General features: G+C 40.0%; 6 protein-coding genes and 1 long non-coding RNA gene across 21 annotated transcripts; 5 read left to right on the top strand and 2 right to left on the bottom strand.

Moving 5' to 3' along the window:
* The first annotated feature begins 53263 nt into the window (after positions 1 to 53263).
* YAE1 (YAE1 maturation factor of ABCE1) lies at positions 53264 to 59034 on the top strand. 6 transcript variants are annotated; one of them, XM_065665736.1, is made up of 4 exons: positions 53264 to 53464; positions 54069 to 54375; positions 55994 to 56115; positions 56466 to 59034. In XM_065665736.1, exons 2-4 carry the CDS (start codon positions 54259 to 54261, stop codon positions 56893 to 56895), a joined length of 669 nt encoding a protein of 222 aa, XP_065521808.1. In that variant the 5' UTR covers positions 53264 to 53464; positions 54069 to 54258; the 3' UTR covers positions 56896 to 59034. The 6 variants fall into 6 exon arrangements, with proteins under 6 accessions (XP_065521808.1, XP_065521807.1, XP_065521806.1 ...); XM_065665735.1 differs by lacking the exon at positions 53264 to 53464 and adding an exon at positions 53523 to 53604; XM_065665734.1 differs by lacking the exon at positions 53264 to 53464 and adding an exon at positions 53523 to 53610.
* LOC136007673 (mediator of RNA polymerase II transcription subunit 1-like) lies at positions 58027 to 78299 on the bottom strand. The gene is made up of 17 exons (XM_065665731.1): positions 78141 to 78299; positions 71597 to 71701; positions 70508 to 70589; positions 70086 to 70140; positions 69486 to 69618; positions 68375 to 68403; positions 67040 to 67111; positions 66874 to 66948; positions 65649 to 65719; positions 64764 to 64829; positions 64201 to 64309; positions 63451 to 63575; positions 62947 to 63059; positions 61076 to 61271; positions 60630 to 60725; positions 60091 to 60199; positions 58027 to 58992 (listed from the first exon to the last, which is right to left on the bottom strand). The coding sequence occupies exons 1-17, from the start codon at positions 78282 to 78284 to the stop codon at positions 58611 to 58613; spliced, it is 1962 nt and encodes a 653-aa protein (XP_065521803.1). The 5' UTR covers positions 78285 to 78299; the 3' UTR covers positions 58027 to 58610.
* LOC136007676 (uncharacterized) lies at positions 61898 to 73775 on the top strand. The gene is made up of 3 exons (XR_010609805.1): positions 61898 to 61934; positions 62544 to 62593; positions 73495 to 73775. It is a non-coding gene; the product is annotated as an uncharacterized LOC136007676 (long non-coding RNA).
* A 4964-nt stretch (positions 78300 to 83263) lies between the features above and the next one.
* RALA (RAS like proto-oncogene A) lies at positions 83264 to 114419 on the top strand. Its single transcript, XM_065665730.1, has 5 exons — positions 83264 to 83370; positions 103468 to 103629; positions 104439 to 104647; positions 108155 to 108329; positions 112457 to 114419. Exons 2-5 carry the CDS (start codon positions 103516 to 103518, stop codon positions 112577 to 112579), a joined length of 621 nt encoding a protein of 206 aa, XP_065521802.1. The 5' UTR covers positions 83264 to 83370; positions 103468 to 103515; the 3' UTR covers positions 112580 to 114419.
* A 28941-nt stretch (positions 114420 to 143360) lies between these two features.
* CDK13 (cyclin dependent kinase 13) lies at positions 143361 to 193598 on the top strand. 6 transcript variants are annotated; one of them, XM_065665727.1, is made up of 14 exons: positions 143361 to 145294; positions 155817 to 156422; positions 160434 to 160601; positions 160862 to 161001; positions 162992 to 163162; positions 172618 to 172807; positions 175134 to 175190; positions 177949 to 178050; positions 178170 to 178247; positions 180178 to 180294; positions 181230 to 181361; positions 183664 to 183815; positions 186967 to 187350; positions 188401 to 193598. In XM_065665727.1, the coding sequence occupies exons 1-14, from the start codon at positions 144072 to 144074 to the stop codon at positions 189255 to 189257; spliced, it is 4377 nt and encodes a 1458-aa protein (XP_065521799.1). In that variant the 5' UTR covers positions 143361 to 144071; the 3' UTR covers positions 189258 to 193598. The 6 variants fall into 6 exon arrangements, with proteins under 6 accessions (XP_065521799.1, XP_065521798.1, XP_065521797.1 ...); XM_065665726.1 differs by having other exon boundaries at positions 183664 to 183869; positions 186970 to 187350; XM_065665725.1 differs by having other exon boundaries at positions 183664 to 183869.
* A 9661-nt stretch (positions 193599 to 203259) lies between these two features.
* Positions 203260 to 213264, bottom strand: MPLKIP (M-phase specific PLK1 interacting protein). Its single transcript, XM_065665729.1, has 3 exons — positions 213232 to 213264; positions 211360 to 212122; positions 203260 to 207246 (listed from the first exon to the last, which is right to left on the bottom strand). The coding sequence occupies exons 2-3, from the start codon at positions 212098 to 212100 to the stop codon at positions 207043 to 207045; spliced, it is 945 nt and encodes a 314-aa protein (XP_065521801.1). The 5' UTR covers positions 212101 to 212122; positions 213232 to 213264; the 3' UTR covers positions 203260 to 207042.
* Positions 213265 to 214873: 1609 nt separating this feature from the next.
* SUGCT (succinyl-CoA:glutarate-CoA transferase) lies at positions 214874 to 525846 on the top strand. 5 transcript variants are annotated; one of them, XM_065665719.1, is made up of 15 exons: positions 214874 to 215127; positions 218950 to 219001; positions 219097 to 219170; positions 222642 to 222727; positions 223492 to 223542; positions 226786 to 226906; positions 254562 to 254653; positions 261076 to 261219; positions 275214 to 275309; positions 330902 to 330973; positions 334937 to 335034; positions 345706 to 345808; positions 401111 to 401198; positions 476428 to 476491; positions 525509 to 525621. In XM_065665719.1, the coding sequence occupies exons 1-15, from the start codon at positions 214989 to 214991 to the stop codon at positions 525528 to 525530; spliced, it is 1302 nt and encodes a 433-aa protein (XP_065521791.1). In that variant the 5' UTR covers positions 214874 to 214988; the 3' UTR covers positions 525531 to 525621. The 5 variants fall into 5 exon arrangements, with proteins under 5 accessions (XP_065521791.1, XP_065521789.1, XP_065521792.1 ...); XM_065665717.1 differs by lacking the exon at positions 401111 to 401198 and having other exon boundaries at positions 214875 to 215127; positions 345706 to 345832; positions 525509 to 525846; XM_065665718.1 differs by lacking the exon at positions 401111 to 401198 and having other exon boundaries at positions 214876 to 215127; positions 525509 to 525846.
* The last annotated feature ends 1497 nt before the right edge of the window (positions 525847 to 527343 follow it).

Raw genomic sequence — 527343 nt, 5'->3', positions numbered from 1 at the left:
AGGCTCAGAGGGAGAAAGAGGTGTTGCAGGTTCTCGATGGGGTATGGGCTGACCTGTGAATGTTACCTGCAGTTTTCCCCTTCTGCTGAGTTTTGCTCCAGCCTTTGGGGTTCAGCCCACTATTAGGGTAGAAGCTGCATCTCAATCAGGACTTTCCAAAAGAGTACTTTGGGGATTTGGTTCACCTCACTATAGAGGTGGCAGAGTAAATTTCTGCTGGTATAATTCCTGATTGCATTCACTAACCACAGGATGGTTGTACTGGATTTTTGCTGGTCTGCCCAGGATGTTGAAGGATGTTCCCAAAGTGCTGGAGTCTTCAAATAACATCTCTCTCATACAGTTTTCAAGAACTCAAGGCTGTATATAAAACTTAAGAAAGGGACTTCCATTGATTTCACTAGGCTTTGAATCCGGCCATGTTACTTTATTAATGGGATTTGCCTTGTAGAATGGGGTCTTTGCTGCGTGGTTGGTGGAGTTTTAAGGTTTCAGAGACCATCATCTGTGCCAGAAACTGCCTCTAAATGTGAGCACTCTCAAAGGTCAGGGTTGGAGAGCACTGAGGATCCAGTACTCTGGGCTGGGCTCATGTCCAGCGAATGCATTTTAGGCTTTAAGCTTCAGTAAGGTATGTTTAAGGATATTTTCAGTATTGCTTTTACGTGGAGGAGAGTGAGAATTTTTATTGACTCTTTTCCGACTGTTGATATATGAATATCTGCCAGGAAAAAAAAAATCTCAGTAACCACAGACAAATTGTGAGAGACAAAAAAGATGCTTTACCCAAGCTGAGCACGTGAAGTAAAGAGTTTCACCACAACATCTGCCTCTTTGGGTTTTCTTTTTTCCCTCTGTATCCATAGATACCTATATCCGCAGATCTGTCTATGTTATCTATACCAGACAGCCCTAAACTTGTGGCCACAACTCACTTTACATAATGATCAGGAAAGCACCCAGAAGCCAGCAGGGAATCAAGGAAGAACAGATCATATCTGGGAGCGGGTGCTCCTGAAGTCCTACCTGTGTCTCCAGCATGCTGCTAACTGTCCAGTCATTAATGCCACATACACCATTACCTGTTCAGCTACCCTTGAGACTGTACATCACCTCCTCTTGTGCACCCCCATCTCCAGCAGCCTGGGAAAAAAACATCAACCAGTCTTTGCCTAAAAACTGAATTTCAAATTCTCCCAGGGACTGCTCTAAATTTTGTGAGGAGAAATCCCCCAAGAACAAAAGTTAGCTAAACAGCATAGAAAAGATACTAAATGTTTAAAACTATGCTGGCAGCAGTTACATAAGCTCCTTTCTGTTCCAAAGTACATATCGGAAGGCTATAAGTAGGGCAGTGAAAATGTAAGATAAATATAAATCGCCGGCTCGGAAGAAAAACCCAGTGTTCATCCCACAGTCTTAAAACCATTCATGTGCAGTGATTTTTTTTACCGTTTTCTAATTTTGTATTATGTTTTGTAAATTATTTCTAAAGTGTTGTAATGCTTCTTATATTAATTTTTTTATAAACAGATTTTTGCTATGAGGCATAAATGGTGCCTGAACAGATTATTAGGAAGATAAATTACGTGTGAGTTGGACATCTCGGGGGTGGGGGGGGGGGGTGGGACATAAATATTGTGTTTTATTTTGCTACTGGCAACATTTCTGATTCCCATTTGTGAACAATTCTCATGTAGCGATTGCATTTGGATACCTTTTAATTTTGCATGTGACTAAAAGATAGAATGCTACCAGCAAATGAAACAAAAGTCTCTTCAGTCATATGTGAAGGTTTGATGGTTTTCCAATTTATTGATCATTGAATTTTTAAATATATATATATGAAATTATTATTTGAAGATTGAACCAAGGTTCACTTACTGTTCTGATTTTGTCTTTTTATGTTTTTCACTAAAGAAGCTATTTTGGACAGTTGAAGAAATCAGATGCATTCAAATGATTCCAATTTCTTTATGTTATTACCAAAAATAATGAAAAAAAGAAAAAAAAAGAGAGAGAGAAAGAAAAAAAAAGAGAGAACAAGAAAGCAAAAAGGAGCTAGGAAGGAACAAGTAGAGGCGTATCAAAGAACTCAAGCTATAACCAAAAAGAAATATGTAAAATGCCTTTGCTCGTCTTCTCAATGCTGGACCAAAGCTCAATGTATGTAGGTATATGCACATTGTATAGATATGGCTAAATGTTGCTGACAATCTCGCAATACTAAACTGTTACTATTTAAAAAAAAAAAAAAAAAAGAAAAAAAAAGAAAAAAGAAAAGAACTACAAAAATGAAACTGTTCATCAGTGTTTTACCTCAGCACTCTACTTGTACCCAGTTATTGACCAACATTCAAATAAGAAGCTAAGAGAGGAAATTGATTTCCATGTCAATGTTTGACTGTAAAATCTGTTTGGAAAACATTTTGTAATGAGCTTTTTGTCATGTGGTTTGCTTGTTTCCAACTTGAGATTATGTGGGGCACATCTGTTTATTTATTGTTAAAAAGTGATATTATTATTATTAATTATTATTATTATTACTATTATTATTATTATTTTTGTCCTATGTGCTATAATCTACAGAATGGTCACCAGGGTCACTTATGAAGCACTGCAAAGAGATCATGTTTTTCCATGCATGGAGCATGCAGCGGGAAAGATGGCAGTACAAAACGGACTGTATTGTGTTGTTAACAAGTACGAATAACTACGAAAAGGAGTTGATGTGGTGGACTTGTGACCAAGAAACCAAACTGGATATTTAAAAGCTCCTTACTACTCTGACTTTGAAACCAAAGCTGATTTATCTGCACAGGTTGCTTAACATGAAAAAACATAAAAAATAAAAAAAACTGACAAAAACTGTACTTAATCTAGAGCAATATCTGTATGGTCAGTAAAGCTGCACTTTGTGTATTTCTTAACAGCTTCAGATCTGTCACTTTTAATTTGTACCATAAAAAATAAAGAATTGTTTGACATGAAAAATAAGCTCCTTTCATGTGTTTGTCTTAAATCTCATGCATTATTCACATGATCAGAGCTCATGTAATTTCACATGAGTTCAATACAAAAACAGTTAAATGCTTGAAAGAAAGGAAGAAAGAAAATCTGTTTGCACTGTGGAGCACCTTATCTGCCAAACCGAACACTGGTTTTGTACCCAGAGTGGGCACGTACAATGTGATGTCTTATTTTCTCTACAGGTATGCAGAGGATCTGCCTCAGGAATATGGTGGGACCACTCAGGTGAGTGTGTATTATCTCCCAGGCCAAGTGAAGGAGAACACAAATGGACATGATGGCCAGAAATGGTGACAAAGCCCCGGTAAGTGGTGGAAGGGGAGCAAGGTAGTGAGGCTGGGTCAGCCTGTCAAGTGAGTTCTGTTGCATTTTTGCAGAACTCATGAGGTTCATTCCTCACTTCTTCCTGTGATTATATTAGATAGCAGAAATGCCTGTTTCTCAGGCCACTTGGTGTTGGGTCATACTGAGTTCTGTCTAAATACGTGATTGTGAAAAATCAACATGTTTGGGGAACTGTATGAGTTCAATCATAAAGTTGTTTTGGGAAAAAATCAGCCTAGGAAAAAGAAAACAAAACCAAAAAGCTTTGACAATATTAGGAATTTGTGTTTGAGTCTCAGGAACTAAACTTGTGCAAAACATTTTTCCTTTGATTTTGCTAAATACGGTTCCACATTTCCAATACCATCTGTTAAATAAAATCAAGCCCAAAATAATTATTTGCATAGAAAATACAGGGAATACCTGGGATACTTATCCTCATTTTTTTTCCAGATTGGAATTTCCTTTTCCATGCATTTTTACTACTTTTGTGGGATACATAATTAGGATAGTGGAAAAAGTCAACTTTCTTGCAGACATGATGATCCAGGCATCACAAGCAGGGCAGAGGTGACAGAGGTATAGTCTTTTGTTAGACCAGCTAGTGCATGTGGAAAAAGTAGATAAGCTTTTAAATGCCCAACTGCCCCTGTTCTCTAAAGCAAAAGAAGTTGGATCCAAAAGTAAAACAAAAGCAGTTGGATTCAAAGGTAGAAAGAAGCTGAGAACAAAAAGAAGGAAGACACTGGGGAACTATGATGATTTGAAGTTGTGTCTTCAAACTACCTACACACAGCCATTTCTTTGTATCATGGGCTAAACCATCATGTGCCTGCTTCATTTCAAAGTATAGACTACAGCTTTCCACATACCAGCTTCACGAGGGAGTTCCAACACCATTATTCCCAATGCCTTGGAACTGAGCAGTCTTTACATCTACCCACTGGTAAACACCTGCTCCAAATACCTTTTACAGGATGCATAAGGACAGCTCAGCGTACTACAAACCTGTGAGGGTATCAAAATTATACCAACTCCTCTAGGCATCATGTCTCCACAGCATGGTCTAACGGCTATACTTCAAACCCACATAATTCATCTACTTGTATGATACAAGGATATGGAGAATCACCCTCGGTGCTATTGCATCAGCTACTAAAATGTGAACACATATCTTTCCATTCAATAACAGTAACAATCATTGGTTAGAGCCTTTTTCCCCCTACCTCACTTCAAAATGCAAAACTTCCTCTTTGGATCATCCTTGTGGAATCTTAGCTGCCTCATAGGCACATGACCCTACCTAGCCATTACTTAAACACCCTGAATTTATACTGTCACAAGAAATGGTGACTTTGCAGATTGAATTATGTTCCCACTGATCACTGAAAGCTTAAAATAGATCCTACCTTCAGGCCCCTGGAAGCTGACTGTTTAGCTTGGCACCCCTTACTGTGCTTAGAAACCAGATTTCTGGAGCTTGGCTGTGACAGTACTTCAGAGCTCCCTAAATGCAACATTAAGGACTAAGAGCTTTAGAAGCACAGTTCTTTCCATGGCATCTCTTTTGTACTTCTCCCAAAAAAGAACGTGTTTTTGCAATAGCCTTGATAGATGGTAAACTCTGTCTGTGCCTTGCTCTTCCCTTAAGAAAGGTGTGGTGGGTGGAAAGCTAGCACTAAGAGAACTACATGGAGATTGTATGAGATGTGCTTTTACATGGCCTATTCCCATGTGCAGCTGCTTTATGACTGTTCAGAGTCTAAACCCATATCTGGGAGAAAAACTTGGAGTACTAGCACAGCTTTGGTAAGCAAAGATTCTCTTCTACTGTCTTGAACTTCAATTAAACACGCACTCCAGAAGCAAAACAGACTTACCAAGAGGGAAGGTTCTCTTGGGGTTTGTTTTTTAATCTGAGAATTCAGACTCAATATGAATCACTCCCATATGAGATCATGATGTTTTTAAAAATAATTGATAATTAAAGAGTTGGAAATTTGTTTTCTTTCTCTCTTCCTCTTCTCCACAGACCTGCAGGTTTGATTTTTCCCTTGTTCAGAGTCCTCTGCTGTTGCATTTTGCCATGCTATGGACAACAGTGGTCAGGACTGAGGAGAGAGTCACCAGGTAGCTCACCATCAGTCGCCATTGTTTTTAATCCAGGCCCAAACTGCACTGATTTCTTCTGAAATGCCAGCAGCTTCTGTGTCTAATCCACCAAAGCAGCTGCTGGGAGGGTGTGTAACACCTCACACAATAATGAGTCTTTCATTTCACTGTGTTCATAGGACACTGAACTTCTTGTATCATTGCATGATCACTGGCCTCATGTCCAAATACTCCCCAGGCCAAGAGCTGTCTGTACATGTGATCACACATGTTCATCGTGGGTAGGTCTTGGTTCAGACCACAAACACACACACAAGCTCACAGAGCATTAAAAAACAGCTTTGGCAGTACTAAAACTGTGCTAGGGTCTACATGCGTGGGCCAGTCCTAAAAGAACACAAGATTCTGGTTTTGGGGAGCACCAGCACAGCATCAACAAGTTTTCCATATCTGGACTCACTTTATTTTCAGACACAATATACTGCTGGTATTCAGTTAATGAGTTTTTAATTAACAAAAAGCCATGCCCCATCCAGTCTACCCATCAGTACCATCAACAGGAATCTCCCACCTTGTATGTTCTCTCTCAGTGATGGTCCAGAACGGTCCCACAAAGGGTCCCAGGATGCTGAAGGTCTTAGAGGAGAGTGGGTAAGATGGTGACACTGCACACATCTGAACGTGTGGTGATTTGCAATTGATCCTGGGGAGACAGGACTGCCCCAGCAGCCATGAACTCCCTGGCTGCCATGTGTAACCCCTACACACCTCCATCATTGAAGAACTTGTGCTGACATTCATTCATTCCTGCTAGTTTTTAATGCTATTAATTTTATACATCCCATGTTCTCATGAACGGTTGAGCAGATGTTTCCGTTTCTTTTTGCAAAGAAAGCACTCTGGTGATTTTTACCATCTTGCTTCTGCGCTTTTTGACATTTGCAGTTCATTTATGTGCTCTTGAACAGAAGAACATGAAAGTATCCCCAGAATTACCCCTCAGTTCATCCAGGTTAAGCTACCTGAAGAGAAGCTGTTATTTCTTGCATAGCAACAGCTATTTTCAGTTACTAGTTGTGGAAATTAAAGGGACTGATCTTGCAAGTACATAATGTAGATAACTTTATTTGCCCAACCACTGTTATTGATATTTTGGTGCTACTTTCATAGATACTTTTAGTGACACGTGTAAGTCTTCACAGGATTGGACCTACCCTGGGTATTATGAATCAACACTCTAGTTCATCTGTAAATCTTGATATGCCCTTTATTATTTGCGAAACACAAACAACTCAGAGGGGACTGTATCTCAACAAGAAAGGTATGAGCATATTCCTTCTAAAGTCAATACAACTGTTGTTTCTGGCTTGGCAGACATCTGCCAGAAACACTTGCTGCTAGAGATAATCCTTGGGGAGGGAGCACTGGGGAGAAACAGGATAAACCCAACAGCATGAGCTGTTGAATATATTTAATATACTCTCTCTTATTCTGCTGTATTAAAGATCCTTCCTTCTGAAGGTGCCCTCATAAATTCACACACTGACCACTAACAAGGAGAGCTTAAAGCAGCACCATTTTGTGCCTGTAGTATAACCAATCCAAAGCATGTGCATCAGCAACTGGCCTGTAAGACTTATCAGCTAGTCTGGGGATCAAAACTCACCAGGTGGTCTCTACATACAGAGTGAGGAACACAGAGTGCAGGCATCAAAAATCCACACTGGCATGTGTACTTTACAGGTCATGATAGTTTCAAAGAAATTACCTAAGAGGCAATACGTAATCAAGACCACATCTGAGAGAGGAAAAGACAAAACTCACAGGAAAAAAGAAGAAAAAAGGCACAAGTGACAGATTATGTCCCTTCCCAAGATGTGTTAGGACAGCCATACACAGTAACAAAAGCCTATCAATCACTGGTATCAGCTGAGCATGCACTCGCTGTTCACCAGGCTTGTGAGGAGGCTGTATTATTTATAACGTAGTTTTCTCTGCTGTGGTTAAAGGTGTGATATCAAAAGCAGGTCCTGTGGCCCCAGACATCCACTGAAGATGCGAATATGACAAGTTCCATTTATGTCTAGCAACGGTTGGAATTTCATGCTCAAAGTGAAACCTGTTCTAAAAAAGTTCATATATTTTAAAAGATAAATATTGAGCCTAAAGCTATTTTACTGGAGTAATAGAAATAATTTTCCTAAAACTAATTTAAATCCCCTATGATATGTAATCATTTGTAGTTTTTAGAGGGCAGGAAGACAATGTCCGTTTTCAAAGAAGCACATGGCATAGTATTTTTTGTTTGATTGTGCACAGCTTGTTCTTTTCTGGTTTACTTGTATGTAATTCTGTAAAATGTAAAAGTGAATGTGCCTGTATGCAAAGCCAGCATCTCCAGCTTAGTCTGATCATGTCTTAGGTAAGCTATCAGTTCTGCGTGTACTTAAATGTTTCCATAGCCATGTTAGCTTGGTATCATAAAGAAACAACCCGTTTTATGCTTGCTGTCTTTATCTTCTTAGATTTCATACAGTTTTAACCACAATGCTTTAAAACATTGGCCAGTTTCAAACTAACCTGACAGAAGGGAAGAGACCTCACACGTTTAATGAAAGCAGCCTAGAGAAGAAAGAGGCAGATTAGAGTCCCAGGTGAGAAAAAGGCTGCAGTAAGCTCAACCCTTACTCAACACCAGAGAATCAACATGGGACAAGGAGAAAGAAAGTCCTTCTAAAATCCCCAGCTGCAGGAAAAAATATCACACTGAGTTTACAAGACACCAGGAGCTGCACATTCTAGGAAATAGATTTCATTAGTCCTGGTGCTCACAGTCGTTTGTATTTTTCATGTGATTTACAAGCCCAGCCGTCAATGCCTTAGAACAGGCATAGCAGCAAGGACCAGAGGGCTGTTGTCACATCCTTCGTTTCACAAAGCCACTGCTGACTTCTTCAGAGAAGTAAATCTTGCAGGGGTGCATTTAAATTACAATAAAAGGACACAACTCCTTTCCCAGCACAACAGGTAGGTAGGCCTTGGCTCCCTTACAGTGGAGAGGTACTGTCTTTGAAAGAAAGCAGTCTGTCACTTCCATTTCCAATACAGCTGTTATATTGTAATTGAGGATGAGAAAAATCTTTAGCTGAAAACAAAAAAACATTCCTATTGCACTCGGAAGGTGATTAAAATGAAGGGGGAGAGGCAAATAGCCTCCCAGTAGAAAGTGTTTATGAGGTATTGTATTAGAAAGTCTGTTTTTCTGGCTCACAGTTTAAATCAGAAAAACAGGCTACTTGTGAACACAGGAGAGAAAGAAACACAACTTTTCATTAATTCAACAAAATCTGCACCAGGTTTGGGGCCAGTTTTGTTTGTGGAAGCAGCCTATTTAAACTAAGGGGAGATGTTCAAGCATATGAGATTATAGGTTCACCTTATGTAGCTTTGTTGCTTAGCTGCTTGGATGTTGGTTCCAGAACTGAACAGGATTTGGACATTTCACTGTTTTCCTCTTTTTCTAATGTTCATCTGCTTTCAAAGAAGCTCTGAAGCTCGCTGCCTTCAGCATGAGTGCAGTAAAATGGGTTACAGGAGGCCAGTGAAGTCTACATCCAGTTCAGTTTATCAGAATAAAGGTTGATCATGCTTGGCAGTGACACTTATTGCTCTCTCTCAAACCCACCCATCCAAAAAGGAAAATACATGTCCTTCCATGGAGCACTGTGCAAGCCAAACATATACTGCAAGGCTGAATGAAGCTCACACCAACCTTACAGGCAGTTCCCTGCACTGGGGTGCATCTTCATGAGCTGTCTGGTAATAAATCCTGTGGCTGGAATAGGAGCCCCTGCAGCACCGGCAACCACAGCATGTGGTGCCTAGCTCTTGAAGCTTAAGGATACTTCAATATGGGAGATATGAATAAAGAAGCAAACTTAGCCACAGACTCTGAGGAGCAGGCAAACACCGCGAAGCTGATCTTCCAGTCTCCAAAATGGAAAATCTGATTAACTACTGGCTTCAGTTAAGGAATCCAGCTCATTAGACTAAAATACAGTCCTGGAGACCTTTTTTAAAATTAGGTAATTTTAAAGTATATTCCAGATAATCAACATGCTTTGATTGGTCAGTCCTAGTGATTTTCCTTCAGGCTTTTCAGTGTTTCACTGCTTTCCTTTGCCTTTGACATTTACAACACAAGCTGAACAGAGTCCAAGACTATGAATACAGCTGGCAGATGCAATTTACAGTCTTCCACAACACCCTGATATTCAGATCAACTAGGCAACAAGTTTTAGCAATGATGATCTGTATTTTTCTCTTGACATAGGCAAATGTGCTCTGCAAACATCTGCAACAGTAGAACTGGCCGTTACACCCCTTTCTCATCCTTATCCCCTAGTGTTGAAGATGACTGCCTCTTCAGATCTGCCAGCAGATACTCTCTTCTCAGTCACTAACTCATTTCAGTTGGAACAACCTCAACAAACACTGTGTTCAAATGTTTTATGCTAACCTGCTTCTCTGTGACTGAAGTATGTTGAAGAGCAATCACACAAGCTGTTCCAATGGTAAAGGTGCTAGAAGAAATGACTGAGGAAATAGCTGAGCACAGAAATGTCATCCATGAGCACAGCTGGATCCAAAACCTCAGTCCCCACAAAAAGCAGATTACTAGCCACAGTCTCAAGAGTTTCAGCATGTCTTTTAGGGAGATTCACAGCCCCTATGATTGTGTTTTGGATTTTCTGCTCTCTTACATCCTCTCAGTAACATTTAATCTTTTTTCCTTTGGCAACATGAAGAATATGCCATATCTGTTCTGAAGGAGGAGAATGATTTGTTTGAGGAAAGACTTGTCAGAAACACCTCTGGTTTTGTTAATGAACCTCAGATACTTAAGTCTAAACAAGGAATTCCATGAGAAAAAAAACCCAACTGAAATGTGCTCTTGTTTTTCACACAAATATTTAAAGCAGTTTGCCCTTTTCTCTTTATTATTTTTTTACCATTATGACATGACCAAATGCCTTCTTTGCCTCTCATTAATTCTAATTTAAGCTGTCATTCTGGTGAATAGGAAAAATTAAAACTCATTGTTTTTATTTCATAAGGTAAAGTGGCCCTAGACTTGAGCATGTCTGAGTGGAAAGCCAGCTGCTGACCATCTAGTACACTCCTTGCAGGCAGGAGGCTTATTGCATATAAGGTGAAGTATCAGACTGTTAGAAAAATCAAGACCTATCTTTCTCATTGATGCAGTATAGCACATGCAGCAAGACAGAAGAAAACATAATCAAGCTTTATTCCTACATAGAGATTCCTGACAGAGTGCAAGCTACTACCAGAGTAACAACAGTTTTCCAGTTAGATATCGCTCTGCTTTGAGCCTGATTTGTCATCAACGATTCACCTCACACTGGACACCAAGTGGTGTCTCTCCTGTGAAAACAACTTGTAAACTAATAAATAAGAGGGAGAGATATTTAATAATTGATAATGAAATAGAGTAAAACCAGTGACCTTGGCAGGAAACATTCTGTGTCTTATTAGCAATTGCCAGAGCCAGTCATCCATCCTCCTTAAATCCATTTCCTGAATGTGCTGCACCTCCTGAATTTATACTGCTCTGGCATCAAACCACAAACATCGCATTTCTGATGTTCACTCTCTTGTAGTCTAAATCCTGCAGACTTTGCTCCTCCTACCAACAGCCTCTTTGTCTGGTTTTCCTACACAGAGATATATATGCTTCTCTAAATTTTCTGCACAAGTCTAGCTGTAGAAATATTTGTGGGTTCAGTAATTTTATTGATCTTGGTAGCCTCAGGTTGCCTAGTGCCTGAGCACAACTGGAGTTTATGGACTACTAGTGTTAGGTATATATTTTAGAGTTCTTCTTAGAAGCTAAAGGACAAATGAGGGCCATATTATTCCTTCTACAGGTTTTATGGTAGAAAAAAGTGCACTGTAGACAATGATTACTCAGTACGTTGTGCAAAAATCATTGCCAGGGACCAAAAAAATCACCTCCTATACAGTGTTGCTGGCAGTACAACAAACATTCTACACCAGCTTTTTTATAAGTAATATGAATCTTTCCTGCTGGAGTTGGCCACTGTTAATGCACTGTCATGGCAAGACTGTATGTTTAAGCCATTCAGAAGTCCTCCCGTTTCAAATAAACTGTTTTTCAAGTCTATTCCAACCAAACCAACTGCAACTACATTTCCTTTCTTCATCTTCCAGAGACTTAACAGGAGCGTTCAGCCTTTTGGAAGAGATGCAAGATTAACCACAGATGCATATGTGAACATAGATCTGAATATGATTGATTCATGGCTTGGTATGTGAATATATATTCACACAAATGCAAATGAACATATGCATGTGAATATATGTATTTTTATTGTTATATATACACACACAAACATGCCATAGATGGAGATATAAATCCATAAAACTTTTCAGTTGTGGCCATTGTAGCCACATTTGAATCCACTGCTGAGTGAATGGTTGACCCAGTTAATCTTTCTCTAAAGAAATACTTTGCTGTGTTATTTTTGGCTTCAGTTGCATTTTAAAGTGCTCACCCCTAAACGAGAAGTGAGGAGGTTCCAGGCTTCAGGAAAAGGCTGGCATTCACCAGTCTCCAGAACAAGAGCAGCCTGTTCCCCAAAATAAACCTTCCTCACAAGTTTACTTCATGTGTTTGTGTATTTTCAGGGTGCAGCAGCAGCAGCAAGGGAACAGGTCAAGTATTTGTGACGATTTCATTCCTTACACCACACAGCTAATTATTTTGGTAGAGTTGTGTTTTTTTCTATTCATCTTTTCATTCTGCACAAATATGGATTGATTTTTTTTTTTTTTTGCTGCCATTGCCTGCAGCAAAGTGAAATGCACACATAAAATAACCATAGAAAAGTGTAACAACTTTTTTCAAAATGTTTTCTTACACATCCTCCCAGAAGAAAATTCACAGAAGTTTGTTGTTGGGGTGTCAGAGATGTTGCAAGAGGAGGGGGGGGTAGGGTATTCATACACCTACCTAAGAAGGTTGGGGCTGTTCAGCCTAGAGAAGAGATGCTGTATGGAGACCTCAGAGCAGTCTTCCAGTATCTGAAAGGGGCCTACAAGGATGCTGGAGAGGGCCTCTTCCTCAGGGACTGTAGTGACAGGACAAGGAGTGATGGGTTTAAACTTAAACAGGGGAAGTTCAGGTTAGATATAAGGAAGAAGTTCTTCCCTGTGAGGGTGGTGAGGCACTGGAACAGATTGCCCAAAGAAGTGGTAAATGCTCCGTCCCTGGCAGTGTTCAAGGCCAGGTTGGACAGAGCCTTTAGCGACATGGTGTAGTGTGAGATGTCCCTGCCCATGGTGGGGGGGTTGGAACTGGATGACCTTAAATCCTTTCCAACCCAACCCATTCTGTGATTCTATGATTCAGAACAATTTTAGAATAATAAAACTTCTTATGAGCAGCTGCAAGAAGGGAGTGAGCAGGAGAGAATTTGAATTCCATGAGATTAGACTATAAGCAGTGTCAGTGGTAGTAAACAGTAATTGAAACTTGAATGAAAACTGGGAAAAATATCTTTTTCCACAAGTGTAATGAAACTCACTGGTGAATTTTGATTAGTGACCTTTCTGTGTTTGCTTTCTGAATATATCTAGGGGTTTGAGTTGCAGTGCCATCTTCCCAGAAGGGCACATTCCCTGTTATCTTTCTGCAAAAGCCTTTACAGTAGCTTCCTTACCACCTTTCCACACAGGCATGTACAGGGTCCACCCAGATCACCAGTGACTGGCAGCCCCCTCAGAGCAGACTGAGGCATTCATAGTTTCCCCCGTCTTCTCAAGGGCAGAAGTCACCACAGGCTTAGGCCAGGCCTCTGCTCTTGACACCATGAAGACAACATTCAGATGAACACAAAAGTGAGCTGGAACAGGTCTTCAGGGGCTGAATGTCTGACAAACTAAAGCATGCATCTACTGATTGTCTCTGTCAGCTCTTAGTAGACAATGTTTTAACATTTACAGGTAACTGAATGCTGCCATTTCCAATACATTTACAGTAAGAATCTCTCATCATTAATTCTACAGGCTTCTATAGATGTTAAAATGCTGTTGACATTTAAAGCATGCCAACTCTAATACTTGCAACCAACACAGATGTCTGCATAGTTGAAGATAAAGTTCCACACTGCTGACAATTATTCTGGTTTCTAGCAATTAGCATTTGTCTCAGTAGGTGACACGTATGTGTGTATTAGCAAACACGTGGAAGAGGCAATTTTAAAGGCACTCTCCTGAAATTTCTGAGTAGCAAATGAGAGTTTTGAAACCAGGTATTCTTCTAATAAACAACTCACCTTTGGTGTGATACAAAGCAAGAAAAGAAAATTGAAAGGATGTGAGCAAAAGAGTGTATACTCTTTTTGATCTTTTACCTGACCGCATACAGTATGGGATATGCCCCATGTTGTATCTTATGCTTTCTGTTTTCTTATGTAGGGGTGATTGATAATAAATTAGTAATACATTTCATCAAAGACAGCATCTGAAGCTCTGAAGCAAAATGTAGATGTCTAACTGTAGCTTCTATCTGAAAGTGGAAAACACTCGCCCTTCCACTATTCATTTCAAATAGAGCTGGTGGGGACTCAACACTTTTAAAAAGAGTTGAAAGTAGGAGTCCTAGATGTGATTCAATTTTTAACAACATCTTGCTCCCCTTATCATAAAGACTGGTGCCAGCTGAACATTCTAGGTGCTGTGTGCTGATTCGGAGAAAACACCTTGAATAAACACACGCCTGCTTTCAGTAATGAAAAATCTGAATATTGACTCTGGGGTGGCAGAATTTTGTCCAAAGTGTCTTTACTCTGCACAGATACATTTCTACTTTTACATTTCAAAAATGTGTAAGAAATCTTCATGTAATACCTACTCCTGTCCACACTGCAAACTGCAGCAGCAGGAGGCCACGGAATTTACAGAGCTGGTGATTCTGTTGAACAAGAAATGTGTTCTTCCTGTTAAGCTTGACTTTAAAAAGTGAGAGGAAAGTTTGCTATGACTTTCTAAGCTATTGATGGTATGGAGGATAAGGAATTATTGTCCATGTACTCCTGAGAATCAGGAGACTTGTATTCTGATATCAGCTCTGCCTGTAGTTGTAGCATCCCTTTCCTGTCAAGGACAGAGCCTTGTACAGTCACTCCCGAGTATACACGAAGGAGATTTTGTCCACATGGAAGCACCATACACACCATTAAGGCTGTACGACAGTCCTAGTGTGGAAGTTATATCAGGGGCTCATGTACAACATGTTTCTCTGTGGAGACTCCAAGCACTATTGCCACCCTTGTCAGGCAGAGAAAGACAATAACTTGTGTATGCTGGTACCACGTGGCCGCAGTCCTGACACAAGCCTCTGGGCAAATGGTAATACAAATAAATACTAGTGGACAGGCAGCTTCTGAAAAAGGAGGCTCACCCTCTGAGGGACAAGAAACCCATAGAAATCAAGAGGTCAAGTCCTGTACAAGTATTTAAAATTCTATTAGTATTTTGATGGTTGGGGATATGATCAATTTTTGCTTTTATTTGTCCCCTTTCCATTAGCTTTTTAATCAAAACGAAATCTAATCCCAGTCGCTTACCAGAGCTCTGCTGACAGATGGTAACATGTTAAGCCATGGTTGTGTGACTGTGTTCATCACTTGCCCATACTCTGTGCCAGAGCCAGTAGCCCTCATCTGGTCTCAAGAGCTTTATTAATGTAACTCAATTTGGCTCAGGAATCACTCTGGCTACTTCTTTACCTCGAAGGTGAGACATTATCTTATTTCAGGTTAATAACTGACCAACTAAATATAAGACACTCCTTAAGCCATGTAAGTTTTGTCTTGAAGGTTAGAAAATAAATTAGTTTAGAAGTAGTTTTGTTACAGTGGCACTAAGTAAATCACTACAGTTTTCTGTGTATATAAAGTTTAAGTACACTTGAGGAAATGTCAAGTTGCAGTGGTTGAAAATCATATTGTCCTTCAATCAAGCCACAGCAACAGGCTGAGTGCAAGCTCCTGTAAAGTAAAACACAACAGCTTCATTCTCCCTTTGCTAGTTAACCTGCTTCATTAAAATGTAAGCCACTATGTGTTACCTTGAAGTCAGACTGACCTGAGACAGTGTCTGTGGTCAGTTGGCACAGCTCAGCTGATGGAGATAATCAGTTAAACCACTCACTGTTTCAAAGTGGTTTCACATGCTAAGTGCATTAACTATTTCCATATTTTAACCACTTGAAGGTTGAAAGGCATTTCAATTTCAGAATTTCTCACAGCTCTAATAAGCTTAATTCCTTTGCAGTCTGCCTAAAAGCAATGGAATTCACCTTTTGGAACAGAAGCACAAATGGATGTCTTTGATGTGTTTAGAGCTACTAAAGTTTGATGTTTTCAATTAAAACAAGTGCTATTTACTTCTATACTTACAGGTAATAGAGCACTTTGACTTTTATAAAGTGCATGTTATTAAAGTACTTTGCTAATGTACAAAGGCACTTTCATAAAACAAGGAAGAAAAGAAGCAGTCCTCCTTCAAACTGTCTCTGGAAAATGAGATGAAAGTAGAAAAAAAAACTCGTGAGAAAAGAGTTCTTTAACAATAAGAGAGCTGTCTTCAGCTGTTCCTGTGTACGATTCCAGTCATCATCTTTATGCCTAGAAGCACTTTTATAAATATTTGTAACAATTTAAACATATTCTATCACTCAAAACTTTTCACACAAGGGCTCTTCACCCTAACCTCTTTGATGAGGCCAGAAAACACTTATCTTGCGGTTTCCAAGGTATTCCTAAAATAGTGAAGTGGAAAAATAATACGGTGGTGTTAGTGTTCCAGAGTAACTACTACTGATTTATTACTTAATGACATTACTGAAGCTGAATGTGGACCTCTTGCTTCTGTGTATCTCAGTTTATTTTTCAGCAAATATTTTCTGTCTTACACTCTGGAATTGCAGTTTTCAGGGATTTAGGTCCTGATTCAGCCAGGCCCAGGATGAATGTAAGTCTTTCCTGAAGCCATTTTCCCCTTCTACGCTTCTTGTCCTCCCTTGAGTTTATAGCACTGACAATGACAAAGTTCCATCACTCAGAAATTTGCAGTCACAACTGTCTGGTATGAGAAAACCGCAACTATTGTGTTAGACTGGTGGGGGCCAAGCTGAAGGAAGGACTGCTGTGTTTTTCCCCAAACCTCTTCCTGTTAGGCCAAGAAAGGCTTTTGTATTTCTTCTATTCCAAGTAAAGCTGAAAGGCTGTTTTATAGAGGGGGAAAAAAATGATTTCCAACAAAATACCTCTCAAATTGTGAGTGTCTCTAAAATGGCTGAGGAAAATAAGTATTATTCTTCAGGTCATATAGCAATGTTTCCAGTAATGTGGCGTTTCTAATGGAGAAATCATCAGCAGAGATGTTGCTATTTTTCTGCAAAGACCTTTGTGCAAGATGCTTAAAAACTCTTCCATTTCAGCTTCAGAATAAGGCAAAAGGATGGGCACCTTACCTACTATCTCCTAAATATATGTATTGCTTCTTGTATCTAAGAAAAGAGTTTAACCTGGGAATGATGATTACACTGCATTATTTTGCTTCTGCAGTGGTACCTTCAAAAACAAAAATACCCCATCTTAGTTTCCCATTAAAAACCAGTTTCTGATGGCTTCTTCTTCACATCTTGTCCCATCAATCTTCCTGTCTCTAAGCGATTTCTAGCTTTTCATTCTGTTGTGCTTTATCGTTTCATAACGATAGATTTTTCATCTCTCCTCATTGGAGTAAGTAGCCAAATAAATAAGAGCAAACAGAACGGACGTTTAGTACAGAGCATGTAGAGAAACAGATACAAAGGAGTTTGTCTTGTAGGAGGATCCAAAAGCAAAGTGTGGCTTTTAGTAGCTGGACTTCTGAAGCCAGAGTCAAAAACCACCTTTTTGGGAAAGGATGCATTTTTATGCTTCTGTGTGTGTAATCATTTCTTTGTTTATTTATTTATTTATTGGAGAGTAAAATGTCATCTCATAAAAGCATCAGCTGCAACCAGAGATGCTATTACAGGTTTTGTATTATTAGCATCCAAGAGTGCTTGGGGGTGAGGGGAAAGTGCAGGAGCAGCAGGGGACTGTTGCCATAAACAGGATTTCACAGAGTCACGGGTCTTTCAGAGACATCTCCAGCTTATATTACTTCTAAAGTTAGCATTATTTCTCCATTCCAAATAATCAGAAATGAAACATCAGACAGCAAACACTCCCCCAGTGACTAACCGTGTTGTTTGGGTCTTTTCTTCCCCCCACTCCTCACCACCCACCGACCCCCCCCCTTTGCAGAAAGAAAAGACACTAAAACTTCCTTCTGTGAGTTGCCAAGGTGCTCCCAGCCCATTGTGCAGAATCATTGTCAGGTTAAATTAGGGAGTACAGAGTCCATGAGTGTAAAAAAATCAATACTTGATGGAAGATTGCTCCCCGGAAAATCTGTTTTGATTCCAGGATTAATTCGCGACCAAAGGCTTCTGCAAAATGACATGCCATTAGTCAGAAAATGAACACATTCTACCCTTGAAATTGGATGGAAATATGTCAGGTGATTGACCTATTCATTGTCTTCGCTCTCTGGGCAGAGAAAGTAGGTGTGGTAGCTGTGAATTAGGCCCAAGAACCAGGTCCATTTTCCAAGCAGTGAAAAAAAAAAAAAAGAGGAAAAAAAAGTCCAATGTGAATTCCAAGTATTCTCTAGACCATTGTTGTAAAGCTATTGCAAATGCATTCCGTCAAGGTAAATGCATTTGTCTGGAAGGCCTGACTCTCTTGTGTTTTTGAAATCTCAGAATAAACCACACTAAAAATCTTAAAATAAAGCAGGGATGTTTTTTTTCTTCCTTCTGCAAAAAAGGCTTGCAATATTAATGACAAAGTAATTTGTTTGCCATATATAAAGTAATATCCCACCCTCAACCCCTGCTTTGTTCCCCAGTTTCTTCCACAGAAACTTCCATAAGACAAAGCCAGTGCTTGAGCTGGTCTCTGTTTAGGCCTCTCTGAACAGTCCCTGTGACAGTCACAGAGCTGTGCAAGTGGCCTCTGGGCTGCACGGTGCAGTGTGTGCTCCCCTGCCTTGCAAGGTGCAGGACAAAAGGGCGTTTTAATCTTTCTTTATATATTCTGAGCCTGAACTATGTCTGCTTATACTGTTGAAACATGCTGAATATGTGGAACAGAAAGGTCATGACATGAGATATTTGTATTTATTTATCTGGTGTGGAATTGCCAAGGTGAATCTCACCTCTTGGTAGATGGACTTTTCCACTAAGGAGAGAAGCTACAGGCAGCACTGTTAGACCTTGCATCTAGAGAGTGGGGAGGCTCTGTGTCACTCGTAGTGACCTGACTGGAGTGCACTGAGGTGGGAGAGGTTGCTCCCAAAGATGATAATGAATGCAAAATTGCTGTGTGGACTTAGCTCTTTCAGAATGAAGTCACCAGCAGAGTTTTCTTTCTGTAACCTCTCTGAAGATCATTGCCAGCGGGTACATCATAGTAGGAGTCAAGCTATCTGGAGCCTTGTTCTAAAAACTCCTGGAAAACCAGGAAATGTGTGCACAAAAAGAATGGGAGCAACAAACAAATCACCAAGAGGTATGTTGGCAGTGACTGAAGACTCAGTAGCAGCCTAATCCATCAAATATCTAGGCACTGACATATCAGTGGACTCATTCTCTAAAAATTGGACCATCCTTTGGATGTAATGCTCCTCCAAAAATGGATCTGAAGTGATTTTGGAAAATTTTGAACTTGAAATTCTTTAGTTATTATCTTCCATTTTAATTGTGATACAGTATCTGATGGCTTTCTCATAAAGACCCCATAATAAATGCTGAATTTACAAAAAGTTGTATTTTTTATGTCCAGTTCTGATGATTCTTTCATTCAGATTTTGGAAGTAATATAGTGTGTAAAGAGTCAGTCAATGAAAGTGATGATCCATGTGTGCTTATCCAGGTTGGAGTGTTAGTGTGTTGGTGGATTAGTTTTATGTGAGGTCTGTCAAAGCTTCTCAATATGGCCATCAATATCTATGGGGGGAAAAAGCTGTTTCTGAGCAGTACATGGAGTGGCTTGTGCTGTTGATACTGGAATGCCCAACTAATCTTTGTTTCTATAATGATTTCATGGATTAAGCATCTTCAAGCATTTAGAATTCTCAGTCTCTCCCCAGATAACCGTAATCCTCACTGGAAACCCACTGCAGCACTGCTATTATAAACGTGCACCAGACTTAATATTGTTACCTTCTGGTCGAGCACAGAGGATCCCATCAGGAATGTTATACAGAATTAATAGTTACTGCTACTTGGTGGGAACCCCAGAGGTGTAAAATCATCAAAACAGTGAAAGAGAGTAATGTCCTATGTTAATATTTTATGGTAGGACCAATTGTTCGCTCCAGAATCAACCACCCTAACAGTCTTACCTTTAATCCAAAAGTCAGTGCACTCACTGCTTCATTTGAAGAAATGATCACTTTGAATAGAATTTGTCTCTTCTGCCCTTTTCTCACCTAAAAGCAGAATGTCAAGTTTCCTTGCCTTGGAGAGACAGTAACCTCTCACAGAGGGAGTCGTCCCACGCTAAGACAGGAAGGGTGAACTGTCCTCCAAAGTTCCCTTCCTCTTCCTATCAACTTCAAGATGGATCTTACAAGATTAACTTAGACTGGATGCCAAAGTGCTAACATTAGATAAAATTAATCCCATTCTTCATGCCCATATCCACACACCTGCAGAAGAAATATAAAGTGACCATCTTTCAGAGGCACCAAGAGGGTTCCCTAATTAAAGCCAGAGTGCTGTTCTCAGTGGCAAAACCCTCACTGACTTCAGTGGAAATAGGAGCAATCCATGAAGTGTTTTGAGCCCAGTGGATGCTAAATGTGATGGAGGTTAAAAGTGCCTTGGAGGCAATTTGGTCACAGGCTTAACTTGCAGGAAAACAGGCTAGATTAGATGTTAAGTGAATAAACCTTCCTTAGGGCAAGGCAGGAGGACAGCTGTGCTTAAGAGCTTACCTAAGTAATCAGGGATGATTTAAACGCACATGATTATTTCCAAACAAACTTACTTTTCATAACTCTGTTGCAGTTTTGATACTCTCTCTCCTTCCTTATTGTTTTGGAGGGGGTATCATCTGGAAATTTTTCACTGCACAAGATGTGCAGATATAGAAGGTGTACAAGAGGTTTCCAAGTTTGAGTAGTACAAGGTGTCAGACAGTATGAAGGCATAGTAACTTTCAGCAGCAAATACACTGTGGGTGCACACTTCAAGACATCTGCTTATCACTGACTTTATACTCGGTTCTTCGTTGCTCTGCTTCTCTCTAAAGCCATTTCTCCTCACTCTTTTCCATCTCTCAGTTCTCTCATCTATATTGCCTGAGCCTCAATACCATTTTATGTTTTGGACCCTTTGGGCATTGCGTCTCAACTCTAAGGACCACTGCTACAGGCTGATAACCAACTAGCCTTCATGAGCTATTATGTGAATAAAAGGCTGCAGGAATGAGGGGCTGTGCCTAAACATTTTCAAATTCTATTGAAATATTTCTCAGTGGAAAAGCCTAATTTGAGACTAACAAGCTAAGATTTTTTATTTTTTTTTTTATGAGAAGGCCACCATTGCTAGGTCATATATGGGAAAAAAGAAAGAAAAAGGAAAAAAGACTGGTACATGCAGTTCTGTGTGTGCATCTCCTGTGGTAATGTGTTAATAGAGCAGCTCCTATTTTCAATAGTTGATAACCAAGCAACCAAAAATATGTTCAAATGATGAGTCTAAAATGGCTTTAATTTATTATTTCACAAATACAGCCAACTATGTAAATAAAGCTTGGCCATGGAGGTCTCCAGACCTGCAACATTGAAGCCGCACTCCAAAGAGCTCCGCATTACCTCATTTTCCCATACACCCTAAATACTTGGTTTTGGCCCATCTTTCAATCATTCCTATACGTGGCCACAGCTATATACTTGTGTGATCATCAACCCAAACTTTGTGATGTACAAATTCAGAGAAGCATTCCACTGCTTCCACTGTAAACACCTTTTCTTCCTGTTCCCATCTGTCTCTCATCTCTACCACAGGAGTAACCTTCCCCTAGAACAATTCCTCTCCATATCAGAGATACAGTAACCACCTACATTCAGTCTGAAATCCAGACTCATCTCTACCAGGCACTGTGAGCAGCCCTTTCTTCTACCTCTGCCCATCACCACAGGCTCTGTGTCCGTCTTGTGCCTGATCACGAACTCTTGAGCTCTCCAGACACCTATATTTGAATACATGACGCAACGATCTGCTGGACACTTGAAATTTAGATTAAAAAAAAATAATTAAGCTTTCCTGATGAATATGCCTTAAAAGAGGAGGTAAAGTTGGAGTGAACCTGAAGTTTAGGTATCATTTTATTAAGATGCTATTAAAGATGCAGACATTTCTTTCAAGAGACTGAAAATAGACCTTGAAGCCAATGATTAGCAGAAGAGCAAAAATCCCGTAAAGCCTGAAAATTGACTATATGGTACAATCAAGTTTCTTTGTGAAGTTTGAAATGCTTTCTTAGAAAAATCCTTATAAATTAGGGACTTGACAAGAAAATCTGAAGGAAGGTGAACTCTTGGCATAGCTTCCCATCACAGTTTGCACATACAGTTCATAACAGTTAATGACATTTTTCTTCTCTTCAATTTCACATAAAAAGATAAAAAGGAAAACAGCGAGAATTTCTCTGTACCGTGATGGCTGTGGTCAATATCTTGCTATTTGCTCTGTCAATGCCATCAAAATATTGTTTAATAATTTAGAAGCAACCATGTAATTTTCTTCCCCAGTAGTAGCAAATTAGGCACTTACTAAATAATGGACAAAACTACTTAATTCTAGGGAAAACCTTGAGGAACATGCTATTAGCTGCCAGTTTTTAAAACTTTTCCTTGCATTAGTAATTATATTTTGAAATGATTTTCATGGCAATTTGTTACCAGCACAGGAAACTGCAGAGCTGCATACTTCAATCTGCTCATTTGCAGTGACTAACCACCTGCTCCCACAAAAATGCAGAGGAAGCATGAAAAAGTAGATACATGGGGGAAAGAAGTCACCTAGGAAGGGGTATACACTTTGAGGCTCCATATTATAATGTACTAAGTTGAAATGTTATTTCTATGTGGATATTGCAAAAATAAGAATTTCAAGGGGAAAAGTCAACAATTTAAAAGAACTACAAATACAGTTTTACAAGCAACTTGAAAAAGATGGTTTTAAATAAATCTGTATAAGAAAAGCATGTCCCAGTTTCACACAGTTGCTTTCTCCAAAGATGCTGAAATACTGATATCAAAATGCATTAAAAACATCCATAATCTGGAAATATAAATTCTATATTTTCACAAAACCAAAGGAGTTCCACTGTGAAGCAATGCCTGATGATGACAGGTCAGTTGTACATGTGGGATTCTTGTTTTAGGAAAGAAAAACATAACATTTCACTGAATTCAGCTGTGTCCCACCCGCACTACTGAGGGATAAGCACCTCCTTTGTTTGAGGATTACTTTGGGTGACTGTGCAGTCCAAGCAAACAGCTAGGGCAATTGTGTGCCATTGTCTGCTTGCATCAAAAGTGTTTCTAGGCATTTCAGTGAGAACACTTGTCTAGATGATCCAGGCAGAGCTGCTCAGCAGTAGAAGGTTCAGCAGTTATATTGGAAGAAGGTCTGATATGTTGCCCTTATCTGTTTTTGCACAAACCTCTAGGAACAGAACTGGAGTAAAACCTTTGAGCACTTTAACCATGATCTCAATAACTGAATCGGTGATTTCCAGTAAGTCTGTATTTTTTTTTTCTAGAGGGGAACAGATGTTGCTAAGTATTTATTATATGGTCTCCAAGACCTGCTGAGGTGAGCGGTTCCAGTGCAGTGGACCCATGTCACAGCACTCTAGCCTGCTGCACAGGGGGCGTTCCTGAACAGAAAACCTCCGGGGCAGCCAAGAGACCCACCAGGAGCCCACAGCTCTCGCGACAGTGGCTGGCGGGACCTGGGCAGGGCCAAGAGCAATGGTGGCCAAGCCCCCACACACATATAAAAGCCCTTAGGGAGGGCCAGGAAGCAGGAGCACCTCGAAAGGGCAGGGCATGGCAGTTTGCATGGAGGGGCATGCAGGAAGGGCACTGAAGCTCTGCCAGCTCAAACAGTGAGTGATGGCATCCACCCAGTGGAAAGCCACGGCTTCTCTAAGCTCTGCACCCACCACCCACCATGACTGACACAGCCTTCTGTGACGAGGCAACCCAGTCAGTGGATGAGCAAAGGGCTGTGGATGTTGTCTACCTGGGCTTTAATAAGTGGTAATGCTAGGTTAACAGTTGGACACAATGATCTCAAGGTTTTTTACAATCTAAATTCTATTATTCTGTAATTGGACTTTTCACTTGGACATTATTCAGTTTCATTCTCACCGCTGCATATCTTGTTTCACTTTGTTTCGTACATGCAGAATCACTTTTGTTTTCCTTATCAGTGAACCTGTTTTACTAAGTAGCTGATCAGTAGGTGACATGTTAATGCTGCAGCTCAAACACCGCAAGATCCTTTAGGCACCTTGCTCCCTAAAATCTGGCACCCAAGTGCCTTTGAGGATCTTGATTGTGTACACTAATTATTTGTCCTAGTGATTATTCCTAAGCAATCTCTGAAAACAGCTGGTTGTCTCCCCTGCGGAGATGCTAATACGGAATTCAGAGGACTAGCACTTGCTCAGAAGGTGGGAGAGAAAGGAACAGAGCAAGAACTCAATTCCTGTTCTGTTTCACCAGATTTTTCTCCAATGTAATGTACTTGACTTTAATTCCACAGGAATGAAATAATTACTTTTTTACCCGTGTCACGGAGCTCAGAGTCCTGCCCTACATACTGTGTACAAGCCCCACGTAACCTATGAAAGTCTGTTGTTGAAAGCTCAGATATTTGTATTCCTTCTGTTGGTGGCTTTGGCTGTTCTGGCCACAGGTCACAAAAGCGAAGGTGTGTGTTAGCTGTTAGTTTGTTTTTTAAAAAGAAAGAAGTTCTCTGTGCTTCTAAACCTTAGTATCTAAGTGGTACAAATTACAAGCGTTGCCATTCACACCTTACTGAGGTAATGAAGTGGAACAGGGCTAAGTTGCCATCTGCTGCTCTTTGGCTGTAGACAGTTTTCTGCAAGACTAAGTTAACTGGTCAGCAACACATCTGTTTTCCTGTGATCTGTGATGCCTGTAATTGCCCACTGCAAAAATATAAAAGCATTATTTTAAGATGGAAATTGAGAATTTGCAGCAGATTGTTGGAGGCAGCAAAAGCCAGCAGGGTGTCTCTGAGACAGCTATTTCCAGAGCTTGCTTATGTTCCACCTCTGGCTGGTGCCTGGAGGAACTGAGTGCCCATGTTTCAATAAGACATTGTGGTCTCTGCCTCTGAGAAAGAAAATGTGTAGTGATCCTGCAGGTTAACAGGAATAGGAAAGAGTCAGTATTTTTCAAGTCTGTGGTTTTCAAATAAGCTAATGAAAGCACTGACATTTGTCACAGCAGAGTTCAGCTTTAATAGATCACTAAGAGCAACTCATTACCAGTAAATATTTTCTGAAAGTCATCAGAAGTATTACTAAGATTCAGAAAGCTAAGCAGAGTCAGAAGTAATTTTTTATCTGCTTTAAGAAAAGGCTCTAGCTTATTGATAAGGCATCTTTTAATGGAATGGCACAAAAGCTATCCTTGCTGGAGATTTGTCCAAAATCCTGTGGGTATATTAGGGAATTGAAATTGATTTGCATTGGGTTTGGGGAAAGTGCTTGGGTTTGGAGAAAGTGTTTGCTTTTGTTTGTTTTGCCAATGTGGGTTCAATGTGGGGAAAAAAGAAACTATAAAAATGGGAGTTTGAAAGTAGTGATTTTGCAGGAGTTTGTGAGATAGTCCTGGAGGGGAGGTATTGCCTTTCACACTTTACGTAAGTTTTGTTACAAAGGTAAAGATAAGAAATCACTTTCTCTTTAAAGACAAAATATACTTCCAGGAATCTCAGGCAATGGCCTGATTTGAGCAGCTAGAGATAAATCCATGAGAAAATTCATCCACATTAACAACGCAACTTTGCCCTTGTCATCTATGTATCTTATGGGTCCATCTTGAACAGCAAAAAAGGTGAGAACGGATGGTTCCACTGACTGTGTTCTCAGAGAAGACATCATATGATAAGTAAAATACTTAGTCACTGCAAAAAGTATTGCATTATATTATACGGCTGCTTGTGACTAACCTATGTCTCACAAAGATATGGGCGACATTTGTCTTATTCACTATAATAACTGAGAATCGAGTAAGTTTAAAACCAGAAATAACTATAACCATTCCCTAAGACATGTTTCTTGTAGGAAAGAAACATCGGTAGCATTTAGATTTGACTTCTATGTGTATGCATGGAAATTGCTAAGGGCAGTTAAACTGAAGAAACTAAACCATAGTAATTTTTATGACTGCTTTACAGTGGTTTTCACAGGATAGGTCCAGCTGAGGTGTAAATTTCATCTCTCATACTTTAACTGGTGGAAATCAAAAGTGAGAGATCATTGTCAGTCTGGGAAGCCTGGATCTGTGAGGAGGCCTTGCTCAGGACAATGGGTTGAATAAGGAGGTAAAGCATGTGCTAACAGTTGTCTCAGTCCAAGAAATCACTTAGAAAACTACTAAACCCCTTTAAAGAGCTTTAAATGAATATGCCAGTGAAAAGATACTTTTTTTTTTTTTTTTTTAAGAAATAGATGTCTTCTGGCTTTTTAGAACAGTAGCATATCTATGGAAGGAGGTCACCTGGTTCAGGCACCCTGCACACCCTCAAAGCAGGGACAGCTTCACAGTTGAAGAACCGAAGTATACACATGGTTGGTGAAATGTTGAAAAGTACATCCATTTGGAGGAATCACTTTTGTCTGTAATTTATTGCTGCACTGTCTCTTTGTCTACATCCACCTGACTTCAATAGTAACAAAAGAATAAAGAGAAAAAGGAAAAATCTAAAGCTGTTCTCATTATGGTAACTGTGAAATGACACTTTGGTGACTCTAGTACATATTTTCTGTATCATGACCATGTTTAGTTTTGTTTGGCTTTCTCTGACTTTCTCTATCCTAGGGTTTCCTCAGCTGGTGGTGGTAGTTTCAGCCATTACAATGTATGGGCTGTGGGTCCAATTATACTGTGTACATTGTCACTCCTTGTTTCCCTCTCCACATCCATCCTCTCACCTCCAACAATGGAAATAAACAAGTTAGAGAAATTAAGTCTTTAACCTCTTGGGAATATAAGCACGCAGCCTCTTAATTGCACTGAAGTTATTTCAGAACAGAAGGCTGGAAACTCGCACAAGTTCTTCTTATGAACAGATCCAGGGAAAGATGAGACCAGTGGCAAAGCCTTGGGGGACATTTTTGACAGATGAGACAGAGATACGGCAGGCAGTGAGGGAGACCTTACAAATATGTTGGAAATAGCTAAAGGAAAATCAGGAGAGGCCAAAAAGGAAACTGATTATAAGAAGGAAGAGACCAGTGGTGCCAAAAGCAGCCAGAACATTAAAGAGTCAAAAATAGACAAGAATTTCTGGGATTTGCCAAGGAGGAAGACTTGGGTGACCTTTAGCAAGAGCAAACTCCTATCAAGTGCTGGGCTCACAATTAAAAAGACATAGATGAGATGAAAAGCAGGAACAGCATCAAGGAGCTAAATGACTGGCTGAAGAGGAAGGGTTGTCTGAGCAAGGCTTGCAAAAGCATTGTACATACTTAGGAAATTACAAAATATGCACTTGTGAGATAGCTGCTAGCCCAGAGTTGCCAGCTGTCTTCTTTTCCAGCTCTAGCTTCTATGGCTCAGTTGAAGTGTAGCTAGCAGGACAGGAAATGAATAGGAGCCACTAATTAAGGAAGATGTTAAATGACAATGGAACAAAAAACTTCTGAGGATCATTTAACACATGTATGTAGAACAGAGACTGTAGCATATATTTTGCAAATGAGATTGCATGAATACCACAGCCGAATTTGTGTTTGGCTATGAAAAGGAGAAATAGCACACCTAATTTCCATGCAGACACCGGTAGATGTAATACACAGGGATGGAAGGGTCTATGCTTGCTACTCTCAATGCCCTCTTATCCATGAAGTTGGACTACTATCACTACATATAAATGGATGTTTCCACCTCTTCTCATGAATGTAAACATATGTTATCTCAGCAGGCTATACTAAAACTCCCCTTTTCAACTCTCACCAAAACAAGACCTCACTGAAATAGAAGGTGAGTAGACTAATGTACCTGACATGATCCTAAATATTAATAAGGAACATTATTAGTACACTTCCTACAAGATGTGGTGAAATATTTGTGAAAAAACAAAAACAGAAAAATAAAACTATATTGCAGATGTACTTTTCAACTAAACCATTATAACTGCTAATATGAGGTAAAATTGTCATATTTATACTCTATGCTGATTTTATACTTCAACTTTATCCTTCAGTACCTGAGTGTATATTCATAGGAAGATCATGACCTAATGCTGATCAATACATATAAACATTGATTCATGTCTAATGTACCTCTAGTGTAGTTGATGGGCTATGTCCATTTGTAGTGTAACTTCAATGACATCAGTACAGATATTTTCAGGATAAATCTCTCCTTGTTTCATGACAGAGTCTGGGAAAACATGAAAGAGTGGTGTTGGAAGAGCTCATCACTCAGGAATGTTTCCTGGCCACACCACAGAAATTAGCCCTTTCACTTTGCAATTTTTTTAGGCAACCAGCAAGTTCAGCTGCCATGTAAATGTTTTAAACCTCCGACCTGGAGAGCAGAGAGGTTTGGTTTAGGGGCAGCATGCAGAGGTTTATATTTTTTGTAGATGTATGTAGAGGCTGTAAACTAATGTACAGCACAGTATGTAAATTCTCATCCTGCCTCACAAGATATACAGCTGTGTCATGCAAATTTTCCTACCAAGTTCTTACCATGAGTAAAGCAGAGCTGGATTTCTGATGGTTATTTGATAGCCATGAAAGGCCTTGGCAGATTCCAGTTCCTTCTAATGCAGTTTTCTGGCAGTACAAAGAAAACTTACAAAGAAAACAAAAGTCAACTGATCCTTGGCCATGCCTGATATTTCTCCATATACATGTAAGACTTTCCAAGTCAATAGCTTTACAGTTTCTACCATGTCAAAAGACATTCCAGAACACTATCTCTACTCTGACAATTTCTCCCTCTCTGATAGCCTATCAAGAGCTACTGAAAGTTCATGAAGTGTTTCTGCATTGAGGTAGGAATGAAGCAGGTATATGGAGGTGTCATGGCTTTCCAAATTCTCTGATATTTCTGTCATGTGACAGGGGATTTGAAAGCATGGCTATTTAAATCCTTTTGAAAAAATATTTGCTATTATTACTGAACTTTTTGAGATTTCCTGCCATTCCCACTACTGAATATTGTAGCTTTTTAAGCAATACTGTCTGTCTTCAGCAGAGATTTAGACCCAAAGACTACCAGAAATTAAAGTAATACCAGTGGTTTTTCCAGGTCAGCCTCCTCCCAGATGATAAAAGGAAATTATTATGTGGTAAACATGGCAGGCAAGTCACCATGCAAGCAGAGACTATTTGGCAGCTAAGGAATGAACTGTATGTTTACGGTTTAAAATCGAGGTTGACAGAAATGATCCCAGAGCTGGTCTCTAGCCATTTCTCTATCCTTTCTCCTCTACTGTTTCTGTTTATAAAGTTACATGTTAGCAATACGCATTTTAAATGTGCTTTAGTCTGCCTCCAACATGACAACTGAGAGCTCTTCTCTGATCAGCAAACTGGGTTGGGAATGCACTCATATGGCTGTTCCATGATGAAAGTCATACTAGTCAGACCTATTTCTAAGCTGCTGCTGACTTCATTTTTCCGACCCCTTATTAGGACTCTATGTGCATCTTGCAGATTAGAGGCAATTGTTGCTCCATAATTCAGCATTGCAAAGAATCTTTGTATCTTCTTATTTATCTCTCAGACCTATGTTAGTGATCCCTTCAGCTTTATTGTGATCTCCATGTATATCTCTTCCAGGTATGTTACTTCCATCATACAGGATTTAAGTTTTCTTTAGTTTACTTCTGGTTCTCTCAATACTTGCTCTGTGCCTCCAGCCATGCTCAGCTAGCATTTTCCCCCAGATCAAAACGTCATTCCATTAAACCTTCATGCCTTCCATCCCATCAAAATATTGATGAATTTCCCCAGAAAACACCCTGGGAGCTGAATACATGCCAGTTCCACTTGCTGTTTTTGCAGGACTGAAACTTTGAGCTCTGCATGACTTTCTGCCTCAGGTGGGTCATAGTGGTTTGGACTTTCTAATGTCTTCAAGTTCAGAGCACTGACCATCCTCCATAGTATTAGTGTGGACTGGTTGATATTCTTTGCCTGGTGAACTCAAAATGTTTCATGAGGGTTTAATTCTGATTTGTTTTTTGTAGTAGCCCCAAAATGTTTTTATTCTGCTCACAGACTCATCTCCTGCTGGGAATATATCTAGCTTATAAAAACTGGTCTTCAGCCTCAGCTCTGTCACAGATTGTTCTCTGGTTTCACCTTCACTTTGTATTTTTCACTGTCTGCGGCTGTGTGGTGCCATAGTCTTCACATTTTCTTATAACATCTATAGCATTACTTTCCTTTTGTCTGAATTATATGAAAATTATTAGGCACATAAAGCACTTTAAAGACAGCTATTCTAGAAGTAGGGCAAACTTCTAACTGATCTCCTCTGTTTCTGGCATCCTAATACAGATGCTTGCAAGCCCAGTGTGGCATGCTATTCAAAATTTCCTATGAGTTTTCCAAATCTCCACAGTTTTGGTTCCAACTGAGCTTTTTGTTGCTTCGTTCTTTCACTCCAGCTCTTTCCTTGTTCCAGTTTACAAAGACCACGAGGTGATCAGCAATCATTCAGAGCATACATTCCCACTGGAGTTCTGCTTTATTCAGTTGCTTTTTGCCAGCTGCTTTGCGTGCAGTCAGAGGGAGCAAAGCAGGGAGGACTCTTGTCATATGCCAAAAGGAACACACAACAGCTGGCATAAAGGAAGAGGTGACAAAAGTCCTTGAGAGCTCTGAAAGGAAGCTGCAAGAGAATGGCAGCTTCCAGTGGGTGATGAAGAGTGGAGGTGATCAGCCCCTGGCTCTGATAACACATGCCCTCAAATCAATAAAGCATACAGCCCTTGGTGTCTGTTGTCTCATGTCTTAGGAGAAGAACCTAGCTTTGCAGCTCATGAGCCTCTCAATCACAAAAGAGCCAGGCATTCAGCTGCTACCATCAGGACCTGACCACCCTCACCTGAAGCCTCCCCATAACCTCTGCCCATTGGGCCAGCAGCCCTATTTTAGCTCAGCCCAGCACACCTATTTTTTAGGTTGAGTTGCAGGAGTACTTGTCTTCACCCTGCTGCCTGGATGGATGTGCAACCCACAGTGCAGACTTGCTCCCAGCCCTATTTCATGACCATGTCAGAGGCTGTTGATAGACCCTGTTTCAAACCTCTAGCTCTGCTTACCCAGCTTTAGCTTTGTGGGATAGTATCCTGTAACTGAGGGGCTGGCCTCCTCTGGGGTCACCCTTGGCCCCTGTCATGACATAGCCCTGTTCATGCTGCTTCCTGCAGAGAAGAGCAACCTCACACCATGGCAGCTCCTGATAAAAGACATAAGTTGTCCAGGTAAGCTCATGCAAGGAATCTGATCTCCTTTATATGACCTTTATTTCCCTTGGATCCATGCAGGGGTCATAAAGTATGAATTTTAATCTTTACTTTTTGAACAAAAATGTTTAGACTTGCCACATTAGATGACCCAGAGTCAGACTGGCTGATCTGTACTTTCCCACCCTTACATCAGATAGGAATGTGGCCTAAATATGTTCAGCCCAAGCACTTCCCAGCTGACATGTGTTGAGCTGAGCTATAACAAGATTAAAACTAGCAGAGGGTATAGCCAAGGGAATCGGGAAGACAGGGGAAGTTCTGTGACAACTTTCTCAAAAGCAAAACTTTGGTCTGAAGTCCCTAGGGAAGGCTGTCAAATCTCATTCCACAAGCATGGAAAGGAAGAAAGCAAAGCTGCTGTCCTTAATGTAACAGCATCTGGAGAAGTCATACTAACAATTGAGAATAGTTGAGAGGAAAAATACATAATATGCAACAGGTTTTTCTAAATGTAGTTGGGAATGATGCTGCAGTGTGCAGACTTCACATATAATAGATCTTAAACAAGGCTCCTGCTGGGATGGATGTCTGCCCTGCAGGGAGAGTTCACAAGCAGTTAAATAACCATTTGAGAAAGGAAGAAAATCATACTTCTAATTTCAAAGATTACATCCGAACATTCAGTGACAGAGCTACCAGAAATCCCAGCACGAACAGTACTGGTGGAATCTTGCATTTGAACACATAATTTTCTGCTAATAGGGGTCTATAAGTAAGTTTCCTCTGACATGCAATTGAAGGCAGTCAGCCAGACAGGCTGCTGTCCCAGTTAAGAAATTTTACATGAGGTTTCCTCTGAAACACTTCAATGAATGCCAAAGGAATTCATAAAGATTTTCCAATTTGTTTCTACTGTAGGAATGTATTTGGTTACTTATAATATTGTTTCATCAAAACAGGATGCAGGATTTTCTAACTGATGATAAAACCTATTCATATTTCTGTAAAGCATTTGTTGATTCAGCCTTTTATCATAAGCAACCTAAGAGGGCAAAGTGATATTGGTATGTTTTATTTGTGAGATTTCCCTGTGTGCCTGTTCTCATGTCGAAAGGTATGTGAAACTCCAGCTTCTGTTTCCTCCGTAAATTCTCATATGCAAGAAATTTTTACTTCTGAGTTCCGAAAAGACATTTAAATTTATGACTGATTTTAAGAACAGAATTATAAGCAGTTCCATCCTTGAGCAAAAGCAGAAAAATGTTACTGTGCTTCTGTGTTGAAAACTAAAAAAACCTAACACACACACACACCGTAAAATACTTTTCCTGAAGTACAGGAATATTAAAGTAACTGTCCTCTATTAACACTGGGTCTGTGTTTTATAGTTCTGCCCCTATAGGGAAATAAATGGAAGCTACAACAATTGTACTAACTCAATTAATGAATATTTTTCAGTTATTAAACACAAGTTTTTATGCCTTTCCTTGTCCCTTCTTATGTCGAGTGTGCTAAAGGATCTATTGGGTACTAGTGAAAAAAACAGGAAAACTAAACTGACTTTATTAGAAATTATTATGAAATAGCATTACCAGATTAGGTGGTTTCTCTCCCCCCTTTCTTGTCTTTGTAAAGATTCCCATCCTAAAACTTTGGATGTAGAAACAACACTTTTGGTGTATAAAGCTATTTTTTATGCATGTCTGCATGGCGTTAGATCTTTGATAGAAGTAATAGAAAACCTGTATTTCTTCCTACTGAGGTTTTTCTGCATTGTCATCCATAGAAACTATCTGTGCAAAAGGCACAAACCTCTTAAGGTATAACACAGTATTCCACCCTGTGTAACGGCTGAGGGTTAGCTTCATTCTGTAGTAACCTGGTGAGAAGCTTGGCACAGGCTCCTCTGAGGAGCTAGTTAAAATCAAGTTAAAACTTGATTCCGAATGTGGTGTCACAAATTAAAAAATCAAACTTCTGTTGTTGTTTTGTGGAACTGAATGAAGTGTAAAACTGTATTTTGTATTACACCGGGGGCCAGGTGCCTGGAGAGAGAGCAAATGAGCACTCTACTGCTGGTTGTGAAACTGGGTTTTATTTTCTGATTGATACTCTCCATCTGCCATGGATATAAAGACAGAACATAACAGCTAGGGCAGGGAGCATGGAAATCAAAATCCCCGTGTATTTTTTCACTGGAGTTCAAGGCAAGAATTCTCTACTTCTTGTCTACTTCTTTAACTTTACATTTCTGATGTAGAATTTGGTGATTGTTGTTGGGTTTTCTTAAGCAAAAATTCACATTGAGACTGCAGTTCCTACCAGCTCTAGTATATCTCCCAGATGATGTTCAAACAGAATCCCAAAAGCAGAGAATAAAGGTGCTGTCTCTGAATTGGGCTGAACCTGTTACCACATTTTTCAAGGATATAAAGTAGCAACTATGTATTACTAGGATAAAACAACTGAGTATTTCCTCCTTTGAGTATAACTGTTTTAGCATAATCTCTATGGACCTCTCTTACACAGGTAAAAGGAAGAGCTCAGAGGTAAAAGTGCAGCATGACAGTCAGAAGAGTGCTTAATCTCAATCTTACAGCACCACCTGGTGCTTACTGCTGTGCTTTGCTTTCATTGTTAACATTTGTACGGGAACTAGCTCAGGCACTAGGACACGTGAAAGGCCTCAGACCCTGTTATGTTCAGTGACAGTCAAGGACCCATGAGATGGGTGAGAAAGATCTGACCTCATGAACACAGTTGTGTGTCACTATAGAGATTCCGTGAGAAATGTTAAATGCAATAGTTCTTATAATGTAATGAATTCATGTGTATACTTCAGTGAAGTTTCTTTTCCCAAAAAAGCAGCGCCGGATAGATTTAGACAAACGAGAAATGGTATTTTTCTGCTTACGAATGCTTTCTTTGCACCATGTTATATGAAGCTCTGTTTCATTAGCTTTCCTTTCTTCATGGCACATCATCAAAGAAAACTTCCATTAGTACTGTTCAGTGTTTTATATACAGAAAGTAAGAGTCTTTGCATTTTCTGCTGCTGTTACGCTACTAACTAGTGGTTAAACTATAAAAGTAAACATTCTTGCTGTATCCTGCAAGGCAGTATCAACAAAACCTTAATGTGTTCAGTTTGTAGGTGCTGCCTGATGTCAGTACTCTAGTCAATGCCCTTGAACACTAAATATTTCATGCAGGATGTGATGTGATCCATTTCCTTACAGTGTCAGCAGTCTCACTATCCACTGCAGTGGAAGCTGCTGGAAGGATCTTAAGTGAGCAGTCTGTGAGGTCACTGTCCAGATACTACTTACTTTCATGCTATGACCATGATAAAGGTCTGGTAAATGGTGGCAGAGCAATATGCTGCATTGCCAATTTGAGGAGGTGGGATCAAGATACAGCTGACCTAAGCAACCGAAAATCAGGCCCCCATGGGGTGTTAGTAGGAAGAAATCAGTGATGGAATTGAGTGTCTCTGTTATCTTGGCAACTTCTGGATTTCTGAAGCAGTGTTCTGCTTCCCTAAATACTGAAGGAATCGAACAAGACTCTTTCTTTAGTCATGGCTTCTTTTAGTAAAGAGGATTCACCTGAAATGCTTCCTCATATGGCTTTTTCTTAGGGCCAGCTCACAAGATCCTATTGTTGTTTGTCTTGTTGTTTGGTTTGGTTTTTTTTACTGATCCCTTATATTCTCACCTAAATGACTGCAGTCACCTGAATGCAGTTTCGCAAGTCATTTTGTGGGTCTCTAAGTCTTGTACAGTACAACTGAATTGTCAAATAGCTTAGCGTTTGTCATTGTCCTAAGTAGTTTCTTGATCATCCTTAGTGCACTTATTAGGTTGTTACAACAGAGTGCTGCCATTATTCCAGGTATTTTGTAGGGGTGGGGGATAAGGGGGAAAAAAAATCTTATAGCCACTCTACTGGGGCTCTGGTCAGACACTACCTATTGTGTCTGTTCTGGTGCAAACAGAGACCAACTGCTTGGCCAATATGGATTCAGGCCACTCTCCTCTGTGTGGCTGATGAGCCAGGGGTAGCCCCCTGAGGCCTGGGCAGAGTAAAGCTGCAGAGTTGGGGGTCCCTCTGGGCTACACAGATGAGCTCCATTTAGATCCTGTAGGGTAGTAGAACTCCTTCCATTGTTGTGACCTGCAATCAGAGGGCAGCCATTCCTCAATATTTAATACAAGTCCAAATACGACTATTATTATTTTGTAAGTCAAAGATGATCTTTGTTTCCTAAATGATAGCAGAAGACTTCTGAGTCTCTCCTTCCATCTGCGCACATAAGACAACAAAAAGAGGCATGATTCTCTTCCTCCACTGAAAATCATTATCTACAGAAAATTACTCTATGGTCATTTCCCCACTCTAAATACAGCACTTGTCTTTACAGTTCAGCACCTGATCCCCAGTAGTACAGGACGTAATTTTGTATTCTGCACAACTCTCCTCTGCTCTGTGAGTATATATGAAGCACGCACATGGCTCACTGATGTTTCACATCAGGAATCTTCTCTTTCAGCAATAATGGGTCCAACCAAATTTCCAGATCCAAATAACACAAGATACTCCTTTTCTCTTCATTTATTTTATCTAGCATATTGTTGCTTTGAACTTGAATAAACCAGCAGGGAAAACCAGAGCCTTACACCACCATACTTCAAACAGGAGTGTCCTTTTGCACCTGAAGCAACAGAACTTTATTAGGAAGCTGTCAGATACAGACAGACAGATTCAAGAGATTACAGCCACGTAGGTCAGCAGGAGAGAGCAACAGTAATAAAGAAGACAGATGATCTGCAGTAGTCCTGATCGTTGCTGCTATACCAACAGAGGTGCAAGTGCTTCTACCACATCTGGAGAGGCTAATACCTTTGTCCTGGAGGCACTGCCTGAATGTGGAGTTACACTGCCCTCAACAATGCACTGTGGGGCACAGACGGGGACAAGCATGCCTCCTAAAGTCTAACACACGGTGCTTCCTCATCCTTTGTGGTGCAGCAGGGACCTTTTAGCTACTATAACCCTACATATAGAAGAAGTGTTACAGCAAACATTATGCAGTCACTTACTGTAAAGACCAACCTCTCCCATGCTCGGCACATTTTTGCTATCCCAAGAGTTCCAAAAGACACACTGTAATCAAAGACTATTGCATGAAACTTTCATAACAATCTTTCTTCCTTTTTTTCTGCTCCCCTAACATGAGAAGTGACATTTTTCCTTAATAAGGATTGGAATGGCTGAACCGAACCAGTCCCCGGCACCATAGCACACTGCCACTGCTGTTTCAGTGGAAGCTTTGTCTCATTGACAGTTGCTGTCACTGCCATCAATAATTTAAAACCACAAATGCTGTGAAGTTGTAAATAATTTAAAAAATATAATTCAAGTCCATTATTATTGCAGCAGCTCAGGATCCAAACTTTTTAAACCTGTAGTTCCACTGCGGAGCACACACAATAGTCATCCTGCCGAGGTGCCTTAAAACAGCTCTTACTGTTTTAATTTAGATAACATTTCAACATCATGGTCTTGAGAGCATACTGTAGCACATTGGAACAGCAAGTTCTGCAATTTGTTTCTGTTAAACAGTTTTGTTTAACTTGTTTCTGTTTCTTGTAGGCTTCCTGCAAGAATGGGAGCATCATTAACTCATAGAAAGTACTTAAATAATAATTTGACGAAAAAAAGCGGAGAGTCTTTGCTGCTTGCCAGGATGTCACAGAAAAACATACTGATTGAGATGTGCTCCACCTACCAATTCTTCGCCCATGAATCATTAAACCAAACAAAAACTACAAATGCACACTTCCCCCCCATTCAAAAGTTACTTGGAAACTAAAAGATCTTTACAGGATTTTTCTTTTCCCCCTTCCTCGTACAACTAGAAATAATGTTGGTCGCAAAAAAGCCTCATAAAGTTTTCTGTAAGGACAACTTTCTGACAAGCACCCCTTCCAGTGACTTCAGGTTTCCTTCCTGATATGAAGCATTCCTAAACCAGATGCTAATTAGTTATCCAAGTTTAAAAGCTATGGTGCTGGGTAAGCCTTCCAAGTAGCAGGTGCCTTTGAACCACAGACACTCCAGTATTATTGAGATGTATTGCAGGCTTGCTCCTTGTTTTCTTAAAGGAAATATCACAAATCAGCACAATTGTTACTCATGAGGATATTCCTGGCACTAATGTGATTTATGTGCATTAATATTTTTTGCCTGTCTGGGTAAGGTTGCTTTTACTGAGAGAGGCTGTTGATCTCGGTTACTGAGAAAGCTAGCTTTTCTGTTGAAGATCATGAGAGTCTTCAGATGTGGGCCTCAGGGTTTGGGGAAAGGTTTTCTTTTTTTTCTGTTGTTTATTGTTTTTCTTTTATAAAAGGGAGAGAAAGGTGTGAATTTATGTAAACACTGATGCTATTGCTTTAACAGGCTATCCTTTGGGGGGAAAAAACTTGTCTGTGGCAGGAAGTCTTTGTTGCATCTCTCTTCAGTTGCAACACTAAGTTTCAGAGCCTGCCAAAGAAAGACAGGCTTGTGACTAGCTATGAAAAGGGTAACCTTAAAATAGTTGCAAGAGCACAAGAAATCCCTAGGTACAGAAAGGAAGAAAAATAAAAATATTCAATGTTTCCAAAGAAGATTCAGTCTCTATTTTCTATAAACTTTTTCCAAATTCTTTTAATTCCACTTGCTCTCTCAGCAGCCTAGCAGAAAGCTTTCCCTTCTCACCAGGAACATCTCAGTCCTAATGAATGGTTACCCCAGACCCTACTAGTGGGATCAGATTCGGTGATGAGGGATGTTTCTATGCATCTTGATATAATTGATTTGGTTTGTTTGTTTTTTTTCAAACATTACACGTTCTTGGTTGCTCTTACAGCAGTTTAATCCACTGCATGTCCTAATCTACCTGGGCTGGTTTAACTCATACAGAATTCAGCTAAACTTGTAGATACGGAAATGTCCAATATGATTCACACCATACAAACTTTCATCATTCAGACTTTGCTGTTGTAACTGGAAACCTTCCTAGTTAATTCATTTTATGGGATCAGGCTTTCTTGTTTGGTTTAGGTGAGCAAATGCAGGTTTACCTCTGAGCTAACAGTCTTGAGCACCTTAAGAGTCAATGGAGGAAGAATGTACACTTCTAGGCAACAATTAGCTGCGTCAAATATCACACCTTTTAAATTGTCTATTTCTACCCAACAGCTAAAAGGGAGCCAAGAACAACTTCTTCAGATGTGTAAATATCAGTACATAAGAAATGTACATTTATGTTATAGAATAGAATCATAGAATAGTTAGGGTTGGAAAGGACCTCAAGATCATTGAGTTCCAACCCCCCTGCCATAGGCAGGGACACCTCACACTAAACCATCCCACCCAAGGCTTTATCCAACCTAGCCTTCAACACTGCCAGGGATGGAGCACTCACAACCTCCCTGGGCAACCCATTCCAGTGCCTCACCACCCTAACAGGAAAAAATTTCCTCCTTATCTCCAATCTAAACTTCCCCTGTTTAAGTTTGAACCCGTTACCCCTTGTCCTGTCACTACAAATCCCTGATGAAGAGTCCCTCCCCAGCATCCCTATAGGCCCCCTTCAGGTACTGGAAGGCTGCTATGAGGTCTCCACGCAGCCTTCTCTTCTCCAGGCTGAACACCCCCAACTTTCTCAGCCTATCTTCATATGGGAGGTGCTCCAGTCCCCTGATCATCCTCGTGGACTTGTTCCAACAGTTCCGTGTCCTTTTTATGTTGAGGACACCAGAACTGCACACAATACTCCAGGTGAGGTCTCACAAGAGCAGAGTAGAGGGACAGGATCACCTCTTTTGACCTGCTGGTCATGCTCCTTTTGATGCAGCCCAGGATAGGGTTGGCTTTCTGGGCTGCGAGCGCACACTGCCGGCTCATGTTCATTTTCTCATCGACCAGCACCCCCAAGTCCTTCTCCACAGGGCTGTACTGAATCTCTTCTCTGCCCAACCTGTAGCTGTGCCTGAGATTCTGGAACTACATGAGTAAATTAATACATAGTCCAACATCAAGGTCTAGTGCTCTCAGTATATATTTGATGGGCCTTTCTTATTCAGAATTACCAAAGCTTGGTTTCATGCTGCAGTGATTAGAAATCCTTAAGTTAGATCTTTCTATGAATGGATGTCTACAGCAGCAAGCATGGAAATCTTGTACTGAGTTAATTAGTAAACCAGAAGAGGGGTTCATGGTTCTATCCAAGGATTCTATTTTTACCACCTTGGGTCCTACATCATAGGTCAGGTATTTTTCAAATTACATCAAAGAGGTTTTTACGGTTTCTCCTCTCCCTTGAGGAGAAAAGAAGGCTCAAGACAGAAAGTTACTAAACCTAACTGATCACATGGCTAAATCTTCTTTAATTTATAATCCTTTCTGTGCTGCGCATTTATGTGAGAGCCTTAAACTGACATTCCCAAAACTGTTCCAAAGCGTTCACTCTTCTACATGTTTTACAAATGTTCAGGGCTCCAACCCTCTGTCCTTTATGAACTAGAATTCCCACTGAAACTTCCACTGGAGGAAATTATGCTCTTTCTACAAATTGTAGTAGCTGAGCACTGGCCAAGCAGAATAACTATTGTACTCTGTTTACAAAGTTGTTTGCATAGCAATGGTAGATTAAATACCATCTCTGTAAGCAGCCTATTAACATGTTATCAGATCCTACTATATCTTATTGTTAATGTGAAACTGGCCTAGTTTAACCACCCGCGATTTTGTAGATTTACCTTGAATGTCATGTTAGGAGTTCGCTGTTAGCTTCCACTGCAGCTGGAGAGAACCTGACATCTTGGATAGACCACCGTTCTACTGGCAGTGCTTGCACACTGCATTGATCATACAGTGTGACAAGTTTTTTATTTTAGGTGCTCAGGAAAGGCTTGAAGATAGTCTAGGTAAATGTAAGCTTTGGTATCCTTGACTACTTGGTAAGAAACAGAATATGAGAATTGGTATTTGACATTACTAGATTCCTTAGGTGTTCCCCTAGTATTCACTGGAGCTTCATCCTGAACTCCCCCACTCTGCTCCCCCAAAGGGTGGAAGAACATGCTGCGCTCTTAATCTCTTCAGTCACTTCTCTGAGTTTTATCTGAGTTAGATATTAAGAAGAAGCAAAAGGGAGAAGGAGCATGGATGAAGAGTGGGATCAAGACAGGGAAGTTCAGATTTGGAGGCCCTGGGATAATACTTTAGGGAAAAATAATTTTTAGGTGAGAAACCTGAGAAACTTCACCTTTGGAGACAGAGAATGCGCAATGAAATCCTTTATATCGTATGCTTATCTATACACTAAAGTTGTTTCCCCACTTTCAAAGCTTCAATAAATAACTACACACTTTCCAAAAGCCTTGTTTTTCAACAAGTTATTTCATGTAAATAGGCTAATATTTTTCTATTTCATCTATATTCTGCCTATAACACCTACAGACCAGAGAACTGTGTAAAAGCATGAAGATTTTTTTTAGGGAGGAAAAAAAAATGTCTTGCCCCCTCCATTGTAGGAAAAGATACTTATGAAAAGATCAACTTGAATTAACACCAACCACTATCTGCTTTTCAGCTCTTAATAATGTACAGTGTAGACATATCACAGTCTTAATCAGTCATCAGAGCTGCTGACCATACTTCAGATACACCGACACTTGTGCTCTTTTTGTTGTGCTTGGCAAAATATCTGGTGTCTATTTCAGGGTTTTCAAATCTCCCAGTCTTTGCTTGCTTTGTCCTCCCTTCTTCCTTAGGTAGAACAGTTTCTGATTCTCCTTCAGTACCTACTACCCAATGGGAAGAACATATCCTGGGTGAGAAAATAGGAAGTTTATTTTAACCTACTCTGTGAAAGAAATGGAGACTCCAGCCACAGCTCTATTTATTTAAATGAAACACTTCTAACCATGATTGCTATTAGTATTTGCCATTACCAAGTAACTTAAGGACACAGACTTAGGGGTTATTGAGTATCTTTCACTATCAACTCTATTTACCATCTCCTCTGGTTATTCTGGATCCAGTTTACCAGAAAAGAATTTTCCTCTCACACTCCATACTAAGCAATTGGTACCACTGCCTCCTCTGCGCTACTGTTAAACTTTAACAAAGTGGTGTGATGTAACTATCTTGTTTGCATTGTCTCTTTTTTTGAGACAATGGTTTATGGTCCCAAACTCTATTTTACCTTTCCTTCAGCATCATGTCTCAAGACCTACCCATTTACAGTTGAAGGAAAATAATTCAGCTTCACAATAGAAACAGTTCAAAAAACATGCAGATGATGCCCTCAGTGACACGGACTAGTGGTGGACTTGGCAGTGCTGGGGAATGGTTGGACTTTGTGATCTTATAGGTATCTTCCAACCTCGTTGACTCTATGAATCTATGACTTCTGGAGTTTATATTTTTGCCTCCTGGGTTTATCTAAGGCTATTTGGTTTTATTCTCCCTATGTATATTTATGGAGCTGTACAGATTATATTTTCATGTGACTCTGCATGAAGAGCATACCCCATTATTAGCTGAGTTTTGCAAGATTAACAAACCAGTTTCTGTGTCTTTACATGGGATGGTTATCAGGGTATCTTACAGCAAAATGTGCTTTTGCAAGAAATTTGTCAAAAGCTTTTCTGGTATCTACTGTGGGAAAAATCTTCCTTGAGGATCTATGACCTAACTCCTGTTCATAAAGCTTCAGCCATTATAGACTGAATGGACTATTCCACTATCTGAAATGACAAAAGATTTCTCAGGGGTTCCAAAATCTTTTTGTGCTTTTCCTGTTCCAGGAAGGGGCTGGGGCCTGGTAAGATCAATATTGCCCAAACAAACAATACTAGAGATAGCAGCGTCCCTCCCTGGAAACCAGGGGCTAAGATTTGTTTCTTATGCAAGAAGTCAACTTGTAACAGTGATCTCTGCAACACTCAGCAGTGAGGACTGAACCTTGGCCCTTGGCCCTGTGCCTCTAACATGAACCAGTCTAAGATTCTGAGGAGGAAAGTTTGAAAGGGCTGGGCAGATATTGCTTGTTATGTGGCTCCTGTATTACACTTACAAACACAGTATTAGGGGCTCTGGGCTTCTCTGGTGTACATAACTTGGGCAATGAGATTTTAATGGCTTGTTTAGAAGAAAAGAAGTCTTGCCATTAAAACAGTTTTCTTGGAAAATGACCTACTTTAGCTTTTTTCCCTAACATTAAATCCCCAAACTCAAGTCTAGGAACACACCAAAGCAGACATTTTTGTTGCAGATCTTATCCCCATAACCAAAATCGAGATCTTTTCCCTTGAACTATTATTTATAATCATAATCTTCTTTCTTTATCTTAGCAGTCACTTCTGTGATATTTAATATCTCTCAATTTCTTATTTTATTTACAGAGCATCTTCATCATGCAGACACTCAAATCCAAGATTAAAAATCCTAACAAATACTATAACAAACAAAGACCATCTGGTAGGCATAAACATAAATGAGATGCAAACCAAAAATCTCAGTAAACACTGAATCACCATCAATCTAGTATGTGTGCAAAGTCCCCAAACAACAGAATTATTTTACAGTGAGTAATGTCTTGCCAGTGGGGTACTATGCACAGTGTGATTAATTGTCACAGTCTAATGAGTTCCCCCCACCAAAAAAAGCCAGTCCAAATTTATTTTGCAGTATCAGTCTTAAATTTCATTCATTCATTTACTCTGAAGTGTATTTTTTTTTTTTTATTATTTTTGTCTATGGCACTGTACTGGGGAATGTGTTTCATATGCATAAACAACTTCTCATTATTTTAGCTTTAGACTCTGAAAAGTTCCTTGCCTTCTGCTACAGAGGGGAAGAATGTCCACAGCAGGAAGACACTGACATACTTGAGGCCAGGCCACTACTTCTGACCCAGCAAAGAAAGAGTAACACATCAATTACCCACAAAGATTTGACTCAAGGTTCTTTCTGTTGCAGACATAAAATGCTGCTGACAACCCACACCCTACACCCAGACATGGAGGCGAAGCCTGTGCCCTGCACTTGGCTGGGGCACGTGGTTCGAATCCTGCCTCCTCAGTCAGGGAACTGTGGAATCAACATCAACAAGCCAGCAGTTCACTCAAGGCCCATGCCTGGCTATCACACCCTGCTGCCCAAAACCAGGGCATGACTTGGGCTTCTTGCAAGTCTCCTAACAGGTAGCTGAAGGAAAGACATATCTTCTTACATCCTATGTACTCTCAGGAGGAAGATTCAGAAGCCAGCAGCTAATCTGCCAAGGTGAAGATTTAGTCTCACTTCAGGGAATCTATCTTTTTTCCATTCCTGATACTCATCTCATAATGATTTATCCACTATCCTTCCATTTTTTCTTAATACTAATGACTGCATAGAAAAATTACAAAATGAAGAGTTTAAACTTTTCAAGTGTACACAGAACCAACACTGGAATCAATATAAGTTCAAGCATTTCAAATTACAGATATTTTTTAATGATTTATTGATATTTAATGAATGAGTGATACTCACTTTATTTAGTAGCAGAGAGCTCTTTTGAATGGCTTTAGTTTCTGTAGATATTTTTATGCTGTACCTCTATTTCCCTTTTTTTTTCTTTTTTTTTTTTTTTCCAAGGGACTAAATACTTTGCAAATCTTCACTGAATGGAGTAGAAACAAAACATCTACCATCTAGCTCACTTTTCTCATTGGTTTTCAGTTACTTTGTTGGAGAACCTCTGCTATGAAGACAGGCTGGGAGAGCTGGGCTTGTTCAGCCTGGAGAAGAGAAGGCTCTGAAGTGACCGTAGAGCAGCTCCCAGGGGCTAAAGGGGCTAACAAGAAACCTGGAGAGGGGGGTTTTACAAGAGCCTGTAGGGACAGGACAAAGGGGAACGGCTTGAAACTGACAGACGGGAGACTGAGATTAGCTATTAAGCAGAAGTTCTTCCCTGCGAGGGTGCTGAGGCACTGGCACAGAGTGCCCAGAGAAGCTGCCTCATCCCTGGCAGCATTTAAGGCCAGGCTGGACGGAGTTCAGAGCAACCTGCTCTAGTGGAAGGTGTCCCTTTCACACTGCATGCTACTCATGCACATGCTCCCCAGTCTCTGATTAGAGATGGTTAAGTCATTCTTAAAAATGATGCATTACAGGAACTCTCATCCTTTAGCATTAATTATTCATGTTCTTTACGAAATGAGCAGTTTTACTGCTGCTGATTAAACAATATGCCTAAAATACCTTGTTTGCAATACTTTTTGCCCATCAATCATTTAATAAATTATTCAGAAATATTTGTATTACACTGTCTCTGGCACTGGTTATTTGGAGTCAGGGAGAAAGATAAATACCCTCTTAACAGAGACTTGGATGGGAAGATGGGGGAGGTGGTGTGGGCTGTTTGCTGTGGGTGTTGCGGAAAAGACCTAAAAGTTTAAAAAGAAATAATTTCATAAAAGAAAAAGACTAATATTAGATGCTTAATATTCTCACAAGAGTGGGACTTCTTTCTTTCCCCTTCCTTTCAGAGAGGGAATGTGCTGCAGCTCAGTAATGAATTTACTGTACACTGAATCCAGACTGAATCTCCAGGAGAGGGAGACAATGAATAGGCCAGTAGGAAGGATTGAAGGCTGTTGTCAATTAAAGAGAAACCATGAAATAAATGAGGGGTTTCAGTGGTTGTTCTTCACAGCCGCTCCAGTTTGGTATGCAAGGGAATGCTTCCAGTTTATTGCAATAGTAAATTTCAGAGCACAGAGAAAGAGAGAATATTGGCATTTCAATCAGGGCAGCTTCACACACAAGTGCGCAGCCCACTCAACTCTGTGTTGAAAGCTTTATGAAAGAAAGCCTGTAGGATATCCAAGAGATTACTTACAAGATTCTAAGGGATGGATTTTTTACGAAATCCTTATAACACAGCCTGGTGCCCTTGTTGAAGTGAATTTGAAATATGCCCCTGAGCTCCTCCGAGTCTGCAGACAATGCTCACAGGTAGCAGGGTATACACGCATACCTACATTTATTACAACAAACAGATAGATGCTTGTTTCAAATACAAAAATGAGGTGTCAATCTTTGAGATTTTAAAAAATCAATGGTGTTTGTAGGGGCTACTATTAATTTTCATTACCGCATCAATCATTCAGGAAACAAGATTCGTCTGTGTTGGTTTAGCTTCTGAAAAGAGAAAACAGCCATTGCACAGGAATATGAGGGCAGGAGCAACAGCCAGAACAAGCATTTACATTTTCAAATAATCACAGACTACACCCTCTCATGCTTTAATATATTCTGAAAATTTTCTTGAGAAGCTAATATTGTGTGAGGATAAAACGTAGCCCTCAGCACATTAGTACAACAACTATACACTAGGGAATAAAGGACCACACGTGCTAAGATGATTCTCAGAGGACCTGCAGATTTTCCTTGGCCAAATTATTAGATCACAGTCTCTTTAATAAACTGGAAATGCCTTTGCCAAACCTTGTATAAAGGGTGATCCTCAACAGAATATGATAGTTCACAAAAAGAAAAAAAAATAGTTACATTATTCAGGAAAAGACTCTAAAATGTCCATTTTTTTATAGAGTTCTGGGAACAGAACTGAACAGAACAGGCTATACCACATTTATAATAACAGCAATAGACCTTGATACTAACATTCCACACAGGTGATACTCAGAAACCTTATAATGTGATCAATTTGCAATTGCTACCTGATTAAAATGACAAAACAGTTCCCATCCTGAGATGTATTTTTCACCCCAGTTGAACTGTCCAAACAAAGCTATTGCAGTGAGATAGGTTTCTCGGGGGAATCTGGATGGGAATTACAAAGAGAAACTACTGGGTTTAGGTAGAAATAAAATGATGTAGCCCATTTCTATTGAGAGCTTTTTGCAGTCTCTGTGTACAAATTGCCTCAAATCAGCTTCTCTTACACTTCCTCTCCTGTAACTGACACATTGCCATGGATTTGGAGTCACAGAATTTGGGTGGTGCTGAATTAATTCTGATTAATTCTGATTTCGCTATGTAATTGCTGCATCACTTGTAAAATTGTTTAGTCACAATTAGCTGACACACTGACTCAATGGCAAAACACAATATATCGTTTTGCTGCAGGTGTGGCCTCATTTATTTGACAAAATAGGATAGCTTGTACTTTGGGTTTTTCTTCCGTAGCTCTTTGAAGAACTTTGAAGCTCTTTATTGCTATTTAAAATATAAGCCAAGCCTGCCTGACGAATCCCACTGAGCCACTTATTGCAGCTTTTGGATGAGCAAAGAAAGGCAGCTTCAGACTTTGAAAGTCTCATACGAGTCCTCAGGGCCTGAGCTTGCAATATGATCACTGCTGCTTCAGTTTTCTTAAAGAGTTAGCAAGTTTGCTGCTGCCAAGAATTGAATGGGAAAGTTCACCTTCAGTGTGATCCTGCATGTGAGAACTGTGTCACCCTCTGAGCAAACCCACAGAAACCAGTAAGTACTTGAATAGTACTGACCACAGTAATTCAATGAAGACAAAATAAGGTACCAAATGTTACTTGTTTAGGTGGTGGTTTATTGTTGGATGAGGTGAACTGAGAAAAATCCAATGGCCAAGTATAGGCAGGTAACTCCATGTAAATGTATACATTAAATCCTATGAAATAATATGGAGTAACTATGAGTAACCATGCTCAGTCTTTTCCAGACTAGTGAGTAATATTCAGGACAGGCCACATGCACCAGTTCATCTCGTTTAAATGTCAATTCCCTGTTCTGTTTAGCTGCATGGCATCAACTATTGATGACAGTACCTTCCACTGATGCTAATTGTGCAAGATGAGCACATCTGTACTTGCAACTCTGAGAAAGTAACTCAGGGAAGTGGTAAGATCACGTTCAAGGCAAGGCAGGAGAATCAATTCCTGAGCAGTTAGCTACACGCCATCACCTCCAGGTGGCTGAGCATAACTTAGAGCTGGAGCCATACGCAAAGTGGTACATGTTCTTTCAGCATCGGTTAAGAGGAAAGGACCAAGAATGGGAGACAGGAGAAAGTAACTGCCCAACTGCACTGCACTGCCAGGGGCGGCACAGTAAGTTCTACCACCCCACCTGCATGTAGCAGCAGTCATAAGGGAAACATGGGAAAAAGAGGCAGAAACATTTTGTTGTTCCCAGCAATATGCTGTCCTGGGCATTTGCTTTGTCTCACCTCACAGGGCCCTCCTTGGAGAGCTCCAGGAGTAGCTCCTGGGTGACAAGGGCTCTGCAGGGGGCTGTAGCTCCCCATGGGAGCGAGCCAGCCCCAGCATACAGCTGGGTCCCAAGAGGTGCAGTGGTGCCAGCTCACTTTCCTCCACAGCTGAGGATGTGAACTGCCCAGCAGCCTCTGTGCTAGCACAGCCAAACAACCAATTATACGCTGCAGATATGGCATACATGCTGTACTCGAATTGTTCACAATCCACATGCAATTCAAAAGCCACCATTTAACCACCCTTGTCATAACCTCGACCTTTCAGAAACTGTGCATTGTCACTGAAACAATTGTTTTCTTACAGTTTCAGGTGCCAAAGAAATCAGTGCACTCCACAAGTTCTATGCCTCCTAGCAGTTCTATTGACTTCAGACAATTGGATCAGAACTGTACAGCTGCTATTCCTGCAGGTTTTCATCATTTGTCCGAGTTTATACAAGAGATAAAACAGAGGGCAATTCATCTCTTAGCCAAAGGAAAAGAGCTAGCATTTCTCTCTCAGAGCACGAGTTTGATAAAAAGTCTGTGTGATTTGAATAGAGATGCAATTCACTGGGGAAATTCCTAACTTTGCAGAATACAGCATTTTCCTTGGACCAGTTACATTTACAATAATAATTTTGATATGATCAATTATTATTTAAACAAAACAGAAGCTCTACATCAAAAATCATAACCAAGAAGGTAGAAAAACCTTCCTGTAACAGAGCTACAGGGTCCTGATTTATTGATGATATGAAACCAGTCAGACTCATCACTGATATCACAATTCCAAAAGACATGATTCAGCTACAGAACTAAAATGTAGAATTTCTCACATTTTTTTGTCCTTCCTGACATAACCTTTTCCTGTGGAATATCACTCTGTAAAAAGCTGTCAACAGACTAAAGACAATTAGGAATATTCCTTCCTTGCTTCTCTGTTGTATATTCTAAAAAGGATGCTGCTAACATTAATCTTGATCTGAAATGTGTATATAGCTCACTCTGATCTCAGCTGTAGCAGCTTTTTTGCAATGTTAGAGTTATTACTGAAGTTCCAGAATAAAAATATTAACTACATCTGGGGACAACAAATTTCACTCATTTGAGGAGCAAGCCAAGGAGAACCACAGACAGAGGGGAACTGCTTTGGTGTTGATAAACTATATCCATTGCTCTGTTTAGTACACAACAGTTCAGAGTACAGCATTCAGACTGCAAACCTGGCTTCCCTGGGTATGAACAAAACAAGCCTGAGGAAATCAGGGAAGGCGAAAAGTATCCCTTCAGTTAACCACTTACATTTATAACTCAGTACAAGCCAAACTGCTGGTAGTCCATGGAATATTCAGGAAAGGTTTCTTTTTCAGCCAGGATTTGCATTGGTAATGATTCTGCAAGTAGGAAAACTGCCCTGTTGTGACATTTAACTATCAAAGGTCTGTGTTTTGGTAATATGCTGGAAGTAAGAGGCAGAAAACTATCTTTCCCCTTGAAAACACTCGTGTGAGAAGCAATGGCAAAACGGTTATTAATATTTGTGGTGCTTTGAAGTGAATGTTAGATGTTTACCCTTGATATATTCATAAATTTCTAGCACTTTCCCATATTATTACATTTTCTTCTGACATTAAATGAGACATGTTGACCCAAAGTGTTCTGTAATATTATTATTATATATTATTGAAGTGATTACACAAAAACAGGGAAGTGATTCCCATGTATTATTTACCTTCATCACAAGAGGGTGATAGGGATTTATTAGTAAATTGCCTTAATTTTCGGAATGAGAGATGTTATTGGAAAACAAAGAAATGTACATTTATTACCATGCCCTGGTAATAATCATTGATCCTAGAGGTTGTTTTTAACCCTCTTGTTTAATTTAGTGTTAGTATAGTCTCCTGTGCTGTGAGCTGCAATATTTAAAACCTCATTAAGCCTATGACCTTGCAGTTAACCTGTTCGCTTACTGCTTCCTTCTCTGTGGTAGGTCTGGAAGCAAAGGATTTAAGCGCCGGAGGTCACCATATTATTATTGCAACCATCAGCCAGCAGTACACAACCCCACCATCCATTACATAAAGGAAAAATACAGAGTGCCAAGATGAGGACAGAGATACAGGCTGCACGTGAGCATGTCTGTCTTGTTGCTGTTGTGGGCAGTTCTCCCAATACTCTGTTATCACTGTATTCAAGGGAAACAGACTAGAACCAGCAAGGCAGTAGAGCCACATATCCAGAAAAGACTACAGCCCTCACCATAGGTAGAATATGCATTTTGTGAGGGACTGATGGTCTAAGGCTCTTCAGAAACTTTGTGCAATGTTTGGTGACAATGCATATACCATCTTTATTAAATATTGATGGTTTTCATTCTCCTCACATTTCAATAACTTACTCTTTCCCATTATGTTTTAGTCTTGTTTAGCACAGAGAACAAGTAAACAGTGATTTAAGTGTTCTTGAAATTCATCCAAATACCATTTAAGTGCTGTTATTTCTTAAATGGACTGCATTACTCCCTAAATTAGAGTCAATGAAACATGCTCCTGGAGGTCCATGACAATAAGCATTGTATAACTGGAGAATAACTTACAGTGTAAATACTCCTCTGCCCTGAGCTCTTCTCAAGCCTTAGCTCAACTCTGCTACAGACAAGATAGTACACAGCCCTAGAGATGACAATGTGATCATCCTAGCCCATGGAGCAGCTCATACACAGCACAAGTCCTGGGTATGGTAATCAACCACCCTTCAAAAAAGCTTTAAACCTTGAGGCATCTTTGCGCATTAGGGCAAAATCCATTGGCTGCTCATGTTGGTCTGAGTTTGAGGCACTGATGACTGAAAGACAAGAGTGTGTAATGATCTGAATGGATCATTATTATGCACAGTAACAAAGGTGTAAAGGAGCAGCCCATGCCACTGTGTTCATGTATTTTGCTTTTGGCAATCACTCATGGCTGATTGCTTAATGGCAAGCCTTGCTATTAAGATGAAGCTGACAGTAATCCTTTGTAATGATGTCCCACAACTCCTTAGTAACCTTAAACTCTGTGTGACTCTGTACTGGGCCCTTTAGAAGCTCTCCCTAGTACTCCAAGTGTGCAGGGAGTACAAGGTGAGCCAAGCATGTTCATGGATAAGAGGCAGCTTTGGTATTACACATCCTATAAGACTAAAATTAGATAGTTTTTAATCTTAGATATGGCAGTGACAAACCTTGCAATTGGTCACAAATCGTCTACTTTGCTTTTCACATTTTCAGATAACTTTTCTTTATTCTGCAAAAACGTGGGAACTGCTTTGTAGCCTGTGAAATGTTGTTCTTGTGTTTTGATTTTTAGGCATGTGTAATTACAAAGTGTCACACTGCTTTATTTAGAACACACTTAGGTGTGGAAAACCTCCACACCCTGTGGCACTGCACCTCACCCTCAAGCCCTGCCAGCGGCCCTGTCAAAGCCACCAGCATACAATCAACTTGTCTTCAAGTTGCAACTGCACTTCATAACCCAACAATGTTGCTCTGTGTATACAATATGATTCACAAAATTACCCACACACAACTACTAAGAGAAAGGGGTAGGAATATGAGCTTCTTCATTGTTTCTCATGGTTGTAAGGACTTATGTTAAATAAACGTTTGTGTGGAACGATCTTGATGAAATTTAACAAGGGCAAGTGTAGAGTCTTGCATCTGGGGAAGAACAACCCCATGTACCAGTACAGGTTGGGGGTTGACCTGCTGGAAAGTAGTGAAGGGGAAAGGGACCTGGGGGTCCTGGTGGATAGGAGGATGACCATGAGCCAGCAATGTGCTCTTGTGGCCAAGAAGGCAAATGGCATCTTAGGGTGCATTAGAAAGGGAGTGGTTAGTAGGTCAAGAGAGGTTCTCCTCCCCCTCTATTCAGCCTTGGTGAGGCTGCATCTGGAATATTGCGTCCAGTTCTGGGCCCCTCTGTTCAAGAAGGACAGGGAATTGCTTGAAGGAGTCCAGCGCAGAGCCACAAAGATGATTAAGGGAGTGGAACATCTCCCTTATGAGGAGAGGCTGAGGGAGCTGGGTCTCTTTAGCTTGGAGGAGACTGAGGGGTGACCTCATCAATGTTTACAAATATGTAAAGGGTGGGTGTCAGGATGATGGAGCTAGGCTTTTTTCAGTGATATCCAGTGATAGGACAAGGGGCAATGGGTGTAAACTGGAGCATAGGAAGTTCCACGTTAACATCAGGAAGAACTTCTTTACTGTAAGAGTGACAGAGCACTGGAACAGGTTGCCCAGGGGGGTTGTGGAGTCTCCTACACTGGAGATATTCAAGGCCCGCCTGGACAAGTTCCTGTGTGATGTACTGTAGGTCACCCTGCTCTTGCAGGGGGGTTGGACTAGATGATCTTTTGAGGTCCCTTCCAACCCTTGGGATTCTGTGATCAACTGTGGTAAATAGAAGACATTTAAACCAAGATGCTGTGAATTTGGGAAACTCACAGTGGCCCTGAGCCATGACCTTTGTATCTTTTCCAGAAGAGCAAGAGGCTGAGGGGACAGAGTGCAGGATGATAATCAAAGAGTTAACTCAGGTTTAGCAGTGCCATTACTACCTGTCATGAGGGGTCACAAGTTGCTGCTGCTAGGTGGCTTTTCTGTGACTCTGCATTTGTGCATGTGGGCTATATTCAGCATTGTTACCTGAATGCCAGAGCTAGCTAAACAAGCCTCCACCAGACAGGAGGTGGAAGTGATTGATAGATCTGGCCTTGGCCAGCAGTCATGTACACATACAGTAACAGCTGAGGAACAGATATGCACAGTTCTGGCCATCCAGGGGCACCAGTGTCATTTCATCCCAGGCACACCAGTTTCTAGACAGATTTGGGTTACTTGGCCTCTCATACCTCAGCATGTAACCAGCAGAGAGCATCCGAGAAGGGGCACGAGCAGGAGGACAGGCTGTGTCTGCAAAACAAAAAGGATGAGGAAAATGAGAGTCCTGTGGCCGTGTTCACTGCTCAGTACCTTCAGTGTGAGGGCAGGCTTTGCCATCCACCACTTCGGTGTCCCTCGCCCTGCTGTGATGCATGGTAAACAGGGCATCAGCCTCTCCAGAGGAGGGACCCACAGAGGCACTCAGTACACGGGGGCATTTACTGTAGCAGGAGTTGGCCATTTGGAGAGGCATACAACTTGAAATTCAAGGTTGGTGTATAATATGTTTATGAAGATTAACTAACTTCAAATTTGTGCTCATAAGCCAAACGCAGTATGCACCAAGAAAAAACAAAACCACATTATTCTGTTGTATGTCAAAAAGGTATTAATGTTTTCTGTGATAGAAGCGAACACTGTAACACTTTACTCCTCCTGGTACCCTTCATCCTGAAAAGGATTTATTACTGCAATGCCTGAACCTTGCAGAGGATAGCTTAAGGCCACACCTGACACACGAGGACTTTGAGGACTCAGAAGCCAACAAGGCAGATTGTTGTTTTTAAATTCCACAATTTACGACTGAAGAAACGATTACACCTCCCTGCCTCGAGGGTGGCCTGAGGGTGCTGAGGAAGACCTGGGGCAGCCACAACATCCGCCCCCCCGGACACCCGGAAGAAGCGTTCACAGTAATGGCTCCTTCCTGCACCGACTCCCGGCCTCCTCAGCGGACAGCAGATCTCGACGACCCGGCCACCCCGTCCCGCCTTCTTCAGGAGGATGCGGGGCTGCGCCCTTACTCAACATGGCCGCCAGCCTCCGCTGTCTCGGATGGGCTTTGAAGCTACAGCACTGCCGGGTAAGATGGCGGCCATTTACCTGAGGACCTTGCCCTCGGTCAACATGGCTGCCGCTCCGCTAGTGTTGCTGACGTCAGTGAAGCCAGCTTGCCATCAGTCAAGATGGCGGCCCCCAGCAAGTGGCGGCGCGGCGGCTGTGGTGAGGGTACGGGGCGTGGGGCCGTGCTGGCGGCGGGGGCCGAGCTGGCAGCCGGGAGAAGCGAGGCGAGGGGTAGATGAGGGGAGGGGGAAAGAAGGCTCCCGCAGCGCGGCCGCTTGTGTGGAGCTGGGCACCGGCCGCGAAATGGGGTGTCGGGGCCTGGCGGGGGCCGCGGCGGGGTCCTGTGGGCTCGGCCAGGGTTTGTCCGGGAGCGGGGACAGCTGGGGTGCGCCTCTGTTGGGCCGCGGGCTAGGGGCCTGCAGGCTGCGGGGTTCCAGCCGGTGGTGTCCCGGGGGAGGGACGGCTCTGCCGGCCCTGGGACCCCGAGAGCCGTTGGTGCCGCTGCGAGAAAAGGCGCTTGTTTCTTATTGCCATAGTAAAGAGAGAAACCGCTGCCCGAAGCTGTCCCTGTACACCTCAGAACTTGCCTTGTGAGGGATGATCTGCCTGGCTTGTCTTGACAGATGCACCCCGATGGTAAACAGCGCCGAGTTTCCATGGGGAAACCAATGTACAGGTTGAACCACCAGCTCCCTTCACGACCTCTTCAGAACTCACATTTTCTGCCTATATTCCACTTGGACACTTAGCCAGGGGGACTTTTGAGAGTATTTTCTTAACCACATAAACAAAGTCATAGCCATCACTGCTGTTATGGCCTGGGTACAAGCTGCAGTTGGCCGATCCAGTGAGGATGTATTTGATGAAGATGCAGATGAGATGTATTTACTACAGAAAGAATGGAATAGCACCATGAAAAAAAGATTGAAGGTAATACTATAGCAGTGATTGAATAGTCTTTTTAACCATTTCAGATATTTTGATACATACTTTGGTATACATGTGGCTTATTTAAAGGGGGTGTTGTGGTTTAAACTAAGAGTGGCTGCTTAAAAGGTTATTGTGGCTTAGTTTCCTCTGAATGCCAGGAAAATGTAGCAGGGATTTGCAGAAACACTATCCTAGTAATCAAAGCAAAGTCCTGTTTTACTAAAAGACATCAGCTCCCTCCGTACAATCATGTGCATTTGTAAAAGGCAGTGCTCAATTCTGATGTGAGCTATTTGCTTCATGCCACTGTATTGCAGTATACCACTAGTAAATGTAGGGCAACACAGCTGAACAGTGCTAATAGAGAAGTATGAGATGTTTGGGCTTTTACGTAGAGTTCTTCATCAGTCAGATGTAAGATTTGTGACTCCACGTGAAACTACAATTGGACGCTGCGGTCTGAGTAGTTCTTTGGCTTATTTACTCTGCTAGTGAAAAGCATATTTTATGAAAGCATTTTTCCACAGCCTTTGCCTCCCTGGTGTTCTACAGGGAGCAAAACAAGTACATAAACCCGGGCTACTTCAACAGATACATTATCATTCAGCATGGGACCAGTAGGGCTCGTCTGCTCAAGGGTGAACAGCATTTGTCTGAAGAACATGAATGGAAGCTCTTGTGTAGGCTGTTGATGAGGAAGGGTTTTACAACAGAGCTGTTGTATTCTCCAAGGAAAAGTCTCCTGCATGTGAGTCCCTTGAAAAGCCTGGTTCTTTTAAGGGGCGGTTCAGTGTTCGTACACAAATCCCTCTGATATTTTATAAGTAGATACTGCAAAATCACAAAATGTTATTGAGGTTAGAGCTGTATGTTGTGCAAAATAAACATTCTTGTTCCTGGCTATTTCTTCAGCAAGGCCGCTAGTTTTCTTCACTCATGATCAAATACAAGCTTTCACTCTTACAACTTGGAATTTTGGTGTGAAAGAAGTTAAGAATTACTCTATGTTATATGGTAATATCAGAATATGAGGAAATGAATTTGCATTACAGTCATTGGTGGTTTCTCACAGAAAACCATCACATTGTTTTGTATATTTACACGTGATTTACTCCATCACCATCTTTTTTCCGGTATAACTCTTGAATTGAATGAGATCCAGTAGAGAAGCAAGGTGCCGTAATTGTTTTTGTGGAAACAGGTAGATGGATTACGGACAGAAGAGTACCTCTGTTAAAGGGGAGGCTTTGCAGCCTGTGTGTTTTTAGATGGCTAGAAATCTGTGGTATTCCTTAATGAATTTTTCATAAAGGAGGTGGTTATCATAAAAGCAAGCACCTTCTTCCATATTTCTCTTATTTTTTAATGTTTCTAAAAATACTCTCCTTACTTTCGGACCTTCTGGGGATCCTTTTGTAAAAGAACAGGATCTTGCAGATCAATAAAATATAATGCTACAAAAAGCATGTTTTGGTTTGCAGTGGGGATTTAGCTGGGAGAGATGTTAAAATCTAGAAGCTGTAATTTAAGAGGCTGAACGGTTTTTTTATTGTTACAGAATTGTCCCAGGTCCAGTTTTTCATCTTGTGAACAACCTGTTTCACTGCTCTTATTACAGGAAGGCTATAGGGATGGAATTGAGGCTGGGAAAGAACTTGCACTCCAGGAAGGCTTTAATCAAGGTTACAGACGTGGTGCTGAGCTGATGGTTACATGTGGCCAGTTCCGAGGAACCCTGAAGTAAGTTATGAACTTCTTAAGGTCATGTGTATGTGGAGGGTGTGTGTGAAGGGAACATGCATTGTAAATCTGTCCAAAGTGAGCAGCCTGAGAATCATCTAGGTCTTGAATACAGGTTGTAGAGTGATCATTCTTAACATTCCTCTGTCAGTTGCTCTGCCAAAATTATCTGAATCTACATCTTTAAGCTTAATACTCAGTTCTACTGCTTGAATTTCCCAGAAAATGTGAATGAAATATATGCATTTATATAGTATAAGTATCTTGTCACATTGGTATCAACCTTCAACAACTGGAGGTCTGTGTGAGTACATGTAATCACTTTTTTGTTGTTTTCCTTAACCTTTCAGTGCTCTCTTATCCTGGTGTCATTTTAATGGACATGATTCTGCTTTAAGCGAGATAAATAATCTTCTTGATGCAGTTGGAAAGCATGAAGAAGATGTGCTGAAGTACCTGAGCTCTACTGAACAACAGCCACATCTTGGACACATTTTAGATTCTGTTCAGGACATGGACCTTAATCACACAGCTTCTGCTGGGACAGAATACAATGAAGTTCAAGCTGAAAAACATGCAGATGGTGGCAGCTCTGGTGAGAACACTTGTAGAAGTAATGGTGACGTTGGTTCCTTGCAGTCTGAATGCAGCAAGGCAAAACTCTGCACGGATCCTGAAAAGTCAACCCTTGCTTGGGTTAAAAAGCAGACTATTTGGCTAATAGAGCAACTGGGCTTATCACTGGATATATTTCATCATGTCCAGCATCTGGAACATTAGGTTTTCTGTCTCATGGTATTTAAAATTATCTCAACTGTATTTGATTCTCAGTTTGTGGACCATGGCTGATGCATTTTAGGGAAGTCTGATTTTGGTACTTTCCATTAGAGATAATTCTGCAAAACTTCACCACATTTTAGCTTCTGGCAAAAAAAAAAAAAAAAAAAAAAAACACCACCTTGCTTTTAATCTTAAATTTTCACAGAAAGGGGAAAGGACTTGTAGAGCTTTACAGAGATTTACTAAATGTGTTTCTGTTCTGTGTCAGAAGCTATCATTTCACCCCTACTTTCTCATTTGGAAATGGAGCAGATCCCTTAAATAGCCCCTCTAAATCAGTCCTCTCTAATATCTAAAAAATAAATGCCCTGTGCTATGGACAGCTGTTCTTGCAGAATAAGCTGCTATTGATGATGTGCTGACTCTGTGCAAAATAGAAGATTTGCTGCTGATGTGAGTGTTGTGACTCTCTCTAGTCACTGTATAAAATATAGGAATTTTTCAACCTTCATCATATTTTTCCTCTTGTAACCACTGTGCAATGCACTTTCACATTTAAAAACTATTTTTTTCTCCTCATACAGTTCTGGTTATTTCACTTGTGCTGAAAATACACCATTCTCTTTGAATGCAGAATTACTGGCAGTTACATTGTTTTGCTGTTAGACCATCTCCTCTCACCCTCTTAGACCACACTGAACATGTTTTCAGTCTAGTGAACTTCCTTGTGTTTTTTTGCCAGTCCCTCTAGCCTGAACTCTCTTTCCCTCATTGCCAGAGTATTTTTTCTCAAGCTCTTCAAGGAAGCCAGCCATATTCACCTTCTTTTTGAACCACGTTGTCAGCCACACACATATAGTTCTGATAGCTTTGTATTTCTGTGCCAGCATTGTATATTTGACACCTTTTCCTGTTGCTTCCCTTAACTGTAGCTGCAAATTGCTCTGGTCTGGAAGTCTCTTCTTGGTGAATTCCTGTCTCTGTTTTACACTAGTTAAAATGATTTACAGTAAGGAGTTTACTTGTTTTAAGTTGCATGTGACTTTCCTTCATGTCTGAGACAAAGCAAGTCTAGACAGAGACAAACTGAAATTTTGAACAGCCAACTGAAATATTCTGTAAAAAAATAAATTAAATTCACAAAAACAGTTTTATTACTTTGAGACCAGAAAAAAAGCTAAGGTAAAAATTACATGACTTTCAGAGACCGAGTTTACAACTTCCTTACTAAAGATTCTGTTACCCTGCCATGGAGTTGGTGGACTGTAAATTTGGCTGACATTCAGTACCACTTCTGCATAAGGGGAACACAACTGCAATTGGAAGTCTCTGTCTGCATAGATTACGTACATGCAAAACTGGTCATTCATTTTCTCCATTTATTTAGCATAATCCTGACATGAATAAAATTGCTTTCCAGGAGGTGCATGTGTCATGTTATAGCCTATATCACATATGTTAGACAGAAATACCTTCTGTACTGTGGTAGAATATGGTGCCGACAAAAATAAAGGTTACTAGAGCAGTGTTAGACTTTCCAAATTTAGAAGTTTAAAAATGCAAAGTCAAGAGCGTTACTTGTGTGTATTTAACAGTGTGCAAAGAGGAAACTCCATTCACAAATCACTAAGTAGACAGTAAGCTTGCCAAGTTTCTCCAGCTACTTCTGCAAAAGCAATCTACACAAGGGAAAATACTTCTTTCTTGTTTGATTATCAAACAATAGGTTGTGTGTTTTTCTTATCTATCATAACAGCTTCTGTACTAGCTGTGGAATTACTTTCCTCTGCTCCACACAAAGCTTCTGTACTTACTGTGGGGTTACTTTTTTCTGTGTTATCACCCAGAGTTTCCGGTTTGGCTGTGGAGAGATTTTCTTTTGCACTGTCTGTAATACTTGGCTTATCCGTCACTACCAAATCTTGCTGACCAGCCACAGAAAGAGTGTCTTCGGGACTGTCAGAATGTGTAACTTGCTCACATGGTGGTTCAGGTTTCTGTTTCATGTCTGCTTTCACATCTTGTGTTTCACTGGCAGCTTTCACCTTGGCAGCATTCCTGAAAATAGCTCTCATGACAACTGGAACTGACATGCAACTGAAAGAGGAAATAAAAGATTAGTCACTATTACAGACTTTATCCATCCTTCAGCTTACTTCTTTTTTTAGACTGTGGCTGACATCTGAATGATAACCTGTGGTGAAAAACCAGCCACTACCTCCTTGCATCTCTTTGCTTTGTACAACCTAATAGTAACTACAGTATAACTACACGTGCTATAGTGGAAACATGTTAACACAATGAAATCAAGTGCTGAATCTTTGAGCTTAGGGGTGTAAAGCAGCTTTGATAGGAAAAGCAAGGAGGATTTAGTTAAAGTCATAAGGGTACTTTTAATGAAAAGCTAAACTAACAATATTGAAATACAGTAATTCTTGCTGAGTTTTATAACTGTAGCTTTCATGTTCTGTATAAAACCAGTACAGAGCATATCTTCTCTAAAACACTATCTACACTAGAGTTTTTTCTCCACTCTAACAATAGCATTACCTGGTTCTGGGAATAATATCTAGTTTTAAAACAGGTTAAAAATCCAGCCTGCATTGATCTTGCTGTCATCAAATAGATACTAGTTGTAGACTGGCTTATGCTAAATTAATTAGCGCTCTCAGTCGTTTCTTTAGAGTATGTTCTTATATCACAGCAACTTGCCTCTTGGAATTTGTTTCAGAATTTGCTTCAGGAAGCAAGCAAGACACACTGTTGTAGATACGCCCTATACATCTCACTTTCTGAAAGGAAGCACTGATTGGTGTGAGATATGGGAAGATCCCTTTCCATGCTATTCGTAAGTTATACCAGTCATGAGATTGTCATCAGCTAAAGTCTTGCGAAAAGCATGTTTACAAAAGCAAAAAGCATCTTTATAAAAGGTAGAACTCTTCATTCAAAAGTATTTCCCTGCCCCATCTCTTTTTTACTTGAAAGAAACACTTTCCATCACTATTCATGTTTAAAGTTTTTGAAAGAGATACTTAAGACGCCAAAGTAACTTAATCTCACTATTATAACTTTTTATTAGCGTGAAGTTTTCTGGTTGCTGAGTTTATGGCCTTGTGAACACACAACAATCTTTCCATTAAATGGACACCTGAGGTTCGTTTGTTCCATGTGTTGTGAAATAAAGCTACTTACCGCTTCACAGCTCTTGTTATAAAGTCATCACTAGAATTGAGAGTTGGGTCTTGAGGATTTAAATGAAGGTGACACTGGATTTCTCTGGAGGTTATAACATCAATTGTCACTAAGAAAGAAGAGAATGTAAGCAATTCAAAATAAACAGTTTTATAAACATGAATAACAAGCCTTTCATTCTCATGCTTCAGGAGAGGAAAGACTGAAGTCAATGGGATGGGGCCTGCAGCAATGCTCTTGAGTAACACTTGGGTTTTTTTCCCAGTATACTTAAAAATAGCACAAGTTACAATTTATGAATTAACTGCAGGCCAATGCAGAATAGGACTTGATTAGTTATATTTACTTTCAGTTCTATGCCAAATACTGAACACTTCAGCAAGCAGTTTATATACAAGTGCTACTTCTGTTTTCGTGGTTTGCACACCATCGAGAGTGGCTCTTGGAATGCTTTTGCAACTGAGAAGCAAGAGCCTGGATAGAACCAAATCCCTTTGTCAGCCCAGTAATGAGGACAGTATCAATTATTCCACACATACCAGAGGCTAAATTCTCATTCATGGGATGAAGGAAAAAGACAGAAAAGCTGGTGTTCTTGTGTGGTGCCACTTCAAAGTGAAGCAGTTCTGTACCATCTAGAAATAAAACCACTATTTAGTGATATCCATTGACTCTTATGGCTGCATCACATGCCAGAATTTAAAAAATACTGATACAGTAGAATATAATTACTCATTACTTTGTCAGCTTAGTTTATGCTTGTAAGAAGTGTCAGGCCTAGAGGATTAATACATACATAATATAGATATTATATATATAGACACACATATACAGAGTGTAATTCTATACTTCAGGATTTTTTTATCATTTAAAATACTCACAAGTAGTGATAGCTTTGGCAAGGGAGCAGAAAATCTGTTAACACACAGCTTAGAAGCTAGTTTCTCTCTAATACTCTCCCATTACTTCCAGCCATGCAATTTACCTTCATTTATATGCTTATCAGAGACACAGCTGCTAATAAGACTGTTATATGCCACTTGATGTCGAAGAATCTCTATTACACCAGGCACACACTGCGGATGGCTAAATGGGATTTTACTGACCAAGGCCCCTGCTGAATCTGATTTTTCTGAGCCATTGTTTATGAAGTAGCAGTGCTTTGGGCAATCTGGAAGAGACTGAACAACAAATATGGTGATATTTCAAGCACTGCAAAACAAGAAAGTTTAAAGCTTGACGTTATCAGGCAACTGCACAATCTGACAACACAAATAATTGTGGAAGACAAGTTGGTAGCATGTCCATCATGTCTTTGCATTTCAGTAGAAATATAATCCTTAGAGGAAGCAAAATGAGATCTACTCTCCCTTCCAAATGCATCCAAATTAAGTGAATATACCCAGAGCCAAGCAGTCAGGAGTTCAAGGGCCACCTATTCTACCAAATACTCTTAAGAACCTTGTAGGCTATAGAAATGTTAACAACCAAAATCCCTCAAAAGAATATCATAGTAGTGCTGCTTGACATCACTACTGCTTTCTTTAGAGAAGCTTGTTTGATTAGAATCTCCTGATTAGATCTCCTGATGATTCATGTGGAGAGGAGAAGAGATAGTAAGAAAAATTTGCCACCTGTCCACGTCAACAGTGATTCTCTGACAAAATTAGAAGTGCACTAGTGTGTTACCTATTTCTGGATGCCAAGTGGGAACTGTCACCTTAAGAACAGGGCAGGGCAGTTAATTAGCAGGGTCTACATTAAGAAAACCTGAAGAGCAGAGTAGAACAGTTTTTCTTTGTGTGTTCATGGAGCAAAAGGGTTTCCACTACGTTCCTTTTGAGGTTAGAAATTTAGTAATTTATTCTTAGAAGTAAAATCTTTAATCGCAGAAGCGAAGCACTCTTCTAGCAAGTACTAATATTTTAGGGGGTTGCTGAAATTACAGAGCTTTTTGTATGTGTCTAATGGAAATGAAAAGTTTGTCTTAAGGGCTTTATAGACAAAAGCTTTGCTACATCTCATTTTAGCATGGTATAAGCTTGCTACTACCACCAACTCAAAGTCCAGGAAGTAGGTAGGCAATGGGCTCTGCTACCACTGTTAGTAGAAGAGAAAGAAGTGTCCTTATCTTTTGTTGCCATTTATTGCAAAATTAATGTTTCCTAGCAAAAAAAGTAGATCACTGAAGCTTGACCTTTAGCTGCCCTGTATGTAAGTCTGGCAGAAAGCCACCCTTTTCTATTGTAAGTTTTTATCTCTACACCTAATGCAGCCTAAATTAAGTATTTAGTTATTAAAAGGGAAGCCATCTACAGTTAGACCATCATGGCTCTAGACCGTAACTGACATCGCTGTTAGAACACTTTACACTTCTCATCCTGCCAGTCCCTTTAAAAGGAATCAGTATTCTCAGTGTTATCTAATCAATAAATCTTTTTTTGTTAAAACAGCATGATATGCAGCATGACATGCAGCATGATAAAGACCTTCAAAAGTCTAGGTAAGCACCATCTTGAGACTTGCTTCTTACACCACTCAATAAGTTTCCTTCTTTTTAAGGCATTAATGGTAAAGTTCTGAGCAATTTTTACAAGAGTAAGTATTTGGGTTACAGACAGACAAATTAGTATGACTTCAACAGCCATGCAGGCAGTGTTTCATTAATGAGGATGAGAAGCTCACTTACTTGAAAGGGTCTACCGCTGTTTCATAAATAATTTGAACTATTTCCTAAGGAGCACTTAAATACTATTGGGATTCTGGGAAGTCTGCACTGCTTGCTTATGGGGAAATACAGTTCAGTATGTATCTTGCACAAGGGCAAAGCATGTGTCAAACAAACACTATACTCACCACAAAGAAATGGGATTTGTATGTAGACACATCTTCACTGCCTTTTTCTTTAAGGGTAGACTGAACAATCAGCTCATACAGAGGAGCTGGTTTCAAGCCAGTAATCTGAATTCCTGAAACCAGGTGATTTTTTTAAATTAGCATTTAGGTTATGACTGCACATGAAAGCCTATATTAAAAACAAACCCAATATTTTGAAAAGATCAAAACATCAGTCTCCTTTCTTACCCCCTTTTTTGCTAATGGAAATTTGAGGTAGAGTGTTTAACAGCTTTGCCTGTAATTTGTGATACTTTTATTAGAACTTTTGTGTTTTGCACTGGTTGCTAGAATGTTACACTTGAGCTGATAGAACAGAACAAGTTCTGCCCCAGAAACCAGTTTTCCCTCTTACAACATTCACACAGGGAAAAAAAAGTGAATAGGCAGTGCATAGTCACAGAAAAGTCTTAGTCTTAAAAACAATTACTTAGTTACTTAGTATTAAAAACAATTAGAACATGCCTGTCAGCCTCTGTATCATTTCAATACTGGATAAGGACATAGGAATAGGCTGGTGAAACTTCAATACAAAGAAGGCTGGCAAATCCATGCTGAGTTCATCAGTCAGTGGCAAAAAAACAGGGTTGCTGAGGGAAAAAACAAAGTCAGAATGAAAGCTAGATACAGAAATTGACATAGCAGGGACTTGTAGTGCAAGGCCACTATCAGGTCCCTAGCAGTTTACTACATTCCATACTTTCTGTCTTGAGAAAAGTTTTGCTATATATATGCAGCTACAGCCTTTAACATTGTAAAACAAGGTTAATGTTAAAGACTGGAAGAAAGGAAAAGTGAGCCACGGGAAACTGAGGAACAATGCACAAGGGTGTTAGCTATAAGTCTTCTATAGTGATATTTTGGAGAAGGACTGGCACTGAAGTATTGAGATCAGGTGTCAGTACTGATAGTGGGGTGACAAACTGTTTTGTATAGTTAAGGTTTAATATCTCTCTATATATCTTCTGGCTTCAAATCTATGAATAAATCCATAGTTCAATGTAATTGACACAGCTAAATACGAACATAATAACTTTATATTCCATTTGGGAAATCTGTAAAAGCCAAAGGTTATAGCTGGTGTAGCTGTGGGGCATAACACCATCAATAAAACAGAGCTTCCTGTTTTAGCACAGGCTAAATGTAAGTTATGCTGAGATTAGTGCTGATGACTTGTAAATCCATTTCTGTATTGAGAGGTGTCCAGAGCCTCACCCATCCTCTCCGCCTTGAGAATCTGCAAGCAGTGGAGAAAGAGGAAGTTTGTGGAGTGTATCTGTGCCTTCAACAGTTACAACTGTCTTTGTTCCACATACCTGGGAACCTGAGGGAGAAAGAGAACTGCATTATTTTCCTTGTGTCAGTGTAGATTAAACCTGTGCATACAAAACATGCAATGGGAAGGTCTTTTAAAAGTCAAGTCCAGTGGACAGCCTCAGTGGCTTGGGCAGCAAGGAGAATGCTGCACAGACCATACCCAACATGCAAAAGCAATAGCTGCTTTGGGGATATGCCGTGAAATAGATCAAACAACCACCATTTTCATTCTGGCTAGGCAGTTACTTTGTTTGATATCACTCTTACTTCAGTTTGGGTCAACAGCCAAGAAATGGGAAAGTAGTTTCCTGATGTACGTTCTAATCATGCTGAAGTGCGTCACATAAATCATTCTGCTAAACTAGAATTTAAGTCTTATTTCTGAGTTTCATTAATGAACTTAATGAAACAGGTAGCACTGAAAAAATTATCACGAGTTATTTCTGCTTTTCTAGCTTTACCAGGATTTAGTTCTTCTTCCAAAATTTGATAAGGAGAAATGTAAAATTCAATGTTCATAGGAGTTCCTATGGAATAAAAAAAAATAGTTACCACACAGGTCACTACAAGGCATCTTGCACAAAGGGGAACAAAACAGGAACAGTATAGGTGGGCAGAAGGGGATTCCTCATAAGTGTACACGTCTAATTACAGTATATGCTCAAATCACAGTATTTTCTTTGTCAGGATTTAATAGTTAAACCCTCAGTCATCAGATATCTTTGAAAAGATTAGAATAAGTTTTTATCTCTTGCACAATAACCTGTTGTTCAGCCTAAAATATACTAGCTAAACTGGAGCTTTCAGTGTCTAGCCGGAAAGAGAAGGGAAAGTTGTAATACTTGTATAAGGGACACTTAACATCAAGCTGTGCAACAGGATAGTGGCAGCATGTATTAAAATTACTTTTATGAACTAGAAAGCATTAAAGCTTGCTTCTGACAGCGTAGATGAGCCAAAAAAAACCTTATCAACTGACTGTATTTGCCATTTACGCAACATGAGGATTTTCTCAGCTACCACTGCTGTCATCTCATGGTTACTCCCAAACCGTGGTTTCCCACATAACCTCTGAATATTACTACCTTTGTTTTAAGGCTGCGGCAAAGTCAGTGTTGTAGTAAGTGATAAACCACCTGGCCTTTCTATATTGTTTCCTTCTGTATGTCTGCACACCATGTGAGAATACAGACAAGATAAATCCCTACAGCACGTTTTCTTTATTATGATGAATCTTTACTGCAAACAAAGATAAGTAACAAAACAAAAGATCAAGCAAAAATAGTAGGAGTTGTTATTACAATTCTTTGAATTCAGAAAAAAAAAAAAAAAAGAAAAAAAATCACCTCCAGCTCTTGGCACCAGGTGTCCTACTTTTCCATGAAGTACTTCCATGACTCTGTTTACATCCTCTGATCTAGTTCAAAACACATCTTGATTAGTGTTTCCTGAGTTGCAGTGCTGGCTTGGCTCATGTAAAGGATAATTTGCACCCTTAATCAAAGGGAGACAGTACTTTCTTGGAAGTAGATTGTGTCTTCATTTGTTATGACAGCTTCCAAAACACCATCATTCCATTCATGCTTTACTCCTAAGACTTGAGCTTCCAGTTTCACCCCTGTATCTGAGCTGTTTCATGTTGCAATTTAATGTGCTATTTAGCAGAAATGAAGTGGGACAAAAACATTGGAGTGGCAGGTTGAGCAAAGAGTGAGGAAATAACCTGCATAATTTAACTCCAACATAACCAATCTCTAAGCATAAATGTGACCATACAGCTGAATACATACAGCTGTACAATTTCATAGCTGTGCATTAAAACTCTGCAGTGCATTAACTTACATCATAGATGGGATGAATAATCTGTTTAACACATAAATAATATTTACTGAGATATCAGTAATCAGCAAGGATACAGTATATTTATTCACAGAGTTAGCATGCTTCATAAGGGAACACTGTACAAAAATAAACCAAGGGTGTGTTTCAAGTTACAAAATGCTTGCTGAGGGCAAGATATCAGAAAAGATGCTTCAAAAATTCAGAAGGAAAACACTGCCCTCAACTCTGATATTCTTAAAAGAATGAAAATCATTGTACAATTACCAGAGGGTTTAGGAAAATCTGTTCCCCATCTGTCTATAATTCTACCCTTTGAAAGAAGAAATGAGAAAAGGAAGGATAGAAGAAAAAGTAGCATCCACTACTCATCTAAAACCTGAGTTTTGATGCTCAAACAGCAGGACCCCAAAAGGGATATTTTACTTCTGCCACAGGGAGATCCAAATGAGACTGCTGATTTTCAGGTGCACTGTTTGCGCCTGTAGGTGGTCACATGCACACACGCACCCCCCCAAGCTCTGCTCTAGCAAGTCTCCTAGATAAAGCACATCAGTTCAGTAGATGGTCTTGTTTGGCGTGCCTGGTTGACAAGCTGCAGAAAAGCTCCAGGCTTTCCAGTGCAAGAAAACTCATTAACCTTCAACATGCTGCTCTATAATTAGATCAGTTAATTTGGGTTTTAGTGAAATGAAGGGGTGGAGGGAAGGGCAGAAAGAGACTTCAAGTTACCTGTGCAGAAGAGACATTGAATAGAGATCTTTTTCAAGGGCCTGCAGAGCATGGTATCCCTTAGCTTTCATTTCACTAGGAGAGAGAGAAGACAAAGTATTATTTCTGTAAGTGAACAATAGCTAGGCTATGGATTGTAAGTTTTCAAGTAAAAACTAGTTGCAACCTGTCTCCTGGAATTTTATACATATTTGACAGCTCTTCTAGAATCTTTCCAAAGGCATCATAGTTCTTCATCCTATCAAAAAGAAACAACTGCTGTCATGCTAGTAAACAAGATGGATAATCACAGAACGGTCCTTTGGAAAGGACTTTCAGATCATTTAGTTCCAGCCCCCTGCCATGGGCAAGGACACCTTCCATTAGACGAGGTTGCTCCAAGCCCCAACCAACCTGGCCTTGAACACTGCCAGGAATGGAGCAACCACAGCTTCTCTTGGCACCCTGTGCCAATGCCTCAGCACCCTCACAGGGAAGAGCTTCTGCCTTTTATCTAACCTGAACTTCTCCTGTGTAAGTTTAAACCCATTGCCCCTTGTCCTATAACTACAGTCCCTAATGAAGAGTCCCTCTCCAGCATCCTTGTAAGCCCCCTTTCAGATACTGGAAGGCTGCTGAGGTCTCCACGCAGCTTCTCCAAGCTAAATAGCCCCAATTTTCTCAGCCTGTCTTCATATGGGAGATGCTCTTTTATATCTAACTTGGTAGAAAAAGCACTATGTTAGAGTGATGTAGGCCTCCTCCTTATCAGATCTTACAGTAGCAGTACTGCTTTTAAATTTCTTAGAAGACAACAGGAAGTACAAATCCTTGGTTCTGTTGCAAATGTAATTACAGCCAACACTGATTAAATATGCACTACTGAAAGCAATAAATGTGCATGATACACAAATTTGACAGCTCATCAGCTGCAAAACACTTTTCCTGATGTTCCAATAAAGCTGGTCAAATAGTAACACTTCCTTAATACAATGCAATTGTACATTGTTCTTTTCATCAAACTATCAAGGATTGTATTAATACTGCATTTCAGAGCACCTGTGAGAGAGACAGATGTTAAATACAATTGGTAGATACATCAATCCAAAAAGAAGAACAAGGGACAAGTGGCTTGCTTAAGTTTGTGAAGGAATGGTTCAGACTGCTCAAAATCCAGAATTCCTGCAGCTCCTGACTAGCTGTGACAGCCTGGAGCTCTGCTTGGACCAAGCCACCAAGTATTTACTTACCTGCTTAAATGGATTTTTCAAGCCTTACTAAACCATCTAGTGCTGCAGTCACAGAGACCTGTACTCAGGAAGATATACCTTCCCTTTCTGTTCAGGTGTGGCTGCAATGTGGTTCAGCAGAGAACCCAAATAAGCCTGCCTGTACTTTCACGCTGGGACAAATCCTTTCCAGACAGAAACCTAAGCAAGTCACTTGGCCCTTCCATGACCCCTTCCAGCTGGACTAGGAATTCCTTTAAATTCAACAAGAGACTCTGTACATGATTCTTTACCTTAGATGCTGCGCCATGTCATCACAAACCTACAGGAATAAGAGAGAGGAGTTTCTTGTTTCTTACCATCCTTTGTGAAACATCTCTTAAAGGCATTTCACTGGTAACCATAAGATTGTTCCTTGCCCATTATTGTTAATTAGCTGAATGGTTAGCTTAAAAAAGTAAAAAACAACAAAAAACAGACTAACATTAAAATAGATAAAACACAATATTAATATAATAATTAGAAGGACAAAGGCTCTGTGGAAGAGGATAAAACTGACAGGATAAAGCTAACAGTTTGTTGTTAAATTCTTCCATGGGGAAAAAAAAATCATCTTTGCCAGTTTTCTTTTTATTGACATTACTAAAATGTGAACCTGCATTCCCATCCTAATAATATCACCCAGCACTCACTGATCAACAGCCCTGTGCTGGTGAAGAAAAACAACTTGAAATTCCTGGGCCTGCTGCAACTGAAAAAATGGGACTAAATTAACTCCAAATGAATGTCACAATTTGGATACTTACTGATAAAAATCAGACTTTCTGCTCCCCACCCCCCCACAACAGCTTGTTATTTCTTTGATCTGAAGGATCTTACATCTGAAGGACGAACAACTACAGAACATGGAATGTGAACTGCAGAGTGACATTTTGCCAATGTTTTGATGGAAATTTTGCAAGAAAAACATCCTGTTAGCAGGAATGCACATACTCCTAAAGAAGGCAGAAAAAAAATTTCCCAGAATCTCTGGTAACAGTTCCAAGACATTCATTGGGAATATATATCGCACTACACCTTGGCAGGAAAACATTTTAAGACCCTATTATTTACTGTATGTTGATAACACCAAAGTGTGAGAATGTAAGTATTTTTGCAGGGTATTACAACACTGTTGGATGGTCAGCTGAGTTTTACCTTGATATTTAGCACTGCAGTACTTCATATCTGTAACTGAGTGGTAAATTTAGATGAGAGATTCAGATGCCTAAAGAAGTAGCTAGTGAGATGCACAAGGTGGCACGTGTGACAAGGCCAAAAGGAAGCCAAAGACTTCCTGATGTGGCAGCTGGAGACCAAGTGTGAAACTACAGGGAGGTGAGAGACAGAGGAAATGAACTTTACCACAGGAGCATCTCCGAGGTGAGCTAACTTTACATCCACCACCTTTCCATCCATCTCCAGCTGAACTTCTACGTAAAACATGTTTGATGTTATGTAGCAGGTAGTCCCACTGGGGCTAACGTGAGCATTAAGCCTGAGGGGAGAGGAAAGAGAGAATGAAAAATCCAACCAACCAAACAAAAGAAGGCTTGTATATCTAAAACTTCTGTCACACAAAGAAAGGAAATGAGGATAGTTCACTTGGTCGTGGGAAGAGACACCAGGGATGCATCAAAAATAACTTTTCCTTGGCTCAGCTTCTGAAAACTGTCCAACCAGGCAATATATCTGTGCTCTGCTCTTTACATTTTCATGTAGTTTGCTGAAAATTATTCACCTCTGCCTGCAGCTTTGGGACCTAGGCATTCATGCCTTCCCTTCAACCAGCAACTTCCTTCATAAACAGCAAAGCAAAACTGGCAGTTGTGCCCCTTCTGAGTAATACACTCCATTAAAACACCAAGCTAAAAAAGAATATTGTTGGCAAGCCATAGAGATGGTATTCCTCACTGGACTTAGGGCCATGCTTGCTCATTTGCCTTTATTCATAAACAAACTTACCCTTTTTGTTTGGATAAAGATTCCAGTCTGTTCATCACAGAAAACAAAGGTTTAGCTGCAAAAAATGGAAATGTTATTTAATTAGGCTGCAACAATCAAGAAGTAGAACCAGTATTACCCTGCTTTAAAGAGTATGATTTACGTAATGAGGAAATAGTATCTCTTGCATGACTTCTTGTTATTAATGACAACTTTTACCCTAATGAGGGCTGCGCTGGGTAGAGCTTATTCGCAGATTTTGAGAATAGTTATAGCCTGAAGGCTTAGCCCAAAGATGAGTCACAAGTCTCTTGTGTCATATCCACCTCTATGTTTGTACATTTGACCCCTTTGTACAGAACATCATCAATAGAGAAGGATGGGAGATTCCATAGAATATTATATTAAAAAATACACTCTTGAGTTATCTGACAGATCATTACCATTTATTATCCTCTGTATCTTCTCCATGCAAGAGAGCAATGGACCATCTGGAGCATTACTGTCAGGCTGACGTGGCTTATCCTAGCACATTTGTGAAAACAAGACAGAGAAAGACTCCTTAAATTACTAGCCAAAGAAAAATGTCACTTCAAGACAGAACACACATGCCCAGCACAACAAAACACTATTTACTTCTTCTTGTAAAACACAGAGGTGACCTATGACTCTAGCGGCAGCACTGAATGGATTTGCGAAGACCATACTGTGCAGTAATTGTGTATCAGAGGTCTTCGGAGCAGGGAGTGGCTCTCCATTCCTTTTTTCTTTTGAGTTGAACACAAGCTATGCCAGCTAATTTCACCATGATACTAGAAGTCAACTAAGAAATTACTTAGGTTTTCATTTTAGGAGGAATCTGCCTGAGTAAAAAGGAGAGATCAGTAAGTGCCATAGGTGTACTTGGTTAGACTCAGGGAGCAAGTCCCAGCTGAAGATACTGAGTAGCAAGCAAACTCTCCCAGCTTCTCTTCTAGCTCTTGCCTGAAAACTTCTCATACTTCACACATCACAAAGAATATTCACTGCTGAAAAGTTTTCACTATGTTCAGCATCAGGACATTGTTTTCAGAGTAAGGCTTTAGTTAAGCATTAATGAAAAGAAGCATGGAAACAAATGGGACTTTTATCCTAAACTCACAGCAGTTGTGTAATCTGCTTTTTACAAAGATGATTCTTAAATAGAATTAGTTACTGGAAGGGTGAGAAGCATGGAATAGCTTAAGGTATATCAAAGCAGGGGAGAGTCTAGATAACAACTTTCTGACCAGCTTCTGAAAAACAGTCTTTTCTCCTAGTCCTATGGGCAAGAAATTACCTTTACATACTATCAATGTGCTAATGATAATGAATGGAAAATCACCTAAAATACTGGACAATGAGAGCTGACTCCTGAAGTTAAAATAATGCAAGAAGCAACCTCTAAAGTCTTAAAATAATGTAGGAAAGGTTTTGTTGTCTGTTTTGGTGTTTTTTTTAATCCGGTGCTGTAACACCACAGATCCTACTCGCACCCAATCTGAAATTCTTACCATGCAAAAATGGACAAGTTTCAGAGTTTCAGTCCATGGTCTTTGCTGATATTTTAAATGCAGCTTTTCCATTAAAGCATTGGTAGAACTGTCATTGGTAGCACCTGAAAAACATGTCAAAATGTTCTAAATATAATGGCATGTATTTACATCGGCAACCAGAAATGTTGGAGGAGGAAAAATATCAAAACTTGCGAAGGACATAGGCTTGAAAAGGGGAGGTAGAAAAAAAAATAATGTTTTGGTTGAATTTTGCATACAAGTATCTAATTTTTGCAAGACTTCTGACAGAAAAGGGTGGGGAGATTTTGTATAGGCAAGTATTCTCATTATTAAATACTGAGATGCAGCCTGATCTTCAGCCTGTTAAACAACGAGGCTTTCTTTACATGTGCACAATCTCATCCGTGTATTCTTAATAAACACCAGGGCCTTGCCACGGGTTTCAGGCATCCAGATTTCTACACCCATCTAGAGCTCATTAGAGCTAATTTTGACTAGGGATGGAAAATAAGATTTTTTTACAGTGAGTGTGTGAAACACTGCAACAGGTGAGGAGGTGTGAGATGCCCCATCCCTGAAACATTCAAAGCCAGGCTGTACAGGGCTCCGAGGAGCCTGATCTAGTGGAAAATGTCCCTGCTTATTTTGGGGGGGGGGGGGGGGGGGCAGGGAATGGGACTAGATGATGAGCTTTGAAGGTCCCTTTCAACCCCAACTGTTCTATTATATTGCAGAAGGATAATCTCAATGCAGAGTTGCAACTCTGGTTTGGTTTGTTTTTTTCTCTCATTGGGTTGGCAAGGAAGGAGAACCTGGCCAGGAGAAGTAACATTTTAAGTCTATCATCTTTCTGGCTTTACACAGAATCAGAGGCTCAAAGAAAGCTGTTTGTTTGGTTTGGTCTTTTTGCTGGGACATGGTGCATCCATAACCACTAATTCCATCATGAATAAACTTGGAGTGAAATTCCTAATACATCCGCCTGAGAAAGACAAAACTCCAGACTGATTATTAAGAGGAAATTGAGTCCCTGCAACATGCTACCCACTCTGCTTTGCCCCTTAGCACAAGAAGGAATATTGCCAAGTGCTTCCTTCACCTAGAGGACACAACAGCCACAGAGAATTTTCCCCTTTGAGCTAGCAGCACTTCAGGGGGGCAGGGAGACAAACTAGGAGAGGGACCTCTATACACTTTGCATACAAGCAGGGATGGTAAGTGGGAGCTAATAGCATCTTCCTCCTTCTGGGAGTATGAGAAAGCAGAAGCCCTACAGGAGGACTGCAGCCCCTCCTCTACATCCACCTCCATCCACACCACAAGAGACCACAGCTCCTACTTGAAGCACTTGCACCACAGCACCTACAGGTGCTGTGCAGGGCAGTAGACTTGCTCCATCACAAAACTGGTCCCCAAGAGCTAGTGTTTGAAATTGAGAAGGTCAATAAGCACAGCAAGATCACCTCTAAACTCAGTGGATTTTTAGAAGGAGTGAGCACGCTGTAGATCACACTCTCCCACACCCGAGTCCTAAGGAGAAGGACTGAATTTAACTGGGGTACAAAAGCAACAATCATTCAGCAAAACAGGGAAATATTCCATACAGGAGCTTTTAATCTAACTCAGGGGTGGAAAGCATGGGGAGAGACTATAGCTATCTATAATGTTTGCATTGTATTTGTGCATTTTCGTGGTCACCATGTTGTTAGTCTCCTTGTACACAGGATTCTGTGCACAATGGCAGCATGAGGTTCAAGGTTTAATCCTAGACCTTTGTACAGCTTGAAACTTGGTCATGGGAGAATGCCAGATCTACAGCAAGAAGAGCATGTCTCCTACATAAACGTTGTTTGGCAGACTTTCAAGATCTCTCACAGCAAACTTTCTGTTTCCAGCTGTCATCAGCCATGCTGCAGTGCCTGAAATAGTCTCGAAACACATAACGGAGATGAGTTTGGACTTGTGTGTAGGTACCTGAGTAGAAAGGAAATAGTCCAGTGGGCTCACTAACATTACAGAGAAAACTACGTGTGGACCTAGGAATCTTAGGAGAAGTGCAAGATATGTGCCAAGAAGCAGCAGTTGTCTCCAAACAGACAGGCATAAAGTGTATTACTTGGGAAAGTCAGTGCAGCTGAAAGAGTTAAATATGTTTGTATTTTTTTATAAAGGAGATGGAAGGCAATCAAATAAATTGATCTGTGATCTTGATACTGATTCCAGTCGTTTGACAATGTCTTGAATAAGCAGAAAAGTAAATTATTTGCTGACCCTCTTGAAGAGAGCACTTCCAAAATAATGGAGGGGAACGTGCCACTGCTTGCTTTGTCTGCACAATGGCTGTTCTGCAAACAAAGGACTTCAAGGAGCCACAGTTCAGCATGACTGATAAGCCTAAAATTCACTTTAATTTTTAAACACAAAATAATCTTTTCCATTTTGTTGAAATGTATGTATTTAGCTAGATGAATTTGCATTTTTTTTCCAGGATAGGGATAGTGCCAGGTTTTCATACCAAGACAAATATTCAAAGACATATAGTAGCCTCTATACCTACATAAAATTGTAACATTGGCTAAGATTGTACATGAGAAACAGCAGCTTAAGCACTGTCAGAAAGCTCCTCGGATCAAGGTGTTCCAGTATTCAGAAATGTTCTATCAAATTACCACACTCAAGAGAAGAGTTAAGAGTGATGAATAATTAACAATGTTCTAATTATAGCATCTCAGGCATATTAGATACACAGATGTTGCACTGGCTTAGTTCACGGAAAAAAAACAAAACCAACTGGCCAAGCATTATCATCAGTGTAGGAGATAACACGAATTACTGTATGAATCCTGCATGCCCACCTGCTCTACACTAATCTGTGTTCAGCAAAAACTGATGCTTAAAGAAGCTTTCATGTGCACAGTTACAAAAGAAATAAATTGTTCCTAGAGAAAATCTTCTCTTACTCTCAAATAATTGGACGTTATCTTATCCCCTTTTAAAGGGTTCTAACCCTCCTTTAGCAGGTATGCTTCTTCAGGGGACCTTTTAAAAACTGCATTATTATTCCTACTTTGCTTATTTTTGTCTTGGTTTTCTGCCTCTTGCTAAATTCCTGACTCTGTAACACGCTTCACGATGCGTGCCCTGGGAACATTGTGATGCATATGAAAATAATATTTTGTAATTTTATAGTTCTTCCATTTCTGATGATTTTTCCTATTTAATTGAATTGTACTTTGTTTCCCTCAGAAAGGATCAACACATTTTCCATTCATATTCTTGCATGAATTCAAGCAAACTATTTCTTGCAGTGAAGATACTCTAGACTTAACAGAGAACAAGGGAAAACTTTGCGTACTGTTGATACATTTCAATGATAGCAATTTGGAAAAGATTCCAGGAATTCCATATTCAGTGCAACACTGATGTATTTTTTTTTTTTGTTCCTGGTTTCTTGGGGAGGTGTTGGGTTTTTTTATTAATCTTACATCCAGTCTTGAAGTTTTTTCATCTAAAGAATGAAAATCAAAATAAATCACCAGCAGTATCTTCACTGGCCTGCTTCCAGCTCTTTCTTGGAATTGCGTCTTTCCAGAATTCCTCAGCTGAACTGTTAATCAGAGAAACCAGCAGCCGCATAACAGCCCATAGTAACTCTAAATACAGAACTGGGGCCTGGGGCAGCCAGTGAACACCAGCGGTTCCAGTCAGAACTGCAGGATGCATAAGAGGTGTTGCTGTGATTATCTGAATTGATACCCGGTCAGGAGATCAGAGGTAATACTAGGTTATTTCACAAAGCACCATGGGATTTCAGAGTGATCAGCACTGACAGGGCTATAAAATGGGCATGTAACTGGAATGTGAATATAAAACATGGTGAGTATTCAGACAATTCCTGAATCTATCCTAGGTGCTTCTCCCTCTAAAGTAAGCTTAACCCAATGCTGCTTAGCTTTTATGAATCATAGCTTAGTCTGATACAGTCTGTAGTTTATGGCTTTACAATCCATAAATACTACAATATGTTTTGTCATCTTCACTCTCCACATCATCTCCACAGTTATGGATTGTAAATACTTAGTTCCTGAGAATAACATCAGAATGCTGATATCTGCATTTTTTTCGTTGCAGCCATACAGACTAAACAAGTTTTACTTCACAACTTACAGTATGAGGCACTTAACACTGGCAGGCTTTGACTCCTTCACTTAGAGCAATTAAGATCCTTCAAAGCTGAAAGCTATATAGACAGCCATCAAAAAGCTAGGTTCATAGCAAACAACCATGGATGTAGAAATGCATTGACACTGATAGGGGTATCTTTCTCAGAGTATAGTCAAGATATGGATAACATTTCATTCTACTTGACATGAGCATTACAATCTCCAAGTAATTCTTATCTAAGTCTTTTCCCAAAGGTACTAGGGGCATGCAACCATGATTTAAATACCCACATGAATGAACATGGGAGGGCTGGCTTCACATGCATAGTTTCCCTTTACAAGGTTTCATAGGACACTACAACATGTTCATAACTGAACGTTTGTTGCTTATCCCACACCTCTCATCTTTTAAAGACTTTTCTGATAATTTTTAAATCTAAAATCAGACATTGCACAATCGTTCATGTTCTTTACTGACATCAGTCAGCTGAAATCAGTGAAACCCATCGCTTCAGAGCTGTGCTTCAAGGAGCTTTCCACCAGTATGTGTCAAAGCTAACCGCATGGAGGCCAAATTATCTTCTTTTTCCAGATTGGAAACACAGATATGGGGAGAGGAAGTGACCATGGCCACAGAACTAGAAACCAAACTGCAAATTCACCTGACTCCACTATAGCTTGTCTCCATCAGAAGTAAGAAGGAAATCTTCAAAGAAAGAAAGAAAGAGATGGGGAAAGAGACTAGAGAAACACAAGAGGAAAAGCTGTAAAAAGACATGTAAAAACCATGAAGCAAGTATGAAACCATATAAAGTACAAAAATAGGAGCAATAGAAAAAGAAGGATATGGAAAGCAGAAAAGAGATTAAAAGGAAAAGGTGAGAGAAGTAACAGACACATCTAAGATTAGAAAAATATTTTTTTACTGTATTTTTTGTGTTATTTTCACGACAGAACAATTAAACGGCTTTAGGTCTACTCTGAGCTATTTTAAACCAATGCTGGTTTAGAGATTATTGTTAGCCTTAAGTGTTCTGATTGAATATACATCAGGATATGGGTTATATAACATGCAGACTAAAAAGAGAAACAGCACTCAGTGGCAAATACTGATTTCAGTAAAACAGTATGTGGGAAGGACACATTTTTCAGGAAAGGCAATACCATAAAGGAGCTCAATCCCAACAAATGCCAGTTAGAGATGTTACAGCAGTGCCATGCAGACAGGTACTCCATAAAACAACATATTTTACATCACTCTACATTGGTTAAGCAAATTGATACTGCTTTTCATGTCTTATGTTTTAAAACCAAGCCAAATTAAACTATGAAGACTTGCTATAATTACACACAATAAACATTGTATTAAATGTTTCAGTGCCTGTATATTTTTAGACATTTGGTAATTCCTTAACTATGTTCCTAATAATGTTTTTATCTGTTCTAATATCTCATAAACCAACTGTGCTGTAACCCTCAAATCTCAGATGTCCAGATTCCTAGTCACCTACTTGAATGATGTAATTTCTCCTAGCTCTGTTGAATGACAAGATGAATGACTGCAAACTCATCATTACTCTTGAATCCATTGTTATTCAAGTCACATCACTGCACTTTCTCTATAGGCACAAAGCAAGCTATGAGTGCTAAGTACGCTGTCTAACTCTCAGACGGAGCACTGAGAATTATGTCATTTGGACAGCTAATAGAGCTAAGCAAATGCAAGTATCTCATTACTCAATAGCTGATTACAATAATCCCACTATCATCTTGTTTTTACAGAGCATGTATCTGTTTGCAAGTGTAGGGGGACATGTGTGACAGGTCTGGAGGTAGTCACAGACGATGGGAAGCTCCTCTGTCAGATGACAGATTAAGATATCCTTGCATTGAGCAAGAGTAGTAGGAGCAAGTGCCCACACAACCTGTGTGTGTGTGTGTGTGGATTTGCAGTATTCAGAATCTGGACTGGGTTTCTTCATTTTGAGAATAGATGATGTTTATCTGTGCATACCACAGTAATAGTCCCTGGGTTGTATGTACTGCAAAAGCACAAAGGCAGACAGACTATTCCTGCCTTGTATAACTTAACCTCTAAATATAAAAGGCAGATGAAAGTTGTGTTGGGAAACAGACAGACGGTGGACTTGCCAAGATCAGAGCAGGTTAGTGACACTGTAAGAATAAGTCGTGGTTTAACCCCAGCCAGCAACTAAGCACCACACAGCAGCTCGCTCCCTCCCAGCTGGTGGGATGGGGGAGAGAAGCAAAAGGGTAAAAGTGAGAAAAGCGATGAGTTCAGATAAAGATACTTTAAAGGCAAAGCAAAAGCTGCACGCACCAGCAAAGCAAAACAAGGAATAGATTCACCACTTCCCATGGTCAGGCAGGTGCTCAGCCATCTCCAGGAGAGCAGGGCTCCGTCCCGCGTCCTGGTTATGTGAGAAGACAAACACCTTCACTCTGAATGTCCCCCTCTTCCTTCTTCTCTCCCCACTTTTTATTGCCAAAAATGATGTCATATGGCATGGGACACCCCTTTGGTCAGTTTGGGTCAGCTGGCCCAGCTGTGTCCCCTCCCAACTCCCTGTGCACCCCCAGCCTGCTCACTGGTGATATGGGAAGCGGAGAAGGCCTTGAGTCTGTGCAAGCACTGCTCAGCAATAACGAAAACATCCTTGCCTTATCAACACTGTTTTCAGACCAAATCCAAAATATTGCCCTATACCAGTTACTAAGAAGAAAATTAACCCTAGCCCAGCCAGCATGGAGTGGAATTAGGATTACCTGAATCCCAATCCTATAGGCTGTCCCCTAGGATGTGCAGTTGTACTGCCTAACAGCAGGAACCAAAATAAACTTTGTCACATCAGATTCTTCTACTAGTTTTTGGAAAGAAACAGGCACACTCAGATGGAGATTCAACCCCCCAATATGTGCATCACCTTCTGAAGGCAGGCATTGCTTTCTGTTGTGTGGTGGGAGCTACATACTGCATCTGCACTTGGGTTTGCCAGTTATATACCTCAAGTGTAGTATGTCCCTAAAACCTGACTATCCCTTACACGCTCATCCAGAAGCACACAGAGTTACAAACCTGAGAAGCATGAGCATGTTGATAATCAGCCAAGCCATAGTTCACCATATTCATCACTTGCTACTTGTGATTTCTCACAACTAGTACAAACTGGAGGCAGGTGAAAGCTCCTAGCTTTTTCCTTACTTTTTTGTTGAGGGTGGAGGGGTGGGTTTAAGCTGGATGTTTTCTTTCCCTCAGTCCTGCTACCTATAAAGTCCATTAAATCACAAGTACATTTCATGCATCCTTATGCATTGTTAACAAACCATGTCTAATAAATTCCAATACAGTTGTGCCACCAGCATAAAAGAGAAGAAAGTGCCCATAATACCAGAAAATCCCACCCAGCTGTATTGATTTCAGTTCAGCCATACTTTACAACACAAAGGCCCACAGACCCACCAATCAATTAATAATCAATTCTGGGCTGAAATAAGAGGGTTTCCTCAAGAACCACTGAGTGGTTTTGTTCCCTTTCTGTTTTGTCCCTCAGAAAAATGAAGTCTCACTCACCCTGGAAGATTTATTGAGATCTTGAGGGAAGATTTTTTTATACATGATAAGGTGGTTTTCCAAAGAACACAATTCATACATCTCAACAGAAATCGAAGATAAAATGAAAACATTTAATTAAAAGTAAATAAATTAAATTAAAAAAATAAAATTAAAGCATTTTAATTTAAAAGCATGCTTCAGATATATATTGTGCACTATATAATGTGTGCTAAAGGGAACAAATGGGTTTTGTTCCCTGGGAAAGGAAATTGAACATTAGTGTTTTTCCCGAAGATTTGAACATGTTTTGTCTGACATGTCCACTGTATCTTTAGTTCTTGTCCTGGTTTTGACTGGGATAGAGTTAATTTTCTTTCTAGCAGCTGATACAGAGCTGTGGTTTTACATTTAGTATAAGAATAATGCTGATAACACATTGATGTTTTAGTTGTGCTCAGTAGTGCTTACCCTGATCAAGGACTTTTCAGTGTCTCATGCTTTGCCAGTGAGGAGGGGCACAACAAGCCAGGAGGGAGCATAGAGAGGACACCTGACCCAAACTAGGCAAAGGGATATTCCATACCATAAAACTTCATGGTCGGTATGTAGACTGGGGGGAGTTGGCTGGGAGCCATAGATCACTGCCTGGGGATGGACTGGGCATCAGTCAGCAGGTTGTAAGCAAGTGTATTGTGCATCACTTGTGTTTCTTGAGTTTTACACATCTGTCTCTTTTTCCTATTATTATTATTGTTATATTTATTTGAATTGTTAAACTGTTCTTAATCCACAGGTTTACCCTCTTCCAAGTCTCTTCCCCATCCCACTGGGAGGTGGGGGGACTATAAGTGAGGGGCTGCATGGTGCTTAACTGCCAGCTGGGGTTAAACCGTGACATACTCTCACAGTGTGACTAATCTGCTCTGATCTTGGCCAGTCCACTGCCCATCCATCCCCCATCCCAAATTTCATCTGCTTTTTATATTTAAAGGTTAAGCTCTACAAGGTACAATTTTTTAAAATACCACATCTGTTTTAGAATAAATGAAATCATTGTCAGTATCAGTTGATTTCTTAGTTGCCTTATGGTGCATAATGCAAATACTACCAGCACACAATTAATTACATCTCAGCTTAATTACACTTTGTAATTTTTCTCTGCAAGTATTTTATGTGCAGAGCTGTATTGCCACATACACTAATACACAACAAAGGACAATCACTTCATACATCCTTAGGGCTACATTGCAGATCTCTGCAACACTGTATGGTTTTGGGTGCACTCTCTAGCATTTAAACACTAGAGAGCAGTGAGCAATTCACCAGCTGCTGCCTTGGACTGCTCAATCCCGAGTTCCTATGCAGTCAGTGATGTGGAATAGCTGCAATACCTGCTCTCCTCTGACCAGTTGCTCTCTTACACTGAGAGAAACAGAGTTATGCCCTAAAACTACAGAGATGCTCTCACTCTGGTCACTTCCTAGCAATTGAATAGGAATTACTCATGTAATGCACTTTCATGCAAATGTTTCTGTTAGCTTTGGGTTAAAGAGCTCATTTTTTTCCACAGGGCTAAGGCAAGGTGCCAGTGGACATTTGACAAACAGAGGCTGAGGGCTATACTATAAACTGGGTTCTGTTGCATTATGAAATGCAGCTTGGGCCACAGGACAGAGTTCAAAATAAAATGACATTCATTGTCTTAAACAAGGTATCTTTAAAGGGAGATCCAAAGGCCACAAAGCCATGAACAAAGGCTACAAAAGGCACATCCATGAACAAGTAGCACAGTGCAAAAGGGACATTTCCATAGAGTGAAGCAGTCACTGGCAATTACACTGTATGTATTATGTTTGTTTTGCACTAGCTCTAGTCTGGTGCTGGACATAATGTCCATCAGCAGTGGAAGCACAGGGGGCACACTCCTGCAGTGCCTCTCATTGTCCCACCCTACACAAAGCCAGTTTGCCTGTCCCCAGACCACTCTGCACTGCAAGTCAAAGCAGCGTAAATCAGGACACTTGAGAGCTTAGTGTCAGAGGTGCGCTTCTGATCTGAACTGCAACACTAATGACCACAAGAACGTCTTTGATACTTCTTAGGCATGATCCAAACTGCTGTTAAAATCGATGCAAAGACTTGGTTGACTTCATCATTGGAGATTCCCTTCCACACGATGTGAAGGAAGGGGACAAGGATGAAAAGATTAAGGGAACAAGAGAGGAAGGAGTGACGATGTGTCAGTCACCAGCGACACCTTCTCTGCAACTAATGATTTTTAAAACTCTGTGATTTTGGTACACGGTTGAATGCAGGCGTTGAAGATGGGATAATCATTCTTGGCTTCTCCATGCAGTAGGAAGTGTTGAATGGCCACAAACCACAGTATTAATGACATTTTAACTGTGACTCAGCCACTCTTCCAGCGGAAGGGTTCTGGAATATGCATTAGGAAGTAATACAGTCCAGGAACACTGAAAGGGCTGCAGAAGCTAGGCCAGGATTCCTTGAAGGCTCCTGAATCAATATGTGTACAGGGTCATGCTAAGCCTCTTCCAACATTTTCATGGTCTCATGGAAAAGCTAATCACAGCCTGTCATGAAATATCCAAAATGTTTGTGACTGTTCTGTTGACTCAGTATTACCAGCTTTCTTTGCCCCCCCCTTTTCTTTTTCTCTCTTCATTTAACAGTATCCAACATTTATTCATGTAAATTAATGCATTTTGGTATTTTAATCAGAGCAAGCTGCATCTAGATTGCTCCTTTATTGCTATCAGTTTCTCAGGCTCTGTGGCATATGCAAAGATTAGCTCATACTGATACGTGAGGCAAACAAAACTAAATCCAAAAGGGAGATGGACTAAACATTGGTTAAATGTCCAAGACGTCAACAATGGCAGAGAACTGAGCACAGAGAACAACAACAACAAAAAAAAAATACAGTTTTTGTAGAGAAAAGTTCACCTGCTTCACCAGCAGAGCTCAATGGCTGCATGATGTGAACCTGATTGTGAGGAGAAGGGGAGAGCTCAAAACAATTTGTGTTTCCTCAGTGGTTACAGCCTGATAAACCCACGTACTGAGCAGTCAAGTTCTGTACTGTGCTTTGGTTCTATTTCATCGCTTAGAGTTTAAATCATATTGTGTTTATGCAAAGCTCCCATTTAAGTCAATGATTTAACAGAAAGACCTGAGTTATTAGGGCATCGTGATTACCTGAATTATTAACATGGGAAATCTATCTCCCTGCTTTGTTTGGCATCTCTAAACCCCTCGTGCATGGAAGGGTCTGTAACTATAAAAAAATCCCAAGTAATTTCAGTGCTTCGTGGTCCCGTCCACCAGTGATGAATTCCTCTTACACTCGGTATATTAACTACTTCCTCAGCTTGTCCTTATCCCTCAGGGAAGCTCGTGTTCCGCTTTCCCCACTACAAATAGCAGTGTGTTTATAAACCCAGCGACAGGCGCCAGGAACTCATCTCCTTACCATGGCAGAACATGCCTCATCTACTCGGGGATTAGCTGTGGGGAAGGAGCTGACATGAAGCTACCGTGTTTGTTTCCCTGCCTCGCTCTAAAGGCGGCGGCTGGAACACAGGCGGCCGAGCAGCGGAGCTCTGCCGCAGCCGGGCTCCCGCTCGGGCGGGCGGACCGCGCTGCCTGAGGGAACGCGCCCCACGCCGGCCGCTACCGGCTCCCCTCAGCCTCCACCGACGGCCCGCGGGCCCACCCCACCGGAAGCAACAGCGTCGCGACCGCCCCCCTCAACCCACCCACTGCGCCTGCGCTGCCCCGGCCCCTGGCTCCCGCCCCCCTCCCCTCCGCTCGCAGCGCCAGTGGGCGGGGCCTCGCCCGGTGACGCTCGCGCCTCTGCGGCGCCCCGCCCCCTCCCTCCCGGCCGCCGCGCGCCGCCGGCTGTGCGCGCGGGGGCGGTGCCAGGGCTCCCCTCGGCCGCGCCGCCCCGCCCCGCCCGCCACAGTCGCTGCTCCAGCGGGCACGGGAGCGCGGCCGCCGCCGCCCCGCCGCAGGTGAGTTGCGGGCGGCAGCCGGGCTGAGGGGTGGGCGTGGGCCGGCCGCGCAGCGAGGAGCCGACTGCCGCCGCTCCTCCGGGGGATGGGGCGCCGCGACCCCGCCCCGCCCGCCGCAGGGCGAGCGCTCCGGTGCGCCGGGAGCCGTCGGGAGGGCGGGCGCCCCCCCCTCGGCCGCCGCTGTCCCCAGCGCCGGCGGTGGGCGCCTGAGGCGCGGCTGCCGCCCCGCTGCCCCTGGCCGGGCGGTTTGTGCCTGGCGGCCCCGCCCCGAGGTGTGGGGAGAGGCGGGCGCGGGCCGCAGCCTCCCGCGGGGGCCCCGCAGCTGCCACCCGTCCGCTCGCTGAAGGTTACGGGCGTCGACCTTGGGGGCGTCCCGCCCAGGGCCTGCCGTTGGCCGCAGCAGCGCTGAGGGGAGCGGGCGGCGGAGCCCCCGAGGTTGCGGAGGGGTCCGGCCGCCTTCCGTGGCGGCGGCAGCATGGGGCAGGTGCGACGTCCCCTGGGCGCGGGGTGACCGCGGCCAACGCCCGCACCTGAGCGGGGCGCAGCGCGGCGGCGCCGCTGCCCGAACAAAGGGGCCGGGGCTCCGCTCCCCGGCCGGGCCCGTGTGCCGGAGCCGCGGTGTGCCTGGGTGCGCGGTGCAGCGTCGGCATGAGCGAGAGCAGTGTTTGTGTGAGGCTGAACCGCTGCTCTCGGCTGTGGTGGTGCACCCTGAAAGGCGTTGCTGGTAACGATGGCTTGACCTGGCCTACAACAAAAGGAGCAAGTACAAAGTACGCCTATTAAGTTCCCCCAATAAAAGGTGCCTTTCAGTGCTCACATATTGGGTTAGGTAAATAATCTGGTGTTTGCTTTGGGGTTTCTTTTAAATGAAAGCTAATAGCTTCAGCTCCTTAATTGAGTCTGTTTAAAAATGAAGATGTTAAGTGGGCCATATGTATCCCAAGAGTCACCTGGAGAGGGATTCTTATGCATGATCTGCCTGTCTGATTGGTATCATCCCTGAACTGTCCTGGCAGAAGGACTGCCAACATGTTCATTTTCAAACTCAAAATGACCTTAATGTTTTGTTTCAACTTCGTGTTTCCAGTTCTCATTGGAAAGAGACTTTGCATTCTGCAGTGCAAACCTCTAGGCTTGTATGAGCTGAAGTGATACATACCTCTGCTGGCATTTCGATGCCTGGAGATAGGTAATGGAGAGGTCTGCACAGAAAGCTGTCAGTCATTCTTCGTCTTTTTCAATCAAAGTCTGAAAAGAGAGGAGCTGGATGGACTGGGAGAAAATGTTGGCTGTTCTGTCAGTTATCAAGACAATTAAGAGATTGTAACTGGATTATTTTCTATAACTGGAAAATCTTCTTCTTTTCAGCTGACTTATTCGTCTGATAGCATGCACCTCAACATTTAAATCCTGGGAAACCATGAGCATTCTTAATGGAATGAAGAACAACTGTGTGATATGTAAATCTCTGATGTTGAAACCCTTCAGTCTATGTGTGTGACACAGCTTGTCTAATGTTGTTTGTGGAAGCCTCCAAATGGCAGAAGTTGTAGGAATTGTCAGGACTGGTGACGGGTTTCCCTTTTTTATTATTTTTCTGTACAAATGTTCTGTACTGTTGCACAGAAAGATCAAAAAATGCTCTTTTTTTCTGGCATGAGAGGCCAGCTGTGCTGTTAAATAAGCTGAGATACTAAATAGTGAACTTATTCCTTTGTTATTGCACATTCTTTGAGCTGGGTCTTCACTTCTTCTGAGTTTGAGGAAGGGAAAAAATGTAACAATTTTAATGTGGAGTATTTTGAGTTGCACATACTCTGGCAATGTTGAAATAATGTTGTCTTTATTGTTTCTGTTTAGACCTTAAGGAGAGGATCTTTAGCCATGAAAGAGAAAACTAGAACGACATCTGGCTGTGCATTTGTTGTGAATTCTGTCACCTATGGGCATGGGCATGTATTTACATATATATTTATATATATATAAATAATCAACAGAAATAGTAAGCTGGCTGAGGGGCAGGGAGGGATGTGCCTGAGGATAAAGTAGTGCTGGCTAAAAGCAACCACAGAGGAGCATATGACTGTTAAGTGGTGTCGGAGACCTTGCAGTGGTCCATGTGTCTTCTGTATTCCAACTGACTTGCATAAGGACAGTTGTGTTCTTAACCTCACTTAAGGCGTACACTGGCATCCCTGCATATACCTGTTGCAAGGGATCACCCTGCAAGAGGGGTGTTCTGAGCTTTTACTCCTGTTAAATTTCAGGTGTGTCTGGCTTGAAAGGAAACATTGCTGAGGTAAAGGATGTTGCTGTGTTAGGAAATGATGTATGGCTGTCTTGGATATCAAAGAGTAATGTGGGCACAGTGGCTTGTTACGTAAAAAGTTGTTTTGGCAACCGCGTTTTGGCTCACTGACAACAGCATTGTTTTCCCTGCAGTTTCACAATTGAAGAAAAAATAGTTATATGATAAACAGCTTTTAATTTTGTGATCAGATTTGTTTGTTTTGCTGCCTTAGCAAGTGCTATAGGGTACAGTGGTCCTGGGAGTAAGTTGCTGATGTCATGTGTTCTAGACAGGGAACTCCTCATCCCCTTGAGAGTGCTTACAGCCAGCTTCCAGTAAACTTCTAATGGCTCCAAGCTATTGAAGTTACTTTGCATCTAAATTGAAACCTGTTTTAAATGAACAAGGTAGTTTAATAGGCTAGTGACAACATTCTTGTGAACATATAATAGCCTGCCCACATCACACACGCAATTACGGGACAACTATTTTAAGTCTTCTTCCTCCCTTATGAAGAATTCATGTGAGGAACCAAGAAAATAGAACAGTTAGTAGAATTACGGTACAGCCACTGAACATTCTGCAGAATGTTTTATATTTTATAAATTACTAAGTAGGGAAGCAATGGTTATATGTTATTAGTCTGTTGCAGTACTTTAATCAGCTCTCAGGGTAGTTCTAAAATGTTATTAGTAACTCTTATTATCTGCAGAATCTGAAATTATTTATAGTCCTTTTGGATGTAAAGAACTTAAGAGTCACTTTAACTATAGCAAATGTGTCTTGCAATTAGACCAGGGAGGTATTAAAGCCAATTTTGCTTCTCATTCTGTTTTCCTAACTATTGAGTCAGTGAGCACCTACTACCAACCAAGGATTTGTCAGTGGGTACAGCTGCTTGTCAGATCTGTTTGGGAGATGTGGAACGATCAGGTTAGGCTTATACTCTGAATCTTAGGAGCTCTACACAGCAGCAAAACCAATTCTGAAATCCCTACAGATAAAACAGCACTGGGTTTAGGGGTGGGAGCAACTTGCAAAGAAACGTATTACAGGCTAAGTAACGCTACTTTAGAGCTACCCAATGTTATAACTGGTTCCCTTTGCCTAGAGGGTGGCTTACTCTTTACTACTAGTGTTTTGTTTCAGCTTAGTTTTGTATCTTTCGAAATCCCAGCACCTTCTGGGCAATAGATTGGTAACGCTGAAGTGCCCAGGCTGTACACAGAGAGAGAAAAATGGAGAGAGAGAGAGAGAGAGGTGTGTAGGAGATATGAGAGAACACAAAGAGAAGACGTTTTTAATGAAAAATAGTTACAGTAGAGAATTTAAAATGTGATATGCTGTAATCAGTTTATAATGCTAATAGGGAGAGGAGCCAAGAATGCAAAGAAGGTAGCACAAACAAGACATAAAAAGAGAGCTGGTTGCATAGTAACTCTGCAGTCATTACTTTAGTGGAATTGGTGGTGCTTGTTTTGTGATACTGGGTCCTTAGTCCGAGCAGTTATGGTATACATTGAGTTCCTACAAGTACAGTTCATTTAACGTATTGTGTTTGTAACAGTAAGTTTACTCTACATCATTTGATGCAAGAGTGTGGGAGTGTCTGGTGCAGTGGCCCACAAGGTTTCATTTAGAAATGAAATGTAAATACACTGTATGACCAAATAAGTATTCCTGCAAATTATTGAAAGTGTGATTTTGCAAAGAAGCTTGGGATCTGTGTGTGGTAGGTAGGTAGCAGGGATCAGCCATGCATTCAGGCCTTGGTACCTGTTTCATTTTACTCTCCACAGTGCTAACTTAATACCCTTCTGTGCTACTGTTAGACTTGATCTGTAACTCCGATCCTTGTCTCCAGCAGTCTGAGAATGCCTGTGTAACACCCACATATAAACAGGCAGAAATGTTTCCGTCAACATTAAACAGAGTGCAGTAAACATGGAAGTTTTCCAGACAGGTCCTTCTCTTTGCTAGGATACCCATTCAAGCCCATGAGACGGTTCAGGGTAGAGCTGATCTGTCATTTGAACAGTGTAGTCTTGTTGGTATAGCTGTGCTGTTTCCGGAAAGGGCTTTTAGCTTAGAAGTAGAAAATTCCAGCAACATTTTTCCCAATGGGATTTTATCTCAAACCTCAAAATAAAAGCAATTATACAGACAGGAAAACAATGTTAATGTGACCCTCTGCAGGCATGCCGTGTCAGTCACAAAACCCACCCTTGATGGGTGATGTCACACCATGGTTTGATAGCACTGAAGTACTGAGGCTGTGCATAGAGGGGAGAAAAATGGAGATGGAGAGGTGAGAGACCACAGGGGAGACGTAATGAAAAATAGAGTTACGGTAGATGGACACAGTGGCCCTACTCAAAGCAAAGCTGGTAGAAGCTCGTTCTTAACCATCTCTCACTGTTACCCACAGAGATCAAAGTAAGCAAAATCAGGTACTGAGTTAAAGTGGTTATTGTGTGGAAGAGCTATTTTGGTATGATAACACTGAATTATAAAATTTTTACACACTTAACCACCTAAATTAATTCCACCTTTGTGGTGTAATATGAGAATAAAGCTTCATTCCGGTCCTCAGAACTCCTGTGTTTTAAGCTATAACACTTCACACAGTCTTAACAACTGGTTTCTGTAAGGTCAAAATTTATATTGAACACTATCCAAATTAAGAGTTCATTGCAGTGTTTTAGTGACTTATAGCTCAGCGCACCTTGTTGCAATTTGAATTCTCTTTTTATACACTGACATTTTTGAAGCTGTCACTGATTTGAAAACGAGTGTGAAATTTGTTTTACATTGATACAGTTCACATTGTGAAGTCAGTGACTCAGCGCTGGTCTGTATGGGTACGATTTGTTACAGCGTCTTTCCTTCATGCTCCAGGTTGCGTACTTTTTGCTTGCTGATCATCAGGCATGATGGCTTTGAGATGTCAGTTCGTTCATATGCGCTGGAAGTAAAGTATATAATAAACCAAGAAAACTTAACGTAGAAGGAAAACACTTCACTCTAAACTCCTTCTCTATGCAGTTCATTATTGTAATTCAGAATTTAAAGAGTAGATGCATTAGAGTAAATATCAGAAACTGCACAAGTTCATCTTCTACAATATTAGTAAATGGTTAGTGTTGCAAGGAAGAAGAGATGGTTACATGTAACTTCAGTAATGAAATTCAGCACAGTCTGCCACATGTTGAAGTACCCACATGGGAAGATACCCACTAACCTGAGATGTATAAGATTCTAGTACTTGATTGTTTATCCCTGCTTAATGAAGACTGTGTTAACAACAATAATGAAAAATTGAAAGGCTGTGATTAAAAAAAACCCAACAAACAATAAGAAAGCTGCTATTCCAAACTATTAATTTGGTTTGCATCAGTCTTGTTTTGTTTTAGTGTATAGGACTGTTTTTAGAACAGTTAGTTAAGAAAACAGTGGGTGCCTTTGTTTCAGAAATATTAAAAAGGGTCAAGTTAATTGAGTGGGTTTTCCAGGGGTAGCATCCTTTCTGTGAGGAAATTGTTTCAGTGTTGTTGTGTAAGAGTTAAGCAGGAGTTGTTGCTGCCTTTTGGACTTAGAGGAGTTAAATTCTAAATCTTAATTCAAGCTATGTCTCAGTCCTCTTTCTTACATCTTGTTTTGATAACAACTTGGATCTTAAGTCATGATCTCAACCTTTTACCCTTATGGTACTACTGTGAAGGAAAATACTTTTGACCAATATATATTGCACATCTTTAGCATCTCTGGGCTTTGTTAAGGAATCCCATTGCCAGCTAGCATTTCCTGTGCTCAGAGCTAGGGAGGCTGTCATTTGGAGATTGACGGTGTTCTTCAAGAGGCCAGTAGCTGATCCACAAAGTATTTTAGGAAAGCCTCTATGCATACTCTCTTGCAACTGGCTCCCGTCACTAACTTGGGGCATGTCGTTATTGTTTTTACTGATGGGTTCACTGTTACAATTACACATAAAATAAAGATTCTATAGTGCAGCTGCTGAAATTTCTCAAGTCCTCTTTGCCCAGGAACCAAAGAGTGAAATGTTTGGGTTTGGATTCATTCAAAAACCTTAGAATGTCCTGATTTTTATTTTGAGAAGTTTCTTCGCTGTCTTGTCTCTTTAAAGTTCTTCGTTGGATCTTATTGGGAAAGTTAATCTTTTTAGGTAACTTGGTTTGGCACATGTTCAACTCTTCTACTAGAAGAGCATCTTTTTCTTAAAATGAAATAGAAGTTAACCTGTATCTGTCGTATTTTCTGCCTTGCAAAGGTTGAGCGTTATAGCTCTTGCAGTCAAAGTGGGTAGAGGAATGAAACAATATAACAAAAATGCCCTTCTCTGCAAGATGTGTGAGTTAGGACTGAGACCATGTATATAACATGTATAATTGAAATGAGATTCATCAGGCTGGAGTATTTTGAAAAGCATTGCCAAAGCAAGTTAGTTCTACTGATTTTAAGTGTCATTTGGAAAATTTCAAGAAAACCATCTATTGCTTGAGGAGCAAGGTTTTATATTGTAATCATTGTAATAGGTTTTACTGCAGCCTTGGGAGGTAAGACTTTTACAGATACAGGGGAAAAATACTCCTGGGAAAGGAAACTGAAGCGGAAACAATCTTGTAACCAAATACTAGGATTTAAAAAGCCAAAATTAATAAACTATTGTGATATACAATGTGATAAGATACTGAAATATTCATAACTAACCCAGTCAGGATGGCACAGCTGTTCTTGGATTATCAGTAGTTTGAAGGAGAGATTTTTCAGGAACATGATTTCTGTTTCTCAACAGACTAAGTAAGGTCTTTCATGTTGACCATTGTCTGTGAACAACAGGAATGGGTTTTAACAACACTTAATTTTTCCAGGCTTTATGCAGGACTTGGACTGTGTGTGTGTTAAGGTAAAAGGAATAAATCCCTGAAGTAAAAAAACCCTGTAAAATTAGCTTCTGACTCTGTGGATAACTGATGCTATTAGAAGTACAGCAAATGAATTGAAATCATGTAAGTGACTGGCTGGAAATAAAATGTTTTCGTAAGTCAGCAGTAGTGAAGGTTTTTTAGGACAGAGGAAATCCTATGTTACACCATGCAACATGGACAATGTATTAGGTCACATACTTCTTACTGGAATTTAAAAGGCCATGTGTACAGAAAGGAATACAGCTCACACTTGGTGGTAGTGTTTAGCATTGTGACATGTGTAGAATTAAATCAATTAAATGTTGAGAAAGATACCAGATTTCACCATGGATTTTTATAGTAGTTCTTCCCTGGGAGACTAACCTTTAAAATAAACCGGATTTGCTCTGTGAATATCACTGGAATGCTTTTAGCTTTTGCTTTTGCTTCTGGCCATAGGAAGAGAAACACGCTTGAGATCCATTTAGTGCGGTGCAATAGTATACTGTCCTTATCAGTGCCTTTTCCAGTAACAAGAAGTACAAAATTAATTTTTAGGTTGTTTATCAAAGTTTGACAGCTACTTCACGTGGTTACACAGATAGCCTAAAATGAACATTATGCTTGTTTCTGTGTTCTGAAATTGATCCATGATTTTTCGCACACTGCGGTGTAAAAATAATTTTTTAGATAGCTTGTTCTGCTAAAACTTAGAATTCACACAATTACCTTATTGTAAATCATCTTGCAGCTCTGCAGTGTTTTGGATTACCGTGTGCATGATAACAGCTATAATAATTCAAAAGGAACAATAAGCAGGTTTTAGAAGTTTCTACTTTACGATTTGAAAGCATTTAATTTGGAAATGTCTTCTCTGGTACTGCAAGAAAAGTCTGATCTGTAGTTTAAGCAGGGCAAGATCAAAACCGCCACTGGCACTGAATGTGGAAATTGATAAATTGACCTGAATAGTAATAATTTCATGTGAAGTTTACTAACTGAATGCCATCTATTTCTAGCTACTGCATGTTTTATGTCTATAATATGTGAAATACCCATGAAACTCTACCATGTATCATATGATTGGCAAGCATATATTGAACTGAAAGACAGATAATTGCCCACATGGGCCTTTTAGGTAAAACTAGCTTGACTCTACCAATTTTTCAGATCATAGATCCAATAGTTTTAGAATAAACAGCATCTAAAAATGGGGAGGAAACAAACTAACCAGTGTTTCAACTTCATGAATGCTGTATTACCATGCAACATCGGGTCTATAACAGCTTGTGTCCTTGAATCACCGACTCAAAAGGTTAATTACAAGCCTTTGTGTATTTGCAAACCAGTCTCATTCAATGAGTCATGCATATGAAATCCTCTTCCCCTGAATAAAACAGAAAAAGTTACTAGGATTTTGCACTGCATAGAATGTAAACAAGAGGACAAGTTACCACAACAAAATATGGCTACAAAAGTAATGCTCTTGCAGTAATACTACAAGAGAGTACTTATGCTTTTGTAATTGGGTGGTAAAGCAGATGGCAAAGTCATAAAATGAATGAAGTAACTTACTTTGCCAAGTGAGATTTCACTGATGAAATTTATTTGCTACAGCTGGGTGATTCTTTAGAGGAATAAAAAGGAATTTTTTTGAAATGCAAAATCCAACATGCTCCTATTTTACGAGGTTCCTTTTGGCTGGTGTGTTGATGCAGTCTGCCTGTGGGGAGAGAGAACGCTTGCCTGTGTTTGTGAAGAGGACATGGAGAATTTGGTTCTACCTGCTTCCTGATTTCTCTTGCTCTGGTGGCCGGTGCTGGGTCTTTGCACCATTTGTGCTGTGACTTCTGATAAAGATCTGCCTGCACCTGCTGGAGCGCTTGTTCCCTGCATCCTTCATAGCCAGGAGCCACTTAATGAAATGTGAAGAATAGTGTATTTTGGTATTTCTGCTCTGCTTTTGTTGAACCTTCAGCCAGCTGGGCACTGACTACACAGAAGAAGGTGGTCCTGCCTCAAAAATGCTTTATTTAAAAGCTTAAACTTTTTCTATGTCAGGAATTTCATAGGAGCATTACTCAAGGCTTTTGTGTGCATTCTGTCTGTGCTAATACCTTGGGAGAATTTAAGGGTGTCATGTGTGTTTTCACTGTGATACTATATGACTGGCTAATAATTCAAGATGAGTTGTTTTGAGTGGGATAAACTCCGTAAACTGTCACTATCAGAACTTGTCTCCCTGTGAAGTAAGATGCGTGCAACACAGCAAGGCTGCTTCTACCAACCAGGATCCTAACTTGTAGAAGGGATGCAGGTAGCATCCCTTCAATAGATTCCACAAGACAGCTGAGTGCAGCCTGCCATGAACTTGTTTTTGCTTTGCAAGTACCATTTGTTTCTAGATTTCTCTGTCAGAAGTTAACTTTCCTGTCTATAAAGCAGTGAAACTATTTGGATGGAGTTTTGGGTTTAGTAAGTGTGGATCCTAGGTCATCCTTCCTGGCTGTAAAAATGACCATATGGATATTTGCTTTTTCTAGAAAATACACATCTGACATTCTGAACTTCTAACGAAAGGAAGAGGATAGGATTGCTAACAACTAATAAGATACTTGTGTTAGAGGAAAACCTGATGAATGGACTTGTTCTGGCATGTCTGTATTTTTCAAGTATGTGTTTTGGAAGCCTTCTTCAGACTTTAAATAGTTTACTTAGGCCAGTGCAAAATGCTTGTATTTAAATCTTCCTTAAATTTCTTTAGTGAATGTTGAAGTTTAATTGTACAGGGGCAAAGAGGACACGGTGATGTAGATGAGATTTCTTTTGAAGTATGGTTGACAAAAAAATGGGTTTATGACCCGAATATGCTGTAAGCAACTTTTTGAATGCAGAGCTCTGGAACAGCTATTACAAGTGAACCACTGAGCTCGTGCTGCAAGCTCTGGCATAGTGCCTTCGAGGAAACTCCCATTTTTGTTGCTTTACTGAATAGCTGTAAGCAGCAGCTCTGTGCAGGTGTGAGTGATGCCTGACTTTTCACTGATAAATTAACTTCCAAATGTGCTTTCTTGAACTTGACACTCAGGGTGAAAATGGCTGTAGCTTTTATGTCTTAGGTGCCACTAGCTTAAATGTATTCTTGAAGTGCTTTGCCTTCAGTCCTTAGTTGAAGAGCACTAGCTGAAGACCCAGAGTTGTTGATCCTGTGTTACTAAAAGTCATCCTTGTAGGCTATGCATTGCCTTTTATATTTTATGAAAGGGGAAGAAGAGAGTCTGTTTGTTCTATATCAAATGCTGAGTAAAATTCCATAGTAGCATCTGCTTTATGTAGCATCTCCCATGAATGGAACATTCCTGACTTTTGTCAGGGGACTTGATTATGGGTATTTGGTATGGGAGCCTCTTCTGCAGATGTCCCCCTCTTCTGTTTTAGCCTTTTATTCCTTCTTAGTTTTGCTTATGCTAGAAAATGGGCTGTAGGACAATAGCGCCTGTTTGTCTGTCTTGCCTCTGAATCCATGCAATCCTCTGGCCTGCATAGCTTTGACGGGATGGTGACATGTAATTGTTTATTCCTTTTACCATGACTGCCATTACTGTTAATTCTCATGGTGTATAATGTTAAATTGATACAAAATTAATGCCTCCTGTTAATATGGTAGATTACAGACCTCTGTATTTAGAAGCTTTCTCTTAGATTAAGACATGACTCTTCCATTTTATGTTAAGGCAACACTCCGACACCATCAGTCTCAGAAATCCAAGTTCCCGCATTGATTAGAACAGGCTGAGATAGGGCGCCAGCCACATAGTGACCCTCAGGAAGCAGAAAGTGTTCTAGATTCTCACGTAAATGTGTGTATTACCATAATTACTTCACAGTGTAACTTTAGTCAATTGAACTGTGAAAACAAGCTTGTTGCTGGTATTAACTGAGATGCTGTGCTTGAGTTTGCCACTTTTCCAGACAAACCATTGCAAGTATCTAGAATTCTTCCAAATGTCCTGCAATAAGCATTACATAACTTACAAAAAGTGAGGAATCTTCCAGAGGTGCTATATTACGGTTGAGAAACCTTACTTGCATTGTTTTTCCACAGAATTAATAGGCTGGAGGTGCTGAAGTTCAACACTGCAGATTTCCTCAGCTTTGTGTTTTTCTGGTCTGCCTCTTGTGCTAGCAAGCTTGTTTAGCTATCCCGGTTTCTGTCCAAAACCAGTATAGGTTATTTTTTGTCTAGAGTAACTTCTGAACTGCTTTGCCACCTGGCTGTTGCAAGCACCATTGCTATTAGAAGGGAGTATCAGTCAGGCTGTGGCTGGTTCAGTTTTTATCAGCCTTGCAGGCATGCACAGTTGGGATTTGTGTTTTGTCAGCTCTTTATGTAGACAGTGATGTGGCTGCTTCATTTTTTCTCAGTACACTGCAAGGTTTAAAATCTTAAGACCTTGATTTTGTTCCAGACTATTTCTGCTGTTCAGTTTGTCAAGGTTTTCTTGGTTGCTCCCATATGGGTTTCAAGACATTTCTTTATGGAAGTGCTTCCCCAGAAGTCTTCTTGCAGGATGCCAGAGGCTTTTTGGTAACAAAGTGCTGAAATGATGACTTAAAACATATGGAATACATTATCTATTCTCACTTCAGAAGCTGCTGCGTTTTGCATCGCTGTGCCCAGAAGCTGGCACTAGGGCCCTCTGGAGCCTTGGAGAGACTTCTGTAAAGTCAACTTGTTTACTGTTCGCTAGTGATTTAGTGACTTCTTGTTGGAGGGATCTCAGTTGTTGTGATGTCTTAAGAGTGCAAGTATGTGGGGACCACTGTTCTTTATAGCAGCATCATGTGATTTATAGAATGGATGCTGTCTCTGTCACTTGAAGAGTTCGTTGGTTGTCTCTTCAAGTTTCAATGCCTGGATATGGTTACAGTTAGAGGTACCTGTCTCAAGAAGCTGGGAAATTTCTTTTGCCAGAGGAAATTTGCTGCTGCTGAGATAGAAGTTAAGTCAGTTTTCTACCCTTTACTTAGCAGATGTGTAGTCACCTTAGTAAATTTGTTTTGTGGGTGTGGGAGAGACAAGCACCTCCTTTTATGGTGTGTGCTAGAAAGCTTTGGAAAGAAGCGTTCTTATGAAACCTTGAATGTGGTTTAACTCCTTGTTAAAGTCATGGGAAGCTGTGAATCCAGATTCCCAGTGAAACAGGTTTATGTCAAAGGATTATTTTCAGGAGAAAGCTAAGGACTTCCTGTGAAAGAGTTTCTAACTTGTTCCGAGTTTGAGGTTCAGGCTGCCTGTTTCATTGTCTCATGAGGCTAGTAATGTCTAAGATAGATTTTAATATTTCGGTTCAATTTCTTCTTTAGGCTATCACTTAAAATTTATGGTGATTATCTAATATTTGAAATATTTGTTCTACCTTAATAAAATACTGATGTTACTTCATGCAGAGCTTGACAGATGTTGCACATTAAAACTGTAATAAAAACACGGGTCAAACTCAAGGCATGGAATGACACTTATTACAAAAATGCTGATCTAACCTAAAAAACTTCCTTACTCTCTAGTTGTTAAAACAGCTGGCATCATGTATCCCGTCCGATGTCCTCATGTATCCTATCTATTTCTGGGTCATTGGGTGTTTCTGCTGATCTGGTTTGAATATTGTAATTAAAAGCAGCTGTTGGGAGGGTTGGACTCTGCTTGCCTGGAGTTGCCTCCCTCCACTTCCAGGAACGCTTTTGTTGCAGGAATATCTGAGTCATTCCTGAGGTGTCTTCCAGATATTTTGCATCCAGTGTGCTAGGCTGTGCTGGTCATTTTTAAATAATACATTCTCAAATACAGTTTTGCTGTTGTTAACCAAACTGAACTGAGTGGACTCAATAAAGAATGGAGTCACTGGATGAAATTGTGATTTATTATTTTTTATATAATAACAGATGAGATTATATTGCTTGATAGTCCCTGTGGACAGGAAATCACAGAATGATTGAGGTGGGAAGGGACCACCAGGGGTCATCTAGTTCAAGCACATTGCTCAGGGTTGAGTCCAGATGGCTTTTGACTATCTCAAGCGCAGGAGACTCCCCAACCTCTCTGGGCAACCTGTTCCAGCTCTCAGTCACCCTCACAGTAAAGTTCTTCCTCACGCTCAGGTAGCCCTTCCTGGATTGACGCTTGCTAATATTCTTGGTCCTGTGTTTGTTCTTGAAAGCTGAACTTTTTTGTAGGTCATGCAAGGCAACAGAGCCGTGAATCACTTTGTGGGAATTAAGAACATTGGAAAATATTCCAACTCGCTTTAGAAGCTGGGGTTACTGTCAAATAATCACTATAAATTTTCACTTCTGTCGTGGTTTAAACCGATCCACACAGCTCGTCCACTCACATCCCCTCCCCAGACCCTCCCCACTCCTGGAGGGATGGGGAGGAGAATCAGGAGAATGTAACTCCCACGGGTTGAGATCAGAACAGCCCAGTAACTAAGGTATAACACAAATCACTGCTGCTACCGCCAATGATAATATTGATAAGAGAAAATAACAAGAGAATACGATACCACCGCCGAATGAGTTCGACCCCCCCTAAGAGAGAGAGTGTGCCTTTCCGGGTAACTCCCAGTTCCCTCCCTGGGCATGACGTGCTGTGGTATGGAATACCTCTTTGGTCAGTTTGGGTCAGGGGTCCTGTCTCTTCTTCCTCCCGGCCTCCCCTCGTCCCCAGCAGAGCATGAGACTCACAGAGTCCTTGGCCAGAATAAACATCACTTAACAACAATTAAAAACAATCGGTGTTATCAGCTCTCTGCCCAGGCTGGAAGTCAAAACACAGAGCTTGCACCAGTTACTAAGAAGGAGCAAAACGGCTCCTGGTAAACCCAGGACAACTTCCGAATGAGATAAGAACTTGCAGCTAATATTTCTGGAGGTGAGAGAGAATACTAAGTGTAGAGTAGAGAGCAGTACAGGTGTTAATTTCTTCAATTAGAAAAAAAAGTTGGGAGTTACTTGTTTAGAACAGCATCAGTGATCCCTCCGTTAATAAATTTTCTTCAGTTGTTCGGTAAGTGAGTGACACAATATTTTGTCTTTTACTCTGGTCAAAGCATATTAGCTGTAGTTCTTAATACTGTGCAGGTAGCTCACATAATTGAATGATTCCTGTCCCTTCCAATGTATCAAATTGTAACTTAGGTAACAGAGTCAAAGCAGGTGCTGCCATGTATCAGCTACCGGTTGTAATTGATGCTTATTGTATAAAACAGTCTTCAGGGAAGAAAGTTACTCATCATAAAAGTGAGCGTGTAATGAGGTTAATGTGACAGTTGTGCAAATCTTTACGTAATCTCTTGAAGGAAAGGAAACAAACTGAAGTTCATTTTTGATGTAATAGTTTTATGAAGGCCATAAAAATAACAGTACAAGAAATAGTTTTGTAATTGAAGAAAGACACTGCTATCTCTACTTACTATCTAGCATCTACTATACTAACTGTACCAACTATCTTAAAACACAAAGCTGTATTTAACTAGTCCCCTTCAAACAAATGCCTGCAGCAAATCAAAGTCCTCCTGCTAAGGACAACTGCATTTTCACAAAGCCTGCATTCAGCTTTATGTATAGTGCTGCAGAAGATGCCAGCTGAATTTGTGCCTGTAATGATGTGACTTGGGTGTAATGCTTCTCCTTCCCTGGCTGTTGACACTGCATTTACAAGGCTCCAGGGGATCGAAACAGGCTTCTGGAACTCTTTTAGTCACATTCTTTAAGAAAATGAGTCTGATCACATGCTCTGTTCTTTGTTAATTCTTGGCCTGTTGGCTAGTTTTGGGTACATTTTGACAGAGGTTTAGGTATGTTAGATATGATTATTCCCATAAATTTCCCAAATACATGCTGCTGGCTAAAGACGGAGAAATCTGTACCAGTGCCCCCTGTAAAGGAAGGGAGACTATCTGAGCTGGATGGCTGTTGCCCTCTTTGGGCTGGTACACAGCTACTCTGGCCACTTTTTTTTTGCTCCCTTTTACTATATGAATATTTGGATTATTGCATTGAAACATAAGGAAGGATGCTCTGCTTAATTGTTTTGGAGCAAGTTATTCCGTAAGGAAAAGCCACCTGAGAAATAGACAACTTGAGAGAAGTCTTCTGAAATTGATCAGATGAACAAGATGAGTGAGAGCATAAAAACCCTAAGTTGTTTTTTTTTTTTTACCAATAAACATTTTTAGGTCTCAGTTTATTGGGCTGAAGAACGAGATGGGAGGACAAAATAAAGACTAACGTAGAAAGATCAAGAATTCCTGCTTTTTAATTCCTCCTTGCCATGTATTTGCAAAGATAGTTTCCCTGAAAATATTGTCACTGGATATAAACCCCCTTTTTTTCTTTTATGCTGACATCTGATCTTCTTCCTTACTCTTGTGGATCTGGATAACTATGTGCTCCAAGACTTTATGTGGGAGTTATACGCTTACTGTGTCCAAGTCTCCTAACGAGAACACTTCCCAGCTCCTTCCTCTGGTGGGTGGAGCTGAATGTTGTATTTAAATCCAGGGGGGATCAGAGATAACACTGTGTTTCTTGTGCCTTTCTGTGTAAGGTATGAAGCTCTGGAGAAGTTAGCACTGATACAGGTAGAAGCCAGTCACTCAAGACAGGCAACAGTTCTGTTGCTACGTGATCTTAAGCACCGAGGATGATCTTTAAAGTTATTCAGCTGCTGACTCTTCTTTTCCTTTGACTGGATTTCTAGACTGTTGGACAAGATGCCATTGCTGATGCTAACAGGAACTACAATTCCTACTTCTTCAATTCTTATCTAATTGCTCCATAACCTGGCTCTCCAAAATGATCTTGGCTCTAACTGGAAGTGCTGCCACTAAATGGAGCACAGAATTGTGTGTGTGTGTGGGGGGGGTAGTTACCTGAAAGCAGGCAATAAGCAGCTTTAGCAGCTTTGAGAACTGCTTGCTTTGGCTGAACAGCCACTGAAATTCACTTGCTTGTGCCCTTATCTGCTCAAGGATGTTGGATGTTGGGAAATGTAGTTTGCTAGGAGTTGATCTGCAGTGTTGGTGAGGACGGATCCATAGCGTGATGGTTAGACAATTCTCTTGCTCTTCTAAGTGAAGCCATGGCAGTGCCTTGTTGAGCCAGTGAAGCTTTCACTTCCCTTTCAGCTTGCTGGACTGCACAAAGAACTACTCAAAACCAAACTTTTCTATATGTCATTAGCTGCATTGCTGCGATGGGGATTACCAGTGGGTGTGGTGAAATGCTGACCTGCCTGAGTGGGTAATCCAGCTACTGACAATGCCCTGCCTGGCTCTATATGAACCTCTCTCTGCTCTAGGGTGACACAGTATTGATTCTACTGCAGGATAAGCCTGTGTTTATCTTCTGACCCCCAAACAGTTTCACACTGTGAAGATAAACAATAATAATCACAGTACACATAAGAAGAAAGTATGCTTTTTTGAGCTTCATGCAACTGGGTTCTTGCCACAGTCTCTGTCAGTTTTATCATTATGAAGCAGGACAATTCAGAAACTTGATATGACCCAAATTAATACTAGTTATGAAAATGTCAGGCTGCATAAATTAAGGGTAGAAAAACCACTTTGCATGAAACTTCATCTCGGGTGCTTTACTGCTAAAATCAGAATCTATGTTCCTCTTTGTTTTCGAAAGCAGACCGAAACAGGTAGATGTATGTGACAGTAGTTTAAAACTTACCACTTTCAAGGTCTTTCTTCTCACTGGCAGAACACTTGTTCTGAAGCAGTCTCTCTGGATTGAGTGTTGTTTGCTCAGTATCAGACTGTATTTGCTTTATTTGTAACTTATTTCTCTCTTTTCACACTGTCTACTCTTCAGGCCTGAATTTTGCCAGCATTATATCTTTATTGGATTGTGTAGAACCTGAGAGCAAACTGACCTCCCTAAGCCTCCTCCCATTACAAAATGTGGTAGAGTATGTATGACAAGCTTATCTTTAAGATTTGAAGTTGCATAGTTTTACTATCTTCAGTATCTTACTGGAATGTTCTTCACTGACAATTATTGATGACTTGGGATACTGCTTTGACTGGTTGGGTCAGGTTTTTCTAATTCCCAGTTTCTTTCTTTGACTCAGTCTCTTAGGCTGCTTTGGGAGGATGTTATCAAGGCTTTGAAAAATTCATCATTGTGTTTTGGCTTTTCAAATGTGTGTCAACTGTTGCACAAAGTACAAGAAGTGGCAGTTTTTGTCATGCTGGGACCTGGGACACTGCTTGTTGAGTGGCAGCTTCTGGTAAAATATGAATGCTCACATTGCTCAATCTACTTAAAGACTTTAGGTTAATTTACAGCAAATAGTACAGTCACACATTACTATTGTGTATTTGAATTTTTTCAGATAGCTTTTGAACAAACTCGCCTGTTGGAATTTGTTTGGACTTGTTTGAGTATTGAAGTGCTTATAGAATAGTCTGAGCTGTTGTCAGTTGATGACTGGAATTCAGAGTTTTCTTTGTACTACTTGTCTGAAGCACATAGTAAAACTAAACAAGCATGACTTTCAGAATAAGTTTTTCCTGTTAAGAGAGAAGTACAGAGACAAACCACTGTTGGAGTAGTTCAAAATGCAGTGTAGTAGGCTGTAAACGTACACGTCTTGGAGCTATTTTCATGTTCTCGTGCTCCCTCTTGCGTAAAAAGCAAGCAGTGGTTCAGTATTTACTTGGTTAAGCCACGATGGCCAAAAGAGAAATGTTTTTTGTGCTCATACATCTCCTCTTTAAAAGAACTGGTAGCATAATGTTAGTTATATTTCTCTGCTGTATCTCTGCAATTAGCACAGCAGCTTACCCATGCTTATTTCTCTTACCTAATCTTTCTGGGGAAAACAATTTAGGGGACTTAATTTTCAGTTACATTTTCAGGATTCTTTGGCAGTAGAATGGGAAGCGGCACTGGTGTGATCTGGAGAGATTTTCACATGGCTGTGGGTTAACCTTAGCAGGCAACTAAGCACCAGAGAGTCGTTCGTTCTCTTCTCACCCTGCCAGGGGGATGGGAGAGAGAACTGGAAGGGTAAAAGTAAGAAAACTCATGGGCTGAGATAATGACAATTGGATGTGTTTAAAAATTAGTAAAAATTGCTCACTGCCCACTGACCAATGCCCAGCCAGTGCCTGAGCAACAGCAGCCCCAGCTAACTTCCCTGACAGCTTTTCTTGCTAAGCCATGGCGTGGGATATCCCTTTGGTCAGCTGTCCCAGCCTATTTGCTGTCAGAGGATGTGAGAACCAGGAAAGGCCTTGACCCTGTGTGAGCACCATTCAGTAATAGCTAAACCATCTGTGTGTGATCACTGTTTTAATCGCAAATCCAAAACACGGCACTCTGAGCTATTCTGAAGAAAATGAACTCTATCCCTGCCAAAACCAGTATACCTGTTCATTTGTTTTAATTCCAGGAAGGATTGACTTAATCCCTAATAAAGCCTCAGTCATCATGTTTTCACACTTACTGCCTCACTGGTCACGTTCCTCAGCTAGGGATTTTGATGTAAGTTTTCAGAAAGCTGTCATGCATTCTGATTAAGCTGCAAACAGGGGGACTCCTTATGCAGAAGGATGTAATTTTAGTGTGAGATTGTCAAATGATCACACTGGGTAAAGGTAATGAGGTAGTGGTGTCTTGTTACTACACTGGATTGTCATCTGATTGTTCTGTACGCATCTAAACTGTGCTGCCATGTCAGCATGCTCTTTTTGAGCTTTATAATTAACAAAAGGTAAGTCACATTTAGCTCTCAGTTGCTGCTATAGATGTCTCTTGGTTTTGTATTTTCTGTAACATAGATGTCATTGTGGTTTTTAGACATCAGAGCTTGTTTTGACCTTAAATATCGGGAGGAGGGTACATCCTGTTACTGTGCAGGGACTTTCCCATGTCTTAAGAACCGTGCAAGCTGATAAAATACTCTGACTTCAAATAACATGAATACCATTATATTACTGTTGGGATAGGGAGGGAATGAAATGAAGGTGTGGGAAGATAGCAGTTGTAGATATGCTAAAAACATACCCTGATTTTTTTATAAAAACCTAATGGAATTGTTACCTTTTGTCCGTATGCACATATGTGTGAAACTGTGTGTGAATTAACTGTCACAGAGCCCTTTGGTACTGGTGAGAAGAGATATGTGCCTGAGCAAGCAGTGCTGACACTGAGGCAGCTATTCCAAATACATGGAATAGCTGCATTTGCAGCCTAGGAAGGCAAGCTGCATCTTTCCACTCTGTATAAACTAGATTATTCTTTGAGTTCCTGACCGACTTACTAAAACGGGGTATTTTTAGGATTGAAGCAACACATTTGTGTTCTTTCCTCTGGAAAAGTACCCTGGCTAATCCTTTCTGTTGTTGCTGTGTCTTGGTGCTTGCTATTTAAGTTGGAAATTCCTTCAAATGTCTGTTTTCTTTCGCCTGCAGCTGTCATATCTCATGTTTTCTGTACGGTGTTGACTCCCTGTGGCTTCCCTTTTAGACTCTTGCTTAGCAAACTACCAAGAACACTCGACCAACACTGTGTCCCTGAAAGTCTTTACATACCAAGATGTATATCTTTTCCCTTAATTGCTCTTGGATGCTTTCTCCTGTGCCCTTTCCAAATGGTGAAGGGCTTTCTTTGCTCTTGCTGCAGGATGGATGAGCTTGGTATGATTTGTGGAATGGCTTCTAGTGAAAAAGCAGATAGCTTCAGTTCTGCTGTCTTCAGTGAAAACTGAGTCCTTAGATATGTAGGGGTTTAAAACAAATCCACTTTAATCAGCGCATGTGGGAGAAGGAAAAGGAAACTAACAAAGCAATGTTTTCCTTCTAGAGTTTTTTTTTTTTCCTTTTATACCTGTGAACTTCCTGCAATCCAAAGATGGCAGCAAATAAGCCTAAAGGACAGAATTCTTTGGCTTTACACAAAGTCATCATGGTGGGAAGCGGTGGTGTAGGAAAATCTGCATTAACACTACAATTTATGTATGATGAGGTAAGAATCTGCACTAGAAATTATCTTGGGAAATGTCTGCCATATAGTGTTATTTAAGCATTCATTAGTACAGTTACTTGCAGAAAGAGCCTAAATGTATAGGATGTGGTGTGGAAGCCGGATAAAATTGAACAAAAAGGCTTTTTAAGATCAGTGATTTGCTCTCTAGAGATACCTGTGGAGGTATAATTTAGCATTTTTCAGCAAGTTGATGCTCTGGCACATAACCAGTATATTTTACCATTGTTCATTTATTTGAACATATTTATTAGGACTTGTTTAGATATTACAGCTCAAAGCTGCTTCACTTAAGTGAGTTGCATGGTGCCTGAAATGATGATCATTTTTTTCAATGTTTTTTAATGCTGCTCTTGAAGTTTCTTGTTTCTTTACCTTTCCTCAGTGAAAGTCATTCTTTGTGATTAAAACAAACAAGTTATGGGTTCAGCGTCCTTTTAAATTGATACTAAATATACTCAAAGTCAGGCCTGCCTGCCTGCGTAATGGACCACAGCAAGATGTTGTGCCTGACCAGAAGCAGAGGCTTGGGTAGTGCACAGACATTGATGTTGTGCAGTTACCTCTAGAATTTCCTTGTAATGGCTGAAGAAAGCCAAAACCTATAAACTGTTTGGGCTGATAGAGAACCTGCTTTAACTATGAGTCATTTCAGTAATTCACATAGCCAAAATACATATGCTTATTAGTTACTGTAATCATATGAGATTTTTGTTATATCCTTTATAACCAAATAGAAGCATTTGCGTTGTACAGGCATGATTTTTTATCATTAAGATTATTTTTTCTAGTTTGTTGAAGATTATGAGCCCACCAAAGCAGACAGCTACAGGAAGAAGGTGGTTCTGGATGGGGAAGAAGTCCAAATTGATATACTGGACACAGCAGGGCAGGAGGACTATGCTGCAATTCGAGACAACTACTTCCGAAGTGGAGAAGGCTTTCTTTGTGTCTTCTCTATTACAGAGCTGGAATCCTTCGCAGCAACTGCAGACTTCAGGTAAGTTACAAGGCAAGATAATTATTCTAATTACAGTGAGATAATGACAAGTAATTTTTTCGCTTGTTTTGTATTATCCTTACGACAGTCCAGATTGGACGGTAACTCTTAATGGGGTCACATCATGGTTTGAACAGGTGCCTAGCCATGCCTTAGCTATCTGTACCACTTCAAATATCTTTGCTGCTGTGTTTCCGAGTACCAAAAAGGCTATTGCCACACAGCAACATTCAAAAAGGCTATTGCCACACAGCAACATTCAGAAGGCTTCTGCACTTTAAATCAGTGTTGCTTGGCACTTGTGCTATGAAGCAGTATTTTTGAGTAGACGTAATGTAGCTGAGAAAAACTGCTTATAGGCTGTGTGGTTGCATGTAATGTAAGTACAATACTGCAGAGTTGTCCTCTCTTTTTTTTTAGTTTTTGTTTCATATGGAGGGTTATATTGTGTTTATCTTGACCTGTGAAGCACCATCTGGAACAAAAGGGCAGCTGTAGCATGTCCAGCTGCTTTATACTAGAGTACTTTATAGTTATAAAGGTGTCGTGACCAGATTCCAGTTGAAAACTGTGCAGCAGAACCATGACTGGTGATGTGAAGTATGCAGATTGTATTCTGTAAGAGTGAAATGCATAGTATCAATGATACAAGTCTTTCTGCCTCTTAAAGCTGATTTTGTGAACAACAGCAGTGAGAACTATCTTTGAGTAGTCTGTAGTAGCTGTGCATTTTCTGTGAAGGCTTGCTGTAAATCCGACCCTTCAGTCTTGCTTGGATGGAATTTTTCTCTGTGTAAGATACTGATATGTTTTTGAGTTTACAAGACACGTTCTGCATCAAGTTCTGCACAGCATTCACACTTCCCTTCAAAGTCAAGATCTTGCTTAATGGGGAGCAATGTGGTAAGAACAAAATTTGGAACTGGCTTTTCCTGGAGTAATAAGGATTTAACAGAAGTTTTTTAAGATGCTTTTTAGGTATGCAGCATGTTGATATCCTTATAAGGGTAAGAGATTATTGATCAGGCAGCAGTATTGTACAGGTGTTTTAATTTGGGTTGAGAGAGGAAGCATATTTAAATCACTCAGCACTATGTTTGAAAAAAGGACAAAAGAAGACCAGGGTTTACACAGCTCCAAGTGTAGTGGAATAGAAGATAACCTTTGAGAGAAAAGTAAGGAGACAAATACAGAAAGAAATTATCTGCATCTCAGAAATACTGTCACAGCTCAATTTAATGAACTCTACATATCAGAGTATTTAATATTATCTCTAAGGGAGGAAGAGGTATGGAGAGGGGAGAAAGTGAATTTTCCTCTTCTGGTGTTCAGGTTTTTTGTGTGTCTTTATGTGTGTGTTTATACATTTTGAGAGAAAAGGAGGAAGGGGCAGGCCTTGATTGGTTTGCAGGCTGATGATATTGTCAGCTGTGGAGGACTAGTTAGTATAGTTGAGCTCTTCTAGAGTGCAAAATCAACTATTCAAATCTGTTTAAAATCCCATTAATGCTTCAAAGTACAGGATCTTGTATGGCTCCAGAAAAAGTCCTACTTTTCCAGCAAGGGTGTGTGTTGATAATACATGTGCTGATACAGCAAAAATGGAAATAAAAATCCTTTCAGTGAAGAGATTAAGCCTCTCTCCATTCCGAACGTGAAAGCGCCTTTCAAGTTGCCTTTGAAGCTGTAGAAGCTTAAATGCTAAAATGTAACTCAGAAAAATTGCATTCCTTCTGCACTGTGTCAAAGTAACCTGTATCTCTTGAAGGTACAGTTAAAATACCTTTGGCATTCTTGGGCAGCCTGAGGGAATGCTCCTTAAGAGACACCTATGAAAGAAAGTGACAAGAAGGATTTGGATGTTTGATTGTTTCTATAGTATTCTGCCCTGTTGGAATGGCAGAGCTGCAGCATCAGAGCTGTTTACTGCTATTCAGGATCTAAACATTTCTAGTTTAGAAGATATCAATCTTCAGAGAGGGCTCAAAGGAGAATTTTGCCATCTGGATTGCTGTCAGATTGACTTTCTATGTGGTGAAATTGTTTGGCATCACCTGAACAATTAGTGTTGAAAGAAACCAGTTTTTTAGCAGAAGTCTTACTTATAGATTACTTATATATTACTTATAGATATTATAGATATACTTATTACTTATATATTACTTATACTTGTAGATTACTTATATATTACTTATATATACTTATATATACTATACTTATAGTCTTACTTACTTACTGATACAGCAATACACTGAGTTTTCTTCTCTCTCTGGCCACCCTTCCTAACCCACTGTCTATTCAAACTACTTTGGGATAGCTGCAGACCCTGTTAAAACATTTGTGTGGGTATTTGTGAGGGAGAGGAGAAGTGTTGCTTTAACTACACCTCAGAGTTGAATGCGGTGTTACAAGCTACCTCAAATACATACTTGTTGGTTTAAAGAAAAAGCTACTCCTGGGCAGTCTACAGTTTCTCAGTGAGTAGTAACTTCCTCCACAAGACTGCCTGCTGCACAGAGCTTTTGATAGCAGCAGTAGGATCCTGCTGTATGCAAAATCAAGGCCCTGTAGGATACCAGTTAATGAGCTCTCTTCAGCTTCCCTCCATTCAGCTTTAAATGTGGCAACAGGTTTTACTTCAGCCAGCAAAGGGAATTCGTTTCCCTGTGGATTTTTTCAAGCTTTCAGAAGTTGCTCCACAATAAAGGGCTATATTTCACTACTAACTTTATAATCCTTTCTGATACAGCATAGGGAATGTGCCTCTTCTGGGAAAATGTTATTCCTGGTATTTTTAATGCATTTCCAGTTAGAAGAAAACTTTCATTGTTTTTTTTTAAGTGTTGAAGACTTATGTACCAAACCATTTGTAGTTCAGGGTTTTATTTACAACTTTAAGTCCTTCATCCTAGCAGTTCAAACACTAGAAGGGTCTGTCCTTAAAAATCTGATGCATGTAGAACTCATATCTGTACACTGGCTTGTAACTGAATGGAGGGCTCTGCAGAGACTGAGTGTAATCGACTTGCATAAGATTCATGAAAGGAAGAGATTTGTCTCTTGTTTGATGCTGTAAACCATTTTATCGGCATTAAAAATGGCACAAGTATTTTTATTAGGGAAAATTCAAGTGTGAACCTGAAGTTTGGGTAGCTTAAAAATGGCAGTCACAAATAAAGACAATGGTAAATGCTGTCCAGACACACCTTTACTAAAAGGAATGACTTATTAATATAAATTCTCACTTAAACCAGTCTTACTTTACTCATTTGGTTTCTTACTGACTCACCTCCTTCCTTTCTGGAGGACTAGCTCTATGTCTCTATCTTCATTCTGTATAATGTCATCATGAGGTTTAAGATTCTACTGTTATGTAAGCTTCATAAAAGGAATAAGTGGGTTTTCACTGTAAGATGGAAGAGTATTTAGTCTGAGTTCTTTTTATGTTCTAAGAATAGTACTTCATGGAAAGCTTAATTTTCTTCCTTTTTTTTTTTCCCCCTCCAGGGAGCAGATCTTAAGAGTAAAAGAAGATGAGAATGTTCCTTTTTTGCTAGTTGGTAACAAATCAGATTTGGAAGATAAAAGACAAGTTTCTGTAGAGGAAGCGAAAACCAGAGCTGATCAGTGGAATGTTAACTATGTGGAAACTTCTGCAAAAACACGAGCTAATGTTGACAAGGTAATAACTGGCCTCTTAATACAAAGAATCTCCTCACCACTTTGCACTTGGTATCTCTTCTCTGTGGGTCGTACTTTATATGTTAATTATTTTAGCAATTATTTTTGTGAAATGCGAATCAAATGCTTTTCTCCCTTAGCTTGTGAGGAGTGCATGACTAGGTGACTTCATGTAGGACAGTGCAAATGTGAGGCAGAATGAGTTTATCCCATCCTAAACCTAGCAAGGAGTCATTATACAAGACTTCATTTTATTACGGATTTCTTGAGGCAGCTATTTTGTCCTAGACTTCTTAGTGCGTTTTCTATAACTAGAAGACAATCTGCTTCTGAAAAGTGAGGAATGCTGTCTGATCCTCAGCCAGGATAAAACAGCTTACAAATGCAGGGAAGGGGGGATTGGAGGCCTCTCTACACTCACATTCCTTTGATGCAGAATGGATAAACCCTTTCAAGCTTTGAGCAGCCTACAAGAGCCTCATGGGTTTCCAGGGCTAAAACCTGGTTCAGAAGGTCATGAGGTAAGAGACAGAATCTTTTTCTCCAAGAAGGTAAATTATCAATTAAAGTATTTCAGCTATAACCCTAAAAAGCAGACTTTCTGGAATACAGAATTCAGAATAACTCTCAGCCCTGTAGAATGCAAGAGTAACAGATGTGTGGCAAAAGAAATAAGTAGTTTAGTTCAGCATGCCAACCTTTCTTTCCAGAGCTAGTGACAGACTTGATCACACATTGGAAAATTCTCAGATGTAAATCCTTAGGTATGAGCTGTCAATTCAGTTATTTCCTTACCGTGTGAGGAACAGTTGAGGGAGCACCTGCAGTAGCATTGGACCTACCTTTTCTCCACTCCTCTGCCTTCCTCTTTACAGAGCTCACTCTCTGTCCTCCCTGCAAGGGGGTGGGCAATACATGATTACAGCCTGTGAGCCACTGATGTTCCTAATGCAGCCTCCTGTGCTTGTGCTCTGAGCATGGAGTAAAGAGAGGTTGGAGGCAGGTTGGGAGGAACTTCATCCACACACCACAGAAGCCATGAGAGCTGCCATGCACTCTTTCTGCTGACGCTCTGGAGGAGCATCTGGGATTCAAGGTAGCGCAGAGTTATTCTTCTCCCCATGTTTCTATGAGTGGAGAAGGTCCGTTTACCACCTTCTTGTGCTTGATTGATGCTATGATGACTTGTTGGTTGTCAGTATCCCAGGCACAAAGAAGGGATCTTTTGGTAAGACGGAGCTTGTGTCTCATGGATGTCCTGGCTGAGAGTGGGAGCATGATGATAACTAGCAGCTGAGTGTTATATTTTAGACACTTTCAGGACTGCAGTCCTGAAAGTAATGAATTAGTGTTTGCCTTCAGCTGAGCTCAGCACAGTTGGTATGTTTCTGTTGTAGTTATTTTTGCTTTCCGCTTGCTTTGTGAAGAAAAACGAGATTGGGAGGGTGTTTTTAGTGCGACAAAACAGGAGACCTGTTGGCTGAAATGTTGCCAGACTAGTGTGTTAAATATTAGTCATCTCTAAAGAATGAGCCTAAACCAGTGATTCTTTTGTTTTATCTGATAACTGACAAAATGCCTACGGAAATAGCCTGGGAAAGTGTCAAAAGAGCAGTTAAAAATAATGTGCTGTGTCTGTGGATGCAGTTTGCTGTGGGTGTTTGTAACTTCTGGGAGTCAGAACTAACTTGAGGAGGTAGGTGCTAGATGCCCTTAGCTGCTTGTGACAGACAAAGGCCATATCTAACATGAAGGAAGAGTGGAGAATTTGGCTGACCGTGTTAGATGAGAAGTCATTTTTGTTACCTGAGAGACAGAGCAGATGACAGTCAGGGTGTGCCCCTGCCTCTGGTTTCATAGCGTTACGGAAATCTGCAGTGCAACATGGATATTTTTCATTGACTTCTGAAGAACTCTGTAAATGATGGCTATCCACATCCATGGATAAGGTGCCTGGAGTGTGGGTGTTCATGAGCAATACCTGTTCATTTCCATGTGGATTTAATTTTTTACTTGGAAGGGCTCCAGCCTTGCTGCCCTGTCTGCAGCTGCCACTTCCAAAAGCGTGCTTGTCATTGGTAGGTGTCATGCTTTGGGAAATAGCCCATGGTACCACGCACCTTCTTCTTCTTTTGTGTGGTTGTTCCTGATCCTCATCCTTCAGGTTCTCAGTCTTCAGGAGACAGGGACTGCTTGATCAGTGACAAGTTCCCTAATGTAAATCCTTACATTTGAGCTGTCAGTTGCAGCATGAGAGCTGTAGGGGGTTCTCTTCTGCAGTAACTACAGCTTGATTGTTGTCTCGTCTCAAGTTGTCTTCCTGAAGACATGGGTTGTTCAGTACTACAGCAAGATCTTCACGCTATTCTGTAGAGAAAATGAAATCAGTTAAATGCATCAGAACTGAGTCTTGCTGGTTTTTTTTTTTTGTTTGTTTTGTTGTTATAAAATATACTACACCTTTTAGTTTTGGTGCATGATTACAGTTAACATCTGTCTATTACACTCACATTGAAATTCCCCATCCTTTGAAATCCACTTGGCTGTCACTTAGCAGCTGGGATAAAAGACCTCTGTGTGTGTATATGTTTTTTAATAGCTCTCTAATCATTAGCTCTTGCACACTCACGGTAGGCTACTACAGATCTCCAGGTTTATTTTTGGAGCTGGTGGCATTATGGACCCCAATTGGCATGTACAGAATTTGAAAATGCTATAAATAACACACTGTACATGAGGTTTTGACACGCTATAGTGTGGGAGGCTTTGTTGGCACTAGAAAATACCAGGTATTCTTAGTTAGTTGCAGCACCTGAAGCTATGGGGTTTGTTATGTGAACTTAAGTTACTATCCTAGGAGAGACCTGGCTTCTCTGGATTCCAGAATAGCGGCTTTGTTCGGTTGGAGAAATCGTGGTCGGCTTCCATTCACTTTGATAAAGGTGACCCACTAAGCATCATCATAGAAGGTGGTGTACACCAGACAGTTACATATAGTATCAGTGCTTAAGCAAATTGACAGTTACCTCTTGGTGTTAGCACAGGTTTAAGTACAAGCAAGTAACTTGGTGCCCATTTAGGAACCCAAAGGTAGTCTTAGCTCTTGACAGAAATGTTTAGTTACATTGAGTTTCTTTGGATTCCACATAATAAGGGCAATGTTTTTGCTGCAGTCAATGCTAGATGAGTGTCATTGCAAATAAAACCATACTGAGTTCTGTAGAGGAGCTTTTCAGCCTGTGCCACTGCCCATGTTTCATGGAAATTGATCAGATCCCCTGACACAGATCTAGGCAATATCTCCTGAGAGGAAGAAGTCTTATATTACCATAAATCAGTTATTTATATTATCATATAAATCAACTTAGCTGATTTCCTACAATAAATACACAAAGATGAAATGATAATTTGTTGTAGCCTCCTGCAAGTCAAGGTAAAAAAAGCTTCTTTTCAAATGAATAAAGAAGCTTTAAGTAGTCCAGTCATAAAGCTTTAACTGACAGTAGTCTTTGGTGTAGCTCCAACTTTGTCATTTTGGTTTCCTATTAAACCACTTGATGAAAACTAAGTTCACGTGTACTTTGGGATTACCTGGCCTAAGAAATTGGTTATGTACTTGTATGATTAATAACTCTGCTTTGAAGGAAATGCTGCTTTTTCTTCTTTCCCGAGTCACTTTGTGTTTAGGCTTGCATCATGGGACACACTGGCCGTGAAATGTTCAGTGTATGCTGGCTACTGCATTAATATGTGTTACACTTTACAACTCATCACTGAAAAAACTTGAAACACAAAGTGATTTCCCTGAGTCTCCTCAGTAGGATGTAGATAATACGTGTAAAAAAATCTTGGCCCGTGATGAGACTCTTGGTTCAATCCTTGTGGAAAATGGATTCATAAGCAAGTACCAGGAAATGGGGAATATAATGGTGCCATGAAAGAAGCAGGATTGCATCAGATCAACTTGGCCTTCAAAGCCAGTGAAAAATTTGATTGGTTTTGCTTTTTTTGCTTAAACTAATGGCATGTAATTGACTTTATTCTAAACAACTGAAATGGATAATCAGTGATAGCCAAAATTAACTCCTATGTCTTGTGACTGGTTTTGCATTTATACCTTTTTTTCAGGTGTTTTTTGATTTAATGAGAGAAATTAGAGCCAGAAAAATGGAAGACAGCAAAGAAAAGAATGGAAAGAAGAAAAGAAAAAGCCTAGCTAAGAGGATCAGAGAAAGATGTTGCATTTTATAATCAAAACCCTGAATTCCTTTCCTACCCTGACCGTACTAATAAAACACATAATTTATAAGCATGCCATTGAAGGCTCAAGTGACTGAAATTTCTCTAACATGTTGGAAATTGTAATGTACCACTAAAAGCATGAATTGGAGCTGCACTGAAAGTCAAATTCACTGAAAAAACAAAAAATGATGTGGCTTCCAGAGAAGCAAAGTTCAGTCCATTTCAGAATTGCCTACCTTCTCACATTTCTTCTGAATGTAGTGTTGCATTGGCAGTCTTTGTTTAATAGTGAACAGAGCGGGGAGTATTACTTTGTGGGTTCTTGTAAAGCATACTTTTTTATCACTGGTAATTGTCAATTCATCTTGTCTTTTGTTACCTTGAAAATGACCATTGTGAACACGATCCCTACTGAAGTGGTGTGCAGTTGTTTTGCCATGGACTGATGCAAAGTAGAAAAGAATAATGGATATGCAAACAGTTCTGTTGGGGAACATTAAATGTGGTTCTGCATTACCTGATTAACCTACAAGAGTGATGTAATCTTTCACATTGAAACATTTGAATATGCCTTAATTTCCAAACCTAAGCATAGCAGGTTGCTTAATCAAGGGTGTATTTTCAACTCTGTTGCATGGAGACCGTCCCTGCGCATCAGTGTGAGACTGACCTCTCTGGAGAGCAGTTCTGTGAATGATTGTGCTAACTAACTGCCTGCTAGCAGTGTTTGTTCTTTCCACATGTGCCATACTCTGGTATCGTGAATAATACAGAGCATATTCCGTCATCTGGAACTTGGTAAACAATATGGTATCTCAAAACTAAAAGCTCAGAATGCATACAAGACTCAAGTCATGAGCCTATGGCACATCTAAGACTGGAATGGTTGTGTGAAACTTCATGTGCTGATACCTTGAAACTTCCCTTTTGCGAGTAGTTTTGTTGTCTAGCTGTTCCTTGGGTTTTAACTCCCTGGAGCTGGGTGGAGTGGAGCTAATTCAGTAGTGCTGCTGTGTTTTGAGTTAAGATGTTGTCTGGGAAATTCTGCTGTCATCGGTTCATTTCTTTTGTGTTCCTGATACTCTGCTGTGGGAACATGGTGTGTTAACGCTGAAGCGCTTTGCAGGTTTTGTACTGTTTAGTCTTGTTTATGTTGATTTTCAAATGGGGAACACTGTAGCTACTTTTTCTAGTTAATGTTGATATTAAACAATCAAACATGCTTTGCAATACAGAAACATTTACCATGAGCATCCAAAATCCCCAAACAAAACATACTGCCTCAGTTGCTTCAGAACAGCAAGAATACTAGCACATAGCTAGGATGCTGCATCTTAACTAAAACTATACCAGAATGTTTGAGGGTTTTGGGCTCCTCTGGGGTAAGACAGGCTAGACCAATTCCACAAACTGTTACACTTTTTATACATGTGTAAACCTATAACTGACAGTTGAAAATGTGCTCAAGCAAACTAGGTAATGAATATTTAACTTCCATGCTAACAGGCATTTTAGGGACTCAAGTCGTAGAAGTTATACTTGTCATGTTAAATATTTATCAATAGGAATTTTGTATGTGCATTGACTAGGCTGCCAAGTGCAGAATTGAAGTTACTCATTTAACTGGCAAATAAGCCAGTCTTCATCTTACTGTGTACTCATTTGGGTCTATTTAGCCAGGGAGTCTAACCACTAACTTTGTGACTTTGCTTTGGAACCTGTATACTGGGAACAGAGGTGTTATGAAGCCACCGGACACATGAAACTTGTCTTGGCTGATGCCTTGTCCTGTCCTTTTATTTGCTATTTGAGCCATTGAAAAATGAATAAACTTCCATTTTTTTAAGTACTTGTGCAGTGTGAATTGCTAATTGTGTTCCTGATAAACTTTGCTGTAGCTGATGCTGCTTGTCAAGCAGTTAAACCCAAGTATTCCAGAAGCCTTTTCTGTGTGAACAAGGCTGTAGATTAGATAACAACTGATTAGTCTGATAAAAAGCCAAAAGCAGACAGAGGTAAGCTTGTACCAGAAGTCATTTCCTATAGGTGTTTTTGGAGCTGTAAAACCTCGGTTGATATTTGAAAATGCTGGTTAAGAAATCTGTGGTCTCTTCAGTAGTTTCTGTGGCCTCCTGATGAGCACACAGTTGCTTAACAACGGAAGCCTCTTGGACCACAGGGTAGTGCATTCATAGACACCCCGTTAACATCAGAGCAGCAGGTAAAATGACTCCTCTGGCAACCGTTATGCAATAAAACACACTGTGCATCTCAGCCTTGTGCTTGCTCTATTCATCCACAGGAGCCAAATGTTTATATTCTTATGTGAAAAGGGCTTACTGAAAAATTTTGGCTTACCTTTTGGGACACGAAACTTTGCAATGCTTCTCTCAATGCTTCTCAATGGTTCAAGAGTCTGGTGGGCAGATGGTGCGTACAGGATGACAGTCCAATGCGAAATGCAGAGTAGCAGCGCAGTGGCTGGTGTGAGAGGAGTGCATACAGTGCATTTAGCTGTGCCAGACCTGGATCAGAAGGTAAGACTGAGCCTACAGCAACTGAGAATTGAACAGGGGAAAAGCTAATGGTGCACCTTAATGTCTAAACTTTATCCCATTACTGTGAGACACGTTGGCTCTTCCAGCCACATGGATGTGTAGTCGTGTGTAAACTTGTTCCTTTCTGGGCCTGCTTTTGCCAAATTTTGGCTGTGATTTCCACTTAAATAAATGACTGGATATGTTTTTAAGACATGACTTGTGAAACAAATCTCTCCTTGCATGTTTTGGTGGGAGATTCAGCTTGTTCCTAAAACTGAATGGTAGGGAAGGCTCTAGTGTTGCTGTTGCTGGCGTGTAAACTAATCTTTGATCTAAACACACTGGCCAGATTGGGATAGTGTTGGTTGAAGCTTCATTGTCAAAGAGATGCTGAAACACCTCTACCCTTGAGATCTGCCCAGGAGCAGAGACATGCCAAGGCTCTGCTCGTGTGCAAAGAGATCCTGGCTGGATCTAACGAGCCATCTCACTGGTACAGTCCATTCTGGGAGAAGATTTGGAAGTGTAATTTGGTTTCTGTGTCGTGGGGAAACATCCAAATTTAAGTTATTGGGAAAACCAATTTGCTTCCACCTTCCTCTTAATATCGCACTTCGTAATATTTACACATGCAAGTGGGTGGCTGTGTTACGCTGGCTCTGAAGCCATGATCCTGCATGTAAACCAAAGATCATTTCTGGAACAACTTACACCTGGGAGGGATTGTGAAAGGCCCTGGGAGGTGAATAATGTAATACAAATTGAGATGAGGAGAAAGAGCAGAGGAGGGGAAGGAGAAGGGGACAGGAAGTGGCAGTGGAAGTAGCATCAGTGCTATCTCAGACCTGTAATGGTGAACTGTAGTTCTGCAGGAATGGGGGGAAGGACAGTTTCCAACCTAAAACTGTGTGCTAAAGGTAAGCAGCCTTCCCAGATGTAAATCCTTTTGTGTGAGCTGTCAATTCAGTTATTTCCTTACCGTGTGAGGAACAGTTGAGGGAGCACCTGCAGTAGCATTGGACCTACCTTTTCTCCACTCCTCTGCCTTCCTCTTTACAGAGCTCACTCTCTGTCCTCCCTGCAAGGGGGTGGGCAATACATGATTACAGCCTGTGAGCCACTGATGTTCCTAATGCAGCCTCCTGTGCTTGTGCTCTGAGCATGGAGTAAAGAGAGGTTGGAGGCAGGTTGGGAGGAGCTTCATCCACACACCACAGAAGCCATGAGAGCTGCCATGCACTCTCTTTCTGCTGAAGCTCTGGAGGAGCATCTAGGATTCAAGGTAGTGCAGAGTTATTCTTCTCCCCATGTTTCTATGAGTGGAGAAGGTTGCAAGTGGTCCATTTACCACCTTCTTGTGCTTGATGGATACCGTTTCTAGCATTGTTTAAATCTGCAGTGCAACAGAGGTATTTTTCACTGACTTCCAAGGAGCTCCCTAAAAACATACTGAGACAGGAGAGCTTGGAAACACCAGTACTGCATCAGAGGGAAGGTCAGTCTGGCCCAGTACTCAGTCTCCAAAGTGGCTAAGCACCAATGTCTAAAGGAGAGTCTATGAGCAGTGCCAGCCTACTTCTGACATGGTCCTGGTGGTGCTCAAAGGCCTCAGTGGCTGGGACCAATTCCCTTGCCAGGAGTGGCCCCCATGTCCCCTGGCTTAGAGCTTTAAATACCAAGGATTTCAAATGACAGAGGATTTGATGGGCTAAATTTGCACTACTGCAAAAGAAGCTTGACCAGCAGGTTGGAGGAGGTGATCCTCCCCCTCTACTCTGCTCTCATGAGATTCCTCTTGGACTACTGTGTGCAGTTCTAGTGTCCTCAACATCAGAAGGGCTTGACGCAAGTGCAGAGTAGAGCCATGCGGATGATAAGGGGGCTGGAGCACCTCCCGTGTGAAGACAGGCTAAGAAACTTGGGGCTGTGCAGCCTGGAGAAGCTGCGTGGAGACCTCATAGCAGCCTTCCAGTATCTGAATGGAGCCTAAAAGGATGCTGGAGAGGAACCCTTCATCAGGGACTGTAGCAACAGGACAAGGGGGAATGGGTTTAAACTGAAACAGGGGAGATTTAGGTCGGATATAAGGAAGAAATTGTTCCCTGTAGTGTGGTGAGGCCCTGGCACAGGTTTCCCAAATAAGCGGTGAATGTTCCATACTTGGCAGTGTTCAGTGCCAGGTTAGAGAGGGCTTTGGCTGATACAGTCTAGCAGAAGGGCTCACCATAGCATGGGCTGATATGGCCTATGGCAGGGGGTTGGATGATCTTAAGGTCCTTTCCAACCCAAAACATTCTGTGATTCTAAAACTGATGCTTTGAGTTATGCTTCAGTTTGCTAGTGTGTTAGGAGACCAGCTGAATACCATTCTCCACTCCTCTGTTTTTCTCTCTTTTATCTTCTTCTATCAACGATTCTCAAAAAGATGAAAATTACAAATGAGCTCTGAAAGTCTTATCCTGTTGCTCAAGTGCCTTTTGTATTCCATAGAAACATGGCAGTGGGTGTGTTTCACAGTGGAGCTGCACAGTTTGGCTTCAGTGGGACAAGGGGATGCTAGGCGCAGGGGTGGGGACAGGGCTGGGCATGGGGAGGCCCATGTCACAGTGCCAGCACCTGGCAATGCAGCAGTCACAATGCCCCAGGGCAGGATAAAAGGGAGCAGCCTCCTGTGTCTGCTGGCAGAGATGGCCAGGAGCAGCCAGAAGGCATCCCAGAGGAAGTCCTCCAGCTGCTGGAGTTACTGGGGCTGAGGCAGGAAGATCAGCGCCTGGTCGAGGCTGCTGGAGGTTCTCCGCTGCAAGGCCAGCTCCCGGCAGGACCAGCTTCAGAGGTCATCTCTCATATCCTTTTCAGCTGGATGGCAGTGGCCAGACCAAGGGAAAGCCTTCTTGAGGAACACCACCATCCTCATCCCTCATGGAGCCAGGGGCAGAAGGCAGAAGCAATGGCATGCAGAGATCTTCCAGGGATCCCAGTGCCTTGGAGCAGCCACAGCTGCCCTGCCAGGTGTAGGAAGGATTCTAACCCCAAGGTAGAGGAGGTGGCAGCATTTGGCCACTCTCGGAAGCCACTGAGGTGGCTCCAGGTTGAGGGAGAAAAGGGCATGGGCATCTCCTGGGAGGTATGGCTCACATGCTCAGGGAAAAGCCAATCCCCATGGTTGAGGTCAGGAAGGAACTGGCAGATTGGCACTGGTCCTGGTGTATTGTGCCTTTTTCTGCAGCACTGAGCACAACCACTTGACAGGACTCCTTGGGGCTGCTGTGACACAAATCCTACTGCTCCTGCTCCATGAACATGGCCTTGTGCCCTGCATCCTGGGGGGAAAAAGATTTCCAGGCTCCCGTTGTAGCCAGAGGAATGAGATGGAACTAATAAGGAAATGAAGAAGGGCAGAGGAATGAGAAAAGGGGCAGAAAGAGACGAAGACTTTCAAGGGAATGAGGAGTGTGAAAGGAAAGAAAAGAATGTTGAAGGAGGAGTGTCAAAAGAAGGAGCATATTGTCAAAGAAATGAGAAGTGTCAAAAGAAGCAGAAGAGCGTCAAAGGAATGAGAAGAGTGTCAAAGGAATAAGAAGAGTGTCAAAGGAAAGACGTGAGTATGAAAGATAGAGAAGAGTGTCAAAGGAAAGAGTGTGAAAAGAAAGAGAAAAGTGTGAAAGGAAGGAGAAGAGTGTGAACAGAAAGAGAAGAATCTGAAAGAGAAGAGTGTGAAAGGAAAGAGTGTCAAAGGAAAGAGAAGAGTGTCAGATTTGAGGAGTAAAGGTAAGTAAATTGGGGCAGAGAAATGTGAAGAGGGGCAGAAGAATGTGAATTGACTAAGAAGAATGTTAGAGGAATGACCAGATTGTTAAAATAATGAGAAGAGTGTTGAAGGAATGGGAAGAGTGTCAAAGGAATGAGAAGAGCGTCAAAGGAATGAGAAGAGTGTCGAAGGAAAGACAAGAGCGTGAATGATAGAGAAAAGTGTCAAAGAAAGGAGTGTGAACAGAAAGAGAAGAATCTGAAAGGAAAGAGAAGTGTGAAAGGAGTGTCAAAGGAAAGAGAAGAATGTCAAAGGAAAGAGAATAGTGTCAGCTGAGAGGAGGAGTAAAGGTAAGTAAACTGGGGTTGAGAAATGTGAAGGGGGCAGAAGGATGTGAATTGACTAAGAAGAGTGTTAGAGGAATGAGCAGGTTGTCAAAGGAATGAGAAGAGCGTCAAAGGAAAGACAAGAGCGTGAATGCTAGAGAAGAGTGTCAAAGAAAAGAGTGTGAACAGGAGAATATCTGAAAGGAAAGAGAAGAGTGTGGAAGGAAAGAGTATCAAAGGAATGAGAAGAGTCAGAGAAAAGAGAAGAGTCAGAGAAGAGTGTCAAAGGAATGAGAAGAGTGTCAAAGGAAAGACAAGAGCATAAATAATAGAATGTCAAAGAAAAGAGTGTGAACAGGAGAAAATCTGAAAGAGAAGAGTGTGAAAGGAAGGAGTGTCAAAGGAAAGAGAAGAGTGTCAAAGGAAGCGGAAGAGTGTCAGATATGAGAAGAGGAATAAAAGTAAATTGGGGTGGAGAAATGTGAAGAGGGGCAGAAGAATGTGAATTGACTAATAGTGTCAGAAGATTGACAAGATTTTCAAAGGAATGAGAAGAGTGTCAGAGAAAAGAGAAGAGTGTCAAAGGAAAGAGAAGCGTCACAGTAACAAGAAGAGTGTCAAAAAAAGAGTGTCAAAGGAATGAGGAGAGTGTCAAAGGAAAGCGTGTGAAAGGAAAAAGAAGAGAATAAGAAGAATGTGAAGAGAATCCACTGTTGGTGTCATGGAAGAATTTTCCCCTGGCCTGACTGGCAGTGGTCACAGGGTTTTTTTGCCTTCCTGTGCAGCAGCGAGCAGGACCACTTGTCGGGGCTCCTCTGTTCCATTCTGGTGGGTAACTGCCTGCTCCACATGCACCAAAAATGTGACCCCTCGTGTCCTGCAGCTCAGAGAGGAAGGCTATTTTCCCCCATGGATGCCTACAAATGTCCCCAGGGGTTTTTCCCTTTTACCGCAGCACTGAACACATCCCCATGACAGGGCTCCTTTGGGCTGCTGGGGCCCAGACACTGGTGGTCCTGCTCTATCCAGGGGAAGGAATCTCACTAGACTCCCTTGGTAGCAAAAGGAATGAGAAGTATAGAAAAATATGAAGACAGGCAGAGGAATGAGAAAAGGGGTAGAAGAAGAAAAACAGAGTCAGAGGAATGACAAAAGAATAAGTCAAATGAGAAGAGTATAAGAAAAACAAGAAGAGGGTCAGAAGAATGTCAAGAGAGAAGAATGTCAAAAGGGAAGAGGAACATGAATTGGGACAGAGAAATAGAAGACTGTCAGATGAAGAAGAGTGTCAGAGCAATAAGAAGACTGTCAAAGGAATGAGAATAATGTGAAAAGGATGAGAAGATTGTGAAAGGAATGAGAAGAGTATTAGAGTAACGAGAAAAGTGTCAGACTAATGAGAAGTGTGTCAGAGGAACAGGAAGAGTGTCACAGAAACGAGAAGAGTGTCAGAGGAATGTGAAGAGGGGCAGAAATATGTCAGGCAGGTCAAAGAATGTCAAGAGGGTCTGAAGAACATGAAGAGGAGCAAAGAAATAAGAAGACTGTCAAAGGAATGAGAAGAGTTTCAGAGCAATGAGAAGCGTGTCAGAGGTATGAGAAGAGGAGCAGACGAATTTGAAGAGGGGCAGAAGGAGAAAAGTGTGAAAGGAATGAGACGAGGGTCAGAGGAATGTGGGGAGGGTCTGAACAATGTCATGAGGGGAAGAGGAATGTGAAAAGGGGCAGAGGAAGCAGAGTGCGGCAGAAGGAGGAGAACAATGCAGAAGAAGGATAAGGGCAGAGAAAGGAGAAGAATGCAGAAGAGGGAGAAGGGCAGAAAGAAATGGACACGAGCAGAAGAAGGATATGGGCAAAAGGAGAAAAGGGAAGACGGGCAAAATGGCAGGAGAAGAAGGGTCGAAGCAGGAAGCAGTTAAAGGAAAGAAAGTCAGGAAAAGACAATAAGGAAGGATTCTTGCACCCAGGCTTGATCAGGCCGCGTGCCTTTGGCCCATCTCAGAAGCCCCTGAGGTGGCTTCAGGTTGAGGGAGAATAGGGCTCGGGTGTCTCCTGGTAGGTGTGTGCAACCTGTGGCCTGGGAGCAGGTCTTGCTCACATGCTCAGGAAACAGCCGATCACCACGTTGGGGTCAGGAAGGAATTTTCCCCCCGGACACATTGGCACTGGTCCCCGGGGGATTTTTTTGCCTTCCTCTGAGCACTGAGCAGGACCACTTGTCAGGGCTCCCCTGGTCCATCCTGGCTGCTCGTGCACCACAAAGATGGCCCCTCGTGTCCTGCAGCTGGGGAGGAAGGCTTTTTTTCCCCACACAGGCCTGCAAGTGTCCCCAGGGGTTTTTTGCCCTCCTCTGCAGCAGTGAGCACAGCCCCTTGACAGGGCTCCTTTGGGCTATTGTGGCCCAAACGCTGGTGCTCGTGCTCCACGCAGGTGGCCTTGTGCCCTGCATCCAAGGGAAGGAATCTTACTAGGCTCCCAGGGTAGCCAGAGGCATGAGAAGGTTAGAAGAACATGAAGATGGGCAGAGGAATGAGGAAAGGGGCAGAACGAGGAGAAGGAGTCCAAGGACTTAGACGAGCGTCAGAGGAATTAAAAAGAGGGGCAGAAGAGTGTGAAGAGGGGAAGGAGAAGATTCTGAAAGGAATGAGAAGAGTGTGAAAGCAAAGAGAAGTGTCAAAGGAAAGAGAAGAGTGTTGAAGGAAGGAGTGTCAAAGGAATGAGAAGAGCGTCAGAGGATTGCAAAGAGAATAAGAACAATGCGAAGATGGGCAGAAAATTGGGAAGAGGGGCAGAGGAATATGAAGAGGGGCCACTGTTGGGGTCATGAAGGAATTTTGTGCTGGCCAGGGTCTGGTACAGGTCCTGGGGGTTTTCTGCCCTTTTCTGCAGCACTGAGCACATCCCCTTGACAGGACTCCTTTGGGCTATTGGGGCCCAAAGGCCGGTGCTTCTGCTCCACGCAGGTGGCCTCATGCCCCACATCCCAGGGAGACGAAGATTTCTAGGCTCCCAGGGTAGCCAGGGAAATGAGAAGAAGGCAAGAAGAACATGAAGACAGGCAGAGGAATGAGAAAAGGGGCAGAAGGAGAAGTGTGTCAGAGAAACACGAAGAGTGCAAGACGAATAAGAAGAGGGTCAGAAGACTCTCAGGAGGGTCAGAGGAACACGAACTGGGACAGAGAAATAAGAAGACTGTCAGATGAAGAAGGGTGTCAGTGCAATGAGAAGACTGTCAAAGGAAAAGACTGAAAAGGATGAGAAGATTGTGAAAGGAATGAGAAGAGTATTAGAGTAACGAGAAAAGTGTCAGACTAATGAGAAGTGTGTCAGAGGAACAGGAAGAGTGTCACAGAAACGAGAAGAGTGTCAGAGGAATGTGAAGAGGGGCAGAAATATGTCAGGCAGGTCAAAGAATGTCAAGAGGGTCTGAAGAACATGAAGAGGAGCAAAGAAATAAGAAGACTGTCAAAGGAATGAGAAGAGTTTCAGAGCAATGAGAAGCGTGTCAGAGGTATGAGAAGAGGAGCAGACGAATTTGAAGAGGGGCAGAAGGAGAAAAGTGTGAAAGGAATGAGACGAGGGTCAGAGGAATGTGGGGAGGGTCTGAACAATGTCATGAGGGGAAGAGGAATGTGAAAAGGGGCAGAGGAAGCAGAGTGCGGCAGAAGGAGGAGAACAATGCAGAAGAAGGATAAGGGCAGAGAAAGGAGAAGAATGCAGAAGAGGGAGAAGGGCAGAAAGAAATGGACACGAGCAGAAGAAGGATATGGGCAAAAGGAGAAAAGGGAAGACGGGCAAAATGGCAGGAGAAGAAGGGTCGAAGCAGGAAGCAGTTAAAGGAAAGAAAGTCAGGAAAAGACAATAAGGAAGGATTCTTGCACCCAGGCTTGATCAGGCCGCGTGCCTTTGGCCCATCTCAGAAGCCCCTGAGGTGGCTTCAGGTTGAGGGAGAATAGGGCTCGGGTGTCTCCTGGTAGGTGTGTGCAACCTGTGGCCTGGGAGCAGGTCTTGCTCACATGCTCAGGAAACAGCCGATCACCACGTTGGGGTCAGGAAGGAATTTTCCCCCCGGACACATTGGCACTGGTCCCCGGGGGATTTTTTTGCCTTCCTCTGAGCACTGAGCAGGACCACTTGTCAGGGCTCCTCTGGTCCATCCTGGCTGCTCGTGCACCACAAAGATGGCCCCTCGTGTCCTGCAGCTGGGGGAGGAAGGCTTTTTTTTCCCCACACAGGCCTGCAAGTGTCCCCAGGGGTTTTTTGCCCTCCTCTGCAGCAGTGAGCACAGCCCCTTGACAGGGCTCCTTTGGGCTATTGTGGCCCAAACGCTGGTGCTCGTGCTCCACGCAGGTGGCCTTGTGCCCTGCATCCAAGGGAAGGAATCTTACTAGGCTCCCAGGGTAGCCAGAGGCATGAGAAGGTTAGAAGAACATGAAGATGGGCAGAGGAATGAGAAAAGGGGCAGAACGAGGAGAAGGAGTCCAAGGACTTAGACGAGCGTCAGAGGAATTAAAAAGAGGGGCAGAAGAGTGTGAAGAGGGGAAGGAGAAGATTCTGAAAGGAATGAGAAGAGTGTGAAAGCAAAGAGAAGTGTCAAAGGAAAGAGAAGAGTGTTGAAGGAAGGAGTGTCAAAGGAATGAGAAGAGCGTCAGAGGATTGCAAAGAGAATAAGAACAATGCGAAGATGGGCAGAAAATTGGGAAGAGGGGCAGAGGAATATGAAGAGGGGCCACTGTTGGGGTCATGAAGGAATTTTGTGCTGGCCAGGGTCTGGTACAGGTCCTGGGGGTTTTCTGCCCTTTTCTGCAGCACTGAGCACATCCCCTTGACAGGACTCCTTTGGGCTATTGGGGCCCAAAGGCCGGTGCTTCTGCTCCACGCAGGTGGCCTCATGCCCCACATCCCAGGGAGACGAAGATTTCTAGGCTCCCAGGGTAGCCAGGGAAATGAGAAGAAGGCAAGAAGAACATGAAGACAGGCAGAGGAATGAGAAAAGGGGCAGAAGGAGAAGTGTGTCAGAGAAACACGAAGAGTGCAAGACGAATAAGAAGAGGGTCAGAAGACTCTCAGGAGGGTCAGAGGAACACGAACTGGGACAGAGAAATAAGAAGACTGTCAGATGAAGAAGGGTGTCAGTGCAATGAGAAGACTGTCAAAGGAAAAGACTGAAAAGGATGAGAAGATTGTGAAAGGAATGAGAAGAGTATTAGAGTAACGAGAAAAGTGTCAGACTAATGAGAAGTGTGTCAGAGGAACAGGAAGAGTGTCACAGAAACGAGAAGAGTGTCAGAGGAATGTGAAGAGGGGCAGAAATATGTCAGGCAGGTCAAAGAATGTCAAGAGGGTCTGAAGAACATGAAGAGGAGCAAAGAAATAAGAAGACTGTCAAAGGAATGAGAAGAGTTTCAGAGCAATGAGAAGCGTGTCAGAGGTATGAGAAGAGGAGCAGACGAATTTGAAGAGGGGCAGAAGGAGAAAAGTGTGAAAGGAATGAGACGAGGGTCAGAGGAATGTGGGGAGGGTCTGAACAATGTCATGAGGGGAAGAGGAATGTGAAAAGGGGCAGAGGAAGCAGAGTGCAGCAGAAGGAGGAGAACAATGCAGAAGAAGGATAAGGGCAGAGAAAGGAGAAGAATGCAGAAGAGGGAGAAGGGCAGAAAGAAATGGACACGAGCAGAAGAAGGATATGGGCAAAAGGAGAAAAGGGAAGACGGGCAAAATGGCAGGAGAAGAAGGGTCGAAGCAGGAAGCAGTTAAAGGAAAGAAAGTCAGGAAAAGACAATAAGGAAGGATTCTTGCACCCAGGCTTGATCAGGCCGCGTGCCTTTGGCCCATCTCAGAAGCCCCTGAGGTGGCTTCAGGTTGAGGGAGAATAGGGCTCGGGTGTCTCCTGGTAGGTGTGTGCAACCTGTGGCCTGGGAGCAGGTCTTGCTCACATGCTCAGGAAACAGCCGATCACCACGTTGGGGTCAGGAAGGAATTTTCCCCCCGGACACATTGGCACTGGTCCCCGGGGGATTTTTTCGCCTTCCTCTGAGCACTGAGCAGGACCACTTGTCAGGGCTCCTCTGGTCCATCCTGGCTGCTCGTGCACCACAAAGATGGCCCCTCGTGTCCTGCAGCTGGGGAGGAAGGCTTTTTTTCCCCACACAGGCCTGCAAGTGTCCCCAGGGGTTTTTTGCCCTCCTCTGCAGCAGTGAGCACAGCCCCTTGACAGGGCTCCTTTGGGCTATTGTGGCCCAAACGCTGGTGCTCGTGCTCCACGCAGGTGGCCTTGTGCCCTGCATCCAAGGGAAGGAATCTTACTAGGCTCCCAGGGTAGCCAGAGGCATGAGAAGGTTAGAAGAACATGAAGATGGGCAGAGGAATGAGAAAAGGGGCAGAACGAGGAGAAGGAGTCCAAGGACTTAGACGAGCGTCAGAGGAATTAAAAAGAGGGGCAGAAGAGTGTGAAGAGGGGAAGGAGAAGATTCTGAAAGGAATGAGAAGAGTGTGAAAGCAAAGAGAAGTGTCAAAGGAAAGAGAAGAGTGTTGAAGGAAGGAGTGTCAAAGGAATGAGAAGAGCGTCAGAGGATTGCAAAGAGAATAAGAACAATGCGAAGATGGGCAGAAAATTGGGAAGAGGGGCAGAGGAATATGAAGAGGGGCCACTGTTGGGGTCATGAAGGAATTTTGTGCTGGCCAGGGTCTGGTACAGGTCCTGGGGGTTTTCTGCCCTTTTCTGCAGCACTGAGCACATCCCCTTGACAGGACTCCTTTGGGCTATTGGGGCCCAAAGGCCGGTGCTTCTGCTCCACGCAGGTGGCCTCATGCCCCACATCCCAGGGAGACGAAGATTTCTAGGCTCCCAGGGTAGCCAGGGAAATGAGAAGAAGGCAAGAAGAACATGAAGACAGGCAGAGGAATGAGAAAAGGGGCAGAAGGAGAAGTGTGTCAGAGAAACACGAAGAGTGCAAGACGAATAAGAAGAGGGTCAGAAGACTCTCAGGAGGGTCAGAGGAACACGAACTGGGACAGAGAAATAAGAAGACTGTCAGATGAAGAAGGGTGTCAGTGCAATGAGAAGACTGTCAAAGGAAAAGACTGAAAAGGATGAGAAGACTGTGAAAGGAATGAGAAGAGTATTAGAGTAACGAGAAAAGTGTCAGACTAATGAGAAGTGTGTCAGAGGAACAGGAAGAGTGTCACAGAAACGAGAAGAGTGTCAGAGGAATGTGAAGAGGGGCAGAAATATGTCAGGCAGGTCAAAGAATGTCAAGAGGGTCTGAAGAACATGAAGAGGAGCAAAGAAATAAGAAGACTGTCAAAGGAATGAGAAGAGTTTCAGAGCAATGAGAAGCGTGTCAGAGGTATGAGAAGAGGAGCAGACGAATTTGAAGAGGGGCAGAAGGAGAAAAGTGTGAAAGGAATGAGACGAGGGTCAGAGGAATGTGGGGAGGGTCTGAACAATGTCATGAGGGGAAGAGGAATGTGAAAAGGGGCAGAGGAAGCAGAGTGCGGCAGAAGGAGGAGAACAATGCAGAAGAAGGATAAGGGCAGAGAAAGGAGAAGAATGCAGAAGAGGGAGAAGGGCAGAAAGAAATGGACACGAGCAGAAGAAGGATATGGGCAAAAGGAGAAAAGGGAAGACGGGCAAAATGGCAGGAGAAGAAGGGTCGAAGCAGGAAGCAGTTAAAGGAAAGAAAGTCAGGAAAAGACAATAAGGAAGGATTCTTGCACCCAGGCTTGATCAGGCCGCGTGCCTTTGGCCCATCTCAGAAGCCCCTGAGGTGGCTTCAGGTTGAGGGAGAATAGGGCTCGGGTGTCTCCTGGTAGGTGTGTGCAACCTGTGGCCTGGGAGCAGGTCTTGCTCACATGCTCAGGAAACAGCCGATCACCACGTTGGGGTCAGGAAGGAATTTTCCCCCCGGACACATTGGCACTGGTCCCCGGGGGATTTTTTCGCCTTCCTCTGAGCACTGAGCAGGACCACTTGTCAGGGCTCCTCTGGTCCATCCTGGCTGCTCGTGCACCACAAAGATGGCCCCTCGTGTCCTGCAGCTGGGGAGGAAGGCTTTTTTTCCCCACACAGGCCTGCAAGTGTCCCCAGGGGTTTTTTGCCCTCCTCTGCAGCAGTGAGCACAGCCCCTTGACAGGGCTCCTTTGGGCTATTGTGGCCCAAACGCTGGTGCTCGTGCTCCACGCAGGTGGCCTTGTGCCCTGCATCCAAGGGAAGGAATCTTACTAGGCTCCCAGGGTAGCCAGAGGCATGAGAAGGTTAGAAGAACATGAAGATGGGCAGAGGAATGAGAAAAGGGGCAGAACGAGGAGAAGGAGTCCAAGGACTTAGAAGAGCGTCAGAGGAATTAAAAAGAGGGGCAGAAGAGTGTGAAGAGGGGCAGAAGAGTGTGAAGAGGGGAAGGAGAAGATTCTGAAAGGAATGAGAAGAGTGTGAAAGCAAAGAGAAGTGTCAAAGGAAAGAGAAGAGTGTTGAAGGAAAGAGTGTCAAAGGAATGAGAAGAGCACCAAAGGAATGAGAAGAGCGTCAGAGGATTGCAAAGAGAATAAGAACAATGCGAAGATGGGCAGAAAATTGGGAAGAGGGGCAGAGGAATATGAAGAGGGGCCACTGTTGGGGTCATGAAGGAATTTTGTGCTGGCCAATGTCTGGTACAGGTCCTGGGGGTTTTCTGCCCTTTTCTGCAGCACTGAGCACATCCCCTTGACAGGACTCCTTTGGGCTATTGGGGCCCAAAGGCCGGTGCTTCTGCTCCACGCAGGTGGCCTCATGCCCCACATCCCAGGGAGACGAAGATTTCTAGGCTCCCAGGGTAGCCAGGGAAATGAGAAGAAGGCAAGAAGAACATGAAGACAGGCAGAGGAATGAGAAAAGGGGCAGAAGGAGAAGTGTGTCAGAGAAACACGAAGAGTGCAAGACGAATAAGAAGAGGGTCAGAAGACTCTCAGGAGGGTCAGAGGAACACGAACTGGGACAGAGAAATAAGAAGACTGTCAGATGAAGAAGGGTGTCAGTGCAATGAGAAGACTGTCAAAGGAAAAGACTGAAAAGGATGAGAAGATTGTGAAAGGAATGAGAAGAGTATTAGAGTAACGAGAAAAGTGTCAGACTAATGAGAAGTGTGTCAGAGAAGTGTGTAGTTTCTGTGGCCTCCTGATGAGCACACAGTTGCTTAACAACGGAAGCCTCTTGGACCACAGGGTAGTGCATTCATAGACACCCCGTTAACATCAGAGCAGCAGGTAAAATGACTCCTCTGGCAACCGTTATGCAATAAAACACACTGTGCCTCTCAGCCTTGTGCTTGCTCTATTCATCCACAGGAGCCAAATGTTTATATTCTTATGTGAAAAGGGCTTACTGAAAAATTTTGGCTTACCTTTTGGGACACGAAACTTTGCAATGCTTCTCTCAATGCTTCTCAATGGTTCAAGAGTCTGGTGGGCAGATGGTGCGTACAGGATGACAGTCCAATGCGAAATGCAGAGTAGCAGCGCAGTGGCTGGTGTGAGAGGAGTGCATACAGTGCATTTAGCTGTGCCAGACCTGGATCAGAAGGTAAGACTGAGCCTACAGCAACTGAGAATTGAACAGGGGAAAAGCTAATGGTGCACCTTAATGTCTAAACTTTATCCCATTACTGTGAGACACGTTGGCTCTTCCAGCCACATGGATGTGTAGTCGTGTGTAAACTTGTTCCTTTCTGGGCCTGCTTTTGCCAAATTTTGGCTGTGATTTCCACTTAAATAAATGACTGGATATGTTTTTAAGACATGACTTGTGAAACAAATCTCTCCTTGCATGTTTTGGTGGGAGATTCAGCTTGTTCCTAAAACTGAATGGTAGGGAAGGCTCTAGTGTTGCTGTTGCTGGCGTGTAAACTAATCTTTGATCTAAACACACTGGCCAGATTGGGATAGTGTTGGTTGAAGCTTCATTGTCAAAGAGATGCTGAAACACCTCTACCCTTGAGATCTGCCCAGGAGCAGAGACATGCCAAGGCTCTGCTCGTGTGCAAAGAGATCCTGGCTGGATCTAACGAGCCATCTCACTGGTACAGTCCATTCTGGGAGAAGATTTGGAAGTGTAATTTGGTTTCTGTGTCGTGGGGAAACATCCAAATTTAAGTTATTGGGAAAACCAATTTGCTTCCACCTTCCTCTTAATATCGCACTTCATAATATTTACACATGCAAGTGGGTGGCTGTGTTACGCTGGCTCTGAAGCCATGATCCTGCATGTAAACCAAAGATCATTTCTGGAACAACTTACACCTGGGAGGGATTGTGAAAGGCCCTGGGAGGTGAATAATGTAATACAAATTGAGATGAGGAGAAAGAGCAGAGGAGGGGAAGGAGAAGGGGACAGGAAGTGGCAGTGGAAGTAGCATCAGTGCTATCTCAGACCTGTAATGGTGAACTGTAGTTCTGCAGGAATGGGGGGAAGGACAGTTTCCAACCTAAAACTGTGTGCTAAAGGTAAGCAGCCTTCCCAGATGTAAATCCTTTTGTGTGAGCTGTCAATTCAGTTATTTCCTTACCGTGTGAGGAACAGTTGAGGGAGCACCTGCAGTAGCATTGGACCTACCTTTTCTCCACTCCTCTGCCTTCCTCTTTACAGAGCTCACTCTCTGTCCTCCCTGCAAGGGGGTGGGCAATACATGATTACAGCCTGTGAGCCACTGATGTTCCTAATGCAGCCTCCTGTGCTTGTGCTCTGAGCATGGAGTAAAGAGAGGTTGGAGGCAGGTTGGGAGGAGCTTCATCCACACACCACAGAAGCCATGAGAGCTGCCATGCACTCTCTTTCTGCTGAAGCTCTGGAGGAGCATCTGGGATTCAAGGTAGTGCAGAGTTATTCTTCTCCCCATGTTTCTATGAGTGGAGAAGGTTGCAAGTGGTCCATTTACCACCTTCTTGTGCTTGATGGATACCGTTTCAAGCATTGTTTAAATCTGCAGTGCAACAGAGGTATTTTTCACTGACTTCCAAGGAGCTCCCTAAAAACATACTGAGACAGGAGAGCTTGGAAACACCAGTACTGCATCAGAGGGAAGGTCAGTCTGGCCCAGTACTCAGTCTCCAAAGTGGCTAAGCACCAATGTCTAAAGGAGAGTCTATGAGCAGTGCCAGCCTACTTCTGACATGGTCCTGGTGGTGCTCAAAGGCCTCAGTGGCTGGGACCAATTCCCTTGCCAGGAGTGGCCCCCATGTCCCCTGGCTTAGAGCTTTAAATACCAAGGATTTCAAATGACAGAGGATTTGATGGGCTAAATTTGCACTACTGCAAAAGAAGCCTGACCAGCAGGTTGGAGGAGGTGATCCTCCCCCTCTACTCTGCCCTCATGAGATTCCTCTTGGACTACTGTGTGCAGTTCTAGTGTCCTCAACATCAGAAGGGCTTGACGCAAGTGCAGAGTAGAGCCATGCGGATGATAAGGGGGCTGGAGCACCTCCCGTGTGAAGACAGGCTAAGAAACTTGGGGCTGTGCAGCCTGGAGAAGCTGCGTGGAGACCTCATAGCAGCCTTCCAGTATCTGAATGGAGCCTAAAAGGATGCTGGAGAGGAACCCTTCATCAGGGACTGTAGCAACAGGACAAGGGGGAATGGGTTTAAACTGAAACAGGGGAGATTTAGGTCGGATATAAGGAAGAAATTGTTCCCTGTAGTGTGGTGAGGCCCTGGCACAGGTTTCCCAAATAAGCGGTGAATGTTCCATACTTGGCAGTGTTCAGTGCCAGGTTAGAGAGGGCTTTGGCTGATACAGTCTAGCGGAAGGGCTCACCATAGCATGGGCTGATATGGCCTATGGCAGGGGGTTGGATGATCTTAAGGTCCTTTCCAACCCAAAACATTCTGTGATTCTAAAACTGATGCTTTGAGTTATGCTTCAGTTTGCTAGTGTGTTAGGAGACCAGCTGAATACCATTCTCCACTCCTCTGTTTTTCTCTCTTTTATCTTCTTCTATCAACGATTCTCAAAAAGATGAAAATTACAAATGAGCTCTGAAAGTCTTATCCTGTTGCTCAAGTGCCTTTTGTATTCCATAGAAACATGGCAGTGGGTGTGTTTCACAGTGGAGCTGCACAGTTTGGCTTCAGTGGGACAAGGGGATGCTAGGCGCAGGGGTGGGGACAGGGCTGGGCATGGGGAGGCCCATGTCACAGTGCCAGCACCTGGCAATGCAGCAGTCACAATGCCCCAGGGCAGGATAAAAGGGAGCAGCCTCCTGTGTCTGCTGGCAGAGATGGCCAGGAGCAGCCAGAAGGCATCCCAGAGGAAGTCCTCCAGCTGCTGGAGTTACTGGGGCTGAGGCAGGAAGATCAGCGCCTGGTCGAGGCTGCTGGAGGTTCTCCGCTGCAAGGCCAGCTCCCGGCAGGACCAGCTTCAGAGGTCATCTCTCATATCCTTTTCAGCTGGATGGCAGTGGCCAGACCAAGGGAAAGCCTTCTTGAGGAACACCACCATCCTCATCCCCCATGGAGCCAGGGGCAGAAGGCAGAAGCAATGGCATGCAGAGATCTTCCAGGGATCCCAGTGCCTTGGAGCAGCCACAGCTGCCCTGCCAGGTGTAGGAAGGATTCTAACCCCAAGGTAGAGGAGGTGGCAGCATTTGGCCACTCTCGGAAGCCACTGAGGTGGCTCCAGGTTGAGGGAGAAAAGGGCATGGGCATCTCCTGGGAGGTATGGCTCACATGCTCAGGGAAAAGCCAATCCCCATGGTTGAGGTCAGGAAGGAACTGGCAGATTGGCACTGGTCCTGGTGTATTGTGCCTTTTTCTGCAGCACTGAGCACAACCACTTGACAGGACTCCTTGGGGCTGCTGTGACACAAATCCTACTGCTCCTGCTCCATGAACATGGCCTTGTGCCCTGCATCCTGGGGGGAAAAAGATTTCCAGGCTCCCGTTGTAGCCAGAGGAATGAGATGGAACTAATAAGGAAATGAAGAAGGGCAGAGGAATGAGAAAAGGGGCAGAAAGAGACGAAGACTTTCAAGGGAATGAGGAGTGTGAAAGGAAAGAAAAGAATGTTGAAGGAGGAGTGTCAAAAGAAGGAGCATATTGTCAAAGAAATGAGAAGTGTCAAAAGAAGCAGAAGAGCGTCAAAGGAATGAGAAGAGTGTCAAAGGAATAAGAAGAGTGTCAAAGGAAAGACGTGAGTATGAAAGATAGAGAAGAGTGTCAAAGGAAAGAGTGTGAAAAGAAAGAGAAAAGTGTGAAAGGAAGGAGAAGAGTGTGAACAGAAAGAGAAGAATCTGAAAGAGAAGAGTGTGAAAGGAAAGAGTGTCAAAGGAAAGAGAAGAGTGTCAGATTTGAGGAGTAAAGGTAAGTAAATTGGGGCAGAGAAATGTGAAGAGGGGCAGAAGAATGTGAATTGACTAAGAAGAATGTTAGAGGAATGACCAGATTGTTAAAATAATGAGAAGAGTGTTGAAGGAATGGGAAGAGTGTCAAAGGAATGAGAAGAGCGTCAAAGGAATGAGAAGAGTGTCGAAGGAAAGACAAGAGCGTGAATGATAGAGAAAAGTGTCAAAGAAAGGAGTGTGAACAGAAAGAGAAGAATCTGAAAGGAAAGAGAAGTGTGAAAGGTGTGTCAAAGGAAAGAGAAGAATGTCAAAGGAAAGAGAATAGTGTCAGATGAGAGGAGGAGTAAAGGTAAGTAAACTGGGGTTGAGAAATGTGAAGGGGGCAGAAGGATGTGAATTGACTAAGAAGAGTGTTAGAGGAATGAGCAGGTTGTCAAAGGAATGAGAAGAGTGTCGAAGGAAAGACAAGAGCGTGAATGATAGAGAAAAGTGTCAAAGAAAGGAGTGTGAACAGAAAGAGAAGAATCTGAAAGGAAAGAGAAGTGTGAAAGGAGTGTCAAAGGAAAGAGAAGAATGTCAAAGGAAAGAGAATAGTGTCAGCTGAGAGGAGGAGTAAAGGTAAGTAAACTGGGGTTGAGAAATGTGAAGGGGGCAGAAGAATGTGAATTGACTAAGAAGAGTGTTAGAGGAATGAGCAGGTTGTCAAAGGAATGAGAAGAGCGTCAAAGGAAAGACAAGAGCGTGAATGCTAGAGAAGAGTGTCAAAGAAAAGAGTGTGAACAGGAGAATATCTGAAAGGAAAGAGAAGAGTGTGGAAGGAAAGAGTGTCAAAGGAATGAGAAGAGTCAGAGAAAAGAGAAGAGTCAGAGAAGAGTGTCAAAGGAATGAGAAGAGTGTCAAAGGAAAGACAAGAGCATAAATAATAGAATGTCAAAGAAAAGAGTGTGAACAGGAGAAAATCTGAAAGAGAAGAGTGTGAAAGGAAGGAGTGTCAAAGGAAAGAGAAGAGTGTCAAAGGAAGCGGAAGAGTGTCAGATATGAGAAGAGGAATAAAAGTAAATTGGGGTGGAGAAATGTGAAGAGGGGCAGAAGAATGTGAATTGACTAATAGTGTCAGAAGATTGACAAGATTTTCAAAGGAATGAGAAGAGTGTCAGAGAAAAGAGAAGAGTGTCAAAGGAAAGAGAAGCGTCACAGTAACAAGAAGAGTGTCAAAAAAAGAGTGTCAAAGGAATGAGGAGAGTGTCAAAGGAAAGCGTGTGAAAGGAAAAAGAAGAGAATAAGAAGAATGTGAAGAGAATCCACTGTTGGTGTCATGGAAGAATTTTCCCCTGGCCTGACTGGCAGTGGTCACAGGGTTTTTTTGCCTTCCTGTGCAGCAGCGAGCAGGACCACTTGTCGGGGCTCCTCTGTTCCGTTCTGGTGGGTAACTGCCTGCTCCACATGCACCAAAAATGTGACCCCTCGTGTCCTGCAGCTAAGAGAGGAAGGCTATTTTCCCCCATGGATGCCTGCAAATGTCCCCAGGGGTTTTTCCCTTTTACCGCAGCACTGAACACATCCCCATGACAGGGCTCCTTTGGGCTGCTGGGGCCCAGACACTGGTGGTCCTGCTCTATCCAGGGGAAGGAATCTCACTAGACTCCCTTGGTAGCAAAAGGAAAGAGAAGTATAGAAAAATATGAAGACAGGCAGAGGAATGAGAAAAGGGGTAGAAGAAGAAAAACAGAGTCAGAGGAATGACAAAAGAATAAGTCAAATGAGAAGAGTATAAGAAAAACAAGAAGAGGGTCAGAAGAATGTCAAGAGAGAAGAATGTCAAAAGGGAAGAGGAACATGAATTGGGACAGAGAAATAGAAGACTGTCAGATGAAGAAGAGTGTCAGAGCAATAAGAAGACTGTCAAAGGAATGAGAATAATGTGAAAAGGATGAGAAGATTGTGAAAGGAATGAGAAGAGTATTAGAGTAACGAGAAAAGTGTCAGACTAATGAGAAGTGTGTCAGAGGAACAAGAAGAGTGTCACAGAAACGAGAAGAGTGTCAGAGGAATGTGAAGAGGGGCAGAAATATGTCAGGCAGGTCAAAGAATGTCAAGAGGGTCTGAAGAACATGAAGAGGAGCAAAGAAATAAGAAGACTGTCAAAGGAATGAGAAGAGTTTCAGAGCAATGAGAAGCGTGTCAGAGGTATGAGAAGAGGAGCAGACGAATTTGAAGAGGGGCAGAAGGAGAAAAGTGTGAAAGGAATGAGACGAGGGTCAGAGGAATGTGGGGAGGGTCTGAACAATGTCATGAGGGGAAGAGGAATGTGAAAAGGGGCAGAGGAAGCAGAGTGCGGCAGAAGGAGGAGAACAATGCAGAAGAAGGATAAGGGCAGAGAAAGGAGAAGAATGCAGAAGAGGGAGAAGGGCAGAAAGAAATGGACACGAGCAGAAGAAGGATATGGGCAAAAGGAGAAAAGGGAAGACGGGCAAAATGGCAGGAGAAGAAGGGTCGAAGCAGGAAGCAGTTAAAGGAAAGAAAGTCAGGAAAAGACAATAAGGAAGGATTCTTGCACCCAGGCTTGATCAGGCCGCGTGCCTTTGGCCCATCTCAGAAGCCCCTGAGGTGGCTTCAGGTTGAGGGAGAATAGGGCTCGGGTGTCTCCTGGTAGGTGTGTGCAACCTGTGGCCTGGGAGCAGGTCTTGCTCACATGCTCAGGAAACAGCCGATCACCACGTTGGGGTCAGGAAGGAATTTTCCCCCCGGACACATTGGCACTGGTCCCCGGGGGACTTTTTTGCCTTCCTCTGAGCACTGAGCAGGACCACTTGTCAGGGCTCCTCTGGTCCATCCTGGCTGCTCGTGCACCACAAAGATGGCCCCTCGTGTCCTGCAGCTGGGGGAGGAAGGCTTTTTTTCCCCACACAGGCCTGCAAGTGTCCCCAGGGGTTTTTTGCCCTCCTCTGCAGCAGTGAGCACAGCCCCTTGACAGGGCTCCTTTGGGCTATTGTGGCCCAAACGCTGGTGCTCGTGCTCCACGCAGGTGGCCTTGTGCCCTGCATCCAAGGGAAGGAATCTTACTAGGCTCCCAGGGTAGCCAGAGGCATGAGAAGGTTAGAAGAACATGAAGATGGGCAGAGGAATGAGGAAAGGGGCAGAACGAGGAGAAGGAGTCCAAGGACTTAGACGAGCGTCAGAGGAATTAAAAAGAGGGGCAGAAGAGTGTGAAGAGGGGAAGGAGAAGATTCTGAAAGGAATGAGAAGAGTGTGAAAGCAAAGAGAAGTGTCAAAGGAAAGAGAAGAGTGTTGAAGGAAGGAGTGTCAAAGGAATGAGAAGAGCGTCAGAGGATTGCAAAGAGAATAAGAACAATGCGAAGATGGGCAGAAAATTGGGAAGAGGGGCAGAGGAATATGAAGAGGGGCCACTGTTGGGGTCATGAAGGAATTTTGTGCTGGCCAGGGTCTGGTACAGGTCCTGGGGGTTTTCTGCCCTTTTCTGCAGCACTGAGCACATCCCCTTGACAGGACTCCTTTGGGCTATTGGGGCCCAAAGGCCGGTGCTTCTGCTCCACGCAGGTGGCCTCATGCCCCACATCCCAGGGAGACGAAGATTTCTAGGCTCCCAGGGTAGCCAGGGAAATGAGAAGAAGGCAAGAAGAACATGAAGACAGGCAGAGGAATGAGAAAAGGGGCAGAAGGAGAAGTGTGTCAGAGAAACACGAAGAGTGCAAGACGAATAAGAAGAGGGTCAGAAGACTCTCAGGAGGGTCAGAGGAACACGAACTGGGACAGAGAAATAAGAAGACTGTCAGATGAAGAAGGGTGTCAGTGCAATGAGAAGACTGTCAAAGGAAAAGACTGAAAAGGATGAGAAGATTGTGAAAGGAATGAGAAGAGTATTAGAGTAACGAGAAAAGTGTCAGACTAATGAGAAGTGTGTCAGAGGAACAGGAAGAGTGTCACAGAAACGAGAAGAGTGTCAGAGGAATGTGAAGAGGGGCAGAAATATGTCAGGCAGGTCGAAGAATGTCAAGAGGGTCTGAAGAACATGAAGAGGAGCAAAGAAATAAGAAGACTGTCAAAGGAATGAGAAGAGTTTCAGAGCAATGAGAAGAGTTTCAGAGCAATGAGAAGCGTGTCAGAGGTATGAGAAGAAGAGCAGACGAATTTGAAGAGGGGCAGAAGGAGAAAAGTGTGAAAAGAATGAGACGAGGGTCAGAGGAATGTGTGGAAGGTTCTGAACAATGTCATGAGGGGAAGAGGAATGTGAAAAGGGGCAGAGGAAGCAGAGCGCGGCAGAAGGAGGAGAACAATGCAGAAGAAGGATAAGGGCAGAGAAAGGAGAAGAATGCAGAAGAGGGAGAAGGGCAGAAAGAAATGGACACGAGCAGAAGAAGGATATGGGCAAAAGGAGAAAAGGGAAGACGGGCAAAATGGCAGGAGAAGAAGGGTCGAAGCAGGAAGCAGTTAAAGGAAAGAAAGTCAGGAAAAGACAATAAGGAAGGATTCTTGCACCCAGGCTTGATCAGGCCGCGTGCCTTTGGCCCATCTCAGAAGCCCCTGAGGTGGCTTCAGGTTGAGGGAGAATAGGGCTCGGGTGTCTCCTGGTAGGTGTGTGCAACCTGTGGCCTGGGAGCAGGTCTTGCTCACATGCTCAGGAAACAGCCGATCACCACGTTGGGGTCAGGAAGGAATTTTCCCCCCGGACACATTGGCACTGGTCCCCGGGGGATTTTTTCGCCTTCCTCTGAGCACTGAGCAGGACCACTTGTCAGGGCTCCTCTGGTCCATCCTGGCTGCTCGTGCACCACAAAGATGGCCCCTCGTGTCCTGCAGCTGGGGGAGGAAGGCTTTTTTTCCCCACACAGGCCTGCAAGTGTCCCCAGGGGTTTTTTGCCCTCCTCTGCAGCAGTGAGCACAGCCCCTTGACAGGGCTCCTTTGGGCTATTGTGGCCCAAACGCTGGTGCTCGTGCTCCACGCAGGTGGCCTTGTGCCCTGCATCCAAGGGAAGGAATCTTACTAGGCTCCCAGGGTAGCCAGAGGCATGAGAAGGTTAGAAGAACATGAAGATGGGCAGAGGAATGAGAAAAGGGGCAGAACGAGGAGAAGGAGTCCAAGGACTTAGAAGAGCGTCAGAGGAATTAAAAAGAGGGGCAGAAGAGTGTGAAGAGGGGCAGAGGAATGTGAAGAGGGGAAGGAGAAGATTCTGAAAGGAATGAGAAGAGTGTGAAAGCAAAGAGAAGTGTCAAAGGAAAGAGAAGAGTGTTGAAGGAAAGAGTGTCAAAGGAATGAGAAGAGCACCAAAGGAATGAGAAGAGCGTCAGAGGATTGCAAAGAGAATAAGAACAATGCGAAGATGGGCAGAAAATTGGGAAGAGGGGCAGAGGAATATGAAGAGGGGCCACTGTTGGGGTCATGAAGGAATTTTGTGCTGGCCAGGGTCTGGTACAGGTCCTGGGGGTTTTCTGCCCTTTTCTGCAGCACTGAGCACATACCCTTGACAGGACTCCTTTGGGCTATTGGAGCCCAAAGGCCGGTGCTTCTGCTCCACGCAGGTGGCCTCATGCCCCACTTCCCAGGGAGACGAAGATTTCTAGTCTCCCAGGGTAGCCAGGGAAATGAGAAGAAGGCAAGAAGAACATGAAGACAGGCAGAGGAATGAGAAAAGGGGCAGAAGGAGAAGTGTGTCAGAGAAACACGAAGAGTGTGAGACGAATAAGAAGAGGGTCAGAAGACTCTCAGGAGGGTCAGAGGAACACGAACTGGGACAGAGAAACAAGAAGACTGTCAGATGAAGAAGAGTGTCAGTGCAATGAGAAGACTGTCAAAGGAATAATGTGAAAAGGATGAGAAGATTATGAAAGGAATGAGAATAGTATTAGAGTAACGAGAAAAGTGTCAGACTGTTGAGAAGCGTGTCAGAGGAAGAAGAAGAGTGTCAGAAGAATGTGAAGATGGGCAGAAATATGTCAGGCAGGTCAAAGAATGTCAAGAGGGTCATGAAGAGGGGCAAACAAATAGTAAGACTGCAAAGGAATGTGAAGAGTTTCAGAGCAATGAGAAGAGTGTCAGAAGTGAGAGAACAGCAATGAGAAGAGGTATGAGGTATGTACTGCAGCTGGGGGAGGAAGGCTTTTTTACCCCAGAGAGGCCTGCAAGTGTCCCCAGGGTTTTTTTGCCCTCCTCTGCAGCAGGGAGTGCAGCCCCTTCACAGGGCTTCTTTGGGTATTGGGTCCCAAACGCTGGTGCTCATGCTCCACGCAGGTGGCCCCTCATGTGCCCCTCTATGGGAAGGATGCTTTCTAGACTCCCAGGGTAGCCTCTAGCAGTTGCTGCTTGTCCTCTCTACCACTAAGCACAGCCCCTTGTCATGGATCCCCTTTGGGCTCGGTTCTTGCCTGCTGCTCTCTCACCTCTAAGACACCACTCCTGCCCTGGCTCTCTCTGGGTCCATTGTCAGGAGTGTGAAGAGGGACAGAATAAGAAGTGGCAGAAGAAGGAGAGCAGTGTGAAAGGAGAGAAAGGCAGAAAAGAGGGTCGGAAGAAGATGACAGGCTCAGAAGTGAAAGGGCAGATGAAGGAGAAAGATAACAAGAAGGGCAGATGAAGGAGCATAATGTTAAAGAAGGAGAAGGACAGAAGAAAGAAACAGTCAGGAAAAGAAGAAAAGTTCAGGAGAGGACAATAAGGCAAAAGAAGGAAATGTATGGAAGAAGGAGGAAAACCAAAATCTCTCCATTTCCCCAGAGAAGGGAACAGTGATTTTTGCTTTGTGTTTTTGTTGGGTTTTGTTCAATAGAGTTTGCTCATGTGAAAAACGTGATCCGCATTTACTATTGCAATAAATGAGAGAAACTGTGAGACAGCCTGTTGCACGTCATCCATGATGTCTTGCAGATATTTTGCACCTCTGGAGACTTTAACTTCCACAACCTCTAAGGCAGAATTCTCTACTTTAGGTGTAGGATCACACTGTCACCTTCCCAGGCAGTAGCATCAAGTTGTGGAAAACTTTTGCCTTCACCCTTCAGTTTGAGCGGGGGGAACGGCACCAACAGTTTGAGTTTAGAATTAAGAGCTGTTCCAAGAGCAGCAGCTCAGAGGCAATGCCTCTGGGGGCACTTGGAGGATGACAGAAGGTTTCCTGCACCAGAAGTACTCAGTAAATTCCCTCTCTGCTTTCATATTCTTTGCTATGCTGACCTCTAGGGAAACTTTCTGCAAATGCTTTGCCAGAGCATTGGTACAGGGAGCTATTGTGCTGCCCTTCTGACTGCAGGGACGAGGCATCAGTTTGGTGACAAATCAAAGCAGGCCTTCATGGGAAGCTGCAAGCAGTGTGCTGCTCCCTCAGTCCATTCCAGCACGCTTAGTACACGTGAGCAGGGCTTACTCAGCAGAGAGAATGCATCCTGAGTTAAGAAATGGGATGACAGTTTTGAGAACAGCCTCCAGGCTGCTGCAGAAAGATAAGCTATTCCACAGCAGTCAGGGTGAAGTCTGGGAAGTGTGGCACTTAACACACTGAGGAAGATATGAGGTATGCTGCTGCCACCGACCCCTCAGCTATGCACAATTTCCATGACTAAACACAGTTTGACAAAGTAGAAATGAATCATTGCCAAGGTCAGCGTCATCCCTCTTGGGCAGTGCCCTACTCTCCTGAAGTGGCAGGTGGGCAGCACATCAGGCTCATTCCTTCTCCGTCCCATGGGACCCCGTTACAGAAGAGAAGAAATGAACAAAGAGAACATGACAACGTTAGCGAGAAATGCAAGGTGGGGCAGAGAGATGAAGGGTGGAGTAAACTAACACACTTATAAAAGGAGGCTTGCTGGAAGTGGATGATGTACAGGACCTGCACAGGAGGAGTACTTTTGCTTGGCATGAGAAGAAGACAGGAAACCATTGGAGGGATTCAAGGAGTTGAAATACAACAGTGGAAAAGAGATGGAGGCTTTGTTTGTTGGTTTTGTTTCGTTTTAAGTCACATTTTACATAGAAACATTACTAGCATTTATGTAAGCTAGCTAACAACAGTTAGATAGCAGGGTGGCAGGAGAACTATTAAATCCCTAAATATAGACAACAAAGTCTGCTTTTAAAGCTCTTAGGATGACATTCAAGACAGTATGGCAGATATACCTGATGAAACAAAATCAGCTCAAGACGCTGATGTGAAGTATGGGCAGCAGAGTAGCAGCTCCAGCCATGAAATTCAATAACATAATGAAAAAGCAAGAGAGAGAGGGCAGGAAAAGGGAAGAAAAAGATCAGCACTTCAGTAGAGTCTGAAATCAGAAGTGAAGAAGTTTGGAAGGAAACCTCGACTACCCTAAATTGAAGTTAGTTTCAGGAGCAAAAGTAAGCAAAAAACATGTCTTTTTCAGGAAGCAAGGGTATTGCTTTACTGTTCAGAGTTAAGCATGCCTTGGAATAAGGCATTTCCTCCCAGGTTCTAGTGCAGGAAGAGTTCTTACACCCCCAAGTTAATAGACAGGACCTACCTAAAGAAAACCAGGGAAAACCACCCGGCTGCAGGCTTTTCTACACTGCTTTCTGCACCAGCAGTTTGTATTTGCTTGGACTTACAGCAGGGCTGTGTGACAGCAGCACACTACTTGCTGTGGGGAAAAGTAAGAGTGATTTATCACACGCTTTGTCACAGCTAGCACTGGATTTAGCATTCACCCATCCTTGCTCATAACCTCAGGTGGATATTCATGCAAAAGGAATTGCAGTGATATTTTCTCGCCCTGCAGTCCTGTATTGGACTTAAGGCAACTTGAGCAAACTTGGTACCTCACAAGTATCTTACCATTTCTGTTCTTACCGCTGCTCTGAATTGGAGAGAGAACATACTGCAACACATGCTCATTTTTGAATGTGTCTGTAGCATCACATCTGATCATGAAGAACAGCCACGAGCAAGCAGCTAGGTAGCAGGAAAGAAACATTTCCTTGCAGCTGTTTACATCTTCCTGCATGCATCACTAAACCCTGCAATTTATACACTCCCTTTATCACACAAAAAATTGAATTTTGTCCTTCACCCATGGGTTTGTGGGGTTTTTCCCTTTCCTTTCAGTCTCCAGACACTTGAGGGCCCTGAAAATGAAATGTGTAATTGTTCTCTCATCTCACTTAACCAAGCTGTAAATTCCGGTGAGCTGAGACCCTATACGTGAGTCAGCTCGAGGGAAAATTATAAATGTATTGCCCAAGTTGCCTTACTTCATCAGACTGTTGTAAATACTGTGCTTTCACGCAACTTCACTAACATGATAAATTTATAAATGACATTTTAGTGGTCCCACTCTACTTACAGAAGTCAGTAGGTGATTACTTTTGCTGTTTCTTTGAAATGTCTTCATCCACTACTCATGATGATGGGCATTTCTGTTTGATGTAGTTCTATTCCAGCCCTGGATGATTTCACCTGATGCTCTGGAGGGATACAACCTTTCTGTTATCACCGTGTGCTATTAAGTAAGTTTCGGGTGGGCTTGAATTGGATATTTGCTCGTGTTTGTGCCTGACTAGAGGAAAATAGAGTTGCTGTCAAGTGGTATTAAAACTTAGTTATTCAATTACATGTTTCAGTTGCTAAATGGACAGGAATTTATGTTCTGTCTAGCTGGTGAAGAGTTTAGTGCCACTTATCTGGTGTGGCGGTAGCCCTTCTACAAGTTTGAACCTGAAGTAAATCCTTCTCTTCTGATACAATTTGCTCCAAAGGAAATTTCAATAGCTTTCTTTTGCCGAGTTTTGTCTTCTCAGGTGGCCTGTGCTGTGTCCAAGTATACACACAACTCCTCCATACCTAATTTTGTAACTCTTTAAACTCCCAGTTGTGATTTTTTCATATAATGACTAAGTGCCCTGCAAACTTGATATAGCGTCCACCACAGCACTTTGCTCATAGGTTTTCCAGAGAGTGACAATTCCTGGCACTTCACAGGCTTTCACGCTTCTAGCACTGATCTGAACCGCATACATCTCTTAGGACAGCAACACTTCAAACTGGGGGGAGACAGAAATCTTCAACTTGTGCATTTTTCTGCTACTTAGAATCGTGTCTACAGGGAATTTACCTTCTGCCACAGCATTTTTAATCAAAAGTCACCGGAAATACATGAACACACCTTCCATGGTAAGGCAGAATGAATTTCCTGCTCACAGATATGATGTGTAAGGAGCAGGTGTGGGGCTACAGCGAAATACAGTGAAGGACTTTTGGCTTCAGGCACAGGTTGCTCAAAGCAGCTGTGGCTGCCCCATCCCTGGCAGTGGACGGTTGGACGGGGCCTGGAGCAAGCTGCTCTAGCGGAGGGTGTCCCTGCAGGTGGTTGGAACTGGATGAGCTGTAAGGTCCTTTCCACCCCGAACCGTTGTATGAGTCTATCAAAGCACACACCGCTTGCTTGACTGCTGCTAACTAAACGGGCCTCTTCCCAGGCCCTTACCAGCGGCCAGATGCGGCGCCCGCGCACCGGCAGCACACGGCAGCCAGCGGTACCCGCTGTGGAACGACCCCGTTTCATTTCTCGCTCCGCTCTCCCGAACGCGGCCACTACCACACCGCTCCCCTCAGCGGCGCCGCTGGAATCGCCCCCGGAAACAACGTTTTGCGCACGCGCCGGAAACACACACACCCCCCCGCCTCCTCCGCCCGAGCGGGGCGAGCGCGGCGCGCCGTCCGCAAGCGTCGTGATCTCGCGAGACTCTCGCGAGAACTTTCGGTGGCTGGGGATGAGTGGGTGGGGGAGGGAAGGGGTGAGGTCTCGCGAGAGGGCCTGGCCGCGGGCGTGCGGCTGAGGGCGGCAGCGCCGCGCGCCATTGGCGGGATGCGGCCCCCCCCCACCGCAGCGCTCCGCCGCGGGTCCTGCGCATGCTCGGCGCGCCGCCGGGCCGTGTCCCCAGTGCGTGTGTATGCGTGTGTCACCCGCGCGCCAGCGCTCCGGCCCGCCGGCGGCCTCGGGACCGGGCAGGTGGCACCCGCCGCGCAGGGTAAGCGCGCTCGAAGCCGGCGCAGGGCCGGGCGCCGCTACGGACAGCCCGCTCGGAGGCGGCCCGGCACGGCCTGACCCCGCCGCCCGGCCGGGGAGTGCGTGAGGGAGGAGGACGACGAGGAGGAGGAGGAGACGGCGGCCCGGCGTCCGGACTCCCGCGCAGCGCCGCCCGGCGCCGGACGAGGTAGCCGCGGCCCGCGATGAAGTGAGGAGGCCGCCGCCAGCAGACACTTCCGCGTTGCGGGAGGCCGCGCAGGTCTAGCGGGAGGGTCCCGCCGCTCCGCAGCCGCGCCGGCCAGCGCCTGCCCTCAGCCCCGGCACAGGCCCGAGCGCCAACTGAGGGACCCTGCATGTGGCGGCGCGGCTCCATGTGAGGCGGCGCGGCGGGGCAGGCTGCGAGGCGGGCCGGGCGCCGGCGGCCGGCCGGCCGGAGAGCGAGGGAGCGAGTGAGGCCCCGGTGCCCGGCGGGTGTCCCCGGGTGTCTGCGCGGCGCCGGGTCTCCATGGCGCCGGCAGCGCTCTGAGGGAGGCGGCGGTGGTGGATTCGCTAGGCCGCGTCCTCGTCCTCGGCCGTGAGCGAGCTCGATGCCGAGCACCTCGGACGCGGCGGCCGGCGGGAGCGGGGGAAGCCGGGGCTGGGGGAGCGGCGGCGGCAGCAGCTCGGCGGTGGAGGCGGCAGTCGACAAGAAGCGGCTGCATCACCGGAGACGGAAGCGCTTCGCGGCCCAGCCGCAGCCGCCCCCCCCGCCGCCGGCCCCTCACCCGCTGCTTTTCCCGCTGCTGCAGCCGCCCCTCCTGCAGCCCCCGCTCCTGCAGCCGCCGCTGCCGCCGCAGTCCCTGCTCTTCCTGGCGGCCACCGGCGCCTCCTCCTGCTGCGGGGACGGGGGGGAGCGGAAGCGACCGCGGGGCAAGCGGCGCTCAGGCTCCCGGCACAAGCGGCGGCGGGGCCGCGGAGGTGGCGGCGGCGGCGGCGGCGCCGGTACCCAGGAGGCAGACAAGCGGCGCGGTAGCGGGGGGCTGAGCACGCTGGTGGAGGAGTACGACGACGTGAGCTCCCAGTCCGAAGGGCTGGTGGGTGGCGGCGCGACCGGCGGCGGCGCGGGCAGCGGCGGGGGAAGCCCGGCCTCGTCCACGGGCGGTGGCGGCGGGACTCAGCGGCAGAGGCCCGAGGCAGAGCGGAGCAGCCGGTCTCGCCGGGAGCACCGCAGCAGCAGCGGCCGCTCCAAGGAGCGGCACCGGGAGCACCGCCGGCGGGGGGAGGAGAAGGCGCAGCAGGAGGGGGCGTCGGCGGGCCGTGGGTTGACTGAGCCCTCCTCGTCCTCCTCCAAGTCCCGCAGCCGCCACAATCACACCGGGGGCCAGGACCGGGAGGGACTCAAGAGCAGTAGCAGCGGCGGCAGCGACGGCCGCAGGAAGGGCTCCCTCTCTTCGCCCGGCAGCAGCAGGAAGGAGCGGGAGAGCAAAGCGCACCGGAGCCGGACTAAAGCGGCCAAGGAGCCGCCCTCGGCTTACAAGGACCCACCGAAAGCTTACCGAGATGACAAGCCTGAGCCCAGGGCCTACCGGCGGCAGCGCTCGTCCCCCAGCCCCGGGCGGGATGATAGCCCCCCTCTGCACCGCTCCTCGCAGAGCCAGCGCAGCCGCAAGTCGCTCAGCCCGCTGGGTTGCCGCTCGCCTCTAAGCCCTTACAGCCGCCGCCGCTCCCCCAGCTACAGCCGGCACAGCTCCTACGAACGCGGCGGGGATGTGTCTCCAAGCCCCTACAGCAGTTGGCGTCGGTCGCGGAGCCCTTACAGCCCCGTTATCCGGTGAGTCCGGGCCTGGCGGTGGGGAGGGAGGGAAGGACCGGAATGGGGGTCGGTGGAGGAGGGGAGTCGTGGCTGGGGTTGGGCTGGAGGGCAGGCTGGAGAGGCTTGTGTCTAGCAGCAAAAGCCTTTCCTCTTGCTGCAATGAAAGCTGGGGTGGGGTGAAGGGGAGGGAGGACATGTACAAAGATCTTCCTGTCCTGTCTCTGCAAGGAAGGGGGATGTGGGTGTCTGTAATATTTCTACAGTTAATTTCTCTCCGTGGGAGACCACCTAAAAGGAAAAAGGCTTTTTAAATGCTATAGAGCATGAGGGCATTTTCAGCTGAGGGTGATTGAATGAAGATGCTTCTCGGAGGTCATGTTTCCTGAAGGACCAATTTAAATTTCTAAGTTTTTGCTTATGAAGTATGGAGATTCTCAGATATGTTTTCATGTATCTTGCTTCCCAGTATAAAAGGAAGCATGTTAAATATATTTGTGTTTGTTTTAATTCCCACTAATCTAAAGAGTAAACAAGCTGCTGGCAGTTTGCCTCACAAGTGTTTTGTGCTCCTCTTAAAGGTCTATAGGAAGAGCTGGATTTTCTGTTTTGCCAGGAAAAAGAACCAGTGTCAAGTTTTGTTAAACTGCCTCCTGCACTTGATACAACCTATGAAAACATATGTCAGCTCTTTTCCCAGTAAGGTTATGCACATGTATATACTTGAGGTGTGCTTGCAAATCACTTGTAGTGGGAACTTAAGACATAAAGGTCAGCGTTGCTGTGACTGTTAAATGGAGAGGAAACAAGGGCTGTCTCTCTCTAATCAGATACAGTGTTGTGAAATTAAAGCTTTTCTAAGCATTCGAGCTTGCAGCAGAACTACTGGAAATTTAAAGCATTTGGTTAATACGTACCTATGACTGAAAATTTGTATTTCCAATGTTGGAATCTTATTGTTGCCTCATTGTTTATAGCCTTTCTCAAATTCACATCTGGACTTCAGTTTCAAATCTATAAAGGTGAATTGCTTGACAGGTGTGTTGTTACCCAAGGCATTACCTGGTGTGTTGTCTGAGAACTGTTCTCTGGTGTTAATAACAAGCGCTTTGCTTTGGTTACCATTTGGGGTGTCCCACAGTGTATATGGTGAGGATTCTGAAGCCATTCTTGTCTTTCACTGGCTGTTGGTAGTCTACTGTCCTCGTGTGCATCGATTGCTGTTTAAAAGAGCAAAGTAGCAAAACTGTGGCCTACTTTGTTCACAGGGATAAAACAAAGGTGCCTTTGGAAAAGTAGTGATTGTTTTAAGGTATGCCTGTATGGAATAATTTTGTAAACAATAGAGTGTTTCAAGCAGAAAACACTGTGAGCGCACTGAAAAATAGCACGTTGTCAACTGCTCAAAGTATTTAAAAATTACTTCAATAATAGAATAGTCAGACTATTATGTGCATGTTATGGCTTAAACACTGGGAATCAGATTATTTTTTGTAGATGATTGTATCCAGGAATAAGAAAACTAATAATGCCAATCAAAATTATATAAACTTGGCTTGCACTTACAAATAGCGGTATTGGTCAGATTGACAGTATAGTTCATTTGGATGCTTTCTTATGTGCTGCCTGATAGGGCTGTAATAGGAGGTATAGGATATGTTGCTCAGGTGACAGTTACAGAACAGAGTTTTGTAGGGGTGTTGTGTTTCTTTTTTTTTCTGTTGGTAGTGTGCCTGTGATTTGAAGTGTGAGAGTTTAAGTTCCCTTTCTTTGCAACACCTCTGTGGTAAGTGTGTAAGTCTTCCGTGAGCTTCTGATCTGCTCCTAGGAGTTAGCTTTGTGACTTCACGCCTTCCTTCCTCCCTCCAGTTAAACTGTAATTTGCATCCTGTCTTTAACTGCTTACAGATAAATTACTTTGTTAACAAATGCAGATTGTCACTGGAGAGGGATGGGAGTGAAAAGGAGAGGTTGCTGTATGTAGAAAGAAAGGTCGGTCTGTCCTATTGCGGCATTCATTGTAAAATCATAATTTTCACAGAAAATGAAAGAAACCAAATGTGTGAAGATAAGCTCAGTTGTTTGCTTGGTGTGAAGAAATGCAAGCTAGTGTTTCTTTACTTCCATAAATCTATTATGTATTATGTGTATTGTGATGGGGAAACAAAGATGGAAAGTGTTTATATGATTGTTTTAGCCATTGAAAACTGTGTCTTAATCCCTTTTTGTTTGCTTGACTCTCTGGTACTATGCTCAATACACTGAAATTCTGCTGTGCTGTTTGGATAATGGTATAGTGGCCTTAGACGTGGTAGAATATTACAGTTTCATGAAGGCAACAGCTTCTTACAGCACCTGTCTTCTTCATCTCGTAGATTTAAAGGCTGAATTCTGGGCTTGTATCCAGCTGTAATGGTGTCAAGACAGTAAGAACTTTGTATGTGACTGAGTATTGCAGGCTGCAAGTCTTTTTTTGCTCTTTTCATGCTGTATCTCGTGTATGCCTTCTGTAATGTTACATGAAATATCTATTTATTTTGTGGTATAGAAAACAAAAATGAAAGGGTTCTAGCATGCTTGGGAGGCTCGTGTGTCTAGGATGCTGATTTCACCTAGGTCTCTGAGCTGCTTAGGGAGAAACTTCTAGTAAATAGTTTAAGAGAAACAAGTGGAGTCAGCTTTGCTCATTTGAATCCCTGCTTTTCTCAAGCAGCAGCAACAGTGCAATTGCAGTGAGTTAAGAGTTCTGAATTGCAGTCGTGACTGACTCTGGTCTTTCAGTGATGATTAAAGACACTGGTTATGTGTTCCACACTTGGAAAATTTTCTTTGAATGGTAGACTAATTTTCTGTTCCATTATAATAGCAGTAAATGTCTGTGTTTTGGGACAACTGATTGTTTGTTTGACCTGTTTCCATTTGTTGGACTAAACTTCTTGCTGCTAGTGGATTTGTGTTAGTGTATTTTGTTGTGGATAGTTACACAGCTGTTCTGAAGTAACACATGCACGGTTTTGAAATGTGAATTCTCCCATAATACCAGAAGTATGAAGTATTTATTTATCTACTGATATGCTGACTGGATTAAAAGAATCACAAGAACAAAAAGTGTGTGTGGGGGAGAAAACCCTATGGTTGACAAAATAAGGAAAGGCAGTACGGCAATAGGAAGAGAAGACCTACTTTTTGTAACTTCAGTCAGGTCATATGTTATGTGATCACACATTTAATTCAGTTAGCTGTATAGATGAGTAGTTACATTATTCCAAATTTGGATACACCTACCCATCTGCCTAGATACAAGTAAGTAGGTGGGGCACTACTACCATAGTACTACTGTGTATGTGCATGTTGTTTATAGGAAAAATACAAAATTTCTTATTGGTACTATAGAGCCATCTCATTCTTTAGCTGTAGATACTCTTGTAGTAGTGAGGGTCTGCAAAAGTATGGATTATTTATGTGCAAAACCAAAATAAACGTAGGGTTAAATGGTGTAATATATGTTCAGGTAGTAAATGCCTACTTCATGGAAATGCCTACTTCATGGAGGAGGCATGGTTTGGTCCATTGATATAAAAATACCTTTCAGTCCATTAATTCTGCTACTTCTGGACTTAAAAGGAGTAAGAGATCTTCAAACAATTTTTTCGCTGTTTGATGAAAATACTTAAAGCCCTCTAATCTTGTTTAGTAAAACTGTATTTTGCAGAAATTGAAATGGGGGGCTGTAGGTTTTCACTGTTTGGAGTAACTAATTTTTCCAGTGACTGCTGAGGCTCTTGCTCTAGTGTATCCTCTGAATTTATGAGATTGGTTTTGTTACTTGACAGTGGACTTTGCCTTTTGTCCAGCCATGTTGATACACCTTTTCCTTGTTGCACTGCTTCTTTCTGTATTGGGGGAAGGGATGTGATGTAAAAACAAAACGAGTATTTTTTTTAATGTGTTTAGAACGCCGCATTTGAGCTGAATCTTTGCTGGTTGATTTCTTTGTAGGTCGTGTTCTCATATTAAAATACAAAGTTATAAAGTCAATTCAAGAACCAAATCAAATTCATGTTCAGAATTTCTCAGTATCTTATGCTGAATGTATTGGAGACTCTTTCAAAGATACATGTTTTGAAGAAGTAAGGAAAATTATGTAGTCTTCATGCACAAAGCAGCTGAGTAGGTTGTTTGCAGAACTGCTTAAAATAAGAGAAAATAATGAAGTTAAGTAATAAGGTGTCGAGTGAGCACTATTACAGCTTAAAGAAATTATCTGTTTGTCTGGTAGCACACCACAGAAAAGCTGTACTGTATGAACCAGCGTGTTTTGTCAAGGTGGTTTATGCTACTGAGTGATGTCTTGGAAGATCTGCAGTGAGGCCGGCTGATTAATTTTAGGTCTCCCTTTTTAAATACACTGTGTCATTACCATGCAGGGGAAGATGGCAGTGCTTTGTAGTGCAGTGTAGTTGATGAAAGAGCTGAGCTACAGTGGATGTTTAAATTCCTTCTGTCTGTTTGTTGGGTTTTTTTACCCTTATTCTCATAAATCCCTTTGTCCTATATTTTATCAAAAAGTTACTGACAGAACCAGTTCCCTCATTCAACTCTGTGGCCTCTGATATATCCTGAATATAACACTATTTGCATTTTGGTAAAATGCATAGCTGGCTACTAGCACCTTGGATTTAGTTCACTCTTGAAGTGATTGGGAAGAAAAGAGGTTTTTAAGTTAACAAACATGAGAAGATAACATTTGACTGTTCTTATTTGCTAACAAAATTCAATGCTTTTTTTTTTTTTGTTTGTTTGGGGTTTTTTATTTTATCAAAATGAAGGGAGGATTGGAAAGGGAAAGAAGTGCCCAGAAAAGTAGCAGGGCAAGAAAAGCCGCATAAAGCTGAGAGAGACCTGTATACCTGGGGACCTGATGTGTAACACTGTCAATTCTCTTTCCTCTGCTTTCAGGTATCAGGATAGTAAAATATAGCACCCTTAAGTGTTATTATTTGGAATTCTTTCATTCTGTGCTTAGGAATGTAGTGTTTTGTTAATAAATCCTCATTAATAAATCTACTGTTTGGTAATTGGTAAGTGCAATAAAATGTTGCCTTGCGAGAAGGAGGAATATTGCAACAGTCTTGAAGTTTATAACTAATCGCCCTTTGATATCTTAAGTAGCTTTTTAGACAGTGGGTACATTGTATTAATTAAGCCGAGAAAAAGTGAATACCGGATTGTTTTATGTAGTCTAGGGTGCTAGGCAAAAAACATTAAAAACCTGTGATACCTGAACCAACCTCTAGTTATTATTTCTTAAAGGGAGGGGAAAAAACTCACAATCTTTCTGTTGTTCTAAAAAATGGAGGAAGGCAGTGGTGAGTTGTGATTACAGGGTGACTGCCTTACTAGTGCTTTCTTCTGACCAGTTTTCCTGAAATCTGCCTCTTCTCCTATGTGCTTTGTAGAGAATGCCTTCAACTCCCTTCCCCCCAATTTATTTTGTAACTACACATAATATTATGCAATTACTTCATTTTCTCTTTGCAGCTAATCTAGTTGTGCTCCTAGTCTTCTTTGTTGCTGTCTCTGGGGGGAAAAAAGCAGCTTTAGAACTTCTTAGTTCTAATGCAGACTAGTCCTACAGATACGATAAAACCATACTGAAATATGTATATGATTCAGAAGTGATTTTATGAATGTCATGAAATCTGTAAATTACCCTCTCTCTAGGAATATAGACCTGTGTGAAGTGCCCTCTACTCAGCAGTGTTGAGGCAGCACCTTGAATCCTGTGTTGAGGTCTAGGCCCTTCACTTACAAGAGAGACACTGAGGTGCTGGAGCGGGGCCAGAGAAGGGCAATGGAGCTGGTGCAGGGCCTGGAGCACAGGTGTGATGGGGAAGGGCTGAGGGACCCTGCTGGCTTTAGTCTGGAGAAGAGGAGGCGCAGGGGGGACCTTTTCACTCTACAACTGCCTGACAGGAGGATGGAGCCAGGTGGGGGCTGCTCTCTGCTCCCAAGGAACAAGGGATGGGACAAGAGGAAACGGCCTCAAGCTGCACCAGGGGAGGTTTAGATAGAGATGAGGAACAGGCTGCCCAGGGCAGTGCTGGAGTCACTGTCCCTGGAAGTCTTCACACACTGTGTAGATGAGGCCCTCAGTGACATGGGTTAGTGGTGGCCTTGGTAGTGCTGTGCAGTGATTGAGCTTGATGATCTTAAAGGTCTTTTCCAGTCTCATTGATTCTGTGCTCATAGAAGGCTCTGAGTGGCTAAGTGTGGCAAAGGTTCTGCCTCATTTACAAGTACTTTTGTGTGCAGATAGAAGCCTAGAAGCCTTGGAGGTAACTTAGAAGAAGCAGTGGTTTCTCAGTAGTCTGTCCTCATGTGAAGAAGGTACCAAAGGTGCTTTTGACTTGGGACATTGGGATGTGCCCCTTATATGTAGCACACTTCCTCATCTCTCTAGGCTTGAAGGGAAAAATGTTTGGATTGTTTTGGATTTGTTTGCTGTTGGTGATACAGTTCTGCGCAGTTGGAGCCACTGTTCTTTTGTTCCTGTTTACTGTGTTAAGAACAAACTGTTATCTGAAGACAAAATAGGTGGTGACAAATGTACGATAAGGTGTTTCATATATATGTGTGCAAGACATGCACACGTTTAATAGAAATCTGTTGGAAGATTTAGAGAGTACTGTATGTTTCAGATGTCTTGCCTGGTGATTTTTTCAGGGCCCTGGTAAAATGTTAGTGTCCTCTTGAAGTTGGCAGACACGGGCTATTGTGTGATCCCATATCTGTGCTGCTGCGACTTCATCTTTTATGTCAAATGAGCATTAGCTCTAAACAGAGTGAATTGGTTGGCTTTATTACCTGTAAGGCAATGTTTGTCCTATCTTGAATTCTGTATATGCTTTTGTGGGAAAGCTTGTAAAAGTCCATAGTTTTGGGTTTGTGCCATTTTTAAAAGATGGAAACTTGTACATAAATTTTGTTCAGTCTGGAAGGTTCTCTTGGGACTTTTGAATTACATGTTGATGAAAGAAAGCAGTAGCTAAATATTTGAAAACATCATTATGCTTATGAAAACAACAGATTTTCTCATTGTAACTTGAATAGCTTGCACTTGACAAAGCTGCCTTTTACTTAAGATTCAGCATTTGTCTCTTGAAAGTATTAATGTTTTTGCTGTAACTCTTTGGTCTAGCTCAGTGGACAAGGTACAAAAAGGGATTCTTGCAAAGGTCTTTTATGATGCCAAAGGAAGTTTCAGTTTATTATTAGCACAGACATGCAGTATATAATGCAACATAATTTTTTTTGCTGACGTAAAGAATGATAAACTTCTGAAAGAAATAAACTGGTGCAGAGATTATACTCAGTCAACATTTCATAACTAGGCCACTGTCATTTGGATCTGCTGTTAAGGGCTGTATGTACTGGAACTGAAACTTAAATATTTGTGTGTACGCGTATTTGCTGCCTCCCACACAGATGCAATCCTGGCATGAGCAAGTTACACTGTTGTAATTTGGGGTTTGAAACCTGGGATGGAGAACGGTTAGAGTTTTTTGTTGTTGAGCTTGCATAAATGGATATTCACATCCCAGGCTCTCCTGATTGATGTTGCTAAAATATGTACATCAATCCACTGTCAACACTTGACTTCCTTACATGTTTGTTTTTGAAGAGAATATAAAGATTTAGGTTATTTTTGCCCCAGCTTTTCCAAAGTGCCTTTTCCTCACCATGTTATGGTAGTTGATACTTGAGCGTTAGTAGTCATTAATTTGAAGAGATTTTCTCATTTCATCCTTAGTAGTGCTATAAATGAGCCTCTTTCGGTTTTGAACAAAGTGGAACAGAAACAGCCTTACGATGTATGGTGTCTCAGCAACTGCAGTGTTTTAAGCTGCTACTTTTCAAGGTTATTTACTTTATATATGGCATCTTTCAAAGCAACCAGCTTGCCCCACAGATCCCAAACAAACCAGGAATTGTACTTATGAAAGAAATATATCTGATTTTTAGACCATTAGGGCATGTTTTAAGTTTAGTTCAGTTTGCAGTGAGGTCCTTCAGCGTGGAGGTTACGTTCTGCAGGTAACTGAGCAAGTGACTGTTTAAAATAGCTGATGTAGGAACTAGATGTGCAAGCAAATGTTTTCCAAGGCAGGTCAGCAACATCCTCAGAAATTATGTGCCATTTATAGAAGTCAGTTTAGAACTAATGGGGCTTATTAGCTTGTGCTTGATGCTGGAGAAATATAATTATACTGCTTGTACAGCTGGTGTGGATCTGTAACAGTATATCTCTCCCTGAGATAATAATTCCTCTCAGAAGGTGAGAGAACGGTGTGAGGAGAGCTCTGGCCCAGCAATTGAAATGTATGTATTGTCTGGATAGTCTCAGCCCCCCTTTTTCTTCAACTATCCTATCTTAACTGTATATTATGGAACTTTCTACTTTTCCACTTTTACTCTAGTTTGGCTAAGCCTCTGAAAACATTCTATGCTTTTTAATACTTAAATTTCCAAAGTAATAATGAGAAAAGTAACTTCGGTCCTTTCCAACCCTAACCATTCTATGATTCATAGTGGAGCAGAAGTGAGTTTTCAATGGAGTTTTCCTAACCAATATAATGTTTTTATTTGTTTTTTAATGGGCATGGACATTGATATCTCTCTACTGAAGTGAACCAAAACCTGAAATTAGTGTTGAAAGTTTAGAGAGCACCTTTCTTTCTGAAAGTTTTAAAAACTTCAGTTATTTTTATGATGATTATTGTTCTTGTTCTTATTATTGCCATCTGTCATTGTTATCCTGCTCTATAAACTCTATAGAGTTCATAGAGAAAACTCTGTAAAACCTTCTTCCTGGCAGAGAATTGAACTTATGTTAGTTTCAGAGTTGCCCTCAGATGGGGTTTGAGATGTGTTTTTATTTTTTCCTTTCAAGGGTCTTTAGCTGTTTGGATCAATTTCAGTTTTACCTGTAGGATGTTGAAGCTTGGGCATTAATACACAGCGTGCATGCCTACATGTTGTTTTCAGTGACTTCTACATAATCTTGATTTGTCTCAATGACTTTTTATGTTGCTTTAGAAAGAAGATTGACAGTTCTGTTTATAATGCAGTGAAAAAGTATGAATTTGGAAATCAGTAAATATCGAACTCAATAGATATGCTGTACTATATTGATTATTTCTTCAGTTGAAGCCTTGAAATGTAATTTCTTGTGTTGACAATTAAAACTGAATTAATTTAATTGTTACTAAAATTTGACATTGGGGTGTATAGTCCTGACCATAATGATTGTACTTGGCTGCTGCTTTTTGTTTGGCTGGTTTTGCTTTGGCAGACTCCCATATACAGGTGCATTCTTTTGAACTTTGAAGTTCTTCTGTCTCCATGAAGTCTTTTTATGCTATTGCTTGATACTTTTTTTCATTGTCCAGCTGATGAATACACTTCTTTTTAATCCTGATTATACTTTTTCCTGTCCTTCAAGTGATATACTCAGGCAAAATAGATTTCCATCACACTTCAATCAAGAAAATACTTGCAAATCGAGTGAATACCCTAGCTATTCTTAATGTGGTAAAATGGGTTAAATCCCCTATGTTTCATTTATTTCATAACATTTCTGTGTAGTAGCAGTGAATTAGGCTACTGTACCTGTTCCACACCCTTCACCTATTTTTTTCCTTCTTAATGAAGAACTCAAACTTCTACAAGGTAAATTAGGGTGTGTCTTTGAAAAATAATTCATATTTAATGGTGTTTTGGCACATTAAAAGTTGGTTTTTCTAACTCTTCAGGTTCCTCACAACCACCCTCATTCTGCCTTGTTTTCCTGCTGTGATTTTGTAGATGGCTTAGACATTTTTAATTTATTCCTTTTTTTTTTGTCGATTAGTCTCTGTATTCTGATGCAGGCAGAGCATGGGCCCACTTGTGGAATTTGTTTGTTTATCGGTAGCTATAACAAGTATTGGGTAGGGTGGTTTTGTCTTTTATTCCAACTTATTTTAATGACAGTTGTGAAAGTGAAGTGTATGTAGCTGGTGCAACTACTGTTTCTGTGTTGTGTTTAGGTTTTTCTTTTCGTGTTGTTACATTAATCTCATTTTGTTGAATTCTGATTATGTAGCCAGGTGAATTTTTCTCAAATACAGCATATACTCACGGTGTTTGCACAAGTTGCATAGGACCGGATTTTCTTTAAAGGTAAGAAATGTATCTGATTAAGTAGGGAGGAGAAAGTAATGTATCTGTCCTATAGGTATACTTGTATTTTTCAGTTCTTTAATGGGATAAGCCATGTCTAAGAAAGCTTTAACATCTTCTGTCAGCCTGTTTAGATATAGAATCTTGATCAACTTAACTCTAATACACAATCTTTACTATTTCACAGACTTCTGTTTATTCTGGAAGCATGGTGATAATGGTTGGTTTAAAAAACAAGTAGTTTGTCAAAAACGCAGATACACTGGGAAGGCAGCTAGGCTAAATTTTAACTGGGTGAATCTTTACTCTTTTGAAACAGGAGATCAGCAAAATCTCGAAGTAGAAGTCCGTATTCATCAAGGCACTCGAGGTCTCGTAGCAGGCACAGATTGTCTAGATCAAGAAGTCGTCATTCAAGTATCTCCCCTAGTACATTGACTCTGAAGAGTAGCCTTGCTGCTGAGCTGAACAAAAACAAGAAAGCAAGAGCTGCTGAGGCAGCTAAAGCCAGTGCAAAAGCTTCTAATACTTCAACACCTACTAAGGGAAGTACTGATGCTGCTGTAAGTGCGCCTCAAGTGAACAATGTAAAGGACCTGAAGAAAATAAAAACTGAGCATACACCTTCTCCTACGAGCAGCGTGAATTTGAAGAATGACAAGGCAAAAGCAAAGGTCTCGCTTCCTGAAACAAAAGGGGAAAATAATGTAATTGCAGACAAAATTACTAAACAGAAACCTACAGCAGTAAAGGAGAATAAACTAGCTGTTGTAAAACAGCCACCCGTCACTGTAAAAGAGAAAAGCAAACCGAGTACACCAAGTGTAGTAAGCAAGGAGAAGGAGCGAGTTGTTACACTACCAACCTCCACACTGCCACCCTTGCCTTTGCCTCCCACGCTGCCTGAAGATAAAGAAACTGATAGGTGGGTTGTGGCATTGCTTTTTGGTGTTGTCTGTTCCTTTTCATTTTGTTGTTGTTTGGGTTTGTTTGTTTGTTCTCATTATTTCCCCTGGAAAATGAATATAAACCTATTTGCTAAATCAGGCTGATGCATTAGGTAGTTCTTGCTCTTGTTTAACATGGAAGCTCTTGGTGAACTGAAGGAATTTGATCTGGAAATGAAAACTATTGAACTCATTCTTTAAAAGAGAAGGATTTAGTTAGTCGGAATGTTTCAGTAGAAAGTACACTAGAGGGGTGATAAAAAATTGCTGGTACATAATAGCTTTGGGACTAATGCAAGGATGCATTCAAGGTATCAGGATTTCAAGTTTGGTGCAAACATGTGCGTTGGGAAAGTTGAATTCAGTAGCAATATGTGAATTCTTTAATTAGCTGAGGCTTGAAGAAGATTCTCTTCCCTATGGGAGGCAATTGTTTTTATAGCTGTGTCTTAGTGTAATTTATCTCAGAGATCAGTATCATTGTGAGTATGTATAGCGGAAGCGAGGTTCATGACTTGTCATTGGTGTTAACTTTTTAAGTGTAAAAATTGGTCTGTAGTGAAGAAATTCATGTCTATTCCAACTGTCATTTGAGTTTAGACTAAATTAAGTCTCCTCATAGTCCTAATGGAGAATCTGTGATATGATTTATATTGGAAAACTATACTGTTGAGCTGTAATTTACTGTTTTTCTTTTGGTTTGGTTAACAAGTTGAGGGAAGTTACTTCTGTTTTTATTCACGGTCTTACATGCCTCACACATCTGTACAAGAAAGCAACTTCTTACAACTAGTAAACCAGAGTGTTTTAGCATTGAAGTAATAACTAGCTTGTGTGATATGTCTTTGTAAGAAAACAAACTAAAACAAAAATTCAGAACTTTTTGAAGTACTTTGTATTCCGTATCTGTGAAACTAGCCTGTCTTTTCTTATTCTTTGAGAAGTGCGTAGTGTTTCTTTAGTTAGTAAAAGTAGCTCTAACTAGAGGTGTAAATGTTTCTCTTATATTTGCTGGTAATTTAATGCTACATTAAACATTACCATTTGCAGGAAACCTTGGCAAATAAATCTAACCTAACAATGTATTATATATTTATTAATTTTAGTAGTAGAAGAGAAATTGTGTTTCTTGCCCTTCAGCACTCTAGCAAATGTCATCCCAGTTTTTTCAGAAGCACATATGTGTGGCAGATGTGCTGTTGCATTTATGACAAAGCTGTCCTCCCTGGGTAAACGGGATTTCTGACACTGTTACTTGAGAGCAAGATTTACTGTTTTAAGTAAAAACTAGTCTAACTGGTTTAGTAAGTATATATATGATTGGCATTGCAGTGTTAATTGCGATAAAATTAAAAGAGATTTCAACTTGAAGCTGCCTAATTGCTTGTCATTGTTAGTGTTTTTTAATGTGACACCTGTTTTAAGCGTAGCTAAACTGCACGGAGGAGTTAAACTACAGTTAAGCTATGGTTCTGTCAGCACTGGTAAGCTTTGCTTAGTTTTTCCTGTAGCCTTTTTTACACTTCAGATCAGAATGGTTGAGTTTACAAGTTGTGATAAAGTTTAAGTCCTGAAAGAAAAATGATCAATGTTTTTGAGGGGGGATGAGGGCAAAGTGTGTTTACCTTAGGCTCAGAGATAATGTGCCAATAAAGAAAGCTTGATATTGTGCGGAACTGTCCGGTTCGTAATGTCGTGTCAGTTGTCAAGTTCAGTGAGGACCTGATAAACTCGCGAACATATTACCTAAAGAAACAACAGTGTTGCAGAACCACTGCCTGGGTTAGCTGAAACAGAAAACTCTTTCGGTGGTCAATGATGTGGGATTTCACAGACCTGAAATAAAGGCAGCTTTTGGCTGCTTCTGTTTTCATGTACCAATTTCAAAATCTGTTTCAGAACCACTCATATATTGTACTTTTGCTAATTGTGAAAGTTTTGGGTCCGTATTTTGAGAGAAATAGAAATACATGAACTTGAAAATCTAAGATTTATTTTCTTTACCATGCACTGTGCAAAAGTGGTTTGTTCTGTATAGCGTGTTAACCATTATATTTGTGATGAGAGCAGTGTATGCTTCCTTGAGGTATTTGTTTAAATTCAGGCAGTGGTAGCTTGAGAAGTGGTAGAAGACATTCAGGTGTTCTGTTTCCATGGGGAAGCATGGACATACGCAAAACACTGGAATGCTTTATTTAAGTATATAAAGATTGCTAACTACAGTTAATGTAAGAGAGAACATACGCATTTTCCATGATGGAAGATTTTAAGATCCTTCCATTTACAGAAGTTCCTGCTTTATATATGAAAGTAAGTAGATAAGAAGCTGCAGAAAAACCTCCAGATGTGTTCCCAGAGAAGTATGTTGACAGTAGTTGCATTTGCTAAACAATACTATCTTGGAAAATAACCTTTGAAAGCATGACAGAAAGGTTTCTTAATGCAATGATGAAGTTTGACATTTAAAGAGTGAATATTATATGACATTCCTGTGGGAGAGAAACAGTTACGTAATTATATAAAGTCTTGTCATGGTTTAAGCCCAGCCGCTATCTCAGAACCACGCAGCCGCTTGTTCCCGGAGGAATGAGGAGGAGAATTGTAAGAATGGTTGAGATCAGAACAGTCCAGTAACTAAGGTATAACACTGAACTGCCACTGCTACCACCAATAATAATAATGATAAGGGAAATAAAAAGGGGAGAGAATATAAAACTGCAAGGGAAAGGGGAAAACAACCCAGAAACCACAAATGATGTACAATACAATTGCTTACCATCCGCTTGACCGATACCTAGCTTGATACGAGCAGCAATCTGGGCCTTCTAGGTTAGCTCCCCTCAGTTTGTACACTGGGTGTGACATGCTGTGGTACAGAATACCCCTTTGGCTGGTTGGGGTCAGGTGTCCTCTCTCTGTTCTCTCCTGGCTTCTTGTGCCCCTCCTCACTGGCAGTAGCTTGGGACTGAAAAGTCCTTGGTCGGGGTAAGCATTACTTAGGAACCACTAAAGCATTGGTGTTGTTCTCAGACTAAAGCCAAAACACAGCTCTGCACCAGCTACTAGGAAGAAGAAGAATAACTGTTACAGCTGAGACTATACAAGTCTAAAGATGGTTGTGGGTTTAAAATTGCTGGATATGCTGTAGCTGCACAAATCTAGCTGAACTAAAGGAAGTTCTGGTAAGATGGCACCATGTGTTTAAAAAAAAAATACGCTGCAGCAAGTACAGTGCTTTCAGAATTTCCCATTAGAATGAGAGCATCTCTAGAATCATTGTGTGCAGTAATTGTTAAAGGAATACTCTGCTGTACATGTGTTTTGGGGGATTTTTCTTAAGACAGAGGTTGACTATCAGTATCTGTTAACTAATTATAGTTGATGATAAAAAAAAGGTGAGATATCAGTCACTCATGGCAGAAAAACATTTAGTCATTTCTTAATCTGATTTTTCTTCCTCCCACTTGGTTTGCATGCTGATCACTAGGAACATGTTGAATATGGAGTGTTTCAGCAAATGTATGAGCTAAGAGGTGGTGTGGACTGCCTTGTAATGCCCTGCAGTGTTACTTTAACTGTGAAGCTCATCATCTCTGAAGACCAACTTTATAGAGAACTGGATTAGGATAATCTTCTCTTTTATGTGAGAAGTCAGAATAAGACTTTACCACTGCACTTCTGGTATCTGTCAGTGCTTGAGCTCTAAATGTTCTTAATAGTCTAGGCTATGAGCTTGGGAATAAGCTTGTGTGGCTGAAGAAGTCTGGTCTGGTAAGGCTTGCTGTGTCATCGAACCTCAACTGCCTCCAGAAAGATCTGGTTTCATAGTTGCTGCAGAATTTTGGTAGTTAAAGAGCAGAAATTTCAAATGCTGATGCATCAAGAGCCTAGAATGTATTTCAAAAAGTAATTCCAATAGGTTTTCCTCTGTATGTTAATATCATTCTACTGTGTTCAACTTGATAGTAAAATTGTGTGTTTTTTAATAGTTTGCAAGAGAATCTTTCAGTGAAGTCAGTTAAAGAAACAGAGAAGAAACTTCGCCATCTGCTTGCAGATTTGCCACTTCCACCTGAGTTGCCTGGAGGAGCTGACTTATCTAAAAGTCCTGAAGAAAAGAAACCAGCAGTTCAGTTACACAGCAAGAGACGACCAAAGTACGTTTGGTAGACTTTATAAAGCCTATCAAGAAGTAGAAGTTATAAGTTTCTCTAAAATATATTCTTTTCCAGATAATTGTTTTTTAATGACTTTCTTAAATATTAATGAGGCTGAAATCCAACTGCAAGGTTTATTACCACTTAATGGTATAAGCCAGTTACCTAATAATGTTTCCGAAATATTTAGCGTTGAGGGTCTTGTTAAACAATCCTTAGATATATTAGCTATATTCTTAGAAATGTTTGTTGTTTTCTAGAATATGTGGACCACGACATGGTGAAACAAAAGAAAAAGAAATAGATTGGGGAAAGCGCTGTGTGGATAAATTTGATATCATTGGTATTATTGGTGAAGGCACTTACGGGCAAGTTTACAAAGCCAGAGATAAAGACACAGGTAAGTCCAGAAAAAGTGAATGTAATCCTGTTGTTCTAAAGTGACCAGGGTATTTTTGGGTTTGCTTTTATATTGAGTGAAACTATGTGGCATTCTGCCCTCTAATGTTTGGAAAGATTTTAGTTGTTGGTTTGTTTAGCTTTACATCTAGAATTAGTCTAACTCAGAAATTATCTTTTGCTGCCTTGGAAAGAATTGTTTATCCATAAAACTGTGGCTGAAAGCAAGCTGAATGCTCTTAATTTCTAATTCTTATTTCTTCAGTTTTGGTGCTTCGTACACAATTGAGCTAGTGAAGAAAACAGGGTAAATACTCCAGGGAAACAAAATGGGACCCTAGACAGGATGACAGATAATGAAGTTTGTGAAGAGATGTAAGGGTTAAAGAAGCTATGCATGAGATTTAGCCATTTTTCTTCTTTGTATTCCAGTGGTCATTAGCTGACAAGAAGAGAAGCTGCCTCTGTGCAGCAGAGCCCTGAAGTGTTGCATATTGAGTGTTTTTCTTGCAGTATGACTACAACAGTGAAATAGGTTTTGAATTTCATGTTAAACAATTGCGATAAAATAAGCAAGCGCCACCACTATGATATGCACGAATGCTGTCACTACTTCTAATGTATTGTAATGGCTTCTTCATATGTACTGTATGCTGCTTGATCTTTTAATGTCTGATTAGTAGCTCTTGCTGTGACTGCTTGCCCTTCTGGCTTATTTGTGCATGCTTTGAATGCTGGATAATTTTCTACTTCAGCAGTAGCTGAGTCACACAGGATCACATACCAGCCTCAGTTCTTTCTTTCTGATCTCGAGGAGAATGAACAGGGTAATTATAATTCCTCCGTCATTCTTTGCCTGTGCTTGTCTCAGTTTGCAACCTTTAGTTCTTTAGTTGAACTGTCACAGAGCTCATATTTTACCTCTACCTTGGGAAACATTGCAAGTCATTGTTAGGAGCTTCTTCCTACTCGCCTAGTATTTTGCTCTTTGCACATTTAAATTGTTAATCTTACCATAACCATATTGCCTCCTTAGCAAGCGTCAGGCTGTTTGTGTGTCAATCGTTGCTGAATCTCCAGTAGAAGTTGTTACTCTCTGTATTGAATGGTTCCATACAGTTGCAGCAAACCTTCCATTAGCCTTGAATTCAAACCCTGTGCAGAGTGGTATTAAAGCTGTTGAGATGTCTTATGAACAAGGTGTTCAATGGGCTTTCAAAGCAAGTGGATGTTGTATCATACTGAAATGTGACTTATTGTGTATATATATCATACATGGGTGTACAAGAAGTCCTTTCTAGAGAGAACTAGGATATGCGTGCAGTTAGTAGACTTGCAGGACGCAGCAATAAACTTTCAAGAATAAAATGGTTGAGCTGTTATACAATCTTTAGATATCCTCCATCATGAGTACGTCATGCTCCTGCCATTTTGCAGAACCCAGGCCAGCCTGCAGTGGAATAATAATGAAAATTTGTCTTTAATGTAAGTGTGGCAGTGATACTTCTGCTATTGGAAAGTATATTGAAGTATTAGAGAAGTCCTTAGTCATCTGCCTCATCTTGAACTATGTGGTGTTTCTAGCTAGGTACATGCATTCTGACCTATGGTATTGTAGTAACAGGAAACTCATAGCAGACGTAGGCCTCTGTCTCTAAGGCTGCTGTGATAGTCATCAGTACATGGGGGTTTAGTGAAAGATGTGGAGTATCACGACACAGGTGAGTGGGGTGTACAGGAAGAAGCTGACAGGCCTTACAATGGGTAGCTGAAAATTCTCATTTATAGCTTTGCTTCTCCATGTTATAGTTTCCCAGCAACGGTTAATTCTGTTTCAGTTCAGCACAGTGTTTGGTGCTAACATCAAAATGTTAACTGTTTAGTCTGCTCAGAAACAGTGACAAATGGGAAGGGTTTAAAAAACAAATGAGCAAACTTAATACTAAATCACATAGTTTGTTTGCTAATCTTAATGGTTTGTATTCTCTTAGGAGAAATGGTGGCACTAAAGAAAGTACGTCTGGATAATGAAAAGGAAGGGTTTCCCATAACAGCTATTCGGGAGATTAAGATTCTTCGACAGCTTAATCACCAAAGCATTATCAACATGAAGGAAATAGTGACAGACAAGGAAGATGCTTTGGACTTCAAGAAGGACAAAGGTATGTACACTAATGCAGGAGTAGCCCTTTCTGGTTCAGTTCCTATTACTGTAGTCTGTGATGCTGGATTTGAAGTTTTGCTTCATTAAAAAATGTGTAAATTGTGATGCTTGTCAAGGGACTTTAATTACTAGTATAAGTCCTTTATTTAGCTCAGCTGTGCCTTTTGCTCATAGAAAGGTTTTTGCAAGTATCTTGTGGGATAAGAAAATGTCATGATTCCAGTTCTGCAGGAGAGGAACAGGTGCTTGACTTCTTGACACTCACAGATTAGGGAGGCCAGCAACAACAGCAAGATCTTAATTGTGGGTTTTTTAGTCTTTTATTTTCTTCCTTATATTTTCTTACATCATTTGGGCTATTGTAGGCTCAGTGCTGAGGAGGTGTTTTTCATTGTAGGCTTTGATTTTGTAATGTGTTTCAGTCAGTTTTTCTTAATTGGGTATGTGTGTTTTGAAGGCTAGAAGAAGGATAAGAAGATTTGGGGGGAGGGAGGGGATATTTTTTCCCCCAAACAAAAGACATGCAGACTTTTACTCTTTTGGCTCCTTCAGTATTAAGTCAGGCTTGTTTGAGTTACTTCAGCCTGGAGAGTAAAGCAGACAGTGGAAATCATGCAGTGTTGTTACTTGGTGCTTTTGGTACTGAAGGGGTCATTTCATCTTTGGAGGACATTTCCTTTCAGGTCCAAGTCTTATAAACTTCTTTTGGGGTATTTAAATGTTCACTGGGCAATTTGCTAGATGGCTTGGCTGAGGAGGGTGTTTGGAATGTGATTTTCTGTGCTTATTCCTGGCTTTCCTTCCCAGAGTTTTTATAGAGCATGCGCAGCTCCAGTGTGGGTAAAAAACACTGTGTTGCTGCGGAGCCAGCAGAAACACTAGGTGACATCGTGATGACTCAGAAAATGGCTGTCAAAATTAAGCAGGAATTAGGGTTTTTTTTCTAGCATCTTTAGAAAGCAAAATACATTCAAGTATTATAAATACAAATACAGCACTGCCAGGCTGTATTTTTACTGTGTTTAGAAGTGGAAACCATCTAGCAAAGGAGTTTCTCTGGCTGTGTGCAGGTTTCAGTGGTTAGCACCCACTCTGAATCCCAACAGTATGCAACAGCCAGTTTAGGCTTTTCATGTGAATCTTGTACTGAGTTTTAATTAGGTCTAACCTACTTGGCTAATGAGACCACACTGCCCCCTGACTTAAAACTTAATAACTCATTAATTAATTGTCTCTCTGTTTGGTGCCATGTCTAGGATTGAATTGTAAATTTTTTTGGTGTACTTCAAATGGTGTGTCTCATTAATTTCAAATGTATTTTTCTTTTGCCCAAGTCTATATTTGTGCTTTTGATACTGCTTTCATTTAATTCCTCATTTAACAGCTTATTAAAACAGTTATTTTCAGAAGACTTTTCAAGGGAAGCGGTTTCTCTGGAGATGCTAGAACCAAATTCATTTCTGAAAGCATTAGCATGATAAAGAGACTGTGCTGTTATGATTTGTCTGTGAAAAGATGGAGGGCTTGTTTGTTTTTTTTTTTTTTTTTTATTTCCAGGCACTGCATTCTGTATTTCTCTAATGAGTAGTTCATTGTGAGATGGAGGTTTATAGTCGAGATGTTGTGGCCAAATTGTAGTCTATGCAGGGAACAAATGAATGCAAGTGGGAGGGAGTTTGATCATCTTCACAGTAAACCATTGCAAACACAAAAGTAGGCTGCTTCATTTAAGAAGGAGCCATTATAGAAATGTTAGAGCTTACACTAGAAGCTAAGTGGTTTGCCCTCTGAATATACTTATGCTTAATGTACATTATATGCTTGTCTTAGGTTTGGAATATAACTTTTACAAAACCCTGCTGATAGTCCATTTGTAAAAGTAGGGAATGGGAACATTTTTTCCAACATATGTTCTCTAGTTGATATAAGTAAAGTTATTTTTGTGTGTAAGGTTGGCTGTCATATCCTGACTCGTCTGCTTATTCATTTAAGGTGTTGGATTTGGGTTTTGGCTTTGTTTGGTTTAGGGTTTTTTTTCCTTTGGATCTCCGTAATTTAAAACGCAGTTTTCTGACAGTGATGTGGATGTTGGACACACCTTGTACAATCTTTTTTTTATGATGCTTTTTCAGATAGCAACATTGGCCTGCAAACCAGTAATAGCTTGCCTTATACAGCTTTGTCCTGATACTTTGAGCTGTGTTACATGCTTGCATGATTCAACATTAGGAAGAAGTTCTTCTCTGTGGGGGTGGTGAGGTGCTTGCAGAGGGGGCCCAGGGAAGCTGTGACTGCTCCATTCCTGACAGTATTCAAGACCAGGTTGGGGGGGGCTTGGAGGAACCTGCTCTAGTGGAAGGTGTCTCTGCCAGTGGCAGGGGGTTTGAACTGGATGAGCTTTAAGGTCCCATCCAACACAACCCAGTCTGGGATTCTGTGATTTTAAGTGACATAATCCTGTGTTACAAATTTTTGAGTATCTGACTTGTGTCAATAGTTTCAACAGCTTTTTGCTTTTAAAGAAAATAGAAGAAAAGATTATCTGTGTTTTATCCCTGCCAGCTTGGGTTATAAGTTTAACAATAGGAACAGCTTTAGTGTAGGATTGTGTTTATTCTTTCTAGCCAGCCATTAGAAAATGAAATGTAACACATTGGACCAGTGTGTTAGAAATGCTTTAAGTGTATTTCCACCAGTGGAAATACAGCACATGAGCACAATAGTATGTGGGACCTGAGTGGGTCTGCTGTACTGAAACCTGAAGTGTAACTTTGCAGTTTTCATTATGCATGAGACATGCTTGATGATCAAGTTGGAGAATGGCTTTTCTGATTACTCATCAGTGATTTCATATCTTGATTCTGAAGCATGATCCTGACAGGTAAAACATGTATGTTGGGTGTGGCAAGGATTATCCATTTTGTATGTTTTTCATGTAGGCTTTTCCCCCCTACCTGTCATACAGAGGGGGATAGGTGAGCACACAAGGTAAGGGATGGGAACACAAGACTAATAGTTTATATCCTTTCTCGTGTGTGTATCTGCCTAAGAGCTGACTTAACAGTACATTAGTCAGTTGCGCTTGGGGGTTTGTAGGCTTTTTTGTTTCTTTAAGCCTCCTCTGCTTCTCTTGGGACATAAAGCCTCATTTGACTTGATAGCAGCAATGAGCTGTAGTTTCCATTCAGTATTTTCCTAAAACGTCAGAACTCTGGTTATTTTTCTTGAAAACATTTTCCTTTACTGAGCTAGTAGTACAAGAGCAATTGTGGGTGTCAGTCTCCAATAGCAGTAGAAGCAGCCTGACACTTGGTGTTTGTGACCAAATCTGGTGGCAACTAAAGCTTCCTTCACTTTTTGTTTGCTTGGTGGTAATTCAAATTAATAAGAGTTTGAAAATTCATATTCATGGACTTCAGTTCATGTCCTCTTGGAGCAGAGTTTGGAGCAAGAGAGTTGTACTGGGCAGAAGCTTTTCTCTTAGTGCTTTGGGTTGTTTTTGTCTCAAAGTTTGTGTGATGTTGCTTGTGTAACAGTAATTGAAGAAGGCAAGGTTTAAAACAAGTTGAAAACAAAGAACTATTTCCTAGGTATATGCAAATCTATGCACCTCATAAGCTACGCTAGTTGAGCCACTTAAGTTATAACTTTATAACTGAACTTATAAAATGAACCAGAATGACTGGAAAAAAGTTCCGTCTTGCTTCGGGCTTTTGTCACCTCTGGTTTTGTTTTCTCAGTTTGACAATTAATTACATGATTTTAGGTGTCTCTTTTTTAACTTTGGGCACCTGAGGTGGTCCTTCAGTTCTTGGTTGCTGCTTTATCAGGTAGAAGCTGTTGCAAGTGTTCAACATTCTAGCTACGGGAGTGCCACAGTATCTTTCTATTAAATGCACAGAGAGTGCCTGACTTAGCTTTTGTGTCTATGAACGTAAAACCAGTAGGTGTGTGGACTGACATCTCCTCTTCCTTTTGACTGGAAGAAGCATTTTCAATTGCTAACCCAAGGGAGGTGTAAAATTTTGCATGGGAGACTCCAATAAAAAAGATCTGGTTAATGTCACAGCTTGGGGTTTTTTGTTGGATTGTTTCTGTGTGTGTATTATCTGTTTGGATTGTGTGTGTTTCTGTTATTAATTTTAAAATCTAAATTTATTTTAGATTAAATTTTGAATTGATTTGCAGTGCAAGTTAACAAGCCTGTTTTAGGCATGAAGTTGTTATTTGTCTTGACAGCATGGTAGTACTCTGTCAAAAGGACACTGGCTCTGTGGTACATTGTAGCTGACGCAAAAGTTCTTCCCTGTGAGGGTGGTGAAGCACTGGTACAGGCTGCCCAAGAAAGTTGTGAATGCTTCATCCCTGGCAGTGTTCAAGGCTAGGTTGGACAGGACTTGGTCTAATGGAAGATGTCCCTGCCTGTGGGAGAGGGTTGGAATTAGATGATCTTAATGCTCCTTTTCAACTCAAACCATTCTATGAATAGCAGGTTACTTTCTCACAGCCACTGAGGAGTACTTTGTCTGAAAGCCACACTTTGTTGGAGGTCTGTGACAGCAGTCATGTCATCAGAGAGTACTTCACTACAGTAAACACTACAGGTTCCTTCTCTGTTGTGACCAGCTTTGTCCGGGTTTCCTGAGAAGTTGAGCAAAACCAAACTGTTCTGAATTTCAGTAACCTCGAATGCAAGCTTGCCTTGCTGCTCCTGAAATAGCTGATAGAAAATTACCCAAATAAGTTTCATGCTACAGTTATCAGGCATAGCGTGACTGTGTGGTGCTTCCTGTTTCTGCATGCTGTAGTGGACTCTGGTCTGGAATGAAGTGCAGACCTAATTGTGTGGCTTTTCAACTTGATCCATGTTATGGCCAGCTGAGGAAAAATCCTGTTTATTAATGAAAGATTTCTGATATGTTTGGTTTACTTTTCCTCTGCTTTAAGTATCTTGTTTATTTTCTTATTTCTCTGTAGCATGTAGTGAAACAAGGAAGCTATTTGCTCCCAGGGCTTCTGTATGCCCTTGGCTGGTACACCTATTTCAGAATGTGTTTCCGTGCATGTGGAGGAGTTTGGGTTGGATTTGTTTCAAGAAGAGAATGCAACTGAATTTGCAATGGGAGAATAACATAGGACATGGCAAGGATGCTTTCTTTAGACTTAAGGTACTTAATTCAGTAGCTATAACTTCATTTGGTGTTTTGTAAATTGGAAAATAGGTTTGAAAAATGTGAGTAGAAAGAAAAGATGAATGTCTGCTTAAGGGACTCTAAGGAATTTAAATATAAGGAATTTAATTGTTTCTATACTTTTCAAGCTTTGACAAAATCCTGTTTAAAACTGTCTTGGAATATAGTGTAAGTACCGATAGAGAAATGTTAAGGAAGTAGAAGAGTAAATATAATCCCATTATCTTGAATCAATCAAGGGAAAAAATAATTATGTATTTCATAGAAGAAGCTGAGGAGGCTTATTAGCGAGATGAAAATCTGATGGAGCCTCATTCTGAACAGTGAGTACAGAACAAATTGTTGAAACCCTGTTCAACTCTGCATTGTACATATTGTGCACTGAATGAGCCAGGGATCATTTCCCTTTAGTGTTTTTGTATTTCAAGGTACTCTTATAATGCATTTATACAAGGATTGAATTAAAATTAACACATAAGGCACTTCTGGTCTCCTTGTTCCTCTGATCTGTATCTAATCAGATATTTTGAGAAACCCCAAACACCTTCCCTATGAAATTACATTTGTTTAAAAGCTGTCATCTGCGTAGGCTTATGGATCATTCTCTCCTGATGCTCATGTCCTTGCACAGCCTGAAGCACTTGTATCTCACTTTGAGAACAAATGCCTAATTTAATGTCCTGCTTTGTGGGATCTGTATGATTTGATGACAGTCCAAAAAAATCCAGGGCCTGCCTGTGTCACAGAAGTGTGTTTTGTTAGCTTTTATAACCCCCTAGAGAATTATTACGGATCATCAGTGCCATGTCTTGAGTTACCCATTTTATATGCATAGCTTGACAGCATTATTGCTCAGGTTCATTTTGGGTTTTGGTCAAGAAAACTACTTTTAGAGTTCCATGACTTGAAATAAATGAATAGGAGGAGAAGATGTGTTAATTCTTTAACTACTCTAAAGCAGTATCTCACTTTCTGACCCTTATCAGTCTTAACTGACAGAGTGGTCCAAAAGATTAATTTCTTGAAGTGCAAACAACAGAAGTAAGGTTAAGAGGATTGTTTCCATTGGTGTGAATCTCCTTTATTTATTGTTTACCTCTGTAATAGATTCAGCTGCTCTCTCTTATCCCATATTCTGAAGTAGGCAATATTACTACTGCTCAGCTGTTCCAGCTGCTGCTCTGTCAACATGCAGTGAAGTTAAGGTTTCTTATCTCAGTAGATGAAGGAATGGAGATAAGCTGCATGGTATCAGCAAACAAAATGGGGCGCACAGGACACAAACCCCCAGTCGGTGTTTTGTTGCAGCATGTGGCCGTGTGCAGACCATAGGCTGCTTCCCACCCCACAGGTACTTACTTACTGGGAAGTGCAGTAAGATGAGTAAAGTTAAAGTGAAGTATACCGTTCTCAGTTCATTTGAATTACATGTGCTTTACTGTAACAGAGCTTTAGGTGTTTTTGCGATACTGCTGTCAGAAATGTGGATATGCGGCAAAGGTTGCGTGAAACAAAGGGTCTTTTTAAAATGTAGCCTCCAAGTTATTGAACGTCTTGGCCTCATAAGGGAAGGAACAATTATTTTTTGTTGTTTCCGTTTTTGAGAAATGGATACTTGTGTGGCATTTGTTTTGATAGGGCTAAAGGATACTCTAAACTTGAACTCTGGCTATGCTGTAGTAAACAGTCTTCTGCCTGTGCATAGTTAACTTGGTGAAGTCTTTCGTGGCTGTTTTCTTCTTCCCAAATATCTAGTTTCTTTCCCTGTTGTGAAGATTGCCTGATCTGATGAAAAGCAGTAGAAATTTGAAAAGATCAAGTGCAATAATTAACTGTTTTGTAGGCCAAACCTGTATATATGTATGAGAAAAAGGCACCACACTTGTGTACAAATAAACTGAATTTCACTTCAGTTTGCTTGACACCTTTTTTGCAGCTACAATCTTCCAAACATAGTTTGAGTAATACTGAAAATCAGGTTTTAACGGTTAGACTGCAAAGGCTAGTAGACTAATATAAATAGGTTATCGTAACCAATGAAGATCCATCTTTGACTGTTTTTAACAATAAATTCTATCTTTGTATCATATGTGTGATACAGAAGTGTAATCGATCTGCACATTTGCTCTTGCTCTGGTACAGAAGGAACATCTAGCATTTGTACTGTTCTAGTGTGTGTTTCTTAACGAGACTTGTGGAGAATATAAATAATCGGATCAACTCCCAGATAGTGCTCTGTTCTATTTATGAACCGTCTCCATTGTTGTCAGCTTTCCTTCGTGCATGAGGGTACCAATTGTGATTGCTGGTTATAAATAGTGGCATAAAAGTCCTGGTAGCTAGTGACAGAGCAGGAAATTGCTCAAGGCATGGAGCCTGCTTCGCATATAAACAAGAAGACTGTTCCTCTGTTCTCACTGAGCAGGTCTACAATCCCACTGACCCTTCCTAGTCTTTCTCCTTCTCATGTACATGCAGAGTGCAGCCTGCTGCCATGGCAGTTAACTTTGTATTCCAGAGCAAGAAGATACTAAGATTGTTGGTATTTGATATTGTTGAGCTGACATTCTCTGAAGAGCATGTCTAGATTATTGTGGCAGTGCAGCATTAATATCAGCTGTTCTGTTTCAAGGCATCTTAAAGTATATCATGGTTTGTACTTCAGCAGTTGTCAGTAAAGTAGACCTTTGCCAGTTACCTTGATTTAAAAGACCAAGATGAGGAGCCTCAGTGCTTTTCCCATACTGAACTGGTGAACTGCATTGGTGAACTCAGTTATGCACGTAGTAACACATCAGACCTTTGGTTCTTTATGGCTGTTAATACTTCCTGCTTTCCTTTTGAAGTCATTTACCTCCTGCTCCACATCCTGTGTACACACTGACAGATATTTTATGATCAGTGTTTTGCTTCCTCCATATAACATACAACACGTAATGGGACAGAAGGACCTCAGTTAAGAACAGTGAACTCGGAGTGGCTTATGCAATGGCCTGTAGTTTAGCTGGTCTACACTGATCTTTGTTACAAGTTTAACACTTACTCCATGAGTGATCTTTTCTCTTTTCATTACAAAGCAAATGAATTTGACACCCTTTTTCCCTTTTCAGCTACTGTGCAAGAAAACAAGTCACTTCATTGGAATCCAGCTGTGTCCATTTGTGTGTGTGTATGTTCTGGCAAGCTAACTTCTCATTACTGCTCCAAGACTTTCGCTAGCTTCTGAGTTGAAACTTTCTGTTTAGGAACCAGAACCTGTAATGAGTTCTTGTTGGGCAGAAGCTATTTGTACTTTCGAGTGGTGGCTTTGAAATCTCTTTGGGGAAAGGCTTTTAAAAATGGAAGGTAGACAGACCCACTTGACAGTTGTTTCTGCATTGCCGCTAGTGCTCTGCAGGGACTGCCCAAGAGTTAAGAAGGGGAAAAATGATGTACTGAAAAGTAGATCGTACTGGGAGTGGGTGTGCTGGAGATTCGTTATTGCTGCTTCTGAAGCATTCAGCACTTTTCTGCTTTAAGGTTGGTTATTGCTGCCTCTGAAGCACTCAGCACTTTTCCCCTTGAAGAATACTTATATGTATCAAAGAGTCTTGGCTTAAATAGCTTCATTTGTGGAATTACACAGGCTAATGTGAGACAAGACCAGACTGCATTAATCTTAGTGTATGTATCTGGCAACTTGCAGTATGAACTCTGTCTTTGCAGAGCTGCTGGTGCTAGTAGGTTAGTTCTGCTTTCTCATTTTGACTTATGGGTATTATTGATCTGAGAAGGGCAGGCTTATTCCTGCCCTTATTCCAAAAATATTCCCATTATTTTTGGCCCATTCCACACTAGAAGCTTAAAGTCAGTCACTGAATCATGACAGATGAACTAATGCTGTACATTCTTTGTTTCTAGATTTCTCCCCAAGCTTTACATAGGGCATATTAACCCAGTTAATTTTTCCTTATAGAAAATAGGTGGAGATTGAGAGCCATGGAAGAGTACATGTCCATCTAGATTAAGGCACCATGTTGGTAGGGTTGTATTCGTTTTCACAAACATTTGACCAGTGTAGCTGCTCACATGGAAGAGCAATTTGCTGCACTATGTTTCGTTGCTATTACTGGAGATGAGGCCAGCTATAAATACTGCAGAAAATGGGAACAGTTGTGAGAAAAATAGTTTGAACTTTGAGAAGTAGGGATCAGCAATGTTTTGAACTGCTGTTAAATCAATTTCTCTCTGTTTCTTTTGCCTTTTCCCTTTCTTTTCCTAGGTGCATTTTACCTGGTATTTGAGTACATGGACCATGACTTGATGGGACTGCTGGAATCTGGTTTGGTTCATTTTAATGAAAACCATATTAAATCTTTTATGAGACAGCTGATGGAGGGCTTGGCCTATTGCCATAAGAAGAACTTTTTGCACAGAGATATCAAATGTTCAAATATTCTACTAAATAATAGGTATGCATATTACTTAAAGTTTGTAAAAACAGAAATAAATTGCATGTTAACAACTCTTAACTCTTTCTTTTAATCTTTACAGTTCACCTGCTTTGTCATTAACAACAGTTTTTTTTTAGATGGCCTATTTGCTTTAAAATCAGTTGTGAAATACTAATCTGGTAATACCACTGCTCAACACGGGATCCTGTAATTGTTAAACTTCTGTGTGTTAAAACAGCGGGATTAAAACTTGAGTCTTTTAGGTCAGAATATGGGGGAAAATTACCTGAGTTCAAATATATTAAACCAGAATTTTAGGACAGAAGTGTTTGACATGTTTTCTTTTTGCCATCTCATTCTAAGATGAAGTGTGGCTAGCCTGGTTCTTCATAACATAACTCTGAGGTCCTTGTCTTCATCAGTCAGGATAATGCTTTAAAACAGTACTCTCATCAGGTGTGTTCAGACATGCTTTGGCTTGCAGTACAGCCATAATCAAACAGAGATGAATTGGTTTCTTACTTCTTTAACCACATGTAATTGTAAGTCTCATTAGTGATCATGCTTTTGTTCAGTGTGCAACAGCAGCAAATTAAAAGCGTGTGTGAAGATAGTGGAAGGCTTCAGTACGGAAACACTGTTCATGAAATCCAGTGATAATAAAACCAGGGAGCAACTGTAAAAGTTAGGCTTACAACAGCAAGAAAGATCATCCATACAGAGCAGGTAGTCAGCTTCTGGAAGTTGTTAGGGCAGGTTTTCCTGGCTAGTGTCAGGAGATTCAAAAGGTTGGGACGCATTCATGGACAGGATCAGTAACACCTGCTAAAGGGGGAATAGATAGGAATATGTATTTTAGGATCTTTAATACAGTGATTGTGGGTAGTGTAAGTACAAGGAAAATGAGGCTCAGAGTGAGCAGGTTCACATGTTCTCCCTAAAAGTCTGCTGCTGCTGGAAGCAAAATGTTGGGCAAGATGGATCAAGGGTGTCTCTTCCTCATTTTACTTGGGTGGTGGTGTCTCTGTGCACCTTTGGGAACTCAGAAGCTGAGGTGTAAACTGACAGGGAAGAAGAGAGTGTCTTATTATGGAGGTGGAGCTTTCTGTTGTACTGTGCTCTCTCCAATCCAGGATACAGAGGTTTTTCCCCTAGAATATTTTTTGAGCATCCTTAGATGTTTCAGCTGGAAGAAGAAAAAGTTAATAGTTGATCACAATAATTTTAAGCTGGTATTTCTAAAAATCTCACTACCAGTTACAGCCTGAAGCCAAATGCATGGATTATGTATCTTTTAGATACACAACTTAAATGTCTTTGCTCAAAAATTCATTGATCTTCCACAGATATGCTGTCTGAAGAACAAGCATGTGAATTTGAGGGGAGCATTTCTTTGTTTATGGGGATTCTTTCAAGTGTTACAACAATTCTAAGCACAAATCTGAGGGGAAAAATTGAATGGAAAATGTAACCTATATAAATGACCTAAATAACCTAAATAAAATATATTTTATTATCACAAAATGGTCATTCTTAGATCAGGAAGTCTTGCCCTAATTTGATGAAATAAAATCTATTTGAAAGTGAGGAGGTTTGCATGTATTCCAAGTGATGGAAGTTTTAAAAGCCTGTAAGTACCAAAACCCAAACCCTCCCCCCGTGACATTCTAACATTCATTTCATGTATTACAGAAGCTTGCATATAGCTTTCTGTTTAAATCATCTAGACTTCAGAGGTGGTGGGGACTACAGGCCATGGAGCAGTGCCTTATAGCTGTGGAAATTGCCAGGCAAGAGCTCTGGATCTTCTACTCTTCCCCTTATATGTGGGAAAACTCAAGAAGGGGTTAGAGGCTGTGTTAGTTGGCTGCTGGCAAAAATAGAAGCCCTTATCTGGTCCTTCACCCTCATTTAAAGGCTGTATTTAAACTTCACAAGAGCAGCACAGGACTTTGACAGCTTCCTAGAAGGAAGTATGGCTACTGATGGTTGTTGCTTATGCTAGCAGTAAGAGATGAGAAAATAGCAGTTTCTTCTCTCATCTTTTTCCTGTGCAGTTACTGATTTGATTACTTTACAGCATACACCTAAATTTTGACTAAGATCCAGTGATATAAATTCCATTTGATGAGCATACCTAATTTTGCTTACTTGTCTTTGCTATTCAGTAGGTTGGTTTATTTGTTTACTGAAGAGATGCATAGATTGTAAGGCATTGCCGCTTCATTACTGTAGTTTGGTGAAGATCAGTTGCAGCTGCCTCAATCTCAAACCTCACCTGATTTTGGGGGAGGAAATCTTTAACAGGATTAACCACTTAATAATTCTTTGCTTTTTCCACCAGAGGGCAGATAAAGCTTGCAGATTTTGGGCTTGCTCGGCTGTACAACTCTGAAGAAAGGTAAGATACAATTATACCATGAAAAAACATTCAGAAGTTTAATGTTTTTTTGCATAACTCTTATGTATTACAAGGGCCAGAAAAGAAGACTGTTGTTTAGAGCACATATTGTACTGTACTACAAGTAATTGCTTAGGACATGCTTTCTTGCACTGCATAAAACCACAGAACTCTCTTTGTGCTAGTGCATTGCTTTTCCAAGTGTTCTGGATAAATAACTAGAGAGTGGCCTTCTATTAATCGGAAATGAAGAGTTGTAGTCCAAAGTAGGTTGCATCAGTATGTAGGTTTTTACTATTAGTTTCTGGTCCTATAAACCTAAAGTGTATTCTTTCTGTTAGTATATCTAGGCATAGTTGATTTAGGGAAATCCAAAATCTTTGGCTGACACAAATTGGTACACAGTGTCTTCTCAATAAGCATTACTTCTGTGTAAGATTTAGCCTTACGTTTGAAGAGGTTCATTGTATTCTTTAGGCAGCCAGTGCTGTTCAATCTGCTGGAAACAGAGATACAAATTGAAATAAAAGTTATTCTGAAACTACACGGGACTTGTGCTTCTGTTGTTCTTGGCTTCGTTACGCTTGTACTCCAGGAAACAGGTGCACAGATTTTATGATTAAGAACTGAAGCATTCATATTGTTATGTCATGTGCTTGTCATGTGGAACTGGATTTTAAAAATTAAGGCTGAATGTTCATTACACTTAGTGTGTTCATCAGGTGGTTGGATATACCGAGATCAGCTTCCTGAGCTTACTTTGATTTCTGCACACCTTATTTGGGAAATAACATCCATAATGTTAGCTTTATGAGTTTATGGTGTTCTTACAGAGCTCTGAGCTTGTTGTTGAACCTGATAGCATCAGATTCATTGTCTTCTGAGCTGTTATTTCCAGAACATATGCTGAGGTACAGGTACTAAAACTGTTGAGTATTGTAGCAGGGTAAGATAATCGCAAGCAGCTGCCTGGCAATTAACTGTTGTTTTGGATGTACTTATAATAAAAGAGATTGATGCCATCCTACCTTCTTACTTTAAAATGCACCAAACTGACTTTTTTGTTTTTCTTGTGGTTTACCATGGGGGGTTGGTTGTTGGTTTTGTTTTTGTGGTTTTTTGTGTGTTTTTTGTTTTAACATCTGCTTTTAAATTGAATTTAAATTTTGCTTGTGGAACTGTGCATTAAGAATTGAATGAGATTTCTCTAGCTTTATAGTGCAAATAACGGATTTTACTATATATCAAACAGCAACATTATTATGCTATTATAAATGAAACCAGGATTAAAAAGCAATTACCCTAGTTAATAGTTGAACTTGGGAGGATAATTAGAATCCCATTAGTGGATTTTTGACAATTCTTTGTCATTCATTTTCCTTCCAAGTAGATTCTGACCTGCAGTAAGGCATAATTAATTCATACCAAGAAGTATGTAAAGGCTGCTGCTTTAAATTCATGTGTTTTACATTTGGTTTAATGCTATTTAGAATTACGCACTTTTCAAAAGGGTACAAAATTTAGTAGGAGCATAATGGGGAGGAAATAAACTAAGTTTAAGTAAATTCCCATCGGTTGCTGTAGTTGTGCTCCTTTAAATGTTAACTCTGGTGGATTTAATATGTTTGGAGTAGGATATATGACAGATTGTGTAAGAAAACATCTGTTCTAATAAAAAGCACCATATTCTAATATATATGAGTGGTATATCTGTAGAGAAAGTCCATACCATATAAACATTTCATAGAGGAATGCTTGCTTCAGAGATAAATATGATAAATTACAGGATTGTTTCCAGAAACGTACTACATCTTAAAAATGAATTGGGCACTTTCTGGATGAAAAAAAAGACTCTGGTGGTTTTGCAGAACTGATAGCTGTTCCACTGAGTGTGCTATAAAACCTTGTTAGGCTTTATTCTATAGTTGTTTAAACTCCATACTTACTGTTACTCTGCTTTCGATGTGGAGTTACCAAGTGTTTGTAAGGGTGAATTATTAAAACTGAAAGAATGTAGGATCACTTTTAAGACACTGTTGTTGAAACAAAACCTAACATCTGTTTTCTGCCTTCCTTTCTGAACTGTTGATGCTGTATCTCAGCCTGTCCACAAACAATGTGTGCCTAAGATAGTGGAAATCCTTGCTTTAGTGTGAGAATGAAAAGGATTATTCCCAGTGACCGAAACCTCTGGTTAGAGCTGTAGAGAATTAAAGAAGATGTAAAATACAGGAAGATATTGGAAGTGTTCCAGGCTTTGGAATCAAAATTGTTGAAGGATGTAGTTCAAGAAGAAGGCTTTGTCTCTTTTGCATCTACTTACAGAGGAAAAAGTGAAGTGACTTTTTTTTTTATTCTTTTCAAAATGCTTATAGAGGTCCTGTATTATCTATGCTAATAATCAGTAATTGCCCAGAAATTAATGGTTTTATCCAAGCAGGTTCTTCTTCTGAAATGATAGCCATGTAATAAATATCAAGTGTTGCTGTCTGAATAATAACTGAGATACAGAATTCACATAGCATTGAGATGGCTATGTGATTGTTATTTATATGTTCAACCTGTCCTTTTATAGCTGTGATCAGACATTGTTATTTGCTTTTGTGCAGTTGCAGCTTTGCAGGACTAAAGTTATGAAAAGGGGAGTGGAAGATGGTACTGCTCTCAAACAGCATTAGAGAAGTCCTCAAAGCATCACTTTTTCAGAAATGAGATCATAGTAAAATGATAGTCCTCTCTTTTTTCCTCCCCCCAACAGCCGACCATATACCAACAAAGTTATTACACTGTGGTATCGGCCTCCTGAACTTCTGCTGGGAGAAGAAAGATACACACCAGCTATCGATGTCTGGAGCTGTGGGTAAGAGTTTGGTACAGAAGTGTAGCAAGCATAAAACCAAGCCAGAAATAAATCTTCAATGTTTGCAGTACTTTATACTGAAAGCCATAATGATGGAATTGTGCAAAACTGTTTTACAGCTGCATCCTGGGTGAACTTTTTACAAAAAAGCCAATATTTCAAGCAAATCAAGAACTTGCTCAACTGGAACTTATAAGGTAACTTGCAACCATTACTACACAGTAGGATCCTCAGAAAGTTCTGGGTTTCTTTTGTTAGTGTTAAAATCAGAGATAACGCACTGCAGTTACAAGTTATCAGTTGCTGCTCTGACTGACTTCTAGAGGGTTTGAGTGGCATGTAAACTAAGTGACTGTAGCTCAGACCTGGAGAAGGGGGTTTTCTGGGTGTTCTGTGCTTCTAGCAATGTACAGTGGAACAGTAATAGATATTTTCTTGTAGAGCAGCTGGAGTTGCCTATTACTGAAGTTGTAAATACAGCGTTGTCAAAATGCCCATCAGTTTTCAGATGATAATACAACTTGCTTACAGCAAATCAAAATGGAAACATGGACAATAATAACTGGGATTTGGGAGGAGTAGGTACTTGGTGTGCTATTGGCCTTGAGTACTTGTTCAAGCCTTCTATGTGCACACCTGGGCTTTATTATTTTTGTGGGAATATTTCTGTTTCCTTGCACACTTCCAGACACTTTTATGGAGGTAAAATTCCTGTTTCTTCCTCAGTCTTAAGAAATCATACAATGGTATGTATATAACTCAGTGGAACCAGAGCATCTTTACTTTTTTTAACCCTTTATGCAGCAAACAAAAATTGCTCTTGATTCTGATATCTTAATTGACCTCATAAGTGAGGGCAGGTCCTCTCCTAGAAACAAGGGGAAAAGAGGGCGAGTTCTGCAGAACTGTCCTTGCAGAACCTGAATAGTAAATGGTCAACGTTATTTTTATAATTAAATTAATAACAAACATTATATACTGAGATGTTTTTCAAACCAGATTAAACAGTAGCATGTTGCTGTGGGGTGTGGTATTTGCTGGCCTGGAAAAACGTAGGTTTTTAGGAGGTTTTTAAGAGGTTTTTAGTGGTCATTCTCAGTGTAAGAACTCGTGAGCTGGGGAGTTTCTGCTTCTGAGCACTAGATGGCATTGAAGCACATCACAGTGCAGTCATTGGGAGCTTTTTCTGTGTTTGTACCTCTCATACAGCAAATGTAAAACTTTGTGATTTCTTTCTCCTGCTGAAAGCGCCCATTTGTAGTTCATTTTGCCTCCTTACTGATGCTGTGCATTTTTGGCTGTTTAATATATCAATTTTATCAACTTGTTACCATCGTCAGGTTACAGTCACCAGTTCTACATTTATCCTGTGTATTTGTAATGTGCAGTGATAGAGCTGAAGTAAATTCCGATAGGAAAAGACAGATATATTTTTTTCTTTTTTCCCTCCTGAAAGTTGCATATCTCAACCAGTGTAAAGTCAGATTGGTTTGCATAGCATTTTGGGGGGCATAACTAAGAGATCATTGGGTTTCTTACAGTGTTTACTGCATATCTCAACCAGTGTAAAGTCAGATTGCTTTGCATAGCATTTGGGACATAACTAAGAGATTATTGGGTTTCTTACAGTAAGTGTTTAAATCTAATAAATGGGAGGGATGAACTAGGGAAATATATTTGCAAATTGTCCTTTTATGAATGTGAAACCTTGCACATACAGTAAAATGCCTCTTTAGTTCTGGTCAGAAGTTGGTCAACCTCTGCTTAACCATTTTCAATGGGTTGGGGAGGAATAAGACTGAGCAACTCGTTTGTGGAGATAGATGAGGCTTGAGACATAAACCTGAAGATACACAGGTTTTCTAGTGATTGGGTCTTGTTTCTGCCCTTAGGCCCTACTGGGGTTTCTCCCCCTCACGTCTTCAATGTCAACTAAATTCTCTGTAAAGTGCTTTTTCAAACATTTGGTGTATCTGTCTTCACTGGCATTGGGAGCTAGGGACATAAAAGAACCTGTACATTAAAATATATTGCTATATTCACTGTACATGCAAGAATAAAATGACAGCTGTGCTCGCTTGAGGTTTTGGATCTCATACCCTTTCTCCCCCCTTCTTTTTCATACAGCCGAATTTGCGGGAGTCCTTGTCCAGCAGTGTGGCCTGATGTTATAAAATTAGCTTATTTCAACACAATGAAACCAAAGAAGCAGTATCGCCGAAAGCTGAGAGAAGAGTTTGCTTTGTAAGGATGAAGAATAAGTTTAGTCAATTGTAATAGCATTAAGTAATCCTGGAGACTTTATGAAGTTTCACTGTTTTCTGGAGAATGAATACAGATTAAGTGTCAAGAAAAATGTCTTTAGGTTCTTATCCTTCCCATGATACAGATACAGAGAGCTTATATTAACCCTTATTTAATAGAAGCTTCAAGAAGAGGGAAGAAGGCCCTAAAATTTCAACCACCTGTCAGCTTTTTCCTAAGGAAACATTTGTTTTCCATGATTGGTACACCTGCTTGTTGTCTTGGTCCAAAAAACCAGCTCAGAGTACTTAATTGTTCTTTATTAGGACAACTGGCTAGAGCTAACTATGTAGTCTGGTTAACATTACAGTCTTTTGGGTCATAAATTCATTCAGCACCGAGGAGTTATCTGAATCCTGTATTCTGAAGTACTACCACTGGACTACTTCTGTGCAAAGATCACATATGAAAGTTATGGAAAACAGCTGTAAGCTTATTTTAAAGGCTTTGTTTCCCTCCTTCAGTTACTGTGGGTTTCAGGAGAAATGTATCGTCCTGTTTGTACTAATGAGACTTGTATCTTTGAAGCAGTAGAATTATTGCCCATGGACTAATCAAAACTGCAACTCTCTGGGTGCTAAATTCCTAAGCATAAAGTAACAATATAGTCTTGTTTTAGAAAGGTGGGGGGTGTTTTTTGTAAGGACAGTGCTTCAAGCAATTAATACAAATCAAAGCTTTGGTTGTATGTGTGCGTGGGTAATAAAAGGTGAAGTTTATCTCTGCCTCTTACTCCCAAGCTCCAGTTGTGATTGGGTTTTGCTAGGGTATGAGTTATCTGAGGACTTACTGATCAGTTATGTCAGGAGAGTTACTTTGCACAGAATGATTCAAAATAAAAATACACTGCTTTTCTCCATTTTGCTCTTTTGTAGCATCCCACCAGCTGCATTAGATTTATTTGATTATATGCTTGCCCTGGATCCCAGCAAGCGCTGCACAGCTGAACAAGCTCTTCAGTGTGAGTTCCTGCGAGATGTGGAACCATCTAAAATGCCTCCTCCAGAGTAAGTGATTTCCTTTGGTAAAGGCCCTTACCTGTACAAAAAGTGAACATGCGCTGATTTCATTGAGGTCATTGTGTTTCAGTTAAAGTAGGACGTGGCAGAACAAAACAGTTGATAGATACAATTGTTTAATGGTGATCCTGCACTATTTTAGTGTTTGCGTAGCTGAATTACTTTTACACCATGATAGCAATGGTTGTGAGGATCTGAGAACTGTTTCATGTGTTACTCCTAGAACTAGTTATTGAGTACCTGTACAAAAATACTTTTACATGAATGTTTCTAATGTCAAAAAAAAATCGTTTCTCTGGAGTCTCTGTTTATCAGTGTCTGCTTTTCCCAGGGGTTTTGAGGTCCTCCATGAATCTGAATTGCCTTCTTTGATGGTAGAATGACACTGGGTATAGAGTTCTACAAAAGTACCGGAGAGTTAAAATGAAATACCATAAATGGTTTCCTGTGCCAGATAAGATTCTTAGTTTTACAGGCAGGAGTGGTGAACTACTTCGTGCAGGGTTTTTCCTGCGGGTTTCTCTAAGAGGAAATGTATTGCAATTTCCAGTAGGGTTTTTGCAGTGACTTAATTGCCATTTTAATCACTACAAATCATATCGGAACAGGCGCCAAGAAGAACAATGAAAAAGTATTACAGGATCTGCCGATTACATTCTTCCCTCAAGATAGCTGTCAGAACACAGAACGTTTAGTATTGCTTGAGTAAATTGTATCTTCAAGGCAGGCTGTACCTGACTTCTTTTTAATGAGCTACCAACTGAGAAAAATGTCTGAGTTTCATCTGAGAATTTTATTAAAAATCTCTTGAGACTTACCTATTACATACACATGGTTGTTACTAATCCTCCTGGTACATGAAGGGAAGAGGTTTCATTGTCTGAATGTGATTAATATATATATATATATCTGTTTGAGTATCAGTAATCAGCAATTTTAGGCTTTTCACTAAAATCTCGGAACTACTTGTATGGCATGTTGCTTATGTGCTTTTAAAAGTAAGTGAACGGGAAGAAATTGGGGTTTTTTCATGCGCTCCATAGTGAGTGCATCCATTATAGGAGGTGATACATGGAAATTCAAAACAAGCCATTGGTGTTCTTTTAAAGATTGAGAGAAACCACACTCACATCTGACAGAGCATGCACAGGAAAGTGCGAACTGTTCTCCTGGAAAACAAATGTTCTGCTTTGGGAAGAAACAGCTGTTCTTTCAAAGAAAGTGACTGTGTTGATTGCAAGGACTGTAAGATACTTCTCACAAGGAGTTCTTGCTTGCTTCCAGTTGGTTTTGACTATGTACTTGGCAGGTCTTTGACCTGGTATGCAGGGGGAAACAATAAAGGAAGCAGTTGTCCTAATTGCCTTTCCTTGAGGCATCTGTCCCCTAATTTGTCATCTGTCACCTGTTACCTAATTTTTCCATGTTCCTGGGTGAGGGAACTGATCAGACAGTTACTGATATGTAATAGGAAAACAGAAGGCACTATTTTTACTGCCTGTCTCAGTGTTTACATTATCTATGGGATGAGGCTCTGTGCTCCTTAGGAAATCGGGATTGAGATGCCTGCAGGGAACAATAATAGAACAACAGAACTGGTGACAGATGAGTTCCTTAGGAGATTTTTGTCTCCACCTTTATCTGTCTCTTAAAGGATTGGAATGTCCCATGTTATTCCTAGTACCTGAGCTTTGCTAGTTGTAAATGCTGTTTATTCATGCTACTCTCTTGAAACTTTTATCTCCTTCTTCTCTTCCCTCCCACTCACAGTCTTGGTTGTCTGTGCTGTACAACTGTGAAGTAGATAGCCATGTCTGTTACTGCAGATAAATACTTGAACTCATGAGACACTAGTACTTTTACAAGTAGTCAAAAAGAATCGGTCACCCATACCCTGAAAAAAGCTTTTTCATATTCATATAATTCTGTTACTCTGCAAATTCTGTTTCATAGCAAGTGTGCAGCATTGATGTTTGAAGTCTTGAATTACCCAAATAACTAGGCTTTTCGTAAGTGCGAATGCAAGAAAATGACATCGGTTCTAATTTAAAGATACATGTTCCCCTTTTCTGCCAGAGGGATCTGTGCTTCTGAAACAGGCAGCCAGTGAAGAGATTTCAGCCAGAAAAAGCAAGTCTGAGATTTTGCTGGCTTTGAGTGTTTTCTCATGTGTCTGAATTCGGTAGATCAATCTTTCACAAGTTACTTTATGTATAACTTGAGTATTTATTTTACCAACATGGTTAAAAAAATCTGTGATAAAACTGATTATTTCTAATCTTTTTTTCAGCCTTCCTTTGTGGCAAGATTGCCATGAACTGTGGAGTAAGAAACGCAGAAGACAGAAGCAGATGGGCATGACTGATGACTCAACAGCAGCTAAAGTCCCTAGGAAGGATCTGTCTCTCGGCATGGATGAGAGCAGAACCAACACCCCACAAGGCATGCAAACTTCTTCCCAACTCAAAACTCAGGGCAACTCTAGTGTAGCACTTGGTCAGTAATATTTTCAGTTCTTATAATTACCTTCTACTTGGATTGCACCTCTAGAAATCTTAGATGTTGTGTTCAGAATACTGACGTCCCCTGGATTCTTGAGGGAGGAGCTGTATTGTAAGTTAAATCTTTGTTACAAAAGATTTACCTTTGCTTTTGGAAACTAGGTGTTGCTTTTAAGGTATTTTTTCAATCTGGTCAGAGCAACTACTTTGCTCTGTATTTCGAGAGAATTTTATCTCTTGCTTACCTATAATTCTTCACTAATCCCACAAGCCAGCTGCTGCTCTAAGTTCCTTGCAGACTCCATAGATTGGAGGAGCTTTACTTGGTATTGATAAACTGACTAGAAGGCAGATTTTGGGGCAATCATAATTTCAAATGAAATAGAGGCCCTTTGCATGTCACGTTATTTTTGGCTTTCCAAGTTGGGGCTAAACCGAATTGTAAAGAAATAAACATAAACCTCCAACCCAAAACGTGGTATAACAAGAAGTAGCTACCTGCGTAGATTGCACAACTGTTAATTCTGAAACTTAACCAAAGGATCTTGCTTGAGACCAGTTTTATGAATATAATATGAAAAGTAATGGTTTCCTGTTTGGACACCATTTGAGATTCTTAGTTGTTCGGTGATAGTTCCCTCATAATATGTAGAAATATACAGACTAACAAAACCGAATGAATACCCAATAAGTTAAATTTAGACTATTTTTGATTGTGCAAAGTGACCATAAACCCCATGGTGCTGATACAGGAGTTCAGCTGAAAAAACCCAATAAATGCATGCACAGAGCCTGAACGTTCTTTGGTACTAACCACCTTGAATCAACTTTTAACAGTAGAGCAGAGCTCTAAATACTCTGTGCAGAGATATATAGAAAATAATACCTTTTGATCATACTTTACTGCAATTTATTGCCTCTTGCTCCTGTTCATCCTGTTTCGCACCATAAGCCAGCTGTGAGCTTCTGCCACTCCGTATGTTTGGCTTAAAGTTTTGGCAGCATTTTCAAGCATGACTTTCTGTAGCCCTTAATATTTTTCCCCCCACAAATGAAATCTGTATGGAAGTTAAAGAATAGTATTTATTTCCTTTGTACTTTTTATATCAGGTGGCCTGATGAGAGACTACTATTAGTCATTAATACTAGCTATGTAAATAAACAGAGAAGGAATCGTTCAGACCTATGCTGCTATTTGCCCATATGCACAGAAAGAAATGCATCTAGGTAGAAAAGAAGGCAGTTTAATTTTCGAGAGAGCTTAGACAGTTTAGCATAGAGGTGTTTTCTGGGCTAAGCAAAACACTTGTGAAAGCCATAACTAGGTAATATTAGATTTATTAGATAATATTAGGTAATATTAGATAGTATAATCAATAAGGCACACTAAAAAAGTCCATGTACAAATGCATGCTTTAAAAACTGTTACACCCCAAAATAAGAGGTTAAAAACCTTGACTCAACTGCTTATATTCTTATTGACAAATGGGACCCCTGGTGATTGCATCTTAAAATGTAACTGGAGCTATGAGAGCTCAATAATTCTGTTCTGATACAAACTGCCAGATTTCCTAGGACACAGTTTGCTCTTGGAATGGGCTTGAAACTAACCAAAGGGTATGGTTAGGATAGGTGTGTATGGGTAGGTTAGTTTCCCTGTTTGACGTTTTTCTGCTGAATTTTCACCGAGATCCTGAGAAGAGTTTGAGTGTTGAGCAAACCGTCCTCAGACGTTACAAAATCAACTGTTAATCATGACATCTGAGTGAGAGCCAGCAGTACAAGGCCTTAGAAATTTTCTATGTATTGCCAAAGAGATGATTTTTTATATATAAACGCATGAAATCATTGAAGTCTCTGGACCCTGCCTGAATAGGGTTCCAAGTTCTTGTATCTTGGTGCACATCCACAAGTAGGGTAGTGGGGTTTTGGTTTTGCAGCATTTTCCAGCTGTCCTGCTCTTAGTCTTGGAAGGCAAATACTTAACATTTTTGCGTGCGTAACTGTTTATGCTTTGAATCTGCTATGAATGAATACATAGGTGAATTAGCAGAATCAGGGATAGAAGAGGACAGTATGTGTACATATTAATCTAGGTTAAAAAATATCAGGGCTCTGCCAGCACAGTGTCACACACTCATTTTTTAACTGCTTTTCTCTCATCTACTAGTCATCTACTCATTGGGCATGTTGAAATCCATGCTGCTTCACTTCTCTCACAATAAACTGTCACAAATGGGTGCTTGAAACTAAGAAACTACTTTAATATTCTGACTTCCTTATGCATATTCCCCTCCATCATCATACCCTCCTCTTACTTGTGGCAAACTCCGTTGAAGGAACTGTATGCCATCACAAACCTGCATTTTCCTGCTACTGGGTGATTAATGACTTGTCCTTCAAACTCAGCACTTGCTTTTGCATTTATACTTGCTAGCTTCTGCGTCACCTAGAGCCTGGTCACTTGAGCAGGTGTTAGAATCCAGATGCTGAATTAGAACAGGCCAAAATATGACTGGAAATGTGTTTTGCAGATGGCCACTTTTTAACAGAGGGATGTGATATGTCAAAGATAGGGAATTTTGCAGGAATTGGAAATCTTGCAGCTGCCTAAAGCAGGTGGCCTTAAGCCCCAGCTTAGTTGTGTTGTGGAAAATTGAGCTCCAGCTTGATATTTCTCATCTGTCTGAGTGTGTGTGCTTACCCCTTGGAAGTCACTTTCTTTATGCTGGATCTTCCTATTCCATTTCCTATAGGTACTCCCCCAGAGGCAGTTAATATGTAAAAGCATTCCATTCCTGTGTTGTCCAAACTCATGCTTTGCCAGTTCATGTCAGCCATGCTAGATTAGTCTTTTGAGTTTCTGAAATATGCCAGTTCTAAATAATACTTAAAACCACCTTTTTTGTCTTTAGCTAAAACAAGCACTGGACAGCAGTTAAACCAGAATGAAGTGGCAATCCTGCTAAACCTGCTACAGTCTAAAACAAGTGTTAGTTTGGCGCAGTTTGCCCAAGTGTTGAATATTAAGGTAAACCCAGAGACTCAGCAGCAACTAAATAAAATAAATCTTCCTGCTGGAATTTTGTCAGCAGGTGAAAAACAGTCAGAACAGCAGCAGCAGCCACCGCCGCCACCACCACCGCCACCAGAGCAGGAGCCTCTCAAACAGCCGACGGTCACCCAGCCTCCTGTACCGCCTGCTCAGCTGAATCAGCCTAAAGTTGAGACTGATGCTGCCCAGGCAGCTGTGCAGAGTGCATTTGCTGTTCTGTTGTCTCAGTTAATAAAGGCTCAGCAAACAAAACAAAAAGATTTTGTGTTGGAGGAGAAGGAAAACGGATCAGGAAATGAAATGTCGTTACAACTCAGGCAGCCTCCAGAGCCTACCACTCCTGTGTCTGTCAGCCGGGAGGACGTGGAATCTCCAGCACCCAGCTACCCACATCTGATCAAGTCATTATATGCATCTGCAGGTACTGAAGGTCTTTATTGCTAACTGGCAGATACCTTGAGCAGTGGAAATGTCATGACTGGGGATAAAGAGTTAACATGTTGACCATATGAGTTGGTGTGAGTCTGGGAGAGATGATTCAATTGTTTTTGTCACTCTCTACATATGGATCATAGAATTTGTGTTTCACTGTAGCAGGTACCATGCAGACAGAGCAAAAGAGGATCCCTACTCTAAGAGATACACAAATGCTGGTAGTATTTCTGATGAAACAGTTACACTGATCACTGTTCTGGAGGTTTGGGGTTTTATTAGTGGTGTTTGTGGTGAAGACAGTCATCTCTAGCAATTTCATAGATGGAATTTGCTAATTTTGACTGTGTTTAGGTAAAGCCTATTTTAGGGAGAGGCTGTTTTAATTTTGTTCTTAATGCTGACCAGAGCAAGTTCTCAGTGTCAGATTCGGTAGGAGGTTACTCCTGTCACTCAAACACACATGACTGAAGGTTACCACTTGGGTATATTAGTGGCTTCCTTAGTCATCTCGAAGTTTAGAGTTCTCTTGTTGACCTTTCTGGATTCCTATTTCAGTTTCACTCTATGGTGATTTCTGTACTGCTCTGTGGTGTTTGGAGCTGTTGAAAGCACTCTGAAGTGGTTTGGGTTTTTTTTCTTTAAGAGTGGCCTTTTGTCCCTCAAGACTTCTGTTCCTATTTGCAAATCTTTTGTGACACCCCCCACCCCCTTTGAATTTTCTAGTATTTATGTGTTTGTCAAGTTTTAGTTGGGATTTTTTGAGTGTGTTTTTTTTGTTTAAGGAGCTTGTGTCATTTTCCTTTAACTACTTGCCTGTTAATGTTACTTGGAGGAGAAACCTGCATCACCCTCCTGGGGCAAATGAGCTGTTGCCCTCCCTAAAATAATCTGGCCACTTACCAATAGATTTAAACGAGAAGTTAAATGAGAATTGAAGTAACAAAACGTCTGCATTGTTTGAGGAAAGAGTCCTCTTCCTTCCTGGTATTGTTATTGTGTATTTTTATTCCAAAGCTTTTCTTTCTCGTATGCGTAGGTCAAGAGGATTTGGTTAGGCAACCTGAGATGAGGCTTCTAAACCGAACACCCGAACAAGAGCGCCCTCGGATCTTGCCTCCAGATCAGCGTCCCCCAGAGCCACCGGAGCCTCCGCCGCTCACTGATGAAGACCTTGATTATCGGACAGAGAACCAACATTTGCCTATAACTAACTCTTCAGGAACAGATCCTCACGCGGGAGTGAAAGCAGCCCTTCTGCAGCTGCTTGCTCAGCATCAAGCTCAGGCGACAACAGAGGAGCCAGTACAAACGAGCGTGGATTATCAGCCTAGAGAATCCTACGTACCAGGCCCAGACTACAAGGATAACTTTGGGTCGTCTTCCTTCTCATCTGCCCATTATGGCAGTAGTGATGGAATAGGAAGCGGATCATCAGGAGCATTAGAAAGGAGGAGCTTCCTTGGAAACTCAGATATTCAGTCTTTGGATAACTACAGTACTGCTTCATCTCACTCTGGTGCTCCCCCTCCTCCGTCGGCCTTTTCAGAATCCTTTCCAGGCTCACTAACTGGTTATGGAGACATTTACCTCAACGCTGGCCCCATGCTATTTAGTGGAGATAAAGACCATAGGTTTGAATACAGCCACGGCCCTATCCCGGTTCTGGGCAGCAACAGTGACGCTCCTGTGGGGCCGGAGAGCACGCACTCTTTGCCCACAAAGATGCATAACTATAGCTTCGGAAGTAACTTACAGGAAAATCCCGGTGGCATCGGCCACATGCATGGACAGACTTGGACTTCTCCTGCCCAAGGACCTGGCTATTCCCAAGGATACAGGGGACACATTAGCACATCTGCAGTGAGAGGGCGAGGCAGAGGATTACCATATTGAGTATCTGTTTTTCCTCAGGCACATCATTTTTATCTGGAAAAACTTCCTTGGTTTTATTTTGGGTTTTGTTTATCTTGTTCCCTCGCTGCAGTTTAAAGCAGCAATTCAGCAGACTTGAATAATGTTAATTCAACAGCTTTATTTTTATGTGGAAAAGGGTCTTGCATACAGTAGGAAGAACGACAAACGCTTCAAACTCATGCTGTCTGAAACCTAGATAAATCGATTGTACATGTTCACAAACTCTCGTTCTGGATTTTATTTTGTATTTTGGCCGTTTTAAGTGGATGCTAAATTTAGGGACATCAGCTTTTTATGGCACTCTTTCAGATCTTCTGAACTATGCACATTTGTGCTTTTTTTGTAAGTTTGGACCAACTTTTATGTAAAGAAAAAAAAGGAAAAAAAATTTTACAACAATCAAAGCAGGGCACTGATTTCTTTGGTATTTTTCTTTTTACCGAACTACCTTTAGTCAAAGGTCACTGTCAGTCTTTGCACTGCTTTCAGTGTTATTGTGGAAGGTGTACTTTGTGCTCATTTCAGAGAATAAACCACAACCTTGATGCAAAGTTTTATAAATATTTGGTCAATGTTCTCTTTTTTCTTTTTTCTTTTTTTTCTTTTCTTTTAAGAAAAAAAAAAAGAGAAAAAAAGAAAAAAAAAAGAATGGATGTTCTGGTAAAATGTTCTCTCCATCTCCCAGGCTTGTTTATATAAAAACTGTTTTACTTGAATGGTAAGTGCCTTAACATGGAAGCTTAAGGTCTGCGAACATTTGGAAGTACTTCATAGGTAATAAATTAATCCCTAAACCTCAGTAGTTAACATGGAAATTCAGATAATAATAGGCAACTGAAATAGGTCATAACCTTGTGCTGTTTACTTCAGGTGGGCCAGTTACTTAGAGACCTGATCTTTCCTTGATGAAGTTATCATTTCCAAATTGAACATCATGCGAAAACAGTGGAAGTGAGGAGAAGAATTGAGTGTAGTTTTTCCTCAGCTCCCTCCTGGAGTTGTAGTAAGTGTTTCAGTTCCTCTGCCAAATGAACTATACTTTGTAAGTCCTTACCAAGTGATGAAATAGGGTTTTTTTTTTTTCTCTTAAATGTCAACAGCAGTACCTTACTTTGTGTGAAAAGCTGACACTGTCGTCTTTTTCCCACAAATACTGCGTTTATAGGAAGCAACCAAAGGAAAAATGACCAGTATTCAACGCAACAGCAGAATGTTTTGACACTAGTTCTGATTCTCTGTAAACTTGTGATCGTGCCAATTAATCGATTTGATATCTGCCATTCCACAGCACATTTTAAGATTGGAATCGAGTCTCTGAACACCTGATAAAATGACTGTAGTTCAAACTCTTACCAAGAGCCACTCGTATTAATTACAACTTCCAGCATGTTTTTCTTTTCCTTTGACAACAAGTGGTCTCTCTCCTGCAGAGAGGAGGTATGGTTATATTTTGCATGTACGTAAAAGAATGTTTTAAAGCCCATATTGGAAACAATCTTCCAACTGATTATCCAGTTGACAAATCGGTACCTTATGTAACTGAGTGTTTAATTATTACTTTTAAGAAAGTAAAATTTCTACTTACACTATTACAAACGTAGTCTTGTCAGTGACTTTTTGGATTACTCAGAATAGAAGCCAAAGTTGTTGGTGTTTTGTTTTTGTTTTAGTTGAAAATCCTGGTTCGTATATGGCTTAACTACCACTTTGTAGAGCATGGAGAAACTCCCTTCGCTAACTACGTAGTGTTTGAGGATCTGGCAAATGAGAAATGGAGAGAGAGTCATGCTGCTTCCGATGTCCCTGTAAGTCTGGCAGTTGCCTTCACTAGACACAGTAGAAAATCCCGTGATCTGAAAATAAAAGCAGCCTGGTCATAAGCATACGGATATGACCTGAGTAACCTGTGCTTAATTACAACAGCAGCTTCACACGTCAACGATAGTTTTCCTTGAGTAAGGATACCCCCCTGTAGCATTTTTCTGCCGGGAAGATTTTAAAGGCACACCCCATCAGTTTCATTTAGCTATGGACAGTGTCAGCTGAGGCTTGCTGTTTACACCCCTTAACAAAGCCAGTCCCACAGTAATGCACACAGATGGCTTTTTGTCAGAATGAAGCAGGACTCGCAGAGCTTTTAGGCAGTTGCTTTCACTAAAATCGTGCAGTCTGGTGTTACTTTCCTGCACTTCAACTGTCACTGCAGGTGACAGTTACCTAAAAAAGCAGGTAAGCTCACATGGAAGGTAGATGTGAGCGGACTAAATGATTTGACTTCCAATACAGAAATGCGAGGAAGACATCCTGCTGCTTCCCTTTTGGAGGTAAATTTTCAAGTCCTTTAGTTCACCTCATTTAATGCAGAGAAGTCAGTCCCCTCTGCACATGTAAATGACAGTGCAGCTCCTTATGGGCTCTGATCTTGCATCATTCCGCCAAAATGGATTTCAGTCTTTGGCTGTGAAAAAACCCCAACCAGAACAGCACGAGTAATCCTATGAGGAGATGCAATAGGCATCTGAACTTCCAGATCAATCAAAACCAGAACTGGCATACTGTGGCAGCTGCATACTGCACAGTGACTTCCCCCAACTTCAGTATAAGGTTTACTACTAGCCTGTGACTTTGAACACTCTATTTGACTGGGGCAACAGTGTTGGGATAATTTGGAGGGAAAGATAACATATTCGCATGTGTGGTAACTGACGAGATCACGTTCTCTGCAACCCACGGCTCTGACAGCCTTTCCCCCTGGGCCGGGCAGGGAGAGGCTGTGCATGGGCTGTGTATGGGTTAGGAGCCCTTCCATTGTCCCTCTGCAGGGCAGCGTTGGGGATGCATGGCAGGAGGATTTATCCCTGACCCCAGAGCTGTGTCTGGGCAGGTCAGCAGCCAGGCAACAGGACAGATTTAAGGACTGTAGGTCCACATTCATTTGTCCTGGGCCTGTGTATGACCTATGGAAACTCCCTTTGAATCAAACCCCACCATGAGGTGCTTATGTCAGTTCAGAGTTTTACCCTTTGGAACAAGTTCCACTCAGCAGAGTGGGTCTGTGCTAGTTTGGCATTTTTACATCGCGTGGCTCTTGGCGTTTTTTTGATGCAGTTGTAGACGTTCTAAAATCCGTGTTGTTTTCCTGTGGAGCCGTGGCTTTTGTTACTTCCTCCTCCCCCCCCACCCCAGTTCCTTTGGGTTTATGTTTTCCATGCTGCAATTCCAAAGCGTGCTACAGAGACCTGGACACTACATCGAAAAGTAAGTGTTGTGTGTTTGTATTTCTAAATAAACATAGCAAAATACTGTAATCATGGACTACCAAGTAGCAAGTACTTCATTGTTTTTATTCAGTGGTCTTTAGCCATACCAAAAGGCACGAAGTGAACACGACTGGACTGCTATGACCATGACTTAAAATGCTTAGGCTAACGTAATACGCTTAAAACCAGCCAAAGGAAAAGGAAACAGCTTTTATCCTGGATTGCTAGTTATCATCTTGAACAGAAGGAGCAGTGTTAGGGAAAAGGTGTAAAAATACGTGTCTCCTTAAATGTTAATATAAATTCTTGGGGAAAAAATAAATTTTAGAAGGCAAACTTCTATATTTTCGTTATGTTTCCATAAAACATGGTCAGTGTTGAATTTTCTCCATACCACGGTAGTGAGGTGTTCTCTAGAAGCAGAGGTGCTTCTGGAAGCGCCGTCATGTAAGTTCCTTTGGGGTTTGAGTGCTCTTCTTTTGCTTGGTGCAGGAGGCGGTTTCAGTTTTGGTGAAGTTTACAGTTGGATGAGTTGAATAGATAATTGCGCAGTACAGACCGAAGTACTGAAGTAACATAGGATACCTCTTGTCTGCGGGCAAATTAGATCTCAGACCATGGATTCTGGTTCCAAGAGAGAAAAATCTCACATGTATTTCCTGCATTCTTTCTGTTAATAAAACACACGAGTGTTTTACATACGCCATTTCTCCGGTCTGTTCTGTTACACTGGTTCTGTTTTACATGGGGAAACTTTGGCCGTTTCCCTTCTTGATAGTTTTGGGATGTTCTGTATATGCAGAAGTGTGTCATGAAACTAAGGAATCACCAGAGAGCTGATTTGAATCCTGTACTTAAAAATGACCTTGGGTTGACTGAAAATCAAACTAACTTTTGCTTATCAGGGTGAAGAATACTTTATTGCAGGAGTTATTTCGAGACAACCTAATTTAAAATAATCAAACTGTTATGCTTCAGCTTGCTTACTCTTTGTTATTTTAAGCCATTTGTATATAAAATGTATTGTGCGGCCTGTAAATAAAGAACATGAAAACTCGAAGCCTTTCATTGTTTTCCCTCTCCGTTTCAGAATGACGTTGGTGGGTTTTTAGCATCCCAATGACTATAACTCTTGGTGTGTTCAAAGTTATTAACCAGTTATTTGCAGCACCAGTAGCACTGCTCAGGTCACGGCAGTGACTGGTGGGCCCAGTGCTTGTTGCTGGAGCTGTGTGTCGCGCCGTGGTTTTAGTTAGCGCTGTCCAAGCACAGGCGCAGTTAACATTCCCCACTGCTGTCTCTTTAAAGAGGGTGGCGTGCGTGTTAGAAGCAACAGGAAATCAAACCTGAAGAGCCGGGTATTCTCAGTGTCTGGCTACACTGCTGGTGACCTGTGGTAAATGGAGCGTGGCTTCAGCAACTGCACCTTGAATGCCTGAGGCCTCTCTCATTTTGCCCTGCTGCATCAGCTCATCTAATGAAAGTACTGTCAGTAGACGTGCTACTTCCAGCCAGAAATAGGCACCCGCTGTATCTTTAGTAGTCTTACAGCCCAGGTTGGACAGACTGCTGCTGTCATCGCTTCAGTAGCTTGTCACTGATAGAGCCAGAAGATGGGTGGCGGTGGTGGTGCAATAGGAAGTCACAGGGCTCAGCAGCAGTTATGTGGGTGTCATTTGGCATTAGGCTGGTGAAATGCGTTGTTGTAGCTCAAAGCATCTTGCTTTGGAGAGAAGGCTTTGGCAGCAGCTACAGTTAAACCTGGGGTTTACTTCTGGTGACCGGGCTACATGAGGTATGACTTGCACACAGCAGATCAGGCAACATCATGAAACAGTGTCTGGTTGTCTGCTCTGGTTCTCGTTAAGGCTGCTATTGCAACTAGCAATGTGCCAAAGTTGGCTCAGGTTTATGTTGCAGTATGAACCTGTCATGGTTTGAGAATGGTGCTGTGTCCCCTCCGTTCAGCTGTCAGTGCCATGCGGCCGGCAAGCTCTGCAAAAAGGTCCCAGCAATAATTCCACTGGCATCTGCATGCGAATCAACATCCTCAGTGCACATAGCATAGCATCAAAAGGAGAGATGATGCAAATAACTGCAGAACAAGAGCCTGCATCAACACAGAGCAAGGAATGTGTCTGTGAAATGAGTGGCAAGAGAGGAAACAAACCATGTCATGTCACAGGCATGAGTTACGGCCTGTTCGCTCTGAGCCATGCGGTACTGCAGAAACTCCTGTTAAATTAGCCGAACGGGGATTGGGTGGTTCCTGTTTTTAAGGAATGCCTGTAAGCCCCGGGAACCCATTCCCATGGAGGGGATTGCAGCTACCAAACTGCCCCGGCACACAGAAGAAAACGCAAGTCACAGCTCTTGGCAGCAACAACAAACGAGGGGAGAGCGAGCTCTGTCTGGCAAACAAGGGGAACCGTTTCTTTTCCCAGTCGACTGCATTCACTTCCACGGAGCTTGAGGGGTTTGCTTTTAGAGCCACTTGCTCATTAGGGCTGCTTATTTTGGGCTCTTTTTATTGCCCGTGGAGAAAACTCGCAGTCGGTGTGATTGAACTCAGGAGGAACCTCGAGCCTGAGCCTGCAGTAGTGTTTGCTTTCTCTTCAGCTATAGCAGCCCTTGCTAATAGGCAACACTCGGGTTGCTTTTCACAGCATGGCTCCAGTTCTGCTTCAGCAATCCCTCTGTGGGTACTTTAGACCTACAATTGATGCAGCAAATGCTTATAATGTGATGAATGCATCTTTAACAGGGACTCCTTGCAAAGAGGCTTTCTGGAGATTATTTTTTTCAATATATAATATTGAAATTGATATGATACTGAATCAATATATAATATATAATATATATATGAAATACAGTGTAGAAGAGACATAATGGTAGAAAAGGGAACACTTGAGTGGAAGCTTTATAGAAACCAGCCTGGGAGCTTCTGGGACTTGCACAGCAGTGTCCTGCCCCTAAGGTAACCTGGGGGGATTCACTGGTTTCTGTGGTTAGTGTCTGACTTGTGCAGACATGTCTCTGCTATACTCCCTCTCACGTGCTAGGGTATGGCAGGAGTTGCTAGAGGATGTGGTTGGAAATGAGCGTGTAATGCACAAGGTCTAGCAAAGTAGGTGTTTTTCTTTGCTCCTGCCAGTTCTTTGCAGACCTGTTTTACAGATGGGTGAAACACGCTGGCAGGTTCTGACATGGGGAAAGCCATTGTTCTCTGGCTTCTCAGGTGTCTCCTTGGTTTTGCGCAGGTGGCAGTGGTAGGGAAGTACTGCTGTTTGCTTGCCCTCCTCTGGAGGCCTCTCTGAGCATCAGTACCACAAGAGCCAGTGCTGGTTTTCCTCTTTGCTCTGAGGAAGGAATGGGTTGTACAGGGAATTGGACAGAAGCCTGACTCAGTAGGGAGAGCTCATTAGCTATGTGACCAGCAAGGGTGCTTTTACCTCCATTGTCCATTGCAGCTGACCCAGTGGCAGAAAACACATGGAAGTTACCTAAGAAGAGCAGGCCATCCCCTGCCTTCCTGCGTGCGAGTCCTGTCACCTTCACCCCACAAATACTCCTGAAAACTCATGTCATCGCTGGGCTGGAGTCCTTGCCCTTAAGACCAGGAAGGCACTGGGCTATCTTGCCCAGAGGAGCTGTGGCTGCCCCATCCCTGGCAGTGTTCAGGGCCAGGTTGGACGGGGCTTGGAGCAACCTGCTCTAGTGGAAGGTGTCCCTGCCTGTGGCAGGGGGTTGGAACTGGATGAACTCTAAGATTCCTTCCAACCCAATTAATTCTGTGATTTTATGTGACTGTGCAGGCACCTTCCTGCTTTCTACCCTGCTCCTGCAGAGCAAAGATTAATTGTGACCATTGAAATACTTTTTTTTTGTGAGAATCGTTCATTGTGGGGGGAAAGAACAGACTTAAGAGCTGTAGAAAACATGGGAACAGAAATCCTTTAATGATGTATATGAGAAGTGGGGTCGTAAATAATAGTAACTTATCTGCAGATGGTCTGGTGATTCCACATCAGGAAAGTATTACTCTAAACCTGGCAGACTTTATTAGAAGCTGTGTCCATTTTTCTCCCCAGATTGCTTCTTGTTACGGATTGCAGATCCTGCTCTGAGACTCGCAAGCACATACAATTATGCAAGACAATGAAGTAAGACATGCAGGTAGTAGTAGTAACTTTTATTTGCAAACTGTACTTGCAATTACAGTATTGCCTTTGGGGAACAATCACAAAGAATACAACAAATCCAACAGAATTTTACAGACCTGTTCTGTCCAAATTCAACCCTCTTTCAGCTTCTAGCATTGGATAAACCGGAGATGGCCACATCTTTCAACTGGTCTCCTGGGAGGCTCCAGTTTGGGTTTGGGTTTTTTGTTTGTTGTTCTGTGGTTTAGGGCATTTTTTTCCCCCTTTAAAAGCAACATTTAAATCTTAACTGTGAGAACATATATTCTTTATTGACATTCAGGGAAACCTTCCGCATGCTTTATGGAAGCTCCTGTCACTTGGTGCTCCCTTGCAGCCTCTCGACACTTCTTTTACCTTTCTCAGCTCCTCTAGTGAGGTTTCAGCATTGCAAAGCTCTTGTATTCTAAGAACTGTTAGGTTCTGCCCTTTGCTATGGGAAGCAGTAAATCAAAGCATCACTTGGCATCTGACATCCAGGGCTTTCTGGGTTTACTAAAAGTGTAGATCTATGGCTAGGTCCAGTGTGATGAAGACAAGGTGCTCCTGACTCTGCAGAAAGGGTAAATGTGAAATGCAGGAAGGATGTGCCTCTACAAAGTCTGTGACAGGAAATTCATTTTACCTCTGTACCTTACTGAATATTCTCAGAGTATGGGTGCACAGGTATGCAAGTTCTGTGAAATCCTCGTTTCATACAGTTCATTTAAATGTGCATTCCTACGCCTGGGATTTATATGTAAAACCAAAAGGGAGCTGTACCTTGTCACAGTATGTAGTTCACAGGCCGGTAAGTAAATCAATGATTCTTTACTTTCTGAAGCAACGTTTGTTTAAAAGCATCTGTTACTCTCTTAGAAGTGATGCATGAAAAGAAACATTTGCTTGGGAAATATCAGTAGTTTAAAGAAAAGGTAATTTTCACTGGAATTTCCTGGTGAAACTGGTGTAATGACCTAAGCTGTCTTTTTTTCCTTGAACATGTATTTCCATCAAGTTATAAAAATAACTAATGACTTGTGATACAGTCCCAATATGAGGCATCCTCCTGTCTTGGTTAAAACATGTTTCTGTCTCTTATTCCATCCCTGTGACGTGTTTGTGGTGGCAGGAGCAGGAGAATAAACAGCATCCAATGGAGTTTCATACGGTCACTGCAGTCTGTGACAAAGTAAGAAAGTTGGTGGCTTAAATATTAGGTGAGGTCACCAACTGCCTCTATAAAATTGAGAAGAAAAATGCAAAGAGAATAAGAGGGATGAGTTATATTGACTAATTAAAAAGTTTCTAAGTGACAACAGAAGAGACTGCAGTGACAGGGAAAGGTCAGGATTTCATAAGCAGAATAGAAAGAACATCCAGTGCAGATGCTTCACTGACACTCAATTTGAGGGAATCTATTTTTACTTGTGCTTTAAGTGCCACCAACGTTCAAAACAGCTTCTGCTGCAGGAAGAGGGGATAACTGACCAAGCTTCCACACAGTGCAGGGACAACAATCTGACAAGACAAAATCAATATGAACAACATACAGGCACATGCTTTGCTGCTCAAAGGCTGGTCAGTACGATGCTGGCTTGACCTTTTCCAACAGAGTACCACTTGGTTGCACGATGCTTTGACAAGCTGTGTAACTCCATTGGAGGGTTTCACAGGACAGGAGAGAGAACACATTAACAGCAGCGTTATTAAATTCAGAAGCACATAAACAGACCCAACAAACTGGATTAGATTTCTTATTAGCATGGTTTTTTTGTAAAGTGGGTGCTATGAAGCATACGGGGGAAGGTGGCAGCTCCTACTGCTCTTCAGCGCAGTTCTAAAACTGTTCCTAAGTGGGAAGGAAAAAGCTGCTGAAGTTGACATTAAAGACTCTCTAGTTAGACAGAAAAAGCAAGAAATCAGGTTTCACCCTGTGTTTTGCAAAACATCGTTAACATCATGCAATGTATTACATAGTGCTGGAATCTTAAATTCAGCATTTCCACAGCTTGACCGTTACTAGCAATGCATCAGCGTTTTTAGGCTTGAATTTTCTGTAGCTTAAAAATAAGATGCATGAAAAGCCTCATAATGATTATGGTGACAGCTTTACGCTCTGTGCTCCTGTCCAAATAAATCCCCAACCAAAAAACCCTGAAACCTCAACTACGGGAGTGAATTTGTGGATTCTTGAAGCACAGAAAGTTTATTACAATACGTTTCAGAATACTGCCATGTTTTGGTTTATGATGCCTTAATCTGAAAAGCTGAACCTCGTGAGACAGACAAGAGAGTAGGTGTTTCACTAGATCAGGCGTGTAGAGCTGGTTTACTCTGTGCTAATTGCTTGAGAATCTTCCGTTGGAAAGGGCTACACGTTTGATTACAGCATAAATCATTTCCATCTGCAGTGAAATTCAATAGCGCAAGTATCCCTCTTTATTTCTTAGGAGACTGTGACCTCCACTCCTGTAGTGTTGTGCATGAAAACTTTGGCTGTTATCTTAGTATGAAATTGTTCCTGCTGTCAGGGCAGATTTTAGGTCAGCTGAAGGATGAAAACCAAACCCCCTGTTAACTTCAGCAGGGATTTCCATTTAATTCTCCAGTGACAGAACAGAATTTTGCTTTTTTTTGATAAAACTACCTTCCATTAAAAAGAATTAGATCTCATTTGGCATACTTATTTTGCCACAGAAGGCTTGAAATACTGTTCTCCTTGACAGCTGCGAACTACACAAATGAGTGGATCATTAAAGAAATCATGGAGATTGCCAAGTATTCCAAGTCCTCTCATTTTAATGACATAAGAATTGGAGAGAAAAACAACCAGCTTTTGGTTAACTGTTTGCTTGAAATATAAAATACATAAAGCCTTGTGGATGTGTTTATTGATGTATTAGAATCTACTATATGGAAGCTATAGGAAGATAAAACTATAGAGATTTGGTTAATAGAGAGTTCTGTCACCTGCCTGCTGAGGTGATCCAGTAGCAGAGAGCTACTGGGCTATTACCAACTGTATAATCACAGTGTATGGATGGTAACTATTTCTTCCTCACCTCACAGTGCTAAGTATGACAGGCTACAGGAGAGTCACAATACCAAACATGCAGCAATTATTCTGAAAGGGAAATACACAGTGCCAGAAAAATGCAACCAGATGCAACAGATATCCTGAGAACAGGGATTTAAAGGTTCTTTGTGCAAGGTTTTTACATACTTGGAACTTGATTTTAGAAGCTATTCTAAGTTCAAGAACACTGCTGGTAGTGGAAGCTGTCTTCAGTTTCAACAAAGACGCAATCTGGCAGTTCATTCATTTGAAGGCAGTTATCAGAGTTTCTCAACCTGCTGTCCCCAGTGCATGCACTGCTTTCTTAACATCTGGAAATGAATAAGCAAATAATCTTCCCTGGTGTAATTTAATTGCCATAGTAACCAGGAGACTATTAAAATTTACAGACAAGGGAAATAAATAGCCTTAGGAAAGTGGAATGGCAAGTAATCAATAAATGGACCCTTGGTGCCTTCTTATAGTTACCAACCCAAGTCATATGCTTGGACCATTTCCAGATGTTAATTCTCCCTTTCATCTCTCTATCACTGAGATTTTTAAACGCAGCTTTGTATTAGCTTAAAGAAAAAATATTGATGAAATCTAGAGTTAAGCAAAGATGTTAAGGCTTCACAGACAAGTGGCGAAGGAACTTACTCTCTTCTGCAAACTCCAGTGTAGGAATAGTAACATGTTAATTCCCAACATCTGTTAGGGGAATACAGTTCAAAACGTAATTTTACATTAACCTAAAAGTCTTCATTAAGCCACAGGAGGTAGTGGTTTGATTTTTGAAATGCTGTGCTACTACTTACAATGCAATTACTGTTGATACTACTCCCCAGTTGGCAATCAGTGATGTTCCAAGCTTATGTCTGCTCTGTTATTTGTGGTTTATGCTGTGTAGTCATCCACAGAAGTTGTCAATTAGCTTGATTCCTCTTCCCTTGTTTCAGCTTAGCTTGTGTGATGCTTGAAATTTTGATGGGATGATTTGCATCAGAGTGAAAGAGGTTTTGCTCTTCCATTTATAAGTATTTATACTAACAGTTGCATCATGTTCAACAGTTTGAACCCGTAGGAATTTCCTCATGCAAACTACAAAGATTTAAACCCAAAGCAAACACTTGTTGCCTCTACACCAACAGCTTTTAACTATCTTGACTACACAGCAATTAGATTGTGGCAACATACATATGGATACCAGAAGGTTTCAGTGTGTTTTAATACAGCATGAAGCAGCACAACCACTGCTGCCCATAAAAGCAGCGTAGTACGTGCAGATTTTTGGTGCAGCCCATTTAAAAATAGTTGTTATAAAATAACACAATTAAAATAATTGTGTATATAAATAAAAGTTTCAGCTTGATGTGATGTCTAATTCTTTGTCTTCTAAAATGCTGTTGCTAATGAATAAATGGAAGATCATGTTAAATTCTCTTATCCTTCACCCCAGTAACCTACTGGCTTACCATAGGCATATACACTCTTTCAAGCAAGAAAGGAAGGAGCCTCAGACTCTTTTGATGTAATCTATGCAACAGCCATCACTACTTGAATTAAGATTGATATTTGAATGAAACTTATTTAAAGTAAATAAAGTAATAAAGTAAATAAATGTAATAAAACTTCCACAAGCCTATTGCTATTGCCTGAAAAAAATAAATAAATGCAGAATTAGGCAATTTGGAGAATTAATTTTCATATTAGAAAATTATTTCCCATGTAGAAGTTGAAGATGTAACTTTTTTACTGCCAAAAAAGTCATCTTAAATCAAAATGCAGGATTCCTTTACTCTGAAAGCTTCAGAAATACATGCTAATCTAGTGTCAAAAGCTTTGCACATCCTGTGAATAGCACAGCCTACAGTTTTGTTCAATTGAGTATGTCCAATATTCTGTGTAAACCAGACTTCTCACTTTTGTCAGAGAACAGGTCAAATGATGGTTTGGTGGCTTTGACTGAAGTTCACGTCATGGGAAGCCCTGAAGTTATCAGTAACAAGTCAATGCTTTTCCAGAAGAAAAATAGGAACAAGACGGGTCCCACAGGTTGTGAGGCTGCCTGAGAATTCTGCTTCCACGTGTAAGGTAATTTTTGGTCAATAACTCCCTCCCTCTTTAGGGAGTGGAATCGTGTTTTTTCAACTCTTTGTTATAAACCCATTCTACCTCCAGTCTGGAAACAGGCTGACACAGGTTATGCTGAGTTGTAACGATATCCCTAGTCATATAGTCCATCTTGCACTATGCAGTTTCTAGCTTGGCATCTAAACTGCTTTAAGTTTCTGTTTCATTTTTTTGTCCTGATACAGGGGTGGTGTGGTGGTAGAGAGGCTCTTACTTTAATAGCAGCAGTGTCAGCAGGATAAAAATTTCACTCTGAAAATGACACCTTTTAGCCACAGAAGCTACAAATGCTTACATTTAGAGTCCAGAAAAGGAATGTTCTAACAGCCACAGATCAGTGAATAAAGACAGTGGAATTCACCTGTGTATTTACTGCAGAAGCAGAGACTGCAACAATTTCAGGAGTTAAACTTAGAAATATAATTTGTAATGCTGTTTAAATTTAAAATCCAGGATGTGCAGGAAGAACCACTGATACAGTTTAAAATGTTGCAACCCACAGGAAGCTAGTGAAATGAAACTGGTGACTATTTAGCTCAAACCCAAGTCCTGCACTTCACTGCACTGGAAGGGCAGGAATCAAGGGACAACCTCCAGTAGAGGAAGGGTAGTTCGATGGCCCTGTTCTGGCATCAAACATCTGCCCACCTGTTTCTAGCCCAGTAGTCAAAGCTTTCCTGGTGTCATCAAGGAAGTAGTGAGGATGAGATAAATCTCTTTTAGCCAGATCTAAAGTGCTTTAAAGGGAAGCTCTAGATTAGGGGTCTAACACTCAATTTTTAAAGGTAAATTCAGAGGTCCAGGTTGAGAAAATGTTCTTGAACTCTTAAGTCAGTAAAGCACATACTTTACTGAAAATGGCAGAGAATGGACTCAATATTTGTGCCTAGTGAGATATGCAGATGAAAAGTTACTCAAGGCATAAACTTGGTAAATGGTAGAACTACACTGCTGGGGGGTTGATGATCTTTATGGTCCCTTTCAGCTGTAATCACTGTATGATTAGCACAATTTGGTGCTTTCTTTTCTTTCTTGTGGTGCGAGTTGTTGTCTGAGCCATATCAGGTGATAAAGAAGTTTATCTATGTTAATTGGTACACAAGCTTCTGCAAGACTGAGACATAAAAATCATTATGTGATTCTTCACCAGTAAGCATGGGCAATCCTCCCTTTTCTCCCCCAGTTCAAGGAAGATGTGAAGAAGGCAAATGCCAACATTTGGGGAAGGAAGAAATCAAGTCTTTACTGTTCAGAATTTAGGAAAATGTTGTAAAAACCAAGTTTTAATTCATTGCAAGACAGTCTTGGCTCATGTATAAAAAGCATATGTATGGACTTGAATTCAGCAATTGCTAAACAGATCAGTTTATTGCAGAGTTGATAAAACGCACTGCCAGATACAATTTTCAATGTGTAATGTTAGATACTTAACCTAGCTTGGTTGCATGAGTAAATCCTCTGACATCAGTGAGATTACTCAGAAGCACAAGTAGATACCCAAGCAGACTATAAAAACTTCCCTTTAGAAGGGAGCTGAATAGCTACTTTTAGACTTTCCATATAATGCGTGTTTCAAATGCTCCCCCTCAGATGTCTAATGAACACATTTATATAAAATGAACAGCATATAAAGGTATTCTTAACAGGAAGAGAAACACAACCTGACTGCAAAAGTAGTTACTCATTCTGTTGACCAGAAGCGCTTCCCCTGCAAACTGTTCCCAGTTTTGACATCAGAAAATGCTACATCTTAATGCCTCATTGCTAATTCAAAGGAGAAAATAGCTTGATAAGAGTTAAAAATCATGTTTTAATTGAAATTTTTACATTCTAAATTGTTTTGCAATATCAATGTAAAATAGTGCATACAAAGTGCCAAAGAATGAATATTTCTTATTACAAAGTCACGCAAACCCCGAACCTGAACATCTTTGAAGTATTACAGTACACAATTTGAGGTAACTGCCCACCTGGTGTGTTGCAATGGTACACAGAATTGTACTCAGGTGATTTAAGTTATCTTGCTGTGATATTAGCACAACATGGTAGCAATACAGTTCATTGTTAACCACAGTAGCAAACAGCAATAAATGAAATTGGATTTTTACTAGGAGAGTCACTAGTTTTATAGCTCCTTTACAACAACTGAATGAAAATTCAGACAGACTTGACAGACCAACTCAATGCAAACAAAACAATGGAAAAGTACATCAATCCAAACTTTGGGAAAAGGAGCTAAATGACTTACCTTAAAATCTGTTGAAGAAAAAATAATGCCCATACTCTTAGTATGCTCATTACAGAAGAATCCCTTTGTTAACAAGACACAGGCACTATTTTGTTTCACGGGTTCATGAAGAAAGGATTTGTTTGCGCTGTGCTTTTTAAATACCAAATGCTATTTCCAGAGCCATACTGTTCCTATGAAGGGGCTTCATTAACAAATGAGCAAGTGATATCTCCATTAGAAAGATGTGGGGAAAAACAAGGTTTGCCATATGGGGGAAAAGGAGAAAAATCAGTGAGGAAGTACATGCTTAAGCTTTCTGGGTATCATAGCAAAAAAGGCGAAGCTTAAATTGGCTTTAAGTATATTATATTTACAATTCTAAACATGTGTTCATACATCTCACAGGTATTCAACAATGACATTTTTAAGTTTTACTGTAATTGCAGAATCTCTCCTAGAAGCCAGAAAGGTGAATCATTTTAAAGTTTTTGGTGCAGTATGATGAGGTTAGTAAGTTTATTATATCTGCATTTTAATTCCTTGCTGATTCTTCACCAAATTACTGTAGCCTTTAGCAGTATGATGTGCTTATAATTGTTGGATCATATCCTGAAGTTCATGGGAGCAGCAGCTTAAACAGATGGAATTGTGGAAGGCCTGTAGTGATTAAACAATGATTCAAGATTATTTCCTCATTTCTCTTTCTGGAACATTTACCTTCATTGATGTCATACCCAGTTCCAGGAGTTAACAGTTATTACCAGAGAAGGTGGCTTTGATCCCCGGGTCAACTGTAAAACTACACTGGAAAAATGCATCTTTGCGATGTGCAAGGACAGCTAATACTGGCTACTGTATAAGCAGTCCCATCTCTAACATTCTCTCTTCTGATATTAACCCTTTTCTTTTCCTTTCCCCCTTCCAAATTGAGTTTTTTCTCATGTCTAACTGGGAACATGTCATAGCTTTAGTCTCTTTCATAAAATTTTATCTGTTTCTCCAACATCACCAAACATTGCAAGAAGTAAACTGCACTGAATTACAAAGGGAATAGTAACAGAAAAGGTGACTGGGTTAAGCACCCAGTTAACTTTCTTATGAGCTTCACAGTGCCTGACAAAAAAAGTAAAGAAAACTTGATACTTCACTTTTTCCACAATGTCATTAACTGATTTATAAATTTTAAAGACTGGAACTTGCCAAGTCATCTCAGTTTTGCTGGTACTCATGACAGATAATGATACTGATAGCTGCCATTTAAGGCACAGTTTTATTTCTGGGATGAAGATTTAACCATTCTTGACACTGAGCAGCCCTTCGGAATGTAATACTAAAGTAGTACAGTCAACTGAGGGAAGACACAAGTGATAAACTTTAGATTTGAATTAAGGGAAGACACAAGTGACAAAGTGCAAGAGACTCAGCTAGGACATTTCAGCATGTTAACTCCCTTCCAGTCTGAAGTTGTTCCTGAAGGCAGTATTAACCCAAGACATTTTATGCTCAAACAGGTAAATAAATATATATGACTATTCTACCTCAGCAAAAGACAAGTTAATCACTCCAATGTGATTCCCTGTGCTTTTCTACCTAACCATGCTTCACAACTACAAAAATGTTTTCTGTGAACTATGCAAGATGCGTAAAACAAAATTTGTTTCGAAAACTGAACTAATGTTTTAGTTAACTAAGTTTTCACCCTCTACCTGCTACTTAAAAGCCAAGATCAACAAATAATGGTTCCTTCAACAGAAATGTTGATATCTACTGCAGGCTTAACGGAGCATATTAAGAGCATGCCTGCAGCTGGAACTATTTCTTATTTATTCTATATTACAATATTCCTAATGGATGGATTTTCCACACATAGACGAACTCTATAAAAAAACCCTCGTTTTTCAGTTTAGTATAAAAATATAGCATGCATGCACACAAAACAAGAGCTCTCCAGGCAAACATGCCTGCCATAGGTAAAAATAAAAGATAGTTAAAAAAAAAAATTGAAAAATCTTGTACACGTTAAAAAAAAAAAAAGATGCTATGCATGTACTAAAGTCAGCTGTATAACACACTGCCATTCCTTTTATCCTATTCTAACAGGTGGATCCAGAAAGTACATTTGTTTTTATCTTGATATTTTACGTGCTTCTTAAATAGCCACTCAACAGACCTGTTAATATAATCCAGAAATGTCTACTCAAATAAGATTTAAGTACAAAAGCAAATTATTACAGAATTATGTTTATGACTCAACAAATTGAACTTTCCAGAGACAACACATTTGTTTCCTGAGATGGCTAAAAGTCATGTTTCAACTTCATGTTACACTATAATTAACAAAAAATACTATGCAGAAAAACAGAGGTAAACTTCAGCATACAAGCACATTTACAGAAATCACCTAATTTCACTAGTACTATTTGTGTTCATGTGTACACCTTAACAAAAGTCCTAAAATAATCTTTATACATTACAAAACAAGGATTTACAAAATTTCCATTTTATTTCCAAGCTATTCATTCTAAAAATGTTGAAACATAAAAAAATACCATTTCCTAAAGGAGTTTACAATAAAAGGCTAACAATCTGGCATGGAAGAGAGGTAAATATATGGAAACCTGTTTTAACAGTCACAAATCGGTCGCTGGTGATTAAAGAACACTTTGTTCTTCAAAGATGGTAGGCACTTCCACATAACCAGAAATGTAAGTTTTCCTACCACTCCTTTTCCCTCGCATACATAAAAATATCCAATGCAATAAAAACCAAAAGTAGGATAAAAGGGCAGACGTGGGATCAAATAAAACCATTAAGGTCTTGATTATTGTTCATCTTGGGTAAGTGTAAAGATTATGTCCCAAAGTTTTCCTGACAAGATGGAGTTATTTGGCCTTTAATAGTGTTAGCTGAAATACCTCCCTTTTTTACCAGTATATGTTGTTTGCTCACTGCTGTATTGTTGGTTTATGTCTTTAACAGAAACTGGCTCTAGGCCAGCCCATGGGTCCTCAAGCATTGAAGGTCTGTAATAGTTTTCCACATCATTAGACACTCTTTTCTCTCTGCCATGCGCTGTACCAAATGGAGTAGATGTCCTGGGTGATCCCTTTGGAAGAAAACCATCAGGTAAAGAAACATTTAATAGACTAATTCAAACTAAAAGAAAAAAAGTTTCCTTCTAATGTAGCAGAGCTTTGAAGCTGATTATTACCAATAATTACTACTCCTCATTTGCATCTTCCTCAGACAATAATAACTTTATTATGCTTTTAATTGAGTGATGTTTTACCAGGATAAGAAAAAAAACCCAAGTCTTTTCCAAAATACTTGTTTGTCACTCTGGCACATAACTACATAGAAGCTCCTCATGCTATTTTTCAGAAGCTGCTTATGTCAATGATATAACTGAAAAGCTGAACAACAAAACAGGGAACTAGAAGCTGAGGAAGAGTCGATAATGTCTACAAGAGTAGAAGTCAGATATCATGTACTTATAGATTTAAGAAAGTATTGTATAATGCAAATAGCTACAAATGACACAAAGAATGTACTGGGAAAACCACCCTGTTATAACCAAACTAGTGTCAGTTGGCGATCTGAGAACAGATGACTTCATTTGATATACAATCTGGATGGTAATCAGTGACTAAACAAATGCTGCATTAAAGAAAAATGTTTTGCAGAGAGCTTCATCCATTGTTCTTTTCCGCCTTTCTTTTTAGGGAAGATGCACCTCCTCAAAACGTGAGGTTTTGTCTAAAGCTGCATTGGTTTAAGCTCCTTTGTTTTAAGCAATACTGAACAACACAGATGCACAACGGTCTTCAAACATGCCTGTTGAATTCTCTATGACTAGAGAACCCCTTGAGGCTGATTATCAGCCTTAGACTTTGTAAAGGAGGGTAAAGGCACTAATTAAGGGACCTACACAATCCAAGTAAATAGATCCTACGAAACAGTTTCTGGGCAAAACTGAGAAGTGGTGCAATAGATGAAGGCCCTATGCTTCCACAGATTCCACTGAAACTGTTTGAAGCGATTTCTAAAAGTGCGCTGTGGCAGGAGCCTGCTTTTGCGGGCCCAGGAAGTACTTTAACTCCTAAAGCTTGGTAATCATGGATACACAACCAAATGCAGAATCAGCCATGTCTTATTTACAAGGCACTTGTTTCTAATGTTTCATGGTAACAGAATTAGGTTATGTAGCTCAGATGATGATCTCATAACAGGAAAATTACTAGAAGGTAGAGAATTACTTTACTGGATCAAAACTATGAGGGTCACGTCACAGAATCATCACAGAATACATCTAAAAACTTTCCTAGTAAGGGACATGGAATTTCCTAAAGCAAATCAACATGCACTAGCAAAAGACTCATGTTACGCATTCATAGCTAGTAGTAAAGCAGTAGTACACAGTGCATTCTATCTTCAAAAAAAACCACAAAAACCCCCAACTCTAAATCACCATGTGTAATGGAGACCCTGTAACTCTGACACTGTAAAACAGTTTTAAGTGTGGAGTGTATTTAATGTTATGCCTAACCTGCAGAACTCAAAAGGAAGCTGAACTGACATAGTGATTTGCAGCATCCGGTACCAGAACAAAATAATTGAATGGTAAGGCTCTTTTGGATGGATTTCTTTTATTGTAATAAATTTCACTGTAATATAATGCAGGCCATCAGCAACACTGACATTTTAGCATGATTGTAATCTAGGAAATTTATTAGTATGTAATACAAGATAGACACAAGACTGACAGCCTTCAGTGATTTAAACATGTTAAAATCTAAGTCTTTAAAAAAAAAAAATATTTGGAAGACTAGTCATTACATGCATTTTTAGAAAAAAAATCAAAATGTGGTTATTCATTTTATAGGCCTGTGGAAAGAGGAAAATATCCCTTTCTGTGCAAGTGAAACCATTCTGTGCAAGAGAAAGTGTTTGGTTGCAAAGATAACCTCAAAAAACCTTTGTATTTTACCAGTGCCAACAGCTTTTTCTCACTGAACTTTCCTCAAAGAAACAGTAAATCTATTCTCAATACTTCCTGCTCAGATAACAAAACTCTCTCTACAGCAGAAAACCTCCCATCTTTCGTGCTATGTTACTGAATGGGTTGAAAATGGGGACAGTCATCAGCTTTCTTCACTTGATGTAATTTTAGCTGCTAGCAGATGCACAGAAAAACAAAAATCATGACTGTACCATTTTAAAAAGATCTTTCATTTTACTTTCTGTTAAAGTTTTCAACCCCTCACCACCACTTAGCCACTGCTACTAGCTGGTTCACTGTCTCCTGTTGGATGAAAAGAAACACTACTGGCAAGTGAATTCTAAGAGGAGATATGGAAGAAATACAACAGACTTTCATCTCAAAGGTGGCAGTAGCATCATAAATATTGAAAGCACTGCAGTTCTCTTATCAGCATCTACAGAAGAGAGGGGAACTATCCACATACCTCAGAAGAAATATGCTTAGAAAATGCAAGAGAATCCCTCTACCTGAACCTATTCATGGCCTCAAAGACTGAGATGCTTAGTTGCCCACACTGAAAAAAATGAAGACTCGCAGTTTATGAGACTTCCTCCCTCTCTGATTGCCTCCTATTGCCCTCCCGGGCAAAACAACTCATGTATATACACATAAAAGTACATGCATACACATTACTTTAGTCCTAGGCAAAGCTATGTAGAGAAAGACATACAATGTCCTTCTAGGCTTTGAAAGCATCACCATCAGGTCAACACTTCTGAACTACTCACGAGAATGAAAGGGGAGAAATGAAAACATGACAATCTAAGACCAGATTCAAACTTGTACCTTCTTTATGACAGGTTTCTCACTTAACACCAGAACAGAGACTATAAGACTGTTCCTGCTCACTGGTTCTGACATGAAGCAGTTGTGAATAAAACCAGAGGTGTATTCTGCTCAGCTAATTTAAGACAGGCTTTGAAACTGAATAAGAACTACTTATTCATACTTTTCCAAAGAATGAGCTTCTGAAGGGAAAATAGACATTGGTGACATGCAGAAACCTCACATCCTTTGCATTTGAAACAGGTAGAGAGGTATCCTGGGTTCAGGAAGCCACCTGTAGGCTTCCACACTGGGAGAGCTTTTGCTGTTGTGTTGAAAATGTATAGTATAAAGTTCATAATGATTCCTTTCCACCAACTATAAGATTCCTGTAAGATAGTCATCTGCATCATAAAAAAGTAACCAAGACTTTTCTTTTTGATGAAAACGTGATTATGCAGTGCAGGCAAATTAAGATTTTACTAGTATCTATTAAGGATTTGAGTTCATTATTACACTTTAATCCATGTCAGTAAGAGAACCTAAAAATTTCATCATCGTACTGCGTGTGTCATTTGTTACGCTTTTAAGACTTCTCAGTATTGCACAAAGCCAGCTATGTGCATAAAGTTGGTATCATCTCAGAAACTGTCATCCCTATCTGCATTGCCAGTCCCATGCCCCAACTAAGCCACCTGAAAGAAGTGTAACTTGCAAAACCTGTTGTTGACAGCTCTCAGGAAAACTACTCCTTATGAATGAAAGCTTTCAGTGAAATGCCAAGACTTTAAAATGACACTGTTACCGAAACAGATGTTCTCAATTCTGCTTAAAGTAGCCTCAGCTCAATTCTCTTTAACAGAGCATTCTTTTTCTCTACTCATGTCTCAGAAAGTTGTGTGTGGACAGGGCAGTTTCCAAGATGTAAGAAAGACAATATAAGCAAAGCACAAGCACACAGCACTTCACCTCTGTGTTAAACTGACCAAAGGCAGGTGCATACCAAGGGAAGGAATTGTTTGATGTAGTTTTGGGTGGTACTTCATTTCCTTTCTACCTTTACATCCAGAACATGAAAAAGAAGAAAGCTACACTCTTGAGTCCTGTGTCTTCACAGCAGGCCTCAGCCAAACCTGGGGCCCTCTTCCCTCTCCTTATCACACAGCTGTCTGACCTGGGGTCTCTCTCCATCCTCTCTAATGGAGAAAAGACAGCGGCCTCCTTGTGCGGGGCAAGGCTTCCTCTCTCCTGAAAACCGTGGTGGAGGGGATGGCCACTGCGCCTCATCACAAGCCCTCGGCCTGCTCTCCTCTGCCGGCTGAGGACCCGGCTCCGCACCAGCACCTCCCTCCCTTCCCGCCGCCCCGCGGTACAGAGGCGCAGGCCTGTGTCCCTCACCGCCCTGCCCCATACCTGGTAGGGCCGCTGGAAGCCCCCGGGCGAGCGCTTGTGCTGCTGCGGGTGCAGGGTAGTTCCAGCCGGGGATTTGCTGCCGTAGGTAGCCGGGTACCGGGGACTGATGCTGTGCGGCCGGCGCGGGGTATGCCCCCCGTGCGAGGGACTCCCGAACCGCCCGCCGCCGCCGCCGCCATGGAAGCCGTGTCCTCGGGGCGAGTGGCCGCTGCCGTAAGGCCCAGGCCACGGCATGTAGGGCGGCGAGTGGTGGGGGCTCCCGTAGCCCCGCGGCGAGGGCGGCATAGGGCCTCCGCCGGACGGAGGGCTGCGGAAGCCGTGGCCCGCGTACGGAGGCGTCGGGGGGCGGAAACTCTGCCTGTACATGACCCTGGCGGCGCGGCGATGGCGGAGCGGAATTAACCTGCGCAGCGGCGGCGCCTCAGCGGGGCGGTGTCGCTGCTCGCGGTTTTTCTCTTCCCCCCTTTCCCCGCCAGGCGGCTGATAAGTTCCGACCTCAAAACGTTCCGCGCTGCGGAAGGCCAGGCCTGGGACACCCGGCGAGCACGGCCCGGGACGGGAAAGGAGCGGAAGAAGGGGAAGGAGCCGGGGCCGGCTCGGTTCCTGCCGGGAGCGGGTTTGCCGCGGGCCTGCCCTGGGGCCGGCGGCCGCGTTCCCTCCCGGTGCCTGAGAGCAGGTCCCGTGCGTCCTGCTTAGTGCCGGGAGGGCGGAGGGCCGGCTCAGCAGCGATTTGTAACGCATTTCCGAGCTGGAGAGGAATAACCTGAAGTAAAAGATCCTTAGCAGAGAAGCATGGCAGCTGTGTCTGTTAGCTGACGTTATAAAGCATAAGTGATAAACCACCGTGTTTGTGAAGGTGCATAGTTGTAAAGTGAACGCCCGCGGTACTACAGCTGGTAAAAATCAACCAAATCAGCCCCAAAGAAGCAAAGCAAGTATTTGCTTCCCGTTTCATGGCACCTCAGATGTGCTTATCTGAACTCCTTTCTTACGTAGTCTTTTAATAATGAGCCTCCATATACTTAAATTATAACTGTCCCACTGGAAAATGTGTGCAATGAGATATTTAAAATAGTACTTTATTAGAAAGTTTGCCCCTTTTTAACTCAGTTTGAACCATCAGCAATTCTTTAGAAGAGCTGGTAGCTCAGCCTGAGAGCTACGCATACAAATTTGTATGAAAGTGCTCTCTGGGAGGAGAGCTCATATTTAGCAACATAAGCTCAGTTTAGTGATGTTCTTTATGAGCATTTCTGCTCTGTTCTTAGCGATGTTAATGCAAATCCTCAACAGCTCAGTAAAAAAATAATGCAGATTTTTCTTTTAAATTTCCATCAGTGCAACAAAGCTCTAACTTGGTTTTAGGACATTGCAAGGCATGGAGATTAAAAAGGGCTTTCAGAAGAGCAACAAACAAAAGCTAGCCAATAAAATAAGCAGACTGTTTCTTTTTACAACAGTCTTGCTTTTCTTTGTCTTTAAACAGCTGTTGTTCGGGTGTTTGGAGTGTTTCGGTTGGTTGCTTTGGTTTTTTCCCCCAATGGCGATAACTACCTTGACATGCTCAGTGAACCCAGCTCCCCACCACATTTTCCAGTGTGCCTGTGAAAAATGGGGCTTCACAGTTCTAAAATGGAGGTGTTGTGGGTTAAGCCCAGCTAGTAACTCAGAACCCCTCAGCCGCTTGCTCATTCCTCCGCTTCTTCCTCCCCCTGCTCCCAGAGGGATGGGGAGGAGAATCGAAAGAATGTAACTCCCACGGGTTGAGATAAGAACAATCCAGTAACTAAGGTATAATACAAATCACTACTGCTACCACCAATATTAATAATGATAAGGGAAATAACAAGGGAAGAGAATACAGTTGCTCACCATCTGCCGACCGATATGCAGTCCGACACGAGCAGCGATGTGGGCCTTCCGGGTAACTGCCCACAGTTTATATACTCGGCATGACGTGCTGTGGTATGGAATACCTCTTTGGCTAGTTCGGGTCAGGTGTCCTGTCTCTGCTTCCTCCCAGCCTCCCCTCCTCCCTGGCAGAGCATGAGACTCAGAAAGTCCTTGATCGGAGTAAACATCACTGAGCAGCAACTAAAAACATTGGTGTTATCATTGCTGTTCCCAGGCTAAAGTTGAAAACATAGCACTGCACCAGCTACTAAGGAGAAAAATGACTGCTACAGCTGAACCCAGGACAGGAGGCTAAAGCTCGTTACGTATTTTCTTTTGCTTATCCTTTACTGTGTTACCTTCTCTAGAAAACCAATTTTCTATCTACTGTTATTATGATGCACACAAGGAATGCCAAGCCTACATAGGACACTTAATCAATCTTATCAACCTAGTTCCAGAGAAGAACAGCTTAATTTAGTTTAAAGCCTTTTCACACCGAGCAGATCAGAAATACATACTGTTACAGACACGTTGAGTTATGCTGGGGTAAATTCACTGACGAATTTCTTCTTGTTGACAAACCCTAACTGCCTCTGGGGTTTCAAGCGTTCGTGTTACACTTCTCATTGCACATCACTTCTCTGGCTTAAACCACGACATCAACAAACCTGACGTGTAGAAGATTTGCTCTACTTCTGCATTCAGGCCATCTGACACGCAACACTCTACACTGAGCTAGAAGCACGTTTCCACCCATCAAACAGCAGTTTGCCCAGGAACTAGATGTTGCAGCAAAATAATCCTTAAATCTACTTTGTATAAATACGAAGGGTTTAGTCCAGCCGCCTGTATCCTGCATGCTAAGAAAACAGGCAGCCAAGAAAGCCAAGAGCATCCTGGCCTGTGTCAGCACCAGTGTGTCACCAGAGCCAGGGCAGCGATCATTCCTCTGTGCTGGGCGCTGGTGAGGCTACACCTTGAATCCTGTGTTCAGTTCTAGGCCTCTCACTACAAGAGAGACCTTGTGGTGCTGGAGCGGGGACAGAGAAGGGCAACGGAGCTGGTGCAGGGCCTGGAGCACAGGTGTGATGGGGAACGGGTGAGGGACCTGGGGGGGTTAGTCTGGAGAAGGCTCAGGGGGGACCTTATCACTCCCTACAACTGCCTGACAGGAGGATGGAGCCAGGCAGGGGCTGCTCTCTGCTCCCAAGGAACAAGGGATGGGACAAGAGAAAACGGCTGCACCAGCGGAGGTTTAGATGGAGATGAGGAACAATTCCTTCACCAGTGGGTGCTCAGGCGTTGGAACAGGCTGCCCAGGGCAGCGCTGGAGTCACCGTCCCTGCAAGTGTTCACACACCGTGTAGATGAGGCCCTCAGTGACACGGGTTAGTGGTGGCCTTGGCAGCGCTGGGCCCTGGCTGGACTTGGTGACCTGAAAGGTCTGTTCCCTCCTGGCTGACCGATCCCAGGCAAGCGCGAGGCTGCGCACCTTCCGACGGCCTCCGCCTCACAGCTGAGCAGCGCCCCGCCCTCAGCTCAGGGCGGCAAAACCGGGAGGCGGTGCCTGCGGGAGGCCCACCCCCCCCCCCCGGCGCCTGCGCACCGTTCCGACCCGGGACCGTTTTAACGCCGTCGCCGGTTGTGGCGGGGTTCGGGGGTGTTGGCTGGCGGCGCGTGCGCGGTGTGTTGTCTTGCGCATCTTTTGGCCGCGCTTTGGGAGGCGTGCGGCGATGCTGCGCGGCGGGCTGCGGAGGAGCCTGTGTTCCGCGGTAGCCGGCGGCAGTACCGCGCCGCGCCGCCTCAGAGCTCTGAGCGCTGCCTTCTCTAGCAACGGCGGCGGGGCGCGGAGCGGCGGCGCTCCCCCGGCAGGTAGCGGTGCCGCGCCCTCCTCCTCAGTCTCCCTTGCGTCCCTTTGCCCGTTACATCCCACTGGGGCTCTGAGGCGGTGCTGCGGGGCTCGGAGCCGGTTTGCTGGTGGGGGGGGGGGGGGGGGGCGACGGGACGTGGAGCACCTGAGGGAGGGTCGGTCTGGTTGCAGCCCCCCGCACTGTGGGCCGTCCGTGGAGTCTTGCGAAGGGGTGTCGGCGCTGGGGCGAGGAGCGGGTGGTGAGCAGGGTCGTTCGTGGGTGTAGCTCCCTTTCGGGCTGCGGGGTTGAGGTGAGTGCAGCCGCCGCTGGACTTTGCGCTGCGTTGGGACGTGTGGGGCAAGGAGTGAAATGGGCAATGGGGGAAGCTGGCGGATGCCTGCTGTCCCGTTCTAGGTCTGGTGTTTCAAAGGTTACAACACTCCTGACTGCATGCAGTTCTGCGTTGGTTTGAATGAAGAAAAATAAAACCGAGCTGCAAGCAAGTCATTTTCCTCTGGCTTTCAGCTCTCTTGTTACTTAACAGCACAGGAAAATTGCACTGGTATGAAATTGCCTTGGTTTCATTAGAATCGGAGGAAGTTTAGAGTTACCTTTCTTAAGATGTGCATGCCAAGTGCATCCGTAATTGAAGTGTAACTGTTGATAGTGAGTTGATCCATAGCAATGATGGACTTGAATCCGAACTTAATGCATGTATGAACTAAAAGAAATACCGGTTGTGCAATCAGAGTAGAGACAATAGGCTTAAGGATGAGATGTCCTCTGGAACTGGGTGTAATTGGAATGGAATCTATTCACTGTTAATTTGTAATTGTGCAAAAATCATAGAATGGTTTGGTTGGAAGGGATTGTCAAGGTCATCTAGTTCCCATCCACTACCATAAGCAGGATACTTTCATCTCTTTTTGGTGCCCTCTTCTATCACTTAAAAGTATGAAGTTGTGGTGCTTTTTTTTTGGGGGGGAGGGGGGAATAGAAAACTAAAATTAATCTATGCTTTATTAATGATCTCTCTGTTGATCATTTACTCTCATTATGTTAGACCAACCTTGGAACAACCTGCTGAGCTTAACTGAAGTTTAAACCGTATTGGGAGTGAAGTGGATCTATTTACTCTTCATTAAAGTTGTAAATAAAAGATTCATATGATTGTAGTTTGCAGTAAGTTCAAGCATCATAGAAATCAAGTGTTTGCAACCAAGGTATAGTTAGAGGTGGGAAAGTAGAATTTTTTCTTTGAATCATCAAGATATTGGAGTAATTAAAAGAAAAATATGAGAAAGTGTGAGTTCACTTTTTAGAGAAGTTAAGCTATTGAGCCAGAATGCCAACAGAAAACAGGCTGCAGGAAAAGTTTAAGTTAAGGTATGTGGCGGGGGGGACAACCTGGGGATGCTTCTGGCCAAGAAGTCCTCAATTCTGATCTCTTTGCTTCTTTTTGTTCTGCAGTATGGGGTTGGTAGCACTCTGGTACTTGGGATCAGAGTACTGGAACTGCTGTTTCTCTCATGGTCAACAAGCCTTTAATTGTAGTTGTTTCAGCCAGTTAGTGTCTTGCTGGAATGCAAATCTAGGTCCTAAATATTTTATTTTCTGAATATCTGCTCTTTTAATTTGAAGAGACTAACAGTACTCAAGACTTTTTTTCCCCTCAGATTTTCAGATGCAAGCTTTGGATCTCTCCTCTTCCCTGCATTTCTTCATCATTGTGCACATGGGTGTTATTTGTTGGTATTAAGCAATTCACAGTGGTCTGTTTGTCTCTGAAACAACAATTGTACTCCCCTGTTCTGTTCTGACTATAGAAGATTTCTAATCCTTGAGTGGAGTGTTAGATGTTACCACAGTGTGAGTGATACAATAATTGGTAAGGATTCTTCAGTCTTAGTTATGCATAAATGCATATTTATAGGCAAATTTTAATACTTTTTAGGTTTCCTTGAGGAATATCTTCTATGTATTATTGCAACTTAGCCACAGGTAGAGAATCTTATGGCTCTTCAAAGTTGCTCTTCTGGTAGTGTATCTGTGAGAAACAGAAATAACAGTAAGTGCTGGCTTAGGAGGAAAGTAGTTCAGCTGTTGAGTAAGGAGCACAGCTTTAAAAGATCTAGAAAGAATAGAGGAAGATGGACCCTTTCCTTTTTGTTACCTAAAATGTTTTATTGTTTTAGGGGAGTGTGCTCTCAGTAAAGCTGTTGCCTTATTTTCTGTAAACGATAATGCCACTGTGTGGCAGATAGTATGCTCAGTTCCTTAACAAACATAGGGTTAAGTGTTTTCTCAGCTATAGCCAACCTGATAAAATTCAGGTTACACTGGAGGATATGTGGTGTTTACCTGGCACTGGCACAACCTACAAACCAGCACCTGTCAAGTCCCTCTGGAGTGATTGGTAATAATGGAGGAAAATTACTTGAAGAAAGGGTTGAAAGTGTTCTCACAGCAATCAGTGCAGTAAATAAAAACATCTTAACCGAGTCCTGAATTCCCAATACTGCTTCATATTGCCATAGATTTTAAATTGTATGCTTTCCTCTCCACTTCCTTCTTATCATATATACAGTAAGGTAGGAGGGAGAGTTATGGGGGTGAGTGACGGTTGGCTCGGGACGGGTGGAGGGAGTGTGGAGCAGGTGACACAGGTGTTGACTGCTGCGTGATTCAGGTGATGCACTGCACTACCCTGCATGCTTTGAGGGACTTTTTTCTTCCTTGCTCTGTAAGGAAATCTGTGCTTCAATGACTGTTTTCTGTGTTTCTCTCCCTTCTGCCCCAACGTTTTGAATCTTTCTCTTACCTGGTCAAACACGAAAAAGAGATCATAGAATCATAGGCAGGGACACTTCCACTAGGCCTGGTTGCTCCAAGCCCTGTCCAACTGGCCTTGAACACTGCCAGGGATGGGGCAGCCACAGCTTCTCTGGGCACACTGTGCCAGTACCTCATCACCTTCATAATGAAGAATTTCTTCCTAATGTCTATTCTGAATCTGCCCTCTGTCGGTTTAACATGACTTAATATTGTGTAACTTTTGTGGTGTTATTGGCCAGGTGCCTTTTTTGTGAGTATGGTGTGAGACCATGTTCTAAATAGTAGTTTAGAAATCTGTGGGAATTACCATCTACACAGTGTGGTAAGGTGTCTCCAGCCTGCACTTAAAGACACTGAGTTAGCTGAGGGTATCCCAAGGTCACCTGAGAGATAGGTGGCAAATCTGTGGTCTAGACTGTGAGATTACTTGCTCTGTCTGTGATGCTTATTGCAACTGCTGTTGTTTCTTAGAGGTAGTCAGGTTGGGAAGGGTGAAAGCATTGTCATTTCCTAACAGTTATCTTGCATAAGATAGAATAAGTATCTTGGTTCATATACTCTACCTTATTTTGTGTATGTGATGTGAGTGCAAAGACCTACACAGGTCAGAACACTTTGTGAGGATACTGTGCTTCACACTGGTCTACTACCTGTTAGTTTCAGTTTGTGTCATTCTGGTGTTGCTTGCTATGCTTTTATTGGATCTTTCTTCAGATTAGTCTTTAAAAGCTGTATAAGTGTCTGTGGAAGGCCCTTGTGAAAATTGTAGAATTGGTAGGTATTCTGCAATGTTAAGTACAAGGCTTTCCAACTTTGAAAGGTTTATTCGTGTAATATACTCTGAACAGCTTACCTGTGCAGAAAGCTTTATTATCCTTTATTTGGGGATGGAGATGGGGGAGGATGATGGGTGAGTGTCATAAAAGCACTGTTTCAATTACCAATGAGAAACAATCTTAAAGGGGGGGAAAAAATCAAGTCTTAGTCACTGTTTTCTGTTTCTTGTCAGGTGCTAGTAATGTAAAGCCATTGGATGGTGTGAAAATTCTTGATTTAACAAGGTTTGTGTTTTGTCTGTAATTTAGAGTAGTCTTTAGATGCAAATACTGTGATAGGAAAAATTAAGGAAATGATATCTTTTTTCCTATTGTTACAGGGTGCTTGCAGGGCCTTTTGCCACAATGAATTTAGGAGATCTAGGGGCTGAAGTCATCAAAGTGGAAAGACCGGGTAAGAGTCTTATTTCTGTATTTTAGATATAAGAAGACTATGGGGTAGCTTAATTACCCTACATAATAAGAATTTGGGATAGGTTTGCTTATACATGTATGATCTGTTTGCTTTAAGCTTAACACTGTGCTCTGTGTATGTGTGTTTTGATCAGAAGTAGCTTGTGTGTACATTTAGAAGAGTGAGAAGGTTGAAGCTGTAAGGTCAGGTAACTTTTTCAGTTATTAATATATAAAACAGTACTGAGTCACCACTTAAAATGCCTTATGCCATCACTCAAAACTAAATTGATTTTGTTTGAGTTGTTTGGACTTTTCTTACATTTTAAATTTGCATGTGGTTGGGCATGCTTAGGTGTGTGGTGATTTTTGTGAAGTGTTGAGAGGATTAAAATGGTTTCAACTGTAGTGTTTGATACATAACATTTGTTAAACTAGTAAAACCTTGCAGCAATTAGTTACGTAAGAATTATGGGTAAGGTGTTCTTTCTGTTTTCAGCTTCATGATTAAAGAGAAGAAAGGCCTTTTCCAACCTAATAGATTCTGTTGAGCATTTAAAATATGTATGCTGTTTGTTAGCAGTGCTTTTATGTAGTGTTACACAGATCTAGTGGGACTAGCAAGAGTTTGACTGGTGGACTCTAAGATGACTTTTTCTTGAGAAGGATTCTGATATACATGGCATCTTAGGGTGCATTAGAAAGGGTGTGGTTAGTAGGTCAAGAGAGGTTCTCCTCCCCCTCTACTCAGCCTTGGTGAGGCCGCATCTGGAATATTGCGTCCAGTTCTGGGCCCCTCTGTTCAAGAAGGACAGGGAATTGCTTGAAGGAGTCCAGCGCAGAGCCACAAAGATGATTAAGGGAGTGGAACATCTCCCTTATGAGGAGAGGCTGAGGGAGCTGGGTCTCTTTAGCTTGGAGAAGAGGAGACTGAGGGGTGACCTCATCAATGTTTACAAATATGTAAAGGGTAGGTGTCAGGATGATGGAGCTAGGCTTTTTTCAGTGATATCCAGTGATAGGACAAGGGGCAATGGGTGTAAACTGGAACATAGGAAATTCCACGTTAACATCAGGAAGAACTTCTTTACTGTAAGAGTGACAGAGCACTGGAACAGGTTGCCCAGGGGGGTTGTGGAGTCTCCTACACTGGAGATATTCAAGGCCCGCCTGGACAAGTTCCTGTGTGATGTACTGTAGGTTACCCTGCTCTTGCAGGGGGGTTGGACTAGATGATCTTTTTAGGTCCCTTCCAACCCTTGGGATTCTGTGATTCTGTGATTCTGTGATACTGCTAGAGTTTCAGGTAACGAAATGAACGGAGTTGTTTTCTGCATGAGGTAGTTGTATCTTTGAAGTCCAGGATCTAATAATTCCTGCATAGGTGGAATTAATTGGAAAAGGGAGGTTTCTGAATGTGCATGAAAATTCTCATGCTAGTGCCTAAAGTGAGATTAATGAGCTTTGGGTGTGTGTTGTCAGATGCAGAAACTTGTGTAGCTCTTTCTGAGTCTCATTGGATTCTGTATTAAGATTCATAAATAGTATTTATTGTATTTTCTGTAGTTTTAGCTTAACTAAATGGTTTTCTTGTTCCCCTCAGCACATGCATTTCTTACCTCAGAGTTGCTGTGGATTGGGTAATGATAAAAAATGCTTTCATCTTGTGAAGTAGCTACACTTCTTAATTTGTAAGACTATACAAGAATAACAACAAATTGCAAGGCATTCAACTCCTTTTTAGAAACATTCCCTGGATTTGGCTTTGTTTTATGCATCATTATGCATTTGTGCAGCTGCTATGGCATAATTACATGCCTCATTATGTCATGTATTTTTTTCCTCGTTTAAATTTCCATGTTTTTAAGTTTCTTTTTGTGGTATTCATTTTGAAGGGAGCTGGTGAAGATAATTGCACACTTGAGATAATAAAACAGATTACATTCCCTTATTTTAAATAGCAAAAACGGAATGTTTGAACATTTAACAAAACATAGAATGTCTAACCAAAGTTTTGTCCTTGTTGCTTCAAATATTTTCACTTTTCTGATAGGGCAGAACCTGCATCCATTTTGTACTATTCAGATTAGACTGCGGTCTTATTTCAAGTATCCAGGTAGTAGGAATGGAGTGATTAAGTATGAAGTAACAGTTTTGGGGACTTGCATTCCAGCTCATAGTTTGGTTTTGCGATTGCAGATGAGGGGCAGCTGGAGAATTTTGAATTTCATACATTTTAGAATGCATGTCATCAACTTTTTCTGTGAGAGACTGTCCACATCACAAGGGTGTTAATACTTGAGGGATAGTAGCCAGATTAATGTCCTACATGGAAAGTATTACTGAAATGTTTTTTTTTTCAAATGGCTTGAAGTGGTAACATGTTTTCCTGCTTGAACCAAATAGTTCTTTGAGATACTGAACACTACAAGACTTGATAAGGAGTTTATGTGTGCATAACTTCTGCCACATTTGATTTTTAAATGGCTGTAGACTTTGTGTTATCAGAGCCATTATCATGTAGCATACTATCTTCTGTAAGACTGGTCTTTCAGCTTGTTTCTGCGTCTATGCTAGTATCAGTCTTCTTTGTTGCCTTGCTACTGGAAGCTTTCACTCAGGTGATGTTAAGTAGATAAAAGTCTAGATACTGAAATAGAGATAGGGATGTGCATGCTTGCTAGCACTTGGGATGATGATCATATTGGAATTTAAATTTAGCTTTAATTCTAATAGATGTCCAGCCTTTGTGATAATTAACAAAGATTTAAAATTGGAAATTAAGCATGAATGATACAACGATGTCAGTGTCTGCAGCAGCTTTAATGCCATCTTGCTTTGTAAGGTGGGAGCATTTCTGGAAGGACTGGAGGTGGGGGATTGCACCAGCAATAGAATTTGCTTCTTGTTGGTGTTAGGCAGCATGCAGCTTAACAAGTTGGTGCTGATCAGTGGTATCTTTATGCTGTGTCTTGAGTGTTTCAGGAACAGCTTATTGACCATGCGCACTGTGTGACTTGGTGCCGGGCAAAAGCTTCAACTAAATTCTTCCAGATTGCCTAAAATTATGGTGTTGTATCTCTGCTTTAAGTTATAAAAAAAAGAAGCAAACAAAAAACCCCCCAAACCTTCATTTCCTGTGTGCCCCCCCCAAACCAAACCTCCAAACCCAACCCACAAAAAAACGAAAAACCTGCAAGTACATTAGTGGTATGGGACTACATATTATTATTTTAAAGCCTACTAGTAATCCCAGCACTAGCAACCACTGTGTCAGCTTTGCTTAATTACCTTCACTTTTAGGGTTTGTTTTTTTTAAATGTAAAAATCCTAAAATCTATGTGTTAAACTGATTTTTGTCCTGCTTACTAGATGAAGCTTATGTGGTGCAATATGACATTGGGAGAAAACTTCTTATTTGTTGGCAGTGTGATACTGACCAACTAAGAAAATGTGATGATATTTCTTTCAGGAGCTGGTGATGATACCAGAGCCTGGGGCCCACCTTTTATCGGAACTGAAAGTGTTTATTTTCTCAGTGTCAATAGAAATAAAAAGGTAAGTGGAGAGCAGTATTGAACATAAGCCTATGCTTTCTTTAATTACAACTGAAGATGTAACACTTCTCCATATATAATGGAGTGATAGCTAGATTGGCCTTAAGTTGTGATGAGTCAATTTCAGAAGAAAACCAATCAGTTGGGAACATAAAAGGCTGAAAACCTCTGGTATGCTGCTATAGTCAGCTGAGGCAAACTCGGAAAGCAGGAGTGGTCCTGCCGGTCCTCAGATACTGGTGCAAACTGACTGAAAATGAGCCTTGCTGCAGGTAAGGGTTATCTTACTTAAAAGATCCATCTTTTTCAGGTCCATCAGCTCAGATGACCTGTGTCAGCTGCAGCTGGAGGAGTGTAGGCATCATGCCACAGTTGGGTTGGCTTAAGGGTAGCTTCTGAAACTTGAGGATTAAGATGAAGCATCATGACATGCCTGAGCTGTTTAATGGCTTTTTGCAATTGAAAGAAATGTTTCTGCTATCCCCATGTGTCCTTGCAGTAGTAGGTGCTGTGCAAACATACAGTGAACAGACTGCACATCTGTCAGACTTGTTTTGGTGCTTGTCTGATCCATTGGTGACACAGTTCAGCTTGATTTACCAGCAGATTGTTTTCTTGGTGGGGGAGGTAGTGTGTATGTTGAAATTTACTTATTTGATTTAGCTGTAATGTGAAACTTGACTGTTGGTAATGTTTAGAAGAGGCTGATAATTACCAGAAGGGCTTTCACATAAATTACTATTGTATTTTTTTTTTTATCCCCAGAGTATAGCTATCAACCTGAAGGATTCAAAAGGAGCAAAGCTAATCAGAGAGGTAGGTTTTGATATCAAGCTCTGCCTGTTTTGTATTGTTTTGATCCTGAGTAATAAAGAATAAACTTCGCATTTCAAGTGTCAGTTTAATACCTGATAATTAAAACCAGGTATGTGTGCAGTAATTTGTTAAATTACAATATATAGCCTCTGTACTCTCTGCTTTTGGACTTGATGTTCAGTTTAATTTCTAATGATTTGAGATACAAAATTTACATGAAAATGCCGTCAGAAGCTTCAAATGAAATACTGTGAGGAAAAGGTCTAACAGCCTAGTGCTTTCCTTTTACTGTTACTGTATTTGATCTTGCTGTACTACATGATTAGAAAGATTCAAGCTGGACTGATCTGATGGCATCAGCGAGCAGCTTCCAAAGAGGAGACATTGGGCTCCAGTGTTTGCAGGTTTTAGAATGTCCCAGTGTCCTCATGACTTCAGTTGCTGTGCATCTGTCTGAGAAATACTGTCTTGTAGGCCAGGCTTAGAGTCTGGGTGTTTTTTCAGTATTTGAGTTCAGAATGCAAGGTCTTCTAAGGGGGATCTGTTTTTTCCATTAAAAAAAAAAAAAACCTAAAAAAATCACATTTCACATTCTGTGAAACCTTTGTTATTTTTCTTATTTATTGAGAAACATAAGGTCTGTTACTTGCTAGTGGTGTGTTTTTAGCCCTGCAGTGCTAACACATCAAAGAAGGTGAGCTGGCTTCTATATGCTCATTCTGTTAAGCTTCTATTAAGCTGGCTGTTTCAGTATCAGTTCAAATCACTTTTTCACAGTGAGACTGTATGTGTCCTGAAATAAGTGTAACTTGCCTAGTAGCGTTTTTTGTTGGGAATATTGCATGAAAATGAAATAGATGAAGGATTCTGATACTTTTGACCTTTTTTTCTACCCTGTCAGCTGTATTTAAGATGCTTTATATGGAAGTACTTCAGATTTATAAGCCAAGGATTCTGCGATGCTTTTTCTCTTTGCAGAACAGAACCATTTATTATTGATTTGATAGGAAGCTGTACGCCTATCTTCTAAAGGTTTTGGAAACAAACACTGTTCAGAATAAATTTGTATGGTATGAGCCAGATATGTTTTTGAATAAACTAGTCACATTCTAAATAAGAACTTCTAAAATTCTTTGCCTTGCTTAAGAAGACTAGCTTGTTATTTGACCTTTAAAATTGTGAAAGAAAAGTTTGTATATAAAATGTCCACTGATTCCACATGTGTGGGCTGGAAGTACCCTTTTTCTCATCTCGGTGTTTGTGCAGAAAGATTACGGCTTGATTTAGCTTTTAAATGTATAGCTTCCTGCCTTTAATATGGAGAACCTTTTTATGGATTGTAGAGTTGAATGGCTGATGATTTAAGGATCTGAGATACAACCTTTGTGCTTGAGGCTCAGATACCTGGTTTATTTCAAATCTCACGTAATTCTTCAAGCAGCAAGTTTCTTCTCCCTCATTTGTCATGCGAGAGCAGCATCTTCTCTGTCAGCTCAGTGCCAGGCTTCACAGCCTTTTCCTACTGGTAAGATCTTTTGTACCACTGTAAACCTAGAGCTAGCATGATGCTGAATATAGGATAGCTGGCAGTAAGTGTACAGACAAATGGTTTCAGCAATATTATTCCCTTACAGTTGTATCACTGAAATAGTCAAGAATGTATGAGAATTACTTCATAAGATGTGATGTTATGGGATTGCCAGTGAGAGAATGAACTCTGTTAAATGTTTACCACAGTAACTGTGGCAATGAGATCCTGTGACAAAGTAATTTCTTACAGTAGCTATACTGTAAGAGATTCTATCTATCATGACAGATATGTGTAGAACTAAGCATTGTTCAGCAATGTATCTTACTATGAAAAGTAGTGTTCATGTCGGTAAAGTAACTGATGACAAGAAGAAATACGAGTTTGTGACACCGCTTACTCATACATAAATGTGAGTTGTGTTCTGAGTCTAAGACTTATAATGAAAAGGATTAAAAGTTGTAATTTTTGTTTTTTAAGTTTGCATGGTTAGAACCCATTTTGTTTCCCCCGTCATAAATTCTGTCCAGGTAGAAGAGGGAAAAATCTCAGAATCTAGAATTATATTAAAAATCAAATGAAAAGAAAATCTTCAGGTATATGACAAAAGCATGGCCTTGATAGTATCAGTAGGATCAAGTGAGTTGAAGAAATCTGTTAATCATAAGTCCTGGCTGCTTTTTTTCCTTTGGCACAGCACTACAAAATACTTGTCCAAGGGTCTTCTCTTTCCTAATTACATGACTTCCACAAAATTATCTTTTGGTCTTTTATGTTTATTCTTTGTCATTTGTAGCCCTGCCTTCCTTCCTAGTGCTTTTGCCTTACTGTTGAATGCCTTCCAAATATTTGTATTTCTTCCTGAATGAAAATTATTTTTTTCTCTTTGGTGCTGGAATGTGTGCCAGTCCTGTGCTCTGACTTCCTTCTGTTGTAATGTGGCTCACTATCTGTCTAGAGCATTACTCAGCAGTTATTTTCAGAAGCTCATTTAAATAACCTTGAGGATACCCTTTTCCCGAGTATTTAGCCTTAACTGATTTTCTATTTGTTCATGAAGAACTTGGGAGGGGTCAACTGACAGGGAACTGATGGCACTCCTTCCCTTCCACTGCCTTCAGCTGATAGCTCAGTGTGTCTCATGCATGCTCTCTCACTCAATAAAGCAAGCTGTTGACATCAGTATATATGCACATTCTCCTCTGTGTGGAGTTTTTGTAAAAAATAATATAAAATAACCCACCTCACCTTGTCCCCAAAACCCACGCAAAAATTCCAAAGAGTACTAATAGTTTGCTTTATCAAGTTGATAGCATCATTATTTGTTGTTTGGCTCTAGTGTAGACAAAGCATGAAGAAGAAAGATGCATTTTTGCTCCCTCTTTTTCCTCAAGCTTAGTGCAGGTATAGAGGTGACTATTGTTCTGTAAACTGTTGTCAAGTCTTGCAAAATTGATGTGATGCTGATAATATAATCATAGATTTCTGTAGTCACTTCAGGATTCTGACAGGTGTCTTCCTAGATATGTAGCATCTCTAATATGTAGTTTGTAGAGATGCACAGTCCAACAGGCTAAAAAATATCTCTAGGTTTGTAAGTTCTCTCATGTCAAAGACTGGAGCCATTCTACTTAGCAAGATTTTGAAATGAAGTTGCATGAGAAATTTACTGAACTTGTTGAAGCTCGTTGACAAATCTTATTTGTTTTCTACAGCTTGCAGCAGTGTCTGATGTTTTTGTGGAAAACTACATCCCAGGGAAACTGGCTGAAATAGGGCTAGGTTATGAAGACATTCAAAAGATTGCTCCTCACATAGTGTACTGCTCAATAACAGGTATTTTGATTTCCATTATTTGTTATTATTTCCTTTATTCCAGTCAACTTATTATAAAAGTCATACATGTTGCAATTTTCCAATCTGTTAATCAATGTTCTTTACTGCTCTGAAGCACATCTCTCTTTGGAATTGTGGAGTTCTGTGTTCATCATTGTTTTATGCTACTTTGCTACAGTTTATTGCTTGGTAATTGAAATGGCAGAAGCATTGGGAATGCTGGGAAGAAAGACAAGATATTAGACATATGAATATTGGTAACTGCATGCATGTAAAAATAAGTCTGAAAAAATCATTGAACCCTACAAATAAACACCCTTCGTGATGTCTTGATCAAGCATAAAAATAAAAGGATCTGTGCCTGTAAAGTCTGCTATTAAAGGACAGTTAAAGAAGTTACAGATATTTTAGGCTGGCTTAAAATCTTAGTTACAAATCTGTTATGCCTCTGAATTTCTAAGGAACAAATGGCTTTGGCTTTTTAGTTGCTGAGTTTTGATGTAATTTAATACGAATCAAATAGCTTTCTAGTCTGTTGTGATGTTTTTATCATGTTTGTGTGGCAAATGTCTGAAGAAGACAAGAACAGGAAGGCAGTTGCCTGCAGGGCTTGCTGAGAATGTTTAAATACATTTTGAGGTTGGTCAGTGACTAGTTACCATGATACCACTTTTGTGCATGTATTCTCAACTGGAACTTGTCAAGTGTTTTTTTTGCGTTTTTGTGTAGTTGCTGTACCTGTAAATGATGGAAAAAAAAATAAATAAAAATTGCATCCAAGCTACAATTTGTGAGGTAACTTGGCCTTTTGATTTGGTCAATCTGTTCAATTCATGCTACATGACTGCTTTTGAGTGCTTTTGTATTTTATTGGTAATAGACAAAAACCTGACTCCCAGTGAGGGCCTAAAGAAATGTACTACTTAATTTCACAGAATTGTAGAATTGTTTAGGTGAAAGGACCTCTTGAGACCATCTAGTCTAACCTTTCTGTTCAGGCATGGCCAGATACAGCAGGTTTCCCAGGACTGTGTCTGGCTGGGCTTTGAGTATTTCCACAGCTGCTCTGGTGGACAACCTGTTCCAGTGTCTGATCACCCTCACAGTAATAAAGTTTTCCCACGTACAGGAAAACTTGCCTATTGCTCCTTGTCGTGTCAGTGGATGCTGTTGAGAAGGGTCTGGCTTCTTCTTGCTCATTCTCTCCCACTGGATATTTATATACATTGCTAAGATTCCCCAGAGGTTTCTCTTATTTAGGCTGAAGAGTTTCATCCGTCTTGTCGTCTCAACATGTGTTGAATGCTCCAGTCTCTTATTCATCTTCATGGATCTGTGCCAGACTGGCTCCACACTCTTCCTAATGCACCACAAAATAGTGTTGGCTTCCTTTGCTACAAGAACGAATACTTCTGCATGTTCTCTATAAATGCTGCCTGACTTCTTCTGCTGAGACTAAGTTTTCCTTGCTGGAGCTTTTCCCTCTAGTCTCGGACCTAGGATTCCCGAGGACAGTCTTTCTGGGTAAAAAGCAAGGCAAAGAAGGTGTTAAATACATTGGCTTTCTCCATGTCCATTGTCACCAGTTCCCCTGTCCAATTCTGGTGTAGGTCCATGTCTTCCTTAGTAGTCTTTCTGCAGCAGATTTGCTTGCAGAATCCTTTTTTTGGTTTTGTTTTTCCATCACAAGGCTAGACAAACAAAAAGAGATTGGTGAAGGCATTAAAACATCTCTATGGTATGTACACTGCTTCTTATTATGGGGAAGTCTAGGGAGTTGACATGCTTGAGCTGTTTCCTGCAAGGGATCAATTTCAGGAACTTTGTTAATCTGAATACCTGATATAAAAGGCTTTTTGAACAAATTGGTAAATGAATGTTTGTAAATCACCCATACGAATAAATTCCCTGTCCTTTTCTGAAGCAAACTCTGGAACTAATTGATATTCATGTGTTTTTGCAAGTCATCTCTCTCCCATCTTGCTTGCTATTCATGATGGTCAAGTGCTATTCTTTATCTTCTGGGTTCTTGAATGTGGATACCTATTAAAAATAGTGGGAGGTTGGGTGCATAGATTGTCTGTAAGCAGTGTCTGGGATGATTTAATACTGGGCATTGCAATGTTTTACCCAAGAAATAAGTTCATGTAAGCTGAGGCTTCTGAGTTGGTTGGCTGTTTTTTTGAGAGACTGGTGTAGAAAGCAGGTGACTGCTTTCTGAAAGGCTGTCAAGAAATAGTTGAGTCAGGAGCTATAGAATCATAGAAAAGTTAGGGTTGGAAAGGACCTAAAGATCATCTAGTTCCACCCCCCCTGCCGTGGGCAGGGACATCTCACACTGAACTATGTCACCCAAGGCTCTGTCCAACCTCATCTTGAACACTGCTAGGGATGCAGCATTCGCAGCTTCCTTGGGCAACCCTTTCCAGTGCCTCACCACCCTCATGGTAAAGAACTTCCTCCTTGTATCCAATCTAAACTTCCCCTGTTTAAGTTTTAACCCATTACCCCTTGTCCTATCACCACAGTCCCTAGTGAAGAGTCCCTCCCCAGCATCCCTATAGGCCACTTTCAGATACTGGAAGGCTGCTATGAGGTCTCCACGCAGCCTTCTCTTCTCCAGGCTGAACAGCCCCAGCTTTCTCAGCCTATCCAGTTCCCTGATCATCCTCGTGGCCCTCCTCTGGGCTTGTTCCAACAGTTCCGTGTCCTTTTTATGTTGAGGACACCAAACTGCACACACCATTCCAAGTGAGTTCTCACAAGAACAGAGTAGAGGGGCAGGATCACCTCCTTTGACCCCGCTGGTCATGCTCCTTTTGATGCAGTCCAGGATACGGTTGGCTTTTTGGGCTGCAAGTGCACACTGCCAGCTCATATTCATTTTCTCATCAACCAGCACCCCTAAGTCCTTCCCCACAGGGCTGGCTCTGAATCTCTTCTCTGCCCAACCTGTAAGTGTGTCTGGGATTGCCTCAGCCCAAGTGTAGGACCTTGTACTTGTCATGGTTTAACTTCATGAGGTTGGCATCAGCCCACCTCACAAGTGTGTCGAGGTCCCTCTGGATGGCATCCCTTCCCTCCAGCATATCAACTGGACCACACAACTTGGTGTCATCGGCAAACTTGCTGAGGGTGCACTCAGTCCCACTGTCTGTGTCAGCGATGAAGATGTTGAACAAGACCAGTCCCAACACTGATCCCTGAGGGACACCACTCGTTGCTGGTCTCCAGCTGGACTTTGACCTGTTGACCACAACTCTTTGTGTGCGGCCATCCAGCCGGTTCGTTATCCACCGAGTGGTCCACCTATCAAATTGATGTCTCTCCTATTTAGACACAAGGATGTCGTGTGGGACAGTGTTGAACGCCTTGCACAAGTCCAGGTTGATGACGTCAACTGCTTTACCCTCCCTTGTCCATCAGTTCCGTAGCCCTGTCATAGAACGTGACCAGATCGGTCAGGCAGGATTTCACCTTGGTGAAGCCATTCTGGCTGTCACCAAGCACCTTGTTGTTCTTCATGTGCCTTAGCATGCCTTGCAGGAGAATCTGCTCCAAGATTTTGCCAGGCACAGGGGTGAGACTGACTGGTCTGTAATTCCCCAGGTCACCCTTTTTGCCCTTCCTGAGAATGGGACTTAGGTTGCCCTTTTTCCAGTCGTCAGGAACTTGACCTGACTTCCATGATTTTTCAAATATGATGGCCAGTGGTTTAGCAGCTTTATTTGCCAGCTCTTTCAGGATCTGCAGATGGATTTAATTGGGTCCCATGGACTTGTGGACGTTCAGGTTCTTCAGATGGTCTTGAACCAGATCCTCTCCTACAGTGGGCCTAAGGTCTTCATTCTCACAGTCCCCGCGTCTAAGTTCCAAGACTTGGTTGGTGTGGTCAGAGCATTTGCCAGTGAAGACTGAGGCAAAGAAGTCATTAAGAACTTCAGCCTTCTCCAGATCCAAAGCTATGCTTATGACAATGTAGGTCAGGATTGGTATTGAAGTGTAATGAACTGAGACGCACTGAATCCAGTAGGTTTCTGTGAGCCCAAATGTAGTATTTCAAATAGAAATTGGGGGCATGATGTAAGGTTTTTCGGTAATGCCATAGAAAGTTAAGTGTACGTAAAATTCCTACCTAGAGGTGTGGAAACCGCACACTAAAGAAGATGTAAAGGATCTGCTGGCCTAGAACCTTGAATTAAATTGACTAGTCATCTTCCAAAATGTTGAAAATCATTGAGGCAAATTATCTTGGTTACCACAACCTTTTTGCATCTAAATTGTGGGTTTTCAGCCATCCTTTGGCATCCTGCATACAGGCTGTGCAAGAGATAATGGAAATATGTTGGTTCTCAAGCTCTTTCTGATTGGGGGTTTTGTGGAAGTTAATGAATACACAGTATAACATGAATTATGTTCTGAGGTCTTTGAACAGTGTTGGAATGGTTTATACTGTTTAGCTTGGCCATTTTGGATTATGCTTTTTAAGGTTGTATTTTATGTATCGTAACTGACAGACAAAATTATGTTGGTTGTTAATGAATATCGTGTAGTATGTATTACATCTTAGATGTGTGAATATATACAGACAATTTGGCATAACATTTGATAATAAGTAGCCAAGAAATAAACATGTCCAATGTGTCAGAACTGGAGTGTTTTTCCAACTTTAATTTTTGTTCTTGTTAGTATACATGCTGAAGACATTATAGCTGATTCATTTAATAAATTACCAATAATTACTGGACACTACTTCCCTTATCCATTTACTTAACTCATTAATGAGGCTGGATATCATCTGGAATGTTTTGGGGTTTTATTTTTGGAACTGTATTACCTCTCAAGCTCTAATTTCATAGGTATGGAATGCAATCAATAAACAAGTCATTTGAAGGAATCAGTTTCATCCTCTAGCATAACTTGGATAGCAGCTGTGATCAAGATGTCTGTCTTGGCTTCTTTTTGTCTCATTCAGTTATTGAATGCAAGTATAAATAAATCAAATTGGACGTTAAAACTTTCATAAATTTAGTGATGATCCAAATGAATGGTGCTTTTCTGTCTCTACACTGTACTGTGTCACTTGCGCTGTTCTAGAGAGAGTGTGCTTAAATAGTTGTCATGCTTACCCTTGTCATGGCTGTTACACTTTGGAGGAGGGGTGCCTTCACTTTTTAAAGACTTATATCTTCTCCTTGGCCTGGAGAAGAGAAGGCGGGGTGGGGACCTCATAGCAGCCTTCCAGTAGAAGGGGGCCTGTAAGGATGCTGGGGAGGGGCTCTTCATTAGGGACTGTAGCGATAGAACAGGGGAAGTTTAGATTTGATTTAAAGAGGAAGCTCTTTACTGTGAGGGTGGTGAAGCACTGGAATGAGCTGCCTGAGGAAGTTGTGAATGTTCCATCCCTTGCAGTGTTCAAGGCGAGGTTGGACAGGGCCTTGGGTGACATGGTTTAGTGTGAGGTGTCCCTGCCTGAGGACAGGGGGCTTTGAACTAGATAAAGTCCTTTCCAACCCTAACTGATCTATGATTCTATGATTATATTTGGGACAGTAGTTGTGTAAAGTTATGGTGTTTGCATTTATCTTCAGTCCTCAGAGTTGCTAACAAATTGTCAGCACTAACTGATAGCCTTTTCTTAAATGCTTGTCTTCTAGAACGTTTGTATCACAGTTGCTGGCTAATTCAGCATCCCCTGGCTGCATTTTGCGTTCATGGTTATAGTGCTAGTAGCCACTTTCTGGATATGGATTAGGTTTTTTGCCACATCATTGAGTTGCTTCAATTGCTGAATTAGTCCATGCCTATTGATACTGTTCTTGTGTGCTTGTAGCTTAGGAATTTCTATTTCCTGCTGCTTGATGTTGAGCCAGATAGTGTTGGGCTGTCTTTGGAGTGTACCACATTGGTCATATGGTCATGAATAGTTCATATGTGCCATCTTTAATACAGCTGTATATATTGCATTAAACTTATTTTTCCTTTAGATGGTAGGTAAAATATAAGGTGTTATCACCTTACTTTTTGCTTATTTTCTTTGGCTTCTTTGCTATAAATAGCAATATCGCCCTGAAATGTAGTCTAATCAGTAGCAATGCTACCCGTGTATGTTTCCACCTCGTCTCCCTTTCTATTCACTTCTGATGGCCTACAGGCTAGTATTTCTGCTCTCAATATTCCACATACAATGATGCCTTTGTGCCCTTTTCGTCAGGGCTTGTGCCCTTTTTGTCAGATCTGTTTCTCTTCCTCCTTGGTCTGTATCCTCTTCCTGCTCTTTCCCAGCTATGATTGCCCACCTCATCCAGTTCAGTCTTCCCCTCTCCATTTCGTCACCATACAAGTTTCCCTTACCTGCTTTGGCTTCAGGCTCGCGTTTTCCTACCAGCTTCCTTCTCCAGCTAATTGGGTTCTTCAGAACCTTCATGCTAACCTACTTTTTTTTTCCAGTGTCTCCTTTTCTGCACTGCAGTGCTGGTGGGAATCGAGCAGAGGAGATATCCTCTTTCTATGCCTGGGTTTTATGTGCTATCCTCATGCACAAACCAGTAAATATAAACAAAACCTGGGCTAGAGCGTGCTCAAGTATGTGGAGACAGTGTAAAGACGTCTATCAGAACAAACTCCTGGGATGTATGATACGATAGAGCATGAACTTCATAGACTAAAAATGTTTGGAGACTTTATCCTCGAAGCACTAACTAGTATTTTCTTAAGAATGTATTTCCCAGCTGCTGTGATAACTTAAAGCTGGATTTGAGAATTTTCTATTGGAGAAAAAAACCCCGAACCGCAACAGCATTAGTAAAAATTCATAGCCATGACAAGAAAGGTCTCATTTCTTTTGAGTCTTCACTCTAAAGAACAGAAATTCTTGGGGTTTTAAACAAACAGCTGGAAGTTGTTTTTACTAATCTAACAAAACAAACCTGCTTCCCTCCCTGGTTTTGTGCTTAAGAACAGCAGAAACAGTCTGTGAGAAATCATGACAACATACAGAATTCTCAGCTTAAAGATCAGGAATTGTATCTATTACATGAAATGCTTTTTTGTTAATGCAACATACGTGGAAGTGACTGGTTCAGCTCAAGAGGCATGTACTGTAGCAGAATGTAAAATCTGCAAGACATGCTCCTTAGAAGAAGTGCTACTTTATAACTTACCCAGATTGAGCAGTTTTTCTTAAATACAGGAATAATATATTTGCATGGAATTCTCTTTCTAAACGTTGGACTATTGCAAGTTGTTAGTGATGGCAAAATGAAATAGAGTGTAATTTTTCAGAAAGGCCAGGATCATATGTAGGTGAAGAGGTTAGACATAGGTAAGCCAGATGCTGTCTCCTTTATGGTGTTCTGGAAGTTGTGATTAGCAAACTTGAGTTTCTTATCCAAACAGCTTGGATTGAATGTATCCAGCCCTGAAGTGGCTGTTGCAGGGTTGCGAGTTTTTCCAGGACTTTTCCCAGCGTCCCTGCTGTTCTGGAGTGCTCTTGAGGTCCAAATTGTCTGTTCTCACTCACAAGTTGGCTGTGCTGATGAGAGTAATCTTAGAACTAGTTTAAATATAATGTATTTTGACAGTTTTGTGGTTGAGATGGGTTTAAGTTTTTGAAAATTGGCTGGTTAAAGTAAATCATGTACAGGTCACAAGGGAGTGACCATTTTGTTGCTATGAGTATGGTCTGTGTAGTGCTTCAAATAAGAAAGTTTATTTCTGAACAGGAGGGGGCACTGTTTAAAAGCACAACTTTGCAAATCAAAGCCCTTTTATTTTTCCTCCTTTCCTTAAAGCCTCCAAAGGCGGTATGTTTAGAAGGAACTTTGTAGTTTGTTTGAATGATGAAAACTACTCAGCTTCTCTGCCCCATCCCCTTGCTCTGCTTATTTGAGTGAATTGTGCTTGCTCTTCTCCCATGCACAGGTTTTGCTGCAGATAGTGTTTCTCGGTTTTTTTTTTTTCTTTTCCTTTTCAAGGAAGTAATATTTTATGCCATGAACAGGTTGCTTTGTATATTGATCATGGCTTTACAAAATCTTGTTTCAGTGTTTTTCATTTAATGTCTTAAAATATGGATGTGATGCTTAATTTTCTGCCCTTTAAAGAAATTTTATTCCTGTAAAGACTTTTTGATGCATTTGTGCATGATGGAAATTGAATGTGTAATGGTAATCATAGACAGTCTTAGAAATATTCTTGGTTCAACCAAAGAAACAAGATGAGATTTTTGGACTAGTATTTTTGTTAACTTTGTGTTACTGTAACAGAATAAATTTCTTGAGGATTTGCCATCTTTACTCCAAAGAACTTAGTCTTCATTCTGAAGTTACACATACTTTGTACTAAACTGTTAATTTGTTGGCAAACAGTGTTGTTGTAAAAAGGCAGAAAATAGGTGGAAAGAATGGTAAAAGTTAGATAGAATAAGTGGTTTGTGTCACCTGAGTTTCATGTGGATCTGAATATGGTATTGTATATGTAGCTCTTGTAAAGTCCTTAAGATCTTCAAAAATAATCACTTCTCTTGAGTGATTTTAATGAATCTATGAGAAGGAAAAAGAGTTCTTCACTCTACCCGTATGCATGCAAGTTAATAATAACTCAGAAGAACTAGCATTTGCTACTTCCCAGCAGATCTCTGTTTGTACTGATAATTTGTAGTGGGTTCTCATGAGAAGATGTCATGTTATAATTTTGAGGCATATCCTACTTTGCCTCTCGTGTTTGCACAACAGGAAAGAAAAGCCAACCGCAATGTGTTTTGCCGGGCAAAGGCTAGCCAAAGTGTTCTGCAGATCCTCTGATTTGTGAACTAACTGTGGTAAGATATATGGAATTGCTTTGGACTAGGTACAGTTTGTAAACTCCCTCTTACCAGATGATTCTGGCCTATAGAATTATAGATAACTTGGAGTGTCTGTGTTGTCTTGTCCACTCATTCCCCTGAAGATTGGTGTTCTTGTGGTTTCTAGACAGTTATAATCTGGAATTAGTTACCTGGTACAGATGGGTAGATTACCCGCTAAAGAAATTATAGCTCCTGCTTAAAACAAATTGAGCATATTTCATAATATATTGTCATTTGGCAAAATAATTTCTTGATGCTATAAATTATTTATTAATAAATAAGTAGCAAACTAAATTGTATTCTGAAGCTGGCTTAAGCTGTGGTTGCAGTTCTCACTAAATAACAGCAGCTATAGAAATGGTCTTGGTCATCAAGCTGTTAAAAAGTTATTAAAATGTATGACCCCAAATCACTAAAAGGAATTTTTTTGTTACCCTCGCGAAAAAGCAGAATGACCCTAAAACTAGGCGCAACAAATTAGAAGGGGAAAATTAAAAGGGGTGAATTAAGCCTGCATAGCAAAATGCATAGGCTTGTTGAGCCAAATAGCTGATGCGAGCAGGAGGATGTGCAGAATGAAATGGAAATTAGGAGAACTGAGAATTGAAGGAGTTGAAACAGTCTTTTAAATATATTAAAACTAAGAAAGATTTGGATAATGAGGAGATTAAGCTGGAAACTGCAAAAGAGAGGATTGGTGTCTTGGTGCCAGTCTTCAGTAAAAGATGCTCATAAAGAAATTCTCAACAGATCTGTCGTTTAATAAAAAGAGAAGATACTGCACTGTCAGAGGCTGATACGTCAAAAGAGGCACTGTCAGAACAAACTGGGTGTCACTCTTCACTAGTTCTTCATGTGGTTTAAGAACAAGGAGGCAGGTCTGGAAAACTGTGAACATTATACCTCTCTTAAATAAACATGAAAATCACAGGTTTGCAAGCCTTGAGGTATGAACTTAAGTGCTGACAGTGATTAAAAAAGGCATTTGGAGGGGAAAAAGTATGAAGCTTCTACCTGAGCTTCATTTGATAAAAACAGAGTCTTACAGCACTGGAAAAGAAAACCGATCTTCTCCAGTGTGTTACTTTTTGCATTATGTGGTTGGAAGAAGGATGAGTTAAAGACTTGATTGATAATTTATTTAGATAGCTTGAAGTTGTCTGAATGGGCAGTTAAGACAAGCTAGTAATCAGGGCCTAGAGATAAAATACTCTGAGAACAGTTTCTGGGAAGTCGAGTAGGAGACTCTGGGTTTCTGGAGTCACAAATCATTGTTGGGACAATATAATTACCTATCTATAACAGGGTAATAAACAATGTGATGTGTACTTTGACTGTAGGAAGGTTTTTAGCACTTCTGATTAATGCTTTCCTAGACAAGTTAGGGAAATGTGATGTAAAAAAGTGGTTCAAGAGTGATGAGAAACTCCCTGATAACTAATCTCTCATGTTATATAAAGAGTAGCTCTCGGTCCTGACTGACATGGAAGGCAGTTCCTCAGAACTGATGTTGCTGGATATTTTTCTCAAAGTAGGTGATAGAATAGAATGTGCATGCACCCAGAATCCTTTTATGATCATGAACTACAGGGCATTTGTTGTGTGTTTTAGAGATGAGTGACAGGAGGAATCTGGGGCTGACTCACAGGTGGAAAACATCTTTCCTTACAGCCTTATACTCCCCTTTAAAATGGTTTTTGGCAGTGTGGCTAACTCTCAGAAGAGTCACGGGGAGCTGGCCTCAGAAACTCAGCTCCATTTTTCTTCCCAAAGCCAGGCATTTAAAGCATTCCCAACAGTCCTTGTCTCAACACAGCCCCATGGGCTGTCATATGATGAAGTCCTAGTGTAAAAGCTGCAGTTTATTGGCTTGAGACCTCCATGCAGCTCTGAAGACCACGAAGCTGAAAGGGACTACATTTATACAGCAGGATTAGAATTAAAAATTACCTTGACCAAATTGCTTACACAAATAAAAGAACAAGAATTAAAGGTTGGAGCAAGTACAATGTACTCTGCTTAATCAAAAGTCATAGAATTATAGAATGGTTAGGGATGGAAGGGACCTTAAAGATCATCTAGTTCCAATCCCCCTACTATGGGCTTGTCCAGCTTTCTTGTAGTCCCTTTACGCACTGGAGCTGCTCTAAGGTCTCCCCTTAAGGAGCCTTCTCTTCTCCAGGCTGACCCAGCCCAGCTCTCTCAGCCTGGCTCCAGAGCAGAGCTGCTCCAGCCCTCGCAGCATCTCTGTGGCCTCCTTTGGACTCGCTCCAACATCTCTATGTCCCTCTTGTGCTGTTGCCCCAGAGCTGGATGCAGGACTGGGGGTGGGGTGGGGGTTTGTGTGTGTGTGTGTCTGAGCAGAGCAGAGGGGGAGAATCCCTCCCCTGACCTGCTGGTCATGCTCCTTTTAGTGACTGGTTCCTTTTGCAGGGAAGAACTAGGTTTATGGTACACGGCAGGAGCTTGAAGAGAAAAGGGTTAATGTGGAAGAGGTAGAGTTTTGTATACATCTGAGTCCAAAATGCCTGATTTCTTTCTAGACATCAAGACAGCCTTGTCCTGAAAAACTTCTAGTCATATGTTGTTTGTGTATCCAAGTTGTCTCAATTTTTCCTTTTGGCTGAGCCATCAAGCCAGAAAACTTTAATATGAAAAAGCAGCGAATTGCTATGTGAGACAATTAATTGGCAGAAATGCAGATGTCCAAATACTACTTCAATGATGCAAAAAAGGGACTTTTTTCATTATAATCTAGGAAAAAAAAACCCACTTGTTTCTATTAGTGAAGAAAATTCCTGTTTCTAAGAAAGCAGTCAATCACCGTGGTGGTACACACTGATGTAGCAGTGGTGGTCTTGTGGTACATAATTCTGCTGGTAAAGTCCTAGTGAGAACAACTTTGAGCCGTTTATGTAGCTTCTTTCCTTTACAAAAGTGAATTTTTGAGATGAGTCAGAATGTATTTACAACACTTGACAGTGTTGTGTGTGTGGGGGAAAGCCTGGAGCTATCTCTAAATCAGCATGATAAATCTGCCCTAGGGTATTACAGCCGCACTGCTTTTGTGACAGTTGTCAGTGTACTCTCTACAATGTCTTACTCTTCTTTAGGACCTAAGGATGATTTGTGTAAATGCAAAACTTCAGGAAGGAGACTCTGAAATAGATACGCGTTGATTTAAAGGGAGATGGTATTATAGTGGAGGGTTCTGAAAATTGCACTTGTGTGTTTAGGGGCTGTCATATTTTAAGGGCTTGCTTCATTTTGGCATTAAATACTAAGTATTTAACATGGTTCTAATTCACTTTACCTTGTAGAAATCACTTGTAAAGTCCCTAAACCTCATTGTGCTTGACACGAGACCCATTCCAGAGCGGAGTGCCTTAGGATTGGCACTTTGTGGCTGTTACTTCTTCCCAGAGTGAAATACTTCATATATGGAGTATGAATTGCAGTCTGAGCCATATGAAATTTAATTTTTTACAAATGTTATTTGTATATAAAATAAAGCAAGTATTGTTCTAACCTTCCAGCAGTTGTCTGCTTTATTCAGAAATAAACGCTGAAGACCAGTGGGAGATTTCAATTTCTTTTCCTAGTTCATGGTGCCAATTACTGGCCTACTGACGCGCAGCTACACAAGCAGAGGGTTCTTTCTGATGCTTCTTTGCTGCTGCTTACGAAGAACTCCCAAATTTTTCTTTCTGTTTTCTATCATAGGTGTTGCATCTGCAAAGAGCTGTTTACCTCATTTGTGTGCAGAGGTGCTGGACACAAATGAAAACCACTGAGTGTGTTAGACCCAGTATTTTTTTCCTCCCATATTGGGTTTAGTGATGTATTTATTTTGTGTTTTTTCTTAATACAAAGTTAGGTTATTTTATTATAATACTTGCTCTTGCTGAAGAAAAAAAAATCCTAATCACAGATTCACAGAAGGGTTTGGGTTGGAAAAGGACCTTGAGATCATCTAGACCCAGCCTGTGGCAGGGTGTTGGAACACCTTCCACTAGAGCAGGTTGCTCCAAGCCCCATCCAACCTCGCCTTGAACACTGCCAGGGATGGGGCAGCCGCAGCTTCTCTGGGCACCCTGTGCCAGCGCCTCAGCACCCTCACAGGGAAGAACTTCTGCCTGAGAGCTCATCTCCATCTCCAGAGTGTAAGTTTGAACCCATTGCCCCTTGTCATCCTGAGGAAGACTAGGAAGCAATAACTCCACTTTTAATCAGACTTGCAATCAGTTGACAAATAATGGGCTTACTTTGCATTACCTCTACTTTATTGTTCACGTCTTTAAGAGTTATATGTTTTAGAAGCCTGATTAACAGGATTTGAATTTTTGGGATAGCTTTTTAAAATACTGTAATATTGTTCAAAATCATTACAGTTTTTTTTGTTGTTGTTCTTGTTTATGTTTTAATCAAGTTGAAAGTGTCTGTATAGTCTAAACACCTGCAAGTTGCAAAGGTTTTCTGTGTGTCTAGCCCCTAAACAGTTGATTTGGGAAGTGTTGTAACTTTACCTCTCAATTCTAGCTTGCTCTAAAGATGAATGAAGTAAAAAAAAAAACCCTTAAACCCATATCAACTTATTCAGGAAGATTGTCAGCTGCAAACTGTTGTAAGCTAGGAGAGTACTCAAGAAAAGTGTTAGATAGGCTTACCCTGTTCGTATTGGCATCTGTTTTCCTCCGTTCTTGGAGCGAGAATATGTAGCTATCTGAGCCTTGAGTCTAATTTAGTGCATTTTTTTTCATCTTCCTGTGCTGCTCTTTGCTTTTCAGACATCAGCTAAACTTCTACATCCATTAGCACAGCTCAGCCAGTGGATTTATTGTGATTTCAGTCCCTCCAGAGTGTTACCAGTAGAACTGTTGCCCAAATACCAATCATGGGATTAAATTCCCTTAAATACACATTTACAACCCATTTGGAGAACACGAGTTGCCAAAAGGTCACAGGGTAAAATAGAGCCAGCAAGATTTGACAGAGGTGTGTGGCAGAGCAATTCAGCATGGTAGTTCTTAACTACATGGACTTGACTTCTGGAGGCTTTCTAGTGGTGATGGTAACAATGCTTTTTAACCTGTGTTATACACAAACCCCCCATGTATTCAATTCAAGAGTGATTGAGATAAAAGTATCACAAAAGTGCATTTTTAGGGTGCTTCAGAATAAAACCAGACTTCAAAGAGGCCTCTTTGTATAGGATAAATGTAGTTATGATCTGTCAGGATACAGAGCCAAAGGGTAATAATGTTCCTACCTAAATTCCTGTTGCTGGTGGGTTTTTCTCTCCTGCTTGCAGATCTGGGATCTTGACCAGGCCCCTTCAAAGGAGGAGGCTTCTGTAAAACTCAGCTGGTTGACAACACATTTTGGAACTGGGCGTTGAGGCTGTTTTCTATACAGCAGGCTTGCTGTCAGCACAGCTGTGCTGCTCAGGAATGTGAAGAGATGTGAACACTGACTGGTTTAGCTGTTTTTGGCAGAAGCCATTAGTAAATATGTTATTATATTGACAAAACTTTTGCTGGTAAAACTGGTCTGATCAGAGACAAATAGTTTTACATTCCGGTATGAAATGTAATTTGCTTCAGAAATCTGTATTTGTCCTATATTTGCAGTGCTTTCTCAGTGCCTCTAGAGGACTTGAGGGCTCTGATATCAAACAAGCTTCCAAAATATATCAGTAATCCAAGCTAAGTAGAAAAGGGTGTGGAAGCTGAAAGGAGGCGTGTTGAAACAAAGGTTGCTGAGGAACAGATGGGAGCTGACAGGATCCCTTCAGTATTGGTAGGATTGATGTCCTTGTGTGATTTGGATCTGCTGTGCACCTCCAGGAAGGTGGGCTTTCTAGCTGTGTGACAGTAAATCTTGGAGTTAGTGTTGTTTCTGTCATCAGCACACCAGCAGCAGCTAGAGTGCATTATTTTTGTTCTCTGGAAGTGATTGAGCTAGCCTTTTACACTGGCATTAAGCAACCTAGCAGGAGGGCTTTGCTGTTTTTTCCACTGTTATTTCTTCGGTCACACATAGTCTGAATATCCAAAATACTGTGAGTTTGGGAATAAGAAACAGTTGAAAATGAGTGGTACTCTGAAACACTGTGTTCCCGTTTGTTGTTCAGTATGAAGCATATACGAAGTTTAATGAACAAGTCATAATTCTTCCATGCTTTAAAATGAAGTATTGACTTTCAGCTGTGCGTGGAAGTAGTATTTTTCTTATGACTTCATGTTCATTGCTTGTTCTTTCATCTAAATAGCAGTATTTTGTATAAAATCTGAAACTCCAGGATTTTGGACTCTGTCCTAATGAAGAATACCATAGCAGACAGAGCCTGCGATTCTTAAGATTTGACACTGGGTTAGTTTACAGTGAATGAAACCAGATTAGGCCCTGAAATCCTGGATATGAACAGCATGGCAACACAGTACAATTGTGGAGACACTCACTGATGGCTTAATGTTTATTTTTCAGTAGCTATTGTACTTGGACTGGTGCCTAGCTAAGTTAACAGAAATAAAGCTGGAAGATTTTAGGCGGCTTCAGAAGCATTGCAGTGGGCTTTTGTAAAGCAGTATTTACTGTGTTTGAGTTCTAACATCCTAAAGAGAAGTCCCAAGAAAGGATCACCAAACATTTTCTATGTTATTACTAAAGATTTCTTTGCTGGCTTCAAAAGGAAATTTTTTTTTTCAGGGAATCTCCCTTCTTTTAGCCTTCTTATCTTATCTGTGTTTTATTAATCTTATTTTTATTGCCTCTGACCTTATTTCATATGAAGATTGCAGGATTTGTTTTTGTTAGTTTTGTTTTGCTGTTTAAAACGGTTAGGTTTTGAGATTTCATCAAAGAAATGAATATGACTTGTTAAAATGGTGCAAAGATCCAGTGTCTTTGTTGTGCCCATTCATGGTATTTTCTGTGGGTGTTGTTAGATTGTTAAGAAGACTGTAAGTAGCTGGTGTTGACCTGAGAATGTTTCTCAGTAAGCATATGGTCTTCATTACTTCTGTTTTGAAAATACTGTGATAAAATAAAACACTTTGTCAGTAGCTAACAAAGAAAAAGAAAACAGTTTTGGGTGTAGGAGATGCAAACTATTGAAAAATAGCCTGTATTTTGTCATTGTTGGAAATGAAAATGGTGGCAGTATTTGGCACTTTTCCATGTACTTGAACATTAAAAGCATTCCGCATCCCAGTGTTTGTCAGAGTTGGCTGAAACCCACTGATCTGCAAGTTGTCTTGTACAGAAAACATGATTGGAAGCTATAGATGTTACTGCAGAGTAAGAGTGTAATGAGAATAGGTTTGTGGGTAACAGCCCTCCCATAAGTAAAGTTCTTGTGAAGAGAATAATCTGTGATACTAATTTTGGCAAAAAATTCCAGTTAAACATTAAGAAAAGCTTTCTAATTGATGGGATGACTTTCTTGTCCAGGAGTCAAGTCCTAATGGATGTTGCAAAGTGAGGATGGGGTACCTAGTGCCATTGTGATCCTGTCTTACAGGGAACCCTGACCCCTTTCCAAGAGGAGAATAGGAGGCTAAAATTTTGTAATGTCTTGTAAAAGAGTACATCTTTCAAACTAACTTTATGGAACGAGGTGCTTACTCATATAGAACCCTATTCTTTGTACAATAAGAAGGTGTATTATATCATGTACTTGCTCAGGGTATATAGTATGTGATTGTCAGTTTCTTGAATTTTTGTCAAATTCAAGTCATGATCCTAAGATATATGGAGGTGAATTTAGTAATGAATCCTAACTTCTTTTCAACTGGAAAACCTAAATATAGTAAAATACATGGTGTGGTAGTAAAGATACCATCTGCTCTGCTGTAAATCATTCCAATTCTGTTAATTTTGTTGCATTTCTGCAAGCCTTTACAAAGTGATATCTCAAGATGTTTGAGTACTCTGTCCAGTCAAAAGTTTGTTCACTTGTTAAGACTGAAAAACTGGTATCTTGCTATATTTTGTGTTGATTTACACGGTGTTTCTCATCAATGAGATCTGAATCGGAGAATGCGATTAGAAGTAACTGTGTTAGGAAAATCTTTATAGAGGGGGGGAAGAAATCAAGGATGTGAAATATCACTTGTGTCCACCACAGATTTTTTTGTGAAGGCCAAAATTCTTTTCACATATGACCTTTCCTAAGGAGCCAATTGGCAAAATCTGTTTAGGAGAAAATATTCAAGTTAGGCAATACATTGAATTGGTTATTAGGTTCAGCTGTTTCAAGTAACCAGATGCACTTACTTTTTACCACTTCACATATTAAATTCCTGTAAATGATCAGCAACAAATATGTTTAACTGTGCATTATAATCAGGAAATCTGTTAATGATAAGAATATTCAAGATCACTTTCATATGTATTTCCAAGAAAAGGCACTTTCAACTTTTCTTGACGTTCCCTTAGTTTCTAATGTATTGGTAAATTATTGCAACTTTCCACTTCCATCTGATCTGCAAGAACAGGTCATTTAAACTTCAGGCTGGGATTTAAACCTTGGTTAGGTTGCACAGAAAATGAATGTTGCATCAGGACTGCAAATGAAATTCATGTTGCAGTTCATGATTTCAGAAATAGAAGGTAGGTGGGTGTGTGGTCATTCAGTGTACTATTGACATATTTTGTGTGTATAAACCATAAAGAAATATTGTTAGGCTCAAAAAATGTCAGTGAAGTTATTGGGTTGAAGGAACAGCCTGGAATTTTAAGAATGTATTGCATTCTGTTCCATATCAGTTATTCTTTGGGAATTAAACTATAGATTTGGTTTAGAAATTTTTCAGGGAATGTTTGGAAAAATCAGAAAAAAATCCATACTAATTTTCAGGTCGATACTTTTGCAGCTTTAGCCTCTTGAGGGATTATGTATTTGATCTTAGAGGGAGAGTTCAGGGTTATAGTACATGCTTGTGTGTGCACACGTGGAGGTGCAACCCCTGGGTATAGTGGAGCGCTTCCTCACTGGACATTGCTGCACAGATTTGTATGTCTACAAAAGTATGTACAGTCACAACAAATGAAGGTCTCTTCAGGTAATACCCATTTTAGAATTAAAGTTGTCTGATTGAGATGAGAAATAATTATGTAATTAAGTAGTTACTTGAAATTTCTGCCCTAGGATAGTCATTCCATATGTATCTCACATATCCGTATCCATATGTGGCCTCAGAGTTCAGACTCCTTTGAGGATGTCCTGATACTGTTCCTTGGCCGTAGCATTACGAATATTCATAGAAAATACACCTTGGAGGTGGTAGTTAGCTTTACACATTTTTTTCACTTCAGAAATAGCAGGATAGTTAACATCTATTGAACTGAGGCCTGATACCTTTGTGTACACTCCTAGCTGACTCCCAGCATTAGCCAGGTGTTTCTCAGTAATATTTGCTCCTTTACCTTAGTAGTAATAGCATGGCAGAGGTGGGGTTGCGTGAAGGAGTTCTAGTGGAGTAGTGAGGACAAGCAGAGGTTAGAAAAGGCAGTCACCCCCGAAATTTAGCTAGCTTCTGTGCAGGTTTTTCAAGCTGGATGGATTCTGGGGGATGCCACTGCTACATTGCTAGGTGTAATTGACTTCACTATTTTAAAATTAGAGGGCCACAAAGGTGCTGCAAGGGCTGGAGCACCTCTCCTATAGAGACAGGCTGGGAGAGCTGTGGTCCTTCAGCCTGGAGATGAGAAGGCTTAGGGGAGACCTCAGAGCAGCTTCCAGTACCTGAAGAGGGTCTACAGGAAATCTGGAGAGACTTTTGACAGGGGCCTATATTGACAGGACAAGGGGGAATGGATTTAACCTGACAGAGGGGAGATTGAGATTAAACATTCGGAAGAAGTTCTTCCCTGTGAGGGTGCTGAGGCGCTGGCACAGGGTGCCCAGAGGAGCTGTGGCTGCCCCATCCCTGGCAGTGTTCCAAGGCCAGGTTGGATGGGGCTTGGAGCAACCTGCTCTAGTGGAAGGTGTCCCTGCCTGTGGCAGGGGTTGGAATTGGGTGAGCTTTAAGTTCCCTTCCAAACCAAACCATTCTGTGATTGTAAGATTAGCTGTATATGTACCAAAGCAGGTACAAGGAGTGAGTTATTACCTTTAAGAGTGTGTGGTTAGGAATGTTTGTATAAGCCCAAATCAGTAGTGGGGAATCTGTGTGTGTCTCAGCTTCCTTACAAGGTGAGTGAAAAGGTCTGAGTACTTAATCTGTCATATAAAAGCTTAAGTTTTCAGTTGAAATTCTGTTTTCAGAAAATGGTCACCATGTCATACTTGATTTCTGAGATCATGTAGAAGAGTGCCTCCACTTAGATTGGGAAACCCCGTCTGCCTTGAAATTCAGAGTAACAAGTTAAACCTTAGCTGACTTGGCAAAAGAGAGTGTCAGGAGCATCTGTTAAGTAATTTCCATTTAGGCTACAGAGAGAAGAGCTGCTTTCTTGTCACTTAGAATTGGCATGTTGAAAAGCTGGAAAATACAGCCCAGAAGTTTGCAGGCCCGATTCAGAGCTTGTTGAAAACCAGGCTTGTGTTGTTTGAGGTGGTCTGCAGCTGTGTCTGGGAAGACCGTGTTTTCAGGGGAGTTGTGTGAGGTTGGGTACCCAGATCACATGAAGATTGAATGGAACTGGACAACTGGCAGAAGCAGCTGATTGTGCCCTTCTAATCTTTCACTATCTAACTCCTAGCAGACAGTTTTGTATTTGATTTAATAATTTTATCCTTGCCTTCCGATTTAGTTAAGTACAGAGTTATAACATCTAAATCACCATGTGTAAAATCAATGAAGTAATTGATATATTGTACATATTCACAATCATCAGTTGGGAAATGAAATGTATTTATCAGATCATTGGCCAGATTTTGTGCCTGCTGACTAAGGTTGTGTTCTTAACTCCTTTCATCTCTTTTGACAGTTTACTCTGACTTCACCTTTTTCATATCGGTTGTGATCTCCTGTAAGCATGCTTACCCAGGAAGTTGTACTTCCTTTCCTTCTGACCAACACATGGCAAGCATTTTCCAAAAGTCATTACTCATTTTGCTAACGTATTTGGCAGCTCTGACATTGCAAAGTTTCATATAATGCGTCTGTTAGATTTTGGCTTTTGTCATCACAGAGAACTGCTTGTGTTGTTCTGCTTGTTTCATTAATCTTTATTAAGTAAAGATGTAAGCTGTCTTTAATTGAATGTTTTCTTTTGGCACCAGAACAAGTCAAAAGGTGTTTCTCATTAATTTGTTATTCAGCAGGGATAGCCATCTATCTGGATTGAATTTGTGACAATGTTTAGTTCCTATTTGTAGAAATGCCTATGTTGAACATACTTTTCTATGTTTTGCTCAGAATATCCTACATAGGCTGAGTTTATAATGTCATTTGTCTTGTGGGAATGGAGCTACAGGGAACTGGTCTGTGTTGACAGCATGTCTCCATGTTGGTTTTTCCTCTCCTCTTAGTACAATGTGTTTTATATTTGGTCTTAAAAAGCTTCATCATGCTATCAGATCATGAAGAAGTTCAGAAATGGTGGCTTTTGGTTTTCTCTAGAACGTGATACAAATATTTTGGACAAAGGTCATAATGAGAAATGCTGACCTTTCTTTTTGTGCCACAGAAAATCATGGTCAGACTTTCCTGTAGTAGTTAATTACAGGGCCATCATTAGCTTGAAAGTGAGTTGTACTGAAGAAAGGAGAGTAGCAGTTTCAGGTGTGGCACGAATTCTTTCCTCTCCCTTCCAGTTCCTGTATTTTTAGTTGCTTCTTTAAGATTTACTACTTTCTCTGCTGTTTTGTGGAAGGCAAAAACTGTGTTTGTGATCCACTGTTCTGGGGAAAGCATTAAATTTCGTCAAATACCAATCGAATGTAGAAGAAGCTGAGAAATGAAGAAGCATCTTTGTAAACCTTTGTAAAAATCCCAAATGAATGTAAGGTGACCCACACAAAAATACTGGTTTTAAGGTGATTGTCCTTTGAGTGACAATATTGCAACACATTGGCCTTTTTATCCCAGATGCTTTTAGGCAGCTCCTAGCTGAAATGAATTGTTTTTATACATGTTAGGAATCCTGTCATCATATCGTCAGTAACTCCTAAGCAAGGAAGCAGGGTGTCCAAATGTGTGTTCAGTACATGGCTTGGAATAACGTAGGATCTAAAGACACATGGAGCTTTGTCTGGAACAAAGTTGTTTATTTGGTTTGCCTGCTTTCTTAAAATTTATGAAGAATGTCTGCTGTAAATGTAGCTAAAAATCCCACTGTCATCTGGCAAACATGAAATAAAGCTATATTGTAGCTGACACAGTATGATAAAGCTAAACCTGGAAAGACACGTTAGTCTGTTTTTCTAACAGTTCTTTTTGGAAACGGTTTTTGCTGGATTTTTTAAATTTAGTTTGACATTTTTGAGCATCTGGCATTTGGCAGCTTCACTAATAACACTTTTGTGCAGTCTAACAGCTTTTACTGTTATTACATTTTTCCTAATCTCCAGCCTGACCTTTCTCACTTCATAATATTTATTTCAGTCTCTCAGAACAGAATCATTTAGGGTAGGTTCCAAAGCAAAGTATGTCTCTTATGTGATGAATATATTGACCATTTTAAAGTGGATAAACTAGCAGTAGTTTGTTATGACATGTTGTTTTTTTTTTCCCTAAACTTTTATCCCATATGATGCCTGCGGATATTTTTCCTGCGGTATGTTCCAAAGCTCGAGTGCCATCGCATGGCACTTGTACACTAAACACAGAAATGATTAGCTTCACTGTGTCAGAGGTGGCTTCTGCTTTTCGGATTAACCGGCCCTCTTTCATCAGAGCAGGAATGTCGCACCAACCCCAGAGAAGTAGCTGAGATTTATTTCCCATTGAGGAGTGTCTTTATTATGTCTGTTTGATCCAATTTGAAAAATTTGGGGGAAATAAATACTTTCAGTCCTTCCCTTTGTCAGGAATTGTGATGTCTTAATAATGGTGCAATTTAATTGGATAATAGAATCCAAAATGGTTTGGGATGGAAGAGACCTTAAAGCTCATTCAGTTCCAAAACCCTGACATGGGCAGGGACACCTTCTACTTAGACCAAGTTGCTCTAAGCCCCATCCAACCTGGCCTTGAGTACTGCCGGGGATGGGGCAGCCACTTCTCTAATAGCAGTGGTCTCACTCTTAGTTTTAATTGGAATGGATATATATTGCCAATATTTATAGAAAATTTATTTGTTCCAGTTCATTTTACCAAAAGAATCTTCAAACTATAGCAGTTAGTGTCTTGCATAAAGTTACTTCTGTAACGCCACCAGCTAGCAATGAGGATCTTGGTGCAGTTCTAACTTTTTTTTTCCCTATTCTACTTAGTGCTTGTCAGGCCACACCTGGAATACTGTGTTTGGTTTGGTTTTGGTTCCTGCTGTACAGAAAACATGTGGACAGGCTGGAGAGGGTCCAGAGAAGGGCCACAAAGATGATGCAAAGAGTGGGAAGCTGTATGAGGAAAGGCTGAGAGAGCTGGGTTTGTACAGCCAAGAGAAAAGGCTCAGGAAAGACCTCATCACTGTGTTCCAATATTTAAAGGGTGGCTACAAAGAAGATAGAGACTCCCTTTTTACAAGGAGTCCCATGGAAAAGCTGAGGGGTAATGGGCATAAGTGACTCCTGGGAAGATTCAGACTGGACACAAGGAAAATTTTTCATAGTGAGAGCAATCAGCCATTGGAATAAATTTCCCTGGGGAAGTGGTGGATTCCCCAGAACCGAACAACTTAGAGATTTGACTGGGTAGGGTGCTGAGCCATCTAGTCTAGGTTGTGCTTTGCCAAGAAAGGCTGGACCAGAGGATCCTTGAGGTCCCTTGCAACCTGGTGTTATGTGATTCTGTGATAAATTACTGTTTATCTTGATGTGCTTATCTTTCACTTCTTCTAGATAAATAATTTTTTAGGCATCTTGAACCTTCTCTTGTTGCTCTGTATCAAAGATTTGGCCATCAATCAACTTGAGGCTTTTTTAGAACAGCTGTGAGCTGCATTATTCCATATTAGCTGCCTTATTTTATGAAACTTTAGTTGGCATATTCCCCCAAATATGAAGAAAAAAAGAAAATTAGGTACTAACAAAGAGATAGTGGAGATCTTAGTTAAGAATAGTCTTCCAGAATTTCCAGCTGCAAATTTATCTTTAACCACTTGGAATGTTCTGAAAAACAGAGGATGGTTTATACAGCCAGTCCAGTCCTTTCTCTGTTCTTGTCCGCGATGATGGTACAGGATTGCTGGTGGAAAGCTGTGGCGTTCACTTGGTAAATGCTTACCCTGAAGACTTGTGTTTCCTTGAAGCCAGTACAAAGTAGCCTGTACAGCTTGTTCTTCATACTTGCATCATATCCAGTTGATTTTTCTTGCTCACAGAAAGGTAAAGACAGCAAAGGTACACTTTCATATGTAGAAGATAGACTTGACTGCAGGGTTGGGACAAGAATAGGAGGAGTTAGATATAAGTGACTGTGCTGAGTAAGCAAACAGTCCTTCAGTGGACAGCTGGAGTTTGTGTTCTGGTGGTTTCAAATGCTTGCTATGCAAATTAAATAATGCTTTGGCAATGACAATTATTAGGAGGCACTTGGAGATCTGACTGAGGGTTATTTGGTCTTCTAGCTCAGTTTGACTGAGAAACTGATTTACATGTTGTAGCAGAGCAAACCAGCTCACACTGCAACGATTTTGAGATCTAGGTTGTGGCAGGTATCTGAATATATGCTGACTTCTTAATGCAAGATGTAGAATAGGGATTCTGGGAGTTGAACAGGGACTTAGGAGGGTGCAACTTGATTTTGTTCTTTCCAGGTTCTGCTTCACATAAATCTAAATCTTTGTATGAGATTAGGCGTCTCTGTTGCTCTCTCTCCATCTGAAATCAGAATCGCAGAATGGTTTGGGTTGGAAGGGACCTTAAAGCTCGTCCAGTTCTAACCCCTGGTCCAGTAGACCAGGTTGTGCCCAACTCTGTCCGGCCTGGCCTTGAACACTGCCAGGGATGGGGCAACCACAGCTTCCCTGGGCACCCTGTGCCAGCGCCTCAGCACCCTCGTAGAGAAGAATTTTTAACAAATGTCTAATCTCAATCTCCTGTCAGTTATAAACCATTCCCCTTGTCTTGTCCCTACAGGCCCTTGTAAAAAGTCCCTCCCAGATTTCTTGTTGAATGATTTATGATCATTCTAATTGAATGATTTTAATAATTAAAAAAACTCTCAGTTTTATTAAATTAAGTTTTACAGTCTTGTCTCTCTTCTGAAATATATTTCCTAAAATAAAAATACTTTAACTGGGCTTAAGGGACTACAATAAATTCTCTACCGGTAGAGTCCTCTTAAGTACTGACTGTAGCCTCTGGAGGTGGACTCCACTAGGAGGGTAGTTCAGAGCAAGAGTGTCCTCCTTGTCTCACCTTCAGAGACCATCGCTGTAAAATCTCTTCTTTTTGTATTCATCAGGGATTCTCTTTTTAGCCTTAAGTATTTTCCATTGTATAAGCTTGATAAGCCACTAAATAAGTTTTTTTTAAAACAAGACCTCATAGCAGCCTTCCAGTATCTGAAGGGGGCTATAGGGATGCTGGGGATGGACTATTCATTAGGTAAGGACTGTAGTGAGAGGACAAGGAGCAATAGGTTAAAACTTAAACAGGGGAAGTTTAGATCGGATATAAGGAGGGAGTTCTTTACTGTAAGGGTGGGGAGGCACCAGAATGGGTTGCCCAGGGAAGCTGTGAATGCTCCATCCCTGGCGGTATTCATGGCCAGGCTGGACAGAGCCATGGGTGACATGGTTTAGTGTGAGGTGTCCCTGCCCATGGCAGGGGTGTTGGAACTAGATGATCTTAAGGTCCTTTCCAACTCTAACTATTCTATGATTCTATAAAAAAGGAACTTATATTTGGGTTTAAGCATGTGTAATTGCAAATCTTTGCTTTTGTATGCTGAATTCAAATGTGAGAACATGGGGTACTGGGTGAAATATAAACTTCATGTGGCATTTTTATATCTGTAATAAGTTTTATATATATGTGTGTGTGTGTGAGATCCATGCATCAGTCAGAAAATTTTCTGAGTATAATCTTGTGTTTTTTAAACATTTTGGTTTCTATTAGTAGTTATTTTGAAAACATCTGCACTGGCTTGCTCCACTGACCTGTGTAGCTTACTAAAATAATGCTCAGCCTTTACTTTTTGCCTGGATAATGAGATCTTTCATTTTTAGCAATAGCTCTTTGTCACATAACTCTTACAGTTAGATGGCTACCTCTTCTTCCAGGCATTTTGTATGTCCATGGTTCTTAGAGCAAACAATTTCCATTGACATCAGATTTTGTTCCCATACTAGCTTGGCCAATTCAGAATTTGGAACAGAAGCGGTATTGTGTGTTTTCTTTTCTATATATTGTGACCTGTGAAAACTAATTAAACACTCTTTAGAACCTCTGATTTTAAATAGCAAGCCACCAAATAATTTTTATTTTGAAACCAAGCTGTTATAATGTGTGAAAAGGACTTAAAACCCTGTATTGCTAACATACTACTAGAAAAATGCATGCCTTGTTGCCTGAATATAGTATTTGAGGGGTGGGTGTTTGTCCTTAACAGGAGGGTATTGCAAAGCATTTTATAGTTGTTCTATGTACAGAACGCTTAATTTTCACATGTTTTCTGTTTATGAAAACATTTGTGTGAGCAGACGTGTTGAGATGTCTTTTCTTTGTTAATCCTTGAGGCCAGTACATAATTTCTCACTTACTTCAATGTGCTTTTCACTAATCAGTTAAAGTTGTTTTGATTTTTTTTTTAATTGAGCAAGATTCTGTTTTTGAAGTGGCCCCACACATTTAAATGATTTTAGTGCTACAGTTCATTCCAATGAGATAATGTTGTATGCCTAGTCAGAGCCCTGCAGAGCATTTTTGGGTGGATCTGCCGTATTTTATTTGCTAGGGTTTAATTCTTTCTTCTGTAATGCTTGTTTTGAGGCTACATTGACAAAGTCAATGTGTTGGCTGTAGTATTGTGACATGGAGTGCTGAAGTTGAGTTTTGCACAATGTGGATCTAATGCATTTGTAAAAGTATCAGGTAATTAAAATAGCTTGTGATCTTATGGGGAAATCAGTATGGCTAGTGGATAGCATTTTGCTTCATATTATTTACTAAATATCGGAGTAACAAAGAGCTTTAACTTCAGTTTGAAGCAACTGTTGTTCTTTTGCACTGTTCGCTGCAAGTCGTTTATGGATTTTATACAAACAGCATTGGTCCAACTGGAGGAACTGCGGAAGATGACTCCAATGAGTAATGTTTTCTAATTGTGAGCTGTAATCAACAAACCCAGTGTTTAGACTGTCATGTCTACCAAACAGGCTGTCTGTATATAGAGAAGATTATTGCGGGTGAATAATTAAAAGGAATTAGGAGATCCAGGAAGTTTTATCTTGCAGTGGATGTTGATACATATTTGTTTTGTTACTGCCCTCACAGCTAAGAGTAATACAGAAACATTACCTTAAAAGTGCCAGCCACACTAGGCATCTTGTCTGTGACAAATAGCTCCTGTTTGCTCTTGTAGTTAGGGAATTTCTGCTAGAGGTAACTGACAAGGGAAAAGAAAGCCTAAGAATAGCTTTTAAACTCGCTACCTCTTTGAGGAGAGACCCTTAAATCTCATTCTTAAGGGTTCGATGGTTTCTGTTAGTTTTAATAGTAGCAACCAAAGGTGTTGCTCCTTCTGTGTTGGCTTCTTCCCTTTGTGTTGGTCGCTGGTTCCACAGAAGAAAACCAGACTTGGCTCTTTGATCACTTAAGGTCATTACATTGTACAGGCCTGGTACATTAACTGCGTCCAATTTCAGCCTTAAATTATGAAGTTATGCTGTAATTGATGGGCAGTAATCTCTGGCAGGGGAATGGGATTGATACGTGGTACTGTAACCTCTTCAGTTGATCCTGTAAGACCTCCTCAGCTGGAAGATTTTGTGATGATTATTTAGAAGAACATGATGAGTCAAAGTAGAGAAAAGGAAGAGAACATCCTTCTGCCTACAGCTGTTAATCTATGTTAATTCTCTAGCTGAATAAAACTGCATTTAGTTTTCTCTAGTCTGCATTTCATTGCTTCTAACTCATGGGAAACAAATTGTGTGTACTTGCTAAAGGGCCAGCCTTGCCCTCTGTTGTAAACAGTATTTTATTTTGAAGTTAGCTCTGTGTAGATGTGGAATAAAATAAGAAAAGTAAGGAGGGGAAAAATACATGTGTCAACCATAGTGCCATGATTTTAGTAGCACTTGTGGAATTCAAGATATCCCTATGGCAGTTTGGAGATATAACACAGACAACATGGCTCTGTTGAACAGCAGGTGAAGGCCACTAAAGATACCGTAGAGTCTCTGAAATGACATCTGACTCCCACTTCAGCTGACCCAGCAAATTACAAAAGGAATTCTGTCTAAAGTGAATGAAACATAGCAGGGCCAGGAATCTATCTAGGATAAAGATCAAACACATCATCAACCCGCACAGCATAAATCCAACTGATTACTCTTAAAAATGTGCAGGAATAAATAGAATACGATAGCATTCATTGGTTGTACAATCTGATAACTCTGAACAAAAGCTGATGGAGAATGCTAGTTAGTTCTTTTTTGTACTAAAATAGTACATATTACTAAAATAGTAATATGTTTATGTTGTACTTGTCCATGATTAAATTATTAATTATTGTCTTCCTGGTTTAGGTTATGGTCAGACTGGTCCAATGGTTCAGAGAGGTGGATATGACTCTATTGCAGCTGCTGTTTCTGGTCTCATGCATATCACGGGGCATGAGGTAAGGTGCTCAACTTACACATTTATTAAAATGTTTGTGCCATATACTAAAACTTGATGCTCCTTGGAGCAAGTTAGCTTATGCTAACACATCTGTTATGCCCTTCAAAGTCCAACAAGAGGTCTTATCTCTGGGAATCTAAGAAAATTATAGTGCTTATGTCCAGCTGTCTCACTCCAGGCTTGCAAAGCCAATGCCTGAGAAACAGAAAAGGGAAGAAAACTGGTATCCTAGATATCCAGAGAATAAATTGTCGATTTATGTTAGTCTGTTAGTGGCCACTTGTAGTCACTTCAAGAGCTGTAATAGACACATTGTTGACACCTGAATGGTGGAGCCATGCCTATGCATGGGAAGTCTCATCTGTGCTTTGATACTGATATTTCCTCTTTAAAGAGGGAATTGTGAAGCCACCCAGATAACTCTGACAAACTGCCTTTTCATCCATCCTGCCTGAAAATAAGTGGAGAGATGCCATTAGTGGTTCTGGAAAAGCTTTTTGTTGTTCTTCCCACTGATATCCAAGGTCTTTGGTAGTTGCAGTAGTGCAAGAAGCATTACAGAGCTGTTTTAATATCTGGATTCCAGGCATACATAAAATGTGTGTCTTCACCTCAGAAAAATGCTGGTCAAATAGGCGTTTACTTAAGCTGTCTTGAATCACCTACGGATGCAGGGAATGTGGTCTCCAAATGTCTGTCTCAAGTGAGGTAGTGGTACAAGTTTGTTCCGTGCATCATGAACATTATCTAGTCTTCTGTGGAGGTGCTCCTGATACTCTGGAAGCAGTAGTGCAGATCTTTATGATGCTTGCCTGCCCTAGATAAACAAAGAGTTCCTCAAGTTTCTTTACTTAGTGTCAGATATTCATGTTTAACTAGGTTGTTGAAAGCAAACCACACATGCTCTGGACGTAACTCTACTGCAGGATAAATATTCTGCCAGTAGATTTGTTTTCTGCTGAGAACCATGACAAACATCACAACTCTGTGCTTGTGGCAATTATTGTTACCAGAGTAATCCTTTCTATTAAAAAAACCCACCAAAAGAACAAAGAAAAGTCAAGCATTTTTTGACTGAGTAAGCTGAAACATCTTCTGCCTTGTGTCTTAAGACCCTAAGACTGTCTGCCTGTTGCTGCAATGGTAATGATACATACTCATAGGATGTGACATCTCAGAACATGAGAAGATGTCAAGTTGAGTGCAGGCTTTACGGGTACTTCTCTTCAAATGTGTAAAGCAGTGGCTGATCACAGTAATTGTAAAGTCAGCAATATTTACTTTCTGACCTTGGTGTCTGTAGAGTGAAGGCTAGTACTTCCACTACAATGCCAGAAACTTCAGGCACACCGCAAAATATGCCAAACAAAATTAAGTGGAAGTGTAGACTGTGAGAGAGAGGTAAATGTTGTTAGTACCAGTTGAATAAAGGAAAGTACGTTGAAAAAAGTTAAAACAGGACTCTTGCAAAGCTTTACAATGGTATGGCAATGACAGAAAATACAAGTGTTACACTGAATAACTGCATTTAAGTTGTATTATGAGAGTAATAGTCCTCCGTGGCCATTATGAAGATGAATTTTATTAGAAGATTGTGTTAACGTCTACAGTGGAAATCCAGATGTTCACATCACCTCACCAGGACTTGAGGCAATGTAATCATAGGAATCATTTAATCATTGTTAGTAACAGTTCTTTGTATTCACTGGGGGCTTTTAATAATTCATTCAAACTTAGTCATTCCTTTGTATGATTAAAATAAATATGCTAAGACTTGCTTTCTTTATTTTCTCTTTATTTGAAGTTGGTCATACAGTATTTCATCAGTTTCTCCAAATCATTTTCTGATGTACAGAGGGACAGTTTTGTTTCAAAGGCCAAGTCATTTAAAGTTCCTTGACTCCAAAGAAGCAAATGTGCCTTCTGTTACTGTAATGAAAATATACTTGAGTGGCTTTAAAAATCATACTGTGTGCTTGTTTGAAAGTTATTTTAAAACAATTAGTAATAGTAAAATATTCCGTGTTCTACATTTATGTTCATGTGACTGGGCTGTGTTTAAAATTCCATAAAAGTAGCTCTGAGAAAAGCAGATAACCTTGTTTTAGCATGTGGAAAAGTGGCTAAAGAAGAAAAAAGAAACTCACTTTTTTATGCTGTTTTTCTTTACTAAACCTTGAATTATTTATTGATAACATGGAATTTATATACTGAAGGTAACATCATTTGAAGCATATAAGACAGGCTGAGAGAGTTGGGCTTGTTCAGCTTGGAGAAGTCTCCAGGGATACGTTATAGCAGCCTTCCAGTACCTAAAGGGTATCTACCAGAAGTCTGGAGAGGGACTTTTTATAAGGGCATGTAGGGATAAGAGAAGGGAGAGTGGCTTTAAACTGCCAGAGGGGAGGTTTAGATTAGATAGTAGAAAGAAATTCTGTAGTAGGAGGGTGATGAGGCATTGGCACAGGGTGCCCAGAGAAGCTGTGGCTGCCCCATCCGTGGCAGTGTTCAAGGCCAGGTTGGACACGGGCTTGGAGCAACCTGGTCTAGTGGAAGGTGTCCATGCCCATGGCAGGGGGTCAGAACTGGATGAGCTTTAAGGTCCCTTCTAACACAAACCAGGCTGGGATTCTGTGATATTTTAGTAGGGTTTTTTTTTCCCCCTCTAAAATAAAATTGCAAATACCAATCTTATGAACTGGGGGAAAAAAGTTATAACAAATCATGCTGGTTTTGTATTGTATTGCGATAGCTATGGTTAACCAGCATAACCTCAGTGTAACAGTGCTCTGTGGAATCTTCCCTTCAGTAAAGAAGACATTGAATGTGCTTGCAGGATGGTCTTAGAGGTGTCAGCTGATGCAGTAAAGAAACTTGTAATGAATTCGACCAGCAATAACAAAACACCTAAATACATCAATGAGGTGCTTAGCTTTGAGGTATGTTAATACACATTTGCAGCTCCTCACAAAGCATTTTAATAATAGGATACTGAAATTTTGTCTTGTATTTGACACTTTAAAACTGGCTGGAACTAATAGGAATATATTTTCCGTCTTAGCTTAGAGAAATTTGATGTTGTAAATTTCAGTTTGTTCCAACCGTCTAGCTGCTGATTTAATGTCTTGGGAAGTAGTTTACTGCTTGAGATCATGTAACTTCATTGGGTACTGAGGCCACTCTTCCAGTCAGTGATGTCTTAATATTAAACCATGAAATCAATGTATTACCAACACAGGATTTTCAGCAAAACTTAAACCTTCATTAAGTCTGTCACATATGTAACATTCATTTTCTTCAGTAGTTTATTTCATGTAACGCTATAATTTTTGAAGTGGTTAAGAGACCACAGTGGAATAGGGTAGAATTTTCTGACTAAAATGTGTGTATTTTATCCAAAGTATCTTCTTATTAAAGGGATAAAATTAGTGTGGAATGCACGAAAGATACACAGTAACATCACATTTGGCACACAGTGTAAATCTCTTTAAAGGGAAACAAGGTCATGTGCTTTGTACATCTGATTTTTAAGTTCTGAGTGAAGATTCCTGCATAAGGAAATTCTGAATAGCTTGCTTTTTCTTTTTTTTTGGTAGGAAATAGTTGCTACTGAAATGACAATGCTCATTACTTTGAAATGCTTCTGAGCAAAGCTCTGAGCCTTAAAAATCAAGCTACAACTTCTGCAGTATTGCAGAATAGGCACAAACAACTGCATTTGTGCTAGTGTGGGCTTTTGCTGATTTTATGAAAACAGAGACATACAGTGCACAGTAGAATGCTGTCTTTAAACCATGTTTTCCTGTGTAGAAACCTGCGTAGAGCTGAAGCTCTTACCCTGTACTTGATTACCTCTGTGTTGGAAGTGTGGGGCACCTGTGTAACTTGAAGTTCCAAAGTGTTTGTTGAACGTTTGCATTTGTGGGAGATCTGTTTTGTGTAAATCTGTACCGTAAACCCATTTTGACTGAAAGTGGTTATTTCAGGCCGCATTCAGTGTTTCTTTACATAAATTAAAACGTGCAAAAAAGACGAAGTTTACACCGATGACACTTTTATTGTCTTGGATGACATAATTTATAGATATTTCCTGGTTAAAAACTACATTCCAACTTTATATTTGATGAACTGAAAGCTTTTTCTTAGTATATTCAGATACATCAGTGCCAGATGAATATCCCTTTGAAAATGTCTATGACTCATTGAGGCAATAGCTTGTAATTAATTAAGTAAAACCCAATTTGGATACAAATCCCCTTCCATTTCCAAGTGGATTATTACAGGCACTTTTGATAGAGTATCTCTATAGCGGTGCATTCTTGCTTGCTAAAGAAACGTTTTACTGAACATGAGACAGCAAGACATGAATGGGATCTACAATACCAGAGGGGCCGTTCTTCAGCTTAAAACCAAACCAACTGCAACAAAAGAGCATACATGGCATATAGCTCATTGCTGTTGAAAAAATATAGCTGTTGCTGGTTTGTATTAGCTTCAACAGCTATTTCCCATCTGTAAGGACTACTGGAGTTAGAATGGTTTTATTAAGGATGTCATTTCAGAACAATTTTCATTTTTAAAGGATAATTTTTATATTACTGATGTAATTTTGGGAAGAAAAATTATGTCAGTGGGTAAAAAAACCCAACAAACTAAACACAAAAATATTTGGGAAAGGAAGCTTCCAAGATGTGGAAGTTGTGGCTATCTCTGGGCCAGAATGTGCTGACAAATTGTAAGGAATTTGGCAAATAGCAAAAATTAGGAATTGAAGTGTAAGCTGGTGATAAGATTGAGCAATAGCAAAACACAGAGATGGGGAAAAAAGGGTCTGCTCTACTGGAATGAATCTTTATCTTTTCAAATGAACAAAGGGCAGGTCCTGGTGCTGTCCCTGGTTAGGGGTCAGCCCAGCCCTTGAGCCTGGATGGCAGCTTTGATTGCTTAAAGCACTTTCTCCCTGACTAGGGCTACATCTTGTCCTTCTAACAGATCATTAATACCACTTTTGGCTGGCAGGGATGGTAGCGGTATTTGTTACTTATAAAACAATGAATCAAAGCTACTGTATAGTTCTTTACTTTGCTCAAGTAACTAGGATAACATTAACTGCACAAAAGTACTGCGATGCTGGGAAAAACGCTGTCTAAAGGAAGGTTATTTCTATGTCCGTGTAGATTTACCCTTCATATAAAGCAGCTTCATATCCCTTGTTCTGCAGGATAGAGATTAAAACCGGAATGAATCCATTTCACAGTACTTAGAATTGTGCATCCTGTCACAGGCTGGTTTATGGCACAGGTGAACATTAGAGGATGATAAAAGAGTGACAAATGGCAGCTACTCATGGATCTTGGTAGGAAGACCAAGGAAAAGTAGAAATTTGATGGACTGCTGTGGAATTATATGTTGCAGAGTGTGAACATAACTCTCTTGCAATCTTAATGTATGATTCTATATAGCAGTTTAGACATGACTAATTAAAGTCTGAATCTGAGCATCTGACCTCAGACTTTTCCAAGTGGCAAATGGACATCTCAGAAGAAGCGCTTTTCATATGTAGAAGCCTAATTTGACTGAAATTAGTTCCTTTTGCCATTGATTGTAGAAGGGCTATATTTTGTGCCATTTAATTAGCCAAGTTCTAAAATACATGATGTAAAATGAAGATTTGTCCCTTGGTGCCAGAAAAAGGGATGATCTGCTGAAAAAACGTGTTTGAACCAACAACTTTCCAGTGATTATTGGTCAGGAGGTCAAGAATTTGCATGCATTTGTGTATGAAATATGTACATGTGTAAACAAAGCAAAGTTGGTTTTGATTTTCCCCTAGAAGCCTGGAGTCTGTATACTGGAAAATACAAACCTGAGGTTTGGTGGCGGGGTGGGGAAGGAGGTGGTAGAAGAGGAGGGAGAAAATGAGTGGCAAGAGCAAAGCAGTATAGTTCTTCCTTTCAAACACACAAGAACTGGGTCAGCATACTGTGGAAATCTTTTAGACCTTTGTCTTCTAGGCATAATGAAGTTCAGTTTTCCCTGGATTCTCTTGTCTCTATCAGTATCTTTTCTTTTTGCATTGGTGAGTAGAAGCATTATGTTATTAGGGCCAAAAACAGCATAATAAATCATTCACAACTTGCATTCTGCAGCATCACGAAGTTGCAAGTATTGTGTAGATCCTGTAAGAATATCTGGTTTTCAGTGGTAGTTTTTATACTTCAGTTCACTCAAGGATACTCTCATTTCTTTCAGTTTGGAATGACAAAGCATGTAAGCACTTTTTTCATGAGTCTGGTGTTAAATGTACTACATCAGTAATAATTTGCCTCTGTTTTCTCATCTCCCCTCCTCCCCCACCCTTTTTTTTGTTGTTTATTGTTTGTCTTACTTTGTTTTGGGGTGTTTTCTTCTTTTCTTTAGGATGGTGAGCCAGTTAGAGCAGGAGTAGCTATGACAGATCTTGCTACTGGGCTGTATACATACGGAGCAATTATGGCTGGTTTACTTCAGAGGTATAAGACAGGGAAAGGACTGCACATTGACTGCAATCTCTTGTCATCTCAGGTATGGGTTTTAAACATTACTTTTAGTTGTGTAGATGTTTGAATCTAGTAATATTATTTTGACATAAAATAATGCAAATTAGTTAATACAACTGATGACAACAATAATGCTATTAGTGACAGTTTCCTTATTCTGCCACTCTAGTAAGTGACCATTTTATATGATGTGGTTATAGTTACTGCTAAATTAACTTTGGTTTTTAGTTTTTACAAAGGACCTCCAAGTTCTTTGAAAATATGGGGTAATCAAAGTTTGTAGTATCCTTGAGATTACAAGTAACAGCTGTAATAGACAGTTTGAGATAGACAAGCATAAATGGTGAAACCACTGTAGGAAGGGAGGTTGTGGCACTGGGTAATAATAATACCAGAGTGACTGAATGACTTGTGCAAAATCACCCTGAGTAATCAATTATCACCCAAGTGTCAAAGTGATATAATCCAGGAGGTCTGCCTTTTGGCTCTGGGAGTTCAAGTACAAAATAAGCTTGAAGATGCAGTGTTTTCCCTAGTCACATTAAAGACAAATCTCATAAAAATTGTAAAGACAAAGATGGTTTGATCATGGAAGGTATACCATATACCACAAATAATGAGAACTTTAAATTATCCTTGAACATTTAAGCACCATTGGCACAATGATTTATAATTCAAAAAAAGAAAGTGATATTTATATGAGCTGTGTATGATTGGATGATAGATTATCTGGCTTATGTAGATACCTGCTCATAGCAATTGTGTATATCATGCGTAGGAATTTTTGGTTCCATTTTAAAATATGCATCAAAACAGTAGGCAGTACTCATCAAAGGTAATACAGTGTTCCATTATTTTATTCTTTATTCAGCTGTATTTTTCTTTACATTATGCTTGTGAGTTCATTTGGGAGATAAAGTGTGTGATATGTGAGTACATGCTGATAGAGTGCCTGTTGTGCAAGAAGTTGGCTCTGGTGTGAGCAGGAGGTTTTAAAAGATGACCTCCAAAGGTCCCTTCCACCTCTGTCGTTGTATGATAAGAATCATTCAGACTAATGATTGAGGTTGCTCTTGTTTTAATACCTACTGCTTTTTAAATACCTGAAATCAGACTGGGGAAGGAGGGGAAGTCCTTGTTTAAATCAACACAGATTTTTTGCTTTGTTTCAGAAATGTTTGCAAGGACCGAACTCTTCATCATACTTACGTGTATTTGTAAATTCTGTGTCTGGATTTGAAAAATGTAACAAGCAGTTTAGAAAACTATTTTAGATGTATGTTAAGCTCTTAATGTATTGTATATATATGGAAATTTGGGGTATTTTGTTTAATGTATCATAGTGTTTTATATTATGGCAGCTCCTTCTTAGTCCTTTTAATTTCAGATTTTACTAATGGAATTTCCAATAATTTCTGTTAATTTCCAGATTAATTCTGTTATTTCTGACTCCTTGTTCCACTGCGTTTTTTGGCTTATTTTTTAGTGGAACCTTCTTGATTTTTATTTGATATTTATCGAATGCTGAAATTAGGAAGAGTTTAAGTTAGGTGGTGGTGTAACTCTTATTTCGCCTTACTTTGTCGCAATCTTTTTCCTTGGGTAGGATAGATCTGGCTAGGCACAGAAGTGTTCTCATACTGCATAATTTCCATCTGAAGTTCCACATCATTATCTTTTAGGGCTCTCACTAACACAGAAAAGGAAGGGAACAAGTACCTGGATAAATGTTAGTGAACAAAGCAGACAGGCGATTTGACTTCTGTGTGCTTCCCTGAAGGAGTAGTATATTGTGAAGGGACAGTTTAGTGATTTTTTTTTTTTTTTGTAAACTCATTCCATATTTCTTATCTAATTGTGGTTACCTAAAAATTACTAAGAAGTAATTCCATACATGCACATTCTTATTGCAAAATAAGGTTTTATTTATTTCAGTGTTGCCTCAATTAAACTGAAATGAGTTGGTATTTTAGAATAGAGTGTGGGCATTCAGAAAACAGCTATTTTGTTTTAGGTAACCCTATTGCTTCAGTCCAAATAAACTTTAGGTGGTTGGCCCAACACGGTAATGAGAACATCTATTAAATCGGAAAGAAATATTTACAGATGAGGTGCTGGGGTACCAAAAATAAGCTCATGTGATCAATCCCATTTAAAAAATGTGTTAAAATGAAGAAGAAAATAACTGAGAGCTGAGTCTCTCTGAGAACATTTAGCTTTCCTGGTTTGTTTTCTTTCTTTTTGCAAAACTGTCTGTTACTTGTAAGTCTTTAAGGGCGAGTGTACTATCTAAATCTAAAAATTAATGTAAGGAGAAAATTGCTCTTGCAGTACTTCTGCTGGTAATGTTTTTCTTAAAGGAAAGGTAGATGATTACTGTGATACGATCAGGCTCCTGAAAGATCTGTGCTTTCAAAGGGATTATGGTTTTACATACCAGGCTGAGATATCTAAAGCTAGCTCTTCCTTGTGTGATGGGTGTTTAAAAAGAATTGCCTTTTGAAGTCTCTCACAGGTGCTGCCAATGCAATAAGGACCCTAACGCTGTAGACTTTTAGTTTGTTAGGTTCTTACTGCAGCTGATTAATGGTGGGATCTGAGGTCAAATGCATCATGGTAACTTTTCCTTCAGTGTGAGTTTCACTGGAATATAGTAATTTTTAATGACAAAGGAATCTTTTTTCCTGCTTGTAAAACAAAAGCACTCCCAAAACATCCTTCTTATAGAAATGTTAAAACAGCAGGGACCTGGTTGAAACTTCTGTCAGTATTTCATGTGCTGAGCTAATACAGCAGCATGCTTGACCTTTTGTCCATCCCTTCATCTAAACTGAGAAGTGTGACATATGTCTTCATTGGGCAGTGTTGATCACAGAATCACTTTGTTTCAAAAAGGAAACTCGGGGGTTAAAACGCTTAAATCCCTGAGAACAGCTTGTTTTATTTTACAGCACGTCCATGCCCATCTACGTCTGTGCTGTCATTTTTCTGCATGCCTTGTAGAACTGCAACAGGATTGGAAATTTATTCTTTTTCAAGGGGTGAAGGGCTGGAAGATGGTTTTGGTATTAATTGCCCACACAGATATGCTAATGACAAAGAGCATTGAACTGAATTCTACTGCCTACAAAAACGATCTGGAGCTTTTTAAAGAAATATCGCACTGACTGACAAGTTTGTGTAGTATTGAACTGGTCTGTGCAGAACCAAATGATAAGTGAAATCCTGTGCTCTAAAGAAATGTTATTTGTATAATAGCTTAAAAAGACAGCTTTCTTTCAAATTCTGTGTATCAAACACTTTTGCCCTATAGCTTTGTAGTAGCTCATTATTACCAGAGAGGCTTTTTTCTGCACAACAGAATAGAATTCTAGGGTTTTACTGACAAGAGAGATACGGTGACCGCTAGGATGTGGTTTTGCAGTGAGTACTAACTTTCTATATCTCTCATCTATAAACTTTTAACCCATGTCATCCAATTCCTTTGAAATTTTTGACTTGTAGATGATTTACATTTGCCAGCTCCAGACCTTTCAGCATCTAAATAGTGTCCTTTAGATGATGCTAGTAAATAAGAAGGAAGTGGGTTTTGGATTTGGTTCCAATTATGCAATTGTGCCTTTTCTTCTGTTGTGGCTTAAAAAAAAATCTCTTGGAAGTTTTAATATCCTTCCTGTATTTAATTACAACCAGGCTCTGACAAATACTGTAATAAGTTGGTTTCTCTTGGATTGAAAATCTGCGAGAAGTATTTTACATTTCTGTAATTTTGGAGTGTAGTTTTTTTTTGGCCCAGATTCCACAGACAGGATAATGTGGTTAATATTGTTTGTATTATATGATTGTTCATCAGACATTTCTCTGCTTCTGATTAATATGTTTTAGTTTGTATTTGCCGTAGTGAGCGCTTCATCTTCTCAAAAATTTGAAGTGACCCTAGAAAAACCGAGCAAAGTGGTATAAATCATTTTCTGTATTCCGTCTGTGTGCTTTAGTTTGGCAGTTAGTTTTCTGAGATGATGCTGAGGTTTAGAAACTATTAGGTTTTATTTCTGCACCACTTTTCCACAAGATGATTGTCTTTAAGGCTTATCTATTTAAGGTGCTTTTAGTGCTCTCTCTTCAGGGCTTTTATAACATACCTTTTAGACTGGTAACACTTGCAAACTGCCTGTAGGATATAAATGGCATCACAGAGTTCCTGAGCAGCAAGTTGTATAAGAAATACCGATCTTGGAACTAAAATGCTGTTCAGGTGTCTTGACTGCATCTTGTTGCATCTCTGCTTCTCTCCTTGCTTAACTGAGAGTTGCAAGTAGACTGACTTCAGAAAGAAAATCTGCTTTATTTAGAGGTCATTGCTGCTGGTGATTTTGGATGCCAGCTAGGAGGACTCTTACACAGTTGTTTTGGGTATGGTTTGAATAAGTGTTTCTGTTTTACAAGCTTATAAAGCATCGTCTTTGCAAAACACTGTATTCTTAATCTCTGTTATGATACATAATTGTGTATGCACTGTATGGAGCCATTGTCTTTTTCACTGCACAGCTCTGATATGGAAAGATAATAAAATCTGAATCAATGTGAACATTTCTTTAAATATGTGCTGTGCATTAAACACTCTTCTTGGCTACTATGCTTGATAGTTTCCACTGAGGACATCAGTATAACTAAGAACAGAACTTATCCCTCAGGGTTTAAAGTAGCTAGAATTTTATTGAATAGACCAGAAGACCATACTAACATGACAGTAACTCAATTTAATATTAGCCTCTGTGGAATGTGTGTTGTGATTTCTAATGATTAGTTATGCAAAAAGTCGTTGGTAGATCATACTCCAACTGGATCTGGATTTATTTGGTGGCTTTCTTTACTCTGTAAACAGAATACATACCCAGAGAGCTGCGATCTGACAGTAAATTCTGTGTCTTTTTGTCTTTGCTGCTATTGTTCTTTTGGTAATGAAACTAATCCTGAATGTGTTAGCTTCATTTTCCCGTGTCGAGCTACCTCTGTCATCAATTAGAGAAAGGCTTCAAAGGAGATAGAAATGTGTGCCCCTTTAATACACAGAAAAAATAGAAAATGGCTATCTGGAATGGGTAGGAGAGTTTGAAGACAAAGGAAGACATTTCCTTTAATGAGTTTATTATTTAGATGACCTTTGAATAAGGGTGTAATTCTGGAAATGGAATCAAGATGTTTGTTGTAGTTTTATTACCAGCAGATCATATTTCGGAATCATGCTAAGTATTCAGAGAAAAAGGATAACCAGAGTAGTTAGAAAGAAACAGGAATGATTTAACCAACTAGTAGCAGAAAAAGCATTTTTAGTGTACCCCAGAAGCTCACCTCTCCCTCCAAATTCATAGAAACCTTCAGAAGTAATTCAGTAAATTGGTCAAATTGGGACAGGACCTTTGAACACCTTGTGCACTATTTATTAATGTAAATAGCATGGAAAAGGGCTGTAACTTGATGGAAGAGGTTTCAAGTTTATGTCATGGAAAATTTTAAGTCGGGAAAACAACTGATTTCTATGTGCTGTTGAACCTCTGGAAATCTAGTAAACCGTAACAAGTATGTTGTTTTGGGATATGCTGATGGAATACTAGCTAACATGTCGACACTGCTTGGTTTGATTGCTTCAGATAGCTCTGATGGAAATTCTCTGTAGATTATAATTCATAAAAAATGTGAATTAAAGGATAACGCTGAAACAAATTTATGAGTTCTTTTTGGTCTGATGGAGCTCCGCTGCCATGACTGTGCTTCTCCATGTTTGTATTATTTAACACTCTATGGTTTATGGCTCATCAGTTAAATGACAAACTCTTTGGAGTAGTAGCATATGATTAGGCCAGAGGTCATAATTTATTAGTTATGTATTATAGTGAAAGCTATAAAAAAGTGTGTTCAGAATCCTGTTTAGGACTTTAAGACCAGATACCCATTAAACTCTACCTAAAAGTCAGAATTCCGTTATTTGTAATAATCCTTTGCCTTCTCTGGAATGAGTATTTGTTGTATTAGATTTCTCTGATAAAAATTATGTCAGTTGCTTTCATTCAAGCTTCCTCTGTAATACAGTATTTGGGGGTTTTGTGGTATTTTTTAAAAGTTTAGATTGATTAAGGAAAAACTTCCTTCTTCAGAGAATCATTTACAAATTTATTGTCATTGTGGCAGAAGCGCCATATTTTGACTCTCCACTTGTTGGTAACAGTAGCCCATTTATTTCTCAAATCAAATAGAACCTTGCACCACATTTCTCTGACTTGTATGCTGCTTAATAACATAGTAGACGAACCACGTCTGCGTTGGGGGCAGTCGAATGGTACCTCTCTTGCAGCAGTGGCTGAGTAATACAGTCTTGTGTGTTGTAAAAAATCCTATTTCATATGTTTCATTCCATTGCATGGATTTGTTTGTTGTGTTGTCCCTATAGTACATTAGCAGGTAAGTACTTAATGAGTAGTTTCCAGAGATCTTTGTGTTACAAATAATTCCAGTGTTTTTCTGTTTAGTAATGTTATGACCAAAGTTGGTTTGGCTGTGATGATAGGGTTGGTATATTTGCACATTTCTCACCCAACCAAATAGCCATGGGATGATCAAAATCTTGCTTGCGGTGCTGCAGCGCAGACTGTTGAAATTACTGTTATTTTTGTGGAGGGCAGTTCTCCACAAGTGAGATGAAATTGATACTGTAAAGAACAGACAAACACACGTGAGATGCTTTTTTCTGTGCAAGTATTAATGCTGATAAATGTGGAGGCAAAAAGTTGAGTGCTGTAGATGTTTAGGTGTGTGCATGTTTTTATTGTACTGTTTCTAATCTGAAGATCCGAAGTGAAAAGTGCCTTAATACAGCTTCTTTTGGGTGTTGGAAGCTTCCCGTAGAAAGGCATCTTTATTACTGATTAAATAAAACAATAGAATCCTTCACAAAGTGTATGTAGCATCCAAACTGGAGCCTCTGGATAGTGTCCTATTAAAAATATTAAGAAAAATTGCTGTGTTTATTCTGATGCTTGTCCTCACAGGTGATTAATTTTTATATGAGAAAAATAACCTCCAGACAAACAGATTTTGATGTTTTGCTCTTTTCATTCTCAGCTGTCAAATGTAGCTGCTGTTTTTAGAATAGAGTCATTTAGCTTGGCAAAGACCTTCAAGATCATCAAGTCCAACTATTAACCTAGTACTGCCAAGTGCACCACTAAACCATGTGTCTGAGTAGTCGGAGAACAGCTGGTCTTACTATTAAAGACCGAGGCGAAGAAGGCATGAAGTACCTCAACCTTTTCCTTATCCTTTATCACTATTTCCCCCGACATCCAATACAGGATGGAGATTATCCTTAGCCCTCCTTTTGTTAGTAATGTATTTACAGAATCATTTTTTTGTTCCCATAAAAGGCAGCAGCCAGGTTAAGTTCTAGCTGGGCTTTGGCCCTTCGAATTTTCTTCCTGCATAACCTCACAACTACACCCTTGTAGTCCTGAGTGGCCTGCCTCTTCTTCCAAAGCTTATAAACTCTTTTTTTTCCTGAGTTCCAGCCAAAACTCTCTGTTCACCCAGACCAGTCTTCTTCCCTCCAGCTTGTCTTTTGCACTCTCTTCATATTCCTCAACCTACTCATCTCCTCCCAAAGCTCAGTCACTCAGCAGAGGAGTTCCTCTACCTGAGCACACCTTCCACAACTCGAATTGTTCTGTGTTTTGCAAGGATGCTTGCAGTTCTTTGCACAAATAGAAACCAATCTGAGCGCTTGTGCTGTTTTATTAGAGTTCAGACTTAGCCAGGGGAAGTTCAGATTGGATATAAGGAAGAAGTTCTTCACTGTGAGGGTGGAGATGTGCTGGCACAGGGTGCCCAGAGAAGTGGTAAATGCTCCATCCCTGGCAGTGTTCAGGGGCAGGATGGACATGGTCTGGTGTGAGGTGTCTCTCAAACTAGAGGTGTCCCCATGGCAGGGGTTTGGAACTGAACGATCTTAAAGTCCTTTCCAAACCAAACCATTCTGTGATTCTGAACAGTCAATGAAATACAACCAGTCATTGTTACGTAGAATTAAAAAACAGATGAGTTGAAATTCATATCAAATGCATAGGTTCTTGGTGGGAAAGGCTGTAATTAAGGAATAGTATAAGCAAATGTGTTTTAGTATTAAAAAACTGCATAAAATGTAGCAGAAGAAACTTTTTCTGTTTCATTTTGCCTGGATTTAGGAAAGCTGTATGAAAATTCAGAACGCAATGCATTTAATATTTCAGTGGCTATATATTCCTCCAGAGAAGATGGAGACTTGAGGAAATGTCATTTATAGTTAAATGTCACTTAGAGTTAACGTTGTCTGATACGCCTGTTATCAGAGTCCGATTTTAGTTTTTATAACTTTGCCAAAGCTTTTACTGTTTTGGCTGAATTTTCCATGTCTTGGAATTGCCAGAAAGTGATTTGTTTTCAAAGTTACTATTAAAACGATTCATCTGTTTCCAGGAACAAGTTATGGGAAAATACGTTGATGGGTTGGTTTTTTTTTATTTTCCTCTGAGAAACTCAGTGCCTTCGTTCTTTGCAGTGGAAACTTGAACTCCGGCAGATGAATCACCGTTGTTTCAGGGAAGGAACTCAGGGTGGCAGAAGGTGCAATGTGTATGACATGCGATGTGCGTAAAGGCTCGTAGGGACTCTCTAGGAGTTTCGGTGGAGTGTTTGGGCCGTGTATTCCTGCATAAGCTAAAAGTAAATGTTCAGTAAGTACCTACTAATAAAATGGGTCAGAAGTTCAATAGAAAACCCGTATAGGGCTATATGATTAAGATATGTGTGTATAAGTGCCCCGAGATCTTGCACAGAGCGTACAGACTAACTCTGGATTTCATGGCTTTTTTTAAACCTGAATATTCTCTTTAATAGATTTTTTAGGTGACAGATTCCTTAGAGTTGTTCCTGTACTGTCATGAATCTGAAACAGGAGCTTTTCAGTAGTTGAAGTAGTATGGGTTTTTTTTACACTTTCAGAAAAAAGCTGATTAGCACTTTATTATCATCAAGAAAATGTAATCAGGAGCGTGTGGTTGCCATGCTGTGGGAAGCGCAGAAGTAAGGGTTCATTCTGGTCTTGGATAAGCTCTGAGTAGCTCATATAGAAAAATCATTTGTAGATCATTTCTTTTTCTTGTTGTATTTCAATAGACTTGGTTAGCAGTTCTCTGCTAGGCAAGTGCCTTGTGTTTTTGGAGCTGCCTCATTTTGTCTGTATTTATGTAGTGTAAACTCTTTTTTTTTTTTTTTTTTTATAAAGCAAAAGGTGTTTTCAGCCATCATTTTCACACTGAAAAGTGAAATTCCAAACAATTGGTCACATGAAAGTTTGAAAACTTCAGTTTTCTTTCCCTCTCAGAATCTGTGCTCAAGACCGGGTTTTCAAATACGTTACCTTTGTTTTTCCTCGTTGCATCTGTTTTTTAATTGTTTCCAGTTCATGAAGCACCTCCTAAAACATCATTTCTGTGACTGTGATTTGATGTGTGTCTTTTGGTTGAGGGGCTAACTTTAACTGGCAGGTTCCACAAAGTGCTTGTCATTACTGGCATAAAGTTGAACACCTGCTTAAGTGACTGGTTGGAAGGCCCTAAGACAGGATCTAATGTGAAACCTGTTCTAAAATTGTAGTTGTCATTAAGGATTTGATTTTATCTTCATAAGATTGTACTTATGGCTGGGATTATACCATTTGCTGATGCTTTAGTGCGGAGAGCTTTCTTTAGTGAAAGATGAATTGATGATAATTTCCTAGAAGTTCACATTAACAGAAATCAGTGTCACCGAGAAGAAAACCCTTTTTACCCAAAGCTCAGTGTTCATAATGTGGCCACAGACATTTTCTAAGGGGAGTGTAGACTCTTTAATAGTAAGCCCTGTTCTACATGATAGTAGTCTTGCATTTTTAGTTTTTGCAGACCTCCTCAAAGTGCACTGTCAGTGCAGCAGTGAGGAGGTTGTAGATTAGTAAGAACTTATTTCTACCCTTATTAAGCCTTGTGGCTAAATGTAATTAGACTTCAATTGGATGAGTAGGGTTTTCTTGGTAGAGACTGAGGGTTTTGATGTTCTTTTAATGAAAAAAACCCCACCCCTAGAACAACAAACACTTGAAAAGATTTAGCTTAGACAGTAGGAAGAAATTCTTCACTATGAAGGTAGTGAGACACTGGCACAGGGTGCCCAGAGAAGCTGTGGCTGCCCCATCCCTGGCAGTGTTCAAGGCCAGGTTGGATGGGGCTTGGAGCAAGCTGCTCTAGTGGAAGGTGTCCCTGCCCATGGCAGGAGGTTGGAACTGGGTGAGCTTTAAGGTCCCTTCCAACACAAACCAGCCTGGGATTATAAGAAGCAAGAGCCAAAGGTCACCTCATGCACGTGTCCATGGAAGCAGGTTTGATAGCAATATACAAATGAGGAGAGTGAGGGGGGTAACCACAAAACCAGAATTAATCAGTCTCAAATGCTGATTTATTAGTGTTAAACTATTTATTGCAACATGGAAGGGGGAAAACATGTAGACCAGTAAAATCAGTCTTTAGGTAAATACCAGCATAGGATCAGTGATTTTGAGATGTTTGTTAGCGTATGCCAAAGGAGGACTGTGGTCTTGTGTTCAAATTTTTCTGCTGTAAAGATCATTATTCCATCTCCCCAGAAGTACTGAGAAGGTTTAAGTGGAAGATTTTTGGCCTTTGCAGAACAGAAGGCACTGACATTTTGCAGGATGAATTTTTCTACTAAGTTATAAATTAATATTTGGGTTACTAGTTCAGTAGTACAGTATAAAATAATTATCTGTGCTGCTGTAAAATGCCCGTGTCTCAGAGTTCCTAAAATACAGTCTACATGCCTGCTATAAGAAAAAGTAAGCAAAGTGTGAGGGGGGGAAAAATATGAACTTGGCTGAGAGTCAAAGCCTTGTTAAGCTGTGTGGCAGGAAAGCAGACACAAAATTGGAAGGAGAAGAAAGTAAAGAATATAATGAAAATGTTCTTTTCTCCTCTTTCCAGTTACCTGTCTTCTTTTGTTATACATATGCACTTGTTGAACTTGTATGTAAATGATTGATTGACTCAGTGAACTCATTGTAATAAATTACGTTTGATGTGCTATCTTGAAAAAAATCTTCTGAAATTCTGTCTCTTCTCTTTGTCTGCTGACCTTGTGGCTTTTAATATCTTGTTTCCCATCTGTCTGATTCCATCATAAACTGAGCATAACTTTTCAGACCTTAATGCAGCTTTCTTTTTGTTCTGGTTTAAGTAAGTACGTAACGCAAATATGTGATTTGGCCGTCATCAGTAATATCAGAAAGGAATGTTGAAATGTGTGTTCTCTTTATTGAAGTGAAATAAAGAAACATCTGTAGATATTTGATAATACGTATTTATGGTGCATAGATCTGCCTCTACAAGCAAATGAATACAGAGATGTCTGTATCATTGTATTACATCTGCTTTAATGTTACAAGTCCATGGGTTACTTCTGAGGATTAGTTCTTAATTAAAGGATAAAAGAAATGGGTCTATAAGGTTTCAGGAAAACAGTTTTAAGAATAAATGTAAAAATACCTAACTAACTATGTAATACAGAGGTACCCAAACTTCATTTTGAGAGACTGATTGTACCATACAGAGTTGTACTGCAAGAAGTGTCTCTAGCAGAGAGGTACTGAATGAATATTGAAGTACAGGTGAATTTGTTGAAAACATTGTTTTCTGTATGATACCTGTAGAAATGTTCAGGGGGGTTATCTTATGTTTATAGTTCAGCAATTGGCTTAACGACTGTAAAGGATAGTTAGATACTTGTGAAGAATTTTGAATATGAAACTAATACCTCTTTTTCTACAGTGTAGAATTTAAACAAATAAATGGAGTGAAATCTTGGCTCCATTCTGTTTGATACCAATATCTTAGGATTTGTGTTTCCCTAGATTATAATTCACTGTGTCCCTTCCAGAGTTAAGTTTGGGTACTGTTTCCTTCCAGAAGTGTGCAAAGTTAAATGCCTGTATCACAGGGGGCATTCTTTTGTCTTTAAAAGTAAAAGCCTGATGTACTGGATGCATCCTACCTGTCAGTGAAATTTGTGTGGAATATAGCAGCTGTGTAGTGTCACACACAAATACAGAAGAATATCTAATGATTAATATTTTATCATCATTGCAAAGCCATTTGCTGTTGCAGAAAAAATATCACTATGGAGTGTGACCCCAAACTGAAAAATGACAGGAGCGATGGGTCTCGGGTATGTGTTATTAATCAATAACACACGGTTGTGACTCATTAAATTCTCTCTGAAATAGCGGTGTGTTTCATTCTATGCTGCTGAGGAAAGTTGCAAACCAGAAGAAAAGGTTCTTTCTGTGTATTCCAAGATCCATTTCCTTAATTGCTGATATTTTCCTGGGGGCTGAAGGACAGACTAGACATTGTTCAGCGTTTCAGCTGAATGAAGTGACACTGGGCTATAATAAGGTCCAGCTGAAATCCAACTACAAAGTGTTTTCCAAGAGTACTCAGGAATAAGGCATTGTGTTTGTAGTTAGCATATATGGATATAGATTTTTGGCAGCAGTTAAATTTTATTTGCCGTATTTTTTCCTAGGTTTTCTGCTGGAATAAATCACTGTATCAGTGGTGCACAGTTAAATATTTGCTTTATATGTGAGAGTGACACTTTCGCATTGCCTCTTAAGCAAATACGGAGAAAGGAGAAGAAAATGAAACTACATTCTTTTTCTAGAAGTTTTGATATAATTCGCATGTTGGAATTTGAGTGGTGAACTCTGAATTAATTTCTGCATGTTTTGTTGTAGGTTAGGCTGATGAATAGGCACAGAATAGTGTGAACACTTGGATCATCACAGAAAATTTCTTCCATCTAGGGGACAAAAAGGAAGAAAATAATATTTTTGGAAAAAAAGGTCACATGGCCTGTTTAGGCAAGCAGTTGCACTTATTGGCAGAACTAGTTAACAGCATAAATCAAATACATTGTGTCTGGTGAATTAGTGATAACCTTGCATGCTAACTGTAGTGCTTTATTTGTGTTCTGTGGATTCTGATACAATCGTATACTGTATTCTCTTGAAGAAACAAAAGAGTCTGCCATTGCCCATGGCAGAGGGGTTGGAACTAGGTGATCTTGAGGTCCTTTCCAGCACTAACTATTCTATGATTCTATGATAACAGAAGCACTGATTTTCATGAATTATTGCATCATAAATGTTAATTTCTTTTTCCTAATATATATTCATGCTTACACAATATATATTTAACCCCTCGAATTGTGGTTACTAAATTAGCATGCCATATTTTTCACAAAATTAATCTTTTCCCAGTCCTCCCTGTCTGACTAATAACTTGACAAATCTCTCCTTATCTTCTAATGGCAGATGATTTATCAAGGCCTACCACTTAATTAATATTACAGAACATGTGGGGAGCTGAAGAGTTCGGAAGTATTTTCCATAGCTTGGACATGTAAAATGAGAAGCATAGGAGAAAGCAGAAAGATAATCTTGTAACTGAGAAAAAGCCTTTGTGATTTAAGCATGGGATTGAGGTTCAGGAAATGGTGAGTTCTATCCCACAAATCCATCATGCTTCCCACTAGACTTTGGACGAGACACTGTTTTTTTCTTTGCTACAATTGACTGTTCTGCAAAATATTTAGGGGAATACTGTCTTACATCTTACTACGGTAATTCAGTGTTAGATTTGACTAGTGTTACTAGTGTTATAGAACATGTGTTATTATTGAGTTGTACTTACACAAGCACTTCCATCATACAGATGTAGCCTGATTTTTTCATATTAAAAAGTGTATGTAATATATAAGGGATACTTTTGCGACAGATACTTTAACTTATGTATCTAAAACATGTATAAATAGACAGAAATCTCCACGAAGTTGTCAATGGAGTTTCAGCTTTCCTGAATACTTTTTCTCCATTTCCAGGTTGCATGTCTCACTCATGTAGCTGCTAATTACCTTAATTGCAAAATCGAAGGAAAACGCTGGGGTACTGCGCATGGGAGTATTGTTCCATATCAGGTAAGCAGAAAGTGTTTTGATTTTCTTGCTCATGATTTTTTGTATTATGCGATTGAGAGCTGACTTACCTTTCCCATGACCTGCTGTAGTCTGTAACGTGTCTGTGTCTAGGTAGGACAAGGTTCTGTTGTTCATTGTCATTTCTGCATTTTGCATTTTTCTTCAGCAGCAGTAGATTAGTAACAGAACACTGAAGTAGATCAAAGGTGTTTGCTGAAATCGGATGACTTTAAAGCTGGTGTGATGACTTGATTGGTTTTCACCTGACAGAGAAAGCTTTTTTCCTTTTCAAAGGGTTACCTGACTTCCCTACAGTTATAAACTGAAATATTTTTCCTGTGGATTTTGGTAATTTTATTTAGTGAGTCTACAAGAACAATCCAAATGACCATGACCATGGGAGATTCTACAGATTTGTAATTTTCTGTTGATTTTGCTACAAATCACTGCGGCTCAGTGAGACAACAGGTTGGCAAAAGGGATTAACCAGACCTCAGATCTCCTCAGCAGAACTCATAGTCTGCTACATCTAATGAAGGGTTGAAATTCCTTAAAATAACATGACCTTCATCATATAAACAAGCACAGGAAAAAAAATTACTGGAGGTTTTATCTTACTTCTGGGTAGTCTGGGGAACTCTTCCAGTAATCAGAGAAAATTTTGTTCTTTTCTAGCTGCCCGTGTTGTGTTCTTGATAGAAGTCACGCTAACTTTTGGAGGCTTGGGCGTATGTTTCATTTAAAGAATCTGTCCTTTATTTCATAATTTTTGGTACTTTCTCATCAAATAGGCGTGTTTGCAACTAGCTAAGCAGAGATTACTTAATTTCTGGATGGAGTCCTTTGAATCCTGAGAGGAACAGTTCCCAGCATTTGTCTGGGAGAACTGCACCTAAACACCACTCAGTTTCTTTACCATCTCCTTTTAGAGAAAGTGAGGGAAACTGGAGGTGTTCGCTTCTGCCCAGTGGTGAAGATGGTGGAGGTTTATAATACTACAAGATTTGTTGCTTGTGGCCATAGTAACTCCGCAGCAAAAATCTTCCATCACTGGCTAGCGTCACAGCCAGGCCTCCTTGGGTCTAAAAACAAAACCAGGGTGTTTTTTTAAGAGTTACATCTATTTTTCCAGTACCACGGCATAGTCCACTGTATGGTTACAAATTAGCTAGCACTGATTGCACATCATCTCATACTGATGGGGTCATGCTGTGTCTCTTTCTTCAAGTATGAGTTTCATCTTGCAGTGTTGTTTCAGCTATGAATGTGCTACTCTCTGGTTGACACGGTGCAGCAGTATGGCCATGTTCTCTAGAACCAGCTCTGAATGACCCAGTGTAACCAGGCATCCACTACACAAATAGTTACATTCTGCTGTATTTCCATATTGTGACCTTTTGGTGCAGTGCGTTTTGAACTTAACTATGTTGAATGTCTAAAACAGATCTGAAGTGTCTAAAGTTTGTATAAGCAAAACCAAAACCTGACTAAACACAACATTTTATCTTCAGCGCACTGCATTTGGCTGAGTAAATGAAACTTTTGTTCTTTTATGTCCTTTTGCCTTTTGTTTTTCCACAATCTAAATGAAAAGTGTCCTGTGTTTCTTTTTTCATAGACAGCTCTCTAGAGATACAAAATTTGTGGAGATTGTTTTAGCTCTCTTCTCATTTATTCTAGATTAGTCAATATATAAATAACTTTTCTTTAAATCCTACCTAAACCATGGTTCCTGTGTTTCTGAATGCTGTTTCTGTAGTAGATATTTGAAATATTACCTCAATATTGTAAACAACTTTGATACGAATTTTCTTGTTCATGAAACAGTAATTAGGGTGGATTTACTATGGGTGGAGTTGTGTGTGTGTGTATCTGTGGCTCATCTGTTAACATTCCATCAGCTAGCATGGTTATAATTCTGATTGTAACCATAAGTATATTATGCTTTCTAGAGTTTATTTTTCGCTTGACTAACATAAGCTATACTTACATTGCAAAGCACTTCAGAAACTGGAGTTAACCCTCACTGTTGCTATTGTACTGCTTTTATAGTTGCTTACGTAGCTCATTAGTAAAACAGTTTAGAACAAAACACTGATACCTGATTTTTTTCCCTCATCCTAGTTACTGAATATACTGTCTTTTGCTCACTAAACTGTGACTATCATAGTGCTAATTTTTACTAATAAATGTGGGTGTTTTTTTTTTGTTTCAAGATCTTCTGTGCAAGTGAACTCTTTAATTTGTTCAAATAATGAAAAGCACATTTCAGAAAAGTGAATTTCTCGATATTTCAGAACTTAATTTTGTTTTCATTTGCTCTATTTCGAGTTTTCACACAGGTAGTAAATTATAACTTTGAAGTGATACAGAGCCTGCAGTCCTGCCAAAATGTGTCAGACTATGTTAAATCATGGAAGACTGGGTAAACATGAGAGAGCCTTTTATAGATATTAAAAAGAAAAAATTAAATCATTTCCATCATCTTTCCATGGGACAGAAGTGTGATCAGAGTCACTCTAGAGTACTGACCAAAATGTGATCAAAAATGTGCTGAAAGCATCTGAAATATGTACATAAATAGTACTTTCTTTCTTACAATTGTTACAGTAAGTGTTCTGATGCCCTGCTTAACACATTCAGTATATACTGAATGCTGTTGTAATTTCTGTTTCATTGAGCTTCAGTTGAATAATTTTGTTCATAATATCTTTGCACATGGCTCTGTTGTTTTCTATTTGCAAGGCCGAATTTAGCTTTGAGTGTATCTGTAATTTCACTGAATTCCTTATTGCTTCTTGACTGGAAAAGTAGCAGGATAATTTGTCCCTGAATGTGTTCTCTAGATTGACCTTTCTTACTATTCCTTGTATTTAGACACATGAAAATTAAACATTAATGGACAGCTAGGTTTTCTCTTTCCTGAAACTACCGAGAAGTAGAGCACCTTTGAAAATCTATATCTGGTCTGAGCAACAAGCTCGTAGCAAAAGGCATGCAAAGTCTGGTGTGCAAGGGCATTTATACTCGTGTCAGGTTTTTGTCTTTTGCTGATAATGTGTTCACTGTGGTGTGATTGACACAGAATTCTCAGTTTTGTGTGCTCATCACCAGAACCCAAAGAAAAGGATCTGAGCTTCTTTGGAGTGTACAAGTGTACAACATCTTTTGGGGTTCTTGTAAAGCTGTCTGTAAAGGTTTGCCATAGGTTTTCAATGGAGGTGAACTTTGCAATGTGCCACAAAGGTGAAGAACTCTAGATTCTGATCAACCAAAGTCAGGGATAGATTTTTGAGTGCTGAATCCTTCATGAGAAATTATCTACATTGAGCGTATCTGCTTTTTAATCAGAGCAGTGTAGATTGAATAGGTTACTCCTGTGATGTGCGTGTAATCAGGTGCCAGTTTGCTTGGTTTCAAGTGTTAAAACACAAGCCTTGAGTTCTGAGCTGAATCTTAAGCGTAATTAGTGCAATTTTTTTAAACAAGTTTCTATAATGAGACACCTTGTTTAGATACAGCTGCTCCATGATTATCCAGAGGAAATCAGGGGCTTAAAAGCATCCGGTTTACATAATTGTGCCAAGAAGTTGTATTACCGTCTTTCATTGGGGGCGATAAGGTCTTCCCTCGTTCTTGTGGTTTCAGCAATGTAGCTGTCTTGCTTGTACCACATGTGAGATGTAGATACTCACTTTTCCATCTTCCAGTTGCCTCACTCAGAATAGATACTCTACAGAGAGTCTGTTGTAACCTGCATGTCTACAGGATGTCTCCTGTGGCAGCTCATCACCCTGCCATCAGACACACAGGCAACTGGGCAGTGCTTTCAAAGGCAAACTGAGCAAAAGGCATAGGGCTGCTTTAACTTGAGCCATAACAATGAAAATATCTTTAAATTTGATAGTATTTCTGCTCCAGCTTTGGTCCTAAGTTGTAGGACTTACAGGGTCTTCTCAAGTGTACTTCAGCATATTTCCTGAATATGCAAAGGCCACAGTTATTCTGCACAGAAATTGAAACCACAGGAAATAAATGATTTTAACCAGTTCTCTTTTCTTTTGACTGACCTGTGTGTTGTCATAACTCATCAGACCCTACATTAATGTGTTTTATATTAGAACATCACTCAGGTTCTTTAAGCATTAACTTTTTGTTGTGCTAGGCATAAAATTTTCCTCGTATGAGGAAATTTCCTCTGTCAAAGGCCTTGAAACGTGTTATGAAAGAGGGTAGATTTAGGTGAGGTACTAGGCAGAAGTTCTTCCCTGTGAGGGTGCTGAGGCGCTGGCACAGGGTGCACAGAGAAGCTGTGGCTGCCCCATCCCTGGCAGTGTTTAAAGTTAGGTTGGATGGGGCTTGGAGCAACCTGCTCTAGTGGAAGGTGTCCCTGCCCATGGCAGGGGCTGGAACTGGGTGAGCTTTAAAGGCCCCTTCCAACCCAAACTGTTCTGTGATTCTATGATTTTATGAAAACCAAAGTAGAAGCTCACAAAGAAGTGAAAGGTATGAGGTAGTTGGAAGATGTGTATAGTTTTTAACGTTTGCATCTCATGCTATTTGCTTGTGGAATCTCATCCTATCCAAGAGTCTTATAAAGAAAACCTCACTCTTTGTGTCTCATCACAGAGAAATGCAGGAGGTTCTCAGTTACCTGATTCATCTGGCAGAGATGCTTTTCACACAAAGGCCCTATGTGTAACAACTTTCCTGACTTAGCTCTGGAGAACTGCACAGAGCTTTTCATTACTTTTCTTGGTTTTTGGGTTGTTCTGGGGTTGGTTTTTCCTACTCCAGAATGGTGGTGTGTAGATGTTTTCTTTTCTGTGGCTTTATAGAGGTGGGTCTGCAGTTAATGTGTCTTGGAATCTAAATCAGCAAAGAATAGAACTTGGATTGTTTCCAGAATTTTGTTTTGTGCATGAAACACTCCTTCCTAAGTAAGTCCAAAATGGATGTTATGAAAGATCGTTTTGCTCTATAATGGCTCAGTCTAGGAGAAGACAGAACTTTTGCACAGGAAAGAAATAAAACAGAGGTTTTTTTGGGGGGGAGTTTCAGATTCAGGAAATGCAAGATGACCCTTCTTACTCTGTGAACCTTATCTGCATAATACTCACCTGGACTATGTGGACTGCCTTTGGGGCCCATTGCCCTACATTGTTCTAAGCAATGAAGTATCACTGCTGAAAGTATTAGCCATTTGACATGAAAATTAAATGTAATCACACATCAACTGAATAGAGACTTTGTGCTCTCTTGCACTGTATGGTTTTAGTTTCCAAAGAAGTTTGACTGTCATTAAGATACATGTCTTAACTCATATGATGAATAATCATTCTCCCAAATACTTTAGTGGCCTAGTGTATCTCTTTGAACGACTTACCTATAGATTTGTTAGCTGGCTGCTTCCTTTCTGTCTGTATCTTACAAGGCACAGGAAAGAGAGAGGCTGGAAAGGCCTGTGTCATCCTGGGCTCTGTAAAACAAGAAAACAAAGGTACCATTTGCAGGACATTTTTTCTTTCTTCTTGGACAACTTTCTATTTGCAGACTTCCTTACTAGATACTTCAGAAGTGTCTTACTGTAGAGTAACTACTGACTACACAAACGTTTTGGTCTGACAGTGATTATGAGAGACCACTCTGCTTGGTAAGAAGTGATACGGTAGGAAATCTGTTTCCTTGCCATTTTAATCAATGGAAAGGTATAGTAATCATATGCAGGAATCTGGGTAGAAATCTGCCCATTTATGAGGAATGAATTCTTGTTACTCAAATGTGACAACATGATATTGATACTTTTCTGGTGATTGTCCTTCAGTGAGTTGTCAAACCTCTCTCCTGGGTAGAGCAGCTGTCTGGAAACCAAATCAGTCGGTTTGCCTTAGGCAGTTTTGAATACGTGCTCCGTGTATAATGTGAGATGTAGTTATAATTTCATCCATATACCTCCTATCCTTTGACTGAGACAGCAATTTAAAGAAGCTGACCTTACATGCACGTAGAATAGACATCTTTTTACTTGTACATTTGAACTTTTCAGATGGAAATTAAATGCATTTTTGATTTAAAATCTGATATATTTTTCTCCCCAAAGGAAATCCCCCTACTCATTTCTACTTTAAACAGTGCCTACAAGATATTTTTTAATGTGTCTTATACTTTCAGTTTGCAAACCAGATATGGGTAATTACAATTATTAAGGAATTATAGTTGATAGTTGAGACTGTCTTAGTTTGGCTCTCCTCCTGAGAAATGTCACAGTCTATTTTGTGGCCATCACAAAATGTTCTTATATATGTAATTACATATGTTTTTAAACTTATATATGTATTTATACTAATTTAAACTGGCTGTACATTAAGATTATTAGTGTGTCACTTGCCTGTGATCACATGAGAAGAACACTAATGAAACCAGGGTCAGAACACAAGGTGTACTGATGTTCTGTCCCAGTTAGTGAATGTACTTGTCTTCTCTGTATGCTGTTCATTGCTTCCTCCACATTTGTCCGTTGCTGGGGTGTGGGATCTAGTTTGCATTATTTGCAGCAGCATGGTTTGCTTCCCGACATGTTTCAGCATTACTGAACATTACAGATTTGTATATCCGTGTCAAATTGGAATTCTTAGGAAAGGCAGCGTAACAGAGCCCTGATCAGTAGATTGTTCTTCAAATTGTAGCTGGTTGTAAAGTGATGAAGTAGCATCTGTGGGCTTGTAGAGAAGGTATTGATTGCAGCTGGATCACTGGTTTTCTCTAATCTGCTTATTGGATGCAGGGCAGAAGAATAAACTTTGCTTTTCCTTCTCTGGAAGTACCTTTCATAGTCATTGTATAACTATGCAGTGCAGCCCGTCAAAAGCTGAAAAATGTTTAAACAGTCCAAAAAGAACTCAGAAATCTGTATACAGCAGTATCACTCAATGACTTCTAGCATAATCATCCTGCATGTATAAATTTGTATTGCCATTTTAGCTAGAAACCCTAATAAACCACTACAGTCCCTTATCCAAGGTATTGTATAGCAGGACAAATCGGGTCTTTCAGGTTAGGAATGGGGAATGAAACACAAAGGAATGAAATTAAGTGACTGAGGTGGGCAAGAACTTTGGCAATGTTCACAATCTGTTAAAGCTCTGTTTTCTTAAGAATTTGAGGATCTGGTGATTTATGGTGATGAATAGTCACTCTTGGGGCACAGAAGAGATTAAAGCATGTCCACATGATAGTGTTAACTTTATGAACACAGAAAAATGAACGGATAAGTAAAAAAGAATGCCTCAAAAAAAAATGCTTGCCATTGTTTAATGGATGTTCAGGTGCTCACTTTTACTGTGTGAAGCTTGTGGGAGCTTTGGATGGAGAGTCGATTGTTATGGGAGGGTATGTCCACTAGATGTCATTCGTGTAATCTAGTTTTTGTTGCAGCATTTATCTCTAAGGAGCTATGTAGGATGGTAGATACAAATTATCAGCATTATTAGCTGCTTTTGTATATGCAGTGCTTTTGACTTTATATATGTGTGGCATGTTACAAAATAATATTCTGATTGTCTCTGTGATGGGTTTGACACACCATTTAGCCTAGAACTTCTGTCTTTACGTGTCTTTTGCCTACAATTACGTGGTTGATGAGTGGATCTGTTGTATAAGAGCACCCAGGTGAGCTGTATGCAGTCTGTAACTTCTGCAAGGAGAGATGTGAGTCTGAGGTAAGGACGTTATGCCCCAAAGGAAAGCAAAAATATTCTGTAACTAGTATAATTCCACCTAAAATACGTTCCTGTGTAAGCTACTTACACCTCAAAGGGCAGTTCTTTAGAAAAGTGCGTATCTAATTAGGAAAGGCGGCTCAAATTTCATAAACTTACACAAGTGGATTTATATACACAGATCTTAACTGTAGCACGGTGCTTACAGTACTTGATTTGTGTCACTTATTAATATCTGAGGAGTTTCAAATAGAATCGCTTTAATCGAGCATAAATGAACTACTCTGTGTGTGGACAAATCAAAGGAGTGTCTGACCATTCAGTCGGGCGGGTTGGTAGGATCTGTGCAGACATTAGCCAAGAGTGCTTGCACCCCCCGCCTCCCTCCCCATCTTTGTAGTATGACATGTGTTACTAATTGCTAGACAGCTTCTGGGAAGCCGTATCTATACTCTCATTGAAGAGCAACTGCTGCAACATTGGCCTGTGCTCTTTCCCACTTTCAACTTGGAGTAGCTACAGCAAAACTGGAAGCTGGAGATCACAGCTTCCTTCAACCTCCCTCTCTCCTTCCATATGGGATAAAGAATTTCTCTGCCCTGTGTAGTCAGCCAGAGGGCAGGATGAGGAAGTGATAATCCTCTTGGAATGAACACTTGCATGAAAAATGATAAATGCTACATTGCATGGGGATTAACACTTGCTTATGAACTTGCTTTTAATGGAGTGATGTGTCTCTTTCAGCAACGTGAAGGTTCACTGTACTGTAGACCTAATTGAGAACCTTTACCACTGTTCAGCCAAAAGGGAACCATCTGCCATCAGAAACGTAACAGTGTTCAAAACTGCTTCACTATTTTGCATGTTGTATTCAGGAATGTAAAACTTACTAGCACGTAGCGTTTACTTCCCTAGAAAAATGCTTGTTCCCCACATCTCACTGTAACATTCTCCCTTCTCATCACGAGAATTGAATTTCTGCTCACATTTAATGCATCTGTTTGAAATCTGTGCTGTGTCACCACGAAACTCTGAAATGTGACTATCCAGAGCTAGTTTAATGAATGGAGTTGCTATATAAATCACATCTATTCTGATTTTTTTTGATGCGATAGCTCAAGATGTGCTGTGAGGATGTTCTCAGAGTGGGTCAATCTGTGAGTGGAGTTTATGAAGCATGTTTGGATCTCTAGATGTATTTTATATTGAGCACTGTTTCTTACAGGTTTAGTGTAGAACCTGGTAACTAATTTGCAGGATGAGCCTTTCTTTTCACAGTAACTGACATGTCATGTGGCTTTGGTCATTGGGTTAATTTCCAAGCACTGATGTATGTAATATATTTGGCATGGGTTATATGGTTTCCATTTAAAATACTGCATTGCTGCTACAGTAAGCTTAGGTCTACTTGAGGAACAACGTTAGTCCTCCAGTACATAGGCAGCTTCTGGGAATTTAATTGGAAGGTTAAGATTTTTTGAGAGGGCTTCTGTTCTATTTTCAAAAGTGATGCATGCACTTAGGAAGTCTCATTCCTGTTGCTGTACTAGAGCATTGAAGTTTAAAATGCTAAATCTACTTACAAAAAGAAACTTGAAATTGCAGTGCTTTTTAATGTTGCTCATGCCCTTTGCTACATTCAGATATAATGTTGCATGATGCTAACACAGGTATATTTTTACCAACACTCTCAGTAATAAAACTTGGTGGTAAAAAGAGTGAGCAATTGTCAGTTAAGGCTTTGTCAATTATTAAACCTCTATTATTACCAAAACTGTTTTGATTTGCTTCCTTTTAAAGGTAAGCAGGACTTTTGCTGCAAGTTTGAATTCAGTGAGGGTGAAGGTGAGAGGAAAGATTTTTTGTTTTAAGGTAGTTCTTTGTTTTGATAAAACCATGCTTCCTGACCATTACCTGAATCCCAGAATGTTCGCTGACTGGAATTTACCCTTATAATACGAATTAAGCTAGAAAAATTGATCTTTTATCTGTACCCGCTAGGGATTCTCAGCTGGTTTTATCTAGTCTGCATCCTCACTTTTATTCACTTTTATCTAGATACACTTTTGACACATTTGTCCCAAGTTTTGCAGTATTTGTTGCAGTCTGACTTAGTTAGATTGCCATGTCTGCTGAGGGGAGGAGAAGAAGTAATTCTATTTTCAATAAGGAAGATAGAGCCTGGATTTAGGAAAAGAGTTTTGGCTAAATAGTGATGCACTGTGGCAGTTGATCACCATATTGTCTGTAACAAGTTTTTACATATATATACATATGGAGAGAGCTCATCTAGAGTGCTTGTGTGAGGCTGGCTCCTTCATGTTTTCCCCAAAGTTCTATATTTTTAAACCTCTTGATTTGTTGGTTTTGTTTGGTTTGGAGTTTTTAAGCAGAGAATAGTTTGCTTTCATTTTTTAACAGCATCACATTGCTGTATCTCCTTCTCAGGTGTTCAGCTGCCAGGGCAGGAAAACAGCGCATAGCTCTGTGCCTAAACTTTGCTGATTAGTTACCAGCTACAACTTCAGCTCGATTTACCATTTGAAGTTTCTTGGGGTTCCTCTGTGTTCCACTTTTTTGCTTTGTTTGACCGTGGATCATTTTCTGGAATAGTTTCACTGATTTATTCCCAATCAAGTGAAACCTGCACAGGTGAGGTCACTCAATGCAGGAGGGACCTTTGAAGCCAAGGTAGCAGCAGCCAAGGCAATTGTCTGACTGTGATCTTGGTTTATGTCAGCTACAGCAAGCTTAGGGCACTTGAATTTTGAGTACGTCCATGTGTGGGTTTAATGAGCACTTCAAACTTTTGCACATTAGTTTGACATCATTAATCATAGAATTGTCTTTCTTTTCCTGAGTGTTTCTTAGGCAGATGAAGTCTGAGATTCTAAAAAGTTGTCTTGTGAGGATAAGGAAGACCCACCTTGTGTTTCATATTTTGTATTTTATATTTTCTGTATTTTATATTTTAGAAAGCTACCAGGGCAAAGGGTTAGGAGTTAAATGATCCTAGTAGAAAGGCCATACTTTGCTAGAGAAAAATAAAAAACAGACCTAAGGTTAACCTTTAATTTGTGGTCCAACTGATACGCAGTCAGTTAATACTAGCTGTGATTCTGCATTGGAAAAATCCATTGCCATGTGGAATGGCCATGATTATAAACAAATAGGAAGTTATTGTGAATTCAAGTAGAGAAGCTTTAGCTTGAGTCTATGTAACATAGTTAAAACCTAAAATAGAGACAAAGGATATAAAATATTGTAAATACCAATGTTAGTCTGTATGGTAATGTCTCTTCTAAACAGAGACAATATTTTGACCTTGTCAAATTTATCCTTGGCATATGTGGTTATGATAGTGGCTAGAGAATTTTGACCATGAATAATAGTTGTAACAATGCAACAAAGCCTTTTGTAGTACACACAAGTTACTGACTTAGCTCACTGGGGCAGAGGGAGTGCATTTTAATTTAGCTTGAGGCTTAGAACAATGGACATAAGTCTTATTTTAGTTCTTCCACAAAACCAGGAATCATTTCTGCCTCTTTTGTGTACAAGCTTACAGTATTTTATTTGAGAGTTTTAAATATAAGAATGAATTTCAGGATTTCATTTGATATTCCTGATGTTGCCCATTTTTGGATAGCCATTTTGCTTTCATCAATTCATCAAAGTTGGAGCATAAGTGAGAAGTAAAAATGACCATCACACTACAGTTGGAATCACAAAAGAATCAGAGATTTGTTAATAAATACAGTGCTTACTGATGTATTAAATCCATGAATGAGGAGGAGGGCATTGGGCAGAATTCTGTGTATTAAGAATCTGATCAGGTAGCTAATTTAACAGATTGTTATTAGTGATACCTCTTAGCACTCATGCATAATTATGCTATCTTTTCACTATTACCCTTTCAAACTCCTTAGAGATTCTTAAGTAATTTTATTTCCTGCCATTTTACAGTTCTGAGTAATAATGATGAGGAGAAAACAGTTACATAGCTTTTTTTCTCAAGTACCAGGTGCTGAAAGCAACAGAGAATATCCATGGATTTTATAGTGGTTTCCTGTGCATCTCATGTGAGCTTCTTCAAACATTCATCATATTTGTCAGATTTACAAAGATAATATAAATGATTTGTGGTCAAGAGATAGGTCTGAAACTCAGAAATGTAGGTCTACTTTTGCTTGTAAAACAGCTATCTTATTTCTGGTTCGGGTGCTTCTTGCCACCTCATTTAATGCTTTTTGGGTGAGTGTATCCAAGCCATTTTTAGTATGAGGTAGAGCAGTTTCTTGAAATGACCAGTTCCAGGTTGCAGCAAGTAATGGAGTAGCGGTCCCTTCCGGAATTTCTAGTGCTGTGTGTCTTACCTCATTTCTATCTATGCTTTGAGATGTGACTCCTGCTGTTGTGATTTGAATTTTGTGTGCCCCTCCTCTGTCTGTAAAAGAGCTGATCTCTTCCTTCTGCTTTTCTCCTGCTTGGTCTCTATTTGCATAATGATTTGTTCATAAGCTGTTCAAAAGGGATTATTCGTGTCTTTCAAGGTGTGACTGCATGACATCGAACAACGTGATGTAAAAGTGTGTGAGCTAGTTTGAATGCTGGAAGCAAGGAAAAAGTATAGAAAAAGTCTTGGATGGGGCTGTTCCTTCTCCATGTAGGATAATTTTCAACAATACTGCTCTCTACAGATATTTGCCTGTTCTGGGACTCCACAACCCCCATGTTTTTCATTTTAGTGCTTCACTATTCATTATCTCTGTGGCATACAAGGCAAGAGGTGTTTAAATTGCAGCCAGGAAGAGCCAAAACTGACATTAAGGAAAGCTTTCTAACAGAGAAGCCAGATTCCTTTCTCTTTTCAGTAGTCTTTTATAACATTATGGACTGGAATGTCTCAGTCTTCTCTAGGCTAAACATTCCCAATTTGCATAGTCTTTCCCTTGAGATCATGCCTTCCAGAACTTAACTGCTGTTCTCTGTGCTTTCTTTTTGGAAACTTAACATTTTTGTGGTGTCCAGAACCAAATGCAGTACATTACTCCAGCTCCACTTTTATCATCTTGAAGTACAACAGAAAGATTATGTCATGAAGCTTGCGGGTTCTGCTGGTGTTCTGAAATGCCACTTTAATGTTACCCTGCTGTTGCAAAGGAGCCTTTGTTTAATTCATGTTCAGTTTGTGAAGCATGTACATTCTTGATCTTTCTGTCTTGTATGTGAATTATTCATGTCGTTGAATTACTCGTGCGTAATTCTAGAACCTCCCAGTTGATTTTCCTTGTTGAATTTTACCCTCTTGCTTTCAGTCTTCATCTCCCAGTTACTTGCAGGCATTTTCTGTTCTATTTAGTCTGCCCAGTACTTGCAGTTCCTTCGAGTTTTGTGGCACCTTCAAGTTTGATGTACATTTTTTCTTCTCTAAATATTTGGATTATTAATGAGAACATTGAAATGATCCATGAACAGTTGATAGTATTCTTCTGTGTTCAGAGTAGTTCATAATTCCTTTGGGTGATATCCAGCCAGTTGGTAGCGCTGTTTCTCATACAGCTGTTCTTAACTTGGTACTACTCTTCACTGTAGTCTGCCGAGCAAAGACAGACATCCAAGTCAATGTATTTGTACTTTGCAAGTCAATATTGGCTGCCGCTCATTTTCTGGTTGTTCTGGGGGGCTGTCTGTGTTTCTTACTGGGAGGTAAGTGCTGAAATATAATTTGCTTGATTTAATTTATTTTTTTTTATTCAGTCACTGTGTTTGCGCATTTCTAAGCTCTAGTATCTCTTTTCTGTCCCCAAGTTGCTAGTGTGCAGCTTCCTCAGACTCTTCTGCAAGGATTCTGAAAGAAACCTTAGGAGATCATGACACTGGAAAACTCTTGAGTTTTCAGAAGCACACTCTCAGCGCAGCTATTTTGTCATCTAACCCAAGTTTCACCTTATATTGCCATGGTGGTGTGCTGTTCTGCCTTTGCTCATGAACTCACTGTGTATATGTTTGTGTAGTGCATAATAGTAGGTATTATTTTAATGCAACTAATAAAATAGTAACAGAGTGGTTACTGTAAACAGTAGGCAGATGGGCTGCTCTTGGAGATTTTGGATGCTCATAGGAATCAAGAGGGTCATGAGTTAGTTTCAGATGGCACTGATTACTGTGCAGAGCATCTTCAGGAGACTTAATCACTCAAATCCAATTTAATCCTTTAAAAGCAGAAGTTAAGTATGACTTCAAGAACATATAAGACCTGTTGATTAACTTCTGCCCTCAGGTTTATGAATTTCACCTGGAAATAGGAGTTAAAACGATACCTTGCTGGGAAATGTGCTAGTTCCAGGTTTTGTATAAAATGCTGCTCAGTGATGTGATGAATGTAATCAAGGAGACACTGGATAGACAGCATGTTGCTGTGAAATAGAACCCTGCAGAAACGAGGTTCTGATACTGAAATATTGGCAGATGTACCAATTATCTCCTTGCCTAGCACTAATATACCAGTTCTGAAAATCATGAGTGGCATAATACTATAATAGAGATTGATAAAAAATTGATGTCCATTTACCAGTCTTCTGATTCTTTTTCTCCCTGCTTTTTCTTCTGCCCTATATTACGAGTTGCAAAAACTGCTTTGGTGAAAACAGAAGACAGACAACTGACTCCTTCACAAAATCACCCAAGTTGACTTGGCAGCATGCTAGGCTTTGTGTGTTTCTGCCCGCCATTTTAATAAAAACCTCCTCAGTTATTTGGGTTTTGCATCTTTGATTTCAGCTCCTTGGGGGAATCAAGACCCTGTTCTTGATTTAGTGAGACTTTACTGTCCGGATGTAAACGGTATTTTTTTTTCCGGTAATGTGTATCAGACTCACCAGACTCATCAGTAATGTATCAACTCATCAGGACTTGGAAGGGAAAGCGGCTTCTCCCTGAAGCTCCAAAAATCCTGAAAAACACTGATTGTTTTTGGTTTAGAGCATCTCATAGCTCTTAAGCCAACCTCACAATTTTTGGGAGAGCTGAATGATTTTGAGTATGTGGCTTGGCATCATGTAATCGTTCACGGTACCGTCTGCTGTAATTCTAGCAAGAGACGCTCCCCTTGACATCCCTACCCCAAAACATTCTTTATAACCCAACTTCCAAGCTCTGCACTCACGCCTTCTGGTGGATAAAGCAGGCTTTTAGTATGTCCAAGAGGCCGTTAGAGACAAACCTCGTATCTGCTATATTTAAAATGCTATTCAAAGCTGTTGTTGTTCTGATGTTGCTCTCCAAGAACATCTTAAAGCATATATGTAAAAGAGTTGTAATGAGAATTAGAAATACCGCAGACTGAATGTCTCCGGAACCATTATGGAAGTGGCTGCAGTGGAACTGGCAACAGTTGGTGAGTGAGTAATGATATGATGGCAGTTTCAGCTCAGGCAGGGAAGATGCTGTGTTTGCCACATGTGAATTAATATAGTGATGCCTTTTACTGTTGAGGGATTCACACAAGTTTTTTTTTTTTTTTTAAAGAATATTTGAAGTAGAAAAGACGAGGAGAATAGATGAACCCATCTTGCAGACAGCTGCTTTTTTGAGCTGATGAGCTAAAAAGCTGCTATAGCTGGGAAGCATCAAGTCTGAAATTATAGCACTGCCAATGCGTGTGGTAGGATATTTAAAATATCAGGTATGAGCTATGCCTGTCAGACAAGTAACCAGAAAAAGAGTAAGAGGCAAGAATATCTGCCTGCCATTTGGACTAGGCTTTCCTGCTCCACACCTATTTATATTGTCACAGGGTTTTTTTTTTTCAATGTGATTCTGTGTGCATACTTTATGAACATCAGCCACCAATAGGAAATAAAATTGGGGAAATTTATTAAGGAAAAAAGGATGTAGAAAGTGATAATTAGAGTGCTAGAAGCAAGGAATTAATTTTTTATCATTCTCTGCTTTTTCTAATATGTATACGGAAAGCCAGGAATAAACTCAGAGGCAAACTATACATTTCTTGTTTAATTCTGTAACATCCATCAGACCAATATTTGATATTCAATTACAGATGATATCTTGCTGCAAGTTAAAAGCTAGTGGATTCATTACAAAAGCTGCTTCAGTATGCAGAAAATGTACTTTAGAAGAAATCACATCACTTTTCATGTAACTGTGATTTTATCAATTTTCGTCATACTGCATTGAGCTGTATTACATCACATGTAGGTAGTAAGGGTAGTAGTAGTATTTCAAATTAATTTGTTAGTAAAACTAAGAATACCAAGTTCCTAAAATGAGAAGGAATATATGGACTTGCAGCATCATACCCAGTTCTCTTGGAAATGAAGCATGTGGAGAAGCAACTGTAAACATTTGCTTAGCTGGGATGTAGCTCACGCACATTGAGGCTGCAGTGATCAGAAAAGGAAATGAGGATGCTGTGTGGCTATAATCTATTGTTTGACATCCAGTGCCTGCTCCTGTGTAATTTACTTGCCTCTTTTGGTCACCTGACTGAAGACATTAAGTGGGCCACAGGGTAAGCCAGGAAATTCAGCTCTCTGCTTTCCAAGTGCAAAGCTCTGTTGTTTCCCCTTTCCCCTTCCCCCTCCTTCTCCCTTCACAGCTGGTCAGCACATGCACCGTAATTGCTTAGGCCAGGTAGGGCAGATATAGAAAGATGCATATGGAGCACATGCGAATCTGCACTACATTTCTGGAATGCAGCAACAGGGGGAAGTTAATGTAAAGCAAAATTTCTTTTTATGTTTAAAGTTTCTAAAACTAATAAAAGAAAGAGACAACAAATTCACTTTATGGCCTTTCCTTTTCTCTACTACTACTAACTGAGCGGGTTTGGGATTTTGCCAAAATATTACACATTGCTCAAGAAGATTACAAAGAAATCCCAGACATGCACTAGAGAGCTATTAAATTTAACATTTCTAAAAGATATTTTCAACAGCTCAGTACTTGTTAGAGCATTGTTTTCCCCAACTTTCAAAAGTTGCCACAACTCAGTCACAGATAAGAACTTCCAGCTTTTTAATTGATATATAAATTGAGTTTAAAACCAAATCCGCTACATTTCCTGTGGTAAAGGAAACAGAGACTCTTCAGTTTGGTTTGTCCCTAATTTGAAAATCATGTTCTCAGGAAATCCTGCATAATTATTTTGCGTAAACAGGAAAAGTAATTATTTGCTTGGGGCTCTGCTTGTGTGGATGTGGGGGCACACAGAAATAGTGTAGATTCTGGAACTCAGTGTGTTAACAAAAATAGTTTAGAATAAAGCAAAACATGTTTCAAATAGGTGATTGTTCTGCCTGGTCATGGATGGGCTTATACGAGGGGTTTTCAAGTGCTGGATTTTTTTCCCTTACATATTCTTACTGTTTCTATGAATTTTGTTAATGGGAGCAAGAAAGAGTAAAAAGATGACAAATTTGTAGCAAGGGTATCTTTGTTCCTCTTCAGGTGCTCTTGCCTTGTCTGCAAAGTTGCTCTTTGTCATCTGGAAATGAATGAATTGTAAAAAGCTATTGTAAAAATGCTGCAGGATTTCAACCCTCACATCCTTCTCTTTTCTCACCCCCTCCAAGGCCCTAAATTTACTTTTAGCCGTTTGCAATAGTTCAGTTAAAGGTTGAACTTCCCCTCCTGCTCCTTGTGAGCTTTTCTGATTTCACTTACTGTTTGAACAAGATATATTGGTCTTTGTTTTCTCTGGAGTTAGCATGAACTCTACGCTTCACACTGTTGATTGTGTTTTCACTTGGAAAATAGCGATACACAACTCGAGTATAAACTGTACACTAAGTAGGCTGGGATTTTTTTGTGTGGGTGGAAACAATCTGTGGAGTTACTGCGGGAGCTGAACCCTGTTTAGTTATAAAACTTTTGAAATAAAAACCCAGAGATTTTTGAGGAACTATTTGCAGGTTGTTGTTTTATTTCATTATTTTTTTTAAGCCAGGATGTGATTCAGACTATTATTGAACAAGGGGACTCGACAGCCTCACCAAATGTGGAGAAGAATTAAGTATGGGAGCAGGTGCATGCTTTATTTGGATTTGTTTGTGGCATTTTCTTCAAAGTTTAAAGTTCAGTGTATCACGCTAACAAACTGTGGTCGTGCGCGGTCGTAGCTTCAGGGGAAAATTGGAAGCAGTGATTTTCTTAGCAGAAATTTTAACACTAAAGTTGCTCAGAGGACATAGTTTAAAGTGGAAAATCAGGTTAGCTTCCTCTTCTGTTTTCTCAAGGGAAATCTGTGAGTTAATATAGTAACAGTGAAATGATAGGTATTTCTTTGTACGTTTTTAATCTAGTGGAACAGATTTAATCTGTAATCATTCTAAAAGGTATTTTAAGAATGTTAACCCAAAATGGTAATTATTAAGTAAGCGTATGTTGCAGTGAGATATGCTTTGTGTGTTACATAGCTACACGTAGGAGGACTTGGAGTGGAAGGGTATTCTTGGGAGCACGGAATAAAGTTTGAAATGTACTCTTGGTGAAGTCATGCTTGTGTTAGATTAATAACATATTTACCTCTGCTAGATAGGGGTAAGCAGGTTAAGCTACTACAGAGCAGTTCCCCCCACCCCCCTTTTTTCCCCTATTGTATTCTTTTTAAAAGTACGCATTCCTGAAAACTCCCATTGTATGTTCCCATTTCTCTCGTGTGATTCAGAAATGGGGCTTGTCCGATCGTCAATTCTTGAGACACCGATTTGAAGGAAGTAGTAGTCATTCCTTTTCATCTGTAAGTTCACGTTAGCTTTTTTCCTTTTCCAACAATTTTTTCAATGCTCTATCCTGTGATTATTTTTGTTATAAATGGTGCTGTGTTTTTAATAGTATGCTTATAAAGGTCTTAATAAATCTAAGGAACATATTTTACAAGGATTTCATTTTGTTTATAGAGATAGTTATTTTTTTATATTCCTTCCCTTTTCCTTTTATTTAGTACCCTATTTTTTAGAAACCATTAAAGAATAACAACTTGTAGCAGGTATTGCCAAGTAGTTTCTTCCAAACAAGGGGAAGCTGGTAGTTTATGAGAAGCAACAGTTCAATTCCTCTCTCAAAATCCTATGTAAATCTTCCTGTAATCTTCACAGGATGCTGCAGTAAGCCCAGGACCCTAGTTCTTGAAAGCACTGCAGAGCTTCCTATCTTGGAAAACTCTACTGGAGTGAAACCTCTTTATGTGTTCATTCCATCCATCATCATGCTCTTTCAATTTGTGTCTTTGCCCAATAAATTCGGTATCAGCTACTTGAAGTAGCAAGTCTCCTATGTCTTTTCCAAGTTTTACACTTCATACGTCAGCAAAGATTTTCTGTAAACAGATGGAAGAGAAACCAAACCCTCACATTTATTTTACACTTAAAATGTAATTTTCTTCATTGTATCCACTTTGATGAACCCTTTGCCTGGAACTACGGGTGGAAAAACAAACTTGAAAGAAGAGAGTTTCAATAAAATTAATTTCTGCAGTGATAAAAGCATTATGGTATCACATTTTCACTGGCAAAACTCGGGTCTTGTATTTGCAGCAAAATTGGCAGAAACAACTGCAGGCAATTACAGGCTTCAATTCATCAAGGTACTTAAGCATATGTCTAACTTTAATTGAGTGAGAAGTCATTTCACTTCAGGGGATTATTCACGTTCTTAAAATTAGACATATGCTTAAGTAACTTGGTGAATCAAGGCAATAGTGACTCTCTTAATAGGATGGTGGAGACGGAACAAACAAGTGTAACCTGTACTGGAGATTTCTTTGATTGCTGTGGTTTTTAAAGGATAGTTTTTGGTGGGTGTATTTCCTTAGTAAAATACCAAGGCTTAGTAACTATATAACTTTGTGTTCGTTTTCTATGAATGACACTTATTCTGTGTACAAACAGCAAATGATCTCTTAAAAAAAGTGCATTGAACCTGTGGAGGGCTGTTATAACTGCTCTCGTGTAGGTTAAATGTATTTAATAAATCATTGGTTTATTTTACAGGACAGCAGCCCAGGGGCAGGAGTACTGTACGTTTCCTGCCAACTGTTGTTTGTTAAATTTGCTAATTTGGTTTACAGGCATGGTACATACCACTACCAGTTTGCATCAAGAGACGTACAGATTTTTTCATCTGGAGAGTTTTCTTAGCTATGTATGCTTGTAAGAGATTTTGTGTTTTAAAGATGCATTGCGTTAGAGAACCCTGCCTCAGACTCTTCTTCAGACATTCTGTGTGAAGGCTAAACAATCAGTGAGATACAGATTGCTTTTGGAGGTGCAGTGTGATAGTATTTTGGAAAGTGAAGTGTTGATCAGAAAGAAATACAGGAACATGCAGTGGTGAGTAGTTAAGAATTGCCAGCTCCGATAACTTGTGATTTAAAAGTGGAACATCGTTTTAGGCAAGGGTTTGCAGTAGGGACACTTCTGTATCTTGAAAACCAAGGCTTTCATCCTGGTGTGCAGGATGGATGGGGTTTTGCTCACTCAGGTTAGTTTCTAGCAAAATAAAAGGACCAATGAAGAAAAAGACTAAGTTAAATTGCTGTCATAATCACTGTACTGTTTAAGTGCTATCTCCTACAAAGAGAAGTTTGTACTCCTATGTTTAGTCAAAATAAGAGATGTTTGAACAGATTAGCCCTTTTCAAATTTGACTTATTCTTCTGTTTTTTCCTTCAGTACATTCTGACTTTTTCTCAGCAAAATTGCAGTCAATATCTGATGTGACTCCAGTATATCAGAAGTATTCATTTAAGTTATATTTGTTTTAGTACTTAGGAACTGCATTGCAGGTTAGTTAGGAAACTTACTTATGGGATTCTAGCATCTTGCATAAGTTCTAAAGTAGGAAATTGTATTGTTGTGATATACCAGGTTTTTATGGCATCCTGCAAAAATCTCAGCATTTATACAAACTCAGGAAAACAGAGGACTTACAATTCTGTCCACTGCTGTTGAGAACTTGTCATAGTAGCATCCATTAAAGCTACGTAGAACAGGCTTAGGAAACAATAATGAAGACTGGCTGTGTGAAAGGGATTTTTTTGTTGTGCTAGAAAACACAAGTAGAAGGCTAGAAATATCTGTGAGTGGAAGTGAGTACATCATTTGTCAGCTGACCTCTCATGAGGTCATCAAACTGAAGAATTTGGCACTTCAATTTCTGTTTATTGGATAATGGGAATGTATAGCTAGGGTTTTTCCTGTTAATGAAGGAAATGTGACCCAGGTGTACAGGAAGGAGCAAATGAATAGTAAAGGGATGAGGTTCACATATCTGACTGAGATAAAGTATGTTCGATAACTCTTATTACATCAGTTCTTTTCACTTATGACATCTTACTGCCTTTTTCACTGCCAAAAAATAAGTGGACAGAATGCTGTGGAGATGCATAATGGACATAAAATTAAGCAGCTGTATTTTTTGTGAGAAAGAAAACCAAACAAAAGAAGTAACCAATTGTATTGGTTACAACAGACTTAATGGGGTTTTTTAGGTATGACCAAAGTATTTTCTCAGGAGCCTCTGCATAGCTAGGACAAATTGAAGTAACTGCTTAATTGGAATATATCTTATAATCCCATTGACGTACTAGGACATGATTAAGAGGTGGTTAGAGCATGATATATAGCCTATTAGAATCTTGAAGCAGGCATGCGATAATAAATTACATTTAAAGCTGCTGATTGCATGTATGGATGAAACTTTGAAACTAGGAAGTTCTTTCTTATCCTTGCCCTGCCTTATCTAATACTCCTGTTTGTTCCATTTCAGATGAAGTGTTGCTATCTCTCTCCATTTGAAGTTTTCTCAAGACTGATTTAGTAGAGTGATAGTTATGTATTGTATGCTGTTATACCACTCAGTTAAGATATTGAGGGATACTTTGCAAGACTGACAATACCTTGTTAAAGGAACAAGCTGTGAATTGAGGCTTGCAAGTTGTCCTCTGAAGGATACTGGTAAATCCATATTGTTGCCTGTTTATAGTGATGTATAAACCAGAATTCCAAGTAGAGAAAAATCTGCTGGAAAGTTCCTTTGCCTTGTAAGGTCCTTGAGGAGCAGGGCTGAGTCAGGCTCATTTCTCATCTAGTTGCAGTAATATTGATGGAATATTCATAAATCCAGAACTGACTTGGGGCGAGTCTTAATTTGAACAAAATACTGAAATCCAAGTACAGTTATAAAAGATGTAAGTGATAAACAGTTCTCACTCACTGGGAGAAGACTGAAAGGGAGGTAAACTGCTCTTCTGGAAGATGTGAGCAAATAAATCTCTTTCTGTGGTTTTGAGTGTGTTTTATAACATGCTGTTGTTTTTTTAGATATATAAAGAATGAAGGAAAGAAAAAGTAGGCAAAAAGAAATCAAAAATAGGCAACTCTGAATAACAGTAGTACCACTTTTAATAGTATAAGAACAAACCCTCGGTGCACAGGATAAGAATTTCTTCAATACATGAACGGTCCCTTGAATCATTTATGGGCTTGCTATGTGACCTTTGTTTTTTAACTTTCAATTGTTCTTGCAAGTAGCAATTGAAGTAGTTCTGAATTACAATATATATGCCAGTGGGAAGAAAGCCGAGATTCTTCTGGGGCTATGAAAGTGCCACAAATACTCAAGCTTTTCTTTTAATGCCAGGAATCAAAAAATAGTATATTAGATAGATCCTTTTGGCAGCAGGTGCTTCCTCATGTTTTATGAACTGTATATGTAAAAGTAAAAAGCATAGTTGAAGTTAAGCAGTACTGATCGATTCCCAACCAGGAGAGATTTCTGAAGGAGAAGATTGTTTCTGTGTGATGTAGAGTACATACTGATTTTTTAACTGGCAGAATGTGGTGACTCACTGGCTAATGCTTTAAAGCATTTCAGCACGTGCCAGCTGGAACATTCCTAAACCTGGGCTGCTTAGTCAGAGCTCTGTGTCAAGTACAGAATAATTACTTTTCTAACTTCAGGTGGGATTCTTGTGTTGCAGATTATGTAAGAATTGTAGAAAATTCTCTGTCTAGGTGGAGCTAGGGCTCCAAGTCGTGAAGTGTTCATTTGATCTGCGGGGTAAGAGCACATAATGGTTTCGGACACTGTGAGTTTCTGTGATGTACTTGTTGATTGACCACATACAGGATGGAAGAGGGGTACGTGGAAGTGATGTCAGGGCACTGAAATTGGAGCAGTAGATGGAAGAGGCTGCTGAGGTGAAGAAAAATACATAGCTGGAGAGAAACCATAAATGTTGGGAAAATGTATCTATACTCACTGAACCGTGTTGAACGTCTTAATGGAAAAGTAGCAAGTATATATGCTCAACAGTATTAGTTTCCTAATCTACATAAGATGTGTGGACTGCATTTGTCTCTGACTTGTGTAGGCTGGTTTCATTTCACTTGGAGTGCTTGAGGGGTAAATTGACATAAAATATCACCTTAAATTTAGTTATATGCATTCATTTACAAATCAGAGTAGGGAAATTCAAAGCTGGTTTTGAGTAATAAGATCATTTTTCTAAAAAGTAAAACCATACAACTTTTGTTTGACAATTTTATAACTTGAAAAGACTCTGATTTAAACCAAATTAAACTGGAAGAATGATTGTGGACTAAAACTTCTGAATGTGGGGTTTCAGCCAGGAGTATATTTTTTAATGGCAGAATTACAGACTTCTGAAACATGAATTTTGAAGTAAGGTTATTGAAGTCCTTCAAGGCAGAGATAGTGTAGTTTTTTGTAAGACATAAAGTCATGGAATCTTAGAACAGTTTGGGTTGGCAGGGACCTTCAAAGGTCATCTAGTCTGTGTGTATGGTTAATAAAAAGAGAGTTTTGCATGGAAATTATCTATCCAAAGTTAATGGAAAAACATAAAATTCCTATTTTTCATTAATGATTTATAGCATTTTGTAATTTAAAATCCATTTTCAAGTCCAATTTCTTTGTCTAGTAACAGTGCTAACGAAAGGGCTTTGGGCTGGATGGTTTCGATACTGCCTGGTTCTTACCAAACTGACTTGGTCCAAAGTAATGCAGACTTTCCTGAAAGGCCTTTACCTATGTTCTGGATGTTTGGGATGTTGTTCTGGTGTGTGCATATGTCAGTTATGTCAGTGTTCATATTCTTCGTGCTTACTCTTGTTGTGGTGTACTGCCTTTGTATTGAGAAGTCTTAACACGCGAGTAAGGTTATACATGTGTATGTTTGCTTGGTTTGCGAAAGGTTGAGGGTAGCACTGACAGAGATGTACTTTTTCTCCTGCTGGATTAGTTCGTGCACTTGTATGTGCATCTTTAGGAGTGTTACTCTTCGAGTCTGTTCTCAAGAGCTACAAATAGGTATTTTGGATGCCTTTATTTCCTATTTGGCAATGCGATCCTGAAAATGAGTAACTAAAAAATAGGTTTAGTAAAGTTTATAGACAGAGAAAAATGACTTCTGACCTCTTTTCCTTGATCACTGGACATATAAAGGATGCAAGGACTCTGTGTGTGTATTACATGTACTCAGTGCACAGATGGATGGCATCAAGATATAAAGGAAGATGTTCCTGCAATCAAATAGTGTTTGAAAGTGGTAGCATTTCAACCCTGATAAAGAAGAACTTCCTTATTCAGATGAGTTTAAGGACGTGCTTAATTTGATTCACGTAAATTCTTACTGAATACAGTGAGGCTCAGAATATAGTATTTTCAGTTGGAAGAGACCTCCATTGGTTTAAGTGTTCCACAAAACAGAAATAGATCTAAGAATATATTGAAGTGCTTTTTTAACCACAGGTAACATGGTAGGATTCATTCTTACTATCTTGTTAAGACAGATAAAATGCATCAAAATTTACTAAAGATCTAAAGAAGCATTTTTGAAGGGATTCTTAAAAGCAAAGCAGGCACAATTTGTTCCAAATGTAATGTGAATACTTAAAATATAAACCAGTTCCACAGTGTCTAAATAGATTAACCAAAAACTTGCAAAATCTGGAAACTGTTTGTTCTCATGGTTTTATCTGAAAATGTTCCAATATCTATAAACAGAAACCTGAAAGAAATCACAGAATGGTTGAGGTTCAAAGGGGCCATTGCAGGTCATCTAGTCCAACCTCTCTGTTCAAGCAGGGTCACCTACAGCACATTGCTTAGGACTGCGTCCAAACAGCTCTTGAGTATCTCCGGGGAAGGAGACTCCGCAGCCTCTCTGGGCAACTTACTCAGGTGCTTAGTCAGCCGTTCCTCCAGCTATTGGTGAATAAGTTAAACAGTACTGGGCCCAGTACTGACCCTTGGGGGACACCACTAATTACATGTGTCCAACTAGAGTCATCTGTGCCATTGATGGGAGCCTTCTGAGACCTGCTGTTCAGCCAGTTCTCAATCCCCTCACCATCCACTCGTCCAGCCTGTGCTTCCTGAGCTTACCTAAGAGGATGTCGTAGGAGACTGGGTCAGAAGCCTCACTGAAATCCAGGTAGACAACATCCACTGCTCTCTCCTCATCTTTCCAGCCAGTCGTTCTATCATAAAAGGCAAAGAGATTGGTTAAGCATGATTTCCCTTTGGTGAATCCATGCTGACTGCTCCTGATCACCTTCTTGTCTTCCATGTGCTTGGAGATGGCCTCTGGGATGAGCCTTTCTGGGGACAGATGTGAGGCTGGCTGGCCTGTAGTTCCCAGGATACTCCCCCTTGCCTGTTTTGAAAACTGGAGTGACACATTCTTTCTTCAGTCCACAGGCACCTCTCCTGATTGCCATAACCACAATATAAATACCTTGATAAAGTTAAGTAGTATCAGCAATGAAATAACTGTTGTTTCTAAGGTTAAAGAGGCTATTTTCAGCCTATAGAATCATGATACTCATGATTTTCAAATTTTAAGACAAGTTAGCCTAATTATTGGTATTTCTGTAGCACTAGGGAATATTTATGTAGTGACAGCTAGGCTACAGTCAGTACTTGTGCTGAAAGCTAGCTCAATTTCTCTCTGTTTAATCTCCAGTTTGTTCTGTAATTGCAGTAGCTTTCTTTCTCCCAGTTACAGTTCTTTAGTTACAGGAAGAAGGACAGAATGAGTTTAGACTTAAATGAGTGGAAATTCACTTTTCTACTGTGGTAACCATAGCATACCTGCTCGCTCCCAAGAAATACTTGTGGCAAGCTGCTCTCATTTTACTGCTGTATCTTTCTTCTTAGCTGATGCATATTAATCACTTCTAGGAAGTTGATCTGATCTTATGATATGTTGTTGAGATTTGCATTTCAAAGAGAACATAGTTTATGTTGGAGTTGTTGAAGTAGTTAGACTTACAAAGTGGTGTTTGGAGAGTTCTCTGGAACGGTGACTCAGCTTCATACACAACCTGGTCAACATCTCTTTCTTCCACCGTGTCTTTTGCTTAAGTGTATGAAACATGTCCCATCTCGTTTAGATGTGGAACCTGGGGTTTGACAGGTTGGCAAGCACCCAAAATTGCAACCTTAGTAATGAGTGAAAAAGGTTATTGTGAATTTTGCTTAAATCTGTCATTTTCCTAAGTTGAAAAATTGTTAGGGCAAATAAATTTATTTTAGATTACACTTTCAATTTTTCATGCAGATGGGGTTAATAGCTGAACAATGTCTCTGGAGCAGAATGCAGATGTGTTTCTGTAGTTTGTTCTGTGCTGTAGAGACATAAGTGGTCATTAGTACACTATATTTATCTTTATTGCCTAATACTTGATTAGAATCTGCCATTGCTGTACATCTCATACTCAATTTTTTATGCAGTGGTGTGCAAAGTATCTTTTATGTCTAAAAATGTGGAAGGTAGCATGTTGCTTTCTGTGGCCTTGATAGGATTATGGCTGATAGTAGCTGCACCATACGTCCAGCCTTTGTAACACACATTCTGTCCAGTGTCTGTAACTGATGACCTCTGTCCCACCCCAGGTATCTGCATCTCACAGAACTGGTCTATAGGCAACGGAAGCCATATCACCCATGTGTGTGAACACTGGAAGATGTATTTGTTACTGTAATATTTCGAGTATGCTGGCAGGATACTTAGCCTACAGAGCTTCCTTCAGATCAACAAATTCAACTCGTTTGTTTAGCCTCTTTTGGTAACATCTGTGTTTGGAAACTGGAATCCTTCTTACAAGTCGTTTTCAGAGAGTTCTCTGGAAGAGTGACTTGGCTACATTCACATCCTGGTCAGCATCACTTTTCCCTGCTATGACATTTGCCTGAGTGTATGAAAAATATCCCGTTTCATTTGGTTGCATAGTGTGAGTCCAAATTTAGTACTGATTTCAACTTTCTGTGCATAGCCCTTTTTGGCTCACTTTTCTTCCTGGAAAGCTAAAGCCTGGCCAGGTATACCAGTTTTACAGTCTTCGGCAGCAGCTCTTAGTCTAGTGGTAATGTATCAATGCCATTGTAATTAAATATAGGTCGCAGTTCTCTAGGCAATAGGAGCATTTTCCTCTGACATAGGTGATTCTTTCTTGCTCCATACTCTTAAAATGACCTGCTGCCATCCTGTCAGGGAAGATCTGCCTGCTTTTAAGAGAAGATCTTTCTAGCGCTTCATGTATTCCATTGGTTGGTCTTAGGACCACAAAGGACACGCTGTAGTGAATCAAGTCGAAGATCGTATTCGCATGTGTGTATCTTTCTTCTCACTGTGATTTTAAGGAAGATCTGTCTACAAATGATGAAGAGCCCAGAAATGCTTTTACATTATTTCTTCGTGTGGACTGTCATTTGGATTGAGAACTTTTACTTGGGGTTGATGGATAAATAAGAATTAAGTCTGACATACAGTTTTGCTATTTTGTTATGTTGACTGTAGATGAAAGATTTAATGGGACCGCTGAGCAACCAACAGGTGCTGTTCAGCCTTACTCTGAACACTCATGGCATGAAATAAATTGTATACCTGGTATTGACCCACCCAGAGTACATGGGACATGTAAATTTGAGGACTTCGTTCTTTTACTGATTTCCTGTTAAGGAAGGGATCGGTTTTAGTGATCATTTTGACTTGTGATTTGTATTTGTTATCCTTTAAAGACAAAGAATTTTCACATTATGGTTTTCATTATTTTGTGTAAGCAAATTCAGTATATTTGGCCTTGAGTTAGATATTGTCGTCTTTTGATGCTAAGAGTCTTTGGCTGCTTTTTATGGTATGAAAGATTCAATTAAAACGTATTTCTACAGTTTCTAAACTTGTGAGTTCTAAAGTCACTTGCAAGCAAAGAAAATTAATACAACGAGAAAATTCCATTCTTTTTGTAATCTCAGAACCACCCATAAGCTGTATGAAAAAACATGATTTTTAATCCTTTTTTAAATTGGCTTTCACTGAGAAAAAAATACAACTCTGAATCCAGTCAAATAGTGATACACAAAGAAAGTGCTGGAGGGTAATACCAAAGAGAGCAGATTGTGGTTCCTGTAAACCTCTTTTTCTTTTTTTTCCCCCCTATTTTCCTGCTCTCTTTTGTATAACCTGTCATCTTTATTTATAGTGAGAAATGAGTGATATTTTTATCACTCTAATAAAAGTGTGTTATTACTACATTATTGAAATAAAATTCTTAGTGCAGAATAGTACATGATTTTCTGCACCAGGATGACATACAGTGTATGAGGGACACGCTGCAAAGAATGTTCAGTTTTATGATATACACAGGGATGCTCTCAGTTGCTTGAATTTTTTGGGGCATAGTGTAGTAAATGTCAAGAGCCTTTGAAACATTTGAAGCAGATGTTCTGCTGCCAAACTGAAGCATTTGAACTCAAAATGAAACAGTTCCCTTAAACCTTGACATTAAGTCTTAACAGTTTCACTTCCCAATTGGATGTGGTATGAAGAAGATAAATAATAGAACTGTAGCAGGATAAAATATTTATTCTCCCTTGAGGTGGGGAAGAAAAACATGTTTAGCATTTGCTTTGCAATTTTATTTGTTCTGGCTCGTTTCCCTCTTATGCTCACATATATACAGTTCCAGGCACATGTTAAAAGCAGTAACTAGGGCTTGGCTGGGGCTCGGTGTCCTTCCTCTCCCCTTCCATTTCGCTCTAAGTTTCTTTCACAACTTCCCTTAAACTCCCTCTTTATCCCCATGTTCCTTTCAGGAAGTATTCATCAAAATACTCTTGCTTGTCCAAAACCTGTCTACTTAATCAAACGGATCAGTTCCTATGGAAGTCAGTGTCAGCCTTTTCAAATGGGAGTGCCATATTTACACACCTCAATAAAAATGGCTTGAATTTCCCAGGCTCTCATTATCCTCTGCTCCCACTGACACTGGTAACAGTGTGTGTGCTAAGAGGTCACAGCAATGAAAATATTTTAATTAAGTGTCCACCTTCACTTTGGAAAATTAGGCTCCATTTCCTCTGTCTTGTGAATGTGTTCTCATCGTGAGGGTTTCTGTCTGACATTTTAGTTACTCTACTGGCTCAATCAAAGTATCCCACTCTATATACGTTAGTCTTGTGTGCTTTGCTGCCTGACTGGTAGCATCATGCTATGAACACTCAGAACCAAATAACAAGCTTTTTTAGGTCCTGTCACTCATCCCACTACTATGAATTCCCTGGGAGTAGTTTTGAGCCCTTTTCCACGTGTACCCTTGCTGTACTCTGAGCTTTTCTCTCACACCTTGCCCAAGATGAGTCAGTGCTATCTTCAGGCCCTCTCTGCTTAAGCGAAGCTAGGGGGAAGATTTAAAAGTGGGCTGTAATCTCTTTGCCCTTAGCTGACAGCAGTCTTCCTTTCTGTGGCTGCTTGTCTTCTGTGAATCCATCCGATTGGGAAGCATGCAGGTTTGGGAGAGTGGAAGAGAATTCAGTGGATAGTGCTTTATCTCTTTTCCTTCACTACTGAGGAAAGGTGATATGGACAATGGGGAAGTTGTTACCCCTGCAGCAATGAAGCAATGACCTTGCAGAAAAAATGCAGTTTTGTTCAATTAGCACAATATCATACACGCATAAATACATACATAGAGAGGGAATTAAGTCTACACTGATACATAAACTATCTGAACTTACTACATTTTCCCTTTCTTTCCAATTAGGCACCACAAAAATACTCGTTGTCTCTTTTGGGGAAAAGTTTGATAAGAGGTGGATGTGCAGCATCCAGTTTCATGTGTAAATTAATGGTTAACAGTATGATCACTCTATAGGCTTTATAAAAATATGTGTGCTTGAAAGCAACGTGTACTCTTTTAAGGAAAACGAATCTGCATCATTAGTATGGTACAGCATGTCTAGTATTTTTTGACTATGGGTGGGGTATTTTTGTTCTATAATAAGGTCTGTGTAGCAAAATTGGCAAGAAAACTGTACCATGTACTTGACTAGATCTTGGAGCCAGGCAGTACAAGCTCACTTTCAGTGGTAACCTTATAAAGCAATGCTTTTAAGTGAGGGAGCAGTACTTAACACAGCCTTTATAACATCGTGTACTGGGATTATGTATTGCTTGTTGAAGTAGGGTTTCATCTGCACAGTTCCATCTTTTAATAACCTGGCTGCTTCATTTGGCTTCCTACTGCAACCTTGTTGTAGAGAAGCAAATGTTTGCTGTATAGCCTGCAAAGCACCTAATGATTTCTTCAGATCATCCTCTGTTTAACCCCTTATAGAATAAAAACGTCCCATGAGTTTTATATGTTCATCCTTCTGCAGGCTTATTTTGTCTGATATTTTACAGTAGCTGTCTAGAAAGGTCTTTCTTGAGGTGAGTATAAAAGATATATTCAACACACAGCTTTATAAGGGTGGAATAGTGGAATTCTGATCAAACTGCTTGGTTTCTGTATTTTCAGTGGCCTTGGAAACAAAAAAATAACAGCAATTGTAGGTATATTTTTTTACCCTAGGAATGTAAAATGTGAAGAAATTTAATTTTTGTCTTATGGGTGAGTAACTTTATTCCTAGGACCATCACAGTTTAAAGATAAATGTCAGGTTAAGAGACATGTATACACACACATGGAACAGTAAGTTTTTGTATAGCTTTTATAATATGTATATGCATTCATCAATGTGTACATATATATATATTTGAACCTGTACATTTATAGATTGTAGGTATTACCTGCCTCGGTGAGGCTAATTCAGAGGCAGTTATTGTTAGGAAAAGTTATAGCTGTGCTAGGATCTACATACACGCACACACACTTAGATGTGCGTCTGTATGTGTAGTTAGATATTTTGCTTTAGCAGTAATCAATATTGTCACCATCATTATCAAACTTCTTTCTATCACTGCTTTTCCTCAACATCAAAGGTTCTACAAAATAAGTGAATAAGTGCATCTCGTCACACTTACTGTGTAAATGAGGAAGCTGACACAAAAATTAAATACCTTGTCTGAAGTCAGTCACCAGGCTAGCAAAAGTCCTGTTAGAAGAACCTGAAAAGTCACCAGTCTATTTTAGTGTTTTCTCCATTAGGCAGAACTGCATCCCATTTGGTAAGGTCAATCACATGATAGTTAAAGAATAAGTTTATATTCCTCATGCTTTTTATGAGGATTGCTTAGCCTAAAGGTGTGTTGCGGTAAGAACATACTCAAATGCAGTGATGTTTGCACCATGAGGACAGTCAGTGAAGCTGGAGAGTTTGTGCAGCCTCCATCCGTGGGAACCTTCAAAAACTGATTCAATAACCCCAAGAAACCCATTCTGATGTCTTAGATGACCCTGCAGGAGGATGAGCTGGAGACTTCCTGAAGTCCCCCCCAGCCTGACTTGTCCAATGGTCCTGTGATCATGGTTCCGGAAAAATTGTCCCCCTCTCCTCAGTTCTGTTGTTGGGTGGAGCAACAGGAGAAGGGAATAACCACAGCAGAGCAAGCTTTGTGATTATTCTGGTCATATTTTGTAGGGAAGGCAGTGCCTGCAGTGGCTGATGGTAGTGGTGTTTTGCAAATTGGAGCTGAGTGGCAAAGGCAGCAAAATGAAATGCAAGTGGGAATATTGGGCAAATGGGGAAAAGGAGAAGGAGGCAAAGCAATCTCCCCCCTTCTGTAGTATAAAGGAGTCACCATACATGTATAAAAAGAAGTTCGGAGATTCTCTTTAATCACCAGTGACATCTGGTATGGCTCTGCCTGAAAATATACAGCAACTGTGGTCTGAGGAGGACTGCCTAAAACTCTTCAAGACTGTTTTTAAAGTAAAGTTGTAGCCTTTACTGTTTCCATGACAATGCTTCAGTAATACATTTATGAATGGAGACTTTATAGGGAACAAATGGGAAATAAGAATGTGATTCCAGCCCTTTGGAAAAAAGGTGCAATAAAGATCAGGAGTTACATGAGGTGTGAGCCAGACCCCTTCTCCAGCATAGCTGTGGTTTAGTTGTGCATCTTGGCTCAGCGTATGATGGTGTGAAAGCCATTAGTACGGCAGAGACGACTGCTGCAGACCTACTGTGCTTCTACTCTGCAATGAGAAAGGGCTGTACAATGCAATGCTGCAGTCGATATGTGACTGAGCTCTACTTTTTGATAGCTTTAAACTGCAGGTAGGGAAGCAAGGTGGAGTACAGAAAAGAGAATTGCAAACAGTGCCATCACTGTAACATCCATTGGAGGCTGCGTGCTTGCCCGGCATTCAGCCTGTTGATAGGTGGTACTCCCTCAAGCACTCCCAGCATGCTTTGCTGCAGAGTTATGCTGCTTATGTACGAGGATTTATCATTTCAGTGTTTTATCTTTAGCAGTTTATTGCTATCTGTGCAGAAAGTGAATCCTAGGATTTCCTGGTGATTTTACTTGTGAGTATATGTAGCAAATGACAGCTGCTATACCCTAAGTATACGTGCAGGAACTGGGAGCAAACTAGGATGAGCAGAAAAAACTCTACCCAACTAGACCAACATAGCTCCTGATAGCGATGTTGGGGGAAAAGAAGCAAAATTCATCTGCTTTTCAGCTATTCCAGCAGTATGCATTTTTCTCCCAGCTTGGTACCTCATCTGTTCAGATGTGTTTTGATTTTCAGTTGAAGGACCATTTTACAAGTGTAACTGTTTAGCTTACTGAATTTCAAGAGTAAGTATAGAACTCTACTAGCATAGATCCAGTTTCTGAATAGTTACGGTAAGCTTTACTGGAAAAGAAAGAAGGTAGGGCTTGAAAGCATAAGCCCAGTTTTTTAAGACTGACAACCTGTGGAAGCTGTCCATGTTGATTCACCAGGGCTCCACAGGAAGCAGCCACTTTGGGGTGAGAGGAAGTTCACTTCCCAAGCAGCTTAACTCCTAGGCTTCTCCCAATGAGAGTGGCCAATTTCCTGAACTGTATATGGTTTTAATGTCGAGCACTACTGTCTTCTAGGGACTGAGAAGAGAACACCGCAGGTTTTGCACTGAAGACATCAGATGGGACATCAACTTTTCAGTCAGTTAGGGGTGACTGTATAAAGCAGATTGTTCTCGAAGTGGTTATTGGTGATCTCTAAGGAGATTGTTTGATCCCCCCCCACCCCCCCACCCCAATATACCTCCTTATTTCCAGTAGAATTTCTTTTCTTGTTCCTTGCAGCCTTGCCCCTTTTCTTACATACGTTTTCCCGTTTTCTCCCTTTCGGACTGTATCATGTTTTAAAATACATTTAAGATGCATTAATTCTTTCTTTGCTGTCATTTTCCATAATCTCATTAGCTTTTGTACAAAAGTGCAAGGCCTTCAGCTGCTGACCTGGCAGAAAATGCAAAGATGTGGATGAGCCAAACATCATTAAAGTCCTTCTGTCTAAAATTAAAGAGTCCCATGCAAGTTTTGTGCTCTCGTAAATAAAATAGGACCTGTCAGTTTGAAAGAAAAGAAGGCGTGTAGACTTCATCCGGACTATGCAGCCTGGTGCAATTTATTAAAGGTACTGTACTGCAAGATGAAATGAAAACACGAACAGGAACTTTGAGTTCATCTGTTTGAGTACTATGACTTAGGTGTTTTAGGAGCAGCTCAATTTTTAATCAGTCAGGCCAACACTGTTGTCTGGTGACATCTCTGTAGTTACAGCAGGCAACAAAACGAGTTTCAGAAGCATAGAAATGTTAGAAGCTTGGGTATGAAAACGTTAAATGTAAACCAGAATATTTATCGAAGAGTATGGAAACCATACTGTTTAAAGAGGAAGGGAAAAGAGACAGAGATAAACATTTATCAGGCTCTTCGGAGAATAATATTTTGTTGAGAGCATAGTATGACTGTGCTGTGAAATCCTGAGGACTGCAGGGGCATCATCCGCGTCCTTGAAACTGTTTCCATGTAATAGTGTAGCATGATTCTGTACACTGAAGATGTTGGTAAGTCCTTTCTCTAAAATGGCAATGCAGAGCACTAAAGCTTACAGGTTTGGTAGTGCATAGGAGTGACTACTGCAGCGGATTTATGATTGCTTATGTAAGGGAGTATGCTTTTCTTAAAATATATCTCATTACGTATTTGTATTCTCAGTATCCAGGTAAACTTATAAATATAACTCATATACAAATGATTTCATCTGAAACTGAAATGTCATTGTCACAGTCCTCCTGATTGAATCTATTTAGACAGGCAATCAAGTCTGACCTTTTAATCTGAGAGCCAGCTTTAAGTTCTACCAGAAGAGAAGTACACAGTGGTGAAATCATTCAGGATATTCTTTTCAGCCTCATGGGAAGAGTATACATATACTTCCATTCCATGCTGAAGTTAGTCATAAATAGTGTTTCATGATACAGGAAGGAGCTCATAAAATGATGTAGATATTTTTGTGATTCATTAAATGTGTGTATCAAAGCTGATTCATTATAAAATATGACAGGTAAACTTCTATTAAGATGATAGGTATATAAATGTCATCGTTTTATCCAGTGGCCTAATTATATTCCAAAAAAGAGTTTGAGTCTTCACAAAAGTTTTGATAGCTGTCTTGAAATCACTGTTGTGGAAGTATTGTCATCAAGATTTTATGGTAATCTACAAATCTAAAAATAACTCAAGACATGAAATGGCTTGAGTTCTAGGGCAGGTCTGGATCTTGCTTCTGAGTAGTATTATATTCTGGTTGTGAGAGTTACTGGGCATCTGACCCATAGTGAATGAACTGATTTGTTTTTCAGAGCAATTAATGAGAAAAGAATATGTAAAAGGATGTTTCAAGCACAAATTTGTATGTTTAGGCTGCAGTATCTTACTCTAACAGATTTCCTTTGTTTTAGTTTACTACTGGATTTTCTCCAGTTATACAAGAATTGGTCTAAAAGAAAGCCTGCCTTTCTCTTGAAACACAGTCACAAGGCTGTTTTGCAACCACCATGTTGCTGGGAACCATGGAAGCAGCATGTGTGTGAAGCCAATGGAATTAGGCATGGGGAAGATCCATGCACATAGATACATTTTGCTAGTAAGTTTTGCTAGTCCATAACTTAGTGTTCATTGCAGACTACAGCTGCATAGAACTGTTTTGTTTTATTCTTATGTCAAGCAGCTCGCACTTCTTCTATGTCTTCCATAGCTGACATATACCTTAGGGGAAAAAACCCTTTCAGGACATTTTGTCATCAAGGTTGGTGCACATGTAAATCTGAGTGGCCCCAATGCCAGCTGGTGCTTCCTTCGTGAATGAAGAGAATCAGAAAATCCAGCTCTGTACCACTCCCTGCTGAAGTCAGCCTTTCTTATTTTTGACTGCAGCTCAAGATGATAAGCCTTTTGAATTCTGAAGGGTAGTTATTATATGAGAACAAAGTGTAATGGAATACAATCAAATGAAACAGATTGTAGCTCTTAATTTACTAAGATTAAAACTGTCCCAATGTGAAACACTCACAAATGTGTTGTAAATTCAAGATAATTTGAATCATGAAATTAATCTAAGCCAGGAGCAGTTGACTCAAATGTTTCTTGTAATTAATGCAAGCAAGACACTGTTAATTATAAAAAAAAATACTGCACACCCCCTAATCTTCCTTCATATAATGAAAATGCAGCAATATTTTCCTTTGACTATTGTTCTGTGTATCTTTTGTGGTGTTTTCTTCCAGTTGACAAACCAGGGCATTTGGGTTGACAGATTTTTAATAACCTTCCATCTCACATAAAACTCATATCACATGGAGACATGGAAAAAGATGATCTTTGCAATTGCTTCACACGCTAAGCTTGGCTATACTTGAAAGTCTTGCCGGCATAGTTATATTGGTTAGATGTGTGGGAAAAGTCCCAGTTCAACTGACATAGCCATATTGGCAGAAGCTCTGCTGTAAATAGTCGTACTGGAAGTGGGGTTACTTTCCTGGCTTGTGACTATTTCGGGAACTCAAATAGGCTATAGCAGCAAAATAACTTTTCTGACAGCATAGGCAGTTCTCCCATCAGGAAGATTGTCTGAATAGATCTAACACAGCTGAGGGAACTGCGGTGTTTAGTATGGAGAAGAGAAGGCTCAGGGGGAACCATATCGCTCTCTACAACTGCCTGACAGGAGGGGGCTGGGCTCTTCTCCCAAGTAACAGGGGATGGGACAAGAGGAAACGGCCTGAAGCTGCACCAGGGGAGGTTTAGACTGGATATTAGGAACAATTCCTTCCCCAAAGGGTGCTCAGGCATTGGAACAGGCTGCCCAGGGCAGTGGTGGAGTCACCGTCCCTGAAAGTGTTCACACACCATATAGCTGAGTCCTTTAGTGATGTAGTTTAGTGGTGGCCTTGGCAGTGCTGCGGAGCAGTTGGGCTTGATAATCTGGAAGGTTTTTTCCTACTTCATTGATACTATGATTTTGTAGCTCTGCTGACTAGAAGGTCTTGGCTTTGCTTCTCAAGCTGTTGGTAGAAGTGTTAGGATATACATAGCTTGCTTGGCTTCTGAGGAAAAACAAAGTATGTGGGTGATCGTATGTTCTTTCAGTAGTATGGTTGGTTTACAGTGTGGCAGTGCCAGAGGCTCCTCCCGTACATGGTAACAGCACCTACCCCAAGGGGACAGGGGTTCACAGTCTTATCAGATGCTCTTTCCAAAAGAGAAATCATTAAGTATAATGAGACCTTTAGTCATTCTAGGATACAGGATGCCCAGAGAAGCTGTGGCTGCCCCATCCCTGGCAGTGTTCAAGGCCAGGTTGGATGGGGCTTGGAGCAACCTGCTCCAGTGGAAGGTGTCCCTGCCCGTGGCAGGGGGCTGGAACTGGGTGAGCTTTAAGGTCCCTTCCAACACAAACCAGCCTGTGACACGGTTAATTTCTTTAAATAATTATTCAGTGGAATCCTCCTGTTAACTAAGGTGCATATTCTTGTATGAAATCAGGAATCATCAGCGGAAGCATATTTTAAAAGAATTTTTAAGTGAGTTTTTCTCTAGACTTTTTTTCTTGTCATCTTGGGTGACCACCAAGTGTTTGTAGCTCCATTTATCTGAAGAAGGATGAATCATTCTTAGGCTTTTCTGCCAGTTTGAATTACCATCTAAACTGGTTGTTGTTCTTGTTAAAACCCCATGAAAATAGTGTAAAACTGTACAAAGTTTATTCTGAAGCAGATGAGAGAAGCTGTGTTAGATTAGAATTCTTTTGCTTAGCTGCTGATCTGCCATTTGTTTAAACATCTTTTGTTTAACATAGCTTGAAAGGGTGGTTTAGATAACAAATAACAAAAACTTCATTAAAATAAAGTGTATGAATGTAACATCTTACATTCATATAAACTTCTACGTGAATAAGACAAAACCAGAAAGGGGCTAGAGCATTCATCCTTAAACCAGTCTTTGCCAGGTTAGGTCAGTTGTTACCAACCAACAGCTATTAGTGCTCCATAAATAAAAAAAGGACCTTTTAGGAACCTTAAAACAAAAGCTCCTTAAGAGTGATATTACATGAATCCCTGTGGCCATTTGTATGCTGACAGTAGGGTGGCCAAGGAGAACAGAATTATACCTCCAATCTGGAAGCAGAGTATCTCCAGAGCTGGGTTGACTGTAGCAGATCTGTGTGGGAAGACCTTACTTTTCTGAAGGCTCCTCTGTAGACAGAAAGCACACTTTAATTCTAATCCTAGATGTAGCTTCCCTCTTAAGTAGTTACTTAAAAAATATCAGAAATATTGTGTCTCACATTACACAATAACATTATGCGTAATGGAAAGCAAACCAGTATCAATGTGTTCTTTTGTGTATTGAAAAGAAAGATGAGTATCTTGTAGATGACAGTGTCAAATTCATTCTGATTTGAAAGCGTGTTATTCCATGAAGAATGCAAATACAGTAGAACTTGATTATGTAGATTATTTTAGACCTTAGCCTATTCCTCCAGCATTAATTTATGGTTATTTAAAGATATTAGATATTTAAAGGCAGTACATATGTTCTGTGCAGCAATAATGTATTCTTCTCTAACAGTTTCCTCTGTTGAATGTTCGGCCTTTTATTTTAGACGGAATTGAGAGCAATATATTGTGAGCAACGCATAAAAATTGCTGAAGGTAGAAAAATATCTAAAAAGCAAAATGTATTTTGGGTCTTAATATTTTTTTATTTATTAAAGTTTAGGCATTTTCTTTTGCTATCTTGGTTTTCTGACTGTTTTTAAGAACTTTATGTCTGTTTGTTCCAGTATTAGGAGTATGCAACATTGTGGCATCTCTGTGGACCCTACAGATGGCCAGATGATGTTAATGAAATCAAGTGAAAGCCAAGTGTGGCAAAAGCAAGAGAGAAGTTAGTCCTTTGAAAATGCAACGTTACCTTGGGGCACTGTATCACTAGCTGCAGAAGAGCCAATCTTGCCTTAGACTGAGTGTCCTCCATCCTCTTACCAGGAGATAGGTGTTACCTCTCAGTGACAAAACCCATTAGAGAGAACGGCTGCAATCTCTCTGTCTTGTAAATAAAGGTTAAAGAGTTTATTAGGGAAAAGTCCAACCCTCTTTTAAATCATCCCACAAACTATTTTATCTTAATTTAGACATTTTTGTTGTACATTCTTCTTTGAATTCCCAGAAGCACTGAGTGTGCCTCACATCCATACAGTTCATCTGTTGGTTTCGTCAGAGGCACCTAGAGCTCTTAAGCTGTCTGGTATGTTTGAGTCTGCTGCCAAAGTTCCACATGGCCCAGACCATGCCATTCAACTCCGCTGGGGGTTGTACTTGCAGGCAGGTTGTCTGTAGTGACAATGAATTTGATTTTGAGAGTAGCACTGAACATGCAACATGGATTTGTTCTTGTTTCTAAACTGAATGCCAGTCCTGTGTTATTCTGAGCTATGTGAACCAGAGTGGAGGTTCCTTCTCTTCCTCCTGAAAGAGGAAGACAAAAATGCCCACTGCAGCTCACGTCCTTTTTGGGAATACTAGCACTGTGGGTGCCTCTAGTATATGACAGGTTTTGTATTCCTTAACTAGCAAGACTGCTGTTGTATTTCTCTGTGCATGACGCAGAAATGGGTACAAGAAATGAGCATCTCTGTCTTCTGCTTGAAAATGTTGTAGGAGTGGGAACATGTCTAGAGGCTTACGTGGCAGCAAAACAAGAGAATGACAGTCTAATCAATGGGCCTGGTTGTGCTGTTCTTAGTTACATTGTGGAAGGTATAGAATTAAGTGGAATTTTGAAGGTTAAGGTGTTGCTCTGTTTATATTGTGTTGTCAGAACTGACCAAAGGCTATTTTAACCCTGATTTCTGTGGAGGGTGCTGTTTCAGACATTAATAAAGTTTCATCTGCAAAGCAAAGTAGGGAGAGAGCATGCTTTGAAGAGCACCAGCATCTTAGTTCTGAGGCTGAAAGATAGTGTGACTTTGACAAAGTTAAGGAAGCTTAAATCCCTATATACTTATGTTTTAGTGTGGAAATGAGGATCAGATCCAGTATATTTAATAGGAAGGTGAAATATCAGATAGATATCCAGAAAAGGTGTAATTTTGTAGAATATTGTAACATCTGTAATGTAAAGTTCTGTTTTAGAAGCTTATTACTTTGTTTCTCTGAGGTGAAACTCGGCGTGCTTAAAGAAGGGACTTCTTTTGGTTTTCATGCCCAACTAGTGAAAAAACTGCCCCTTCCATCCGATTTAATAAAAGCTAACAGTTTTGTTCAAGTTCCCTGGGAAATTGTGAAGTTCTAGAACTTTCTATATTGTAGAATTTCTCTCTAAAAACTGATGAGTTTGTCTTTATTCATCATATTTATAATGCTCTTTTTCATTTGTCTTGTATTTTATATATATTGTGTTAAACCAAGAAAATACGAGATAGAGAAGATACAGCCAGTTTGCACCAGCAGTTTGCTTTATGAAGTAGTGTCTTTTTATTGTTTTTTGACTGTAGCAAAGTCAGACCAGTTTGCAATGGCTGAAGAGAATCTGGTGCATAATTCCAGTCATGTAGCCTTCATGGAGTGAGAAGAACAAAGGGACTTGGTAATGCTGCTGAAGGTTCATTCCACATAGCTCTTTCTCTTTCCATTTGAAAACGATTTAGAATAGGTTTGGGGAATCATAATATTGCAGCCTTTAATCATAAGCATGCCGTCTGATGCAGACATGGGTGAATGACATCTAAAAAAACTCCAATTTTTTGTTAGGAATCCATTATCATTCCATGGGAACAAAAAATTGATTCGTTCAACCTTGAATGATATCATTGCATATGTGGTAAACAGCTAAATTTGGATGATGCGTTAGTTTGTGGCATCACTCAGGGCTGTATCGTTGTATGTAAACACTTGAAAGAAAAGACCAAGAAAATTGACAAAAAGCAAGATTAAAACAGCTATTGTTCTCTGGCTTAAGATCATAAAAGGAAGGAAATTCATAGTTAAGGTTCCAAACCTCAATTATCTGGTCACAATGCAGTGCCAGCCTTAATTTTACATAACTGTACCCTCTTATGAGTAGACATTGGTGGTTTGATCCTGAGCGATGAGTTACATTGCTCTTAGCAGCCGAAACCATAAAAATAACTTTAATGCTTGCCTTTGTTTGATGAATAGGCTTCTTTGAACAGTTGTAATTGTTCTCTTTATGTTTTCTTGCTAATTAAAATAAACTAAATCCCTAATAAATAGTATTTCTTTTTTTCAAATGTTATCCATAAAACCCTGCTATGCAACCTTCTGTTAAAATGGAAATGGAAAACTGTGAAGAGAAGCCGGTGTTATGGTTGGACTTCAGGAATGTGAAAAAAACCGTGGGAAGTTATAATAGCTATAATCCTGCAGAAGCTTGATTAAAACCCCCTCCACAATCCCAAAACACTTAACTGGTGAAGGAAGTAGTTAACGGTACTATTAGCACAGAATAATGAAAGTGTTACAGAATTTTTGAAGTATCTGCAATTAACTGAATTCTGCCCTACTTTTCTTAAAAAGTCTGTTTTTCCCCCCTGGTTCTTAGAAATTGTAATGAGGGTAGCAGAAACCGTGCTTCACAGGGTGCCAAGCTGTGGATGCAAAATGCAGATGAGAACAGGCAATGACATCGAATCTTATCTTGACATTTTAGCCTAAGGACATTGCTTCAAGGATTCCAAAGGGGAGGTTCAGCTATTCTCCAGTCAGGGAAAAGCCTTTAGCACTTTAGACCCACCAAACACTCAAAGAATAAAACCTAGTATCTGGTAAGGTGAGGCTGACTTGAGAAAAGGATGATGTAGTTTTCTGAGGGGTATTTCAGTTCTTTCCCAGGTAGGATGAAACCTCAACAGTGTCCAAGTCACTTGCACCCTTTCTGTCTTTATTTGAGATGTGGAGGGATTCAGCAGACAGGAGCTGGGAGGTGAAGAGACAGAAGTCTAAGATGGTGTAGCTTTTTCACAACAGATGGGGCTCTAGTCAGTTTTGAATGGTACCTTGAATTTTCTCTTGAGGAGAAATCACTGAGGGTCCAGGGGATTCACATTGCAGATAAACTAGTCTCTTCGGTGTTGCAGTGAAGTGGAAAAGTCCCTGATCCACAGTCTGAAAAGTTGCAGCCCATGAGACGAGAGAGCTGAAGCATTTGCTGATAAATCATTTGCTCTTCAGTGTAACTGAGCATACTGCTAGGAAAGACTCACACATGAAAAAAAAAAGTCTGGAGTCAGAGCGAGAAAGAAACCTTTCTGAATATGACTTACAGTGCTACACTGCATTGTGTAGCTATTAGCTATTTAGAATGATAGTGCCATGGTAGACCCACAGTACAGTTCAGCCATCAAGATGTTGCTTCAGAGAGCTGCTGAATGTCAGTTTCATGGGTGGGGATTTGGCAGTCTCTTTGCTATTCTGATTTTCCTGTAGTCTCTTTAGTGAAGCATGAGTTGGGATTGTTTCTTAGTGAGGAAACCACCCACTTCCCCATCCCAGCACCCATCCCTGGATTCTTCAAATACTCCCTGACATATGTATATGACTTTGATTTTCCCTCTCTGTCTTTAAGACTGCAAGTTCCAGGACTAGGGATTTCCCTCTGATTTTCTGATGCAATTCCATTCATATTAGAGTATTCTCTTTTCTGTTGTTATGACAGCCCTGCTTATGTTGGCAATTTCTTTCAGCTGCTCCATGTGTTGGGTTTTTTGGGTGGTTGGTTTGGTTTTGGTTTATTTTGGCATAGTTGCTGTAAACTGTTTTTACCATGGAGCACCTAGTTCCATGGCTGTGCAGGTCAGGCCAGAGCACTGTGTCTACACCAGTACTGGATTAAGCACAGAAAGCTCTACAGGTGCTTCACTGAGCTATATCACTGTATGAATTTTTCTGCAGTGTATTGTGGGAAAAATTTTAATCCACAGGCCACTATGCAAAAATGTTTTTAACTCAACTAACTAAAGTACTTCCATGGCTTTTGTTCCAGCCAGTAGCAAGGCATGGATCCAGCTCTAGATGATGATGTTTTCCATCTGTTGGCATGCATGCAATTCTCATTTTAGGAAGAACAGAAAAATCTGGGCATGAAATACAGTGCAAAAGCAAATTAGCGTAGCTCGTTGCCCTAAGAAATCAGCAGCATGTTTTGCCAGGTGCCTTGTGTAGAGATGGAGATAGCTGATGCAGGTTCAATAGTTGCGGAATCCTCAGGCATCTTTTTGTACATCTGGCATGGCTTCTTCTCAAACATAGGGAGCACCCTTAGACCTTTGTAAAGAGCTTCCTATGCCTGTGCATCAAGAGGCCTGTTCTGGTGCCCTCAACATAAAAAGGACATGGAACTGCTGGAACAAGTCCAGAGGAGGGCCACGAGGATGATCAGGGGGCTGGAGCACCTCCCGTATGAAGACAGGCTGAGAAAGTTGGGGCTGTTCAGCCTGGAGAAGAGAAGGCTGCGTGGAGATCTCATAGCAGCCTTCCAGTATCTGAAGGGAGCCTACAAGGATGCTGGAGAGGGACTCTTCATTAGGGACTGTAGTGACAGGACAAGGGGTAATGGGTTCAAACTTAGACAGAGGAAGTTTAGTTTGGATGTAAGGAAGAAATTCTTTCCTGTTAGGGTGGTGAGGCACTGGAATGGGTTGCCCAGGGAAGCTGTGAATGCTCCATCCCTGGCAGTGTTCAAGGCCAGGCTGGACAGAGCCTTGGGTGGGATGGTTTAGTGTGAGGTGTCCCTGCCCATGGCAGGGGGGATTGGAACTTGATGATCTTAAGGTCCTTTTCAACCCTAACTATTCTATGATTCTATGAAGAGGGTACGTAGCAATGCCTAAGCTTGCTGCAATCCTTTATGGCTGCTTTACTGTGATCTGGTTTTTCCTGGTGCCCAGAATGCTGAATTATGTATTTCAGTGATTGCTTTAAAGCTGGAGGACTGAAAAATGTTGCTTTCCCTGAAATAACATCTGTTTTTTTTTTGAGAGAAAGTCTGAGAGGTCTGTTGAGGCCATGAATTTGCCTAGCCTTCATCCAGGAAGGATAATACTTGCCAGTTAGGCAGCTGAGGTCATCCAGATAAAAGGTCCATGAATGAGGATATGGGGGAAGAATGTGAGGCATAGAGATAATCTGGAGATCCCATCTTTCTTAGTATTATTATTATTTTTAAATTTAGATAGCAGTCTCCCTTTTTTCTGCCTCACATGTGGAGTCCCTAGATCCACAGTTGCGTAATGGACCTAGACCATTCTCAGCTGCCCTGCCTCAGAAAGAATCAAAACATGAGAATGCCTGGCAGTAGAAAATTTCTTTGTGTTCTTAGCAGTATATAATTACATGCCATTGGTATCATTTGGCCAACTGAGGTGAAATGCCGTGACCAACAGAACTTTTGGACAATAAAGTGTCTCTATGTCTGCTTGCTTTTGAAACATGCAAACTTTGTGACATACCTGAGGTGGGGCAGTGATGGATTTCAGTAGGAGTAGATTGGCGCCTGCAATCGGGCTACAGGCTTTTTATGACTATGTCCGTACTCAAAACTAACCAGTGTTAGAGCTTGTTTTTTACTTCAGTCTAAAAGCTGGCTGGACCAGGAAACAAACTGATCTCCTGAACGCTCCTCAGAACCTGTTGTCCAAGTTCATGATTAGAGCCACATTTAGCTCCGCAATGATGATAAACTTTTTCCTGTGTTCCTGTTAGGTACTTGCCACCCCTGCGCTGCTCTAGATAAGAGAGGCACTTGCATTCAAATTCTTTCCCTAAAGGAAATCTTTGCTCTTCCACTCTTTGATTCACACCTTATAATACATTTTAAGAGCTTTGGTTCCTTAGCTCTTTTCCATAGACTCTATATTCATCTGTTTTAGCCAGTAGGGTACAGAACAGCATGAAAAGCATGTAGAGATTGTTTCTCTATGGAGAGTCAGCTGTGGATTTGGATGTGACAATTAAAGAGATGCAGTGTTAGGATGGAGATACCAGTGAGAATTAGTTGCGTGACTTTGTTTTCATGACTTAGCATGGAACAGTGGTAGGGATTTATCTGTAGATGATTTTCAGGTTGCTGATGTGCTCTATGCAGCATTCATTGGATTAAAATGTTCCCTAAATGCTAATGGCTAAAACAATGACCCCTCAAGTCATTGCTGCTACTAACTCTACAGCTACTGCTATTGATTCTAGCAGGAGGCAAACCACTGGATACTTTAAAACACGACAGTAATTTTCAGAAGAACAGGTCACATTGCAGTTCCTCAGAACATAAACCAACGGCTCATCAGGCGAGGCTGTTCTAGTTTGAGAGGTTTTTAGTCAGCTATGTGATTTCTTTTTTCTTCCAAAATATCTAGGTCTAACTCTTAAATCAGCTGTCAGGTTTAGAATGAGTACACCCTTTTTGTATTGGGTGTTTGCCCTCTTACTCTCAGCTACTTCTGTTGTTGGCTGGATGGGAGCAAACATGATCTCAGGTACATAATAGTAACAATAATAATGCTTTTTCTTTCCTTCCTCCTGACATGCCTGTGCCTCACCCACCTGTTATTTAACCCATGTTTTAACACACATTTGTGACATAAATGCTTTAAGCTGTGATCTTTAAGTTTACATTCTGCTAATCAATGTGAGAAGGGAAAGGGAAAACCTGTATGCGCCTCCTGCAGCTGTCTGCAAACTGCTTTTTGTGGGTAGCATCTGAACAGTCTAGGTGTAGTAATGATCAGTGGAAAACTTGATTCTCTCCTGCTTGCTGTTTAAGTTCATGATTCTTGATGCCTACAGCAGACCAGCAGCATGAGGTTTTCAGAAACATCCAGGCAGGAGATGACCACTGCTGTACAAAGGATTGTGTGCTGCTGTCCAAGTAGGTGTTGTTGAAACACCCCTATGTCACAGCATGGGTACTAGTAGCAGCACATTCATTGAGTATTGCATTTTACAAGTATCATTGCACTTGTAGGAGCTCAAGAAGGGCTGTTAGGATGATGGGGCTCACTTCATGTCTGACAGTCTGTTGAAACCCAGGGTGAATGTGAAGGCAGTAGGTCTGAGCTGGCCTCGGTACTTCTGCAGAGTCTCTTACAGAGGAACGCAAATTGTCTGCTTTAAACCTTGAAATGCCAAAATACTTAGGGTAGGTAATTATGTGCCACCATAGACTTCCTGTTATATTTCCTATTCCATCAGGCTTGATACTTCAGCAGGGTGAGGGAAAGGCTGACCTCCTGTTCATACATTTGAAAACTAGGGTTTTCTTTGTATGTAAAGAGAGTACAAATCTTACTCTATAGGACCTCCATTCTCATTTGGAAGCTGAAATCCAGTGGACAACCATATGTCCCACTCAGTTCAATTGATTTTACGTTGTTTATGGCAGCTTAAGGTTGCTTTGTTTGCCCACGTGGTGTATTTTGTTTTAATTTGTGCAGATTCTGAAAAGAAAAAGACAAATCAAGCAGCTGGAAAAATACATTCTTTGTCTAAAAAGCCTTATGCTTCAGTATGTAACTTGATGTGAAAATTGGTCATGCCTCCCTGCATAATTTTCACTAGCAATCTTTCCCACATATATGCACAGCTTTCTCAATGTCTAACAAAATGCCCAAGATTTGTAACTGTGAAACGTATATTGGAAGGAAATTAAATGTACCAGTATCCCACTGTTACTGAAAGCTGTCTCTGTTCGTCTTAATTAATATAAACATTTAAATGTGTTTTGTTACTCCTCTTTATGTATTATTTTTTGTTCCTGTTCTAAAGGAAGCTGTAAAACATCCTAATGCTTTCATCAGCACCCTGGGGGGGGGGGGGGGGGGGGGGGGGGGGGGGGGGGGAGGAAGAGTGCCCTTACCGATCCGTGCACCTCTTCTCCCTATTTGCTCCTTTTTCCCCCTCCCCAAGTGAGGCAATCAGATCATCAGCTTCATATAATCGAGGGACAAGAACCTTGTTTCTGTGAAAGGTCATTTCATAACCATCTCCAGGGAACAGCGGGCAGGCGGCACTTCAGGCTGTCATCAGGGCTGCAAGAACAGGCCAAGCTGCTGCCAACAGCCCATTTTAGCCCTTCCCAGCACAATGGCAGGTCTGTGTGCCTGGTTTGCTGCTGCCCATTTGATGCCAACCCCGGTGTCACCAGAAGGCCATCTGGGTCATTAGGAGACTAGCCCTTTGACTTAGCCAGCTCATGGAGGCCAGAAGGCTGCTTCTCCAGACTTGCTGGCACCATCCTTCAGCCATAGCCAGACTGGGTCCCTCAATAGCTGGGATCATTCCTGTAACAAGGATCATCCTATCTTTACGGGATGTTCATTCTTACTGGAGATCTTCGCTGTTAGCGTGTAGACTGTAGCATGGCTGTGCTGTGGCATATGGATAGCAGTAGTTGTGTAACTTTAAACTTGTTTGGCTGCTTGTGACTGACATCAGATTTAATTGCAGGGCTGTGTGTACTTGCTTTGGCTTAGCTCTTGTAAATTATTTACTGTGAAAATATGTAAAACATTATGTTTTTTGCCAAAGTCTCTAGTGGTAGCAATGTATGTTCATGCTCATTTGTCAGTGGACCGAGGTACAGTGATGCTGGTACAGTGTTCAGTGTCATAGTTGGTTGGTTTGAGTTGGAAGAGACCTTAAAGCTCATCCAGTTCCAACCCCCCTGCCATGGGCCCAGACACCTTCCACTAGAGCAGGTTGCTCAAGCCCTGTCCAGCCTGGCCTTGAACCCTGCCAGGGATGGGGCAGCCACAGCTTCTCTGGGCACCCTGTGCCAGGGCCTCAGCACCCTCAAAGGGGAAAACTTCTGCCTAAGAGCTCATCTCAATCTCCCCTCTGTCAGGTTAAAGCTGTTCCCCTTGTCCTGTCCCTACGGGACATTGTGAAAACCCCCTCTCCAGGTTTCTTCTAGGCCTCCTCTAAGTATTGGAAGGTTTTTATAAAGTCTGTTGTAGATTTTAGGATGTGATTAATAGAAGCACACTTACGCTGTGTTGATTCTCCAGAACAAGTTCTTTTGTAAAGGGTAGTTATATTTATTATGCAAAAGCACTCTACAAGCCATAGATGTAAAAATCTTTTTGTAAAACCCAAATCAGTAGCTACCGTAGAGATTTCCTCAGCTCTTTCTCAGCAGATAATTTAACGTCTTAGCTGCTAGGGTGAAAAGTTGGTTAAATATTGGCCGGCACAGTTTTAATCTGGCAAAAAGTATAATATTTTGATTTCTAATTGTAGTGATTTTCAAACTTTAACAATTGCAATAATGCTAAACTTGAGGCAGATAAAGGTTTGTAATTGCAGTAATGTGATATTCTTTATCAATATTTCTCAGACTAATGGAGAATGATAAAAAAAGACTATTAGAGAAAGACAGAAGTCTGAATTTTATAGTTTTAAGGAAACCAATAGAACAGGAACGTGAAGAGGAAGAGGACTTCTCACTTTTAGACTGCATAAGTGTTCCACTCAGCAAGCATTAGGTTACATTTTTTTTTTAAATAGATCTCACTGGCATTCTTTGTATGGCCTGGCAATAGGGTGGGGGGTTTTTATTTGCATAAATTGAGGACTTTAAATAACTTTGCATCCTTGTCAGTTCAGCCTTTAAATCTCAGTTAGACATAAAACACTGCTTTAAACCAGAGCAAACTACATGCAGTAAACTTTAATGAGTCTGACTTAAAAACGCAAATCAAGGATACTGAAAAGTCAAGGTTGAAATAGGTTCGAAATCCATCCTTAGTTCACCATCGAGTGTCTACTGAATAGTGCATAGGATCACATTCTGTTGAGAGAGGGATTAACTGGGAAAAAAGTCCAAAAGAGAGCAAAGGCACATTGGCAGAATGAAGTTTCTTCTACCACTGGCCATCATGTTCTGCAGTTAAATGGCAGATTTCAAATATAAGTGCTGTTTATTTTAAGTTGTAAAAGTGCCAAGTGGTGAAATGCAGCCAGTTTTGCCCCACTGTGATTGTTATGTCCTCATTGGTGTCTCTGCTGATTTTCATCAGCATTGATGCTAGTTTGATTCCTTGCTCTTCTCGGTTGGCTGGTTGTCAGAGAAACTCACAGATGACTCAGCTGAGCATTTTGAAGAGCCTTCTCTGTAGCAGGACACTAAGTTACTAGGCTCTTTAAGTCAATGGCACTGCCTGCTATTCTGACTTTTAGTCTGAGTTCTAGTTTGCTTGCACTGGGTCATCTGCCTGTAGCTTGAAATGCCAGGCTGATTAGCTCAGTATGAGTTACCAAAAAGATAGTCAGGATTACAAAGCTCACCTTTGGAAACTGTACCACTACATCACTTAAAGCCAAAGAGCGCAGGGGGAAAAGGAATAGAAATAATGACACAAAACCTACGCTGATGATTTCTATTGAAAGTGGAAATAGGACCTCATTTAGAGTTGAATTCTAAGTAGCACTCTTAAAACCTCATATTTAAGTACTCGGATTTTCCAGAGAGCTTTATCTTATGATTTTTGGAAGGTGTAAGAAGTATTTGTCATTTCTGTTTCAATAATGCCTGGAGGGCCTATATAAGGATCAGACTGTGGTCGTGTGTGTTGCCTTTCAAAAGAAATGTTTTCATTGCATTCTTCTACTTTAAAAGTGAAACAAAACCCCCCAACGCTTACAATCGCAAAATGGGAAGAAATTGTGTGAACTATTGTGTGAGAAGGAAAAAGGGTAAGGGAACATAGCTTGGATTCAGGCTTTTGAGAGATCATTGTAAATGTTGAGAAAAATATTGTTTAAAAAATAGCTCTGCAGTGCCCTTTAAAATCAGTAAGCGTCTATTTTAATTCCCATATAAGTACTAACTGGCTGCTGTCTGTATATATACTTAAATGTTGCTTGCTGTATAAGACCTTGTTTGCTTAATTTCAACCTAACTGAATTTTTATGGCTGTGCTATAAACCTCTTGAAAATAGTGGCTTAAATGGAAATGCTGACACAACATTAATTACACTGGCTCCAGTGTGATACTGTGATTAAAGTTTATTTATTTTGTGTGTGCATGTCTGTGTGTGTGTAATTTCATTGTTGGAAAACTAATGGAAAACTAATGTGGCAATGGAGAATGTGATTCTGTGCCTGATAGTTATATTTTTCAGCGGCAAGGAGGTACAGTTTTAATGCCAGTTTACAATACCAGAGATTTTATCTTTAATTGAGGTATAGTTTAGGTATTTTAAATTTTAGACATTTGGGGAAAATGACAAGTTTCCCACTTTAAAGCTGTTCACTGCTCTTTCAGGAGTTTTTAAGTGGCTTTTTGGGTGTTGAGGCTGGACGTATATTGCATTCACACTGGGAAATAAAGAAAATGGTTTCATTTCCTTGCAGCACATGTTTTTTAATGTGATCAGGATGAAACTCCCGTCTCTAAAAATAAGGGTATGCAATCCAAAGTTAATGTTAATTGCACTATTGAATATGAAGGAACAGCTATAAAAGTTCTTTTGGTAAATACTTATAATTTCAGATTACAAATCTAGGTGTTGCATCTAGACAACTGGGAAATGAACAGTGCAAATACCATATGAGCAGAAGAAGAGTAAGTGAGAGAGGGATTCCGTCTCCAACCTAGATCCTCAGACAGTGAGCTGGGGTTGGAGAGGCCTTGTTTGCAGTCTGTTCCCAGCAGTTTAGACTTCTCACATCAGGTAACAAGTGGGTAAAAACGTGACATAGTCTGGAGAGCAGAACTTGGCTGTCCTGCTTTCTAAATGAGTGTTGAGAGTAATACACTAAATGTAGATATCCCTGTTGCATGCTGTGATTTTGTGTTAACTTTGCTACCACTTCTGGTAAGATGCATTCTGAGCACATTTAATGGTTCTCATCACATTTGCTCCTGGATGAGTTACGCAAAGGCATTTTTCCACACTCACACCTACATGGAAGTTGAAGGTTGATCAGAAAAACTGTCTCATGGCTCATGGGCTCTGCAGAAGTGAACAGTCTCCCTGGTTGTTAGTCTGTGGTCTGCTTTCTTTGACATCAGTGCTGGTGTTCTGCCTCATCTCAGAGACCAAAGTAATCATTCCCACTCTTACCGTAAACACCTTTCCCACAAGCTCGTGGCATCCAGTCAAAAGCCTCTTCTCTGCAAGAGAATTATTGCAGATGTTGTTAATACTGATCTGTCTGGTAGAGTGTGACAGCTGTGGAGTCGCAGGATAGTTCATCATGCAGCATGGCAGTGAAGAGATGGACAGCTAGCTCGGGTTGAGAAGACTCGGGGGGAAAAGTGAAATCTTTGTGTGGAATGCTCTTCTTCAGCTTGCTCAGTGAGAACATTCAGCTTACATTAATCCAGTCCATGAAATTTACATTTTTTATTTGTACTGTTTGCTTTCACTGGAAGAGAGTGCAAAGTAGGCAAATAGCTTCAAAGTGTGTGGTCTTTGTGATTTCTATGTGGTGCTCAGAGCTACCACTGACCAAACTTTTTGGTCTTGTTCCCATTTGTTACAGTAATTGAGTTGTTATGAAAGGATTGTGCTCTTTCCTTGAAAGAACAAAGAACTTGGTCACTCCATGGTTCTGTGGCACAGCTGATGTTTTATTCAAACCGATGTGTAAAGGTAGAGAAATGATGTGCCAAGTTTATCCCATCTGGAAGGAATGTAACTGTTCTGGATCTGAAGCAAAACTGAGGATCTCCTACTTTTTAATGTATTTGGGAACCAGAGTTTATAAGGTTGAAAGAGAAAAAAGTCAACGCATGTTGTAAATACATTTGATTGTCAGAAGAAGAGAGCCTGCTTACAGGTCAGTCAAATCCTGAATGCTTCACCTTCTAATCGCAGCCTTTAATCTACATTAAGACTAGAGAATGCTTGTCCTTAAATGACCTTTGCATTGCATCAAGTATCACACTGGAAACTTGAAAGTGTAATTGAAGACAAATTATACAATAAATTAGAAGTAACACAATGATTTTCTGTAATTCCAAGCCTGCAAGAGACCAGCTTTTCTCTTTGACCACACTGGTTAATACCAGAGAGGTACTTCAAGCGCAGAAACAGAGACCTATGCATGGTCACATAATGTTTTACTGAGTAATTATCTTGAGGTCCTTTCCAACCCTAACTATTCTATGATTCTATTCTATGATTCTATAAGTGTTATTATCCATTGTCCACTTTCCATATTGTCCACTATCCACATTATCCACTGTTCATTTATCCCTGCCAGTGTTCAAGGCCAAGTTGGACAGAGGCTTGGGTGACATGATTTAGTGGGAGGTGTCCCTGCCTGTGGCAGGGGGGTTGGAACTAGATGATCTTAAGGTCTTTTCCATCCCTAACTATTCTATGATTCTATTCTAAGTGAGTGAAGAGACTGCTTGAAATGAGAAGATGGAGTGGAGAGGAAGGAGTGACATACAAGAATGAATCTGTTTTCCTTAAAAATGTTGGTGATAATGTTTCAAAGCTTTGTTGGGAAATACTGGTTTAGCTTACAGACTTCTCAAGTCTGTGCCTGTTCTGCACTGTCCGCAGCTGGTCGCAAAGGTTTGGTACCTGAACTTCTGATTATTGGAATTGGCACTCTTTTAATTGGCCCCTTAAAAACTCATGCAAAGATATTTATGTGTGATTGATGATTGTCATTGCATAGACAAGTTTAAAATTCATAAAGAAGACAATAAATACAAAAGATTGTTGGTCTCTCAGTAACACTATTGAAGTGGACAAATTTTGAAAGGCCACTGACTTTGAGCAGAGAGTGGCTAGTTTGGCCTCACATTATGGCAGCAAGTCTTGATTGACTCTGATAATGAACTACGGTTAAGTTTGGCCTGCATTTTTTTGGCATGGTCTGTTGTATTGTATAGTCTATGTGGCATTTTTGGAGAACGCTTGTAAACCCCTTAGAACATTTCTGAAGGTGATAGTTTCCATTCTGTGTGTTCAGGGAGGTTAAAATGTTTCAGTACACTGAGTATCTCAGGTGTACTCATGAGTTCTAGGATGAAACTGAGAAAAGTGCTGAGTCTTAGTGAGGCCCCGTCACATCCAATAGTCAGTGTGAGGTTTTGGTGCATGCACACTGGACTTTGAGATCTGGCTTTGAACATGCATATTTTGGTGTCATGTGCTATATGTATTGTTCAGTGTGAATTTACAGATTACTTTCTTAAAAAAACCCAGGATTTTCACACCAGACTGAAAGCTGTGCCTTTGGATGCTCACAGTCTGTCACCACCTTTTCCATGAGTAGGATGTGGACCAATAACTTTCTTGTTTGGTTTTTGTTTGTTGTCTTCACCAGGGGATGTCCTGTTGCTCAGTGTATTACATGGGAGTAGCAGGTTAAATCATGCTCATGCTCTGAAAAATCTTATCTGAAGGCCTCATTCTTCAGAGAAAGGGGAAGGGAAAAAAGACTTCTGTGCTTATGTGAAATGATTCGCTGTGATGGACAGCAGTTTATCAAAACAAAATCTCATTAAAATCTGTCAGCGCTCTTCCCTTACTCTCCTTTGTATAATAAGGTTGTGGAGCTTTCTGCGACCAGACAGTAACCTGTGGTAACCTGTAGTATGTGTACATTTACAGGTGATGAGTAAAACCTTTGTTAACACCCTTAAATGTTGGCATCAGTATCGTGCTAATGACATTTTAAAGTTTCTGCTTTATCAGCAGCAATGACTGGCAAATAATCAGCTGTTATGTAATGGGAAACTTAAAATAGCAGCTAAAGACGTTTGAGTTAAGCTTTATGGAAAAGACTCTGCTGCATTTATTATGATACCATTTTTGTTGTGTAAGGATGACATGATTGTTGGTTTAGCTTTTTAGACATATAATGCAATTAAGAATAATCAGCTTTCCCACATATTCCACAAAGCAGCTGAAGCACACATGCTCATAACCAGGGCCTTGAAATTTAGGGTGACTTCCACTGCTTCATGGGCAGCCCACAGGTACAGATGCATGCATGTCTCATCATGGTATGCAGCTATGGTGTGATTGCATCTTCTTACAGAGATAGAAGTCTCCAAAGAAGTTGCTGATAAATAGTAAACTCTCTCAGATTTGCCCATGCTACCAATTTGCATGTGTTTTGGAGTTTGGAGGAAGGGGATCTGTGTATATGTACATATGGCTTTGCAATCTGTAAGAGGCATCCAGACTAGAAGCTTAAAAGAATGTGTGAAAGAATTTCTAATTCGTGTTTACTGGAAGTAGTAGGTGGTCGCACCAATAAAAACTATATTGTGTTACATACTCACACAGATACGTCTAGTGTTTAACCCGTAATTCTTGTGAAATGTGTGTGGCTGGCTTTAGAATTCAGAGCATCAGCAAAGACAGATCAGGATTCGAGTGTTCAGAAAACAGATCTTGCCTGTAACTAAAAGTAGTAAGTTTATGATGACAGTTTTGGTTCATAACTATTCCTACTAAAAGCCATTTACTCGGGGGGAAGGAGGGAAGTGTCTTATGTATTCTTACACCAGGCTCTGTCGTGATTGTTTTGTACATGAACAGATACATCTAAAAAATGCTCATGCATTCATACAGAACTTTCTTTTCTGTATTCTTTTCCCCATTTTGTTCTGTGCTCATCACTTTTCACAGCATGAGTACGCAGTACCTTTATATTGTCTCTGCTTCTGGACTTTTAATATATTGGGGCTTAGTCAGTGGAACTTCTTTTGCATGCTTAGGACTAAATGTTTGCTGAATCTCCCTTTGCTTGCTGAAAATCTTAGTCTGACCAATACTGTTTACCAGGAAATGAAACATAGTGAGAATAAACAAGCGATACCGTAACTATGATGTACAGTTACTTGCATTTCAGTAAGGACATAATTTTCCACATAGAATTTTAAACCCTTGATTATACCAGATGGGGAGAATCTTAGCCTGGGTGTAGTTGTACCTGCATGAAAGATTGCAAGTTGAAATAGCATATTCCTGTTTGTGAAGAAGAATAAACCACAGTGGCATGAGAAGACTTTTAATTATTGAAGTGTTCCCACATCATGGCTTCTATTTGTGTTATTTAACTAAAATGTGTAGTAAGAATTCACTCCTTGAGATCAGGACATGAGAGCTCATAACAGAAAAAGTGATTTCTGAAAGTGGAAGATGGGGTTTTCTCTCTGCAAGGCCTGGTCACCATTAGTGCACCAGGCTGTGCTGGCCTCTTGCAATGAAGTCAAAATCCTAGTGAAAGAATTACTTCCAAGAGCTTGTGAAGATCATGGTTGTATCAGCTATGACTGAAACTGCAGTTACATATGCTTGTATAAGGGCGAGGTGTGGAGAAAATCTTAAGTGGAGATGATTTAGCCTGAAATGAAGGCTGTGATCTCCTACCCAGTTAAATATTCAGTTCACCATGAAATGTGCCAGTGAGGCCACTGAAATGAAGTCAAAATTAAAGAAAATAAATCCTAAAAGCTGGATAAGGAGTCCCATTTTCTCCAGGAGCTTGATCTTGAGATGACTGACTAAGGAGGTAGCTTAATCTTCAGCTGAAGAGCTGGAAAGATGTAGCCTATCCCTTTCACCTCCATGAAGGTCCCTAATTTGTCATAGCTATTTGGCAATTAGTTTTTACTTGCATATTTGGCCAGGGTCTGTGACACCTCAGCGCCAGGTGTCTGCTTGCAGTGAGGCTGAGTGAAGCTGAATAAATAACTCCTGGCGAGTAAGTGTTATTCTGGTAAATCCTCCTCAGTCCCTGTGAGTGAGAGACATAGTTGCAAGATTTCAGGATGCCTCAAGCCATATTTTCAGCACATAAAATATTAACCAAGATAACTTCTCAACTTTAGAAAAGTTCTAGAATAACATTAGAAAAATCAAAAGGGACGCATCCATCCTCGAGGGTGACTTTGAGCCACTTTTATAGAAATAGAGATGGAAATGGAATAGATTGGAAATGTTTAGGGAAGTCATTTGAAGGTTATTTGCAAAGTTTTCACTTAAAAGATGTGCTAATATTTTATAGTTTAATTACAGATTTATCACCTGCATTTGTTCTTCCAGGCTTTTAAGACCAAGGATGGCTACATCGTGGTGGGAGCTGGAAATGATCAGCAGTTTGTCACTGTGTGCAAGGTAATGGTGTGTTAGGAAACACTACAGGAATGTGTAATAGTTTCCATTCTGACTAGGAAATTAATTACTTATTTCTTCTTAATTCTTTTTTGTGTGTGAAAATATGTAGTGAGTATAAATTCTAACCTTGGTTTCTGGCCTGTAGTTTAGGGGACTGATGTGGATTCTGTGCTTTGCCTCTGTGTTCAGAACACCCCAATTCCCAAACCTGTGCGTGCTGAACCCCTTTAGAAGCCTGTCCAGCTGCACAGCTGATTAGCCAAAACGTTAACAAGCTAACAACCTTCCAGTTCTGGAATGGTGAATGTCATGGGAGTCACACTGGTGCCTTTTTCAGGAAGAAATGTGGCAGTGTTTCTCCATAAAATGCATGATAGGCACACTCTCAACAAAGCAAAGCTAGGAGATGGATCGTTCCTCTGTAATCTTTTAGGAGATGGGCCGTGCCACTTCAATTAGTAGTTGAGTGCTTAGTCCTTTAGAACACAACACAGTATGTGCTGGTCTGTGCTCAAGGAGTAACTTGTGGACTTCTTAGAAAAGAAATATTACAAGACTGTGAGGTGACTTCAGGTGGTGCAGAGGTACGATGTTAAAGAACAAGTCTTCACGCGGGACTGCTGTGTTCAAAATCTGGTATCTTCATATTTTGAGCTGAAGGAACACAATGCTGGCAATTCTGTTTTTACAGAGGGTGGCTGAGGAGGTTCTAAAATAATTTTGGATTTGTCCCATACTCTTTTGCTGTTGTTTTAATACCTAGAATTGCTTTTTCCTGAGCAGTGAAAAAAGAGAAAGAGTGGTTGTAAAATTGTCCCAAATAAAGTGTGGTGACACTCCAAACAGAAGACCACAGTAGCTTGTGAGCTGGGACAAGAGAAGTTTTGCATATAGCATTATTAGACAGCAGTTTTAAAACGAGAGTTCTACCTTGCCATTTTGGTTTTTCTCTGCAAACTTGAATATTTAACCTAAACTAACCATGATCAGAAAACTGAGCATTATTTTCCTTCGTTTGTTCATTGTTCATGTTTATGTCAGACATTTCACATTTCCGTGGATGTTCACAGCTAATAACTGGAATATGTAGGAAGGAGACAGTTCTGTTGTGATTCTCTCGGTACGGGGTTGCATATCCCTACCTTGCTATTTGGAGGGTCTAGTTTCACTTGCTTGAATTGTCTTTCTCAGTAAGTAACAAGTTAACCTCTTCAAAGTTTGCTTTAGTTTGGCTTCATACAGGTGTTCCAACCACTAAGTGTGGTCATTACCTTAACATGACTGGGGAAGTGTCTACCTGCCTCAACTCATTTTTATCAAAGACCCATTGTCTCATGAAGGAAATCCTTCAGGACATATGTATAAATGTCTTCTTGGTGGTTTGTCACCTGAAGTCAGGAATTACGCACCAAATGCTGGTCATCCTGCCATCTTTGAGTCAGACAGAGCTGAGGATCTGGCTCAGTAGGTTGTGACACCATGGTGTGAGCTAGAAGGCTCTAAAAGTTCCAACCGTGCATTCACCTCACTTTAGGGTGCAGCTGACACTTGTGGTGTGACTTGTTGCTACATTCTCTCTCTGTAATCAGTAAGGCATGAGCGGTACCCCAGAAGATGAGGCAATGTTTCTATGATTGATGTTACTTCAGAATCTGGAGGACAAAAATTAACTGAGATGAATATTTGCCCTAGTCTTCAGGCTGATGTTTTTTTGTTTCATTCTTACTAATGTGTTCTGGTATTTCTAGAATTGAAAAGTAAGAGGTACAGAATATTGAAAAATTATGATTGCTCATATTTCAAAGAGAGTAAAAAAAAGGAGAAAAAATAGTTCAAGTTTTGGGTAATGGTTAGATTTTTCTATAAACCATTATCATAGTTGTTTCTAAAAAAAAGTCTTTTTGCCCTTGTCAAGTCATTGAAGGTATGAATTTGGGCCATTACATTGCCCAGAAATGGAGTGATGTGGAAGTCAGTGGAATGCTGTGAAACCCATTAGAGGTATGCTCTGAGCTAAGTGGATGGTGATTTGGAACTTAAAACACCATGAAGAGGGAGAGCCAATAAAGGAAGATGACTTTATTACGGGAAGGCCTGCAACACCCTAGTGAACTTTAGTAAATACAGAGACCACTAATTCAAACATAGGAATTGTATTGAAGAACCTTTCTGAGATGAGCTGGTGCTAAAAATACAGGCTGTATGGAAGCTGTTACCCTGAAGACTCTGGAGATGGAACAGCTGGCTCAAGGGGTAAACAATTGCAGACATTCTGCTTCAACCATATCTTTTCAGGCAAGCAGAAAGAAAAAGCTGGAATAATTCACTGAGATATTTTTGAAATCAATGCACGGTAACTGTAGGCTGTTTGGGGACTTGGATAATTGCAGGAAAACTTTGTAAGACTGCTAGCTGAAGTGCATTTCATGGCGGTCAAGTGTTATAAAAGCAGATCCTGATGTATGACTTCTTCAGTATAAATAGGAATACTGAGCAAGACTCTTCAGAAGACTGAGGTTTTGTGTACGGCAAAGGAGAGTATGAACAGGTTTGCTGGTGTTGGGGGACAAAACACAAAGAGTGCAAACTCTGAATGTGCATCTGAAAGCTTGGAGGAGGCCTAGAAAAGAACAGCAGTTTTATTCCAAGTGGTCACAGTGAAGTAAGAAAGTAACATTGGCAGTGTGATGCAGAAAGATGAATGGCTCATTAATGAATAACTTCTCAAATGTGCATTTGTTAGTCGCAAAAAAAAAAAGAGAACATATATAGACACACAGCTTTACAACAGATGGACATTAAGTTAAAGCTGAAGTCAGTAACGTTAATTAAAACAGTAGAGTAAGTAACTCCATATGACCAGTTTTCATGTAACTCATCAAATGGAACCATAGTTTTCTGATTAATTTCTGAGGGTTTTTTTTTTTAAGCTCTCATAAATAAGTATTCACTATCATTTACTTTGAACAACCTTGCATGGCTGGTTGGGTTTTTTTTCTCTAAAGCAGTAATTTGCAACTCCAAAATAGCAATATTAAGAAGAGGAGATAGTTTTAAGGGGTGCCAATAGTATTGTTAATCTTTAAGACAGGGAAAGAAGAACATTTTCTGAAGTTAATTTGTGATTGTCATGATTTTCATAAACTAGATTGTGTAAACATAGAAGGAAAATATGCTGTGAATTAAGAGTTGATGGAAGATGCTAGATTGATGTTTTATGTTAGCTTGCAGATAAAAATCATAGAATCATAGGATAGTTTGGGTTGGAAGGGACCTTAATGATTATCTAGTTCCACAGCAGGGACACCTTCCGCTAGACCAGGTTGCTCAAAGCCCCGTCCAACCTTGAACACTGCCAGGGCTGGGGCAGCCACAGCTTCTCCGGGCAACCTGTGCCAGCACCTCAGCACCCTCATAGTGAAGGATTTCTTCTTTATATCTAGTTTCCTTACTTAATTCTTTCGGAAGAAAACATAAAGAATATAGATGACATTTCAATAGGAAAAGACCTTTTCCTTTGTTTTTTTTTTTTTTCCCCCTGAAATTACTGAAATGGAAAAAAATGTTCTTAGACATAGCTTTTCTCAGTCTAGCACATGAGGTACAGTCCTATTTCTTGTTCTGTGACATAGAACTTAGTGCAGGATAATCCCACAAATCTTTCCAACCTTACAGTAACACTTTACAGACATTTTAGTGTTCTACAGTAAGAATTTCTGCTAGCTAATGGTGAAAGCTATCAACTGAAATTTGGAACTTCGGTTTCTTTTTTGTCTTTTCTGCACTTGTTATATAACATTAACCAGGAGGCAGTATCTTTGCTTTATTTCCTAATCTATTTTAAAAGATTAATGAGAAGTAGGGATTTTTGGAAAGCTATCTTAACTCGGTAATGAATTTCTTTAGCTACATAAATACCTCCTGTCAAGCACATTTTTTTCTCTCCTTTTTTTTTTTACTTAGATCCTGAATTTGCCTGAAGTTAGTAAGGATTCCAGATACAAAACGAATACAGACAGAGTCAAGAACAGAAAGAAACTTATTGATATATTGTCAACCCGGTAAGTTAATTAAAAGGGAAGAAATGTTATTTCATCTGTTAATGCAAATGGTCTTGTATAAGGCCTTGTTAAGTGAAAATTTTACTCTTTTGAGATACTGATTTTTAAAGAAAATGATTGACAACACTTTACTGATGTTAAATATACTGCCTTTTGCACATAGACTCTAGTGTGGAGTTTTAGAAACCATTTCAACTTCTTTTTAACTATTAATGTGAAGTTTAGTAAAAAAACCGCAGTGCTTTCTGCTTTCCTGGATGAATGCAACTCCTGGTAATAAAATGCTTGGAGCACCATTTGCTTTTGCTGTGACTGGGATTTTAAAGTTGTCACTGACAGTTACTGTTCCACTTGATGCTACTCCTTTGGTGCTGGTTCTGTACCATTGTACTCTGTGCCCCAAATTCACCCGGGGTCAATACTTTTGAAATCAAAAGGATATATACTTATATGTACTTGTGAATCATCCTGGTAAACACTTCAGTTAAAAATTATTCGCGAGGAAGCACAGGAACTCTTTATTTGAGAGATTAAAATAGCTATCTGTCTCGTCGTTTGACAAGGCCCACTCTGTGAAATGCCCTTCTGTTTAATGGAGAGGATGTTAAATTTCTATGGCGTAAGAATAAAACCTAAGCTTTGTAAAGGTGGCTTCAGCCACTTTGGGGGGCAAGCAGAAGAGGCAGTATATGTACTGTTGTAAATGATTCAAGAAAAGGAGTGCTATTGTTTTGTCCCTTGGCCTGTATGAATCTTTGTCAACAAATGTGTAGCAGTGATCATCTGGGCAATTTTGTTGTTTGGGGTTTTTTAGGAGCATTAAGTCAGTTGCCTTCCATATTCATTTCACCTGAGCAGAGAGTTTTAGTAGCGTGCTTCCTCTCTCCTCAACCCCACACCTTTTTTGGCTGCTGAGTGCCAGAATCACCTTGCACTAAAGAGTGTAGAGGGGGTGATTTTTCCTCTTCCTGTTGCACTTGCGGTTTTGTTTCTGTCTTACGTGTCCATTTTCAGATGTCCTGCTCCCAGTGACATACTGAGGTACCAGGTGACTTTACATTTTCCAATAATTATGGTGCAACTGTTGATGATAAACTTTCGGAACACATCTTTTACTTGCTTTCCTATAACAAATTATGTGACTGCACAGGTGAACCGACTCTTCCTGTAAGTTATAAGCCTTTGAGAGGGAACAGTTATCTTTTGACATTTTCGAGCTCTTAACTCTTGCCAATCTTAGTGTCAAATTCGGTTCATGTTGACTTATTACTTGGAGTTCATTTAATTTAACACGGCATTTATCTGATATACTCTGGTACCTTATAAAAGTGTCATTTTGCCATCCATAGATCAAATACTTAATAGCTTGTTGCTTGTGGTTAATGTTCAATGCTTCTTATATTTTTATGGGCAATATCTGAATATGAAGATAAAGTTCAAGAAACAGTTGTTCTTTCAGTGAATTGCCAGAATTCTAATTTGTTTTTATATCTGTAGCTATTAGTTCATCAGATTACCTCATTGCTCTTTCAATTACTGCTTTATGTCGTTTTTTGTCAGAGTTTATGTTCTGTTTTATTACCATCATTTAGGCTGAGTTTCTGGGTAATTTATATGCAAGTATGTGACCGTATACACGCTTCTGGAGTAGATATTTCCAATAGTATCCTGTTATGTCATATTATTGTGAATTCATCTGGCATTCAGTTTTAAAACACTGACTATAACAAACACCTTTGGCATTCTAATGGAGGTTGGATACGTTTCTATACACATTCCATGGTAACTTTGCTTTTATTCACTAATGCACAGTTGTTTGTAAAATTATATGTGCTTCATTTTTGAAGGTACTTAGAGAATTAAATGAATGGTTTGTCAGTGCTGAAAAATGTCAGCCCTTGAGAAATGAAGGGAAATGACAGAAGGGTAATAGCAGAATGTCACTGAAAAATATCTTAAATCACTGATTGCTTGATAGTATTGCAGCACATGGAAAGTATAAATGTGGGGTGCATTAGCTGGAAAGAAACACCTGCAGCCCCCCCCATTCACTCACTCTTTGTACACTGCTATCCACCTCAAAATGAATTTGTGGAGACGTGAGCTGGAGCAGCTTAGAAGAGTTGCGATTTTCTTGACATGGGTTCTGCTACAGCCACTTTTGTTGAGATGAGCCCTTCTGTGTGGTGAGAGGCAAAAAGAAACATGAAAGTGCTTTAAGGATTTAGTCAGGCCATTCATCCATGTCTCATTTCTGATGCTGTGCCAGGCAGGTCACAGACAACTTAAGGCAAAGCAGCTTTTTTCCAGTGATGTTGCAATGGAAAAAGTCAGCAAACTTGTTTGGTGTGCCAGGCTGAGCAGTAAAAAGCAGGTAAAAAATTGTATCTGTGTATAGGAATGTAAATGTTCCTTCTCTTTCATATATGCTTAGAATCACAAATGGGAGTTATGGTCCTGTAGTGGAATCCTTTGAGAGTACTGCTGTGAAAAGGCCAGCACAGATGTGGTCTGTGTCTCAGCATCTCAGCAGTAATTATGGTGACTAGAAGCACATGAGAGTAAACATACAGTTGTGTTTCCTTCTCTTTTTCTCCACCCTCTTCTGCTGCCATTTTCTGTTGATGTATCTTTCCTTTTCCACAAGACATTGGTGTTCTAAGCACCGTTTGTATGGCAGATACTTGGATCTCTGTACTTGCTTGAAAATATCATTGCTGTTGCACAGTAGATAACCTTTTCCAAGCTGTTGATGCTATTATGATTTTATTGAACTGAGGTACCACCAGAGCCTAGAGTAGGCTTCCATTAACATACCTAATCAGTCTCCTTCCTCCTGTGTCTCTTCCAAACTATTTCAGAGGATGACTTACCTTTTCTTTTCCTATTTTTCTTTATTTTCTAAATGGACTAACTGGAATTCATGTCCCCAGTAAGTGCAGGAAGAAGGATTCCTCCTCCTCACCCTCTTAAGGAAAAAGATATCCCAGGTTTTATTTAGGAATAGAAGGAGATGTTCAGACCTACTCAAAGGGTCAGGAACTCCCTGAAGTCTTGAGCATTTAATTTGCTGCATGTGTGGATCTGAAATTCTTAAAAACAACTGACCTCTGAATACCAAAGAGACAGTTGATGCCTTTCATTTGCTAGGGTTAAGCAATTGAGACTCTTTGGCCACAGTTTTATTCGGGGTGTGTGCACAAAGGAAACATTGGTACAACCAGTAAAAGTTAAGGAATGTTGGGGTTTTTTTAAAAAAGTCTGTATCTTGGGAATTCTTGACTCAAATGACCTCTAATTTAGATCAATGATTCTACTCACCACCTGCAGTAACCATGCCAGATTTCAGGGCAGTTAGATAAGCATGGGGATTATATAGCACTTAGAAGAAACTGACCTTTAAACAGAAGACTTTTCAGAAAGGTGTGAAATGACCTATTCATCACAGTCCTGAACTAAGTGATAATACAAGATGGAGGTGAATGTGGCTTGAGACGTAAATGTAGCTGAAACAACAGCTCTGAGAGGTGTGAATTGTGCCATTCATTTCAGGAAGAATATTTTCATCCTCTCTTTTCCCTGACAGAAATGAGGAGTGAAGCACATCTGCCCTTAGCTCTTCACCCCCACTTGCTGTCTGCTTACAACAACTCAACTCCCTCTGTAGGGTACACGTGAAAGAGCAAGGGCGAAAGGGGAAGAGCAGGTAGGGGTGATCAAATTCACGTACCCACAGAGACTGTCAGATCTCAGTAAAAGGGACTGGAAGGCTGCCCACTCTGGAGTGGTATGCTGCTTCTAGGGAGACCCAGTTCTCACATGGGGGCAAAAGGAGGGAACTACAGAAACCAGTCCCAAACATCTCGAGAGGGGGGAGTGTTTTCATTTCCATCTTCTATGGGGAAATGAATATAATGCTGCAAGGACCAAGGACTATGGATCATAGGATAGTCACAGGGAAGAAGAATGAAGACCTATGGGGTATTTTGTACTTGCTTTGCTACTGATGCTGGTGTCCTTTTCCCATCTCTGGTCCTCTTCCTGCTAGGCTCTTCTTTCCCCTGTCCCCATCATTTTCCTCCCAGCTTATTTCCCCACTCTCTTCCCACTGCTGACATTTGGACACCTACTATGTTTGCTTTACAAAAAAAGGAAGTTTCCGTGCCTTCTGTATCTTCCTCTTCATTTAGGTTACATTTCCCCCCAGTGACTCCAAAGCAGAACTCTGAGAAAAGCAAATTGCCTCTGAATGCCTTACTTTCTCACGTGTGTGCCAAGAGTCAAATTTACCATGACCCTACCCTGGGTGGAGGTCAGGTTCAATGGCTACTACAGAGGCCCCTGAGACTCCCAGCTCATGTGAGAACTGACAGACTACAGAGCACTCTGGTTTTTATGTTTCCAGTGGAAGCCTCTGGTTTGTGAGTTAGACGTACATCTATCCAAGAGAACCAAGTTTTAATTGTTGGTCTGCTCTACGCTTCCCTTCCACTTTTACCTTTGCTTCCTCTGGAACAGAATGGCACCAGGCACGATGTAGATTATTTTGTACGTGTAGATGTGCGTACATATGTCAAGGCATACATATATAGTGTGCACGTGAAATTTGAGATGCATCTGTGCAAAAGCTGGTATGATGCCAGTTGGAAGAGAAGCTGCTTTGAAGAAGGGGGCTTAATCTGTTGATGCCCTTCTTCAAATTACCCCAAAAGTTGAATGTTAACATCCTACCCTGCACCTCAGTAATGTAGACATGCTTTAAGGCAGTGCAGCTAAATGTATGCTCCAAGGTGCTTGGGGAAATTAACCTGTAAACAGAACAGTGTGTGGGGTTGCATGAATACAGGGGGAAGGGGAATAGCAGACATGGCCTCAGCCTTTTAAGTGAAGCAGCTCCCATAATGAAAACCACATAAATTCATCATGGTTAGTGTTCCTGCAGTTATAGCTGAATTACTGTAGGCTTAAAACCAGAAGTTTAAGGCTGAAAACGATTTGGAGTGAAACTTCTGTTCCTAGCACTTACATTTTAAAGGCCTTACTCTGGACTATGCACAGCAGCTGCATATTGCATATGTAGGTGTGAGGGGAAAAGGAATGAGAAGGAAGGAAGCAGGGAGGAACCTGAGATGGTTGCTAAATTGTTTCCACCTAATAAGGAAGAGAAGGGCACCTAAAGGGGAAAGTGTATTGTAAAAATGCTTAAGTTGCCTGACGAGGAGCGCTGTTAAACTCGTGCTTGTCAAGGCACTCCCAGGCTCTGAAAATCTCCTTCCCTATCCCCACCATTTCTTTTTCTAAGCCAAGAGCCTTGCAGGCTGGGGTCACTGGCAGTACCATTACAGCAATGAGGGTCTGGTTGTTAATTGCTTCAGCAGGACAGGTGTGTGACAGGTAATTAACTGCAGTGTGGCACAGCTGGCAAGCTTTCCTTCCCTCAGCCAGCTCCCTCAGCATCGGTGCGGAGATGGTTGAGCTGTGTGGGCATCCGCTACCAAGCTGCTAGGGGTTGCTTTAAAATCCTTAGCTTTAAATTGTTACGAGTTTTTAATTTGCATTTAGTCTTTCATTTGACTTCTGTGTGTGCAACTGAGAGAGATCAGAAATGCCTCCAACATCTGATTTTTGGACCGGGTAAGTTGGGTATTTTCTGTGTTCTTTTCCTGCCATCTTATGAATCTCCAAGTGCTTCCATATGTGTGGGAAGGTGAAGATCCTTCCCAAAAGGGAATTTGCTATTTCTTTTTCCTGATGACATATGTTACTAGCCACAAGGCTGCTGAAATCAAGGGAGATCTTTTAATTGGTTTTTGAGTGAGCTTTTTGACCTGACCCTTGGTAGGGCTTTTCTGCCCTTGAGCAGTTAAAAGAACAGCGACAAAATCCATCTATCTTTCCATTATCCTCAATGTGCTTTTATCAATGTGTGTTTACCTAGCAGTTTTTAAGTTAATTTGTACTTCCTTTGTTATAACTATAGAAGTTACACTCCTTTCGCTTACTTGAGAAAAGGAGACGAATGCTTGGGTGAAGGGAGCATACTTTTAGTCTGCATAGTGAAACATTATTTGAATCCAAAGACAGCTAGTTCTAGAACATGCTGGATTTTACTATTCGGGAGCCAAAATGGATGTTCCTTAAAAGTCATTATGGTTTTAAAACTTCATAAAGGAGCACAAATGTCCATTCATCTGTAGTACAAGTTCTGTACATAAAGCTAAGGGTTTATTGATAGTTCTAGTAAACTGATATGAATATTTATATATGCAGAAATACAAACAACTTTCAGGGTGGATTTGTGGTACCTGTAAATATCTCGGCTGTGCTTTATGTAGCTACTACTTACAATCCACTATAGTTAACATTGTTTAAAGTAGTTGACATATCCGTCAACTTGTCAGTACAGTCATGTTGAGCCCAAAGATAATTAAGGGTCTGGTGTGGTTCATGGAGTGAATAATCAGTAACCAAGAGGATGATGATTAGACACTAACACAGAGATGCTTACATGCTATTGCGTTAATACTATAGTGTTAATTTTGAAAACTCTAATTATATATTTGCTGTACGCTAAGGGATAATGAGCCGTTATTTGAATTTTTCAAATAAACTTTTTTTTATGACTTTTAATTTTGCATGGTGTCTTCCATAGATACTACTGTGAGAAACGATACAAACTATTTTACTTGGTTAACTAGTATTGAAGAGAGAAAATATTGTAGGTGTTTGAAATCAAATAGGCTGTTAATAGAACAAACCAATAGAAAAAAAAATGCAAATTCAAGTTGTGCTGGAAAACACCAGAATGTTTTTGTGGACTTCAGCAAGGACAGAGAGGGTTTTTGTGATGGACTGTATGTAAAAACCTACATGTTGCTGTTCCGTCTGCATTTGGTAGCTGTCCAAATTACTTCTCTAAATTAAATTAACTGCCATAAGCTTCCTATAGAAAAGAGTAGTATTTTGCTTCAGTAGTTTTTCTAAACTTACCTTGTGTGGATTTGGGTGGTTTTATCCATTAGAGAAACATGGATGGGCTTCTACAAAGGATGTACCAATGATTGAAGATTTCTTAGGAAACATGGGAAATGGAATATATGAAAAGAATACACACAGAGTAGATTCATTCATGCTTTAGAAGTCCTTATTTCATTGAAGAACAATATTTGTTAAAAAGAAATAAAGTTTACATTAATAATTAACATCATGAGAAAATGTATTTTACTAGAACCTGGGCATGTTTCTAATTCATTAAAGCCATTTCATCCAACTTGTGCAATTCAAGCAAACGCTTCTTCTTTTCCCCTTAATACTTGCTTTAAAACATTTTTCTATGCTTTGATATTGTCTTTTATAAATATCCATTCTCCCTTTTATTATTAGAGTTTGTTAGAAAGCAGAAGATGGTTAGGGTCTTGCTTTTTAGGAAGCAAAGCTACACTTGCGGATTGAGTAAGGAAATAAGGTGTGAGCTCTTATTTGATTTTTTGGTTTGTTTTTTTTCTTTTGGAGGCAGTTTTTTACATTATGCAGTAATGTTTTTTCATCAATTTATAGTTTAAAGTTAGAGTTTTTCATTTAATGGTGCCTGCTGGATTTACAAATTGAGGAAAAATATATTTCGTTGTATTTTTTATCATGAGATAACATTTCAGTTAGCTCATGCTGCTCTTTCTATTCTTATGATATTTTTAAGCCTGAAATATCTCTAATGTTAAAAGTTTCAGAATCTCATGCCTCATTTCAGTATTGCAACTTCAGTATTTTCATGAGTGCTGTGTAATTCAGTGCAGAGAAGGCCTAGAGTACTGTTTAAAATGCGAATAAGATGTCATGCAGACTACAGCCTTTTCTAGTGAATTAAGCCTTCATACAGGCTTTGCAGCAATGGGTTTGTTCTCCGTTGGGGTACATATCCTTCTTTTTTTCAGAGGTGTTTTCAGAAAGAGCCTGCATTCAAGCTTTGCAGTACAGACTAGTGCAGGGAAAAAGTAAATTCTTTTGAACTTCTAAAATGCTGGTAGTAATTATAGAAAGCTAAACTACAGATTTAAACTGATTCTACAAATAAATTATAATTTAAATGGCATTTATGTGATTCTATCTATAGCAGATGGAACATTTTAGAGGGAAAAAGGACTCATCTGGAAATACATGAAGCTGGAGCGTGAAGCACATGGTTCAGTTCTGCACTCACCGGGTATCACTGAAGTTCTGTGGACAGATAAAGATTCAGTTGAGAGTGTCATGCTTTGGACATCACATGATTAAGGGAATGATGATAGAAATATTAATAATTATAATAATTTCTTAGTGATGGTCCTCAGCACCATGGTTATGATGGAGTTCAAAAGTCCTCTTGTAGATATGCTGTCTTTTCTTGGAAGTGAGACAGTAGTGGAGGTTGAGGTGTCATTAAAAAGTAGTATCTGAAAAAAGCTTTTCACGTATAAAAAAGGAGTTAGTGGGCCATGAATTATGAAGCATTTCAGGAGGGAAATGTCTCAGTTGCTAGCAGAGAACAGCACAATTCTGTATAAATAGCACCAATAACTGATGGGGAACAGTTTTTGTGTGAATCATATTTGTACTGTGCATATTTTGAGCCCCAAACCTTAGTAATAGGAGGGTATGAATAAGAAGAATATTCAGATTATGAGAACTGTTGCCAAACAGAGTACTGAAGGGAAATGCAAATTATAATTTAGATTAAAGTCATGCTCTCCTAATGGCTGCAGTCACTGAGGAGGGAAGGTTATCTGCCTCTCTAGTTACCTTTTTTTCCCCCTATTTCCTGTAGTGTACTTGGGTTCTAGGTGCAGTCAGCAACAGAGTACTAAATTAGATGGTCACTAGATGTGTCCAAGAGTGGCATTATCTTTATGACTGACTACATCTTTACCATGAATTAACTTGAATATTCAATGAAGTGTATAGTTGAACAGTGCAAAAATCTTACATGTTTTCATTAGAAGTGATGCTTCATTATGCTTAATTTCTTCAGAAATCAGTGCTTCATTTTATAATACATTTTGCACTTTTAAAGCCTTTTATTCTTAATTTTCTATTTTATTGTCCTTCCAGTTCTACTAGTATTATTTATTTACTTCACATGTATTCAGCAGGAGTAAAACTTTTATTTCTGAGGAAGACCCATGCAAAACTTGGCTTTAAGCAACCTGGTCTTATTGGAAGGTGTCCCTGTCCATGGCAGGGGAGTTGGAACCAGATGAGCTTTAAGGTCCTTTCTATGGTAATTCTATGGTTTTCCTATTTGTTTAGTGTGCAAAATGCTTTGGGTATCAGGATTTATTCCCTCAAAGCTTGGGGAAGTTGTTACTACCCAGGGAGAATCATAGAATAGTTAGGGTTGGAGAGGACCTTAAGATCATCTAGTTCCAACCCCCCTGCCATGGGCAGGGAGAAGGGTATTAACTGTGAAGTTTGATTCCGTACCTATGGCCTAATTTGTCGCCAGCACTAGTTTCTTTTTCTTTATTCTAAAAATAGCAGGAAATACTTTGCAGCCAATCTCTCTCTATGTATTAAAGTAAGTTCACAAAGTTTGACTTTATACCGATTTAGGGATTTTTGTGCCTTGGGCTTAGTCTCTCTTAACTTTCTATCAGAAACTTTGAAGGTTGTTTTTTTGCATAATAACGTGTTAGAGGTAAAGCTGAATGTTACTGACATTGTTCCTGATAATGCTTGGGGAACTCTGAACTGGTGAGGTACAGAATACCATTAATAGAGCATCCCTTATGAAGGTTTCTATTAATTTCTATCAAGTCATTAAATTGCACCTAATTTCTTTTCAGTGTTGTACATATGACAAAGTAGAGCTTTCCTTTCTAATAATCCAGTAGACGTCAGTGTTATCTACCATCATGAAATTTAGAGAAATGATCACCAAAGAAGTTTCCGCTTGATTCAGAATCCAAGATAGCTGCAGAAAATACCGTCTCTCAGGGACTAGTAATTCTTCAAGAGTCTGTTTTATTCCTGTGTGTAACGCTACTGGACAAATGAAGAAAGAAAAAGTATCTAGCAAAAGATGAGAAATAATGTGATGGTATTGAATGCTTAGAAAGAAATAAGCTGAGCAGATGTCCTTAGAATACATTATACAATCATACAGCAAATAAATAGGTAATCAATGTTGTTATCTGGCCAAAAAGTGTGGCTGTTGATCCTCGTGTATGTTTTGGATGTAATGGAAGAAAAACACTCCGGTGCTTTACTTCAGCTTTTAGTAAGCAGTGTCTTATGTTAGACTTGTACCCATATTCTATCTGTTTTTTTGTTGTTAAATATGTACATGAAAGCAAACAAATGTGAAGCACATTAGTGTAATTAAGCACTGGAGGAAACCCATTGATCCGTATTTGAAACTGTAGATAAATTTAGCTTTACGTCATTCTGATCGTCTGAAGCAATCCAGCACAGAAATAGAAGTCAGTGCAGCTACATTATATCTTTGGCTTATATCTTTGGGTTTTGCGTTTCTGAAGCCCACGTGTCGTACATTTTCGTTATGTTACTCACTGTCTGGGAAGAAATCAGTGGGGAAGAATATGGAAGCAGTGAGAGAGGGAGGAGACATGATCTACAGTTATTTTTTGGAATCTGAAAGCACGGAGTTGAAACCACATGCTTCTTATTTGCTCTTAGGTTTTCAGAAAAAGCAACGATCGAATGGTTGCAGCTCTTTGAAGGTAGCGGGGTTCCATATGGCCCAATCAACAACATACAGCAAGTATTCTCGGATCCTCAGGTCGGTTCTCACCAAGTCTTTTCTGTATGTTATTACATGTGTTTTACAGAGTAATTATCACTTTTCTTGCCACTAAGACCTGATTTCAGCTTCTTTAAGATCTGATTTGAGAGTTACATGGTGGATTATGTTTAAACCAATAATATGGCATAATGAAAAATAAATACAGATCCTTAAATGAATTACATGCTTGGGAACACAGATTTTGTCATAATGAATTAAACTGTAGGTATTCCATGACTTGTATGGGAGTCTGTCTTTCAAAAATGGCTGATAGAACTGGCAAAGAAACTGTGTAATTGTGTTTTGTCAGATAAATATACAGAAAAGTACCTTTCTTGCTGGTCACAAGCAGCTGATTTTCTGTATGGAATATGGATAATCACAATGTATACTGTTTGGAAAAAAAGGCAACTTTTTGACTAGAAAGAGAAAAAATGAAGCACAAAGGTCATATGTAGAAAGACTTTAATCTGTTCTTGGCCTGGTGGTTTCCCTGGCTGAGAATGCTTCAGCTTTTTATTTATTTATTTTTAATGTTAATTTTTTTCACTGAATTGCATCCTTACATAATTAAAACTATTGTTCATCTGTAGAGTTATATTATCTCTGTGTTCCCTGGTCCCTGCCCTTCTTTTCACCCTCTAGCTTATGATGGCTTAAAGGGCCCAATATTAACTGAATTAAGCTGTCTTGAATAGTGTGACAGTATTTTATGGCTATTTTTTTCTCATGATGAATCTCATTTAAATGAATTTTTAAGAATGAGAGTAACCAGAAAAATGATTGACCAGTGTCCGTGCCTGCTGTCGAAAAGTGTTTGTCAGGATTGTGAATACAATTGTAGTCTTTGGGAAAGAACAACAGGCAAAACAATGTATCAGAAGGGAATAAATTTATAATAAATGTTTGTTACACTTTTAGAGGTATAAGACAATATTTGTTAGGCTACTGCAAGGAAAGAAGTTTGTTGCTTTTTTTTTTTTTCTTAAATAAATATGCTCTTTCTCCTTAAAATGATGTAGTACCATGCTGTAAAGTATGCATAAGCCAACTTTTTCACTTCATAACTTTCACAGGGATTAAGGTTGGGCTTTGAAGAACAGACAGCAAGAGTATTTTAGTAGGATCGTGGTTGACTTGGCTGTACTTGGGGCAACATAGGAAAAACATTCTCTGTTTTTTTTTGATGTTGCGAATTTTAAGAAGTCAGGTCCACTCTGAAAGAGGCTGTTTTTTAAAACATAGTATGTTGTGGGATGGTCATTAACTTCCAGACTGTAAAAAGGTTAGCTTGGTTACCTTGCTGTTGTTAGACTTCATCTAAGTATTATTTTTTAATACCTATATTATGATGATATTATGATTATATATATATGTGTGTGTGTGTGTGTGTGTGTGTCAGGTTGTTGCCTGAGATAGTTTGCCAATCTATAAAAGGTATCACAGTCCTGTGCAGAGACCACCATACAGTGGATTTAAAAGACTGGTTCCTGTAAAGGGCCACACTGATCTCTTTTGTTTTTTTCCTTCTGATGAAACTGCTTGAAAACGCTGTCTTCTACAACCTTCTTTGAAATAAGTGGCACTCGGACACTGTGTTCTTATTACTATTGGAAATGAAATGTCAGTATTTGTGGTGATGCTGCATGTTATACATGTGTTTAATTTCTGGTGCTGCCTGCCTCAAGTGTTTTTCTTAGTGATTGTTCTGTTCAAGGAGGGGAGAAGACTGCACTTTTTCTTGAAATACAGAAAATTGTTTAAGATATTGCTATTATGGCAAGATACTTGCTTTACGTCACTTATTTAAAATTAGACCCACCCACTCCACCTTTACGTATCTGAGGCACCATGAAGCAAACCAGCAATTCAGAGAGCAGCATGCTCAGCCTCTTAAGTATAGTTTTCTAGTTTCTACCCAAATGTTTGATTGTGAAGACTTCAGACCTTCACAGGTAGCTTCATTACCTGTAGTCACTTATCCGTAGCTTGGATTTAGATATTTAGGGACAGTTCAAGCAAAGCTTTTCACCTTTACCTTTCTTGTGAGCTGTAGTTTTTGCCATAGTACCTTGCCCAGTCTCCCTCCACTTGTTCATCTTTCTGCCGCTGTACTAACAGCATGGGTCTGGGATAAACACACATGCTCGTGTATAGCTTTGCTCTTTCATAAGCCACTCTGCAATTTTGGTTTCTGAAACCTCAAAACCTGTAACAATGCCCTAAGAGTGTGCCTAAGACTAGGGGAAAAAGGCTAGCAACACCTGAGAATCCGTAATCTAGGTATCCCCTGCACTATGAAATGCCAGTTGTAACAGGGAAAAACCATCAACAAGAACATACTGTAATCACAGCAAGATTTTTCTCGTGTGTAAAGCTGAACCCTGTCATCAAGTATGAGAACTTTGTAATCATGCTTCACAGTATTCCCATTATAATATGGTGGGTTTTTCCAGTCTTACTTTAGATGAGAAAAACCATTTCTAGGAAAGATGTCACTCAGCTTGCATCTAATAGCCTTACTTACTGATACTGTATAATAATAAGTACAATGTGATATAAAACAAAAGAGTTTATCATAATGCAATGATCTGCTTTCAGTACTTACTTTCAACCATTGCAAAGACTCCGTAAAAACATCAAACCTGGTGATACTTCAGTATAGACAAACTCTACCTCTAATAGATAATACTTAGGTCTTGCTAACCACTTCCATTTTGGGCGTTACCAGCAGAATTTGCTACTGTCTTCCTAGTTGATGTATGGATTTTGATATCCATTATGCAGTTATTCATTGTAAGTAGTCATGCACCATTAGTGACCAAGATGTACTTCATGGACATCAACAATCACAGAATGGTTTGGGTTGGAAAGGACCTTAAGCTCTTTTTCCAGCTCCCTTCACGAGCAGGGACACCTTCCACTAGACCAGGTTGTTCCAAGCCCAGTCTGACTTGGCCTTGAACACTGTCAGGGGTGAATCATTCACCTTTTTAGTTGACCATCAAAACACAGGGCAGCTCAGCTGTCAATCTTGCTGCAAAGGGTGCATAGGGCTGGTACTAGCCACAGACAGAAATCCTAGGTTGGAACAGTACGAAGGAGGAATGGGAGCAAGTTTGAGGAGATAGGAAAGGCAAGTAAAGGAGATGACTGAAATGATCTGATAGAACTTAATCAGCTACAGGTGGGTTGTTTTTTTCAGATTTTATTTTAGCTAAGAGCACCTCAGAGCTGTGAAGGCCAAGAGTGGTTTGTATAACTTCTTCTATAAGCTGAGATAAAACGACACGTTTTTGATCCCAGGACATTTTGTTAATATCATTAACAGCTTCAGTTGTACTCCAAGTGAGCTGCCAAAAGCCAGGAATTTTTTTGCTAAGTTGGAGAGCCAGGTGATACTGTTTTTTCCATGAATGGAGGGAAACGTCCACTTTTCCCACTGATTATAATCTTTTATTCATTTGTGAAGTTAAAATGAATACCACAAGCATTTGTACTGCTAAGTCAATCAGTCTGTGGATAGATGTATATGTGTAGTTATGCATGAATGGATAAAAAGTCTGAGAGGAAGGAGAGCAGATTCGCTAGTTCAGGCAACAATCCCCTTTCAAAATGAGAAGGAGAAAAGAGTGTACAGTATGGACTATAATAATGAAGCTTTTTATAGCCCAACTTTTTCAAGCTAGTTTTTAAAAATGTGTTCTTTTAACCAGGCCAAGATAGTGCAAACATTAAAAGAATTCTTAAAACGGTTTAAAAAACTTACTAGTGATCTCAGTATGGTCCCATTTAACATGCCCTGGGGAACATGCGTATGAAATACAATGTGGTTTGAGGTTTTCCAAACAAAACAAACTTAAAAGAGAGTACCATTTTTAATAGAAACTATTCTAATTCTCCCAAAAGGTAAACCAAAACAAAACCAGGTACGCGCTGTCCTGCAGCTAAGTATGAAAGAGCAAAGATCTTTGCTGGTTAAGTGAGGAGACCGAAAGGTTTTTTTGTTTCCCTTAAAATACTGCTCTCCCCTTTTTCACAATATAATTCCCGATTTCTTTTAGTAATAGCACTGTGTAAAACACTGTTCATACACAGTGTTATTACTTTAATTAAATGGCTGGCATATATAAGAAGTAACAAAACAAGCCAGAAACATTATGGGCAGTTCAATAAATATTTTAAATCTGATGTTTACCAGGGTAAATGCATTCATGTTGATGAATTTTACTATATGAATATTGCCAGCTGCAAATAAAAATGAAAGCCATGCAGTGGTATTTCCCCCACCACCCCCAAGCAGTTACAGTCATACCACACAAGTAGAGCACATCAGGTGTAAGACATCACCCTGATGCATCACTTCTGAGAAATATGGGGAGGGAAATATCGGAGCTGAAATATCACAGCTGGCCCTGATTTCAGCTCCTGCCAAACACCTGCAGACTCTAAAAGGATACCAAAACAAAACTCCACCCTGTGGCAAGAGGCCATCCCTTAACAACCCTTCCCTGACTTTGCATCACTATAAAAATTAATTTAACATTTTTTACAGAAACCTTAGTCTTCCTGTCCCAGAAGGCCATTACAGTTGCTTTGGCTATTTCTCTGAATTTGCCTCAGAAAAAAAACACCCCACAGTAAACTGAGTATTGAAATATCTGAAGCTGGCAATTATCTAATGTTTTATTATTTGTAGACTCTCACAAAGGTGGTAGTTTTAGAATTATCCTCCAGATTGCCTCTTATTTTGGAAGTCATTTCATTTGAACACATCCTGGCAAAAATTGCCTCGCATCTGGGAAAAGCTTCTACAATTGGAGTTGTGAACACACAGAACAGCCGAAGTTCCAAAGTGTGGTGGTTTCTTGGTGTTTTTGTTGGTTGGTTGGTTGGTTTGTTGTTTTCCTGTAAATCACTGTATGCATGGTGGTGGTTGGTTTGGGGTTTTTTTTGTTTGGTTGGTAGTTTTTTTAATTAAATATGACCATATTTCACTTGTTATTCTTTGTTGAACTAGACTTTTGTGGCCCGTTGAGGGCTTGTCCCAAGTCAAATAGAATTACATTAATGTCCATAATACTGCAGGGAGGTTTTTTTACATATAGCGGTTTCTGCAAGTGAAAAGCGGTTGATGAAGGCCTGAGGTAATACGATGTGTCTGGAAGTAATTCCTAACAGACAAGAGAGAGGAATTAAGTTTTGCGTGTGTCTATTAGATAAATGGTATAACTGGTTAGATATTTTCCAATGGAGCATTTTTATGTTTAAAAATGCCAATTCATTGAAAGTGAAACACTGTCATGAAGGTGTCTAAATTCTATTTTGAAACAGAAATTCAGCTCTATTCCTGCCTGTCTTGCTGAGTTAAAAATGTGCACTGTGTAGCTTTGATTTGGTGTTTCAAGCCAAGTTTTTACTTCAATTTTTAAATTTTATGCGATGAAAAAACCCCACACCACCAGTCATACCAAAAGCCTTTAATTTTGTCAAAAGTAGCTCTTTTGTACTAAATTACAAATGTTTTCAAGCTTTTGGTCTGTGGGAAATTTAGGAAAGTAGCTTCTGTTCTAAAGTGGAAAGCATTAAGGAATGGAACATAATTTGGAGAAGTGAAATGGAAGATCCAGTTCTAAGACTGTAGTATGCAATTCCCACGTATACACAATTATGCAGGCTTTATATGTGTTATGAGATAGTTCTATATGCAGATGTTATAGGAAGGACTCAAAATGAGACATCACTTGTATTTCAGTATAAGGAATATTGTAATAGGAAGTGGTTTTTATTTTTTTTTATATTTTAGCTGTAGTGAAATGTGGTCCATGGCTATGCTAACTTTTTGTGCGGCCTGCCTATCTTGCAATGACTGTTAGAGAGCTGGTTGGAATATGATGGGGTTCTCAATAAACATGAATGTTTCTATTCATAAAAAGCTTTTGTATGTAGAAACAGTCAATATACATCTGTTGTCAAGATAAGAAAAATAATGATAAAGATCAACACTTTCTTTGTGAGGTTTTGTTCAAACTTGCCTATAACTTTGCAGACTTTGATCTGAAATTTCCAGTGCTTTTGTCTGCTTAAATCTGAAGTACATTTGGAAACATTTCTGATAAAATAATCCATTCATGTTTTATAACAAATTTCCAGAAATCTATTTTCTTGCCATATCAACCCATCCTTACAACAGTTTTTTTTTTTCCCTGGGACCTCTGCTGCTGCTGCTGCTGCTTCTTTTTGGAGAATTAGTCCTTTTTTAAAAAGGAAGTTGTCTGCAGTGTCATAAACACGCTCTCTTGCTGTCCCATGTTTTTAAAGGTGAGGGAGAGAAGCTGGCTATGAATAAAGGAGAATGGAGCCTATGATATTTTTAAATCGAATAACATCTTTCTGCTGTACCCTGTTCTTGAGGTATGCAGGATAAACTTGACTGTTGAGTAGGTGAGTATTTAATTTGCTTTGTGAACCAGGCTGTTGTCTGTCAGCTTCTTAATTTATTTGATGCAGAATATGAAAAGTAGTGAAAGAGGTGAGAGCCTGCGGAAACATGGCTTCACTTTTATAGGTGTTGAATGCTAGACAGGAATACCTTCGGCATCTGCCACACAGTTTACACGTGGTTTTAGGTAATTCACTTCAATCACAATGTTAAAAGGTGGTCATTAAATGCGTGTGCCTGATGCTTTGAGCGCCTGCCTTGTGACACCACATGCTAAATTCACAGCAGCACCAAGTTCTGTAAATGAAACTGTTTAAAGTACATGTCGGCTATATAAAATGTGATATTGTTGAAAATGCTGAAAAAACTATCATAGTCGTTGGTCCATAGTTTTCTCTGTACTTTGGTTTCTCAGACATGAAATTGTGACTTATCTAAAAGCAGCATTGTAAAGATGCAGTAGTTATGTTTCTGCAAAGCATAGCCTCTAACATGAAAGAACCCTTTGGGAAATTATTTTTTTTTATTGTGTGATTTGAGTGATATATACAAAGATAAGGCCTGGAGCTGCACCTTACTTACAAGAAATAAACCACTTTTAAATATCTTTCACCTCACGGAATAGGGAAAGAGCCTGACAGGAAAAGAAAGTCAAGCACGTGCTTGAAGATGAACTGTATTTCTTTTGTGCAAACAAGCACATGATGCTTAGTAGCAGCGTTTTTAAAGTTCTCCCTTAATTCCTTCTAAATGTGTGCATAGATGAATGGTATATCTCAGTACTATTTGCGTATGCATTCCGTTGAGAAAAGATTAATGTAAATGTTGATTATGGAGAATATTAAGTTCTCAAAGCATCTTGTTAGAAGTCTGTTTTCATAAAATACTGAATTACGTTTAAAAATCGCGTTCCTGTCATGGCCATTCAATGGTACAAAAAGTCACCTAGACTTTTTGGACATTGTCTTTTAGAAGAAGACCGGTCCAAAAGCCATGCTCAGGTTTTGAAACAAAGAGGCTACTTTTGAAACCCCAATCTTTGTTAAGTCTCATTGTTAGGAGTCCATAACCCATGTCCCTTGTGCTTCAGGTTCTTGGATTAGTTTCCATCCATGCGGGAGTTACACACTCGTTCCTCAACCTTGCAGCTAATCGAAATGAAATCAGTTGATTTCAGAGAATGTGCATTTAGTGTCTGACACTACCAAAGTATTCTGAGGATAGGGCCTTTCAACTTCAAGACATACTGAGCTGGTTGATGTGTAACTTCAAAATCCCTTGCAGAGTGTGAGCTCAACTCTTGCCTCTGTTCGTCTAAACTGTATAAACCGTGGGGGTCGAAAGAGAGTTTTGTTGGCATTTATCTGAAGTTAGCTGTCATATCTGTTACGTGTACAGGAAGGGATGAAATACAGGTATGTATTTATCTCATGAAGTCTCACAGCCTGAAGAGTTTATATACTGAAGCGATCGATTCTTTAGAAGTTTGTTTTTTCTTTTATCTAAGCATTCACTGAGTAAGGGTCAGTTAAAACTAGGTATTCTTTGCTTTCCCTGCAGTATGTAAATTGTGACAATATCTATGCCTGTTGATTGCCTAACAAGACCATACCAAATCAAGGAAGAAAACATCATTTTTGTTTTAAAATGTTTTTCTTAAGTAGATGTGGATTCATTTACTAAGCTAAATTTATAGGACAACCCATAACAAACAGAGGAATTTCAGCTTGAAGTTTAAACATGCTTCATTGTATATCTCCTTTCAACAAAGGGCCACTTACACAATTTCCTACTGTATTTGTATGTTTTCAAAATTAATTGCCACCTTGTTGTCTCGGAGTTCATATGAAGGTAGCCTGGATTTATTTTAATCTTCTTCTCGGAGACCATAAATGCTGGATTTAATCATAGGTCTTTGTTTACTTTTAAGTAGATTCATTTGTAATCAAGTAGCCTGGTGGAGCTTTGTAGTGTAAGTTACGTTTTGTAGGCCTGAAAATAGTAATGATATTCTGGAGAATATGGTATTGTATTTGGCATCTTGTACTTCAGAAGCTCTCAAATAGTAGTAGCTGCAGATGATAATATATATATATTTCAGCAAGGGAGAAAATAAAATGGGAAATCCAGCAACCAAAATAAGTGCAGAAACTGTGCAGATCAGGCTTAAGTTATCACTTGATCATCAGCTGCTTTTCCAGAGTGCTCCGCTTAATTTAAAAATCTTAGCTCAGTCCATGACCCTGGCCCATGATCCTGAAATTACGAGATTTACCACTCTATTCAGCCTAAGTTCATCTTGGAGTCCCACTCACTGTTGGGAAAAAAAAGTGATTATTTTCAGATGAGATGCTGACATGTTCAGTTTACATTGTACTTATGCAGTAACACTTACCAAAAAAATCTTTTATGGCTCTTACTAACAAGGAGGAATATTTAAGCTGTGAAAAGGCAAGTATGTAGGCTGAGTAGGGGTGGGTATTTGAAGATGTAGATATTTTTCAACCACCACAAAAAGACATTAATTAGTCAGGCATGCTTTCTCTGTCATTGCCATTTTCTGTCTCATTTCTGACTGGTTCCATGTAGGTTTCTACTATGATTCAACCAGACAGCTTGTAAAGAAGCAGGAAGTATTTCCTCACTGTGCGTGGTCACTGGGGCCAGGAGCATTACCATTGTTTTAAAGAACTCATCCTAAGCTTAAAACTGGCTACAGCATTCGGATGTCAACACTCCAAACAGCCAGCCACATGTTGAAATTCTCTCAACGCAATTTCAACACCATTGCTACTTAGCAACCGTAGCTTTTAATTATAACACTTTAAATCAAAAGTTGTGTCATTTTGTAGTATATGTTCTAGGGGTAGAACTTCTTTTGAATTACATATAAATTGTGATTAATGTTGGTGGTGATCTCGGGTGTTCTTCAAAACTCAAAGTCCTCAAAAATTGTCTAGGTTTATTTTTTTTATTTAAAAGCCAAATTTTGATCAGGCTTACAGACAGGCCTTTGGGATGACCCAGTTGAATTATAATTGTCTAGCATGACGCTTGAAATACATCATAGCTCACAGAAGAAAATGGATTTCTATTTTTGTGCATGCCTGTAATTGCGTATTAAAATAAACATTCCTATAACAAAAGAGTCACCTCAGTGTGGAGGTAGTGCATTGAAGATGATTAATGGTAGTATTAATATGGAGATCCTGACTCACATGTGAAAGAAGATTGAGGGGTTGCTATTTCCATTAGCTAGGTTTTGGAGAAAAGTTGGGGCTGTTCAGCCTGGAGAAGAGAAGGCTGCATGGAGACCTCATAGCGGCCTTCAAGTATCTGAAGGGGGGCTGCAGGGATGCTGGGGATGGACTATTCATTAGGGGCTGTAGTGATAGGACAAGGGGTAACGGGTTCAAACTTAGACAGAGGAAGTTTAGTTTGGATGTAAGGAAGAAATTCTTTACCATAAGGGTGGTGAGGCACTGGAATGGGTTGCCCAGGGAAGTTGTGAATGCTCCATCCCTGGCAGTGTTCAAGGCCAGGCTGGACAGAGCCTTGGGTGGGATGGTTTAGTGTGAGGTGTCCCTGCCCATGGCAGGGAGGTTGGAACTTGGTGATCTTAAGGTCCTTTCCAACCCAACTATTCTATGAATCTATGAATGTAGTCTGATGCTCCCTTGGCATGGAGCAAGTAACTGAAATGTGTCTTCCTGCAGTACTCAAGTCACACCAGAAGTAGTCATGACCAGAAACATCATTTAGGCTCTGCAGATCTTGTTGTCTCAGATACTCTTGTTTCCACAGGGCCACAAATGAAAAAGGGACAATTTAGGATTTCTCCAGCCCTTCCTGTGATACTCAAATCTACCCATTTCTCTAAAGCAGCTGGTCTATGTTCCAGTAATCAAGATAAAGGCTTTGAGTTTTAGAGAAACTGATGTTTAAATCAGTTTTGTAATGACATATTTTTGCAAAAAATTATCCTATCTTTGAGAAATTAAATCATGGAAGAGAAAAATATTTATGACAACAATTCTTCCTTAGATTTAGAGGCTACCATGTGCAGAGTATGAGGAACTTGTAGACTGGGTCATTATTTTCCGAAGGAGATGGCATCTTTCCAGCCCTGAAGTTACCAAGATATCATATTGCTTTGATTGTTTTAATTTCTGTTGATACTGTTGGCAGATAAACCTGACTTTTTGTTTGGTAGTTTGTACTGGTTTCATCAGGATCATGGTCTTGATAAGGGATTCTCTCTTGTCTCATCCCACAGTTTGTTATGTAGGTTTGCTGTGTGACCTTAGTGTATGTTTATGTAGGAATTGGCCACCTTTCAATGACTTTGTTGAGCTGGTTTTGGATGTTATTTGTTCATGTTGAGAACGGCAGTAGCAGATTACACTTTCTGTTTTTCCTTTTTGAAGATACCTTGATATTGAAAAGTGCTGACAGTGCGCAGTATGCAGGTGCTTTATTCCTGCTTCTTTCTATATTCATGACATTGCTTTTCATCAATAGTTTTTTCAAACTGTTGATTCTTCGTTTGCCCTTGTGAATTTAATATTAAATCTAGTATTTGTCTTTCACTGTCCATACAATGTGTATTTTCTGGGTGTAGTGTTTATATACAACTTATCCTATTGCATGGTATACTATAGTGGGAACTCAAGTTATATTGATGTAGTATGGTGTTCATTCCTTGTTCTCCATCCTGATATATCTGAAAAAAGATACTTTGCATTGTGACCCCTATCGATTGTAAGGCCTTGTTTGATTCTTCTGTGTCACATCCTATTCTTAGGGTGTAAGAATATGCATTTAGTAGGAATGTATACTTCAGGTTTGTGTCATCATGTGTTTAGAAACACAGAAGATCCGTCCTTTATAATACAGACGGATTCTTCTCTAATTGCCTTTTTTCTGTCATAAGCTCCAACTCCAGTAAATAGGGTACTACAACTAGTGTCAGTTACAAATATTTGTTATTAAAGGAATGTGACATTGAGTGTCTCCACAGTGAAATTTCCGAATTTAAATACCATAGTTTTCTGTCTTTATCCTCTGAATATGTCCTTCCGGAAACAAAAACCAGAAAATGTTACTTGGCCAAACAACTTTTCTAACTGAAATTAAAGGCACAGCAAGACCAGTGCAATTGCTGATCAAGTAAATATCTATATTACAAGCAGGTTTATAAAAGTAACAGCAAATTATAGGTTCCTTGTGGCATATTTGCTATTGCAGAATCCATGCATTTCTGCTTTTCTAGAGCAAAATGCAAACGCGTTCACTCTCACTGTGTACATTTTACTTCTCCCTTTTTAGATGAGTGATGGAAAAATAAACATGAAATGAAAGCATATGGAGATAGTTTATATCTTTACAAGTCATCCAGGAAAGGGTGTAGAAAGAAGTGTTACCGTAGTTTCAGAATACAAAGCACTTTTTCAGTCTTCTTGGCTGTTTTAAGTGAATTTTTGTTTTGAACATACCAGATTCTGTGGGTACAAACCTTCAGCTGCTATAAAAGGAGAAGCAGATGCACTCATCGCACTGTAGGTGTATTCTCTCCGAGATTATTGCCTTTGCATCAGTTTGACCTGTGTTACATCAAAGGAGGAAAAAACAGTGCTGCAGTCTTTGCTGAAGTAGCTGCATAACTGGCCATCTAAATAATCACAGAAATCAGTAGAGTGATGGGTGCAACTGAAATGAAGTTTTGCTTAGTTATGAATAAAGTTTCTATTTAACTATGGCCCCAACTAAAAATAAATATACAATATCAGTATCTGAGCAATGTCAATAACCGACAAGGTATATTACAGAAAAAGCAGTGCAACGGCTCCACAGATAACTGTTGAGCTTGGTTTGTTAATTCATAGAATCCCAGGCTGGTTTGGGTTGGAAGGGACCTTAAAGCTTATCCAGTTCCAACCCTGCCATGGGCAGGGACACCTTCCACTAGGGCAGGTTGCTCCAAGCCCCATCCAACCTGGCCTTGAACACTGCCAGGGATGGGGCAGCCACAGCTTCTCTGGGCACCCTGTGCCAGCGCTTCAGCACCCTCACAGGGGGAATTTCTTCCTAATATCTAATCTCAGTCTCCCATCTGTCAGGTTAAAGCCATTCCGCCTTGTCCTGTCACTACAGGCTCTTGTGAAAAGTCCTTCTTCAGGTTTCTTGTAGTCCCTTTAGGCACTGGGAGCTGCTCTAAGGTCTCCCCTTAAGGAGCCTTCTTTTCTCCAGGCTGAACCAGCCCAACTTTAATTCACTGCTTGCTTTTTTTTTCTGCCTGATGAAATTGCCAGGAGGTAGGGCAGCTTTTGGGTGGGTTGAAATAAACTTTTGATGTGAGTGTTTGATATTTGATCACCAATACACTTCCAGAGGCCACTACTTTTTTTGGAGGGGATGTGGAGAGTTTAATGCTAATTACTCAGTCTTGACTGCTCAGCAGGTGACAGCAGAAGTTAATTAATCCTTAATCCAATTAAAGATTCAGAAACAGATTTGATGCTTCTAAATAAAGTACTTTTTCAAGATTTTTGTCAGGAACTCTTTATTGCATTTTGTACACATTATGTAATAAAATGGGAAAAACTAAATGGCATGAAGTGTAAAGTCAGTACATAGGCTTGACATTTTTATTTATAAAGGGTAATTAGGAATTATTTCACTTATCGTAAAATAATTGTCTTGTTACAGAAGGGTCTTCCCTGCTGCTCTGTGTGGTTACTTGGTTGAACATCATATTTGCCCAAAGTTCTGAAAGAATCTAAAATTGCATAGAAAATATTGCAGTTTGATTTAGCGGTATTTGAAATGCTGATGGAGGATGAAAGATAATGTGAATTTCATTCTTGCTTAGCAAACTCCCATCTTTCTCTGTCAGCTAAATGAAGTTATAATGTCCTCAAAGATATTGTTTCCCAAATTCTTGTTTTACTTCTAATTTTAGCGTTTGCTCAAAAGCTCCAAAGAGGTTACAGAAAGTAATAAAGGTTACAGAAAGTAACACAAGTATGTACAGGGAGATTGCCATAGTTGATAATGGCCATCATGTTTTCTCTGTTTAAGTGGCTGTGTGTTTTAGTTGGTTCAGTTAAATAGTGAAGTTCTCCCCTCTCCCTCTTACTCCCTGTATTGGAGGCATTGCAGCTGTTCTCAGGAAGGTAAAATGCTAAGTATATTTGCTGACCTAACAGTGTGTTCTTTTACCAAAGCAAAGGAGTTTTCCTAATGCATGGAGTCTCGTACTGACATGTACTGTTCCTAGCAAAGAAGTATTCAACAGATAAACATTTCTTTGCTGCTTCTGATGTATGGGTCTGACTTGTTCTCCTGATAGGAAAATATGGCTTAAAGCCAAGGTTTTTTTCCCCTTTGTATTCTATGTTTAGGCCTTTGTATTTTTTTATATGACAATTACATTCAGTAGAATTGGTCTGATACGTTGTTGGTGAATGATTCACTAAAAAGTGGGGTTCTGGAGCAAACAAAATTATAAATAATTTGTATCAAATTCACTGACTAGTTTTAAATATTGCCGAAAGTTTGAATATGAACAAAAGCATAAGTTAATGAAGCATTTGCTTTAAATATTCTGTATCCTGGATCAGAAGAGAGATCTGAGGAAGTCTTCCCCTCTACCCAGAAGGATGATCAGTGGCATAAATATTATTATGATAATACTAAAAAGGGATTTTTTTGTTTTTCTGTAAAGAAGGATGACATCAGTACTGACGTCAAATTCAGGTTATTAATTTTTCTAATCTAATGAGCTGCCTACCAAACAGCTGAAAACTGCAAAATACCCACCAGCCACTCTGGGAAACTGTAGCAGAGAGAGGGTATAGAATCGTAGAATGTTTAGGGTTGGAAAGGATGTTAAGCTTATCTAGTTCCAACCCCCCTGCCATAGGCAGGGATGCCTCACACTAGACCATGTTACCTGAGGCTCTGTCCAACCTGGCCTTGAACACTGCCAGGGATGGAGCATTCACCACTTCTCTGGGCACCCTGTGCCAGCGCCTCACCACCCTCACAGTAAAGAACTCAACCTGTCTTCACCTGGGAGGTGCTTCAGCCCCTGATCATCCTCATGGTCTCCTCTGGACTTGCTCCAGCAAATCGATGCAGTTTTATACTGTGCTGTATATTAAGATGAGTTTAGTGATGAATTAACAACAGAGGCAAAATAGGGAAACTATTACATCATTTATATTAGTTTTTAGGCAGATGGTTCTTCATAGGTTGGATGAAGTTGGTTGTCTTAAGTTGATGGCTTAAGGCACTGGTAGTGTAGCTAACTCCATGGCTTTGCATACCGTGGCAAGAGTTGTCAGTCCATTTGTGTGTTTCCTTGCTTCCAAGCACCTGAGAAATGGAAATTTCTGTAAGGAGGGTTTATGAGCAGTTTAGCATGGCAAGGCTTTGGAATGCGTTTTCCTATTTCTAAGTAGGGAAATACCAAGACAGAGATAGCTGCAATAGAAACAATTTATACATGGGTTTTTTTCTTACAGATGGGAACTCCACCTGCTTGCACTTACTTGGGATTTTTACTAAACTCAAATGGCTCCAGGGATTTGAAACTGAAAAGTGCTGAGCATTTCTGACCCCAATCCATCAAGCAGCATGCTGCCTGTGCAGTGTTGCACTCACAGCAGTGTGATTACTCATGGGTTTGTTTTTTTTCTTCACTTTGTACTAGTGTACACTTTGATGTTTAATATGAAATTCAGTAATGAAATTGAAAAGATGTTCTTGCAAAGGGTTTTTGTTTCATATTTTTGTTTTGTCACTCCTTACCTGAAATGGATTGCCTCTGTGTTCTGTGTCAGTGGAAAGCTAGGTGGTGGTGCTGGTTTGTATTGTTTTTAGAGTTGTTTGCTATGGTGTTCAGAGAATTCCAGACTGGTTTGGGTTGGAAGGGACATTAAAGATCACGCAGTTCCAACCCCCTCCTGCAGGCAGGGACACCTTCCACTAGACCAGGTTGCTTCAAGCCCTGTCCAAGCTGGCCTGGAAGCCATATATTTATGTACGTATTTCCATATGATGGATACTGTCTGTTCATATTCCTGCTTCTTGCCATACAAATTCTTTGGGGTCGTTGTTATTTTTGGCAGGGGAGTAATTGTGATTTTAATATTATGATGTTCTCTAGTCTGATGGCTGATATACTGTCTTTTTTGTGGATTTTATCAAGATGGTTTTTGTAATGCTTTGGATCAAGGAGTGTGCTTCATCCATTCACTGGCATGCCACATCTCTCTGTAGCACAGAATTCCTAGGTATAATACCAGGAATGTGATAGCAGCAATGCAGAATAGCATAAATGCCATTATGATTTAGTGTACATTCTAGCTGTTGTACTGTGCTGACTTATCACAAAATTGGCTCATTTAGTGAATTTACATTTTTTTAATTAATTGGCAACTTCATTTATCTCACACATACAGTAGAGTTTGTGAATTTAGCCTTTGCATAAGCAATGGTATAAACCACAGTGTTTCCTTGGGCTCTGTTCTGGGGTCACACTGTTTAAACTTGTCATTAATGACTTGGACAGTGGAATTGAGTGAAACTCGGCAAGTTTGCAGGTGGTGGAGAGTAGTTGATGTGCTGGAGGATAGGACTTCCATTCAGAGGGACCTTCATAGGTTGGACAACTGGGTTAGCTGGAACCTTCTAAAGTCTAAGAAAAGCAAGTGTGGAGTCCTACACCTGAGATACCATAGCCCCATACAGCAGTACAGGATAGGGATTGACTGGGTAGAAAGCGCAGTCACAGATAAAGACCTTAAGGTCTTCATGGACATCAAGCTGAACGTGAGTCAGCAGTGTGCCTTAGTGAGAAATACTAATTCCATGTTGCATTAAATTAGTAAACTCTTGGCACCAGAAGTGCATGTTGACAGGGTAAGAGACAATGGGCACAGGTTGCAGCAAGGGAAATTCTTATTGCATAGGAGGAGGAGGAAAATTCTCACAATGGAGTTGGGCTTTGGATCCGAGAGGCTGTGAAATCTTCATCCTTACAGACAGTCAGTAGACTCTGAACAGCCTCATTTGACTTTAAAGCTGGCCCTGCTTTGCAGGAGATTGGATCAGAAGACTATCAGAGGTCCCTGATGATCTAAATTGCTCTATGTATGTGATGTATGATTGCATTAATTGTCTCAAAGGCACAAGTGGTGACATCTGACTAGGCACACAAGCTAAATTGTATGACTGTGCAAACATTTCATAATAGAGGTTTGTCAGAGTGCAGGCAACGGTTGAAACTGAAAAGTAGGGGATTATCAGTATTTCAGTAGTTGGGAAGCATGATTAAGCTGAAATTTCAGCAGGTCTGTTCATTCTTGTTTCTTTTTCATTGCTATTGTTCCTGCCTATTTCTACAGAGAATGACTTTTTTTACACTAACAAATTTGATTGGCTTGCCAACACCTGCAAAGTACGGAGAAGGAGAGATTTTCTCACCTAAAATACATATTTTTAAATAACCTTTTCTAGTCTGAAGTAAAACAAGAAAAGAAAGGGGGCAGGAAGTGTTTTTTAGTGTCCATTGTATGTATATATATATATATATATATATATATATATATATATAAAGGTGCATAAACCAGACGGTTTTATTTAAAGCATCCAAAGCTGATAAGGGAAAAAATGGGGATACAACACATAGGCTGCAAATGCAGTTCTCATGATTTAAATCTGGAAGGCTGTACTGTACATCTGTTTAACATCTTGCAGTTTCAAGAACTCTGCCTTGAAAACCTTCTGTCACAGTGACACATGGAATAAGAGGTTATGTTATGACTTTCAGATGCAAACCTGTAAAAAGTTTATCTAATAGCATACCATCTTTTATTAACCCATTGCTGCTGCTCACCTAGAACTCTCGTTTGCCAGCAGTTCTGGGAGAGATTCTACTGTGTAATGAAAAGAAATGTCAACTCAGACTGCAAAAACAATTCTGTAATGGCATTTAATGAGTTATTCGCCTTATGCAAGTGGCAAATTCACCTATCTGTATCCCTTCTCATCTCTTTTCTCTATTGCTGTTAATATTATTCAGCTGTATAACTTTTTTTCTCATTGGTTAAAGAAATGGAACAGGTTAGTGTATTTCTGACATAAACTTCGGGAGCAATTAGAGCGGCACAGAATAATTTGAACAGTTTCAAGATTTACGATACCAGAAGGGGTAAAATACGAGAATGGCTTAAAGATGGTATTCTTGATTCAGAGGTCTGAGTTTAAGGCTGTGAAGTTAAAAGCAGTAAGGGTGTAATGGTTGCCTTCTCATTAATATTTCATACTTCATCTTGGAATTTGAAAAAAAAAATAAAAATCTCACTTTTGCTCATGGGACAAAGCTAAAGTATAAAAGTTGTGCTGTTAAAGTCTCCTTGACAGAGCTGTGCTAGGAAATGTTCATCAGGCTAGGCTGAAGTTTGCTTAATTATAGAAGAGGATAGTGCAAGAGTGATACTTCAGGGTCCCATCTAGTGATTGCCCAGGAGCTTAGTGCAAAATAAGGGAGTGCTATGATGCATTTGCTGGGAAATTCCCTTTAACCTCTTAAAACAGAATCTGGGACAAACTGCCCTGGCTTTTCTGCTCCTGACATGAGCCGCAGTATTGCTCATTGGGTAAAAGACAAATGTGAGGCTTTATCTACTGTCCAGGGATGCTTTCTACTTTGCTTTACTTCAACTTAGTGGTTGAAGCCTGGTGCTTCCAAAATTGGAGAGTCTGGAGCTTGGTTGTAATGCTTGTTACTTCCAATGGCTTTTCAGAGTGACTTCGGTTAAGTTACTCAGCTAGGTAGTGCTATGGTTTCCATATTTACAAAATATGGAGAGTAGTATTTATCTTGCTGAAACATATTTTATTCATCGTCTGCAAAGTACTTTAGAGAGCCTTGGTTGAAATCTCAGTGACTGCTGCTATTTCATACATTGTAGTGTGATTCGTTGGCTTTCTTTACAAGGCACAGACTCTCCCCAAGAAACAGTGGTAATTTCTTTCCCTCAAGGAGCTGATGCCACGCATACAGCAGACGCATCACAGCAGTGAGCTCTGCTGTGTGACCTGCAGCGAGTGGGTGTGTGGAAGGAGAGAGATAGCATTTCCTTCACAGACATACACACCCTCTGACCCAGACTAGAGAAGAATCTGCTTTGCAGAAGGTTTGCTTCAAGGGATTTTCCACATGTATTTTATTATGTTAAAGCTGATAGTGGTGACAAGTTGCACATTAAGTAACTGTTTCTTCAAAAATGTGCTGTTTATATTCTCTTTAGGAAAAGTGATGTAATACTGGGTTCCTCAGATAAACAAAGTCATTTGGTTATAGAATATGTTACTATTGCATATGAACCTTGCTCTCATCTGCCCCATATCTGCTTGGTTTAGGCCTCTGGCTTTATATGATGATTACTTGCATGTTTAGGGACAAATGTGTTCCTATTCACTAAGTTAGTAGCCAGTGGTTTCCACTAGGGAAATAAGTTTAGTATGCTGTTAGTAATTTGGTTTCAAAAATACCGGCAAGATCCTCAACATAAGAGTCAGTGAAACATGTGGTCCTAATCATTCCCTTAAAAAGGAGACATGGTCTATTTTCCATTAGGAATGGTGCTTACAGCAAAGGAGTAAATACACAGTGAAATTTATACATGTATTATAACTTGTGTGTGTGTATGCATTCAAACATGCATGTACATGTGTATGCTTAGGCATACTCCCAGTGAGTGTAACATGATGACTGTTGTAACACAGCCAGGCTTAGGGAACAACTTGGTTGGTAGGAGAATTGGAAAATGCAGCTGTTTTCAAAATCCCTCCCCCAGACCAGCAAAGTTCAAAGCTTACATTTGCATCATGCAATTGGCATAGAGGAGCTACAGTAAAATTCCTTGTAGAGGTGTTGGGATTTTAATGTAGCTTTTGCTCTCAACAGAATTCATAGCGGCAGAATTTCAGCCTTACCTCTTGCTATGCGCTGTGCCAGTATACAGGATCAGAGACCAGCCTTAGCTGGACTAGTCATACGGAACATAGCATTGGAGAATGGAAGTAGAGAGAATTGCCCCTCTTTGTAGGAGCTGTTTTAACCCACTGAATCGGGAGAGCGCTAAGGCGCTTTCTGTTGGCGAGCTCTCTGTTACCCTCTTCCCTCTTAGAGGAATTGGCATAAGAGGGTGTACTGGCTGGCAGAAATTAAGTCTGGTTTCTCCCTTGTGTTCTGGCAGCCTTCCTGCTGCTGTGCTTGGAGCCTTCTGGTGGCAGAGCAGCAAAGCAGAGCCCTATTCTGCATTGCTCATCATTAGGTTCCCATTGGGCATTGGAACATTATTTCCACTTTCTCTGGTTTTAGCTAATGTTGTCATATGTGGTGCTCTAGCATTTACAAGATAAAAACCAGGCAGAAAGCAGTGCGTGGCACTGCCTTGAGCACATTTTATGTAGGCTAAGCGTGATGCAGAATGTAAACTACAACTCTAGAGCAGCACTCTTGCAAATTCAGCTGAAAACATTGAGCTTCTGAGGTAGCCTTTTTCAAAGCTACTTGAAAATATTCCTGTTCTTCTGGTGCCATGAGCAGACTCTAACCTACAAATATGCCTATAGATGGGGATAACAAAATGCCTGTTAAAGGATGCAGAGCTCCTTCATTGTGTTCTAGGCTTGGTTATGTCTGTATTGTTACATGTTTAATCACTCTTGGGCATTTCTTTGTTTCTTAATCTGTAACGACCGCTACATATGACCTCACTAATTGCGAACCAGGAACTTCTTGAGTCGCAAGACAAGAATTCACATTGAATCGATTTGATTTGAATTGATTTGCAAGACAAGAATTCACACTGATGAATGCTAAAATCTCATTCACAGAATTTTGGAAGTCATTGAAGAAAAGAAGTTTCCTTTCTTTCAGAAGCACTGAAACTGCTTCATATTTGACTATAAGTAAATCCATAAACTGGATTTACTTGAAGTTTAGTTTGCTATTCTCGTACCCTTTTTTTCTCGTACACTGTTTTTTCTGTGATTGGAAAAAAACAGATAGGAACCAGACCTGTGTGTTTCATTTATCATCCTTTTGGATTACGGCTTCAAGAAGAGGTCAGTTTTCCAAGTAACAGTGTGAGTTTTTGTCATCTACTCTTTTGGTAGCTTCTGCTTGAGATTTAATAGCGTGTTGAATCAGGCATGGGTGTAATGGGTAGGTCCAAGGCTGAAACGTAACTGTTTATTAGGGGCCTCTGCTTATGTTATGACTCCCTCCCCAAATGGAGTTTTGTAGCACTGAGATACAGAGATATGCCTTTTCCTTTCCCTCACAAGCACTCTGTGTCTCCTGAAGGCTAACTCAGACATCTTTTTCACGTCGAACTTTCATCTCACAAAGCTTCATTGCTGCATTGTAGCATCATTTAGATGTGAAACTGTTGCTCCTGTGACGTATCCTTAAATAGGTGGCATATACAATACAGTCCCACAGCTGGGGAGTCAGTATATACCCACTCTTTACTATTTGTGTTTTAGTTCAAGGAAGCAATTGTAATGCATGTCAGTTCCTTTCTTTAATGTAACAAATCATAGAGCCACCATAGGCCCTGGACACATAACATCATTGCCTGTCCTACCTTACAGATATGTTTAGCTGTCCTGCAGCTGCACTGCAAGATTTGCTGTGAACATGCATTCCCTGTGTCACATTTCAGAGGCTGAAGTCATCGTTATCTTCAGGTTCTCCAGTTTCTATTGCATTTATGTAAAGTCCTGCATCTGGCACTTTTGGCACTGGTGAGAGTTATGCAGGTTTTCCTGAAGATTGTCAAGATAAATCTCTCCCTTTTCCTCTGACACTTGCTGTATTGTCATCACTGATCTCCAGTCTTGTCTGTTATTCATGGTCTTGTTTTTCATGACGGAGGACATTCATTCACAAAAATAAATGTGTTCATATAAGTTTCGCTCAAGTCAGTGTTTCCCATTCAAGAAGACTGCATGGGCATGGCTGTAACTTTGACAGGACTTTCAGCATGTACTTAAAAGCTTAACTGGACAGCGATGGACTAAACTTTTCCTGAATCAGAGCCATAATTTTTGATAAGTCAGTTACATGACCTATTGCAGAATCTGCTTTGACAGATGGATCTAGGTAATGTGAAAGCCAGAGAAAGGCATCACTGTGGGGAAGCTGGGTATTTCTTATATTTCTTTTTTTCCCCAGTGTTCATCCTGCCAATAGCATTTGCCGCTGCTTACTACTTTTATATATATATACATATCTTTATATGCATGCATATATATATATTAAAGTTTCTTTATATATATGCATATATAGAAATGACAACAGATTCCTTTACTTGCCTGTTATTATTAGAGCTTTAGCTATGCTATAGCAGAAAATTTATTCTCCCTTTGCTGTTTAGTGTGAGAATGCAGAGTGTGCTAATGAGCCCTGAATGATTGTCTTTTTTTAAACAAAATGCTATTGCCTCATCTTTCCAGAAAGAGTAATATTCAACGTGGAAGCCATACACGTTCTCCTTTATGGCTGCATGTTGCCACAAGTGCCTCATTTTAGACTGTCTGTCCTAGATTACCGTTATCTGCCTCTGGGCAGACTAGAGAGCAGGATTAATGAGAAGGTCTACAGGAGGAGATGGAACTGTCGTCAGTCCTAGAAACATGGTAGAAATACCTTGTTGTATACATTTGTCTCTGTAGTTTAGGAGACTCTGGTGGCGGAAGAGACAAATGTTTTGCAGACAACATCTAAAGATCCACTGTGAGCTGAGTTAGTTCAAAGGCATCTGAAAGAGGCTGAGCATCTGATTTTTAGAGACGATATTTATAGGGGAAGGTGGTAGTTTTATTAGATGAACTAATAAAGTTAGTTTGAAGAAATTTTAAGGAAAATGAATCCTTAGACCCTGGTGAAATGAATAAAAGCTGTCAATATTCTGTTTCTCAAAATTGGGCTATACTGTTGCAGATTGAGGGAGAGACATGTTCAGAGAAAATATGCTTTAGGGCAAATGCTTTCCAGTCTCAGGACTATGGGCAACATGGTGCCCTCAGTATCCTTGCTATTGGTAAGAAGAAATGAAAAATAAGAGAAATGCCTTAATAAAGTATATTATTTTTGTAGTAGGGCACATTTTAACCACAGTTCCAAAAAAAAAAATGCAATTCCCATCGTATTTCATGTTTCTGCTCTTCATGTGCAGATGATAATCAGTATTTCTATTTACTTTGCCTAGCTGATATTCAGGTTACACTTACTAAAGAGCATCAAAATAGAAGAGACATCTTTGTTGCTCAGTGCCATTTGAAAATACTATATAGGAAGTGTGGCAGTCCCAGTTGGTGGTGAGAGCAGAATGAGTGGTTCAGGATGTCAGTGTGCAGTCTTCTCCCCTCTTCCAAGTACTGGTTCTGCAATTTGTATATCCTGACATGGAGAATTTAGGAAGGACGTCATTTTTCAAAGAGCAGTCATGAGATCCTTCTGTGACTTTTTATCAAGAATGGTATTCACAAAGGAATGTCAAAAAAAGGAAAGAAAATTACTTCATATTGCAATTGTGTCAATCTTAAATTTAAATATAGCTTTTCCCTGGTCATGGTTGTAAACTCAAAAAACAAATTTCCAAACCTACTAATATGAAGTCATATCTAGAAGCCATATACTGTTACTAAATAACCAAAAATACTGGGTGGTTAGTGTAGGAAATTTCATAGATGAGGTTGTATGTATATGATGATGTGCTACTTTTTCCTCTATTATCGTTTGCTTGTGATTTCTCACTTTACTGTTCTGTTACCTATGTTTGATATAAGCATATACTTTAAAATGAGATAATAATATCTATATTATCGTGCATCTGTTCCTTAGCACTTTGCATCTGTACATCTCAAAGCTCTTTGCTGAAGACAAGTGTCAGTATCCCCATGGAACTTCTCAGGGAATGGAAGCACTGGGGCACTAGACTAGCTTTACATCAGGCATGCGGTTATCAGGACAAGACATGGGATCTGATGTGTTGTAAGAGAATACTGCTTGATTTTTTTTGCACTTTTAAGATTCTGGGAAGGTACAGGATATTCCAAAATCTTGCTTGATGTGGAGTGTTTTATGTGGGTGGTTTTTTGTTTGCAAACTGGTGAGTTTTAAACCAGCAAGGTCAGACTGGTGTGACCTGAAATTTTGTACAAGTATCACTGAGTTTGTAATAAATCATGGTGATTTCAGTTTGGCTTTTACCATTCATTTTTGAGTTTTCTTGCATCTGAAGCTTGGAGCAAAACAGAAAAAAAACTGGCAGAAAGAGCGATTGGGGAATAAAAATACCCAAGCCTCACTCAACTTTATAGTATACCTTTCTGTTGGATAAAGAAAGTGCAAGCAGTATGCAAGTGAATCAAAACTATTCAGCAGAGAATTCTGTGTTCTCAGTTCATGTCATGAAGGAAATGAAGAGAGAGAGCGTGTTATGACAACTCTGTCAGGCAGTGACTGATTTTTAACTTATTTTACATTTCATTTTATTCTTTTGCTGTATTTGAATTGAGACCTTCAAATCTACTTTCCTATGAAAACCAGTTTCTCAAAAAGTTGACTTGACTGTAGAACGCTGGACTGAAATGAGAAACCCGTGCTTGGCTTTTGGCTAATACATCATGTAGTGCTGAGATGGCGCTCCTGTCCAGCTGGAAATATTCACTTCATTGTTCATCCATCGTGATCAGGATGTGTCATGGGGGTTGCCCTGTTTGTTCTATTTTTGTTTCTTTGCTTTTCCCTGCATGGTTAAATAGTTGTAAGTGCATGAATGATAACTGAGGCATTATCCTGATTCATATGTCTGTGCAGTGTTTTTATCAGTAACACTGTTTTAGGGGGAGGAGAGGAGAATCCTAATTCTGAATCCTAGTCTAACTTCCACTGGGTTTGCATCCTACTCCCTTTTCTTCTCCAGGCTATCACATTTATTTCCTTTCGTCAGGGGTTTGATTGTTGTGTTTGTTTTCCAGCTTAGCAATACAGATAGATTAGTGCATGCTATTTAGGGGACTGTGGTATCTGAAGGATTAAGCATAAATCTGTCTGGGAATATTGTGGTTTCTAGGGGTGACGTACTGGTTAGCATTAGGAAAATTCACTTAACCACACACCCCAAAAGGTAAAAAGGTGTATTTGTTAACAAAGAACATACTAACATTAATTTAGGATGAGATGCTAATTGGAGTGTGGCAATTTATAGGTTTTTATGCTTTTGGGTGTGAAGATATGTAAGATAAATTCTAGGCGTAATTCTAGGGTTAGCTAGAACTAATATGGTACCATTGGTAAAGTTTTAGTCTTCACTGTATTTTTTCCATGTTTTAACTACCATAATGAGCAGTTGGAGCATAACAATATTATTCTTCATGAACGTATGAACTATTTCTGTGGAACACAGTTTTCCCACTGTAAAATAGGTACAGTACTCATAACTTAGTTATGTTTTTAAAATTTATGTGTTTGTGTATATATACTGCTTTAATACTATATATACATTTTTTGTCAGAGAAGAATTACTTTAATTTCTTGATGTGAAGGCCTTTTCAATTCACTGGAGGGGAAATTGGTTGGTGGATATTTTTTATTAAGAAATAAATATCTCTGTCTCATTCTCTTTATTAATTGTTAATTTTCAAGATGCACACATTTTTAAGAAGTGTGAAAATTATTAATTTTGATTTTATGAAAAAGCAGGACCCATCAGAGAGCAGGTAACAAACTCACCCAGATTTATTTCTTCTGCTCAGTTTTGATGAGAAAAAAAGAAATTTGCAACCAAAGTAAATGAATCATTTCCCCTGCAATGGAAATACTGATAAATCCTTACTTCTGCAGGGTACTGTATGAGGTACTGGTATTAACAGTTTGAGTGATGTCCTCTGTGTGTTCATTAGAGGAATAATACCAAAGGAAGGAAACAGTGCACAGTTGGATAGGGTAAAAATAGATGGAAAAGAATCCTGAACTGTGCAAATTGTAAATGTATGGCCTGTGCCAAATTTATGCAACAGATGAGTTTGATTTATTGTAGAGTATTATTGATAACTACGATAGATCTATAACTTAATTGCCCACCATTGTATAGAATTAGGATGTTAGCAGAAGTGTCAATGATTAAATATTTCTGGCAGTCTGTAAATGTAGGATGTAGGAAAACTTCAGTGGTAATCTCTTTGACCTTTTGCTTTACGAATTCTTACATGCTTTAAACCTTTAGGCTGAGAGTTGATGCATTTTCCTTGTGCTTGTGAAAGAAGAGATTAATATACTGCTCTGGTGCACTTAATTAGTAGCAAAACAGCTTTTGTTATGCTTTGTAATATTACGTAGCAATGCAACTGAAAGAGGAGGGAAATTGTGGGTAAGCACGAATAAAAAAGGAAGCGATTAGATTATATGAAAACTGTTTAGATTGTGATGGAATTTTCTGTAATCTGCTCATGGCAGTAAATACAGTTTAATTACTAATGCCAAAAAGGAGGCTGAACATGGAAGGGAGGGAATTTTTCTACTTGTTACCACTTATGATTTTCTAAAAGCTATCCATATGGGTCCACTTGGTCTGGACTTATAGGCAAGTTGGTCTCTAGCCAGATGCTCCATCTCCTTGAGCTCACACCTCTCTATAGAGCTCTAATGTCCCCCAGAAGAGTACTTTTTTTCCCTCTTTTAAACTCTCTAATTTAGATTTGGCAGTTGAAGCATGATGGCGATTGAATGTTTTGAGAACGAGCAATAAATAAAGCTTTAAGGCTTCCATTGTTTTGTCTCTCAGTTGCTGCGTTATGCAGTTGCATAAGCATCCGTAGGCTAATGTAGTGGAAATCAGATTGGATTACATCTGCTAAGGTCACATTTTGGTTAAGATTTCTTTTTTTTTTTCCCCCTTTTTTTTTTTCTTTAGTTTTTGTTTTTTCTTTTTTCTCCAAAGCTACAGCTATCCTCATTTGTATCATAAATAGAGAAATATAAAGGAGGAGTGCTTTATTTTATGAGACAATGTCCAACAAGGAATTGATTGAATGAAGAAGGTGGAGTGGCTAATCTGAACAGCATACTTGTAATGAAACATGATTTCTTCCCTCCCCACCTTATGAATACTGTGTAATCCTCCTCTCTTCCTGCACCATGGTAACCTGTTGTTGTGCCTTTGCCTGCTCAGTGTTTGATCTGCGTGTCATATGGCTCTTTCAAACTGTGTAAGCCCTAGTCAGCCACAGAGATTTGGGCCTCTTTGTCAAAGCAACCTGCCAAGGTAAAAAGCCACTATATTATGGAAAACACAGGATATCTCTAAGGTGACAGTGTATTCTCTACCCTCCTGCAGAGCTTTGAAGGCAGCAAAGGAGAGCATCTGGGTTTTTTGACTGCATGTAGTGAAGGTAGCTGGGTGACAAGCTGACTTCTGACATCCCAATCCTGATACTGGGGTTGTAACCATTACGAAAGGTGCTTGCATAATACAGAGCCAGGGCTGATAGGAAGCATGTGTGGATCACCATAGACATTAAGTGTGTGTACGAAAGACTGGAGGTTTTCTGGTTAGTTTTATTCTTCTTCCCCTCTTGCATACAGTGTAGTTTGGCCATGTGTATATCCAGAAGCTGAAAAGTGCTGAGGTAATATGTTTGCAAAGTAATACATATGAAATAGCATTCAACTAAAATCAGATCACAAAACTGGGCACGTGCAGATTATTCCATGTTCTGCCATGTGATCTCTAAACTGTTTGTAGATTCTCATGAAGAAACCCAGAAATACCTCTTAAAAAATACCTGGTACAATGGAATTGTATCTGATTCATACTCAAGATCAAAACTGGAAATCATTAGGTTCCTTCCTCCTTAATGTTCTCTAGAATACTCTAATGTACTTATTAAATCCCAAAGGGTAAATGTTAAGTATTATTGCTTTATTATTATTATTATTAAAAGTTTGGATCATTTTCCCAAATATTTGGACTCCATAAAGCTTGCAAAGCCGTATTGAGATTTCGTAATGTACGTACTTGTAAAGTTTTTGACCTTTTCTTCTTCTGATTGCACTGTAACAACCATTCTTACAGGGTTCTGGGAATTCTCTTTTTCATTTTATTTAGAAGGAAATGCACATTAATTTTGTAAGGAAGGGAAGATATGTATCTTGTCTGAAATTCCAGAAACAGTTCAAATCAAGGCTTGACCAAGAATTTTTGCTTCCCTTGTTCTTCCTTTCCTTTCAGGAGTCTGGTTCATCTGAAACACAGGTTAGAGTTGGAATAAATTAAGGCAGCAGGGGGATGCAACTGTCCTATAGTAGAGGGAGGTTAGATCACGTATGTGCTATGCATTTCCCCATGTATTGTGCAAGCAAATACAGCCTTCATGCATTCCATGCTTTTTATCTCTCAGCAGGTACCACCTAAGGAATGAACTGTATGTTCTCGAAGTTTTGCTCTGTTCCTTCTTTACCCAGCATTGCCTGTGCTTTCATGGTTGTGTTCTTGTAGAAAATGTTTGTAGTTTGATTGTGCCATCTCTTCTGCTTTTAGCCGCTGTGGACCCTGGAGTGTTCTGAGCCTCTTGGGATTAATTATATTACACAGCTACAAATCCTGTTAGAGACTAAAACTGCTTTGAGTGAAAAAAGTTCAAATTTAGTTTTTTTTTCCCTGACAAGAAAGCCGCTGGCAAAAGAAGTGACAGTAAACTTCATAAGCGTTTCATTCTAACGTGCCATGGGGATGCTTTTATTCTCCAAGGCAGCCATTTTGTGGTTTCCCTTTCAAAGGCACTAAGTGAAACAATATAAAGATGCACTGTTTGAAGTAAGCATGTCTGCAGAGGGAGCTACTATTCAATAATTGGTGGTTTGGGGTTTTTTGCCAGCCCTTTTTTTTCTCAAGCCCTAAATCTAAGTCTTCATCGGCACCCCATCTTTGTTTGGGACAGATTTTCATTTCATATTTCTTTGTCATGGTATAGATCTGACCACAGAAGGTTTTGCCACCCGTGGGCTTGACCTGTGTTTCAGGAACCCTAATGACTGGTAGTGACCAAGTGAATGAGGTGAAGGCTCCAGCTATGTCAGCAAAGGACATCTGGTCATCTGCATGTGAAAAGACTGTGTTTACTCCTAAGTGCTATAATAGTAGAGGTGAGGTGCAGGGTGAGAAAACTACAGGAGGCATAACAGTGAAACATATGATATGATGTCAGGTAAATTGACATTTCCTTTATTTCAAGATAAAAGGAAAAGGGGCAGGACCAGAGGTATCCTGAGTAGTTTTATTGTCTTTATGCTTGATTATTTATTTAAGGAAAGAAAACTTCATTGTTCTAATAAATTCCAATGATTTTTATAGTCCATAAGATTCTCCTCTGTATGTGGAAGGACTCTGAGAAATCAGGAAGCCCATTAATTTTCATTTTGAGGTTTTACAGTTGCCTAGGAAAGATGGATTGATGGATGTAGACTACCACTGTGGAACAGAAGATGAGGGGAAAATAATGCTTAAAAGTGATCCCAGGCCTCAGAAAAGCTCCAACTTTACTGTATGAACCCTGTGCACATAAATTATAAGCTTTTGTTAAAGCCCCAAGGCTTCTAGGTAAAAACTGCAAATCCTGATAAATTAGTCATAATATATAGTCCTCAGAATAGATGACTACAGACTTGGAACTGAAACGTTTTAGCAGTCCATTAGCCATTTTCTTGAATTCAGAGGAAAAGTGCATCAGTCTCAAAATAATATACTATGAATATTTCTTAATGTGAGAGATTTTATTTCACACTTTGGAAATGGCTTTGAAGAATGCTGGTATCAGCCCTTACTTTGGCTGCTGGACTCTGTGCTATCCTGGCAGGATCTTATTTTATTCCTACTGTATGCAGAATCTTCTACCTCCTTTTTTTCTTAATTGAGAATCTTCTAGTACAACACTAAGCAAAGTGACGAACATCTGACCCAATGTGTTTTGTTCTTTATCTATCTTCTCTTGAGGAAGAGATTTGTGTCTTAAGAGTAATGTATAATTTCATAATTTTGCTTTTGGATGTGTTTATCTTTAGGTGTATCTTGGGGGGGAAACCTCAAAGATGTTTGTGTTGTATTGGAAAGTGGTGAAAAGGACTGGAGTGACTCTTTAGCTTCCACTGATTGACACTCCTGCAGACTTCAGGTTGGAACTCTTATTCTATGGGTCTGCTGGATGCTGCTTCATGCAGGAAGTATGTACAGGTACAGATCTTGGGACAGTGTAGAGCAATGGAAACCCATTGTGTTATAGACAGAAGATGAGGAAAAGTAGCATAAAAAAATCTTTAGGATCTCAGTTAGATGCTACTTAATCTGATAAATGATCACCAGTTGTGGAGCTGACTCAATAGCCAGCTGTTTAAAGATGGTTCTGCTTCTCCAAATGGCAGCGCAGTTTTTACAGCAAACTTGCGTAGCAAGAGTGTGCGATCCACTTTTTAACTGGTTGCAGTCATACTTAGAATTATCCTATGTGTGTTTCTATATGTGTTGCCCTCTGAATGGGGAAGAATTTATGAGGTGAAGTCAGGGATAAAAGAAAACCTGTTCACCGTTTTATTCAATGCTATGCAGTATGGAACACAGTGCTAACAGTGGCTTCAAGTAGCTGTATTTAATAGTATAGCATGAAAATGTAGCTTTGCTGACAGGTATGACACCACAGCTCATCTATGTATGATGTGAAAATACCTTTTAACAGCTGAGGAGATGGCCCTTCATGGTTGTCTTAAGCAGCTGAATTTCAGAGGACTGCTGTTTTTTATTGTATGCTGTCCGTATATTGTATATATGGAAAAATATGTTTATATTCTGGTCCAGAAAAGTTCTTTTCTGACATACCAAATATCACCCCTTAAGGTCTATTTCATAAAATACTGATCTCCTGTTTTATTTTACATGACCCCTTTTCAGCCCACACTTGGTTCAATTTCTGACAAATTACAGTAGGTAATCTGAGAGCTTACATGATAGGCAGAGGGTTAGAAGCTAAGAAAGAAAGAAGTAACATCCAAACCAAAGAGACTAAATGGATTCGAGGGGAGAATCAGGAGAATGGGGGAAGAGATATTCCCTGCAAACTTTGTTGGTTGTTTCATAAATACTGTGTCAGTGCAATAAAAGTGGCTTCCATGGGTTTAAGAATGGGTGTTAATATATGCTTCTAGATGAGAGGTGGCTACTGCAAAAGTTTTATCATAAGCCACTTGCAGTTCAAGAGTAAATATGGAGTGGCCTATAAAGCTAAAAGTTCGTCTTCTTTGAACTGCTACACTGATGCCAGATAGCCTGATTTATACTGTTGGAAACTATAGCTGGTCTGTTCTATTATTTCCTTTAACTGAAATTTGTATATTGAAATGATTGTTTCACTTAAAGTGAGATTGATTTATGATTGTATGATTGCATAAAGGCAAATAATTACTGTACTTAAAAAATAATAATAATAAAAAAAAAAAATAATTCTTGTTACTGTCCCTTGTGTCCTGGAGGCAGGAACAGAAGAGTTTTACAGTATTTTATTTAAGTAGCATAGAGACTGAATGATGTTTACCTGTTTTTCTAAAGTTCATTTTGCAGGCATTATGGCTATATCCGCAAATCATCCATGTTTGCCTTTTCAGAATGTGATTATTGCTCATAAAAACAGTTTTAATTGAATGCTTATGTCATGAATGGCTTGTAGCATGCTTAAAACTACATGCTTCTATTTATATGACTATAGTTTATTTTTTAGAGCTCCCTGTACAACAATACTGGGAAATTACCAAAGGTTTTCTGCTATTCAGCTGGGTGATTTTAAAAGATATTGCTGTTATATTGGACTATTGGCATTGTTGCTTAGGAATAAAACCTTAAGAAAATTATCCCTTCCCCCTTTCAAACAAAGCCACATCTAAAAAGGTCACAAAAGGAAACACACAATTCAGATAATCTCCTTGCTGTATCTGAGATTAACTTGGACACAGATGTTTCAATTTATAGTTTGATCTGGCGTAATATATACATTTAACAAAATCCTGGTTTGTATTGCTTCTATAAACACTCACGTCTGAGAAAGGCATGTTGGCTTTTCTGCCATGTACTTGCATCAGAAACCTCTGAGCCAGTGCTTAGAAAGCAGAAGTCTGACGTTCAGAGACCTAAATTAACTCTTCTATCTTCTGGCTCAACTTTTCTTATCCTTTTCCCTGCCTTTTGAATGGCAAATCTGTTTGTGGTTTTCTCGATTTAAGCTGCTGTGGATAATTATTAAACTTTGTTCTGGCTGTATTTAAAGATGAGATGATTCAACACTGTTCATTATGGTTCATTTCTGGGCCACACTGTTGCCATTAAATTTCTTAGATGCTATCTGCAAAATCACCAGCATCATTCATACACCGTGACTACAGTGATCCCCCCTGCCTGCTGTTTGCCAGGCATTAGTCCACCTGCCTGTAAAGGGAAATGGCTTTGGCATGATCAGAGTCTGTATGGAAGGTCAAGAACAATCAATCTTGGTCCTTTTTTGCCAAAAGCAGTTTCCCCTTTATCTGAAAGTAGCATTATCTAAGAATGAATTGTTTCCTCTGAATCACAGCTATCACTTAGCGATAGTTGATTTTTATATCCCAAAGGCGAGGTTATCTCGCTTCTGGTTTTGTGCATCCCAACAAATTTTGCTTGCAAGAAGTATTACTAGGTTTACTATAGAAAATAATTAGCAGCTACTTTACTATTTCCTGCTAATTATCCTAATGAAGCAGGGCACTATAACCAGAATGATGCCTATTTGTCAGGCAGTGAATTCTGAGAATGTGGAGGATTATATTCAACCTTTTGAGTTTATCTTTGCAGTTTAGTTTGCACATGTAATAGAGGCAAGTATTGCTGTATAAGGGGTTTCTTATATGTTTTGGTAAATATATGCCTGTTCACAATCCTGCCTTTCAGTTATTTCTAAGGAGGATTTAATCTTGTGAGCATCTTACTCTGTGCAGGTCTGTTGTTCAGCATAGCTGTTACATTTGCTAGTGAGTGCAGAATTGTTCTCATATACCCTCAGCTAAGGCATAATCACGGCCTTTATGAAAGTTTAAATAGCAGTCATGCCTCTGAAGGGAAATGATGGGAACAACAGATCAGTAACTAATGAAAGAATTATCATAGACTTAAAAGTTAAAATCTGTAAGGGATAGATTCATGGAGTGATATAAAACCGTACTTGCTTAGAGATGTTGCTGGGGATAGGGGGCAGAAGTAAAGTAGTGGTTTCCCATGCTGCTTTCAAAATGTAGAAGTACTGCTTTAGTAGTACTCTTGTATTTCTGTGAAGCTTGGTTGAAAGGCAAAACTTAAGGTTAAAAGCCCCACAGTAACTTACTCCTGTGTTTGTAAGGCATCGGCTTATTATGTGGTTTCCTTTAAAACCCCAATGAAGTGTTCAGCCTTCTGAAACTGATGGCCTGATGCAGGCAGCAAGTGCAGGGGTAGGGTAGGCAGCAGCCCAGACCCGCTCAGCTCAGGGCTTTGAAGAAGGATAGATGTTGGTAGTCTACCATGTTTCTTAGAGGGTTTGCAGGAAAGTCATCCGTCTGTCTCCCATTCTCCAGCGATTTGCTCTTCCCAAGTCCAGATCCAGTTGTGGACATGCACAACTGGTGTGGTCAGTCCAGGCTCTGTGCTTAAAGAGCTTTTGGATTAAGAGCTATGCTTACAGCCAGCAGCATGCCAGGCAAGCTGCCCGTGAGGAGGAAGAGCTTTGGATGGAGGCTAGGGCTGGAAGAGATGGCCTAAGAAGTGCCAGGAGGGATTTTTATGCTGATGGCCATGTATTTGAAGTCGCCCTTTATTTGGGCCAGTACGGTAGTTCTGGCTAAAGCCATGAGAACGGCCAGAGTCTGGAAGGATAAACCACAATGAGATGGAGAAGAAAGCATTCAAAATTTGTTTTGGCAGAAATTGGTTAATTAAGTCTGTTTAGCATTACACAAGACCTTAGTTTGGCCAACTTACTATCTTTGTTAAATATGTGGCTTCCCAGGAGTAAATCTGGATGAAATATCTTTGTGTTCTTTAACTCATTTTTTTTCATAAGGAAAACAGAACAACAGCAATTGTGCAATTATATATATTGGACCAAAGAAATATATATCCGTTTGCATTTTCCCATGAAACTCTCTTTTCCAGAAAGCAGTAAATCTATGGATAGAGTTGTTGGTTTAAGGCCCTACGTGGAGCGAAATGGCAGTGTTTTCTTTATGTTATGCCTAATCACCCCCAAAACTGGAATACAGATTCAAACATCAAAAGCTGAGTGTGATACATTAATGACCAGTTTAAGAACATTGATATATCAAGAACAAATCAAGACCCTCTTCAGCATCTCAAACAGATGAGTTAGGACAAATATCCCACATATCCTAGCTTTAGCAGCTTTTGCTAGACCTAGGTTAGCTAATATCTCTTCAGGTATTAGTCAGATGATTAAAATAAATTTATTGAGGCTCCTGGCCGTATTTTCTGACTGTTGAAAAATTTTTCCTGGAGGACCGGTATGATTCTGGGAAGCCAAATGGGCTTAAAATATGTATGGAAAGATATAGGAGAATGGGGTTAAAGACATGCTGGTTTTCTTCTCACTAGTATCTTGTGTAGCTTATCTTTAGCACACAGACTTAACAAGCTTCAGGGGTCTCTTCTTCTTCCCAAATACAGGAATAAATTAATGAAAATACAGAAATAATTTACATTTTAAGGAAATTAACGGTCCAAGGGGAACTTAACAGCGATTTTCTGTCTAGAAATGCAATTCTAGAGGTAATTTATGAAAATAATTTGGTCAACTCTGAGTTTTTTTGTTTTTTAATTCTGTCTGTTAAAAATAGAGGCACACTCAGTGTGAATAAACAAACTGGGAAAAGTGGTTTTCAAGTAGTCTGTGGGCTTTCCGAAGTAGAGAATGTAATGAAGAGGCTATCAGAAAGTAAGCTTTAAGGACTTAGGATATAATTCCTCTGGCTTCACTTGTCCCTCTAGCTATGTCAAGGGGTCAAAGAGCTGTCCTTTATGCCAGCTATGGAATTTTGTCATATCAAAGAAAATGTGGGATTCAGCTTCTTAAGTTTCCGTGTCTGTGGCAGTCACGTGTTTTCTTCCTCTACACTCTTCATCTAACAGACTACTAGGCTCAGCGCTGCATGCAAACACACACATTACATCACTCTGAGTTGAACTATGGGTCAGAAAATCTCAAACTTTGAATATAAAGCAGAAGGAGATAGAAAGCAGTGCTACTGATTAGTATTATAAAGCTTTTATCATTACCTTCTACAGGGAGTAGACATTCAAGTAGCTGTGTAGGTTTATATATGACGTACATAGGCATCAATTATCAGCCCAATGTTCTCTTACTGTAAAGCTGACCAAAGTCTTAGCCTAGGTTCTGCTTGATTTGACTCAGCTTGAGTCTTTACCTACTGTAAGTTTTATGCTTTGTTAGTGTGTGTTTGTTTGGTTTTAAATCAATTTAGTGCTCAAGTTATTACCAAGAACTTAGAGTAAAAATGAATGCAGTGATATAAGCATAGAATTTCACGTATAAATGAAGAAACTGTTCTGGCAATACTCTTGGTTGCAAATGTAATGAATTGCCGCTATACTTTTTCCCATCTGGTTTTAGCAGTCTCTTTCATTCTCCAAAGTGCACTAGTATCGAAGAGCTTATTTAGCTAGTTCTGATTTTGGTAATTAATGAAACTATCATTTTCTAGGATACATCTGTGGAGCTTTCTGAGTTGTTACTGTGTTGCCATGCTTAGGACAACAGCTTGAGTTAAAGCCAGAGATAGCTTTGAATCATTCGGTATCAAGGTACTAATGAGCTCTGCAGACATTTTAAATACAGTTTTTCCCTCTTTAGCCAGGTGTGGCTTAATCCACTCTATTTTCCCATAAGCAATATGATGTCCAATACATAACTTTCTCCTCATACTGCAAAGAATGTTTCCAAAAGGTTAAAGACATGCTTTTTGCAACACAGAAGAGGCTTTGCCTATTTCTCTTTTCCTGATGTTAGATTACTGTCCATTTCCACCCTCCAATTCGATAGCCTAACAATGCATATATTTTCCTTAAAATCTCAGATTATGAACTATATTAGTTCTTATATTCCGGTATGTATATCTGTCTTTCCTACTCTTAAACACTGTTTATGAATGAAAGTAAAACAGCTCTTTCTGATGGGGCTTATACATAAGGATCATTTTTCTAAATTCTAGCTGTGACAATGCAAACAAATTACGTTTAGATTCCAAGCAAAGAAATGAAATCTTTAATACTGTGGTAAAAACACTGAAGTCATTACGAATGCATTTATCAGGAATTCATTCCTCTTGATTGATGTGCTAAGTGGAAGCATGTAGGACATTAAAAGGATTGTGTATAAATCTTGATAGTATTTGCTGCTGCTTCTTAGAGAATGTGTACGTGTTCTGCTATTGATTTGTTTGTAGCCACATAGTTAAACTGTAGGATTTCTGGTTAGTAAAATCCTTGTACCACATACCAGGGGCTTCGGTGCTTTGCTCCAGCTGCAGGAAAAGGTGCCAGCTTTTGCCTCAGTATTTCTGAATCATTCAGCAAAACGTAGATTTGTTAGTGCCCAATTGCCAGAAAGTGTTGTCTCTGCTATTGGAAGCAGTTAGTAAGTTTGTTTTCAATACAATGAGGATACGATCAGCATTTTTTTCTTTTAATGCTCAGTAACCCTTTGTAGCCCATTCATTTTCATTAGAAAATATTCTAGTTACAGGCTGGCTTCTCTGTCAGCCAAACTCATGCTATGGCTTTAATTGCCATATTGTGGCAATACTGTGACATTGATCATGGCAATCACTCCAAGGGTGATGAAATTTGCAGTTCAGATTTTCTCTTGAGGAAGTCTTTATGTTTTGTTTCGGACCGAAGTCATAAACTTCTACGTGTCATAGAATCAAAACATCTTGGGCTGGAAGAGACGTTAAAGCTCACCCACTTCCAACCCCCTGCCATGGGCAGGGACACCTTCCACTAGAGCAGGTTGCTTCAAGCCCCGTCCAGCCTGGCCTTGAACACTGCCAGGGATGGGGCAGCCACAGCTTCTCTGGGCACCCTGTGCCAGCGCCTCAGCACCCTCACAGGGAAGAGCTTCTGCCTAAGAGCTCATCTCTCTCTCTCTCGTCTGTCAGGTTAAAGCCATTCCCCTTGTCCTGTCACTACAGGCCCTTGTGAAAAGTCCTTCTCCAGATTTCTTGTAGTCCCTTTAGGCACTGGGAGCTGCTCTAAGATCTCCCCAGAGCCTTCTCTTCTCCAGGCTGAACAACTTGTCTCAGCCTGTTTCCATAGGAGAGGTGCTGTAGCCCTCTGATCATCTTCACGGTCCTCCTCTGGACTTTCTCCAACAGGTCCACATTCTTCTTCTCCTGTGAGCCCCTGAGCTGGATGCAGTACTCCAGGGGGGTTCTCACCAGAGTGGGGTAGAGGGTGAGAATCTCCTCTCTCAACCTGCTGCTTACGCTCTGGGGATGCAGCCAGCACACGATTGGTTTCTGGGCTGCAAGTGCACACTTCTGGCTCATGTTGAGCTTCTTGTCAACCAACGCCCTCAAGTCCTTCTCCTCAGGGCTGCTCTCAGTCCAGCCTCCAGCCAGCCTGTATTTGTGCTTGGGATTGCCCCAACCCAGGTGCAGGACCTTGCCCTTGGCCTTGTTGAATTTCTTGAGGTTTGCACAGGCCCACCTCTCTACATCCCTCTGGATGGTATCTCTTTCATCCAGCATTTTAACTGCACCACACAGCTTGGTGTTACTGGCAAACTGAGGTGAGAGTGACTGTCCTGATGTTCCCTGGGTCTTCCTTTTTTCTCTTTTTAAAAGTGGGGGTTATGTTTCCCCTTTTTCAGTCATTGGGAACTTCACTGTACTGCCAGGAGTTCTCGGGTATCATGGACAGTGGCTTAGCTACTTAATCAAGCAGTTCCCTAGGGACTCACGGATGCATTTCATTAGGTCCTATGGACTTACGTACCTTCAGGTTCCTTAGATGGCCTCAAGCCTGATCTTTTCCTACAGCAGGCAGTTCTTCGTTCTCCCTCTTGTCTTGGTATAAACACGTAATTCCACAAAGCACCTGCATCTGCTAAAAATATCTCGTTGAGGCAAACAAGACAACAAATCCTTTGGAAGGGTGTCCGTTGGATATTTTCCCAACCGTATTTCCTTTAGTATTGCCATTTAAAAGTTCAAATGTGGCAGAGAAGTTTCTTTAATTCCTTCCCTACCACCCAAGGTGTCCATCCACAGTGACAAATGTGTCGTTAAAAGGATTGCATGTACAAGTCAGTATCTTCAGAGCACTTAAGATTATCTTCAGAGTACTGAAAATCTTCTTAAGTACCACCATATATCAGGAAATATTGTTGTTATTTAATCAACTACCTGTCTTGAATGAAAGGAATTCCCACCCAAGGAAATATAATCTCATGTCAGGATTATTTTGTTTAACTGCCATCATTCGTATTTCTTTTCCATAGGTACAGGGGTTGTGTCTTGAAATTCAAGGTGAGATTTTTTTCTGTACTTCTGTTCCCCGTTGTCAGTGATAATTCCGCTGATAACAGAATAGCATACCCTTTGGGTGGGGAAACATGTTTGTGTTTCACTAGAAATGTTTGGTTAACAGAAGCACAAGAAACTAAACCACAAAACCTAAAAAGGGAAGTTTAAATGTATTTTTTATAGGAGCGGATCTGTAATAAAAACAATAAAATACAGTGTTTAAGCTTTATAGAAATAATTTAATGACCAGCTGCAGCAATAAACACCTTTCCGTTTTGATTGGGTCTTAACTCCTCCATCCAGTGATTAATTGCTCCACAAAAGACAAACACATTACATTATACCTCAAGTATAACATCCTGTTTTAAAGATTCCACTAGTGCAGTTTAAATGTTTTTGATCCTGTTCAGACTTTAAAAGGATATTTCAAGAATCCTCCATTTATCATTACTTCTTGCATATATTCAGGACCAAGGCAATAATTGGCCAGAAGTTCCTTTCTCATATTCAGCTTTGGCCTTGCTTGCGTTTGTATTCCACTTAGATAAAGTGTAACATAACATTGTGGTATCAGAACTTGTTTTCATTGGAAACACCTTGGAAAATTACAGTATGAAGATTGGATTTTATTTAAATTGTGGGAAAAAATTGACCTTGATTAAAAAGTTCTGTGGCTGCTTTCTGTGCAGGATGAAGCATGTTAAAGCCGTACCATTGCAGGTAACAGAACAGCCACTGGCACAGGGATTTAAAAATATTTTGGATATAAACTAGGTTTTATCTGATGATCTAAGAGGGAAATAGTGATAGTAAGAATCTTTAATTCATCCATTTCCTCTTCTCAAGGAAGCTTGAGAAAGGGACTTTGTTACACTAGCATCAAGAAATCTGCAGCGCGGAAAAGCGCAGAAGTTTGAACTTTGGTTTTTTGAATTCCATTTCATTTTACTTTGTATTTTCCATTTGAGAGCATTACCTGAGTTTTGTTACAGAATCAGAGAGGGGTTGAGGTTGGAAGGGGACCTCTTGAAGTCATCTGGTCTGGCCTGTGTGCTCAAGCAAGGTCACCTACAGCCACTTTGCTAAGACAATGTCCCTCTGGCTTTTAAATCCCCGTCCAAGGTGGGAGATGGCACAGCCTGTTCCAGTGCTCAGTCACCTTCACAGTAAAAAAGTTTCCTGATGTTCAGACTGTACCTCCTGTGTTCCAGTTTGTGCCCATTGCCTCTTGTCCTGTCCCTGGCCATCACTGAAAAAAGCCTGATTCCACTTCTTTACACTGTCCTATCATGTATTTATAGACATTGATAAAATTCTCCCTAGGATTTCTTTTCAGCAGGCTAAACATTTGCAGCAATCTCTGCTTCTTATCATGCGAGATACTCCAGCCCCTTAATCATCATAGTGGTCCTTTGCTGGATTGTCTCCCATAGCTCTTAGTCAAGCTTGAACTGGGGATTGTATTTTGTTTTGGATTAAAACATTTGTTCTGGGATGATGCCTTTTACGAAAAAGCAGCACAGTCTCGCACTTCTTCCTTTAATGGTTTCTCTTATGAGCCCGTCCAGAGAAGCAATAAATTCTTGAATTGGAACAGGGGCAAAGGCAAGTGCATCTCTGGCTTTGAATACTGTTGGGAAGACATGTCAATGGTTAATGCACATTCCTTTTCAAAGCCAGTAGTTTTTGCTTCCTTGCTGTGTTTTCCCATAGCCACCTGAGAGCCCAGAGGGAGTGGAACTTGACAGAAATGTTTATGAACTCAGAAAAATGAGGTGCTAATACCAAGATCCAGACCCTAGCTAGGTGACAGCATCCTACTGGAAGGGAAAGGTGGCAGCTCTAAAGTCTATGAAGAAATCTAGAGCTTAATGGTAGTGTTCAGTTACCGTCCAGTCCCTGGAAGCTGGATATAGTCACCTTGGCCACTAGGAGAAATAGGTCAGGCTTAAATTAGTCTCTCTTCTCATTTCATGATCTGAAAGGAACAACTTGATGGACCTAATGTGAATTACAACTAGGTGAAATCAACCATGTTAAGGCTTGTAGAGTGTATAGTAAAGGTAATATAAAATGAAAATCAGATTCTTTATGCCTTGAAGTACAGTGATTTTAGAGCCAAAGATCTAATGTTAGGGTATAACTGAATAACTTTTATCATTAGACATCAAAAAATTTGTGTAAATTTACAGTTTACTTCACCCAGTGACATAAGTGCCATTTGTCTGCTTCATCTGGGAGAGCCGATTAAGCAACACAAACATGAATTGAGCTATTTGATTAAAGTGCTCATTTACATCTTCAAACAGGGAAATCTCAGTCAGATATTTAAATGATGTTCAAGACAATGAGCCAAACTATTTTTTACTCTTCTCTTGTATTTGGTGACAGATCTGGCCCCATTTGAGTCAAGCAGTACGATGGCAAACTATTCAGTTTTAGTACTTCTCAAGGGAATAGCTGTCAGAAATTTAGCTACTTGTACAAACTCCTTGTTGATAGCAGCTGTTTATTGGTTCCTATCACAAGTTGCAGCATTATTTGGGATTTCCGAAATAGGGGGAGCAATGTGAGACATTCAGGTTAAAGCAGAGGAAAAATACAGTTTAAGTATGCATACAGCACTATAGGAAAGCAATCAGAAATACAACGCAAATGTGCGCATTCGTTCTCTTGTTGCCTTATTTGGTGCTGGGTGTTGTGGGTATGAAATAATGTGTCTGTGCAGATAGTATACCACTCAGAAAGCTTTTCACTGAGTTTTGGTATGCATTCATATTACTTCTTGCAAAATGATCCTGCAGGATACAGTATCCTTTGTCAAAGAAGGGTTAAAATAGGTTTTTCATGCTCTGGTTTCATCTGTGTTAATATTTGTATGTAAGACCTTTGGAAACATAATTTGTTTTGCAGACTCTTCCTTGAAAGTGTTTTCTGTTTCCACCTGATTTTTATATTTTTCCCATTTCAATGTAGTCATAATATTAAAAATCAGCTAATTTCAAATTAAAAAAAATTGGGGCCCATTTTAGACTTTGAATCATTATAGAGAAGTTTTTAGATTTAAGATGTGCACATTTACAGATGTTAGTATGTTGATCTTTGTTATAACTCTTAGGTGCAAGTCATGTTTTTGTCTGGTACTTTGTGTTTTAGAAGATGAAGTAGTTCAGTAGTTCTAATTACTATAGACATGTCTGAACTTATCAATTGATTATTTCTGTATGAGGTCTTGGTGGAATCATCCACTTCATAGTGTGTGACGATAGTAGTGCAAAAATAATGGTAGGTTTTGAACTGATACTGAAACACTGCTGAAAATTCAAAAACAACCCACACCTGAAGATGATTTCTGACTTTGTCCAGGACTGTGGGTGTCCTTTTCCCTCCACTATTTATTTACATTCAGTAAAACTCAGATGTAGCCTAGGATGTGGGCCAGTTACTGCTGTATTGGAGAATACTATTAGTCCATCTGATGGCTAGAGGAAGACACCCCCCTCTCCTCCTTCGTTCCCTTCACACTGCACCTGGCCAGTTGTGCAATGTTAGCCAATGAACAGCTGCTAACAATGAGGAAATTGTGCTCGGAAGAAGTAGCTCAGGATCTGATGGTTATTCCCTGGGGAGAAACTGAAGCACAAGGGATTCGATTCTTGCCAGGATGTTTTTTTTCCTTTTTTTTCCTATTTTTTTTCTTTTCCTTTTTTTTTTATTTTTTTTTTCCACTTGAAAAAGTTGTCTCTGTGTTGAATTAAACACTTTCATCTTCTCTGTTTACGACTTTGTGGAGCTGGTTTCCTTAGTGGTACTCCATTTCCCCATAATTTCCTCTTCCCCTCCCACTTTTCCCTCTCCTGCTCTCTCCCCCACTATCCATCTGGGAGGATTAAGGATTTTGCAGCTGAGAATTAGCTAGGCATTGGAATAGCTATTTATAGTATGTTTGGTAACTTTTCCTAGCGGTAATGTTTGTCTGCATCAATGTTATCAACATATGTGTAGGTGAGTATGTAGATGTGAATTAGCATACAATTGCGTTTTACAGGGTGTGTGTGTATGTAGCAAGGATCTAGTGTGTATGTAGCAAGGATCTAGTATATCCTTTTAAGGCATTCTCTTTTACTGAGTGTCCTTCCTACAAACATCTTGGAGTACTTAAACCCAACAAAACAAACCCCCCCAACCCTCCCCAAAAACAAACCACCAAAAAAACTCCGACACAAAACCAAACAGGATATGAAAATTCCAAAGAGGCAAGTCTTTAGGCATGATTGAAACTTAGATGGAGTTCTTTATTTTACTAGCTATGAAGGGAAGTCAGTTCTTTGGGCTTGAGAAGATAAGCTGAAACATCTAAACTCTGATGTTGTTCTAATTTAAAAACTCTGCCAGTCTTTACAGCCTGAGTTAGGCATATGCCTCTGGGAGAACAGTCAAAGAAATCTGTGTAAATAATGAATGTAGTGAATCTTCTTCTTTTCTAACCATGAAATACTTGCATTGACTCGTGTTCAGTCTGGTAAGATCTTGAAGTATAAACAAATTCAGTTCAGAGTGGCTAGCCAGGAATTTCAGAAGTAACTAGCAGTACTTACACTGCTCAGTGTAAAAGTTGCCTTCTTTGTTTGTTTTTAACAGCTTCAGTTGATTCATATGCTGTCAAGGGACCTAGAGCAATCACTATTAATTTATGAACTCATTATTTTAGAACCTATTTCTCTATAGGTCTTCCTGTTTCATTATGAGAATGATCCAACTGGAATACTCTGTCGCAGTTGTATTTCTCATGTTAAAATAATTCTTACCAACTCACTACGCTTCTATACTAGCATGAGAAAGCTGAAACTGTTTCTGGCTTGAAAGTATGTCTGTTGTAATACAAACAAATGTGTATGCTGTTCTGTATGAAAATATACAAAAAAGATCATCCTCAAAAATCTGCTTTCGTTGAAAGACTTCATGAGTGGATAGAAAACAAGCGATCGGTAGCAGGCATGATTCATCAATCTGTTTAGCAATGGTCATGGTATTTAGTGGAAAATCTACTGGAATCACTTTAAATACAACTCATTTTCTCTGTTCTTCATCTTGAAATAGCCCACATACCTCATCCAACAGAAGGTTGACAGAAAAAGGTTTAATAAAAGAGAAAAGGTAAAATTACCCCTCTTTTTGCCTCTTTCTACAATGAGGAAGAAAGACTAGTTGGACTGATGCTCTGAAGTGAATTACTGGGCTACCATTAAGTGGAAGTTAACCAAGTGGGCAGCATTTTCCTGAAAGCCTTGGTATTGTGCTTACAGGCTGAAATTCAGGGAATGTGTTTGTTCATGTGACTTGTGAACCTGCATGTAGCCAGTCCTGAAATAACTGTGAAGACCTTACTCAAAATTACATTGAATCTGGTGGTTTTAGTCAAAATTATGGCCACCAGATCATAATATCTGGAAGTGTTCCTTACAAAAAGCAGACTTTCTTGGAACGCCTCCAGCTGCCTTCGGAATGGGAGTTTCTGATCAGATCAGCAGACTCCATGAGTATCTTGCTCTGACCAAGGAAGCAAGAACTAAAACCTAAAGAAGCATCCCAAGCCTATCTCTATTGACGTGGTTTGTGCCGCTCACAGAGAAGGCATTTGAAGCCTTGAGGAAGTTCTGGCCTACCACATAGCTGATGAAAAGTAGTGAAGACCATCTGGCCTTCATGATAACTGTAATCATCTATGCCAGCTACAGAGAAGGCAGCATTCCATCATTCCTAAGCATGCAATAGTCTAGCCAGTTTTTGGCCAGAAATGTACGTTTCATGCCAGTCCCCTTATAAATTATACCCATGCTTCTTCGTATCTCATGTTCTGTCTCTTTGTTTTAGCAAGATTACAGAGTAGTTGATAGCAACTTATTCTTTGTAATACCTTGATTCTCTTAGTAAATGTATACCATGAGTTGACAGAAATTAGGTAAGCTCCAGATGAAACACTGTTGTTCCTGTTGCTAAATTTCACTTCAGCCTTTGAAAGATTTAAATACACAGTGCATGCACAGCCTGTGCATGATAGAAGTACAATGTCAACTCCTCCCTTTGGGACATACAACCTAGCATTTCAAAGGCTGTGACCTTTTCCTCACGTGGATACCTTTTTCTTTTTGTTATCCAGGACTTCCCAGAACAGCTGACCTCCACAGAAAAGATGCTATATAATTCAAGCTTGCAGCAGGAGCAAGATACAATGGATTGTCATTAAAACATTTATAAATGATAATACGTATGAATCTTAATTATTTAAGATATCTTAGTAATTCCAGACTAAATTACTCCATTGGTTATAAAGGCACACAATTTAGTTAACTCCACTGATATGGGCAGAAATACTTTGGAGCTCTTCAGTCAGAATCCAGTCTGCAGGTAGCACTAGCTACTGAGGCAAACACAGCTGTTGTTTTTATACTGATAATGCTAGTATTTTAGATGACTTTATCTGGAGCTGACATATATATATATACATATATATATATTTACAATAATTTTGTTTTGCTCACTAAAAACTGGGAGAGGTTTGTTGTTTTTTTTTTCTCACAGTAGAGCAAAAAGCATAAGAACGAGAAAGGGATGAAGTTGCTATGAAAGATTTTAGGAAGAGAGATGTTTTTACGCAAAATAAACTACTGTCTAAACACTTTTTAGGCACTTTAGGAGGCATGACATGGTCAACATTCATGTTGAAGGATTAATCTCAGGATTGTAATTATTTGATAAACATATGTTAATTTCCAAAGTTGCCTACACATGGAGAATGGAAATAGTTTAGTCTTATCAAATAGCAGCCAGTCCTTCCTTTGCATGAGTCATGATTTTCATGTTGATATGTTGTTTCTCAAGCATACAAACCATCTTTTTGTCTTCAGCATTCCTACTTGCAAGTTTTTCTACTTTGTGGTTTGTTTCTATTGCTGTTCAGTTGCTGTACTAGTCTTTCTGATCTTAATTTCCTCAAGGGCTCTTGTTAAGTATATATTAGAGTTGGGCATATTTTATTATGCCCTATAAAGATACCTTTACATATTCACAAGTCGTCATTGCTCATGCAGTTAGAACCACTGAAGTCAAGGAGACCACATATATCAATAGAGGCGTGAAAAAAATCAACTCTCAAATCTCTCAAGGTATGAAATTTAATCTTGCTAGTACAGATCTGTTTGGGGACTTTATGAGAGAACCTTCATGCATCTGTTTAATCCCTAGAGCTTTTATGTCATTTCTCTGAATTAAGTTTAATATGACCCACGTTTCCCCCTTCCCTTCCCCCCTTTGAATCATGGGAGAGTTTAGGATTTTGCTTATGATACATTTCAAAGATCAACCAGCAAGTCACCTGAAAGAAGTGCATTGTACAGTATACTTCAGAGCATTTGGGTAAATTAACAAATCTATTTGGATATCACTATTAGAACCTGGTAACCTGGTCTCTTCAAGAAATTGGTGATTTTCAAAAACTACCAAGAACCTCCTTTGAAAGAGCTCTAGTCTTGCAATTCCGAACATTGGTTCCTCCACTTGAGGATGTGGGTTCACCACTCTCTGGTTACAATCAGTATTGAGGTAGACTTTTTAATATTACCACTGTTTTGTGAGGTTTTGACCTTTGTGAAGGAGAGCAGACCTCAACGTAGCTGTTTACTGGGGAACAGATTGTGAAACCCCAAATTGTGCCGATTGCCTCCTCAGTATAGGTGTATGCATTTCAGTAATTGCTGAGTTTGTTAGAGACCTGAACACTTGGAGATCCTTCAGCATCTCTGAAAAATCACGTTATGAAGAAATCAGGTTTAAAGTCTTTGTCTTATTTAAGGCAATTTGAAATAAGTGTAATTAAAGACACTGCTTGAAGCAGTGTAACTTCAAGGGTCAATGTCAGGAGCTAACTTCTAGCCCTGTTGATGTTAGAGGTAAAATTTCCACTGACCTTTTACTTAATGGACTTCATTTTTAGTCACTTGAGCTTTCATCATTTTAAAATACAGTCAAACAAAACACCTGCTCAAAAGAAATATTACCCTGTGGTACTGAGGACTAAGTGCAACTTTGTTTTGTTACGGAATCAGAACCAGAGGTGGAAAATAAATTTTGTCTTGTTCCATAGACCAACATATCAATATAAGCAGATGTTAAACTGGTATTTATACATGCATGCTGCATTCTTATCAATGGTCTAGTAATAGTGTTTGTAAAGTAGAAGATAAGAATACCTGAGGCTTCTGCTAATTTTTATCATCAAATGATACAATGACATGCTCAAAATCTTTCTTTTGCTGCTGCAGAGGATAAGAATTCATCTTATTACAAGTTTCTCTTGAGGTCCATTTCAGCCCAGCATTTGCTCTGTATTTTAATTCAGGTGCAAATTAGGGAATGGGCCATCACTTGAGTAGGCTTGAGATGCAATCAGCCAACAGTTGACTTAATTTCTCATTATTGTCCTATAATTTTGTTGTGATGTGTTTTTAAGAACATTAACCTTTTATTTGCAGGAAAGCCATTTCCTCATACAAATTAGAACATGCAGACCTGATTTATTTCTCATTTCAGCTGCAAATATGTTGATTTTTACTTAGAAGAGTTAATGTTTCTCTTTTTGAAGGTCTTCTTTTGCATTACAGGCCAGACTGTGAGTGTCATTCACAGCAGTACACAAAAAATGGAGGGAGGGCTTGGAGAGAGAATTTTGGTTTGCTTTAACACCATGGATGGGATCCAGCTGTAAGTCTAGACCCTGTGGCTCATACATACTCCTTCAGAGGAAAGTATTCGCTATGGTCCTCTATTACTTTTTATGCAAGAAATACCAGTCACCCTTTATCCTAATATGAAAAGGATTGCAGACTGTGGTTGCTTATCATACAAGAGGATTGGATTTAACAGTGTAGGGCTCCCATCCCTCTGGTTAACAACCATTTCTTTTTTATTAAGATGTGCTGAGAAAACTCTTCTGCTTTATCCAGCCAGCATGCCCACCTACTGCAATATTCACTGCTTTTACGTGATGTAGTGAGCACTCTGCTTGTTTTTTCTTCTTCCAGCCTCCATCGGATGTGCTGGTTTTAGGCTTCTTAGGTTTCACAGTGGGAGAGTGAGTTCTGGAGGGCCCATTCCCAGATGCAGATTTTTTTTTAACCATAAAATCCTTATGCTCACTGGTGCTTTTGATATTTCTCAGGGAAATGAAATAGCGTTCTCAATTAATTGCTCATTTGTGAAGTTCGTACGACACAGGTTAACAGCAGTATATCTGTCTACTGGACTTTCCAGTAGTACCAGTTCACCTTTAGAAATAGTCTTTAGAGAGCAAAAGGGAATCAGTTTAAAAGTCAATCAAAGGGACATTTGCACTGCCTAGCTTTGTTGACAGATGGTTCTGGGTTTTTTTAGCTAGAGAATACTGATTTTTTAAAAAAAGCCTATAATTGCATAATGTCTGTGTAAATTTTGTAGTTTGTGTAATATATGTATATATAGTCATGGTTCTTACTTAGTTTTTAGAAGTACAAGACTTTCAACTCATTGAACTGCACAGAAACTTTTAGTGGGATCCCAATGTTAAATCATTGATATAAAGACTGTTGTAGAGTATGATTGTTTCAGTTGTATGGGCAGAGCAAGCAAGTAGTATTAATTTTAGTAACTAATACAGATGTTAAAGCTGTAACTGTGCTGCGTCTCTGCTGGTCTGTAGGCACTGGAACCTTGGAAGTGTAGGCTGTTCTGGAAGATTGAGGCAATGAAGCTAGAGTGGGTACATGGAGGGAGTAAATCAGCTATTTATTTATATGATTTCTCCCTGTGATCCCCTCTTGTTAGCAGTGTGATGGGGAAGTTTCAGACAGTACTGCTTAAAGATGCTACAGGTGGCTGCAGGAGACTAAATGAAGTCGTTAATGCCATGGAGCAGTAACAGATCAGTCAGTGATACAGCCAGAATGTGTATTAACACAGCATTTAACTATTGAACAAAATGGTCACGGGGAACTTGGAAAACTAACTGGGTCTTGGCCTCTGAGCTGTCAGGATAGATGACACTTGCAGCATCTGGTGTAGGCTACCTCTATACTGTTAGCAGTATCCAGGCTAGATTTTTTAATGGGCTTTGGTTTCCCTTTGAGTGCAATATGGATTTGCCCAGAGTATGTAGCTTCAGATGACTGTATAGCCCATCTCTTCAGTATGCAGGGGTTTACTGCTCTGATTCTCCCATATCCCCCAGTATTCCCCAAAACACTTTAGAAATGGAGACTTTTCTGGATTCTCTGTATCAAAGAATGGGCTGAAATTTCTCTCCTACATATTGTTTACTTCTTAGAGAAATGCTTGTTTTCCAGCTGCTGAGAATGCTATACTTGCCATCAAGACAAGCTGAGTGAATAGGGTTAGTTTCTACAAGTTTGGGTTTTTTAAAATAAAAACATGCAAAAAGGAAAGAGGCAAATTTATTTCTGTGGCTAAAGAATGAAGTTAAATATGTGCTAACATAACAACGGGGTTTTCTTACACCTTTGAGTGTTACACTTTCCCCCTCCTTAGCGTTTGAACCTGTCAATGTTCTTACACTTCTACATTGAACAGCACTTTTTTTTTTAACAGAGATAGACCTGAAAAATGTTGTAGATTTCTCTGTTTTCTTACTGTGGGTTTTTTGTTGTTGGTTTATTGTTGTTTGGTTGGTTTTTTTTTCCAGAAACCAAATCTCATCCTGAATATTGCAAATGTCCCTATCTCCTAAGGTTGCACTGTTTGTGCGATGCATGGGTTTTATTAGTGGTCTCCTGTAGTCTGTCAAGTCTAATAGTTATTTTGCTCTTCTTCCTGTGGTTATACTTCTGATTTCTATATATCAAGGAAACTGGAGGTTTGTCTCAGTTGCAGTAAAAAAAATTTCGGAGAGGTGAAATGCAGCAGATGACAGAACTGGATCCAAGTAAGCTAAGCCATTATTGTATGCTGGAAGGTATTTTGTTTACTTCAACAAAAAGGGCTGTGTGTTAGCTCTTCAGATGTGGATTTTTGGGGAGCTCCTGAAATTGCCACTTGCCTGGCAAAGCAACATACAGCAGATGAGTTAGAAAACAAGAAATAAATAGATCTGGGACATGCTACTAGATATGACAATCCAGAAACTAACAGGAGGCAGGCAGGGCACAGACCTGGTAGGACATACCACTCCTTTCTTTCTTAGTCTTCGTGATTGTGACATTTCATTAAGGATAATTTTTACACCAAGAGGTTTTGGAGTCTTAGCTGTGCAATCTGATGACTTCAGAATTATTCTGCTAACATATGCTTAAGTTACCATTAGTGCATATATCCAGTCCCAGGTTGTGAGGCTGCTTGGTCATGAGGCTAAAAGCAATATATGATTTAAATTCTTCTTTGAGTCAACCTTTAAAATCTTAATTTGTCACCCCTCCCCTGGTATGTTCCTTCAAGATAGAAAGCATAGGAAATAATACCTACCAGGGTAAAGATAGGTTATCTTTCATTTCTTGCTACTGAAGAAGGAAGAGCACAAACAGTGACTAAAAAATTGGGGCTGTTCATCCTGGAGAACAGAAGCTGCGTGGAGACCTCATAGCAGCTTTCAAATATCTGAAGGGGGCTTACAAGGATACCGGAGAGAGACTCTTCTTCAGGCACTGTAGCAATAGGACAAGGGGTGATGGGTTTAAACTGAAACCGGGAAAATTCAACCTAGATACAAGGAAGAAACTGTTTCCTGTGAGGGTGCTGAGGCGCTGGCACAGGGTGCCCAGAGAAGCTGTGGCTGCCCCATCCCTGGCAGTGTTCATGGCCAGGCTGGATGGGGCTTGGAGCAACCTGCTCTAGTGGGAGGTCTCCCTGCCCAAGGTAGGGGGTTGGAACTGGATGAGCTTTAAGGTCCCTTCCAACTCGAACCAGTCTGTGATTCTGTGACATTCCGTTCAATAGCTAGGGATGCTTTTGATACCTTTGTTGCAAGCAAGTCTGCAGAAGCAGTAGAGCATCATGCAAATCATTCAGCACTATGAATTTGTAACAAAATATGGAATAACATCTTACTCTTTACAGGCTTCCTTTTTATAGCTTTTTGTCGGATTCAATATTGTGATATTTCAAAGACATTTAAATACACAGACAAGCTTTTGTATTGGCACGAGCATACAATAGAAATGATCATACATTGGCAAATAGGTGAATATTACATTACATAGAAGTAAGAATTTGCCATTCAAAGACATTCAGAATTTTTTAATATTAATGTTTACCAGTAGGTGTTCTATTATCAAGGATTCATATTACAGCAGTCTTTCTATTCACATTGTAATACAGGTCTCAGCTGAAGATTATACAGAACTTAAAATTTGGTTTAGTCTGCTTCAGGCTCCTAATTATCAACTTGATTTGTGTGCACACAGATTTTTCTCTGTTGTCACCCCAAAACTGCATATAGAGAAAGATTTTACAACTCTATGTACTTATCTTTCGGGGTATAGATGTGTTTAGTATATTGAGTAATGTGCTGTGATACTGAAAGTGTCTGAAATCATAGATCTGTGGCAGCTTGAGGCTTGGCCCTTTGGCCTGTAGCAGGCCAAACGCTGAAAACCCACTGTCATCTAAATACGCCAGTGTAAAAAGCATTGAATGTTTATTTCCTGGCTATTTTTATAAGGGCCAAGCATGTCTGTATAGCTACAGCCCTTTTTCCTGGGGTTCGTTATTGGATAAAGGCTTTAGTGTCTGCAAGAGATCGCTGATGTTTTTAAGACAACCTTTAAATATCGCTACTTACTGCTGTGAAAGACTCACTAATACACTCATCACTACTTTAGTCTTTGGGGAACTATTCATATGGGTCTTATTTTAGTAGTGTCAAATTTTCATAAGTAATACATGTATTCATCTTGAGTGGAAGGTGCTCTTTGGCTCACTCCCAAAGCACAAAACATGTCAAAACTATCTTCATTTATTTCCTGAGTCCCAGAATCAGTGTAGAAGCATGGCTTCATTACCCCCTTGTACATTGTATGCTCTTGCAGTCCTTGACTGGGCAAAAATATCAGTTAAGTAAGCAAGTTGTGTGAACTTCAGGATATCATCAAAGCATGGGAAGAACCAAACAAGTGTTCAAACAAGAAGAATTGTAGTCTGGGCAAAATTCAAATACTACTTCAGCTGTATTCCTCTTGGGGCCGATAAATGTCGTTTAGAAATGAATTGGTATTTGATGCTTTTGGGAGTTTTTCCTCTCTTTGAGTACACTCCAGGGCATTGTGACCATTTAGGGCTTTTCTCATGTATGAATATATTTGGCATTTGAAAAATAGCTTTTCTATTTGTATGGGTATTTATTAACGGTTCTTTTTCACGTTACTTTGAGATTCATATCTGATATTAAATTGGGAAGCCATCTTAGGTGATATTTTTTTTCAAACTGAGTTGCAAAACAACTACAAATGCTGCCTCTTCACATTGTTGCCCAGGGCACAGATTATTCCTGTCACTATATCTTTTGACAGAAAAAGGAACAGTAGGTTAGCCACTTGCTCATGTTGTGAGAAAAGAGCACTTGCAGCATTTCCCTTGTTGCTGAATGAAATAAATCCTCCCTTGTTTCATGAAATTGTACTGCTTTTGCAACTTCTAAATTTACAAAATAAAATGCCTCTGGAGTTTTTCTGAGCAGAGCAGTGATTTTAGTGAGATTTTGAAAGGATGCGGTAATTTGTTCAACTTTCACAAGAAAATGTCCATGTGCACTTATCCTTTAAGGCAGAACGATTAATGACTTCTTCGCAAATACTGCAGTAACTTTGCCAGATGAGGTCTTCATTGACCAATACAGCTAAAAAGGTAACACCTGGGAATGAGGCTCATCTCTGTAGAAAGTCAGAAGCTCTGTTTCATGTATTTATTTCAGAAAGACCTTCTCTCTTTAACCATCTTTTTTGGTTGCATTCTTGAATGTCATTTTCTAGCAGCGTTGAATTCTCTGCAGAGTTTCTTTTCAAATTGTTTTCAGGCTCTTGGTCTGCAAATTGATCCATGATGAAGCATCTCCATGGCTGTGAATCATCTAATTGCCCTAGTTTTTGATTAAAAAAAGGGAAAGAGAAAGTAACTATTGTCTGCCATGTTACAAGCTACAACTTCATTTTATATTTTCCAAAAGCACAGGGATTGGTAAGAATACAGGCAGACAATGCAGTAATGCAAGTTGAAAAGTTTAGAAGTGAATGCAGTTTGACAAAATGATAGACAAGATCAGTGCTACCTACTGCCTGCCCTTCTGCTGTCTATGTATTAGTGGTCTGGTTGTCCCTGTGGTCTGGTTGGTCTGTCTCATCATTTTCCTGCTCATAGTCCCATCTGCCAAGGCTTTGGGGGGTCCTGCTCCTTTGTTTTCTCTCTTTTCTCCATATGTTGCCTACACAATAGTTGCTTTTCTTATCATAGAATCACAGAACAGTTTGGTTGGAAGGGACTTTTAAAGGTCATCTCATCCAGTCCCCATGCAATGAGCAGGGACATCTTCAACTAGATCAGGTTGCCCAGAACCACATCCAGCCTGGCCTTGAATGTCTCCAGGGATGGCGCATCCACCAGTTCTCTGGGCAACCTGTGCCAGTGTTTTACCACCCTCATTGTGAAAAATTTCTTCCCCATGTCCTGTCTGAATCTCCCCTCTTTTAGTTTAAAACCATCACCCCTCATCCTATTGCAACAGCCCTGTTAAAAAGTACTGGTACACTGACGCTGGTGCTTGCATACAGCACCAGTCTACATGAGGTATTGGCCTTTCCTTGTTTAAAGCAGCGGTGGCCATTGTTGCTCTGTAATGACACCTCGGCACTCTCAAAGTCTTTTCAGTGTGCTTGAAATCTTGTTTTTGTCTTGCATGAAGTCAGAAACAATTCTTTTGATACTTGACTCCATAGATTACTGACAGCCCAGTTCTGCTTGACTTTCTGATGGCACGTAACACTACACTGCTCAAGAAATCCTATTGAAAATAATGTGACTACTTAGCATGGATCCTGCAGCTTGTAGCCGTGCTAGCTAGTATTCTGTTTCACAAGTGGTCCCTTTGAAGTCAGTCGAGTTACACATGCTTACATCATGTCTGAACTTGGTCCACTGTGTTTACAACATGCATATTTGATATTGCACAGTGGGTGTACATAACTTTGAAAATAATAAAATCTTTATTACTTTGAGGGGTGTGCACATTAAAGAACAGATTTTCATTTACATCAAGGCTCCTTACGCTCCTCTGGCTATGCAAAAGGCCTTAAACCTAGCATAAATTCCACAAAAGACCAGCTGAAAATCCTTTTTCACAGCCAGCATCGCGTAAAATGGTGCTGCATGTAAACCGGAATGGAGCCCTTTCCAAAAGGGATTTTTTAATTTTAAGGGAATATTTTCACTTTTATGTTTGTTTTTCCTGTTGTAAAAATACAATAGAATTAATCACTGTAATTTTCTGCTTATTTTTAATGTTCACTATACCATTTTGCGCCAAACCTTTTTTGACGAGCAGTTGGCCTTTTTTATCCTTGAGAATTTCAAATCGATTTTTTTCTAGTTACCTGTAGAAGTGCTCATATAAGCAGCAAAAAGGCTGTAATTCCTTGAATTACTCTGAAGATGTAAAAGCAAAAAGGATTAATCCAGATAATGGCAATTGCAGTCTTTTTTGTTCGGGTTCCCAGTTTGGGAAAGGAAGGTAATGCATAAAAATGCACGTTTTTGAAGAATGTCAAGGTGGACTTTTATGTCTAAACCTTCTCAAATCTATTTGTCCTATGTTTTTAATCTCCAGTTCTGGTCTATATGCATAAAATAGGCACCTGTGGGACTACAGAAATAATCTACTGAAGCATCAGCTTCTGCAGATAAACTAATAAATGGCTAGAAGTTGTATAATTGTACTAGTTGTTACCTGTTAAAAAAGCATCACCTTTTAAAGATGACCTGGTATTTGAAACACTGGGCAAGAACTTAGGCAATCTGCATTCATTTCTCCATTGCAGCAAATTCTTTGTTTGACTTTTGGTAATACACTTAGTTTCTGTACAGCAATCTGTCAGTCTCTTTACCTGTCTGTTTATCAACCTGCCTTGCAGAGGTGTTGTGGGAGGGTATCACCACTTACACTTCCCATACAAGAGTGCCTAGTATCTGTATGGAACTGCAAGAGTGGGGGAAAATACTTTCTGCTATTGTCAATTCTCTTCTCTGGCTTTTCGTATTATTCTCCCTGCAGGAGAAAAAGAAAATGGCTGTTGCAAATCTTCGGGGAGAACCCATTTGTATGAAATCAGTGTATATCTGTACAGTCATGTCCGAAGACATTTTAGTAGGGAGATTTCTTGTCTGGATGTAGAATATTTTCCTTCTTTTGAACAGAATAGTATTATGTTTATCTATATACAGCTAGATTACAGCTTTTCTATATGGTCCTGAGTGCATCCTTCTCCTCTTCCTTTTTAACTGGGAAAATAAGCAGTGTGTTGGAAATATTTCTTTATGTGCTGTAGGCTACACTTAAACATTGAGGTCTCAGTAATTTGTGTTTTTAATGGATAGGGGTTTTTCTTTTTGGGTCATTTTCACAGAGCAACTTAGGTTGTCCAAACATATTCTGAAATACGTTGGGGATTATGGTTTCAACACATGCATGCCTAGGGCCAAAGTATGAGTAACATGAAATTTTGTTCCATTCCATGAACAAACCACTGTTTTGTGGTGTAATACAAAACATATCTAAGCAGTTTAGATCACTATCAGGCATTACAGCGTTAGGTTTTCTATTTGTGAGACTACCCAAAGCTCATTAGAAGCTTATTTTGTAGCTCTAGGGAAATAAGAATAAAAGCAGTGAAAAATAGTACATTGTATTCTGTCCTAATTATACTCTATTTACTGTACTTACTAATATATATCAAGAGTATAATTTTATAGTTGCAGAGCCCAACTTCCAAAACTTGTGAAGTCCAGGATTGTTCATAAAACTGTGTGTGCAGTTTAACTGTGCAACTTTGATTGCATGGACAAACCAGCTGCTTGTGCCATATGAGTATTCTTGAAATGAAATGTTTTCCAGTTCCTCTTCTCCACCTGCTCTTAGGCCTGCAAGAAAGATGGTGGTTGCCAGGCCCAGAGGGATCGTCAGGAGGAGACAGACAGATCTGAAACACCAGAAAGCATTTGGAAATGTAAGCAATCAGATTGTGGATGTGGATTTTGACTGTTCACACCATACTAAGTGGTTGGGTGAGTCTTTTTACACAAATCACAGCAGTGCTCACCTTGGTCATGCAGGCAAAGGTTTCATGTCTGTGTCAGACTGGGTTTGTGTATGTGGGAGGAATCCTGATGGATTGGTATATGGTGTTAATGTATGAGAGTGGGATAGACAGTAGAGTAAGGAGTGGAGGCAGGATGTGTCCGTTGTAAGGGACAGTATTTTTAATTGCTGCTTCTTGTCAATTTTTCCTTCTAAATGACAACTCCATGGCCTCGTTGGCATATTGGCCTCAGCTTTTAATGAAAGGATGAATGCAGAACACAGCCATAGACAAGTAGTAAACTTTCTGTAGCTAAGGGCAGAGAGAGGGAAAATAAACTCCATTAGGTAATAGAAAAAAACCAACATTTTGGACAACCTTGATAAAAAACAATGATAAGCTTCACCTTTCCATGCTCTTACCCCTCACTGGAAACGACTTTCTGTAATCAAAAGGTAAGTTGTGTAAACCCAACCAAAAATGAGTGTTTACATTTTTTTGTAATGTGAAACTAAGGAGCCATTCTCCCAATAGTAAAAAGCTTATCCTGGGGATGCATTAGTGGATTATAAGCACGCTTCACAGATGTTTGAATACACAAAGCTGAAATACACCCAAGACATACACTGAATTCTAGTGGGGAGCACTCAGTCATGGCTTATACTGTAAGAGAATATTTAACAGCATTCCAGTTGATGTAACACTTAGTTTAAACTGTGTAAGCTTGTTGTTCTAACAGAACATGTGTTTTAAAAGAAAAGCTGTGAATGAAAATTCCAGATAGCAGGGTCTCTTCTTCATACTTTCAGAGTAACATACTACAGCAATAAAATGAAAGCACCCTCCAGTAGACTGAAAGCAGTATGCCTGCTCCACAAAATGTCTGTCTATTAGTCTTTGTATTTCAGTGCCCATGCACCCGCAGATAGCAAGATGTCTCTGAATTAAACCACAGGTATTTGTCCCCAAATTAAGGTCATTTTCACTTCTGTGCTCTCTACTTATTTGTTTTGATTAATGAGTACAGGCTCTGTTTTCCGTCATCTTTAGCCTTCTTTCAGGTTTGCTGTTATGCACCTTGTTATAAATTCCTTGACTTCCAAAGCAGAGTTTTACGAGCATGGAGCATTGTATTTAAAAATAGAGATTCTGAACACCCATATGTTTTGAGGTACAGTTCCTTTCCTCAGAGGGTATATAACACATAAAACAAAAAAGCCTATTTTATAATGGAAATCTGAAAACAATCAGTAAGCCTCTTGTTCAAAGTAACACCAGGTTTGCTTTAATTTTCAACAAATTCAATTTTCTTTAAAGTGCCGTTTATATGCCCATGTTGGATTATAATAGTTAGTAGTAATTTATTGGGGATATTATTCCAGGAATTTTTGTATCTTCTACCTTTGACCCAAGGGATGCTATAGAAGGGGATAAAGAATGTATAGTGCCGTAGGACACAATATGCAGTGCAAGAAAAGGAGCGTTACAGCAGAAAGCTTATCTAGAAAAGGCATATTGATTGCATTATTTTAACTTAAAAAAGAGACGTCTCTAGTGTTTATGCATTATGAGTCTACTATCTATTATTGATTTTCACACACCCCCCCTTTTTTTTCCCCCACTAAGCTGTCTTCACAGCCACTGTGTTTTCTTGCATGATTCCAGGAGAGGGTCATTGTAGCCCAAAAATTGAGCAATTTTGTCCCAGTTCAAAGCTAGTGGTAACAAATGGAAAGTCTCTGCTGTGGGTTTTGGATGAAGGCAATAATATTGTTTCTCTGCTAGTTCCTCTATATAAGCTGAAGGCTTTGTCATAGGGTTTGGGATTTTCTTAATGCTTTTTGAATCTTGAACTTTTTGAAACTTTTCGAACCTTTCTAAGCAGAGCTTTGCTGTTGTTTTCTTGTAAGCCTTCTGTTTAGGTCAAATATTGCAAGACGCTGTACTTGTTTTTACAGAGTATCTGTGGGGAATGGCTTTAAACTGGCATTTATGAGAGAGAGAGGGAATTTAGATTAGAGAGGGGAGATTGAGATGAGCTCTTAGGCAGAAGTTCTTCCCTGTGAGGGTGCTGAGGCGCTGTCACAGGGTGCCCAGAGAAGCTGTGGCTGCCCCATCCCTGGCAGTGTTCAAGGCCGGGTTGGACGGAGCTTGGAGCAAGCTGCTCTAGTGGAAGGTGTCCCTGCCCGTGGCAGGGGTTGGAACTGGATGAGCTTTAAGGTCCCTTCCAGCCCAAACCAGTCTGGGATTCTATTTTTCTGTGAAAACCAAAATCCATTAATACCAATATACAAGACTAATTGTTGGGAGAAGTTGTATTGGGCTGTATTTTTGTTTGTTTGTTTGGCATTCGCCTCCTGTAGTACGAGGCATGATGCAGAACTGCAGGGAAACTGATACATGCAAACCTATCTGCACATGTTGCCTAGTATCAGAACTTCACCCCATATCTTTGGAGTCAAGTCTCAAAAAGCACTGATTTAAATGTAGCAATGCATCTTCATTCCTCAGCCTTCATTATGTGATGGGGAGTGAGGCTGTTTGATTCAGCGAAGCTGGAATCTCACCCCTGTAGTTAATCTTAGCCCTTTATGTAAGTGAGACTGACCAGACAGAGCTATTTTGGCTCGTTTGTGCCATTTCTTTGTTCCTGAAGGTGGATCACATTGGTATGTGATTGATTGTGCTACCAGACACAGAAAAGGGTTATCTGAGATCTGAAAAATATTTTTAAAACACTGAAAGTAACAAATTGGGAGATTTATGCCAAAATACCTCCTAGCCTTGTGCTGTTATTCAAGGGAAAATACATAGTCTTGCTGGCTGTCGGTCCCTCATTATAAAGCACTGTTGCAGAAAAGGCCATGAGCCCTGGGAGGTGAGATTCTCTTTGCTGTGGCCTCACAAAAATTTGATAATTCAGTTTCTTCTTTGTCTCCCCTCAACTGGGAACCCCTTTGCCTAACCTTTCTTTTTGTGTATGTAAGACTTGCCATTTCCAGTTGCCAGAAACTGGAGTGCCAGGCCAGCTGATTTAGCAGTTTTGTTCCCACTGGCCACCCCAGAGAGCAGTTTCTACTATACTGTACTGTGTGAATTGGCTGTCAGCCTATAGTCAGGTGAACTCCGCTTCTAGATGCGCTGCTCCTATACCGCTGCCACCCTTCCAGTAACACATCATCACTCCTGCACTGTTTTGATGATACAGCATGTTTACAGATTGCTGGAGCAACAGAGCCCTTTGACAATGTGTTAGTGCAATGCATCAAGAGAGACAGCTATTCTGAGTGTGTTTTACTCCAAGGGTGCTTTCATCTCAAGCTGTATGGCTGATCTCAGGACTGCCTTAGAAAAACCTTGAGACAGATAAAATGCTATCTGCAGAATGACCCATAAATGATGGAAGTGTGTAGGTGCAATGAGTCGCAGAGGACCGTGCGGCAACTCTTAATGGGATCTTTTTGTGCAGCACGCTCATATCCTCCAGGATCCCCGAGCAACAGTTATTTGTGTTCTTTCTCATTTTACAATGTAACTGCAAAATCGCTGTTTATTGGGAAGCATTCTTGTTTTGTTTTAATCATTAGGTGGCTTGTAAGTTGTGGGCAGAAGCAGGCAGGGAAACAAAGGGCGTTTGAGCTCTGAGGACGGGGAGCGTGGTAGCACAGAGCAGCTCTTTGGCACAGCGCATGGTGGTACAGGATAACACTTTATGTAACGGGATACAGACCACACGGCAGGCAGTTGGCACCGCAGGAGACCACTTTATGTAACACAAGAGATAATCAGCATGTGGCTGGCATCATGGCTTAGTAACGCATACAATGAGAAGGGGAACAATTGCATTCTTTCTCACAGAGGTTACTGAGGGGAAATCCCTTCTTCCCATTCTGAATAGGCATGTGATGTTAGATGTATTAACTGGGGGAAGACAGGGGTCCGGTTCCATTGTGCTAAGCTTTTGCTTTGTCTTAATTTATTATTTAAAAACATGCCCTTTGGTCACTTGCTACTGTTGGGGGGGACTTGCTAAACAATTCAAAGCTTTCCTAAGGAAAAGAGTAACTTTTTAATCACTGCAGTTAGCAGTACTTTTTGGCACCACTATAATGATACCAAGAGGCAGTTTTAATAGAACAGTGCTTTAGAAGCTCCTGAAGTACTAGCAATTTTAAGGAAATAAGGGGATATATTTCTTTCTCCACTTCTCTTTTTTGTTAATCTAACAGAAAACCGCAGTGGCCCTTTGGTGCCTCTTAAGTGGGCACAACTGTTGATTTAAAAGAAAGACAAGCTGGTCTTTATGGTTAAGCATTTCAGTCCAACACCTTCTTTTAAAAAGCAAAGCACTTTAAGGTTTTGTTTAAGGCCACTCATTCAAATCTAGAGGGACTGGAAAAGGTTGTCTTTGGAAGGCCAATTTCCACATGCCAGAGTTTCTTTGGTAGACCTCCAGGAAGGCTTTGGGGCATCCATATTTGTATCCATTCCTCGGCTCATAGTATTTCCTCCTCGTCTAGTGAATAGATGAACTATTTTCACTTGCTTATGAAGAAGTGGGCTGCCATGTGTTTTTATACTGCCATAAATTCATGTATGGCAACACCAAGGAAAGCTGAGTGAGTTAACACTGCAGTATCCATCATTTCTTATCACACAAATTGTTTGTCTCAGTGGATACCAGGTTCTGAAGGAGTCTTGTAATTCCATGTGCCAGAAAATTTCCTATTAATCTGTATTATGTGTAGTAGTGTAGGTTGCAAGGATAGGGTACAAACAGGGAATCATTTGTAATTATCTCAAACTGTTTGATGGTTTATCTCACTGGATTACCATTTGGAGCACATGATTTATAGGCCTCGTTTCCAAAATCTGGTACCGATGCATATGCAGTTCCAAACAGGTACCAAAACACATGCATTTCCAAATTAACTAACTGATTATAAAAGTTGAAGGATTCCTGCAATTACAGCATTAAGGATATTGGTTAAAATATGTAAGCATGTTGTGCAATATCCCAGTAATTCCAAGTATCTAATGCTGATCCTAGTGAAAGAAATATATGAATTCCTGCTCGAAGTACTGTTTGCATTGTTGATTGTACAAATGCACAAAAAATTGCTGCATTCAACATCAAATTGGTAAAAATTACTCATGTAAGTATCCATTACATTCATGTAATATAATACTAATGCACATATGCAGCTGTAACAAGTCTTGCTATACAACATGAACTCAAAAGTGGCCAATTGTAATGTGTATGGTAGACTTTACTGAGAAGATTTCCAAATGTTGTGCTTAACAATTGGGATCTGTAGCTCATTTTGGATCAAGTGCAACTTCTTGTCAAATCAAAGTGAAGTGAAGATTTCCATTCACTTAAATGAAATGTAGATTGTACTCTAGGACTGAAATTCTTTCTTTCCCCACACACCCTTCAGTCCTTTTGGGGGCTTTTATACCCCTGAATGTCTTTCAAGCAGTGTGTGTATATGTGCATGTAATTCATTGCATGCGATAGACATGTAGTTCAAAGTTCTTTATCAAAAAGTAGCCTCCATATGAATAGGCTCATTACATTTTTAAAGGCTACAGTAGTGAAAAAATAACATGTTCTCAATGGCATGCATGCAGCTGACAGTTCTGAAAATATGAGAAGTAAGATTTTTAACCTGTTCATAATGAGGTCTGGTATAGTCCTTCTCAAAAATTGGCCTACACGTTGATGTCTTTGCTTAGTGAATGAACTGTCCTGGTTTTAAATCCAGCTATGGTTCTTTCACAAAGTATGCACTAGAGACAGAAAGAGCAGGGAAATACATATTATAGTTTTATTACGTTTCAATTACTTATGGCAATAACCTGTCTCTTTACTGAGAAGGGAAATTCCAACTGTGCATTATCAATTGCAAGTCTTTGCAATCAAAGGCTGATTAGGAAGTGGTCAGATGCCCTGGCTTTGCTGGGACAGTTATAGAGTATGTGTCCATTGCAGCAACCTGGTGAAAGCGTTTGGGCTGGGATTTTGTTCTGGATTTTGCAAGGTACACAGGATTTGTTCCTCTTTCAGTCCAGAACCTTTTAAATTAATATGTTTTCAATATAGAATAGCAGGAGACAGGAATAACCGGTTCATTCCCAGTTTTCAGTACCGTTGCTCTGCTGTCCCCTATATCTTGCTTGCATCTTGCTCTTCCTCTCCTTTTTTCCCCCAATTTTTTAATAGATATTTAGAACACATTTTCTAGACAGCATAGAGATCTTGGTGGGAGTCTGCAAGTACAGGAAGAGATACCCTATTTTGTTTCGAATCTCTGTTCTGGTTTAAATTAGCCTTCGTTTTCTAACTTAAAAAATAGATGTATAGAAATATAAAAAATATATATAAAATTATAAATAAATATAGCAAAATTATTCTCAAGCAACTTCAAAATTTCTGTCCCTTCTCATGGTGCAACGCCTGTAGATTGAAATCACAATGAAGGCAGGCAAAAAACACAATATATGGAAGGAATTTTCCAGTTTATGAAATGAATGCGTGAGTACACACTTTGGTTGGACTTAGGTGTGAGATTTGTTTTAAAACAAACTAAGATGCTTTGCAAATATAGCAAAGGTAGCACTGAGGCCTTGGGTTATTCAAGGTAACTGTTATCCAGGGTTATTTCTGAGTAAAACGTTATAGTTTTCTACCTAGAGCTAGTATGTCAGCGAACCTGTGAGCTGTTATCACTCTGTAAGTGCGGAGTGAGAGTGACCCTTTGTATCTTTATTTTCTTTAAACAAACCTCAAGGTTTCAGGCAAGGGGTTGAATTCCCTTTTACCTGATAAAAAATCAGATGTTAAACTCCAAGGATCCGGGAGCTGATTCAAAATGCAGATATTCCAAGATGAAGGAGCAGTGAAGCCTTAAGGAACAGTGACAAAGATCTTTCTTTAAAAAACACAGAGAATGTTGTCTTCAAATTGGATGTATTGTTGAAGTGTACTTGAAAAGTTTCCCAAGTGTTTAGTTTTTAGAGGATTTAGCATATGCTAAAAGCAAAGCATTTTTTACGCAAGATATTTTTTCATTTAGCTTATCTAGGTGCTGGCTTGTCCCTAGATTTTATTTCCAACTGTATGAATAGTGTGGATCTTCCTCAAAAATTAAAGAAATTGCATCAATGTATTTTTTTTTAATTTTATCTGATGTATTTTCATTATGACATCCATTTACAAGTAAAAGGAGTGACGTGGGGTTTTTTTTCTCTTGAGAAACTGCTAGAAAACAGGATATGGTGGCAAGCTGTGTTCTTCTGTTGCTTCTTAACCACCCAGCATTTCACTCAACTCATGTACCTTCTGTCCTCAGCTGCACTTCTGCAGTCTTACTCTTTAATGTGTATGTAAATGAGAACATCTATTTTATATTTCTCAATTAATAGTTCTGTTGATTGGAAGCTCCAAAATACACCCTTTACAGCTTGTTCTCAGGGTTATTCTACAGTCAATTGTAAAGGGAGCTGACCAAACAATTAAAGGATGCGCTTTCAAGTGAAGGTGGTAAGCCGTTATATCAGTGTCCTGGATGGAGCCTGTGACAAGAAATTGTGCATGACAGAATTATTTTTGAAGAACTAACAACAGTGAAGTACAGAAAAAGCTGGTTCTTTACACACCAGTTCATTGTTGGTTACTAGTACTATCAGCATTAGCCAAGAAAGTCTGTCTTTTGAACTAGAACCCACAGCTCTTTGACTAACAAAGAGTCACATTTTCTCAGCTTGCACTGGGTGGGAATTTCTTGTGATTTCTTTTTCAAATGAAGGAGGAAGTGTTAGTGCCAGCAGGAATAAAATGTGTTAAGTCAGCTCAGAAGCATGATGGATGGGCATCAGTTGCATCTTAGGTTTTAGAACTCTGTTTTTTGGGGTGGGGTTTTTCGGTGGTTTGCTTGTTTGTTTTTTATCTAAGAACCACCATGAAATTGAAGAGGTTTTGAAACCTTTTTGAGTCCTTCAACACTGTGCAGTGATTGAATGTTTTTAAGGGACTTTCTGTTTTTAATCATGTGCAATTTTTGTCTCTATTTTTGTCTGTTTAATCTCTGTGTTATTTTGTAGGAAACTCCTAAAATGTTATTGGCAGATAAACATTGTGTAAATAAAAGTATTATTTGTTTTTCTTCTAACTTATGATGATTAAGGTTTGAAGTTTGTAGAAACATATTCACCCAACAGCTTTGGACAGAAATACATTTACTCTGTTAAACCTATTTGGTTTATGCCTCTTTTGGTTGTGAAAATTGGAGCTAGCCAAAGGCAGTTAAAACGCTTTTCTTTTAATCTAAGTTGAGTTCATAATTTATGCAGACACTTGAGCAACCTGATGAATATTTATAATAAGCACTTCAAAACTTGAAGTATGGGTTTTTAATTGTTATTATATTCCTGTAAGATATACTTATGTATTAGTCAGAGTGAGTAACTCCAAAGATGTGTTTACAGTATAAAAGACATCCTGGGGCTTCTTTCCTCTATTGTACAACACCCAAACACACAGCACAAGTCTTCACACTCTGTATGCTTGCATGATTTGCTTATTTTTCCTCCCTTACTGTAGCTGTAGCACTGAAAAAATTACTTTTTAAGATAGAATGAACTGTTACTTCAGCATCATCAGAATACTTCTATTCTCAGTGACTAAGAAATATGAAATATAGCAATATAGCACAAGCATTAGGGTGATAATATTACTGTGTGGCAAAGCATCTGAAACAGGCCAAGGAAGGCATCCTTCTTGAGTGGTGTTCAGGCAAATCTTTGTTAGATCGAACTTTGGCTTTCCACAACCAGTGTAACTTCTATATCACACCTGATGCTGGTTCAACAAAAAAATGCTTGTGACTATTCCTGATCTTGTTCCTGTATTTTTGGGGTTTTTTGTTTCTTTGTGTTTGTAGTACCAGGTACTAATGACCATAGAGCTATGGCTTTCATTCTCTCTGAAAAATGGGGTCGTCCTACTTCCTTTTCCACTTTTTGACCATTTTGCTTATTGAAATTGAGGGCTCTTTGAAGCAGTGATTTGTTTTGCATTTGCAAGTATTTTAACTGTACGAAGCTCAGATATACTCTCTGTAGAAGCGACCAGGTACAACAGAAATTCTTTTAAAAGAATAGCAGTAGTGTAGAGTCCACATAGTAGTGGAAAAGATTTGTACATCTGTACTGTTTCACCCCCATGTGGTTTCGCTAAAAGATACTGAGTTACACGTCTAAGTGCCTTAGAGCTCCATCATATGAAAGAAGAGGTTTCTGACTGAGCTGACACTTGTAACATTTAGGTATTTCTTGGAGGAAAGATGTAGTAGCCATAGAAAAAGGAAATTAGGCTTTATCCATACAAGTATATCCTGAGATCTGTATTGTGGGTCTATGTTGCTGGTACTTATACTGCTTTGTTAATAATAATGCCTTTTCCTGAGTGATGATTGCCCCTCTTTTCCACATTTAAAATGCAAGGCCAGAGACCAGGTTACACAAATAAATTGTTTTTTAAAATCTTTGCTAGCAACATTATCATGCTTCTGAAATTTGGATGCCAGTCGGGTGGAAGCAGGCAGATAGGAAAGCTCTGCAAACGACTGCGGTGATTTCTGCAGCAGGGTTAGCTAGCCAGCATCGGGAGCACCACACCTGCAGAATTCCAAGAGCCCAAGCTATTCATTGCCCTTTGAACCTTTGCTTTTGCTTTTTCCTTTAACTGTTTTAGTTGAATTGAATATACAGCTGCAGTCTGTGGAAATGGACAGATGCTGCATGTATGACAGTATGCTGCCAGAAATGGAAAAATACAAGAAAGGGCAGTGTTGGATGTTGTATCCAGCCGCCTGCTGTGATTTTTCCACTGAAGCACTAGAGGGATTAACCAAATGCACTGCCAACTTTACATGATCTGGGACAGGCTTTAAACTGGAGATTTTTGCATTCTTCTGTCTACTCTCCTTTCCCTACTCTCTTCCTTCCCCTTTTTTTGGCATCCACTTCTACCACTGACAGTGAAATTGTTTGGCTAACTTCAGTTCTGCTGTTACTCTCTTTCAGGTGAAGTGAGAGCTGGGGGTGGGGGAAGAATCTCTTGAATGAAAAACATTGATTTCATTTGGCCTTGTAATGCTTGTGTTCATGGAAGATTCTGCAAAATGACTTGGCTAGCAGGAGTGTTTATCCTAATAGTGAACATTAAAGTACGTGCATGGTATACTTCCAAATTAATTTCCCTGTTCTGTGTGCTGATGCAGAGGATAGGTAGGATCTGGGTCGACTTTCTTCAGATTTCTGGGATTGGGAATCCAGGAATAATTGGACCTTGTGTTTCTGAGAGCAAATGATTGTAAGCAGCATTTACACAGCTGTGTGGAAAGGGGGATACCCGCTCACCTTCCTGCATTTGTGCAGTGACAGCTTAGAAATGTCGTAAGAGAGTGTCTCTAGATAATCAAGCCTGAAGAAGTAAATATCTTTTTTGTGTGTCAGGCAGCGAGAACTGTGCCCTCCAGATAAAATCATGCGATATCTGTGTCTGGTATGAAATCACTATCCCACCTCAAATACCAATATTAGTTTCACTGTTTGTCATTAAAAACAATTCTATAATTCCTGGAGTGCCTGCAAAAATTGTTCAGTAAGTGATGAAGAACCCCAAACAACATGTATGTTGTTACCAGACACTGAACAGAAAAGGAGTCTGCTTTTCAATTGTGATTCAGGGGTTTTTTGTTCACTTACCATGTTATAGGGGAGTGGTGGTGGTAAGGAGGAACAGATAAGGAAAAAGTGACCAAATCTGAAATTAAGAGTTTTTAAAACTACAAATAGTCTGAGAATGCATATATAAACTAAGTATGCACCATGCAATTGTGCTGTTTCTCTATGCGGAGGTTTTCCTTGTGAGGTTGCTCTTTTGAGTCAAGTATTGATGCACAATACAAGAAGATGGGCATCAATCTAATGCGTACACTAATAGGTCACTGAAGTCAGTGGGTCTCTGTATTACTAAGTTGAATATATCTGTCAGTGCTTGTAGGATGAAATCCTGTAAGTGCTTTGGCAAATGTGAATGCATTTGCCTTTGAAATGGAGGTTAGAAGCATGTAAGTTGCAGTGAGTGAAGACTGAATATTTGAAGCTTAGACTTTTGTACTTAATGTGTAATCTGCTTTTCATGTGAATAGCCCAAGGTTTTTTGCCTGACTTAATATCAGAGAACAAAAGAACGAGTGTCTTGAAAATCTAAGCAATTTTTTTGCTAGAATATAGCAACGCAATGAAATCTTTCTGAATTCCAGTGCTTGAATATTGCGTGAACAGCCCTTTTACATGCTTTTCTTGCGTGTTGCCATGTAATTACCCTGTTGATCATGTATTTAGTTTTTTAGTAGTTGTATAGATAGTGTCAGGTAGACTGTGGTAAGGATGATTTGGGACTTCGTTTATTTAATCTCCAGGCCTTTTAGGGTAGCATGCAAAATATGATTTGCATCAGATAAGCCTAGGTCAAACTAAAGACTCATTTAAATTAATACTCTATTTTCATCAATGATCAGTGGGGATTGGTTAGGCAGGAAGTAAATGTAGCAGGAATATAGAGAATGATCCTTTCCCCTATTCCGTTATAGAATCTCCTGGTAATAAAACCTTCTGGAGGTATGGTTATGCTTCAAGACTTGTTATGGGTGTGTGTGTGTGTGTAACAGTGCAAGTTAAAAAGTGTTCCCTGTAGGTTTACAGTAAAATCTTTTACTGATGATTGTGACCACAGAAGTAGAGGCAGAGTATTGGAGCCCTTGGGGAAGGCATGCTTGGATCTAACTTTGGGAAACCAGACCGATTTAGGAAAGCCACATAAATTTGCAAGTATTGACCCAGTGACCATTGCTGGTAATCTCCCATTAGCTGTCTGCGTAATGAACACATTTGCTTCACAATCTGAAGGAATAAAAATGGGTATTTGGGTAGTTTTGAAGGCTGAACACTCTGCTTTTGGCTGACAATGATTCTTCCAGATCATACCTGAAGCTTATGGACAAGATGTAGTAGTAAGTTAAGCTCCTGTTGCTGATATTCTGGGATGAACAGAAGTTCTCAGATTTTAGGGCTGTCAGGCTTACTGCTAATGAGAACCACTTTGAAACAAAGGGGACTGAGAATAAAATCAGTGTCAGTCATGTGCTTCATTTTGCCAGCCTAACAATATTTCGGGTTTGTATTTTTTATTTTTGCATTTGAACAACTCAATTCCTGTGGACACATGAGGCAAGGACAGATTGTTACAGCTGTGGAATGTCTGGAAAACAGTTCATTTCAAATCAGGACAGTTTTGCAATTCTGTCAATGGAAAATCCTGCCATTGAGGGAAAAATAAGGAACATTAGGGGAGCCTCAAACTAGAGCTCAGAAATATGTCATTGTCCTGAGAAAGACATGTACATGTATACCCTTAGGAATCAAGAGCTCTTTGGCTTGGCCTTTTCTGGATGTTAAGAAAGGAGAGAGAAGTACAAGAAAAGCACAAGGGGAGGTAAGAAAGCAATCTTTGGTTGCAGATAATTTGTCACTCTGAGAAGAGCCTCGAGGAAGTGGCTTTGAGTCAGATGATAGAATGAAGAATTTCTGGGTTTGTGAATAAAGAAAGGACTTCTTTCATCTTATCTATTGGGAGTTCAGGGAAATAGGACTATATGGTTTTCAAAATAACAGAAATGTGCTTGTACATGACTATTAATTTCCCTGCTTGATTAAAGCAAATTTCTAGATTTAGGGATGGCTTTTTTGGGTCAATAATTAAATGGATAAGAAAAGGCAAAATTTATCTACTAGTAATAAAATTATTAACATCAAGAGAGATGTGTATCACTCCTTGTGCTTAGTCTTTTGTTCTCCCTATGCTTTGTGTACAGGCAAATGACTCAAATGTTGTCAGAGTGGATCAGAAAATAGGGATCTTTGTGTTTCGTCACCTTTTGAACTACAAGCTGTTGACCATTGCTAAAGCAAGCACAGAAAGTAAGAAAGAAGCGTGATGTGTTGCAGTAAGGTCTATGTAGTGCATACTGTGGAGATGGAAATGATGTAAGTGTTGGTGTCATGTCTAGCGTATGTTTCTTCTGAAAGGTGCATCCTTGTCACAGTAGAGCAGAGAGGACTTTGCTTTTAGTTTCATACTGCACAGGGCCATGGACAGTCTTACATGTGTGTGTCAGGCTCCCTGTTAGTGTGCATGAAGCACTGTTGATTCTTAGGATGGTGTGGTTAACAACCACTCCACTCTATGGAGTTCTGTGGAGTTATTTAGGAAAGATGGAGCAAGAAGATAAGAATCAAAGGTATGTCAGATTTTGTAGTGTGTACCTTTACTTCAGACAAGCAAGCAACAAAGCAGTTATTATTTGGAATAACTGTAGCAGTCTTCTCAGCTGCTTCTATTATTTCTGTGATCATGACTACAAGGCCTCTGTGAGATAAATGTCAACTTGTTCTGCTTAAAGCAGGTAAATTGACCTTTTATTCCTTTTTCATAATTTTGTATCCATTCTATCTTTTTACTTAGTTAACACTGATCCAAGTAAGAGTTATGTCAAGGTCTTTGCCATGAGGTATGTGCTGGTGTGTCTGTGCTCTTCTGTCACATTGCTGGGTGGGAATACGTGGTTAGTCCTGTCAATACTGAAAAATACGTTCAGATTGCTTGAACATTTCAAGCCAGTGAGAAGAAACTATTGCTTTTGCGTATGATTTTTATGATTTCTGTTCTTAGTGATAAACACTATGTTGTTGCTCAGCGAACACTGTAGCATTTTGTAGCCGGAAGGAGACGGAAATTGTCAGAGTTTTCTATCTGCAGCCATGTGTCATAACTTCTGATTATGGTGCTTAGTAGATACTTAACATATAAAGAGCTTGTTTCATTTCATCACTGGTATGGACAAAAGGAATTTCTGAACCAGAAAAGCACATCTGATCCAAGAAGGTGGTTCTTTAAGTTTATTACATCCCATCCTGTGGGATTTGTATCTACTGTACCCTTCAGCCCACTTTCCTCTTTCTCTCTCACCATAAAAATGTCCAAGTGTCTTTTAAGTTCATCTATATAATTTGCTTTAATGATTTCAGTTGGAACTCTCTCCATGTGCTTGGTACTCTCTGAGTGATATATTGTATTCTAACTAAATTCCCTTTTTATTCCTGTAGTGCTTTATTTACATTCCAGCCTATCTCGGACAGGTTATTCCTTTTTACCTCATCAAGCTTTTAAGGAATTTTAAGTAAGATTGACACTGTGTTCATTTGAGCCATGTCCCCTGTTACTTCCTTTTGGCTTCCACATGTCAGCTCCCTTGATTTGGAATTTTGTTTTATTTTGTATCACTTCTGAAGAACAAATTCTGACCATCCCTAGTAGGAGTGCAGTGGATTCACCCCTTCTCATCTTTGTCGCATTGCTGACAGAGGACAGAGCCAGCCAGAATCCCATTTACGCAGGTGTAGGGAAAATGCTGTAATAGAATCGCCTTCCACATTTGGATCACGTGCCTGTTGCCATTGTTTTTTCTTCCTTTTCTCCCCTGTGAATACATATAGAGTCATTTAGTTTGCCTATCTTCCTTTTCTAGGATCTGCTTTATTTCACACATACTTGCTAGTAAATGCTTATTGTGGATTTTGGTGTTCTTTCCAAATACAGTTGTTGTTGCTTTTCCTAAATGCCTCCTAGCTTTTCCTCTTGCTCCTGACGGATCATCTACACCCAACTGATGGGAAACCCTCACTCAATTCCATCCCATTTTCCATGATTTTATTTTTTTATTTATTTTTTTTCCCAGTTTTTCTCCTTTAATTGCTGTGGTGTTACCTTGAGAGGATAACCATGTAATTGATGCCTGGTCTCATGATCCAGCTCTAAGTGGGATCCTCAATAATGTATACCTACTGGGATCTCTGATGTGCAACTAGTGAAGTCTGTAGCAGAATCCTTCACAAAGGTACCACTTCCAGTTTTTCACCTTCTTGCACTTTAGATGTGGTACTTTAGATAGCACAACAGCTCCTTCTCTATGAGTATTTGAGAAGTAGTGGGTAAAACAGGTGGTATTCTTAGTTGGTGAAGATGGATACAATAGAAGCTGAGCAATTTACTAAAAGTTTAGAAAAGGATATGTAAAAGATCGTAAAAGGCTCCTTTTCCTCATGTTTTAAATGATTTAGTTGTGTTTTGAGATTGCATCCCAGAATCTAGCTTGCCTCGCTTTCCTTCTAGCCATAGCTGACTTAAATGTTGAGTGACTATTTAGAAAACAGGCAGAATAAAAGAGCTGAAGTACATTTCTGTTTTCATATTAAAGTAATAACAGTAAGAAATTTCAGATGGTAAATGGTAGTGTCGTATACAGATGACATATATGTAGCCCTACTTTCTTTTGCTTGTACATTTGCCAAGCCTAACACATAATTGAGCTCTAACTAGTCACTTAGAATTGTTAATATGTATGCAAACATAACTTCTTATTGTGGTTAGCCTCCTTTTCTTATGTAGTCCTTACTTGCGAAATATATTTGCTATTTTTTTTCACTGTTTCCCCTTCTGCTAACTCTGCATTCTGTTAGTAGTATGTCTGTGGGGTTGGTTGGTTGTGTTTAATTGTGTCCTCACAATGTATTTGATGCTGCAAGACTAACATTCTGGTTAAGTGTCTTTTAAAGAAAATAAGATGCAGAGTGGATTTTTTTCATTTCATTCCCATCTCTGGGCTGCACAGAAGACATGTATGTTTTGACTTACCGCAGTGCTTAAATAACTATTAGAAAGCATATTGTTGGAGGGTGAGGCAGACCTGTGGTCGCCGGTTTGTAACACAGGAATCTAATAAATTCTAGAAAGGTAGGATGCACGTTCGTAGAAAATTGTTGTGCACTTGTGCCGCAGAATCCACCAGCGACAGGACAAGCAGTTATTTCTGTTTCTATGAAGAACACTGAATGCCAGAGCAAGGACAGTAAGCATTCTCCATTCTTGTCACATTTTATGTTTTTCCTTTATATTGCTGTACAAGTCAGTCTGATTTGGGTCAAGGCTTGGATATAAGGTACACTAAGATACCACTAGAAACTAATACTAAAATTATATGAGCAGTTTACTTTGATTCAGTTTTGTATTGATGCCTCTGTGTACAATAAGGGTCATTACTGCAGAAGTCTTTCAGTATTTTTAAAGATGGAAAGCCCTAAATCTTTCTGAACATTTGTAGTTATTTAGGACTTTCCAATATTTTTTCTCCTAAATATGTAGACCTTATGTTTTAGGAAGGTGTTAGGTAGTTGATAGAGCCTAACTTTTGTTTGCCACTGTAATCGGGTGTTTCTAGGATATGGACTTTCACAGTAGAAAGGTTGGAAAAGTCCTGTGCAGTATTTCCTTTTGCATGCCTTCAGGCTTTGCCTCTACTACCCCAGGGATTATATTCCTTTCCTCCAGTGCATAGCCAAGTATAATGATACTGTAGGCATAATATGGACATTAGAGCATTGCACAAATATCTGCTGCAAGTTGTAATATGACATTCAACTGCACATCTTCAGTTTCGGATACTTATATAAGAAGGTAATAGTGCAAGTTAATTTCCTGTCTGCAAACCTTTTCTTACTTTCCTGTTAGTGAACGAAGCATGTTTTCTTCCTGTTCTCTCTGAATTATGTGAAACATCTGACTCGTAATTTGAACTTCCACACATTCTCTATGGACATCCAAACATCTCTTGTTAGAGAAGGTTAATAAGATAGGAAATTTTGTAGCTAAACCAGTTATTTTGAAAAAGGTTTTTCAGGATAATGCTCAAAAATACTTATTTTGGCTTTTGCTATTGAATTATGATCTTGGGTGTTTTACTGTTCTGTTTGAAGGAAAAATTATTATCTGTATAGTAATTTCTTTTAATCTTTTGTAAGTTAATTCAAATCCCACATCTGTTAATTTTTTACTTTGGATAATCACCTGCGTAAATAAAGCTATCAATACTAAATTCTCCTTTAGGAAACATTTAGAATCACCTAATTCTCTGGTAGGAGGCTGTTAAGCTGATTTTGAGACAGGAATTGGGAATCAAAAAGTTCATTGTCTCCCGTTGTTCTATCTTTTGCATGTCTCCAAGCCTTTAGCCTACTCTAAAAATCTGAGAAGAAGCTGTGTTCTTTATTTAATGGTGGAGGAGTCAGTCACAGAGGAAGTTACCTGCAGATCCACAGTGCTGGTTGTGGACACATGATTGCATTTGAAAAAAATTCGAAACTTAGTTTCCTGGGCAGTTAGTAAGTTTGGGTGGAAGCAACCCACCCAGAGCACTCAGTGACGGACTACAGCCATACATCCATGTCTTTCAGCTTCCAGGCTTCAACCAGTGTCCTCTCTACCCGTCATTGCATCTGCTAGCTCGTAGAACTTTGTGTGGTTTTGCCTGAACTACCTGCAGCACTGGGACCCAGTCCAATGACCACTGAGGTTGTTGGTCAGGAGTGGTTATTACTTAGTCCAAGTGCTGAATTCACCACAGTGATCCAAAGGAAGGACAAGCAAGGTATGTTAGTGTCCTCTTATGCCTCTTAGTTGGAATGTTGTGAGACAAAAAAACACGAAGTGGAAATAAATTAAGGAATAGCCATTTTAATAGAAATACATCATATTAAAAGCCAAAACCTCTATGCTTTTGGCAAAAAATGTCGCTGTGATTTTATCATCTTGTGTATCTTTGACTTAATTTTCAGACTCATGAAATCATTTATTTAAGCATTGAATTCTGTTGGTACTGCTTTTATACATACTGTTTTCTAGGAAGAATTTTCTAGCCAGCTTTGTAAGTTGTTTGGATTATGATCTCTGCTAAGCAATGTTATTATAGTGTATGTTGCACTAGTTTTTACAGGAGAGGTAACGAAGATCACTTGAGCATATAGGAGTAGGGAATGAATGTGCCCAAAAATGTCACAAAGAAATACACTTACATGAACTGCTAGTATTCTGCTAGCTATTAGCAGCCTTTTGGAAAGCAATTCTAAACATTTCTATTGGAATGGAAAGATAAAACCAAATGTCTTTATTACTCATTGCCAGTTTAGTGACATGAGCCCCAATAGTTTTATATGGCTGTTCCCTTATCCTCCAGACATTTGAAAAGTCCATCATTTTGCTAAGCTTTCATATTTACATATCCTATTATAGTAGTTTTTACATTCAAATGAACTGATTTAACACTTTTACAGCCTCCGAGTGAGTCTGAGGCTGTTATTCAGTTGTATTAATTCTGTAAAAAAAATACTGAATAAAGGGTTAAATTTCCTGTGCTATAGGTACAGTGAATGCCTCACTAACTTCCTGATATTATCAAAACACATTCATATGCCACGTGGAAGGTTATTAACAACTTTTGTTATGCTTGCTTTTATCATATATGTGAAACATCCTTTGACATGTAATTGTTAGCTGTTAGATTCAGGTGAGGTTTATGTTCTTCTGGCTGCCTTTTCGAACAGAAAAGATGACATTACTTCTGTGTCGATGCGTTTACACAGCTTAAAAGTGATTTGTGTTTACACTGCCAGTGCCCATGTAGTCTGTGTTAACTTCCTATCATGTGAAAGAGGAAACAAGCCATTTCAAAATCATCTTTTTTCTTTTTCTTGTTGTTGTTCACCTGAAAGAAACAGAGCAAATGGAATCCTTTCAGTGTGAAATAATTTTCTGCATTGGTAAAACCAGTTATGGTCATCTTTAATCATTAGGAAGACCAATTCTGCATGCTGGCTGCTTCACCTAGAAATGTTATTTGCTTCATGCTTCCAGGGTGTTGTATAGGTATATGTACAACATTTGATAAATTTTAAAAAGTCCAAACTTATGGTAATTGGAATAGATAGAGAAATTAGTCACTTTTATGAGTCACGCTTTTTGTCTTACAATTCCTGTATTACTTTGAAGAAAGCACCTCTTCTAAGATTTCAATAAAATTCTGAAAGAATTAGAAAACAGATGAAACATAGGCATTTCATGGGAGATGTATTTCTTTTAGCTACATGAACATGTATTTTTATTCAGTTTTTTGTCTTAACATCCCTCTTCCACTCCTCATATCTTCCACATCTAGACTTGCCTTTTTGAGTAGCAATAGCTTGGCCAAGGGTGTATGTACACTGCAATTGTGATGCAATGCAGATAGCTAAATGAGCTTACGTATGAAGAAAGAGAGCAGCATGTTTTCAACAGCATAATATATATATGTATATGTATACATAGCTAATTTCTATATTCTACAATGTAAGCACAATAAGATTATGAAAGTTTATGGGAACATTTTACCTGCTTTCAATAGTCTTACATCAGATTTTATTCTCTGTTTACCCTAATCCTAACCTTTTCCCAAACCATGCTGCTTCTGTAATCCTCAATTTTTTTAAGAAGCAGAACAACACAGCATCTGAATCAAAATTTCTGAGCAGTGTCTATCTAAACCACTATATAGTTGCCTATTGCTAGCTCCCTGTGGCAAGAGATGATTATCTCCCTTCCAGTACTGTATGATGCCAATCCTCTCAACAGTACTTAGCAATAACAGTCATTTTCACAGATGAGCAAGACAGTAAGCTATGCCGAACTGCAGACTTGAACGTTTATATGTGGCCTTTGTTTTCTGGATAAACTGTATTTTGTTTTCAAAGAGAATGGAAATGGCAACACTGCAACAGTTTTAGACTATATACAGACTTCACCTGTTCAATGAACTTCCACAGTTGCCAAGAGGAGAGCTGTATTTAATTCAAGAAAAATACAGTATGTAGCTCTCAGTGGCCAAAACTAATTGCAATTACCACATTTTTCACATTCATCTCATAGAATCAACTTGTCATAAGAGACCTTCAACATCATGAAGTCCAACCATTACCCAGGACTGCCAAGTCCACCACTAATGAATGTCACTGAGGACTTTGTCAAAAGGCACATAGTGGCCTTCGTGGTACACCACCTGCCATACTTTGGTTTAAAAATCTGTTTAAGAAAGATAAATAATTCAGGACTGGAGGTTCTTGCCTACAGCACATTCTGGTAAGAAATGACTTCCTTGTTGAGTCTGCAAAGAGGGGTCTCAATACTGCAAACTCTAGGTAGCGCTGTGCAGAATGACATCAGAATTGTCACTTTAAAAGTGTCTCTTTACATTTCCACAGGTAAAACAGTTTAGATTCTGATTTCCAATTGAAAAGACTGGCTTTGACTGACATCGTGACTTTCTCAAGAGGAACAGCATTTAGGTTCTAGGCACATGCCCTTGCACCATTCCAGTGAAAATTCTCTAAAACCTAAGGTGATACATCTTTTCTTTTAATAATAGCCAGAGTATACCTAGGTGGTGTGCTTCCCCTGCCTTATGGAATACCATTCTGGTATTCGTTCATTTCTCAGACTTTTCCACTCTGAAGAACAGCAGTCCTTACTGACATGAGAACCCTGAGATTCCTCTTAATTACCCTTAGACCCCAAATCACTTCCCTCCATTGCCAGGACAGAGTATTGTGTTCCTTCCTTGGCAGTTGGGTTTGCTTGATTTTATGTCTGCATATTTGTGACCTGTGCCTGATCAGATGCGTGTGTGTTTGTGTGTGTGTGTGTGTGTGTTTATTTAGAATGCTGTCTCCACTCAAATGCTACTGCAAAAATAATGGAAGTTAACAACATACTTCTGATTTATTTTAATTGTAGGATTTTATCCTAGCACCTTCCTTCATTTCACATATGTTATGAGGTCATAGAAAGAAAGACTCAGTTGAAATGAATATACACAATGGGATAGAGTTAAGGTTGCTGTGGGAATGTCAACTGTGAATTTCCTGCTTTTGCTGTGATCAAGCTATGGAATGAAATGTTACATTAATGATAGGTTTTTAACATTTTTTAACATAATTAAGAATAATTTGTTAAACTTTAACCCTTGAAACACAGGTGCCTTTAACAGTCAACTTTTTCCTGTACACTGAAGCATTTTCTTTTTAACTCTATTCATAATAACATCATTCTGAGCTCTTGCTGAACGTGGACCAAAGAAATAGGTTATTACTTTTGCTGAAGAACTTGAATCGTTGGCAGTAACAGAATTAATGAATACTTATGAGCCATATATATTTCCAATTATAGGGTAAAAAGGGTTATGAGTTGTTGAAAACTGTATCTTTTCTATACAGTAAGGGTATAGTTACTTTATTTCCTTGCTTGAAATGAAAAGGTCAAAAAACTCTCCAGCAATGATCTTACCAATTTCTTTGGATGCTTTCGTTTTTCTGCTTGTATGATGCCTAGCCTTACAGGGGGTTCTGAAGTGACTGATAATATAGGGAATATGAATATTTATAGGCACCACAGGCCACATTTCTGTTTAGTACTGACAGAGTTTCTGTTAAAGTCTGTGGATCTTTCTCATAGTCCTAATGAAATGTATTTATTGATGGAGTTTAGGACAAGAAATGTGCATCATGTTCCAGCAGAAGAAAGGCAGAACAACAATTTTTGTGTAGAAAATAGACCTCGGTGGAAACATAGAGTTAAAAAAGTAAAACCAAAACCACCCCAAAGCAAAACAAAAGGCAGTATGTTTGTTTAATGCAGATGTCATTATTTGCCCTGTGTTCTGTTGTGTTTGTATCTCAAGGTATTCAGTGTAGAATTTGGGCTTCTCCAAATACCCAGGATGAGATCTGGACTCAGGAAAGTAGTCAATAAGAGACTGACTTGAGTGGGACACGGGCATCATCCAGGACAGTTACACTGAAATTCAGGTTGTGTGATTTTTATGTCATTTGATATTATAAATGAGCATGCAGGTTTTGGCACATAATGCGTGAAATAAGAATAGATATTATTTCAGTGGGTGTTCTTTTCAAGTTTATCAATTGCTTTTAGACCTTCCTTCCCTATACAGGCTGAACCTGACCTGAACCAGTAGGTTAGCTTATTTGGCATAACCCCTTTATTTTCCAGGGCAGTTAACAGCATTTATTTCAGCCTTTACATTTGGGAGATGGTGCATTCTTCTTACCTTGAGATAAGAGCTGAGCTGGTCTGGTTTACATAGAGATGTGTTGGAAAGAATTCCTGGTTTTAATCCCGGAATGAATGTTAGCTCTGGATTTGTAAATACCTGTTGGAAACATTGAGACTTTCATACTTTGGCTTTTAAAACAAATTATCTATTTCTATCTCAAACTCTTTTGGGTGTGCACATTCTCTTTGCAGGAGATACTACTTAGTGGATTACTAGGGGCCAAATGCCAGTTTCTCTGAAATTCATGCTATATGCTTTTTATGTGATGCAGAACCTTGTTGGTGAAACCAGGTCAGAAACATGGTTTCAAAGATGGCTTTCTTTGTTCAGTGGAAGGGGGATAAAAAAGTTCTGCATTGCACATGTCTGTGCTCATAACCTCTGCCTGTGGAGGAGGTGAGAAGCAGAACCTCAGGTTCAAGAGCATCTGTTACATCAGCTTATCTCCATCCGGCAGGACAGAAATTTAAGGGCAAAGAATGGTTTTATTTATCTGGATGCCTGCTTATTTCTAGTGTAGCATTTCTGAAAGTATCATTTGGAGGTTGGTTACTCAAGGAGAGTGTACCATGTACGTATGGAACACTTGTTACGCAGTGGTTAAAGCAGACCAATATCTGAGGCAGAACCTGAACTGACCAAGGAGTATGGCAGCAGAGTAGTGGGAACTGTTTATCTCTGTTGCAGTGAGAAGACAGTCTTACTTCTTGCTGATTTCTCTTATTTAAACTCTGATTAAGCTCTGTCATAGTCACGTCATCCATGGGAGCTTAACTTAAGGGCAGCTTGGTAGTTCATCAGTGTGCATAGACTTTTAAATATAAAGGGCTGAATATTTTATAGGTAAACTTCCCCTAAAGAAGCATGACTTTTATGAAAACAGATTGGCCCCTACTAAACAACAAGAGCAAAACTGTGCTAATGGTGTCATTTACCAAATATTAAGAACATCATATTTTTAATAACTGAAATGATGGTAGTGCTTTCATCTGCAGAGTCAGTGGGGTGGATGTATTGTTCATACGTATTTCAAGGAATATATTTCGTTAGTACTGATCTTTCTCTATAAGCTATTGAAAACAATTGCTTTGTATTTGGGCAGGCAAGTAATGCATGCATATTTGTGTGACAGTTCACTGCGATGCAAATTTCCAGCTCTCTGGACTGCTGCCAGGAGCATTTTGGGAGCAGGAAACTGTACTTTTAGGACTGGACTAAGACCTCCTTCGTTAGCCTTGTCTTTTTCATACAGGGCATTATATCATGTTCAGAAGATCTGCCTGTCTGTCTATCTACCTGTCTAACTCAAATGTCTGTATAGATACATGTAGCCCTAGCTAGCAAAATGTGTTGTTTTCTGGGACAAAACCTTCAGGTTTTGATTGGCTGCTGTATCAGTAGACTGGAATACTTACTTACAGCTGTCCTCAGAGGCCTTCTATAAAACTGCAGGTGTTCAGCTTTAGCAAACAGTTCTTATTATATGGATAGACTTTTGGCAGCTAGTAATGATGTTTCCTGAAATTGAAAAATGATTTTCTACCTTACACACTGGTTTTACATTACTGGAATGTTGGAGGGGAAAACAAATACCTCTCATCAAGTAGTACTGAGACTGTTTTTGTTAGTTGTATATATTTTCTGGTTTGTGTATTTTATGTTGGAGTGCAAGGTTTTTTCCTTAACTGTTGTGGTCAGGTTTGAAATCTCTTCCAGAAAAGCTCAAATTATGAGGAATTATTAAGGAAGTGTCTGGCAACAGAGGGTTATGTCTTCCTTTATACAGAGCTAGTAACTGACTTGCAGTCAGTGTACCACCAAACCTGGAGGTAAGGGGGCATTGTGAAGCCTTTCTAAATATTTGACAGTGTTGTAGAACACTGTTAGGAACTTTTCTTTGTGTATCTTTAAGGCACATCCGATGATTTTATGAGTATATGCTTAAGCCATTCCGTACCACTGTTACATAGCACTGAAAGAAAATGGTGGATTGTTTCGTTAGTCGCTTTTGGACAGTGAGATTGATGGCATGTACTGTGTGCCACTTCTGAGGAACTGTAGTTTAGCTGCAGAGAGTTAAACAACTTATTTGGATTGTATATAATGATTCAAATGCTTGACTAGATAATTTAGTGCTCAGGCTTTCTTCAGTATGCTCACTTAACCTTTACAGTGCTAAATCAGTACCTGGAGCCAGGTGGCTTAAGATTCTACGCTCTTAATTTTTATTTCCAAACTAATACCTTGTTGAAGTAGGGTTATAGGAGTGTTTTAAGTGCTATGACATATTACATGATTGAGATCCTGTTAGACACTGTAGACAGGGCTCAGGTCTATCAAATCAAAATGCTTCCTCAGGGAAAGCACTGATGCCTTAAAAAGCAGTGCTGGGAAGTTGAGAGAGTCTTCTCAAGGGTTTAGAGGACCCTAAACCCTTGCCATCAGTTTGCTACGGAGGCCTTTTGATGTGATGTGAATTATTATAATAAAGTACTGAAAATATGGCACAGTTGGGCAGCAGTGCCTATGTTTTTTTTGTATTGGAACAAAAACGCTGAATATGAAATAAATGGGAATCTCTAACTTCAGTAAACAGGGACTGTGCAAACCAGCTCAGTGTGCCCAGGAGACCATCCAAGTTCTGGAAGGGAATACCAGGACTAAAGGTGCTTTTATTTGTTCATTATTATTATTATTACTTGTTTGCTAGATCTTTGTGTACACAGTTATTTTGTTTGTCAAATACAGTCCAGGAAAGTAACTCTATACTTTGTCTCTGCTGTGAGAAAAAGCTGCATATCTGAAACCTTTAGAGAAACAAGCTGACACCAAATGCAAGCATTAAGCTTAAACCTCAAGCTATTATCATTTTATCTGATGCTAATCCCCACTGCTACAGACATGAGTTATTGTTGATGGCATAAGTATGTGGCTGGGTTCATTGTAAAGGTGCCTCTTTATCTCCTTATCTGTATTCCCCCTCATATTTCTCACACCCATTTGAGCACAGTTCTCCAGGTTTTTTTCATCGTATGAAAGTATCATTTTCAAAGGCTTTTGCTTTTCACATCCATGTCAGTACTCCAGATTAGAATGTGACAGGGAATACCTGGCTGCATGCTTCCTTTAAACCTGAGCCAGTAGCACTGCAAAATGTTAAGGAGAACACTCTTTCATCTCACACCATCCACCACTTTAAAGTGAAGGGTTTGTTGATGTAATCCTATTCCCAATCTATAGAGGTCACCTGTAATGCACTGCTGTGAAGATAAATGCCTAGTACTGTTTGATGTTAGAGTTTTCTTTTTTCAAGGCAGGTTTAATGATATTTTGGATTGCCAGGATACTGTGTTGAAATATTTGAAGACTTCAGCTGGTTTTAAACCATTGTTAACCTTTCATTTGATTGTTAACAGTCCTTTCCAAACTGATATTTTTATTATTTCAATATGTTTCAGGTTCTCATTTAGTTTTGGGTTTTATTTTATTTTATTATTTCATTTTATTTTTTGCAAGAGCTGATAAGTTTGAGGTAATCTGTGATAGGAGATACAGTGGCTGACTTCTAGATGACAGTGCACTAAACCAAGTTTATACCCGTTTGACAATTAACGACAAAGATCATGCTCATTTCACTGGACAGATTGTATCCTGCCATTACGTCACAGAGGGATGAAATGGAAACCTTAGTTCATGATGTAGTTCTTAAGCATTTGTGAAATTCACATCCAGGATCTTTTTCAATCTTTTTAAATACGCCATTGGTTTTATGATTAAAAATGAAAATCTCTAGAGGCCCCTATGAAATGAATTACAGCATCAAAAAGATTAGTAGCCAGAATTGCATGTAAAGCATTATACAGATGCTAGGTCCATGTATATGTGAAATGAAGGCTGCAAAATATAGTCTTTTTTTTTCATGTGTAGTTGTATGTGGCTGGTTCTGGGCATCTTGAGTCTACCTACCTAGATCATAAAAGTTACTGTACTGATTGTAGACCCATGGGCCAAAACCTGCCCCAACAAATATTTAGGATTCAACTTCAAGTTTTCCAATTTCAGTTAACATTTTCAGTTCAATATCTTAGGGTATTTCCCAAGTTTATTAGCACTGAAAAATATTTCCTGTCTAATCTGTACTGGCAAATGTTGGAGAAAACCCAGCTTACGAGTTTTGTTGCTATAGGTCTGACTGGTTTTCCCCAATAAAATGTAGAAATTTATTTCACAGCTTAACTACATCTAATTCTGCAAGCAAGGCTAAGTCAGAGATGGGCTGCTTTTTTCTCCATGATCCTGACTGGTATTGGTAGATACAGGTTGAGAAAGGCTTGCTGTAGCCCTAAGAGTTGAATCTAAACCTTTCAGGTGCACCGGAGGATCTGACACGTTATAACAGCAATTTCTTATCTGTATCCCAGTTTGTTTTGGTAGCAGAACCACTCTACCTGTAAATTGTTCAGCAGACAACTTTCACAGTGCCAGAGCTGCATGTGAATCTGAAACACTTTGGTGCACTTCTCAGAACTGGGCTCCCATTTCCAGCTCTGCGGAGCATCACTGCAGAGAGGAAAACTGCTTACCTAGTGTGGTGCAGTAGCTCTTGTAATCGCTCCATTTCCTGACCCAAAGCAGTCATGTGGGGAGTTCAAGTTAGGTTAACAAGAGCAGGCTGACATACAAAAGGCTTCATTTCGCCGGATCTTACGCTGACTCCTATCCTTTTATTGTTAGTGCCCTTTTGTTAGCTTTTGTTTCTGTGTTTCATCTGCCTCAGAGTTCAGCTGGCAGCAGGGAAAGTTCCCTGAGCTGACTTGGCCTGGTATGTGGTTTTTAAAGTCCCTTTCTGCTTCAGGAGGAACCCATTTTCCAGGGCTCTGTCACTTTCCCTCTTTTGCTTTTTGTATTCAGTCCCTTCCTTACCATTCCCCACATATGGTACACACAGTTGCAATGACTTGCATCTGTCCAGAAGTGTGACTTTTCTTAGAGCTGATTCTCCTGTTCCTTTGTGCGTGAGCCAAAAAAGGACTGTGTGTTACACAAGGCTGCCAGCACCCTTCTCCCAGGAGAACATGTGTGGTCCCTCTGCATTCATCTGAATTCCCACTAACCCCAAAGATCAAGAATGTTTAGACTTCTTCCTGTCTCTGGTGGCCACCATTATCAAAATGACTTCGTCTGCCCAGAAAGTTAAAACCCATTGCTATTACACTTCCAGTTCTATCGATGATAAACTATGGAAAACATCAGTGTCATTTATTGTATTTAACATAAGGAGCTGTTTGACACAGTGTATCCTTGAAATGTTTATAGTGAGTAAGCAAAACTTGGAATTCACTTTAATAAAAACTCCCTTTAACCTCAGAAATGGAGCCTGTACAATAAAGTTTTATCTCTCTCGATGTTGTTCACCCTTCTCATTCTAAGGGCCAAACACTACATAATAAATGGCAAGGAGCCTCTGGCCATTTTATAAAGCCCTTTCCTTTTTGCTGTGTGTGTTCAGCACATCTAACAAGAGGAAAATTAAGATACTTCCTTGAATTCCCATAACATGGAGGCCAGTTGGCATTATTGACTTCTTTGTTTCACTTCCCATGGTCCCTGTCTCAAAGGAAAGTACTGGTGCTGGGAAGAAGAAAGTAGTGTGTTGCAAACTGATTATCCTTAGAAGGTTAGTTATTACCTGCTTAATCTCTTTCTTTGCTGCTTGTTCAGGTTCTCTTTGAGAAAGAAGAACTCGTCTTTGATAGATCTTAATCCTCTTATCAGTGAGCATCTTGAAGTTTATTGAAGACACAGGGCATTGTAGGAGATAACATGTCTCTGTGACTCGGAGGCTGTGAGAAGGAGAGCTGCTTAGAAGCTCCGGAGGAAAGTACTGGTTTGTTATGAGAAGAGACAAAATAATTTGAAGAGAATGTGGCAAAGCAGAATTTCGTTAGGCCTTATTTCACCTTATGGATATATATCATTATCCTTCCCTGACCTTTTGCTAAAAGGGTGGGTGGCCCACTGTGTGGCCAAAATTGCCATGACGAACATCCTTAGATTCAGCTAAAATGATACTGCTGGTAGTTGTCAGAGTGCTCCTTCCAGCCTGGATTCTGCCCTGTTCCACTCAACCACAAAGGATAATAGTTTTAATTTAAACCTTGGTCAGGCACTCATAATTTTATGTTTAGCAGTTTTCTATAACAACAGCCAAAGACTAATAAAGCATGCCGAAGAACATTAGGGATTAATAGACCTCTTCCTCTCACTTTATCCCAAACCACCTGGAGAGTCAGCAAAGGAATACTCTAGCATGCTTTAGTATGGGGGTGTTACCCAAAGTAGGATTGATTCCCTTGCATTGAAGAAGTTCCAGATGGAAGTCCCTGGCTGAAAATTACCGTGAGAGTATGCTGGAAAAGTATCTCCACATATTTGTTCTCTCTACAACCATATATTCTTCTGTTGGCCACAGAACTGCATGGACTTTTGATCTGACTTGGGCCAGCCATTCCCATTTCTTAAATGTGCAGTACACGTGCAAGAAGAAAATAGGCCAGTGAATAAAAGATACAATCTTAGGTGAAAATTCACTCTTCAGTTTAAACGAATTAACTTGCATAGTTTAATGTGGCTTCCCCATCTCTCTTTTTTCCTTTAGGTAGATAAGAGGTTTAGGTTTTTCTAGTGGAATCTTCTATGTAACACATGTATGATTTCATTTGCTCCTTACAGACCTCATCTCAGGCCATAATTCTTGATTTCTCCTAATTAGTTGCTGTGGAAATGATTATGTCATGAACACAAACAATGGGAATATAATGAGCAGATGAATTCTTAAGAAGCAAAGATTTGTTTTCCTGTAAATGACCAAAAACCCAAAGGAGAGGCATTATAATACTTTCTGCATTGTCTTTCGTCTCAGGGTTTTACAGTACTTCTCAAGTATTAATACATTAAAGATTTTTTAAAAGCTGCTGCAGAAATGGTGTTGAAACCTTCCATGTTAGTTGTCCTCAGTAACTTACGATCAAATCATTGTTGCTTGCAACTAAATACAAGCTTTTCCTTGCCTACTGAGCTTTTACTCTGAGAGCTGACCAGATTCTTCCCGATGTATTCATCTTCACTAGTTATAGAGATTCTGCTGACCAAGTTATTTACACCTGTGCAGTCCAATTTGCTTCAAGGCTCATTTTATCCCTCTGCCTTCAGATTCTTTCCCTTGGAGATTTGTAGGCAGTTCCAACACTTTCAGTAGTGTTGCCTCACTGTTGCTGCGTTATGTGAAAGAACAGTAAATGATTGTATCAAAGGAGTACGGGGTGGAATGGAATCTGCAGCTGCGTCAATCTCAGCTACGTTCTGCATGACTGTTGGGAGAAAAATCAATAAAAATATACGTTTTTGCCACTGAAGTCAGCACATGTGGCTAAGTATCCTCTGGGGAATGAAATCCATCACTCTACACAAGCCCACTGTATAGCAGTGTTCTCCTTAAGTGCTCAAAATGGGGCTTGTGTGGCGTATAGGCCATGTGAATTCATGTGTGGATTTCACCAAGGGAGAGGCTCTTTGAGCCAGAAGATGCCTTTTTGCATAGTCACTTTTCAGAGTTGTACTGTATTTTGGCATTCGCAACACCTCTGTCAGACAGCCGAATGTTTGTAACTGCTGCCTTTTACAGATGGGAAAACCAAGGCACAGAGAGATTAAATGACTTGTCTAAAGGAGCACAGTTGGTTAATGGCCGAGTGAATACAGAGCACAGGATTTCTGTATCTTAGCCTCCACAGAACATTTCTAGAGCAATATAGAAGTGATGTAATGTGCAAGCAGAATTGGTTCCAAACAAAAATATCTATCAGATTGCATAAAATATCCACAATAGCTCTTTAAATGGCAAGAGCAAATTGATTTTAAATGGATGCGGTCTTTTCTTTAGTGATTAGAAGTAAGAGATGCTTAAATGTTAAAATGCTTACTTCTCCCAATGATAAAACAGTTATAAAAACTATCTTGCTTATAGCTATGGAATAGAAAATCAACATAGCTCTTAGGCTTCCAGCTAGAAGCGTTTTGTGCTGTAAGCACAAGTTAGGAAGTAGGATCTTTGTGTCAGCTGCCTGCATGTATTATTGGAACTGTGCGTTAAATTTTACAGCATTGTCTTATAATATGCCCATGTCAACTTTATAGAACTCAAGCATGCACAAGAAAGATATGCTAAGAAGGGCAAAATGCTTTTGCATAGTTTTTATATTATTCACACAGCTGGAATGTTTACAGCATAGTACAGAGTGTAACAAGAGCAAATGCTGAACCACATCAAGCGGTTCCCTTGTCATGCATGTCATTTAAATATCAAATCTATAAGGGCGTTTGCTGTGTTCTTCACACACAGAAGACCACAACTAAGTGACTTAAAAGTATCCCATGAGTTTTTAAAAATGCGGACAAACAACTCTCTGATAATTGCAAATACATTGTTCCACTCCGTTGGTTCTGCAACATCTGGTGTTTTATAAAGCATTTTAAAATGTCATCTCCCTTCCCAGTTTGCCCACACCCTTCCCACTGCACCTTAACCCCAGCATAACAAGAAACTTAAAATTTCTCAGGAAATCTGTGGAAAATCTTGCAAAACAGAGTTAAGGAGTAGTGTCTGCGTACATTTGAGCTATACCTTCAGTTAACAAGAAAGCCGAGCTGGTGGCGTGCAGCAACACTGATGTATAGAACGGTTTCCGTAAGGAAGAGGAGGAAGATTCTGGGCTGATTCAGTTGAAAGGTGCTGTTAAATGACTGTTACAAAAGAGATTACTTAGAACTTTTTGCTTGGTAACATTAGCTTGATGTAGCAGTCTTGGCATTAAGTTTTCTTAGGAAGGTCACAAGGCAGTTTCTCAAGAGTGAAAGATTGTAACCCTCCTCAGAAGTCCTGGTAAATGTCCAGCGTTTGAACTGTAAACCAAGTGTAGTTGTTTCACAGTTAGCGAACTTCATAGTTTGTGCCTGAGGATGAGTTTACAGGTTAAAGAACCAAAGTGGGCAAAGGGAAAGGCCATTACTGTGTAACATTTGTCCGTCATCACGATATTTTAACATTTTTCATTGATGTTCTTGTCAGTCCATTGCAGCATACAGTGAATAGGATACTTTGAGAAGTATGAGGTGAGTAAAGATACAAAGCTAATAATACAGAGATGAGTAAAGATGCAAATCTAGTAATATAGAAATAACTGGAAAATCTTCGCAAAAATCACTGGGGTCTGTATAAATGTCATGAAGCGTGTGTGGAGTCGTCTTGCCTAATTTTATCTGTCTACATTTAGGCATATAGACTAAGCAGGTTCTATAGTCCCTCTGTTTTCAGTGGTAGGAAAGGGAGCAGGGACATCTGTACACTGCAGTTTATCCCACCTAAGTGATTCTCTGCTCACTTTTTATCCAGCTAAGTTTAGATGAGCTAAATGTCACCTTTACTAGTCAGCACAGAGGAAGGTGCTTCACAATCCAATAAATGTGAAGTAAGACTTGGTTCCTTACCTTGAAGACAATGGAGTAGAAGATTTCTTCCATGTGTACATCATAGGGGCTGGAGAAAAGCGCTGTGAAGCGCTTACTCAGTGAAGTTGCCTTTTTCATAAATGCACTGTGTGTGGCAAATCCTAAGATAAAACACATCTAGCTACAATCAAGGTTGTGTTAAACGATTTGTATTAGCTTCTTTTTGCATAACCTGTGAAAATCAGCAATTTTTTTTTTTTTTTTTTTTTTTTTTAGTGGAAAATGTAATGTTAAACTATGTTTTCAGAAGGGGACTGACACATAACATACTGACGATTCTTGATCATGGGCCTGGTGATTAATGTCTTTTGTGTTCTTGTCTTCATGTTCCTACTGGTAAGTTACTTCTCCATGGGTTACTGTAGACTTAAGTTGCCAAGTGCTGCTAGTGCCCTATCCGAAGATTTCTTAGAGGCTGAATGAAAGTGCAGCCTCTAAGAAATCTTACTCTGTGTTCTGTGTTGCCTTAGCCAAAATGTTATTACTATCCAAGGGGATGCACTGTGACCCTATATCCTTAACCTTTATTATGTCTGTTTTGCTGGAGCTGTGTGCCTATCAGATAAGTAGGGATACTCTTACCTGATATACTGTCCCTAAAGGAAGTAACAAGCTATGAAAGTACAGTAGCACTGTCTTTAACATAGATTAGAAACTAGAGCACCTGTTTTAAGGTTCCAAATAGCCTTGTACTAGTGTTCTTTCCTTCATGTTACAGTTACTCCTTAAGATTTTGAAGCTTGTAGTGCTGTCAGACTTCTGTTTTCGTAGCTAGATATACTGTTTGCAATGAGTGTGCCTTGTTTAAATTAAGAAGAAGCTATAGGGATTATTTTTGCTCCCTGTAAATAAAGGGGCAAGTTTCAAAGTAGAAGATGCATTCTTGCAAGTAAAGGCATAGTAAAACTCTTCATGAGTGTTATGGTTTAGGCTGAAAATTGAAGTAAGGTAGAACATTCTCATAGGGGACACAAGCATTCTGACCACCATTGAGCTTGATAGGCTTAAGAATGGGTTTGTGGAGAAGGTTATGGTCTTGAAGTACAAAGACCTGAATTGGGACACCTAGTGTGGAAAAGAGCATAGTGATTGTTTCTTCTGAGAAGACTTGGTCTTCTAAAGGCTCGGGTCAGTTAGTGCCTTTTTGATAGTATATGTCATGCTGTTAATGAAATGGAATTAATGTGTAAATAATTGCTAGCTGCAGTCTGTAAGAGTCTGCTGATTCCTCCTCTTGGACCTTTATCCCTCTCTCTGTTGTTCCCTGCTTCACTAGGATGATCGTGATGCCAGCCAGTATCCCCTCAGCACTGCCAGCTCAAATCCCGTTACTCTGCAAATACTATTTCTGGAGCCCTAGAAGTTTAAGAAATAAAGGGAAATGGTGATTCCCTTTGGATTATCAGCCATGTGACCTTTTGTTCTCACATGGCTCAGTCCCTCTTCTGTACGTGACTGCCACTTGGGACGTGTTGTTGGCTTTAGTCCATTTTATTCCAGTTAGCATTTAGCTCACACGTCGTTATGAGAAGCGCTGGTTATGAAGATACGCAGCGCTTGTCATAACAGAAGTATTTTGTATGCACCTGCAATTTGACGTTTGTGTTGGGGGAATAGTGCGGAGTGAATTAGAGAACTGAAATAATTTGCCTTTTTTTCTGACTCCACCTGCTGTGGAGTTGTTTTGGTGTATTTTAGGGGAAGGGTGTTGAGGTGTGTGGTTTTTTTCTTTCTTAAGGAGCAATCTGAAGGTGTGTTTATGGCATTAGGGAAAAGGTGCGTTGCGGGTTACAATGCTATAAGCAGAGAAAAAAGGAAAATCTGTAAGACAGATGGCTATTAACATAGTAGAAATACCCTATTTTTAAATGCAAGGGGAAAAAGGTGTTCCATATATAGTCCTCAAGCTGGAAGCTTCATGTTTGTAATAGCGCAATGGCAATGTGCAAGGATTAATCACTTCCTGTGTGCTATTTGGAACAGCAACATCAACAGAAAGTGTTCTCAAGAAGCTTTATATTCTTACTGCATTTGATCCTCTTTCTTCGGATGCACCTATTGAGATACACTGAATTCATTAAGGCACCTTTGCCACGCGTGTGCAAATAAAAGGAGCTGCAGCCTGCTTGTACCTGACCCCCGGTGCATGAAGCCGTTTGCCACTGTACCCAGTTGTCCCACCACCCCTTGATCACGTATCAGAGGCAGAGAGGGGGAAGGTGTTGGGGCACGCTGCAGCTGTGCTCTGCTGTGTCTCAAGCAGGTGCTCACAGAATTAGGGAACTATAAATGGCTTCCTGATAGTGTTCCCCTGCTTGCCTTCTCCAAGTAAAACTCTGCACAGGAGAGCATCTGGCCTGATAGCATTCATAACAGCAACAGATTTGGCCTTGAAATGCTTGTTGCTGCTCATTGCAGGAACTCAAATGGCTTAGAATGAGAATGACCTAATAGACTTCAGCAACTGCGCTGAAATTAAGAGTTCAGTCTCATGTATCCACGTTAAGTGGAAAGACAAACAATTTGAGTTATGTTAACAATGCTTCTGTAATGGAAAATGTTGATACTTACGCTGATGGGAATTTTCTCTGATTGATCTTCTGTATTCCAGAAACTGGTTTTGGAAATTGGTATTTCACACCTTCATACCGTGGTGACTGTTACTTATTAAGTGCTTTTATATCACGATGTCTGGGAGTAAAGAGTCCCCAAATACATGTTAATGTTAATCCATCTTGTCAAGGAAGTTTTTTTCATGGTGTGGTGTGACTGGAAAATGATCAGTTGTGAGCTTTGCTTTATAGTTTAAATGAAAGCAAATTTAAAAAGTGGTTTCAGTATTTCTTTTTAGTAGATTTAAAATTACATTCAGAGAATCTGGTTTTTTAGGGGAGGAGAGGAGGTTGTTTTTTGGGAGGCGCTTGCTTGGCAGGTAGTCATTGGCTATTTCTGTTGAAAACTCAGTGTCAGGACAGGAGTCAAGTTGCTGTGAAATAGCTCATGGTACAAGGTAAACTGTATGCTTCCATGGAATATATCCTGTGATGAAAGCTTCTTTCTTAAGTAGTCGCTCTCTCTAAATAATGCATTCTTTCCAGACAGCGTTGCTATTTTGTTCTTTGACAGGTAATTACAAACTTGCTCCTCAAAAAGAAAGAGAAAAAAACCAAGCCATGCACCTACAGGAAGGCTTTTAAATGTAGGTCCTGCTTAATCTGGTTTAAACTTTGTTTATATAAATTCATGTGTGTTTTGAGAGCTCGTTTTTCAGCTTTGAAGCACTCTTCTGTATTTATTTCTCTGAAACTTCTTGCAGCTCTTGTACTATGAGAAAAAAACAATGCTGGCAGTGAGTTTGTGTATATAAGATAAACACTTCTGGGAATGCATGCATTTTGCCAGCTGCAGTTGCTGGTTTTAACTGGCAAACTAGTGCCATCATCATAGAACAGCGCGTTATGAGAAAGCAGGATTGCAGATGATTGTGAATTCATTCCTGAGTTTGAATATAATGCTTTATCACAAAATAGGCAGTTTACAGAACGGTGTAGTTTTTATGTAGCATCCTCATTGGGCAAAAGAGCTATGAAGCAGATAAAAAGAAAATGAAGGGGAGATTTAGGGAGAGGATGTGACTCAGGGATTCAGGATCCTTCCAGATTGATAGAGCAGCCCCAGAAAAAGAATGACAACCAGCTGCTGCAAATGGGCAGATGGAGATGTCTAGGGTGGAGAAAAACAGGGAGTTGAGAAATAAACGTGGTCAGAAGTATAGGGTGGAGTAGATCCTGTTTGAATTTCAAAAAAGGACAGTGGCAATTGGGTTTAGGATGAACAAGATGATGTCCCTGCTCATTGCAGGGGGGGGTTGGACTAGATGACCTTTAAAGGTCCATTCCAACCCAAACTACTCTGTGATTCAAATGAGGCTTTCTTCCCCGAGTGAGAGGATTCTTTGGTGGTCCTGATTTTGGCTTTGTTTGTATTTTCAGGGAAAACAAAGATAAAATGCTTTCCTGGTGATCTAAAATGGTTTCCTGCAGTCAGATAGGTATAAACCTGTCAACCCCAATCAAAGTATTTCTTTGAGTTTTAAAATACATTGGTTTTTTTTCCTTCTTTCTCTTTAAAGATCAATTTCAAAATGGAAATGTAATTTAGAAGCAATCACTTTGGAATTTAAGTGTTGTGTCTTAGGTTTGGGGGGATTTCTTTTCAGCCAAATTATTGCTGATTTCAACCTGAATTGATAATTCATTTTCAGGTGGGCTCAAAACTAGCACATTATTCACTGAAGGCACTGCCCATCTGTACAAATGTTTCGGGGATTTGTTTTCAGAAGGAAAAGCTGTTCACAGTGCATAATTACTTGCAAATCCCGTAGATATCATCTCATCCAAGTGGCCTTGGATCCAGCCTGCAGTGCTCAGACCCTAATTGTGTGCCAAATACCTGCGTCATTTAGGAGTTCAGATTGTTTGTTCATAGTCAAGAAGAGAGTGCCAGCTCGTGCTGTGTCAGAGACCATGAATGAAAGTTTTTTGGCCATTTCCTGCTTCCAGAACTATTTTTGATTCTTGTAAGTGCTGGTCATATATCCTTTGTAGAAGGAGGCTCTTGAAAATGGAAGCATTCAAAGTAACTTGTTGCTTATGAAAAGCATTGTCTTAATTTATTTGGCTTGATCATGATGGGAAAATAGAAATAACCAATTTGTTTGCTTCAAGTCACAAAAAAATGGGTCTCCTAACCAAAGAAATACATGCTTATTTTAACTATAAACTGCATAACCCTGACTGAGTGCTGGAAGCTGCCTCCTTTTTTCCTAATAATTGTCCCTTGGCACATTCATCTCTATGTGTTGCTTAGAGGCCTGTCTGGTAATCTTTAGCTAGTTTTAAATCACAGGTTTCTCCATATGCAGGCCAAATGTTACAGAAGATACTGAAAGTTCATGCATGCACACACACACTCTCAAAGGCTTTAAAACATCCGCAGATATCTTTAAAGGGCATATGCTGACAGAAAAAGTTAGTAGGCTGAGGTACAGGAAGGAGTTTCAGAGCAAAACCAAGTTTTTGGGTGTCCATAAAATGCTTTTAAAAGTACAAAATTTTTATGTCCGTACTGGTTTCAGGTACCCAGGAACTAGGGGGTTTATTTGACTCAAGCTACAGGTCTTAATCTAATAATGATTAAAATATTTCAGGACATTTGGGTTCTCACTTGAATGTCCTTCCTAGTTACCCAGTTACAGAGGGCTATTATGTGCTTTTACTGTTCAAAGATGCAGTAGTACTTTTTAATCCAATATCATCTTTTTGTTTCAGTTACTACCCTTAGCATAGCTGGCAGATTTCATAAATGAAATTAAGATGATTTTGTAGTTTGAGAAGCTGAGGCACAAAGTGGCCTTGAGGAGGTCATGGGAAGACTGTACAAAGGAGAGAGCTCTGGTGTCTCTGCAGCACACTCCTTCACCAAGACTACTTTGTCATTCACAGGTGAAATGGAGCCACCCAAGAACCGATGTTTGTTACTAAGACCACCTTCTGTAGGAAGTATTGGAGGATATTTGTGATAGGTGCTGGACTAGATGGAGTTGTACTTGCGTTGAAATCCAGTGGATATGATGCACCTAATTCCTGTAATCCGGTGTGAGTGAATAGCCGATAGTGCTACTGAACACAGCTAGTTCTTGTCTTTCCTAAGTTCCCCACTGAACACCTCTGCTGTCCCACTTTACTCCTATAGATTGCCATGTTATGAAACAGGGTAGAATTGGGTGTCAGTTGTCACTTTTGTACATACATGCACACTTGCTGCACTCACATGCATACGCATGTATACACTCTTATCAAACCCCAAGATCTGCTTGCAGTTCAAATTTGAGGTTGGATAATATAGAACCTGTTCTACCACTGCTGCCCTGGTGAAATAGTTTACCAAAAATGTAGGCTTTTACCTGAATATAGAAGTTGTATTTCTTTAGAAACAGCCTCAGATAAATATAACCATATCTTATAGACAGTAATAAATTTTGGTTCACATACTCATTAGTTAGCAGCATTGAAGTATACTTTTATCAGTTCATGCAATGGTTGTTTTGGTACATCTTGCTCTTCTGTGTTCTCTGTAACACTCAGCGTGGAGGTACTAAGGAATACACAGCTGCTGTCCATGTCCCAAGAATGAAAGATATTAGATAAAAGCTTCAGCAACACCCTCCTGTTCAGAGGGAATGCAAGAGCAAATTTTGGCTGCAGGGTGATATCGCATCCTTGGAATAAGTTGTTGTTTTGTTATGGCTGACCTGAAGATTTAGACCTTCTGCTAGTTATGCAGGGGTTTTTTGAAAACTGTTCTCGATCAGAACTAGATCTGGATTTAGGCAGGGGATTAGTGTATATATTGCACTGAAGGAGAGAGATGCACTGTTGCAGAAATGGCTACAGTCGTCATAAAATTGTTACTTACAAAATTTCTAATGTCTTCGTAAATTTGAGGAAGATGTCTTCTGCCTTTCAGCTGTCAACAGTTCTCATCTGCATGTTGGGAGTGGGCTTGCTTTTTGTTACGATAGGCTATAGTGACCTAAGACCTCACTAGTCAGTAACAGCAATAAATGTGTGTATAGTAGGGAGGGTGCAAAGGAAGAGAAGTTTATTGCATGACCAAGTTTTAGTATTGTTGGATAACTGTGACAAAGCAGCTCTCTTACAGCATCCTTAGGGTTTTATTATAGCTCTTAAGCACGGTCGGGGCTCTGTACTTGTACAGAATAGATGCATGGCCTCAGTATAGAGATATGAAGTATGCTTGAGTGTTTTGTGGTTTAGATGTGTAAAACTGTGATTGCTAAGGCATAACTGGGGGCAAACCGGCCTTCTATTTCAGGAAGAGATTTGACAAGGGAAGATTTATCATCATCTTCGTGCATCAAGTGATGTGTTACATACTCAGTGATGTATTATATACATTGTGCACTGTGGACCGCACAAAGAAGTTATATTTTAAACTGATTTCACATATCCTTTCAGTGGAGAGAGGCAATGTGTTGGTGGATGTTCATGGGATATTCATTAATATACTTAGTCATCAAGAGTTATGTCACGATGATCTTTTATAGAATACATAAAACAGCGTGTTTAGGAAAAGAAAATCTCAGATGACTAAAAGATTATAACTAGCAGAAAGAGTAATGACAGATCACCATAGGAAGTTCTTGTTGATGGAAGTGGGCACAATGAATAGCATTGGTATTGACATAGATTGTCATAAGCCATATTGAGAACACTAGTTTTCCACGCCGTTGGCTATTCCTGGCTGCTAGCACAGATTTTGGTCATATTCCAATGTTGTTTTTCATAGTTAAAGTCTCACAGTAGCAATAATTTTAAGTCTTCTGTGTATTAAACTGCAAAAAACCCACATAAAAATAATCTATCTTTCAATTCCAATAAAGTGGAAAAAAACAGAAATGTAGTTCTTGCCTCCACAGAGGCTGCTGGCATTTTCCAGTACTTAGAAAAATGGCCAGTGTGAACAGAACAATTTGTATTTAAAATACAGATTTACAGTGTCAGATGGTATCTCATTCTGAGCAGTCTTGTCAACACAAAAGGAAACAACATATTCTGCCTGAAGTAGTGTGTGGATTGTAAATCATGCACTACCTCAAAAAAATCACCCCTTTTCTTATAATTAACTTACACAAATCTAATTTTTTTAGTCAGTATATTAGCAAGCACTTTCTGGAATGTTGTGAAGTTATAAACAAAGTTATAAAGCCCTGGGAATCCTAAAGAGAGGAGCAGTTTGCTAAGAGGACAAGTGTTCTGAGTACCTTGTATGTTTTTGTATGTGTGTTTATGTATTTGTATATATATATAAATAAGAGAGAGAAAAGATTCTACATTGTAATTAGACTGTTGGATCTGAATACAAAATATTAGCCAATGCAGTGCAACAATAAAGCAAGGCATAAGAGCTCAGCCCAACAGGAAAAACAAAGCCTTTCTTTGAATCTGGGGAATTTTTTGATCTATTTGGTTTGTTTTTCAGAGAACTATGTGTCAGCTCTGTTCAGTTCCTCACCCAGTGGAAAACTCTTCTCATTTACCCAGAAATTAAAGGGAAAGGCCTTTCAAAAGATAGCCTGTCCTTAAAGTAGCCCAGCACAGATACTGGCAGGCTTTGGATTTTTGACATCAGCTTTCTCCTTTCACCTCTTGGCAGGTGAATCAAGTGAAAAATGTTCACTGACTTGGCATAGAATTTATAATTAAGAGCATTAATTTGCTCCATATAATCCTCATATGATAACTTCAGTATGATAAAAAGTCCTCATTATGAGGTTGTAATATAAATGGTATATTTTCTATCTTTACTTGGCAATGGAAAGATGAATTTTAATGTTGTAACAGGTTCTTTAAAACATACGCATCCAGTCCTCCACTGGCATTAGCTTTGTGTATAGCTTATTTCACCAAATGAAATGTTTGTCATATAATAGAAGTATTGACTTCTTTAACTGTATTAAACCCTAAGTTTCAGGGATTTGGGTAGGAATAGATATCTGATAGGTGTTTTACATAGATAAGGAAGAAAAAGACCCCAAAACCCCAAGGCCAGAATTTGAGAGTAGGGTTTTTGAACAGTCTGAGTATTTATGACATGATAGATGTGACAAAAATTCTTTGAAAAAAGCTTCCATGAAAGAATCAGCATGAAGAACAGTAATGTTGAAATGTGATTTCTGTATAGGATTTGTTTTATTCACATTTGGCAACCAGGAGGGGAAAAAATAAGCTATTTTTATTCCTTGGTGCAGAGACCTAAATTCAAGTTTTCTTTAAAACTCATTGTAAACGGGGTATTTGATGGAGGCCATGAACTACTTTAATACATATTCCATCATTCTGTGCTGCATTTTTTCTTGTTTTTATTCACTTCAGCATACTGAATGATTGAAAATCCAGCTACAGCTAGCATAGGCTTCATTGTTGGAGCTGAAGCCTTAGATGTGTGTTGAATGGCAAGTGGTGTACCCAGAAAACCTAATGCTGTCTAAAGGAAGAGGAGGGCTGGGGTAGTTGGATGAATACTTAATTCCTTATATCTGTTTTATGTCTCTAGTCAGCCTTGGAAGCACGGATTTCCTAGTGAAAGACTTACATGGTCTTTCCAAGAACTCTGCTCTCTTGCAAAAGAAAAGACTGGCTTCTGTGTCAAGTGTCAGCAACAAAGGAAAAGTAGGAAAGAAGGAAAAAGATGATGTGTAGGAATCTCACCTCTTGGCCTATAATAAAGATGAAATCCTCACATGACAGAACACTCCATTCCCCTGTGTCAGGAAGAGGACACTGTCTAGCAGAGAGTTTCGGTTGCCCAAAGCCGTAATTACCAACTCTCTGGAATGAGACAAGAAGTTGTTTCTTTCTGTTCTATAAATTCTGTGACAAGGATTTAATCTCCTTCACTAAGATCTCACATGACATGCCTGTAGAACTAGAAGGAAAAAAACAAACCAACCAAACCAAAATAAAACCTTTCCCTCCCCCAAAGAAAGGAGCCTTTAAAATTTCAGGATTAAATCTGCAGATTCTGTCAGTTTCCTTCCATCTGTCATTTGCTGCATCTGTGGCTTTCCATATTTAAACAATACTCACTGTAATTTACCACTTAACAGTAATAGCTGCTTATGTCAGCAATCAAACTTTTTCCAACGGGAGAAGGAAATTAATATTTTGCTTTGTGTTTTCAAGGATTAATGCATATGGTCACCATACTAACCTGCAGTTCCAGGCTTTAACTGTTTTGTTTAAATTTTTTGTGAATAACCTTACACTTCTGCTCATTTGGGATACCTGTGGAAAAAAGGAAACATTATATTTGATCCCTTACTGTTGAGGGAAGGAAAGGCAAAAGCACCGTAGCTTGGCATGGAAACCCATCTGGTTCATTCAGTGGAATAACTCCCTTTTGGCCATCTTTCTGATTTTTGTATTATAACCTATTCTGTTTCTTTTTCCAGTCTGGCCTCTTGTACATACAAAAACATACAACTGAGAAATGGAAAGATTCCACTTTGAAGGAATTTGTCCCATTTGTGCTAGTAACTTTGGGTTTATAGTTTAATACATGTTTTTCAAACAGAAATATAAAATTATACATGATAATGCATCTCTTTTGTTCTTCATTGTCTGGTCTTCCTGATCACATTTTTCATTAGGCTTTTCCTTATTTTACCAAACTATTTTTATTAATGAATCACTTTTTTTATACGTATGATAAATTATTTTAATGGAGCAGGCTATGGGCATCTGCCCTTGTTGTTGGGAAGAGACCCCCACTGGTTTGTCAAAAAATGTCTCTTGCATGTAGGCTTTTTATACTTTTTTTTTTTTATATTCATATCTATTTTATGTTAATTTTTCATTTATTCAGTGGATTAGAATTACAGTGTCAGAACTGTATTGTATTACTGTACACAAAAGACATGTGGCCATCCTAAGCAGAAGACATGGAACCAACCAGAGGATGGTATAAGCAAGGCAACTTTGTGAATCTCAAAGTAGTTATCTTTTTTTCCTGTTACAGTTCCCCCATAAATTCCATTATGGATGTAAATGAGCATGTAAATTATGTAAATGTAAATTATTATTAGAATAATAACTTAAAATCTTTTAGAGTAGTTCCAACTATAAACAGAACACAATCTTTTATGTCTGCTCTACATTATAGGCCCCATTTTAATTGGAGCACTAGAGCTCTGGGCCCTTTGGTTCTCAGTTTTGGCAATCAGTCTAACCTTTTTACCTTGATTTATGCTTGGGGGATTGAAAACGATGTTTTAAATAAGGCAAAAGGGGAGTTTGAATCTGGATCTTCTGGCCATGCAACTTCTTTATCAACATAGAAGCATATGCTGTCCAACAGCCTTCCCTCTGAAGCGGCACAGAGAAGCGTACTTTTTCTTTTTTTCATTATAAAGCTCAGGTTTCAGTTGGAAAGGGAGCCCAATATAACTTTGACGAAAATGCACAAAAGATTTTTATATTCATTCCAGTAGAGAATAAAAGAATTTAATGGAACCTCAGAATTTGCCATGAAACAGAGCAGTCATCTTCATTGTCGTCACTTCTAAGCCTTCTAATTGTTTTTCCACTGACATTTTCAGAATAATACAGATAAAGCTGGAAGATCAATAGATCCATGTCATCCTCTTGACTCCATCCATACTTCAACATGAACAATATTTTGAATATTATTGGCCTTCAACTTTGATGGTAGTAGACCAGCTCTCCTTTCAAAATTATGTGTATGAAAATAATGACGCTATTAAATCCTACAAACTCTGATTCTATCCAGTATAAACAACTTGGATTTTGAATGAAAACCTTCCATTTTTAATGAAGTTCAGCCATGTTATTTTTCTGAGGCATGTGTATATATATATTACCATTTGCAAGACAGTTCTGAGCTAAGAAATGCTGGTAGCTGTCTGCTTTTTCCTAAACAACAGATACAAGATTAGAGTTGTGGCCTACGCAGACTGATAGCTCAATGTATGCAGGTTGTAAGAAATAACCCATTTGCCCAGACATTCATATATAAAGTCTTACTTGTAAGAAGGGTAATGAAGAAACCTGATATTAATTGAACATCAGTTTTCAGCAGGAAGAAAGAAGGCTTTCCATATAACTGACAAGAATTTCTTTTGACACAAGTATGTTTAATCACCCAACATGCAATAAGTACAAGAATTCAAATTAATGGTGTTCAGCCAAATCACAAACACTGAAGGGCTTGAGTTACACATTATTCCAGAAAGGATAAAACCATTCTTTTTGCTATCTTTTGTATAATTAAAAATTGTTACTGTTTGTATTTATGTGCCAAGAAGTGCACTTGGGTGTCTCTTGTCTGATCAAGACTGTCGCCTTTGGTGCCCTTCGGGAAAAGAGAACCGCTAAACACCACAAAAGGTGACATTTGAGCAGACAAGGTGCTGAGTTGAGTCCATTAATCTCTTATTAATCACACTGACATTTTAAGGGGTGATTTTCTTGAGCGCAGAAAAAAAGGAATCTCCCAATAGCTTGCCAGATGCTGTGAGGACTGGAAACAGGATGGGTAATCAGAGGCCAATGATGGATGGAATTTTCTGTTACCAAGAGATAAAATAAACGAATGTGTTTCATCCTGAGGACATCTACCTGGGGAAGAGTTCTCAAGGGACAGTCACTCACTAGGCCTTTTGGCTTCCTTGGATTGGGATCAAACTCCTGAGATCACTCCAAATTTTGGACATTTATTTGAACCAAATTTCGCTCTCGCTTCTTGGTACATGGATTTTTTCACGTTACCAAGTTTTTGTTTGTTTGCTTGTTTTTATATGTCTGGACAGATTAACTGTTTGCTCTTGCATTTCACATCAGCCTTCAGTTTATCAGCCTGTTTATTGTTTAAACTGTTTATTGCTTAAAGCAGCTGTGGTAACCAGCCATTGTTGCTGCTTCATAGTATTTTCTAATGAAATTGTCATTTACGTACCTTCACACGTGCACAGAATACATTCTTTCAGAAGTGTATGTATATATTCTTTCAGGTATACTCTCAGAAGTGATCATGTTGGGTTATCCCTGGTGGGAGGAAGGCAGTTCTGTTTTATTTGTCACCACACTTGTGACATTGGTACACCCATTTGTTGGCTTCTTGTGTTTGGCAGAGAAAAAGGCTGTGTCCTTACCGTGCAGGGATCACATGAAACCTCTTTGCATCTGTACTTGAGATGTAGACACATTAGCTCTGGCATTTTTATTTTTTTCATTTCTCTTACTATTGAAAATTCTGTTTCTCCTTCTGGTCACAGCAGAACTTCCTCTTCTTCTTTATTTGTTGTCTGTCACTAAACAGCACCCTAAAGAGGGGAAAATGCTACTATTTGTCACTTCCTACCCTGTTGCTTACATGTTGTATAGAGCCTAGGACAGAAAGTGATGAAATCAAACTTAGACACTGATTGATACAATCATTGCAAACATCTCTGTAAACCTTCTAAGTGGCTGTAATAGCTGTAAGAGTCTTTTTTAGACAACCACAGGATTCTTTGATTTTTATTTTTTCCTTTACTTTTCTGGACATCTTGAGCATTTACCTTTACTCCTAGCGACTGTAGCAGAGATCCATAGGTTGCTGATCAAGACAATATGTCCATTTAAAGCCTTTCATTTTTCTTCCTTCCTTTGCAATTCCACAGAACTACAAACAAACAATGTCACATGGAAGATTACCTTTCTACCTGCCCAGATCCCTCAGGAACTCACACAGCTCTGCTATATTCATGATGTCAGTATCATTATATATATAATCTGCAAGATACGTTCTCCAGTAATTCCCAAATTCCCATACAAGTTCATCTAGCCCTGACAGCACTGCAGCTCCTCCTGTCAGGTATTGTTCTCAGGAGGTGTTTCCAGATGTTATAAAATTCCAATATATATGCTTTATTTCTAGAAGTCACCTTAATAAAAAAAATAAATTATACTCGCTAGCAGAGAAAAAAAAAAAAAGCCAAGTTTAAATCTTTCCTAAGTTCACCTGAAGTGTTTTGGAGTGCACTCACGATAGACATGTGTATGTATGTATGTATGTATGTAATGTTTAAAGCAATTCAACCGCAGCAACGCCTAATATTAATGTTCTTGATATTTGTTCATTTTTCTTTACAGTATCCTCTGAAAATCAACCCCATTGCAAACAAAGCCAATTGATCTGCTTAACATTTCAGTTTACAGGCAATATAATGTTTTCATAGACACTGTAATGTTAAGGGGGTTTACCTCCACTTGCTTTGAATACTGTTACTGCTGCATTTCTAAATGTCACGTATCATACTGACATTCCAAATGCTTTCCATCATTTTAGCTGTCTTCAAAAACTGTTCCAAATTGATCAGTCGAAGTGTATATTGTGTAGTTTTGATCTTACCTATCTCTTCCCCATATTCTTTAGTTTTTGTGTTATATATTTGGAAAGGACAAACTCTCACAGTGACCCTTGTATCTTCATGGTCACCCAGGTCCAAATAAATAGTTTAGAAACAAGCTTATAAATGGAGACATTTCCTACCAATAACTGGTAAAGGAGGATCTGTTGCATATGAAGACACAATTAAGAGTTTTAAAAATTCAAAAGTCTAATGGAAAGTCACCTGACACATATGTAGTAGGATCTTGCTCAGGAACAGCTGTATAATCTTTTTCTAAATTAAGGATTTAATACAGGTTAGAGAAATGTGTGTAAATTAGTGGATCAAAACTGAAATGGTGTTTTACAATACGCTAGTACAATATTGTCCTGCTATATTATTGAGAAGAATCCTGTCACTGCCTGTACTTTATATAAATCATTGTGCCGTGCTCTTCCCTTTCACGGATGCCATGCAGTAACAGATAGTACCTGTGGTATCGTAACAGAATAATACAGTGATACACATTCAGAATAGAATATGTGTAGCTCTGGTTTTATATGTATATATGCATTATATATGTAATAGAAGTACATTCTTATAAAGAAAGTGCTGAAGCAGTCCAGGCCATCAAATGCCTTGAATATGAAAAATGAGATCTGAGCTTGATTTGAAATTAAGTGGGAATCTAGGGTAACAGCTGTGATTTTGAGGAGATAGGCCATGGTCTACATCAGCTGGGATTTCTGAGTCTCTGAAACGTCTACATCTGGATATATTGACTTGCTGTTAGTTGAGATGAGCAGTTAAAGGGTCTTGACATTGTCAGTAATTATGGAGGTCTTTTACCTGATCCAAGCTGACACAATGTTGTTGGTGATCCTGGTGAAAACACAGATCAGCTTAAAAAAGGTGTACTGTTACAGTACTTGCTGAATAACCATTTACATGCATAGAAATGGTATTTGACTACAGACTCCTGAATGTATATCCTGGTTATATGACTCATGTGGAGAGGGCCTGATCAAGTTGTGTACTGTCTACATACTGCTGGGACTTGATTTGGTGCTGTTTCAGCTTGTTGCTGCATGTAGCTGTTGAAAATAAACCCAGGGAGAAATGATTTTGAAACCCCACAAATACTGTTGTTACTAAGAGTATTTGTAAGGTTATGCAAAAGACTGCCAGCAAAGTCCTTGATTGTGTTAGGTGCTGGATAAACACAGAGGTGTCCATTATCAGTAGCCAGGGAGCTCCACATAAAGCAGGGGTAGGGTGGAGTAGAGGTGTCGGACAAAAGCTGTGTGAGCAACGTGATATTTGGGATAAATGTCATTTCCACAGTTCTTGGCTTCTGCACTTGCCCACACAGGTTGAGGAGTCCAGTGGTGGAGGTCCAGTTTCCTGTCACTACTTACTGGGTGTACCTCTCCAGGAAGGACTCAAATAATATTAGAGCTCTACTCTCATTGCAGAGGTCCGGGATGATGGGAACGGATGTCTGTCCTTTGCCCATTGATGGGTGGAGACTATTCATCAGTCTCCTAGGTGGTGTCCGTTGTGTGTTGTCTGGCTCAACTCCAGACTATGCTGTGTCTAAAAGGTTAATTTCCATTACATGAGAGTGTCCTTGGCCTTTGATTAGCTTCTCTGTGGATTTGCTCGTGGGAAATTTGATACTGGGAGGTAGTTGGCTAGAACCAGTGTATCCAGGGTGGGTTTCCTTTCTGTGGATAAACAGAGCATGTGTATCTCCAGGAGTCTGGCATCTTTTGCCAGCACTCAATTCGCTTACAGTGATAAAAGGTAGTTCTTTTTACTACAGATGTTCAATACATAAGCAATTGTGTATTTTCCAGCCTATCAGTGACTAATGTACATCTTCAGCTGCAGTATTTCAGCTGACTATGTCTGTTTATATGAGTTTGTACTGTTCACTTTACTACCAGGAGGCATGGGTTAAATAACCATGCAACCTACTTTTTGCACTCTGCTTTGGGCCCGTAACATCCATGTATGATGAATTTAAGTTAATGAATGCTGGTACTTCCAGCACAGCTGTGTCTCTTTCATTGTCAGTGAAATCTCTTTTGTCTTCACTCATTCTCTTCTTATGGTAGAGTCTTTAGTTTTGTTTACCAAGTGCATTTGATACTATTTGCAGCAGAAGTGTGGGGTCTGTTTGTTTTTTGCAACTGTTAGGGATGAGAAAGCCTGGCCTCTGCTTCAGCCTGTACTCCTGACAAATGTACTTGCAGATTTTCCTTCATGTTTAGGATGCTGTTTAGTTTAGTTTTGTGCTTGGTTGATATAAATACTAATACCAAGAACTATGGAATTTTGGCTCACAGTTTCACTTAACTGTGACAAACAGTGGGTACTTAATCTAGCAAGTCTTCAGTAGTAGCTTTCTCTAATCAATGGAACAGCCAACAACTGGGATTTTCACTGTCATCACAGAAAGCTATACTGAAGGGACCAGTACTGTCCTGGTACAGTAATTTTTCTCTCACATCTTGTATGTGTCAAAGGAAATTGAGCTGATGAAAGCTGATTTCCTATAGCTTCTTGTACTAGTGGTACTTTAAATCTGGTAACCCACATCATGGTAGCTGATGATTATCTAGTGTAAAGTTAACACTTCACTACTGCTACTGTACTATACCAACCCTGTGTGCAAAGAAGAGATTTGGCAAGACAAGGAGTTGACAACTCAAGGTAGAGAATATACAACTATCATAATCTGTATTTTTATGGTCACAGATGTTTTTAATCAATTGCACCATTAGTCATGATGACAAAATTATGATATTATGGTGCTACTACTATTGTGCTATTGAATAACCCATTTAAGGACAAATATAAAAGCCATATTTTTTTTCCCAGCATTATAAAATACTACTGTGTCACAACATGAAAAAGACTCATAGCAGATTAAAATTGTGTTTTAAATGTTATCTTCATATTTAAAAACTGAAGGGACCAGGAATAAGATAGGGATCCCATTCAAATAATGTTTTGTCATTACACTGAGTCAGGGATCCTGAATCACTTTTCCAAAAGGTTAGGTCTGAGGTCAGTACCTGAGTTATTGTCTCACATGTGCTTTCTAATTGCCTTCAGTGGAAGTTCACTTGAATAAGAAGTAAAAGCTGGGAACAGAGCTCAGTAAACATTATCCACCTCAACACAATAGCAAGTATCTTACTGCTTTCTGAGGAAATGGGTTTGAATCTTCTAAACTGCTTGTTCTAGCATCTGGTGGTAGGATTCTTTCTCATATACATGCCTCAAGGAATGGATTCCTGTTGGAGTGTAAGTATCTGATTTACCAAAATACTTCGTATGTCCCCCATTCTTCAAAAAGACCTTAGTTTTGGGGATTTGTATTTTTACTGGATTCAGCTTTAATATTCATTATTGTCACAGTCCCTGTTTGACATAGACTTCACATGATTTTAATCTTCACAGTTGTGGGAGTTCCATTGTAAAAAATATGTTATTAATGTCCTCCAACCATTGTCCAAACATTACCACCTTAATAAAAAACAAAGCGACTTTTAATTGTTCTGTTGGTGCAGGAAAAGCCGTTCTGCCTTTTGCTTTTAGTTCAGCCTGTATGCAAACATTGGGTTTAAAATCTGTCACACAGTCTGATTGATCACTTTCCAGGAAAACAGGATTCAAGTGATTTTTAAAGTAGATTCATAATGGATTAACCAGACTTGCCTCATAAAGAAGAAACATTTTATTCCTTTCTAATGTCAGAGAAGCCGATATGCTGTGTTTAGCAGTAAAATCTCCTGAATAGCTCAAGCATTCACTAGCTGCACAAGAGAAAAATCTAGATGTAGAAGAGGAAGGGGAATTCAGTCCCAGATGTAGCAATCTTATATTCTTCAAATTGCTGTATTAATAACTGAAGTGTGTTTAAAAAGCAGGTGTCAGTAGATGTATCAGAAGTACAACTCTCTAGAAATGCAGCATGTAATAGTATTAAGTAAACACGAAGGTGAAAATGTGACTTCATTTAAGTCCGCAGAGATTTTGCTATAGACTTCCAGGGTCCAGAATTTGACACAGTTTCAAGAGTGTAACTTTGAGGTTACAGTTTTAAATTCAAGCAGGACTGGCTTAATAGCTCTTAGGAAAATACATGGAATATCTGTGGAGGTTTTTTGATTAACATCTTGAAAAAGTCGTATCTGTTCTGAGAATAGTGTTAAAAATTTATCATTTTAGATCATCTTGGCATACTCGAACTCTTCTCCCCTTGTAAAATGGCTTAATTTGGTTACTTTCAGAACCATATGCTGTGTATCACATGTATGTATATGTATTTATCTGTGATTTCATCCTGCTCACTTGTGTTATAAAAGTAAAGGAATTAGAACTCTCAATAAACAAAAAAAAAAATGCTTTACAAAAGAGATGGACGTATAATTCTAAATATCTTGCCTGTAGGCTACCATATACTAAGAAAATGCTGAGGAACTGCTTTGTGGAAATTAGATGCCTTTATGGCACCCAATTTTGGATACCTCAACCCTAAGTCAGATTTGAAAACGTAAGTTGCACGCGTGTTCTCCAATTACTTTTAATAAAAAGACCAAGCTAAATGAGTTTGTGAAGAATCGCTCAAATACTGTGGCTAACTTACAGAAAATAATATTTTATGCTAAGAATCAGCAGTATTCCCAGCTGTTTGATCCATTTTTAAATTTAATTATGCCATGGAGTTGTATGTTAAAGGGCAAGAGAAAATGGGGCAGTTACTATTTTCCTGTAAGCTCTATGTACTTAACCATTCGTCGAAGGAAGTAATTTAGTCTAAGATACAGTACTTGAAAAAAGGGGTCCTGTTTACATACAACGTGATTTTGCAGCTAAATAAGTGAGAGAAGCTTTTTCAGTGGGCCTTGCCTCCAAATGGGGATGAAGCCCAATTCAAGGCCAGAATACTTCCCAAGAACCTATCATCCTTTTCTTTAGAGCAGGATATGAAAACAGAACAGATGAATGGCACCATATTTGTTCTAACCATTCTTGGATAGCTAGCCTTATAATTCTTGAAGCCTTGATGTGGTTCAGTAAAGTCAACTGAAAAAGAAGGAATTATGACAATAGTTAGAGCTGATAGTCTGCACACTTGTGTACCTGGCACGAGTTTGGATTCCTGTGCCTTCACTGTTTGACTTCATTTTCTTCTTTGTGAGGGAAATCATTTCAGTTACAGAATTGATGTTTTGAGTTTTTGCTGAAGGAGCTCACAATATACGAGAGAATTCTTCAATATGCTTGCAGTTTGCCATAAGAATGACAACATTGTGATATTCTGGAGATTTGCCGTGTCCACAAATTTAAATCCGTTTCTCAACTTCTTTTTTGTACCAAGTGAAACCATGTATTTTTTACATGCTTTAAGGTTTGTTTCCGTAAACCTATTTTACAGGGACCCGTAGTGTCATCTCCCTGTTCAAAAGGTAAAATCAAGAGCTTATTCACAGTATTTTCCATGATCTGTTTCCCAGGCTTAGGTTTTCAAAGAAAGTTTCCTTTAAAAAATACTTCTCTGTCTTGCAGTTCAATTTCCTGTAGTACCGGTTGTGTTGAGAATCACAAGCAAAGTATTCTCTGAAAGTTTGTGGATCGTGATGTGCAACCTAAGCTGGGAGGGGTAAAGGAAAAGGAGGGAGGGCGAAGGTTCCTTCCGTTCTTAAAAGTAATTGTCCTGATGTGATGGAAATTGCAGTCACCTGCCTAGCAGTGGAAAATCTTTAGCTATAAGGAAATCTACAGCACCATCACTTCATTATAGTTGCTAGCAACCTCATGCTGGACAGCAGCTTTGATGAGTCTGATAAAGGCAGGGTTATTGAAACAACAGAGGTGCCTGGGGGACCAGAGTTCTAAACCATAAAGAGGTTTTTGGTGAAGCTGCTGCATAAAATTTTTATGCTCTTGCAGTTTGTACTTGGAGCAGATTTTGGGGACTTAGGAGTGTGGAGCTGTAGGTTTTTGCTTATCTAGGCTAAGTTCAGAGATAACGTCAGGTGGGTTATTCTAGTGCTGTGTGAGTATAAATGGGATCAGATTTCAACCGTGAGTTTTATTAAATTTGTGATTTACCAAGGAAGCATGAATTGATCAGGACTGATCTTGTGGTTTCCGTGGCTGAACATCGACAGCAACTGAAATCTTCATCACACAGCACATTTCAAACTGAACTGTTAACTTCCCTCCATCTCAATTGCACATCTTTAAAATTACTTGCCTTATAACGCTGCAGTTCTGCAGTAATTTTTAGATGCTTTGTCTGTGTTCTTTTCCCTGAACTTGTATACAATATGCTGCAAATAGTGTCTTGCTTGTTTTTAAACCTAAAAGAGGAATTCTTACTATGTAAACTTTCAAAATAGCAGCCAAGCAAAGATGATGGGTTTTTCTTTTTCCCAATATCAGTGCACCTCTCTCCTTTCTTCTCCTAATTGTTCCTTTGAAACATCTGGTAACTTTTTGCCTAACTGTCAAATTTCTATTTGTGTTTTATTAGCTGAACACCTGCATCCCAGCTGAGTATGTACAGACATTCCTCAGTATCAGGACTGTTATTGCCAGCCTGGCTTGTAACAAACTTGTTGTGTGATAGCACAGGAAGATTCTCCTTACTCCCCTGTTATTAATTTACAGATTAAAAATGTTCATAAATCCTAGTACTTAAGGTACTAATTTATTAAATCCCTGGTATTTAAGTGCACTACAAGTAAAACACATTATTAAATACACTGATAAATACGTAGTGATCCTGCTTATCTTCTTTATTCTCATTCTTTCGTTTTGCGAAAAGCTATTCTATCTACTTTTCTGGATGATTACCTAGCCCGGGATAAGCTTAATTCAAAAGATGGGTTTTAAAAATCTTCACGTGAGCTGGAAAATTCAAATTCAAATAGAAGACTTAGTTTAAAAATACATCACATTAGTGGGTTAACTTTTAACCGTGCTGAAATCTTTGGCTTTTTCTGGTCAGTGATGCCGCAATCTTAACCAAACTGTACAAAGAGGATGAGTCAGGTAATGCTTCTATCAAGCCAGGAGCCTTCTTTTAAATAACAGATGTAACACTGGAAAGACCAATGTACTAACATGTTCATAAGCCATTTACAAGATCTAATAACTAAAATAAAATTTCAAAAAGGTATTGAGTGCTTGTGAGCTTGCTTGTTTTTTTCTGGCTACATCAGTTGAAGTGATAAGAGGTTTTGCCTCTCCTTCCGAATCCTGCTGCATGTAATAATTACTATTCCATGTTATTCACTGTTATTCTAAGAGCACATTATAATAAGTGTTTCTGCCTTTGAATCTCACTAGAATAACAGAAATCTCTCTTGTTCCAGTCCCCTAGTTTGTCAAATGGGGTCAGTAGCGTTTCCAGTGGAACTTCACTTGGCTGCCTTTTCCATGTGTGTGCACTCAGGGGTGATTTTTACCATGACGAAGCCCTGCTATTTGACTGGAATGGTCCAAGCTATCACCTCTTCCCTACTCTCTGCTAGCTGTACCTTACATACCCTCTTTCTGCAGCTCTGAGCTCCAGCTGCCTCTCTTCAAGGATCATAGCTCATTCCCACAGTCCTCTGACTATTTTCCTTTCTAATCACCTGTGCATTTCCCAGCTGGGTCATTGACGTCAGTTCTGGCAGTTCCCTCTTGGCTGTGTTCACTGATTCTGGTCTGAATTCTGGTTGTTGGGGTTTTTTTTTCCCCTCCCTTGACATCATCTGAAGTCGCCCAGCTAGAGGCTCTATTGTACCTTATTTGTATTTTGTTTTTCATAATTTACCTTATTTGCCTTTTCTGTGTCTTACTTTCTCCTGCATTATTTGTGTGAATAGGGACGTTGTGCAAAGGAAGCAAAACTCATTGGGCAGAAGCAGCAAGTGAGATGGGAGATAGTCACGTCCCGGCTGACTCATAGTAGGTTTTGAAAGGGAAAATGCGGGTTGAATACTAAGAGAAGAGCTCTTGAGTATTACCCATTACCCTGTGAATGAAACCAGAGGAGGTGGAAATGAATCTGGAAAACTTTAGCATGAACAGCTCTGTAAGAAGCAGGCTGGCCTAAGCAGGCAAATGACCTTGATGGCTGACCAGATTTCTAATGCTTATCATTCTTCTGATTCCAAGAGAGAGTGGTGAAGGGGAAGGTGATAAGCCTGAAGGGCTGTTTCATGCAGGGAATGAATGGTAGAAAATGCAGCACACTCAGATGCTCAGAATAACCAGACACTCATGTTGGAAAAGTCTTACACAGCACTGGGTTAAATCTGAGCCTATAATTCTTAGAAAATATGTTAGAATTCATATGAAAAAGCTTTAAGGACTTCATTTTAATTGACCTTGGGTACACAGCAGGTCATGGCCTTCTGGGGAATTAGAACCAGAGCATTCATCAGGGAACAATACAAGTTTAGAAGGTCAAGAGCTGATTCCTAATCATAAGTGCAAATGTTCTCATGTGTGTTTAATATGAATGGGGAAATACTTTGCAACATGTTGGTCTGGAAGAAATTGGAGAGGAGGCCTTAATATATAATTTTTATCTTAAATACCATCTTTTGACTGTGTTGTTTCGTACATTTTAAAATCATGAGGGAAAGTATGATAAAGGGCCAGACATAAGCCCGTGCTTTTTGTAATAATGAGATCAGTAAACAGTTGAGGCAATGCCCTTCCCGATGTGTTATTGAAAATTTAATTGTGAAGACATTGGTTCTAACTAACTTGTTTCACCAAAACAGGAAGGGGGGGAGGGTGCAAAGAGTTTCCCACGTTAAATTTAGGAACAGTCAAAATAAAACAAATGCTAAAATTATCCAATTTACTCCAGGCTTTGTGAGGAAGAATGGGCAAGTAATTGTCAATTATGGAGTGGGACTGGAATGCAGGTTGTAGAGGGATAATTAATTGAGAGATATTTCATTTTGATTAGCGTGGCTTGAAAAAGTGCCATCTGAAGTGGTTTCAGGATTGCAGGGCAGTCTGCCACAGATGGGCAAGGGACTGGTATGCAGCACTAATGGGGTTATGAAGTAGATTAGAATCTATCACGTTACTGAAAATAAAGGATTAAGGAAGAAGAAAAGATAGTTTTATGATCAAGAGTTACATCTCTGTACTGGGAAAGCTGGGGTTGTTTCCAGCTTGTGCCTTACAGATCCTGTGTGGCCTCTGGCCACGGGGTTGAGGGCTGGATTGTGATACACTCCAATGGCATTTTTGCAGGCATAAAGCAGTTCCTTCTCTGGGATGATTATATTGGTGTTCCCTTTATCAGTGTTCCAGGTTGGGCATCAGAGGAAAGGGAAAGAGGATTAGTGGGTTTGTGACTGGTACTTCCCTTTCATGCTTAGTAGGTGGAGTTGACCCGGGAAGAGGTCGGGCTGCCTTGCTGTGTTCTTCCATCCTGCATGCTGATCCACCACCCCGGTTAAACGGCTGGCAGGAGGCAGCTGTGATTCAGCTAGTGCCATCGCTCTTTCCCGGGGTTTCTCTAAAGCAGCACACATGGCATCTTGTTCTTTCATATCCCCTCATTTCACTGTCTCTTCATAACCCAATAGAAATAGGTAGTACTTAGGTTACCTGAGGCTTGTTTGTCTGATGCAGAGAATATTGAGGTCTTTGGGTAAGGAACACAAAGTACAGTTATTAGTTTGCTTAAAAAAACCCAATTATTAATGTAGCTGAGAGAGTGATTTTCGTCATGTTCTCATTTTGGTTACTTTATGACTTTGGGAACTGAGACTCTGGGGAGGGAATATACCCTCTTTCCCCTGTGTACCCTCAGTGGAGATCTTAGGACTTCTTAGATCAGGGGTCTGAAGTGGAAAATGTGGCTGCTGTGAAGAGGCATCGTGAGTGCAGTATGTGGAAGCAGGCTGCTCACCTTCCTGCACGATTCCTTTTACCACAAGCAGATTCCTGTTCTGACACAGAGCTTTCAGCAGAATCAGCCAACAACTGTTAGCCAGACATGAGTGTCTTTGGCATTCAGCAAATTACTTGCACATCAGACAGTGCTGATTACTACCGGAAAACAGTATAAATATCACATTTTATATTACACTTGTAAAATTGATTCTTCCCCCATTTGCTGAGTTAGTATGCGAGCAACTTTGTTAATTGTGTGATGGAGTTCAAGGAGATAATTCTGGCTGCAAAATTGCAAACAAACAGAAGAAGAATGCATTTGTTGTTATAGTTTTCTTTGGCAGATTCCATTTTCACTATCACCTGTTTGCATAGTTGCAGTCCCTTTGTCCAAAGAGAGTTTTAATTTTTGCCGCACTGGCTTTTGTATTAAGTATGAATCAGATTTAGCGTTATACGTTTGTCTATATTTTACCTTATAATAGCCTTCCTTCCTTACCTATGTTCATAGATTTGTTAATCAAATGACATTAAGTACATGATCTTTATAAAGTATTTCAGTGTTTTCATTTGAATAATGCTTACAAGAAGAATGCTTTACTTGGAAAAGTTCAAATGAATAGCGGACTTGCCAGATGGTGGCATTTTTCAACCTGAACTGATTGGTAAATCTTCAGATCAACTCATCTGAAAAAAGAAAAATTAAGCACTGTATTCCTTTGCAGCCACTTAGAGTGGGATAGTTCAGAACATTTTTGATCATTCATCTCAAAGTAGTATTTTGAGACCAAGTTCGTTTATACTTCATCAGAACATGAATGTACTCAGTTTCCTATTGAAATGAGCACTTCAATTGACCACAAAACTTGATCTTTTTATCCTTTTGGTTTGAACTATGGTTTGAAAAAGGAACTATTTGCAGAAGAGTAACATTGTTAAAAATGCTTCTTTACTTCTAGAAGACTTAAAGATTTCCACAATTTCTAGTTAGAAAAAATAAGATTTAACTCTACTGATGTTTAAATTTGTGTCTGAAAATACAACCTCAGTTCCAAATGTACATGTGAATAGCATAACCACTTTGAGTTCCTGGGAAAATTGGACACTATAAAGCTACTTACATTCTTAGAAGTATTTGAGTGATTAAGTCTCTTAAGCCTTTATGTTTACTTAGAAAGGCAACAGAAGTTTTGTAGCTGCACAATGCCTTAAACAACATATGCCAGTATTTCTGTAAGCAGAACTGTACAAAATGTCATGGAGTCACAGAATAGTTTGGGTGGGAAGGGACCTTAAAGATCCCCAGATTCCAAACCCCTGCCATGAGCAGGGACACCTTCCACTAGAGCAGGTTGCTCAAAGCCCATTATTTAGAATAATTTGGGTGGGGAATGAATCTTGGTGCTGGATGTTCTTGTGGTTTTTTTCTTTATAACTTGCGTAAGATTGAGCCTGCTAGAAATACTCAAAGGTTGAAAAAGAGGAAAGAAGAGGAGAGGCAGCCACCTTCATGAGTTAAGTAGACTTCAGAAAAAAACACTATATATAAAAATGTTCTGAGCCTAAAACAGAAATAAAACAAATTGAAGAGTGAGAAAATGAAATATAAATGACATCAGGTTATATATTTGTCCTTTCTACTTTTCTTGCCAATTATAGTATTATCAGGAAGATTCATACTTTTGAAGGGACTGAGGGTTATGTGCAATAGCATATGAATAATCAGGTAAAAGATAATTGCAGCTAACAAGTTCAACATCCTGCCTTAGATTTGTTCAAGTCTGTAGTTGAAACCATGAGACATGGGAAAGATATAGCATCTTCTACTGCTTCAAGACCCAAGCCCTCCTTTAAAGCTGCTTTTCTGCCTTTGAAAGGAAAGGCTTCTGAATTCCTGAAGTAAGACACATCTTAAACCATATGAACCACTTTCCGTGCTGACAGAATTTAGTTAAAGCTCATTATGTAAAAAGGTGCTATAAGGAAACTTTATAGAGTGAATGCTCTTTATAAACTGGAAGCTAAGGTTCAGCCAGTTTCCATTTAATCCTCCAATATTGCCTGCAGCAGTCAAGTAAATTTCATAACAGACTCCCTCCCCCCAAATGAAAACCATGTGCCTGCTTCATTTTTCACTCCTTTCCTAGTCCCCCATTCAAACCTCTCCTTAGTGCTTTAAAGAACCTTGCAAGAATTCATAGAATTAAAATAGCAGAGTTGACTCAGGCTGTTATTAATAAGGCCACATTAGCACAAGTACTGTCCTTCTAAACAAGCTGAATTATAGGCAAATTGGTGTGTGTATGGCAACAGAAAGTATTAAAAAGCATGTATGTGCATTCTATATTCATGGAGCTTCAAAAATTGCATTAGGATTTTCTTTCTCCTTAGTGAAATTAGCTTAATTAGAGAAGCAGTGTGATTTGGTAAGTATCCATTTTAGTTAAATTGACCTAGGGCAAGAAGAGAAGTCTTGATTTGGGGCTTTCTCTTACAGAACACTTGAATGCCACCACTTTTAGAAAGAATGTATTCATTGCATGTTATCCAAATAATTTCAATTTTATGTTTTTTTTACCTCCTGATTTATATCATTGGGGCCTTCTTCTTTAAGAGGAAAACATTTCTGGAACAACCATAAACTTCCTTCATGACCTTGTCATGCTAATGCATTAAACTAACTACCGGCAGGTATTAGCAAGCCGGAGTCATGGGGATGCCTGCCCTTCCTCTAGATCCTCATTCTGTCCCTCAGAGAGTGCCACCACTGGTAGTCAGCCTCGTAATTTCCATGCTGCAGAACAACACAGACTTTTTCTTGACGACTCAGATTGCTGAGGGAACAGCAATTATTTTCCTCAGAATGATGGCTCTGCTAATCCTTTTTCAAGGCTTAAGTGCCCCTTTAAAATACACTGTACATAAAACTGCATTTTTGAAACTCTGCATGCAAGTAAAAACAATGAAGTGTATAAGAGAAAAGTCTCAAGAAATTTCAAAGAGCATTCCAGAAATAATTGTATGTCTGCTAGAGCCCATTAGTTGACAAGTATATTTTAATGTGATGAAGTTGAGCTCTTCTGCTGAGATTGGGAACACATCCTGATGAGAAAACTCTATGTTTGTCTTTCACTATAACCAGAGTTTAAAATCAGTCTGTGGCTCCACTAAAAAGTCTAGCTGTGGCCTTCATGCCATGAGGGCTGTGCCCCAAATGCTATATCTGCTGTCAGATCTATAGTGACCATTAAGTGGAAGATTCTTCCATCATGAAAAGTAAAACTACTCTGAGATGTCAGTGCACAGAAGCAGAAAATAGGATTGTGAAGCATTTAGGATTTTCTAGTGATATTCAGAGATTAAGAGAACTGTTAAAACTAGAAGATCAAGTTCTGAAACCTTCATTCAGTGTCACAATAAATGGAAATTAAAGCTAATAGGGATAGAGAACTCAGTTTCTTGATTGAGACTCATTCTTTAATTAATAAATGTGAATTATGCTACTGAATTTTTGAGATGTAGTTTGAGTCCTCTGTTTGTGTTCTTTTTCTTCCTTGATAACACTATTAATAGTAATTTTAATTGCTGAGATTTAGACTTGTATCTTTGCATGTGTTAGAGTGTTTTGTTAATCCTTGTGATGATTTTGGGAAGCATTTTTAACACATATTTACAAAGTTAAAGGCAGAACTAACAGATCTCTATTGTCATTTGATCACAACTGTCAAATTTTAGCATATGGTTTTCATGTTCTCAGATTCATTTTAAAATCTTGGCATTATTTAGCAAATGCAGAAAAACACAGTTCTAAAGACGTCTCAGTACTGCACAGCAATATGAGGTTGATGAGCTATTGTGTGTTGTGTGGTTTTCTATATAAACAATTAATTCTAAAATAATAAGATTTTTTTTTTCTGGATCATAATCCATCAAAACCAATACTGTTTTGTGAAAATGAGGAATAAAACTACCTCTTCTGCTGGTATGGAAAGAAGAGGGTTTTGCCTGTAGATTGGTTCCTCCTAGAAATTTGCTCTGAGAAGTGGACTAAGATGAGGTTCTTGAGGGGTTCCTGTGTTTTCTAAAATGAAATAATTGGTTTGAAAGCACTAACATGTTTTAAAGCATGTTATTTCGATTGGAATTTGAACAATTAATTGGTTTTTAACTTAATACCAGTTTCAAACGCTGACAGCTTTAGCAAACAGAGAAGCATGAGTACTTCAGAAGAAAGATGCCGTCAGCTAGCTTCAGTGATAAAATCATGTTAGTCAAACATCACCAGGCTAGCAGTAGAAAGAAAAACATTCTGCATGCCTGAAAGATGTCTTTAGTCTGTCACTTAGAATTTATACCTAAATAGCTGAATGATAATGACCAAAATGTATTTACTCTTCCAGTTTTCAAGGGACAGCAATGAATGTCTATCTGTGACTCATTGTTACTAAGCTAAAATGCAAAACCTGACTGAACAGCAGTACCGCAGCAGGTTTGGGGTTTTGCTCTGACTCCTGTTTGTGTCAGTGAAAGCAGGGTATGTTGTGTTGCTTGCTAATCATCATACAGTCCCAGGTTACACTGCATATCTTCTTGACCAGGTCGCCAGTGACATATTTATTATTGTAAAATTATTGCTACTTAATTTCAGTGAATCTCTAAGCAACTGCAGGTGCATTTACTTTAGCATTTTAGAGCTTTTTAAGCAAATCTCCATTTACCTTTCTTCGGTTCACATTGTGGAGCTACCTCAGAGCAGATTGGATTCCTACCTCATTTGCTTTTCTCCCATAATAAACTGCAATCAAAATGAGGCACTTACCAGTTAGTAATCAAACACAAGGTATATATAAGCTAAATATCTTGTAGCTACATTTGGGTTTCAGCTACATATGTGGAACTTTTTTTATCATGTTTTTGGGGGAGGAGGGTACCATGTTTCTTAAATTTGAAGATTGTCCCAGCTTAGCATAGTTTACCTTCATGGGGTTCAGCACAGATTTCGTTGCCTTGAGTAGCTGAGCAGTAGTACTAATAACAAAAGTCAACCATCAGATTTATGACAGCTCTGCTGTCTTTGATGTTGTCTTCTTGAGTGATGTGTTTATTTAAGACAAATAAGTAAGCTCTCTCCATGAGGCCTACTTGAAAAAACTTCAGATTTGTTCTGGAGATGGAGTATCTCTTTTCATTTCAAGTATGTGTTGATGGCTTAAGGGAGAATGCAGGCAGGCCCTAACTGTCAATTGCCTGTAAGGAAAAAGCCTTGACTAAAGATAGAGCATCTCTCAGTGCTGAAAGGGAAACCTGGATTATACACACATCTGAGTTGTCCTTTTACACCTCATACACTTACCACTTACTCAGGTCACATTTTCTGAATGCATTTACTGTTTTATCCTTCAACCCACAGAATATTGGCTCTAAGGCTTTGAATGTTTTATATATAAAAAGGAAAGAACTGATAAGGCACATCTGTGTCAATGGATATATGGGAGCAGTGACAGTGAATTTCAGCAATACTGAGGATTTTATTATATAGTGCAAATTCATTTTGGCAGCCTGTCTTACTTCTGCTGCTGTGAATCAGAAGGCAGATGTCCACTGATCTGAAATCAGCCCAGCACCACATCCCTTGTGTATCCTTCAGTGTCCCATGTGCCTTTTATTTTTCTGAAAAATTGTGGAAATGTTATTTCCCACATTTTACAGATGAGGACTGGATATACGCAGTCCTGAACACATCTCAGGTGAAACTAAGCATTTAAGTGAGATTTTTGAGATAGTTACATTCTTATTGTAAGATTATTCTATGGTTAATGGAGTAACATCCTAATCATAGTAATGATAATCATAGTCAAATATCAGAGTCGTAATCACACTCTTGAAGTGCCTTTCTGTTGCCTATAATGAGGGTAATTTGTCTACCATCTTGCGATCCTCAGTCAAGTGTCTAATGGTAGTTGAGGTGAATGTGACTCATAAAGGTAGTTTCTAAAATCACCCCATGCGTGCATGGCAAAGCAAGAAGTCCCATAACATCAGTTCCTTTTTCAATGAGAAATCCTTTCTTTGACTGTCTTCACTATCTCACAGGGTCACATGTTCCGTTGCAGTTGGTATCAGTAGTAACTGTAAATGAATTTTATGTGGCAACTGTGTTTTGATAATTTCTGGTTTATTGTAATTGGAGGATGGGCTGAGTGCAGTGCAGAGTAGTCATCTCTCAAAAACAGCTTTTGCTCAAATACTGGCAGCTGTAATACCTTCAGGAGACTAAGGAATAGATGAGCACAAAGACACAACTTCTTAGCTCTTCCATAAAACCATTTCTTCATATATAAATTTGAAGTAATGTGTGTGGAAATGTTGAAATCGCGGGGTTTTTTTATTTATCTTTTTATTTTTTTAATGTTAAACTCTCCCAGCTGACACCTCGAATAGCAGGTGATCAATTGGGTAAATGAAAATAACTTCAGAATATAGTCATATGATGATAGTAATTGGCTGATTTCATTCATCAGCTAAATCTTACTCAGCTTTATTCTACAGCAGTCTATAATGATCCTTTTTTAATCTGGACAGTATAGCCAATACTTGGTGTGATATGTGCAAGTGGGATTATGCACATGAACTTATTCTGGCCTGTGTGGAATACTAAAGAGTTCAAGAGATGCATTGTGCAAAAGTAATTCTAGAAGGTGAATCCTTTTAGAGGACTGCAGTCGATTAGATAGATTGTCATTTTTAGGAAGTACGTGCAGTATAATAAGCTAGTAGCATTTTAATCAGAAGGCCCAAACCATGAAATTTTGATACATTTGTGTTGTAATTGAATTTATCCCAGGTTGGATCTAGTCTTGCGAAAGAGCTGCAAGGCTAAGAAAATCCCTTTATTAAAACATAATTCTTATTTTACTTTATTAGATTTCACCTCTGTGCATTTGATACTGTTCGATTCTAGCTGTCTGCTTAAACAGCACTAGTTAGAATGAAAGGTCTTATGCAAAGTGAATATTCACAGTGGTGCTCATAGCTTGACACAAGATATTTCTTCTGGCAAATGTTAATGCCTTGCAACCTGCTTCAAATAAGCTCAGATACAGTGAAGTGTGGCAAATTGATGGTACTATGAAGGCCTTGAAATGGTTCCGTATGTAGACAAATTGCGGTTCCAATTACATTACATTGAACATCTGCTTAGATTTAAATGTTTTCGAAATATAATCTTCCATCATGAGAGATTACTGTCAATTCCGCTTCTAATGCTATCAAATCCTAGTATTAACTTACGTGATATTACACAACAGGTACTGGTGTTGAGGCTCAAGAGACCCTCAACCCAGGGTTGAGGAGTTGAAGTTGGGTATGACTCAAAATAGATCAGAATGTTTGAAGATACTTTGTCACCCGAGTGAACTGTTTCATGCCTTTGGGTGAACTGGTGCAAGGTTTTAAGCAAAGAAATCAGTCCTTAGTCAACTTCTTTCAGCAGCCATGTGCTTTAGTTAACTGATCTGTAAAAGGAATGAACCCGTTTCTCTGGAGAGCATGTAAGTTTCTGTCTCTATGTAGATACTGTGAACTCTCCGGATTCCTGGAGATTGTGCTGGGAGCAGAGAGGAAGAAAGCATGTCAGAAGGGACTTGACGGGGCTTATATTCAGCATGCAGTTGCCTGAATGTAAGTTTTCAAGGATAATGTTCATTGTAATTCCACATGGAATTGATGATCCTGCCATTTGTTGAGGCTTAGCCCTGGTACCGGCTTTCTGGGGTGTTCTGACAGGGCAAAACAAAGTTCAGGCTTCTTGTACGCCAGGTCTGACCACGAATGGGAACAGGACGTGGAAAATCAGTACAGAAATGCAAATTTAATGTTTTATCAGGTTTATCTGTGGTTTTAGGAACATAGTTTGAACTTCCTAGTTTTTTAGCATTTCTGTGCTTAAGAAAATGAATAGTGCTTTCCTAAGATTCATTTCTATTAGGCAGTTGATGTATATTTTCCAGCTGAATGAGTTTTCATTATGGGAATATCAATAAAATGTATAGTATAATAGCCAGTGACATTACTGCAGGCTATTTTTAAGTCTGTACATTAGCACTTAAAGCTGTGATATTTCTGTTGTGTTTTATAAATTTAGGTCCTGTATTTTTATTGTTAAGGTTAATGGCACAGGAGCGTTAACGCAAGAGAAGACTGGAAGCACTGTAATGTTCATAGGAAGCATTGTATTTAAAAACCTGTATTGGTTTTGCTCACAGTTATATATATTCAAGTACTAATTGCTTTTTACATTGAATTCCACAGAGCATTTAATGCACATTATTGACCATGAAATGTAGCGTTTTCAAAACTATGTCCTTTTCTTGAAATGAGGCTAGTTTCTGAAATAAAATCACCTCTTTCATGTGTACACTCATAGCTCTGAAATACAGTGCCTGGCTTTAGTTTCTTTTTGCTTTATTTCAACTTGGAGAGAAATTTTATGGTTAGGTAATAAAACTCATGAAATTAAATGTTAATAATGGAAAAGTGGATAATAATAGTTAAGTACCAAACTGCTAGAAAGGAGTGGAAGATACTTATACAAAGTGGGAACTTACTTTCCACCTAATCACGCTTCCCCATACACATCGGGCAAGTAGCCCTCTTGAATCCCAAGTCCTTGGTTTATGCACAGTTAGGATTTCTCAGATGCTTTTGTTACAAAGGCAAGTGTTAATGCAGACCATAAATCAGGAAGAATCTTCATGTGCCAGAATCTCTCTTGATGAAAGTTTCTTTGGCTGCCAGGACATAAAGCTCTGAGGAAGGAGACCCCAACCCTGAAGCTGAACAGCATCTATGCTGTTTAGCAGCATAGGCTGCCTGTGTTTCTCCACTTCACTCCTTTGACTTAAGTCAAAATGCCATAGTTCAAACCACAGTCTTTGTTCCTTTTCTAAAGGGTTACAAAGGTCAGTGCAAGAGTATGCAGGAATAAACCACTTATGAGGAGCTGTGTAGTGAATCTCTGCCAGCAGCAGGCTGAGGGTCTGCAGGGGGATGCTCCCATCTGGATGCACTTTACAGTACTAAGCAGGTGCCAATGTTAAGTGGCATTCCTATAAGGATGAGCAAGTTTTGCGGTCCTGGGAAGGGCTAAGTTACTCTGAGCTGACAGACTACCTCTAACAAAACAGTGAATGATGTATAAATAAACCACAGCACTTACACGGCAGGTGAAAGATGGATGGAGTACTTAAAAGAAGGCTCTTGGGATGACATGCAAGATTGGAGAACCTATACTGATTACGTACTTTGTACTGGGTGAAACAGGTGAGGTCCTCAAGGTCTGTCAGAAACAAAGTGATATATTAGCATGGTGGTACAATGCTGTTGTTAATGGTTCCTTTGCTTACTATTAGCCCAGCAGTAATTTTGTGAATATTTGAGGCTTCCTAACTATTGAGATTTCTTTTTGTTCTATAAATATATTCTTGCCATAACATGCATGCCTATCTGAGGAAACACGTGATTTCTATAACAGAACCAGTGAAGGTGTTCTTACTATTCAGTATTAGAGATCACACGTTTTGAAATAACAGTTCTGCTAGGTGTTGGACAAACACCTCAGTGCATTTTTCAATCCAGAGTTGCAACTGTATGTGACTTATTCCTATACCACATGGCAAAAAGGTATTTATGAAAAATCTAAGTCATACAAAGCCCCAGGGAAACCATCAGAATTTTTTCTTCATCATCGCCAGCTCCGTAAGCAAGTCTGGATATGATCCCTGAATATAATGAACATATGAGATGTTTACAGAATTGTGATGAAAGCACTGGCAGTGGAAAGGTTCTGAGTATTTTCTCCCCAACAGTCTCCCAGTTGTGGTACATAGTGCTTTAAGGCGTGGTGGTCCTAGCTTATTATTGCTGTAGGAAACACATTCATTTGCAGGTTTCTACAAAAGAAAACATCTGGAAACTTATTTTGCCATCTAATATGAGAGAGAAGTCACAATGAAGTAAAGTAGAACGAAAGCTTTTCTTAAGACTCTTGACACCAAAATAATGTAACCCATGTACAATCCAAAACACTTCTCTTCATTTTTACATTCACTTGAATTTTTGAAAAATATTTGTAATTAGGTTTTTCCATGCTTTTTGATCGAAGAACTGCAAATGTGATATTTAAATGCTGAGTTTGTAATAATGTGAAGTAGGAAAAACGTTATCAAAACCCAGTGATTTTTAACACCATTACTAGCAGTAAATTACTGGCAATTCTGACTGAAAGAAACAAAACCAGTCAGTATTTCAGCTTGTTGCAGTAATAAAAGCAATCTGTTGCTATAGCATCTTCCAGGTGATCAGTGTGGAGTTATCAGTGATGTACATGAAAGGTATGCTCCAGCTGGAGATAGACTCTTTGATCCCAGAGCCAGTGCTTTGAATTCAGACCAGAAAGAGCCAGGTCTCGTATCCAAATAGCAGTACAGCCAAGCATCTTTCCTTAAATACTTCTGTGAATGTAGGATTTGCACATTCAAACCCACAAAAAATGTGGTTTTGCAATCACATTTCAGTTCTTGGGAAAAAAACACATCTGAAAAGTATATGTATTTTTTAACCAGTAAGGACGGAGTGTCTACTCTGCCACGTTTCCAGACTAGTGATGCAGGCGATGGTCAGGGATCTATACTCAGGCACCTGAGGAAAGGGGCCTGATTTTTGAGCACCAAGAAAGCCCCCTGAAGTCAGAGTCAGGTCTGCAACCTTGAAAATCAGAGAATTTGTGCAGCTAATTAATTACAAACTTGTGTTCTTGTGTTTTTATATGTTTTGGCCTGAGTTATAATGTTTGTTCTCCTCATCTCCTTGCTATTCATTCTGAAAGTTAATTATGCCATATGCGAATAAACCCCTCTAAAATACTTGCTTCTCCACAAGAGCTAAAAAACTGATTCTTTAGTAGAATATGTTCTGCTATTAGAATAAAAGTGCCTTCTTTTACTCTCATTATTTTCCAATACATCTGATGAAAGCATTTGAGATTTATATAGACGTATTTAGCAGCTGTCTCATATTTACCTAGGCTGTGAGGTATAAATTGAATTTAGAACTTTTTCTCAAGAATAAGTATGTGTTTGACGATTAGACAATGACAAAGGTGTTTCTGCTCTGTCACAAATGGTTTTCATTGTTTAATATGTTTTGGAGTAGTTAATGTCTTTTGTGCACTATACTGTTGCTGATTTAGCAGCAAAGACTTTTTCATTTTTACTTTGTAGCAGTAAGTGCTAAGGGAAGTAAAACATCAGTATGAGAACTACTCTGAGTATCAGCGTCGTATCTTCCATTAATGAATTTATAAGATGATTTAGGAAATTGAATTAGTAAAAACATTAATTGCCTGGTTCATGTTGGCCGCAGAAACAGTTTGCTGAGTAGATGCTCAGGGAGGAAGAGGGCGAGGCCAGAACTTGAATAAGAGAATGTCATAGGATGCGTGAGAGGAGCTCACTATGGTGAATATATTCTGTGCCAGTATTGTGAATAGCTAAAAGAATCCTGGAAACTTATCCAGGAAACCTGGTGAAGTTTCACCATTTTTATGCTCACTTTTAGACTACTTTTTGTCTAATACGCAGGTGTCATAATTTAAGATCTTTGGTATTTCAGTTAATGGATGACAAGAAGTAGGATTTCTGTTGGGATGCTTACATAGAGCTTCACAGGAGGAAGAACCGCTGTGGAAAGGGTTGTCCAAAACCATAGTAAAAGTGTATTGCTGGTGTAGGAAATTAATAAGTATGGTTACTCATACAGGAGTTGAGGAAAAGCTGATAAATGAGGGCTCATACCTTCTAAAGACATCTGCTAGTGATGTCAGCCATACAAAATGTGTAAGGGACAAGAATGAAATGTACAGCAAAGCTGAAGCAAGGACAACTGAGAAACTCCGGAAAGCTAATACAGTGTCAAACTTAAGAGTTAAATAAAAAATGACGTGGCCAACTCCCTGCTTCCCCAAATGCATACAAAACCTATATGTATCTGTATACCAACATGAGACATGTAAGAGAAAAAATAGATGACTTGAAATTCTTGGCGAAGAAGGAGGATCTTGACATAGTAGCCATTACTGAAGAATGTTGGAATGGCAAAAATCAATAGGAGAGTTTAATACATGGCTATAAACTGAGCAGGAAGGACTGATTAGGTCATGGAGCTGGGGGAACAGTATTAGGACTGTCAAGCCTTCTGATCAGGAAACGGATATTGAGTCCAAATCGTTGGAGGAGATCAAGGAATCAACTAAGCCTAATGAGGTAGTAATAATGGGTGACTTCAACTATCTTCAGGTGGTCAAATGTCACAGTGGATAGAGCACAAGGGAAGCAGTTTCTCATCACTCTGAATGACTGCCTTTTTGAAACATTTAGTTCTAGAGCATGCAAATGGAACAGCAATTTTTGACTTAAGTGACCTAGAGGAATGCAGGTAAGATACTCTGAAGTCTTTCATCAGAGCAAGACTTTGGGGTTAAAGTCATGGCGACTGTAAAACTTAAATTCAGTATTGAAGAACCAATAGTTAGTTTATAGAACCAGTATTAGACTGGAGGATGTAAAAACTCTTGAGGTAAAAGATACTAACTAAAAAAAAGGAAATTAAATCCTTACGATCAACATGGAATCCAGTTGTAGTGCTCTGTAGTAGAGCAAGAGACAACAGCCAAGTAGAAAAACAAGAAGTATTTGAATATAGTTAAATGGATTGGGATTTTTTTTGAACCAAATATGTTTGCTTCAGGCATCAAAACCCCATCCCTAGGGATGTCAATAAAAAGTCATTTTTTATACTGCATGTGTGTAAAAAGCTGTGAATCTGTGGCGTAAGGAGGATGTCACTTTGCACCTACAAATAAAAGTTTACCAAGGCAAACAATCTGTGAGACGTGGGGCTAGCAGAAAGCAGGAATGGAGAAAAAGGACATTCCGCTGAACTGTGGTTTTCTATTGTTGTAGTCATTTAGTATCACAGCTGTGGAGCTGAAGATGTAATGGACTATAACATAATCAAAATAAGGGACTGGGGGTAAAGAGGTAAACTAACAAGCAACCAGAAACAAAACAAACCCAAAAAACCAACAGACAACCAGATTTCACTCATTCAAGAATTTTTAAAGAATCATAGAATGGTTTGGGTTGGAAAGGACCTTAAGATCATCCAGTTCCAACCCCCTGCCTTGGGGTGAGGCACCTCACAGTAGATCACGTAACCCAAGGCTCTTACTTCCATTTAAATCATACGACGTTTCAGCATGAAATGGTGAGATTCTTCAAATACGAGAGGTAGATGCAGGTAAGTGAAGGTAGATGTTATTCACTGATAAAATACTTATATGGCTCATATTGTAGAGAGAGAGCATTGCTTTCTTCAGATGACCTCTGTATGATAGAAGCTGTGTATGGAAAGGAGAGTAATAAAGTTATTAGTTGTTAAAGACCACTTTCATTGGCAACAGGACTTGAAAACAGTGGCACTACTGCATAGAAAAACAAGGGGGGGGGGGGGGAAGCATATTGATATGCAAAACATTCTGCTGCAAACCATCATTCCAGAAATGTGAGACCAAGCAGATCCAGGCATCAGACAGGGATGCATGTAACATCCTTTTCAAATTTCGAATAAGTTAACCTCTTTTCATTTGGAAAGCGGTACTTCTAGGATGTGGGATATCAATATGGCATTGTGTTCACAACATGCATTGTTACTTCTTTAGCGGGTGATTATGACCCTAGCTCTGTGTTCAGCATGTAGAGGAAAAACAGTATGATTATTTTCTTGTGGTTTGGAGGCACGAGTAGTAATTGCATTTACCAACAGCTGGCTATCTTGTGGCTACAAAAGTATGGAGAAAATGTTACATCATTTCCTTTGTGGCCCTGAAAATCCTTTTCACTAAACTGTAGATGAAAACATGAGAGAGTGATATCTGTACAAATGCGTATCTCGAATGCATAGCTTGCATTAAATAGAACTTTTTAAACTCGGGGAGGAGAGCGCTGACAACATGTTTGATGCGATCTGATTCCAGCATCTCCTTTGATTGGGATTTGGAAACTGATTGTACCTTAGGTAGCGCCTAGAATGGATTTGAAACCTTGCTGGAAGTTCAAAAAGAAAATGCATTGTCACGAGTGGTTGCTTATGTGCATGATGGGTTACATTACAGTTGAAATGAACCTTAAAATAATTGCAGAATTTTCCAGATGTTCAGTAGGTAGCCAAACACCCTATTATCCACATGAAAAAAAAGGCAGAGACAGTATCTCTGATTCTCCGACCTGCCATTTGTGCTGCTGCAGCAAGACTACAATAAAATATTTTGCTTCCTTAGCATCTAAGAAAGCCATTCATTTTTGAGAGGTGAAAGGAAGATTAATGCTTGTTATTAATAATATTCATGGTTATGTTTCACAACTTTTGTTACTTTGCTATATAATCTTGTTAGTGGGAGAACCCGATTGTATATGTATTGTTGGATTTATCAATTAAGGCATCAGATACTCTTACAAGTTATGGAGTGTCCAAGAAAAAACAGATTTATTTAAATTATCCTGAAGCCATATCCCCATGGTGATAATTTTTCTAGCTGTTTTTAGATAAAGAAATGGGTGCTCACACGTAAGTCCCAAAGAAAGCTACCACACACGTTAATAAGAGATCTTAATAATGTCATACTACCTTAAGGAAGAGTACAGCCGTAGAAAAATGAGTTTCACCATTTTTTCTTGAAGGATCTGCAAAAGCTGAAAAATTGTTTTGTGCCACTCACTGCATGTACCGTATGATCTTGTAAAGAATGAGTCAAGTCCCAAGTGGTCAAAGATAAAGCCCCTACTTGAATCTTAATTTTCAGCCTTGCAAGTCTTCTCAAGAAGATCAAATTTAAAATTGTTTCTGCAGCCATATTGCATTTTCATGTAATAATCAAGTTTCTTCTGAAGTTTATTCTCTTTATTTTTCCTTACATTTCACTTAGCTTTTAAGTCAGACTTGAAAGAGGCTCAAATGCTGAAAGAAAAATTACAATATTGAGCCGAACATGCAGAAAAGCAGTGTCGGTTGAATAATTGTTTTGAACAAGGTGAGAATACAAGAAGTCAACAAGTAACTAGAGTTAATATTTGATCCTCCTTGTGAAAGCAGATGGCTGAGGGATTTTAACTCTGCCTGTTAAAAAATTGTAAGCACTTTTTAACTTGCAGTTATTAACAACATTAGGGGAAAAGAGCAAAATTAATCATTGAAGTTTTTATAGCTGAAGTACCGTGAGTTTCATAGCAGGTGATGTAAGTATCCACCATAGTTTTTCTCATGACAAGCGAAGAGGAAATGATGAAACAGCTGAGAATATATATGATGAAATATATTAAATTGCCCTTGGTTTGCATTACACAAGTAAAACATTAATATCTTTGGTTTAAGATTCTTTGTGGACTTTCTTGCGTATAGCATTGGGAAAACAATATTGAAGTAATTTTTTAATTAAATTCTTTTATTCTCTTAGGTTAGAAGATAATCGTATGAACTGTAGTTTGAATAAAGTAATGTACTAACCTATACTGGCTAGATAGATGTGAAATATAGTGAGTTCTGTAGGTTTTATCCATCACCAAATAAAGTTTTCTTTTTGTAACATGGGCAGATTTGATACTGTCTGCATATAAAACACGTAATCCCAAAGCAGAACTGTAGCAGCTAATGACAGAGAATTCCATATATCCTGCATTGTGTATATAGTATCTATATACCTTTTCAAATTCAGTGTGCAAGAAAACATGAACTTTTTAAGAAAAGATTAGTAGCAAAAGCACAGGAATCGTAACCGATGGCAGAAATCAGAACGACCTTCTCTTTTACTGCCTTTTGTGCGACGCAGAGATGTTTTTACTGTTTCATGATGTGTCCTTTTTATTTTTCCTTGCCAATAGAAGAGTCTTTTCCTTTACAGTTCCAAGTGTCAGGAGGAAAGATAAAAAAAAGTATGAACCGGTAAAACAGAATCCTGCGTAAGCTGAGTGTGTCACAAATAACAGCAAGGCACTGCTAGTGCTTGTCTTTTGAAAAGATTGCAAAATAGTGACATCTGGTTTTCTTTTCATTAACCAGGAGACAGATGAAAGGTTCCTTCTTTAATGTACAAAGTTACTATACTTGTAATAAAATGAAATGACATGAAAAGATTATTACTGAAGGACACAAGACTGTCCTGATTCTTTTACAGCAATCTCATTATAATCAGTGTAAAATGCCACCCGGATATTACTTTCATTCATAAAATCTCAAATGGTGACAGGTATTAAAGTAACAGAGGATTTCTAGCCTGGAACATAAGCCATATGGAAAATGAAACAAGCATCTACTGATGTCTGTCATCTCTTACACAATCCTCTTGATGCATCAGTTTCTTATGCTGAGCAAAGTTGAATGCAAAGGGGATAGAGGACTGTACCACATCAGGAGGATTGTGACTATTTCAGTGGCATAAGACAACGGAGAAGTCCTCCAAGTTCTGTCTCTTACTTTGTCCTCAGACTTCCCTTGTCTTTGATGATAATATAAGGAGGAAATTCTTTCCTGTTAGGGTGGTGAGGCACTGGAATGGGTTGCCCAGGGGGGTTGTGAGTGCTCCATCCCTGGCAGTGTTCAAGGCCAGGTTGGGTGAAGCCTTGGGTGGGATGGTTTAGTGTGAGGTGTCCCTGCCTGTGGCAGGGGGGTTGGAACTGGATGATCTTGAGGTCCTTTCCAACCCTAACCATTCTATGATTCTATGACATGAACGTTGCATTCTCCCAAAGGCTCTGGTGCAGTAATCTCATGTTTCCTTCATAGCTTTTAGAATATAGATGAGGAGGAGCTAGCAATGTTGTTTTTTCATTTTCTTTTAGGGAATCCTAATAGTAGAACACATGAAACAGGAAATTGAACAGTTCTTATAAACAGTGCTGCTGGTGTTGGGAAAAGAAACAGTCTTCGGCCCGATTAATTTCTTGGGGGTTGTTTTCTTCAAAAAAAAAAAAAAAGAGGGTAGACTTGGATATACCAATATAGGCTTAATAACTGGGGAAAATAAAAGTAATAAGAGTAATGACATTACAGTGGTTTTGAGAAAATTATTTATCTGAGAGGGAAAGTCAAACCTGTACTTATAGTGAATGGAAAGGAAGCTTCACTGCATCTTAAGTAGTTATTTTAAAATGGAATAGAAGGTAGGCCTTGAAGATACTGCAGGTTTTTCTTAGGGACATGGAATTTGGTTCTGACAGAAGGAGATCTTTTAAAAGTAATCTAAGTCTACCTTCCTTTTGTGAAGCCCTGAGTAGCTGCTAGAGAATCTGTATGTTTTTCTTTAACCGAACGGTGCTACTTTAAGGTACAGGCTTTAATTTTGCATCTAAAGAACTGTTTATGCACCTGAGTGTTCTGTTGATTTCAAGTTCAAGTAAGTGTGTTTTCTTGAATTCAGGTCACAAAAAATCTATTAAATGCGTAAAGAAAACCCATGTAACTAAGTTACAGAGAAAGGAGGACAAACTTTCATTACTGTTTGATGAAGAGCATAACTGGAAAGATTCTAAATATGAGCTAAAACAAGCAATTGTATTTTCCACTCTGTCATTTGGAAGAAAATTCTGGATGTCTTACTTGAATATCTACCAAAATTGGCGTTAACCTTCCAAAGGAGAAATAGAATTAATGATTTGGTACAACGCCAGACAATTAGACCAGCGAACAGACATTCTTCCATCAGCATCTATATCTAGATTTCCAGATGTCAGCTAAATAGACTCACCCCACAAGCTAAGAGAAAGCTGACCTGACCTTTGACACCACCTGTTGAGGAATGGGAATTTCTTAAGCGTGCTATTCTACACAGATAAAAAGTTCACAAAATTTGACCTGGAAAGAATGGTTGAAGGAGTTAGTTTTGTTTAGTCTAGAAAAGAGCAGACTGAGGGAGGATGTGATTGCAATCTTCCAGGACGTAAAAGAATGTTATAAAGATGCTAGTGATTGGTTTTCTGTGCCCAGTCGGGGAAAAGACTAGAATAAAGATGTTTAATACAAAACAAAGGTATTGAGGTAATGTATTAGGAGAAAAATTTATAAGAATAAAAATAGCAAATATGGTGGAGGCTACGTAAGAAAATTGTCATCTTACTAGCTAGAAATTTTCAAGAATAATTAAACCAAAACCTCTCATTTATAGTCAAGGTTGCTAGTGTTCATAGTGCAAGGTGAATAGGTAACTGTATTATATGATCACTTAACAGTCTTTGCCCGTCTTTCATTTTCTATAGCTGCTGCATTTGGCAAGGCATTCTAGACTTGTTATATTGGATAGAAAAGGATTTGGTTAATGGGAGGCTTTTTATTTGTAGAGGATACTTCAATAACAAAACAACTTCTAAGAATTCTGATTATGTGATTGAGATAACAGGGTGGCAGAGTAAAAGGTAAGGAAATCATAAAGATTACTTACTGGCTTTGGATGCAGCATTGTATTAACGATAGCAGTGAGTTTGCTATTAAAAATTTTCTGTGTTACTTGAGAATTTTGGTATCATACATTGTTTCCTGGTTGAAGTGAGTAACAGAAAGCTGGAAATTGTGATGAATAGTCATCCCATACAGATATACATGGGGCTGAAGCATGACGTACCCACTTGAAAGAACAGAAATAACATCAAAATTATGTCAGCTTTCCTAAACATTTGTAAGAACTAAGTAAACTTAGGTTGACAATAGGGGCTGTAGTGATAGGACAAGGGGCAATGGGTTAAAACTTAAACAGGGGAAGTTCAGATTGGATATAGAGGAAGTTCTTTACTGTTAGGGTGGTGAGGCACTGGAATGGGTTGCCCAGGGGGGTTGTGAGTGCTCCATCCCTGGCAGTGTTCAAGGCCAGGTTGGACAGAGCCTTGGGTGACATGGTTTAGTGTGAGGTGTCCCTGCCTGTGGCAGGGGGGGTTGGAACTGGATGATCTTAAGGTCCTTTCCAGCCTTGACTATTCTATGATTCTGTTCTATGATTCTAACTTTTCATAGTGTGATCCATCAAGGTCTCAAAACCAACTGAATAAAAGTGGAAAAAAAAAAAAAGCAAAGTTATGTATACATATGGCAGGTAAAAATGAAAGTGGGTGAAGGTTTTAATTCTCATTTCATGCTGGTGCCAGTTGTTTGTTGGTGGTTGAAACCATGACACGCTTGCAGCTCAGTTTTTTATGCTTGTTCTTGGTTATAAGAGCTTACAGATATGTTAGACTTGTAAAGTCTTACTGAAGCATGTATTTAGATGCAAAAATAGAAAGTAGTGTCAAACATCAGGGCTTTCATTTTACAAATTAAGCAAATTGCTTGAGTTGTAGGTCCCTGTGTTTTCAGATACTCTGTGAAAGAACATGGCAATATTTATTTGTTTTCCTCTCGAGTTTAGGAACTTATTATATTATTTATATTATGTATGTATTACATACCTGCTTCGGTTTTTTTCTAGGTGCTGCACAATGGACTTGTGATGGAAATGAATCATCCAACAGCTGGGAGGATAGCTGTTCCAGGTTAGGTGTTTAATCCTTTTTTCTAAATGGAGCTTGAAATTAAATGCTACGTGACATCCTGAGTAGTTCTGGAACTTAGCTGAGGACATGACACATCTTCACATTTCACTCAAATGAACTGAAGTTTAACCAGGAAGACATTTGTGCTCATATTCATACTGGTAGCAGCAAAATGGGTTAAAATGTGCGTCAGAATAGCTTCTGGTTTTCATCGGTCAATTGTCATAAAACGGGAACATGGATTTGATAATATTTGCAAACTCCCACTGCTCAAAATATTACTGCTAAATCATCTACACGAATATGTGAATCTGTTTTTAATTTAGGTTGCTTTTGCAAGTTGCACAGGCTTCTTTTAGGGACATTTCTTTTGTAAAATAAAACCCCCAAAAACCAAAGAAGAGGGAAGTTCATACTGAAAGCTTTATCACACTCTTTTCATTTAATGAGATTAAATGTGAAGCTCTGTAATGGTGAAGTCTTAAATAGCTATTTTGGAATTTCAAAGAGTATAGAAGTAATAAACTAGTCTCTCCTCTTTAATGTTCTAAGTGGATCAGGAGTTGGAGCTGGTGTAGCTTTGCTTCCATTAGAGTTAGTTACGGAATGAGGTTAGGTTCATCTGGAGCCACATATTCTCATACAGATCCTCACAGTTGGTTCTGTTTTGACGACTGAGCCTTATCTGACAATCTACTAGCTCCTGGGTCAACTTTTTCTGCTTCTCTGTGCTTTTCTCTCTCCAAGCCACTTTGAGAATTGTTTCCTTCTTCATTCAAATCAAAGCACTGTGTCATTTTTATTTTTATAACATCTTCTCCTTACACTGTGATTTTCTGTGCCAATTTCACCCTCTGACACAGCATCCAGTTCTCATCAATTTCAGTTGACTTGAGCACATGTAGTGGTAAGAAGAATTTGACCCATAGAATTTATCTTAATTTGCACATCCTGGAATCACACTGGGATGCAGAAAGAACTATTTGAAAGAAATCAATCCCATATTAGATCATGTTTTCTGCATGAATAGAGGGGGTGTTTTGTGTGCGTGTATGTGTATGCTTCATATTTGCTCTTTATCACAGTTTGCATTCCACATTTGGTCCCATTAGGCTTGGATGTTTGGGTGGTTATATTCAGAAGAGCTTCTCGCATTTAAATACACAGATCTGGAAATAGCAATCCTTTTTTTTTTTAGTTTCTAACAGAAATGTAGTTCTGGTTTATTTATCCAAAAATGAAAAGACTAATAAGGGTTTTGATTTAATTATTTTTGAAGAAGTAGGCAGAAAAGCCTTGCAGATGGTAGAGAAAGCGCGTAAGGTTTTCACGTTGCGTACAATGTATAATCTATCTTAGAGAAAGCAAATACTCCTTAAGGGGGTAGCTTAAACTGCAAGAAGAGGAAGGAGATGAAAGGAATGTTCTAATGTCTGTCAGCAGCGATAGAATGTATTGGCAGGAGAGTGAGTTTTTACATAGGTAAGCCATAGTATTTCCCAAATCCTTAGGTATTTTTTATTTATTAAACCAGTGACACTGCACTAAACTAAAATAAATCATCTTAATCTCTAATGGTTTGCCATTTAGTTGGGCTTCTATTAAGAGTTTCTTGTATTGAAGCAGATGGCTGAAATGATTATTGGATATTTGAGCAGGAAAAGGAGAATTCCTTCCTTTCCTGGCATGGGAGGATAAGGAGGGGAAAGGCAGGGGAGAGAAGGGTGAAGGACACTCATTCAATGTGAGTAGAATGGACCTATTGATATCACTGGAAAGACAGTGCATTACTCTGTCCCAAAATTAAAGCACATGAGTGAGTTGGTGGTAGGTAGTGGAAGTACCCTGGAATTGTCCTGGTCAATGATGCTTCTGAATGACTACTTAAAATTGTAACAACTTTTTTTATTATTATTAAATATTATTATATTTGAATATATTATATTTGGTAGAGAACATCTTTACTAAGCTCTCAGTTGCTGGTTTAGGGTTGCTTATTAAGCAAGATTAAGATATCAATGTGAATGTTGAAACTGAATAGACTAAAAATGTCTCTCCTTAAAGAGACTGGGGAGATTCTGGTCCCAAAATAAAAATAGGTGAATGTTATTTCTTAACTATAATAAGCCAGATTATAATGTGTCTTTTAGTAACTGAATTGGACATCACACTTGAGGCTCTTGACAGAGATCAGACTTGTGCTGCCAATTAAATTTGTGAGTGCAGTAACATACACTTACTGAGTGGGACCATGCAGGCAGATTTCAGCTCCAAGTATTGCAGCTGCCCTCTGTGTCTAACATTGGTTTACAGTAGTCCTTCTCCAGGCATGGACTTTGAGAGTGGATTCACATCTGTGCTTGAATTCTCGCTTGTAGATCTTGTATCTTGAAATTCTGAGGGATTTTGCCATTGACTTCAGTGTAAGCAACGTTTTTAATGTCAGACTTGATGATTCATACTCTGCTTAAATATCTTTTGGTATGGTTGTTGAATTTGGTAATTTGCACACCTAGTCAGGGCTTTCACCCTTGCCTTTTTTTATAATTCCCAACCTGAGATATATTGTGTGCTGATAAGCATATCATGTGATACTGGTGGAACTGGAGTGGGAGAAGTCACAGTATTTCTATTAATTTTTCTTTTCAGAATGCATATTGATGGTAGGAAGGATATAGACCTTGTATTTCAATATCAAGTCTTCATTGAGAAATACCTTTGCACATATATGCTGCTGTTATGATTAACAAGATAAATTCAAATATGGATGCGAAAATGGACATCATCTGATGATCATCTGACTAAGAGTGACTGTATAAAAAACTGTAAGATTGTTCTAAAGAAAAATCTGGTTCTGTAGTGGTTGAGTGGTTTCACTAGGATGTTTCACATACACCAGTCTATATTTGTCATGTAGTTATTCTAGAGTTGACTTGTTTCATACATATACTTACATATCATATGTAGAAGGTGCAACACATTGAGAGAGCCGTAGTTGAGTCTCAAAGGTCTGCCACTGTACTGCACCAATTCAACACAGGTCTGGTTCATCTGACTGCAGGGTTGTACTGATGAATCTGTATCTGAAGTCAGCTAAGTCATCTTTAGTTTGGGGCAGGGCTCCGAAGATCATCAGGAGCTGGTGCACCTCAGCTGGAGGGGCTGTGGGATAGGGGCTGGTACAGCCTGGGGAAAAGGCAGCCTCGGGGGGCTGACAGCAGCCCCCCTGCACCTACAGGGAGGTTATCGATGTGGAGAGCCAGGCTTTTTGGCAGTGCATGGTGGGAGGATGAGATAAAAGGGATTCAGACGGGATATTGGGAAAGTCTTTTTCATCATGATGACAGCCAGGCAGTTGAGCAGGTTGCCCAGAGAGGCTGCACAGGCTCTGTTCTTCAGGTTTTCAACAAACAACTAGATAAAGTCATGAGCAACCCGGTCTGACCTCAGACCTGACCCTGATTTGAGCAAGAGCTTGGACTGGAGACCTCCCGGTTTCCTTTCCAACTTGGATTATGTTTTTGTTCTGTGATTAACCTCAGTGTCTCCTCACTCAGCTTGGTTGTACTTAGCCCTTTCCACAGAGATCTGGAGGAAAAATGACATAGTTTAATAAAATGGGAAGTGTAGAGCACAGAAAGTACTTTTGAGGGAAAAAAATGATAGGGGAGAGAAGTTTTGCAGAGTGCCAGATTGCAGATGGTGCTGGATGGCACAGAGGCAGTACAGTTAAGTGAAGGGACAACATTTCAAGAAGCTTTAGGGTTTGGGTTAGGCTTGAACTACTTTGCCAAAAAGTAATGGACTTTTCTGAAGAGCGGTAGCATGTGGGTTTCTGGGAGCCACCAAGTAATTCTGAGTTGCAGTGCAGAGCATAATGGATAGCAACCCGTACAGATTATGTTGGGAGAGCTAATGGATGCAATGCAATCTTGCCCAAGCCTTTTCCATTATAATCTAATTTATATGGTTTAGGAAACTCAAGTAATAATATTCCCAACTTCTGCATTACCTAGTGTCTTTTAAAATCTGACGGTTGTTTTTTATAATCAAACAAGTGTTTGTAATATAATTTTTTTTTAAGGGAAAAACACAATGCATTCAGCTGTCCCTAACAAACCAACCTTTGTAGGTAATAAATCTAATAACTAGCAGGAACCTCTGTGAAATAAACCTTGTTTCTAACCCCTTCTGAGCCTTAGCGGAGTGGGGATTTGGATATAAGCCTACTCTTCGGAATCATCTCTCATCAAACAGGAAACAATATAACTGTAGAAATCATGTAGAACACCTCTTCCAGACAAAACAACTATTCTTAGTTTTGATAGTGTTTATATTGTACATTCTCTTCATCCCTGTTTCCTGAGTTGATAAACACTATTTCTGTCCTTTGGCCCATGATCTGCATCAAGGATGTCTTTATGTCTTACAAAGGCCAGTTTCATACCTGACTTTGTGATTTCCTTCTGTGCTCTTGGGGGACTGCTCCAGGCTCACTTAGGAAAGGCAGTGCAGGATTCCTCCTTCGCGTAGATTTCTTGGAATGGATTCAGGCAATCTATGTTAATTAATCAACCCACTCAGGAGAAATGTCCCTTTTTCCGGTCTTCTCCTGTCACCGTGCATTACAAATATGCTACTGAAACAGGAAAGACATTTTTTTCAGAGATAGGCTTTTCCTGTTGTATGATTCATTAAATGGTTGTCGTGGTTCCATGGAGACTAATTGCCATCAATCTCTTACAAGAATGGTTTTAAGGAACAAGATGAAGAGGCAAGAAATCTAATAGGACTTCCTTACTGTGCCACAGATTTCTTGCCTAGCCTTGGACAAATCAGTCTGTGTGTCTCACCTTACAAATCATTTGCAGTTTTTCAGATCTTAGTTAATAGTTGAAAAAATACTTTGATTTCTAAGGGAAGTTCTTGGAAAATCTCATGTATTGTTTTAAATATTTATCCCTATTTATTATGCATATATGTATTTATACTTATTTTTTCCACGTATGGGAAAGACCAGTTATAGCTGTGGAAATAACAGTGGGGTATCTGTGTGTTCGAGGAGTACAGTACAGGGAGGAGATATGGCTGTTAGTGATACACGCTATCTTTTTTTTTGATCATTTAATGTTAAGTGTAGTGGGGGAAGCTTCAGAAGGACTAGAAATATGTCATGGGGGGAAGTTTGCAGGAAATTAAGGAAGTCTGTACTCCAGTCCATCGTTTCCTGCAGCGAGGATATCCCACAATATAGGAACAACAACAACATAAAAAATCCCAATAATTTTATTCTTCTGGTAAGAATCTCTGCTTGAACTTGTGATCCTGTCTGCTTCTCATCAGGCAGGGTTCTCATATGCGTGTGCGTGCGCGTGTGTGCGTGCATGTGCATAACTGGTGTTGATTGAGAAATTTTAATTTCACTTCACTATTTATGGTGCATTGGAGACAAACAGCTTCACCGGCATTACCGTTACCTCATTCGCCTTTTTTAGTCATCAGGGCTGACTGTTTATGTCTTTTACATTCACAGAGCTGATTTCAATTTTGAGGAATCCGGGACCATTACAGGAACTGAGCAGAAATGATGTATGACAGCTCACTTAGCTATCCTCAAAATACTTTAAAAGTATCTTAATAAGTATCTAAACAATATATTTGTAGTGAATGCAGAAGCAGAAAAGACATGGCGTGAATGGGAAGGGATACTTTATAAGCTTTGTGTAGGAGAGGCTAGTCTATGTTTTTAAGGAATGATACTTTTATTTGGAATCCTTTAAGATTCCTTATAAAGTAATACATAAACAACAAACCCTTTCATATTTTTCCTTCTCTCTCATAAGTTTCCAGAGTGTTTCTCAACTGTATAGTTTAAGATTTGCTGTACCTGCTGGAATGACCTTAGTGCCACAGTTGATACTTTTAAAGTTAACGTTGTAAGGAAGAAAAGCCAGCTGTCTCTTTCCTAGCTCTGGGACTTCAGTTTTGGGAAATTAAGAAATAGTGAAAGTCTTTTCCATTAGGCTCAGAGTAACCGAGTGTTGGTACTGACTGGGACCAACAGCACTGTGTTACTCAGGCAGTGGCTCTCCAGGGCTCTTGTTTAGGGTGTCTGAGCTGAGCTGTCCTCTCGGCAGACTCTAGGTCCTAGGTTTTTCTGCCTTTCTGTAAGTTGTGGCAATCAAAGTTGTTTTTCTTGCATCACATGTTTCTTTCCAGGACCTGACACTGCCATATCAGGAAGGAAAATAAAGCAAGTGGGGACATTTCCTACTTTGTAAGTCAAGCAAAACGGTCATTGAAGTTTTGCTGAACATTGATTAGTAATTATACTTCTATTACTAAATAGTATCACCTTGCTGCTACGTAGGGGTGAGGAAAGTTGAAGCATGAACTGAATAGCCAAATAAACTCGTTAATTTACCACCAGTGGTGACAATCCTGGAATTCAGCTCTGTTTAAAACTATTTTTGTTTAAAACTCTTTTTTTTTTTTCCTTTTTAAATGTCTTCCACTTCCTTCTTTATAAGTAACAGTAACTTAGACAGTACTTTCTTAACCCTCACTCTGTAACAAGCACCACCAGGTGCTCACACAGTGCAGAGTGTGTGATTGTAAAGATATATCTGCATGCCTCGGGTGCGTTGTAAAACAGCCAAATTACTTCAACACCCATAAATTGCAAGTATATCTTTATGATCTTTAATAATTACTGGATAAGAAAAGGAATCTACTGTCAGCTAAAAAAGTTTGGTTTCATTATATGTAAAAATATGGTTTAAACATTTAGACAATGTTACTTAATCCCTAGGATACTGAGTATACTAATCCTCATTTGTCTTTCTGCCATGTCGTCTTGACCCAAGCACTGCAAATGGAAAGAATGATTGGACTTAAGCTGTTTTCTGTGAACCTAGACAGAACAATTTCATGGTCAGCAGTGGCCATTAGATCATGTAGTTTGCCTTCTTATGGCATTGGCTGTAGAATTTCACCGATGTACTTCTTTCACAGTTTTTCTTATTCAGAAGTCCCCAAGAGATGGAAAATTTGCCAGATATCTGCCTTTTTCTTTAGCTGCTTGATCAGGCTCATTGTTAACAAAACCATGCCATGATTCTAATTCAATGTTACCTAATTTTATAGAGCAACAATATTTTTTTCATGTCTTCCACAAGCTTTAACTACATTTTCTTTTTTCTCCCCATGAAAATACTTGCATGACCAAAGTCACATCTAGATGACTAGGGTATTCTGCCCAGGTCTTTTCAGGTCCTTTGTGTAAGCAAAGAGCAGCAGCTTTGTAGCTGTGTCTTTTTTATTGCAGTCTGTGTACTGTATATTTACAGGAAAAATTTGCAGTTGGATAGAGTCCATCACAAGCCTCCTGGCTGACTGTAGGCAAGTCCTGATGCCCATGAAGTTACCTTTCTCACTTCTTCATCCGAAGAATTGAGATAATAGAATTCAACAAGAACTACAGAGCATAAACATGTTCACTTTTCCCAAATTATAATAATGACAGTACATGAAATGTAATTCTGTGGGTTTTTTTGTAGTTTATAGAAGGAAGGGATTGGGTAAAAATAAGGGGCAAAATAAGGCTTATACAGTTAACTTTACTGTTCAGTTGATGAAGAGCCTCCCAACAATATATAATCGGTACCCGTTGGGGGTTAGCATATTTACATGTATTTAACTTTTTTATCTGTGACTTCTGAAGTAGGGCATATTTACATTCTCTTAGTCACGGTGAACTTGCAGTTATGTTTGCTCCTCTTCCTTGTACATCCCCCAGCTCTTTCTACTGAAATTAATCCCATGCTACATCAAAATCTCTTTTAGAAAGACCAGTATTGCCTAACTTACAGATATAGTGTGTCTGCCCATGCAGTATAATTTACATAGGTCTATTTAGCTGTCATGCTGCATTTCGAACTCATGCCTAATTTTCTTACCAATTTAACTCAAAGACAGTGTCAGTATGACTATTTCCATTTATATATTTCCATTTAAGTGCCTGCGTTTTGTTACTTTTCTTCAGATATGGGTTGTTTGGGGTTTTTTTCCTGATTTAAATAGAAAAGAGAGTTATGTTTTTGATGCTTGTTGTCTCTCTGAATCCTTTTATATGGTCAATGAACACATGATTTCATAAATTTGAAGCCAGTGACCTATTCTAAAACTTGTGCCTTCTATTAGCGCTGGTACATTCACCAGCAGATCTTCCCTGCGTAAAACTCCTACTTCAAAACAAGCATGGTGGTTTGGATTTGAGTGTTGAATATTCTAAATGATGCCTTAATAATTTGGGCTGTCAAAAATAAAGCATTGCTGCCACCTCTTGCCATTTTGCCAGCTATTCTGAAGCTCTTTTGGGGTTCTGGGAGGGTGGGAAATTCCCAAGAATATTTTTCCAAATATTTTGTTTGGCTGATATTATTCACCAAATTTGATCCAAACTTGCAAATAATGTTTTGCTAAACAGAAACCTTTTTTTTTTCCTCCACAAGTAAAACTACCCTGTCCATCCTATCACCATTCAAAAGGTTTAAACCAAAACAGAACGGATGTGAACTAGCTAATGAAAAGTGAATATCTAGTGAAAACATAAAGCATTGTTTAAGACCTGATTAGAAAAATCTTCGTGACACACAATCTATTAAGGTATGGGACAGAGTTCCCTAAAATGACATAGCATCCCGATTTCTTTGGCTGTCTGAAAGCAGACTGTACATAGCAGTAAGTAAAACCAGTTTACGTATATAAAAAGCAGGTAATTGTTCTATTAAAAGGGACCAGCAGGTCGAAGGAGGTGATCCTGCCCCTCTACTCTGCTCTTGTGAGACCTCACCTGGAGTATTGTGTGCAGTTCTGGTGTCCTCAACATAAAAAGGACATGGAACTGCTGGAACAAGTCCAGAGGAGGGCCACGAGGATGATCAGGGGACTGGAGCACCTCCCGAATGAAGACAGGCTGAGGAAGTTGGGGCTGTTCAGCCTGGAGAAGAGAAGGCTGCGTGGAGACCTCAGAGCAGCCTTCCAGTATCTGAAGGGGGCCTATAGGGGTGCTGGGGAGGGACTCTTCATCAGGGACTGTAGTGACAGGACAAGGGGTAATGGGTTCAAACTTAAACAGGGAAGTTTAGATTGGATATAAGGAGGAAATTCTTTCCTGTTAGGGTGGTGAGGCACTGGAATGGGTTGCCCAGGGAGGTTGTGAGTGCTCCATCCCTGGCAGTGTTCAAGGCCAGGTTGGATGAAGCCTTGGGTGACATGGTTTAGTGTGAGGTGTCCCTGCCTGTGGCAGGGGGGTTGGAACTCAATGATCTTAAGGTCCTTTCCAACCCTAACTATTCTATGATTCTATGATTGATAGCTTAATGTATTTTAAAATTTGGTGTCACTTCATTGCTTTAAATTAAAGATTGTGCCTGTGGCTGGCCAATAAAAAATACGTATTGATTTGTGTGTATGTAGAATGTTCCTCATGGGTTTTGAACTTGATGCAGAGATTAAATGAGGCAGAGGCTTGCAGATTAGAACAAGCTTTTTAATATTCTTTGCAAGCTGTTTTTAGAAACATCACGGAGAACATAAAATCAGGCCCATTTGTGAAGACAGGCAGTACAATTTGCAAACGTGGGGCAAACAAAATTTTAAAGCTTATCATGTACAAATACCCAGTTCCATTTGTCCAACTTGCACATACTGAAAGCACAACTGTATGCACACGTCTGCTATTCCCAGCTCATGACACTAACATACAAGCTTGTATAAACTCATGGCACTTTGATAGTGTTCTATCACAAGATTAGCACTGAAAGGTTAAGCTGCATTACTTAAGCTGCGTTGCTTTGATTGTGAGATTTAGATACCCGTGTGAGTAAATCTGTAATGAAACCTGTCCTGTAATTTGCTGAGTTACATTTGTCAATTGCTGTTTCTTTCTCAAAGGATTGGGTAGTACAATTTTTGACTGTACTTGAGCTAGTGATTTTTCTTTTCAGCCAGGGTAAGTTCTGGTGATGCCATTCAGCCATTTCTTCCTAGCTTCGCTCTCCCTGTGCTATGTTTTCTCAGCATCACCTAGTTTGAACCATTTGGGATCACTGAAATCGTCAGTGAACTTGACTCCCTGGAAAACACACCTTTTAAAAATGAAGAAAATTCATATAATGGGGACACGCTTCAAATAATGGGTTTCATATAGAGAAGCCTGTTAGCTTTCAGGTCTCATTCCTCAGCCAAAATCTAATGTCATCTGGGCTCCCAGGACAATCCTGTTTCTTGTCAGCCTCCTGAATCTTAAGAGGTTGAGAAACTAAAGTGAAACAGCTTGAGGAGCACCGTCCTGGAAACATCAGTGGCATCTCTGCTGTGCCGGGGGTCAGAAGGAGTTGTGCTGATAGCAGAGAGATTAAAATAGGACCTACAGCACACGGGGCTACACTGGTGGAGAACTAGAGTAATTATTTGGGCTCACAATCTAACTTCTTTGACCAAGAAGGGTCACAGCAAATGGCACAGTGTCAGGGTGGAGAAGGCTTGCACTGTAGGACCACGCTGGTGAGAAAAGGTAGAGAATGAGTTGAGGAAGGAGAGGATAGGAAAAAACTGTGGCCCTGCAAACACTAGCTGGTGCAGACAGTTCCCCTCCTTAAACTGATCTCTGCGAGTTGGTGTCAGTGGTTGGTTAAACCAGTATTCTGAAATTCAGAAGTTCTGTAGTACTTGTTAGGTTTCAGTTCTGGGTTAAGGTTCGGTGAAAACTTTGGAATGATAGGTCAGATTGAATTCCAGTCTGAGACAAAGCAGTGATTAGAAACTGCTGGTTTCACGTGTGGTTTGTCTCTTGAGATACAAGGTTTTGTGGAAGCGCTTGGAAAACTTCATTTAGAAAAACAGAAACCTCTTTGCAAAGGTTATCACTTTCTATACAGTTCAATCAGATATTTCCTTAACAATATAGTGAGTTATATCCTTAATTATATTAATGCACCTAATTATTTTGTATGTGCAAGCCAGGTATTTATGTGAATAAATGGAGAGTGTACAGTTCTGTTGTTTCCTTTGAATGTTGCCTGCATTTTAAAATCTGGCCTTCGCCTCCCAGTGGGAAACACTTTAGAGGTCAGTAAATTTGGCAAAGGAGGCTGTTTCGGCAAACATTCTCGTTTTCACATTTATTCATATTTAGGGGAATAGAAAAGACAAAGACAAGGCATGGATTTTGCTGTCGGTAGTATCTACCTTTGCGACCTTCCTAGGTTGCCAGAATAAGGACTAGTGTAATTCCTGGAAGGGAATTATAACTTCCTGATTACCCAAAAATCGATGTCCACGCCATATAATGTAATAGTTGTGTTACGTCAAAACTGAATACACAGTTTAGGAGCTTTCCCTTCTACTCCTCCATTTTGCTTGCATCTTCTGAGAAGAAAAATACGTTATAAAATGTTGGCGTGTCCTTTTGCTCCTGAGAGGTTCAGGTACCATGCTGTAGCCTTTACCAGCTCTACAAGAGTGTTGTTAGAATACATGGGTAAAGTGTAACTCTGTTTACAGCTGTGTAGCAATGTTAGATTGGAAGATACGATTTTAACCTATTCTTCAAGTACTTGGAACTAGATGATCTGAAGATCCTTTCCTACCTTAACTTATTCTGTGATTCTGTAATACAGGGTAGAGAAACTACTGTGGGGAATCAGAACTTGGAGGAGTAGTTCAGAATTTAATGTCTTCCTAGGAAGCTGTTCACGTTCTAAGAGTCTATTCCAACCTATTTTAAGTCTTTTAAAATCTTGGCTAGTGTGGAGACAGCTTGGAACCTTCCTTCCAGTTGACTTTAAGAAAACAAGTAGTACCATATTTACTACTTCAACATGACTTTTAGATTCTCACTGCTAGATTGTGCATGGCTCAGAGCAGCATCACCCACCACCAACCTCCATGTGCAAATCTGTTACTATTTCCATGAATTTGCATTTACATTTGAGATTTTACTATCAGACGTCTTCAAGTCTCAGTAATTTGTTTTGTTTTTAATGGGGGAGGTTTGCAGTCAGTTGCTGCATTGTGAGGCATAGTGGCTACTTCTAATTTTCAGGTATTTTCAGAGATTGGTATTGTTTTCCCCAGGTGTACCCAGACGTGACTCAAAATGCTCATTGTATTAGAAACTAGAAGTCGTAAGGTCTTACCTGTTCTATAACATAATTACATATTACACCTGCATATCACATACAAATGTGTATTGTTTATTGTCATAGAAGATAAAAATATTTATACCAATGGTGGTTGTTTGGTGTTAAACCATAGTGACAGAAGAATTAGGTAGTTTCTGTCCCTATAATTTATAAGTAAGGGCGATTCAGAAAATTCAGAAATAGGAATATTTTAAAATACTGGGAAAAAAATAACTTATTTAAAAGCAAGATTTCTGATATTGGGTACATTCAGGGAACTTACATGCTGTGATTCGTGGCGATTACATTGTTTAAGATAAATGCCTTAGGAAGTTGTGGATCATTTTTAAACGCATGATGAATGAATTAAGCAAATGTTGTCTTATTTACAGTAAAGCATGTTCTCAGTAAAAGTGCTCTGCTCTTTTTTGAAGACTTGAGTTCTGTTTTCAGGAGCTTTGTCATATAATTTTTCTAAATTTACTGCAATTAATGAGAAGTAATGATCAGTAATCAACTTAAATGTACCATAAAAGATGGAGCCTAATATATGCAAGACAAAATTGAAGCATTCCAATTCATGGTACACTTTGTAGTATATTGACTGATAATTACACAGAGATATTAAGAGGATCCATTTGTAGAGGCCCTTTAAAAAGTCAAGAGGTAAGACTGAAAACTTAATCATAATTTGGGAAATTACTGTCTTTCAGTGCTTAATGTCTTTACCAGAAGACTATTTAGTAGTTCAAAGTTTACTTTTATATTTCAGTAGTGTAACCATTGCCGCCTCCTGTCTTATAAAAAGAAATATATCCTACTCCCAGTGACCAGGGCATTTGAACTACCACTGTGGGGAGGAATGACTGCATATTGGTTTGCTCATTATACTGGGATAATAGCCGATTTCCACTTCAGTGCTGCCTTTAGCTACTTAACTAGCAATGCCTATAGGCCAGAGACACCAATCCGGGCAGGAATGTGATTATACTCAATTCAGGAGTTACTTCTGGGTGCAGATGTAATTGGTGTACAGCTCACACAGCCTTTGAAAGACTTATGGCTCTTGATTATACATTGGCTTCTTCCACAGGTCTCATATTTCCAATCTTTCCTAAATGCTGCAACTCTGAAATGTAATGACTGAGGCGTGCTGGCAGAGAAAACAATTTTGTCCTGAACTTTAAGATATAATGGATATAAAGTTCATTTACCAGTGGTGCTCTCCCACTGGTAACATTCAGTCTATAATAACCATCAAGGTGTTTGAATGGATTGAATGCCTTCACATCTATGTAGTTGTAAGAGAGCTATGTAATAGGAAAACCGCAAATTATTAAGACATTGGTACATTCACCAGAGGACTTAATACTCTTATGTGACCATTCACCATGCAGGGTATGATATAAATTGTATTTTCTAATCCTATTGCATGTATGTAACAAAAATGAGGAAAGCGTATATCTAACCAGTACTTTTTTCCACTATACTCCTACCTCATAGAGCTAAGAGGTGGGTTTAAGCCATATATATGTTTTGTATTTTGGTTATGCTATCTATATGATGCTGAAATATATATTTTTTCTGTGCAAACAAGCAGGTAAGTTTAATTGATGCTTTTTTCCACATATTATTTTCTAATCCTGTGTATTAGAGCTTATTACCCCCACCTTCACCCGAGTTTCTTTAACATCTTTTTCTTGAGTACCTCTAATTTGTCCCAAACATGCGTAATGTGGGCACATGCTCTCCATATATTGTATGCTAAAGGAGATTTTGTGCAACGGGACATGCTTAGAGTTCCATATACACTGTCCTTTGGGTTTAGAAGGAATTCATCAATTAGAAGGATTTAATCCATTAATCAATATCAGTGAAGGGATATGATCCATACAGCTCTGTTGTGAGTTGCTTCTTTTGTTTTGTGGACTAACAGTGCACTGAGTGAAGAACTGGCTGAAAGGCAGGGCTTGAAGGGTTGCAGTGAGCAAGGCTGCATCTGCCTGGTGACCACTCATCAGCACTGTTCCTCAGAGCTGAGTTCCAGGGCCGTTTCTGTTCAATCCTTTTATCAGTGAACTGGAGGCAGGAGTTGAATGCAAGATTAGTAAGTTTGGTGATGATACGAAACGGGAAGGTGCTGTTGACTCTCTTGAGGGACAAGAGGCCTGGCAGAGGGATCTGGAGCACTGGGCAATCACCAGTGGCATGAAATGGAACAAGAACAAATGCCATAGTCTGCACCTGGGATGGTGTAATGCTGGACACTAAGCCTAAATTGGGAGAGGAGTGTCTGGAGGGCAGAAGTGCGGATATGTTAGTATAGCATTAGTATTATGGATATATCCCATGGGCCACGAGAGATGTGCACCCAAAAAGACAACAGCCTTTGTGAAATCTCTGTTGTGTATTGGTTCTCTGATGTACACTGGAAATGGCTCCCTGAACTATGAAAACCTCTGGTCCAGGCATGTTCATAGAGACAAAATGCAATATTCTTTCCCTTACAGTTATAATGTGTCCAAGACCAGCAGAGGTTAAGAAACTGGGTTTGTTTGGCAGATGTTTCTTGTTATTCTGCCAATTAAGTCAACAATAGGTATTCATAATCCTAGGGAGGCTTGGAGGTCATAGAAATTACAGGGCAGGCAGAATAGCTCATGCACAAATAGCTGAAAAAGAAAGCGATCTTTGGGGATATTTTCCCTCCTCTCCCTTTATTCTGTTTGTCCTAGGGGCTGTCATCAATCAGTAACATTGTGCATTGGTTTCACCCTTTGGTTCTGGTTGCAGTGTTCAAGGTCCTGAACGGCACAAACTCTGTTTTATTGTTGCAGGGGAGATGTTCTTCTGCAGTTTGACTTACGCTCAGCCTTCAGTCCTTTGTAAAAGTAGTAAAGCATTTTTCTCAGCAACTGGTTTAAAATAAATGGTTGGGATTCTTGCACTTAAGAGAGAATGGGCCTCCATGGAATATAGACAGCAGCTGTGAGGTGGCACGGGCTGTAATGCAGTCTTTTGTTATGTTACCGGTATAGAGAAATTCATTAGATTCTTACTTTCTGGCCTCTCAAATTTATCTTTGTTGAGCAAGACATGGAGCTGGCAGAGACAAGCACTAATCTTAAAAGGTAAAAGAGATTTGGGAAAAGCATCAAAGAAATAGTTTCTTTGCTTGTGGCTGGGATGTTAATTGCAGTTGAAGGATATCTGCAGGTAATTCTCTCAATAGCATACCACTGGACTTTACAAATGTGGACACTCTCTTTTTATTACCACTTAAGGAGTAAAGAACAGTGTGATACAACAGTCAGGTGAGACTGACAGCAAGAAGAAAGCATTAATGAAAGAAAAATAAAGCAAGAGCTTTAAAAAGAGAAAACAAGCAGCTGTGAGGTGATAAAAAGCCATGAGACAGCAACTTCACTAAGAAAGCTGAATTTCCATACATACATTACTCAAGCATAACAGTACTAATAAATACTGAATAAAGCATTGACTGGGGAATGTAAAGGCAAATCAGACATTGTTGGTACTAATAATACCTAAAACACTGTAGCAGCTGGTAGAAATGTTTGTTATACTGTGGTCCTGAAAGAAGTGTGACTGTGTTTTTATCTGAACCTAAGGAACAGAAGGGGGAATAGATGCCTGCCTTACAGTCACATGCTCTGGCATCCACATGTATGTTTGGAGGTGTAAAAGATTGTTTAATGAGAGACAGAAACATACGTGGGGCAAATGATTCCAGCATACAGGAGAAGTTGTTGAAAGAAGCAGACATTTCTTTAAATGTCAAGGGCAGCTGAACTGTCGAGGAAAAGGATCAAAACAGTGTTATTAGTGCAGAACAAGTTCACAGAGTCAAACTAAAGGAAATTGGGCAGCAGGACAGAAAGAGGCTGACCAGGAAAAAGGAAACTAGCTCCTGGAACAAAACACGTAAAAAGCAGAGAACATAGGAAGACTTTCTGTCCAGTTTATTGCAGCTCAGGAAATATAAAAGGTGGTATTACAGATGGAGAACATAGAGGTTACAATTAAAAGAAAGATGTCTTCTGGTTGCCTTGGGTAGGTCCAGAGAAAATGATTGCAGAGGAGGATGCAGAAGAAGGATGCCAGCTATTCTGTTCATTTTTGGAATTACTCTATCAGGTTTTAAATCAGTTGATTGCAGTTGGATGGTGAAGCCATCAGCAGCACAATCCTACCAAACTGGTTAGCGGCAGCTTTAATGTGGAGGACTAGAATCAGCATAAAAAGGACATGGAACTGCTGGAACAAGTCCAGAGGAGGGCCATGAGGATGATCAGGGGACTGGAGCACCTCCCGTATGAAGATAGACTGAGAAAGTTGGGGCTGTTCAGCCTGGAGAAGAGAAGCTGCATGGAGACCTCATAGCAGCCTTCCAGTATCTGAAGGGGGCCAACAAGGATGCTGGGGAGGGACTCTTCATCAGGGACCGTAGTGACAGGACAAGGGGTAACGGGTTAAAACTTAAACAGGGGAAGTTTAGATTGGATATAAGGAGGAAGTTCTTTACTGTTAGGGTGGTGAGGCACTGGAATGGGTTGCCCAGGGGGGTTGTGAGTGCTCCATCCCTGGCAGTGTTCAAGGCAAGGTTGGGTAAAGCCCTGGGTGACATGGTTTAGTGTGAGGTGTCCCTGCCTGTGGCAGGGGGGTTGGAACTAGATGATCTTGAGGTCCTTTCCAACCCTAACTGTTCTATGATTCTAATCAGGTATTCATGATGCAGGTATATGAAGTCAAAGAGCAAATGCAGCTGGTAGAGAAGAATCCTGAAAAGCAAGAGATGTTACATGTGCAAGATCACAATTTCCTGAGCATGATGGAGGGGAGAGTGGTCACCGTGTCCTTTCTCAAGCATTTTCAGAAAATGTAAGATGACCTTTCAAGGAACCAGATGCACAAAAATCAAGTCAAAGTCAGAAAAAAGCCCCATATAGTGAGATAACTAAAATTCAGGTTTGTTCATAACGGCAGAGTACTAACAAAAAGTTGATAACTCTACTAAGAAATAACATAAGAAATGATAAGAAATGACGTTGATATAGTTATTGAAACTTTCAGAGAATTACTCAGTCGTTCATAATTAATGCTGAGAGAAATTTGGAGTGAGCTGAGGATCTTCATTTAGCCAAACTACTAAATATGTAATTGTAAAGAAGTCACTGCTTATCACTGCTAATAGGCAATAGACTGTATAATTTAACATCACTGTAGGTCTGAGTTTTACATTGTGGTAAATGAGACCATGAGCTGTGTGACAACACTGAGTGCACCTTTGCCAGGTAATTTCCTGCTGTAAATGCTTTTAACCTGGACCTAACATCTTACAAGGGCATGCAGTGACAGGACAAGGGAGAATGGTTTTAAACTGACAGAGGGGAGATTTAGATCAGACATTAGGCACAAGTTCTTCCCTGTGAGGGTGCTGAGGCGCTGGCACAGGGTGCCCAGAGAAGCTGTGGCTGCCCTATCTCTGGCAGTGTTCAAGGCCAGGTTGGACAGGGCTTGGAGCAAGCTGCTCTAGTGGAAGGTGTCCCTGCCCATGGCAGGGGTTGGAACTGGATGAGGTTTAAGTCCCTTCCAGATCAAATGATTCTATGATCTAAGGTGTTCCAGTGCAAACTGAAGATGGGAAGGATTCCCAGACGTAGCTTGAAGCTGGTGACAGAGCTATAAAAGATTAATGATCTAACAAAAGAGACAGGCAATGTCACTATGTAATAAACAAAGTATGAGATTGAATGTAGACACATAGAACTTGAAAAAAACCAATCTAGGGAGATGGCAACAATACCCTGGAAAAGTCAGCGCAATCAGGAAAGCACTCCAGTGACTGGAAAGGAGTCCAATCATTTTTAGCCTTAGTGATCTTTTTATCAGAGGCCTTTAAAAAACTGGGGAAAATCAACAGGCAGGGACTACTCCTAAAACTCTGTAGGGTAGCTAGAGCAACATTATTTTGCCCTGAAGGAGGTTAGGAGCGGTGATATTGCAAACCAGTCAGCCCCAAACATTTACTTAAAGACAGGAAATAAAAAGGAAACACAGAACCATGCTTTCTGAAATGCAGTTTCCTCAGTGCACCTTTCAGCACTAGCTAGCATTGCTATCAACTATCTTGTTTGCCCAGAATCCCCTAGAAGAAACCTGGACAAGACTGTGGGTTTGTGCTCAGGTTTGTTTCTTGTTAGAACTTTAGCGCTATGATATGACAATAAGGTACTTCCCAAGAAAATCACTGCCTGTGGCAGATGGACTGAACAGGGCGTCTTGCAAAATGTGCTAGACATAATTTGTGGGACAAAACCTGCATTTCCAATGGTAGGCATCAAGCAGTCCTCTGAAGAGCAGCCTGCAAATCAGGTTCTATACCAACCGTGACAGTCTGAAGGAGCAGTTGCCACACACAACGACTCTGTTTTACTCAGTCAGGTATGAGCTCTATAGGCAAAATGGAGTTTTGCTTGAAGGGGACTTAACAGTAATCTTAGAAGGCTTAGAGGGTGTTAGAGTGAGCCTGAAATACACTTCAGACCTCCTGATAAAGGTCTGCATTAAATGAGCCAGGCAGTTTGTCAGCCAAGCAGGTATGTGGGAGCAAAGAAAGAGCAATCTGAGGTGCTCAGAGTGACAACAGGAGACTGAGCAGCTTCCTGAAATATTGGCCCTGGTAAAAAGGAAAAGCAAAAAAAGAGTATAAAACCTGTTCTGATGGTCAGAGAAGCTCACTGCTGCAGCTGCTGTAAAGCTTGCTGGATGACATATGGGCAAAGACTGCGACAGAAGTTAAGGCATATCTAAAAGCATATTATGCAAAGTCTGGAGGATCAGACTCAGTCTGAAAAGTAAACATGCCTGGCAGTAGATTTCAAACTATTTTACACTATTATTACTATTATTTACTATTTATTTTATAGGTCTCATTCGTCTGGGTGCTCAATGAGCAACAGAAGGGTCAATGAAGGGCTTGTGAACAAGAACATTACAGATGAACAGTCCTTTGCATTGTTCAATTAACACATTCCAGCATCTCTTCCCCTTTCTTCTACCATCTGCTTTTCTAATTTTTACCTTGACACAGCTAAACCAGATCTGCAGTGCAGAAGAGAAACAGTGATTCGATACCATTGTGTAGGTGAACAGGTCTGGCCCAAACATGCACCAGTAGCAAAAGCTAAAGGCTCTATTTAGTAGCAGGGGGAAATCTGAAGGCAGCACCCACACATAATCAAAGTCAAAGTAAATGAGCAATACCAGGGGAAGTAAAATGAAGAAGTTAGTGCAATCTGGATGCTAACAGAAGCTAAAAACCTAATTTCTTTCTAAAGTTGTCATAGTTTGCTTGAAGGAGAAGTAATATAAAAATACATAGAGCCCTGGCAAAGGCAATATTAACTTGCATTCTTGATTCATTGAGGTTCAGCAGAATTGTTCTGTAGGCAGTTCTGAAGGTGTTCTGTGGTCAGAACTGGTGACCGTAGGCTGTAGCTGCATTAGAATATGACACTGGTGTGGAGTAGATGCCCTCCCATTCCTGTATGGTGTACCTGTAAGCTGATTATATCAGTCTCACATAAAAATAGATTAAATGAAAATTTATCCCTAGAGGCACTTCAGATTTGTTTCTGCTTTTCCACTGTACCTTTTGCAACATCAGAATAAACCCCCAAAAGTTATCTCCCTCGTGATGTCAAATCCTGGGCCCAAGAGATGCGATACAGCCTTATTCCAGGAAGGTGTCTGACCTGGCAGGTTTGCTTTGTTGGTCCTCAGTGTTCTTTCTGGCAGAAAACATGTGGTATGTGCTTCGTGCGGTTTCATGTTTAGAACTCCACTCTGGAGAAAGAAGAATTTCATTAGGCAGCTGCCTGGAATCAACTTAATATGGGAAAGTGAGAAAACTTAAGAGATTTTAGAGTCTCTGAATGCATCTTTTCTTGCTGTTTCACATGGTTATGCTTGTGCAGAGATAAGCTCTTCTGAAATGTCAGGCTATATTTTAACTCATCTATGTTTCCTGGGCTGAGAACTTTACCGTGGCTAAAATCTTCTCCCAGAGAAGGGAAACCATCCTTGCAAACCTTACTGGAGACTGATTTGTCACTCACAGTCATCTCAGGATTGAACCTCTTTGTTGAGCAAAAGTCTTGAAGTGCCAGGACTGCTAGTGTTTTGTGCTGTCATCTGCTTCCCCCCTGGATTTCATAGTCATTATGGATACCTTTCATGCAGCACAGAGAGCTCGTACCCTGGATCGGTGCGTTGGTTCAGCTCCAGAAGTCAGGCTGCATAGCATCCTCCTGCAGCTCAGGGTAATCTGCTCAGCTCTCTGACCCTTGCTGTGTTGTCAAAAGGCAGGTAGGTGATATCTCCTTGACAGTACCTCAGCTGCGCATTGACAAGCACAGTGGGGTTCACAACAGACCTCTTGGGAGGCAGCTGGTGTGTATCCTTTTACTGTGAAGCTTCACAAGACTTGTGGGGCTTTTTTTCCTCATCTGTACGTTATATAGACTGCCTGCAAGCTCATATTATGTTAGATGTTGTAGTGGATGTGAATGTTTAACCATTTATTTAATGAGTGTCTAGCAATGAAGAACTTGGCACGTGATACACAAGGTATGTGCAGATCAAATTATATTAGACACTTTTGTACTCTACTAGAGGACACAGAAGGTTCTGATCTAGTATTCTAATTTATAGTAAACCAACCCTATTTGAAATACTCTGAAAATATTAATAAACAACTTTTTAACCAGTCAAGTGGTCTTCAAGGGAGTTTTGGAAAACTGTCCTTTGGGACTTGTAAAAATAGGCTGGACAAAGCACTGACAATAGAGCTTAAAAAAAATAAAAAAAAGGAATGACAATTGGAAATAATTTACGGCGGGGAGAGGGGAACAGAAATTATTTCTTAGGCCTTTTTTAATCTTATAATCCTAAATTATTTCTTTGAAAGGTTTCCCCCCTGCTTTAATGTAATGAATTCCGTAGCAATGATGAGTGAAGTATTCAGGGACTTTTACCAGGGATTGTTTAGAAGAGATGATGAATGATTATTGGCTTCAGTTGCTAATTGACACAATAATCCATGCCAAAGGATTCCTCTCTACTTTGAAACTATATTCTAAAAAGGAAAGAGAATTGATTTGCTAGATCTTAACACTCATGTTAAGAGACTAACTGAAGCGGGATGGAGACTCATGGCCTTTCTTTTTTTCCTAAGACATTTTATCCTTCTTGGCTTTATGTTTCTATTTTTCATAATTTGTGATTGGAAAAAGATGTGTAATTTTAGTATATTACCTATGACAATAACATAAAGCTGCAGCTTCAGTCTGCCAAAAAAAAAAGATGAAGCTATAGGAATATTCCTACAGGTAGTTTGAATGTGTTAATTCTTTTAAAATAGGAGAAAATGCACAAAGAGAACAGGTTTGCCCAGCTACGTTTTCTGTAGAATCACTCATTTTCACCCTGAAGAGGTCAGGCAGATTTATGGAATAAAACAGGGCCTCGGGCCATGTAACATGATTGTGAGCTAGTCAACCACTCATTTGTGCCAAGTAAATTTTGGAAATGATTCTCCTTTGCTGACAGTACCCTCATTACTGATTGTGTAGAGTAATTTATCAGGCATTTCTTAAAATAAACCTTTCATTTATGCTAATAGGACTTGGCAGGGAGGAAAAATTGGCAGGACTTGAAGTTCCTAGTGTTTTTCTTTTTTAAAACAAAAACTGTAAAGTCCTCAGTATTTTGAGCAACCGTTATCACAGCCGTGCATACAGTTTATTAAAGTGACAACTAATTGCATAATAAATTTTCACAATGGGAGAAAATTATTCCTATGTTAATTTTACAAAAGCAAATAGTTTGGTAGTGTTGTAAAAGCACGGTCATTAGTTTCATACTTGGGGCATCCTTTATTGGCCGAGCTTCTGGTATTAATGAATCACTTAGCATCTTTTCCATGACTCATCTATTCTCAGTACAGTACCTCATCTTGAAATATCTCTTTGTTCCTTACCTCTCATGTATTTTCTATTTGCTAGCTCCCTCCAAGCAGGTATTTTCTTCCTGCTCCATGGTGAGGCTTTGATCCTGAAAAACAGGCATGCACAGCAGTAATTACTGAAGCAAATAGTCCCATTTAACCTATGGAACTGGTCAGTATATACAGTTACTCAGATCTCCAAATGTTTGTAGGACCCAACTGCAGTCACTGTAGAGAGTTTAGCTGCTATGCTTTGCAGCTGAACTGTGGAGATCATTATATTTAGATCAATGTATTTCACATTCAGTTGTCTTCAAAAAAGAATGTTTAAATACATCAGTTCCTGAAAAAGCCCACAAGAAAACTTCCACTGCTCAAAATAAAAAGAGCATGTATTGAAACACACAAATAAGGTCTGCAACACTGATAAAATGACAGCTGTAGCAAATTGTGACTCACCAAAAAACAATGCTTTAATCCAATGCCTGCTGAAGTGTAAGGGGAAGTCTTCTGTTAACTTCACTGGTGGTTAGATCTGGTCCTCATTTAATAAGACAAAGCTAGATATATCTCCAATTGTACATAAATTCTGTGAATTTTTTTTTTTACATATTCTTTTTCCCAGCAAATGGCAAAGTATGTTTGAGTAAAACCAAATGGTGGTGATGCTTTCATTGCTGCTTTTTAATGAAAGTAAATATGGCAATGAGTAAATGCAATTAGTACAGAATATACCATGGTGCTTATAGCAACAAATTGAACATGACACATTGACCCCAAATTTTCGTCATGCCTCAGTCTTTAACTGCAAATGCCAGAAACTCAAGCTGTGTTTGAAAAGACAAACAACTTAAAACAACCTTAAATTGGAGATTTAGCCCTAGGTATTTTTTAATAATCAGACTTTTCAATGAAGCTGCATAATGATACAACTTAGATTATGGCTTTAATTTTTTTGCTGTCTCATGCTATTGTACTTCATACTCTGCAGAACTGAAGGGGCCCACATCCAGTACAGTGCTACAAAGAACATTCATGAACATTTTGCAGTTCTTCAACTTTTTAGACTTGAAACTCAAATTTGAAGTGCGAAGCTCATTCCATGAACATGTATTGAACCCGGCCTTTTCCGTTACATGTCTATTACTCACCATCATAATTAGAATGTCCCTGCAATGGGTCTAAACGTTTCTGTTAATGCTTTCCACTTCTGTCTGCATTCTTTTCATATTGTTTCCTGCCATTAATGCAATAAAAATGTCAGCCACAAATACCAGATTCCTAATGGAAAAGCAAAACAAACTAAAACCACAGCCAGCGCCACAGCTGAGAGATATTATTTTTCCCTGATACTCCAAATTGTTACTAGGCAAACAGTTAATTGAGGTTACATACACAATGTGCATTATTAACCAAATTGCGTACATTGTTCATACACAGAGATCAGAATTTCCGAGACTCACTGTAACTGTCACAGTTTCTTGCATACATTTGGGTTGCCCGATCAGAGAAAAGATGGTCTCTTGTTCAAATGAGGGGGCCCATGATTCATACTTTTGACTTCTCATGCTTTGGGAAAAACACCTTAATTTTTAATTTAAGATATAATGGGACAAACATTACTTCCGTAGTGTCCCCAGCCATACAGATGTTCAAAGAAATTACACTTTTAATTTGCTAAAAGTTCCTAAGAGGTAGAAGGCTCAGAAGAGAGGATCTAAAACTGATTATCTAGTGTTAGTGCAAGATGTAACATGTCAGCTACTTTGTACAAGGCAATAAGTAGCCTCTCTGGGTTGGTTTTTTTTTTCCTCATTACTTATAACTTTCAGAGCTTTTCTTAAATACAGTTATAGGAAACACTTCTGGTTAGAGAATATAGTTTATTGACATGGTAAGGAAATGCGCTTAGAAATCTGAATTCTCTGTGGGACAAGTTAGTTGTGGTAGTGATGTTCTTCATATATTCATTATATTTGTTTAGGGATCAGATCCCCATATGTGCTGTCCCCTAAGCATGAATAGAATAAAAAAGTAGACCCTTCTCCGTGGAGTTTGTAATCTTAAGTGTAATCAAGAGCATGAAGCAGCATTGAGACAGTACTAGTCAGCATACAGCAGCTGGTCACAGATCTTTGGTCAAAACCATTATGACTATTTTAGTTACTCATTGAAGAGTAGGTGTCTGAGAAACTCCTGAGTTGCTTCTGTTAGCGGAGTTAAAAGGTGCAGGAGAGAAAGGCTATATGTTTGTCTGTTATCTCCCACATAGTTTGCCAATATATTGTGGGAATAGTGTGAGGTGCAAAGAACACATTCTGTGATAGGAGTTTAGCATAGACCTTGGATTATGCTGAAACCCTGAACATTTTCTATTTATTCTACCTTTCGTTTTAATAAATGTATTTTGATATCTGTTGCTGTATTTTTGAGGCTCTCTGCTGTTGCACAGTTCAATAGTGTAAGTTCAGCCTGTAAGCTCCTCAAATTAAGGGTTGTTTTCTTCTAATTGTGCAGTTCTGGGTTCAGCTGAGCCTCTGTCTAGTTTCAAAAACAATAGCAATAACTCAAAATAAGTATGTACTCTGAAGATGCTTTTAAATGTTCCATTTTTTAATGAGAAAGTGATGGAAAATGGCGGGAGGTTCAGAATACAATGGATCCGCTATGTTTCCTTTATTTAGCTTCTCTTCTTCTTCCTGAACCCCTTGGTGGTGATTCCACAAGCATTGCAGCGTAGGAATTGACCATTACTGGAGAGTAGCCCTGTTTGTTTATTAACAAGGCTCCATCGCCTGCGGGGAAGCTGCGCTGAGACACTCTGTGCAGTGATCAGATTTCATCCAAATCAGTATGAGGTCAAAATGCAGGATTTGAAAAATAGTAGTAATAATTGTTTAGGCAGGTAGCTGAAATGTCTGTCTGCCCAGTGCTCCCTGAAAGGAGCTTTATGTGCAGAATCAGCATGGCGGTCCTGGGGTAAGGGTTGGACTTGATGATCTTGAAGGTCTTTTCCAACCTAGTTGGTTCTGTGGTTCTATAAGCAATGGACCTTTGTGTAGTCCTAGCTCCAGCTCCTACCTATACATCTGGGCGCTGTCATTATTGCTGGGTGCTGTCATTATTGGCAGCCACTGAGACTGCAAAGGTATTTAGTGCACACTGGAGGACAGCAGTGAGACTGTACAGGAAAATGTCAAAGCCACAGATTTACCTTCTCCCCGCCAAGCCCTGCTAAAAAGAATTAAATAAATCTGCAAAGATGCTTTCTCAGGAGGCTGCTTAACAAGCCTTTGCACAATGATGTATAATTTGACACCACATGATGAAGAAAAAATTAGGTACCATTGAATGCTGCTTTAAAAGGCTCTGCGCGGACGTTCCAACTACAGCAGTATTTCAGTAGTTCCATCTGTATTTAGTCTCGGCACACTGGCAATAGGACTGAAATCTATTAACACTCATGAAGTTCCGTGTTTGAGACCTTTCATTTGAAAATACGAATGCAATGCCAGGCAAAGTAAAAGTTGAAAAGGTTATCCTTTATCTTCTCAAACTGATGGCAAAAAAAAAAAAATCCTAATCTAATTTAGTTTGCATATATGTATCATATTTTTGGCCTCCCTAGAAAATGACTGTTCCTCATTTTTCTCCAGCTGTAAGTAATATGACTTAAATAGCTCAGTGAAGCAGCTCTATTATTTACTGGTCAAAAAACATTACAAGTGATTGAAGGGTTTTTATGAAAGAGGTGACTGAGAATTGTTCTCATTTGCTTCCAATTGGAAGTTTAATGCTTGTGGCATATTGCGTGGGCAATGTAAATCCATAGGCAGACAGAAAATCTGAAAAATTGACATTTTTTTATGGCTTACATATTTCTGTTTTCTCAGATTTGCAGATATTTAGTATCTTTAAAACACGTGAGTTTTTCAGAAGTGATTTTTGCATGCCAGATTTGAGGTGCTTCTTAAATGCATATTGATTTTTAGATGCTGCTTACGGGCCTGATGAAAATGAATCCTCTCGGAACAGGCCTAAGCTGTACAATGAAGGATGTGCCAGGGACATTCGGGAGGTCTCCATAACCACAGAGGTTGTCTTTAGCAAGATGCTCTGATTTCCCACATGCAAAGGGGTGAAGGCTGCAGACCATAAACCTTTTGAGATTCAAGATAATATCTTTGCACGACACCTCAAAATACTTTAAGCCATGTTTTACGTTTTCACCTAATGCAAGCAGAGAGAGCCTTATGAGAGATTTGATTGAAAAAATCAATTTGAAGCCTAGTCAATTAATCCCATACATTGCAAGTAGGACCGAATCTTATTAAAAGTTACGTAGCACCATGTTTTAAAATCTTTCATGTGAAAGGCAAGTGCAGTACTGAGTAGTACGGAAGGCGTAACACTGATGAAGCCCACTTGTGAACCTTCTTGCTAGTTTTTGTCAGTTATTGCCTCATTTCCCTGTGTCAGATCCTGAATTTCCCTCTGTAGCTCCATGACCAAGTGAAGTTGTTCAAATAGCAGGTTAGAATTTACATGGTATTTAATCTTATTTGCTTAAGTGAGCCATAAACATAGCATTTGACTAGGGGTCTATTGCTAAGGTTGATTGCCAGGAGAGAAGTACTGAAATTGTCTATACCAGACGTTCTGTATCCCACACTCCTGCTGGCCAGAGCAGGCTCAACACTGAACTCAGACCAGGTTGCTTGGGGCTTTGTCTGGTTGAGTTTTGAAAACCTCCAAGGATGGAGATTCCGCAAACTCATCTGAAAGCCCTGGTTTCTGAAGGCAGCCTGTGTTGCAGCAGTTGGAAATAAATCCCTTGTTCTCTTTCAGTTATCGTATTGCCAGGTGTTATCTGAAACAATACTGGGGAAAAAAATAAGGGAACTAGCGTTATTTAAAAATTGACAGTATCACCTTAAAATGATTATTTTCTAAATGTTTTATATGAGTGCTGTGGAACAGTAACACATGCACATACTCCTCCAGCTGTACAGTTAAAATTTATGAACCTCACACTTCCGGCACTATTGGTATCACTGTAAGGACAATAGTGTTTGTATTGTGGTATTATGGTTCTATAATGATGAAAAGGGTTAGAAGACAAAGAGTTGGTTTTATTTTTTTTTTTGTTGTTTTTTATAAGCAGCAAAAGCTTTTATTCTAACTTCATATATTATTTTTAAGCAAATATCATACACACATATGCTTTTTAAATATTCCTAAAGGATGTATTTTTTACTGTCTGCAGCTTTATCTTTAAGAGAAATTCATTGCTAAAAGCTGTTCTTCTTGGACGAGACCTTTTGATTGCAGAGGAAGTTGAGAATCTATCTTGCAGTTGCTTTCCTTTCCTTTATCGCGCTGTCCATCAGTGAAGCTCAAGCCCATATAGTTGATTTTTTTCAGACACAATCCATTCAAATTAGTTCAGTTTTCTTCTTTCTGCTGTCTTTTGTCAAATCAGCTGTTGGCTCCTACCACACTACTCCTTAGCTCGGTTATTTCACCTCTGTTCCTAACTGCATTATGCATGGAGCCAGCCACCGTTGGCCAAGCACATTGTGAAAAATTCTTGTGATCCTTTGAACTTCCTCAGCCGCAAGTGATGACTCTGCTTCATACCTGCCATCTTCTTGCTCCAGCAGCATTTCTTCTGAATCTCACTGATAAGCATCACAGTTACATTTTCATCACTTTTAACATCAAACTGTCCTTGGCTCCTCCTGCTCTCTCTTTTTGTCGCTCCTTCCCCTGTTTATCTTCTCCATTATCTCTTTTTCTAGTCTCTGCCTCTCCCCATTTGAAGAATAGTTCGTGCATGCTGAAGAGTGCTCAGCCAGGGGCAGATAGAAGGTCTGTCTCATCCTGTGTTGTCTCTGACAGTAACCAAAGTTTTGGCTCCCCTGTCAGAAAAAAAAACCCGCAACAAAACAATCACCAAGCTTCCTTTTCTGATTATTTCTTCTGTCAATTAAATGAAGAGACTCCTTCAACATGTTTCCAGAGCAATCACCTGAAGCTCCTCTCTTTGACCCCACTCCTTCTGTTAGGAAAACTCATGACAGAATCCCTGGCAGTTAAATTTTGGTTTGCACTCTGTCTTCTGCAGAAGTACCGGAGGCCACCCCTTCTGAAATGTGTCGTTCTATGGTAGAGACCCTTGACGACTGCAGAACTGTGTGACCCTATAATAACAAACCACTTTGAATGGAAACATTAGGTTCATGTTTTTGAGAAGCAAATATAAACGTAAGAAGTCCTTTTAGGAATTATATGAACTAGATTGAGTGCCCCCCTTATTAAGGGCTGCAAACTCAAATCCTGCCCTTATGATTTTCTCCAAGTGACCCAGCTGGAGTCTTGCCTTTTCCTCACTAGTCTGCCAAGGAACCTTTGTGCTGAATCACTGACTATTTCTACTGTAATTGGCTTGGACTTCTAGGGTGAGGGGTGTGCTGAATACTTCTCCTTTTTTGCCCACTAATTGTTTCCCATGCCTCATGGGGCATTTTCTTGTGATTTTCAGTGCTTCTGTAATATTTGGAGTTGGATGTGTAGCAAAATGAAAATTGTTTCAATCTGATTAATTTCTTACATGTTGCTTGTCAGTTTAAAGAATTTTGGAGCAGTTTTTCTTCTTGCTGAGGAGTGAATTTCAGACTGTCTGAAGACTTCCTGTAGGTAACCAATGTCAGAAAAATCCTCAACCATTTTTCCTTGCGGTTAGTTCAGCCAAGACCTGTGTTTATCCCTTTATTGGTCCTTTTAGAATAAACAAGAAATAAGGGAGTAGTTATGCGTACACTGCCCTATTCCCAGGCAAATCAAGGGTGTCTCTCAGCAGCAGAAGGATGACGTACAGTTGTGATTGCAGGCATTATATGTGGGGTAGCAGGAAGGCGATAGGAACCAGTGTGCTGGCTTTTTCATTAAGAGCTGTATTCCAGTCAGACTGCTCTTCCTGCAACAAAAATCACATTTTTAAGCAGATGGATCAGTGCTATGGTAAACTTTGCATTGAGGAATTGCTTTCAGAAGGGTACTTGATACCGCTGTAAGCATGTGTGTGTGTGTGCACTAATCATAGAATCAACTAGGTTGGAAAAGGTCTTTAAGATCATCAAATCCAGCCATTACGTCAGCACTCCCAAGGCCACCACTAAACCGTGTCACTGAGGGCCTCATATGCATGGTTTTTGAACACTTCCAGGGACGGTGACTCCAGCACTGCCCTGGGCAGCCTGTTCCAATGCCTGAGCACCCTTCGGGGAAGAGATTTTCCCTAATACCCAATCTAAACCTCCCCTGGTGCAGCTTGAGGCCATCTCCTCTTGTCCTGTCACTTGTTACTGGGGAAAAAAGCAATCAGCCACCTCCTGGCTCCATCCTCCATTTGCGGCCTGAAACCATAGCAGCCAAAGGCTGGGGTCAGTTTAGAGAAGGGAGGCAGAGATGTAGGCCTAGCTGAAGATGACAGGTATATAAGCATGGTTGTCCTATGAACATGACAAAACCTTTTGTTACAGATGGAATGGTGGGTATCACCCTTATTTTGGGGAGAAAAGGGCTAAGAACAGAAAATATCAGAAGCCTGCGTGATCTCACTGGCTCATCAACTCTGAAAAACCTATCCGTGTGTCATTTTGTGCAGTGGAAAAGCAAATGTTTTAGAGAGATGGGCATAAAAATGTAGCACTGAAATGCCTGTAGTGGTGGTGTTAGAAAAAACAAGGCTCCCTTGGTCTCAAGTCCCGCCAGGTTGGGCCTCAGTTCTTTCACTGCTTCTACTGCCTTTAAGCTCCAGGATACCATCTTAGTAAAATTGTACATGTTTCCTTAGGAGTGTATCCTGTGAATGTCAACCTGAGAACATCCAATTGCTTCAATGTGTATTTCCTTGAGAACAACTCACATGCAAAAAGAAATAGAAAAATAAATATCAAGTGTTGTCTGATAAAGGAAATCCTTCACTATTCATAAAATATTTGGGTTATTTGAGAGAAGAGGAAATTGCTAAGGATTAGGTTTACAGCACATGAGCATGTCTCAGAAGTGCTACTCTGTAAAGCTTGTCAAGGGAAAAAAAAAAGGAAAATAAATCCCAGTAGGCTTCCAGAGTTTTGCATCCTGTAGTTTATTACATTTGTCAGTAAAAGCAGCAAGGATTATGGAAGTAGATTTATTAATTTTATGAAATCCTGGCACGAAGGATTGGTGACCCTCTGGTAGAAAATGAAGTGGAACTAGTTTGCAGGAGACAGATATTGTGTACTTGCAGTGAAAAGTTATTATTGCAGCAAACCTGTTGCAAATAAATCGCTGTAGCAAATCCCTTGGAAGTTACTTGCCTTAAAGTCAATGGGATTATGTTTTATGTCTCCTTGTGTAAAGGAAGATCCTTGGTTTCAATGGGTGTTCAAATTCCTCAGGGCAGTACACAGAATTAGAACAGCTAATCATAACCAGTTTGTAAAAGTTTCCTGTTGGTGTTTTAGCATTTGTTATTAATGCCTTAAAGGCACACTCTGCTAAAAGAAAGGTTCATTTTCTGTACTTTCAGCATCTTAACCTGTGTACAGGGCATCCTTTGGCAGGTTTTAAAATATTTGGTCCTTTTTAGGATCTATCACCTGTATGGTGAGGGGAAACTGAGACAAAGACAGTAAGTTGTGTTAAAAAAGGTAATACTTGAAACATGATGATTAGACCATTTATAAACATGACCTGGTTTTCACCTCAAGGCAGAGTCCATCATGTATGGCATCACAGAAAAAGTTAAGCATAATTTTCCTGAGGAAAGTTTAATAGTCATATTGGTTACAACACTGTAGCTGCTGCTCCATGCAGTTGTTATCTAAGTCTTCATAATAAGCTAAGAGTTAAGTCAGCAAATACCATTATCTTTGTATTACAGCTGAGGAGACTGGGTCATTTAAGCACACACTGAAATGGTTTGTTGGATCACAACCACACAGAGTAGCTACTTCATGTAAATCTGTGTAGCAAATTAGTGAAAGTGCTAGAATTTTATGACACTGTGCCCAGTGGTTGTTCCCCATCAGTTTTGTGCGGGTTATATCAAAGATGTCATTTCATAAGGGTCAGGATTTTTTTAGAAGGAAGCTACTCGAAACCATGTGCTTTCTTTTATTAATAACATCCTCCATGTGGACAGCAAGCATTTGAAAACCTCAGTGTCTTAATAGTGGAAGTGACTACGTGTGTGCTGTGTAAACATGTATCTTGTAACCATCTCATTGCATGAATGTGAGTGTGTATGCATCTATCTATTATCAGTACATCTGTATGTATAAATAGGATGCTTACCCACATATAAGCAGCTGAAATGGAAATCTAGGTGTAGTTTGAGTTTATATCGGTGGTGAATGTGAAGTCACAGTTACACTGGAAGTGCAAGTACTGAATTCATCACATCAGAAACACTATTTTTTACAAGTACTTATTCTTCAGCGCAATGTGTTACAATTCTGTAGGGTTTTTCTTCCTCTTTCTCCTCTTTTTTAGCAGTTCTAAAGAGCATGTTACTATATCACAGACAGTATTTGATTTGCACTTAAGGGAAATATCACACCTTGTAGTTCAGTCTTCTAATAAACCTCAGACCTCCTCTGTTTCTATCACTTAATTTAAAATTTCTGAATCCTGGAAAGAGGCTGATTCCAGTGTATTCCCATCCCTATGCTGCAGTGCTGTAGTGCAGTTAAAGAATTTTTCCACATGATTATAGTACTATTATTACTGTTAATTTTCATGTATCTGGATCAGAATTCAGATGTGGATGAACATAAGCAGTTCTTCAAAAAGCTTAATAGTATTTTATTCCTTTATTTTTCCATCTTCACAGTTGCTTTCTCTTTCCCCCTTCTTTTTCCTTCCTTTCTTAAGAGCTTTCCTCTCACCATACTTTCTCTCTGAAAGGTTATTGTTAACTTGGTGCTAGCTTGTAATGAAAATGGCACATTATTTGTGTATCTTCATTGTGGTTTTTATCCAGAAATAACAAAAGAAAGAAGTTTAAATGATCAGTGATTTCCTTTCCCCATGTTACTGGTTTGTGGCCTCTCAGAAAGGGATCTTATTTCTGAAATGCACAGAAAATCTTTGAGATAGCTGAGATTTATACATTCATTCCTAAATCCTTTTTGGAATCCTTTACATTGATTTTACACTGTGCTTAAAGGATTAAATGTATATGTGGAATCTGGTCCTAAATCTTTTATTTGAAAGTATCACTATTTATGGTCTTTTAATTAAATGTGGTGGATAGTGAGAGTCAAAGCTTAATTTAAAAGCTGTGATCAGAATCCTATTAAAAACTGTTTAAGTTGTAAAATATATCTTAATATGAATGGGAATAAGGAAATCATTCACTGCTTTAATTAAAACTAATGGGAAATAATGTGATTTTCCTTTTTGTCTTTCTCACTCTGAAAACATCCAATGTGAGCAGCTTCTGTGAAACTTGTGGGTTTGCTTGTGTACAGATGTAAGGATTATTTGCGTGCTGTCATTTGCCATAGATTTCAACAGCAGTTTCCACATGTCACGGAAAGTACACCATATAAAACAGACGTGTGTTCTCTGTGGATGCTGTGTCTATAAACCAAGCAGGACATAATTATTTTAATAGAATTTGGACTGACATTGTATAACGTTTTCAAAAGGAGTCAAAAGACTTCACGAAAGAGGACAGCAACAGCACGAAAATACTAATTAAGATGAACTTTTCAAAGCATATAAGTGATTTGGTGTGTGATTTTGATTACCCAGCTGAAGATGCGGTAAAGACTGAGCTTCAGTTGAGGAAGTGCACTTTCTTTAAATTAGGACTGCCACAGGCAGCTCAGATCCAAAAGTAAAAGCTTCCTAAAGCTCCTACACAGTCATTTGGGAAAAACATGGCCTTATTTTTTAATAGTCACATTATGAGTCAAAGCTGGTTGGGAATAGAGGTGAAGGGGAAGCCTATGTTCACCTGGATTAGTCTGTCATAGTGCCGTGCTTAAGCAAATGAATTTCTAGCCTTTTTACATAAGAGACTCCATTCCTGTTGTTCACCTAGGAGAATGAATAAAAGTGCCATGGTCATGCCTTTGGTTGGAGTCACTCCGAAAAACAGCATTTGGAATTCTCAGATGAGAAGGGCTGTTTCTCATATCCAGAAGTCCGTGGTACCCTACTGTGGCTGTTGCATGTACATATATGCCATTGTTCCATAACCCAGACACAGAAATCACAAAAACTTGCTGTGTATAAAGTTGGCATTACATCTTTCAGCATGAATTCAGGTCCTGCAGGGACTTTCAGCAGTCATTAGTGCTTTGCTGAATTTTCCCACACCTGCTTAAGATGTTGGTTGCTATGTATGCTGTGAAGTGGGGTTATGTGGCTTATCATTAAGGATAAATGCCAGCTGCAGAGGTCTATGAAATCCAGAGGGAGAATTCAGCAAACATGTTCTATTTAGTCAGAAGCACTTGCTAACCTTTGTCTCCATCTCAGATATTGCTTTGACTGCTTATGTAAGAAATAGATGAGGGAGTAGAGTGATTAATGGAGGAACTGGAAAAATGTGAATAGTGAAGAATATCAAGCATTTAGAGTATTTAATATTTACGGTCAGTAGAAGGTTTTGGAGAAGCAGTGAGGGAGAATAGGGCTTAGGGTTCAATGGGAAGTGCCATGGGGAGCTGTGGGCTTTGGGAACAAGGAAGAGCATTGAAGGTTGATGAATAATTGAGCTACATGGGGATATATTATCTCATGGTGTATTAAGTTCCTTGTGATGATTATCCTCAGGATTTAGAGTAGGCGTTGGTTAATAGGAGATGAGGGAGAAGGATTTGGGGGTAACAGAGGAGTATGCATAAGAGGAGGGTGGGATACTGGAGCTAGATGGCAAATTGTTAGAGGCTGGGAAAGTATCATGGGGAAATATTGGATGTTCCTGCTGTATAATCCTATTCCTTCAAGAGCATCTAGTTTTGACCATTATAAGAGAGTGCTCTAGCGTACTGAGCTACTGTGGGTGGTTTTGTGCTTCTGTGTTAGCTTCTATAGTTAGCTTCTGTAGTCTCTGTGAAAGGGTGAACATTTGCCCACATGTAGTTAGGTGGCAAAGGAGGCTGAGGAGTAGTGTCTAGCAGAGTAAAGTAGAAGTAGCTTAGCTGGAAAGGCAGACTTTGTTGCAGTAACAGGAGATTGGCTAGGCCACCTTAGGATAAGAACAGAGAGGGGTTAGAAGGTGCTGGGAACAGAAGTTTTAGAATCCTCTAGAATCCTTAATGCCATGCTCTAGTAGAATTGTGTTTTCCCACACAAAAATCTGGTTTTCTGAACTCCTGAACGTAAAAATCATCTCTTGCTGCAGTGTACTGCATATCTTGCCCTGCTCTGTTCTCCCTCTTCACCCAGCTAACTTTGCTCTTAGGTTTCCTAATGCTTTCTGGCACTGGGGATTTGACTCAAATATTGCAAAATATACTGGACAACTCTTGACTGGGAGGTACGGCCTGGGATGTCTCATGTTTGCACTGCAACCACAACCTTAAAAAATGAGAATAAAACAAGTAAGTTTACCTAACAGTCTAGCCTTTCTTGAAAAGTGGGGTTGTCTCCAGCATTTTCTGTACATTCTAACAATATGGGTAGTTTAGTATTTTGTTAGCAGGATGGCCTGTGGCTGGAGAGCCAAAAAGGCTAAGAAGGTAAGCAGAATGATTTTGGAAAGATTTCCTCCACATTTGTGTCTGGTATCTGCCTCCTCTATGTACCCATGGGAAGAAAAGATGTTGGGGTCCAGCTGTTTCTCGCAGCTTGACAATGGGGTCTGTGTCACATCAGTAGTGTCAGTCGTTCACCTCAGTGAAAAATAATGTGCACATCCACAGAAATGAGAGCTATTACAGTGAAATGTTATATACAGAGATGAACTTCAGATTTCAGAAGTTTCAAATCTCTTTGCATTTGTAAAATTAAAAGGATCTCGAGATGCTTAACTAAAATTATAGTTAGCTTTTCAGCTCTAAGCTTGTGTGATACTAATTTGGAGAAGGTGCAGGACTCCTTACATTCAACATAATTGTCTGTGCCTTCAAAGAGAAACTAAACCAAGGCTAAGCAGTACTGGAGCCACTAAAATCTCAATGATACTTTTTGATAGCTCATTATTAATTTTAATTGAATTATATTGCACAGACATATTTTAATAGAAAACCTGAATATCCCAGTCAAGATCAGGGCTATGATGTTCAAGGATTTGCAGACAGAAACCAACATGTGTTTTCTACCACATTATGGGAAACAGTTTCCACCCAAGAGTTAGCTAAGAGTTTAATCCTGCAATTAGTATGCTCTCTGCCCAGAAACTATCACTTGCAGTGCAGCAAGACAGATGGATTTCGGATTAGAAAGAAATCTCTCCCACAACAGACTAATGCACAATTTATCAGATATGACTTGGGACAGTGGTTCATACTCCTCTGAAGCAGCTCTGGGAGACAGGATATCAGAAAATTGTTATTTGTATTTCATTCCAATACAAAGTGGGGCCCATTGTGTCAGACACTGTATAAACAAATAGTAAGAGACAAGGCCAGTCTCTAACATTCTATAATCTAAATAGGCAAAGCTAACACAACTGTACAGGAAATACAAGGATATAGCAAGGGAATGTGATTTGCCTGTGATCACAGAGTTGATTGGTGATAGAGCAAGAAGCCAAATCCATCTGTCTGGATTCCCAACTCTGCAGTCTGTATTTCAGTTGACCTTACTATTAGATGATTATTAGTTTCTTCTGATGAGTTTCTTATATTTTATCACTTTCTTTTGTATTTGATGTTGCTTATTTGTCAAAATTGCTATACAGAGAAAAAAAAACCAGGAGGAGCAGAAAGCTAGTTACCCTACTTAAGTGGAAAAGAACAAAGCAGTAATAAATCTACAGTCAAGGTAGATTTAAGTTTGGATGTCATAGAAAGCAGTTCTTTTATGTGTGTATATATTTAAAAAGTGTACCATTGATTACTTGAAGCAAAAATAGCAGCTGGCTTTGAAATTAATGAATCTAATCTGTAACAGGTACATACATAAAGCATGAAGTAATTCCTGGCATTCTTCAGTTGATACAGTATCTGAAAGTTGGGGGGAAAACATTAGAATCCAGGAAAGCTACACAAAGTATTTTATGGGTTTTTTTTTCCTGCAAGTGAATGAACAAGCATTACAAACATGCCCTACACCTGTAAGATCTAGTTATATGGCAGGTAACCAGGGAATATTCTGTGTTTTTAAATGAAATCTGCACATTGAATCAGGCAGAGAACAGCTGGCTTAGAAATCAGCCTGAGAATCGGAATAATCTATGTAAGGTATTTGTGTTAGCATTAAACAGTTTTGCATGCTGTCGGTGCAGAAGATAGCCTCTGAGCTTTGTGGATTAAGGAAATGGCTGGTATGACTTTCTGGAATTGGGTTGCCTTGTTAAGAATGGAAAACTCAATTAAAATTTAGTTAGGAGAAGGCTATGTGAGCCTTGGTGATTTACTGCTGCTCAATGTGGATTCGTATTTTAGAAAGCAGAGTTTTGAGTCAGATTCACATCATGTTATTAGGGAAAAAGGTTATGGTCGTTTCTGCAGCATGTGATTATTTTTTGAGCAAAAGCTACATACCAGTATGCGTGAGTATCTAATAAGCAATAGGAAGGCAAATGAAGATTAAAAGAAACTATTCCTTAGTAGCCAAATGCACATACAGTTGGAAGACTACAACACAAACTGGGGGGGGATGCGTTCCTGGATATAAGAAACAACTGATGATTAGGCTTTGTTAAACGGTACTGTGTTCAGGAGCACCAACGCAGAGCAGGCATTCACTTAATACAGCATCTGTAGTTCTAATGCTAGAATGTAAATCCCTTTTTTTCCCCACAAACTGGACACAGCTACTTTGAATCCGCCTTTTTAGATACATCATTGCAAACTGAATGTGGATGCTTTTCACTTGGATTTTGCTTGGGATTACGCCTGTATGAAATCATTTACGTTAACTCAAAATGGGAAATTCTAAGAGAAAATTAGCTAAAATCAGATTAACCAAAAAGCCAAAATTAAATCGAAACAAAACTGTTAGTATGGAACAGAAGTGCCCCCACACAGGCTGGTTCCAACATATCTAATTGTATGTAGCAAAACCAACTGTTACTTTGGTTCCAGGTTTTTTGTGCAGAGAAGCCCCAGAACCTCTGTTGATTAAAATATAATTGTTCTTTTGATGCAAATATTTACAGCCACGCTAAGGCCCTTTTAAGTTGTCTCTGCAGTGTAAAATAGACACAACACTGCTGAAAATGAAGTCAGAGATAGCAAGGCCAGAGGCATCAAGGTCCTTCATATTTCATAAGGATTTTCAGGAGACAGCACTTGCCAATCGTATCAGGTAGAAGAAAGGAGAGGAGGGGTTGAAGGGTTTGCAGTGAAAAAGCAGATCGTGGAAAGCAGAAGAAATACAGTAAATGAAAATCCACAAGTATAAATGGCAAAGGATCAAAGGTGAGGGGCTGTGTAGGAGGGAGGTGCTACTGATGCTCCCAGACAGGCAGGGATGGAAAAATTCCTTTAAAACTAAGCACCTGCTGCTTATGATTCGGGCTTCAAAATTACAAACCATGTCAGTAAAAGCATTTTGCTTTGCAGTTTAAAGGGGACCTAAAGGAAAGAGCCGATGTATTAGAGGTGGAAAAAAAGAGAATGGGGAAATATTTTAACAAAACTAATCAGCACACATGTACGGTGGGATATTGCTTAGGCATGGCTGGTTTCAATCAAACTTTAACTTTTATTGCCCAGGTTTTCAGTGTCTTCTTGAGCAAAGGGAGACACTTTTTAGTTTAGTTTAGTTTTATTTCATTTTGTTTATTTAGTAAGGGGCTGGGCAACTGAGCTTTGGATGGCTTCCTAACCTTGTGCCTCATTCCTCTTCATGGGTGTGTCTGACTTCAATTTCTGTTTCTTAATCCTACTCTACTCTTTGTGGGTGAGGAGAGATGATTTCTGACTCTTTTGCCCATCGCAGAACACAACACTGAAATCCTTCTGATGGAGTAAAGGCTGGCAAATACTAGAAACCACAAGAACTTAGATCCAGAACCAGCTTATACTTAACTGCCATACGCACGCTCACATTGGCATGCCCACACAACCAGAAACCAAACTGAAGGCTTCTTCGTTTGAAATGGCTTTCTCCTGCCCCATACTGCTTTGATATTTGCAAACTGATGAGCTGAATATCACATGTCAGGGATTGGCAGCAGACAATGGAAAGCTATAAAGCTGTTCCCAGTCCTTCACACTGAGACAGAACTGATCAAATTGTCATTTATTAATCAGTGGAATAAACCAGCCTAATCTGCTGTGTGCCCTCTATCTGTTCTCACTCCCAGACTCCAGTTCAAGCACTCTGTTTCCCTTTAAAAGAATTTAAGATTAACCTGATGATTGCTTTTAAATAGGAAATAGAAAAAAAAGAATAAAGTGGCTGAAAGGAGTTATATGTGTATATAGAGTTTTACTTTCCCCTGTTCAGTGAAGGGATGCTAGCTCTTCTTGTCTACTTTGAATACCAGATGTCTCTGCACAGACAAATTGAGACGTCCTGAAAGAGAAAGATTTTCAGATGTCCTCAGCTTTTTCTGGAAACTGGGCCCCTTTAAAGATGTCTCAAGTATGACACTCAAAAACAGAGCTGTCCCAGATTGCACAGTGCTTTTCAAAACCCAGCCAGCATTTTTAGTAGCCTATGCCTCAAGGAGTCTGGGCACCTTACCCAAAAAGAGCTAAAAATGTAATTTGCAGTTCTTCAAGTAATCCAAAACAAAGTATCAAATCCCTTCCCATCTTCCTTTGCCAGGGAAAGTCCCCGTGCACTGGAACTGGCCTCATTCTGCTGCACAAGGGACAGCAGAAGTAAATGGAGGGTGGAGTGGGAGAGCTTTTGGAAGAGTGATCAGGCTGTGCATAGTGCTCAGCCCTACTTAATCACAGATGCCTTGCTTGAGAATCGAGTTCCAAATATTTCCATGGTGCTCAAACACAGTTACCTGGCTGTCTTCTGTGCTGAGGAATTTCAGCCACCACAATTTCCTTGGCTGTGCTGCTGCTGATGGCTTTTTCCGTTATTTTAATACTCACTCAGCAGATACTTACTTGGTGTGGGTCACTAACCAGGCAAGAAAGTATCGTCCGACTGTTGAATTTTCCAAATGTGAAGGTTTTTATGCCTGCGTATTATGGCCACAGAGGAACAGTCTAAAGATGTGCGGAATAAATGTGCATGGCAATATGCATACAGCACATGACAGATGCATGATTTGACATCTAACTAGATGTCTGATCTTTGCGTTTTTATAACAATACACCCCTTCTGAGACCTAATCCTTTGGCCAAAACAAGGCATTGTTGAGGAAAAATCAGTCAATGTAAAAGTCTTAAGAAGTGATTGAAAATAGTTTTGCTACAGGTGGACTGATGAAGGGTTTAATTTTTTAGTCTCTTAACAGGCTAAGATGGATGTTGTAAGATATTAATCATCCTAAATAAATCAATAAATCACCTATACTAGTATACAGATGGGTTGTGGTGAGGTTAGGGAACTAAAGCAAAGCAGTGTGATAGGCTGCTTCTGTCATGAAACATTTGCCACCCAGCTTCCTTTCTATTCTGGCTATCAACTGTTGCTGCCAAAGGAGCTGTTACAGCAGGTTTTAATACCATCAGACAGGAATGCCAGGTAGACCTGTGGAACTGACAGCTCTGGCTTTGAAAAGAGACTGGGGAAGCATGATTGGAACTGTCACAAATAACCATCTTAACATAAATTCCCATTACAAGGGAACAGAGCTGAACAGAGCTGGCCCACTCTTTAGAGGTATAAAAGCGGACATAGAAGAATGCTTTTTCTTCTGTGCAATAATCTGTGCCCGGTTCTGATTTCCACGTTTACAGAGGGGCACAGAAATAGCTAGACAAAGACTTCAAGGACAGACCACAGAAAAATGTTCCCTAGGAGGTGGAAGATGAGACTTGTGAAACTTGTAGGGTGTTTGTGAACAATGAACACAGTTTTAAGAGTTGCTTAGGAGAGTGTTTTGAAAATTCTTTCAGATTTGTGTTAAAAGAAGGCCCCAAAGTTTTGAATTTTTAGTTAATTTTACCAGTTTAGTTATTTTTACCAGCCTCCTACCCCGGAGAGTGCCGCTTTAGCAAGTGATTGATTAGAGAGAAAATTATACCCAGCCTTAGGGTATAATAAAGGATCAGGCTGTGTATGTTCTTCAGCGTGCATCGTTTTGCATCCGTGAATCAAAAGATTTGAATCAACTTCAGGTATTTGGGCTTCAGCTCATCGCCTGAAGTGTAAGGAATAGCTCATCTGCAAGGAGGAACTCATCTGCTCCCACTCTGATGATGCACAGCTGGCCAAGAGGATTACTTTGGGGGTCTCTGAAGAGCCAGAGAATCTAGCTGGAGACAGGACACAGGAAAGAACAAATTGGTGTACTGAGGAGACACAGACACTTTCTGAGTTGGCTAGCGTGTCTTATTCCAGCATGCAGGGTCATACTAACCACAAGGCACAGGACTTGTAAATAGTTTTCACCAGGCTCAGTAGGAGGGACCAGAGGAGCTTCTTGCCTTCCTTCACAGCTGGGGGCATGATTCAGCTTCCACGACCATGTGAGCGTGTTGCAACTGGGCAGTTCTCTGTCCTTACAAGAGGCTCGTTTCAGGTAGCGTTGTGATTTTTCTTGTTCCACACTAGGTTTCATACTTCTCACGAATTACTCTCCTTAAGATATAGTAATTAAGACATTTGGGTTTACAATAAAGATGTCTACCTGAAACAGTATGTGGCTTGACCTCCTGAGTATCAGAGGGGGTTCAGGTAGGCCATGTTAACCCCAGCCTTGTGTGTGGAAACAGTTTTGATTATGGGCATTTGTGAAATTCATATGATCTGTACCCAGGAATACTTAACTATGATCATATAGCCTGACCTGCCTAGCCCAACCCTTTCAGCTTCACCCATAACTTCTGCATTAGCTAACCCACATCCTGTGGCGGGATTATATATTGAGTTTTGTATTGATTAGATAGTCACTGATATGATTATGAGTTGAGACAAATCATGTTTTTAGCTTGGATTTTCAGTAGTTTAGGCTTGCCTCTATATGTTTTTCCTTTTAGAGTTTTGCAGGGCTTCTCCTAGTTACTCTTCTTTGCCATCTAGTTTTTCAGCTCCTTCCTGCATGAAGAGTTTATGTTAAGCTAGAAGTCTTAATTTCCATGCTTTGGGCTTGCACAGGCCTGAGTACATCTTCTACAGTACTGAAGGAAAGATGCCTAGAAGTTGTTCCATGAGCACTGGAACTAGATACTGTTTTCCTTCAGACTTACATCCTCTACAAACTGTATGTGTAATCCTTATGATAACTTTTGAACTTTGCTCGTGTTCTTTATGCCTTGTCTCTCCAGTGAAGGACTCTATCTGCTAGGTGACTCTTAGAGAGCGCTCTGTACTTACTGGTGAGCCATTTGTGGCCAAAAAGAATGTATAACAGCTGCGTTCTTCGGGCTTTTTTAATGTCATCAGGGCAGTAATTTGGGTGTCTGTCCTTCAGCAGTTGCCAATTTTCACAACACTGGTAAGAACTTAATTTTCCTTGGGATTTCTACACTTCTGTCAAGATTGACAGGTTTGGAAGTTACTGTGTGTGGCGGGGACAAGGCAGACAAACAGATGATTAGAAAGACAGCACAGACACGTAAACTTGTTTCCTTAGGAAACAGAGCTGCAGATTATTACCTAGGGAATTTATGGTTCTTTAAAATTGCTACCTCTGGGTATTCTTTCTAGTCATCTTCCTTCCTGTCTTTGAATCTTCTTTTAAGGTCTTTAGGGGTTTCGGGAAGGAGTGGGACCATATGAGTCTGGACAAAAAGGCCAAATTTTGAGCGTTGTGAGGCAGTACCTGTGGGAAGCAGTAGACACCACCTTACTGCAACTTTCTCACAGCTTTTTGGTGCCAAAAGTCCTCTCACAAAATTGCATTGTTTGAATGGTGTAATTATGCAGGATTACTCTCAAATATGCAACCAGAGTCACTGATAAATGATTTCCTTTACTCCAGCACTCATGCAAGATTAATTAGGTACAGTCAGTATGGTGACACTTTGAAAATGTAAAGTGTTATATGAATGCTGAGTGGTATTTGCACTGATTGTATCCAGGATGTTGGTTGATAGGAAATACATGAAATGCTGGAGGGTTTTTTTTAATGCTTTTCTATATATGCAGCTTCAGGTAAGAAAGTACTTTTATAAATGTGCTTGGTAAAAGGGGTTTAAGAATTATGTTGTGGATGCTTTGAATGCTGAAGTATGGGTTCAACAGTTGCCTGATTTTCAAACGCCCATCTATGGCTATCACACATGAACGAGATTTATGCTCTGCCTATCAATTCATTCTCCACACAATACTTCACTCTCTACATTCTCTCCTCTCGTGACGCTGAATGGTCCTCATAGCTCTCTCATGGCAGAGACCATTGGCCAAAAGAGAAAAGTTAAACAGATGGCTTATAGATATTTCTAGCATCGACACTGTTTCCTGCCCTAGTGATTTTACTGTTTACTACTCCTGTTTACTGATTTAGTTATAGCTGTGTTTGCATGGCACCTAGAAGAAGGTTTGCTTTATTTTATTACCATTTGAAAAAGTTTGTCCATCCGCTCTACTCTCAGTTACTCATTCCTACTCATCCTGCCAAAGTTTTCCACCCTCTCAGCTGTGCTGGATGCCAAGTGAACACTTTGTGTGGCTGTGCTCTGAGTGGGGGAGGAAGTGGAAGCTGCAGTGAGGAAAGGAGGAGCAAGTCTTTGAATATTATCTCCTTAATTGCTTTTTTCCAAATCTATTACGAGTTGTTCTTTAAAGGTAAATCAGCAGCTCTAATGTAATGCAGAAAGGAAGGATTTTTACCAGCAATTAAATAGATTCCTGAAAAGTCCCCCAAGCTCCCAAACTTTCAGATCTGTGGTAAGAAATAGAAAAATGTGGGAGTTCCCTAGTTAAGATGAAGCGCATCGTTTCTTCTGGAGATTTTCTTTAAGTCTCTGTGCACTACTTGTACTAATAGGACTTTTAAATGTGCTTTCTTGTCTGTGTGTTCTTTTCTACTTTATGTCCATCAAGGGGAAGAAGCCTAGTGTAAAGGCAGTATAGCCAAGCTGGGCTGTACTGTGCGCTTGGGCACCCCATCTTTGCAGCTATGAATAGCAGACTGACAGAAGTCAATCTCTTCCAAAGGGGAGAGACCAGACATACAAAATGAAGTCTCCCTGGTCTAATCCTGGTAACATATCCCTGCACACATGACTTATAATTCTCAAATATCCTTCATGGTAGCCATGAAACTCCTCTTGCTGATTTATTCTGTATTGTTTTCCTTTTCATTGCCTTAAAAGTCACTGCTTGTTTCCTGCTGATCCTCCTTTAGGCCAGTTTCATAATCAGCTGATTGCTTACTCCAAACACTTAACCTGTAGCATATATGGGATCTGGGTCCAAATGTATTGGCTCTGGGCCATCTCTGTTGACTGTTGATGATACTTCATTGAAATTGCAAAACTGTTATGTAGCAACACCATGTTATTGGAAGAGGCACAAGTGTTTCTTTTATGTGGTGGGTTGACCATGCCTGGATGCCAGGTGCCCACCAAAGCTGCTCTATCACTCCTCTGCTGGATAGGGTGAGAAAATATAACAAAAGGCTCATGGTTGGTATAAGGACAAGGAGGGAGATCATTCACAGTTGCTGTCATGGGCAAAACAGACTCGGAATTACTCCAGTGTGGGGTCTCTCCCACAGCAGACAGTCCCCCACAAAATTCTCCATCTGAGTCCTTCCCATGAGCTGCAGTTCTTTATGAACTGCTCCAGCATGGGTCCCTTCCATGGGTGCAGTTCTGCTCCAGTGTGGGGTCCTCCATGGGCTGCAGGGGCACAGCCTGCCGCACCATGATCTGCACCATTGGCTGCAGAGGAATCTCTGCTCCAGCAGCTGGAGCACCTCCTCCTCCTCCTGCACTGACCTTGGTGTCTGCAGGGCTGTTCCTCTCACACATTCTCACTCCTCTCTCCAGCTGCAGTTGCTCCAACAGTAACTCTTCCCCCTTCTTAAATACATTCTCTCAGAGGTGCTGCCGCCGTTGCTGATGGGCATTGCCTTGGCCTATGGTGGGTCTGTCTTGGATCCAGTTGACACTGGCTCTATCAGACATAGGGAAGCTTCTAGCAGCTTCTCACAGAAGCCACCCCTATAGCTCCCCTATCCCCCCCACCGCTACCAAAACCTTGGTATACAAACTCAATACAGTTGGTTTTCAGTTGATTCCTACATGCATATAAACTACACTGTGAGCTGGGGTGGAACTAATGAACAAGTGGTGTTGGGTTTCTCACTGCTCTTTCTTGTAAATGTAGGTATGTTGCAAACAATGTGTACACATACATTAGCTCAAACTTCCCATTTCTTTTCCTTGTCCCACTTGAATAATAATGAAAAATCATTACTTTTCCCTGAGCTTGGCTGTCTGTAGGCCTGATTCCCTCTGTGTAGGTTTGAGAGTTGGATGGCTTCAGTATGCTTTAACCTGTGCTGTAGAAAAAGTGTTACCCTGTGACTGCTGTACAGAGCTGCAGGACTGCTATTTGTTAGGACATAGCAAAGATTATTACCTTTATCCACATTTATATACTGTGCTTTTCACAGTTGTCATTGTGTTTGCAACTGATACAAATTTTGATTTGTTGTTGCACTGTTAACTCTTGTACATTACGTGGTGTGCACAGTATGTGTTTTAGCAATGTGCCGAAGTCAAAATGATAATAATAATAGAAGAAGATTAGAGCAGAATTTAAATGTGGTGAAAGCGCTCTTTGGATTACTGGCAATGAGAATCAAAGCAAAAAGAGAAACAGGCTCCTTTTAATTTAACAGGACGAGAGTAAATCACAGCTACCGCTCATTCCTTCATTGCTTTTTTTCACGTGACCATGTGTCCCTTTAACTACATGGCTGAATTGAGTATAGGGTCCTGCTCACAGCCAGGATGCCCAGGTGACTGCAGTCTTACCCCTTCCACCCTCTTACCTCTTCCAACCAGTAACCCTGCTTCTACCCTAGCAAAGGCCTGTTTTCATCTGCAAGGCTCCCTGTAACTCACCCACATGCAAATGCTTCTGACCTTAATTAAAGCAGTTCACCTCTTTCTGCCTCAAGGGATGGTTTCCTCATAAGGCAGTTGTGTTTAATTAGCATTTGCATAGCATTCTGCTGGTTGCTTTCCTGGAGCGTTGTTCAGTAGGAGCGTGGGATTGCTGAAGCCTGACTGGCAAGCTTTGCACCCTCCTAATTGACACAGAAGCCAAGTAGAAGTTACACAAGGAAAGAACAGAGAATCGTTAATGATGGATCATTAGCAAGTAGCTCCTTTGAATGCATGCAGATAACTTTATAACTCTATCAAAGTGAAAAGTAGCGTGATGAATTATGCATCAGACAATAAAAGCTCAAGGAAGACACTGGTTTTATAATTGCTGTGCAATTTTCTAGCATGCTCTAGTTTGTAAGATTAATTTTCTTTGGGGAGCGTGAAGCATTCTATGCCTGTTGTACACTTAATGTCAGTTTTGGGTTTCTCTCATTAGAGTTTTTATTCCGTGTCTTTTCGTATCACTGCAAAAACTCCCAAGGTTTGAGAGGCACAATTTTTATACTAGCAAAAATGTTCAGAAGCAAGTGAGAAGTATAGCTAGTAAACTAGTTCCTTTGAGGTTTGCTGATGTCTCAGTATAAAAAGTTCTTAGATACACACATCTGAAATAAGATTGCTTTATACCTGTATATTAGTATAATTTTTGATAGAAATTGCCCAATTGTTTTGTGGCTTTATTGAATTTTGAGACTAATAAATCTCTAAGGGGCATTTTTGCTCTGAAATTATCTTCAGAAGCATTTCAGTTGGCACAAATAGACCATTCCTGTGGCTTGTGCTAGTGCCAGTTCAGCCCTCAGTCAGTCCTAGGAAGAGGAATTAATACAAATATTGCCTAGTGATGTCACCTGTCTCTTTAAAATGTACTGATCTCTCACTTGAGATTTCCTCTGAAAACTGAACTGCGTTCAAAGTGAGTAGAATTAGAGGAATAACTTAATTGAAAAGTTATCCCTGATGTGAGCTGTATCTTAGCTTTGACGACTATTAGTGGGTGAAAGGGACTGTGAGAGATCATCTGATCCATCAGTAAGCCCCAGAGATGAGCCATAAAATCAGCTATGCTTGAATAATTCTTGTTGCTGAAGACCTGACTAATAAGAACTCCACAGCCTCCTTGTATGCCCTGTTTCACCGTTTTTCTATCCCTGCCATTATAAATGTTTTCTTTTATAATTTTCTAGTACTTCGCTTCAGGTTCCTTTGTTGCTATTTAAATTATTAAATTATTGTTCTTGATTGGGTTGGGTTGGGCTTTTTTAATATAAAATTTGAAGACAAAAGCTATCTTTCCCCGTCCTTTCTCTTTAAGTCCACAGTCCCACTTTGTTCACACTGCCCTGTTTTCACTGATCATTTTAGTTGGTGTACTCTATCTAGAACCTCTTCAGGTGTTCCAGATGGCTGTACAGTGGGGGCACCACACCAGGCACTGCTCCAGCTGCCACCTGCCAGCTCTAACTAGAGCAAAAAGATTATTTGATGTGTCCTGCAGGCTTCTCTCTTGTTTGTATGTGCCTGTATGGTGCTTGCCTTTTTCAGAACAGCATGATGTTCTTGACTCATCCTGACTTTGTGATCTAGAATAATCCCTAGCTACTGCTACCTTGCTATTTGTCCCCTGCCCTTTATTTGTATAATTAAATGCAGTTCCCTCCCCTTGGCATTGCTGAATTTCACCCTGCTTTGTCAGACCATTTTTCCAGTGTAGCCAAGTCATTGAAATCTGCTTCACAGTAAGTCTTAGCTTGAAGTCCTCAAAAACCTGAGCATGTATGCTCTCAGTTCCATCAGCTCTCACACTAAAAATTATGGAATCACAGACTGGTTTGGTTTGGAAGGAACCTTAAAGCTCATCCAGTTCTAATATCCCTGCCACGGGCAGGGACACCTTCCACTAGCCCAGGCTGCTCCAAGCCTCGTCCAACCTGGCCTTGAACACTGCCAGGGATGGGGCAGCCACAGCTTCTCTGGGCACCCTGTGCCAGTGCCTCAGCACCCTCACAGGGAAGAACTTCTTCTAATGTCTAATCTAAACCTCCTCTCTGTCAGTTTAAAGCCATGCCCCCTTGTCCTGTCACTATAGGCCCTTGTAAGAAGTCCCTCTCGAGATTTCTTGTCAGCCCCTTTAGGTACCGGGAGCTGTTCTATGGTCTCCCTAGAGCCTTCTCCAGGCTGAACAAGCCAAACTCAGCCTGTCTCCAGAGCAGAGCAGCTCCATCCCTTGGAGCATCTTTGTGGCCTCCTCTGGGCTCGTTCAAGCAGGTCCACATCCCTCTTGTGTTGTTGTCCCCAGAGCTGGATGCAGGACTGCGGGGGGAGGCGGAGGGGGGCGGGGGGAGTGGGGAAGGAGGTTCTTACAAGAGTGGAGTAGAGGGGGATTCTCATCTCCCTTGATCTGCTGGCCACGCTCCTTTTGATGTAGCCCAGCACACGGGTGGTTTCTGGGCTGTGAGCACAGGCTGCAGTCTCATGTTGAGCATCTCATCAACCAACACCCCCAAGTCCTTCTCAGGGCTGCTCTCAGTCCAGTCTCCAAGCAGCCTGTATTTGTGCTTGGGGTTGCCCCAACCCAGGTACAGGACTTTGTGCTTGGCTTGGTTAAACTTCATGAGGTTGGCATTAGCCCACCTCTCAAGTGGGTCAAGGTCCTTCTGGATGGCATCCCTTCCCTCCAGCATGTGAACTGCACCACACAGCTCAGTGTTGTCCGCAAACTTGCTGAGGGCGTACTCAGTCCTGCTGTACATGTTGCCAGCAAAGATGTTAAACAGCATCAGTGCCAATACCAATCCCTGAGGAACACCACTCGTCACTGGTCTCCACTTGGACATCGAGCCATTGACTGCAACTCTCTGAGTGTGAACAGCCAGCCAGTGCCTTTTCCACCAAGTCGTCCATCCATCACATCCATCCCTCTCCAATTTAGAGACAAGGATGTCGTGTGGGACAGTGTCAGCTGCCTTGCACAGATCCAGGTAGATGATGTTAGTTGCTCCTCCCTTATCCATCAGTGCCATGGCCCCATCATAGAAGGCCACCAAATTGATCAGGCACAGTTTGCCCTTAGTGAAGCCATGCTGGCTGTCACCAATCACCCCGTTATTGTCCAAGTGCCTTATGAATCAGAACACCCCGATACACGTAGCACTGGGAACAATAGGAAGGTTTTCTTAAAATTGGGGACATTCTAAGTTCAGCAGTTCTGTACTTAGATGAACTACTTAAAACTTGCTTCTTGTTACATTATTGTGAACTGGAATTTTTATAGTTTCTAATTCCAGAATATAACATTTCTGTGGTAAGGACTGTGATAAGACTGATGTGAAAATGACATACTTTCCTTTAAACTAACATAGACACTTCAATATAAAAATGGGCAGTAACTTTTGAAAATGATTGCCCTCCTCTGCTTCTTTTACAGGACCAGGTGTCAGATACAGTGATTTTGCTATGTCACATCCAAAACCACCTCCTCTTGTCGGACAGCATACAGTGGAGATACTGAAAGGCACACTGGGGTATGAGGATGATGCCATAGAAGAACTGCTCCGCACCGGTGCTGTGGCTCAGCATGAGGTCAGATAAGGAGCATTAGCTACATTCCTTCACACTGAGTTCACCTTACTTTGTCCTCTCTTTGCTCCCTTCAGCTCCCCTAATGGGACTCAAAGAGAAGACATAATTTAATTCCTAATTTTCTTCCATGTGTGTTTGTATGATTTTAACACTGATGTATCAAATAAACAATCTCGTACTGTCTGCGTGAAAGATTTTCTTGGGGAAGGGTAAATGTAGCTATACGGTACTCATTTTCTGTACTTCATATGGGAAATGGAGTTCTTATCATAATTACAGTAATTGCCTAAAACGTTTGTCCCCAGAAAGGCATAATGTTAGTGAAAAGAAGCAGAACCTTTAAAATCTGTATGCTAGACTTTCCACTTGCAGAAAACTGCCTTGTACAATTATTCTAGTGGAAAATCAATCATGTACAAATTGGTGGTTGATCTGATTGACTTTGGACAGAATTATCAGTCATGAAGTCTTTGTTCTTCTCTGGTTTAAATCGTGGGTAGAGTAACCACTGCAAAACTCACTTCTGTTCCCTGGTATTCCAAATTACCAGTACGCCTTTATATTACATTGCATGGCCATGACAGTCCCAGCGTGTCCCAGCAGAAATAAGCTGAAATTGGCACAGTTGTTTAGTTACGAAACAAGCCTATTCCAAGACCAGTTGAGAGACACACTATGACTGAATAGGCTTTTGTAATTTTATTCAAGGAAGGCCCAGGGTAGTGTTGGTTAAACATCAATCCACACAAAACCACATGCTGCATGTCAAACGCCAGAACCTGCTAGACTTCTCAGTCTGGTTCTATGAGTAGGTAGCAATCCCTAGTCTTTAGCTGCCATCCAAAGCATCTTCTGCTATGGAGAAAACACAGGTTAAGATCTGTGCAAAACTTCTGACTCATCCCACCCTCATGATTAAAACACAGCAAGTGTTGACAAACCTGCCTCAAATGTAGTAATACCATATCCTGCAGTAGGGTCACTCTGAAGAGTAGGGCACCATGCACTGCAAGAAGGTGGAAGATTTTGATCCGTGACAAATAGCAAGGAAAAGATTAAAGAAGAGTCATTTGTTCTGCACAAACCAGTTTGGCAGTACTTCACTCACAGAAGTCATGCCATGCTCCTCTATCGCAGCATATAACTTTACAGCTAAAGTAAACTCAGCCTATGGGAAGGGCCTAGCCTTTGTTGTGTGCACCCTGGGGGTGAGGCAAAGCCTTTCTGTTCCTAGAGCTGAATAAAACTAACTCAAATTGACACTCAACACATAACGTCCGCACTTCTTTCAAGTATCGGAAACGGGCCTGACAATGGAACTGGCTTGTCACTTTGCTTCCACTCTAACAAACAACATCCTCTGTGTTACATTTGAACTTCACAACTCTGCATTACCTTCTGGGGGAAGAAAAGAGGTTATTACATAATCAAATTGCAGTGGAACCCCACTGTGGTTGCTCATTTTTGAAGCCTAGTGTGTTTTGGTTCATTTGTTTGCTTGTTTTCTCTGTGGTTTTGTATTCTGTTTTTTCTGATCTTCTCTCTTTTTTTTTTTTTTTCCCCTTTTTTTTTCCTTTTTTTCTTCCTCTTGCACTGCATTCCTGGCACCAAACTCCATACTCCGTCCATGTGCTAAAGACATCATGCGATCCTGGAAGAGTGACTTCTAAAATAAATACA

The sequence above is a fragment of the Lathamus discolor genome, chromosome 2 (assembly GCF_037157495.1).
Source record: "Lathamus discolor isolate bLatDis1 chromosome 2, bLatDis1.hap1, whole genome shotgun sequence".
NCBI classification, from domain to species: Eukaryota; Metazoa; Chordata; class Aves; order Psittaciformes; family Psittacidae; genus Lathamus; species Lathamus discolor.
The sequence above is the reverse complement of the archived record's forward strand: the minus strand, read 5'-3'. Positions and strand labels throughout refer to the sequence as shown.

Coding starts and splice junctions, on each gene's coding strand:
- YAE1 (XM_065665736.1), top strand. CDS start 54,259: ATGGCCTGGGTACAAGCTGCAGTTGGCCGATCCAGTGAGGATGTATTT. Junction 54,376..55,993: donor CCATGAAAAAAAGATTGAAG/GTAATACTATAG, acceptor CTCTTATTACAG/GAAGGCTATAGGGATGGAAT. Junction 56,116..56,465: donor CAGTTCCGAGGAACCCTGAA/GTAAGTTATGAA, acceptor TTAACCTTTCAG/TGCTCTCTTATCCTGGTGTC.
- LOC136007673 (XM_065665731.1), bottom strand. CDS start 78,284: ATGACATCATTTTTGGCAATAAAAAGTGGGGAGAGAAGAAGGAAGAGG. Junction 60,726..61,075: donor TGATAAGCATATAAATGAAG/GTAAATTGCATG, acceptor TTTTATTTCTAG/ATGGTACAGAACTGCTTCAC. Junction 58,993..60,090: donor ATAACAAGAGCTGTGAAGCG/GTAAGTAGCTTT, acceptor TTCCTCTTTCAG/TTGCATGTCAGTTCCAGTTG.
- RALA (XM_065665730.1), top strand. CDS start 103,516: ATGGCAGCAAATAAGCCTAAAGGACAGAATTCTTTGGCTTTACACAAA. Junction 103,630..104,438: donor TACAATTTATGTATGATGAG/GTAAGAATCTGC, acceptor TATTTTTTCTAG/TTTGTTGAAGATTATGAGCC. Junction 104,648..108,154: donor GCAGCAACTGCAGACTTCAG/GTAAGTTACAAG, acceptor TTCCCCCTCCAG/GGAGCAGATCTTAAGAGTAA.
- CDK13 (XM_065665723.1), top strand. CDS start 144,072: ATGCCGAGCACCTCGGACGCGGCGGCCGGCGGGAGCGGGGGAAGCCGG. Junction 161,002..162,991: donor AGCCAGAGATAAAGACACAG/GTAAGTCCAGAA, acceptor GTATTCTCTTAG/GAGAAATGGTGGCACTAAAG. Junction 187,351..188,400: donor GTCATTATATGCATCTGCAG/GTACTGAAGGTC, acceptor TCGTATGCGTAG/GTCAAGAGGATTTGGTTAGG.
- MPLKIP (XM_065665729.1), bottom strand. CDS start 212,100: ATGCGTTACAAATCGCTGCTGAGCCGGCCCTCCGCCCTCCCGGCACTA. Junction 207,247..211,359: donor GCTTCCAGCGGCCCTACCAG/GTATGGGGCAGG, acceptor TTTCTTCCAAAG/GGATCACCCAGGACATCTAC.
- SUGCT (XM_065665717.1), top strand. CDS start 214,989: ATGCTGCGCGGCGGGCTGCGGAGGAGCCTGTGTTCCGCGGTAGCCGGC. Junction 275,310..330,901: donor GGAGTATTGTTCCATATCAG/GTAAGCAGAAAG, acceptor TTGTTCTTCCAG/GCTTTTAAGACCAAGGATGG. Junction 335,035..345,705: donor ATTGATATATTGTCAACCCG/GTAAGTTAATTA, acceptor ATTTGCTCTTAG/GTTTTCAGAAAAAGCAACGA.